The sequence below is a fragment of the Phocoena sinus genome, chromosome 19 (assembly GCF_008692025.1).
Source record: "Phocoena sinus isolate mPhoSin1 chromosome 19, mPhoSin1.pri, whole genome shotgun sequence".
NCBI lineage: Eukaryota > Metazoa > Chordata > Mammalia > Artiodactyla > Phocoenidae > Phocoena > Phocoena sinus.
Window position 1 is genome coordinate 12,859,406 of NC_045781.1, and position 462,307 is coordinate 13,321,712.

At 51.7% G+C, this 462,307-nt stretch overlaps 18 protein-coding genes, 2 non-coding genes and 1 pseudogene across 64 annotated transcripts; 15 read left to right on the forward strand and 6 right to left on the reverse strand.

Moving 5' to 3' along the window:
• The first annotated feature begins 9,123 nt into the window (after window positions 1–9,123).
• On the forward strand, window positions 9,124–12,981 carry LOC116744527 (F-box only protein 27-like). The gene is made up of 4 exons (XM_032614364.1): window positions 9,124–9,243; window positions 9,327–9,422; window positions 11,743–11,881; window positions 12,582–12,981. Exons 1-4 carry the CDS (start codon window positions 9,137–9,139, stop codon window positions 12,723–12,725), a joined length of 486 nt encoding a protein of 161 aa, XP_032470255.1. The 5' UTR covers window positions 9,124–9,136; the 3' UTR covers window positions 12,726–12,981.
• Window positions 12,982–27,637: 14,656 nt separating this feature from the next.
• On the forward strand, window positions 27,638–56,379 carry LOC116744118 (F-box only protein 27-like). Its single transcript, XM_032613437.1, has 7 exons — window positions 27,638–27,677; window positions 27,935–28,339; window positions 28,506–28,617; window positions 28,694–28,789; window positions 32,206–32,341; window positions 33,012–33,140; window positions 56,188–56,379. The coding sequence occupies exons 1-7, from the start codon at window positions 27,638–27,640 to the stop codon at window positions 56,377–56,379; spliced, it is 1,110 nt and encodes a 369-aa protein (XP_032469328.1).
• Window positions 56,213–85,714, forward strand: FBXO17 (F-box protein 17). Of its 6 annotated transcripts, none has more exons than XM_032612413.1 (8): window positions 56,213–56,359; window positions 76,679–77,044; window positions 77,754–77,865; window positions 78,855–78,884; window positions 79,401–79,433; window positions 79,830–79,925; window positions 80,402–80,537; window positions 82,881–85,714. In XM_032612413.1, the coding sequence occupies exons 2-8, from the start codon at window positions 76,696–76,698 to the stop codon at window positions 83,022–83,024; spliced, it is 900 nt and encodes a 299-aa protein (XP_032468304.1). In that variant the 5' UTR covers window positions 56,213–56,359; window positions 76,679–76,695; the 3' UTR covers window positions 83,025–85,714. The 6 variants fall into 6 exon arrangements, with proteins under 6 accessions (XP_032468304.1, XP_032468302.1, XP_032468300.1 ...); XM_032612407.1 differs by having other exon boundaries at window positions 56,271–56,375; XM_032612411.1 differs by lacking the exon at window positions 80,402–80,537 and having other exon boundaries at window positions 56,240–56,359.
• LOC116744869 lies at window positions 70,581–70,687 on the forward strand. The gene has a single exon (XR_004347197.1). It is a non-coding gene; the product is annotated as a U6 spliceosomal RNA (small nuclear RNA).
• MRPS12 (mitochondrial ribosomal protein S12) lies at window positions 84,582–87,851 on the reverse strand. Of its 2 annotated transcripts, none has more exons than XM_032612417.1 (3): window positions 87,761–87,851; window positions 87,398–87,465; window positions 84,582–85,429 (listed from the first exon to the last, which is right to left on the reverse strand). In XM_032612417.1, exons 2-3 carry the CDS (start codon window positions 87,444–87,446, stop codon window positions 85,059–85,061), a joined length of 420 nt encoding a protein of 139 aa, XP_032468308.1. In that variant the 5' UTR covers window positions 87,447–87,465; window positions 87,761–87,851; the 3' UTR covers window positions 84,582–85,058. The 2 variants fall into 2 exon arrangements, with proteins under 2 accessions (XP_032468308.1, XP_032468307.1); XM_032612416.1 differs by having other exon boundaries at window positions 87,757–87,829.
• Window positions 87,852–87,951: 100 nt separating this feature from the next.
• On the forward strand, window positions 87,952–101,483 carry SARS2 (seryl-tRNA synthetase 2, mitochondrial). Of its 3 annotated transcripts, XR_004346832.1 has the most exons (18): window positions 87,952–88,327; window positions 92,312–92,407; window positions 93,931–93,960; window positions 94,552–94,692; window positions 94,775–94,829; window positions 95,149–95,212; window positions 95,451–95,556; window positions 96,242–96,289; window positions 96,537–96,645; window positions 96,961–97,006; window positions 97,091–97,178; window positions 97,276–97,385; window positions 98,053–98,146; window positions 98,242–98,334; window positions 98,447–98,512; window positions 98,600–98,763; window positions 101,194–101,234; window positions 101,396–101,483. XR_004346832.1 is itself a non-coding variant. In XM_032612405.1 (17 exons), exons 1-16 carry the CDS (start codon window positions 88,061–88,063, stop codon window positions 98,741–98,743), a joined length of 1,557 nt encoding a protein of 518 aa, XP_032468296.1. In that variant the 5' UTR covers window positions 87,952–88,060; the 3' UTR covers window positions 98,744–98,763; window positions 100,716–100,736. The 3 variants fall into 3 exon arrangements, 2 of the variants coding, with proteins under 2 accessions (XP_032468296.1, XP_032468294.1); XM_032612405.1 differs by lacking the exons at window positions 101,194–101,234; window positions 101,396–101,483 and adding an exon at window positions 100,716–100,736; XM_032612403.1 differs by lacking the exons at window positions 101,194–101,234; window positions 101,396–101,483 and having other exon boundaries at window positions 87,955–88,327; window positions 98,600–99,085.
• Window positions 90,705–91,017, forward strand: LOC116743666 (annotated as a pseudogene).
• Window positions 100,717–103,298, forward strand: CCER2 (coiled-coil glutamate rich protein 2). Its single transcript, XM_032612415.1, has 5 exons — window positions 100,717–100,925; window positions 101,194–101,234; window positions 101,396–101,483; window positions 101,812–102,271; window positions 102,955–103,298. The coding sequence occupies exons 1-5, from the start codon at window positions 100,850–100,852 to the stop codon at window positions 102,995–102,997; spliced, it is 708 nt and encodes a 235-aa protein (XP_032468306.1). The 5' UTR covers window positions 100,717–100,849; the 3' UTR covers window positions 102,998–103,298.
• A 6-nt stretch (window positions 103,299–103,304) lies between these two features.
• On the reverse strand, window positions 103,305–111,851 carry NFKBIB (NFKB inhibitor beta). Its single transcript, XM_032612406.1, has 6 exons — window positions 111,568–111,851; window positions 105,959–106,064; window positions 105,544–105,877; window positions 104,652–104,740; window positions 104,304–104,561; window positions 103,305–103,522 (listed from the first exon to the last, which is right to left on the reverse strand). The coding sequence occupies exons 1-6, from the start codon at window positions 111,744–111,746 to the stop codon at window positions 103,427–103,429; spliced, it is 1,062 nt and encodes a 353-aa protein (XP_032468297.1). The 5' UTR covers window positions 111,747–111,851; the 3' UTR covers window positions 103,305–103,426.
• A 232-nt stretch (window positions 111,852–112,083) lies between these two features.
• On the forward strand, window positions 112,084–131,498 carry SIRT2 (sirtuin 2). 4 transcript variants are annotated; one of them, XM_032613487.1, is made up of 16 exons: window positions 112,118–112,206; window positions 113,040–113,086; window positions 116,238–116,286; window positions 116,546–116,659; window positions 120,098–120,139; window positions 120,300–120,406; window positions 120,535–120,591; window positions 121,261–121,329; window positions 126,535–126,664; window positions 128,494–128,553; window positions 128,878–128,933; window positions 129,087–129,163; window positions 129,250–129,301; window positions 130,350–130,420; window positions 130,568–130,634; window positions 130,755–131,496. In XM_032613487.1, exons 1-16 carry the CDS (start codon window positions 112,191–112,193, stop codon window positions 130,908–130,910), a joined length of 1,170 nt encoding a protein of 389 aa, XP_032469378.1. In that variant the 5' UTR covers window positions 112,118–112,190; the 3' UTR covers window positions 130,911–131,496. The 4 variants fall into 4 exon arrangements, with proteins under 4 accessions (XP_032469381.1, XP_032469380.1, XP_032469378.1 ...); XM_032613490.1 differs by lacking the exon at window positions 130,568–130,634 and having other exon boundaries at window positions 112,084–112,206; window positions 130,755–131,498; XM_032613489.1 differs by lacking the exon at window positions 113,040–113,086 and having other exon boundaries at window positions 112,117–112,206; window positions 130,755–131,473.
• Window positions 131,499–131,628: 130 nt separating this feature from the next.
• RINL (Ras and Rab interactor like) lies at window positions 131,629–139,310 on the forward strand. Of its 10 annotated transcripts, none has more exons than XM_032613481.1 (12): window positions 131,629–131,979; window positions 132,921–133,012; window positions 133,212–133,371; window positions 134,671–134,773; window positions 135,733–135,805; window positions 135,889–135,953; window positions 136,223–136,372; window positions 136,458–136,856; window positions 137,261–137,578; window positions 137,839–137,970; window positions 138,122–138,285; window positions 138,368–139,310. In XM_032613481.1, exons 2-12 carry the CDS (start codon window positions 132,960–132,962, stop codon window positions 138,428–138,430), a joined length of 1,680 nt encoding a protein of 559 aa, XP_032469372.1. In that variant the 5' UTR covers window positions 131,629–131,979; window positions 132,921–132,959; the 3' UTR covers window positions 138,431–139,310. The 10 variants fall into 10 exon arrangements, with proteins under 10 accessions (XP_032469372.1, XP_032469373.1, XP_032469371.1 ...); XM_032613482.1 differs by having other exon boundaries at window positions 131,629–131,868; XM_032613485.1 differs by having other exon boundaries at window positions 131,850–131,868; window positions 133,228–133,371.
• Window positions 139,311–153,238: 13,928 nt separating this feature from the next.
• Window positions 153,239–167,694, forward strand: HNRNPL (heterogeneous nuclear ribonucleoprotein L). 4 transcript variants are annotated; one of them, XM_032613211.1, is made up of 13 exons: window positions 153,239–153,286; window positions 157,757–157,875; window positions 158,477–158,714; window positions 158,845–158,930; window positions 159,971–160,067; window positions 160,154–160,226; window positions 163,550–163,621; window positions 163,733–164,013; window positions 165,068–165,189; window positions 165,486–165,687; window positions 166,525–166,582; window positions 166,685–166,780; window positions 167,322–167,694. In XM_032613211.1, exons 3-13 carry the CDS (start codon window positions 158,490–158,492, stop codon window positions 167,378–167,380), a joined length of 1,371 nt encoding a protein of 456 aa, XP_032469102.1. In that variant the 5' UTR covers window positions 153,239–153,286; window positions 157,757–157,875; window positions 158,477–158,489; the 3' UTR covers window positions 167,381–167,694. The 4 variants fall into 4 exon arrangements, with proteins under 4 accessions (XP_032469102.1, XP_032469103.1, XP_032469100.1 ...); XM_032613210.1 differs by lacking the exon at window positions 153,239–153,286 and adding an exon at window positions 155,569–155,838; XM_032613212.1 differs by having other exon boundaries at window positions 153,242–153,286; window positions 163,550–164,013; window positions 167,322–167,693.
• Window positions 167,695–170,269: 2,575 nt separating this feature from the next.
• LOC116744211 (galectin-4-like) lies at window positions 170,270–189,168 on the forward strand. 5 transcript variants are annotated; one of them, XM_032613639.1, is made up of 19 exons: window positions 170,270–170,377; window positions 170,782–170,989; window positions 171,115–171,203; window positions 178,059–178,183; window positions 178,267–178,315; window positions 178,452–178,516; window positions 179,262–179,332; window positions 179,423–179,494; window positions 179,756–179,906; window positions 180,085–181,902; window positions 182,226–182,314; window positions 183,898–184,102; window positions 185,468–185,602; window positions 187,688–187,714; window positions 187,838–187,876; window positions 188,048–188,077; window positions 188,379–188,467; window positions 188,656–188,821; window positions 188,903–189,168. In XM_032613639.1, exons 1-10 carry the CDS (start codon window positions 170,326–170,328, stop codon window positions 180,187–180,189), a joined length of 987 nt encoding a protein of 328 aa, XP_032469530.1. In that variant the 5' UTR covers window positions 170,270–170,325; the 3' UTR covers window positions 180,190–181,902; window positions 182,226–182,314; window positions 183,898–184,102; window positions 185,468–185,602; window positions 187,688–187,714; window positions 187,838–187,876; window positions 188,048–188,077; window positions 188,379–188,467; window positions 188,656–188,821; window positions 188,903–189,168. The 5 variants fall into 5 exon arrangements, with proteins under 5 accessions (XP_032469530.1, XP_032469529.1, XP_032469533.1 ...); XM_032613641.1 differs by lacking the exons at window positions 170,270–170,377; window positions 170,782–170,989; window positions 171,115–171,203; ... (4 more) ...; window positions 179,423–179,494; window positions 179,756–179,906 and having other exon boundaries at window positions 180,193–181,693; window positions 181,819–181,902; XM_032613638.1 differs by lacking the exons at window positions 182,226–182,314; window positions 183,898–184,102; window positions 185,468–185,602; ... (4 more) ...; window positions 188,656–188,821; window positions 188,903–189,168 and having other exon boundaries at window positions 179,702–179,906; window positions 180,085–180,390.
• A 6,408-nt stretch (window positions 189,169–195,576) lies between these two features.
• On the reverse strand, window positions 195,577–199,738 carry LOC116744119 (galectin-7-like). Its single transcript, XM_032613438.1, has 4 exons — window positions 199,631–199,738; window positions 197,225–197,313; window positions 196,305–196,506; window positions 195,577–195,690 (listed from the first exon to the last, which is right to left on the reverse strand). Exons 1-4 carry the CDS (start codon window positions 199,736–199,738, stop codon window positions 195,577–195,579), a joined length of 513 nt encoding a protein of 170 aa, XP_032469329.1.
• A 9,506-nt stretch (window positions 199,739–209,244) lies between these two features.
• Window positions 209,245–213,496, forward strand: LOC116744120 (galectin-7-like). The gene is made up of 4 exons (XM_032613439.1): window positions 209,245–209,352; window positions 211,758–211,846; window positions 212,568–212,769; window positions 213,383–213,496. The coding sequence occupies exons 1-4, from the start codon at window positions 209,245–209,247 to the stop codon at window positions 213,494–213,496; spliced, it is 513 nt and encodes a 170-aa protein (XP_032469330.1).
• A 12,497-nt stretch (window positions 213,497–225,993) lies between these two features.
• Window positions 225,994–237,005, forward strand: CAPN12 (calpain 12). Its single transcript, XM_032614380.1, is given in 22 exon segments — window positions 225,994–226,230; window positions 226,530–226,599; window positions 226,783–226,901; window positions 227,038–227,192; window positions 228,070–228,238; window positions 229,340–229,414; window positions 229,487–229,572; window positions 229,643–229,717; window positions 230,341–230,504; window positions 230,587–230,689; window positions 230,691–230,805; window positions 231,261–231,272; window positions 231,469–231,596; window positions 231,632–231,703; window positions 231,861–231,903; window positions 231,997–232,056; window positions 232,582–232,639; window positions 233,013–233,083; window positions 233,173–233,235; window positions 233,783–233,857; window positions 236,468–236,606; window positions 236,699–237,005. Coding segments are annotated over 22 exon segments (2,334 nt in total). The 3' UTR covers window positions 236,944–237,005.
• Window positions 237,006–237,291: 286 nt separating this feature from the next.
• Window positions 237,292–309,871, reverse strand: ACTN4 (actinin alpha 4). Of its 14 annotated transcripts, none has more exons than XM_032614379.1 (22): window positions 309,546–309,852; window positions 265,727–265,841; window positions 265,428–265,547; window positions 262,216–262,302; window positions 261,145–261,232; window positions 259,187–259,265; window positions 257,905–257,986; window positions 257,067–257,152; window positions 252,680–252,772; window positions 250,747–250,977; window positions 249,988–250,135; window positions 246,391–246,541; window positions 243,751–243,859; window positions 243,446–243,586; window positions 243,173–243,355; window positions 242,944–243,078; window positions 241,693–241,872; window positions 240,844–240,990; window positions 239,945–240,025; window positions 239,571–239,636; window positions 238,805–238,963; window positions 237,292–238,672 (listed from the first exon to the last, which is right to left on the reverse strand). In XM_032614379.1, exons 1-22 carry the CDS (start codon window positions 309,705–309,707, stop codon window positions 238,514–238,516), a joined length of 2,802 nt encoding a protein of 933 aa, XP_032470270.1. In that variant the 5' UTR covers window positions 309,708–309,852; the 3' UTR covers window positions 237,292–238,513. The 14 variants fall into 14 exon arrangements, 11 of the variants coding, with proteins under 11 accessions (XP_032470270.1, XP_032470257.1, XP_032470258.1 ...); XM_032614366.1 differs by lacking the exon at window positions 239,571–239,636 and adding an exon at window positions 255,492–255,569 and having other exon boundaries at window positions 309,546–309,820; XM_032614367.1 differs by lacking the exons at window positions 239,571–239,636; window positions 309,546–309,852 and adding exons at window positions 270,352–270,531; window positions 271,648–271,689.
• Window positions 309,872–314,901: 5,030 nt separating this feature from the next.
• EIF3K (eukaryotic translation initiation factor 3 subunit K) lies at window positions 314,902–327,261 on the reverse strand. 2 transcript variants are annotated; one of them, XM_032611836.1, is made up of 8 exons: window positions 327,055–327,261; window positions 326,023–326,121; window positions 323,119–323,239; window positions 321,741–321,815; window positions 318,479–318,545; window positions 318,301–318,378; window positions 316,449–316,574; window positions 314,902–314,979 (listed from the first exon to the last, which is right to left on the reverse strand). In XM_032611836.1, exons 3-8 carry the CDS (start codon window positions 323,134–323,136, stop codon window positions 314,948–314,950), a joined length of 396 nt encoding a protein of 131 aa, XP_032467727.1. In that variant the 5' UTR covers window positions 323,137–323,239; window positions 326,023–326,121; window positions 327,055–327,261; the 3' UTR covers window positions 314,902–314,947. The 2 variants fall into 2 exon arrangements, with proteins under 2 accessions (XP_032467727.1, XP_032467725.1); XM_032611834.1 differs by having other exon boundaries at window positions 314,909–314,979; window positions 327,030–327,227.
• Window positions 327,262–328,303: 1,042 nt separating this feature from the next.
• On the forward strand, window positions 328,304–343,383 carry MAP4K1 (mitogen-activated protein kinase kinase kinase kinase 1). Of its 4 annotated transcripts, none has more exons than XM_032611826.1 (31): window positions 328,304–328,500; window positions 328,670–328,727; window positions 328,840–328,930; window positions 329,664–329,728; window positions 331,222–331,277; window positions 331,368–331,415; window positions 331,572–331,614; window positions 331,704–331,776; window positions 332,238–332,369; window positions 332,797–332,859; window positions 332,970–333,051; window positions 333,681–333,797; window positions 334,016–334,094; window positions 334,571–334,629; window positions 334,710–334,753; window positions 334,831–334,875; window positions 335,604–335,646; window positions 336,084–336,246; window positions 336,339–336,421; window positions 336,813–336,897; window positions 337,925–338,001; window positions 338,092–338,152; window positions 338,925–339,033; window positions 339,122–339,180; window positions 339,319–339,422; window positions 339,951–340,125; window positions 340,407–340,472; window positions 340,674–340,763; window positions 340,848–340,918; window positions 341,499–341,554; window positions 343,206–343,383. In XM_032611826.1, the coding sequence occupies exons 1-31, from the start codon at window positions 328,402–328,404 to the stop codon at window positions 343,273–343,275; spliced, it is 2,466 nt and encodes an 821-aa protein (XP_032467717.1). In that variant the 5' UTR covers window positions 328,304–328,401; the 3' UTR covers window positions 343,276–343,383. The 4 variants fall into 4 exon arrangements, with proteins under 4 accessions (XP_032467717.1, XP_032467720.1, XP_032467719.1 ...); XM_032611829.1 differs by having other exon boundaries at window positions 339,954–340,125; XM_032611828.1 differs by having other exon boundaries at window positions 339,322–339,422.
• Window positions 343,384–343,487: 104 nt separating this feature from the next.
• On the reverse strand, window positions 343,488–461,586 carry RYR1 (ryanodine receptor 1). Its single transcript, XM_032611825.1, is given in 119 exon segments — window positions 343,488–343,719; window positions 343,867–343,918; window positions 344,096–344,196; window positions 344,287–344,351; window positions 344,769–344,925; window positions 346,914–347,048; window positions 347,512–347,658; window positions 348,043–348,103; window positions 348,205–348,335; window positions 349,485–349,527; window positions 351,546–351,676; window positions 352,540–352,791; window positions 353,934–354,020; window positions 355,040–355,193; window positions 355,795–355,847; window positions 356,589–357,401; window positions 359,924–360,265; window positions 373,894–374,081; window positions 376,213–376,294; window positions 378,550–378,654; window positions 378,743–378,871; window positions 378,966–379,054; window positions 382,494–382,574; window positions 383,635–383,652; window positions 384,291–384,364; window positions 385,323–385,399; window positions 385,493–385,572; window positions 385,880–385,979; window positions 387,325–387,393; window positions 387,526–387,577; window positions 389,385–389,491; window positions 389,936–390,032; window positions 390,225–390,337; window positions 390,874–391,011; window positions 391,279–391,338; window positions 392,860–393,030; window positions 394,199–394,213; window positions 394,805–394,897; window positions 395,008–395,095; window positions 396,969–396,996; window positions 396,999–397,158; window positions 397,160–397,210; window positions 398,228–398,590; window positions 398,834–398,960; window positions 399,490–399,571; window positions 402,055–402,293; window positions 402,423–402,454; window positions 402,456–402,484; window positions 402,902–402,951; window positions 403,419–403,540; window positions 403,636–403,703; window positions 405,473–405,588; window positions 405,907–406,030; window positions 406,373–406,447; window positions 406,546–406,594; window positions 406,596–406,623; window positions 406,984–407,110; window positions 407,113–407,134; window positions 407,585–407,674; window positions 407,935–408,013; window positions 408,123–408,286; window positions 408,685–408,825; window positions 409,766–409,856; window positions 409,940–410,160; window positions 411,583–411,752; window positions 411,845–411,965; window positions 412,345–412,453; window positions 412,540–412,726; window positions 412,973–413,108; window positions 414,373–414,467; window positions 414,849–414,981; window positions 415,067–415,181; window positions 415,927–416,200; window positions 417,712–417,858; window positions 419,116–419,227; window positions 419,562–419,762; window positions 420,106–420,246; window positions 420,248–420,358; window positions 421,890–421,928; window positions 421,931–422,086; window positions 422,088–422,120; window positions 422,122–422,151; window positions 422,153–422,263; window positions 422,265–422,354; window positions 422,357–422,419; window positions 422,421–422,513; window positions 424,103–424,339; window positions 424,514–424,600; window positions 426,591–426,756; window positions 427,402–427,562; window positions 428,377–428,509; window positions 429,466–429,860; window positions 432,739–432,947; window positions 433,086–433,260; window positions 434,572–434,774; window positions 435,589–435,896; window positions 436,710–436,793; window positions 437,519–437,622; window positions 437,845–437,949; window positions 439,763–439,979; window positions 440,936–441,128; window positions 441,648–441,889; window positions 442,359–442,492; window positions 443,317–443,435; window positions 443,522–443,617; window positions 443,700–443,835; window positions 447,617–447,812; window positions 448,262–448,383; window positions 450,449–450,613; window positions 450,755–450,911; window positions 451,419–451,493; window positions 451,646–451,739; window positions 452,902–452,995; window positions 453,537–453,649; window positions 453,988–454,066; window positions 454,161–454,235; window positions 455,272–455,376; window positions 456,496–456,615; window positions 461,539–461,586. Coding segments are annotated over 119 exon segments (15,138 nt in total). The 3' UTR covers window positions 343,488–343,623.
• TRNAE-CUC lies at window positions 346,233–346,305 on the forward strand. The gene has a single exon. It is a non-coding gene; the product is annotated as a tRNA-Glu (tRNA).
• Window positions 461,587–462,307: the final 721 nt, after the last annotated feature.

Below are 462,307 nucleotides of genomic sequence, written 5' to 3' on the forward strand. Positions count from 1 at the left end.
GCCACCGTCCTGGGAAGGCACATGCTTTGGGTTACGTTCTCCTTTTTCTCCATATGTTTGGCCTACAATTATTTTTTAAAAATCTTTTTAAAAAATTAATTATTTATTTTTGGCTGCGTTGGGTCTTCGTTGCTGCACACGGGCTTTCTCTAGTTGAGGCGAGAGGGGGTTACTCTTCGTTGCGGTGCACGGGCTTCTCATTGCAGTGGCTTCTCTTGTTGTCAAGCACGGGCTCTAGAGCGCAGGCTCAGTAGTTGTGGCACATGGGCTTAGTTGCTCCGCCGCATGTGGGATCTTCCTGGACCAGGGCTCGAACCCACGTCCCCTGCATTGGGAGGTGGATTCCTAACCACTGTGCCACCAAAGAAGTACCTGGCCCACAATTATTATATAGCATATTTTAAATGTTTTTAAGTTTTATGGAAATGATATATTGTACTCACCAGCCCACAGCTTCATGTTTGCCCTGAGGATGTGCTTTTGGATTAGTCCATATTGTTACCTGGAGATCTTGTCCTCTTGTGTGTCAATACTTAACTCTTCTTTAATGCTCTTCAATAACAGTTTTAAAATTTTTTCATGAAGTATTGCGTATCTTTTGTTGGATTTATTCTGAGCCACCTTAAGATTTTGTAAATCAAATTTTAAAAATTTTTTAATAAAAAATATTCTTGAATAGTCAAATTTCACCATCTTAACCATCTTTGAGTTTAATAATGTTAAGTACCTTCACATTGTTGTGTAACCCATCTCCAGAACTCTTTTCAACTTGTACAATTGAAACTCTGGACCCATTAATCAGTCTCCCCCCTGCAACCCTCAGCAACCACCATTCTACTTGGCCTCTATGCGTTTCCCTACTCTAAGAACCTTATATAAGTGGAATCATATGGTTTTTGTCTCTTTGTGCCTGGCTTATTTCTCTTAGAGTAATGTCCTCAAGGTCCATGTTGCAGCATGTATCGGAATTTCTTTCCTTTTTAAGGCTGAATAATATTCCACTGTGTGTAAACACTACATTCTGTTTATCCAGTCATCTGTCGAGGGACACGCGGGTTACTTCTGCCTTTTGGCCGTTGTGAATAATTCTATGAACATGAGTGTACAACTATCTCTTCAAGGCCTTGCTTTCAGTTCTCTTGGGTATATACTCAGAAGTGGAATTGCTGCATCATATATGGGATTTAATTTTTTTTAACCTCGAACTTTAACACACACACACACAAGGAGAGAAAATGGCATAATCAAACCTCATGTCCTCATCGCCCAGATTCAACAATTACCAGCTTGGGGCCAATCTCATTTTTTGTTTGTATATTTGTTTTACCTTTTTATTGAAGTATAATGTACACACAGAGAGTATAACAAGACTCCGTCTATAACAAGCCACAGACTGAGAAAAGGCATTTGCTCCTTTTCGTCTGGTGTATTTCCCTTATCCATAGCCTTCTAAAGTCCATCCATGTTGTTGCACATGGCTGTAGCTTACTCTACAGGAGCCCTCCAGAAGAGAGCCTTTTCTGAAATAACCATCACACAAGGTAGAAGTCCCTTTGCTACTGAGTCTAATTTAGTTTTTTTTTTTTTTTTTTTTTTTAAATTTTATTTATTTTTATTTATTTTTGGCTGCATTGGGTCTTCGGTTGCTGTGCACAGGCTTTCTCTAGCTGCAGCAAGCAGGGGCTGCTCTTCGTGCGGTGTGCGGGCTTCTCATCCTGGTGGCTTCTTTTGTTGCAGAGCACGGGCTCCAGGCATGGGGGCTTCATTAGTTGTGGCATGTGGGCTCAGTAGCTGTGGTGCACGGGCTTAGTTGCTCCGCGGCACGTGAGATCCTCCCGGACCAGCGATCGAACCCATGTCCCCTGCATCGGCAGGCGGACTCCCAACCACTGCGCCACCAGGGAAGCCCCTCTAATTTAGTTTTGAAGCATAAAAGCAAGTCATCTGGGAATTTCCTGGCAGTCCAGTGGTTAGGACTTGGCGCTTTCACTGTGGGGGCCCGGGTTTGATTCCTGGTCAGGGAAGATCCTGAAAGCCGCACCGCACTGCATGGCCAAATAAATAAATAAATAAATAATTTAAGCAAAAACCATAAAAAAAAAAAAAAAAGCAAATCAACTACTAGCATTTTTGTAAAAGCATCAGTGTAAGAAAATAATTGTCTATATATGCAAAAGACTGAAAAACAAATTTGCTGTGACATACAACTTTTTAAGATAACAGCTAAAATGATGACTGACATCATACCAGGACACTTCAAATTTTAATAACTTCTAGAACATTTATATTAATAATATTTACCTTTACAATGTAACTTAAGATTTATTATTACTCATTTGGCATTGTTTCCCGGGTCATTTAATATACCAAATATACCTAACTAGTTTAATACCTCTCTTTGGGATGTTCAGGGGCCCTCTGAAGCATCCTAGAGTTAGCTGGAGGTCAAAAGAACTTCATTTAGAATTTGATTTGAGAAAGTTTGTCAAAGACATCAAAATGTTTTAAATTTGGTCAAATAGAATCAGAAGTCACAGTGAGGCAATACTGATACATATACCAAAATGACGATAAAAGATCTCAAAGACAAGTGCAGGAAGTCACTGGTAAAGAAACTCTACAATCTCTTATCAAAAGCAGATCCATATTTCAAGAAAACTTTGTCCTCTCAACAGAGAAAAAACCAAATTCTAGTTTTACATCATTTTACCTTTAATATTAAAATTCATTTATTTCATTAAATTCAATCTAAACTTAGTCTTGATCATGCATGAAACTCTCTTCTCAGTATTCCCTTTTAAAAATTAATTTCTAGAAATATATGCCATTTCATAGTACAATCTTTCAATAAAGCACAAAATATATCTATTAATAGTTTCATACATATTTAGTCTCTCTGTAATAAGAGGTCAAGAGTAGGTAAACAGAGGCCTCTTTAGCAATTAATGTTTTAGTATTTTATCTTATTGAAAATGATCTAGACATTCAATGAATTTCCAACATTTAATTTGAGTTAGCAGAACTCTAAAGTTTCAAGCTGCCAAAAATCTGGAGAAACTGTTTGCAGCTAGACATACAATAAAACATATTATTCTTAAAGCATCACCCAAAAGCTTTTATCCCATTTATCTCTATTTTATTACTTGTGAAAATAACATCATACCATTAATTATCTTGTTGACAAATTTTATAACATAAATAACACGAGCTTATTGACTTTCAGTAACCCTAGGTACAATAAAAGTATTATACTTCATAAATGTTGAGGACTCTAAAGACATGTCTATATTAGTTAAACCATTAGTTTAAACTTGTTTTTGGTCATTAAAGATTAATTCTAGATCACGTGATCCTTTTAAAATTTGGGTTAGTTTTTGGTAACATTTAGAAATATTTGATTTGTAAGCACTTGCTTTTTTTTTGCTTGTTTTTGTTTTTTTTTGTTTTGCAGTACGCGGGCCTGTCACCGCTGTGGCCTCTCCCGCCGCGGAGCACAGGCTCCGGACGTGCAGGCTCAGGGGCCATGGCTCACGGGCCCAGCCGCTCCGCGGCATGTGGGATCTTCCCGGACCGGGGCACGAACCTGCGTCCCCTGCATTGGCAGGCGGACTCCCAACCACTGCGCCACCAGGGAAGCCCAGCACTTGCTTTTACGTCCATTAAACAGAGCTCTTTTACAAATTAATTTTGATAACATCGTCTGGAGGTAGGGACATAGCATATTTACAACATACACACAGACACAGATACATCCAGACAGACACAGAGACCTCATAATTTTCCTGCTTGAACTTAAAAAGCCTCTTTCCCTTCTTTTCCTTCCTTTCAGTTTTACGTTCTACTAACTGAGCTAAGGCTGTATTCTCAGATGATGTGGGCTGTGTTTACATTTCAAGGATGTAATAAACGTTATAACTTCAAGCTTTCTCCTAGGAATACTTTTTTTTTAAAACTGGCTCCACCTCACAGCATGCGGGATCTTTGAACCTATGCCCCCAAGCAGTGGGAGCGTGGAGTCTTAACCACTGGACCAACAGGGAAGTCCCTCCTAGGAATACTTTTATTCTCTTGGGGTCAGAACTTTGAAAAGGTGTTTTTTCAAGCTGACTTTCTCTAAAATGTGAAAAGAGCTCCCCCTGGCCATTTAAGAGTTAAGATAAGTGCTTTCCAGCATTGGCTTTGTTCCAATTGTACATGAAACCAGGCAGAGTTCCCGGGAGTGGCTGCCCATCCAGGAGCTGTTTGGCCTTTGAGGCATGGTTTCCCATTATTAATTTGGCAGCCTAATTCAGATATGATCTGGACAACTTTCTGAAGGCGGGCGTGCTGCTTCTGAGTCTAGTTCACCAGGGGAGTTCTATCCTTGGGTTGGTTCGATTCTCTTACGTGTCTCAGTTTCTCCCTCCAGTGGTCTAAAACTGCCAGGGGTTCTTGGGGCACTAAATGATCAGCCTTTATTATGCCCCGATGACAAGCAGAATTTACTTAATGATTGTAGTGGGATCCTCTGTGGGTCTGCTACAGGTCACGAGGATTGATCCTCAGACGCTTCCCCTAGGTTCTCAGTCACCTCAGACCACCTCGTGGCCAGAAGGAGCAGTTGTCCCTTTTCCTTCAGAGCTGTGCAGGCTCAGTCTCTCATGTCACTAGCAGTTTGTTCAGACCATATACACATAATCTTCCCAATTTAAGCCAAATTTTAAAAAAGGACAAGACAACCCAATTCGCTCCAGATTTCCCCCTAGGTCCTTGCCTAGGAAATGTACCTGAACCCCTTCAGGACTCCAAGTCCCAAGAAAAAGAGATAAATTTCAGGAGTAAAATTCAGGACAGCATTTAAGCAATGATGTCCGGATATCAGGAGAACTTGGAGAAGTACCTGAGGAATACCAAGAAGCTGGTGGGGCTCAAAGTTTCAGGGTGGGGGGCTCCCGGTGTCCTTTGGTGGGTGTCTCCGATATCCTGCAGACTATGCCGAGAAAATGTCGATGAAAATTCAATAAACTCTCAAGTTAAAAAAGAAAAAAAAAAAAGGAATTTTCTTCAAGCCAAACAGGGTTATAATGCTGGAAGCAGATTCTCAGAAAGCTCTGAGAACTATTCTGCCTGTTAGAAGTCGAAGGTACAGTCATACATTTTCTCGACAAAGGATTGTACAACAAAATGACATATTTTACATCAAGTTCACCAAGGATACCCAGTCCAGGTAAGAATATACAAAATGAGTAGCAAGTCACCATGACCCCCACAGAGCTGGGAAAGAATTCTGTTCTTCAGGAAGGTACATTGTGAAGCTTCAGAAGAAAGGGGAAAAAATGATCTTTACAACTGAGCAGGCACTGCCATCTTTGAGGAGCTCTGGGTGATTGCATAATGCAGGCACACGTTGCATTAGGGAGGGACAGAGGAGGCCCAAAAAAGCACACGGAGAGAATTTTATTTTTAATTTCTCTTGTCCTGCCTCAAAATATACATTTTATTTCATCACACCACGATCTCACTAACACGGATTTATTGTGATTGTTACTCAGTTTCTTCTTGGGGTTTTTTTGTTTGTTTAGCCATATGGCTTATCACAGGACACTAAGTACAGTTCTCTGGGCTATACAGTAGGACGTGTTGTTTACCCATTCCAGATAAAATAGTTTGCATTTGCTAATCCCAAACTCCCAATCCTTCCCTCCCCCAACCCCCTCCCCCTTGGCAACCACAAGTCTGTTCTCTATATCTGTGAGTCTGTTTCTACTTCATAGATAAGTTCATTTGTGTCATATTTTAGATTCCATATATAACTGATGTCATATGGTATTTATCTTTCTCTTTCTGACTTACTTCACTTAGTATGATAATCTCTAGGTCCATCCATGTTGCTGTAAACGGCATTATTTCATTCTTTTTTATGGTTGAGTAGTATTCCATTGTATATACGTACCACATCTTTTATCCTTTATCTGTCCATCTGTGGACGGACATTTAGGTTGGTTCCATGTCTTGGCTATTGTAAATAGTGCTGCAATGAACATTGGGGTGTATGTATCTTTTGGAACTATAGTTTTCTCTGGATATATGCCCAGGAGTGGGATTGCAGGATCATATGGCAACCCTATTTTTAGTTTTTGAGGAAACTTCATAATGTTTTCCATATTGGCTGCACCAATTTACATTCTGCAGCATGGCCAAAAAAAAAAGGACTGCTATGGGCAGCAGGGTGTGGTTTCCAAGATTTGCTTCAAATTGCCTGGAGGAGCAAGTGGGTGGGAGGAGAGATGAAACCAGATTGGTCAGCAGTTAACTGCTGGAGCTCCTTACGCTATTCCACTTTGGGATATGCTGGAAAACCTCAACAGTAATAATTTTATTGACAGTGTATGTAATGAAAAGAAATTTGGCCCATGTAATAGTCAATCCATCTCTCAGAATTCAGGATCTCCCCACCCGGATTGCTTATGGCCCTTTTCCCCTTGCCTGCTCTGTTTCCCAGAGCACTGATCAGCTACACTACACACTACGCAATTTCCATGTCACGTCCACTGCTCATCATGGCCCATGTGAATTACAGTCTGATTTAATGTTTATTCCATAATAAAACTCTGAATCTTTTCTACAGTTGTGAAGAGGATGTTGGGGGTTGGCAGATTTTATTTTGAATGATTTCCCCAACAGTATATAACGTGCTTATTCTGTCTCCTGTTTACCATGTCTCTCCCCCTTGAAGGTAAGTTCCATGGGGGCAAGAAACCATATCTGGTTTTACTTGCTGATACTGAAAAATTATATGTGTAGCACACATTTTATTTTTATTGGGTAGAGTTGGTATACAGGTTAAAAGCAAGGATTCTAGATGCAGCCTGGTTAGGTTCAAATCCCAGCTCTGTCACCTACTAGCTGTGTGATCTTGGGCAGGTCACTTGGCCTCAGTTTTCTCACCTGGGAAGTGGGGACATAGCCATACCTATCTCAGGGGGTTGCTACCCTGACTGGTAGTAAGAGGCTCCATGAAGTTTGGCTGGGGTTATTACTGGTTACAGCACTCATTTAGGGAGTCAGATAGAAATGCATTTAGCTCCTGCTGGAGCCTGCTTTCTCCTGTGCAATGATCTCTGAGTTAGTGATGCTGGATCCTTAAATGTGATAGGAATTTTGACAGGAACTAAGGAATATTGTTGCAGCAAAAATAGAAATGAAGTTTTCCCTCCCCTGAGAACAAGGAAAATAAAGGGAACAGCGAACAGGCTAGAGAAGAAACACAACCTGGCCGGGAAGAGTTAATCACTCCTTATTTTACTTCAACTGTCACTAATTTGTAGTAACTAGATTTGTACTTTACAAAGCGAACCTCACTCCCTGACACTATGTAATTTACATTCAGCACCTATCACCCCGAACGCTGTGTGAGTTACATCCCGCGCCCCTCACTCCCTAACCTTATTATGTCGCGGCACTTATATCCTATACGCCCCTTGTAACAAATCACCTCTTAAGAGTTTTTGCATTTCAGAGACAAGGTCAGCAGCTGATAAACGGGAGGCAAACGGACGCAATTACCAGGCTGCCGGACCCCAATTATCGCGCGGCCTGACGCCAGCTCTGACTAGTTTGAAATAATGCAAAGGAAAGGAAGAATGCAAGACCTTCACTACTTTGATCCTTATCATATACCCCGGACTTCGAGCCCCACATATAAAATCTTCTCCGATTCCCAAGGATTCCCACAGTTCTTGAGGCGCTAGCTTGCTGTGTCTTCCCTTCTGCCTGGCCGAAAAATAAAGCTATCCCTCTCTTCCTCTAAAATCCCTGTCTCCGTATTTCTGTTCGGCCTCGGTACCCAGGTAAGCCGATATTTCGGCAACAATATGAGGCCTCTCGTCCGGAGGCCGGACTGAATAGCGCAGTTGTTCAGCACCAAGGGCCTTACAGCCTCGTTAGGGACACTCCAAGGGGCCACGGGGGCGGGCGAAGAGCGAGAGACTCTGCATCCCGGCGTTTCTACTCCCTCCCTCTTCTGCGGATTCTGTTTGGTAGTTTCCTCGGGATTTGAATACAGCCCAAAGGAGAGGGTGTCTGGAGATTACTGGAGGCGGGGACGGGAGGTGCTGGCCTGTAAATCGCCGCGAAGCAGAGGGAGGAGGGTGCAGGTCAGTGAGAAGGGAGTGGTTCTCAGAGACTGGCAGTTAGAGGGAGGATGGGGCCGCAGGGTGGTGCCGGCTATTAAGAAGGGAGGGGCGGGTGAATTAAAAGGCGGGAGGAAGAGATAAGGGCACTTGAAGCAAGGTGATGGCCCACCCAGGAGGAGCGCTGGCTGAGATGCAGGGTAGGACTCAGGGCTCCGCGCGGCCCCAGAGCCGGTTGGCTGTCCAGGGCTGTGTTTGGGGCGCATGGTGGAAAGGGGAGGGGATGGGAGCCCGGCAAGGATAGGTTGGGAATCTGGGGACTTGAGGACAAGACTGGGGGTGGTGAAGATGGGGAGGCGGCTGACGGGGTTTGGGGGCTGACAGTCTTGGGGTGTGGCTGGCAGGGGCGGGGCTGACGGAGGCTGCAGGTCTCTGACATCTTGGCCCTGGTTGTCCCGCAGTCGCAGGGGAGCCTGGCGAGAAGACCTCCTCCAGGGGCCAGCCTGTCGGGATCCCCTTGCTAGAGCAGGAGCCCGAGGAGCCGCTGGGTCTGGGCCAGCTGCCCACGGAGCTGCTCGAGATGGTGCTGAGCCACGTGCCCCCTCACGTGCTGCTCGGGCGCTGCCGCCGGGTGTGCCGGCGCTGGCGCGACCTGGTGGACTGCCAGGCCCTGTGGCTGAGCATCCTGGCCCGAGACCACGCCGCCCTGTCACCCGTCCTCCGCACCTGCCTGCCCGCCGCCGACGACCCCAGGCCCTGCGTCCTGGGCCGCTTCTGCGAGCGCAGACCCATAGGACGCAACCTCCTCCGGAACCCCAGGGGCCTAGGTGGGGAACCCAGGAAAGGGGTCCTCCTGTGACCCGGTGCGAGGGTGCGGAGGCCTGCGACCGACCTCTAGGGTTTGGAGGGTGGGGCGGCGATGGACCACAGGGGAAACCCCTGGGACTTATACCTGAGCTGACAGGTGGAGGAAGAACTTGGGCACAAAATTTTTTTACTTAATAGATGGCTCCCAGAAACAGCCTATGCTGAGCGGTGGGGACGGCTGGACAAAGGAGGGAAAATGTAAGGGCATGCCTGCAACTCCTTGTGATGTCCACTTCCTACCTGCCTACTACCTACCTGGTTACAGGTAAATGTCCCTCCCCATTCCCCAAGGGCCAGGGCTGTGGGGGTGAGTACTTGGCCTGTTCTCTTGACCTTCCTCTTTCTTAGGTGGTTTCAAAAGAAGGAAGTGTTGGACCTGGAGGAGGAGGGTTTCTGGCCAGAACTCCTGGACAGTGGGAAGATTGAGATTTGTGTCTCTGCCTGGTGAGTGTGATGATAAAAACCGCCCTTCCGCTGAGCGCTGACTGACGGCAAGCACGAAGCCAGTGCTCTGAAGTTTGAGCTGTTTCAGCACCCTTCGTGATCCTTGATCCTGTGGGAAAGTGTATTTTAAGACCTCAAATTGAGAAGTTCAGAAAGAGAGGTGACTTCCCCTGGTGGCACAGCTAGGGCTTGGCAGGACCTGGCAGGAGGCTCATACTTGTCTGACTCTTGTGCATTGTATGATGGTCTTGAAACTGAGGTCCATGAAGACTTTCCAAGGGATACATGACCCGGATCATTTTAAGGGAGGCAAATTACAAATTCTCTACACTTTTATGTTCCCTGTTTTCAAATTCATCAGCTATAGATCACATCTATGGTGGGAGCATCGTTGGTTATGCCTTCCCAATTCCTATCTCTCATCCCTCCAGTTTTACAGAAAAAAAAAAAAAGCCCCTCACTAAGATGTATGGTCCACAGATGTAAAGACCTCTGGGGAGACAGGCAAAGTGACCATTTTGAAATTTCAGCCTTACTACATTCAGTTTCAATCAAGACATCCTAAACCCCCCCCCCCCCCGCACAACCCACCCCGAAAACCCACCTCATTAGGAGATATATTTACAGTAAACTTCTGTTTTTCACTTAATCATTTATAAATTATTGAAGCACATTTGTGTTGCTTAGAGCAATGGTGTAGCTTTTCATTGTAATAATCTGTGATTCCCAATTTTGCCATACATCACCCAGGAACACTGAAAACTCTTGATGCCTGGGTCACACATCATATTCATTAAATTGGAGTGTCTGGGGTGAGGGAGTCAGGCATCAATATCTTTGAGAAGTTTAGAGCCAACTGCAAGGTTAGAGGGCACAATTCCAAAACCACCCTCAGACTCAGTAATTGACTAGAAATACATAGAACTGAATGAAAACTCTTATTACAGGGAAAAGATACAGACTAAAATTAGCCAAGGGGAAGATCACAGGGCAGCATCCAGGGGAAGTATCCAACACCAGACTTCCATTGCCCTCTCTCTCCCTGTGGAGTCAGGACACCTGACTCTGCTGGCCTCCATGGGTGACAGTATGCATGGAGTATTGCCAACCAGGGAAGCTCACCTGAGTTTATAGGGGCTTTATCCTGTGTATCATCTCAGCCTCCAGGCCAACCGGTACTGCGTGATTCATCCTAAGTCACATTGTCTTCCTGGAGCGGCTAGCCCCCATTATAGACTATCTATATGGATGTGGCCAGCTCCCACCAAATCGCATTGGCAGGCTGTCCACTATGACCCAAGTCTGTAGGCAAACAAGGTTATTCCTGTCAGACATAACATTCCAAGGGTCCAGAGATTACATCCCAGTAGCAGAGGGCAAAGACCACAGCTTTGGACAGGCCAAAAAATTTTTCTACACGATATCTTTTCAAGAATGAAGATGATTCCAATCTGTAGCTATAACTGGAACCACTAGCAGGTAATAATCTAAAAGAAAAGATGTTGACACCTAGAGCTTTATGGTCACAAGAAAATTTTAACTGTCTAATTATATTCTTTGTGTGTGTGTGGTTGGCACAGAACAGCATGAAAGATAAGTCCAAAAAACATAATATTATTATATAAGGACAAAATCTGGGAGAAGTAGAATGGACATCTAAGTCTAAGAAGTGGAGTGATGTGAAGTCTCTGTAAAGAAAGTTACTTCTCTGTGTATTTATATAACCAATTACTCTTGTTTTTAAGTTTTTAATTTCTAATATCAAAAATGCACATATCTTGGGTGTGAAATTCAATGAATTATGACCAATTGAACACTTTCACTTACACCAAGAACAGGATGTTGCCAGCAATCCCCACCCTCAGCGTCCCTCATGCCCCATTCTCCATCACTTCCAACACAAGGGTACCACCGTCCAGAATTCTGTCACCGTAGATAGATTCCCCTGGATCCTTTTAAACGACTGATAAGAAAACTGTATCTTAAAACATCACCACTGTACACATTGGGAATGACATCTTTTGCTACCAGTGAAATATAGAATGAGAAATAATATGGGAGGAGGTACCTTGAAGAGCACAGCTCTAGGTCATTACTCCTGAATGTGCCTGCAGACCAGCTGGGGAGCACATTTAGCACAGATGGACTCATTGGGTATGCAGAGGGGCCAAGCTCCCAAGTGACACCAATGGTGCTAGTTCTGGGGACCACAGCACCATTTTGGGTTTGTATACTTGGGAAGGCCATTCAGGTGGGGGAGGCAGCCCCCCAAAGAGAATGGGCGGCAGGTCCAGCCTTTAAGGTTTCCCTTCTTCCACAGCTGGATGGAACAAAGAGGCACTAACCGTATACGTATATATCAGCTAATTGTGCAAATTCTAGACGTCAACCAGGCTGTCCTGCATCATTTCTCTTCGAATCCTTTTCCCATCCGGCGGTGGAGGAGAGTCCCCTTTGAGGTCAGTCTCTGTGGGGAAAGGGGTGAGGGGAAAGGATGGTACGGCCTATGCTGATCTACTGCTGCGTAACAAACTGCCCCTGAATTTAGTGGCTTAGTATTGACAGCAGTCATTTTCTCACCTCTCATGGGTTCTATGAGCAGGGCTCTGCTGGGAGTTTCTGGCTCTGGTCTCTCATGTGGCTGCATTTCAGACACTGGCTGGAGCTGAAGGGCAGGGTAGGGCGTGAGTGTGTATACGGCAGCTGGTAGCTGGCCAAGCAACTCTTGGTTTAGTCTCAGAGCTTGGCCTTGGGATCTCTCTGCTTGGTCTAGTTTGGGCTTCCTCATAGCATGGCGGTTTCAGGGCAGTCAGACTGCTTCTTGGTGGCTCAAGCAAGAGCCTCCACCATGAGGCTTCAGGAGAAACCAGCAGAAGCTGCATTGCCTTTCTGACCCAGCCTCAGAAATCACTTAGCAAAAGTCACTCAGCACCACTTCCACCACACTCTGGGTTACAAGGAAACCCACCCAGATAGATTCAAGGGGACGGAAATTAGACTCCACTCCTGGGTGAGGAGTGGCATTGATTCTAGAAGTACATGTGGAACTGGAGACATTGTCGCAGCCATCTATGGAAAATACACCTGTCAGAAGGCCCCCAACTCAGCTTTTGAGGGGAAGGCTATGTCACAACGAGGCTTACCTTTTTCTGTCTGTAGGGCAGCCATGTGTTCTCCAACCTCAAGAAGGGCGTTCGCTTTGTGTCTTTTGAACAATGGGTGTCGAACCTGGAGTTCGGGAGCGAGCAATATGGAGTCCTTTTTACCAACTCCAGTGTGATTGTGCGGGTCTGTCTGTCCTAGTCGTGGGCTGTCCTTGCAAAACTACCTGACCGTGCCTTCCAGGAGCTGGGCCCATTGGTTGGGCCATCTCAGTAATCAAGGGCGTGTAGCTCCCTGGCATCCTGGGATCTCCTGGGTCCATTCGAAGTTCCTGCTGGGACCTGTCTTCAGGTTTCGGAAACTACTAGAAGAAAGTTTCTGCTGCTTTCTAAGGCAGACCCTGTTCTACTGAATGGAAACCCACGGTTGAGCACAGGGAAATGCTGGATCCTGAGAGCTCCACGATCCCCCAGAGGCCCTCTGGTTCAGCCCCAGTGCCCTCTGCCCTTGTCTCCTCCTGTTTCTGCTGCAGAGGCTATATTCATCCCTTCCAGGAGGCCCTCTTTCACCTCTGAACGAGAAGCTCATCCCTATGGCTGGGAAAATTCCAGCCCCCCTTGGGTGGTGAACTTAACCTCATGGGGTTGCAAGCAAGACTGGGACCAGGACTCACAGCAGAAAGTCAAACTAGCGCAAAAAATGTTTGGAGACAGGGGGTTCTGCCCACCCTGGGAACAATGAAGCGGTCCCCTGAGCCCAACCCTACCCTGAATTGTATGGGGTATATAATAATTTTGTTATTTTGAAATTCTTTTTAAACATGGAGAGAATAAATGAGCAATATATCTGCCGATCATAGGTAATAAATTTATCATTTTGTCAAAAGTGTCTCACGTCTTTTTAATAGAAATACAATGTTACAGCCTTGGTGAATACTTGGTTCAGAGTAAGGAGCTGTCCCAGGTGAGGAGGGAAAATTGTACAGAAGAAAACACCATAGAAGGCGTTCTCCATTTGAGAGCGTGGAAGTGTTAGCACCCCATTTCCCAAGCCCTAAGAAAATCATGGAGTCAAAGATTATCAATCAGGGTTAAAAACATTAGGCAGGTGGTGGATGTGGGTACGGTGTCACAGTGACACCACATTTGTGACATTCTAGTCATGATGAGGGTGAGAGAGGACCATGCAATGGCAGGATCTGGCTGTCCTCACCCCAGTCCAGGGGTCGTGGCTAGCCTCACTGCTGCAGGATCCCTAAGGAGTTCCAGTCTCCTGATGTAAAGCAGATGAGGCCTGCTGCTGCCTTTGATGTAACTACCCTGAACTGCCCCACCCACCTGCAGTATCAGCATGGGACACACCCACTGAGGACAGTGTTTTGCCGGTATCATCAAAAGGGGATTGTGGGGCTTCCCTGATGGCTCAGTGGTTAAGAATCCACCCGCCAATGCAGGGGACACGGGTTCGAGCCCTGGTCCAGGAAGATCCCACATGCTGTGGAACAGCTAAGCCCATGCGCCACAACTACTGAGCCTGCGCTCTAGAGCCCGTGAGCCACAACTATTGAAGCCTGCGTGCCTAGAGCCTGTGCTCCGCAGCAAGAGATGCCACCGCAATGGGAAGCCCGCGCACTGCAATGAAGAGGAATCCCCTCTCACCGCAACTAGAGAAAGCCGGCGCGCAGCAGCGAGGATCCATCCAGCGCAGCCAAATATAAATAAATAAAATAAAAATTTTTTTAAAAAGGCTTTCAAATTGAGTGGCCTGTCCTTCAAGAGAAATTGGAAGGAGGGTGGGGTGATCCGTCTGCCTCGTCACCCACAGAGGAAGAGCCGGAGCAGGGAGAGGTCGGTGCCTGCAGCGAGGAAGGCACTGCCCAGGGAGGGAAGGCTGCCACCACCCCTGAGAGCCAGGAGCCCCAGGCCAAAGGGGCCGAAGCTGGTGCTGCCTCCAAGGGAGGAGGCTCGGAAGAGGCAGGGCCCCAGGCGCACAGCCATCCGCTCCCTCTGGCCAGAGAGTGGCCCTACACCAGCGAGTGAGCAGAGTGAGTATCTGGGTGGGGGCAGATGGGTGATCCCTAAGCTGCAAAAACTGTGCTGTCCTTGTGGTCACTGCCTGGACCTGGTGCCCTGGCTGCCTTCCTGTGCCCAGAAAGGAAGGGTCTGTTGTCCGCTAGCCATGTTCCCTCTCCTCCTCTCCCTCCTGTGGATTCTCCCATCATCCATCTGGTCTTCCTGTTAAGGCCAGTTGAAGATGGTCCCTTGCAGTTTCCCAAGTTAGGTTAGTGATGTGAAATGCTCCTGCCCCTGTCCCTACCTCCTTCCCTGTCCCCACCTGTGCAGAAGGCAGTTGCTGGTTTTCTCCCCCAATTCTTTTCCAAGTAGGCTTTGTTTACTCCCCAAATCCCTGAGCCAGATGTGGTGGTGCCTACTCCCACACCCTGAGTGTCCAGCCTTCCCCTGTTGAGTTTGTAGTCTCTTGTGCTGTGTCTAGTGGCACCTGAGCTGGGGAGGACACTGCCCCTGTCTAGGTTTTTGTAAATGTCTTAACTCAAGTTCAAACCTCCAGCTTGTGAATCAGCTGTGTCTCTTTTTTGACTTGGTGAGCAAGTATTAAGCTCTGGGGTGTGGGGGGGAGGTATGTAATGTGAAACAACTTCTTGTCTTTTTTATCCCCCCTCCCATTGTTGTAGACAACTTTTAATGGCCAAACCCCAGATTTGTACATTTTTTTTTCTAACTGCTAAAACCATTCTTTTCTACCTGGTTTTACTGCAACATTTGGAAAAGGAATAAATGTCATCCCTTTAAAAAAAAAAAAAAAACCAAAAAAACCCATGATGTTGGAGTGGGGTTGGGGAGGGAGTTGAAAGAACCCAGAAACCCATCTGAAGAAAATCAAAAGACCATATCAGGGACCATCTGAGTCACAAAATAAATAGCAACAGTATTGGATTTAACCCAGGGGACAAAATATATATCAGTAACTCCATACTGACATAAAGAAATAATTGAATAAATAAATAAATGGAGTGGGGAGGAACAGCCCTTCCTTACAGTAAAATCTCAATTAGACAAGAAAGAGAATTAGAAAATAACAAGATCACCGTTAGGCAAACCCCGTGCTAATAATTCTTGCAGACGAGATCCACCAATGAATGATAAAATTACTGGGTGAAAATTTCAGAAGAAACCTGATTTGCATAGCCTTAAGGGATCCACACCCCCCCACCCCAAGATATTTATTAACTACAAAGGAAAGAATAAAAGCTTTACAGTGGAGAAACCCAGCAGGTACCACTTTAACCAAGCAATGAAGGTTAACGTCAGCAGTGAGAGCAATAAGCCATGTCAGTGTCATAAACCCTCCGATACCATGCGCTGAGAAGGACACTGCATCCCACTAGGATAGTCGTGCCAGAAAAATCCAGAATCCAATTCACTTAATTCCAATCATGAGAAAACATCAGATAAACCTCAAAGGAGTGATATCCTACAAAAAAACAACAGCTCAGGACTCTAAACTGTCAAGATGTTAACATTAGGAGAAACAGGGTGAGGGGGACAGAGAAACTTTGTAATATAGCTGCAAATTTTCTGCTAAGTCTAAAATTAGTACAAAATTTAAAGTGCTAAAAAAAAATATCAAGGGTTTTTCAGCCAGCCTGCCTGGTTTCAAATCCCAGACTGTGTGACCCGAGGCCAGACTCTTCATCTCTTTGAGCCTCAATTTACTCTTTTGTAAATGGAAGGAACAATAGTACCTACAGCTTAAGGTGCAGTAAGAAGTTAAATGAGTTTTCCACCTGATCACTTGTAAGAGTATATTTGTTATTATTACTATCGTGTAGCCCAAACAAAGGACGACTGTGAGAACAACTTCGGGAGTGTTTCCTCCTCTTCAATCTTTTGGAAGAGTTTGAGAAGGATGGATATAAGTTCTTCTTTGTATGTTTGGTAGAATTCCCCGGTGAAGGCATCCTGTCCTGGACTTTTTCGTTTGTAGGAAGTTTTTAAATTACACAGTCTAGGGCTTCCCTGGTGACGCAGTGGTTGAGAGTCCACCTGCCGATGCAGGGGACACGGGTTCGTGCCCTGGTCCGGGAGGATCCCACATGCCGCGGAGCGGCTGGGCCCGTGAGCCATGGTCGCTGGGCTTGCGTGTCCGGAGCCTGTGCTCCGCAACGGGAGAGGCCGCAACAGTGAGAGGCCCGCGTACAGCAAAAAAAAAAAAGTGCACAGTCTATTCCACTTCTAGAGTGATAGGTTTGTTCAAATTATCTATTTCATTCTGATTCAGTTTTGGTGGGCTGTATGTTTCTAGAAACTTGTCCATTTCTTCTAGGTTGTCAAATTAAATTATATGTGGTTTTTTTTTTTTTTTGAACCAATGGTCTCCACCTTTCCCTTCCTGAACATGAATATCTCATATCCCTCCTATCAAAATTCCTCCAGTTGACCCAAAATTATCCTCCAGAGTTGAATTGTTCAAACCAGTATCTGCTCCAGGACCACACACTACATGTGGTCATGACTCTTAGGTCTGTTTCAACCTGTCACACTCGCCTTTTGATGACACTGGAAAAACACTAACCCCTCTAGCTGTGTCTCCCTGCCAGGTGGGTGGGGCAGTTCAGGGTGGATACATCAAAGGCAGTGGCAGGCTTCGTCTGCTTTACATCAGGAGATCTGGAACTCCTTAGGGATCCTGCAGCAGTGAGGCTAGCCACGACCCTTGGACTGGGGCGAGGACAGTCAAATTCTGCCATTGCATGGTTCTCTCTCAGCCTCATGACTAGAATGTCACAGTTGTGGTGTCACTGTGACACCGTACCCACATCCACCACCTAACGCTTTTAACCCTGATTGATAATCTTTGACCCGTGATTTCCTTAGGGCTTGGGAAATAGGGTGCTAACACTTCCATTCTCTCGACTGGAGAGCACCTTCTATTGGTGTTTTCTTCTGTACAGTTTTCCCTCCTCAACCGGGACAACTCCTTACTCTGAACCAAGTACTCACCAAGGCTGTAACATTGTATTTCCATTAAAAAGAGCGGAGACACTTTTGGCAAAATAATACATTTATTACCTGTGATCGGCAGATGTATTGCTCAATATTCTCTCCGTGTTTGAAAAGAATTTAACAATAACAAAATCATTTTATACGCCATACAATTCAAAGCAGCGTTGGGCTCAGGGGACCACTTCATCGTTCACAGGGTGGGCAGAACCCTCTGTCTCCAAACATTTTTTTGAGCTAGTTGACTTTCTGCTATGAGTCTTGGTCCCAATCTTAAAACCCCAAGAGGGCTGGAATTCTCTCAGCCATAGAGATAAGCCATAGGTGAAGAAAGGGCTTCCTGGAAGGGACCAATAAAGCCTCTGCAGCCGATCCAGAAGCAGACAAGGGCAGAGGGCACTGGGGCTGAACAAGACGGGCCTGACATTGGGGAAGGGTGAGGAGCCCTCTCCCCATCCAGGATTTCCCTGTGTTCACCCCTGCGTCTCCACTCAGTAGAACAGGGGCTGCCTTGGAGAAGCAGAAGCTGGTAAATCTGATGCAGGAACTTTCTTGTAGTAGCTTCCAGAACCTAAAGACAGGGCCCAGTAGGACTTCAACTGGACCCAGGAGATCCCAGGATGCCAGGGAGCTACAAGCCCTTGATTTCTGAGATGGTCCTGCCAATGGTCCCAGCTCCTGGAAGGCACTGTCAGGTTGTTTGCAAGGACAGTCCTTGACTAGGACAGACAAACCCGAACAATTACACTCGAGTGGGACAGAAAGAATCCATATTGCTCATTCCTGAACTCCAGGTCCCAGCTGTACTGTTCAAAAGACACAAAGCGGGGCTTCCCTTGTGGCGCAGTGGCTGAGAGTCCGCCTGCCGATGCAGGGGACGCGGGTTCGTGCCTCAGTCCAGGAAGATCCCACAGGCCGCGGAGCGGCTGGGCCCGTGAGCCATGGCCACTGAGCCTGCGCTCTACAGCCCACAAGCCACAACTACTGAAGCCCGCATGCCACAAATACTGAAGCCTGCGCGCCTATAGCCCGTGCTCCACAACAAGAGAAGCCACTGCAATGAGAAGCCCATGCACTGCAACAAAGGGTAGCCCCCGCTCACCACAACTAGAGAAAGCCCGCGTGCAGCAATGAAGACCAAACGCAGCCAAAAATAAACTAAATAAATTTATAACTCTATACAAACTCTATCCAAGAAAAATAAAAGGGAAGCTACATATATAATTTTCAGTAACAGCAAATAAAACCAGAAATGGATTCTTGCCCACGTGGGACTTAACCTTCTAAGGGAGAGAGACACGGTGAACAGGAGGCATAGTAAGCAAATTAGATACTGTTGGGGAAATCATTAAAAATAAAGTCTCGGGCTTCCCTGGTGGCGCAGTGGTTGGGAGTCTGCCTGCCAATGCAGGGGACACGGGTTCGTGCCCCGGTCCGGGAAGATCCCACATGCCGTGAAGCGGCTGGGCCCGTGAGCCATGGCCACCGAGCCTGCACGTCCGGAGCCTGTGCTCCGCAACGGGAGAGGCCACAACAGTGAGAGGCCCGCGTACCGCAAAAAAAAAAAAAAAGTCTCCTGCCAACCCCCCAAAATTCTCTTCACAAATGTAGAAAAGATGCAGTTTTATTTTTTAATTTAATTTTTATTTTATTTTAGAGTATAGTTGATTTACAATGTTGTGTTAGTTTCAGTTGTACAGCAAAGTGATTCGGTTGTACATATACATATATCCATTCTTTTTTAAAATAAATTTATTTATTTTTATTTATTTATTTTTGGCCGCATTGGGTCTTCGTTGCTGTGCTCAGGCTTTCTCTAGTTGCGGTGAGCGGAGGCTACTCTTTGTTGTGGTGCACGGGCTCAGTAGTTGTGGCTCACAGGCTCTAGAGCACAGGCTCAGTAGTTGTGGCTCACAGGCTTAGTTGCTCCGTGACAGGTGGGATCTTCCCAGACCAGGACTTGAACCTGTGTCCTCTGCATTGGCAGGCAGATTCTTAACTACTGTGCCACCAGGGAAGTCCCTTCATTCTTTTTCAGATTCTTTTCCCACATAGGTTATTACAGATTATTGATAGAGTTCCCTGTACTATACAGTAGGTCCTTGTTGATTATCTATTTTATATATAATAGAGTGTATATGTTAATCCCAAACTCCTAATTTATCCCTCCCTCCACCTTTCCCCCTTGGTAACCATAAGTTTGTTTCCAAAGTCTGTGAGTCTGTTTCTATTTTGTAAATAAGTTCAGTTGTATCATTTTCTTAGATTCCACATATAAGTGATATCATATGATGTTTGTCTTTCTCTGTCTGACTTACTTCACATAGTATGATAATCTCTAGGTCCATCCATGTTGTTGCAAATGGCATTATTTCATTCTTTTTTATGGCTGAGTAGTATTCTGTTGTATATATGTACCACATCTTCTGTATCCATTCATCTACCAATGGACATTTGGTTGCTTCCATATCTTGGCTGTTGTAAATAGTGCTGCAATGAACATTGGGGTGCATGTATCTTTTCGAATTATGGTTTTCTTTGGATATATGCCCAGGAGTGCTTTTTTAAGGAACCTCCATACTGTTTTCCATAATGATTGTACCAATTTACCTTCCTACCAACAGTGTAAGAGGGTTCCCTTTTCTCCACATGCTCTCCAGCATTTATTGTTTGCAGACTTTTTGATGCTGGCCATTCTGACCGGTGTGAGGTGATACCTCATTATAGTTTTGATTTGCATTTCTCTAGTAATTTGTGACGTTGAGTATCTTTTCCTGTGCTTTTTGGTCATCTGTATGTTTTCTTAGGAGAAATGTCTATTTAGATCTTCTGCCTATTTTTAAAAAAAATTATTTATTTATTTTTGGCTACATTGGGTCTTCGTTGCTGTGCACGGGCTTTCTCTATTTGCGGTGAGCGGGGGCTACTCTTTGTTGTGGTGCGCGTACTCTCATTGCGGTGGCTTCTCTTACTGTGGAGCATGGGCTCTAAGGGCATGAGCTTCAGTAGTTGCAACATGCAGGTTCAGTAGCTGTGGCACACGGGCTCAGTAGTTGTGGCTTGCGGCTCTAGAGCGCAGCCTCGGTAGTTGTGGTACACGGGCTTAGTTGCTCCACGGCATGTGGGATCTTCCCAGACCAGGGCTCGAACCCATGTGCCCTGCACTGGCAGGCAGATTCTTAACCACTACGCCACCAGGGAAATCCCTTCTGCCTATTTTTTTTTTTTTTTTTATTGCACTGCATGAGCTGTTTGTATATTTTGGAGATTAGTCCCTTGTCAGTCACTTCATTTGCAAATATTTTCTCCCATTCTCTGCGTTGTCTTTTTGTTTTGTTTACGGTTTCCTTTGCTGTGCAAAAACTTACACGTTTGATTAGGTCCCATTTGTTTATTTTTCTTTTATGAAGGAAAGGGCATGTTTAGAGGGTCTGTTATAAACAAAAAGTCCATTGGAGGAAATTCTAAGTATAGAAGTTTTACATTGGCTGAGTTGTGACAGCCTCTCATTGGCTGAGCTGTTGCCAGGCAAGGAGAAAATCTTTCTTCCTCCTGCTGGCTGTAGTAAAGTAGCATCACATCCTGCCAGAGATGAAAGGTATTTGCATATTTGTACACCCATCTTCATAGAAATATTCACAACAGCTAAAAGGTGGAAGTAACCCACGTGTCCCTTGACATATGACTGGATAAACAGAGGGTAGTATAAACCAACAGTGGAATATTATTCAGCCTCAAAAAGGAAAGAAATTCTGATACATGCTGCAACATGGACCTTGAGGACATTATTCTCAGGGAAATAAACCAGATACAGAAGGACAGAAACTATATGATTCCACCTATAGGAGGTTCCTAGAACAGGGAAATTGATAGAGAACAAGTAGAGTGGTGGTTGCCGGGGGTTGAGGTGGAGGGACCAGGGGGTTACTGATTAGTGGGTACAGAATATCAAGGTGAAAAGTGTTCTGGAGATTGGTTCCACGACAGTGTGAATATCCTTAACATTACTAAATGCAGAAATGGTTATGAATTAAGAAGTTTTTATGAAAAAAATTTTAATTCCACTTACAAAACCTTAAAGTGGCTCAGAATAAATCCAACAAAAGACATGCAATACTTTATGAAAAAAACCTGAGGACTTCCCTGGTGGTCCAGTGATTAAGAATTTGCCTCCCAATTCAGGGACGTGGGTTCAGTCCCTGGTGGGGGAACTAAGATCCCACATGCCACGGGGCAACCAAGCCCACACACAACAACTGACCCCACGTGCTCTGGCGTCACAACTAGAGAGAAGCCTGTGCACCGCAATGAAAGATCCTGTGTGCCACAACTAAGACCCAACATAGCCAAAAATAAAAATAAATAAATATTTGTTAAAATAGGTAAAAAATTTTAAAAATCTGTAAAACATTATTGAAGGACATTTAAAAGGAGCTAAATATCAACACACAAGATGATAAGAGCTTCAGGTAACAATATGGACTAATCCAAAAGCACATCCTCAGGGCAAACATGAAGCTGTGGGTTGGTGACTGCAATATATGATTTCCATAAAACTTAAGAACACATAAAAAAAATGCTATATAATAATTGTGGGCCAAACACATGTAGAAAAAGGAGAATGTAACCCAAAGTGTGTGCCTTTCCAGGATGGTGGCTGGGGATGGGGAGTGGCATTGGAGGGAAGGGGCAGATATGGAGTGTTTGGTTTGTCCCAGCTAAGGTTTGAGACCTGGCAGTCTCGGCTTCAGAACTGATGCTAACGGTTCCTCTAGGCTCCATGCCAAGTTCAGGGACTGCTGGTGGAGAAGGACCTGGGGCTCAGGGCACCTGCCTCCACCTGCCCCCCGAGAGCCAGCTCCTGGCTGAGACTGGTTCCCTCCCGTCACTGCCCTGATCAGATGCCCTGCACAGCAGGTTAGAGACGGACTCAGGAGTCTCCTCCCTGCGGACCGGGGTTCAGCTGTGTGACTTCGGGCAGGCTGCTGCCCTCCCCAAGCTTTTTTTCTCATTTTGTAGCGAGGCCTAAATCAAGGGGGAGTTGAGAGGAGTTGATGAAATAGTGCTCCTAAGACGTGCAGCAAATTGCCTGGGACGGGGAGAGGGCACAGTTATTACTGATGTTATTATTATCATTATGCTTCCCGGGTGAAAGTGTCAAGAATGGTTGGCCGTCATCCAAGGGGAATCCTCATAGCCCTTGACCTCCCCATCCCATGCAGAGACAACTTCTACAGGGCCATGGCAACCACCGCATCCCTGCTAACACCATCCCCTCCACAAGGTGGCCAGCACCACCCCTCCTGAGCTGGGCAAATCACTTATCCTCTGTCAGAAGCTCAGTTTCTCCCTGAATTAAATGTGGGCCATCACCTTTGTTCCTGGAGGTGGACAACGGTTTCCTGACATGGCCCATGCCTGTCCTCAGTCAGGAGCCCTATGCAGAAGAATCTAGATAAAGTGGAACTGTAACCCTGTGAGAAACTGCCGCAATTCACTCACAAATTCCACAAGCATTTATTGAGCTCCTACTGTTTGCCAGGCCCCGGGCCAGGCATGGAGACACAGCAGTAAATACAACAGGGAAATGGAACCGCAATACCAGTGTCATACATAAGGAATTATTAATGTCTTTTTAAATATATGGGATCACCTATGAATTACATTTTCTAAATGGACTGTTGCCAGCATGCAGTAATTCTACCGGCTGTGGTACACCAGAGGGGCAGGCAGCTCTGGCTGAACCCTTACTAGGAATGTTCACATGGTCTGCGATTTTGGACGTTCTGGCTAGACAGTCCCCTGAGAGGTGGGTAGGGTAGATTGCTCTGGAAGGAGGCCGGCCCCTCCACACCCTCCAGGCCCATCTCCCCTCAGGCTGCAGCCGTCCTTCTCACCCCCTGCCTTCTGCAGACCTTCCACACCAGGCCTCTCCCTTCCCGCCCTCCCTGGCCTGTCCCACTCCTTGCCCTGCCCAGGACTTTCCTTTCACAACTCCCTAGGTGTGTGTCCTCTCTAGACAAGTTGGTGCTTTGATATTTAAATACTCTTAGTTTGTTGTAGAGCCTAGAAAACTGGCCCTAGGCAGAACTTTTTTTAAAAATTATTATTATTTTTTTGGCTGCATTAGGTCTTTGTTGCTGTGTGTGGGCTTCCTCCACTTGTGGTGAGAGGGGGCTACTCTTTGTTGTGGTGCACAGGCTTCTCATTGCAGTGGCTTCCCTTGTTGCGGAGCATGGGCTCTAGGTGCACGGGCTTCAGTAGTTGTGGCATGTGGGCTCAGTAGCTGTGGCGCATGGGTTTAGTTGCTCCGCGGCATGTGGGATCTTCCAGGACCAGGGCTCGAAGCCGTGTCCCCGGCATTGGCAGGCAGATTCTTAACCACTGCGCCACCAGGGAAGCCCGGAATTTCTTCTTTAGAGCAAATAAATTTTGTGGGTTTTGTGGCTCTTTTCTGCCCTTGACCCCCTAGAGGTTGGGTTGGGTGGGGAGCTGAGAAGGTTTTACCTGAAATCCCATCTCCCCACCCACATCCTCCCTAATCCAGGAGAGAAGAGCCTTCAGGGGCTGAATCACCTTGAGGAAGGAACTTGAACCTGACATCCAGGGCAGGACGCACTCAACCCTAAGCTAGGGAGCTGGGCTCTCTTCAAATCCCTCCCACCGTTCTGAAAGAGATTTTGTTAACTACTTACCTCCTTCCTCCTAAGATCCCTCAGACCCTCCATCCACACAAAAGGCCCATCCCCAGTCCAGTTCTTTACCTGGAATCAAAATACCCCCAGGCTTGCTACTCCACTCCTGTTAACAGGATAGGAGAACCAGGGGCAGGGAAGCAAAGTTGGTGGAACTTCTGATATCCTTGGGATATTCGTGCAACCTGCCTCCAGTGCTCTGAGGTTCAGGAATTTTCTACTTCTGCAAACCAGGCTGGCAGGTTTCCCCCCAACTTCCCAACCACTCCTCCTCCAGCAGAGAGAGGCACCTGCATACCCACTCAGCACTTTCCTGCCCATCCTTGTTGCTTCACTCCGTCAGAGCCAACCACAACCTTCCTCCATTTATGGCGAAGAATTTCTCATTCAGCCTTTACCACCTTGAAATGAAATACTCGATGAAACCTATCTCCACAGAGAAATCTTTAAATGTTAATAAAAGTTCCCAAATATATATGTATAGTGTAAGGGAAATAAAAGGAGAGAAATTTATAAGTAAAAGAATACATATTTCGGGCTTCCCTGGTGGCGCAGTGGTTGAGAGTCCGCCTGCCCATGCAGGGGACACGGGTTCGTGCCCCGGTCCGGGAAGATCCCACATACTGTGGAGTGGCTGCGTCCGTGAGCCATGGCCGCTGAGCCTGTGTGTCCAGAGCCTGTGCTCCGCAACGGGAGAGGCCACAGCAGTGAGAGGCCCGCGTACCGCAAAAAAAAAAAAAAAAAAAAAAAAAAGAATACATATTTCAATATGCAAGTGATACTCGGGCTTGCTCCCAATAAGATCCAGCTAGTGTGTGGTCCGTGGAGGGCAGCCATCAACATCCCTTGGGAATTTGTTACAAATGCAGATCTAATTCAGAGTTGGATTTTAAAACTTCCCCAGTGTATCTGAAAAATCCCCAGAACTCTCTGTGGACCCCTAAAGCTCCATAAAACCCACAGCTGGCACTGCCTAGATGAAGAGATTTTGCAGTTTCCTGAACTGAATCGTAACAACTAGTAAAGTGCCAACAAAGCCGAGGAAACTCTTCCAATTGACTCAGAAGTTGCATTCTTGGACCATTCAGTGTCTATTAACACTCTTTACATTTACAGGCCAACTAATTTGGGTTCTAGGCTCAGATTAACAGGATTTCCTCCTACATAAAACACACAGGACATTGGCTAGGAGGAGGAATCCACGATAGTTCTCCCCTGGGTGGTACTGTCCTGTGCACAGCTTCCCAATAACACTCTCATTACTGTGACACCAAAATGCACCCACAACTTCCCCAAAAGGCCCCTGGGGTGCCTTGTACACCCTCGTCTCCCGGGAGCCATTATTCTCTAATCCTTTTCTTCTAGGCAGTAAGCCCTTGGAACAGAATTATATTTTTCTTTTATTTTTTAAAAATTTATTTATTTAATTTTTTTTGGCCATGTTGGGTCTTCATTGCTGTGTGTGGGCTTTCTCTAGTTGCGGCGAGCGGGGGCTACTCTTTGTTGTGGTGTGCGGGCTTCTCATTGCAGTGCCTTCTCTTGTTGTGGAGCACGGGCTCTAGGAGCGCGGGCTTCAGCAGTTGTGGCACACGGGCTCAGTAGTTATGGCTCGGGGGCTCTAGAGTGCAGGGTCAGTAGTTGTGGCACGTGGACTTAGTTGCTCTGCGGCATGTGGGATCTTCCTGGATCAGGGCTCGAACCCATGTCCCGTGCACTGGCAGGCAGATTCTTAATCATTGCGCCACCCTGGAAGTCCCTATTTTTCTTTTTAACTGGAGTACACCATGGGGTGTAATTCCGGGAATTAACGGAGATTGTGTCTGAGGAGGAAATTGAAGAATGGAAACTGACTTATCAGTCTCTGCTCTTTTATCTTACTTGAAGTTTTCAAACTTTTTAATTTTAACCGCTTTTTGAAATCCTGATTGGGTCATAATCAATTTTCATAATCTCATTAGCAAACGGATTCCCCCAGTTTACAAATTACATTAAAATAATGTATTGCTATGGGCAGAAGGGTGTGGTTTCCAAGATTTGCTTCAAATTGCCTGGGGGAGCAAGTGGGTGGGAGGAGAGATGAAACCAGACTGGTCAGCAGTTAACTGCTGGAGCTCCTTACATTATTCCACTTTGGGATATGCTGGAAAACCTCAACGGTAAAAATTGTACTGACAGTGTATGTATCGAAAAGAAATTTGGCCCATGTAATAGTCAATCCATCTCTCAGAATTCAGGATCTCCCCACCCAGACTACTTATGGCCCTTTTCCCCTTGCCTGCTCTGTTTCCCAGAGCACTGATCACCTTCTAACACACTACACAATTTCCATGTCACGTCCACTGCTCGTCATGGCCCATGTGAATTACAGTCTGATTTAATACTTACTCCATAGAAAAACTGTTTGCATCTTTTCTGCATTTTTGAAGAGGATGTTGGGGGTTGGCAAGAGATTTTATTTTTAATGATTTCCTAACAGTATCTAATTTGCTTAATCTGTCTCCTGTTCACCATGTCTCTCTCCCTTAGAAAGTAAGTTCCACGTGGGCAAAAATCAATGATGGTTTTACTTGCTGATACTGGAAATTGTATGTGTAGCTCCCCTCTTATTTTTCTTGGACAGAGTTGGTATAGAGGTTAAAAGCAAGAATTCTAGAGCTACCCAGGCTAGGTTCAAATCCGAGCTCTGTCACCTACTAGCTGTTTGATTTGGGCAGGTCACTTGGCCTCAGTTTTCTCACCTGGGAAGTGGGGACATAGCCATACCTATCTCAGGGGGTTGCTACCCTGACTGGTAGTAAGAGGCTCCATGAAGTTTGGCTGGGGTTATTACTGGCTACAGCACTCTTTTAGGGAGTCAGATAGAAATGCATTTAGCTCCTGCTGGAGCCTGTTTTCTCCTGTGCAATGGTCTCCAAGCTAGTGATGCTGGATCCTTAAAGGTGATGAGAATTTTATACGACCTAATGAATACAAAGCCTCCTGCCCAGGTGTCTGACCCAAATAGCAGCAGTTGTTCAGCACCAAGGGCCTTACAGCCTGGTTAGGGACACTCCAAGGGGCCACTGGTCCAGACGAAGAGCGACAGACTCTGGATCCTGGCAGTCCCTACTCTGGGAGATTTGGTTGGGCAGTTCCACCTCAGTCCAAATACGGCCTGAGGGAGGTGGGTGTCTGGAGAATACAGGAGGTGGGGACAGGAGGGGCTGGCTAGTAAGTCGGAGCAAGGCAGAGGGAGGAGGGGGCATGACAGACAGTAAGAAAGGAGGGGTGGACAGAGACTGTGGAGTCAGAAAGAGCATGGGGCAGGGGAGGTGGCTGGCAGTGGTGCTGGGTATTAAGAAGGGAGGGGCGGGCAAATAAAAAGGGCCGAGGTAGAGGTGGGGGCCCATGAAGCTCCATGAAGGCTTGCCTGCGAGGAGCTCTGGCTGAGATGCAGGGTAGGACTCGGGCGTCTGCAAGGTGGCAGAGGAGGTTGGCTGCCGGGGGCTGTGATGCAAATGGTAGACAGGGGCTTAAATCGCCTGCTGGCAAGGACGGGTTGGGAGTCTGGGGCCTTGAGGATGGGGCTGGGGGTGGTGAGGTTGGGGAGGAAGCTGAGGGGGTTAAGGGGGTGACAGTCTTGGGGTGTGGCTGGCAGGGGCGGGGCTGACGGAGGCTGCAGGTCTCTGACATCTTGGCCCTGGTTGTCCCGCAGTCGCAGGGGAGCCTGGCGAGAAGACCTCCTCCAGGGGCCAGCCTGTCGGGATCCCCTTGCTAGAGCAGGAGCCCGAGGAGCCGCTGGGTCTGGGCCAGCTGCCCACGGAGCTGCTCGAGATGGTGCTGAGCCACGTGCCCCCTCACGTGCTGCTCGGGCGCTGCCGCCGGGTGTGCCGGCGCTGGCGCGACCTGGTGGACTGCCAGGCCCTGTGGCTGAGCATCCTGGCCCGAGACCACGCCGCCCTGTCACCCGTCCTCCGCACCTGCCTGCCCGCCGACGACGACCCCAGGCCCCGCGTCCTGGGCCGCTTCTGCGAGCGCAGACCCATAGGACGCAACCTTCTCCGGAACCCCAGGGGCCTAGGTGGGGAGCCCAGGAAAGGGGTCCTCCTCAAGGGAGCCGGTGGGAGGGGCCGGATGCGGGGAGCGCTTGGACTCCGTGGGTGGGGTGGAACTGGATCCCAAGGGAGGAGCGGGACGTGCAGGTCCCCACGGGAAACCCCAGGGGACTTATCCCATGGCGGGTGGGATGGCAAAGAACTTGGGGAAAACCCGTTTTCATTTAGCAGGTTTCCTGAAATGGACGGTGCTGAGCAGTGAAGACGGCTGGGCGGCGGAGGAGGAAAACTTGGAGGTCATACCTAGTGCCTATATGCTGACCAGCTTCCTGTCTGCCTGCAGGTGAATGTCCCTCTTCCCCAAGGGCAGTTGTTGAGGACTTGCCTGGTCCTCACTGACCTTTCTCCGTCTTTCCTAGGGGTTACCACAAGAAGCAAGTGTTGGACCTGGAGAAGGAGGGTTTCTGGCCGGAACTTCTGGACAGTGGAAAGATTGAGATTTGTGTCTCTGACTGGTGAGTGTGATGATAAAAACAGCCCTTTATTTATTTAGTTATTTATGGCTGCTTTGGGTCTTCGTTGCTGTGCATGGGTATTTCTCTAGTTGTGGAGAGCAGGGGTTACTCTTCGGTGTGGTTCACTGGCTTCTCATTGCTGTGGCTTCTCTTGTTGTGGAGCATGGGGTCTAGGTGCACTGGCTTCAGTAGTTGTGGTGCACGGGCTTAGTTGCTCCGTGGCATGTGGGATCTTCCCCGACCAGGAACTGAACCCACGTCCCCTATATTGGCCGGTGGATTCTTAACCACTGCGCCACCAGGGAAGTCCCTGGGTGACTTTATTTAGACCTCCTAACAGCCCCTTAGGATAAAGCAGGTGGGGAAATGAGACTTAACCACCATGATAGCTTTAGTACTTAGCAGAGTACATTCCCTGAACCCATCCCCTAACCCCCAAAAGGACCTGGATGGGATGATGCCAGTTTGGATCCTATACAGAGGACTTGGGCCCAATTCGGTCTCGTCTGTGAATGAGATGCTCCTTGGTTTAGGAGGAGACAAGGTAGGAGACTTGGCTAAAGGTCAGATTCTGGAGCTAGAACCTCTTAGGTTCAAACCCTGGCTTCCCAGCTTTGTGGCCTCGGGCAAGTCACAGTGTGCCTCAGTTTCCCTATCTTTATAAGATAGGGTTATATGTCAAACACAAAGCCAGTGCTCTGAAGTGTGAGCTGTTTTAGTATCCTTCGTGGTCCTTGATCCTGTGGGAAAATTATTTTTGAAACCTCAAACTGAGAAGTTCGGAATGGGGAGGTGATTTTTCCCTGGTGGCACAGCTAAGACTTGGCAGGGCCTGGCATTACACTCATACTTGTCTGACTCTTGTGCTCTGTAGTGATGGTCTTGAAACTGTGGTCCATGAGCACCTTCCAGGGGATACAGGACCCAGATGATTTTAAGCAAGGCAAAATCCAAGTCCTCTACAGTTTTATGTTCCTTGTTCTAAAACAACTCACTACAGTTCACATCGAGAGTGGGAGCATCATATAGTTTTCCTTTCCCAATTCCTATCTCACAGTCCTCCAGTTTTACAGAAACTGAAAGCCCCTCACTGTATTGCCTGGCCCTCAGATGTAAAGACTACTTGAGAGACAGGAAAAGTGACCATTTAAAATTTTGGCCTTACCACATTCACTTTCAATCAAGGCACCGTAAAATTCCTCCCTCTGCAAATCCATATCTTTAGGAGGCGTATTTCCAATCAACTTTTGTTTTTAATTTAATCCTCTATCAAACTATTGTAGCATGGTTGTGTGGCTTTGAGCAATGGTGTACCAGTTGATTGTAATAATCAGTGACTCCCCAGTTTTGTCGTACATCACCCAAAATATCTATAACTCCCAATGTCTGGGATATACCAATTAAATAGAGTGTCTAGGCTGAGAGAGCCAGGCATCAACATCTGTGAGAAGTTTAGAGCCAACTACGAAGTTAAAGGGCACAATGTCAAGACCACCTTCCAGCTGCCAGTTTGGGGGATTCCTCAAATCACCCTCAGGCTCAGTAATTGACTAGAAAGACAGAACGGAATGGAAACTATTATACAATTAGTTTATTACATGGAAAATATACAGATTAAAGTTAGCCAAGGGGAAGATCCCAGGCAGCATCCAGGGGATACCAGATTTCCATTGCCCTCTCCCCATGGGATCAGGACACCTGACTGTCCTGGCCTCCATGGGTGACAGTATGCATGGAATATTGCCAGCCAGGGAAGCTCACCTGAGTTTATAGGGACTTTATCCTGTGTTTCACCTCAGCCTCCAGGTCAAGTGATATTGCGTGAGGCACCCTAAGTCACATTGTTCGTCTTCCCGCGGTGCTTTGCTCCCATTATAGACTATCTATGTGGATGTGGCCAGCCCCCGCCAAATCATATTGGCAGGCTATTCAATGTGGCTCAAGGGCCCCAGGTGAGCAAAGATACTCCTGTCAGACACAACAGTCCAAGGGTCCAGGGATTACCTCCCAGTAGTGGACAGCAAAGACCTTACCTTTGGACAGGTCTAAATGCTTTTCTATAAGGTATCATTTCAAGATTCCAGATGATTCCAATCTGCACCAATGTCTGGGAATCACTAGTAGGAAATAATTTAATCCAAAAGAAAAAATGTTAATGCTTAGAGTTTTATGGTCACAGGAAAAATTTTACATTTCTAATTATATTCTTTGTGTGTGTGTGTGTGTGTGTGTGTGTGTGGTTGGCACAAACAGTATGAAAGGTAAGTCAGAAGAATTTTAAAATATATTAGTACTACATTAGGACAAAATTCTGTGGGAGAAGTTGAATGGACATCTAAGTCCAAGTAGTGGAGTGATGTGAAATCTCTGTAAAAGGAGATACTTACTTGTTTGTGTATTTATACCACCTATTACTCTTGTTTTTAAATTTTTAATTTCTAACATCAAAAACCGGGCTTCCCTGGTGGCGCAGTGGTTGAGAGTCCACCTGCCGATGCAGGGAACACGGCTTCGTGCCCCGGTCCAGGGAGATCCCACATGCTGTGGAGCGGCTGGGCCCGTGAGCCGTGGCCGCTGAGCCTGCGGGAGAGGCCACAACAGTGAGGGGCCCGCGTACCGCAAAAAAAAAAAATGCACGTCTTGGTTGTGCAACTCAGTGAATTATTACGAAGTGAATACATTCACTAAATCAAGAACAGAATGTTGCCAGCAAACCCCACCCTCAGCATCGCTCATGCACCATACCCCATCACTTTCAACCCAAGGGTAGCACCATACTGAATTCTGTTACCATAGATAAGTCTTGTCCATTTTGGTACTTAATACATATTGAGTCATATAGTTTGTATCTAGCTTCTTTCAATCAATAACACATTTGTAAATTCATCCATAGTTGTATGTAGCTGCAGTTAGTTTATTTTCATGGCTTTATAATATTCCATTACATGAATACACCATAATCTATCCATTTACCATTGAAGGACATTGCATGTGGTGTCTTTGAATATTGTTGGATATCCCATCACCAATTTATCTAGATTCCTCTGGATCCTTGTAAATGGCTGATAAGAAAATTGTATCTTAAAACATCACCGTTGTACACATCGGAAATGACATCTTTTGCCACCAGTGAAATATAGAATGAGAAATAGTATGGGAGGAGGTACCCTGAAGAGCACGGCTTTAGGTCATTGCTTCTGAAATGAATGTGCCTGCGGACCAGCTGGGGAGAGAGTTTAGTGCAGATCGATTCAATGGGTATGCAGAGGGGCCAAACTCCTAAGTGACACTAATGGTGCCAGTCCCGGGGATCACAAAACTATTTTGTACGTGGGAAGGCCATTCAGGTGAAGCAGGCAGACCCCCAAAGAGATAGGACGGCAAGTCCAGCCTTCAAGGTCTCCCTTCTCCCACAGGCGGAATGACCAACAAGGAACTGACTGTATATATCAGCTAACTGTCCAACTTCTAGATGCCAACCAGGCCATCCTGGATCACTTCTCTCCTTTGCCTTTTCCCATCTGGAAGTGGAGAAACAGCGTCTCTCCTCAGGTGAGTGTCTGGGGTTTGGGAAAGGACAGTGGGGCTTATGAGAATCTATGGCTGCATAAAAAATTGCCCTCAAATACAGTGGCTTAATAGCACCAGCAGTCATTCTCTCACCTCTCGTGGTTTCTGTGAGTAGAGCTCTGCTGGGTGCTTCTGGCTCCATTCTCTCATGTAGTGGCCTTCAGGCACTGGCTGGGGCCGAAGGGCAGGGCAGGATGTGAGTGTGTATACAGCTGGTGGCTGGCCAAGCATCTCTTGGTTTAGTCTCAGAGCTTGGCCATGGGATCTCTCTGCTTGGTCTAGTTCGGGCTTCCTCGCAGCATGGCAGCTTTAGGGCAGTCAGCTGCTTCTTGGTGGCTCAAGCCTCCACCATGAGGCTTCTGGAGAAACCAGCAGAAGCTGCATTGCCTTTCTGACCCAGCCTTGGAAGTCACTTAGCAAAAGTCACTCAGCGTCATTTCCACCACACTCTTGGTTACAAGGAAACCTGCCCAGATTCAAGGGAACAGGAATTAGACTCTATCCTTGGATAAGGAGTGGTATGATTCTAGAAGTACCTGTGGAGACATTGTCACAGCCATCTATGGAAAATACCACCTGCCTGAGGACCCCAACTCAGCTTCTGAGAGGAAACCTATGTCACAATGAGGCTTACCTCTTTTCCTTCCTACAGGTCAGCCACGTGTTCTCCAACCTCAAGAAGGGCGTCCGCTATGTGTCTTTTGAATGCTGCATCTGGGACTTGGAGTTCAGAAATGAGCAGTATGGAATCTCTGTGACGAATTCCAGTGTTATCGTGCAGGTCTGTCTGTCCTAGTCAAGGGCTGTCCTTGAAAACTACCTGACCGTGCCTCCGGGGAGCTGAGCCCATTGGCTGGGCCATCCCAGTAATCAAGGGTTTGTAGCTCCCTGGCATCCTGGGATCTCCTGGATCCGGTCAAAGTTCCTACTGGGCCCTGTCTTCAGATTCTGGAAACTACTAGAAGGAAGTTCCTCCATCAGATTTACTGGCTGCTCCTGCTCTAAGGCAGCCCCTGTTTTACTGAGTGGATACGCAGTGGTCAGCACAGGGAAACACTGGATTGTGAGAGGGCTTCTCACCCTCCACCCACACCAGGCTCTCTGTTTCAGCTCCAGAGCCCTCTACCCTTGTCTCCTAGAAGCTCATCCCTATGGCAGAGAAAATTCCAGCCCCCACGGGTGGTGAACTTAACCCCATGGCGTTTCAAGACTGGGATCAGGACTCAGAGCTGGAAGTCAAACTACCTCAAAAAAATGTATGGAGACAGAGGGTTCTTCCCACCCTGTGAACCATCAAGTGGTCCCCTGAGTCCAGCCTTACCCTGAATTGTATGGTGTATAAAATTATTTTGAAATTCTTTTCAAACATGGAAAGAATAAATCAGAAATATATCTGCCAATCATAGGTAATAAAGGTATTATTTTGCCAATAGTGTCTCATGTCTTTTTTTTTTTTTTGCGGTACGCTGGCCTGTCACTGTAGTGGCCTCTCCCGTTGCGGAGCACAGGCTCCGGACGCGCAGGCTCAGCGGCCGTGGCTCACGGGCCCAGCCGCTCCGAGGCATGTGGGATCTTCCCGGACCAGGGCACGAACCCGTGTCCCCTGCATCGGCAGGCGGACTCTCAACCACTGCACCACCAGGGAAGCCCTCTCATGTCTTTTTAATAGAAATACATACAATGTTTCTGCATTGGTGACTACTTGGTTCACAGTAAGGATTTGTCCCAGTTGAGGAGGGGAAATTGTACAGAAGAAAACACCTATAGAAGGTATTCTCCATTTGAGAGCGTGGAAGTGTTAGCACCCCATTTCCCAAGCCCTAAGGAAATCATGGAGTCAAAGATTATCAATCAGGGTTAAAAGCATTAGGCAGGTGGTGGATGTGGGTACGGTGTCACAGTGACACCACGTTTGTGACATTCTAGTCGTGATGAGGGTGAGAGAGGACCATGCAATGGCAGGATCCGGCTGTCCTCACCCCAGTCCAGGGGTCGTGGCTAGCCTCACTGCTGCAGGATCCCTAAGGAGTTCCAGTCTCCTGATGTAAAGCAGATGAGGCCTGCTGCTGCCTTTGATGTAACTACCCTGAACTGCCCCACCCACCTGCAGTATCAGCATGGGACACACCCACTGAGGACAGTGTTTTGCCAGTATCATCAAAAGGGGAGGGTGACAGGTTGAAACAGACCTAGGAACCATGACCTCATGTAGTGTGTGGTCCTGGAGCAGATACTGGTTCAGACAGTTTAGCTCTGGAGGATATTTTTAGGTCAACCGGAGGAATTTGGATATGAGGAATATGAGACAGGCATTTACAGGATACATGGTAGTTATAGCACACAGAGCTTTTCCCCCCTGAAACATTTAATACATTTCCAACTTCATGTACCATCAACATCACCGCAAAGTCCTTTCATGTGTATTTTCTACAAATGTGGACGTTCTTCTACATAACTACAATACGACCATTGGAATAATGAAGGTCACATTGATTAAACAACAGAAAGGCTTAACATAGCTTGTCTCTCTTCCTTGAAACGCCTGTTTGCAAGGTGGGCTGGAATCTGGGAGCTTGAATTTTGGTAGTTGTCCCACCATTTCCTAACTGATAAGAAGGCTCGTTGTTCTTAGACGGTGCAAACACTATGGTTTCTGCTCTACACCTGCTTTCATATGGGGAGCCTGGAATTTTGGTACATGCCAGGCAGAGGGTCCTCTGTGTCCAGGGCCCAGTGAAACCCTAGGGTGCTGGGTCCCTCATGAGATTCCCTGGACATCACACACATGTGACTGCATTTTTATTGCTGGGAGAAGAGTACACTCTGCGTGTTCCCCCACCAGGGAAGGGAGAGGACAGAAGGAAGAGGCACATGGGTTCTTCCAGTCTCTGCTTGTGTGTTTTTCCCTTAGGATCCACTGTGTATCCTTACTGCACCCCTGTAGTTCATCTCTGGAGTGAGTCCAACTATATGCTGAGTCCCCCAAGTCCTCCTGGCAAATATCCAACCATGGGGGTAATCTTGGGGCCACACAAACATGTGCACAGCTGTGGCAGGGGTGGCACTGCTAAAAGGATCCTAGCTACCTAAAATATGGCTACTCTGTTTGGGGGAAAGGGAGGGGGTGGGGAATGGTGAAACCCCAGTGCCTGGTGGCCATGGAGTTGCTCATGGTCTGAAAGAGCTGAGCTGCTGTCTGTTTGAAACTGAGTCTCCCTAAAACTGTAACCCCTACCAAGTCTACGATTAACCTCTCTATCCAAAACTTTATTCCTTTTCTTGTTCCACCCCTGTTCCCCTCAAGATTGAGGAGTATCAAAGAAAAGGGGGGATTGAAACTGAGGAGGACCCTGCAGGGCCCTCCCGAGTAAAAAGTCTTTCCAAGGCCCCCGTTTCTTGTTTGTAGGGAAAAGGCTTCAGCCTCCTAGACCTTCCCTGATTTCTGATGAAAGAAATGTTCACATATTGAGGTCTGGGGAAGACATTGTGGCTTATACATGACGTAACTCAAATTTTATGCTAACTAAAATAGCCTGTTTACGGCCTATCAAACATACATTGTACATCTGCTTTAATTATTAAAGAAAAACATGCATTGACCAGAAGTAAAAATGCCCATATTAAGAATAAAGATTAAATGCCTCCCTTCCTAGGACGCCAACGCTGGTACTGCTTCCATGATAAGACTCCCTTGCCAAGGCCATACTGACTCACTGTGTACATGTTGATCTTTTTCTTTTCTTTTTTTTTCTTTTTTTTTAAACCTTGAAGGAATGTATCTCTGACTTGTTTGGTGTTCTTTGTTCTGACAAGTTATTAAACCGTGTTGAAAACCATGCTTCTCTGGAACAGTTCCTCAGAGTTCTCTGAGAGGGCATCTCAGGGCTATAGTCCTCAGTTTGGCTCAAATAAACTCTTTTCTGTTCCTATTATAGATTGTTTATTGATTATTTTTGTCAACTGTTCCAAAGGGCAGATTCAAACAGTTACTAATTAGGGAAGTGAGGGAATGCAGAATGAAAGGGAAAGGAGTCAAGGAACAATAATGCAGGGGAAAAAAACAGAGTCCTAGTTCCTCCTCAAGGGATATACATAACAATCTCATACATATTTTTGAGTTCTTCTGCAGGAACTAAAGCCCCCATGCAGGCAGAGGATGGCACCTACATGCTGAGACTCCAGACTTGTCAGAACCAGAAGACTGATGATCGAGATTCCTTGTATATCACCCGGTTACCTCACCACCGGCCAATCAGAAGAAAGTCATACACCCTGCAGCTCTCAGCCCAAATGTTACCTTTAAAAAACTCTTTCCTGAAAACCTCAAGGAATTCAAGTCTTTTGAGCATGGGCTGCCTGTTCTCCTTGCTTGGCCATTGCAGTAAAACTCTCTGTGCTCCAAACTTCGATGTTTCCGTTTCTTTGGCCTCACTCTGTGTCAAGCACATGAACTTGGGTTCAAAAACATGTTGTGAGAGGTAGAAGTTACCTATGCAATTAAAACAATAGATCCAGGGGCTTCCCTGGTGGCGCAGTGGTTGAGAGTCCGCCTGCCGATGCAGGGGACACTGGTTCGTGTCCCGGTCCGGGAAGATCCACATGCCGTGAAGCGGCTGGGCCCGTGAGCCATGGCCGCTGAGCCTGCGCGTCCGGAGCCTGTGCTCTGCAACGGGAGAGGTCCTCAACAGTGAGAGGCCTGCGTACCGGAAAAACAATAGGTCCAACCCCTGGGGAGTTGGCCCACAGGACCCCCTGGCTAACTTTGACCCGGAAGTGAAGACGATATTGCAGCCTGATGATGCCTTTGGTTTTTCCCACTTTCCTCCAGGTGGGAGTTTGGGGTGGGTCAAAGACAATAAATATTAGTTTGCAGTTGCTCCCTATTCTAGGTGGGAAGAGAAAAGGGCCAAACTTCCCAAAGATGGGTTTCAGGTGAACCTAAAAGTTTGCACTGCTTTCTCCTCCAAGTAGAAGGAAACTAGGTTAAAATCCATTCCCAAGACTGGATCGAAGCTTTAGATAAGCCAGAGGAAAAAGAAGAAAGGAAACATTCTAGCTATTAGGCCTGGAGGCTGCAGCAACCCTACCTATTCGGGTGGCCATGATGTTAACCCTGAATGCTGAATTTACTTCTAGGGATTTGAGTAGACTTCCAAGGAGGAAAAGAAAAATCTACAATACAATATTGCCTCTCAATTATATCTCAAAGGAAAAGGGAAATTTGTATTTTCTGGGTATTTCATCTGCACGTATGATTTCAAAATATCAATGATCAATGTATACATATATATACGTATATACGTGTTATATATATATAATACATATGTATTTTATACACACACACAATAGTTTGTTTTCTCTGTATTACTGTTACCAAAAGCTCCGCCTCTCTGTATACCTGTGATGAATTGAATCTCCGAGACAGAGTTTTGGGTGAAGTAGAAACGAATCGCTTTATTGCTTTGCCAGGCAAAGAGGGCCACAGCGGGCGTCTGCCTCGAAAAACTGTGTCCCAACCTGGGAGGATTTGAGGAGGGGTTTTATAACAATGATTCAAAGGTGGTGTCTCTGAAAAGATTAGGGTGTGTGTAGGACTTGCACTCCTTTAATCTTGTCTCTCAGGTGTTCTGTCTTCTACTCTTTCTTTTTTTAAAAAAGCATTTATTTATTTGGCTGCACTGGGTGTTAGTTGAGGCATGCATGCGGGATCTTTTCTTTAGTTGCCGGGGATGGAACCCAGGCCCCCGCAATGGGAGTGCAGAATCTCAACCACTGGACCACGAGGGAAGTCCTGGTCTTGTAACCCTGATGAACTTCTCTGGTCCCTTTAATCTGGCCTCAGCCTCCCTTGATTAGCAACTGTCCCTCTGGAACTCAGGGAAGGTCATGAAGGCTGGAGTGTTGCCTACAAGAAACGGGGACAAAAGGGCCTCACTCGGTTTCATTATGACCTTTTGACAGCTTTTAAAAGACGTTTCTGGGGCTTCGCTTGTGGCGCAGTGGTTGGGAGTCCGCCTGCTGATGCGGGGGGCGCGGGTTCGTGCCCCGGTCCAGGAAGATCCCACGTGCCGCGGAGCGGCTGGGCCCGTGAGCCATGGCCGCTGAGCCTGCACGCCCGGAGCCTGTGCTCCGCAACGGAAGAGGCCACAATGGTGAGAGGCCCGCATACTGCAAAAAAAAAAAAAAAAAATATATATATATATATATATACATATATATGTGTGTGTGTATATATATATATATATATATATATATATATACACACACACATATATATGTATATATATATATATATATATATATAAAGGAGAGGTACCAGAGTTGGGGGAGAGATATGATCTTTATCTTTCAGAGCTACTGGAAGATTTCCTCTCCTCCCCAGCTGAAAAAAAAAAAAATTGGGAGGAAGCCCAGTGTTGTCTTTCCAGGCTGCTAGACCACTTTGAATTCAAACTGTGAGTCTACCTCTGACGTCTATCCCTCCAACTGGTCACATCTGACAGATCTGACTAAGATACAGCAGGAGGGGACCCCAGTCACAAATACATCCAGGTGCTGTCCATGCTAACGAGGTGGATGAACCAGCTTCATGGCAAAACAAACTGGAACTGATTGCCTCAGGCATTCCCCCTGAAAGCTAGGACTGAGCTGAACCATTTGGACTGGTCTGGCAACCCTGGAGTGGGAGGACCCAGGGCAGGCGGCCACACTGGGGGCTCTGTTGACCCATTCTGCCTGACCAATGCGTGTCCTACTTGGGGTGCCCTAACAATTATAAATTCTTTGCTTCTAGGGGTACCATGTGTGCCCTCTGGGGTTGTTCTTCTCACGTGTGTGGTGCCCTGACATGCCTCAGCCCTGGAAGGCTTTGAGGTCAGCTTCACCTTCTTGGCCAGAGTGTGCTGTACCTGAGTTGATGCCTCGGGCCAGGAAAAAAAGTTCAAACAGAAGCTTGAAGACTAGAAACTTGAGGAAGCCACCTGATTTTCTGAGACAGACATTTATGGTTAGTGGGATTTGCTCTACCTGGCTAAATCCAGGACTCCAGGGACTTCCCTGGTGGTCCGGTGGTTAAGAATCCACCTTCCAATGGGGGGATGCAGGTTCAATCCCTGGTCGGGGAAATAAGATCCCACATGCCGCGGGGCAACTGAGCCCGTGCGCCGCAACTACTGAGCCTGCACGCTCTGGAGCCTTCTAGCCACAACTAGAGAGAAGCCCGCGCACCACAACGAAGACCCCACGTACCGCAACTAAGACCCGACCCGGTCAAATACATAAATAATAAATCCAGGACTCTGGAGGGCATAACTGAGGCCAATACTGCAGGTTAATCTCACCCTGTGAGGATCTACTGATAAGACTTTTGCTGTAAAGATGCCCTGGCCAAGGGTCAATGTAGTGGACTGCAGAAAAGAGTTATCACAGCAGGCCAGAGACCCCATGTTTAGAAGAGCCTGCTTACGAGGTTGGCCGGCATCTAGGAGCTTGGTCAGAGTGTTCCCATCATTCTCTAACTGATAAGGATGGCTCACTGAGCTGGAATTGCAAACATGTGGTTTATGCTGAGCACTTTCATTCTTTCTTGGAGTCTGGAATTTTGGTATATGTCAGCAGACGGTGCCTATGTGAGCAGCCCCCAATGAAAACGCTGGATGCTGACATTCTAATGGACTTCCCACGACGGAAACAACACACACATGTTGCTGCATTTTGCTGTGCTCTGTGAGCCCTCATGGAAGGAAGAGAGCGTAAGGAAGCCTGCACGAGATTACTCCAGATCCCACCCATGTCTTTTTTCCTTACCATCTGGCTGTGTGTCCTTAGCACACTGTTGTCATAAATCTTCGCTGAGTACGCTGACTCCCATGAGTCATTCTAGAAAATCTCTAAACATGGCAGCGGTCTTGGGGACTCCCAACACTGTACCTCTAATCCTTAGATTCCATCCAAGTTTTGCCAGATGTTCCAATGGCTTGTTTTGTTTTGTTTGTAGCAAAAAGATCCACGTCAAAATCATGTGCAATAGCTTGGACGTTCCTTAAAAAACTAAAAATAGAGTTGCCATATGATCTAGTAATTCCACTCCTGGGCGTATATGTGGACAAAACCATAATTTGAAAACATAGGGACTTTCCTGGTGGTCCAGTGGGTAAGACTCTGTGCTCCCAATGCAGGGGGCCCAGGTTCGATCCCTGGTCGGGGAACTAGATCCCACATGCATGCCACAACTAAGAAGTCCGAATGCCTAAGATTCCACGTGCCGCAACTATGAGACCTCATGCCGCAACGAAGATCCTGTGTGCCGTGACTAAGACCTGGTGGAGCCTAAATAAATATTTTTTTAAAAGATACATACATCCCAATGTTCATTGCAGCACTGTTTACAATAGCGAAGACATGGAAGCAACCTAAGTGCCCATTGACAGAGGAATGGATAAAAAAAGATGTGGTACATAAAGAAAGATGTGGTACATGTCAAAGGAGTATTATTCTGCCATAAAAAAGAATGAAATAATGCCATTTGTAGCAACAGGGATGAACCTAGAGATTATCACACTGAGTGAAATAAATCAGACAGAGAAAGGCAAATATCTTATGATAGCACTTATATGTGGAATCTAAAAAAATGATACAAATGAACTTATTTACAAAACAGAAACAGACTCACAGACTTAGAGAATGAATTTATGGTTACCAAAGGGGAAATGTGGGGAGGAAGGATAAATTAGGAGTTTGGGATTAACATATACACTACTATATACAAAATAGATAACCAACAAGGACCTACTGTATAGCACAGAGAACTCTACTCAATATTCTGTAATAACCTAAATGGGAAAAGAATCTGAAAATGAATAGATACATGTATATGTATAACTGAATCACCTTGCTGTACTAACACAACATTGTAAATCAACTATACTCCAATATAAAACAAAAATTTTTTTTAAAAGGCAAAAAAATCACGTGCAGTGGCTTCTGGTTGTCATGTCTCCATAGTCTCCTCCAGTCGGCAACAGTTCCTCCATCTCTTTTTTACTTTCATGATATTGACAGTTTCAGACCTTGTAAGCCAGTTTTGCTTTGTAGAATGTTCCTCAATTTGTTTTTTTCTGACATTTCCTTATAGATTCAGATCATGCCTCTTTGGCAAGAATATCACAGAAGTGACTTTTTTGTCCTCATTGCATCCCATCAGGTGATACACGATTTCAATTTGTTCTGTTACTTACGATGCTCACCTTGATCACTAGATTTGAGGTGGTGTCTGTCTGCCTTCACTGTCAAGCTCCTCTTTTCCCTTTCTAAATAGCGTTTTGTGGGTAGCACCATTAGGCCTGCTTGTAAGGTTGACCCTTGACTGACTCCTGGAAACTTGCATTTTGGGAGTGACAAGGATTGATGAGGGTGATTCTCTGTGCCTGGAATTGTGTGAACAATATGGTTTATGCTACTTTCCTTCTGGAATTTTGGTACATGCTACCAAATTAGGAATTAGGTACATGCTGTGTTCAGCATAAACCACATTGTTTGCACAAATAGTCTAGCCACAGAAAATCACCCTTATCTGTTAGGGGATGGTGGGAACACTTCCAAAAGCCAGGTTTCCAGATGCCAGCCAAGAGCCAGTCTTTTTTTTTTTCCTCTGTAAATTTATTTATTCTTGGCTGCCTTGGGTCTTCGTTGCTGCGTGTGGGCTTTCTCTAGTTGCAGTGAGCTCAGGCTACTCTTCGTTGCAGTGTGAAGGCTTCTCATTGTGGTGGCTTCTCTTGTTGCAGAGCATGGGCTCTAGGCACACGGGCTTCAGTAGTTGTGGCACACGGGCTCAGTAGTTGTGGCACACGGGTTTTGTCGCTCTATGGCACATGGGATCTTCCCGGACCAGGGCTCGAACCCGTGTCGCCTGAATTGGCAGGCGGATTCTTAACCACTGCACCACAAGGGAAGTCCAAGAGGCAATCTTGTAAGCAGGTCCTTCTAAAGATAGAAGCCTCAGGCCAGCTGTGTTGACTCTTTTCTTCACAGTTCTCCATTCAGTTCTATGTGAATGTAGCCACAGCCCCAAATCTCTTTTAGTTGCTGTTCTAAAATATGAGGAACTTCCTTTTTATCTCTCTATTTGAGCAGCCCAACCCTCTCTCCCTTGACTAAAGGGTTGCAAGCTTCAGGCCAGCTGAATCAATAGCTTGAGTGTGATGCCAACATCTTCCATATGATGTTTGCATCTGGATTGCCTTCTACTGTCTCGTGGAGACATTGTATGGAAGCTTTTGAGAAGGAGTCTGAATGACAGGAGCACAGAGTGTTAGCTTGTCCAACTTCCCTAGGTGGTGAGTGTCTGGAGTCTTGTTATCTTAGACTACAGGCTACAGGCAGAGAAGAATCCCTTAGTAGAGTCCAGTTCCTTCCATCCCTCCTTACAAACTGGCCAGGTCCTGCCTGAGCTCATCTCTCTTATAAGGATGTCGCAAAAAGCAAATATGGGTAGTATACACACCAACAATACTCTGAGTTTTCCAACCAGTTCCCTAGCGCTACAAGTTCAGGTGAACGATGGGCCGCTAACCTCACTGTCAAAGAAGAGAGTTCTACAAAATGTTTTCTCCTGGCACAATAAAGGCCACCGGTTCTCATCCTACAATAGCCAGTCTGCCACCTGTTGCATGATCACTAAGACAATGCCACATGTCTTAGAGTTTTATTTTCTACGTCAGCATTCCACTCCTGGTATCAATTTCTATATTAATTAAGATGAAGCCTAGGCTGTTGTAACAGACTTGAACACACAGTATCTACAACAACATGGAAGCTCATATCTTATTTAATAATTTATAGGTTGGTGAGCGGTCTGGGGCAGGTAGATGGCTCTGGTCCTTGACCTATCATTTCTACCATCTTCAACATGTGTCTTCCATCTCCAGATCCAAGAAAGCTGCTAAAATTGCTCTGTCCCAACCAGTGGGGCAGGGGAGAAGGGGAAGTATGGGAAATTGGGATTGTTTTCAAGGAGATGAGCCAGAAGTCACATATGATATCTCTCCTCACATCCCATATCCCACTGGCCTGAATTTAGTCACATGGCCACATCTAGCTGCAAAGGAGACTGGGAAAAGTAGTTTGTGACTGGGTGGCCAGCTAAAACTTGGGGGCTTTTAATAGTAAAAGGAAGAAAGGGAAAATGGAGGGCTTCCCTGGTGGCACAGTGGTTAAGAATTCGCCTGCCAATGCAGGGGACACGGGTCCGAGCCCTGGTCCAGGACGATCCCACATGATGCGGAGCAACTAAGCCCCTGCGCCACAACTACTGAGCCTGCACTCTAGGGCCATGAGCCACAACTACTGAGCCTACGTGCCGCAACAAGAGAAGCCACTGCAATGAGAAGCCCACGCACCACAACGAAGAGTAGCACCCACTCGCCACAACTAGAGAAAGCCCGTGCGCAGCGAAGACCCAATGCAGCCAAAAATAAATAAATAATTTTTTTTAAAAAAAAAGTAAGAAAGGGAAAATGGATATGAGGAAACTGATGAAGTTAGCAGTCTCTGTCATGGACCACGTGAGATTAACTACTTGATGTCCTCCGATGTCCATCCTGCCCTTGATATCTCTGATCACAAGGCTTCCTAAAATAAAAACCATATTTCCCAGCTTCCCTTGCAGCCAAGTGTGGCCATGTGACTAAGTCCCAGCTGGTGGAATGTAGGGAAAGTGATGTTCACCACTTCTAAGATATGACTTTAGGGTGGGGGGCAGCATGCCCTCTCTACACCTTCTTCAGCATTCCTGCTTCTTGGAAGGTGGATGTGATGGCTGTAGTTACATCGTGGGCCATGAGGACAAGAGCCACATCCTAATTAATGTTGGCAGAATGAGAAGCCAGAAGCAGCTTAGATCCTAGAGCCACCATGCCTAACCTGCACAGCCTACTCCTGAATTTTCCCCTAGAGAGAAATAAACTTATATCTTTTTTTTAAACATCTTTATTTGAGTATAATTGCTTTACAATGGTGTGTTAGTTTCTGCTTTATAACAAAGTGAAACAGTTATACATATACATATGTTCCCATATCTCTTCCCTTTTGCATCTCCCTCCCTCCTACCCTCCCTATCCCACCCTTCTAGGTGGTCACAAATCACCGAGCTGATCTCCCTGTGCTATGTGGCTGCTTCCCACTAGCTATCTATTTTACGTTTGGTAGTGTATGTATGTCCATGCCACTCTCTCACTTTGTCACAGCTTACCCTTCCCCCTCCCCATGTCCTCAAGTCCATTCTCTAGTAGGTCTGTGTCTTTATTCCCGTCTTGCCCCTAGGTTCTTCATGACCTTTTTTTTTTTTCCCTTAGATTCCATATATATGTTTTAGCATACGGTATTTGTTTTTCTCTTTCTGACTTACTTCACTCTGTATGACAGTCTCTAGGTCCATCCACCTCACTACAAATAACTCAATTTCATTTCTTTTTATGGCTGAGTAATATTCCATTGTATATATGTGCTGCATCTTCTTTATCTATTCATCTGTCGATGGACACTTAGGTTGCTTCCATGTCCTGTATTATAAATAGAGCTGCAATGAACATTGTGGTACATGACTCTTTGAATTATGGTTTTCTCAGGGTATATGCCCAGTAGTGGGATTGCTGTGTCGTATGGTAGCTCTATTTTTAGCTTTTTAAGGAACCTCCATACTGTTCTCCATAGTGGCTGTATCAATTTACATTCCCACCAACAGTGCAAGAGGGTTCCCTTTTCTCCACACCCTCTCCAGCATTTATAGTTTGTAGATTTTTTGATGATGGCCATTCTGACCTGTGTGAGATGATACCTCATTGTAGTTTTGATTTGCATTTCTCTAAGGATTAATGAGGTTGAGCATTCTTTCATGTGTCTGTTGGCCATCTGTATATCTTCTTTGGAGAAATGTCTATTTAGGCCTTCCGCCCATTTTTGGATTGGGTTGTTTGTTTTTTTGATATTGAACTGCATGAGCTGCTTGTAAATTTTGGAGATTAATCCTTTGTCAGTTGCTTCATCTGCAAATATTTTCTCCCATTCTGAGGGTTGTCTTTTTGTCTTGTTTATGGTTTCCTTTGCTGTGCAAAAGCTTTTAAGTTTCATTAGGTCCCATTTGAAAATACACTTAAATCTTGTTTAAGTTACTATGATTTCGAGTGTCTATTTTACACAGCCAAACCCAAATTCTAATGAACACAGAGAATATCATAGTTTCATATTCATCTTTTGCAACTTGCTCTTTTCACTCAACATCACATTTCTTACATGTATCCATATGGATTTGTGTATATCTAATTCATTAAAAATTGTTTTTACATGGTTCCTTCAGGAGTTGTTTCCCTGAGACTCTTTATTTTATTGTGGTAAAATAAACATAGCATGGACCATTTTTAAGCCTACAATTCTGTGGCATTAGGTACATTCACCATGTTGTACAACCACCACTATCCATTCCAGAACTTTTTTATCATCTCAAATAGATATTTTGTACCCACTAAACAGTAACTCCCCATTCTTCCTCCCCACCCCCAGCCCCTGGTAACCTCTATCCTACTTTCTGTCTGTATAAAATTGCCTATTCCAGGCACCTCATAAAAGTGGAATCTTACAGTATTTGTCCTTTTGTGCCTGGTCTAATTCATTTATCTTACTACTCTGTGACATAGCATCTGTCTCCTTGTTGAGTCATCTTTGTCATCCTTTAATGAAGTCTCATAATTTACTCCAAAATGAACTTGAACATCTTTTCTTGGCATTTGAGCTATGCACCTTACTTTTTGTTGTATAAGAGAAGGGAATCTTTTCTAAGAATTATATTTTCTAATTGGTCATTGCTATTATTAGAGGAGTCTTAATGATATTTTTGTATGTTGATCTTTAATCCAGCAGACTGGCTGAAATTTCGTTTTTGATTTTTACAGGGAAGTTTTCTAATTAACTTGGATATTTTGAAGGTTTCCAGTGGGGTCCTTATATCACGCTGATGCTTCCCTTTTATCTCTAGTTGGTCACAAAGGTTTTGTTATAAATGAGTGTTGAACTCCATCTAATGTTTCATCTCCCTTAATTTGATAATATGGTGTGTCACATTAGTAGATTAAAAAAATTTTTTTGATGTGAAATTGTCATAGGTAGGAAAGTGGACTGGTTGCTAGATATGCCACCCAAATACCCTCTTCAGGATGGAGGAATTGTTTCCACCAGCTGTCAGGAGTGTTGGCAGCTGATGGCTTAGAGCTGAGCATCTGTCTGGTCAATGCCCTCAGCTGAAGAAAACCATCTTGCTTAAGCTTATGTCCCTTTCCTAGGGGCAGCCCATATTCCATGTCTGGTCAATGAGGGGACAAAAGCCTGGCTCCAGGGACTTCCCTGATGGCCCAGTGGGTAAGATTCCGTGCTCTCAATGCAGGGGGCCCGGGTTCGATCCCTGGTCGGGGAACTAGATCCCACATGCCGCAACTAAACACGCCACAACGAAGATCCTGCGCAGCCAAGATAAATTAATTAATAAATTAAAAAAAAAAAGCCTGGCTCCATGCCTCAATTAGGGACAACCCAGAAGGCCAGCCCCCTCCAGTTTCCCTGTAGGATGGACGGAGGCCCTGCTGCAACCACGTCAGCGTCTCCCTGTGCCTTTCCTGCCTCCTCTCTTCCTTATAAATGTTGCCCCAGAGAGCTCTTCCCAGAAACCAGCAGTTTGGGCTGCAAATCTCTACCTCAAAGTCTGTTTCCTAGGAAACCCTACGTGTCAAAAATGTGAATGTTATGTGTGTTTATTATTTATTTATTTATTTATTTATTTATTTATTTATTTATTTATTTATGGCTGTGCTGGGTCTTCGTTGCTGCACACAGGCTTTCTCTAGTTGCGGCGAGCGGGGCCTACTCTTCATTGCTGTGCACGTGCTTCTCATTGCGGTGGCTTCTCTTGTTGCGGAGCACGGGCTCTAGGTGCACGGGCTTCAGTAGTTGTGGCGCACGGGCTTAGTTGCTCCGCGGCATGTGGGATCTTCCCGGACCAGGGCTCGAACCCATGTCCCCTGCATTGGCAGGCGGATTCTTAACCACTGTGCCACCAGGGAAGTCCCATGTGTGTTTATTTTTAAGCAAAAATAAAATAAATATTTATGTGTCCACCAACTAAGTTCTGGAATAGAACATTGCCAGTGCCTTAGAAGCCCCTTGTGGGTCCTTCCCCGTCTTTCCCCTTCCAGCTTACTCAGAGATCACCAACATCTTGATATTTGGTAATAATCTCTTGGTGTATGTGTGTGTGTGTCTGTGTGTGTGTTTAGTACCTATGTATTTCATATATATCTTTATCTATATCTATCTATCTATCTATATCTATATATATATCTTTGCTTTTGAATTATACAGCATGTGTTCTGTGACCTGCTTCTTTCATTCAGCATCGAAGTGAGATTCACCCATTTTGATGACATAGCTATCGCTTGTTAATTTTCTTCATTATGTGAATAAACTACAATATGCCCGTCTGTTCCACTCTTGACGGACATGCGTGTTGTCTCCAGTTTCGCGACTATTATTACTCACTGCTGCAATGAACGTTCTCGTACCTGCCTCTGAGGTCATGGGCACAAGTGTCTCTAGGGCAGGGTTTCTTAACCTCACCACTACTGCCATTTTGGCCTGGATAATCCTTGGCCGTAAGGGACTGTCCTGGGGTTTGTAGAACACTTAGCAGCATCCTTATTTTCATATTTAAACAATCATAAAAAATTTCAATCCAGGACTTCCCTGGTGGTCCAGTGGTTAAGAATCCCACCTACCAATGCAGGGGACACGGGTTCGAGCCCTGGTCTGGGAACTAAGATCCCACATGCCATGGGGCAACTAAGCCCACATGCTCTGGAGCCCTTCAAAATACATGCAAAATCGGCCACATCTCTGCCACCACCTGGCTCTGGTCCCGGGCAGGATTACCTCTCACCTCAGTTATGATTCATCTAGTTCGGAGACAGCAGGACCCAGGAAGGCGCCCCGCACGTAGTAGGTGCTGCATGCAGTAGGTGCTCATGTCCAGGCTGACTGATTTGCCTCCTCAGCCCCTCTTGGCTGGGCTGTGAATTCACTTGGCTGGCGTCCTGCCATCCTTCCACTGTCCCCCTCCAGCACCCCCGCAAGAGCCCGATCTCTGATCTTCCTCCACGTCGACCCCTTGCATCCCCTCCTCCAGGCCATGGGGCCTCTGGGGTTTTTAAGAATTTGAACCTAGAGAATACCCTGGTGGTCCAGTGGTTAGGACTCAGCGTTTTCACTGCCGTGGCCCGGGTTCAAGCCCTGGTCAGGGAAGTAAGATCCTCTAAGCCACATGGCACCGCCAAAACAAAAACAAAAACAATTTGAGCTCAGCTGCTCCCCTCACACCCAGGGTGGTTAATTCCAGGCTGGTTGTACCCTTGCTACACTCCCATTCCATTGACATAATAGTGGGAGTTGATCCATCCCAGGGACAATCTCCAAACCTCTGATCTCCAATCCCTGTGGGACCTTCTAAGACATCCCCGTTCATCTCCGGATCACAGTCCTGACGTCAGCCAGGTCAGGAGCAGAGCCAGGCAAAGGGATGCTACATGATGCCATTAACACACTGGACGTCATTTAACTACCTCCTGGGGTTATGGCCAGGCCCAACAGTGAGACTTAGGAAAGAATGCAGAATAGAGCTGGGCAGTAAACAGACCAGCTGATGCCAATCCAGATGTGAACAACCCGGCTAGTGCCGCAGACTTCCTCTGATTTCACTGGCTGTGAAATTGTACACATGTCAGGTAATGGTACAGCCCGACATTGAATGCAACCCAGGGGACAAGAACTTGGTAGCCTGCGAAGCCGCTTTGTTTTGGTAACTATTTAAAAGGGGCCCCGTGGGTTTTTTCATAACCAGCAAGTCAGAGCTCCTGTACCAGTCCCAAATTCCTGGCCGAGAATCACCCTCACCTCCCTAGTAAAATTTTCCTTATGAGTGTCGTTTAATGCCCAGTTAGTTGTAAGAAGGCTTACAATCAGAGAAAGTCAGGTGAACCCACAGAATTAATAGTTTTGTGTTATGTTTAAGAATCATCTGGGATATTTGGTATTTAATATATTTGAAATGTTTAAGAGAATTTGGCATAGGAGAAAATGTGACGGATGCGTCCTGTAAATGTAAGTCTTCCAACTTGAAGTGTGTAATTGTGTAATACATTATTTTAGACTTGTAATTTGTCACTGAAATGTGAAAGGGAATTTTTCAAACAGAGTAAATGGTACTAGAATATTTAAAAGATCTTGACACTCTTGTAATTTATTGTAAGAGTTAAATACTTGGGAAGGTTTCGCTTTTTAGAAGCTTCTGTTGAGTGTCCAAAGAAAATTAAACAGTTAAGGATTTCCCTGGTGGCACAGTGATTAAGAATCCACCTGCCAATGCAGGGGACACGGGTTCGAGCCCTGGTCCGGGAAGATCCCACATGCCGCAGAGCAACTAAGCCCGTGCGCCACAACTACTGAGCCTGCGCTCTAGAGCCCACAAGCCACAACTACGGAGCCCGTGTTCCACAACTACTGAAGCCCACGCGCCTAAAGCCCGTGCTCTGCAACAAGAGAAGTCACCGCAATGAGAAGCCCGTGCACTGCAAAGAAGAGTAGCCCCCACTCGCCGCAACTAGAGAAAGCCCGTGCAGCAAGGAAGACCCAACGCAGTCAAACATAAATAAATATATTTTAAAAATGTAAGTTGGGGTTTTATTAAGGCACACTGATGAAGGGCTTTGGATTTGACTGTATGGAAACAGGTCCTGCTCAGGGACTTCCCTGGTGGTCCAGTGGTTAACAGTCTGCCTTCCAATGCTGGGGACTTGGGTTCAATCCCTGGTTGGGGAACTAGAATCCCACGTGCTGCGGGGCAACTAAGCCCAGGCGCCACAATGAAGAGCCCGCGTGCCGCAACTAAGAGCCGATGCAGCCAAATAAATATTAAGAAAAGGAAGAAAAAGAAACAGATCCTGCTCAGAACAAAGAGTGCCAGCCTATCTGCTTGTTCAGAGCCAATACCGTGGACAGTTTTGAGGAAAGACCACATCAGTGGGCTGCTGCGGTGGGTGCCTCCCCATCTCCTCACTGGTCCTGAATCATCGGCCATCCCGAAACTGGCTCCACCTCCACCCAAAACCTCAGCAGCTCTGAGGCAATAACTCTGACTCTTTACATTGGCAAATAAAATCATACTCCCAACAGGAAAGAAGAATACACATTGGAACAGCCATCGTAAAGAAACAAATTCAAACCCACGGTGTCAGCACATTTGTGACATGTGTCAGTACAAGTAATTAGTTTTATAATCATTATAATATCACACAATTGCCTCATTTATTCGTTAAGGTATTTACAACGTTTGCGAAGATCTGATATTAGACTTGTGAAGGGTTTAAGTGATTACATTTGGAAGGAGTGTTTAATTGGTTAGGGAATTCTGATATCGAAGAATAACTGTTTAACGATTTTATCAAAGAACAAAGATTAGTTAGTATTCCTGTTTACATGCAAGCCCCATGGTTGTGAGCAAATCCAGCAGCATGGAAAAACGGCTGCTTGCATACATTACTGGTGAGTAATGGGTAATTCTGCAGTGGCTAAGAAAATTTTATGCTGCACATATTTTTTCATAAGTATAACTATTTTATTGAGATAGAATTCACATAACAAAACAATTAATCATTTTAAAGTGTTTGAGTCTGTGGTTTCTAGTATATTTAAAATCTTGTGCAATCATCGCCACTAGCTAATTCCAGAACATTCTCGTCTCCCCATTCTCTGCAATTCCCCCAGCCCTTGGCAACCACTAGTCTACTTTCTGCCTCTGTAAATTTGCCTATTCTGGTCATTTCCATGTAAATGGAATCGGTACAGCATATGGCCTTCTGTGTCTGGCTCCTTTAACTTATCAACAGGATTTCAGGGTTCATCCATGTGAAGTATCCATACTTCATTTCTTTTTCTGGCTCAGTAATCCCATTTCAATAATTCCATTGCATGGAAATATCACATTCTGCTTATCTATTCATTAATTAATGGACACTTGGGTTGTTTCCATCTTTTGGCTATTATGAATAATCCTGCTATGAACACTTGTGTACAAGTTTTTGTGTGGAGATAAGTTTTTCTTTCTCTACCGTATATACCTAGGAGTGGAATTGCGGGTTTTATGGGAACTCTAAGTTCAACTCTTTGAGCAACTGTCAGATTGCTGTCCAAAGCAGCTACACCATTTTATGTTTTCACCAGCAGCAGTGTATGAGGGTTCCGATTTACCTGCACCCTCAACAACACTTGTCATTGTTCCTTTTTAAAATTACAACCATGCACATATCTTGTGACCCAGCAGTTCCACTTTTAGAAATGTACACATACTATGATGACACACACTGTATATGGCAGCACTGTTGGTAACAACAAACCCCTGTATTTCCATCAGTAAAGGATGAGAGTAAAACATGGGGTACCCCATACATAAACGTAAATAAATAAGGAAGCTCTCTATGTAATATGGAAAGATCATCAAAGTATATTAAATGAGGGGAGGTGGGGGAGGGATGGATTGGGAGTTTGGGATTAGCAGATGCAAACGATTATATATAGAATGGATAAACAACAAGGTCCTATTGTAGAGCATAGAGAACTATATTCAATATCCTGTAATAAACCATAAAGGAAAAGAATTTTTAAAATATATGTTATACGGTAAAAGCAAAGTGTCAAACAGGGAGTACATGGTATGTTATTGTTTATTTGAAGAGAGTGTGTGTCTGCATAATTCCTTGTACATGCATAGAAAATCTCTGCAAGAACATGTCTGAATCGAGGGGAAAACTGGGGTAGCTGAGGGCAGTGGTAGAAGAGAGATTATCCCTAGAAACCTTTTTTATACTTTTAAATTTTTATACCTTGTAAATATATTATCCAATTCAAAATAAATACAATGAGAAACTTAAAAACACTGAAAGCTAAACAAAACAGATCTGTAGGCCTGATAGAAGCTGGAGGCGACTTCTGCGTCATCCAGTTTGACCTTCACGCCACAAGGAAAATGACAACACAGTGAGACAGCAAAGTGACCTGCCTCGGGTCACTCAGTAATCAGCGGTGTCACCAGGAGATAAAGTCTGACCCAGAGCCCCCCTGTCTTAGCACCTTAGAGGTTATGATACACTCCCATTTCTATAAAGTAATGGAATAAAAAAGGAAATCAGCTGACAGTACAAAGGGGTGGGGGAGGAGACTGGATTCATTTCCTGTTGCCGCTGCAACAAATGACCATAAACTCAATGGCTTAACACAACAAAAGTTATGCTTTTACAGTTCTGGAGCTTACAAGTCTGTAAAATATTTTGTGCCGCATTTTCGGCAGTATTCACAGGTCCCAAGGATTAGGGCATAGATACGTTTAGGGGGTCTTTATTCAGCCTCCTGCGGAGACGACCCACATGTAAGAGATTCCCACACTTTTCTGGTAGGCAAACCTGCTAGAGGCTTGGGGATATGAATCAGAGTGAAGAGGTCATCGCACTGAGGACAGGACTGCAGGGAAGAGGGAGCCCAGCATGACCCGGGCTGTGGGAGACAGGCAGGAGTGAGAAAAAAGGGCCAAGGCAGGCTCAGATGATAGTTTTTCCACACTTCCTGCACCCTCTCCTCCCCCCTTCCCCAGGGCACAGGCCACCCAACATTCATGGGCAGGAAAACAAGAATCGAAGGGCGCTTCGCTAAAGAGATCCAGCTCTCTCTGCCAGCCTGAGGTGGTAACTAGGCTAGGTGTCAGCTTCTGGAAAAAGCCAGTCCTATTTTGGCACTTATGGAGGAGGGGAGGGGCAGCCGGAAGTGGGGCTTCTGGTCTCAACCATCCACATGTGAGGCCGGCCCGGCAGCAAGCCCCACACCCAGACACAAAGCTCCCATTCACCCTGAGACCTGGTGAGAAAACAGTCCAACGTTTATAACAGGAAGCACAGTCCCATCACCTACCAGACACTAGCCTTGCTCCTCAGTTGAGAATGGCAAGGAACAAGCTAGATCATCAGACAGGAAAAGAAAACTAGCCCCGAGCAAGACAGAACCCAAAGGAAATCACCAATTCAAGACCCAATCAAGGGGACTTCCCTGGTGGAGCAGTGGTTAAAAATCCGCCCGCCGATTCAGGGGACATGGGTTCGATCCCTGGCCCGGGAAGATCCCACATGCCACAGATCAACTAAGCCCATCTGCCACAACTACTGAGCCCGCTCTCTAGAGCCCGGGAGCCACAACTGCTGAAGCCTGCACACCTAGAGCCCATGCTCTGCAACAAGAGGAGCCACTGCAATGAGAAGCCCGCACACTGCAATGAAGAGTAGCCCCCGCTCACCGCAACTAGAGAAAGCTGGCGTGCAGCAACGAAGACCCAACGCAGCCATAAATAAATAAAGTTATTAAAAAAAAAATAGGGAATTCCCTGGAGGTCCAGTGGTTCGGACTCTTCACTTCCCCTTCACCAGGCCTGGGTTCCATCCCTGGTCAGGGAACTAAGACCCCACAAACTGTGCAGTGAGGCTCAATAAATAAATAAATAACAACTTAAAAACATTGTTATAGTTTCTTACCCACAAACTTTCTTCGTAAATTAGGCCCCAATCTCTTCAAGCAATAAGACCTGACTGAACTGACATCAGGTATTCATAGCTATTGCACTATGTAGTTCTTTCTACACACAGTTTAACGCAGAAATATCACATGATCGTGGAATGCTGCCCTGATCCTGCTGGGAATACTGCAGAATGCTGTATATATGTTATATGCATTCTACTGCCTTCTAAATTTGAAAAGTAAAATATAAACAATCCGGAATCCAAACTATCTCGTCCTAGGCCTTTCAGATAAGGGACTGTGTGTGGATCGGTACTATACACGCTACCAATAATACAACAATTTTACAACCCGCCGCAGAAAATGCTTCGAAAGGCGGATGGTACAAATAACGAGAGCTGATGTTTACTGCGCGCTGCAGGCACGGACCTCACGCCGTCCTCACGATGGCGTTGTGGTGCCTTTCTGAGGCTTCCGGCGGAGGGGACCTGGGGAACCGAGGCTTAAACCCTTTCCTGTGTGACCACCAAGCCAGTGACTTGCACCTCGTGCAAAGCCTACGTATCTCTGGGCCTCAGTTTCTCAGGAGAGGTGTCCATGGAATAATGTATATAAAGCATTTAGCATAGTTGATAGGGACAGAGTAAAGGGACAAAGTAGGTGATTAGTTAATCCCACTAGGGGATTTTAAGTAGAGAAAAAAGTATGGGAGACCCCTGTAAGTTAATGATCACTCAAGAAAACAGGTTTGCTTAACCACAAAACCAAGCAGGCTCGCTTAGCAACAAAACCATGCAACAGAAGCATGAGACATGCCCCAAAACAATAAAACGATGGTGGCATGAGACCCATGTCTTGCCCAGTGAGCTCAGTAGGTTAATGATTCCTAGGACATGCTCCTCTGGGCACACTGAAAACAAAAATATAAGGAAAGGGTAACATTATACTGAACCCTGAGATGATTTACGTTTTTTTAGCATACGTTACCGCCTTTTTGCTCATTTCCATTGTGCCGTGACAGTCCCGGCTTGACCATGGGGGGACAAGAAAACTCCCCCACCTGGCATGGAGGAGGAGCTGATGATGGAAGCCCACCATCTACTCAAGAATGAGGAAAAAGGTGGTCTTCTCCCCCTCTCCACTTTTCCTTTGATTATAAAACTGTAGCCCACTAAGTTCTCCAGGCATGGCACTCCCTTGCCCACCAGCTTGTAGGCCTCACAAGCGTCCTATACTAATACTGTAAACTCTTTTCTTACCTGTCATTCTGCCTCTCCCTGAAGTCTCTCTGCCGGGAGACAGAGGAACCTACGCTCTACTAAGTACAGAGACGTGTTCTATCGGTTTCAGTGCCCGCGATGAGTGAGCGCTGGGGTAACTGGGACTGGTGACGATTTCCTAGGTTGTGGGAGGCCTGGAGCTCAGAAGACTGGCTCTGGGGAGGCCAAGGTCAGTCCTTGAGGTTCCTTGCGCAGTACAGGGCAATCCGAAGAAACTGTGCAGGGCCAAGGGCAGAGGTCAAGAGAGAAATGGGTCTTGGCCCCATCCTTACTGTGAACCTCGGATTAATTACCTTGTCTGCAATTTAGGGGAGGGGACAGGTTTCTAACGTAGGAGCGCCCAGGTTGTCGCCCCAGAGAGGTATGTTCGGCAGAGAGGCTCAACTTAAGAACAAGCCTGGGCTTCTGAGACACTACCACCCTGGGGACACAATGTAAATTCGAGAGAACCCCTGTGGACAGAAACTTCTATCCAAGTGTTTCACACCAAGCCCAGGGTCGAAGTCACAGCTCGGCCATTTACTAGAAGTTGACAGATGGTGGGAGAGATGTTGTGAATGGCGAGGCGGTTGTAGGCAGGTGGCGGGAAAAGGAAGGAAAGACAGGATTTAGGGGGGTGGGGGCAGCTGGGACCATTCCCACGGCGGGAGGCTCCCCGGGAGGTGGGACTCGCCCACCGGAGGTGCCTGCGCTAAGCGCCGGGGAACCCGGGTCTCAGATCGCGGGGCGCCTGGGCAGCACGTAACCACGTGGAGAAAATGTAGACTCTCAGAGGAGCGGGCCCCGAGATGCACGAGGGCGGGGGCTGGTTCCCCTCCCCGCCAGCCTTGCGGCAGCTGGGCCCTCCTCCCAGCGCCTACAGCCTCCCAGACCCCGCCCCTCCCTCGCTCCGGCTTCGCGCAGCCGCCAGCCCGCGGGATCTCACAGCCGTCCGCCCCGGAGAGGACCGACTGCCCAGAGCGCGGGTCCCGGGGCTCCCTGGGTGGGGCCGTTCCCGGGGAGCCCCCCGACTGCCTCTCAGAGCAGGGTGGGGAAGGGGATCCTAGCCCGCCGCCGCCTCCGAGCAGGCCGCCAGGTGAGCGCCGGGACAGGTAGGGACCCAGGTCGGGACCGGTGTCCCGTCCCCACTCGCGGCTGAGGCGCCCCGGGAAGGATTTCCGCCCCAGGCCCTGCCCGGAGGGGCGTGTTCCGAGAGTCCTGCGCCCTAGTGCCCCTTCCCGGCCTGCCCCAGACAGCTTCTGCCCCTTTAAGTCCAGAGTTACACAATCGCACGTTTGAAAGCCCCAGATCATTCGGAAAGGGCTTTGCTAAAAGCAGTCCTCTAAAGCCCTCGCCTCTCCGCTCGGCTGCTGGCCCGCGGAGGCCACCATTAAATAAATCCCCCTCCGAAACGTACCCGACCAACACGTGTTCGCAGCAGCTGGTGAAAGGCCAGACCACTTTTTACCAATTCTGGTTTTTGTTTCCTCTGACTGGCGGAAAAATCTGTGAATCAGAAGATCTTAGAGCGCCGTTTCTCGATTTAGCAACTTGGGCACAGTATGTTTTTAGCTGCGGCCGCTCCACCCAATTTAAATTTTGTTCTAAGTTAACCTTTGCAGTGTTCAGTAATATTTGTTAACACTCCGTATCTTGATCCTTCAACTTTAGACAGCAGCTGTTTACCCCTTATTTTGAATATTACCAATATTCAAATTTACAATATTACCAACCTACTTTTAAAATAAATAATAACAATTTTTTTAATGTCCCAGTAACACAAGAACAAAAGACAAACGGGACAAAGCTTTGCATGAAATATCAATCGTTTAAACAGCGCACCCTCCCCCGCAGCCAGTTTTAAAACTTTGTAATTAAATTACTTTTCAGAAATGGCAAAAGTAACTTGTGATCCGTAGTGCATGGTTTTAAACCTTTCTCTGCTTTTTATTACTCTGGTAGTTACTTCCAAATTTTTAAAGCAAATTCTTCCATTGTTATTTCTTAGTTTATCAATCATCTCCACGGTTTCCCTCCTTCCTATATAATCATGACATTCCTTTTAGTTTCTCTATTGGCACTTTTGTAACATGAAATAATTTTTGTTTTCTTGTTCCATTAAATATATCTATATATAACTATATATATATTTGTTATATATATATGTATATAATCTGTTGACTCCCATTTTTGTATGGCCTGGCTGAGGAATCTACTTTAAAAAATATACATATTTTTAATTTATTTGTTTGGTTGCACTGGGTCCTAGTTGTGGCTTGCGAGCTCCTTAGTTGTGTCATGCGAGCTCCTTAGTTGTGGCATGCGAGCTCTTAGTTGAGGCATGCATGTGGGATCTAGTTCCCTGACCAGGGATCGAACCCGACCCCCTGCATTGGGAGCGTGGAGTCTTAACCATTGTGCCACCAGGGAAGTCCCTAAAATATTTTTAATAAAGTATTTATATTTATTTAAATGCTAATTTTTCAATCCAGTCAAGTTGTACATATGATTCACAAATCAAATAGAAAAATCTGCCTTAGTTTTTTCCTATGATAAAAGAAATATAATCTCTTTAAGAAAAATGGAAAAGGCAGGGGCAGTGTTTTAGATTAAAAGAGATTAGAGAGACATGAGCACCCCCAGCAGTGTGTGAGCCCCATCTTTGTTAGGAAGATACAGCTCCAGAAGACCTTGGGACAATGGGAAAAAGTGTTCATGGAGTGAAGATTAGATGGTAGAATGGATTTCTCTTAGTGGATTAAATGTTAGTATAGACTTATAGAGGGTCCTTATTCTTTCTTAGAAGATGCATGTTTAATAGTTCATCAAAAGAGACATTGTAAATCAACTATACTCCAATAAAAAATAATTTAAAAAACAAACAAAAACCCCTGTGGATCCCTGAAGTTACCCAAAGTCATCTTGCCTTGGCAACAGTAGCTAGTCCTCTGGAGTCACAACATACCAAGACAGAAAATGTAAAACGCAATTCAAATAAAACGCCACGTGGTTCAAGACCATCAAAAAAAAGAAAAAGGTTAATCAAAAGAGAGGGAGGGAGAGAAAGCCAATATGGTAAAATATGGAACACATTGAGATATTCGTTTTAACTATTGTTTTCAACTTTTCTGTACGGTGACATTTTTATGGTAAAATTTGATGTAAATCAAGTAAGACAGTATAGAAACTCAGAGATGAAGACGTGCACAGTGGTACAAACCCTGGAGCCCTCCACACCGAGGTTCAAATCCCCGACCTGCTTGCCTGTCAGGCGACCTTGGGTCGGTTGCTTCCCTCCTCCAAGCCTCAGTTTCCCCAGCTGAAAAATAGCGCCTGCCTCATGGGGTTGTTGTGGGGCCTTCTGTGAGATCTTGTAAAGCACTTTCCACATGCCTAGAGCAGTTAGAGTGCAGTTAACATCAGCTGTTAGTATTTTGTGAAGGACTTTTCTTAACTGCCATGGTCTGCTCACCTGGGAATAACTACTCATAACATCATCACTGCTCTTGAGCCCTTCCTTCTACTCTTTTTTTCTGGAGATAGCTTTTGAACTTGCCATTTTCTTTTTTTTTTAATTTAATTTATTTATTTTTGGCTGCATTGGGTCTTCACTGCTACACACGGGCTTTCTCTAGCTGTGGCGAGTGGGCGCTACTCTTCATTGCGGTGTGCGGGCTTCTTATTGCAGTGGCTTCTCTTGTTTCAGAGCATGGGCTCTAGGCACGTGGGCTTCGCTAGTTGTAGCTCGCGGGCTCTAGAGCTCAAGCTCAGTAGTTGTGGCGCACGGGCTTATTTGCTCTGCGGCGTGTGGGATCTTCCCAGACCAGGGCTCGAACCCGTGTCCTCTGCATTGGCGGGCGGATTCTTAACCACTGCGCCACCAGGGAAGTCCCAAACTTGGCATTTTCTTTTGCCGTTTTTAAATTCACTGAATGGCTCTGACCTTGCCATTGCTACAGTTTCATGTCCTGCTGTGTTTCGTTACTCCCTAAGGATCCCCTTAGCCTACATTCCTCCAGTCATGGTTTTAATGGCTGCGTGATTCTGACATAAGGAGGTGCAGCCACAGACTCCAGTCCCATAGATGGACTTAAGTGCTGATCGTAGTCACAATGTTCACAATGGGAGCTAACGCTTGTCGAGGGCCAGGCCTTGATCTCACTGAATTTCCCCATCACCATGAGAAGTGAGAGTTACTACAAGTCCACAGTGTCTTAGCCAAAACTTTTGAGGCCCAATGCGTTTGGGAAGTGAATATGAGGCTAAGCCATAGGAACCATCCTGTACATTAGATAAGATTCCTAGTGGAGCTGGAGAGTAATCAAACACACTGATATTTCTTCAGTGAAATGCAAGTTCATACCATAAATAAAACCTTCCATCAGTTCCAGGCAGCTCTGCCACCAAATGGGTCAGTGAAAGACTTGGTTTGCAGAGCTTTTGGATTTAGGGATTGTGGACAGAAGATGTGGACCTGCACATTTCCCATTTTCCAGAGGGGAAATCTACGCTTAGAGAGGGAAAGCCATATGCCCAAATTCACGAAGAAGTTTGAATTAGGGCTGGGGCGAACCCGGGGCTGACTGAATGTGGAACTGGCAACGTTTCACCTCTCCCCAGCGCCACCTCCTCTGCAGGCTGTCACCAGCAGTTCCCAAAACCAATGTCCCCGACTAGCCCTGTGATGCCCCAGAAATGTCAGTGCTGCCTCCAGGGAATGAGATGATGCACGTAAAGAATTTCTCAGGATGCCTTACACAAAGAAAGCATCGACAAATGTGAACTATTATTTGCACTAAGATGCAGTGTGACTGTTTCCTTCTTTGACTTAAATAATCATGGTGTTCACTGATAGCACTAATAATTGTTAAATGGCGAAATATAACACTCATACAGAAAAGTACCTAAAATATACATGTACAGTTTAACAAATAATTATAAAGTATATAACCAGCACCCAGGTCAACAAGGAGAACATTACCAGCCCCCAGATGCTCCTCTGGTTAGTAGCCCTCTCCATCCCCGCAGAGGGAACCAGCATCCCGACTTTTATAATGCTCGTCTCCCTGCTTGGTTTTTTTAATATGGTGTTAGTACCTTTTAATATGTGTGTACATCCATAAGTAGGATTGATTAGTTTAGCTTGTTTGTAAACTTTCTAAGAGTAGAACCACTGTGTGAGTATATAATGTATCATCTAAACCAGAGAATTTTGGAAGTGATAGGGGTCGCTGTTAACAATGACCCTAATTACCCTGGGACACTAGGTGTAGACAGGACTGCCCCAGGCCACCCAGCTGTCTGGTTGTCCTGGGACTCGCACTCTGGGTGACTTGTTGTGTCTGGCAACTTCACCCAAAATTATGCTTTTGAGGTCCATTTGTGTTGTTGTGTTTACTTGTCGTTAACTCTTTTTTATTGCTACCTAGTATCCCATTCTGTGGCTGCCTTAATTTGTTTATACATCTTACAGCAGATGGGTACCTGGGTCATTTCCAGGCTGAAGCTGTTAGGGGCAATGCTGTCGTGAACATCCTAGTATGTGTTTCCTGGCTCTGGGGTCGAATTGCTGGGTCATGGAGAAGGCACATTTCTAACTTAAGTAAAAAAATGCCTTGGGACTTCCCTGATGGCGCAGTGGTTAAGAATCCACCTGCCAATGCAGGGGACACGGGTTCAAGCCCTGGTCCAGGAAGATCCCACATGCCGTGGAGCAACTAAGCCCGTGCGCCACAACGACTGAGCCTGTGCTCTAGAGCCCACGAGCCACAACTACTGAGCCCACGTGCTGCAACTACTGAAGCCCGTGCGCCTAGAGCCCGTGCTCCGCAACAAACAAAAGCCACCACCATGAGAAGCCAGTGCACCGAAACAAAGAGTAGCCCCCACTCACCGCAACTAGAGAAATCCCGCACGCAGCAACGAATACCCAATGCAGCCAAAAATAAATTAATTAAAAATGTCCAACTAGGGAATTCCCTGGCGGTCCAGTGATTAAGACTCCGCACTTCCACTGCAGGCACGGCGGGTTCAATCCCTGATGGGGAACTAAGATCCCACATGCCCTGTGGTGCGGCCACATAATAAATAAATAAATAAATAATTTAAAAAATGCCCAACTAGTTTCCAAAGTGGTTCCACCAATTTTTACTCTCGTCAGGTGTGTATGGGAGTCCTCACTAGTGGCATTTTAAGTAAATTATGGTGACATTGCACTAGTTGGCTGGTTGGTTGGTTGATTTTAATACGCCTGATGTTCATGACATTTAAACTAGAATATAGCAAAATCAGGAGTAACTTTGCCTCCCATTTCACCCATGCTGTGGCCCAGAAGGCAGCTGAATAACTGAGAGGGTGACGACAGTGAAAATGACAGAGAAATAGGGAAATTCAGTATCGTCTACTACTGTCTGCTATGAAAGATGGTGTTTAGCTCACGGTGTATTCGCTCCACTAATTTTTAATAATTGTACTTTTTAAAAGATCATTTCTTATTTACCTTTGTAACTTTAAATTTTATGCTTCACTTGTATTTCTTATCCTGGCAACTTTTGATTCCCATGATACTGAGTGAGTGAGAGAAGCGTCTTGGCTTCCCCTCCTCCCACCTTTTCCTTTCCCATCTTTTGTCAGTTGTACACTTGCTTTCACACGGTCAAGGTTGATTACTTCTACAGTCTGTTCTGTTACGCTATTTAAGTCTTACATGCTTTAACTGTAAAGTTTGCCAGGTTTGGGCTTTTTTTTTTTTTTTTTTCCCTTGGACAGCTTTATTGAAGTGCAATCTACATACCATAAAATTCAGCCCTTTTAAGTGTACAATTCAGTGATTTAGTGAATTTACAGAGTTTTGCAGCCATCACCACAGTTTTAGAGCATTTCTGTCACCTCCAAAATATCCCTTGTGCCTATTTGTGATCACTTCCTGTTCCCATGTCCAGTCCCAGGCAACTACTAATCTCTCTGTATGTCTTTTCCGGACATTTCATATGAATCCATCATACGATATGTGATCTTTTGTGTCTGATGCTTTCACTTAGCATACTGTTTGGGGGTTCATTCTCATACTGTAGCATGTACCAGTACTTCATTCCTTTTATTGTTGAACAGTATTCCACTGTATGACTATACCACATTTTGTTTATCCATTCACCAGCTGATGGACATTTGGATTGTTTCCAAAGATATAATGCTGCTATGCACTTTTGCAGTCAAGTCTTTGCGGGGACGTGTGTTTTCATTTCTCTTGGGTAGATAGCCTAATAGTAGAATTGCTGGGTTTCATGGTAAGTTTATGTTTAACTTTTTCTTTTTTTTAATGTTCAACTTTTAGAGAAACTGTTTTCCAAAGAGGCTGTACCATTTTCCATTCCCACCAGCAGTGTGTGAGGGTTCCAGTTTCTCCCTGTCCTTGCCGATCTTTTGGACAATAGCCATTCTAGTGGGCATGAAGTGGTATCACATTGTGATTTCAAATTGCATTTCCTTAATGACTAATGATGTTGAGCATCTTTTCATGTGCTTATTAGTCATTTGTATATCTTCTTCAGTGAAATGTGTATTCAAATCTTTCATCAATTTTTTTTTTTTTTTGCGGTACGCGGGCCTCTCGCTGCTGTGGCCTCTCCCGTTGCGGAGCACAGGCTCCGGACGCGCAAGCTCAGCGGTCACGGCTCACGGGCCCAGCCGCTCCGCGGCATGTGGGATCTTCCCGGACCGGGGCACGAACCCGCATCCCCTGCATCGGCAGGCAGACTCTCAACCACTGCGCCACCAGAGAAGCCCCTTTCATCAATTTTTAAATTGGATTGTCGTCTTATTGAATTTTAAGTGTTCTTTATATATTCTAGATACAAGTCCTTTATCAAATATATGGTATGCAAATATTTTCTGTTAATCTATAGCTTGTCTTTTCATTTTCTTAATGGTGTCTTTTGAAGTACAAAAGTTTAAAAATTTGATGGTGTTTAATTAATCCATTTTTTCTTTTATGAATCATACTTTTGGTATTGTATCTAAGAAATCTTTGCCTAACCCAAGATCATGAGATTTTTCTCCTGTTTTCTTCTAAAAATGTTATAGTTTTAACTCTTACATTTAGGTCTCTGATTCATTTTGAGTTGATGTTTGTGTATGGTGTGAGGTAAAGGCCTAAATTCATCTTTTTGCGTGTAGATTTCCTAGCACAATCCAAAAGATTGTCTTTTTTTGAAAAGACAATCTTTATGTTAAGAGACCAGATCTTAAATGTTCTCACCAAAAAAGGAAATAATTATGTGAAGTGATAAAGGCATTGCTAATAAATAATCATATTGCAATATATAAATGTATCAGATCAACAGGCTGGAGAATTCCCTGGCCGTCCAGTGGTTAGGACTCCTTGCTTCCACTGCCGGGGGTCCAGGTTCGATCCCTGGTCAGGGAACTAAGATCCCACAAGCCACGTGCTGCGACCAAAAACAAACAAACAAAAAAAAACAGGCTGTACATCTTAAATTTACACAATATTAATTATATCTCAATAAAACAAAAACAATATTTTTCCCTTGAAAACCAATAAACAAGAGCTAGTAGAAGGAGAATGCCCCTAGCCTCCAGGTCAAATGGATTCCTTTTTCTTGTACGTTATCAAATGGATATAACATGGATATGGTTTAGTGTGTATCATATTTGCGCCATGACTTTCTTAAACAGTTTTTTGTTTTTCCTGCAGTATTTTTAAATAGCTTTACTTTTTCTCTTTTGAGAGAAGGATTTTCCTGTTTTTAACTCATCCCATCTATTTCTTGGAATTCTTTTTTCTTCTTGACGACAGTCTTCCTTTTTTTTTTTTTTTAAAGACATTCTTCCTTTTTTAGTATCCTGTTCTTGTTTTGCTTTGAATTTCTTCTCAAATCTACGTGTACTCAGGATCAGCTACATAATTTGCAGGGCCCAGTACAAAATGAAAATTGGGCCCCTTGTTCAAAAACGATTAAGAATTTCAGGTTGGCAGTAGCAGACCATTAAACAGGCGTGGAGCCCTTCTAAGTACAACTCCAAAGGTCACACACCCGTGAGGCCTGAAGCCGGCCCTGAGTGTACGAATTAGGGTTTTTCTTTTCCTTTACATTCTTTTGGCCCTCTGAACTGTCTCTGTTACCTCTGGGGTCAGTTCACTTTTGCTCTGCATGTTTATCTTTTCTTAAAAAATTAATTTATTATTTATTTTTGGCTGCATTGGGTCTTTGTTGCTGTGCGCGGCTTTCTCTAGTTGCGGTGAGCAGGGGCTACTCTTCGTTGCGGTGTACGGGCCTCTCATTGCGGTGGCTTCTCTTGTTGTGGAGCACGGGCTCTAGGCGTGCAAGCTTCAGTAGTTGTGGCACACGGGCTCAGTAGTTGTGGCTTGCAGGCTCAGTAGTTGTGGCGCACGGGCTTAGTTGCTCCGCGGCATCTTCAGGAACCAGGGCTTCAACCCGTGTCTGCTGCATTGGCAGGCGGTTCTTAACCACTGCGCCACCAGGGAAGCCCTGCATGTTTATCTTACTGGTTCTTTTTCAGGCTGCTGGTTTCCTTTAAGCATCTGGTGATCCCTGCTTGTCCAATCACATTTTCAAACGAACAAGGGGCTGGGTGACTTATTTAAGTAACTGGTATGAAATTTGGGGCTTTTGTAAATATGGTCCTGCTTTCCCACTGGCCTCTTTGTCCAGCTGAAGGTATGACTGAGAACCCTGTGTTTGGAGGCAGCACTTGTCAGTGATAACTTGGGGGAAACCAGGCTGCTGGGAGCTCACTCCCAGATGCCAGAGAGGGGAAGGCTATCCTCAGGAGCACCGGCAGCCTGGGCACTTCCTGGATGCTTCATGCAATGTTTTCAAAGAACAGTCATCCAGTATTGTTTTGTTTTTCCTGTATGTGAATGTTGGGTAGCTTGAGATCTGTGTGGCAAAGCATGGGGGAGGAAGGTGAGGGAACGGGGAACCAACAGGCACAGTTTTTCAGAGATGGACTAACCTCTGTCCTCCCTCTGCCCTCTCGACTCCTGACCTGCACTTCTACCACAGCCTGGGCCCCTCTGGATCCTCAACTCTGGGTCCAGAGCCTCTGGGGGTCCTTGAGGCTCCATTGTCCCCACCTTGAGTTCTGTACTAGCCCCTACACTTCTTTCTGCTTTCTGTCTTGCAGAAATTTATCAACATTTCTTTCTTGGTGATGGTCTCCCTCCTGTTCACTTTGCTTTTTAATTTCTTTGCTGTACATAGGGAGGATGCCCTTTGGGAGGGAGATCAGACTGCCCAGATTCCCATCGCCACTCCACTTCTGACTGCTGTGTGACCTTTTGTGCCTCATTTCACCTCTCTGGGCCTCAGTTTCCTCATGGTGTGAAGATCAACTGGGATAATACAGAAGCCACAAAAGGCTACCTGCAATCAGTTCCTTGGGTCTGCAGATCTGTCTCACCTGGCCCACACTGTTCTTTATTTTTTTTTCTTTAAATGCACTGCTAACATTTAAAAATTGGGTGATTTCACATAAAAACAGGGATTTCCAATCACTTGACAAACTGGAAAATGTAGCCGAACTGGGCCCACCTTCCTACTGGGCAATAAATCAGCCACAGTGAACACTGGCACAGCCTCCAGGCTGGGCTCTTCTCTCCGGTTTGCTTCCACCCAGTTGGTCTCACTTTGGATACTGCCTGTCTCTTGTAGGCATTTGAACTTGGGATTCCTGGGATTCTGTTTTGACAGCATCTAGCACAGAACCAGCAATTATTATGATGAGGCCAGCCGGGGGCTTGAATGCAGCCCTTGCTCTGATCACCAGGCCCTGCTACCCCAGGCTTGCATTCACCCAGAAAGGGTACCGTTTTTTTAAAAATCTACCTAAAAACTCTTACAGGCCAGTAGAGGCTCTGATCATCAATAGCTCAGTCTGCCTTCTTGAACGAGAAGACACACCAAATCTTTGTACATGCAAATAATTCCAAAAAGCAAAGAATTTTCAATCTTGTCTTATTGATGGTTTTTCTGTAACCATTTGTCACAGGTTAGAAACAACACTGGCACCACAGTTCAGAGTAAAGAGTTAAAATTAATAAGGGAGAGAATTCCCTGGCAGTCCAGGGCTTAGGACTGCGCACCTCCACTCCTGAGGGCGCGGGTTCAGTCCTTGGTCGGGGAACTAAGATCCCACAAGCTGCAAGGGGCAGCCAAAAAAAAAAAAAAAAACTAATAAATGAGGTTGTCAGGTAGAGGAAAATCTCCCCGGGGCATCAAAAGGAAGCCATTCTGTCTAAAATTGAAAAGATTCACAATACGAGGTGCTGACAACTGCAACTCTCATACATGGTTGATGGGATCGCAAATGGCACAATCATGCTGAAAAAAACGACCGGGCGTGTTCTCGTAAAGTGAAATACACACTTACCATGTGATCCAAGAATTCCACTCCTACATAGTTACTCATGAGAAATGAAAACGTATGTCCACACAAACACTTGTATGTGCATGTTCATAGAAGCTTTATTCATAATAGCCTCAAGCTGGAAACAGCCCAAATGTCCATCATGCTGGGTGGGTAAACAGGTCGTGGTTTAACCTGTTCAACGGAATACTACTCCACGATAAAAAGGAGTGAACTACTGATGGATACATGCAACGACGTGGCTGAATCACAGAATGTGATGCTGAAGGAAAGAAGACACAGGGGCACATTCTATAGCTATCAGTCAGGGTCCAATCAGGAGACTGGAACCACACAGGAATTTGAAGGGAGAATGTTTAATATACAGAATTATTAATTATAGCAGAGAATTAGAGTTAGAGGGGTTAGCTGCTAAGAAATAATGCTAAAGAATATAGAAATAGCAACTACAAGGCTTCCCTGGTGGCGCAGTGGTTGAGAATTCGCCTGCCGATGCAGGGGACACGGGTTCGTGCCCCGGTCCGGGAAGATCCCACGTGACGCGGAGCAGCTGGGCCCGTGAGCCATGGCCGCTGGGCCTGCGCGTCCGGAACCTGTGCTCTGCCACAGGAGAGGCCTGCGTACCGCAAAAAAAAAAAAAAAAAAAAAAAAAGAAATAGCAACTACAAGGGGCAGCCACTACCCCTAAGATCTAAGACAGAGAGCTTGAGAAAGATGCCAGTCCCAGGCCGTCCGTGGCAGCCCCAGAATCCCTGCTGTTTTTGGAGAACACTTGGAGATGGCTCACTAAAAGGCAAAAGAATCCCTTTGGTGCTGCACCTGTAGAACTTGCTGGAAATCCACCCTCTGGAACTTGCCAGAAGTCAGTCCTCTAGGATGCCGGGGAAAGCAGTTCCCAAGGAAGTATCTCACCGGCGGCACTCGGCTAGGAAACCAGCTGAGGTGGGTGGCAGGGGAGCGTGCTGGCTGAGGGATGCTGCTGACTGCCAGACAACGGAGAAGCATGCATGTACGCTTGGGAGTGGGGCAGGAGAAACTGCCTATCCCGGCAGTCTGGAAGTGGGAAGCAAAACCCCTTCCTCTGTATGACAGACTCTAGGTCCATCCACCTCACTGCAAATAACACATATATATGGAATCTAAAAAAAGGAAAAAGAAAATGGTACTGATGAACCTAGTGGCAGGGCAGGAATAAATACGCAGACATAGAGAATGGACTTGAGGACACGGGATGGGGGGAGGGGGAAGCTGGGGCGAAGTGAGAGAGTGGCATGGACATATATACACTACCAAATGTAAAATAGATAGCTAGTGGCAAGCAGCCGCATAGCACAGGGAGATCAGCTCGGTGCTTTGCGACCGTCTAGAGGGGTGGGATAGGGAGGGTGGGAGGGAGGCTCAAGAGGGAGGAGATACGGAGATATATGTATGCATATTCACTTTGCTGTGCAGCAGAATCTAACACAGCAGTTCCTCCTGCAATGCCTCTCTGGCTCCCTCTACTGGAAAAATTTAACATGTCAGCCGGCAAAGGGAAAAGATTTACACGCCCAGATTCCAATTTCTCAACTTGGAGCTGTGAGGAAGTAAATTAATAACTGGCACACCATATGATTCCATTTATATGAAATTCTAGAAGAGAAAACTCGAATTTATAGTGACAGAAAGCAGATTAGTGGCGGGGATGGAGGTGGGGCTTAACTGGGAAGGGGTAAACCTTTTAGAGTGAAAGAAATGTCCCACATCTTGGCTGTGGGCATGGTTGTACAGTGGTACGCAGTTGTTAGAACACAAATTGTACACTTGAAGTGTGTGCATCTTATTGGATGTAACTTATACATCCATGAAGGTAATTTTTTTAAAAAGGTACCCATTCTGGGAAACAGGGCTCCCTGTGTGCAAATATAAATGGAACATGTACGTGTACACACACAGCAGAAATGCACCACAAATCCCACCACCAAGATTCCCCAGCTTATGCAGGTGCATATCTCTCCATGGGGTGTTATTGGAAGTAGTTTCTGGCTTTGGCTTGGTGGTTTGCTCATGCATTCTCCCTGAGGAATTCAAGTTCATCATGGGTGCCCTGGGTAGTTGGCAGAGTTTTGAAAGGGTGATGAGGTAGATGTGTGCCCACCCCCTCTCCCATTTCCCTTCTCCACAAGGGGGATCCACAGAGGGCATCTCACTAGGTTCCTAATTCTTTCAGATTATCAAATCCTCATCCAAAGAGCGAAAGCCTACAGCTCTTCTATGACCATTGGGAGTTATTCCTTGAGTCCCAGGCATGGCTTAGGGATATTTGTCCTTCACTGCTCACATCCATCCTTTGAGGTAGAACAATAGTTATTCCCATGTTACAGACAAGAAAACTGAGGCTCAGAGGCCAGCAACATGCCTAAGTGATGGCCTGCCCAAGAAGAGGCAGAACCGGGATTTGAACGTTGATCATCTGCCTCCATAGTGGGAGCTCCTGACCATCAGCTATCCTGCTGGCAGCAGCAGCCCAGGATCCTGGAAACCTTCAGTTGCTCCCTGCCCTCGGCAGAGGGTCCTAATAGGCTTTACAGACACTGAATCTTGGTTTTTTTTAACTTATTTATTTTTGGCTGCATTGGGTCTTCGTTGTTGCGTGTGGGCTTTCTCTAGTTGCGGCGAGTGGGGGCTACTCCTCGTTGCGGTGCGCGGGCTTCTCATTGCAGTGGCTTCTCTTGTTGCAGAGCATGGCCTCTAGGCGTGCGGGCTTCAGCAGTTGCGACATGCGGGCTCGGTAGTTGTGGCTCATGGGCTCTAGAGCACAGCCTCAGTAGTTGTGGCATCCGAGGCATGTGGGATCTTCCTGGACCAGGGCTCGAACCTGTGTCCCCTACGCTGACAGGCGGATTCTTAATCACTGTACCACCAGGGAAGCCTGGACACTGAATCTTTGACAGTTGGGTCTTTTCTACCCACATGATTATATTCTGAAAAAATTCAACGATACAGAAAAGCGAATTCAAGCATACAGAAAAGCTGATTTTTAAATTTTTTTTTTTTTTTTTTTTTTTGCCACGCTGCACAGCTTGTGGGATCTTAGTTCCCTGATCTGGAATGGAACCCACGCCCTCGGCAGTGAGAGCTCCGAGTCCTAACACTGGACTGCCAGGAAATTCCCAAAGCTGAAATAATTATACAGTGAAAAAACACTGACTCCTAAGAAAGGGAGACAAGGACAATACCTATGTATTTTTTTAGACCGATACTGAAATATTACTATTCACAGTAACTGTTCAGTCTTCCAAATTCATAAAACAAAAGTTAACGACTTGATATTTCAAGTACCAAAATGTACCAGGGTTTGATCCCTGGTAGGGGAACTAAGATCCCACATGCTGCGCCACACGGCCAAAAACAAAAGAGAGAGAGAAGGACAATTCCATCATCGTGATTTGTACAACAAAGAAAATAAAGTGTTTACTTTTATGTGGCAAAAAGCATTTAAAAAAAAAAAAGAGTGGCTACTCAGGGAAAAGTATGCGCTAGCAGGAGACCACGTGGAGACGGAGAAATGCTGGGGAGCCCCCAGCTGTTTGAGTCCCCACCTCTGGTGCTCGACAGAGGAGTGGTGAGCCTTCAGGTGACCCAGCACCAGCCCCTGCCTGAAGACCACTGCATGAGAGCCGCTGAGAACTGCTTGGCTGAGCCCAGTCAGTCCCTAGAGCATAAAAAAAAATCATAAAATAATGGTTATTATAAGTATATGCCACCAAACCATGGCAATGGTATCACCACTGAGTCATGGAGGTATTTTTGTGCAAAATTTTCCATCAGTATAAAAAGGCCCTACTTGATTGGAGGAACCACTGAGGAGAGAGAGAAGCTACCTCTTAATACTCTCATGGGGTCCTTAATTTAAAAATAATCCTATCGTGCTCACTTTGGCAGCACATATACTAAAATTGGAACAATAGAGAGAAGATTAGCCTGGCCCCTGCACCAGAATGACAAGCAAATCTGTGAAGCGTTCCATATTTTAAAATAATAGTAATAATCATAATCCTATCTTTTGTTTGATAACAGTGGGGAGAGCTTTTTGGACATCCCTTCGTTCCTTTCCATGGACTACCATCTCTGTTTTTATTGTTGTTATCGTTTCTAGTAAACCTTTTCTAGAAAGTACACAAACTGTACAACCTGATGAATTTTTACAAACGAACGCACATGTAACCAGCCCTCAGATCAAGAAACAAGAAGAGGGCTTCCCTGGTTGCGCAGTGGTTGAGAGTCCGCCTGCCGATGCAGGGGACACGGGTTCGTGCCCCAGTCCGGGAAGATCCCACATGCCGCGGAGCGGCTGGGCCCGTGAGCCATGGCTGCTGAGCCTGCGCGTCCGGAGCCTGTGCTCTGCAACGGGAGAGGCCACAACAGTGAGAGGCCCGCATACCGCAAAAAAAAAAAAAAAAAAAAAACAAGAAGAAAGAAAAACAACCTTTCTAAATGTTTCTAAAGGCAGTTCCTCTGCCCAGATGGAACTTTTTTTTTAACTTATTGAAGTAGAGTTGATTTACAATGTTATGTTAATTTCTGCTGTACAGCAAAGTGACTCAGTAATACACATATACATATACATTCATTTTTATATTCTTTTCCATTATGGTTTATCACAGGATATTGAATATAGTTCCCTGTGCTATACAGTAGGACCTTGTGGTTAATTCATTCTATAATATTTATAATAGTTTGCATCTGCTAATCCCAAACTTTCAGTCCATCCCTCCCCCACACCCCTCCCTCTTGGCAACCAACCACAAGTCTGTTCTCTATGTCTGTGAGTCTGTTTCTGTTTCACAGATAAGTTCATTTGTGTCCTATTTTAGTTCCACATATAAATGATATCATATGGTATTTGTCTTTTTCTGATTTGCTTCACTTCGTATGATAAGCTCCAGGTCCGTCCACGTTGCTGCAAATGACATCATTTCATTATTCTTTACGGCTGAGTAGTATTCCATGGTTTATATGGACCACATCTTCTTTATCCATTCCAGATGGAACTTTTAATGCTGACCGGAATTCTCTTGGCCCCCCTTTGCGAGTGGTACCTGTCCCCTGAGATACAGGTCACTGAGCATCGTTACATTTAGCAAGTGCTGCATAACAGACCACTCAAAATGCAATGGCTTAAAACAATAACCATTCCTTTATTATTTTGACGGCTCTGGGGATTGACCGGGCTCAGCTAAGCAGTTCTCAGGGGCTCTTGTGCAGGTGCCATCAGGCAGTGGTTGGGACTGGGTCATCTGAGGGCTCATTCACTCCTCTCTGTAGCACCTTGGATGGGGAGACCCAAACAGCTGGGGCTCCCAAGCATGTCTATCTCCCTGTGTATCTCCAGTGTGACGACTTCAGGGCAGCCAGACTTACATGGTGACTCAGGCCGTGGTGTCTGGAGCTGGCTCACACTGGATCCTGGAAGCACGTTGTGGACAGCTCTTTCCAACGCCAAAGTCCAGGGACGTCGTGTTGGTAGCTTGTTGTCAGCCATGGAAGGTGTATACACACCACAGAAATCAGCAAATGCTACACACCCAGACTCTTCTTTTTCTCCCCTACAGAGCCAGTTGTTAAACGTTTTAGGAGCACACCGCTGGACTCACGGCTCCCCATGCATGCATCCCCAGAGAGTCAGGCAGAGGCTGTATCCTCTTTCCTGACCCAGCCTCTGAAATCCCTTAGCAATGTCACTTCTGCAATGCTCTGAAAGGCGAAACAATCCCAAAGGCCTGCCCATGTCAAGGGGAGGGCTGTGGACGCCACTCCTTAATGGAGAATGGCCAGTCCCTGGAAAAGAGCACATCAGTTTGGATACGTTGTTATAACCATCTGGGGAAGATGTCTGCCATGCATCACAGGTCCCTGGAAACCGAATATCAGTACCATCCCCCAGTCACTGTGACAACCAATACAATATCCTCCCCACCAAACACACCCCCACACACACACTCCCAAATACCCTAGCAGCAGGCAGCGCCATGCCATTCTGACCCAGCCAGTCGTTGGCATTCAGCCGTGTTGGACATGTTGGCTACAAGGCACCTCGTGGTCCTCAGGAGAGCATCACACACAATCATTTTGAATACCCAGGGCTCGCATGGTACATCACTTGAAGGTCCTTGCCCCTCAGTGAAGTCTGGCTGCCCTCGTTGTGTGAGGGGACCACCCCCAGCTCCAGGAATCCCCTGTTTGCCAGTGATCGGCACACATCCATACCGGGCAAGCTGGTGGATTCGCTTGTAAACTGCAGCTAATTATTAATGCAGCTAATAACCACCTGGGGCAAAGCACACCCTAGTCTCTAAAGCGTGTCTCCACAACTTCAGTTCTCTGTTGTGGGGATGAAGGGGAATCGGGCTTTGTGCCACGTCCACGGACCGCTGGCTTGATAGAGCCTTAATCCTTAACAAGACCTTAATCAATTTATTTCAAAATAGTAACAGCTGACATGAATGGAGCACTTACTGGCATTAGATAGTATAACAAGCATTATAGATCATTGAAGCCTCTTAACCCAGGGCAACCTCCAAGGATTGTTTTGGACATTAAAACACGATGATGGGATTCAGTGCGGATGATCCAGCTTAAATGCTCAGCACGGGTGGTTTAGTAAGGGCTCAGTAAATGTCACCAGATGAAAATATTGTAGCTAAATGGTTGCTCGCCATCTTTTTATGGTGTGTAATAATAATAGCAACTAACATAATTTAGTGTCTAATATTATATCAATACCACTTTTATTTATGAAACACCAGCGATTATTTAAGCGCTTTACAAATAAATATTAATTCGTTTCATCCTCACAATAACCCTATGAAGTGGGTAAGGTTAACATCCTCATTTTCAGAAGAGGAAACTGAGGCATAAAAAGTTGAAGTGATTTGCCCTTGAGGCAAGAGGCTTAGCTGGGACTCAAACCCAGGCTGGCTGGACCCAGGCATGAGCATTTCATCACTAAGCTCTTCTGCCCTGATGGGGAAATGAAATGCGTTTCTCACTAGGTCTTGAGCTATTCACTGAGTTCTTGTTAAATAAATGTGTTTCACCTTGCTATGCCTCAGTTTGCTCATCTGTAAAGTGGGTCTCTTTAGGGAAGAATAAAGTAAGAAAATGGGAGGGAGGAGGAGGTGATGGTCATGAGGCCCTGAAATTGTAAATAATGTGGCCAGGGACAGTCTCATGGAGAAGTTGACATCTGAGCAAAGACTGAAGGGAATGTGGAGGTGAGCCAAGAAATGCTCTGGTTCCAGGTGGAGGAAACAGCCTGTGCAAAGGCCCTGAGGTGTGGAGGCCGGTGTGGCTGGGGCAGAGTGAGTGAGGGGGAGATGAGGGCAGGGAGGTGATGGGTACAGATCGTGTGGGGCTTGTGGGCTGCATTGAGGACCTTGCCCTGACCCTGAGTGAGGTGGAGCCACAGGAGGGCTCTGAGCAGGGCAGGGACAGGACCTGACTCAGGTGTTCACACCTGATAGCTGGGGAAAGGAGCAGGGAGACAGTAATGGTCCAGGTGAGAGGTGATGGAGAATAGAGGAGGTTCAAAGACTCATCCCTGGGACTTCCCTGGTGGTGCAGTGGTTAAGAATCTGCCTGCCAATTCAGAGGACACGGGTTCGAGCCCTAATCGGGAAGATCCCACATGCTGCAGAGCAACTAAACCCGCACGCCACAACTACTGAAGCCCACACACCTAGAGCCCGTGCTCCGCAACAACAGAAGCCACCTCAATGAGAAGCCCATGCACCCCAACAAAGAGTAGCCGAGTAGCCCCCGCTTGCTGCAACTAGAGAAAGCCCATGCGCAGCGATGAAGACCCAACGCAGTCAAAAATAAATAAATTTGTTTTTAAAAAAAAGACCGATCCCTGACACTGAAATCAGAGGGAGGAGGAAGGAACAGCTGAGGAGACCGACTAGGAGCCACAGGCAGACGGGAGGGGTCCAGAGGGACGTGCTGGCCCAGAGCCAAGTGAGAAGAGCGTCACCTCACTGTGTCAGGTGCTGCTGACAGGTCAAGCAAGGTGAGGATTGAACCGTGACTACTGACTCAGCACCAAGGGGGGGGTCATTGGTGACCTTGACATTTCAGGGTAGAGAAGGAGGGCAAAGTCTGATTAGAGAAGGTTTGAGAGAGAAGATCAGTAGAAAATATGGAGGCAGTGAGTGTGACAACTTTTTGGAGAAGCTTTACTATAAAGAGGAGCAAAGAAATGGGGTCAGAGCTGGAAGGGGAGGTGGAGTCAAGAGGAGTTTAATTTGTTTTCAGATGAGAGATGACTCTGTGCGAGCTGACGGGAATGATCCAGTGCAGAGGGGGAAGCTGAAAGCGCAGCAGAGAGAGGGGAGAACCGTGAGACGGTGACCTGGGGTGGGAGCAGTCACGGTGGGAAAGCACAGGTGGTACATGGGGCGGTGGGGGTCTCTGGATGTTCACTTCCCATCGATTTTAGTTTTTCTGCAAAATAAGAAGCAAGGAGGGAATTCCCTGGTGGTCCAGTGGCTAGGACTCCGTGTTTCCACTGCAGGGAGCATGGGTTCGATCCCTGGTGGGGGAACTAAGATCCCCCATGCTGCGCGGCGCGGCCAAAAAAAATGAAGAAGCAAAGAGAGAGTGAAAAGGTGGAAGGAAGTGTGATGTGTTGGGGATAGGGGAGAAGGTGTGAAATAGTTATCTACAGAGAGGAAGAGCAAGAGGATAAGAGAAATGTAATCTGATTGCCAGGCAGCACTGTGGGTACGCTTGAACATCAAGTGCACAAACTTAAAGTGAGACCAGCCAGTGGAGTTGTGTGTTGTTCTTCAGCTGCTTTAAACTGTGCGGGTACAGGCACAGGTAGGTGGAGGGCTGGATTTAACCCGGGCACGTGTTGGAAGAAGCCAGAGGAGGCAAGGGTGTACGCAAAGAATGTTTTAAATGATTAACCAAGGAATTTAAGCTGGATAAGGAAGAACTGAGGACTTGAGGGGGTGTGGTGCAGTGAAAAAGAGGTAGGGACAAAGGATGGGAGATCATAGTGGGTTGGAAGGACTGTGTGTGTGTTGGGGGGGTAGGTCTAGGGCACTGGAGGGAGAGACCTGGAAAGAGAGGAGGTGATGCGTGGGGAGTGAGAAGCCTGAGACTGAGGCTCTGAAGAGGCTGTGGTTACTGAGACAAGGTGTAGGTGCGACCACGGGATGGAGGGGCTAGAAGAACAGCTGGTCAGGGAACAAGAGAGGCCTGGTGGCAGAAGGAAGGATCGTCATCCTGGATACGGAAATCACCAAGAATGCTGATAAGAGCAGCTTGAGTGGCTGTGAGCCTGGAACTAAAATCATGGAGAAGTGAGGGGTAGTCATCTGGTTCAGCAGGTGATGATGACAAGGTGACAAACGATCTACCCTGATGATGAGATTCATAGCTGCGGCATTTGGGGGAGGATGGAGGGAGAATCTCTGGAAACAGCACCAGGGAGCAAGGAGATTTACCCACTTGGAAGGCTCACAGGACAGCTGGGTTCTGGTTAGAGCAAAAATGTGACAAGAATCTTCAGCGAAGAGATTGAAGAAATAGATTTTGCTGAAGGACAGGTCCTGGATTCCAAAGGCCCTAGAGTTGGGACAGGTTGGGGGATGGGATGGAAATGGTTTCCTCCTCGGTGGATTTTTCTCATGGGTCTTCAGTGTGCATATGGTCATATGTAAAGTGCTTAGCCAGACACAAGTGCACCGGCCAGAGACAGAAGTCGTGGTTAGCAGTCCTGGTGGGGTCGTGATCAGGCCAGGGGTTTGTTGCTTGAGGGGAAAAGGTGGGGAGAAACCGGTCCCCGTCCAGAGCCAAGTGGTAGGAAACAGATGCTGCATTTTCTTGGTTATGGCAGTCCCCCGGTCGCCCGTGTACCTGGTGAGGTCACGGTCAAGTCGCAGGGGACTTGCGTCCTGGAAGGAGAGGTGGAGGGAGGCCGGGCTGCTCTGACCCGCCGACCCCTCTCGACCTGCAGGACTCTGGCGGCCGGAGATGGGCGCCCGGCTTTCGCGGCGGCGGCTGCCCGCGGACCCGCCCATAGCCTTGGACGCGCTGCCGCCGGAGCTGCTCGTGGAGGTGCTGAGCCACGTGCCACCGCGAGCGTTAGTGACGCGCTGCCGCCCAGTGTGCCGCGCCTGGCGCGACGTGGTGGACGGGCCCACCGTGTGGCTGCTGCAGCTGGCCCGCGACCGCAGCGCGGAGGGCCGCGCTCTCTACGCGGTGGCCCAGCGCTGCCCGCCCAACAGCGAGGACGAGGAGGAGTTTCCGCTCTGTGCCCTGGCGCGCTACTGCCTGAGAGCGCCCCTCGGCCGCAACCTCATCTTCAACTCCTGCGGAGAGCGTGGGTGCCGGAGGCAGGGTCTAGCAGCAGGGGCGGGAAAAAAGAGACCAAAAGGATGTGTGGCCTGGGGACCCAGGCGAGGTGGAGTGAGTGGGCGCGGCCAGGGTGAAGCAGACAGGGGCGGGGCCGGGAGCCAGGGGACGTGGTCGAGGCTCTTGGGAAACTGGGTGGGAGGAGCCAGGGGCTGTGGGCCGTATAGCGAGCCAAGATGGCTGGGCGAGACAGAGCAGAAGGATCCAGGGGACAGGGCCGGGAAGCTATGCTTGAACTGTAGATTAGGTGGGCGCGGTTAAAGGGGGAGGAGCCCGGGGAGGCCTGGGGAGAAGCCGATTGGGTGCTGGCAGGGGCGGAGCTTGCATAGAAATATAAGGTCTTATTGCGAGGCTGTGGGGAGGGGAACTGAGTGAGTGGGCGAGACCAAGGTAGGAGGGGCCCGGAAGCGGTGGTGTAAGGAGCCCGGGGCGGGGCCAGAATTGAAGCCCAGTAGTTTGAGAGTGAAGGGAGGCAGAACAGGGGGCGGGGCCTAGAGAGGCTGGGGAGAAGCTGAGTGGATGGGCAGGGCTGAGTGACGCCGTTGTGGGGTGGGACCACGAATACAGCCTGCTGGGAGGGAGGAGCTGGTGGGCGGAGCAAGCTAGGTGGTGGCGGGTTCTCTGCGGGACGAGCTGGCGGGCGAATTCCTGGTGTTCAACCGTTTTATATCTCACAGAGGGCTTCAGAGGCTGGGAGGTGGAGCACGGCGGGAATGGCTGGGCTGTGGAAAAGAACCTAATACTGGTGCCGGGCGCTCCTTCCCAGACCTGCTTCGTGACTTCTTTCGAGTGAGTGGCCCTTGATCCCTGGTGCGAGGGAGGGGGACTCTACCCTACCGTCCTCATCCTCACCCTCACCCACTTTCAGCCTCTCCTTCGCACATTCATTTGTTCAGTCAGTCAACCAGCTAATATTTGTTAAGGGCCTACCAGGTACCAGGCACTGTTTTACATGTCAGAGACACAAGGAAAATTCAGAAAGATCAGGAACCTGCTCTTTTTTCATTTGCATTTTAGATGTAGGGTTGGGGAAGCCATTAAACGCACAAACAGTAAAAAACAAAAACAAAAACATAATAAACATTTAGAGGGCTTACTCTATGCCAGATGCTTTACATGTAAATTTTTAAATCCTGGCAATAACCCTATGACACAAATACCATTATTATAAATGGTGGATCTGGGATTCGAACCCAGCTAGTCTGACTTCAGAGCTTCTGATGGTGATAAATGCTGTGAAGACATAAAAACAGTTTGATTGGCTGATTCTCTGTATCCTCTTACCCCATACCCATTTTCCTTGTGCCCTCCCCCCACAGTCAACCATTCTCGTGGCATCTAGCTTTCTAGTAGTTACCAGTATATTAGGGGTGACGGGATATCTCATTGTTATTTTAATTTGCATGTTTCAGTTTACTAATAATTAAACATCTCTTCATGTGCTTGTTAGCTTTTTGGATTCCCTCTTTTGTAAGTTGCCTGTTCATATTTTCTATTAAGGTTGATATCTTATTCTCATTGATATACAAGAATTTCTTGTATATTCTAGCTGTCAGTCCCTTGTCCATCCTGGACATTACAGAAATCCCTCACTCTACCATCTGCATTAACTATGTCCATGGTGTTATTTGGTATTTACATATGATCAAATTCATCTTTTTGCTTTAGAATTTGTTTTTTGAAATTTTGTTTAAAAAATCCTTCCCTACCCTTAGATCCTAACAGTGTTCTCTTATACTCTCTTCTAGTAACCTCATAGTTTTATCTTTTACATTTAGATCTTTAATCCACCTTGAATGTGATGTTCGGTAAGGATCCAGTTTTCTTTTTATCCCCCTCCTTATATTGAGCCAGTTTTCCCAACACCATCTACTAAAGAATCCTTCCCTTCCCCCATGGAATGGCGGTGCCACTTCTATCATTTATGAAGTTCCCATACAAACCTAGGTCTGTCCTTGAGCACTCTGTTCAGTTCTGGTCAATTTATCAGTTCTTCTGATAAATCACTACTTCTGTTATTATGGCACATTGAAATTCGAGGAGAAGGACTGTTTACAAAGGTGCAGGCAGAACACAAGAAATACTACAGGACTCTAGGCTAGTAACAGTGGGGGGAAGGGACCTTACCACCCCTAGGCCTGGCAGGGGTAAGGGGAGGAAGCAATTACCGAAACATGAAGACAGAGAAGGCTGGGAGGAGAGGGCACTGTGGAGAGGGCCCTTTCGTTGAGAAATACAACAGTCCCACGATGATCCCTTGGGAGGGAGCCAGGAGAATAAATACCCTGATTTCACTCTCTTCTCCCTTCTATCTGCTGCTGGAGCTTCCCATTGGCTGACCCAACAGGAAGTAGAGGGTAAGGGAGACCCTTCCATACAGGCAACACAACCTTAGACCATGGGCCTCTTGGTGCTTGAGGAGACCCCAGAATTCTCTGCTCAGATGTCTAGTATGTGGGCCTCCATTTGTATTCATGTCCTGGTCCCCACAAATATTAGGGGCAGGCCTGCATACAGTCAGCCTCCTGGAGTCCACAGCAGAGTGAAGGGTGGAGGGGATCTGAGAGGCCAGTGGGGTTGCACAGCCCATCATACATCTTGTCTGGTAGAGCAACCCTGATGGGCTGCTTTAGACAGGGTAGTCAGGGGAGGCTTCTGGGAGGAGGTGATTTCCGGGAGGAGGTGATTTCTGGGCTCACTTGAATGATGGGACTCTCTACCCCCCCACCCATCCTATCATCCCCCCTTCCTAGATGGTGCTTCAAGAGGCAGCTTGTGGACTTGGTGATGGAGGGTGTGTGGCAGGAGCTGCTCGACAGCTCCCAAATCGAGATCTGTGTGGCCGACTGGTGAGTGGAGAACCCCCCGTAGTGGCAGCAGTTCTGCAGAAGGGAGTCATTTCACACCCCCATCAACTCCACGGGCTGGCACTGCTACTGTGCCCCCTTCATAGTGAGGCTGACAGAGGGGAAGCGATGGTCTCATCGTAGCAGAGCCAGGGAGGGGCGGAACTTTGGTAAGCCCAGAACCCCCAGATTCCTACACCCTCAAGCTCCTCCCCAAGGTTGTGGTTCCTTCCCAGAACACCATTAGCTCCCCACCCCCCTCCATATACACCTGACCCAAAGCCTCCTGAATCTGCCCCCAGGAGCACCCAGGCTCTTCCCCCAGGCCCTGGCTCCACCCCAGGGGCACCTAGGCTCCTCCCCCTAGTTTCCCAGGCCTAACCTCCTCAAAGTGCAGGGAGGCCAGACCTCAGTGGCCCTCCCCAACCCAGAAACCTGAGCGGGTGGTGAGGCTATCAAGGCTCACTGCCACCCGGTAGGTGGGGTGCCCGGGAGAACTGCGGCTGCATCTACCGGCTCCGGGTCCGCCTCCTGGACATGTACGAAAACGAAGTGGTCAAGTTCTCGGCATCACCCAACCCGGTCCTTCAGTGGACTGAAAGAGGCTGCCGACAGGTGGGTCCAGACTACCTTCCCTGACCCAAAGGCACACCCACCTCTCACCCTGCTCAAATTCTGCTCTCAGCACTGCTGGGTATCTATAACAACAGCTAACAATCATTGAACCCTTATTACAGGCCTGCCCAAGAGTTTCACCCATTAATTCATTTCATTAGCACAATGGCCTCATTGTTCAACAGACATTTTTGAGCACCTACTGTGTGCCTGCTATGCTCTAGTTGCTAGAAATGCAGCAGTGAACCAAAGTCCTTGCTCCATCCCCATTCTAGAGTTGGGGAAACTGAGGCACGGGAGGTTAGGTGACTGGCCCGAAGTCACCCTAAAGCGTGCAGGGCCTGATTCAACCCCAGGCTGGCTCCTGAGCCTAAACTGTCATGGTCATCATACCTCACTTATCAAAGTAACCTTTTAGGTGGTCTTTTGGTTTCCATTCCTGATCTCTTCCCACCCACCCCCAACCCAACACACAGACTCAGCATCCAGAAAGCTCCTATTAAAAAGTGAGTCAGGGGCTTCCCTGGTGGCGCAGTGGTTGAGGGTCCGCCTGCCGATGCAGGGGACACGGGTTCGTGCCCCGGTCCAGGAAGATCCCACATGCTGCGGAGCAGCTGGGCCCGTGAGCCATGGCCGCTGAGCCTGGCGTCCGGGGCCTGTTCTCCGCAACGGGAGAGGCCACAACAGTGAGAGGCCCGCGTACCGCAAAAAAAAAAAAAAAAAAAAAAAAAGTGAGTCAGGGGCTTCCCTGGTGGCGCAGTGGTTAAGAATCCGCCTGCCAATGCAGGGGACACAGGTCGAAGCCCTGGTCTGGGAAGATCCCACATGCCGCGGAGCAACTAAGCCCGTGTGCCACAACTACTGAGCCTGCAGTCTAGAGCCTGCGCACCTAAAGCCCACGCTCCGCAGCAAGAGAAGCCCGAGTACTGCAACAAAGAGTAGCCCTCGCTCGCCGCAACTAGAGAAAGCCCGCGTGCAGCAATGAAGACCCAACACAGCCAAAAATAATAAATAAAAAGTTTATTTTTATTTTATTATTATTATTTTTGCGGTATGCAGGCCTCTCACTGCTGTGGCCTCTCCCACTGCGGAGCACAGGCTCCGGACGCGCAGGCTCAGCGGCCATGGCTCACGGGCCCAGCCGCTCCGCGGCATGTGGGATCCTCCCGGACCGGGGCACGAACCCGCATCCCCTGCATCGGCAGGCGGACTCTCAACCACTGCGCCACCAGGGAGGCCCATGAATTTATTTTTTAAAAAAGGTGAGTCAGACCACGGATCTCACCTGCTTGTAACCCTTCCGTGGCTACATCTCAGAGCAAAAGCCAACAGCCTATCATGCAGCTATAAAAAGGAATGAAGTACAGATTCACACTTCAACATGCGTGAGCCTTGGAAACTGTGCCAAGTGAAAGAGGCCAGACACAAAGGGCCACATATTGTATGACTGCATTTATATGAAATTTCCAGAATAAGCAAAGCCATAGAGACAGAAAGCAGATAGATTACTGGTTGCCAGAGGATAGGGGGAGGGAGGAATTGGAAGTGACAGCTAAGGGATTCGAGGTTTTCTTCCTGGGGTGATGAAAATGTTCCAGAATTAGATAGTGGTGATGATTGCATAACATTACGAATACACACACACACACACAAACAAAAAAAGCACTGAATTGTACAGTTTTAAATGGTACATTTTATGTTAGGTGGATTTTAGCTCAATTTAAAAAATTAAAGAAGATTAAAAAGCCAGAAGCCAGGGACTTCCCTGTCAGTCTAGTGGTTAAGACTCCACGCTTCCACTGCAGGGGGCGTGGGTTCAATCCCTGGTCAGGGGAACCAAGATCCCACATGCCGAGTGGCGTGGCCAAAAAAAAAAAAAAAAAAAAGAGCCAGAAGCCAAAGTCCTTCTGTGGCCAATCTCAAAGGCCCCACACGATCTGCCCACTACCTCCCTGACCCCATCTCTTACTTCTCCCCTCACTCTGCTCCAGGCACACTGCCATCTCAGGGCCTTTGCACTGACTGTTCCTCTGTCTGGAACACTCCAGATCCCCACTTGGCTCCCCCACCCCATCAAGTCTCTGTCATCTCAGTGGGGCCCTTGCTTTACAATCCCACCCTCCTGCAGTATTTCCTCCGCCCTTTCCCCCAACTGTCTTCAGCGTCACAGTCTAGACTCTCAGCTTCGCCAGGATACGATCTTTTGGCTGCTTTCTTCACAGCTATATCTCCAGCGCCTGGAGCAGGGCCAGGTACCTACTTGGTGTTGGGGAATATCTGTTGAGGTTGCGGAGGAAGAGAAGTCCATGGAGCCTCACTCCCTCACTCTCCTTCCCTGCACAGGTCTCCCATGTCTTTACCAACTTTGGCAAGGGCATCCGCTATGTGTCTTTTGAGCAGTATGGAAGAGACACGCGTTCCTGGGTGGGGCACTATGGTGCCCTCGTGACCCACTCCAGCGTGAGGGTCAGGATCCGCCTGTCCTAGCTAACCAGCCTGATCCAGCCTTCTGGGACAGACTGCCATCTGCCAGACACCATCATCAATCAAGGTCGGCTCTGCGGCCACTAGCCGGAGGATGCCCGAGGACAGTGGGGGTCCCGTGTAGCCTGTTCCCGGAATGTTTCCAGTGAACCCAACTTGCTGCTGCTTCAGCGTGGTGGCCCCCATGCTATTCGAGAAACCAGGGATCCAACCAGGCTGGTCACTTGCTTCCCCAGCTTCCCAGGGAGAGTGTCAAAGAGTAACTCAGAGACCTGTACGTTACTGCAAATTTTTTTCTCACATGTGTGGATATCAGTTGACAGACTGAGTCAAAAAACAAAGGCCAAACCAGGATTTCAAATAGAGGAAAGCTGCTGACAATCTTGGACAAGGACTCTTATCAGCATGTTTTGGGGGCAAGGTGATTGCTGGCAGGGAGCAGAGGTCCTTGAGGGGACCAAGAGCAGCCTCAAAGTGAACTCTTCCTGTTGTTTTGGGGAGTCTCTGGGATTTGGCAGTGGGGCCCGTGCAACCTCCTCCAGCACCACGCCCATCAGCACCTCCCCTCTGGGCCAGACTGGTGCCATTTCTTTCAGAATTTCTGAGGCCAGTTCTGCACTGACCCCCAGACTGTATCCTCCACCCCCACCTCCTGCCCCTGCCTCAGGGGCAGCTCGCGTCCTGTCAGGCGACAGCCTCCTTTTCTCCACACTTGAGCCCGCTTGGAGATGGACCCCAGGAGCAAGGCATGCTGTGAAGGAAAGCTCTCCTTTCCCCAACTGAGCGCAGCCAACAAGCTCGCTCAGTAAAATCGGTGCTAAGCATGAGGTGATGGGGGATTTTTGTCTGTAACTGATGCACGTGTTTGCCCCTAGCTCCGATCCTAAAAGGCCCTGTGGGATGTTTCCAATCGTGAGAACTTCAGGTGTGCTAAGTGCCGTGCAAGAAACAGAGGTGGGCTTTGAGAACCCAGAGACGGGCTACAAGGGCTCACCCAACAGCTCCTGTGCCCGATCTCAGCTGTTCTCCCAGCAGCTCTCACGGAGGCACTGTCATCACTGCCATTCAGTCCAGACAGAGACGGGCTCAGAGTTTAAAAGGCCTGCCCAGCGTCACCTGGCCAGGAAACAGGGGAAGCCGGACTTATACCAGACGTTGGGTTCCAAAGCCTGATGATACAAGCTCAGCTCCCAAATTTTCAAACCTAACATGGCCAAGCACATGATCGCGTGAGGGCAGCATCACGCTCAGTGCCATTTTCCAAGGGAGGAAACTGAAGCCAGAGGGGGAAGCAAATATACCCAGAGTCACAGAACAAGAGGTGGAGGCAGGATTTGAACCCAGGTGTGTGTGAGTCTGAGAATAACAGAAGAGCAGCACACACCATTAATCCTTGCAACACCCCATTCGTGGCCAACATTACAATTACTGCCACTTTTCAGATGAGGAAGCTTGACAGCAGGGCTTTCGTGCCCAGGCCCTCAGCCTGCAGGAAGGGGAACTGGGCCTCAGTGCTGCCCACTAACTCCAAAGTTTAAAACAGAGTGGCCACTGCATGCGTTATACACATAAAGCACCCAGTTTAATCTTCACCAAACCCAACAAAGGCGATACTGCAAGTGGAGCTATTTTTTTCTGCAGGAGGAAACTGAGGCCAGAGGGGATGTCGGTGCCCAAGACCACACAGAGGGCAAATACCATGCAAATACCACAAGGGGTTGGGGGGGGGCGTGTCTCTGTGTTTATTGCAACCCCTTCCCAGTAGATGGCACTACAGTGTCTCGTCCCAGCAGAAGTCCCTGGCGCCAACATGGAAACCAAGGGTGTTGGGAGAGGGGCGCCTTTTTTCTGACTCACACCCAGGACCACTATGGGTTAAGGGTGGTCCTGATGGAAGAAGCGGCCAGGCTTTGAACCACGACCAGCTACTTCTAGAGTTGTACTAGCTTCCCAAGGACACTGCAGGGGCCCCGAGGGCAAGGTTTTGTTCTGCGGTGATCACCCACCCGCCGTGTCCCGGGGGAGGTGGGAAGGGAGTCACTTCTTCTTCTGCACGTGGCCACAGTCGTACTTGCCCCGCACGACGGTGAGCTTGACGCCGGGCAGGTCCTGCGTGCGGCCGCCCTGCACGAGCACGATGTGGTGCTCCTGCAGGTTGTGGCCCTCTCCGGGGATGAAGCAGACGGCCTCCCGACCGGTGCTGAGCCGCACGCGGCAGCATTTGCGGTTGGCCGAGTTGGGCTTCTTGGGCTTGCGGATGAACGTGCGCAGGACCACGCCCTTCAGCTGTGGCCGGCCCTCCGTGGGGCCCACTTTCGTAGGCGGATGCTTTGGAGGCCCCCGGCGGTGCATCTGGTTCAGGGTGGCCATGGGACGCAGGGCCCAAGGCCGCGGGGCCAGGGCTAGGCCTGGAGAGACACAACCGGGAGGGCCGCGGTTATTATCCCAGTGAACAGATGATAGCATCAGCCACTCCGCTCTGGTGTTCTCCGCACCGTTCCAAGCACTTCGCCAGGGTGCATTTGTTTACGGCTAGGGGTACTCATGGCTGAGAGTAATATAACATTTATGGAGTAACCACCACGTGTCAGGTCCTATTTTAAGCATTTTCTATGAATTAACTCATTTTATTCTGCAAAGAAGACATTAATTTTAATGCTGTTTAAACAACAATAAACGCAAACAGGCTCCCACTGGCTCCTACTGTTCTATACATTGTACCTACGTTAATTCATGCTGCTCCACAGCGACCCCAAGGGGTATCCCTGGGAGGTGTCACTCCTCCTCCTCCTGTCGCACCCTCTCCTATCCCGGTGAGCAGATCCTATCAACTGAACCTTCACAACTGATCAGAATCCCTTTTCTCCCTCCCCCATGGCATCCACCCTCGTCCTGTCCATTCCCGTCTCCCACTGGACTCTCCTGTCCTCCTTCCTCCTCCTCCCAGGTCTCCTGGCTCCTACTGTCTGCTCCCCACTCGAAGCCACAGGGACCCCATGGACACCTGTGTCAGATCACATCCCTCCCCTGCTCAGAGCCCTCTTGTGGCTCCATTTCAGTGAGGGTAAGAGCCAAATTCCCCCCCGGGGGCCCACGAGGCTCCACCACGAGGCCCCACATGGTCTGCGAGCTATTTCTCTGACCTCATCTCCTCACTTGCCCCCTCGTTATCCCTGCTCCAGCCTCAGCCTGTGTCCACAAACACATCAACAGAAAGGAGGGCAGTGTGGCTGCAGTGCAGTGAGAGGAAAGGCAGGTGGGGGAAAAGGGCAGGAATATGGTTCTAAGGTAGATGACAGGATGTGCTCATAGACAGGAAATAGGACATAAAAAGACTCAAACAACTGGATTCTCTTCAACAAACATTCATTGAGCACCTACTGTGTCTTGGCCCCAATCAATAATGGAGACGCAGTGGTGACTGAGACAACCCTGGGCCATGTCCTCTTGGAGCTCCCAGGCCAGAGCTGTGAGGTGCATCCTCTCTCTGTGTCACTAGCACGAATGCTCTCTCACACCCAAACGTCACACTCCCCTCCAGATTCAGGGCAGGTCCTGGCCCTACAGTCCGTTTCCATGTGTCCTTATGCCTCAAGTTACAGCACAATCCTGAGAGAGGACGAGACATTCCTAGAAGTCTCTTCCGACGGGTCTGCCCTTGACCAAGACTGTTCACCTCTCAGTGCGTCAGTGTCCTCATCTGTATGGTGCACCACAGTCAGGTCTCCCTCCTGAGCACCGTGTGTGAGAGGCTTCCATGAAATATGCATGTCAGGCCAGCCCAGATTCCCCAAGCAGGGCACAGATCTGTCTTGTCCAGTCCTGTGACCCTTGGTGAATAAAGGTCTGCAGAGTGACTGAGTGGAATATTTCTCATAAGGGCATGGCCCAGGAGAATCATTTGATGTTTGTGGAAGAACTAGGTTCATAAATAAAGTGTCCCTCTCAGTGCCTGGCGTGTAGTAGGCTCTTGAAAAACATCAGTTGGGGACTTCCCTGGCGGTCCAGTGGTTGAGACTCCACGCTTCCACTGCAAGGGTGCAAGGGGCGTGGATTTGATCCCTGATCGGGGAACTAAGATCCCACAAGCCGTGTGGCTCGGCCAAAAAAAAAAAGGAAAAGAAAACGTCAGTTGAATGAATGACTTCAAAGTCTTGCTTGGATGTCTCACCCATGGGAAGTATTTAATATCATTTGCTGAAAAAAATAATTGACCCGAACTCCTGATACCCACCAGACGCCTAAATGCTACTTCCTACCTCTTGCCCTTGCAACCCCAGCTCCGCCGAAACTCGGGACTATGGCAGAGGGACACAAGTCCCAGGGGAAATAACCCTCACGCAGCCTCGTCTCTGCAGCCCAAGCCCCCCATTTACCATGATTTAGGGACGTGCGGAGGCCACGGAGAAGGCCGGACCAGGACATCCCGCCGCCTGCAGCGTCCCTGTGTTAGGGGATAAGAGACTCATTAAGCAGGGGGAGGGGAAAGTGGCCGTAGTCGGGGGAGGGTCCAAATTCTCCCCATCCCACTCTCGGAGCCTTCCGGTTAAATCTAAGGAATTTCCTCTCACTGTAAAACCACAACCCCTAACGCTGCTAACAGAAAATCCCTCCGTAAATTTAGTCTTACTCCGAATAGTCTCTCCCAACCGCCCCCGCTCACAAACAGAAGGAAACTAGAAACTGAGAGGAGGCCCGGGAAGTTTGGAGGACCCGAGAACTCTGGCGACCTTACCGACCCTAGCCGGGTCCACAGACACGCCGAATCTGGCCTCTAGCACAGTCTGGGGATTATCCCGCCAGGGATTGGCTGGTCTGCCTCTCCCGTACACTGAAGGGGCGGGGAACAGACGACGATTGGGCAACGACAGTGTCAATCTCGGTCAACTGTTCTCGCTGATCTTTTTTCTTGAGGCATGGGAGAGGGCTCACCCCCTCCAGGCTCTGATTGGCTAGTCCCAAGAATAGCTGCTTTGCAATTAGTCTAAACGCGTAGTGGGCGGGACGAAGAGTGCGTGACTCTTTGTCCCCCTTCGAAGATGGCTGCGTCCACAATGCGGCGCTTGTGGCCTCTGGTGGCTGCTCGGGGCCTGCGGCTCCGGGGAGGCTGCGTTTGCAACCAGAGCCCAAGGAGAAGTTTCGCTACGGAGAGACGAGACCGGAACCTGCTGTACGAGCACGCGCGTGAGGGCTACAGCGCGCTCCCTCAGCTGGACATGGAGCCGCTGTGCGCATACCCGGAAGAGGCCGCGCGCGCCCTGGAGCTCCGCAAGGGGGAGCTGCGGTCGGAGGATCTGCCCGCGATCGTGAGTGCGCTTGCGCTGGCCGGTGGTTGCGAGGCCGGGCCGCTTTGTCTATTGGCTGTTCGTTTTACGGACGAAATGGGTTAGCAAGAAACTCTCCAGCAGGGGGCGGTCTTATCGCAGGAATTTTAGTTCCTTCCCAAGTTTAGCCAACGTGTTGTACTTGGCACCTAACTACGTGCCAGTTAGCCAGAGTGCTAAGGCCCTACTGTCTAGATACCCATGATGCGCTTGCCCCATAAAGCGTGCTGGGTACCCACTCTGCGTTAGGAACTTACTGTCAGTGTCCTCTGTGCTTAGACCTCATGCCAGGCTTATCCTAAGGCCACGAAGGAAAATGGGGCACAGGGATGTGAATCAGCGGCGGGGGGTGTGAATCAGCGGTAGGGCCGGGGTTGCCTCTTGCCTTTGGAGAATGAGAGGTAGAGCTGTGCACCTACCCCACTGGTAGTAGGCAGTTAGATAGTGTTATTTAATGAATGAATGTGCTTTTGAACAGATATGTAGGGAGCACCCCTGTTATGTTCCAGATGTTGAGAATAAGGCAGTGAATATTATTAATAATAATAATAATAAAGCTAGCACTTATATAATACTGCATGCTGGGGAACTAGAACCAGGGTCACCATACTTCTAGACCCTGCTGGGGTGCTGAGGATTATAGGGACCCCAAATCCTCCCAGCCCTCTCTTGGGCCCCCCTACCATCCTATTTTAAGTGCTTTACACAGATGAGTCTCATTTAAATTTCACAACAACTTTATGAGGTGGGTACCATTATTTCCCCTGTTTTATCAGAGGGGAAGTTAAGGCTCAGAGAAGTTAATTAAAAAAGAAAAACTAGGAACTTCCCTGGTGGCGCAGTGGTTAAGAATCCGCCTGCCAACGCAGGGGACACGGGTACAAGCCCCGGTCCGGGAAGATCCCACATGCCGCGGAACAACGAATCCTGTGCGCCACAACTACTGAGCCTGTGCTCTAGAGCCAGCGAGCCACAACTACTGAGCCCATGTGCCACAACTACTGAAGCCTGCGTGCCTAGAGCCCGAGCACCACAACAAGGGGAGCCACCGCAATGAGAAGCCCGCACACGGCAAGGAAGAGTAGCCCCCGCTCGCCACAACTTAGAGGAAGCCTGTGCACAGCAACGAAGACCCGAGGCAGCCAAAAATAAATTAAAAATTAATTAATTTTTCAAAAAAGAAAAACAAAAAATATATGGCAGTTCCTCAAAAAATTAAACATAGAATTACCATGTATTCCAGCAATTCCACTTCTAGATATATACCCAAAAAGAACTGAAAGAAGGGACTCAGATATTTGTATGCCCATGTTTATAGCTGCGTTAGTCACAGTAGCCAAAAGGTGGAAGCAACCCAAGGGTCCACTGATGGATAAATGGATAAACAAAATGTGGTAAATACATACAATGGAATAACATTCAGCCTTAAAAAGGGAAGGACATTCTGACACATGCTACAACGTGGATGCACTTTAAAGACGTTATGCTAAGTTAAATTTGCCAGTCACAAAAGGGCAAATACTGTGTGATTCCAGTTGTATGAGGCACCTGGAGCAAATTCACAGCGACAGAATGTAGAATGGTGGTTGTCAGGGGCAGGAGGGGAGAAAGTTTAATGGGTACAGAGTTTCAGTTTGGGAATGTAAAGAAGTTCCAGAGATGGATAGTTATGATGATAGCACGATGATATGAATGTACTTAATGCCACTGAACTGTACACTTTAAAAAAAATTTTTATTGGAGTAGTTGCTTTACAACGTTGTGTTAGTTTCTGCTGTACAGCAAAGTGAATCAGTTATACATATACATATATCCACTCCTTTTTGGATTTTTTTCCATATAGGTCATTACAGAATATTGAGTGGAGTTCCCTGTGCTACACATTAGGTCCTTATTAGTTATCTATTTTATATAGTGTGTATAGGTCAGTCCCAATCTCCCAATTTATCCCTCCTCCCCAAACTGTACACTTAAAAAATGGTTAAAGGACTTCCCTGGTGGCACAGTGGTTAAGAATCCACCTGCCAGTGCAGGGGACATGGGTTCCAGCCCTGGTCCAGGAAGATCCCACACGCCACGGAGCAACTAAGACTATGCGCCACAACTACTGAGCCCACATGCCACAACTACTGAAGCCCATGCACCGTGTGGAGGCCGTGCTCCACAACAAGAGGAGCCATCGCAATGAGAAGCCCTTGCACTGCAACGAAGAGTAGCCCCCGCTCGCCGCAACTAGAGCAAGCCCACATGCAACAATGAAGACCCAATGCAGCCAAAAATAAAAGAATAAATAAATTTTTAAAAATACTTTTCTAATTATTAAAATGGTAAATTTTGGCGGTTGGATTTACTCCTCGCCATGTCTTCTCACAAGACTTTCAGGATCAAGCGATTCCTGGCCAAGAAACAAAAGTAGAATCGTCCCATTCCCCAATGGATTCGAATGAAAACTGGTAATGAAATCAGGTACAACTCTAAGAGAAGAACCAAGCTGGGGCTATAAGGAGCCTCACATATGAAGTGGCGCACGTTGTCAGAACATCACTAGTGTCTGGAACAACTGCCTATGTTTGATGCTCTCTCCTCTTTTCTTGATCTTTCCTCACCACTGCTCACTGTGTAGCTCAGTAATAAACATGTGAACCTTTTGTTGGGAAAAAGAAAAACAAAAGGTAAGTTTTATGTATATTTTACCTCAGTTTACTAAAGTGCTGGTTTAGAGACCCTAAGTTAAATTTATAACCCACAAATGGATCACATTCCAAAGCCTGAAAAACACTTCCTTAGGGCATAAGTATGGAGAGGAATATGGCGTGTGGCTTGTCAGGCAGTAGCAAGGCATGCAGTTTGTTCCTGGGGGCGCTGGGGGCCAGGGGTGCTCTCAGGCAGGAGAGGATTGTATAAGAACTCTGGCTGGACTGGAGAAGGTGAGCCTGAAGGCCAGGAGGCTGGCACAGGGCTTCTGCGGAGAGATGATGGGATCTGGGGTGGGGCAGGAGTGGGGAGATGAGGAAGGACAGAAAGGTCAGGACGTGGTACCTGGCTGTGGGGCTGGGGTGGAGGGTGGGCATTAGTGGGGCTGTCCCTGAGGAGGAGCAGATGTGGGGGAGATACTTTTCCCAGAGTCACTCTTGCACACGGTGAGCTGGGAGGTGTCCAGGAGACATCCAGGGGGAGCCACCAAGTGGGTAACAAACCATCCTGTGATCTCCCTCTCTCCCCTCTGGCTTCCCCTCCCCCTTCCAGGGAGGTAGGACCGTGTTGCTTTCACCATTTTGTCGAAGGGAAAACTGCAGCCAGAGAGGACAGAGGGCTTTGCTCAGGGATCTGGGCTCACAGAGGGACTCCACAGCAGTAGGTGTGCCCAAAGAGTGAGGGCTGGAGGGGGCTGCGTCTCTCCCGCCCCTCCTGACCCTCCTGACCCCCCTGGGTTGGTGAGTGCAGGTGTAGCTGCCGTGGCCGCGCCATAGGACAGAGGCCGTTTTGCTCTCACATGAGAGTTAAGAGGTAAGTGCGGCTCAGCTCCATGTCCCCCAGCGCCCAGGTCCTTTCATCTTCTTGCTCTGCATCCCTTAGGGGGTTGTCCTATTCACCTCTCCTCAGGGTCCGTCGTCCAGTCCAAAGGGAGTGAGAAAGTCCAGTATGGGGGCTTATCTTTAAGGAAGCAACTCAAGAGTGACACCTACCACTTCAACTCATGTCCCTTGGTCAGTCTTGGGCCCACAGACACATGTAGCTGCCCGGGAGGCTGGGAGTGTGTCTTAATTCTGGGCAGCTGTGTGCCCGGCTAAACATCAGAGGGTTCAAGTACTGAAGGGAAGGAGGGGAGAATGGCTACTGGGGGACAGTGAGTGGTCTCTACCTCACCCCACTGCTGGTCCAGGGGGCTGAGGGGACGAGGCTCCAGCCAGAAGGGGCAGGGGACAGTGGCCGCTTCACATCTTTCCCTCCTGTGTCCACCCCCAGATCTCAACATGGCAGGAGCTGAGGCAGCAGCGGGAGCAGATCCGGAGCCTGGAGGAGGAGAAGGGGGCCGTGGCTGAGGCAGTGCAGGCCCTGCTGGTGAGCGCGGGGGTCCTGGGTGGGTGGGGTGGGGTGGCAGGAGGATGCCTCTGGCTGCAGGTAACAGGAACCCAATTTATGGAACGTGAAGGATGTGGACACTCATTATGTCACACAACAAGCCACCCAGGGCCAGGCATCCCTGGGACTGATGAATTAGCAGCTCTCCCCAGCACCCCTAAGCCAGGTTCCTTCCCTCTCTCTCCACCTGCAACTTCACCATGTTGATTTGACCTCAGTTGCCCCCTCAGGGTCCCAGGGTGGCTGCCGTAGTACAGCGTCTCCTGGCATGTCTCTGCCGGAGGCAGAAAACAGGACTTCTCTGGCTTGAGTGCCTTTTCCAAGAGCAGGGAGACCTTTCCTGAAGCATCCAGCAGAGTCCCCTCATGTCTCATGGGCCCAGACACCCCACAGCCACACCAGTCAATGACAAGAGGCAACCTTGGCTGGGCCCACGTTCCCTGAACTGCAGGCCACCCAGGGGAGGGTGAACTGAGTCAGGGACCTCTGGCTAGAAGGAGGAAGGAGGGCAAATGGTCTTGGGTTAGACAGCCAACAGCATCTACCACAGGGGGCTGAAGAGCAGCCATCGTAATAATAGCAGACACGCACACAGCCATCGCTGCCTGCCAGACGCTGTCCTAGGTGCTTTCCTCACTCTTAACCGTCACAGCTCTGTGAGTCAGGAACAGTACAAACCCGGTTCTACAGCTGAGGAAACCGAGACCTCAAGAGGTTAAAATGTGCCTGTCTCACAGCTAGGAAGCAGGAGAGGTGGGATTGGCACCCAGGCATTTGGGCAGCTTTTCACCACTCTCCCAACCCTAACTACATCTCCCAGTGACCTGCTTTGTCTTGCCAGGCCCTGGGCTACACGCATCGCAGGCGAGCAGCCAGTGAAAACAACAAAATTGATCACAGTTCATGTTCAGTGAGCACTAGCTCATCTTCTCAGGAAGCCAGGCAACAGCCCTACCAAGGAGCTCCTGTTATCAGCCCATTTCACAGACCAGGATACCAAGGCTCAGAGAAGGGAAGAGATTTGCCTAAGGGCACACAGCTGGTAGGCACCCAACATTCAGACCCAGATCTGCCTGATTCCCTCTGGTGCTCAGGACCACAGAAGGTTCAGAGTATCACAGACCCTCGGTCTCAGGCCTCCAAATGCATGCTCACAGACTTTACCATTCCGAGCCTCAGTTTTCTCCTCTACAAAACGGGGATCACGTTGATGTGTGAAACTCATGGAGTGGGTTATGAAGAAATAGGATCATATGAGAGTCCTCTGCACATGGCCAGGCATGAGGCAGCACTCAATAAATGGAGCTGCAGGCATGATTACTATTATGTTACCTTGCCTCCTCCCAGCTTTACTGACAGAGAAACTGAGGCACAGAGTGGAGGAGGGTCCAGCCAGGCACTGGCAGAGCAAGGAATTCAGATCCCCTGGCCCTGACCTTTCACCCCTCCTCCCCATCCCCAGCTTCATCAACCTGATCACCCCCTCCTTCTCTTTTCTACAGGTAAATCAGGACCACAATCAAGTGCAGCAGGTACTCCAGGGAGTTGATATCCTGTCCCTGGTGAGGGGTGGGCAGCAAAGATCCCATTATCAGCCATGAAGTCTCCATTGTATGTGATAGAAAACATAACTCAAATAGGAGTAAGGAAAATAACATCAAGAGGCTCTATTGATTCATGAAACTAAACAGACTGGCTTCAGGTACAGCTGGATCCAGGTCCTGGCCCATATTTGCTTCTGCTTCCTTCTTATTCCCAGACCAGCTTTCTCCCCTTGGGGCAAGGGGAGGCAGGGTCTGGTGCAGAGAGGACCATTTTCCTGACAGCTCCAGACACAGCCCTGGGGCTGATTCTCATGAGTTCGTCTTGGGTCATGTGCCTGTCTTTAAGCCAATCACTATGGTCAAAGCAATGGAATGTTCTAGTAGACCAGGCCAGAGTCATGTCCCTGTGGACATGCCCTGTGGTGGTGAGGGGAGGTTCCTAGAAGGAAATACAAGATGTTGAGTGAAAACAAGCAGCAGCAGACATCCACCACAGAGGTTGTGCTAGCTGGGATCAAGGTCAAACTGGTTGAGGGACCCCACCCGCTCCGGGGCTGACCCTGCCTGCCCCACTCCCAGGACCCCCAGTATCAGAGTCTGCGGGCACGTGGCCGGGAGATCCGGAAGCAACTCATGCTCCTGTACCCCAAGGAGGCCCAACTCGAGGAGCAGTTCTACCTGCGGGCGCTGAGGCTGCCCAACCAGACCCACCCAGACGTGGTGAGCGTCGCGCTGGGCAGCGGGGGAGGCCAGGGGTCCGCCTAGTGCCACCTTCCCAGTGACACCCACTGTTTCCCTGCAGCCCGTCGGGGACGAAAGCCAGGCCCGAGTGCTCCATGTGGTTGGAGACAAGCCAGGTGGACCACAGCCCAGGCCAGGGGACCCCAGGCTGGGGGCGGGGGCTCCTGGGGTCTGGGACCATGGCTGGAGCCTGTAGAGCCCCAGGGCTTTCTCATTTCTCACCCTGTCTCTTATGTGTGTGTGTGCGGGTACACGTGTGTGTGTACACGCACACATGTATTTGTCTTTTTTTCCTCCCCCCTCTCTTTTCCTCTCCTTTTCTCTCCCTCCCTCTGTCCTCCTCTCCTTCTGCTCTCTCTCTAATCCTCTTTCTCTCTGTCCCTGTTCCCTGTCTCTCCTCCCCCTCTTACCTCATTGCTTTTCATCCGTATATAGCTTTCTCCTTCCAACCCCGGGGCCACCTGGAAATAGCTGAGAAACTCGACATCATCCGTCAGAAGTGAGCCCCCCTCCCAGCCCCCATCGCCCAGCCCTCCCAACCCAACAGCTGGCTGCCGGCTCCGCCTCATTGGGCTCAGCATGGGATGTGGAACTGCCAGGGCCTTGCCCGGCATGAATGTTTGATGCCTGGCCCCCCGCCTGGCAGCTGGGCCTCTGCCCCGGGGTGCTTGAGTCCCCCTCTTCCCCCACCAGCCCTGGCCCACGTGCCCCCGCCTGTCTGCCCATCTGTCTCCCAGGCGTCTGTCCCACGTGTCTGGCCACCGCTCCTATTACCTGCGTGGGGCTGGGGCCCTCCTGCAGCACGGCCTGGTCAACTTCACACTCAACAAGCTCATCCACCGGGTATGGGCCTGGATGGGAGGGTTGCCTGGAGGGGGTAGCATTGAAGCTGAGCTCTGAAGGCTCAGGGTGGAGAGGAGGGGGTGACCTCTGCTCCAGTCACTGTTTTCAGAGCTTTACATGTATTATTGACATATTTAATTCTTAGGGCAACTTTACGAGGTGAGTGCTATTATTATCCCCTTTAAAGATGGAGGAGGGAGTAACTAGCCAGGGTCTCCCAGCTAGCGTGTGGAGCCGCACCTGTGACCACTGCCCCTCACTGCCTGCTTGCAGTGTACAGGGAGTGTTGGGGAAATACAGCATCCGTTGAAACTGGAGGGGTCGGCAAGGGATGAATGCAGGGGATGTTGGCCATGGTGAGGGACTCAGACATTTCCTGAGGGCACCGGGGAGCCACAGAAGGCTTTCAACAGGGGAGGGACATGGTCAGATCTAAGTGGTATATCCAAGTGAGGAAACCAGGAAGCACCAGCAGAGGGGGCCCCAGTGACAGGGGCCCAGGACCCCAGGTCCAGCTCCAAGCCCACTGCTCAGGCCTGCCTCGATTTCCTCTGAAGTGAAATGGACTTTGGAGTGACACGGGGGAGCCATTGGCCCACCCTGCAGCGTCCTTTCTTCAGGCCTGAGCTTGGGGTCTGGTGGGGGTCCTGGCTGTGCTCCTCACCCCTCCCATCCCCCCTCACAGGGCTTCACCCCCATGACGGTGCCAGACCTTCTCCGAGGAGCTGTGTTTGTGAGTGAGGACTCTGTTCCCCATGCCCAGCCGTGTGTCAGGCCCCATTCTGAGGGTTCCAGGTGGAGAGACCAGCCTGTCTCTCCCGAGGAACCTGCCCTGGGGCTGGGTTGAGGGGGTCAAGCCATAACAGGGAGCTCAGGGTGATTCCAGATGCTTTTAGGGGAGGAGCAGGGGTTGTGACTGCAGAATGGGGGCCACCCAGGTTACCTGACCCCTGACCTCTGTGGCCTGGCCTCCTCCCCAGGAAGGCTGTGGGATGACACCAAATGCCAAACCATCCCAAATTTACAACATCGACCCCTCCCGCTTTGAAGACCTCAACCTGGCCGGGACAGCAGAGGTGGGACTTGCAGGTGAGTTCCTACCTGGGGGCAAGAGTGGGGTGAGGACACCTCCAGTGTCCTCAGAGCAGGAGGGGATCGAAAGGGGACAGCCGGGAGCCTCCTGGCGGGTGATGGCTGCACGCCCAGGATATCTCGGCGACCCCAGGGCCTACGTGTACAGTTGGGTAGGTTGTTTACTGCAGTGGTACGGTGAGGCTCCAGCCACGTGTCCTGACCTGAGGCTGCGTCTGCTAGAGGGACACCTTTTCTAATTCTCACAAAGGTTTCCTATGGCTGGCTGGATGGTGGCCTTGGCTGACCCATTCTGTCCTCCTCTCCTTCCAGGCTACTTCATGGACCACTCTGTGGCCTTCAGGGATCTGCCAATCAGGTGATGCCCAGTTCCTTTAGACCTTGTCCCCACCAGTGACATTCCCTCTCCTCTCCCTGACCCCACCTACCCTGCTCCCCCCAGGATGGTTTGTTCCAGTACCTGCTACCGGGCGGAAACAGACACGGGGAAGGAGCCGTGGGGGCTGTATCGAGTGCACCACTTCACCAAGGTTGGCATAGCTAGGACTGGCAACAGCCCAGCGCCCCAGCCTGTCAAGCCCAACAGCCTAGCGCCTCCTGACTCCTGTGCCCCCCGCCCTGCCCCAGGTGGAGATGTTCGGGGTGACAGGCCCTGGGCTGGAGCAGAGCTCGCAGCTGCTGGAGGAGTTCCTGTCCCTTCAGATGGAGATCTTGACAGAGCTGGGCTTGCACTTCCGGTGCGGGGAGGGGCCGGGGGCTGAGGTGGGTGGCAGAGGATGGGGGTGAGGGAGGAGGGAGGGAAGGGCTGGCTAGGTGCTCCCCCATCTTGAAAATCCTCACCACCTCTTCTCCCTCTGCCCCCTTTTGCCTGTGTTACGATTATATATAGGATGTCCGTCTACCTATCAGTCTGTAGAATCCCGTATAGGATCGTAATGGCCGCATAAGCTGCGCAGGGCACTCCAGTGTCAAGACCAGGCCCCTTCCCTCCTGTTGCTCCCCATCCCTAGGGTGCTGCCTCATCTGCGTGGTCCAAGATGGCTCTTCACCCTCCAGGGGGCGAGGGCACACCCCTTCCCTATAAGGGGGTGACTGGACGTCACAAGCCCCACCTCCTCGCACCCTGTCAGTCACACGGAGCTTTCAAGAGAAGCTGGGAAGGGTGGACTTTTATCTGGGTGACCCATTACAAAAACCTGAGGGTGCTCCTGTTACAGAAGGAAGCACGGCGATGGTGAACAGCCCACTCGGCCACCTCTTCCCCTTTGCCACTGTCCTCTACTTTATCCCTTGCATTTCCCTCTTTTGGCTGCCTCCTCTTCCATCGCCTCCCCTTGCCCCTGCCCCGCTCCTCCACCACCTCTCACCTGCTGGCCGTTGCCATGTCTTTCTCCTGGGCTGCAGGGTCCTGGACATGCCCACCCAGGAGCTGGGCCTGCCCGCCTACCGCAAGTTTGACATCGAGGCCTGGATGCCGGGCCGAGGCCGCTTTGGCGAGGTGAGCCCCCTGCCCGGCGGGGCGACAGGGTGGGAAAGAGGACCCCACCGCCGCCGACGGCCCATCGTCTCAGCCCACCCCACCCCCATGCCCAGGTCACCAGTGCTTCCAACTGCACGGACTTCCAGAGCCGCCGCCTCCACGTCATGGTCCAGACGGAGGCCGGGGAGCTGCAGTTTGCCCACACGGTGAGCCACACACCCTCGCCCACCCTCCTCAGTGCCCCGGCACCCCGGGCCCACCACCTCAGCCCCTCCCTGGGCCGGCCGGCAGCTGGGTCTGAGCGTGCCCCTCTCGCAGGTGAACGCCACAGCCTGTGCTGTCCCCCGCCTCCTCATTGCGCTCCTGGAGAGCAATCAGCAAAAGGTGAGGGGGCAGCGGGAGGATCTCACGCAGGGAGGCGGAGGCTGCAGGGCTGGCAGGGCAGCGGCCTGAGGCCTGCTCTCTCCCCAGGATGGCTCGGTGCTCGTGCCCCCTGTCCTCCAGCCCTACCTCAGCACCGATCGGATCACGACGCCCACCCACGTGCCTCTCCAGTACATCGGCCCCAACCAGCCCCAGAAGCCCAGGCTCCCGGGCCAGCCTGCCTCGAGCTGAGGACTCATCCTCGTTGGCCAGTAGGGTTGTCGCTGTTTCCTGGAGCTTAGGGGGTCACTGGGCCCCTGGGATCTCTTGTCCTGAGCCATCCCGACATTTGCCTTCCTCATATCAGCTCCCCGCCTGGGCCCTTGGACTCCAGGGTCCACCACTCCTGTGCCCCTACTTCCTCAGGATCAGTCAGTGATCCTGTTGTCGTTGGAGCTCCCAGCCTGTGCTGGGAAGCAGTGGTTCCTCCAAGGGGACTTGGAGGTTCTAGGGATGGGGGAAGGCCTCCATCCCTCCTTTCTTCTTCCCGCCCTCAGTGCTTAAGAGAAATCCCCCAATAAATGGTGGAACAAAGGCCTTTGTGGGTCTGTGAGTTAGGGGGTAGCCTGGCCAACCTGCTAGGGATGCTGGGCTATTGCTCAGAGGTGCTGAATCCTCAGGGGGTCTGTGGCTGCAGGAACCAAGCCAGAAGTGTCCAGCATCCCCAGAGCACGTGGAGGGTAGCTTGGGGGCCACTGAGGGAATTGAGAGGATGCCGAGGCCTCTCCCCTGACTCTGGGACAAGTGGCACCTCACGTCCAACCTCCCCCCTCATTCCCCAGCTCCAGGTGGGGTCCAGGAAGCAGCCCAAACTCAGTGAAGCCAGAACTCACTCCTCCCCTAAGTGCCCCTGTCTCAGTACCTGGAACTGCTCTCCCAGCTCCTCAGGCCGCAGCCCTGAGAGTCATCCTCAACTATTCTCTCCTCTCTACATCCACATCCCGTCCTTCAGCAAACCCTGGCAGCTCCTCTTTCAAAATATTTCTAGATCCCGCCTTTGCCCTCTCGTCCCTGGCCCCTCCCTGGGCCTGTCCACTGATATCTCCCATTTGGAGAGTCGCGGCAGTCTGTCGGCCGTCTTCCTGCTCCCTGTCCTCCGCACAAGGCCAGAGGGACCCTGTGGACACCTGCGTTGGGTCACATCCCTCCCTGCTCAGGGCCCTCCTGTGGCTCCATCTCACTCGGGAAAGGACAAGCTGTCACCATGGTCCACGGGGCCCCACGTGACCTGCTCCCCACCTTCCTCTTCAACCAGCCTCTTCCCTGTCGTGCTCTGGCCACCCCCCAACCTGCCTTGCTGTTCTTATTCTCAGACTTATTCCCAACTCAGGCCTCTGCACTTGCTAGACCACTCCCTGGCTACTCTTCCCCTAGATCTTGTGTGATTGCTTGCATTTTGTCACTCAGGCCGTAGCCCAGATGTCACCTCCTCCGAGAGGACTTCCCTGACCAGCCTGGCCAAAGTAAAAACCCCAGCACTCAGCATCCATGCCGCTGTGCTGTGATGCACCGCAGCCTCCTTCCTTGAGTATTGTCTTTCCCCATTCTGAGATGTCTGCTCCAAGAGGCCAGGGAAGTTTGCCAGTAGCCCCATTCATTGTTGTAGCACCAGGGTCTAGAAGAGGACTGGGCATGTAATGGGCGCTCAAAAATGACTGGGGTGAAGGAGCTCGGGCCTGTGTAGTTCGCAGTGCCAAGCACTGCCCAAGCTAACATGTGCATTAACTTATTTAATCTTCCCCATCAAGCTGTGGAGTAGGTTGTCACCAGCCCTATTTCACAAGTGAGGAACAGGTCTTAGATTAAGCAGTTGTCCCGGGGCTGCACAGCTGGTAGTGGAGGAGCTGGGACTCAGGTGGGGCCCAGATACAGCTCTGAGGAAGTAGATTTATGAGACCCACTTTCCAGAGGAGAAAATGGGCCAAGGAAAGGAAGGAGTTGCCTGAGGTTGGTCTGTAAGTGGCTGCCTCTGGATTCAAACCCAGGTCCCGCCTCCCAGTGGGGCCTTAAGCTCATCAGACCCTGTTTACCTGGACAGAGAATCCGCCCCCCGCCCCCCCCCGCGTCCCGCGCTGGAGCTCAGGGGCCAGAAGCTGGAGGGGAGGGTGCAGGGAGTGGGCCCCCATGAATAATTGAGGGTCTCAGACGGGTCTCCGCCCCGCAGCTGTTGCCCTCCATCTGGCGGGGAGCGGGTGGTGGTGACGTCACTTCCTCCCGTGGGGGCCACTGGGGGCGCGGGTTATAAGGAGCTGCCTCCCCGGCCGCACGGTGCGAGGACCCTGGTCCGGACGCCCCGCCATGCAGCGCCGCGAGCCCACCATGCCGCTCTTGCTGCTGCTGCTGCCTCCTCTGCTGGCGCTGCTGCTCGGGGCGGGTGAGCGCCTGAGACCAGGGCGACCCCCCCCCCCCCCCCCCCGGCCAGCCTGGGGAGCGGGGGACTCGGGTGACCGGGGGCGGGGACGGCGCACCCAGCGGGGCCAGACTAGAGCTTTCATGGGCTGAGCTTCCAGGTGGAGACGGCGCACCTGGCAGGGGGGCTGGGGGAGGGGACTTGTGGGTACCGGGACGACCTCGGAGCTGGAATCAGCACCCGGGACAGCGCCCGGAGTACGAGCCCAGCACCCCCCGTCCTTCCTCCACAGCCACCGCGGCTCCCCTGGCACCGCGACCCTCCAAGGAGGAGGTGAGGACTATGGCCCTCTTGCCCTGCCTCATCTCCCTGGGGCCCTGGTCCCCCCTGCCCAGCCCCCTCCACGATCTTTTGTCTCCCCTCCAACCCTCCCACTGCTCTCATGCCCCCCATCTGCCCTACCCTCAACCTCCCCTCTGACCCTTCACCCCCAGCTGACCCGCTGTCTGGCAGAGGTGGTCACAGAAGTGCTGATGCTGGGCCAGGCCAAGCGAGGCCCCTGCACGGCTCTCCTCCACAAAGGTAAGAAGGGCCCAGGCCCCAGTTCCTCGTAGGAGCTCCCACCCCACCAGGGCTGCCTGGAGGAAGGGGTGTCCTCTTCTCATCCTAGAGCCATTGTCTGGGCTGGCCCGGCATTGTCAAGTGTGTCCAGACTGAAGGAGCCTGGCCCCCAGCACCACCCTCGGGGCTCCCTGCAAGGGTACAGGATGAGGGCAGAGAGTGTCTCCCAGCACCTGACTCTCCCCTCCCAGGTCTGGACAGTGCCCCTGTGGGACCTCGGGCAGCCCCAGAACTCCTCTAGGGCTGTTTTCTGTTTGGCTGCACAGAGAACATCCTCTCTTTCCTCTAGAAATGTATGAGACAGAGTCCTGCGGCTGTGGGTCCACTGAAGAGAAAGGCCTCCTGGTTGGGGATTTTAAAAAGCCAGAGGCTGGGAAGACAAGGTCCAGCCAGAAGGTGAGGGACGAGGAAGAGGAGGCAGCAGAAAGGACCCACAAGGCCGAAGTGCGGGAACAGGCCATCCGCGAGCAGCTCCACGGCCGGCTCCGCCAGGAGCACAGAGAGGAGGAGGAGGAAAAGGAGAGGGGGCCCGTGGAGACCACCGAGGGCCTGTGGAAGCGGGTGGCAGAGCAGACCAGCGATGAGGAGACAGCCCAGTTCGAGGCAGAGGAGAAGGGGGTGCAGGTGCTGGGCAGGGGCCACAGCCTGTGGCCGGGTGCCGAGGCGGGTGGAGAGAGACGCGAGGACCGCCACCACCTCCACCAGGCAGAAGCTGAGCCCAAGCAGGAGAGAGAGGCTTCGGACAGGAGGTGAGTGGAGGAGGCAAGGGGGGAGTGGGGTGGAGCAGATGTCAGTGGACTTCCTACCGAACAGCCACTGGTGTTGGGCCATAAACAGCAAGATCCACCACAAATGGGCCGTAGTGACCAAGACTGACATGAGGACTAGGCAGCAACATCTAAGCAGGGCCTTTACTTGACCAAGAGGGCTTCCGTACTTACTTCCATTACAGTAACCAAGAAGGCCACCATTACCACACAGAAGAGCCCGAGTTAGCCACCATTGCTAGTCTGTGACCAGCAAGTTGACCACCATGAAAAGTAGCTGCCGCGGCTGGTTCACTGGCCTATAGATGGACACCACTGCTGGGTCATGGGAAGTAAAGATGTCACCATGATCGGTGGCAGTTACCGAAATGGCCATCACCTCACAAATGGGTCACAGCATCCCAGTCACTAGCGCCTTTGCTAGTCCTCTGTCTGCCGCTGTTGGCTATGGCACACACCGTAGGCCTCACTACTGGCCACGTTAGCTGACGTGACTCTTCCAGGGTTGCAGCAACCAGCAGGGCGACCATCGTGGCCCACGATGACCAGGATGACCACTGCTGGTTGCCACTAAGTGAACTGACCTGGCCCACATTCATGGGCAACCACTGAGGTGGCCTGCCTTTGAAGGTGGGTGCTGAGCACCCCATTTCTGATCCCCCCAGGAGCATGACGTGGAACGGCTGGAGCACACAAGAGAGGAGCTGAAGAAGGCGACGGAGGTGCTGGGAGAGGAGCTCAGGAGGGCGGGCTGACCCCTGACCTCGTGTCCTCCTTCCTCACACACCCTACGGCTTAGGACTGTTGACCCTCAAACCCTTCCAGTCTGTCACCCCACTCTGCTCCCCAACCTGCAGGAGTGGAGAGAAGGGTGCACCTTGAAACCAGGCCTGAGGGGCCAAGTCTGAGCTGGGTAGAGGGGCTGGGCTCAGACTGACTCAGGAAACAGCCCTGACACCCGTCTAACGCAGTCCAACCCTCCCGAGTGAATAAAGCACAAAGAAAACCACCAAGGCTTAACGTGTAGCACTTGATTTTAGAGGGACAGGAGCTGAGGAGTGGGCGGGAGGCCTGGGAAGGCGACTGTTGTCAGAACTGGGATTTTTTATTAAATTGGAAACTCTATTCACAATTAAGTCAGATGGGGTCATCAGGGAGCGGTTTCGAGGCTGGGGTGGGAGGTAGCTGGTTTGGGCTCCGGCCACTGTGGACCACGATGTCGTCATATTCATCCTGGGGGCAGAGGGGGCCAGGCAGAGGGGCTCAGGCGGCTGCCACCTTGCCCGCTGCCCAAGTTCTCCCACCCACCCTGAGAACCGGGTGCTGCCTTGAAGCCCAAGTTCCCCGCTCCCAGTTCAACTTCCCTGCTTCTAGTTCTCTAAGCACCACTTTCCAGGTCACCTGTGTTCTCCCAGCGCTACTGCGTGGGCTCCAGCCCTGCTGCCTCTCCAGCCCTTCAGCCGCCGCAGCCTGAGGTCTCCCCCTCCGCCCCTTCCCTCTGCCTCTACCCAAATTCCTCAACCCCCACCGTTCAACGACAACCCCTGCCCCCAGCAGTGTCTTTGCTGCCTGGGTTCTCCAATGAAGCCTCCTCACCGCTGGCTTAGGTCTTTCCCCACCACTGCCAGTGTTTGAATCACGCTGCCCAAGGTCATCTTCCCACAGCCTAAATTCTCCAGCTCTTGTTCCCACAAAACAACTCCCCACGCTGCCACCCTCTGCTGTCGATGTTTACCAACCACTAGGACCAAGGTCTTTTCTCTCCCTCTGCCTGAGTTCTACCTCTGCCACTGCCTTAACTTCTCAACTGCCACTGCCTGAGTTCTCCCCGCCACCCCTGTCCAGGTCTCCCCTGATCGCTGTCTCATATCACTTTCACTGCTGCCTGAGTTCTCTAATCACAGCAGCCCAATGTCAGTCTCAACGTGCTGCCTCATTTCTCTTCTCCCCCTTCCACCTGCCCGTTTACTCTGACCCCCAAAGCTGGGCCACCCAGTCTTTCCTCCTGACTCACGCCCTCGTCCCCGCTGTCGCTGTCGCTACTGCTGCTGCAGGGGCCGGGCTTGTCCTCGTCCTCGGGCTCAGGGGCTCCGTGTGCACGGAGGAGGCGGACGAGGATGGGGTTGGGCCGGAGCATGGCGCTGCCGAGTGGGGTGCGGCCACCGTACATGCGGGTGGCAGGGTTGGCACCGGCCTTCAGGAGAAGTTCCAGCACGTCGGCTGCCTGGGCCTCCACTGCCAAGTGCAAGGGGCTCCGGCCACACGTGGGCTCCTGTGGGGTGCAGCAGAGAGGTTAGAGGAGACCCTGCCCCGCTCGGGGATGATCCCCACCCTGCCACGCCTTCTCCCTAGGGCAGCTCACCGGTTTGTTGAGGTCAGCTCCGGCCTCCCAGAGCAGTCGGACCATCTCCGCGTCTTTGTGGATGACAGCCACATGGAGTGGAGTGTGGCCTAGGGACAGAGTGACCTATGTCAGATGATGGGGGGGTGGGCCTGGGCCCCCAATGCCATGATCCTAGGGGAGGGTTTTGTGGCCTGAGGGTGATGGAGTTTGGGGTCTGGCTCCTGCATGCCTGGGTATATCAAAGAGGCTCCTGCATCCCAAATGCCTAAGTCTCAGGGGGTCTGGAACTTGCTGGCAGTGCCAATGCCTGGGTTGTGGGATGTCTGGGGCCCATGCGTGAAGAGCCCAGGGGCTTTGGACAGGAGGCCTGGATCTTGGGGCTAGGAGATCTGAGTCTCTGGTCTTACTTCACAAAGAACCAGGACCCCAAATTCCTGGGTCCTGAGTAGTTGAAGGGCCTATGACCTTGGGGGGTGGGGTGGGCCCTGAACACTGGGTCTCGCCCTTCCACCTGTGGAGGGGCCTGGTCCCAAGTAGTTGGGTGGGCTTAGAGACGGGGGAGCTGAGACTCAGATGCTAGGGCCCTGGGTAGACAAGGTCTATTTTCCCATGAGGCCTCGCTGAGGAGGGCTGTCCCTGAACTCCAATGTCAACCTCTGGGAACCTGGGCTGCCAGAGTTTCCCAGAGGGCTTGGCGCTTGAGTTCCCTTGTCCTGGGTGGCCTGGGGCTTGTGGTTCTCAATAAGCTGGGACCTGAGCAGGAGTCCTTGGGCCTGATGCCTGGGTTCGCTAAAGCCTCGGTATTATTTCCCAAGGGGCCAGGCTTTGAGTCAGGAGAGCCGAGCCCAGAGCCAGGCACCCTTACCCTGCCTGGGAGCCCGGGCCCTTCCCAGTGACAGAGGACACTCACCCTCATAGTTTTCAGCCTCCAGCTGCAGCTTCCAGTCCTCTTCACTCTCATCCTCTTCCTTCTCCAGGTCAGGTTCAGGGTACAAGGCAACAGAGGTGTGGCTGGTGTCAGGGGTGTGGTCAGAGCCCTGAGCGAGGTAGGTATTGGGGACTCCCCTGGGGCACTGGGGGCGGGGCTGGAGCAGCACACGAGCGCAGGCGTGTGCCCCGACGCGGCAGGCCAAGTGCAGCGCCGTGTGGCCCCCACGCTCCGCCACCAGCAAGCTGGCACCCGCCGCATACAGCTTCTCCACCGTGGATGCCTCTTCCAGGATGGCTGCCAGATGCAGGGCTGTCTGTAGGAGCAGAAGGCAGGGGTTAGGGGTCACACAGAGAAGCCTGGCCCCCAAGCCCTATAGTGTCTACGGGTGGCTCACCTGGCCCAGGTCATTCTGCAGGTACAGGTACTCAGTACCAGCGGCGAATCCCAGGAGGAAATCCAGGAAGGGCTCGTGCCGATGAATCACGGCCAAGTGCAGTGCCCTGAGGACAAGGACGGGGTCAGAAGGCAGAGGTCTAGCACTCTCTTTTTAGTTTGCTTGGGTGTTCGTTTTTTTTTTTTTTTTGGTTTGTTTGTTTTACTTCTTATGAGGTCAAGTACTCTACCATGCGTTCATTCAACAAACATGGAGCACCTACTGGGTGCTAGGCATTATGACCACAGTTCTGGAACCAGCTGTCAGGAACCTGGGAGGGTCAGGTCAGAGTTAATTCAGCAAATTTGTTTAATCAATGTTTTCGTTTGGTTTGGTTTGGGGTTTTTTTGGCTACACCGCACGGTATGGGGGATCTTAGCTCCCTGACCAGGGATAGAACCCAAGCCCCCTGCAGTGGAAGCGTGGAGTCTTAATCACTGGACCAGCAGGGAAGTCTCCAGTGTTTATTAAGTTGGACTTCTACTCCCTCCCAAGATAAAGTAACATGGACCAGATTTCACTCCCATCTCCAACCAACCAAAAAAAACCAGACATAATACAGTATATGAAACAACAGTTCCCAAGATACTGGACATCATGCAATGAATGACAGCAATTCTAGGGAAACAGGCAGCACACTCGATAAGCCCTTCAGTTGACTGCCACAGCTTTCTGTCTTGAGAGTTTCCAAGCCATGATGCAGAGAGGGGGACGCAGGCAGATTTGCCTGAGGTGAGGAGACAGAGCTGAGTCTCAGGAGAGCAAGACAGCTGGAGTCACAGGACAGGGAACCAGAGAGGAGACAGCTGCCCAGGGATCGCAGAGGGGCCTCTTGAATATTTAGAAGAATACTGGTCAGTGCAAGGGTGTAAGGAAACTACCCCAGGCTGGGAGAAAACCAACCAAAAGGATTAGAGAGATACGCCTGGTGCTCACACAGGGCCGGGACTAGGACAAACCCACAATTCACAGGATATTGGGTAGAATACTCCGGAAGGTCTTACTTCATCAGTAATGAGGAATAATGAGCCCCAGATTAGGTGGGTGCTCAGGACCCACCTAACAAATCATAAAAGCAAAACCCCAAAGGATCAAACTACTTACAAGTAATTTAACCGCATCCCAGAACAATATGTAAGAGTATTTATAGGAATACAAAGCTAGCTAGCCTGACAAGGTAAAAATTACAATGTCTGGCATCTAATCAAAGATTATCAAGCATACAAAGAAGCAGGAAAGCATGATCCATAGTGAGAATAATCAATCAATGGACACTGACCCAGAAATGACTCAGACGGCAGAATTAGCAAACGAGAACATTCAAACTGTGTCTTATACATTCAACAAGTTAAGTAGAGACATGGATAAAAAAAAAGACTCAAACTGAACTCCTAGAGATAAAAACTACAGCACCTGAAATGAAAAAGACACTGGATGGAATTAACAACAGATTACACACTACCAAAAAAAAAAGATTAGCAAACCTGAGGACTTCACAATAGCAACTCTCCAGAATGAAACACAGAGATCACTTAGGAACGGGAAGAACATCAGTGAGCCCTGGGCCAACTTCATGAGGCCCAGTCTATCCGTAACAAGTTCCTAAAGGAGCAGGGGGTAGAAAAAACGTTTGAAGAAATAATGTCTAGAAAGTTTTCCGAATCTGATGGAAACTATAAACCCACGGCTCCAAGAAGCTCTATGACTCCCGAGCACAAGAAATATGAAGAAAAGTATACCGAGGCCCCACATGAAAAACCTGTTCAAAATCAACAATTAAGATAAATATCTTCGGAGCAGCCAGAGGAAAAGATACCTTAAGTATAAAGGAATAAAAATAAGCACGACAGCAGGTTTCACAAAGGAAATAATACAGGAGAACACGATGGGGCCACATCTTTAAAGTACTCAAAGACGGACTGTCGACCTAGAATTCTTTAACCCAGCAAAAATATCTCTCAAAAATACAGACAAAATACAGTTGCTTTCAACTATACAAAAGGAACTCATCACCAGCAGACCCACATCACAAGAAATGTTCAAGGAAACCTGTAAGCAAAAGGAAAATGACATCAAACGAAAATATGGATCTATACAACAGAATAAAGAACACTGAAAACAGTAACTATATGGGTAAGTACATAAGATTTTCTTTCTTAATATGTAAATTTCTTTAGAAGATAATTTTTTAAAAAGAATTGACTGTTTAAGCAAAAATTATAACAGTGTCTGGTGGAGTTTATAACACATGTATAAGTGAAATGTACGACAGCAATACAACAAAGGCCAGGAAGAGACAAATGGAAATATACTATTCTAAGGTTCTTTTATGCTATGAGAAGCGGCATCGTATCACTTGAAGGCAGACCATAATAAGTTAAAGTGGCACACTATAAGCCCTAAAGCAGGAATCAGCAAATTTTTCTGTAAAGGGACAGATAAATAATTCAAGCTTAGTGGACGACATGGTCTCTCTTTCACCTACTCAGCTCTCTTGTCAGGATGCAAAAGCAGCCATTGGCGATATGTAAATGAATGGGCATGGCTGGATTCCAACAGAACTTACTTTATGGAGTCTGCAATTTGGATTTCATATAATTTTCACTTGCAATGAAATGTTTTTCTTCTTTTGATTTTCTTCCAACCTTTTAAAAATGTAAAAACCATTCTTAGCTCACAGCCATACAAAAGCAGGTAGCTGGCTGGATTTTGCCTGTCTTTGTTGGCAAAGACCATAGTTTGCCAACCTGTCTTTCAGAGCAACCACTAAAATAAAAAACAAAGAGTTAAAGGTAATAAGCCAACAAAAGAAATACAATGGGGCTTCCCTGGTGGCGCAGTGGTTGAGAGTCTTCCTGCCGATGCAGGGGACACGGGTTCGTGCCCCGGTCCGGGAAGATCCCACATGCCGCAGAGCGGCTGGGCCCGTGAGCCAGGGCCACTGAGCCTGTGCGTCTGGAGCCTGTGCTCCGCAACGGGAGAGGCCACAACAGTGAGAGGCCCGCATACTGCAAAAAAAAAAAAAAAAAAGAAAGAAAAGGAAAAGAAATACAACGGAACAAAATTTGCTTGTTCCAAAAGACAGAAAAAGAGGAAAAGGTAAACAAAGAAAAGATAAGTAGAAAACTAATAACGAGATGATAGACATAACTATATCAATAATTAAATTAAATGTAAATGGTCTAAAAGCTCCAATTAAAAGGTAGAAACTGTCAGATTGAATAAAAAAGCAAAACCCAACTATATGCTACCTACAAGTAACACCCTTTAAAATAAATTTTAAAATAGGTTAAAAATAAAAGAATAGAAAAAGATATACCATGCTAACACCAGTCAGTCAAAAGAAAGCAAGAGTGAAGGACTTCCCTGGTGGCACAGTGGTTAAGAATCCGCCTGCCAATGCAGGGGACATGGGTTCAATCCCTGGTCCAGGAAGATCCCACATGCCACGGATCAACTAAGCCCGTGTGCCACAACTACTGAGCCCGCGCTCTAGAGACCGCGAGCCACAACTACTGAACCCATGCGCTGCAACTACTGAAGCCCGTGCGCCTAGAGCCCATGCTCCACAACAAGAAGCCACCTCAATGAGAAGCCCATGCACCACAACGAAGAGTAGCCCCCACTCGCCGCAAATAGAGAAAGGCCGCCCGCAGCAATGAAGACCCAACGCAGCCAAAAAATAAATAAATAAATAAATAAGACAGCATACAGAAAAGCCCCTAACGTTGGCTAGCATAAAAAACAGATACTCAATGAAAAACAAGTTTAAAAAAAAAAAGAAAGGAGTATTTTAATATCAGAGTAGATTTCAGAGCAAGGAATTTTACCACGGATAGAGAAGATTATTTCCTAATGATAAAGAGGTCGATTAAGGAAGAAGACATAATAATCCTAAACATTTGTGCCCCTAATAACAGAGCGTCAAATTACACGAAGGAAAACCTGATAGAACAACAAGGAAATCCACAAATCCACAATTATTGTTGAAGATTTCAATACCCCTCTCTCAATAACTGATAGAACAAGTAGACAGAAATCATCAGCAAGGATACAGTAGACCTGAACAACAGAAGAACCAAAGAAACCAATACAACCTCTAACTGACACTTAGAGAACACTACACCAACAGCAGCAGAATACACATTCTTTTCAAGTGCACACACAATGGAATTAAACTAAAAACCAATAAAAGGAAGATATTTGGACTATCTGGAAACTAAATAACATACTTCTAAATAATCCACCAGCCAAAGGAGAAATTAGAAAGTGTACTGAATTAAGTGAAAATAAAAACACAGCACACCAGAATTTGTGAGATACTGCTAAAGCACTACTCTGGGAAATTTACACGAAACACCTATACTAGAAAAAAAGAAAGGTCTCAAATCAATGACCTCAGCTTCCACCTTAAGAAACTAGAAAAAGAAGAACAAATTAAACCTAAAGTAAGCAGAAGAAAGTAAATAATGAAAGTCAGAACAGAGATCAACAAAATAGAAAGCAAAAAAAAAAAACCTATAGAGAAAATAAATGAAACCACAGCTGGTTCTTTGAGAAGATCGGTGTTTCTTGAGTGCCTCCTATGGGCCAGGCACTGTTCCGTCACTGGGGATACAACTGTAAACACAACACACAAAAACCCCAGGGACATTCCCTCAGTTGGGCCTTTACGACATTGTTCCTTCTACCTGGAATGCTCTCCCCAGATTATCTACTTGTCTCACTTTCCTACTTTATTTTTCTCCAAAGAACTTACTATCTTCTGACATACCATTTTTCTTATTTTTTTTTCATTTTTCCATCTTTGTTTCTTCCTATCTTTCTTCTCTTCTCTCTCTCTTTCTTACTTTGTGTCTTTCTGTTTCTTTCTTTCCTTCTCTCTACCTTTCTTTCTTTTTTGTTCCTCCCACCTTTCCTCCCTTCCTTTCTGTAAGTCTGTCTGCCCTGCCATCTATATACCCCCACTAGAATGTAGGCTCCACAAGTCATAAGTTTTTGTGCTTTCTTCACTGCCTTATCACCAGCACCTAAAACAGGGCCTGAAACGTTGTCCGTGTTGGATAAATATTTGTTTAACAGATGAATCCCTGCTGTCATGGAGTTTACATTTTCTGTTTGAATGTAAGGTTTGAAGATTAGTGCTCAGAAGGTGGGATCTTAGAGTCAAAAGCCAAGTATTAATTTCAGAAATCAAAATCTAATGCGTCTAAGTTAGGAGCTAAGGATCAAAGATCACATTTAGAGGTCAGATGTCAGGAAGAGCCTGCCTGAACTTCAGTTCTAACATAGGTCTCAGGACCGCAGTCAGGAAGGTCAAATCGAGCCTTGGATGTGGAATCAATCAATGGATGTGGAGCTCTGAGAACCAGAGTTCCAGAAAGAAAGGGGTTAAGATCAAAATTAGATTGGAAATTGATTTATCAAAGGTTAGACTTGGGGGTTAGAGGTCAAGGCAAGTATTAGAAGACAGATTTAGGATTGAGAGGTTGGGGAGTCAGGATCAGAGACTAATAGGGAGTCAGATGTGGGATTTTAGGGCCCGGTGTGGCAGCCTAAGGTTCACTCACGTGTCGCCATCCTCAGTGACGTAGCCAAAGACGAGGGGCGCCCACGACAGCCCCGGGCCCAGCTCCGCGCCTAGCCCCGGTCCTCCGGGGGCCGCCGCGTCCGGACCCAGAGAGCCCAGGCCGCTGTCACACCATTCGTCGGCATCCGCAGCTTTCCCCAAGCACGCGACCCCGGCCATGGCCCCCAAAGCCTCAGGGGACCCCAGCGGCCGCCCGCCAGTCGCTGGGCTCTGCCTGGAATTCTAGCGCTTCCGCCCTGGGGGGAATTCCCCAACACGCCCCCCTGACTCAGCCAATCAGACTGGGTTAAATAGTAAACGCCCCGCCCCCATACCACACCGTGACCAATCAGAGTATTCAGATGGACTGCGACTCTCTACCCTTTCCCACTCTTTCCGCGCGCCCTTTACCAACATGGTTGCGGGAGCGGGGCACTCTGGGATTCGTAGTCCAGCCCTCTCGTGTCTTCCTTACCGCAGAGGGGCTAGCTCCGGGAGTTGTTGGCGGCCGCGATGGCTCCTGGGAGTTGTAGTTCTTTGCCGTGTCTCGGACCCCTCCTGTTTCCGGTGCCGTCACGGGGCAGAGCAGTCGGTGACAGTCCCGAGGGCCCCCGCCCCGCGCCCATGGCTGAGCCGGATCGTGAGTCGGGGGCCCTGGTGGGAGGGTCGGGCCGCGCCGGGGCCTGGCTGAGGGCTGCAGGCCCCGGGGCCCGAGGGCGGGCGTGGTGGGGCAGGAGATGGGGGCTGCATGGGGGGGAATGGGATTCAGGGGCCGTTGCAAAATGATCCATATTGCTAGATTGGTGGGTTTCTGGGTCGCGAGGTTTTAAGGGTCCGTTTGCCACGTCCCCCAGGTTACTAATGATCGCGTCTTTCTCTCACCTTAGTTGCTAAGGACCCTCGTTGCTAGGGACTTAGAATGCCGCGGTCCAGGTTGCTAAGGGTACCTGGTTGTTAGTGGGAACTGTAGGATGCTAGGGGACCCCTGGTGTCCCCTCCTATCTCTTCCTTCCTCTCCTAAACCTACCATCCCACCCTCCCTGCCCCCCACCACCCAACACCTCTTCCAGGCGGAGTATCTCTTCTTATCTTCTCTCTTGCTTTCTACGCTTCCCTCTGCTTGTAAACCTAACCCTCCCCGTACACACTCACACACTACTGCGTCCTTCCTAACTCCTCCTAAGTCTTCCTCCATACCCTGTATGCTTTACTTTCTTTTCTCTCTCCTAAACCTTCCCGTCCCAGCCTCTTTGTCCCTCACTAACCACCTGTCCTCCCAGCACTCCCCACTCTGATAAGATCTGCTTTTCCCCATTCCCTCCCTCCATCTACTCCATTTTTACACTTCCACCCCAGTATAACTAGATTGGTGGGTCTTCTTGACCCCCTCTGCCCCCCGCTGCTTTGAAACCCTTCATTCTCCCTTAACCACTCCCTTCACCATAACCACATCTGCTCCCCCTCCTCCCCCAGCCTCTGACCCTGTGGAGACCCAGGCAGGGAAGGTGCAGGAGGCTCAGGTGAGATGGGGGGAAGGGTGGAGGGAAGGAGAGAGATGGATTTCCAACACCCCACACGGGGGGAGGTGGCAGAGGGGAGACAGATACCCCAGGGCCCTCAGCTCACTGCCCCAGTCCCTCACCCCACCTCCTGGTTCATCCTCCCGGAGAATGGTGGATTCTGGGGACTGTCAGAGAAGGATGTGCAGCCTCAACCCCAGGCCTGCCCTTCCAAACTTTCCTTTCTCCTTGCCCTCCCCACCGCGCCCCCCATCCCTTCTGAAACTCATTTGCACTGGGCATGGAAGAGCTTTGGTCCCTGAACTCACAGATCTCACGGGACAAGTGACTAGACAATGACCCTATGGGGTGATAATGAAAGGAGCTCAGGGCACTCTGGGAGCCCAGAGTAAACTTTGTGGGGTCACACAGATTCCTGCCAGTCCCTTCCCTGGAGGAATCCACAGGCTGTTCTAGGAGTCAGATTGAGATACAGCACATGGTAGTTAGTGTAGAGTGATTTAGAATTTTCTCAGGCAAGGTGAGAAATGGTGTCCCAGACAGAGGGTACAGCTTTTGCAAACACTGAGGGGCATGAAAGAATGTGATGTGTTCAGTAATCAGGTGGCTGGGGAGGTCAGCTAATTCTATTCATGGTTAGCATTTATTGAGTACTTACTCCAGCCGGGTACTCTGCTTAGTGTTTGATGTGCCTCATCTCATTTCATCTTCCCAGCATCCCTGTTGGGGGGCAAGGTCTACTGTAGCCATTTTATAGATGAGGAATTGGAAACAGAGCTGTTCAGTAACTTGTCCACGGTCCCTTGGCTAGAAGGGCAGGGACGGGTTTGCGACCCATGGCACCCAGCACATTGCGTCCCGGACACTTCGCTGGAAGCAGGCTCACAGAGGCCCCACCAGCACCTCCAGCTCCCCCTTAGGCCCTGTTGCTCCCACGTTCTCAGCAGGGCCCTGAAATCCTTCCACAGAGCCTCACTGTCTGCAACCTGAAATCATGCCAGCCCACCCACAGACGCGAGATCGCAGTTCAGATGTAGGCCAGTGCAGAAGCTGTGACGAGAGCACCCCACAGAGGCACAGCAGAGCCACGCCGAGGGGAAAAGAGCTTCCTGTCAGGCCGGGCTTGTCCCTCGCCTGGCTCCCAAAGCACGACCACTGTCAGGGAAAAAGGTTTAATGTGAAAAAGCGATCCTCAGTCCCAAAGAGAGAGATTCGAGGATGTAAATTGCAGCATTGTCTCATACAGAAAAACTGGAAACAGCCCAAGTGGCTCTCAGTTGACGGGTTAAATGAACTATGGGGCATCTTTACACTGCAACACTATGTAGCTGGTGGGTCTACGATATATTGTTTGGCGGAAGATGCAAGTTGCAGCGTCGTACTTGGTATGACCCATTTCTGGGGAAATAATGAGTTTTACCCGCAGAGACAAAATCTGGAGTAATTACCATTGTGCTGTCAATAATAGTGGTTAGCTTGAAGTGGGGGAATGGGACGGGGGTTGTGGGTGAGGGACTCATAAAGCAAGTGCCCTCAAGTTATACATTGTCTAATGGTCAAAGTTTTTGTGCCGCTTACATAGTCCGAAAGTAATGAAAAGTTTTCACTATGTTTGCAAGGGAGGTTTCTATTCAAAAAGGCTTGGAACCAGAGTTGTGAGTGATGGAGAGGGGTTTTTGGAGGGGTTTTAAACAGGAGAGCGAATTGGTTAGATCTTTTTTTTTTTTTTTTTTTTTTTTTTGGCTGCACCACTCGGCTTGCGGGATCTTAGTTCCCCAACCAGGGATTGAATGCAGGTCCTTGGCAGTAAGATCGCGTAGTCCTAACCACTGGACTGCCAGGGAATTCCTCAGAATTGCATTCCTACCCTTGCATGAGGTCCATTACAGGGCCCAGGCCTGGTCTAGCACACAGCGCAGCCGGTGTCCGTTTGTTCTGTGGTGGATAGTTCTGGAACTCCCGCCAGGTGCCAGACCCTGTTCTTGGTGCTGGGCATCCAGCGGTGATGACGAAAACTCCCAGCCTTCTTGGAGCTGACATCATGGTAGACTCCATAGATGTTCGTGATCAGATGATTAGACTGAAGAAGCCACAGAGAAGGGCCTTTGAAGTGGAGGGGAGCGGGCCGACCCAGGCAGGCCGCCACACACAGGGCAGCAGAGTAGATCAGAGGTGAAGACTGAGGCTGGGAGCCTAGGGAGGAGGTCGGGGCAGGACCGCGGGGAGGACAGGCTGGGCCACGTGGAGCCCACGTGCTATGGCAGGAGGGCAGGGGAGGGAGGCAGGAGGCGTCTGGCAGACCGGGGGCCGGAAGCCACACTGAGATGGGGCCCAGGAGGAGGAGCAGGTTTGGGGGAGATGCTGAGGCCAGTGTGGGACACAGTGGGAGTGAGGGACCAGGGGTCACTTAGAAGGAGGCATACCAGGAGGCTGCGGGAACCCTGGATCTGGAGGACAGACCAGTGGCGTGGATGAGGCCAACCAGGGAAGGTGAACAGAGAAAGTAGGGAGGGCCCAGGACAGAGTCCCAGACCCTCAATTTGGAAGTCTGGCTGAGGGGAGGAGTCAATAAAGGAGATGGAAGGGTTGGAAAGGTGGAGTGGGGGGCTTCAGGTAGGAGGGCTGATGGCCGCAGGGTGAGGACCGAGACGTTATTCACGGGAGTGACGAAGGTGAGGAGGGCTGCAGGGCTGCTGGCCGGGGCAGGGGACTAGAGGGGTTGTAAGGCGAGGCCGTGGACACCGGGAGGTGATGAGAACATAGCCAGTGCTTCCTGAGCAATCACCACCACACACCCGCCCCAGGGCTGTTCTGAGCACCTCCCAGAGGTGAACTCACTTCATCTCACAGTAGCACTCTGAGGTGAGTGTCCTCTGAGCTCCATTTCGAAGAGGAGGAGCTCGGAGACTCAGAAAAGCCAAGTCACCCACCGGAGACTGTGCTCCTTGCAAGTAGCAGAGCTGGGTTTTCCAACACAGGCAGCCTGTCCCAGAGCCCACACACTGGCCCCCAGCGCTGTCCCCTCCACCCCTCACTTCCTCGGGCCCAGCTCCCAGCCAGAGCCTTTTCCCCAAACCCGGTGTCACCCCCACTTCCCTCCCTCCCTCACCCCACTTCTGGGGCCTGATCACCCCACCCCCACCCCTTCCAGGACTCAGATTCAGACACTGAGGGAGGAGCGGCTGGCGGAGAAGGAGAGAGTGAGTATCTTCCTTGAGAGCACGGTTCTGGGGGGCAGTTTAGGGCAGGGATCTGGGTGCTCACCTCCGCCAGGGGTGACATTCAAAGTATGTAATAACAGATGCAGTGCCAGTGCCTGGAGGCCCCTGACTGGGCCAGGCATTGAGCTCTTAGTCGCGGGAAGGCGGCGGGGCCCCAGGGCTGGGCAGGGGCACTCGGGGCCTCCGGGCACCCTGACTGGACACCCACCCGGCTGCTGTCTCTCTTCTTTTTGGCCAGTGGACTTCCTGCGGAATTTCTTCTCCCAGACACTGGGCCTGGGCACCCAGAAGGAGCGTCTGCTGGATGAATTAACCCTGGAAGGGGTGACCCGCTACATGCAGAGTGAGCGCTGTGAGTCCTCTCCCTGCACTGGGCCCCTTCCCCTCTCCTGGCCCCAAGTGACTTAATTCACAACTTTCATCTGCAAGTCACAAGAACCTCAACTCAAACTGGCTTATGCCAAAAAGGGAGTGTGTTGATCCTGTAACGAAAACCCCGCTTTAATCATGGCTGGATTCAGCGGCTTCCGTGCTGTTGTCAAAAATCTGAACCCTCTCTGGTGCAGCTCTTCTCTGTGTTGGGGTCAGGGTTGCTCCTGGCAGTGGCAAATACAAGTTCCACCAGCCTAGTGGCTCCCACTGAAGGAGCATCTTTCTCCCAGTAGTTCAGGCAAAAGAGCAGAGATCGGCTGCAATTGGCCCAGGTTGGGTCACATTCTTACCCCTGAACCAATCACCGTGTCTCTGATTGGCCAGGCCTGTTTGACAGAATGAAGATGCTAATAATAGTAATTACCTTATAGGGTTATGAGGGGGTTACATAAATTCATAGATGTAAATGCCTGGAACCGGGCCTGGAACAGAGCAAGAGCTGCGTAAGTGTTCCCTGTGACGATTATTACAGGAGGCTTGTTTCAGGTGTGGTGTAGAGGTGCCTCTTTATGGGGTCACCATGTAATTTATATTTCTTGCCACGAGTTGAGGTCACCAGAGTCTGAGAAACCGAGCCCTCGGCAGTCCTCGACTAGAACAATCCACTCTTTGAGGGTCCTGAACAGCCTTTTGTTGAGGACGTCTTCTCCAGTTTCCCTGTCCTCCAGCTGCTGCCGTCTCTCCGAGGGCAGCCAGGCCGGCCGTCCTGAACCTCCCTCTCCTAGGGCAGGCCAGACAGCTGTCTGCAGCCATCTCTTGGCTTGGGTGGGCCCCCAAGAGAACGAAGGCAGTGGCATCAAAGCTTTCATTCCTTCTGTCCTCCTGCGCATGGGTCTTAGGATAATTGATTCATGAGGGCGCCTATGAGGGGATAATAATAAATAACAACAATGGGGACTTGCATGGCGGCCCGTTGGTTAAGACTTCGCCTTCCAACGCAGGGGGTATGTATGGGTTCGATCCCTGGCTGGGGAGCTGAGATCCCACATGCCTCACGGCCAAAGAACCAAAACATAAAACAGAAGCAATATTGTAATCAAAATTCAACAAAGACTTTAAAAATGGTCGGCAAAGGGGCTGCCCTGGTGGCACAGTGGTTGAGAGTCCGCCTGCCGACGCAGGGGACGCGGGTTCGTGCCCCGGTCCGGGAGGATCCCACATGCCGCGGAACGGCTGGGCCCGTGAGCCATGGCCGCTGAGCCTGCGCGTCCGGAGCCTGTGCCCCGCAACGGGAGAGGCCACAACAGTGAGAGGCCCGCGTACCGCAAAACAAACAAACAAACAAAAAAACGGTCCACACCAAAAAAAATCTTAAAAATATAAAAATAATAATAACAATGAATTGAGCTCTCGCTGTTTGCCAGGCGCTGGGCTAAGCACTTGACAGGTGTCCCCTCCTTTGATCTTCACATGATACCTGTGAGGAGTGATCTGGACAGAGCAGGAAACTGAGGCGCAGAGAGACTGTGACTCGGTACAGGGTCACACTTCTGGCAAGAGGCAGAATCAGGGCTCGATGCCAGGCCGCCGGAATCCAGGGCACACGCTCCCTTCCACATGGCCCCTGGTGGGTCCACTGGGCCTAGTCCAATGGCATCCCGAGACGAAGCCAAGGGCTGTGGCTGTAGCAGGCCTCAGCCTTTGTCACCCTTGCTGTCCTCCTTTGCATAGAACACCCCAGAGGCACCCGGTTCACAGGCACCTCACACCCGTGTCTGTCCATCAGCTGATGGGCAGATGCCAAGGGTGCTGCGTGGCAGGGCTGCCAGCCAGCCAGCCACGGAAGAGGCAGCTGGGCTATTTCTGCACAGCCCCACGTGCTTGTGGAATGATGCCACCCCTACCACGCCTCCCCATCTTCTTTTCTGAAAGCTGGTGACAGTGGGGGAGCAAAGCGCTTATGGGTGTGCGAATCATGGGGCTAAAGAAGTTGAGCGCGAGTGACTTGAAGAATCATCAGTGCTGGGCACTGATCTAAGCTTCACAGGGATGAATTCATTCTCTCAACAGCCCTGCGAGGTCAGTACTGTGATTATGCCCATTTTACAGAGCAGGAAGCTAAAGCCCGGAGTGGTGATCTGAACTAAGACGCCCCCGCTGGTATGCAGGAGAACTAGGATCGGAAGCCCTTATCCACTCTGCTGCTCACTGGGCGTGGGCTGAGAGTGGCCAGTCTTTGGTCTTCACCTGAAAATTACCAGACTTCCGGTGGCTGATGTGCATTTGATCATGGAGGGAAGGCATAGGATGAAGGAATGTGTATCATATGCTAGAAATAGATGGCCATCCAAGATTATGTCCAAAAGATGAGGGGTGGCCAGAGATTTTTTTTCACAGTAACCTGCAGCTCTTCCGGGGGAACCCCCCCACCCCACCCCTCTCACTAAGATCTCATGCATTTTTGTCTAGATCTAGCGAGGAGAAATTTCTCTCCAAGTGGCCTTTTCTTGAATCTTACTACATTGCTATGATTTCATTTCTTTTAATATAAATTTATTTATTTATCTTGGCTACGTTGGGTCTTCGTTGCTACGCGTGGGCTTTCTCTACTTGCAGTTTGTTGCAGTGCGCGTGAGAACGTTGCGGTGGCCTCTCGTTGCGGAGCACGGGCTCTAGGTGCGCGGGCTTCAGTAGTTGTGGCTCACGGGCTCTAGAGCGCAGGCTCAGTAGTTGTAGCCCACAGGCTTAGTTGCTCCACGACACGTGGGATCTTCCCAGACCAGGGCTCGAACCCGTGTGCCCTGCATTGCAGGTGGATTCTTAACCACTGCGCCACCAGGGAAGTCCGCATTGGTGTAATTTCAAACAGTGGATTCTCTGACCCCACGCTGGCTCTTCCATCAGTCACCTGTGTGACCCCTTCCCCTATCTGAGCCTCAGTTTCCTCATCTATAAAGTGGGATGTTAACACCTCCCTCCTTGAGATGGTTGGGAGAGCCATTCAGGGATCTGAAATGCTTGCCCCAGGGCCAGGCACAGAGTAAACGGCTTCAGGGACTGTGATGGGTGGTATTATTTAAGGGTAAGAAAGGGAAGGGGAAACTTTGGTCTTTTAATGTAATCATTACATTCAGTCTGTGATGATATATTTGATTATTAGACAGCAGACCCACTAATAATTTTTTAAGCTGTCAGAAGTTCATTGTGAACACCAGCTCAGTACTTAGTTTATGGCAAAGACAACTGGTGAACACCAGCTCAGGACTTAGTTTATGGCAAAGACGACTGTCTTAAGATAAATGGTTACATTTTGGAGCAGTGTTTGATGTTCAAAACAAAATGTTACAACAGTAAACAAACGTAAACTGAAAAAAAACAAAAACAAAAAACCCACGCTGCATAAACTCTTCTCCTCCAGGTCGCAGGGTTATCTGTTTGGTGGGAGCTGGAATCTCCACTTGTAAGTGCCCCCCTCCCCCAAGAGAACTCCCTGGTTGGGGGCGCCCCTTCCAAGAGCTGGGGAGGAGCCGTATGGGGGCCCTTGCCTGGGAGGGTCAGTGTGGTAGAGAAGGGGCCAAGGTCCCTCATCGATTGAATGCCCGCTGCCACTCCTTCCCCAGCGGCGGGCATCCCTGACTTCCGCTCGCCAAACACGGGCCTCTACGCCAACCTGGAGAAATACCACCTTCCCTACCCGGAGGCCATCTTTGAGATTGGCTACTTCAAGGTACGTGTCCTGCAGGGAGGAACGTCTGTAATGGGGGTGGGGGGTGGAGGCGTGGCCGCCTCTCTCCAGCTCTCATCTCACCAGGGCCATCTGGGTGCCCACCTGCCCTCCGGCTCTCTCTCCCACAGAAACACCCAGAGCCCTTCTTTGCCCTCGCCAAGGAGCTCTATCCTGGGCAGTTCAAGGTGAGTGCTCTTTTGTGGAGGCGGTGACAGGGAAGGTTGGGGGCCAGCAGGCATGGGAAAGCCCCCTCCAGGGCCCTTCAGACAAATATTATAGCCATTAAACACGTGGACTCTGGGGAAGTTCCCTGGCCTAGTGGTTAGGATTCCGGGCCTTCACTGCTGTGGCCCGGGTTCAGTCCCTGGTTGGGGAACTGAGATCCTGCAAGCCGTGTGGCACCATCCAAAAAAAAAAAATATATATATATATATACATGGGCTCCGGGCCCAGACTGCCTGGGTCCAAGTCCTGGCCCCTCATTTCCTGCTCTTGTGTCCTTGAGCCTCAGTTTTCCCTTATGTAAAATGAAGCTGATAATAGTCCATGAGAAGGGTTGTCGTGAGGCTTAAATGAGTTAATGATACATGCAAGAGCCCAGACTCCAGAGCCAGTCCTCTCTGTGCAAACCCCAACTCCACAACCTGGGTGACTTTGACAAGACAGGCACCCTCTCTGTGCCTCAGTTCCCTCACCTGTGAAATGGGGATAACAAAGGTGCGCACCTCGCGAGGTCGGTGTGACGATTCCGTGAGGGAAAAGAGGCACGGTGCCTAGAACGGTTCCCGGCACACGGCGGTGCGCGGTCAGTGTCTTCCGTCTTCATCGGCATTGTCATGATTGCTCCCCTCCAGCCCACCGTCTGCCACTACTTCATCCGCCTGCTGAAGGAGAAAGGACTGCTGCTGCGCTGCTACACGCAGGTAGGCGGGACCGCGGGCATGCTGGGAGGAAGAGCGCGGGCTGGAGGGGCCCGAGAGCTCAGGCCGCGGCTTCTCTGTCACGTGACCTGCAGTGACGAACATCCCCCTCTCTCAGCCTCAGTTTCCCTTTCTATAAAACAGAGGCCAGAACAGCTTCGCCCTCTCAGGCCTGTGGTGATGTGTCAGTGACCTCCCTCAGGGCCATCCCAGGAGTACTTCTCTGAGCAGACACTATTGGCACCATAGATTTCGTATTTGGCAGGGCTTTCCAGCAAATGACTCCAAACTGAGTTGATCTAATATGATCACTACACCTGACAGTTTTCCGGCTGGTAGCTGTAAACTCAAGGAAAGAGCACTATTTTTTTTGGGGGGGGGCACCTTTTAAAAATATATTTATTTATTTGGCTGTGCTGGGTCTTAGTTGTGGCAGGCGGGCTCCTTAGTTGCGGCTCGCTGGCTTATTAGTTACGGCACACCAGCTCCTTAGTTGCAGCAGGCGGGATCCTTAGTTGTGGCATGCATGTGGGATCTAGTTCCCCAACCAGGGATTGAACCCCGGCCCCCTGCATTGGGAGCGTGGAGTCTTAACCACTGCACCACCAGGGAAGTCCTGGGACACCCTTTTGTAATTTGCACAAAGGCCTTGTGCGTACCGTGGGGCCGTGGCTCATACATGTCAGGCTGAGGGCCTCGCTGGGGTGTCCTCAGGGAAGGACAGCTCACATTGTTGGCTTCCGAGTTGGTGAGCCTTTTAGGGTCTCGCACCCCTAATAGTGAAAAATGTTTGCACCTCTACCTTTGTTTCATAAATACGTATTCAAATTACATGATGTACTATAGCCCTGATACCATGCCTGCTCTAATTCATACCTCAGAACCCAAAATTATAAAACAGAGAGAGAACACATGGATAGAAATAGGTGTTCTATTATTTTCTTCTTGCGCCTGGCAGTTGGGAGCCTGCAGCCTCAGAAGTTGCCACCAGGGGGAGGATGAAATCTTTGTAGGTCCGGAATTCTCAAGTGGGGTACGTGCTTCCACCCAGGGCTGGCGGGGGAGGGGATGGCCTCCTCCTTCCAGCAGGAGCCCCAGCTCAGGATAAACCTGACCTTTCTTCCCAGAGAGTCAGTTTTTTCCATGAGATGTGACTCAGACTTGATACGAACAGCTCACCTGAAGCCGAGTGCCTTCATGAAATCCTCACCATAGCCCTGCTGGCAAACCTGTTTGTAAGCTTCTGTCCCAATGTTTACTGAGTGCCAACCCAGTGCCAGGCCCTGCAGGCAGTGAACGGAGGGAGCAGACATCCCTGCCCTCCTGGAACTGACACTGTAGTGTGGGGAGAGACAACGGACGAGATGGGGGAGTTGCGTATCTGTGCTGATGCTGAGAGGTCTGTGGCGTGCAGCTGAGCAGGAAAGGGGACTCAAGCTCTGTGTGTGTGGGGTCAGGGGTGCCGTAGTGAACAGGATGTCAGGGAAGGCCTCATGAGAAGCAGGACATTTAAACAGAGACCTGTAGGAGGGGAGGGAGGGAGCCATGGGATCATATGTCGGGCATTCCAGGCAAAGCGAACAGCCAGTCCAGAGGTCCTGAGGGGAGGCTGCATTTGGCGTGTTCAAGAAGCTGGATCTGGACTTCCCTGGCAGTCCAGTGGTTAAGACTCCATGCTCCCAATGCAGGGGGCCCAGGTTCGATCCCTGGTCAGGGAACTAGATCCCACATGCCACAGCTAAGACCCGGCACAGCCAAATAAATAAAAAAGAGAAAAGAAGAAGAAGCTGGATCTGAGTGAGCAGGGAGGACAGTAGTAGGAGAAGATGGAGGAGACGAGGTCAGGGAGGTGACAGGGGTGGACCGTGTGGGGGCTTGGGGGCCACAGGGAGGGCTTTGTCCTTTTCCCTGAGTGAGATGGAATCACAGGAGGGCTCTGAGCAGGGCAGGGACGTGACCTGACCCAGGTGTTCACAGGGTCCCTCTGGCTGCATGAGGGGGGCAGACTGTGGGAGCAGTGGGGGGCGAGTACCAAGACCAGGGAGGAGGCTGCAATGATGTTCCAGGCAGGAGAGGATGGAGGCTGGGCCAGGGAGGGGGCCGCCGAAGGGGAGAAGTGGGCGGCTTATGAACCCGGTTTGAAGGTGGAGCTGGCAGGACTTGCCAATGGGTTGAATGTGAAACGATTCGTGAGAGAAGGAAAGGAGTCAGGGATGACTGGCTCCCTCTCAGCCTGAGCACCTGCTGCCTTTTATTGAGATGGTGGGATGTGCAGGGGCCGGGGGGCAGAGGAGGAGCTTGGCTGAAGGCATGTCGGGGTTGAGATGCCCATTAGACAGCCACCTGGGGACATGGGCAGACAGCTGGACACAGGAGTCTGGACTCGAGCTGGAAAGCGGCAGATAGACGATGTTTAAACCCCCCAGACAGGATGAGATCACAGGGGTCCCAGCACGAGAAGCCCAGGCCCAGGACCAGGTGGCTCATGGGGGCTGCTCAGAGGGCTCGCTTCCCAGCTCTGTCTGAGGCAGAACCCCCTGCCCCAACCACAAAAGCACACCAGCTGTAGGCTATTTTTAGACGAAAGCCAACACCAATGCGTTGTGAGGTCAGCGTGAAATGTGGTGGCATTTCCCCCCAGTTGCAATTCTTCATGTGTGGATTTAAGCACGCATACGTATTCAGAATGGCACATTACGTAACATAGACAAAGGTGGAAAAAAATTTTCCAGTCTCACGTTTCATGAAACCTTTTTTTTTTTTAAACTCATCAGCCTCTTCTTTAACCTCAGCCACTTTTTGAGTCACTGACCCAGTTTTCTGGAACACGTTGTCTTCACGTCCTTCTGAATTGTGACGATGCAGCACTTTCAAAGCCACGCGCGATGCTATTTTTATCTCAAGACACAAGTATCCATTCAAACATGAGAACAGTTGTCGCCTTCGTTCAAGTCACTGTGATCTCCTCAGCAAACCAGCTTATCGCTCTTTTAAATCTATACCTATGGCATTTACGTCATACATAGGGTTTGTACTTGGCTTTCTTTCGTTTAAGCCCTATCTGGAGGATCCTTCCATATCTGCACCCACATAGCAGCATCATGCTTTTTTAAAATTTTTTATTTATTTATTTTATTTTGGGCTGCGTTGGTCTTCGTTGCTGCAGGTGGGCTTTCTCTAGTTGCGGCGAGCGGGGACTACTCTTCGTTGCGGTGCGCGGGCTTCTCATTGCGGTGTCTTTTCTTGTTGCGGAGCACGGGCTCTAGGCGCACGGGCTTCAGTAATTGTGGCACGCGGGCTCAGTAGTTGTGGCTCGCAGGCTCTAGAGCGCAGGCCCAGTAGTTGTGGCACACGGGCTTAGTTGCTCTGTGGCATATGGGATCTTCCCAGACTAGGGCTCAAACCCATGTCCCCTGCATTGGCAGGCGGATTCTTAACCACTGTGCCACCAGGGAAGTCCCAGCTTCATGCTTTTTAAAAGCATGTCAGAGACGTGATGTCTTGAAACCAGAAGTGAGCCAAGGTTTAAAATTCAAGAGATTGCAGATGAAAACCCAGACATCAGGCTCCTCTTGAAAGTCGGGGAGAGCTGGCTGTACCCTGGGTGGCTTTCTGTGGGGGAGAGTGGTTGGCTGGAGCTGAGTGGCCGCTGCCCACCTTGCCCAGGGCCCGCCTCCTCACCATGACCTCTTTCCTGCCTGATGCTGAGGCCAGACGTCAGTTGCTGTGTGTTGCCATGCATTCATTGCTGCTTGGCCTGTATAGCGAACCTCTTGGGCCATATTCCCCAGCCCCAGCTTCCCTCCCGGGGGCCACGGCTGCTGCCTACTTCTTGGGTCTCCTTTGAAGATATTCCATACTTAGGCAAGCAAATACACAAATTCATATATTGATTTTTTCACATCCTGTACACACTGCCTTTGTGCTTTGGGCCTTCTAACATCTTGGAGAGATCCCTTCATACCAGTACATACGGGTTGACCACATTCATTTTTGTTTGTTTGTGCTTTCTCCATCAAAAGTGGCATCAAGGGAATTCCCTGGTGGTCCAGTGGTTAGGACTCTGTGCTTTCACTGCTGAGAGCATGGGTTCGATCCCTGGCCAGGGAACTAAGGTCCCGCAAGCCGCACAGCATGGCAAAAAAAAAAAAAAAAAAATGTGACATCAAAGGGTAACACAGAGGCATGTAGGTAGACCTTTGACGTGCCATTTAGTTATATGCACGCACACTGCTTACTTACGTGTCAGGGAGTTGGTAGACTAAGTCAAGAAACAAAGGCAAAACTAGCATTTCTATCAAAGTGGGGAGAGGGAAAGCCACAGAGAGTCTGGGAACAGTGACTCTTGTCTGCGTGTGTTGGGGATAAACTGATGGCTGGCTGGGAGCAGAGAGGGCAGTTGGGGCTGTCTGCCCTTGCAAGGGAACCCTCTCAGTTGTTCACGGAGCCTCCAGGAAACCTCGTCGGGTCAGCTGTGGGCTGCATATGCCCGGCCATCTCTGTAACGCCTGCCAGTGTCCTCCAGCAGCACCTGCCTCGGCAGCATTCCTCGTGGGCAGGACTGGAGAAAGCGCAAGTGTCTATGCGCAAGAGAAGAATATTCTTGCCTGTTGAATAAGGAAAGTATCTCTGTCCGAAAAGACTACAAGTTAATATACTATCAATGCAGCAGACCATAGTAAGGTTAAGTAGGAAAACAGTGTGATGAAAACCCAAAAAACCCTCCTGATTCATTGATTTATGTTAATGCCTGGCCAGGGCTGCCACAGACAGCTGTGCAGGTTGGGTACTGCACAAGGATGCCATATCCGAGGGGGCTGCGTTTACAGTGGAGACACTGGAGAGTTGTACGTTTATTTCGCCAAATTTCTGGCAGGTGCCACTAGAGTGTCTGGTTCTAACAAAACACATTTGCAGCAAAACGGAAGCAAAGTGGCCCAAATTTGCCAGGGCTGGTTGGTGGCAGTGGGTCTGGGCTCATAGAGATTTGAGTATGGGCCCCTGCCTTTAAGTGTCCATGACTTACCTTTTCAGAGGCACCATCAGGAGGAACAGAAGAGTTTTAGACACACCCTGCCCCTTGCTTCTCCCTCCCTCCCTTCTCCCCTGTCCCACTTGCTTTTCTCAGCCGCAACTCCTGGCTATGCCTTCTGCCCCTTGTGGGGTGTGGTTCGCTCCTGACCCTCTCTCCTCCATCTCTCCCTCCAGAACATAGACACCCTGGAGCGAGTGGCGGGGCTGGAGGCCGAGGACCTGGTGGAGGCCCACGGCACCTTCTACACGTCTCACTGCATCAGCCCCGTCTGCCGGCAGGAGTACACGCTAAGCTGGATGAAAGGTGAGGGGCTAGAGGTTATTATCCCCGAGGGCAGGCCTCCCGTCCCCTGTCTGCTCCCCAGCGCCAGGGACAGGGTCTCCACGCGCAAACGCCAGCTCTGTCCTGCACAGCTCTGCAGCTCTTTTTAGCAGATAATGGCAGCCCCCAAAGATTGGAGGTGGCAGCGGGGGTTCATTTCTCCCGACACCACCTCACAGCCAGGTTATGATGGATGCAGACTCCAGACACAGAGACGTGCGTTAGCAGACAGGCCCCCACGTGGTCATACAACCTGTTCTGTGAGGTCACGAAAGCCTAGCTCTTTGTCCTTTGGGCGCTCTGACCCCCGTCTTGCATGAGGGGCTCATCCAGGCAAGCGCAGCTACAGTCTAAGAAGAGCAGAAGTATCTGAGAGAACTTTCTGGGGTGAGGGGAATGTTCCATGCCTGCACTGTCCAACACGGCAGCCACTTGCCACGTGGGGCTGTTGAGCTCTTAAAATGTGGCTAATGTGACCAAGGAACTGAATTCTTAGCTTTCTTTAATTTGTATTAATTAAAATTTAAAAGCCACATGTGGCTCTAACCAGCATACCGGACAGCACTGCCCCAGAGGCACAGGATTCAACCGGCCCATTAGCTGGATTCAGGCGAGCAGAGGCCGTGGCGTGTGAAGCTGGGCACAGCCCTGGTTAGGAGTGAAGACTGGGGGCTGTCCTTAAGGATGCAAACTCCAGGGCTCGCTAAAGTCATCATCCCTGTTCTTGCATGGGCAGAGTGTCCAAAAAGAGAAGGAGGAAAAAAAAAAAATCCAGCCAATCCACATTTCTTGAATGCCAGTGAGAGCTGATTTCTGACATCCATTGTGCTAATTAAGAAGCCACTTACTTCATCCATGGAAACCCATTTCTGACGTTCTTTATGCTGATTTCACAAAGCCTCTGGTGTCCCTGTGTGATAAGGACAGCTGCAGCGCTCATAGTAGGGCCCCTGGAGTGTGGCCCTTCTGACAACATGCCAGCTGCCCGCCCCTGGGGTGAGGGTTCCTGAATAGCCCAAGTGCACGCAGCTGGGGGTGACGTACAATTAACATTACCCCATTATGTTTCTCTTACAGCAGTAGCGCGAGCATCACTCGCAAAATGTCACATGCTGTCAATGCAAAAATATTTTCAAGTAAATGACAGACCTTAGAGCAGGGCTCTGTAAATATCTGTTGAAGGAATGAGTCAATAGTTGAATGAACAAGCCAGGATTCTGTGGGTTGCAAGTGACAGAATGCTTTCAAGCTTCCTTAATCAATAGGCGATGAGGAGGAGGACTGTCATAAGCATGGGGTGTGCGTGGGGGCAGGGGTGTGTCTGTCACAGAGCCCAAGAGAGGGAAGCAGCTGCACCTAAGGTTTTGTCCCCGTCCCAGCATCACCTGCATAATTCTTCCCTCTCTGCCACTAGGCCTGGCGCCTACCGGGCCTCTGACCCACGGTGAAGTAGGGCTGCCCTCAAAGACCCACTGGACGAGCTTCACTCCCAAGTCCAGATTCCCCAGGTCGGGGATTGCTGGAACCCAGCTGCCCCTTTTAGGGGCGAGTGTCTGCTCATTTGTTTGTTTGTTCATTTAATAGCTATAGGCTGGTGCTGGGAGCCACCCCAGGAATGTTGGGGGCGGGGGAGGGACAGCTGTCTAAGAAGGGAGGTCCCTCCTGAGCAGGGCAAACACCCCAGGAGGCCCACCCGGTGACTGAGGTGTGTTTGTGCTGACAGTGAAGGAAGGATGGGGTGGGCAGGCAGGCTGCAGCCCCAGCCCAAAGCCCCTTACCTCCTCTTCTCCCTCCCCGTTCCCCACGCTCAGAGAAGATCTTCTCCGAGGTGACTCCCAAGTGTGAGAAATGTCGGAGTGTGGTGAAGCCTGGTGAGCCTTGGGGCCGGGGACCAACCGAGGTAGACTCAGGCTGGGACCCCCTCAGCCACTAACCCCTTCCCAAGAAGGCCACGCTCCCTATCCGTCCATCCACCCCAGTCACCCTCTCTCCCTGACCAGTGCCCAGAGTCTGCCCCAGGGAGAGTGGGTACCATAGCCCCTAGTCTGTCCCCAGCGCTCCACACTCCCGTCCCAGCCCTGTGGTCCACCTTCTGCTCCTGCCTGTCCTCTCTCTCCCTCCCTGTCTCTGCCCCCCTGCTTTTTCACTGTCTCTATCTCTCCCTGTGTCTGTCTGTCCATCTATCTCCACCTCAGATATCGTGTTCTTTGGCGAGAACCTCCCAGCACGTTTCTTCTCCTGCCTGCAGTCAGTAAGTATACCCGCCGCACCCCCCATCTCGGTCCACACAGGGGCAGCCTGGGTCCTGCCCTGGGGAAGGTGGCTTCCCCAGGTAGCTGCGGGTGGGCTTGCAGCGGGGGCTGGGGACCACAGCCCAGCCTCACTGGCCGCTCCCCCTTCACAGGACTTCCTGAAGGTGGACCTCCTCATCATCATGGGCACCTCCCTGCAGGTGCAGCCCTTCGCATCCCTTATCAGCAAGTAGGTTGGGGGTCGGGGCTATGGGGGGCTGCTGGGGACTGGGGGAGCCGGGACAGGCCCTCACCACTCAGCTCGCCCTCCACCAGGGCACCCCTCTCCACCCCGCGCCTGCTCATCAACAAGGAGAAGACTGGCCAGGTGAGTCCTTTTAGTCACACCCTGCCACCCCCACACAGGGGCCCCACATTGCCTCCCCCCAGCCTCCTCAGGAACCAGGGGACAGGTCTCTGGAGAATCCCGATACTTTGGACCCCTCAGCTCAGACCTAAGGATTCTGGAATCCACAGTGTTCAGGTTCCAGGCTGCCCTGACTCCAGGATTCCACAGGCCTCTGTGTCATTCACCCCCTTTTTTTTTTTTTAATTTATTTATTATTTATTTTTGCCTGCGTTGGGTCTTTGTTGCTGTGCATGGGCTTTCTTTAGTTGTGGCGAGCGGGGGCTACTCTTTGTTGCGGTGCACGGGCTTCTCATTGCAGTGGCTTCTCTTGTTGCGGAGCACGGGCTCTAGAGCACACGGGCTTCAGTAGTTGTGGCACACGGGCTCAGTAGTTGTGGCACACGGGCCCAGTAGTTGTGGCTCGCTGGCTCTAGAGCACAGGCTCAGTAGTTGTGGCACACGGGCTTAGTTGCTCCATGGCATGTGGGATCTTCCCGGACCAGGGCTCGAACCCGTGTCCCCTGCATTGGCAGGCAGATTCTTAACCTCTGCTCCACCAGGGAAGTCCCTCATTCACCCTTTTGAACGAGTGACAGAACCCCAGCTCAAAGCGACTTAAGCCAAAACGAGAATGTCGTGCTTCCCGTGACTGAAGCGTCAGGGCTAGCTGGCCCCTGGGCCTGCAGCAGTTCTGTCAGGAGTTACCCGCTCCCTCTCTCATCTCTCTTTTCCTGAGGTAGCTTCACTCCCAGGCAGGGGCTCCCTCCTGGGGACAGATGTTTCTTCAACAGGCAAAAAACGTACGGTGTGCCAGATACCGTGCTAAGCATTTCCTCTGTATTAACCCGCTGACAGTACAACCCTAGGAGTGGGTTTGATGATCACCCCCACTCTACAGAGAAAGAAACTGACGTTCAGAGAGGCCAGGCCACTTGAGCAAAGTCACAGAGCTGGGATTCCGACCCAAGCCACCTGGCTCCAGGGTCTGTGCTCTTAGCTCCCCCCGACTCCGCCCCCTTCCCCACAGATGGACCCTTTCCTTGGGATGATGATGGGCCTCGGAGGAGGCATGGACTTCGACTCCAAGAAGGCCTACAGGTGAGGCCCTCCCGCGGCAGTGCGGGGGCAGTGGAGCCTTCAAGGGACAGGGCCAAGGTGGGAGGGAGGGCACGGAGGCACAGGGCGGGGTGGAGCCGGCAGGGCCCTGGGACAAGCCTGGGCGCTGTGACTCTCACCCGCCCACAGGGACGTGGCCTGGCTGGGTGACTGCGACCAGGGCTGCCTGGCCCTTGCCGACCTCCTCGGATGGAAGGTGAGGAGCCTGGGCCACCCCCGCCCACCCTGAGCCCGGTCCCTGGACCCCCGTCCCACAGGTCCTCTGACCTTATGATGCACGATGACCTCTGACCTCTGTGAACTTTGTCCCCTGCAGAAGGAACTGGAGGACCTTGTCCGGAAGGAGCATGCCAGCATAGATGCCCAGTCGGGGTCAGGGACTCCCAACCCCACCACTTCAGCTTCCTCCAGGAAGTCTCCACCTCCTGCCAAGGAGGAGGCCAGGACCACGGAGGGAGAGAAACCCCAGTGACAGCCGCATCTCCCAGGCAGGACGCCCAGCTTTGGGACAGCTGAGCCCCAACCAGGCCTGGCCCCCTCTAACTTACAGCTCTTTTCTGGGGAGCTCAGAACATTTCCTCAATCTACTAACTACTCCCTCCCAAGACTGGGGTCCCAGCACCCCTGACCCCGGCGAATCTCTAACATTCTTAGGGGCTGAGACTTGGGCAGCCGGTCTCTAACAGCCAGCAGCCCCTAATCACCCTTAGGGCCAAGGATCAGCCTCCCCTAATCTCTTAACTGCTCAGGGGGCCAGGGGTACCTCCAAACTGCTAACTGTCCCAGGACGAGAGCCCCAGGGCCCCCATGCTCTCTACTGTTCCCAGGGGCTTGAAGCCAAGTAGACGAAGTCTAACCTACCCTGGGTGGGGAGGTGCGCCCTCCAAACATAACTCACACCCAGTGGGGGGATCCAAGCCTCAAGGCCTCCCAAGTCTCTGCCTACAACTCCCAAAGTGGGTGCTAGGCCCCCTCACTCGGGACCCGCTTCCCAGACGGGGGTGGGCAGATGGTGTCGCTTATTAGAGACAAATTAAAAACAAAAAACAACTAACCATCAGCTGTCTGGCCTCGCTGTTCTTTCCTGTGGGCCCACAGGGAAGCTGCCGGAGGAAGGGACTAGACCTTGGGCCCCTAAGGAAACAAGAACATCCACAGGCTCTTATGAGAAAGAGTGAAGGGTGCCGAAGGGTGCCGAGAGGGGACTCCTGGGGCCGTGGGAGCCTCATGGTTCTTACCCCTGGACTCCCAGACTGCCAGGGTCCCTTCCTCCAGAGCCCAGTCACCTAAGGCCTGAGCCCCCGGAAAGAGGGAGGAGGGTCGATTTCAAATACCCCCAGCCCCGCCTCTTCCCCCTGCCCACTCAGCTTCCTCTCTCTGCGAGGAACACTTTCACTTCCTGCTACTCCAGGCCTCCCCTCGGAGAACAGGTAGGGGTCCCCAGGGACTGAGCAGCTGGCATCATCACCCCCCCACTGACCCACTGCCTCCCTGAGGTCTCAGGCAGCTGCCGCCGTCCCATTCTGCCCAGCACCACCCAGGCAAGCATCTGTCTCCCTCCCCCCACCCCTCCTGACCGCTCTCCCCTGGCCAGGGCACCTGCTCTCTGTCCCCCACTTCCTAATACCCTGGGCTTCTGGTCAGTGGGCTGATTGATTTGTTCAGCTGTTTATTTTCCATCCCCTATACCCACCCCAAGAAGAATGGAAGCCCCTGGGAGCAGGGGCCTATTCTGCCCATCACCCTTTTCCTCAGGCACCCTTTTACCCTACTCTGGGCCTGTACTCAATAAATATTTGTTGGATGTATGGGTGCACGGATGGATGGATGGATGCGTGGATGGACCTAGGACTCCTTCTCCTGGGACTGCTGCAGGGAAAATATTTTAGAATGCCCACCTTAACTGATAACCCACTGTAGAACTCTAACCCTGGTTAGAAGGGTTGGGGTCCGATGGATAGAGGGACAGATGTGTGATAAAGCAAAAAGAATAATAGTAAAATCTAGGTAGCAGGTATGTGGATGTTCCCTGTAAAATTATTTCAGCTTTTCTGAATGTTTTAAATCTCTCATAATAAAATGTTGGGAGAAAATATTTGAGGGCTCCTCTGTGGTCTGGGAAGGGAGGGAGAGGAAATGTGGTATAACATTCGTCACAGTTACGGAGTGCCTGCTGTGGGCAGAGCCCTTTTCCGGGCACTGTATTTTGACAAGGTTGTTAGTTAGCTGGTCCACATTCATAAGGCTGCACTGGATGTTATAATCTGAAATATTACCCTACCGCTTTGTAAATAGCTATCAGTTTGAGTCATCTTCCTCCCCCACTACGTCAAGACTCAAGACTCCTGGGATCCCCAGATCGCCCCACCATCCAGCAAATAAAGAATTAATACCTGGCACAGCAACGGGTCTCAGGTCCATTCTGATTGGTCAAGGTCTCTGCCATGTGGGTTGTAAATAGACTTGTCTTCCTCCCTGCCAGAGGCCAGACCATGGCTCACTGGCCTTCTGCATCCTGAGGATGATGGCACAGCCAGAGGACAAGGCCTCAGCAGGCTCCACCGATGGGGAGAGGTGAGGGCTGCTGGGGCTGTCTCCAACTCCTGCCCCTGGATTCAGAAGCCCATTCCATCCAGTTCCCACCTGCCACAGGACCCAGAACCCTATCTCTGACCCTTTGCCCCTGGGCTTCCCCTTCCTGTACCTTTGACCCCCTCTCAGTGTCCAACTGCCTTCCTCTGTCCCCTGGTCTCCTGGTCCCTGCATGTCCCAGACGAATCCCATCACAGGCGAATGGAGCAGGTGAGACCCCCTTAAGAGTCCTTGGGACCCCAGAGCCACTCCTTCGCCTTCAGAGGACATGGGGGGTGTGGCAGATCCCAGAGCTGGATGCCCAGGATGCAAAAGCCCTTCTGGAGCTGTGGCCACCAGGGGTAAGTGCTCACAGCCGGGGACCCTCTCTGACCCTCCCCGACCCTCCCCATGACACTCTGAATCAGTTCGGACCCTGCTGGTTGCTAGTGACAACCACAACACAGACCAGGCAAACTGAAAGGCTGCTTATTGATTCAAATGACTGAAAAGCCCAGAAGTAAAAGTAATTTCAGGAATGTCTGGATCCTGAACATCAGACAATGTATACATTTCTCTTCATTCCACTTCTTGGCTTTGTTTTTTGTTTTTCTGTTTTTCCCTTTTTTTTGTTTGTTTTTGTTTTGCCACAAGGCTTGTAGGGTCTTAGTTCCCTGGCCAGGCGTTGAACCTGGGCCCTCAGCAGTGAAAGCGCAGAATCCTAACCACTGGACCGCCAGGGAATTCCCTTGGCTTTGCTTTAAACTGCAGGGAATTCTAAATATTTGGGGATGCAAGTAAACACTTGTTCTATAATAGCTTAGATAAATAGGGATTTATCTTTCTAACATAACCAGAAAGGTAGCTGCAGGCTCCAGTTCTGCTCCTCGGGTGACATCAGGGCCATCTTCTCTGCAATTCTCCTGGACTTCCCTCATGGTCATCCAGTGGCTGCCCCAGACTCAAGCACATGTGTGCATTCCAGGCAGGAGGAAGGAAGAAAGGAGGCACCAGTTGCATTGTTTTCTTTTACTAGGAAAAACAAAAGCCTTCACAATTGATTCAGAATATACGGATAAGGCCCAGGTAGCAACATTTTTAAAAGCTCACCTGGGAGTTATACAGAGGTGAGAACCACTGCCTACATCGATCATTATCCATCTTCTATGGCTGGGCCTATTAATGCCCTGAATAAAGCTGGAGTTCTGCAAGGAATAGGGAATAGATCTGGATAAAGCAACTAACAGGTATACCACAGTTTCCTCCTCAGGGAGGCTTTCTCTTTGTAGTTAGAGAGATGGCTGGCCCCAGCTCAGGGCCACATCTCGCCAGCTTAGTAACCTCAGTGTAAAAAGAGGCCTCTTTCCAAAGAGATCCAGCAAAAATCCTGTGGAAGATTTCCATTGGCTGAGCTTGGTGCACGTGCCCATCTCTGAACCAATCACAGTGGTCAGAGAACACTGTCAATCCTATTGGCTAGGTCAGGTCATGGACCCACCCCTAGGGCTTGATGGAGAGTTAGTCACCCACAGGACCTAGAGTAGAGAGTGGAGTAGAGAGTTTTCTGAAGGAAATTTGAGGTGTGGAACCCAAAATAAGGGCAATGGATGCTAGGCAGGCACAAATCCTCTTCAAGCTGAACTTTGCCTCCATTCCCCCAGAGTTTCCTGGTCATAGGACATGATCCCAGACAGGTCCTTGTGTTGAGGACAGGACCTTCACCAGGGGAAATCAACACCTACCAGATCCTGAAGCTTCCTGGAGGTGAGGAGCCTATACCCCCAAGTTTGCAGTCCACAGCAAATTTATCACCAAGATTGGTCAGTTTTAATTCTAAAATATCTCCTGAATCTCCCCAATGCTCTCTACCTCCATCACCCTAATCCTAGCCACCATCGCCTCTTGCCCAGACAATTTCAGTAGCCTCCTCTCTGGTCTTCCTGCTCCCACCCTTTTCTTCCATTCTGAACACGGCAGCCAGAGTGATATTTTCAAACATCGATCAGATGTTATACATTCCTGCCCTAAACCCTGCAAAGGACATGCAACACCTTTAGATAAACATTAAACTCCTTACAGCCCATCATGGCCTATAAGGTGATGAATGATTAGCTCCTGCCCACCTCTCCATCTACAGCCCTTCATTCTTTCTACTCTAGACACACTGTTTTCTCTGTTTCTTGAGCATGCTAAATGTGTCCCAACTTCAGGGCCTTTGTATTTGTTTTTCCTGCATGAATGCCCTTCCTTGAATAGTTAGTTTAGTCTCCATCATTTAGGCCTCTGTAGAAATGTAATCTTCCTTGACCACCACAGCTAATGAGAGCCCTGGTCACTTTCAATCACTCCATTTCATTCATAGCACTCAATACATTATACACTTATCTTTATTTGTTTACTCATTCATTTTTGTCTCCCTCCCCTAAAAGGTAAACTACAGGAAGACAGAGAATGTATCTGCCTTTTGAAAACTGTATCCCCAGTGCCTGAAAATGAATAGGTGCTCAATAAATATTTTTCTAATGAATGAATCCTATTTGGTGGCATAAGTGGAACGCAAGCCTAAAGTCACAGGAAAAGATAGGGACTGCAAGGGTAGAAATTTCCTTGTTCTGAAGGTTCTTGGGGGACCTGCAGGACTGGGGAAGAGAGAGTCCCAGGGAAAAGAAGGCTGCTACCCCTCAAGTTTTCTAACTTGTTCCTCCTTGCCCTCTCCCCCCCAGGTGTGTCTCTGGAGTCCTCTAACCTCTGCATGTCAGACCTGCCCCATCTCCTGGCCTTCCTATCAGCCAGCAGGTACAGGTCACCTTTCAAAAGGGCTAAGGGGGATCCTTCCCTATGATACCTCACCCATACTGTGACTCCTCATTTTTTCTCAGGGATGTTTTGCCCAGAACACTGCTCTTGCCCCCTCCCACTCTAGGGCCTGGAGACCAAAACACAGGTGAGGCATGATTCTCTAATGGAGGAAGAGGCCACCTTTCCACCTCCTTAGCCCAGGAGGATGGTACTTGAGGGACCAAACTACAGGGTTCGAGGGAAGATAAGGCTGGGGTTTGAGAAAGGTGGGGGGGGGGGTGTGCTCGACTCCTGGGTCTGAATGAGGAGGTGCCAGGGACCAAGCCTCAGTTCTTCCAGTAACGAAGCTGGACACTAAGTCTCCAAGGCTGGCCCCTTGGACACCTGGGACACCTCACTTCTGCTGGCCCCCAGATCCCCTGCAGATTGGCAGCATCCAACTCAACACCTCAGGGAGGGTGTTCTTTGTGGTGAACAAGCTCTACCTGGAGACCCACAGAGAGTGGGAGATGGAGCAGACGCCCCCAGAGACAACTCCAGAGACTGCAGAGAGACATGGTCCAGGTTAGATGAGCAGGGCCCCGGGCCCCTGAGGGATGAAGGAGCTGCCGCCACTGTTTTGTGGAACTCAACCCTCTCTCCCCATCAGCCCCCAGGAACCCAGCCCCTCACCAGGTCTCCTGGGTGGAAGGCCCACTCAGCCCAGAAGTACACCATCCTAGGCCAGCTCTGGCCAGCCTGGTGGAAGAGAAGAAGGAGGATGACTACAAAGATGAAGAAGAGGGAGCTGAGGATGCGCTCACGCGTCACATCCGGGCTCTAGCCAGGGCCCGGAGCAGCTACGTGGCCAGGCAGTTCCGGGGCTTTCGGGTGCGCCTCACCTCAGAGGCTGAAGGTCCCCACAGGCCTGGGGACCTGGCCACAGAGCTGCTTCAGGATATGCGGCACCTCCTTGCTGACCTCCAAGATCACTTAGCAAAGGACCCCGATGTCAGGGCTGTCTTTGAGAGCAGGGCTCCCGGGGCCCCCCAGAAGGACGAGGATCTAGGTAATGAGGAGGGCTGAGAGGGAACTTACGGCCACTCTCCCAACCCGCACAGGTTCACGTTTGCCATCTCTTGGCCCTACATAGGTGTTCACACCCAACTTCCTTCTCTCCATCTGTGTGCACACCTGTTTCCTTTTCTACTCACACGCCCTTTCCTACATGTAGTAATACCTATTCTGTTCACCACTGCTCCATCTCACACACGTGTGACAGCCATACTCTCTCTCCTACGCGCTCGTTCACACCCAGGCTCCTTCTTCCACACGTGCTCACACCTAAGTCTACACAAGTGGGTGGCCACAGGCTAGGAAGGTGTTACGGTTGGCGAGGGTGGGTCGCTGGAGAGAGAGGGTAGGCGTGGGTCAGCCTGGCGATCCTTCCTTCACCCATCTCAACCCCTGCAGGCCCCGCGGTGGAGGCGGCCCTGTGCCGGGCGGTGCTGGCGCCTCTGAAGCCGGCCCTGTGGACTCGACTCCGCACGCTCCGCGCCCCAGCTCTGCGGCAACTGCGGCGGCGACAGATAGCCCTGCGGGCGGAGGCGGGGCCTCCGGGAGCTCAGGGGGCGGGGCATGAGAGGCGGGGCCCCGTCCCCGCCCTGCGAAGCCGCATCCACGCGCGCCTGGCGCGCCTCCACTCAGCCTGCGCCCCACGCCGCAAGGTGTCGCTCCTGCTGGCGGTGTGCAGTGACGTCTACGAGGGCCTGGCTCGGGACGAAAACCAAGGTAAAGGAGGAGTCTTGAGTCTACCAGAATGTGGAGTGGCTTGAGGGTTACGGGAGCCAGGTAGGAGGCTCCCGTGCACCCGTCGAGGGGAAGATGGCATGCTCTAGCAGGAGGCGTCTACGCGGGCCGCGGGAATCTAGTAAGGGGCGTTTGCATGCCCGGCAAAGTGGAAGGGCAGCCAGCACTTGCGGTCCTGGGGATCGGATGGAAGGTGCCTGCACGCCCCGTCCACCCCAGAGCCTGTCCTCCGGCTCCCCTAGAGCCCCTGGGGGCCGACGCCTTCCTGCCAGCGCTAACAGAGGAACTAATTTGGAGTCCGAACATTGGGGAGACTCAGCTCGACGTGGAGTTTCTCATGGAGCTCTTGGATCCGGACGAGCTACGGGGAGAGGGTGACGCCCCAGCCCCAGAACGCCGGGACCCAAGAGGGGGCGCCCTAGGCCGCCCGCCTGCAGCGGGAGGGAAGGCGGGCAACCTGCAGGGAGCCTGCAGGCGGCCAGGGAACCTGAGAGGGCTGCGCTGACCTCCCCTTCTTGCCCCTAGCCGGGTACTACCTGACCACGTGGTTTGGGGCCCTGTACCACATTGCCCACTATCAGCCCGACACGGGCCGCGCGCCCCAGGGGCTCAGCTCTGAGGCCCGGGCCTCCCTGCGCCAGTGGCACCGCAGGCGGACGCTGCATAGACAGAGCCCCACCGAAGCCCAGGTGATCGCCCCTCTGGACTGCGGGTGGAGGGGAGGGCTGGATCTGTTGCCTTTCTGACCCAGGCTCCTGCCTCTCCCCTCAGGCCAAGCTGCCCTTTGAGGAACCATGGGCAATAGAGATTGTGCAAGAGGCCAGTGATGATTAGAGTCTCAAACCCTTCTGCTCCGCAAGCAAGATTCGGGAGGCACCTAGGGCAGCACCAACTTCTGACCCCTGTAGTTTAGACTAGAGGCAGCACGAAGGAGGGGCTCCCAGGAAAAGGAAACGGGTCTGAGGGAAGACCTCTGAGCCTTTGCATTGGCTGTCCCTGCTTCCTGGAATGCCATTCCCAGATATCCACACTGCTCCTTCCCTCCCTTCCTTCAGGTCTTTAGGCAGATGTCACCTTCTCAGTGAGGCTCTCTTCCAGACACCCCCGTCTAAAACCACAGCTTCTCTGGCTTGACCCTCTCTGTGATAAACAGAATAATGCCCCCCCAAGAGGTTCACCTCCTAATCTCCATACTCTGTGAATATGTTACCTTAAGTGGTAAAAGGGACTTTACAGATGTGATTAAATTAAGGATCTTGGACTTCTCTGGTGGTCCAGAGGTTAAGGCTCTGCGCTTCCACTGTGGGGGCTGCGGGTTCGATCCCTGGTGGGGGAAGTTCCGCATACTGTGGGGTGCGACCAAAAAAAAAAAAAAAAATTAAGGGTCTTGCGATGGGAAGATTACCCTGGATTCAGGTGGGCCCGATGTAATCCCCAGGGTCCTTATTAGAGGGAGGCAGTGGGGTCAGAGTCAGAGGAAGAGATATGATGATGCAAGCAGAGGTCAGAGTGATGTGTCCAGGAGCCAAACAATGTAGGCATCCTCTAGAAGCTGAAAAAGTCAAGGAATGGATTTTCCCCTGGAACCTCCAAAAGGAACTCAGCTTTTGATTTTGTTTTTTTTTAATTAAAGTATAGTTAATTTACAATGTTGTGTTAGTTTCAAGTGTACAGCAAAGTGATTCAGTTATGTATATATATATTATTTTTCAGATTCCTTTCCATTATAGGTTATTACAAGATATTGAGTATAGTTCCCTGTGCTATACAGTAGGTCCTTGTTGTTTACCTATTTTATGTATAGTAGTGTGTATATATTAATCCCAAACTCCTAATTTATCTCTCCCTCCCTCCCTACCTCTGCTATACCTTTTGATAACCATTTGTTTGTTTTCTATGTCTGTGAGTCTGTTTCTGTTTTGTAAATAAGTTCATTTGTATCTTTCTTTTGGGGGGCGATTCCACATATAAGTGATACCACATGACATTTGTCTTTCTCTGTCTAACTTGCTTCACTTAATATGATAATCTCTAGGTCCACTCAAGTTCAGCCTTTGATTTTAGACCCTAAGACATATTTTGGACATCTGACCTTTAGAACTGCAATAGGTAATAAATGGGTGTGTTTTTAAGCCACTAAGTTTGTGGTAATTTGTTACAGCAGCCATAGGAAACACTCCCCTACCCTGATCTTCTTTTTTCCATAGAAGCTTTCACTTCCAATCATTCCATATAATATACTTATTTACTGTGTTAATTGTCCACAATCTTCTCCCTCCCCTTAGGACAGTGCTGTCCAATAGAAACAGAATACAAGCTACACATGTAATTCTAAATACTCTCATAGCTACGTTTAAAAATAAAAAGAAACGAGTGAATTTAACTTTAATAACATATCCGATTTAACCCATTATATCACTTCAACATGTAATCAATATTTTTGAATTATTGAGATATTTAACATTCTTTTTGTGTGTATCCTAAATCTTCAAGGTCCAGTGTGTTTTACACTGCAGCACATCTCAAGTGCTCGATAGCCACTCAGGGCCTGTAGCTACCATTTTTAGACAGTGAGTATAGCCTTAGGACGTCAGCTCCAAGAGGCTATGGATCTCTGTTCTGTTCATAGCTGTATCCTCAGTGCCTAGACAAATGCCTGGCACACAGTAGGTGTTCAATAAATACTTGCTGAATGATTCAATGAACACATTTTCTGTGGTAGGCTGAAAATGGCTCCCCGCAAAGATATCCCTGTCCTAATCTCTGGAATCCATGAATGTTACCTTATTTGGAAAGGGGTCTTTGCAGATGTTATCAAATTAAGGATTTTTTTTTTCCCACGCCCTGAGGCTTGCGGGATCTTAGCTCCCAGACCAGGGATTGAACCTGGGCCCACGACAGTGAAAGCGCTGGGTCCTATCCACTGGACCGCCAGGGAAGTCCCAAATTAAGGATTAAAATGGAGGGATTATCCTGGAATATTGAGGGGGGCTCTAAATGCAACCACATGTGTCCTCATAAAAGGAAGGCAGGGCTTCCCTGGTGGCGCCGTAGTTGAAAGTCCGCCTGCCAATGCAGGGGACATGGGTTCGTGCCCCGATCTGGGAAGATCCCACATGCTGTGGAGCGGCTGGGCCTGTGAGCCATGGCTGCTGAGCCTGCGCGTCCAGAGCCTGTGCTCCGCAACGGGAGAGGCCACAACAGTGAGAGGCCCGCGTACCGCAAAAAAAAAAAAAAAAAAAAGGAAGGCAAAGGAAGACTTGACACAAACAGGAGAAGGCACTATAAAGGCAGAGCAGAGAGAGATCTGAAAATGTTGGCCTTGCAGATTGGAGTGATGTGGCCACAAGCCAAGGAACACTTTCCAGAAGCTGGAAGAGGCAAGGAACGGAGCCTCCAGAGCAAGTGTGGCCCAGCTGACACCTTGATTTCAGCCCAGTGACACTGATGTTTAATTTCTGGCCTCCGGAACTGGAGGAGAATAAATTTCTGTTGTTCTAAGCCACCGAGTTTGTAGTCATTTGTTACACCAGCCCCAGGAAACTTACAGAGTCTCAGCACTATTAATGAAAAGGAAAAATAAGAGTAGAATTAATACTCAACTCAACCTCATTCCAGCAACAGGCACATTCGTCTACTAGAAAAATAGGAAAATCCCTCTTAATCCATCTAATGAAGAGATACATTGCCATTAAAATTTTACATTTTATAATGATCAAAATGCTGTAATTTTAGATGTCAACTGAAAAATGTCCCAGGGAATAGAGTTTTTTCACAATTGTTTTTGAAAGCCAAGAACCTTGAGGATGGCTGCATTGGGCAGTGAAGTAGGAAGAAGGGATTGGAGAGACTGCAGGACACAGTATCTGATCTTATGTGCATACAGCACCGAGGGGGGTGGTCAGACCCCAGGAGATGGGAGGGGTCATGTCCTGTAAGAAGGAGCTGACCTCCAGGGCAAGCAGGGCATCAAGAATTTCGTTGGTTTATTATGTGTTTATGTATGTACATATGTATTTATTTATTTTAAATTGTAGCAAAAATATATAATTTACGCTCTTATCTTTTTTTAATTTTTATTTATTTATTTTTGGCTGCATTGGTTCCTCATTGCTGTAGACGGGCTTTCTCTAGTTGGGGCGAGCAAGGACTAGTCTTCGTTGTGGTGCACGGGCTTCTCACTGCGGTGGCTTCTCTTGTTGCGGAGCACGGGCTCTAGGCGCGCGGGCTTAGTTGCTCCGCAGCATGTGGGATCTTCCCAGACCAGGGCTACGAACCCACGTTCCCTGCATTGGCAGGCAGATTCTTAACCACTGCGCCACCAGGGAAGTCCCTACACTTCTTTCTTTTTCTGTTTGTTTGTTTTTGTTTTTTGGCCATGCCGCATGTGGCATCTTAGCTCCCCAACCAGGGATGCGACCCATACCCACTGCACTGGAAGCTCAGAGTCAACTACTGGACCACCAGGGAAGTCCCCCATCTTACACATTTATACGTGTGCAGTTCAGTAGTATTAACTATATTCACATTGTTGTGTAACAGATCTCTGGAACGTTTTCATCTTGTAAATCTAAAACTACCCATTGAACACAGCTCCTATTTCCCCTTCCCCCCTGCATCAGGCAACCACCGTTCTAATTTCTGTTCCCATGATTTTGACACCTCTAGATATCTCATGTAAGTGAAATCATACAGCATTTGTCTCTTGGTGAACTGGTTTATTTCACTAAGCATAAAGTCCTCAAGCCTCATCCATGTTGTAGCATAGGACAGGATTTCCATCTTTTAAACTTTATTTTATTTTTTTTTTTTTTTTGCGGTACACGGGCCTCTCACTGCTGTGGCCTCTCCCGCCGCGGAGCACAGGCTCCGGATGCGCAGGCCCAGCGGCCATGGCTCACGGGCCCAGCAGCTCCACGGCATGTGGGATCCTCCAGAACCGGGACACGAACCCGTGTCCCCTGCATCGGCAGGCGGACTCTCAACCACTGCGCCACCAGGGAAGCCCTAAACTTTTCCTTTTTTTCTTTCTTTCTGGCTGTAACACACGGCATGTGGGATCTTAGTTCCCTGACCAGGGATCAAACCCATGTTCCTGGTAGTTGAAGCGTGGAGTCTTAATCGCTGGACCACCAGAGAAGGCCCCCATCTTTTAAAAGACTGAATAACATTCCATTGTTTGTATATATCACATTTTGTTTATCTAGTCATCCTTCTGTGGACAACTGGGTTGCTTCCACCTCTTGACTATTGTAATACTGCAATAAACAAGAGGGTGCAAATATCTTTTGAAATCTAGCTTACATTTCTTTTGGATATATACCCAAGAGTAGCATAGCCAGATCATATGGTAATTCTATGTTTAATGTTTTACAACAGTTTTTAATTTAATTAAAATTAATTTTTTAACAGTTTATCTCTAGGCTGTTTTCCTTAACAACTGCACTACTTACATTCCCACCAAGAATGCACAAGGGTTCTGATTTCTCTACATCCTTGCCAACGCTTATTTTCTCTTTTTTGGATAGTAGCCATCCTAATGGGTGTAAGGTGATTATCATTGTAGTTTTGGCTTGCATTTTCCTAATGATCAGTGATGTTAGGCATCTTTTCATATGCTTGCTGGCCATTTGTACATCTTCTTTGGAGAAATGTTTATTCAAGTCTTTTGCCCATAATTAAATCGGGTTATTTGTTTTGCTGTTGTTGTTGAGTTGTAGAAGCTCTTTATGTCCTGCGTGAATATGTCTTGTGGACAGCCCCACTTGCTGGATTTGTCTGATGTTTCTTCACGATTAGATTCCAGTCCTGCAGTTAAATGAAGAATACTGTGTAGGTGAGGCTTGGTCCTTCTCAGTACCTCCCATCAGGCACCCCGTGATCTGTGATGCTAAGTTTGCCCATTGAGTTAAGGAGTATGTTCGTTTGATTGGGCTGCTGTAGCAGAATACCACAGACTGGGTGGTTAAAGAACAGAGATTTGTTTTCTCATGGATCTGGAGGCTGGAAGTCCATTAAGGGGTCAGTAGGGCTGATTTCATTCTGAGGCCTCTCTCCTTGGCTTGGAGATGCCCATTTTCTCCCTTTGCTTCATATGGTCTTTCCTTTGTGTGTGTCTGTGTCCTAATCTCTTCTTCGTATAAGGACACCACTCACGTTGCATCAGGGCCTGCCCATATGATTTCATTTTCACTTAATCACCTCTTAAAGGCTTTTTCTCCAAATATAGTCACATTCAGAGGTACTGGGGGTTAGGACTTCAACATATGAGTTTGGTGGGGACACACAGTTCAGCCCATAATAGGAAGTGACTGTTAGATCTCTTCCCATTTGAATTATGATGTTATCCGTAGGTGGTACATTGAGACCCTGTGAATAACCTGTACCCCAACAACATTTTTACCCAATGCTTTCAGCACCTCATTTTTTTTTTTTTAAGATATTGGGGGTAGGAGTTTATTAATTAATTTATTTATTTTTGCTGTGTTGGGTCTTCATTTCTGTGCGAGGGCTTTCTCTAGTTGCGGCAAGCGGGGGCCACTCTTCATCATGGTGCGCAGGCCTCTCACTATCACGGCCTCTCTTGTTGCAGAGCACAGGCTCGAGACGCGCAGGCTCAGTAGTTGTGGCTCATGGGCCTAGTTGCTCCGCGGCATGTGAGATCCTCCCAGACCAGGGCTCGAACCGTGTCCCATGCATTAGCAGGCAGATTCTCAACCACTGCGCCACCAGGGAAGCCCCACCTCTTTTTGGTCCTTGCTGAATCATTGGACTTATTTGTACTATTATATTCTATTCATGGCTGTTTTCTGCTTCCTGGAGTAAAATATGTTTCCTGTATAAATAAATGTGTTGAATTTAAAAAAAAACAGTGAATCGATTTAAAGAAAATGATTAAGTAGCTAAGCGTACAGGTGATGCGTGGATACGAGGCAAAGTATGGGAAAGTGAAACCAAATGGCTGATGTTTGGGGTATCACTGGTTTAGGGCTTTGGCTACACTTTGGAGCTCTGGGCTTCGTGCTGGATGCCTCCTCTTGGCCTCCCATTCCCACAGTGTCCCAAACTGGCCACAGCATCTCCCTGAAACCCATACCTCCTTCTAGTCCCCATCTCAGGGGGCCCCCCCCCGATCCCCTGGTCCCTAGGCCAGCCAGAGCCTGAGCCTCGTCCTGCACCCTCCCTCTCCCCACTCCCTCCCACCCCATCCTCCCTTTCCACAGCCCCATCCTGGTCCAGCCCCAGCCTCCCTCTGCCCCCTGGTTCCAAGTCCTGGGGATCCTCTCCAATGCCCACCCACGTGGCAGCAAGAAGGAAATTTAAAAAATAGATTTCAGAGGTCTACCTCTCAGGCCAGAAATTAGGTTTGCAAGAAATACTTTTATTTTTTATTTAGAGAGATACACATTCCATAGGCAGAATGAGGGCTGTCTCAGAAAGTGAGAGCCACCCTGGGAGACACACATTCCATAGACAGAATGTGGACCACCTCAGGTGGCGTGTGGGGTAGTTGGTTTTTATAGGCTGGGTAATTTCATATGCTAATGAGTAGAAGGAATATTCTAACTATTTGGGGGAAGGGGCAGGGGTTTCCACAAATTGGGCCACTGCCCACTTTTTGGCCTTTTATGGTCAGCCTCAGAGCTGTCATGGCACCTGTGGGTGTGTCTTTTAGCATATGCTGATGTATTACAATGAGCATAGAATGAGGCTCAATGTTTATGGGAAGTCAAATCTTCTGCCATCTTGGGCCTAGTTGATTCTAACTAGTTTTCTGTTGTATTCTCAAATGGCTGCATCATTCAACAGTTGTGCCCTGCCCCCCCATCCCTCCTGCCTCACCTGGAATGTCTTCCCCTGATGCATGCTTGTCTGACTCCCTTGTGTTTTGCAGGGCTTTGCTCAAATATCACCTTTTCTATGACTTCTCAAAAAGTACAGCCCTCCCTTCCTGTTTTATTGTTAATCTTGTTAGGGAGCCATTGACCAAAACCCGCCCAGCTTAGCCAGGCAGGATGATAACCGCTTGCCTGAGTTGTCTCACAACAGAAGATCCTAGTAAAGAACGAGGTGCTGCACTGAAAACTAACTGGGAGAATTCGGGAGGGGCTGAAAGGAGGGAGGACATGCCCGCCCATAGTATCTCTTGTAAAACCAGCCCAGAAAAGTTTGGGAGGGGCCAAAAGGTGGAGGGAAGAGATGATATATCCTGCCAACCTCCCAGAAACGCTCACACTGGAATCCATCTTGGCTGAGTGATGTGCGCGCCACCAGGAAGGACCCTGAGTCAAAACGATTGGCCAGGGACAACCTGGAAACTAACCCTATTATAAAACCAGAGACTGTGAGCCACGTGGCAGAGCAGTTCTCCTGGGTTCCCTGACCCTGCTGCTCTCCACCCAGATGACCCTCTCCAATAAAGTCTTTTGCTTTGCAGCATGTATTTCTCCTCGGACAATTCATTTCTGAGTATTAGACAAGAGCCCTCTCTTGGGCCCTGGAAGGGGTCCCCCTTCCTGCAACAATCTGATACTATATATCAATGGTTTTCAACAGCAACTTGTTCAAAATGCAAATTCTAGAAATAAACCCTGGCACGTATGGTCAAATGATTTTCGACAAGGATGTCCATATCATTCAATGGGGAAAGGACAGTCTTTTCAACGAATGGTATTGGGGAAACTGGATGGATATCCACGTGCAAAAGAATGATGTTGGACCCTTATCTAACACCCTATATAAAGATTAACCTAAAATGGATCAAAGACCTAAATGTCAAAACTATAAAACTCTTAGAAGAAAACATAGGGGAAAAGCTTCATGATATTGGATTTGGCAATAATTTCTTGGGTGTGATGCCAAAAGAACGGGCAACAACAAAAAAAAGTTAATTGGACTACATCAAAATTTAAAAGTGTGCATGAAAGGAAACAATCAACAGAGTGTTACATCAACCCACGGAATGGGAGAAAATATCTGCAAATCATAAAGGGTCAATATCCAGAATACGTATAGAATTCCTAAAACTCAGCAAAAACCCCACAAAAATCCAATTTTATTTGTTTGTTTGTTTGTTTATGTATTTATTGGCCACGCTGCATGGCTTGCGGGATCTTAGTTTCCCGACCAGGGATCGAACCCGGGCCCGGTGCCCCCAGCTCTCCCCTGGGTAGTGGAAGCACGGATGTCCTAACCACTGGACTGCCAGGGAATTCCCTACAATCCAATTTTTTTTTTTTTTTTTTTAAATATTTTGTAGAATTTATTTCCTCATTTTACCAGAATTTTAAATGCCACCTCCGCCCGCCCCCCCCCCCCGCCAGCCCCATATGCGGGCCTCTCACTGTTGTGGCCTCTCCCGTTGTGGAGCACAGGCTCCAGACACTCAGGCTCAGCGGCCATGGCTCACGGGCCCAGCCGCTCCGCGGCGGCATGTGGGATCTTCCCGGACCGGGGCACGAACCCGTGTCCCCTGCATTGGCAGGCGGACTCTCAACCACTGCGCCACCAGGGAAGCCCTACAATCCAATTTTTAAATGGGCAAAGGACTTAAATAGATATTTCTCCAAAAAAGATATGCAAGTGGCTGATAGGCACATGAAAAGATAATAAACGTCGCTAATAATTAGGGAAATGCAAATCAAAACCACTATAAGCCACTATTTCATGCTCATTAAGGGACAATGTATGTTTTGCCTGTTTATTCTCTGGCTCCCCCCACCCCCCAGCATAGATAATAGCTAATGCTTAGTGGCTTGTATGCCTGTTGGCGGAGGTCATCAAGAGGACACACGTGACTGCCAGTTGACCTGAGAGCTGGGCCCGGGCAATCAGAGTCTCCTCACCGGCTCCCCTGTCCTTGGAATGTACACTGCCCACTGTTCCCACAGTGGGAGCTGTTCCAAAGACACAGCCTTGGGAGAGGAGGGTTTTGTTGAGACCATCTCGACAGTATGTGTGACTGAGCCCAGCTAAGGCCTCTGTATATAAACTTTGAAGATTCTGGCAGGTGGGTAAGGAGATCTACTTATCTTGTGGCTGCCCAAGATATGAAAAAAGTTCGTATGAACTTTCCCTTGCTTCTTAAACCTGCCATCTACCAATCTGGACATGCCTCTTTCTTGGGTCTCTCCTTGCCTTCTGTGTACAGGGGCCAGTTTGCGAACCAACAATGCCACAACCTTAGGAGGTAAAGATTGTATTATCAGCACCCCCTTTTTACAGAATAAGACTCAGAGATAAGGGGTCTTGCCAAGGCCACATAGCTAGGAAATGGCAGAGCCAGGATTTGGACCAGGCCATCCGGCTCCTCAGCACACGTGTGGTCCCAACCTAGAAAACCAAATCATCTGGGCTGAGAGAGGATAAGTCAAACATCATCTCCGCGAGGGTGGGAATTTTGTGTGCCTTGTTCACTGCTGAATCCCCAGTGCCTAGAACAGGGTCCGGCACAAAGCAGTACCCAGTAAATATTTGTCAAATGAAGGAATAAATGAATTAAAATAAATACTAAATTTTCACCCGGTTTTTATTGTTGTTGTTGTTAATAGTAATAGTAGTTGGACACTGTGGTACAACTACTTTGGAAAATAACTTTTCTTTAAAAATTAAATATATACCTACCACATGATCCAGACATTCCACTCCTAGGTATATACACTAAAAAAATGAAAACATATCCACACAAAGACTTGTACATTGATGTTCATAGCACCTTTATTTGTATAATTGCCAAAAACTGCAAACAACACAAATGTCCATCAGTGGGTGACGTGATAAACAAATTGTGGTGACTTGATAAATAAACTATTCCACACAATGGAACAGCACTCAGAAATAAAAAGAATAGGCTTCCCTGGTGGCGCAGTGGTTGAGAGTCCGCCTGCCAATGCAGGGGACACGGGTTCGTGCCCCAGTCCGGGAGGATCCCACATGCCGTGGAGCGGCTGGGCCCGTGAGCCATGGCCGCTGAGCCTGCGCGTCCGGAGCCTGTGTTCCGCAACGGCAACGGGAGAGGCCACAACAGTGAGAGGCCCGCGTACCGCAAAAAAAAAAAAAAAAAAAGAAGAAGAAAAAAAGAAATAAAAAGGATGAATTATTGTTAAACATGTATGAATCTCAAAATAATTATATTGAATGAAAAAAGCCAGACATGAGAGTACATACTATATAATTCCATTCTAGAAAATGCAAACTAACCAACAGTGATAGAAAGTAGATTAGTGGTTGTCTGGGGATGTGTAGTGTGGAGGGGTGAGGGATGAAGCGTTTATCAAGAGGCAGGGGGAAATTTGGAGGTGATGGATATATTCATTACCTTTTTAGTCATTATCTTCTTTTTTTTTTTTGATGTTCCTGAGAACATACATTTTATTTATTTATTTTTAAATTTTTATTTTTTTCATGGTTAAGCCATTCATTCTTCTTTTTTAAATGTATTTATTTATTTTAATTAAAAAGAATTTTTTGGGGGGCCCCACTGTGTGGCTTGCAGGATCTTAGTTCCCTGACCAGGGATCAGACCTGCACACCCCTGCAATGGAAGCACGAAGTCTTAACCACTGGACTGTCAGGGAAGTCCCCTCTTTTTATTTTTTTAATTAAAAAAATTTTTTTTAATTAATTTATTTTATTTGTAATTTAATTTTTGGCTGCGTTGGGTCTTCATTGCTGTGCGCGGGCTTCTTCTAGTTGCAGCGAGCGGGGACTACTCTTTATTGCAGTGCATGGGCTTCTCATGGCAGTGGCTTCTCTTGTTGCGGAGCACGGGCTCTAGGCGCGGGCTTCAGTAGCTGTGGCACACGGGCTCACTAGTTGTGGCTTGCGGGCTCTAGAAGGCAGGCTCAGTAGTTGTGGCGCACGGGCTTGGTTGCTCCGCGGCATGTGGGATCTTCCCGGACCAGGGATTGAACCTGTGTCCCTAGGGATCTTAGTTCCCTGACCACGGATCAAACCTGCGCAAGCTTGCAATGGAAGCACAGAGTCTTAACCACTGGACTGCCAGGGAAGTCCCCTCTTTTTATTTTTTAAATTGAAGTATAGTTGATTTACAACATCATGTTAGTTTCAGGTGTACAGCACAGTGATTCTGTTCTATATTCTTTTTCAGATTCTCTTTTTAAATTTTTTTAAATTAATTAATTTTTTATTGAAGTATAGTTGATTTACAATGTTGTGTTAGTTTCAGGTGTACAGCAAAGCGATTCATATATATCTCTATCTATCTATCTATATATTTTTTCAGATTCTTTTCTTATACAGGTTATTATGAAATATTGAGTATAGTTCCTTGTGCTATACAGTAGGTGTCCTTGTTCCTTTTGGTCATTACTTGATTGTGGTGACGGTTTCACAGGTTTATACATAAGTCAAAACTCATCAACCGTATTCTTTAAATATGTATGGTTTCTTGAATGTCAGGCATATCTCAATAAAGCTTGGGGAAAAATAAGTCACAACTGTGTAATGCAACTGAGAACTTTTCCTCTACCACAATGGCTTCACCCATTGACCCCTAAAGGCATCTGAGTTTTCAATCTGAGGCCCAATAGACCATGAAGATATTTCTGCTTGGAGCCCTGAAGAGGCTTTAAAAAAAGAAAAGAAAAGAAAGCTGGCCTATTTCTGCTTTGGGGCCTGTCACATTTCTCTCCTGAGACCCTGAGCCCACAGGGGACCAATTTCTTGACTAGGGAAGAAAAAAATGAGAATAGGCATAGGAAAAAAAAGAAGCCCAGCAGATGGGAACATGGCTAGCTACCCCACTCACAAGTAGGCAGGAGGAGAGTAGATATGGGGGGAGGGTGGCTGTAGTTCTCCCAGGAAGCAGGGAGAAAGTCACTGCTGAGAGTGACAACGAGGAAGACGCTGTTAGAGAGGTTTGAGGAGAAGATCCGATACATCATCTGGGAGAGTCAAGGGACCAGGGGCAGAGGCAAAATTTGTTAGGCCGCATTCCAAGTCGGTGGGTATGAATTTAAGGCGAGAGCAGTTAGCATGATTGTGTATTTTTTTCCATCTGCACAGATGCAGGCATGCGATAGATGGAGCCTTAGATTTAACAAGGATTGTGGTTTTGCCAGATGAGTAGGGTGGAGAGGGGGAAGTGTGTAGAGAATGTGCGTAAGGGGGCGATTATGGTGGTTTGTCAAGGAATTTAATCTGTGTGAAGGTATGAGGGGGTGGAGGGGTCATGGAAACATGGTAGGGCTAATGGATTATCGGAGTTGAGCTTCTGAAGGGAGTGAACTAGAAAGACAGGTGACCGGTAAAGCGCAAGATGCGTGAAACTGAGGTTCTAAAGAGGCTGTGGTGATTGAGACAAGGTCTAGGTGTGACCATGGGAGGGACACATAATACTGTACATCAACTATAATTTTTTTTTAAATTATTGTTTTTTTAAAAAGTGTTTTTTCAAAAGGCTACAAGCCAGGGGAATCCCCACCTCCACCTGGATGGGCTTGCTGTAGGTGTTTGAGAGCAGTTACGCACACTCACGACACTGATGTGGATGGCTGGTCCTGGGATGCCATGGAACAGGCCTGTGTCAAAGGGAGAGGGAGAAGAGATGCTCCTTAAAAAAGAAGCATCTCATAGTGGATAGAGGACCAAAAGGAGCTGGGGATGTTGGCCACCACTATGAGCCCTGCAGTTGGGGTGGTTTTGAATCGTGAGGAGTTTTGACCCCTCAGCCCATCCTATGGGCTCTACTTTCAAAACAGATCCATAACCTGCTCACTTCAGTCCCTCCACGGCCCCCATCCTGACCCCATCCACCTTCTCCAGCCCATTCCCATTGAATTAGCCTCCTGTCTTCCTGCTCCCACCCCACCTCCCACAGTCTGTTTCCCACACCCACAGCACGCAGCCACAGGGCTCCTGTGAACACCTGAGCCAGATCAGGGCCCTTACCTGCTCGGAACCCCTCACCTCAGAGTAAAAGTCCTCCCCTCCCCATGGCCCAGGAGGACCCACACAGACTGCCCTCTCCCCCTTTTCTGATGTCATCATTTACCATTTACCCCTCCCTTCCTCTACTCCAGCCACAAAGGTCTCTAGCAATTCCTGGAACACACCAGGCACATTTCACCGCAGGGCCTTTGCACTGGATGTTCCTTCTGATTGGAATGCTCTTCCCCCAGTATCCACATGACTTCTCTCTCTCCTATTCAGACCTTTGCTAAAATGTCACCTTCTCAGTGAGGCTTCACCTGAATACCCTTTTGAGCAAACTGCCCTCATGTACTCCTCAGCCTCCTTCCCTGTTTTATTATCTTCATAGCAGTTATCACCTCTGATACATATTTTTTTCTTTTTTTTTTTTCTGATACATATTTTACTGATGTATTGTGCATCTTTCACTAGAATGGAACCCCTGGAAGGAGGGAATTTTTTCCTATCTGGTTCACCATTTTTATCCCAGATGCCCCAAAGAGTGTTAGCTCAATAAACATCTGATGAATGAGTGAATGACCCCAGGGTAAGGTCCTTAGAGGGGTGAAAACATACCCACTTTTGGCCCCCAAAGAGCCCAGATTCTAGTGAGGAGACAAAAGTTAAATAACTGGTTGTTTTCACATGGCAATAAGAGCAAAGAGGGAGATAAATGGGAAGCCATGATTATAACTGTGTATGGTGACTAACTAGGCTGGGGTGCTCAGGAGGTGACATTTGAGCCAAGGCCTCTCAAATGAGGAGCAAAGATCTGGGAGAAGGGTGTTTTAGACAGAGGGAACAGCCAGTGCAGAGTCAGGAATGAGCTCTGGGTATCTGATGAACAGAAGGAGAACCAGTGTTTGTGCCATGTAGAGGACAAGTGGAAAGGGTTAGGCATGGATTTGGATGGGCCCACAAGGGTTGGATTACGCAGTTCGGGCCCTAAGGAGGGGAGGACTTGTTCTTTCACATGCTGCCCAGCTGTGGGGAATTTCAGTTGGTCTTTCCCCTCTCTGAGCCTCAATTTCTGAAATGGAGGTGGACCTGAGGTTCCCTCTGCTTCCAGACATTCTCAGCACTTCTCAAGACCACCCAGCGTTGCAGGTGCTATTACCAACATCCTACTGGATGAGGAAACAGAGGCCCCAGAATGCTAAATCACTTTTCCAAAGCCACAGAGTAAGTAGGTGCACCGTCCATATTTGAACGCTGGCAGTCTGACCCCAGGACTCATGCTCTTAACCTCCAAGGGATATTGCAGACCCCATCACCGTAACAGGCACTGCAGTGCACTGGTTATGTGTCTTTGGTGGCAGACAAATCCTGCTATATGCCACTTACAAGCGGTGGGATCCCGGGTAGGTCGCTAGCGTCCCCTGAGCCCATTTCCCCGTCTGTACAATGTGCACCCCAACATTTACCTCAACCAACAGAATACTTGGCTGACCAGGAGGAATGAGGCGTGATTCCCAAACAACTGTGCGACTTTCTGGGAGGGATGGGGGGCGGGTATTGAGGGGCTGGGGATGTTTGGGGAAAAGGGACGCGGAATCTTCCCGTTCCTTTTTTGCGTTGTTTCCTCCATTCAACTGCAGAGCAACTCTCGATCTCCCCCCTCTACCCCCCATTTTTTTTTTCCCCCGGGCTGGAAAGAGGTCGTGGTCCCTTTAAGTCCCGCCCCTCCCTCCCCCAAAACTTCCCAGTGTCTGCTCTCTTTTCGATCTCGGACGGCCGGCCAGGCTCGCCGCCGAACTGGTAGGGGCTGGGGGCGAGGGGTCAGGGAGGAGTGAGGGGGGATCCCAGGGAGGCGCCGCCCGGGGCCCGCGACCACGGCCCGTGTGCAAGGGGTGGGGGAGGGGCGGAGGCCGGGAGCGCGGGTGTGCAGATAACGCGGCAGCCCGGTCGCCAGCCGTGGGCGCGCTCGGGCAGCCAAGCTGCCTGGAACTTGCCGCGCGTGGGACGGTTCCGTCGCGTCCCGTCGGCGCGCGCCGGCGCGAGGGGCGTCCGGGCCCGGCGCGGGGGCGGGGAGGGGAGGGGCCCCTCTCTCCCCTCCCCCCACCGCATTCCTCTGACGTCTGGACCTCGCGACCCCGCCCTTCAGTCGGAGCCGCACTGCCTTAATTCCGTCGCACTGATCACGTGTTGGAGGCGCTGCGCCGTCCCCCATCTCCGTTCGGCCGGCTCTTTCGGATCTTTTCGGGGTGATTGGGAGCTGATTTACATCTCCACCAGCCCACTCCAACTTTCGTATCTCCTCAAACCCGCGGACCTACCAGGACTGTCCCACTCTCTTAGTGCCACTGACCCCATTTCAAACTTAGTTTCCACTAGGACCCCTATTTCGGGAACCCCCTTTCACCCGAGTGGAAAGGTTCCAGAGCATCTTTGGTGGGCGTCCCCGCATTTACCACGTCTATCTCCTCGCTTTCTAAGAGCAGCGTCCCCTCCTCCTCTCCCCCCTCCTCCGCCAGCAGGCAGCCCCATAAGTTTAAAGCCCTTAGGGTGGGATCCTAGGTCACCCCCCCAGCCCCGCCCCCAGGTTCCGGCTGTTGGGCGTCGTTGCACCTTAGAGACTTGGGAAGGTGTTCTCTGCGGGGTGGCCCTACCCGCCTCGGAGGAAACAAGGCCCGCCAGACGCTTAGAATACCCTAACTACTCCCCTTTGCAGAGTGCTGGCACTGTGCCGGGTGCTGTACCTGGCGCTTGGTAGGGTGGCCAGCTTCACTAAGGCCGAGGCAGAGACCACCGCTCCCTTGCTCACACAAGCACTTCAACGCTACGGAAAAAGCCACCAAATTGTGACGACCCAGAGTAGTAAGGGCTGTCGCGTGAGAACCATTGGCCTGAGCGATCAGGGGTTATTATGGGGGAAGCCGAGGGTCTGGGCTGGTAGGGACAAGGAACGCTTCTCAGAGTGAGCAGAGCACGAACAAGAGAAATTTATTCTTTAGCTCTGGCAGGAGGGATAGCGGAGAAAGTGTTCTAGGTGGAAGGGCCTGCTCGGGCCAAAGATACAGAGGTGCGCGAAAGATCCTTCCCTTTCTGCAAAATGAAAGGAGTTATTTGTGGTTGAATTTAGTGGTAGAGTGGTGAAAGGACGCCGGAGAACTGGACTGGGTCATAAGATAGTAGGCAATAGCAAATGGTTTTATACTGAAGGAAAGGGTCAGATTGGGTTCAAAAAAATTTTCTCTGGCGTTGTGAAGGTTAGAGATGGAGAGGAATAGAATATAGTGATGGGGACAGAGCTGCACTGGCAGTTGCCCTTCTAACTTAGTTTGCCCTTGTGGGGCTGCTTACAGCAGTAAATAAAGACTCAAGGTACTTCAGGCCTTCCCTCCTTTAGAGGGTCGCCCCGCCTCCAGAGGCGCCTGAAAGCGATTCGCGCATGCGTCCTCTCCTCCGATCCTTTCCTAGACTGCGCCAAAGAGCGCCTACGGGTCAGGGATGGGCTCTCCTTTTTCACCCAATCAGGGGCCACCAGTGGTCCTACCGTCTGGTGAGAGGACTCTTTCCACTCTCAACTGACTAATCGGGCGTCTTGCAGAAGATGGACACCTGCAGTAGCCAGTGGAGAGAGGCAAAGGGGAGGGGCCTCCTTGGTTCCTTGCGGAGAGGCGCGGGAAGGTAGTCGCTGTGACGGAAGACTAAGGGCTTTCGGTTTGATGGATTAGCGAGGAGACCAATGAAAGTGGGAAGGAGGCGGGGCTTTTGGGGAGAGTGGGGAGCGCCGCTCCTATCAGGTGCTCCTAACGAGGCCAGGCAGTGTCAGAAATCTGACCAATCAAGTTGGAGTTTATTTTAAGGCGGTGGGGTCGGAGAAATGACTGGCAGAAAGCGCTCGCCTATAAGGAGTGTCCCAGACAAACAAGGGCGGGCACTCCTGCAGAACGGCGTGGGCTTTACCCAATCGTTGCGCAAGGCGTTTGGAGGCTTCCCCTCCCCCAGCGGCGGGACCACTGGCTCCCCCTATCGGGTGGGGGCGGCCGGTGACGGGCGTGTCCCTCCCCCAATGAGAGGCGGGGGGAGGCGGGTTCTGGGCCGCCATGTCGCGGAGGCTGCTGCCCCGGGCGGAGAAGCGGCGTCGGAGGCTGGAGCAGAGGCAGCAGCCGGAGGAGCAGCGGAGGCGGTCCGGAGCGATGGTGAAGATGGCGGCGGCGGGCGGCGGAGGCGGCGGTGGCCGCTACTACGGCGGCGGCAGTGAGGGCGGCCGGGCCCCTAAACGGCTCAAGACTGACAACGCTGGCGACCAGCATGGAGGCGGCGGCGGCGGTGGAGGAGCCGGGGCGGCGGGCGGTGGCGGCGGGGTGAGGCCAGGGCCCTAAGCGCCGGAGACGGCCGGGGAGGGAGGGGAAAATTCTCACGTTGAGGGCATTTATTTTGGGGAGAGGGGGGCTACGCGCACGCGCCCAGGCCCTCGCGCCGTGGACGGGGTGGGGGAGGGGAAGGCGTTGGGCAAACGGCGGGGTTTGCGCGAGGACAGGCGCTTGCGCGTGCGCGCTCTACAGAGCGGGGTGTGGGGGGCGGAGGAAACTGCTCGCGCTGCAGGTGGCGCAGTGCGCAGGCGCCGCGGGCTGGCTTGTGGGGCCCGGGCACGCGGTCGGGCCGATTTTTTCTTTATCATTTTCTTTTCTGGCCCCATGCGCAGGCGCACTTCTCTTGCCTGGGCCTTGTGGGTGGTTGGGGGCGGGGGCACCGCGTGAGCGGGGAACGAGTGGGCGGTAGCCTTTTCCGTGCCTGAGTGGGGTATTCTGCGTGATCGCTATTTGATTTTTGTAGCGTCATGGTTTGTCTCAGTACAGAAATTGATATCTTTGAGGATATTCTCCCAGTCCAGAATATCTGCCTCATTTTTGTGGGCATTAAAAACCGGAAGAAAGCGTTGTGAGAGGTCTTTTTAGCCGTTTGGAAGTTGAACCAAGCTTTCAAGTTATCACAAGTTTGCTTACATTTTCTGGGGGTTAACTGGGTGCCGTAGGTTTGATGAACCCAAATGTTCCTTGAGGGGTGGGCACTTTGTAAGGGATTCAGCCTCTTCAGTCTCCTGCTCGGAAAAGACAACCAATTGTTACTCCTGGCTTGGAGCCCATTCCCTCCTCCTTGGAAGTTCCTGAAGCCTTGTCTCGTTCAGCCATTTGCAGAGTTTTCCACGGTTTAGCGGCGCTCTGTAGCCGTGATTTACTAGCATTTAAACCATGCCAGGCCTTGTTGCACGCATTTGAAAGGTATCTTAATTGAGTTCTTAACACTCCTCTATGAGGTAAAGGATGGGCTTACTATTCCCCACTTACAGAGGCAAGGTAAATTCCTTTAGGTCTTGTAGCTAGTCTGAGGAGGGACAGGGATTAGAACTTAGGACTGTGGAACTCCAAATCGCTGATCTAGTAACCCTCAGGCGAGTGTGGCTCCTGTGGTTTATTCCTGAAATAGAATCCAATTCTGCCCATGTTACATGGTCTTCTGTTTGGTGGTTCTCACATGGGAGGCTGGGCCCAGAGCCCAGGAGAGGTGGAGAAAGTTACTTTGCTCTTTCTTGATTCCCAGACACTTTTGTCTGTGGGTGGGAAGATACTTCCCCTGGGAAGGGAACTGTTGATTTTTAGTGGTACAGGTTGGATCTTCTCTTCTTTTGAAAGACTTTACTGTCTTTTTCGTTAGTCTGACCTAGGTAGTATTTTCCAATACAGATTTTGGTGAGAGAGTAAAGACTAGAGGCAGTCAAGACTGGCCTGGATGCCATGGTGTCTGAGGCACCTGCTGGACCTGGGGATGAGTGGTGGGGAGCAGCAGTGCTTGGCTGTGTGGTGATCGTAGGTTCCTCCACTAGGGGAGGGGCAGAAAAACTTGGGTGAATGCAGCAGAAAATTGAGTCCCCTTTCCAAGCCACTCTTTTCCCACATTTGTTTGACCAGTGGGAAGAGACTGGTGCTGGGAAGACTGTAAGATGGGACTTGGGACTTGTCTGGTCCTCCATTTTGCCTTCATCAGAAACTACAGTAAGAGCCATTAGGCATGTGGCCATACACTCAGGCCTTCTGCTCTGCTGACCCAGAATCCTTTTGGGGTGATTGGTTGAATTGCTGCCCCTAGTTGCCTGCGCTGTATGTCTTTTCTGGGTGACACACTCGAATGTTTTATCTGTCTGAGTCCCCACTGGCACAGAAGCCAATAATCCACCGTCTTGTACAGCAGAAAGTGAAGTCTTATTTTTGCTTCCTTTCTCAGGAGAACTACGATGACCCGCACAAAACCCCCGCCTCCCCAGTTGTCCACATCAGGGGCCTGATTGACGGCGTGGTGGAAGCTGACCTTGTGGAGGCCTTGCAGGAGTTTGGACCCATCAGGTACTCAGCTCAGAGGCCAGGGGTTGGGTGTTCAGATGAGTTAACTCCTTGGTGTCCTGTGTGTCACCGGGTTTCTGGTTAGAAGTAACTTGGCCATTTCGGTCCAGGTTCCTTTAGCTAGGTCCTGGGGCTCCATTACTCCTGGGGTTAGCCATTGTATTTGGATAAGTTACAGCAAGTTCCGTGTCTTTTTCTCCTTCCTTTTTTTTTTCTCTCTCTCTGCCTTGTAATTTTGGCACATGGTGAGTAATGGGAATAGGGTGGTGAACACCACTGTCTTTATTCCTCCCAGACAGTTGCCTACCCAGAGTGGTTAACACTGTGATAGGGGAAACCCAGGTGTCTGTGGGAGGCATCTGACTCGATCAGGTGAGGGAGGGGTTGGGAAGGAAGGCTGCCCAGAGAAGCTGATGCCAAAGCCGCACACACCTCTTTTGCTTGTCGTGCCACTTACTGCAAGGGGTGTTCAGGTCAAGAAACCACGACGGGCACAGAGGAGTCCAGAGGCCAGGGAGGAGTCGGATCACAGATAACTGAGGCCGTCCTCTGACTCTTGTCTCCATCCCCCTGAGAGGATTGCAACCTGTGTTCTCTTTGCCAGTTATGTGGTGGTAATGCCTAAGAAGAGACAAGCGTTGGTGGAATTTGAAGATGTGTTGGGGGCTTGCAATGCCGTGAACTACGCAGCCGACAACCAGATCTACATCGCGGGCCACCCAGCTTTTGTCAATTACTCTACCAGCCAGAAAATCTCCCGCCCCGGGGACTCGGATGACTCCAGGAGCGTCAACAGTGTGCTTCTCTTTACCATCCTGAACCCCATCTATTCGATTACCACGGTGCGTGCCAGTGGTTATTCGTTAAGGTTCTTCTGTGGAATCTCCCTCCTGCCTTTTCTCCCTGTCTTCTCCCATGACCCAGACTGACCTGCCAGTGTCCCTTCATCTTGCCTGTGTTTGGTTTTTATAGGATGTTCTTTATACTATCTGTAACCCTTGTGGTCCTGTCCAGAGAATTGTCATTTTCCGGAAGAATGGAGTCCAGGCTATGGTGGAATATCCTTTGTTGGGAAATGGGTGTTCCTTGAGATGGGATCTCACAGGGCTCGGTAGGAATCCATCTTTTCAACCAGCACGTGTCTCCTGAACGCCTGCCGTGTGCCAGATGCCTTCATAGAGCCCATGGTCTCATGGATGGGATGGTTAATAAACGATCACACCTAAATAGGCCCTTGAACAGCACAGATTTGAACTCTGTGGGTCCACTTAAGGTGTATCTCACTCACTAAATGTATACTACGGTATTATGTCATCTGTGGTTGGTTAAATACATGGATTTTCAACTGCACAGAGAGTTGGTGCCCCTAAAACACACACACGTACATGTTCAAGTGTTGTGTAGTGTGAAAGTACAGGGTTTAAAGTGTGAAGGGAAAGAAGAATGTGCCATGAGATACAAAAGGAAAGAATTTACAGGGGTTCTGGGAAGGTCTCTGAGGAGATGCTGTCCTTGTTTCCATGTAGAGGTAAGAACTGATATTTAGGCTGAGGACACCACATCTGCAGAGGTCCTCAGGTGGGCAGGAGCTTAGCGTTGCAGGAAGTGAACAGCCTGACAACTGAAGAGTAGCTGACGAGGGGGAGAGGGTTCCTTAGGACATTGGAAGAAGTTACGGCATCCCGGGCAGTGGGGTGAACTTGGGTCAGGGTGCAGTGGTGGGAAGTCACTGATGGGTTTTCAGGGCAGGAGTATAATCTAGTTAACGTTTCAGAGATTGTTCAGGCTTAGTCAAGGCGTGTAGAAGCCAGGGCGGGGGTGGGGGGGAGATGAGGCTGAAGAAGAAGGTGACTTGGCCTGTGAGGCTGGCAGAGAAGGTTGTTGCCGTGGGGCAGGGCAGGGGAGTACAGGTCTGAGCATTTGGGGCAGCACTCCAGCTGTGTCTGCACAAGTGGCTGGTGGCTATGGGCAGTGAACTAACCCCGAAGCCCGCTTGGAGCAGTCTTTGGGGTGCTACTTGTCCTCATCCCTCTCTGGTGCAACTTGAAGCTCTTTTCAGAGAGCTCTTGGGATGGGACTTTCCCTTAACTTTACTCACATTTGACTCTGTGCAGAGTGCCCAGCGGGCCAAGGCCTCACTCAATGGGGCTGACATCTACTCAGGCTGTTGCACTCTGAAGATTGAGTATGCGAAGGTAGGTCTGGGAAATGGCTGCCCCTTGTCAGCTTCCTAGGTGAGCCTGGAGCCTGGCTGACCTCAAGCTTTTTTTTGTCCCTGCAGCCTACACGCTTAAACGTGTTCAAGAATGATCAGGATACTTGGGACTACACAAACCCCAATCTCAGTGGACAAGGTAATCCTGACGGCAGCTTTGTTTTAAACATACCCGCCTTGCCTTCACTTGACTAGCGCACTTCATAGACCTGGACTCAGGGTTATGTAATGCCATTGGGCTCCTGTGGACATGGGAGGGCCTTGGGGGTCAGCTCTTGGAAGATATACTCCAGTGGGAGGGGGTGAATGAGGGGCCTCTGTAGGTCCTATAGCTGCTGCTTGTGGCCCTTTGATGCAGCAGGGGATGCAGGGTCAAGGCAGAGGCCTGGGTGGGGTGGGGAGCAGGGCCTCACTGAGCACAGGCCATGGCAGTGGCTTACAAACCAGTAGCAGCTCCCAAACGGATTCTGCTGCTTTTCTTCTAGGAGCCTGCTTAGGGTCACTGACCCCATTCTCACTGGGCCAGGAATGGTCCTCTTGCTCTCCACTCTTGACAGGGTCTGCTTCTGGGGGGCACAGATTGGGGATGTGACGAGGGCTCCCAGGCCCTTGCAGCAGAGCCTTTGAGCAAGTTGACCTTGTGGAGGTGAGACACCCTGGATTGGAGCAGGGCGGACACGCCTCACCTCACTTGTAGAGGGAATGCAACATCTCTGCAGGGGGCCCAAATGGACAACCCCCTTCCTAGAATCTGTCAAGAATGGTTTGCCTTGGATAGGAGGGAGAGGTGGAGCATTGCCTTTGAAAAACAGCGGCGCCCCCTCAGCAAGACCATCCATCTCTGTTTCTGTCTTGGTCTGATACGTCGGACTAGGCCATGGGCTGAGGGAGGTGGCTGGTGGCTGACATCTCACAGGCCCTGGGGGGCCAGAGGCCCCCATTCCTAGGCAGGCCTGTCTTGTTCGCCCTTGCAGCTGGGAAGCCGTGGGCCGGGTGGGCTAGACTCTTCCCCAGGACCCTCACAATGGGCGCTGTGGGGCTCGCTGCCCCCTCCAGAGGTCAGAGACAAATTGGTGACCGAGTGAATGTACCAGAGCGGGCAATGGCATTACATGACTGCTAACAGAAACACGGCAACCAACCATTTCTTCTCCAAGGAACATAAATAGAAGATGTGCAGACCGGCAAGGGCTAGTGGCAGGGGCTGGCTGTGCATTGGTTTTGATGCCTCTCAGCTTTGGCTGCCCCCAGGCTGGGGGTCAAAAACGAGAGCTGTTGAGGTGACCTGGAGTGAGGGAGGTGCTTCGCCACCCCCTCGGGAACCAGACTTCAGCGGCTCTGCCTCTGCACATTGCTCACCAACACACAGGGTAGAAACCACTAGCTCTTCCTGGAGAGAACAGAACACGCAGCCTCCACCACGTCCCCAGAAACAGCCGCAGACTTGAGCTCACTACATCAAGAACACCACACCGCGCTCCAAGGAACAGCTACAAGCACAGAGGCAGACAGAGACAAAGAAAGAGGCGCAACATGGCAGCAGACACTGCTTTCTTACTAAACATTAAAAAAATGCCAAAATCCAAGCAAACTTGAACCCGAAAATGTACACAGAAGTAGGAAACACAGAGAACAGAGCTCTCCCAGCCAGCCAGCGGCGCTCTTTTCGGAGAACGTTTCATAGACTGAAGTAGATTCCATGGGCCTCCAAGACAATAGGATCCTCTCCATTCCTCGCCATGTGGGTTTGGTTTTTTTTGTTTTTCGTTTTTTAAGTCCTTTGGTTTGGGGAGGGCCTTCTTTTTTTTTTTTTTTTCTGTTTTGATATTTTTATTTTTTCTGCAGTCATCGGCTGCCAACATAATCTGCACCAACTGGAGATCAGAAACCAAAAAAAACCAAAAACTTAAACCACAACAGCAGCAAAAAATCAAAAAAACCAAAACAGACCTAAAACCAAACAGCCAAACAGCTCAGAGGTACACAGTTACCTGCTGGCGGGTAACTGGGAGTGCTCCCAAGGCCAAAAGCGCGGGCATAGTGGGGCCACTGGCACACCTCATAACCAGGAGACACGCACACGGAACGCTACACAGCCAGAAGCACCGCACTGCAGCACACAATGTGAGGAGGTGACAACATGGAGGGACACTACCCACTTCATACACCTTTATTTTCCACTTTTCTGATATCTTCTGAGGACAGAACATCTGTGAGCCATTTTTGATTTAATCAAAACATTGACTTTTAAAACAATTCTTTAAAAAAGTTGTATCGGATGTGTACCGTAACTTGTATTTATGACTGTAAAACCATGTGATGCAGGGTCGCAGTGTATGTTTGATGGGACGCCATCTTTCAGAACTGTGCTAACTCACTGTTGAAGCGTCCAATGGTAAGAGAAAATACAGATTTGTTTTTTGTGACAAATGGACATTGTACTCTGTACTTCTGCTGTAAGTAGCCCTTTTCCATCTTTGTAATGACTGTTGGAAAACAAAACCCAGGCCGGGTGGCAGGAAGGGGCAGTGTTCCCGAGCCCTGGGTTTTTGGAGTCAGCCAGGCCTGGGTTGAAGTCCCAGCTTGGCCACTAATTTGCTTTGTGACCTTGGGCCGAAGTGTATTATAACTGCTCAGTTAAAAGTTAAGTGCTCATTTTCCTTATCTGTAAAACGGGACTAAAATAGTACCTACCTCATAGGGTTGTTGTGAGGAATTGAAGAAACGGTGATGTCTGTCTGTAAAGTACTTAGCACAGTGTTTGCCACTCAAGTGCTAAGTTAACGGTAGCGATTTTGAACTGCAGTTGGGGTTGGGGCGGGGTGGAACTGCGCCATTGTCTGAGACTGTCGATGCCTTGTACATGACTGCTCATTTGAACTGATGTTGATGTCGCCCTGTTTGTCCTTTCCTACGATCCCTCTTCTTGGGGTGGATGTGACTAGAGGGGAGGGTGACTGGTACCAAGATTGAGAAAGTCTTCTCTCTAGAGAGTGGGCCCTAGCACGCTCAGACCCTTGGGGCTTTGTGGGCCCAATTTTATTTTTCTACCCTTCCCTGTGTTATTTTCTGGCTCTTAACTCCTCTCCCTTCATTGGGAGTTATTTTAGAAATCTGTTCCCGGCCTCCATATCAGCTTCCATAGTGGCTGCAGCTTCCCCAGAGGGGGAGCTCGGGAAGGTGAGAGGCCCAGAACCTGGCTTCATCCTTCACGGATGAAGGAAAGCAGCCTGCTTGGAGTGGGCGGCGGGAGGGACAGTGGGCTCCACCCTTGAGGCCTGGGCTTCATGCCCACCCTGGGTCCGGCCACAGGAAGGAAGCCCCAGTAACCCTTGTGAGGAAGGAAAGGCCACTGCCCAGGCCCTCAGGAGCTGAGGGATGCTGAGATCAGCCTCTGTAGTCAGGAGGGAGAGAGATACCTCTTTTTCCAAGTTAGGTTCTAACTGTTCTCTCTGTCTGCAGGTGACCCTGGCAGCAACCCTAACAAACGCCAGAGGCAGCCCCCTCTCCTCGGAGATCACCCCGCAGAATATGGTGAGGGCAGGGGGTTCCCCTCCGTGGACTCCCGTGGCTCATGTGCCCCTGCCCGCCGCCCGACACGCAAATTCTCACCCGTCCTCCCTCTCTTTCCTTCCCACCCCCCAGGAGGGCCCCACGGTGGGTACCACAGCCATTACCATGATGAGGGCTACGGGCCCCCCCCACCTCACTACGAAGGGAGAAGGATGGGCCCACCAGTGGGGGGTCACCGCCGGGGCCCAAGTCGCTACGGTCCCCAGTATGGGCACCCCCCACCCCCTCCCCCACCACCCGAGTATGGCCCCCACGCCGACAGCCCTGTGCTCATGGTCTATGGCTTGGATCAGTCTAAGATGAACTGTGACCGGGTCTTCAATGTCTTCTGCTTGTATGGCAACGTGGAGAAGGTGAGCTTCCGCTAGGTCCACTGCTTTCCTTAGAGACCTGGCAGCCCCAGGGGAGGCCCCGACCTTTTGGCCCCCCAGTGAGCAAAGAAGGGGGAAGGAGCGTGTTTAGGAGCAAGCAGGTCCAGAGAGGGTAACTAGTTTTAATCAGGTGACATTGCAGATGGATTTGATTTGGTTCTCATGCTATGTGGGTGATTTTTTTTTTAATTTTCAGTGTTTTTTTTTTTTTTAAAAAAGACTTTATCACATGAAAGTGTTAGTACTTAATATTACATAAATATTACGGTGTATAAAAGTTATCCATCACAGTTAAAGATCATTATGTAAGGATTTTCTCTGGAACACTTCAGATGATATGGCAACACTGAGCCTTCCTGCCTTGCCTGGGATAACAGTTGGCTGGGGCTGTCTGGTGACTGCCCACCTCAGACTAGGTCATTTCTTCTGTCAAACCCATCTGGGTCCTGGAAGCCTTTGAGTTTACAGCCCCTGGCCTGGCCCATTAATATTAGCAGCTAATAACGTGTCAAGCGGGTTTTTTTGTACCACTGTTAAAAGTGCTTTAAATGTTGTAAGTTGTTTCATTCTCACAAGAATCCTTAGTGAGACAAGCAGCAGAAGTGAAAGCATGGGGGGCAGATAACTTGCCCAGGTTCACATACCTTTTTGTGCAGGACTCAGAGCTGACACTGTTTTTAGTGTTTTTATACCATAACCCACATAGTCATGACTCAGTATCTGTATATATGTCTGTTGATGGAAATAGCTGTTTTTTCCTCCCACCATTCCTGCTTTTCTGTTGTGCTTTGTTAAATGACCCACTCATGGGTCAGGTCCTGAGGTTAGGGAAAGACTGCCTAGTCTTTGCTGCCCAACTTGGGCTGAGCACTTGCTGTGGGCCAGACATGCTTCTCTGTTCTCCTGGCTCCTCACAAGGGAGGAGGTGGAAGCCTCGATCCAGAGCAGGAGTTGACTTCCTTCTAACTGACTTGGAAGGGACAGAAGGGTCTCTGACAGCTGGGCGGTGGTGCTGATCACGGCTACTCTCCTCAAGGTGAAATTCATGAAAAGCAAGCCAGGGGCCGCCATGGTGGAGATGGCTGATGGATATGCTGTGGACCGGGCCATCACTCACCTCAACAACAACTTCATGTTTGGGCAGAAGCTGAATGTCTGGTAGGTACCCAGGCTCCTCGGGCTTGGGGAGGGTTGGAGAGGGACTGAGGAGAGAAGGGAGGGGGAATGGGGCCCACTCTGGACAGAGGTCAGAGGAGCACAGAGAAGCCAAGTGCTTGTCCAGGCTGGAGTTGGGCGTGCAGGTGTGTTCCCAGATGCTCTTCTGAAACAGCGGGCGAAAGTGTGTCGGCCTCTCCTCAGCTGTGGCATACCGTGCTGTCAGACAGGAAGGAGGCCACAGTATGAGGTGGGGGACAACTTGAGGTCTGACACAGGGCTCCCCTTCCCTCCTGCAGTGTCTCCAAGCAACCAGCCATCATGCCCGGTCAGTCATACGGGCTAGAAGATGGGTCCTGCAGTTACAAAGACTTCAGTGAGTCAAGGAACAACCGGTTCTCCACTCCAGAGCAGGCAGCCAAGAACCGCATCCAGCACCCTAGCAACGTGCTGCACTTTTTCAACGCCCCTCTGGAGGTGACTGAGGAGAATTTCTTTGAGGTGGGTGCCGTGGACTTGGTCCTTCAGCATAGCCATCTGAGGAGGCCATTCATTTTTGAATTTTAACGAATATCTATTGAGCTGCTCTGCTGGGCTCTGGGTTGGGTGCTAGGGACATAGCAGGGACCAAGAAAGGCTCAAAATGGCACCAAACTTCCAGCAACAGTGGAGTTTGCCATGCTGCTTGTATTTTTGGCAAGTCAGAGTGGCTGCTCATTTGCCTTGAAACATTCCTCCGTCTGGGTGACGGACTGGTGATTGGAGTCCAATCTCGAAACATCCACACTGTCAGGCCATCTGGGGCCTAGATGACATTAGAAGGGAGGGTCCCATTATGGTGCTGTCAGAGGGAACCGGGGCAGCTTTGGGGAAGGGTGGAAGTCTGACTGTGGAGTTGGACTTTGGGCCTTATTGTGGCCTGAGGTGTTGCTGTTCGGTTTAGCAAACATTTACCTAGTGCCAGAACACACCCAAATAACAGCTGAAGATGGGAAATTTAAAAAGCAGTTTCCCGGTTTTAGGCAACAAAATAGTTAAGAGCAGTGTTTCTCAACCTTTGGGGGGATTACAGGGACACCTTAGAATGTGTGATAAAAGCTTAGAAACTCTTTTGTCCCGAAAAGTCCAAGTGTTCAGCTGTGGTGTGCTTGAATTCCGCCATGTGGCACTCCTTGTGTTTCTAAGTCTGTCTGTTCTTTTTGTTTTGGCCACGCAGCATGCGGGATCTTAGTTCCCTGACCAGGGATCAGACCCATGCCCCCTGCGGTGGAAGCGTGGAGTCTTAACCACTGAAACACCAGGGAAGTCCTTTGAGTCTGTTTTCTGTTTCTGTTGCAGATCTGCGATGAGCTGGGAGTGAAGCGGCCATCTTCTGTGAAAGTATTCTCAGGCAAAAGTGAGTAAACTGCCCCACCTTCATCCCCCGTTCCTTGACTGTAGATGGGCAGCTCCCTGGCTTCTGCTCAGGTCAGCCTCAAACCTTTGTTTTTCCCATCAGGTGAACGCAGCTCCTCTGGGCTGCTGGAGTGGGAATCCAAGAGCGATGCCCTGGAGACTCTGGGCTTCCTGAACCATTATCAGATGAAAAACCCAAGTGAGTATCTGTGGGTCCTGCGGTCATCCATCCCCCTTGTTGCTTAATGGGTTGGCTCGCTTCGGGCCAGAGCCATCCTTCCTGCCATCAAGATAGGGCCCCAGGGATTTCCTTACTGTCACTGACACAGGCAGCAGCCTGATGTCTCATGTGGGAGGGCCAGCCTAGCTGCTCGCTGCCACCGGCTCCGCCAGCCTGTCCTCCAGGGAGCTGCCATTCTCTGTGCATCAGAGGCTGGCTCAATACCCAGGAAAGGGGGCCGTAAGAGCCAGCAGGTAAAATTTGCCCACCCAGTTCCTGGGCAGGCCTATTGTGTGCCAGCTGAAAAGCTGGGAATAGGATCCTCCATGGAATTGAAGGAAGAGGAGGAGAAATGCCTTGTGTGTTAGTCTTGTTTTTGAGTCTCAAAAGTGGCAGTGAAGAGTTTGACCCTTGCAGTTGAATTGCAGAAAATGAGAGGTGTGTGCAAAACCAGGGGAACTCTGGGTGGGGGGAGCATCCAGAGAGGGGTCCAGTTACACCTCTGTCCTCTCTTTTGCAGATGGGCCATACCCTTACACCCTGAAGTTGTGTTTCTCCACCGCTCAGCACGCCTCCTAATTAGGTGCCTATGGAGAGTCCCATCTGAGCAGGAAAACATTTCTTTCCTTTATGCTGGTTTTTTCTTTTGTTTTGTTTTGTTTTGCAGATGTTCCTGTATTCTTTTTTTTTTAATGCTAGGTTAGTAGAGGCTTAACCATAATGGAAACGCTGGAAGTCTAAAGGGGGAGGGGAAGGGGAACTGATATCTCCCAAGATTAACCTTCACTTTTTAAAAATTATTGTACATGTGATTTTTTTTTTTTTCCTGTTCATACATTTGTGCTGTCCATGTACTCTTGGCACATTTCAATAAAATTGTTTGGAAAATAAACGTAGCACTTTCTGGGATTCTGGGGGTGTCTACTTCCCTCACACTCAGTCTTCAGAAGAGGGGCAGGCCGGCCAGGACACAGCTGCAGCCCCTCCAGAGGGGCCGACGCAGCCCTGAGGAGCGGTGTGGGCCGGAGCTGCAGATTGGGAAATGGTGAAAGGGTCTTGAGAATCTGGGAGACCTGGTGGCATCCTTCATGGGCTCTACCCAAGCAAGCTGGATCTAGTTGAAGAGTTTTTTTTTTTTTTTTTTTAATAGTTGAAAAAATTAAATTGAAGAGATTTTAAAAAGAAGAAAGCCTTAATCTTAAAAAGTAAACACCCGCCTTTCTTTAAGGTTGGAAAATGAAACCTCAAAAGTGAGTCATTTCCCCACTCCCCTTGAAAACAAGTTTTTTTTTCCATAAGGAAAATTCTATTTGTATATGTGTCTTAACAGAAAATGCTTTGTACTGTAAGATGTTCTCATATCACATGCAGGGTAACCTCATTATCTTTAGTCTTACACAGTATCTTGTGTGGATATGTCATAATTCACTTTGTCCTGAAGGTAATTTCCAATTTGCTACTGCAAACAGTACTACTATGCATCTTCGTACAGATGTTACCCAACTTCCTTGATACTGATCTGGAGGTAAATTCCTGGCAGTGGAATTGCTGGATTAAAGGATACGTTCGGTTGCAACTTGATAGATATTCCCCAGTCTTGGTGTGTGGGAACTTGTGCTTATGGTTGGGGCTGGGCCATACGGGTGGAGGGCAGACGATAACCTGAAAGGGAGCCGCCTTTAAGAAACTTGACTCATACTGGAGGGAAGAGAGGAGCAGGTCAAAAAGTCCAGTTCCTTGTGTGCGCTTGAAAAAACCCACTTTGCTAATTTCCTGTAGAGTTTTTAAACATTAACATCTACTGAAGTCAGGTGGCATTTATCAGAGTTTCATCAGGAAAAGCTTCAAACAACCTCTAGACAAGGAGAAACTACAGTCACCTTGCAGCTATAAAAATCTAGGATTATTTTAAGCTAATCAAGGGGGGTAAAAAGTAAATTTCCCCATTTTGTCTGCCAGCACCCAGTCTTCATCCCATGTTAGTAGTTATGAGTCTCCTAGATATTCTATGCATATATTGTTTTTTATGAAGATACAGCCATCTATAACTTTTTATAGCAACCTAACTGAATGTTCTACATCTTTAAATTTTTTTCTCTCACATCTTGGTATCTGCATAGTGGTTCCAGAGTTCTCCATTGTGTAGCTGACCAAACAGTTCTCTGTTTTCCAAAAGAGCCTTATCATCTGACACATTGCGAAGGCAAAGTAGGACTTACTTGGTGATCCTGTGGTTAAGACTCAACCCTTCCCCTGCAGGGGGCTCAGGTTTGATCCCTGGTCTAGGAAGTTCTGCCTGCATGCAGTGTGCAGTGCGGCCAAAAAGAAAAAAAAAAAAAGTCAAAGGGTTTCATTGGTGGCACAGTGGTTAAGAATCCACCTGCCAATGCAGGGGACACGGGTTCCAGCCCTGGTCCGGGAAGATCCCACATGCCCCAGAGCCACTAAGCCCGTGGGCCACAACTACTGAGCCTGCACTCTAGAGCCTGCAAGCCACAACTGCTGAAGCCCACGCGCCTAGAGCCTGTGCTGTGCAACAGGAGAAGCCACCGTAATGAGAAGCCCGCACACCGCAACGAAGACCCAACACAGACAAAAAAATAAAAAAAAAAGCAAAGTATTCATTACAACCCCATTTGCCAGAGACAGAGACTTTGAACTAGTGACTTCTCCCCAGCTGGTTTCCTCTGCATACAACATAAAATAGTACAACCCCACGGTGGTGTGGCAATTCAGATTATACAGTCAGCGCTTAATGTTGGTGGGCCTATATTCCCATTCCCGTACATGGATAAATTCAGTAGTAACTTTTTTTCTTTTATTTTTTAATATGTATTATTTTTTAATTTATTTTGGGCTGCATTGGGTCTTCGTTGCTGCTTGCGGGCTTTCTCTAGTTGCGGCCAGTAGGCTTCTCATTGCAGTGGCTTCTCTTGTTGCAGAGCACTGGCTCTAGGCGCGCAGGCTTCAGTAGCTGTGGCTCGCTGGCTCTAGAGCGCAGGCTCAGTAGTTGTGGCCCATGGGCTTAGTTGCTCCGCGGCATGTGGGATCTTCCCGGACCAGGGCTAGAACCCACGTCCCTCGCATTGGCAGGAGGATTCTTAACCACTGTGCCACTAGGGAAAACCCCCGGTGGTTTTTTTTTGTTGTTAATATGGTACAAATGCATGATTGCAAACTTGCAGAGCTGCAGTTATTCTGCCATTATGCCCTTAGACATTCATTTGTCTTCAATTTCTCCACCATTATGAAACAGCTGTGGTGAATTCTGTACAGAATGTCCAAGAGCAGCGTGAACCATTTTCTTAGTCCGGGTATCTACTGGTCCGAAGGTTCCATGACCGAATCACTCTAATGGCCGGCGAAGCTAGAAGGCTGTTTCCTGTTGCCCTTGGTAAAGATGGCGAAAAGAGGACCGTCACCGGGGTCAGGCTGCGGCCTCGATGCCCTTACCAAACATGGCGGCCTTTTGTGCCCGCCCCCTTAGCTTCCTCCTGTCGGTTTACTCCAGCGAATCAGTAACTATGGCGGCGGTCATCCCGGCTTCTCGGAGGCTCCGCAACTTGCTGACCTGTCGTGAGTCACCTCTTGACCTTTGGGGGTCCGTTGAGCTTTCGTGCTGTCATAGCGACAGTCGGACGGGGAGGCCTGTCCCGGGTCTCGCAGGGTCCGAGCCCCTTAATAAACTCAGGGGCCCATGTGCCCCCATCCAAACGGCGTGTGTCTTACAGTCGGGTCGCTGACGGCTCAGTGTTCCCAACCTGGAGTCAGTACCACGATCACGGGTCTGAAGTGGTCCTCATACTGAGGCCACTGATAAGTGCGCCCTAATCTTAAAGTCTGTATTTCCCTAAACCAAGGCCTCTAACAGGACTGTGTTCCCCAATCTAGTGTCACCGAGATGTGTGCCCTCTGCTCTTGAAGGTGCTGTGCCCCCAATCTGGGGTCATCAATGGCTCTCCCTTCCTTCATCTCCCCAGGATTGACAGCCCGCACCAACCTGGGGCTCAGCCTTAACCTTCATCCCTTGAGCTCCTTTGCGCAAGATGAGCCCTCCAAAGCAGCGCCCGAGGAAGCCCCAGGCCACAGCTATGAGTCCCTTCGGGTGACATCTGCCCAGAAGCACATCCTGCATGTGCAGCTAAACCGGCCGGAGAAGAGAAACGCCATGAACAAGGCCTTCTGGAGGTCCGGCCTGCAGATTCTGGAGGCCTGCCTGCAGGAGGAGGCAGGGGCTAAGGGACTGGGCAGGGGTGGGCCTGAGGGCAGGGGATTCCTACGCCAGACATAGCCTTTCCCCCTTTCCCCCACAGCGAGATGGTGGTGTGCTTCAACAAGATCGCAGAAGATGCAGACTGTCGTGCTGTGGTGATCTCTGGCGCAGGAAAAATGTTCACTTCAGGTACCAGGTGCTCTCCACACCCACCCCTGCCAGTCTCCCCTGCTCCTGGGAATAGAGTAATGCTTCATAATTAGTGTTTTAAGCAGCTTCTAACTTCCACTTTGATCATTTTCAAATACAGAAATTAGTCCATGGGACTTCCCTGGCGGTCCAGTGGTTAAGACTCCTCACTTCCACTCCAAGAGGCATGGGTTCATCCCTGGTCGGGGAACTAGGACCCTATATGCCGCACGGTGCAGCAAAAACAAAAGAAATGAAATTAGTCCAACAGAACATGACAGGATCATTGGCTCTAAAATCAGGGTTTTCATCCTGAGTCTGTGGCCTTGATCAAGGCCTTTAATCACCCAGAATCTGTTTTTTTTTTTAATGTCAGTAAAGCGTGTTGTAATAATTACACGCTTTCTGGAAATTCCCTGGCAGTCCAGTGGTTAGGACTCAGCACTTTCACTGCAGGGGCCCTGGTTCAATCCCTGGTCGGGGAACTAAGATCCTGCAAGCTGCGAGTGGCGTGGCCAAAAATAAAAAATTGCATGCTTTCGTGCAATTAATTACTCAGTCCACATGAACTGATTTCCAGTTACATGTCTGTTAGATCTTTTGATTGTCCCACAGGTCTTTTCTTCAGGTTGGATAATTTCCATTGACCAGATTCATCGACTCCTTTGTCACCTCTGTTCTGCTGTTAAGCCCATCCAATGATTTTTAAAAATTTCAGATACAGGCATACCTCAGAGATATTGTGGGTTCAGTTCTAGACTACCACAATAAAGCGAATATAGCAGTAAAGCAAGTCACATGAACTTTTTGGTTTCCCAGTGCATGTAAAAGTTACATTTACACTATATTGTAGTCTATTAAGTGTGCAGTAGCATTATGTCTAAAAAAAAAAAAAGTACAGGGGCTTCCCTGGTGGCGCAGTGGTTGAGAGTCCGCGTGCTGATGCAGGGGACACGGGTTCGTGCCCCGGTCCAGGAGGATCCCACGTGCCGTGGAGCGGCTGGGCTCATGAGCCATGGCCGCTGAGCCTGCGTGTCCGGAGTCTGTGCTCCGCAACGGGAGAGGCCACAACAGTGAGAGGCCCGCGTATTGCAAAAAAAAAAAAAGTACTTACCTTAATTAAAAGATAATTTATTGCTAAAAAATGCTAACCATTTGACAATGCAGGGTTGCTGGAAACCTTCAATGTGTAAAAAACACAGTATCTGTGAGACTTCCCTAGTGGTTCAGTGGTTAAAATTCACTGTTTCCAATGCAGGGATGCATGGGGCATGGGTTCGATACCTGGTCAGGGAACTAAGATCCCACATGCTGTGTGGTGCAGCCAAAAAAATCAAAAGGAAAAACAGTATCTGTGAAGCGCAGTAAAATGAGGTATGCCTGTATTGTACTTCACAATTCTCAAATTTCCATTTGGTTCTTTTTTATATTTTCCATTTCTCTGCTAAAGTTTCATATCTTTTTGTTTGTCACAATCATATTTTTTAAAAATATTTATTTGTTTATCTTTGGCTGCATCGGTTCTTAGTTGCTCACTCGGGATCTTCATTGCCACGTGTGGACTTCTCTCTGCTTGTGGCCCATGTGCTCAGTAGTTGTGGCGTTCAGGTTTAGTTGCCCCTCGGCATGTGGGATCTTAGTTCCCCAACCAGGGGTCAAACGTGAGTCCCCTGTATTGAAAGGCAGATGCTTAACCACTGGACCACCAGGGATGTCCCACAACCATATTTTTCTTTGCATCATTGACCGTAGTTACAATGGCTGTTTTAAAATCCTTGTCTCCTAATTCCAACATCTGGGTCGCCTTGGCGTCAATCTCTGTTTCTTATCTTTTCTCTTGAAAAAAAATGGGTCTCATTTTCCTGTTTCTTTGTTTTCAGAGTAAGGTTAGATTGTATCCTGGATATTGGACTATGGGAGAAAATGATGTTGAAATTCAGGATCCTATTACATAATTCCAGAGTGTTGAGTTTCCTGTTTTAGCAGCTGAGTTGGAGTCAGTGTTTTAAATCTCTTTGCTGGGCTGCCCGCCTGCTTTATGGGTCAACAAGAGATCTGGGCAGAGCTTATACACAGAACCTGGGGCTCCCCTCTCTGGCTCTCTGCTTTCTGGAATTTCCCCCCCTCACTTTCTATCAGCTGAGGTCACCCTGGGCTCTGTCCTTTGGTTCTTCAAGCACAACTTCAGCCTGCCCGCAGGTTAACTTTTTTAAAAACAGGTAACTTGGCCAGTCACTTCTTCCAGAGTCTGCCTGGTGCCTTCAGGTAATTGGATCTTGTCCAACAAGGGCACATAGTTGGCACCTGTAGGAGGGTCCATACCGGAAGTGGAGGGTCACATACACTGATTTCTGCACAGGGCCCAGCCTAATGTTGGGGTCCCAGTGGTGACTGAGGCAGCCCCAGGCCCTGCCCTCATGGACTTCCCAATTCAGTAAAGACAGACAGTAAAACAATGTATTTCTTTCTTTTTTTTTTTTAATTTGCTTTAAAATATTTTATTGGAATTCTTTTGATAAGACCAAGTAAAGGCCACCTAAACGATTTTGGCCCCCAAATTTCTAGGCAGTCCCCTCGCCCCACCCCGGGAGGTTGACAGCTGCTCACACAGGTTAAGGCAGGAAAGATGTGAAGTTCCGAGGGTCTGTCCAACACCAGGTAGAGGACACCCTTTGTGTCAGCAAAATTCACAGTACCCAGGTAGAAGGTGCGCTGCTCTCCACTTCTTATCACAGCCTGTTAATGAAGTGGCAGGAACCATTACCGGGGCATCCCAGCTATCCCAACAGCACTTCTTCAAGAGGAGAATTCCAAACCTTAGGCCTTCAGTCACCAGGCTAGCCCTGAATCTCTGTGAAGGGACACTGCCCTGGCTGGGCTTCCAAAAGCTCTCCTGCTTTATTCAAGAATAACACAACAGTGGACGTCTTAAACACCCTCGAGGCGCTCAGGAGCCTCCTTCAAGAATCAGGGGCCTGGGGCTTCCCTGGTGGCGCAGTGGTTGAGAGTCCGCCTGCCGATGCAGGGGACACGGGTTCGTGCCCCTGGTCCGGGAGGATCCCACATGCCGCGGAGCGGCTGGGCCTGTGAGCCATGGCTGCTGAGCCTGCGCATCCGGAGCCTGGGCTCCGCAACAGGAGAAGCCACAGCAGTGAGAGGCCCGCGTACTGCAAAAAACAAAACAAAACAAAAAAAGAATCAGGGGCCTGGGAAGAAGCCAATGAGTCAGCAGAAGCCAGGGCGACTCCAGACGAGTGCCCCCTGCCCTGAGCTGGGTCAGTTCCAAGCAGTGACATCACAGAGACATCAGACGCTCTAGTCTGTAATGACAGTTCATCCTGCTCAGACAATGTATTTGTTTCGTCTGTTAACATCTCCGCACGTCGTGTCCGTTGTTTTCTTTCTACCACTCTCTCTGTTCTCCTTCATTCCTTTGTTCATCCATTCAGCATTCCAGTGCCAGCCCCCTTCCTGGGTGCCGCGGACCTAGAAACAGAAAGCAGCCCGTGTTTCTGAGCCCTTTCCCTCATGGAGTGCAGGATGAGGGTTCATGTGTAGCCGTGCCAGGCTTGGGGTCCTCATCTTTCAGCTCACAGCTGATTGTGGCCGTCTCGTCCCATTTTCAATCTGAAGGCCAGAAAGAAGAAACTCAACTTAATTAGCAGTTTCAATGATAGAATGAAACTACTAATTTAAAAAAAAAAGAAAAAAAGAACTAGCCCACACTTATTTACATTTGCGGAGTGTCTCTGAGCACCTTACACGTATTAATTCTCACCACGACCCTATGAGACAGGCTCAGTCCCCATCGCCATTTGATAGGTAAGGAAACTGAGACCCAGAGAGAGGAAGAAACTTGCCCAGTTCTCACTGCTGGGATTTTTGAACATGGGCTGCCTTGCTGCAGAATCCTCGCTCTTCACGGCTAAGTGACTATGGCCCAGGTGTCTGACAGGCTGGTTCAAAGTATGCCTAGCTGGAGGAGCCCGCCACCTCCCACCCCTGCCAGCCGCACACACCTTCACCTCTCTGTGGTCTCATCTGAAGAAAAGAGAGATGCTGTGAGCCCCCACCTCATCAGGTTGCCGTGAGGATGAAACGAGTTAATAGGCACAAAACATTAATTCATGTGGAACTTTTATTAATGTAGCTGCTATTATTTTTTTTTTAAATAAATTTATTTATTTTAGGCTGCATTGGGTCTTCGTTGCTGCGCACGGGCTTTCTCTAGTTGCAGCGAGCAGGGGCTACTCTTCGTTGCGGTGTGCAGGCTTCTCGTTGCGGTGGCTTCTCTTGTTGCAGAGAACGGGCTCTAGGCGCGCAGGCTTCAGTAGTTGTGGCACACAGGCTCGGTAGTTGCGGCTCGCGGGCTCTAGAGCGCAGGCTCAGTAGTTACGGCTCACGGGCTTAGTTGTTCCGCGGCATGTGGGATCTTCCCGGACCAGGGCTCAAACCTGTGTCCCCTGCATTGGCAGGCAGGTTCTTAACCACTGGCGCCACCAGGGAAGTCCCCGTAGCTGTTATTATTGATGATTATAAATAACTTAATTGTGATGATGAAGGAGATCTGAAACACTGAGGTTCCCAGGGAACGAGATAGGGGACCTCTCCGGAATGACTTCTGACTCTGGAGGGGGACACCTTGTACCGTGGTCTGGGGCCGTTTATTCCAAGGGGTTGCAGACACCCGCATCTGCAGATCCAGGTAGGGCAGATAAACCAGCAAAAACAGCGGGAGGAGGTATGGCCAGGTGCCAAGATGGGCTTGTTCTGGGGGTAAGCGTGGCTCCCACTGAGTCCTACAAGCTGTGCAGGCCTAGTGGGAAGCTGGCAGATGTCTGCAGGCTGATGCAGGCGGTTCTGGCCTCGGCTGAGACGGAGTATATAATAATAGTAACTGTTGTGATGCCATTACGTGCCAGGCATTGCTCAAAGCGCCTCTGGGCTCTGTCACTTGAATCCTTGCAGCCCCATCAGCTCTCGGGAGGATTTTAGGCTCATTTTACAGAGCAGAAACCCAAAACCCAAAGGATGGAGTGACCTGGCCAGGGTCACACAGAGGAGTTCTGTCTTACCCATATTTAACTTGCACAAATTCAGCTGTATCCTGAGTCAACACTCCTGTGTTCTCGTTCATTTAAATAAGCCTGTGCAGGCACCAGAGAGTCGGGGGTGGCTGAAGGTGGGAGTGATTTTTCAGGTTTGTCAAATAGCATTGTTCAGAGGACAGGCAAAAGGATGCGAATGATTCACCTCCGGAAGAAGAAAATTCTGCTCAGAACCACCCCGTAACTCCACCTCACTCAGAGTCAAAGCCAAAGTCCTCCTCTTAGCCCACAAGGCCCCACAGAGTCTGCCTCTGTCACCTCTCTGACGTTGGCTTTTCCTGCTTTCCCCCTTGCTCACTCCACTACGCTGGCCTCAGTGGTCCTCCACACAGACACCGGGGGCATTCCTACCGCAGGACCTTTGCACTGGCTGTTCCTGACGTGTAGAACTCTCTTATCCCTACAGCTCCCTCCCTTGTGGTCCTTCAGATCTTTATTCATATGTCACTTTTTCAGTTAAGAGGGTCCCTGACCACCCTACTTAATACTGCAAGAGCCCTCACTGTGCACACACACGCACGCACACACACACACACACACACACACACACACTCCATTCCACTCCCCTCCTTTAATTTTCTTTTAGTACTTACTGCCACCTGACAAAATGTATCTTCTTACCTGTTTGTTTCCCATAGAAGGGCAGCTCCATGGGGGCAGAGATTGTTGTCTGTCTTGTTCACTTATTGAGCACCTGCTGTGTGCTAGGCCCTGGTAGGCACTGGGGATACAGCGGTGGGCAAAAAGCCAAACTCCTTGGGGGTGGGGAGGTGGGGAAGACAAACTCCTCCGCTCATGGAGCTCACATCCTGGAAAGGGAGACAGGCACTAAAGGAGATAAGCATACAGTTATGTGGTAACAAGAAGGCAGTGCGGGAGATATGGCCGAGAAAGGAGGTGAAAGGTGACAGGCTGCAGTTTAGCCAGGGTGCCCAGAGGAGGCCTCTCTGAGGAGGTGGCCTTTGAACTGTGGCCTGATCGCTGGGGAAGGGCTGTTCTAGGCAGAGGGAGGAGCAGGCACAGAGGCCCTAGGAAGCGAACGTGTTGTCGGAACGGCTGATGGAGGCCCGCGTGCCCAGTGGCATATGCTGGAGGTGGTGCCTGTGCAGGGCTGGTAAGGTCTTGGCAGAAGACCTGGCATTTCATTCTAAGTAGGAGGGATGGGGGGCGTCGGGGAGAAGAGAGGGCCCTGAGGTGATCACAAGTGCCCTCTGGCCGCATGTGGGGAACAGACTGTGGCGGCAGGTCAGTGGAGGAAAGGTCAGACTTGGGATTGTCTTAAAGTTGGAGCCACAAAAATGTCTCCATTTCCGAGCTTCCTGTCTCAGGAAACATCACCACCTTTGACGCAGTTGCTCGTGCCCAAAACCTTGACCTCCAGGCCATCTGGCATCACAGCGAAAAGCACGGCCCCTGGAGCCAGCTGCATAGTTCTGGGCTTGAAATTGCAGTTCCACTGTTCACAAGCCAGTGTGACCTTGGGCGTGTGATTTAAGCTCCCCGTGCCTCAGTTTCTCCCCCAGGAAAATGGCAGTAGTAATAGGACCTACCTCAGAGGGTCATTGTGAGGCTAAAGTGAGCAAAGACTCGATATACGTTAGCTTGCCTTGTCTTCACACCCCAAAGGCAGTCCCTCCTGTGTGAGTTGCTGCCTCCACTGTGGTGGTTTGCGTGGCCTCTGAACTCTAGCCAGGGCGACGGGTTGGGCCTGGGCGGCTAGGTGAGCCTCCCCAGATCTCCCCACCAGGTATCGACTTCGTGGACATGGCTTCAGGCCTCCTTCAGCCCGCAGGAGACGACGTGGCCCGTATCAGCTGGCACCTCCATAGCCTCCTCAGCAGATACCAAGAGACCTTCAGCGTCATCGAGAAGGTGACCCTGGGAGGCTAGCAGGGCAACCCCCTTCCTGCCACTCCTGGACCAGCCTTGACCCTGCCCCTCCTGTCCCCTTCCAGTGCCCTAAGCCGGTGATTGGCGCCATCCATGGGGGCTGCATTGGTGCGGGTGAGTCTGCAGCCAGCCACCCAGATCTGTTGCCAGTTAGACTTTGGCCCAAGGTGCAACCCCACAGTCTGGGGGTGGGGGTGGGGGTAGGGAGCAGTCCTGTGGTTGTTTAGTGTCCCTGGCCTCTACTTCCCAGGAGTGGATCTTATCACTGCCTGTGACATCCGGTACTGTACCCAGGATGCTTCCTTCCAGGTGAAGGTGAGCCATTCTACCGAGCTTCTGCTTCCTTGGGCCCTGCTTAGAGCTGGGAAATGAGTGGCAGAGACAGGTCAGAGCAGGGGTAGAGCAGGGACAGAGCAAGCTAAGGGGGTGCGAGTGAGTCTAGACGGCTTCATGGAAGAGGTAGTTAGAACTGAACCTTAAAAAGTAACCCTTGGGACTTCCCTGGTGGTCCAATGGTTAAGACTCCACGCTTCCGAGGCAGGGGGCGCCTGTTTGATCCCTGGTCAGGGAACTAAGATCCCACGTGCCACAGGAGCAAAAAAAAAAAAAAGAAAAGAAAAGTAACACTTGGCCAGGGAGGAAGTCAAGGGTAGGCCATGCAGTCAGTGTGAGGTCAGGAGTGAGTCAAGTTGTCAGGGAGGGGTTGAGGCTGGGGGCGCTGCTTGGCGTCAGTGCTGGAGGGGGCGGGAGGCACGATGGAGCTCATGGTTGGAGGGGGGCAGGGCAGGGATAAGCACGGCTTCTGTCTGGAGATAGATGCAGCTGACCTCAAAGAATTGGGAGGGCAGAAGAATTGGAAGGTGGGCTGTATTCTAGACCGAAGGAACCTATATGGGCAAAAGTACGTGGATGGGAATGAAACGGGGTGTTTGGAATGGGAGTCTCTGAGGTGGGGGTGGGGTGGGACCTCTGCAGTAAATGCGGAATTTCATTGGCATTGAGGTTGCATGGGGGACAGTAGTGGGCAGAAACTAAGCACGGACAGGATTGCTCCCCCCAGGAGGTGGACCTAGGTTTGGCAGCGGATGTGGGAACCCTGCAGCGACTGCCCAGAGTCATCGGGAACCAGAGGTGGGTGAGAGGAGCCTGGGGGAGGGGACGGCAGGACATCTCCTAGACCTGGGATGACTGCCATCCCCGACACGCTCTGCCCTCTTGCAGCCTGGTCAACGAGCTGGCCTTCACTGCCCGCAAGATGATGGCTGACGAGGCCCTGGACTGTGGGCTGGTCAGGTAGGGGCTGAGGCCTGTGCTGGATAAGAGCTCAGGGGCAGCCAGACCTGGGTGGGGCTCTCTGGATCCCCGAGTACCTTAACTCATGGATTCCAAGTGGCCTCCTCTCTCTGGGTGGTCTGGAGTCTACTGCCCTGCTCTGATTGGTCCATTTCACTGTGGTATCTTCCATTTTCTACTGTGATTGGCCACTTGTTCATCCATGAGAGGGAGAGGAGAGCTCTTCTCAGACCGCCGACTGCAAATGCCTTTCATCCTCAGCCGGGTCTTCCCAGACAAGGAGGTCATGCTTGATGCGGCCTTCGCCCTGGCAGCCGAGATTTCCAGCAAGAGCCCCGTGGCGGTGCAGAGCACCAAGATCAACCTGCTCTACTCCCGCGACCATTCGGTGACAGACAGCCTCAACTTCATGGTGAGACTCTCCGTCCGACCAATCACATCCCTTCTCTGATCCCAGAGCAACCAATCAGGGCACAGCGGCCCCTTGCAGGCCTTGTCCTCTGACTGGTGCGCTGCTATCTCCTAGTTTTCATTGGTCCAATTAAAATCTTCCCGTATCCTTTCCATTCCCCGCCGCCGTCTTTATCCAGAAATCCTGGAACATGAGCATGCTGCAGACAGAGGATGTCGTTAAGTCTCTCCAGGCCTTAATGGAGAAGAAGGAACTGAAGACCATCACCTTCTCCAAGCTCTGAGAGGCTCTTCATCCCAGGTCCTGGCCCAGGGTCTAGCTTTGTCCCGTCTCATGACTGCGCTTCCTCATTCACAGAGAGGGAGGATTAGTGAAGATGGTCCCCCTCGCTGTCTTCTTTGCCAGTCTCCCTGTTTATAACTTTATGACACAGCTTTACTCCTGCCTTGTCTTCGCCCCACGAACAATAAAGCAATATAAAGAACCCGGTGTCCTTATTGGAGAGAGAGGCGAGGCAGAAAGGGGGTTAACATTATGATCCTGGGGGCTCCAAAGACCACGGTTGTGCTGAAAGTTGGGGACAGAGATATGACCAATGGGCATGGAAGCCATGCAGGTGATGACCATTCAGAGTGGCAGTGGGCAGGCCAGGGCTGGTAGCAAGTCATGTGAAAGGCCACAGACAGTCTTCCTGCCTGCCCCAGGCTTGAGGGCGGCATTTCCCCTGCCTGGCCCCCACTCACTACACAGCATAGTAGGTTCCGGTGCTGGAGTCTGGCTAGGGTTCTGCTGCTACCCAGTCTTGGGCCAACTGCCTCACTTCTCTAAGCTCTGAGTTCTCTTTTCCATATATAATCCCAACCTCCTGGAGAATTCCCTGGCGGTCCAGTGCTTAGGGCTTTCACTGCAGTGGCCCGGGTTCAATCCCCTGTGGGGGAACGAAGATCCCGCAAGCTGCGTGGCGTGGCCAAAAAAAAAATAAATAAATAAACCAACGTCCTGGATTTACGTTTGGAGTGAGGGCAAGAGACCAAGCATTAATTTACAAGGTATTATTTTCCTTTTTTTCTTTTTTTTTGGCCGCGCCGTGCGGCTTGCGGGAGATTTGTGGGATCTTAGTTCCCCTGACCAGGGATGGAACCCAGCGCCACGGCAGTGAAAGCACGGAGTCCTAACCACTGGACCACCAGGGAAGTCCCCAAGCATTAATTTAGTGTCTCCTATATGCCACGTCCTGTTATGAATATTTATTAACTTAGTAATTCCTTTCAAGGACCCTATGAGGTTAATACTATTAATATTCCCTATTTAACAGATGGGCAAATGGGCAAATTGAGGTTAAAGCACTGACACAAGATCAAACAGCGAAGAAGTGGCAAAGGAAGGAGTTTAACCCAGAACCTCAGGCTTCAGAAGTCAGTGGTCTAAACCACTACATATACAACATAACGTACATACTAGAGGCATGCAGCAATAAACTGAGGTCCTTGAACAGTTCCTGGGAGTATCAAGAGTGCCCAGTTCCTCCTTGCTTTTTCACTTGTTTCCGTTGTCCATCTGTCCTGGGCCACTCCTTTTAGCCTTACCCTGCCCAACCCTCCTGGCCTCACCCTCCCTCCGACAGCAAAGGGTCAGCCAGGTTTTTATGGGCTCTGATAAGGCCCTTGAAGGGCCAAAGTTCGCCAGCACTTCCTCTTTGCAGAAGGGCCTAGAGGAGGCGGTCCTGAGCTGAGTACCCCAGGCCTGGCCCAGAAGATCTGGGTTCTGGCTGGTTACCAGTGAGGCTGGTAAGAGAAGGGAGACTGGGGGTGCCCTGGAAGTTGGTGGACCCTGCCCTGCCAGCCACTCCCTTATCCTCAGGTATAAGAGCCACCCACCAGCCGCTATCTGCCGCCATTCCCTACTCCTGCAGCTCTTCTCACCGTAGAAGCCACCAGCCCAGCCTCTCAAGATGGCCTTTGTTCCTGCACCAGGCTACCAGCCCACCTACAACCCGGTGAGATACCCTAGTCCCTGGCTTAGCTCCACCCTGACCTCCACGCACCAATTTACCCTCACCCTGATCCTCAGAGGCAGCCACCCGGGCGTTGTGGGTCTGATTTACCCAGTACTGACCCTGGGGCTTGACTTACTCCCACCCTGATAGACTATTTACATCCATCTCCAGCTCTCAGCCTTCTTCATCTTCACGCTGATCCCTCACCCCTTGGTTTCCTCTCCCTTGCTTAAGGGAGGGGGGCTGGAGGGGCTTCTGACTGAGTAGTAAGGGCTGCAATAGGCAGATGACCTTTGAGGCCCCTCACCTGGCCCCTTCTGCAGACGCTGCCCTACCACAGGCCCATCCCAGGCAGTCTCAGAGTTGGAATGTCCATTTACATCCAAGGAGTGGCTAGCGAGCATATGAAGAGGTAAGACCCTCCCCCATGCCAGGCTAGGCTGGGAGGGGGCTACAAACAGGGGGCTTCCAGCCCAGGTGCAGGAGGCCTATTTCCCTTCCTCCCCACCGCTGAGAGGAGGGCTCTATGCCACTGCACCTGATGGCCAAAGAACAGCTCTGGTCTGGGGCGTCCAGGGCTTGGTGATCGGATCAGGAGGGGGGCTGGGAGGTGTTAGGGAGACGCACCATGACAGGTGGCCCCAGAGTTGGGACACTGGATTGGAATTGTTGGGTATGACAGCATGAATTAAGATCACAGTCTCAGAGCTGGTCCACCTGAGTTCATGTCCCAGCTCTGTCACTTACCAAACGTGTGACTGGGAAAGCTCTGTGTGCTTTATCTATAAAATGGGTTTTGAGGATTCAATATGTAAAACATATAGAGTCGTATATTCAGCACTACAACAACTCTTTTAGCTTCTTGTTTTCTTTAATTTTTTAGATTTATTTTTGGCAGCGTTGGGTCTTCATTCCATGCGGGCTTTCTTTAGTTGAGGCGAGTGGTGGCGGGAGGGCTACTCTTTGTTGCGGTGCGCGGGCTTCTCACTGCGGTGGCTTCTCTTGTTGTGGAGCACGGGCTCTAGGTTTGTGGGCTTCAGTAGTTGTGGTATGTGGGCTCAGTAGTTGTGGTGCACGGGCTTAGTTGCTCCACGGCATGTGGGATCTTCCCGGACCAGGGTTCAAACCTGTGTCCTCTGCATTGGCAGGCGGATTCTTAACCACTGCGCCACCAGGGAAGTCCACTTAGCTTTTTTTATGGTTTTAAAATTGTGATGATAAAATAAAAATGGTGATGATAATTGAATGATGTCATAGGACTGTTGTTTCTTTGTTCATTGTTTCTATGTCCACCGAGTACCCACTCTGTGCCTAGGCGCTGGGGACAGAGCATCCAACAGGACAAAGATCCCTGTCCTCGTGGAGCTGACATCCTAGTAGAGGAGACAGATAAATAAGTCAGATATATAATAAGTCAGATGGCAATAAATGCTATGGAGACAAATGAGGAGGGAAGGGAGATGGGGAGCAGATGTGGGGTAGGGGTTGTGTGGCATTGTCCCTTTAAATAAGGTGGCCAGGGAAAGGTTCCTGGGAAGGGAATTTTTCAGCAAAGACCTGAAGGAGGTGAGGGAGGGAGCCTGGGGTGTATCTGAGGGAAGAGCATTCCAAGCAGAAAGAACAGCCTGTGCAAAGGTCCTGAGGCAGGTGTGTACCTGCCCCCTTGGAATAATTTGGGGGCTGCTGGTGTGAAGGGAGCTGTGGAAGGTGCTCCGATTTGGGTTTTCACGGGGTCCCTCTGGCTGCGTGTGGAGAATGACCTTCAGAAGCCAGGGAGGGGGCAGGGAGACCTGAGCCGATACAGACTGGGCTGGGGTAAATGCAGGAGTCCCAGTAGCAGTCTTATTTGAAGCTGGGTCAGGGAAGGGAGTGAGCAAAGGGGTAGCGGTGGGAATCTGCCCCTTGGAGTGCAGGGGCACGATCTCCCCCTCCAGTCTTGGGTCAATAGTGCGCTGGAATGGGCGGCCAGGGGAACAGCCCTTCGTGTCCCACCAGGTTCTTCGTGAACTTCGAGGTGGGCCAGGGCCCAGAGGCAGACGTCGCCTTCCACTTCAATCCCCGCTTTGACGGCTGGGATAAGGTGGTCTTAAACACGAGGCATAATGGCAACTGGGGCAAGGAGGAGAAGAAAAGGAGCATGCCCTTCAGCAAGGGTGCCGCCTTCGAGCTGGTGTTCATGGTCTTGGCCGAGCACTACAAGGTCGGAGTCTCGAGGGCGAGGCATCCCCTCCCCACCCCTCCCTCCCTCCTTCCCTTCCTTCCTCCCTCCCTGCCTTTCTGCCTTCCCCTGATCCCTCCCTCTCTCCCTTTCTTTCTTCATTTTTCCTCTCTCCCTTCCGCCTCCCTCCTCCCTTCCTACCTCACTTTTCTTTTCCTCCTCTCCTGCCTCTCTTTTTCTCATTCCCATTCCTCCACCTCGGAGAGCCTTCTGATGTGTTTCATGCATAACATCTTGCTCCCGTGTTCTTGCGAGGTATGTATTTTGGCCCTTTCTTATCGGAAGTCTAAACACACACAGAAGCACAGAGTCCTGGGAAGCCCTCCTCTCCTTGGCCAGCACCGATAGCTGTCCACTCCAGGTTCATCTGCTCCTATCTCTACCTCCCACTTCCCCTCCGGTTATTTAGAAGCAAATCCCAGCTATCATATAATTTGATTCATAAATATGAATGGAGTTCTCTCCATCCCCTGCCTCCCCATAAATGACACACATCAGACACCCTGTGCACATCTGTCCCAGCCTGACCCACGGGAGAAGTCTTCTGGGAGGATGACCTACCTGGACGTTATCTGCCCTCATATAGACACCAGATATCTAACCTCATCACCAAGGTTAACATTAGGGCTTGAGCTCGGACAGACACGGGTTCAAGTCTGGGCTTTGCCTCTCCCCAGCATGTGACCTTGAACTGGTCACTCTACTACCTGGAACCTCTGCTTTCTTGAACAACAGGGACAGTGTTTTGTGCTCCCTCACGGAGCTGCTGAGCCAATCACCGTGTTGATGCCAGCAGGTAAAGTGCTTAGCGTGTAGGAAGCTCTCAGTCCTGGGGAGCTGGGTCTCGGCTGTGCCCATTGCTTAGCACTATAAATAGAACCGTGATGGCTTACAGTACTCTTGAGATGTGATGACAAGACAAGGCTCTACATGAGATTTCCACAGTGCCTCTGACATGCCTTCCCAACAGTCCCAGAGCGAGATCCCATTTTTACAGATGCAGAAACAAAGACTCAGAGAAGTGAGTGAACTTACCTAAGGTCCCACAGCCAAGACATGTCAGAGCTGGACCTGACACCCAATCATTTGGTACCAAAACCAGGACTCCAATTCAGTTATCTCCCAATCTCCATCCTCAGGCTAAATTCTCTATTCTCGTCTGCCCACCAATCTGTGAGCTGACTTTTGACCTCTGACCGGTGGACTCAAGATTCCTGACACTGAGGCTGTCCCAGCTCACCCTCAAAACTTGTGACCCCCAAGTTAAAAATCTCCCTGTTTCCTGCTTCCTGTTTTCTACCCTCCAGGGTCAGAGGTGCCACCTCTGACCTGACCCCTGCCCTCCAGGTGGTGGTAAATGGGGATCCCTTCTATGAGTTTGGGCACCGGATCCCGCTACAGATGGTCACCCACCTGCATGTGGATGGCGACCTGCAGCTTCAATCAATCAACTTCATCGGAGGCCAGCCCGCCCCAAACCAGGTGTGTGGTGTGTCCCCCTCTTGTTTGCTTGCTTTCTTCCTTAATTCACCCCTACATTCACTTATTTCCTGAGCACCTGCTCTGGGCCAGACCCTTTGCCAGGTGACGCCACAGACCCAGGGGCAACCAAGACAGTCTACTGGGAAGACAGATGTGTTACCAGATAGTAGTGGCCACAAGTCGTCAGTGCGGGGGTGGGGCACATACAGGAGGTCTGGAGAGTCTTTTTTCTTTTAAGGTATTGGCACCATTTTCTACACCATCATTTTATTTTATTTACTTATTTAATTATTTTGGCTGTGCCACGTGGCTTGCAGGATCCTAGTTCCCTGACCAGGGATTGAACCCTGGCCCTTGGCAGTGAAAGCGCAGAGTCCCAACCACTGGACGGCCAGGGAAGTCCCTGGAAAGTCTTAGAAAGGGCTTTCTGGAGGAGAAGGAGGTGTGTAAGCTGAGTCAGAAAGTGATGACAGGGAGGGACAAAAACCACAGGAGTAGCAAACATGTTTCTGAGAAGTTGCCTGACGTCATGAGTCAGCTGGGAAATTCACTGCCCATCACAGGGAGCTACCACTACACACCTGCCAGAAGGGCTGTAACGGGAAAGGCACATCATACCCGCGGCTGGTGAAGCCGTGGACTGGCCGACACTCCCATACCTCGGGAAATAACTGGGCAGCATCTACGGAAGCTGAACAGACACACACCGGTGACCGTGAAACCCCACTACCAGGTCCACGGTGAACAACTGGCTAAGACACAAGCACTAGAACCCCACAGCAACACTACTTGGAGAAGCCCAAACCTCAGAATGTCCTTCTGAGGCATGTCCTTCTGGCATGTCCTTCAGCTGAGGGCTCTACCCTTCCCAACCTGTAAGTCCCCCAGCTCCTCCAAGGGGAAAGTGCACTGGTGATCCTGAGCCCCATTCTACAGGCACGGAGTGCTTCAGTAACTTGCCCAAGATCATGGAGCTCGTAAGCGGCAGAGGCACGGATCAAACCACTCCTCTGCCTCCCTGATGAGGAAATGCTGGGAATGTCTTCATCCCTAAGGTGGCCTTGGGCCTATGGGTGTTCATTTTACTGTTGTGTTTCATCAATGTATTTTATTTTATTATTTATTTACTTACTTACTTATGGCCACACTGCATGGCTTACGGAATCTTAGTTCCCTGACCAGGGATCAAACCCTGGGCCCCCACAATGAGAGTGCCAAGTCCTAACCGCTGGACCGCCAGGGAATTCCCTCATCAATGTATTTTAAAAAGAAAAACAACATGGGAATTCCCTGGCGGTCCAGTGGTTAGGACTCCTCACTTTCACTGCTGAGGGCCCGGGTTCAATCCCTGATCAGGGAACTAAGATCCTGCAAAATGCTCAACGCGGCTAGAATAAAAAGAAAAACAACAATGAAGCAACTTTTAAAGGACCTTCAGGATAGCTGGCTTAAAGCGGAAGTCGAGGCAGAAATGAGTGCATCAGAAACAGAAAGAGTGAATAAAAATTGTTTGGCGGGGAAAGGAACCACTGGTGAGAAGGTGAGGACGAGAGAGGAACAGAGACAGCGAGTAAGAGGGGCTGAGAAACAGAAACAGAGTCACACACAGACTGAAAGAGCTGAGACAGGCAAGGGAGAGACAGGAACTTGGCTGGTTAAAGCACCCCTAGTTGCCCCAGGGGTGCGCATGTAGAGTGAGGGGCAAATCATGGTTGGAGACGAGGTGAGCAGGGTGTTGTGTGGGCCTGGGAGTGTGTAATGAGGGTGCACGCTTTATCGTGTGGCTCCTGGAGGGAGGAGAGGAGTGGATGAGTGTCCTGGGTCAGCAGAAAGCCAGGACAGAGGTGGGGACAGAAACAGAATTTACCAGCCTTGTCCTAAAGGAGTGGGCTGAGTTCGCTGTGCACTGGAGATCCCTAAACACGGCGAGTTCCTCTCCATGAATGAGCCATCTGGGTGCTACCCTTTGACCCCGAGTTCCCTTGGATGGTGGTGGTAGGCTGCCCTGGGGCGGGCATCCTTGACACTCTCCAGGCCCTAGTTTAGGGTCCCCCTCATTGCCTCCTTCTCCTTCTGTGCCCACAGATACCCATGCCTAATCCGACGTACCCAGTAAGTACCTGCTGGTGGGTGACGGACTTCCCCTTGAGGTGGGGTTCAGTGGCTGAGGAGGTCCTAAGGCAGCCAAAGGACCCCCAGCCTCTCTCCATTCATGCCTTCCGTCCATCTGTGTAGGGTCCCGGGCAGTGCTGCCAAGAGCCAAGTAACCTCCCTGTAAGTGGGGGGGTTGTGTGGCCATTTGGGGGTGGGTGGCAAGAACTGGAGGGTGGTCAGGGAGACTGGATCCCCAGTTGTACTAATCCAGCACCTAGAGCTACGCCTGCATGGAGTAGGTGGGCCTAATATTTGCCAAATATTATAGAATAACTCTTCCTCACTTCACAGAGCATGGAAGGACCCCCAACCTTCAACCCGGTAAGGTCTCTGGTGGGAATTTAGGGTTCTGTGGTGGGCAGTTTGTGGGGAAGCAGGAACTGGTGGTGGGTCGGGGGTCCTGAGCCATGGGGAACCCTGAGAAGGTAGGAAATAGTGTGGGCAGAGGGTGTTTGGGGCGGGAGGGGGTGGGGAGAGGGTGGAGTTGGTGGTCAGAGGGTGTGGAGGTTAGGGGTTTGGGACATTTCCCAGGACAAGTGAGAGCCCCTCTCTGAAAATTTATCCCTGCCTCTGGCTTCTGGGGACCTGAGAGATGATGGGACACCATGTTCTCTTCCCACAGCCTGTGCCATTTAATGGGAGACTGCAAGGGGGGCTTACAGCCCGAAGAACCATTATTGTCAAGGGCTACGTACCCCCCACAGCCAAGAGGTACAGAATCTAGATTGAGGTGTGAATCCTTGGTCCTCCTCATCCCTCAGTCCTAGGAGACTGAGCCCTCAGCCTCCTCCACTGGAGACCTGGGAATCCAGTCCCCAGTCCCCTCCTTCCTTGGGAAGCAAAGTGCTCCCCCACCTCCTCCCCACCCATCTTACTCCTACCTTTCTCTCTGCCCCCAGCTTTGTCATCAACTTCAAGGTGGGATCCTCAGGGGACCTGGCTCTGCACATTAACCCCCGGCTGAATGAGGGCAGTGTGGTTCGGAACAGCTTTCTGAATGGCTCGTGGGGAGCCGAGGAAAGGAAGGTCTCCTACAACCCGTTTGGTCCTGGACAGTTCTTTGATGTGAGTCTGGGGTCTCTTTCCCTGCTTCCCTCCAAAGCCTCTGTCCTGGCTCTGGCCTCATGCCCTCCCCTCTCTCTGCAGCTGTCCATTCGCTGTGGCATGGATCGCTTCAAGGTGTATGCCAACGGCCAGCACCTCTTCGACTTCTCCCATCGCCTTTCGGCCTTCCAGAGGGTGGACATGGTGGAGATCCAGGGTGATGTCACCTTGTCCTATGTCCAGATCTGATCTATATCTGGGGCCATAACCCCTGGGAACACAGAGGAAGATCCTGTAGGACTCCTTTCTAAGCCCCTAATAAAATGTCTGAGGGCGTCTTGTGAGTGTACACGACCCCGTTCACCTCCCTCACTGTTCCTTCCTTCTTGGTTCAATCGTGCACTGTCCATTCAGCCATCCAATCATCTGCCCATCCATCCTCTCATCATAATAAATCTAGGGCTTTATGTGTATGAACCCATTCACTCCTCACAATGCCAGGAGGTAGGAACTATTATTATTTTCCATCTGTAAATGATGAAGAGACAGGCAAAGAAAAATAAAGCTGTTGCCCAAGGTCACAGAGTCCATAAATGGCAGAACTAGTATCCAAATCGAGGTGGTCTGGCTCCCAAGGCTACGTACTCAACCACTATACAGCCTGTTGTCCCACCCACCCTGCATCCATCCAACCAAAAGTCCATATACCCATTCAACATCCAACCATCTAGCCACTCACTAATCCATCTATCCGTCTGTTTGTCCAGCCATCTTTTCATCCATCCCTTCATCCATCCACCCATCCATTCATCCCTCCATCCATCTATCTCATCATCCATCAGTCTTTCCAAACATTCATCCGAGCATATGTTCATCCATCCATCTAAACATTCAATGATCCATCCACTCTACCTCTCCATTTTAGCTGTTTGTTCATCCATCCATCATCCAGCCGTTCACCCGTCCATCTGACCATCCATCCATTCAAACATCTAACTACTTATTAGTCCATATGTCTATTCACTCAGCCGTGCTTACATCCAGATTTCATTCATCCTTTCATCTCTTCACTCCCTCCATTTGTCCATGCAGTTCTCTGCCTTCCAGCACATCCATCCATCCATCCATTTGTCCATTTTTTATCTATCCAGTCATCCATTCTTCTCTTCATGATCTATTCCTCCGTCCATTTCCAATTATTTATCCATACATTTATCTCTTCATCTGTCCACTAACCATGTGTCATTCATTCAAACATCCTTTTATCATCATCTTTGTGTTGATTTAATAATGTGTTCATTTACTTACACTTTCATGCATCCATTTATTCACTCATTCATTCACTCACTCGCTTGTTCACATATCCAGTCATTTGTCACTGTCTATTGAATTACTCATTCAGTTTATTGTCTCATTCATTCACCTAGTGTAGTTCTTAAACAGTCCTACATTGCAATCCCCTGGGGAGCTTTTAAAAAATATTGATACCTGACCCCAACCCAGACCATCATTAGGTTAAACCACAAAAATGCCATTTTTGTAGGTTAAAAGTGGTTAAATATCAATAATTTCATATGTTCTAGTCTAGTAAGTCTGTAGTGGGTCCTGGGCATCAATATTTTCGTTGAGTTCTCCAAAAGATTCTATGGATTTGTCAAACATTGATCAAAGATGTTCTGGGGGCCCTCAGACCCTGGATGGATGCTGAGGAGGTCAGGAAGGGCGGAGGGCTGACCTGGGCAGCCTCCAGTCTGAGGCAGTCTTCTCCTTCTTCTGGGCTCCCTCCTCCCTTACTGAACAGTCACTGCCCAGGGATGGCTGTCAGGAGATACATCAGTCACGAGCCTAGAGGGGCACAGGAAGAGGGTCCCCCAAAGAGCTGGTGAGGTCATGTTTAGTTTTCTATCACTGCTGCAATATGTTTGAAGAAATAATGCCTGAAAACGTACCCAATCTTATGAAAGACATTCGTTTCTAGATCTGAGAAGCTCAATGAACTGCAAGTAGGATAAATACAAAGAGATCCATACCGAGACCCATCATAGTTAAACTGCTGGAAGAAAAAAAAAAAACAGAAAAATTTGAAAGCTATAAGTGAAAAAACAACGCATCATGTACAGGGGAAAGTAGTACGATTCACAGCTAAATTTTCATAGAAACAATGAAGGCCAGAAGGCAGTTGAATGATTTATTCAAAGTGCTAAACAAAAGAAAACTGTCAGTAATTCTATACTCAACAAAACTATATTTAACAACTGAAGGCAAATGTTAAGAAGAAAAAAAAAACAACAAAAAACTGAAGGCAAGGGCTTCCCTGGTGGCGCAGTGGTTGGGGGTCTGCCTGCCGATGCGGGGGACGCGGGTTTGTGCCCCCGTCCGGGAGGACCCCACATGCCGTGGAGTGGCTGGGCCCGTGGGCCATGGCCGCTGGGCCTGCGCGTCCGGAGTCTGTGCTCCGCAACGGGAGAGGCCGCAGCGGTGAGAGGCCCGCATAACGCAAAAACAAAAAACAAAACAAAAAACTGAAGGCAAAAGATATTCTGAGATAGAAGAAAACTGAGAATTCATTGCTAGCAGACCTCCCTGTAGGGAATACTAAAGGAAGTCCTTCACATTGAAAGAAAATAACATCAAATCCACAGGAAGAAATAAAGAATCCTAGAAATTATGAATATGTGGATAAATATTTTTCAAAATTATATAAATAAAATTTACTTTTTTTTCTATTTTCTTTAAAACTGTGATGGAGTGAAAATTGTAACAGTATATTGTAGAGTGTATAACATATATGAATGTGATATATATAACAACAATAACCCAAAATAAGGTGGGAAATGGAGATATACTGGAGCAATGCTGCTATATTTTACTGGAATTAAATCTGTATTAACATAAAGTTGACTGTGATCATTTACAATGCATATTGTCATCCCTAGAGTGACCATTTAAAAACCAGCTTTCAAAATATACAGTTTAGGGCTTCCCTGGTGGCGCAGTGGTTGAGAGTCCACCAGCCGATGCAGGGGACGCGGGTTCGTGCCCCGGTCCGGGAAGCCCGTGAGCCATGGCCGCTGAGCCTGTGCGTCCGGAGCCTGTGCTCCGTGGCGGGAGAGGCCACAACGATGAGAGGCCTGCGTACCGCAAAAAAAAAAAAAAAAAAAATCAAAATATACAGTTAAATAAAACAACAACAACAGAGGAATTTAAATGGTATACTAAAAATTGTTTAACACAAAGGCAGGTAGTGAAGGACTAACAGAGTAAAAACAAATGGCAAAATGGCAGCCGTGAAGCCAACTATATCAATCACGACATCAAGTGTGAACGAAATAAACATTCCAACCAAAAGTCAGAGATCGGGGCTTCCCTGGTGGCAAAGTAGCTAAGAATCTGCCTGCCAATGCAGGGGACACGGGTTCGAGCCCCGGTCCGGGAAGATCCCACATGCCGCGGAGCAACTAAGCCCGTGCGCCACAACTACTGAACCTGTGCTCTAGAGCCCGCGAGCCACAACTACTGAAGCCCACACGCCTAGAGTCTAGTCTGTGCCCCGCAACAAGAGAAGCCACTGCAGTGAGAAGCCGGCGCACCGCAACTAAAGAAAGCCCACGGGCGACCACAAAGACTCAACGCAGCCAAAAAAAAAAAAAAAAAAGTCAGAGATCGTCCGTGGTGGTCAGCTTCCAAACTGGCCTCCAATGATATGCAAACCCTTGTGTGAACCCCTCCCAAATGGTACCAGGGTTGGTATGTGTGACTACATTTCATCAAGAGAATATGGAAGAACTGATAGTATGTCACTTCTCAAACAGGGGTATAAGAGACACTACAGCTTCTGTCGTGGCTTGCTCTCTTGCTCTTTCATTTCTCAATGACTCCCCCGGGAGGAGTCAGTAACTTCTTGAACAGTCCTATGTAAGTGCTCATGTGACAAGAAACTGAAAACTCCTGCCAACATCCATGTGTGTGAGCCCTCTTAGAAGAAGTTCCTCCAATCCCAGTCAAGCCTTTAGAGCAGGGGTTGCAAACTTTTTCTATAATGGTCACATAGCAAATATGTTAGGCATTGTGGGTGACCCAGTCTCTGTTGCAGCTCCCGAGCTCCACGGGTGGAGCACAAAAGCAGCCAGTAGGCTATACATAAATGAAAGAGCATGGCTGTGTCCCAATAAAACTTTATTTATGGACACTGAAATTTGAATTTCGCATCATTTGAAGTGTTAAGAAATGTTATTCTTCTTTTCATTTTTTTTTCAGCTATTTTAAAGTGTGAAAACCATTCTTAGATTGTGAGCCTTACTAAAACAGGTAATGGGTGGGTTTATCCCAACAGCCATAGTTTGCCAAAACTTCTTTCGGGTGCTAGCAACTTCACTTATAGTTTGACTGTAACTGCATGAAAACTCAGCACCACAACCTAGTTAAGCCACTCCTAGGTTCCTAACTTCAGCAACTGTAAGACAATAAGTATGTGTTATTTTATGATGTTACTGGGATAATTTGTCATGAAGCTACAGAGAATAATACATTTTCAGCCTGGATAAGAAAACAAGACCCAAGTATATGCTATCTACAAAAGACACACTTTAGATCTAAGACGTAAATAAGTTGAAGGTAAAAGGATGAGAAAAGAAGTACCGTGCCATCAGTAACCATAAGAGAGTAGAAGGACAAAATTAGTATCAGACACAATAGATGTTAAAAGAAATTTTACTAGAGACAAAGGACATTTCATCATGATAAAAGGGTCAATACATCAAACATACACATCAAACTATGCACATATATTGCTAAGTGACAAAAAAGAGGTGAGTGGGTGAAAGATGCTCAATTTTATGCAAGGAGGGAAAAAAGTTGCATATACATGTGTTTAGAAGGGCAGAGAGTTTTGGAAAGATACACAAGAGATAAAGAAAGACACGGGTAACAGAAGTTTGCTCTTATAAAGGAGGACTTTCATATTTTATATATTTATAGGTTTTTTATTTTGAAATGACTAACACAGAAAGTTGTAAGTACAGTACAAACATTTTTTTCCCTACACTCATTTGAGAATAAGTTGCCAACATGCTTCCTGATCACCTTCAATTACTTTACTGTGTATCTCCACAAACAAGAACATCCTCTTGCATGTCCACTGTAAGGCAACAGTGAAAATCAGGAAATTAACAGATGGAGAACAGATTAACAGATGGATAACTACCATCTATTCCGAGACCCCAACCACCTTTACCAGTTGTGCCAACAACTGTATTTTCCACTGCATACTTTGAAATTTGTACCGTAGGTATACCTTTAAATTAATATATATTTTAAAATTATATATATTAAAAATTATATATATATATAAAGTGATATTATATATATGTAATTCCTTTAACAGGCAAATAAAAATAAACATAATGAGCCCTGGGACCAGGGGAATTCAGACTTTCCCGGGTCCTCCAGTGGGAGAGGGTGTCCTTCATTCCACGACCCACCCAGAGATACACTCTTGAGGGCCGGGCATGGGGGTGAAGTGGCTTCAGCCGAAGGGTCTCAAGGGGCAGAAAAACGGGTCCAGAAAAAGCTCAAGTGCCGCAGCAGGGTTTGTTCTTCCCACCACCCTAGCTGTTTCAGGTTCAGTCGGCAAGCAGCCCCCCCTCGCCGAGCCTCCGTTTTTAAACCGCAACTTCTGCAGCGGCCCAAGGGAAGGAGGGAGATCTGTCACACTTTGGCCGGAGTCCGGACCGGAAGCCTGTGGTACATCCGCCAGGGGTGCGGATCCAGACTTTCCGAGACCCGGGTCCGAACCCACTGTGAGCCGCTGGTACGCTGCCCCACCCCACCCCCCCCCGCCTCCATCCGCAGCTGCGAACCACGTCCGCTGCGAGCGCCTCGCTGAGGGTGCGAGGCTGGGGGAGCTCGCTTGGTCCCGGCTCCCCCGCCAACCACAGCTATTCAAGGGCGACCCAGGGACCCCCAGAAACCAGAAAATCCCCACCTGCAGGTCGGGGGTGACTGGGCGTCTGTATATACCCAACTCCCCCTACTCCCTAGAATCTCGAGGAGGGCCGGGGTCTCGGGGCCGTCGGGCGAGCCCAGATAGACGAAGTGTGTGAACACGCTCGAAGGCAGCAGGGACACAGGAGCCCGGCCGTTCGCGTTTCACGTCTTCTCCGCGGGGAGGCTGCAGCTTCAGTGCGCGTCTGCCCCGGGGCGCGACCATCGGAGGCCTGTCCTGACTCCCGAACAGATGGGAGGCAGGCGAGGCCCGGATCTGCCTCCAAGCCCCTCCCCGCGCCACCCGTCTGCAGGCGCCAGTAGGTAGGCGAAATCGGCGAGAGGCAGGAAGAGGGACTTCGGCGCAGGGAGCCTGAGATTCACGCACCCGGGGTCTCCAAGGGACCTGTTGGCAGACGGACCGATTCGGGGGTCCGTTACACCCACGGAGCGGGCGCCAAGGGATGGCTTGGGCCCCTGCAAATTCCCTAAAGTCGCCCCCCACCACATTACCACCTGGCTGCTTCGCAAAGTGCTGCAGGGGGGCAAGCCAAAGCCCCACCCCCGCCAGATCGTGACCCTCCTCAGGCCTCCAGGGACAAAAAGTGCCCTCGGGGATCCAGGCCCGGACCCGCCCCGGCCACGCAATCGCTGTGTGACCCTTAATCAGTGTCTTCACCTCCCTGAGCCTGCTATCCTCGTCTATATGAAGGAGACACAGACACACAGGAGGCGCACAGACGAGAGGCTGACTTTATTTGTCACTCAGGACCCCTGTGCCCCGCCCCCAGCGCTCAGAAGATCTTCACCAACTCCGGCTGCACGTCCCCGCCCACTTCCATCCAGAGCGCGCGCTCTGGTGGGAGCCGGTAGCTGAACTGGTGGTATTCCGTGTCCCCGACCACAACCTGCAGGGGCGAGGAGACCCGGTTTATGGTTCCCGAGGCGACTGCGGGGTCATTCCCGACTCGTACCCACGCTGCGTGACCTCGTCACCCACGCAACCCCGCATTAAGGAAAAGGGCTGCTCTTGATTCTAAGCCCTTGCCGAGAGGATTCAATGGCACGGGGGTGCTTTTTAAGCTTTGGCGGTGGATGTGGTCTCCACGGTGCCCGCGTGCACCGCCTCACTGTGACGCACAGATTGAAAGTGGAGAACGGCCTGGGTGGTGGAGGGTCTACAGCGACCACTCCCTGCTGGGACTTATTCTGGGTTCTGTCTCCCAACCCATCCATTCCCCTGCCCCAGAGCCACTACGTCAGGCGCCAGTGGACAGGGAATAGGGTCCGGGATGTCCACGCCTCCCCGCTGGACACCCACCCTTTGGGCTCGTGCTCTCGCGTCCTTGTCACCGCCATATGCCTGCCCTCTAGTGCGCTTGCGCCAGGGGAGGTGAGGGACTGGGGACGCCGTGCCCAGCCTTGGCCGCGCCTTTGCTCCCCACCTCCGACAAGGGCCTTCCTGGCCTTGCCAAGGGAAGAGACCTGGGTGTTGGCGGCCACCCCTGTGGCAGAGACGCACCTTGAAGCCTTCTTTTTTGGCAATGAGGTGCAGTTCGAAGGACTCCCCACGCTGGAAGGCAGGGCTACCGCCGCGCTCCTCTGAGCCCCAGGCGCTGCACTCCATGGTGTTGAAGACCACCGAGGATTCATCCAGCCGGGGGTTGAAATGCAGGACGATCTCACTGTCTGGGTCGTCACTGCACAGCAGGTTTATGTAGAACCTGTTAGGTGGCGGATAGGAGGGGGCGTCAGAGAAAGGACTTACCGATTGCCGAAGCACATCCAAGTCCACAGGGACCTGAGAGCCACACGCCAGTGAAGGAGGGGTGGTGGACTGGAGGCCAAGGAACCCAGATTCCAGGACACCCAGAAACCAACTGGGGACCTGGACACACATCCACCCAGGCAAGGGTCACTGTACTACAGCCTGGGCCCCCCGCATTTCCAGAGTCTGGGAGTTGCCGAGGAGTCATGGTCCTGAGACCGGGGTGCCTCCGATCCCCCAATTCCCAGAGGGCCGGGAGCAATACCAGGGGCCCCAGTATTCGCAGGCATCATAGATTCCCAGAAATCCTGAAGCTCCCAACCCAGGAAGTCATAGGTTTGATGGCTGAGGCCTCCCAGGTGCCCAGGGCACCTCTGACTCACAGGCTGTGTTTCCACAGTGGCTTCAGACTCAGACTGGAAGTCTTACTATAAGGAAGAACCTTGGATTGCCCTGGAACTCCCAGATTCTTAGAAGGTTGTAGGGACCCCAGGTACACTGTCCTGGGACAAATGAGTAAAGACATCAGATTCCAGAAGGTGGGAAATAGCTTGGAGATTCCAAGATCCTGGTGGGCAAAGCTGGCCTGGGGCTTGTTCTCTGGGCTGTAAGAAGTGGGGTCAGCTGAGCCTGGAGACCTCCCACCCCCTACCGCAGAGGCTTGGAGGTCTCACCTGTCAGCATTTTTGGGGACAACACCACGAATTCTCAACACGGTGCCGACTTCGAAGCTCTTGGCCAGGGAGGTCCTGTAGGGCAACTTCTGCAGCAGCAGGGGTGCGGGGGCCAAAGTGGATCAGGGAGGCAGAGGAGAGACACACATGGGTCAGTGCCAGGGAGAACATGACCAGGACCCAGACCAGCAGAATCAGAGAGCAGAAAGGGCACAGAGGCAAAGGAAAGAGAGCCAGGCGTAGGGAAAGGGTTGGAGAGAGGAACACAAAGAATCAACAGGAAGATATCCAGAGAGATAGAAAGTAAGGGGGAAACACCAAGGGGGAGATGGGAGCGTGGGATGGATTGGGTCAACCCAGAAACAACAGCCCAGAACGTCATAGCACCCCCGAACACCGTTTTCTCCTTGAAACAGGAGACCTCAGCCAAACGCCCAGCCCCTACCCCATTCCAGTGCAGCCTTGGGTCCAAAACCTCGCCACCTCCACACCCCTGAAGCACTCACATATATCTCTGCCATGGCTGGAACAGCGGACAGGCAGTGGTGGTGGTGGATATGGCTGCTGGGACCTTAAATAGAAGCAGGGTGTAGCTGGCCCTGGTGACTCACCGTCACCCCTTTCCACACCCACCACCCACACCTGGCACAGACCCTGGCCCTGGGGCCATGCTGGCCAGCACCCTGCTTCTAGGGCCTCTGACACTCCTGCAATCCCTGAGTATTCCCAGGTCCCTCTCCTCTGAGCTAATAATGATAGGAACAGTTAACAATAATAATAATAATAACATTATAGGGACTTCCCTGAGGGCACAGTGGTTAAGAATCCACCTGCCAGGGGAGAGGACACAGGTTCGAGCCCTGGTCCGGGAAGATCCCACAGGCCTCGGAGCAACTGAGCTCGTGCACCACCACTACTGAGCCCGCGTGCCACAACTACTGAGCCCGTGTGCCACAACTACTGAGCCCGCGTGCCACAACTACTGAGCCCGTGTGCCACAACTACTGAGCCCGCGTGCCACAACTACTGAGCCCGCGAGCCACAGCTACTGAGCCCGCGTGCCACAGCTACTGAGCCCGCGTGCCACAGCTACTGAGCCCGTGTGCCACAACTACTGAAGCCCGCGGGCCTACAGCCCGTGCTCTGCAACAAGAGAAGCCACCGCAATGAGAAACCCGTGGCACGGCAACGAAGAGCAGCCCCCGCTCGACACAGCTAGAGAAAGCCTGTGTGCAGCAACGAAGACCCAACACGGCCAAAAATAAACAAATAAATTTATTTATTAAAAAAAAAAAACATCAGAGAAGGCTCATTGAGCCACCGTGCCTCCAGCCCTAGCTTCCTGGTGACTGGCGGAGAGAAAACACGCTCGTGCCCATTTCGTCATGGAACACTCGAGTCCTGAGAGGCTAAGCTGTGGGCTGCAGCTCTGGACCCTCTCTGCCAGGTTAGGACCTGCTGACTAGGGCTAAGGACGTGTCCGCCCTGACATTCCAGCTTATGCTTCTGGAATATAATAATAACCATGGCAACAACAATAATAACAGAAAAGGGAGCTCAGAGGGGCAGGGTATTTTGCCTGATGATCAAGGCTGTCTCCTTGGTGCCTAGTGCAGTGCCTGGCACACATAAGTGCTCTGTAAATATGGGTGAAAGAAGGAATGAAAGATAACACAGCTGCCATTAACGAAGCCTCCGGCCTTTCTAGCATGAGCCAGAGACCACTGATTTCAGACAGGCCACTGAGGCAGGGCCATTGATCCCCCTTATTTGACAGATAAGGAAACTGAGGCTCAGAAATGGGAAGCAGTTTGCCCAAAAAACACAGCTGTGCAGAACCACGGACACTGTGTCTCTGGCTTTCTTGATCTCTGGAAGTTTCTCTCTGGTTTATTCTGTCTCCAGGATGCCCTAGTCTCTCTGACTCTCTGTCTCTCTGGCTGTCCTGTGTCTCTGTCCCCCCACCCCCCGACGTGATCCTGTTTCTCTCCTTCGAGTCTCTCTCCCTCCTCCTCCCAGAACCCTTCCTCTCTCCCATCCGATGTTCAGGACAAGGGGCGGGGAAGGAGGGGTGTCCTACGGCCCGCCCCCCAGCCAGACCAAGGAAGAGAAAAAAGTGGGACCCTCCACCCAGGCCCATTTCCACTCCCCACAGCCCAAAACTCCAGAAGAGGAATCCAGGTATGAAGGGTGGGGTCAGAGGGAGAATGCTGAAAGAGGGTTCTGGAAGACAGGGAACGGGGAGGTGGGGAGCTGGGCAGAAGCCCCTCCTAGCAGCCCCCTCTCCGTTTCCGCCGCCCTACTCCCGCACCCCACCCCCATTGGCACCCCACCCAGCAGAGGGAGAAGAGGCCTGGGGCAGAGCCAGGAATGGAAACTTTGGGTGGAGACAAGCAGGCTCAGAACCTGATCCACAGCCTCGCAGGCGTCCCAGCCTCCCTCCAGGCCCCTGACCACACAGCTAGGGCAGCTGGAGGAGCCAGGGCCTCGGAGAGGGAGGCTGGGCAGCGGCATTTAGGCGTTTGGTTGGGGGCTGCAGGCACCCCTATTTGGCAGAGGAGAAAGCAAGCTTAGAGAGGGCCAGCCTCTCACCAAGGCCTCACAGCAAGGACGGGCCAGGGCCCGGGCTGGAGCCGCTCTGTGTGCCAAGGGCACCTCATCGGGACTTTCAATAGAGAGGACAGTGGGGTCTGTGGTGGTAACACCAACATCTGCTGGGGTGGAGAGTTCCCCAGGATGATGGACTCCATTACTCTGATCGCTAAGGGTGTCACTTTTCTGTACCTCATCCTGTATATTGCTGTGTATCCCACTAGCTCATCTGTTCCCCGATTTCTTCATTGTGCTTGGCTATTTCCCCACATGCTGCCGACCTGCAAGTCCTGACCTGACCTTCGTGTTTGGCCGTATGTTTGCATTGAGTGTGTTACCAGCTTGATCGCTAGTTCATTTCTCAGCAGTCAGATATGGGCATCGTGGATGGATTCTGATTCATTTGTGCTGGTTATGTTCCATCAGCTCTGGAATAACATGCTTAGGAGCATTTTTGTCTCACCTCTAAATAAGTGGCGGATGTCCTTCTTTCCCAATACGCTTTTTGTTTTCTCGAGCTGTAGGTCACGCTCGTAAATCATCCAGGTTTTACCGGAACACTTCCATGAGCCTTGACAATACACAGACCTGGGCAGCCACCACCCCAATCAAGTTTTAGCCCCTGAAACAGCCAGTCCCCCTCCACCTGCCCCAGGAAACACTGTCACTCCTCAGCATTTAAGAGCCACCAAGTTCATTTGCGATGAAAACAAAGAAAGGGATGCACAGCGGGCCGAGTTTGCTGGCTCTCCCCTCCTTCAGAAATAACTGGGGCGAAAAGTACTAAGTGTACCACGGTGTTTGTAGGAATTGAAAATCCCAGGCTCTGTCCATGTCAGCTTCTTGGAGACTTTGGGTTGGTTTTCATATACAGCGAAGAAAGTTCAGGGGCTGGATTGGTTTTGTAAATTAGTTTACCAATGAGGAAGATGACATGTTTTAAAAATCTGACCTTTTTGGGCTTCCCTGGTGGCGCAGTGGTTGAGAGTCCGCCTACCGATGCAGGGGACACGGGTTCGTGCCCCGGTGTGGGAGGATCCCACATGCCGCGGAGCGGCTGGGCCCGTGAGCCATGGCCACTGAGCCTGCGCGTCCGGAGCCTGTTGCTCCGCAACGGGAGAGGCCACAACAGTGAGAGGCCCGCGTACCCCAAAAAAAAAAAAAAAAAAAAAAAAAATCTGACCTTTTTTTTTGGCCCTGCTGTGCTTGACTTGTGGGAACTTTTTCCCCTGATGAGGAGTTGAACCCGGACCCTCGGCAATGAAAGCACCGAGTCCTAACCACTGGACCATCAGGGAATTCCCCCAAATGTGACTTGTTCTTAAGCTAGGAAGTCCGCTGGAAACCTTACAGTTTTATTTATAAATATAGTAAATTGTATCGATGCAATCACTTGCTAAGGAGAAGCAGTCGCTGTCATATTTGGTTCCATTGATAAACTGAGTTCATTAAACCCCTTTAAACATTTTAATCAGAATGCGGGATTTTGCCATGTTGAGTTTGAAGTATTTCCACTGTCTCTCCAAGGCCAAAGTAATCTTGTACATTTCCGTCTTGCTCTGTGAAAACACTGATTTGCTGTTTCTCCTCCTCTTCTCCTTCCTTTCCTTCCGCTGAGCAGTTGGGTGCTCCAGCTGTTATGCTGGTGAGTAAGTGCTGCCTCTGGGGGGTGGGGGGCCCACAGGGCGGGGTGAGGGGGCTGAGGGGGCGCCCCTCCCCCAGGGCTGGGTCAGCTGGGGTGTCAGAGGGAGCCGGTGAGGAGGGTGCTCAGCAGAGGCTGGCCCTCAGGAGGCGGGTAAGGAGGGTGGCGGGACAGCAGGGAGCGCAGCCCCGACGTGGGAGGAGGTGTCTGTGCAGGGGTGAGGGTCACTGAGAGGTGCTGGAGCCCAGCGGGGGAGGGGGGCTTCCGCAGGGGGAGGAAATGCCGTGTGGGTGTCAGCGATGGAAGGCAGTCCAGAGCTGCTCTCTCCCTGTCAGAGGAGGGACGTATAGATGTGGACCAAAGAAGTGGGCCGTGAACCCTGTGACATCGGGCTGGAAATGGAGGTGACCGTGTGAGCTAATAATTACAAGATTAAATTTATGTTAACATTTTTAGGTGTGATTTGTACTGTGATTATATAGGAGAATTATGCTTCAGAAATGCACACTGCAGGGACTTCCTTGTGGTCCAGTTTAAGAGCCCACGCTCCCAATGCAGGGGGCCCGGGTTTGACACCTGGTCATGGAACTAGATTCCCCCCTGCTGCAACGAAGACCTGGTGCAGCCAAATACATTTTTAAAAAAATGCACACTGAAGTATTTAGGGGTGAAGTGTCATGATGCCTGCAACCTGCCTTGCAGTGGTTCACAGAGAGAAATGGCAGATGTGGAAAATATTAACGTGCCTGGGAGCCTGGATGACACCTCTGCAGGCGTTCACCGTCCTCTTCTTTTAACTTTGCTGTAAGTGTGAAAATTTTCAAAATGGTGGGGGGATAAATCAAACTTGGGGTTCTGATTTTACAGAATCCAGACTGCCATGTTTCCCAGAAAGAGCATCCTCTCCAACATCCCTACCCCCCAGATGAGGCCTTGGAAAGCAGTGGAGACAAGAAGAACCTCCCTGGAGGCAGAACCAGAACGAGTCTTTGATCTTCATGTCCAGTGGGCTTGATCTTTGCTATGGGCTGGTGTCTGCTGCACGTTGCCCTGTTTCCCGTTTCCTGCATAAATATGCCTTCACCGGGCTTCCCTGGTGCGCAGTGGTAGGGAGTCCGCCTGCCGATGCGGGGTACGTGGGTTCGTGCCCCGGTCCGGGCGGATCCCACGTGCCGCGGGGCCGTGAACCATAGGCCACTGAGCCTGCGCGTCCGGAGCCTGTGCTCCGCAGCGGGAGGGGCCGCAGCAGTGAGAGGCCCGCGTACCGCACAAAAGAAAAAAACAAAAAAAACCCAAAAATGCCTTCACCTTAGTTTATTGGGTGTCTAGGGCCAGCCTTGGCTGGGCGTGACAAAGAGGACTGTGTGTGTCTTCCACCAAAATCCTGGCCTCTGGGCTGGGCACAGTTACCAGATGGGAGCTTAAGGTTGTCTCCACTGGAAGGGGAGGTGAGTGGTCTGGGTAGGGGAGGAAGAGTACAGATGAATATTATTGTAGACAAAGGGCTGCACCGTGGCAGGGAGCACCAGTTGACCCTCCAATATCCATTATCACTTTCTCCCTTAATCAGACTCCTGACTCAGTTCAGGATGGCCATATGGCTGTTGCATTTCCCCGGGTTCCAGTTACTTTAGTTGTGAAGCCAATTACCCCAACGCTTTGCGGCTTAAAACAGCCATTGTGTGTGTGTGGGCTCATGGCTTCTGTAGGTCGAGGGTTTGGACAGGGCACAGAGGGAATGGCTTGTCTATTAAGGTTCCATGATATCTGGGCAACCTCTGTTACTATGGGGCTCGGATCATCTGGGTGACCTGCACACAGTCTTCCTAGGAAGCCTGTGCATCTTCAGAGTAGCCAGACTTCCTTCATGGCAGCTCAGGGCTCCAAAAGCCAGCGCCCTTTCAGCTCACCAGATGAAAGCTGCCTCCTCTTCTCTAACCTGGTCTGGGAAGTCATGCCAAACCTCTCCACGCTGCACTCTACTTGTTATGAGTGAACAACTGAGGTTGGCCTGCGTTTAAGCCTCCACCTCATGGTAGCAGAAGTGCCAAAGAATAGGTGGAGGTATTTTTGGTGTTAATTTCATACTTTTGTTATTTTTTTTTTTAAGATTTAATTTAATTTTTATATTTTTGGCTGTGTTGGGTCTTCGTTGCTGTGCGAGGGCTTCTCATTGCACTGCGGTGGCTTCTCTTGTTGCGGAGCACGGGCTGTAGGTGTGCGGGCTTCAGTAGTTGCAGCACACGGGCTCAGTAGTTGTAGCTCGCGGGTTTAGTTGCCCCACGGCCTGTGGGGTCTTCGCGGATGAGGGATCGAACCTGTGTCTCCTGCACTGGCAGGCGGATTCTTAACCACTGGGCCACCAGGGAAGCCCAGGTTCTTTTCTTTTTTCTTTTGCTGTACGCGGGCCTCTCACTGTTGTGGCCTCTCCCGTTGTGAAGCACAGGCTCCGGACGCGCAGGATCAGCGGCCATGGCTCACGGGCCCAGCCGCTCCGCGGCATGTGGGATCTTCCCGGACCGGGACACGAGCCCGTGTCCCCTGCATCGGCAGGCGGACTCTCAGCCACTGCGCCACCAGGGAAGCCCCGCAGGTTCATTTTTATCAGAGGACATTCCCAAGACCGTGACTTCCCCCCGCTCCCCACTGCCCTTGCCGGCAGACTGGAGGGGCGTGGCCGTGGTGCCCAGTGGGCACACACCCCCGGCTCCACTCCCGCGCCCTCTCCTGGAGGACTGAGGGCGGTGCCCTGGGCTCATCAGCAGGCTCTGTCCGGAAGCCAGTCCGAGAGTGACAAGAGCCACACCTGCAGGTCTGTTCCACTGACCAGCCGCCCAGGACCGAAGTGGGCCCACGGACCTTGGTCTGCATTGTGTTGGCTGCTCGTTCTTGCCTAGGTTCACAGGCCAACAGCCAGTGTCCTTCCTTTCCTTCTCATCACCGCACCAGCGGCTCACTCCTACCTGCTGCCGTCACAGGCCTGGCAACCTCGTGTTCCGGGGCCAGCCAAGAACTGAGACCCCAGCAGGCTCCTAGTTCCCAGTAGGCAAACTCCGCTTTAAACTACTGCTGCCTAGCCGTGTTCTCGAGGCTTCAGAGCCGGGAAAGTGCGGAGCGCATAGCAAGCCGTGGAGCCCTCAGCCCGGGCCCCGCGATGCTCCGCGGAGGCGCCGGAACCTCGCTGCATGGCACCCCCAAAACAAGCGAGCTCTGCGCCCACCTGTCCCGCGGACCTGGGCGCACCTTCGGCCACCGCGGCCCAGGACGGAGGCGTGGGGCTCAGCCGGCCGGCGGCGGGCGCTGGGGCGGGCGCTGGGGCGGGCGGGGACCCGGGCTTCAGCCCCGAGGCAACGTGGACCCGCCAGGCCCACCTCCGTTCCCGCTGCCCGGAAAGCCTGACTCCCATTTTTTTTTTTTTTTTTTTTTTGGCGGGGAGGGATGTTACGCGGGCCTCTCACTGTTGTGGCCTCTCCCATTGCGGAGCACAGGCTCCGGACGCGCAGGCCCAGCGGCCATGGCCCACAGGCCCAGCCGCTGCGCGGCATGTGGGATCTTTCCGGACCGGGGCACGAACCGGCATCCCCTGCATCGGCAGGCAGACTCTCAACCACTGCGCCACCAAGGAAGCCCCCATATTTTTTTTTTTTTTTTTTCTGCCTCCCATTTTTTGTCCCACCTCCAGAAGCACCTGGTGCCATGGATTCCCGAGCTGTTTGGTGGCTCTGAATTCAATGAGTTTCTTCTATAGTTTTCCAACTCCAGCCTAGGGTTCAATTTCTGGGATTTACTAAGAGGTTACCACGTATCCAGTACCTAAATTTGTCTTCTCTCTCCTTTTCTTTGGCCCTGAGTGTTGACAACTTTAAAAACTCATTTAAAACATACTGGTTAAGGGCCAGACGCCGGGGATCGCTTTTTGGCCCTGCATTCCCTGACTGCGTGATCTGAAGACAGTTGCTTTTCTCGTTATGTCAGTAAAACAGGGATGACAGCAGTCCCTACCTCCTAGATTCGATTAGATGACAGTGAGAAACTAAAGGGTGAATGCTGATCAAGTGCCTAGAGCTGTGTGACACACACTAGGATATGCCATTTGCATGGGAGTAACTGCTCCTAGTGGGTTTTAGGAAGGGAGCCACATTCAAATGACACGTTCTCCAAGTTTGATGTGTCAGCCACATGCATTCAGATGACATTTTTGCCTGACCAAACTTGATCTAGTGTTTTGAGTTGAGGAGCTGAGTTCCTTTCCTGTTTTTCTTGCCTGGTAGGGCCACAATGTTTGTAGATATTCAAATGACACAAAGGGTCCACACATCTTTTGTCCTGCCTTTGTTTTTTAATTAATTAATTAATTGTTTTATTTATTTTTGGCTGCGTTGGGTCTTTATTGCTACGTGCGGGCTTTCTCTAGTAGCCTCGAGCGGGGGCTACTCTTCGTTGCGGTGCGCGGGCTTCTCATTGCAGTGGCTTCTCTTGCTGTGGAGCACGGGCTCTAGGCATGTGGGCTTCAGTAGTTGTGGCTCGGGGGCTCTAGAGCACAGGCTCAGTATTTGTGGCGCACGGGCTTAGTTGCTCTGCGGCATGTGGGATCTTCCCGGACCAGGGCTCGAACCCGTGTCCCCTGGATTGGTAGGTGGATTCTCAACCACTGCACCACCAGGGAAGCCCCTGTATACACATTTAAATGTTTTACATGATCCTAGAGCCCTCATAAGGAAATAAATGCAAAGAAACAGCTAAACCTTCAAGCTAAGAACAATAAAAGCAATTGTGGAAAAGTAACTAATGTGTGGGGAGGCTAAAGGAAGATAAGAATTATTTTAACAAGGCCTGTTTTTATTGAACTCTCTAGGTCTCAGCTTGCTGATAAAAATGTTACTTTCCTTGGGTCCAAGTAGGGTGTCTTTCACTTAGTAGTTTTTATCTCCTGTTTTCAGGAGAAAAGGGGAGATTAGAATGCCCTTCCTGTATTTGCTGCTTTTCAAGTGCTTTTAGCTCAAAATAATCCTCATGCCAAAGGGGCATATTTTGTTGTTGGTGGTGGTGTTTAATATTTATTTATTTAGGCTGTGCCAGGTCTTCATTGTGGCATGCGGGATCTTCGTTGCAGCACGCAAACTCTTAGTTGTGGCATACGGGATCTAGTTCCCTGACCAGGGATGGAACCCAGGCCCCCTGCATTGGGAGAGTGGGGTCTTACCCACTGGACCGCCAAGGAAGTCCCAAAGGGTAATATTTTGGGTGGCATATCTGTCACCCTTCAACACACACACACACATATTTACATCCATCTTCCTTTCTCTCATCAGTCACAGAGGGCAAGTATGACTCCACTCATACAAGGTAGCCAGAACAGTCAAATTCACAGAGACAGGAAGTAGCATGGTGGTGGCCGGGGGTGCGGACAGGGGAACAGGGAGCCAGTGTTTAGTGGGTACAGGTTTCCGTTGGGGAAGGTGAAACGGTTCTGGGGACGGATGGTGATAAGGGTTGCCTAGCAGTGTCAACGTACTTGAGACCACTGAACTGTATGTTTAAAGCAGGGTTATGATGGTAAATTCCATGGTTTTCTATTTTAACACAATTTTAAAAAACGTTTTAAAATAATCCTCTCCAAGTAAATCTCCAACCCATGCAATCATTACTTCAAACGGATACTTCCGTTTCCAGCCCGATGTCACAGGGTTCACGGCCCACTTCTTTGGTCCACATCTATACGTCCCTCCTCTGACAGGGAGAGAGCAGCTCTGGACTGCCTTCCATCGCTGACACCCACACGGCATTTCCTCCCCCTGCGGAAGCCCCCCTCCCCCGCTGGGCTCCAGCACCTCTCAGTGACCCTCACCCCTGCACAGACACCTCCTCCCACGTCGGGGCTGCGCTCCCTGCTGTCCCGCCACCCTCCTTACCCGCCTCCTGAGGGCCAGCCTCTGCTGAGCACCCTCCTCACCGGCTCCCTCTGACACCCCAGCTGACCCAGCCCTGGGGGAGGGGCGCCCCCTCAGCCCCCTCACCCCGCCCTGTGGGCCCCCCACCCCCCAGAGGCAGCACTTACTCACCAGCATAACAGCTGGAGCACCCAACTGCTCAGCGGAAGGAAAGGAAGGAGAAGAGGAGGAGAAACAGCAAATCAGTGTTTTCACAGAGCAAGACGGAAATGTACAAGATTACTTTGGCCTTGGAGAGACAGTGGAAATACTTCAAACTCAACATGGCAAAATCCCGCATTCTGATTAAAATGTTTAAAGGGGTTTAATGAACTCAGTTTATCAATGGAACCAAATATGACAGCGACTGCTTCTCCTTAGCAAGTGATTGCATCGATACAATTTACTATATTTATAAATAAAACTGTAAGGTTTCCAGCGGACTTCCTAGCTTAAGAACAAGTCACATTTGGGGGAATTCCCTGATGGTCCAGTGGTTAGGACTCGGTGCTTTCATTGCCGAGGGTCCGGGTTCAACTCCTCATCAGGGGAAAAAGTTCCCACAAGTCAAGCACAGCAGGGCCAAAAAAAAAGGTCAGATTTTTTTTTTTTTTTTTTTTTTTTTTTGCGGTACGCGGGCCTCTCACTGTTGTGGCCTCTCCCGTTGCGGAGCAACAGGCTCCGGACGCGCAGGCTCAGTGGCCATGGCTCACGGGCCCAGCCGCTCCGCGGCATGTGGGATCCTCCCACACCGGGGCACGAACCCGTGTCCCCTGCATCGGTAGGCGGACTCTCAACCACTGCGCCACCAGGGAAGCCCAAAAAGGTCAGATTTTTAAAACATGTCATCTTCCTCATTGGTAAACTAATTTACAAAACCAATCCAGCCCCTGAACTTTCTTCGCTGTATATGAAAACCAACCCAAAGTCTCCAAGAAGCTGACATGGACAGAGCCTGGGATTTTCAATTCCTACAAACACCGTGGTACACTTAGTACTTTTCGCCCCAGTTATTTCTGAAGGAGGGGAGAGCCAGCAAACTCGGCCCGCTGTGCATCCCTTTCTTTGTTTTCATCGCAAATGAACTTGGTGGCTCTTAAATGCTGAGGAGTGACAGTGTTTCCTGGGGCAGGTGGAGGGGGACTGGCTGTTTCAGGGGCTAAAACTTGATTGGGGTGGTGGCTGCCCAGGTCTGTGTATTGTCAAGGCTCATGGAAGTGTTCCGGTAAAACCTGGATGATTTACGAGCGTGACCTACAGCTCGAGAAAACAAAAAGCGTATTGGGAAAGAAGGACATCCGCCACTTATTTAGAGGTGAGACAAAAATGCTCCTAAGCATGTTATTCCAGAGCTGATGGAACATAACCAGCACAAATGAATCAGAATCCATCCACGATGCCCATATCTGACTGCTGAGAAATGAACTAGCGATCAAGCTGGTAACACACTCAATGCAAACATACGGCCAAACACGAAGGTCAGGTCAGGACTTGCAGGTCGGCAGCATGTGGGGAAATAGCCAAGCACAATGAAGAAATCGGGGAACAGATGAGCTAGTGGGATACACAGCAATATACAGGATGAGGTACAGAAAAGTGACACCCTTAGCGATCAGAGTAATGGAGTCCATCATCCTGGGGAACTCTCCACCCCAGCAGATGTTGGTGTTACCACCACAGACCCCACTGTCCTCTCTATTGAAAGTCCCGATGAGGTGCCCTTGGCACACAGAGCGGCTCCAGCCCGGGCCCTGGCCCGTCCTTGCTGTGAGGCCTTGGTGAGAGGCTGGCCCTCTCTAAGCTTGCTTTCTCCTCTGCCAAATAGGGGTGCCTGCAGCCCCCAACCAAACGCCTAAATGCCGCTGCCCAGCCTCCCTCTCCGAGGCCCTGGCTCCTCCAGCTGCCCTAGCTGTGTGGTCAGGGGCCTGGAGGGAGGCTGGGACGCCTGCGAGGCTGTGGATCAGGTTCTGAGCCTGCTTGTCTCCACCCAAAGTTTCCATTCCTGGCTCTGCCCCAGGCCTCTTCTCCCTCTGCTGGGTGGGGTGCCAATGGGGGTGGGGTGCGGGAGTAGGGCGGCGGAAACGGAGAGGGGGCTGCTAGGAGGGGCTTCTGCCCAGCTCCCCACCTCCCCGTTCCCTGTCTTCCAGAACCCTCTTTCAGCATTCTCCCTCTGACCCCACCCTTCATACCTGGATTCCTCTTCTGGAGTTTTGGGCTGTGGGGAGTGGAAATGGGCCTGGGTGGAGGGTCCCACTTTTTTCTCTTCCTTGGTCTGGCTGGGGGGCGGGCCGTAGGACACCCCTCCTTCCCCGCCCCTTGTCCTGAACATCGGATGGGAGAGAGGAAGGGTTCTGGGAGGAGGAGGGAGAGAGACTCGAAGGAGAGAAACAGGATCACGTCGGGGGGTGGGGGGACAGAGACACAGGACAGCCAGAGAGACAGAGAGTCAGAGAGACTAGGGCATCCTGGAGACAGAATAAACCAGAGAGAAACTTCCAGAGATCAAGAAAGCCAGAGACACAGTGTCCGTGGTTCTGCACAGCTGTGTTTTTTGGGCAAACTGCTTCCCATTTCTGAGCCTCAGTTTCCTTATCTGTCAAATAAGGGGGATCAATGGCCCTGCCTCAGTGGCCTGTCTGAAATCAGTGGTCTCTGGCTCATGCTAGAAAGGCCGGAGGCTTCGTTAATGGCAGCTGTGTTATCTTTCATTCCTTCTTTCACCCATATTTACAGAGCACTTATGTGTGCCAGGCACTGCACTAGGCACCAAGGAGACAGCCTTGATCATCAGGCAAAATACCCTGCCCCTCTGAGCTCCCTTTTCTGTTATTATTGTTGTTGCCATGGTTATTATTATATTCCAGAAGCATAAGCTGGAATGTCAGGGCGGACACGTCCTTAGCCCTAGTCAGCAGGTCCTAACCTGGCAGAGAGGGTCCAGAGCTGCAGCCCACAGCTTAGCCTCTCAGGACTCGAGTGTTCCATGACGAAATGGGCACGAGCGTGTTTTCTCTCCGCCAGTCACCAGGAAGCTAGGGCTGGAGGCACGGTGGCTCAATGAGCCTTCTCTGATGTTTTTTTTTTTTAATAAATAAATTTATTTGTTTATTTTTGGCCGTGTTGGGTCTTCGTTGCTGCACACAGGCTTTCTCTAGCTGTGTCGAGCGGGGGCTGCTCTTCGTTGCCGTGCCACGGGTTTCTCATTGCGGTGGCTTCTCTTGTTGCAGAGCACGGGCTGTAGGCCCGCGGGCTTCAGTAGTTGTGGCACACGGGCTCAGTAGCTGTGGCACGCGGGCTCAGTAGCTGTGGCACGCGGGCTCAGTAGCTGTGGCTCGCGGGCTCAGTAGTTGTGGCACGCGGGCTCAGTAGTTGTGGCACACGGGCTCAGTAGTTGTGGCACGCGGGCTCAGTAGTTGTGGCACACGGGCTCAGTAGTTGTGGCACGCGGGCTCAGTAGTTGTGGCACACGGGCTCAGTAGTTGTGGCACGCGGGCTCAGTAGTTGTGGCACACGGGCTCAGTAGTTGTGGCACGCGGGCTCAGTAGTGGTGGTGCACGAGCTCAGTTGCTCCGAGGCCTGTGGGATCTTCCCGGACCAGGGCTCGAACCTGTGTCCTCTCCCCTGGCAGGTGGATTCTTAACCACTGTGCCCTCAGGGAAGTCCCTATAATGTTATTATTATTATTATTGTTAACTGTTCCTATCATTATTAGCTCAGAGGAGAGGGACCTGGGAATACTCAGGGATTGCAGGAGTGTCAGAGGCCCTAGAAGCAGGGTGCTGGCCAGCATGGCCCCAGGGCCAGGGTCTGTGCCAGGTGTGGGTGGTGGGTGTGGAAAGGGGTGACGGTGAGTCACCAGGGCCAGCTACACCCTGCTTCTATTTAAGGTCCCAGCAGCCATATCCACCACCACCACTGCCTGTCCGCTGTTCCAGCCATGGCAGAGATATATGTGAGTGCTTCAGGGGTGTGGAGGTGGCGAGGTTTTGGACCCAAGGCTGCACTGGAATGGGGTAGGGGCTGGGCGTTTGGCTGAGGTCTCCTGTTTCAAGGAGAAAACGGTGTTCGGGGGTGCTATGACGTTCTGGGCTGTTGTTTCTGGGTTGACCCAATCCATCCCACGCTCCCATCTCCCCCTTGGTGTTTCCCCCTTACTTTCTATCTCTCTGGATATCTTCCTGTTGATTCTTTGTGTTCCTCTCTCCAACCCTTTCCCTACGCCTGGCTCTCTTTCCTTTGCCTCTGTGCCCTTTCTGCTCTCTGATTCTGCTGGTCTGGGTCCTGGTCATGTTCTCCCCGGCACTGACCCATGTGTGTCTCTCCTCTGCCTCCCTGATCCACTTTGGCCCCCGCACCCCTGCTGCTGCAGAAGTTGCCCTACAGGATCTCGCTGGTCAACGGCTTCGAAGTCGGCACCATGATGAGAATTCGTGGTGTTGTCCCCAAAAATGCTGACAGGTGAGACCTCCAAGCCTCTGCGGTAGGGGGTGGGAGGTCTCCAGGCTCAGCTGACCCCACTTCTTACAGCCCAGAGAACAAGCCCCAGGCCAGCTTTGCCCACCAGGATCTTGGAATCTCCAAGCTATTTCCCACCTTCTGGAATCTGATGTCTTTACTCATTTGTCCCAGGACAGTGTACCTGGGGTCCCTACAACCTTCTAAGAATCTGGGAGAATCTGCCAGGGCAATCCAAGGCTCTTCCTTATAGTAAGACTTCCAGTCTGAGTCTGAAGCCACTGTGGAAACACAGCCTGTGAGTCAGAGGTGCCCTGGGCACCTGGGAGGCCTCAGCCATCAAACCTATGACTTCCTGGGTCGGGAGCTTCAGGATTTCTGGAATCTACGATGCCTGCGAATACTGGGGTCCCTGGCATTGCTCCCGGCCCTCTGGGAATTGGGGGATCGGAGGCACCCCGGTCTCAGGACCATGACTCCTCGGCAACTCCCAGACTCTGGAAATGCGGGAGACCCAGGCCGTAGTACAGTGACCCTTGCCTGGGTGGATGTGTGTCCAGGTCCTCAGTTGGTTTCTGGATGTCCTGGAATCTGGGCTCTTTGGCCTCCAGTCCACCACCCCTCCTTCACTGGCGTGTGGCTCTCAGGTCCCTGTGGACTTGGATGTGCTTCGGCAATCGGTAAGTCCTTTCTCTGACGCCCCCTCCCATCCGCCACCTAACAGGTTCTACATAAACCTGCTGTGCAGTGACGACCCAGACAGTGAGATCGTCCTGCATTTCAACCCCCGGCTGGATGAATCCTCGGTGGTCTTCAACACCCGGAAGTGCGGCGAGTGGGGCTTAGAGGAGCTCGGCTTTGGCCCTGCCTTCCAGCGTGGGGAGTCCTTCGATATGCTCCTCATTGCCAAAAAAGAAGGCTTCAAGGTGCGTCTCTGCCACAGGGGTGGCCGCCAACACCCAGGTCTCTTCCCTTGGCAAGGCCAGGAAGGCCCTGTCGGAGGTGGGGAGCAAAGGCGCGGCCAAGGCTGGGCACGGCGTCCCCAGTCCCTCACCTCCCCTGGCGCAAGCGCACTAGAGGGCAGGCATATGGCGGTGACAAGGACGCGAGAGCACGAGCCCAAAGGGTGGGTGTCCAGCGGGGAGGCGTGGACATCCCGGACCCTATTCCCTGTCCACTGGCGCCTGACGTAGTGGCTCTGGGGCAGGGGAATGGATGGGTTGGGAGACAGAACCCAGAATAAGTCCCAGCAGGGAGTGGTCGCTGTAGACCCTCCACCACCCAGGCCGTTCTCCACTTTCAATCTGTGCGTCACAGTGAGGCGGTGCACGCGGGCACCGTGGAGACCACATCCACCGCCAAAGCTTAAAAAGCACCCCCGTGCCATTGAATCCTCTCGGCAAGGGCTTAGAATCAAGAGCAGCCCTTTTCCTTAATGCGGGGTTGCGTGGGTGACGAGGTCACGCAGCGTGGGTACGAGTCGGGAATGACCCCGCAGTCGCCTCGGGAACCATAAACCGGGTCTCCTCGCCCCTGCAGGTTGTGATCGGGGACACGGAATACCACCACTACCGCTACCGGATCTCACCAGAGCGCGCGTTCTGGTTCGAAGTGGGCGGGGACGTGCAGCCGGAGTTGGTGAAGATCTTCTGAGCGCTGGGGACGGGGCACAGGGGTCCTGAGTGACAAATAAAGTCAGCCTCTCGTCTGTGCGCCTCCTGTGTGTCTGTGTCTCCTTCATATAGACGAGGATAGCAGGCTCAGGGAGGTGAAGACACTGATTAAGGGTCACACAGCGATTGCGTGGCCGGGGCGGGTCCGGGCCTGGATCTCCGAGGGCACTTTTTGTCCCTGGAGGCCTGAGGAGGGTCACGATCTGGCGGGGGTGGGGCTTTGGCTTGCCCCCCTGCAGCACTTTGCGAAGCAGCCAGGTGGTAATGCGGTGCGGGCCGACTTTAGGGAATTTGCAGGGGCCCAAGCCATCCCTTGGCGCCCGCTCCATGGGTGTAACGGACCCCCCAATCGGTACGTCTGCAAACAGGTCTCTTGGAGACCGCAGCCTCGCGGAGAAGATGCGTGAATCCCCGGCTCCCCGCGCCGATGCCCGAGGCTTTATGCTTCTCCGTCGCTTCGCCGGCCTCCCGGCGCCTGCAGACAGGTGGCGCAGGAAAGGGCTTGGAAGCCAATCAGGGCGTCGCCGGCGCGCCGTTCTCACACTTCTTCCTCCTCGGCTCACTCAACGGCCCTGCGACCCCGGCCCTACCCGAGGGATTCTGGAGGGGGAACGGGGAGCGGGGTACATACAGAAGCCCAGTCAGCCCTGAGTGCCATGTGGGGATTTTCTGGTTTCAGGGGGGTGGTTTGGTTGTCCCTAAAAGGCCACTCGTGGGAGAGGAGCCCAGACCACGGGAGCGCCCCCGAATCCCGCACCCACAAGGCACTCGCATCGTATGTGGTTCTCAGCAGCGGACGGAGAGGGGGGTGGAAGGTGCGTGCCAGCAGCGCACCACGTGTTGGAAAGTCCGGAGCCGCGCCCCTGCCGGATGTTTCTCGGCCTCGAACCTTGCGAAACCAGTGACATGTTTCCCCCTCCTGGCCGCTGCCAACATTGCAATCTTGGCAATCGGTGCAGGAGCAGGGCCCTGTTTTCCTTGGTTTCACCTTAAAGAGAGGTGGAAAATCCTGTGGGACCACCAAGCCTGGGCGCCAGTTCGAGCCCTTTCAGGACCTTTTTCTGTACTTTGCAAACCGCCTATAACTACCTTTCCCCATGCTGGCCCTTCTGAATATGTTTCTGGGGGGCAGTGAAATGAGGGGTCCCCTGCGGAGACCTGAGAAAATCTGGCATCCCTTGGGACTCCAGGGCTCATTGTTAAATGAATTAATTTTTATTTTATGTGTGTTTTCATATAGTTACTGAACATTAAAAAATGTTTGTAAAGATAATATACTATACAGTTCGAATTTCAAAAAATACAGTGGAAAGTAAGGCCCTATTGGCACAATCACAGAGGGGGTTGGATTCTGCCGTTTAGATGGTAATGATTCATCGGTGTTAATTTCCTGACTTTCACCTCTGTCTTACCGTGTATATAGTGGAGAATGTTCTTATTTATACAAAATACAAACTATTTGGAGATAAAGAGGCAGCATGTTGGCAACTTATTCATAAATCGTTCAAGAAAAAACTGAAGTTTATATTGTACTTAAAACTTTTTGTCATTTCAAGAAATATATATATACATTATATCATAAATGTATGATATGCTCTTATATGTAGAATTCCCTAAAGATTCTCCCCCCCCCCATTGCTAAAACTTAAATGAATGAATTCAGGAAAGTGGCAGGACACATAGTCAACACACAAAAATCAGCTGCATTTTCCTACGCTGAGACTTTGTTTTTGTAACAGAGAGATATATATACTGCTTCATTCATTTTGCTGGCTTCCCAGGACTCCACTGCAAGGAGTAACACAACTAAAGTCACTTGAACCGCTGGATGTCTACTGGTGTCACATCATCTCCTACCTACAAACTACACTTCAGTGAGTTTCCTTGGACCTACCTACAACAGCCCAAAGCTTTTACCTTTTTAATCTCCACTGTTATTAGAAAATATATGCATAAAAAAATAAGGAAAATATATGCACACTTATTGTACGGTTTTGAATAAGAATTTTTGAATCACCCACAATTTTACCACTCTGAAATAAGCACACAATATATTAGTGTGTTTCTTTCTAGTCATTTTTCTATAATAATTTATCTACATTGTACATTTTGGGGAAAACTGGAATATATATATTTATATACCTATTTAGCTAACATTTCCTGAGTCCCTACTATGTGTTAGTCACTGTGCTAACCATTTGTTCAATCCTTAAAATGACTCTCTGAGATACTTTTTTTTTCGTTTATAGAAAGACAATATTTTTTATTTTTAAAAATTTTTAAATTTTTTAATTGAAGTATAGTTGATTTACAGTGTTGTGTTAATCACTGCTGTACAGCAAAGTGATTCAGATATATATATATATATATATATATATATATACACATTCCCTATTTATTTATTTATTTATTTATTTTGGCTGCACTGGGTCTTTGTTGCTGAGCTCGGGCTTTCTTTAATTGCGGCGAGCGGAGGCTACTCTTTGTTGTGGTGCACGGACTTCTCATTGCGGTGGCTTCTCTTGTTGCGAAGCATGGGCTCTAAGTGCGTGGGCTTCAGTAGTTGTGGCATGAGGACTCAGTAGTTGTGGCACGTGGGCTTAGTTGCTCTGCGGCATGTGGGATCTTCCTGGACCAGGGATCAAACCCATGTCCCCTGCATTGGCAGGCAGATTCTTAATGACTGCATCACCCGGGAAGCCCCCCGTTTTAATTAGATTGTTTGTTTTCTTATTATTGAGTTATGAGTTCTTTATATTTTCTGGATATAGTCCTTTGCCAAATATATGTATTGTGAATCTGTAATATGTATTCTCCTCTATGTAAACACAGACTAAAAACAAAAGACGAATTTTTTTTCATTTTTTAAACTGTGCCTTTCTCAGAGCAGAAGTGTTTAATTGATGAATTCCACCATATCAGGTTTTTTTTTTTTTCTGTTATGCTGTGTGCCTTTGTGTCCTATTTAAGAAACCTTTGGATATTCCCTAGCGGTCCAGTCGTTAGGACTCGGCACTTTCACTGCCAAGGTCCAGGTCCAATCCCTGGAGCGAGAACTAAGATGCTGCAAGCCTCTCAGCATGGCCAAAAAGAAAAAGAAAAAAGAAAAAAAAGAAATTTTTGTCTACCTAGGGTCACAATTTTAAAAATGTTTCCTTCTAGCTGTTTTATAGTTTTAGCACATATGTTTGGGTCTATGATCTATTTTTAGTTAATTTTTTGTATGGTGTGATGTAAGGGTTGCGGTTCACTTCTTACCATATGGACTTCTAGCTATTTCAGCACCACTTGTTGAAAAGATTGTCTTTTCTCCCATTGAATTACCTTGGCTATTTTGTCAAAAGTTAATTGACCATATATGTGTGTGTTTATTTCTGGCCTCACTAGTCTTCTAACTCCTTGGTCTTTTTGTTTACCTTTATGCCAATATGACACTCCTGATTTCTGTAGTTTTCTAGTAAGTCAAAAATCACATACTGGGCTTCCCTGGTGGCGCAGTGGCTAAGAATCTGCCTGCCGATGCAGGGGACATGGGTTCGAGCCCATGCCATGGAGCATGCCACATGCCATGGCATCCCACATGCCATGGAGCAACTAAGCCTGTGCGCCACAACTACTGAGCCTGCGCTAGAGCCCCCGAGCCACACTACTGAGCCCACGTGCCACAACTACTGAAGCCTGCGCGCTAGAGCCCGTGCTCCGCAACAAGAGAAGCCACCGCAATGAGAAGCCCGCGCACCACAACGAAGAGTAGCCCCTGCTAGCCACAACTAGAGAAAGCCCGCGTGCAGCAACAAAGACCCAACACAGCCAAAAATAAATAAATAAAATAAAATCTATTTTTTAAAAAGTCTATAAAAAAAAATCACATAGTATAAGTCTTACAACATTGTTCTTTTCAAAATTACTTTGTTGTGGGTCTTTTTTGTATTCATACACATTTTAAAATTTTTATCAGCATTTCTAAAATTTATTTATTTATTTTTTTTAAATTATGTATTTATTTATTTTTGTCTGTGTTGGGTCTTCGTCGCTGCACTCAGGCTTTCTCTAGTTGCGGTGAGCGGAGGCTACTCTTAGCCACGGTGCGCCGTCTTCTCATTGTGGTGGCTTCTCTAGTTGCAAAGCACGGGCTCTAGGCGCGGCCTTCAGTAGTTGTGGCATATGGGCTCAGTAGTTGTGGCTTGTGGGCTCTACAGCGCAGGCTCAGTAGTTGTGGCACACGAGTTTAGCTGCCCTGCAGCATGTGGGATCATAGCTCCCCGACCAGGGATTGAACCTGTGTCCCCCACATTGGCAGGCAGATTCTTTACCACTAGACCACCAGGGAAGTCCCTTGGAGTCTGTTTTTTTTTTTTTTTTTTTTTTTTTTTGCGGTACGCGGGCGTCTCACTGTTGTGGCCTCTCCCATTGCGGAGCACAGGCTCCGGACGCGCAGGCTCAGCCGCCATGGCTCACGGGCCCAGCCGCTCCGCGGCATGTGGGATCTTCCCGGACTGGGGCACGAACCCGTGTCCCCTGCATCGGCAGGCCGACTCTCAACCACTGCGCCACCAGGGAAGCCCTTGGAGTCTGTTTTTAAGGAACTCACTCTAAGACACAGGGCGATTTAAATATATGTTTCATTTAAGTTAAACTCCAGGGGCCATCAGTTGGCCTAAGGTGAAATACACACTTCCAGAAGAGTCAGCCAGCATCTGATCAAAAGCCAAATCGGCAATTACCTCAAGGGCTTCAACTATCTTTGAGAAACACCAGAGACTTCACTAATTAGCATGATGAAAGTTAGAAATGGCTTTTCATTTGCATATTGAGTGCCTTATTAATAATTAACATAGTGGGTGTTAAAAATGGCCTGTTATTGATGAAATTGGTAGCTTGCAGTGTTGACTAAAGTATTTTAGACAGTTTCCACCCTTGTTTGAATAGTGTATAAGAATCTAGTAAACTTTCATCATTTTCCGTAAGGTGAAAAAAGAAACCTACAGATTAAAAGTGATTTAAGAGGCATGTCAGTCAACTTCAGTGAATCTACCTTATTTGGGTCCTGATCCAAATAAACTACTAATAATTTTATTACATTTATGAGACAACTGGAAATGTGGATATTTGATGATATTAAGGACTTATTGTTAATTTTCTTGGTGTGACAATGGTATTCAGGTTATGGTTCTCTTTAAGAGTTTCTATCTTAGAGAAATACATTGAAATATTTACTAAGGAAATGAAATGATGTCTGGGATTTGCTTCAAAATTATACAAGAGGGGTGGGGTAGAAGTGAAGCTGGATTTGAGTTAAAAATTGTTGAGCCTGGCTGATCAAGATACGAGGGTTCATTATATCCTTCAGTCTGCTTCTGTGTTTTAAATTTTCTGTAACAAAAGGTACTGTTTTTAGAGAACAGTGTCATACTGTGGGTATTCTTCTGAGGCTTGCTTCTTCACGGAACATTATGTTTCTAAGGGTCACCCATGCTGTATCTGCTGTTCATCCAGTTTTCACTTCTGTGTAGTCTTCCCTTGTATGAATATGGCACCATTTTCTCATTTTGCTGACAAAAGGTATTTGAGATGTTTTCAGGTTTTTGCTATTACAAACCATACTGCTATGAACGTTTTTGAACATGTCTCCTGGGATACATGTCACACGCGTTTCTTTAGGATACATATACCTGGGAGTGGAATTGCTGGGTTATAGCATAGGTATTTGCTGAGTAATGCCAAATTGTCTTCTAAAGTGTTTGTACCAAGTTACACCTCTCCATTAGCACTTCTGTTGCTCCACATCCCTGCCAACACTTGGTATTTTCAGACTTCTTAACTTTCTTCCTCATCTAGTGGGATAATGGTATTTCATATGGTTCTAATTAGCATTTCCTTAGCATATGCATATTAGCATATGCATATATTAGCGTATACTTATTCGGCAACTGCTTATTCATGTTTTTGCCCGCTTTCTATTGAGTCAACTTGTTTATTTACAGGGGCTCTTTGTATATTCTGAATACTGACCTTTTGAGAAGCAGTATAGTATAATCAGCAAGCCAGACCACCAGATTAAAATCCTGAGTGTGCAATTGTGAGAGCATGGCCACAACACCACACTTCCCTGTATCTCAGTTTCTTCATCTGTAAAATGGGCTCACTATAAACCTTACCTTTTGCTATGGGCTGAATGTTTGTACCCCTCCCCACCAATTCGTATGTTGAAGCCCTAACTCCCAATGTGGTGGTAGTTAGAGGTGGGGGCCTTTGGGAGGTAATTAGGTTCAGATGAGATCATAAGGGTGGGGAATCCCCATGATGGAATTAGTGCCCTGATAAGAAGAGGAAGAGAGGGAATTATCTGGCGGACCAGTGGTTAGGACTCAGCACATTCACTGCCGGGGTCTGGGTTCAATCCCTGGTCGGGGAATTAAGATCCCACACACACACACAAAAATAACAGATGGGACATAGAATTAAATATAGTGAAAAACTATAGACCTTCCAAATGAAAAAAAAAAATAAAAAAGAAGAGGAAGAGACACCAGAGCTCTCTCTCTGCCATGGAAAGATACACCAAGAAGATGGCCATTTGCAAGCCTGGAAGAGAGCTCTCAGCAGAACCTGACCATGCTGACATCCTGATCTGGGACTCCCAGGCTCCAGAACTGAGAAATAAGCATCTGTTGTTTGAGCCCCCAGTCTGTGGTCTTTGCTATAGCTGCCAGATCATATTTATGATCTCTTGTGCACTGTCACAGCAAGTGCTCGGTAAATAGTAAGCATTTGTTATTATATGTGTAACAAATACCTGCTCTCTATGGTGGGTCTTTTCATTTTCATGATAGCATTTCAGGCAAAAAAAAAAAATGTGTTTTTTAATTTGGCTCAAGTGCAGCCTTAACTTGGTGAAACAGGAACACTCTGCTTTGCTGGTTAGGTAAGGAAGCAGGAGTAGAAGCCGAGTAACTGGCACCAGACCCCTTACTCCATGACAGTGAAGGATTCCTTACTCCACAGGGAATTGATGTCCTCGACATTCCGGCTAGCGCACCGCTGCAGAAATCATGCCAACTGAATTAGGAAGGTTTCTTTTGGTTGCTAGTGACATAAATAAATAAATAAATAAATAAATAAAATAATAAATGGGAAAAAGAGAGGAGAATTATTGACTCCGTTAATGTAAAAGTCTGGTTTTGAGCACACCCGATTGAGGGGTTGTCTGCTCGCGGGAATCTTGTCACTGGCTCTGCTTCCCTCAGCGTTGTCCTCACTCTCAGGCAGTAGTCTCCGGACTACACGGCCAAGGTAGAGCTGAGCCACTCGGGGCTTACATGCCGTCCGCTTAGTGGCCTCAGGGAAATAGAAGCCCTGTCCTGACTCCCAGGTACTGAACAAGGGGTGTGACCGAGGGGCGTGACCAGGGGCTGAGGTGCTCTGATTGGCTGTTCTGAGTCACATGCACTTCCCTGGAGCTGGAGGGAGGGGCCCGCCCTACCAGAGCCACAGGGCTTGAGAATAAGGGGCCCGTGGGTCCCCAAAACATAATGGGGGTGCTGGGCTCACAAAGCATCTACTACAGTAACATCAATGCGTTCTTCTTACCTTGGCTGGGGAAAGCATATTTGGGACTCCGGATTCAAGGAGAGATGTGGGGAGTGATGATCGAGAGAACACTTGCTTGTGGGTTGTGAGCAGAGCCCCGAAGCATGGCAGCCGGCAGGCAGCTAGGAAGAGCAGCAGCCTGGAGGGGCCTTTCAGGAGGGGCCGGGGAAGGGGCAGGTAGGAGCCCAGGGCATCTGACAGGATTTTTACATCATTGCGAGATGTCAGGTTTTACTAAAAGCTTCCTCCTACTGTTAGTGGTACTTTGGGGAGAGGGCTGTGACCTCGCGGGGTGAGAACATGGAGAACAGATAATGGGATGGTGGAAGTGACTGTAGAAATGGCAGAGACAGCAGCCAGAGCCGGTGGTGATAGGTGACCATAGATGGGATCACAGGACGTAGTCATGACACAGAACGTTCATTGAGCAACTACTGTGTGTCGGGCACTGTTCTGAACATGTCCCACATATCAACTCATATGTTTCTCACAACAACACCCAGAGGTAGGTCTTATTATTACCCCCATTGTAAAGATGAGGAAGCTGAGGCACAGGGAGGATAAGTGACTTGCCCACGACACACAGTTCTAAGTGGCAGATCTGAGATTTGAACCCAGGCCCTCTGACTCCTAACCCTGTCACCTGCCTCACATGGAGGGTTGGTCTTTGCAATTCTATAGGAAGAAAACCTGTTTATAACCTCCTTTTTGTGGCCACACAGCCAGGAGGCACAGACAATATCTGTTGGTCCATCTGGAGGGAAAGATCCCAGAGGGCTGAGGGACATCTAGTATCACAGAGGAGACAAGGCTCTGCTGGGGCAGGAGACCCCCCTGCTGAGTGTGGAAGGGCTGTGGGGATAAAAACTGGTGAGTTTTGGCCACCTGAAACTTATTTCTCCCATTTCTTCCGATGGCTCTGAGGTAGGAGATAGATAGGCCCCAGACTCAGCAGCTGCAGCTGGTCTCCTGCTGATGCTTTGAGATGGGATACCAGCGGGAGCATTGGGCCCTGACTGGGTACATTCTTGTGGATTTCCCAGCCCAACACATGCGCAGAGAAGGCCTCAGTCTAGGGGAAGGACAAAAGGAGGGGGAAGAGGCCAGCTGGAATCCATCTTGGCTGAGAGATGGGCACCCACCACAGGACAAAATATGGAGATGATTGGCCAGAAAAACAACCCAGAAAACTGTCCCTATATGAGCGACCTAAGCCACCCCTGTTGCTTGCAACTCACTCTGAGTTTGCCTGTGTTCTCTGCCACACGTACTTTGTTTCTTCAATGTGTACTTTCCTCCATTTTAGACAATCCTCTTTTAAACACCCACCCTCCACTCTCAGGGAGGAAACTGAGCCTCTCCTACTCTGTATCCCCCTGACCAATCCCCAATCCTACCTCCCTATGCTCTTTTATCCACACCGGTACCCCAGGATGAAAAGGCTAGTCCTGCTGAGGTAACCCATAGTGGGACTTCCTATCACCCAAGATCAGGGAGAATATGCCCTCTTAGAGAAGTGGCAAATGGCGAAGGCACAACCAGAGTACATGTGTCCTTCTTCTGACTCAAGTCCAATGCGAACAAAGGCTGGGATGATTTTCTGAAGACCCTAGTAGATTCAACCCCTAACGCTGGACTTTGATTTAACTTGGAAGGATGTCCAAATAGTACTATCTACCAGCTGTACCCATGAGGAGAAACACAGGATTTAGACAGCAGTCCAGGGGCACGCTGATCAGCTCACCAGGGACCGACCTCACATTTGTGATGTGGGTGAGGACGCAGTCCCAAATCAGGAGCCCACTTGGGATTATAATTCCCTGGGGGGGGAATGAAGGCCAGGAACCACATGGTCCAATGCCTATTAGAAGGAATGGGGGAGACCTCCCTGGTGGTCCAGTGGTTAAGACTCCGTGTTCCCAATGCAGGGGGCGCGGGTTCAATCCCTGGTCAGGGAACTAGATCCCGCATGCCACAACTAAGACCCAGCGCAGACAAATAAATAAATGAATATTAAAAAAAAAAAAAAAAGAAGAAGGAATGAGAAAGTGCATCAGAAAGCCAGTTAACTATGAAAAGGTCAGAGAAGTGACCCAAGAGAAAGAAGAAAACCCAGCTCTCTTTCAGGGACGGCTTGTGGAGGCTTTTAGAAAATTTACTAACACAGACCCCTCCACTCCCGAGGGTCAAGCTCTGCTGAGACATTTTGTCAGTCTGCCCCAGATATTAGGTGACAACTCCAAAAGTTACAATTAGGCCCACAAACCCCTATGCACCAATGCTTAGAGGTGACCTTTGGGGTATTTAATAATCGAGATCAAATTCAGGAGGAGGAGAGAACTCAGTGTGAGAAAAGGCAGGCCAAGGCTCAAGCTAAACAGGTAACAGTTGCTGTCAGCCATGCCTGGGAACCTCAGGGCAACCCAAAGGGGACAAGGAGTTTCAACCATCAGTCTCGAGGGAAAACCAACAAGAGGGAATGCTTCAAGTATAAGTCAACTGGCCACTGGGCCTGCAACTGCCAGGAACGCCCCCAGGCCATGCGCAGTCTGCGAAGAGACGGGTCTCTGGAGATGGGCGTGCCCTCAGTCCTGAAGGGGAAAGGCGGCTCTGCTCCAGATGGCCATGCTGGACAACTGAGGCGGTCCCAGGGATTCTGGCGGCTCCCCCATGCCCCCTCACGAGCTGTCCATCTCTGTCGAGGAGCCCCAGGTGGTCCTTGATGTGGCAGGTAAGAAGATGGAGTTTTTAAATTGATACAGGAGCCACTTATTCTGTCTTAATTTCTCATGCTGGGCCTCTTTCCTCTAAAAGTTGCACAGTTAACTGGTGTTGACAGAAAGCCTTGAGCGCATTACTTCCCTGGGCCCCTCACTTGCCCGTTTGAACAGAGTTTGATCTCACCTGCCTTTCTAGTTGTTCCTGAGTGTCCTGCCCTACTACTGGGGTGAGACCTTCTGGGCTCCCTTGGGGCTATATTAGGGTTAAGGGTGGGCCTAGGGCAGCCCTTTATCTTGACCCTGGCTAAGGCAGATCAATGGGAAAAGCAAGGGCCTACTCGAAGGCTGATCTTCAGCTCTTGCTTTTTAACCTGCTTGTTACGTTTGCTTTTTCCAGGTTACAGCAATTCAAGATGATGGTGATGCAGGGTTTGTATCCACTGCCTGAAACCAGTCCTGCCGGAATAACAGAAGTTGCCCTGGGGCCCCTAACAAGGCAAGGTAAGAGCTCCCTGGCCGCAATTAAGTTGGGTCTATGAACCCAATGTCAGCCTGAAGAAGCTACGGAAGATGAACCATGGCCCTTCATCCTCCCAATAAGATTTTTTTGAGTCCACGTCTCTCAGGAGGGATTTGAGGTAGGAGATAGGCCCCCGGATGAGCAGTTGCAGATGGTCTCCTGCTGCTTCGAGATGGGATACCAGCGGAGGTATTGGGCCCTGACTGGGCGCATTCTTGTGGATTTCCCAGCCCAAAACATGTGCAGAAAAGGCCCTCAGTCTAGGGAAAGGGCAAAAGGAGGGAGAAGATGCCAGCTGGAATCCATCTTGGCTGAGAGATGGGCGCCCACACCAGGACCAAATATGGAGATGATTGGTCAGAAAAACAACCCAGAAAATTGCCCCTATAAAACAACCTAAGCTGCCCCTATTGTGTGCAACCTCTGTTGCTCTGCCACGTGTACTTTGCTTCTAATAAACGCTTTTATCTTTTTCGCAATCTTTGTCTCTTTGCTGAATTCTTTCTTCAAAGAAGACAAGAACCAAGGTCCTTCTTCCAGCCGCTCCACCACCAGAATCAGCTACAGCATCCTTTTGGGGAAATACTATTCTACCGAACCCTGAGCCACAGGTGGGCAGGATGGGGTGTCATAGTCACCAGTGGGCCTTGCCCCAGCCCAGGACAGGTAGGTGCAGAGCGGCCCCTCCATGGTCAGCTCTGCCTGGGGCGACCAGGCTGAGGTCTGCCTTGTCGGGGAGGGGAGAGATGGGGGTCCCACTTTGGGTGACTGAGGAGTTACAGGGACAGGGAGAAAAATGGAGAGGGACAGACAGTGAGGCACATACAAGAAAGACACAGAGAGAAAAAGAGACACAGGAAGAGATATAAAGAGAGAGATGGAGGGACTTCCCAGGTGGTCCAGTGATTAAGACTCCATGCTTTCAATGCAGGGAGCGTGGGTTCGATCCCTGGTTGGGAACTAAGAGCCCACATGCTACGCAGCCCGGCCAAAAAAAAAAACAGAGAGAGAGAGAGAGACAGCGGGAGATACAAAGAGAGATACAGATACAGATAAACAAAAAATGGAGAAAGACAAAAGGAGACCAGAGAGATGGACAGAGACAGTGAGGTCAAGATAGAGAAGAGAGATAACAATGGCAGGCAGAGAGAGAAACTGTCAGATGGAGAGACAGAGAGAGAGACAGCAGTAAAGATAACTCCCTCCAGGATAAAGCAGGCTATAAAAAAGCAGATCAAAGGCACTAAAAAAAGATGCCTCTCTCCCCACCCCTGCCCTTCTCAACCCCACAGAGGGAGGCCTGCAGGGACAAGCTGGCAGAGATGCACCGCCCACACTGACCTCCTTCTAGGCACTCCCACAGCAGCAGCCGGTCCTCCTTCAGCTCTGCCCACCTTCCCTCCTGCTGCTGGCCAAGCCCATTAAGCTGCTACCCTAGCCACAACTGAAGGCCCCACGCCCTGAGGAGGAAAACCCTGAAGAGGCATCCTTGCTCCCCGGCACCCCAAACCATCAATTAGTATTAACGAGGGAAGGTTCCTCTCTGCCTAAAGACCCCCATCTGGGCTCAGATGGAGGGGAGGCCCCACCCCCATGACTCAGGAGGTTAAAGGGCCTAGAGCCGGCCTGTGAGCCCATAGTGTCCGGATGACGTGTGGCAGCAAGAGAATCACCATCCAGCTGGTGAACCAGGAGGCAGGGCCTGGAACAAAGGGCACAAAGCCCTCTCGGGGCCAGAACTACAAAGCAATCCGAGCAGCCTGCCTGGATGAGGGGATCCTGTTCCGAGATCCCTATTTCCCTGCTGGCCCTGATGCCCTTCGCTATGACGAGCTGGGGCCCGACTTGGAGAAGGCCAAAGGGGTGGAATGGAAGAGGCCCCATGTAATGTGTGGATGGGGGTTGGGCTCCTGGGTCTGAGGAAGGAGGCTGGGGGCTGGGCTCCTGGTCTGAGGGAGGAGGTGTCACTGTGGGACCAGCTCAGAGCAGGTTCAGCAATCCTGGGTCAGGGGAGGCCCAGGGAAGCCAAACGGCTGCCCACAGGTTTTACAAGCCTCTCACGGGGTTGGAGGCGCTCATTACTCCAGAGCCGCGAGGGCAGGAGGGAGCCCGGGCATCTGACCCCCCAGCTGCTTCTTCCCTCCCCTTCCTGGCTGAAGTCTGGATTCCCCCATCTCCCCCAGGAGTTTTGCGCTAAGCCCCAGTTCATCTGTGAGGACATGAGTGGAACAGACATGTGTCAGGGGAGTCTGGGTGAGACCACTGAACCCATGCTGAGCCCCCAGATCTGGCAGGTTGCAGTGGGGACCCCGACAGCTCCGCCCTCAGCCTCCCCCTGCCCTGTCCCTGCCCCTCCCTCTCCCTCTCAGGCTCTCCTCTCCTGGTGCCTCGGTCTCCCTCTTTCCACCCTCCCCCAATCCCAGCCTTTCCTGCCAGGTAACAGCTGGTTTCTTGCAGCCACTGCCTCCATCACCCTGTACCCACGACTCCTGTCCCAGGTGGTCTCCCCGGGACAGGGCTTCCAAGATGGCTACACAGGCGTCTTCCGCTTCCAGGTAAAGCTCGGTTCCTCTGTTCATGCCACAGTTTCCCCCAGGGTGACATGGATTTCATAGTTGACACTGTCCCCATGGGGCTGTAATTTCCTGACTGGTACAGCAGGGTCAGGCGTCAGAGGTTGGGGCCCAGCAGGGTTGGAGGTGGGAAGCTGAGCCCAGGCCCCTCCCCTGCTGGGTGGACGTCGTGGTGGACGACAGGCTGCCTGTGCGTGAGGGGAAGCTGATGTTCGTGTGCTCGGATCAGAGGAACGAGTTCTGGGACCCACTCCTGGAAAAGGCCTACGCCAAGTAAGGACCCCGACGCCACCAGGGGCAGCCCCAAGTCCCAGCCAGCAGGCCCCAAGCCACAGGGGATGCCCGGAGCACCCCCGACTTCTGGGATCCTCTAGACACCCCACCAAAGATCTCAAACCAAGGTACAGCCCACAGGACCCTCATGTCATACCATCGCCTGAGGACCTCCAAATCATAAACACCTCCCTGATTTTTTTTTTCTTGGTGGGGCATGCCTTGTGGCATGTAGGATCTTAGTTCCCTGACCAGGGATTGAACCCGTGCCCCCTGCATTGGGGGCCCAGAGGCTTAACCACTGGACCGCCAGGGAAGTCCCCCTCCATGGATATTTCACACAAAATATTCCTAGATACCAACTGAACACTCTTAATTCTGAAGGAGACAGAAATCTCGTATCAGGCCCCGGTGTCACCAGATTTAAGTAATCCCCTTGGGGGACCTGTAACCTCAGACAATCTCTCCTGATCCCTTGAGAAACCCAAGACACCTCTAAAGTATTGGGTGTAATCCTGGGACCCTTAACTTTTCACTTTTCCCCATTCTGCAGCTCTGAAATCCCTGACAAACCCCCTAGGGATCACCCCCCAAAGCAGACATCTCCCACAGACTCAAAGTGTCAGACACAGACCCCAGGATGCCCAGAATTCTGACAGAGCTCTTCTGTGACCCCCAAATCACGCAGTCCTGGTGGCCCCAAAGCCACCAGCCAAATTTCTCAGGGCTTACCAAGGGCACCCTCCTTAAGAGTCTGCAAATTTGGGGGACAGCCCTTGGGACCTCACAGCATGAGACAGAGGCCCCCCACATTCCCATGGTTGCCCAAGATACTCGCCCATACCTCAGACACCCCACCCGAGACCTGCTTCCACAGGCTCCACGGCTCCTATGAGGTGATGTGAGGCGGCCACATGAATGAGGCTTTCGTGGACTTCACAGGCAGTGTGGGCGAGGTGCTCTACCTGAGGCAGGGCACTCCAGGCCTCTTCTCTACCCTGTGCCATGCCCTGGCCAAGGGGTCCCTCGTGGGAGCCACTGCCCTGGTGAGAGAGTCAGACTCCCAGGAAGACCCCCGCCAGGACCAGAGTGCAGTCACAGCTAGAGAGGGGCGGTGTCCTGTGTCTTTCTCCCCTCTGCTTTCACTGTTGGCTTATTGTCTCTCACAAATCTAATGCCAGCAAGTCAAAAGGACATTTATTTGCTCTCACGACTAATTAAGCTTCAGGCACAGCTGGATCCAGGTGCTTAGTGGCTGTTGTGAATGCGTTTTTCTATTCTTGCTTCTGTGTTAGATTCACTCACAGGCAGGCTTTCCTCTCATGGGCGCAAGAGTGGGCCCCACAGCTGCAGGTTCCTCCTACTGCCCCCGGGGGATGTGTGTGTGTGAAAAAAAAAAGTGCCTCTTTCTGAGAATTTCAACAAAAGTCTCAGGACTGATTTTTCCACGGGCTCAGTTTGGGTCATATGTCCATCTGTGACCCAATCACATATTCATTCACTGAGTCAGTCTAACTCATTCGTTCATTCATTTATTTAATCCTCTACTCAGTTACTGAGTGTCTTTTGCATTTCTCCACCTCTTTTCCTCTCTGTCCTGTATCTTTCTTTGTCCCCGTGTCTCTATGTCTCTCCTCTTTATTTCTATTTTCAGTAAATTTAAAAAAAATAAATTTATTTATTTTTATTTTTGGCTGTGTTGGGTCTTCGTTGCTGCACGCGGGCTTTCTCTAGTTGCAGTGAGCAGAAGCTGCTCTTCATTGTGGTGCGCGGGCTTCTCATTGCGGTGGCTTCTCTTGTTGAGGAGCACAGGCTTCAGTAGTTGTGGCAACGGGCTTAGTTGCTCCGCAGCATGTGGGTTCTTCCCAGACCTAGGGCTTGAACCTGTGTCCCCTGCGTTGGCAGGTGGATTCTTAACCACTGCGCCACCAGGGAAGTCCTATGTCTCTCCTCTTTAAATCTGTTTTGGTCTCTTGTCTCCATCTGCCTCTCTCTCCTTCTCTTGCCTTCACTTGCCAACTCCCAGCCCCTCTCAGAGCCTGGTGCCGTTCAGTTAGGTGCTCTGGGTGACTCCTGCTTTGGTGAAAGGAGGTGGGGATGCAGAGGGGAGCCCTGTCCCCTGCTATGGCTCATTGTCCTCTTCCCAGAGTGATCGGGGCGAGTACCATACAGAAGACGGGCTGGTGAAGGGACATGCATATTCAATCACAGGCACACACAAGGTGAGGAACCCCCAGGGTGGGCTGGCAGGGGGTGTCCAAGCACTAAGCCCCCACTGACCACGTCTCCCTTAGGTGTCACGGGGCTTCACCAACGTGTGTCTGCTGCAGCTGCGGAGCCCACAGGGCCGAGTGGAGTGGCCTGGGGCCTGGAGTAATAGGTGGGATGGATCTGGGGTGGGTGGGTGGCTCGGTCCCACCTGCCCACCCCTTACACCTCGGTCTCCCCAGATGCCCATGCTGGGACGTGCTCCCCGCTGAGTGGCGAGATGCCTTGCTGGTGAAAAAGGAGGATGGTGAGTTCTGGTGAGTGGGGCAGGGTCCCCGGTCTGCTTCGGGGAGGGGCGCCAGGCCAGCAGGGTCAGGGAGGGGGCAAGTCCCGCTTGAAGGGACATGGGAGAAGTTCATGCGGGTGGGTCCTAACGGGGAGAAACTGTCCGTGTCTGTGGTAATCCGGCAGTTGGGTTCTATTTCGGGGAGTCGAATTAGAATTAGCAGTGACATTAGTGAACTTGGAAGCATGGTAATCTTTGGAGGGTTGAAGGGGGATGGGAAATATTTAGGGCAGTTGAGGGAGGCTTGGTGACATTGGGGCATTTCTTGAGATTTGGCAATATTGAGGAGCTGAAGGATACTTACTGGTAATAGAAAATCTGAGGGTCTTGATATTTGGGGGTTGAAGGCAATTTGACCATATCTGGGGGGAGTTTGTGGATCTTGGCTATTCGTAGGGCATTTCTGAGGACTTGGAGAAATCTGAGGGAGCTGGAGGGCTCTAATTTGAGGGTCATTTCTGGAGACATGTATTATTTGGGGGACTGAAGTGTACTTGGCGACATTTAAGGAATTTAGGGGCTTTGTGACTTGGGGGGTCATGAGCTATTTGGGGCGGGGGCCAGGCCAGGGTCTGACTGCCGGCCACCGTCCAGGATGGAGCTGCAGGACTTCCTCTGCCACTTCGCCACCAACCAGGTCTGCTCGCTGAGCCCTGAGGTGCTGGTCCGCAGCCCGGCTGGAGGCAGCAGGCACATCCACACCTTCCAAGGCCGCTGGGTACGCGGCTTCAACTCTGGCCGGGGCCAGCCTCGTGCCGGTGAGGCCTGGAGGGGCCCCTGAAGGCAAGCAAGGGGGGGCCGTGGCAGGCTGGGTAACCCTGTTTCTTTGTCCTTTACTAGAAACCTTCTGGGCTCACCCCTAGTTCCTGCTGATGCTGCTGGAGCCTGACGAGGAGGACAAGGGGCCCTGGGAGGGCTGGGGGGCAGCAGGGGCGCGGGGCCCCCACTGGGGGGCGCACTCCCAAATGCACTGTGCTTCTGTCACCCAACCAGCGCAACCGGCGGCGCCTGAGGGCCCAGGGCCTCACATACCTGACCGTGGGCTTCCACGTGCTCCAGGTGGGACCCCGGGCTGGAAGAGGCAATGGGGGTAACACAGAGGCATGGAGGTGCAGGAGGCCAAAGGGGGGATCTGAGGGGGTAGAGGATGGGGGCCGAGGGTCAGAGTCAGGAGACAGCTGAGGAAATCGGAGGTGGGGGTCAAGGAGACACTGAAGGGCTAGGGAGGGCGCAGAGGGAGAGGCTGGGGGTCAGAAGGGTAGAGGGGTGAGGGGTGAGGGGTCAGAAAGGAGACAGAGAAAGGGCTGGAGGAAAGGCTGAGGATCTGGGAGGGGACCAAGGAGCAGAGGGCACAGATGGGAGGGAGGGGTCCGGAGGGGCTGGGGCAAGGGCTTTAGAAGGGGTGGGATGGGAAGAAAAGAGAGGGAGGGGTGTGGAGGGAGCCGGAGTGGGGGGACTCTGAGGGGTGGCTGCCTCTTCCTAGCCCTGACTCCCCTTGCTCTTCCTTTTTACAGATCCCAGAGGAGGTGGGTATCAGGTAGGACCCCAGATTCCATCCATCTCTGAGCCAGCCCCAGCAGCTGGGACAACCTGGGGGCCTGGGACGCGCTTGGGGTGATGGGTGACCAGTGAGTTTGGACAGGGCGGTGTGGAGGATGCAGTGGGTCGGAGGCTGGGTGGGGTGAACTTGGACGGCGGTGGTCACGCCGCCCTGCCCCCCAGCTGCTGGGACTGTGGGACTCCCCAAGCAGTCGCGCGCTCTTGCGGGGCCTGCTGCGCGCCGAACGCTCGCCCTTCTGTGCCCGCCGCGACGTGAGCCTGCGCCCCGGCCACTATCTGGTGGTACCCAGCGCCCCCACGCCGCCCGCGCCGCCTGCGCCGCCCCTGCCGCCCGTGCCGCCGGCGACGAGGTCGACTTCACGCTGCGCGTGTTCTCCGAGCGCCGCCACACCGCAGTGTGAGCCGGGATCCCCTGCCCCGCGCCTGGGTCAGCCCAGCGCCCCCAGGATCCCACCTAGACCCCACCCGAGCCTCAGCTGAGACCCCGCGCGGCCCATATCCCCAGCCGTGGGGTGAGCAGTCCCTTCCCCCCATCTCCCGTCTGTAATTTGCAGGGAGATAGATGATGTGATCAGCGTCGACCTGCGTGCCCTCATGGTGAGGCGCTGCTCTGGGAAGGGGTGCGAGGGTGTGTGTGTGCTGGGGGGCTGGGGTCCTCTTGGCCAGAACTAAACACCATCTACCCCACAGGTCCCCTACATTCCCCTGGAGCTAGAGATGGAGCAGCTGTTTCAGGAGCTGGCAGGAGAGGTGAGGAGATGGGGCAGGGCTAAGGGGGTCCCTTCCCTCCCCTACCCTCGCCATGTACCCCTCCCTCCCTTTCTCCCTCATCCTAGACATCTCATTTTGCTTTGATTTCTCAGTCTGTCTGTGCTTAAATCTCATGAGCTTCTTTTCTCAAAATGCTCACAGCTCTTCCCTGCCTCAGAGCCTTTGCTCAGTCTGTACCCTCCCCCTGGACTGCTTTCTCTCCCTTCACAACCCCTGCCAGGCTAAGGCCTTATCTTTCCAACGTGCCCTGACCCTCCCCCAGGCTGGTCAGCTGCTTGTCCTCTGTGGGCTCCCACAGTCCAATGCTTCCCCATTGCAGCCCTGACCACTCTGGGGACAGGTCTCACTCCCTTCCAGGACCAGAAGCTCTGAGAGGGCAGGCCTGGGCTCCTCTCAGTCCCTGCTGTGTCCCAGCATCACCCAGCATACTGTCTGGGCGGCCCAGGGCTGTTTGCTGAATGACTGCCCGAGTGCAGGCTCACAAACCGGCTCTCTCCTTACCAGGAGGAAGAACTCAATGCCCCTCAGCTCCAGACCTTATTAAGCATTGCCCTGGAGCCTGGTGAGTTGGGGACCAAGAGTGGACTCCAGAGCCCCCATGTGTGTTAATCCACGATGCTTCTGGGAGTCAGGCCATGGGAACCCTGGGCTCAGCCTGCTGGCGTCTCCCCTGTAGCCGGACCTGTGGGTTCTGTGATAGGACCCGTGGCCAAGGCCATGGCCACGTATAAGCCCATCTTCCTTTATGGAAGTGTAACTGTCCTGAGCACAGACCCAGAGCCCCGTGCCTGGGTTCAAATCCCAGCTCTACTAGTTTCCAGCAGTCCCGTGGCTTTCTGCACCTCAGTTTCAGAAAGGATTGTTGAGGATAACAATAATCCCTACGCTAACGGCCAGTACGCAGAAAGTACCTTTTTTTTTTTTTTTTCCTGTAGCCAGGGCCCACGCACGGACTCCCAGAGAAATCGGGCTCAGGACCTGGGAGCAGCTGCTGCAGCGTTTTGGGGTATATGATGGGGGCATTGCCCGGGTAGGGAGGATGGCCTCCTCTTCCCTTCTGGGGACATGGACCTTAACCAGATGCCGCAACCCCAGCATGGGCGAAGCCTCGACCTGTACCACTTCCAGCAGCTCTGGGGCCACCTGCTGGAGTGGCAGGTAAGATGGGGGCTGGGCAGGGCACCTCCTTCTGGAGGGAGAGGCACCTTTACTAACATGGGCATAGGTGCTCTGTGGGTTAGCAGGGCCCCCGGGGAGAAGGGGAACTTGACTACACCACGCCAACCTGGAGGCATCTGGGTGGGATATCCCTGCCCCATATACCCCTTTGTTGTCCCTCTACTTGTCTATCACTGGGAGGCGATAATTCCCCGCCCCGCCCCTGCTCTGGATCCTTGTGAGGAGATGGTCCCAGGTCTCCCCACACTGCAAGTGGTAAGCCACTGTTCACTGAGCCCTCACTAAGCCCTTTGTGGTCAGAATATCACCTTGTCCTCACAACACCCTTGTTACTGCTGGTACTGTTATTCCCAATTTACCGAATGGGAAACAGACACCCAAAGTGGTTAAGCTGCTTGCACAGGGCAGCCAGGAAGAAAGGGAGGTGGGTGGGAACTCAGGCTCTCTGGCTCCAAGACCCACTTTCAGCCTCCTTCAGGGTACCTAGGGGCCTGGGGGTGGGACTGACCAATACCTCCCTGCCCAGGCCACATTTGACAAGTTCGATGAGGACGCCTCTGGAACCATGAACTCCTATGAACTGAGGCTGGCCCTGAACGCAGTGGGTATGGACAGAGGTCCTGCGGGATCCTGGGGACAGATCTGCTCCCCCTCCTCCCCTGTACTCCTCCCCCGCCATCCACAAAGCCCACACCTCAGTTGCCCACTCTTGGCAGGAAATGGGTGACCCTGAGAGAGGCCCAAAGGGGAGAATCCTCTGTGTGGGGGGAGGAGGGCACTGAGGGAGGGAGTGTGGCCCTCCTGGGAGGGGAAGGGGGGGTGGGCGCTGGTGTCTGAGAGGCCCCAGCTCCCAGGACCTCATGGTAGAATGTCCTGGACTCCTGGACTCCTTGGGTGGCCCTGGGTGCCTGGAGCCTCCATTTCCCTCTCTGTAAAATGGCTAATACACAGGGTGGCCAGGAGGAGCCTGTGGAATGGAGCCCACAGGGTTTAGTGCTGGGGAATGCAGCTTGCATGACAACATGCCAGAGTGCCCGAAGGAAGGCTCCCACTGAAAGGCTGAGTTCTTCCAGGAGACGTAGAACAGCCCCATTCCATTTGCGTGGGAGCACAAAAATCCTAGCCAATGAACAGAGGCAGAGAGCAACTTTTTCCCTGGGCTATACAGTTGGAAAAGTGCGTGTGATCTGTCCCCCACCCCACCTTGCATGGACGGGGTGTGGTCTGGGATCAGACACAGAGCTCCCAGACCCCCACCCCACCCCAGGGCTCGTCTGCCACAGCAAAGGGAAGGGTGAGACATGGGGAGATGGGGGGCTGGGGGGTGATGTGACCCAGAGTCTGAGAGGCAGGGGGAGACCCTGAGGGGGGAAGTCAAAGGTGCAGGGAGGTGCAGGAAAAGGGGACTCAAGACAGGGGGTAGATGGAGTCAGAGAGAAGATTGGGAGATGTGAGCCTGAGAAACAAGGGTCCCAGGTAGGCAGAAGCAGAGGCGAGAGAGGGTGGCGGAAGGTGGAAGGCTGTACTGTTCCCGCGGTATGCCCGAGCGCCTGGTGCAAGCCTGGTGTTGGTCTAGGCAGAGGAGTGCTCTAAGGGGCTGACGTGCTGATGGTACAGACACAGAACGAGCAAAACGTCTAGCGCAGATGGTGAGAAGTCCTACAGTGGCAAAAGGAAACAGGCCATGGTGCTGGGACCCGCAGAGGGTGAGGTGTGGGTTGGGACATGGCGGTCAGGGAAGACCTCACTTGGGTGATATGTGAGCAGAGACCGGAAGGAGTGAGCCTTGGGGACTCCAGGGAAGAGCGGTCCACATGGGGAAAGTCAGTGTAAAGGCCCTGAGGAGGCTGGTGTGGAGGCAGCGGAGTGAATGAGGGGCCCAGTGATGGAGATGACAGGGGGCCAGTGTGGCTGGAGCCAAGTGGGGAGGGGGAGGTGGTCAGAGAGGAGATTGGTGGAGGAAGACAGGAGAGCCCCACGAGGCCTTGGGAGAACAGCTCTTTAAAAATTCTTAAATATGTATGAGAGGGAGGAGGGAGAGGCAAGTCCAGGGTCAGGGACTTGTGTGTGAGCCTGGAGCTGACAGGCAAGGGAAAGGTGGTGTGTATGGTGGAGGGAATACCAGGGAGCGGGCCAGCTGGGAGCAAGGTCCGGAGACCTAGCCAATCCTGGGCTGGCGGGACGGACAGGAGAAAGAAACTGCTCCGATCCAATCCTATCCTCTGCTCCACAAACACCCCCTGAGCCCCACTCTGCTCCAGGCCCTGTGCCGGCTGATGCTGGGGATTCAGTGGTGACCAGAAGCCCTTCCTAGACCTCACCCACCACTCACTCCCCTGCCCAGTGCAGGCGCAGCCAGACCCACCAAAGACAGTGACAGCCCAGAGGGCTCAGGGCAGGGATGTGGAGGCCCAGAGGGCTCAGGGCAGGGACGTGAGCTGTGGGACCCCAGAGGAGGGGCTTGATGCTGCTTGCTGGGGGCTGAGTATCTGAGAGGACTTCCTGAAGGAGGCGTGTATCAGAGTAGGAACACTCTGGGCTGAGAGGACGTGGTGTTCTGGGCAGAGGGAACATCAAGTGCAAAGAAGGCAAGGCAAAGCCCAAGGTCAAGTAGAGGAGAGGGAGGCGGGGAACAGGAGATGAGGTGCAGCCTGTGCAGGCCACCAGGCGGCTGGGGACAACAGGGGCCCTGGGGAGGGGTAACCAGGAGGTCATGGTCACTAGGGCCCAGTAACCGAGGTAAGGGCTTTCACAAGGACTGGCTTTTAAAAGCCTCTGTTGGACGATTCCTCATCGGAGGTGATTTCTGAACTCCAGAAATCGCCCCTGATCTGGAGCATCAAGAAATTGACTCCATACGGGGCTGACAAAAATGCTTTGCTGCACAGAGATATTCTCTGGTGTCTATTAGCAGAAATCCGGCAGTTTAAAGGAATAATACTACAATAGTTATGATGTGCCAGACACTGTCCTAAGCTCTCTACATATAACATCTTCACACGACCTTATAGGGTCAGGGCTATCATAGTCCCCATTTGACAGATAAGGAAACTGAAGCCCAGAGAAGTGAAGGGAGCTGCCCGTGGCCTCACGGCTGGGATGAGGCAGAGCTGGGACTAGAGAGGTGGGACCAGGCCCCCCTGGTGTCTGCCTTCCCTGGAAAGTCGGAGGGGTGGTATGACCCTGAGGTGGGGCTCCCGGGGCAGCCCAGGCTCAGAGGCGGCCTCCCCCGGGCTTCCACCTGAACAACCAGCTGACCCAGGCCCTCACTAGCCGCTACCGGGACAGCCGTCTGCGCGTGGACTTCAAGCACTTGGCGTCCTGCGTGGCCCAGCTCATCTGCATCTTCCGTGAGTGTCATCCCTGGCACTGGTGGGACAGAGGGAGGACGTCTCCATGGTAGGTGGACCAGGGAGGTGGGCGCGCACCCTGCCCCTGACAGGCCACTGCAGCCAGCACCTGGATGGGGGCGAGGGGGTCGTCTGCCTGACCCACAGACAGGTGAGCCTGGGCTGCAGGGAGGGGTGGCACGGGAGTGTCAGGAGTCCCCTGCCTCATGCCTGCCGTTTCCTCTCGCTCGGTGGATGGAGGTGGCCATCTTCTAGGACCTCAGCCTGGGAGCCCTGCCTTTCCCTTCTCCCAGCCCAGACCAGGGTTTCCTCTACAGGAAGGGGGCTGATGCCCTGATGTTAAGCAGTGATTCATAGCGTGGCCTTGGGAGCCAGCCTGCCTGGAGCTGACTTCCGCCCTCCCCCACCCCCACTCACCAGCTGGGTGACACTGGGCAAGTCACTGCACCTCTCTGGTAAATGGGCATGGTAACAGCACCTTTCTCATGCAGGCTGCACAAGTTAGCCCACGTTACACGCTTACAACAGGGCGTGGCCTGGAATGGGTCCCCAACAGCATTCCTACTTTCACACACTCACTCATGGGAACAGGGATCGGGGCACTCCCACGCCCCACCTCACTCTGGCAAGAGGTGCTCTCCTAAGAGGTGGAGAACAGATAGAAAAACAGAGGACACTGTAGGAATCCTTCTTAAAAATATTACATGTTTTATTATCCTGTCCCCAGAAGGGTGGTTTATCCAGAAACCGAGAAAAAAAAATAATCAATCGGAATAAACTCAAAAAAAAAGGGGGGGGGGAGGTGGTGGAGTGAAACCATCCACTAACAGGCAGCTAGGCCAGCAGCCCACCCTCCGCCTCGGGGGGGGGGGGTCCCCAGAGACCCACACCGACGGCAGACATCAGAGAAATCAGTAAGGGGCTGGGGGAGGGGAGCAAATCAGCTATGTCTTCATTATGAGAGCAAGAGGCGGCGAAGGTATGCTGCTAGGTGAATATATATTTATATAATAAATCCGTAAGTTAATAAAGTAAATAGTAATTCTCTGAAAGGTTTTTTTCATAGTTTTTTTTTTTTGTGGATTTTTGTGTGTTTTTTTTTGTGTGTGTCTTGTGTGTGTGTGTTTTTTCTTTTTTTCTTTTTTTTTTTTTGCGGGTGGAGGGGGTCCTTAGAAAATCTGAGAGATACGCAGGTCCAGACAAAGCAAGGTGGGGGCTGGCTGGGGGTGAGGGTGGGAGGCTGGTCTGCCCAACCCCACTCCTGGTGCAGAAGAGGGGGGACTGAGCTGAACCCCCTCATCTCCTGGCGATGCCAAGTGAGGGGAGGGGAGCAGGGAGCAGGGAGCAGGCTGGTCCTCTTTCCTGCCGGGCAGCTGTGGCGCCCTCTACGGGGCCCATCGCAGGCCCGGGCGGTTCCTGGACAAGGCACGTCGGGCTTTGGCCTGGATGTGGGAGGCCTTGAAGGGACCTCAGGGGAGAAGAAATGGACCAGGGGGGTGGTGAGGGGTGGGCGTTTCTAGGGCTTGGAGGGGGCCTGTTTTGCTGTGAGGATCCACTGTCCCCTCCACAGAGTTAAAAAAACAAAACAAAACAACACATCATATATATTTACCAGACCAGAAGCGCTGACCCCGGAAGCCTCCCTCACCCCCGTCCAGGGGGAGGGGGAGATCCTCCTGGCCCACTGACAAAGAGAGAGGAGAGAGCCTGCCCCAGCCCCTCCCTGCCCACCCCACTCCCGCCCAGAAAGGACTGACAGAGAGTGCTTTGCATAGATACAGAGTCAGAGGAGCGGGGCCAGGGGGTGCCCTTGCAGCGGGGGGGTGGGGTGGGGCAGAAAAGCTCCCCCAGCCCCTCCTGGAGGCTGTGAGGAGGGGTGTTTGGTCAGGGTTTCTCTGGTGGGGGCCTCACAGGTCGCTCTCGCCGTACAGGGCTGTGGAGAAGGACTTGTAGTCGAGGGCCCCGGGCACGGCATCAGGGCCCTGGTATGGGGCCATGCGGGCGATGCAGTACTCGGCCTGGTCAGGGGGCAGCTCTCTCCGCAGCTCCTCGGCTGTGATGAAGTTCTGGGGGCGGCAGGGCGGGAATCTGGGTCACCCCCGACACGGACGCTGGCCCACCGGGCCCCTCATGCCCAGCCCTGGCCGCAAGGGCCCCTCCCCGCCGGCCGCTGGGTGCCTCCCAGGTGTCCTGCTCACCTTGTCCCCGGCCAGGACCTTGAAGGAGGCGATGACCTGGTCGGCCGTGTCTGTGTCGGTGGTCTCCCTCGACATGAAGTCGATGAAGGCTTGGAAGGTCACGAGGCCGCTGTGGTTGGGGTCAACCACGCTCATGATGCGGTTGAACTCGGCATCGCCCTGCGAGGGGGGTGGGTGGGGGACGGGCGGCCTTTAGCGGGGCAGGGTGGCCGGGCCGGCCCGGTGGCTAGAACCAGGTCAGGAGAGCAGGGCCCGACCCCAGCGCACACGACAGGCGTCGTCAGCCCGCCTCCAAGGGTCTTGGCTCCCCGGCCGACTGCCCCACCTGCCCCAGACCTGGGGCGTGCACCCTCTGCTCCTCCCGTCCCGCGTTTCTGGGAAGTGGGGAGTTGGGGAGTGGATCTAACAGGCCTACTGCTCCTCAGCCCTGGCTCGAAAGTTAGCTCCGGAGGGCGAGGAAGAAAGAAAGAAAGAAAGAGAAAGAGAAGGGGAGAGAGCTGGAGGCCTGACCTCCTCTCTCCGGAGACTTCCAGGAAAGGAGGTGGGAGGCTCAGGGAGTCATCGGAGGGACCCCAACCAGCAGATGCAGCAGAGGAGGAGGAGGGAGGCCAGGCCATGCTGCTCTGGTGGAGGAGTGTCCCCGAGGACGCGGACATTCTGGAGGCGGTGAGGAGGGACGGAGGAGGGGGAGGGACGGAGGAGGGGGAGGGACGGAGGAGGGGGAGGAGAAGAGGCACAGCAGCAAGGGCAGGCAGAGGCAGCATACCAGGCTGTATCCCGTGGAGATAAGCAGAGCCCTGAAGTCATCGGAGTCCATGCTGCCCGTCTGCTTCTGCTCGAGGACGCAGGGACAGCAGAGGAGACCGGGCCCAGAGTAGGCAAGAGGGGCCGCCCCGTGTGCACAGCGGGGAAACAGGACAGTGGCAGGGAGCGGGGGAGACAGAGGCGGCCCCGAGAGACCAGGTAAGGGGGAAGGTGTCCGGAGAGACACAGGGCAGGGAGGAGGCAAGAGAGCCCGTGAAATGGCACACATGATGGCAAGGGGTGGGATGGCCAGAGGGAGGGGAGACAGAGAGAAGGAGAGAGAGAAAGAGAAGAGCAGTTAATGCCACAGTCCGCTGGGGCCCAGGGGGCGCGTACCTGCCGGTCATTCTCCACGTCGTAGCCCAGGCTGATGAGACAGGCCTTGAACTCCTCCGGCCCCAGCGCCCCGCCGTGGTCCTGCCGGCGTCCGAAGGCAGGTGTGCACAAGGGGCGGTGTGGAGACCAGGCCGGCACCAAGGCAGGGAGAGGGGCCCAGGTCACATGCAGAGGGTGGGGGAAGGGGACACACGGGGGAGGGAAACACAGAGTTAGAGGTGACGTGGACAAGGTGATGGCCAGGGCGGGGCAGCTGGAGGGGCGTGGGTGGCCTGGAGGGCAGTCAGAGCAGGGGTGGGAGCTGAGAGGTGCAGGATTGAGGCTTGAGTCCCAGGACTCCTGGGAGGGAAGGGGGGAGCTCTCCTCACCTCCAGGATTTGGGGTGGGAGAAAGGGGATTGCACCCCCTCCTGCTGGGCTCCTGCCTAACGCCCAGAGCACATGCTACCCACAGAAAGCAGGCAGATGACACATCAGGCCCGGCAGGGCCCGGGGCAAACTGGTGCTCAGGGCCCCTCTAAAGGGGCTGCCAAACCAAATCTGACTTTTAAGGACACTGTGTGTATGTGTGGATCAGATTCCTGGGTCAGGTCTCAAATCCCTGGTGTGCTGGGACCTGTCTGTTCAGGGCTGCATCAGCAGGTTGGCGAGGATGCACAGCCCCGGGGGCAGGGCTCGGGACTCCCCTTTCTCTTCCTGAGGGAAGCTGCCCATGCTGTGGGTCGAGGTGATACACCTCTGCAGCCCCTTCAGTGGCTGGGGCCCTGCCGGCCCCTGTGAGTGGCCTCTGATACTCAGCAACTGCGATGTAAACAAACGGACAGATGCAAAGACGCAGGGGGCAGGGTGGGAGGTGACAGTGGGGAGGGATGACAGCAAGGGGCAGAGGGAGCGGCTCACCTTGTCGAAGTGATTGAAGGACGCCCGGAACTCCTGCATCTGTTCTTGGCTGATGCCTTTGGCATCGCGGGTGAGGATCTGGTTCTCGACCTCGTTGATGGTGCGGGCGATGGTGGTGAGCAGCTGCTCCCAGCCCACGCGGATGTGCTGCGGGAGGAATGAGGGCGTGAGTGTGGGCTAGGCCGGCAGGTGGGGATGCTGGGACCACCGCAGCTGTAGCTGAGGGGGGCTCGGAACTGGCTTCTCCTTGTGCGGGGGTGTGTGTGGCCTGGAGTCAGACTCACCCTAACTTTCCCCCAAATGCCAACCCAGCCCCACACTCTGCCGTGTGGCTCATGTACACAGGGACACAGGCAAGGTGCCCGCCTATTGCCTCTGCCAACCAGCGGGGTTCACGTCACACCGGTGTATGTCCCAGTGACGGATGCGGCAGACAACCGGGTCCTGATACCTGTGCCAGGATCCACAGGGAAGCTTTGCAGAGACACGCTGGGCAATGTTTAACTAGCTTTCTGGGGAAACAGTGCTTCGCCCCTTTTATTTGGTGGCATCTTCCGATCTGCATGGTCTAAGTGCTGTCACCACGGACCATTTCAAGCTACCAATATGACGGCAACCAGCCCTGATGCTGTAACCTGGCGGCAGCGAGCCGGTGCACGGGATTCCCGCACATGCTGGCTGGATCTGCGTCCTCAAGTGAGGATGAGATGGCTGAGGACACACTGGGGGGCAGGTGCTGCCTGCCCTCCCAGCTCTCCAGGGAGCTTGTCTTGAGATGTGTGTTGTCATGGTGATGGGAGAGTAGTAGCTGGCAGAAGGGCAGGCGGGGCGGGGGCGTGGCAGGCTTGCCTCCATGGTGTAGTTGGTGTGCTTGTTGTCGAAGATGAGGGCCTCCTGGATGAGCTGGTGCTGCTGCTCCAGCAGGTCCAGGTTCGGCTTGTAGTCCACAATGCTGCGCTCGTACTGCTTCAGGTGGCTCAGCTGGTCCTCCAGAGTCCCATTCATCTCGATGGAGATGCGCCCGATCTCCTGCACAGAGGGTGGTGCTACTGGGGGGCGGGACTGGCAGACCCTCCACCACGACCAGCCACCAGGAGGCGGTCTGTCGCGGGCCGCCCCAATGCCAGGGCGCCTCCAGCCCGGGGCCTCTGCCCAGGGGTCCCCTCCGGGAAGGCCTGCTGCTTACTGTCCCCTCCAGCCCACCCTCCAGCGTAACAGCAGCCACGATGCGGTTTCTGCACCAACGCTCCACAGGGCTAACCTCGCTGCTCCCCGCTTGACTCCCTGTGAGGCCCAAGACTGGGACAGGCCTATTCCACAGATGTGGAAACTGAGGCCCAAAGAGGGCAACTTATGACATTAAGAGGCAGAGCCAGGATCGGAACCCAGGCCTGGCGACTTCAGAACCCGTGCTCCCCACGCCTCGCTTCCCAGGGTGACCAAGCCGTGCAGGGGGCACTGAGCCCCGCGGCCGACCTGCCCGATCCTCTCTCGGGCCGTCGTGAGTTTCAGGGAGGCCACTTCGGTCAGTGGGGTGCCTAGTGCACAGTGAGCACTCGTAAGTGGTGGCCTGAGTCGCAGTCGGCATGGTTACAAGCCTTCCCGTGGCTGGGTCACGAGGGCAGAGTCGGGGCGCGGTGAGGGTCTGAGCTCGGACCACCTTGGTCACAGCTACACCACAGTGCTTGTGATGCGGCTGGCATAGGGCGGTGCCCAAAAGTGTCTGTTGAGGGAATGAAGTAATGGTCTTCCTCATCCTTTTAGGGGTGAGAAAACTGAGCCACAGAGGTTAAATTGTGCCTGACTCCCGATCGGAAGTCGAGGGGAGAGTCGAGACTCGAACCCATCTCTACCTGACCCCTCAGCACGGCTTCTCTCTGGATGGTGCTGCCATTTCCATGAATACGTTATTGACGTTCCTAATCCCATGAGGCCACGAGAGCTGGGTCCCAGATCCACCAGGCCCCCAAGTCCACCGGCCCCATGGAGCACTGGGGCCCCCCCACCCGGGGCAAGCAGCCTCCCGTTCAGTGGGGGCTCTTCCTCAACTCTGCCCTGAGACTCTCCTGGGCCCAGCAGGGCTGGGCGACTCGCCCTCACCTCCATCTTAGTCTGGATCCAGGGCCCCACGATGTTGGCCTGGCTGGCGAACTGGCGGCGGAGGTGCTCGTTGGACTGCTGCTTGCGCTGCTCCTCCAGGAGGGCGTGGTCCCGCTTGGGCACCAGCTGCTGCACCTGGGGAAGGGGACGCGGGCAGGAGCAGTCAGGGGGCGGCCGCCTCGCCTGGCTGGTCCTGCCCCGGCCCTGCCGGTGGGTGGGTGCCGCCCACCTTCTCCCACTTGGAGTTGATGATCTGGGGGGTGACGCTGGTGTAGGGGTTGCTGCCTGACAGCTTGATGTGGTTGCTCTCGGCGATCCTCTGGGCCTCCTTGTGGATGGCCAGGATGGCCTCCCGTTCCCTGTCGGCGTCCGGCAGTGTCGACTTGAACTGGTCGTGGGCTGAGATCAGGCCCTGGGGGCAGGAAGACAAGGGATGAGGGCATGGCCCCACCCCGTGGAGGCCCCACGAGCCACGAGAAGGGCGGGAGGGGAAGGGGCGGACCTCGATTTCCTCGATGGTGTGGACGATGAACATGTCCTGGAGGTCCTCCATGGCGCTCTCCATCCAGTTGTTGAAGGGGGCTGCCCGCTTGGCGTACTCCAGGTGCAGCTGGTCAATGGTCTCCAGCTGCTTCTCCGTTTTCTGGTGCGTGTTGGGAGGACGGAGACAGAGGAGGGAGGTCAGTAGGCTAGCAGGAGGTGTGTATGGTGGAGAGGGGTCCGGGGGCACCAAGGGGTCAGGGGAAGACCCCTGCTCTGAGGGCAACGAGGCACAGACCTCAGTGGGGGGCGTTGCTCCCTCCTCACCTCCAGGGCTTCCCTGCGACTGTGGGTCAGAGAGCCAAGGGCATCCCACTGGTCGCAGATCTTCTGGCAGCGGGTGTTGACGTTGTGGGAGTCGTAGTAATCCAGCTCGCTGTGGGCCGGGCAGAGAGTGGTGAGATCCAGCAGGGGCAGTCAGGGGGTGCTGGACCCACCCGCCCCCAGGTGTCCCAGGCCATGGTACCAGGGGATATTGACACTTAAGCACATCAGTCATCAATCACCCCTCTGACCTGGGGCAGGAGGAATTGCGGGGAGAGGATAACAGAGCTTGCTGTCACTGGAAGCTGACGCAGGGCTCCCAGAGTGTGGCCCTCGACCATCCCTGCAGGCTGGTGAAATCTCAGGGGTCGAACCCAGACCCCCAGCAGTGGAAGCACAGAGTCCTAACTACTGGACCACCAGGGAAGTGCCCTGGATAATTCTCCATTTAAAGAAAGTCTAGCAGAACACACTGGTTAGAGAATAAGGCTCTGGAGCCAAGTTCCCTAGGTGTGAATTCCAGCTCTCCGATTTTGAACTTGTGTGACCCTGGGCAAATGAACTCCCTCTGGATTCCGCGGGTTCTCTCCTCTCTGAAATGGGGGTGGGGTTATCATGGAGACCAAGTTACTCAGCTCGTGTGAACTGCCGAGAGCAGTCCTTTGCACCCAGTAGGTAAAAGGAGCAACAGTTACTCATTAAAGGTTGTGTATTTACTTTAATGGGTATTAAGGGGAAATGTACAACTAGCCTACAATCTCACCATACACAACTAACGATATATTCAAGGAAAAAAGTGAGCTGATTGGGGAATGGGTATTATTATTGCAGTGACTGAGGCTGGAAACACGAAGCTGATGCCATAGTTCCCAGCCCCCTGCCCCTTATTCCCTCTTCAGCCCCAGCATTCCTGCCTCCTGGGGTCCACACTTGGATACTTTTAGCAGCAAGGCTCCTAGGGAGTCAGTGTACAGGTCTGGGGGAACAACTATGGGGAGGAACACGACATGGGAATCAGGACACAGGGATTGTGTTGCCTGCCTGGTGAGCCAGACGGGCAGGCAGGATACAGGGGCCGGGGGAGCAGGCAAGGGCTGGAGGAGGAGCAAGGCTGTACTTCACACGGGGACCAGGCGGCCCAGGTTCCAGTCCTATCTCACTCCCTAGCTGTGTGACCTTGGGCAGGCCCCTTGGCCTCTCTGTGCCTCAGTTCCCATTCTGTGACACAGGATTGCTGGGGGATTAAATGAGCTGGTACGTGTAGAGCACTAAGTGCCCTGAGTTTTTGTCATTACCATTAATCTACGCTCAGCCGGGCTGTCTATCCAAGCTCATCCTGGCCGGCCCTGGGCCCTCAGACTCATCTTCGGGGGAACAGACAGCACCCCAAACAGCCCTCCCTTTCTCCTCCAGGGTTACTGTCCAGAAAGCTGCCTCGGGACCGCCTGTTCCCCGGCTCAGGGTAATGGGTTTCACATGGCTGTTCCCAGTGCCTGAGAAGTGGGCTGGCCTAGGATCTCCTCCAAGTCTGTTTCTCACTGGCTTCCAGGAGCTCGCCTGTCAATGGGGGTGGGGGTGGGGGTGGGGGACCTGCCTATGTCCCACCCCACAACCCCTGAGGGTGGTGGACGTCTGCGTCTGTGACCTCACTCTTCTCGGCCTGGGCATGCCAGGTACAGGGGTTCGATCTTAGGGGAGCTGCAGGACTTCAAGGGGTACCCCCAACAGTGCTCAATGGGGACACCGTGTCCCCGGTACTGTGAAGACCCAGTGGTACTTCTGCCTCTGGGTGAGCAAATGGGGAGCCCCCAGAGCAGCTGGGCAGTGTGGCGGGCGTTAGTCAGGAAGGAAGCCAGCCCTGCCCGGTGTGGCCTCCACCGGGCATCAGCGCTAGGCCCCAGCCTTGCAGGAACAAGGAGAACTTTGGGGATGACTGTGACAGGGTAGGGGGTGTCTGTGGAAACGGCAGTTCCAGCCAAGGATCCTATTTTTGAGCAGACGGCTATTTTGGGAGCCCTGCCGCCCTCCAGGGCCTGTGGATTTTCCATGAAGTAATGGCCTGGGCCTCCCACTCCCTGGGCCCTGCTTGCTGCTGGCCGCTGCGCTGGCGGAATAAGGCCCCCTTTCACTGGCTCTGGAGGTTCAGTGTACTAATTGTGTGCACAAGTTTATCTGACTGGGGTGGGGAAGGGAGGGCAGAGAACCGACTGCCTGGAAGCTCTTACAATAAGTGTATTCTGAGCAGGAGAGGGAAGGGGCCGGCCAAAACAATGGGCTCTCTGTGCAGCCAGATTCCCTCAGGGAGCAGGGGGTGGGAGCAGTGTGGGCTAGGCCGCCCCCCACATCAGGGGGCCAGGGGGTCTCCTTGGTGTGGCAGGCAGAGGAGGGGGAGCCCCAGGGACCCCAACAGCCTGAGGAATCAGGACAAGGGGTCAGAGACCCCCCTTCTGCTGGAGAACCTAGATCCCACTGTTTCTCATCTGGGGTAAAGGCAGCATCCTGTAAGGCTCTTCCCCGGCATCTGAAAGGAGGGTGTGAGGGTGACAAGGGCTGGGGGACCCCATTCCACCACTGCCCCACTGCTGCTCTGGACTGGGTGCTGGAGGGGAAGCAGGTGACAGGGAACCACGGGCCCACACGTACTTGAGCTCCTGGGCAATAGCGGCGATCTGCTCCACGCGGTCCTGGTGTGCGGCCAGGTCGCTCTCGAAGGCCTCGTGCTTGCGGATGAGGGCTTTGATGTCCGACAGGGTGGCCGTCTCGTAGTCCCGGTGCTTCAACATCACCTCCTTCCCTGAGGTGGGGCGGAGGGCAGGGGGTGCTTCGTCAACAGCGCCAGAGGGATGTCCAGCCAGAGGGAGGGAGACGGGGTGTGGACCCCACGCCCTGCCTTGCCGAGGATGGTGCCACGAAAGCTAGAAACGTCCAGAGCCTTTTTCCTTGCCCTTTGCAGGAATCTCTATGCCCAACTAGATCCTGGATGGAGCTGGGAGACACTGTGGGGCTGGTGGGCCTGGGACATATCCCAGATCAAGCTGTGGGTTCTAAACTTAGTATCCTTTATTGGGAGACGTTAAGAATTCGGATTGTGCTACCAGGGCTGGAAATGTGGACACCTACCTGCGGACCACTGTGATCTGGAGAAGCAGCTGGCGTTGCAGCCGTGCCTCAGCAGTGGGGGGAAGGGGAAGTCTGAGTCAGGACTCTTCCAGGAGCCTGACCCCTGGCACTTGGGCGCCAGGCCCCCTGGGGTGGGAGTCCTATCACACGTCTATTGCTCCACACTATCCTAGGGGCTTTCCATGTGCGGCGAGGCAGGGCCCACTGTCGGGCCCTTTGAAGGAAGGGAGGAACACTGCTATTAGTTCTGGAGCCTGGCTAATTATACACCCCAGGACAGAAGCTCAAGTGAGCCCTGCAAGCACAGTAAGATACTGCTAAGAACCAAGGGGGAAACGCTGGCCGGGAAAGGTGGCTGGGACCCCCAACCCCTAAAGCTACCACCGGCTACCCCGGAGCGGCAGCTCAGAGACCCCTCAGCTGGCACCAGGAAATCCAACCAACAGCCGCCTGCCTAGAGCAGGGGATGGCAGACAGCTTCTCCCCACCTGTTCTTCCTCTGTAAATGCGGCCAGTGCCAGCCCAAGGTTAAAACCTCAATGAGGGGATGTTGAGAAGGCCGGGCACCAGCCAGTCCCATCTGCATCTCAGCCACCCCGTGGACAGGGCCCGGCACTGGCGGACAGGAGGTGGCAGCCTGGGAGACTGAGTGTACTGGCCCTGCCACTCCAGCCCCGGGGCAGCAGGCTCAACCACAAAGGCAAGCTTGCAATTCCCTTCTCCAAATTGCTTTCTCCCAAGGGTGGGAACTAGAAATAGTAGGTTACCACTTTTCTGCCTCAGCAGAGTTTCAGCAAGGGAGCTGCCAGGGGTGTGCTGGGAAGAATCGGGAGGAGGGGGCCACGGTCACGGCTGCCTGGGATCCAGGCCAAGGGGCAGCCAGGCTGAGGGGCGGATGGGGGCTCATTTTTGCTTTTCCCCCAGACAATCTAAGACCCTGTGAGAAGCATCCACATGGGTGCTCACTCCTGCAGGCTGTAGGGATGGGGAGGGGACACAGAGCGATGGGGGCTCAACCCGCCCTCTGCCCCCAACCCCCCACAGGTGAGGAGGCTGCCACACCCGGCTTCCAGGGGTATAGAGGGGTCGGGAGGCTGGTCTGTCCTCCTGTTCTGCATAATTGGGTGGTTCAGAGGACAGAGGCTTCAGGCCTTGGGAATGAGAGTGGACAGGCCTGCCTGGGGACTCCGGGCTAATGCAAGGGGCAGGGCCAGATGCCAAAGTGCCTGTGGGGAGGTAGGGGTGGGGCAGGGGCGTGTGGAGTTGGGTCCTGGCTAAAGACTGGGCCACTTCTCCTAAATGTCTTCGGGTGAAGGCCGGCCAAAGTGGTTCCCAGGGAAGGAGCTCTGGTGGGCCGTCACACCCACACCCCTTGGCCTCGGGAGACCATCTTCTCAGGGCCTCTTGGAGCCCCAGAAGAGAGGCTGGAGGGCTGATAAGAGGCTCCCAGAAGGGAAATCCACAGGGAGGACACTCGGAGCCTAAGAAAGGATGATGGAGCTACAACACGTGGATAATGACAGGAGACAGCTCAGTCCAAGCGTGGGACACGGGTGTTGTAAAATCCACTTACACGTCCAAGGGCCCTTTGACAAGAAAGATGTCAAAATCTGCAGTTCCCTGGGCAGGGACCTCACCTACCTAGAAACTGCTGAGCATAGCGAAGAGGCTCAAGAGGTGTTTGTTGAATGAATGAATGAAGAACAAACGAATAAACTAAATGCCAACACCCCCTCCCTCAGGTTTGTGGGGGCAGAGCCCACAGGTGCCATTTCTGTGAGGCAGAGGGAGATGCCTGCCTCCCTGGCCCAGGCTACCTTGTCCTCGGCTCGCCTTCTGGCTTCCCCTCCTCTGCATTCCTTCCCTGGCAGAGGAGGGATCAGGGTATTGCTCTGCATCTGGAAGCTGCCGTTGGAGAGCAGCCGGCCTGAGCTAACGTGAGGAGGGCATTAGCCGGGCTGCGGCTGGGGACACAGGTGACACAGGCCCAGGTCTGCGGATCCTGCAGAGTTGTGTGTCCACATGCCGGCAAGGGTGGAGCGGGGCAGGCTCCGTATGGGTGCCTCTGGGTGGGTCTCAGCGACTGACCAGGGTTGGGGCTGCCTGCCAAATAGCTGGGTGGGTGGGGCCAGAGGAGCCCCCAGGGGCTCAGTGAGGATCTCATGGGGACCTGGGAGGGTGGGAGGGATGAAAAACCACACTGACCAATGCAAGGAAGTGTGAGACCAGCTGGGCAGAGTGGTGGCAGGAGGGCCAGGGCAGGTAGGGCAGGAGGCAGACAGAAGTGGGAGGGTGGGAGCCCAGTGGAAGGCGCTCGGCTTTCCCAGGCGCTGGCCGTTTCCCGAAAGCTTTTGGGCCCCTGGGATCCAGAATCTCAGCCGTGGTGTGGGTCCCGACCGAGGGCCAGGGACGTGATGGAATTCCATATCCCGAGCCAAGGGAACAGGCAGCTGCAAAGCTGCCGAGAAACCGGAATCACCGCGGCCCTCGTGGGAGAGGGCCCTCGGGGGAGGCACCGGGACAGGGCAGAGGTGAGAAAGAGCTCCCACGGCGGGCCACACCGAAGGGTGCGTGGCTGGTGGTCAGTGAGCAGCAGGTGCAAGTCGGGCAGCAGGGCCGGGAGGCGGCTCCCTGGCCCGTTCTAAGGACCGTGCTCAGGACCACGGACCATCCAGCACTGGCTCTTCAGTGTGAAGTCCACAGTCTCAAAGGGTGCTGGGCATGGAAGGCAGGGTGTGAACCCAGGCTGCCAGGGAGGGGAGAGCATACCCCCACGCCCACCCTGGCCCGGAGGGCCGCCATACTCAGGGGAGATGTGGCCGAGGGGCAGGGACAGGGGCCACCTCCCTGTGCAGCTGGCACAGGGTCCAGTGACCCAGGAAGAAGTCCACCTGTAAGTAATCTCTGAGGCCCGGGCAGATTGGGCGGACCTGGCCCCAAACTGTTCCTTGCTGCCTGGGGCTGGATGAACCCAAAGCGGCATTTGTGACATGCATGTTCCCAGGCAGCAGAAGAGGGGGCCTGACAGACGCTATGCTGTGTGTGTGTGTGTCTGTGTGTGCGTACACGTGTGTGTCTCTGAGAGACAAGAAAGGAGGGAGGGAGCTGGGAGGGTCATACCGTCCGTCCAGGCCTCGTGGATGGAGGCCTTCTGCCGGAACTTCTCTGCCAGGTGGTCGAGCCGCTCCAACCTGCGGATCTCGTTCAGCAGCCACTCCTCGTAGCCCTTCTCGGCCTGCTCCAGGTGCTGCCAGCCGTTGTTGATGTCCTGTGGGGGCAGGAGAGGGCAGGGCTACCACGGGGAGCTGGGGCACGCAGCAGAGCAATGCCTCCCTGAAGGTCGCCTCCCTGACGATGACGGGAAGGCAGCAGAAATGGTCCGGGGTCCCATCTCTCCCCGGCTTTGCTGTATCTGCGTACCTGGACAGGGCCCAGCACACGGCAGGTGCAGTCAATACTTTTGGAGTAAATGAATGAGTGAAAATGAACGAATGCCATACGGGGCACTGGGAGTCAGAAGGTGACTGTCCAGTGAATACTGTCCCTCCCCTGAGAAGGGGCCTCAAGCACTGGAGGTCCTGGAGTCACAGCCAAATGAGGGTCCAAATTCAAACAATTCCACACAAACTATGGTGTGGTTTGGGGATGGGTGCCAAAGTCTGGGGAGTGATGGGGGGAGAAGGAACACAGTGAAGTGTCAAGTGCATGCCCCACCGCACTCTGCACTCCGAAAGCTGTGCATTTGAGTTAAGAAAGACCATGCTGGGGAAATAAGCCTGTGAGTGGTGAGCAGCTGTCCCTCAGCTGCTCCCTCACAGGGAACCTGCAGCGCCACACACCTCCTGGGCCCTGGCCCGCCCTCAGCCCCCCGGCTCTCACCGAGACCATCCTGCCCTCGGAGGGCATGAAGGCGGGCCGGTTGCTGAGGCGCAGCTTGGTCTGCAGCGTGTTGAAGTTGATCTCCAGCTGGCACTTCTCCTGCACCTTGGGTGGCTTATGGACGCGCCGGTAGTCGCGGAAGTCCTCCAGCTTCTGCTGCATCTCCTGGATGGTCTTCTGGGGCACGCGGTCCTCCAGCCAGGGGATGGTGCGCCGGATCCACTCCAGGAGCTGTGGGCCCACAAGAAGCTGTGGTGGCCTTTGCAGGGGACCCTCTGAGCACAGATAGGGCCGCCCCCCGCTCATGGGCACAGGGGACCTGGATCTCCGAGGGTCCCATCTCGGGGAATCACCCCTGCTCCCCAGCTCAACTTTTCCATGATTCCCGATGGGAATCCCATGACCAGGAATTCTGGGAACACGTGCCCCCTCTGAACCACGGGGCTGTTCTCTGGCTACTTCCTGCTCCTGCCTTTGCTCTTGGCCTTCCTTCCCTCATCTAAGCGGGGCAGCCTCAATTCAGACGCCCCTCCTGGATGGCCGCCCCCATTGCACCCCCATGAGCCCGCTGTCACCATCTGCACCGAGCTTCACACTGAGAGCCTCACTGTGTCCTGGTCACTGACTGTGCCGCCTCAAGGGCAGGGCTGACTGCACGCCTAGCTCACTCTCGGGTGGTCAGTGCCATGCGCGGGGACTGGGACACAGAAAATTATAAAGTACAACTGAAAAAGAAAGTGACCTGCAGGAGCCACTCATGTCTGATGGAGTGAGACCAGGGTACAAACAAGCAAACAAACCGGACATTCTAGAACAATCCTAGGAGAGGAAAATCGAGTATTGTCCAGCATAGATAGGCCCGGGGAAGTGGTTCCCAAATGCCAACCTCTGGCAGGATGAGAAAACCAAGGACAAAGGTCTCCGTGTGTGTTGACATCTTGGTGCGTGATGCTAACTGCCCTCTCTTGGGAAGGGCTGGGATGCTAAGATATAACCTTTTAGCCTTTCCTAGGTGTTAGACACGATGGTGGTAACAAACGGTAGCTTTTTCTTTTAAAAATATCCTTAACTTGGCAAAATAAAAAGTTCACCACTCTAGGTTGGCTGGCAAATACTTTCCCAAATTTTCCTGGTCTGTGCAATCTCGAAGTCTGGGAACCACTGGTCTAGAAGAGCAGTCAAACTACTCCTCTTGGGGAGCGTAGATGTTTTTATTTTTTTTAATGTGGAAATTTTAAAAATAAAGGGGAGAATCTAGGAGAGACGTACTAAACACCCACATTCCCAACTGACGGTCCGGGTTCAGGTTCTGGAGCAGGGCTGCCTGGGTTTGAACCTCCGTCCCACCAAGCCGCATGGTGGTGGGTTTGTGCCTGACCCTCTCTGGGCCTGTTTCCTCACTTGGAAAAGGGGGTAATAGGAGTTCCCTCCTAACAGGGCTGTTGTGGAGATGGTAGATCCTGTTCGTGAAGTGCTTGCACGGGGGCCTGCCATGACAAACTGCTGTCCTGTCACCATATCAGCTCTCGGGTCTCTCTCCATCCTATGGAATCAGTCTCTCCACGGGTGGGGCATGGGAACAAGAATTTTTAAAAAGCTCCCCAGCTGATTCTAATGCAGCCAGGTGTTCAGAAAACTCTGTCCTTGAGTTATCTTCTGTAGAAACCCAAGCTCGAGACCCCAGAAGCCAGCCAGCATAGTGACACAGCAGTCTGACCCCTTAGTCTTGTAAAATCAACCCGAAAGGTCACATACTGGCTTGGTCAAATTCCACAGCCTATATAACCTTACGACCTTTTCTAGAAAGTCTCATTGCCATCCCTGCTCTCCCCTCTGCAGATGTCCCATGACCTTTGGTAGAGAGTAACAAGAGGTGACCTAATCTTTCAGCGTTGGCGGGGGCCACCAGGGCAGGGGGGAGTGACACACTCACGTCGCTGGCCAGCCTCTCATAATCTTCCATCAGGTGTTCATTCTCCTGGTTGACAGCCAGCACCTTGCAAATCCGGTTGGCGGCAGTCTCAGCCTGGGGCAGGGGAGGGGAAAGCACACAGTCAGGGCTGCCTGGGGGCTGCTGACCCTCCCTCCTGACAGGCACGTCCCCTGAAAGCTGGCTCATCCATGGCCCACACAGAAGTCCCCAAGGAGGGAAGGAAGCACAGCTTCAGCAAGATGGGGCCGAGTGGCTGTGTCCCGACAGGCCTTTCCGGGGCCCCCAAAGCTTACTGCTGAGGTCCCCGCCAGGGGAGCTGGGCCTGTGGGTTCTCTCGACTTGGACCGTGGAGGTGCTGAAGGGGACTACGGAGCCGTACGCTCACCCACTGTGGGGGAAACGGACTCACAGGCCCTCCAAGAGGAGGGTTGGGTGAGGCTGGGTAGGGTCCTCCGCTAGGCTAAGGACCCTCCCCTTGGCTGGTAAGGGAGACCGCGGGGAAGGCCGAGCGCCAGAGAGCTGTGGCGGCGGGCGGGGGGGGTGCTGGCGCCCCCCAGAGAAGTCTGGTGGTCAGTGCACAGGCAGAGCATGCCCGGCCCCTTCCTAATCCTCCCCTCGAGGAGGCTGCTGAAGGCTCAGAGGGCGGAAGTCACGATCCACAGGGCGAAGGGGAGCCAGGGCTTCGGAGAGTAGGGAGCGGTGCAGACAGTGACTAGTCTCTGCCCAGAACTACAGGACAATGTCCTGCTTTGTCCTGCTGGGGGGAAAATGCAAGGACAGGAGAAGGAGGGTGAGGGATGCCACACAGAGACCAGGTACCTTTCAGGAAGCACAGAAAGGGTCCAAGAAGAAGAGTTGAAACGGCAACAGAACAGGAACAGAAATAGTGAGGAGGGTCTACAGAGTGGTGGGGAAGGAAAACAGAGAGGCTTGGGGATGGCTCCAGACCTGGCTAGCTGCAGGCACTGACGCCCAGCCTCCCACTTCCACACGCTGCTTCTGGGACAGGTGGGGAGGTGAGTGGGGGACCAGCTGAGAGTGGTGTACACACACACACACACACACACACACACACACACACACACACACACACACACACACCCTGCTTCATGCTGCAGGACACAGGCCAACGGCCACAGGCAATGCTCCTCAGAGGTGAGGTTCACGAGGGCCTCGGCCAATGAACACCCAGCCCCTAGTGAGTGCAGGAAGCAGAGCCAAGATCGCAGCTTGTGGGGGAGTCGCGGAGGTGAGTCCCTGACCCCAAATCTGTAGAGACAACCGGCACCCCAAGCTCAGCTCCACCGCGCTCTGCAGGCCCGCGAAGGTGCGGGCTGCTGGTCACAAGTATTTTGGTTCACCACTGAATTCCTGGCACCCAGCTCAGGGCTTGGCGTGTTTGAGGTACTCAAGAGTTGATGAATGAATGAGTGAGCAAAGGAACAAGGAGCAAATGCTTTAGTGACTAGAAATAAACTATCAGGTGAGAACGGGCAAACTTGGTGCTAGGGCTAGGGTTGCCCTTGCATTCATGAAACAAAACAAAGCCCAGAGAGCACTCTTTTAAGAGACTGGATTGAACCTCTGGGGAAAAGACAGCCACAATAATAAAAGCATTACAAGGATGTCCTGGGAAGTAAACACAGGCCGGGGGAAGCTGGGCTTGTAGCTGGAGAGGCCTGGATCCTGCACGTCCCTTGGTGACGGGCAGCTCCCAATAGGCCGGCCTTTATTTCCTCCCTCACGAGAGGGGCCCAGCTGCCTCAAAGACTCCCAAATGCTCTGACCTGGGCTTTCCTGCCAGTATCCCCTCCCACAGATGCCTCAAGGCCTCCGGTCCCCCACACCAGAGCTCAGCTCTAAGCATGAGGGGGCAGTTTGGGCAGAGAGAAGACACTCCCTCGAGGGCAGTGTGGTGGGCAGCGAGGCTGGCTTGGGGCCCGTGGAGGGGTGAGGCCAACACAAACGTGCTGTTAGTTGGGGTTTGTGGCGAGGAATCTATCACCGCCCACCCCCACCCAGCCTTCCTGCTAGGCTGAGGGGTCCCCTCCACTCTCCCTGCCTGTGCCCCCCCCACAGAACACTCCTAACACGAGCTCCGACCACCTGCTGGGGAGGTGGCACGGGAAGTGGCACGGTGGGCAGAGGCGGGCCACTCTGACTGCCGGGCCGCGGGCGGGGCGCTTAAGGGGCCAGGCACCGTCCTGAGCTCTTCACCCGCATGAGCTCACTTCATCCTCAGGACAGCCCTGAGACGGGCACTAGCCTGCTCCACGTTTTCCACGTGGGAGAACGGAGGTGAAGGGACTTATCCGAGGTCACACTGCTGAGAGGCGGCCCAAGCAGATGGCCCGTAGGAAGGCCCCCACTGGCCTTGAGGCTCTGAAGGAGGCAGCAAAGTCCCCGCCCCGTGACTTCAGTGTCCTCCTCTTGTAAATGGGGATAACGGCACCCACCCCTCCCGGGGGTGGGTGTGCAGGGGACTCTTAGAGCCTGTGCACATGGAGTCCTCAGAGCAGTCCCTTGCATGCAGTAAGTGCTCAATAAATGAGAGCTCATTTCTTCTTGTTCTCCTCCCTGCCCAACTGCCAACTGTGACACAAAATCAAGCTGCTGGGAATACACTGCTGGCCAAGACCAGACACCCAGGAGGCAAGTGGAGGGGACAGAGCCGGCCAGGCCTCCACGTGGGGGCAGCTGGGCACCGTCCTGTGGAAGCAGAGGGCTCCTGACAGGCGCAGCAGGGGACACGTGAGGTCAGCCAGGCTCGGGGAGGGCCGCTCCTGGGAGCAGACACTTCTGACGGCCCTACCTGTGTCCGCGGGGCTGCTGGGGACAGCGGCCTGACGATCTGGGTCAGCAGGAGCAGGCCCAGAGCCTTTCCTGGGGCCTTTGGGAGGGGACAGAGCTGCAGAGAGGGGCAGCAAAGCCAATGCTCCGGGCAGAGGCACAGCCAGCGCAGCAGGCAGGTGGCCAGCACGGATCACGGAAAGGGCGGGGCGGCCGAGCACAGCAGCACAGGCCCAAGCTGCGCTCTGCCATCTAAGGTGACACTGGGATTCAACTGCCTTGTCTGAGAAACCAGGGTGCCACCACCCATCTCACAGAGTGGGCTGTATTCACAGAGAGACTACCTGTGGTGTCTCGACAGTGGGCCAGCACCGGCTCGGTGGTGGCAATGGAGGCCCACAGTCACAGGAACCTGCCAGACTGGGTTGGTCCTCAGGCCGCAGCCCGGGCAGGGGGACGTGGGGGTGGAGGGGTGGCAAGGGCGAGTCTCCAGCCACAGCAGTGAGGGTGCTCCCGCCCCAGCTCACCTTTTGAGCCCCCGAGAAAGCGTGGTAGAAGCAGGACACGTAAGTCATGATGGCTTTCTCATCTGGCCTCAGAGTGCCTACAATATCTGCGCAGAGAGAGAGAAAGAGAGAGAGAGGCAGGAGAGAGTGAAAGATGCAGGAAGGCCGGCCGAGGCCCGAGGTTCATGCGGGAGGAATAGCGCTTGCTCTGGACTGGAAGCCAGACCCTGGCTCCGGCCTGGGTGGGCATGTCTTGCCGAGGTTTTGTAGAGGGGAAGGGGGAGGGTCTGAATAAGATGGATTCCTTTTCGAACCAGGCCTGAGTTTGTGAAACACTAGCAAGGAAGCCTTGTTTAGTGCTGGAAGGATCAGGTGTTATTTGATCTTCCTGGAAACATAAGTAAGATCATGTCCGGTGTGACCACCTACCACCTTAGCATAAACCCCTAGTGGTCTCCTGAGTCCCCAGAATAAAACCCAAACTCCAGATCCCAGACTACAATGGTCCTACATGGCCTGGGCCTGTCACGTTTTCCGACCTCATTTTCCTCCCCTCTCCTACTCTTCTCCAGCCATTCCTTGAAAAAGCCATGCTTATTTACACCTCAGGGCCTTTGCACTTGCTCCCCCCTCTACCTGGAACACTTTTCCTACAGATCTTCACCAGGCAGCTCCTGCTCATCCTGCCTCCCCTGACAGCCCCAGCGAAGCAGCCCCCACGCTTCCCCATCCCACCATCCTGTCCCATGCTCTCGACTGCACTTATCACATGAGATTACTCTATCTGTGGACATGCCTGTTGTCTGCCTTGCCCACTAGAATGTAAACTCCATGAGAGCAGGGACCGTGCCTGACTCAGTCACTGACTGTATCCTAAGTGCCTGGAACAGAGCCTGGCACAGGTCAGGCCCTCGATAGACAGTGTGGGCAAAGACTAAATGGGCGGAGGTGCCAAGGAGTCAGGGGGTGGCTTCCAGTCGGAGAGAGACCGCTGCCGTCTGCAAGAGAAATGAGGTGAGCACGGGAGGCGAGAGGCAGCAGCGGCATTGGGCAGTGGCAGCGAGGTGGGCCTGCCTGGCCCTGCCCGGTACCTTCTGCGCTCCTGAAAAGGCATGGTAGAAGCTGGACACATAGGTCATTATGGCCTTCTCGTCGGGCCGGGCCGTGTTCACGATGTCTGCAAGTGAACAACAAGGGTTAAACCGCCCAAGCAGGGGCGGGTGGGGCGGGGGCGGTCACCCACTGGATCCATAGGCTCCCAAGGCCACAGCCATCCTGGGAGGAGGACCCTCAGAGCCGATTCCACGGCCCTTGGCGACTCCAGTGGGCTTGGCTTGGCCACACCCTTGGCCCCTCCATTCCCCATGGTCACTGGAAAGGCCAAGCCTGTGGGAAATGGATTAAAACGAGGCCACTTCCTCTCTCTGAGAGTGGCCTCAAGGGGCTGCTAGACGGTCAACCCCAAAGGCCACCAGAGGCCAGAGGCATGGGTCCTGGCTGGGGGTGGTACGTGGCTGGGAAAAGGAGCAAAGCCGGAAAAGGAAAAAACACTCCGCTTTGGTGGGCTCCAGACTCCGAGGCTGTGGCAGGCAGGGAAGGCAGAGGCCTTGGTTATTTGCAGGAGTCAACCCTCCTGGCGACCTCCCTCGCCCCTCCGGAGGGAGGGGTGGGATCAGTCAGGAAGGCAGGGCACCTGGGCCCAGCCCAAGAGGCAGCCCCTGAGAGCTGATCCTCTTCAAGGACCTCTTCCCCACCACCTGCATCCCTGGCTGCTCAGGCTGCTCCTGCTCTGGCTCCCTGGGCGACACCACTGTCCCCAGTTCACGCTGATTCATTCAGGCATTCTGGCTGGCTCCGCCAGCTCCCTGAGGCTACCGCAAGACATGCCCACAAAACAGGGTGCTGACTGAACAAAAGGGATGTACTTACCCTCTGCATCCAACATCTTGGGTATGTCTAGGTATTTCTCAGCCACTTCAAAGGCATTGTTCAGGTTGGTGACAGGGTCGTCCTGGGGGAGGGAGGTGAGGGAAGGAGGAGAAACTTGGTCAGGGGCAGGATGCACCAGCAGAAGGAACAAGGGCTGGCCCGGAAGGGAGGGATCTTGGGAAGGGCTAGGACTGGAAAGGGTCCTTCAGGCAGTTCTCAGCCACCTGTGCTGCTGCAGGGATCAGTGGGGGGAGGGGGGATACCCGGGTAAAGTCAATTCCTACCCAAAGGAATGCCTCTGGAAATCTTTGTGGGGCAAACTGTGGACCATTTCTCCAGAGACAATGCAGGCGTGCTCTTTTCTTAGAATTTCCATCCATCCCCAGACCCCAGATTAAGACCCCTGCCCTGAAACCCACACTGTGGTCCAGACCTGAGAGAGCACTGGGTGTGGGGGGTGGGGTAGGGAGGGAATGGAGTGCATCCACGTTCTAACCTCCCTACTCTAACTGCCCTGCTGCTTACAGGATGAAAGGCACTTCACCCTGACCCTCCCTCACATGCCTTCACCTAGGCTTTCCACCTAGAGCCCAATACGATTACTCACTGCGGACTGAACGGGCTAAGTGCAGGCCTGTGCCTCCCCAACCTGGGATGCCCGCTCTCTGGCCCTCAGCTGCCTCCTCCCCAGAGGCCCTGCCCCCACCGGGCCAGCTCAGGTGTGCCTTCCTTCCTCTGGAGCATTTGTCCGGCCCCAGCCCCTCTCCACTCCCACGCAGCCTGAGCACATGCACAGGGCCCTGTACGGCTGGTTTGCTCTGGACGCAACTGTCCTGTCTTCCCCGCGAGGCTGGCAGCTCCTAGAGGGCAGAGCCTGGGTCTTACATGCTCTGTACAGGCAAAATACAATAGGACCCCGCACGGGACAGGGCTGCCAGCGGTGATGGTTTAGAATTCTTTACCCCTCCCCAAATGCTTCCAGAATCTAGAGGGTTAAGGAAGGGCGGCTATTAAGCATGGCCGGCCAGGCCCTACAATAACCCCAGGTAGCTGCGATGACCAAGGAGGGAGAAGGGCAGTCCCCAAGGGGAGCAAAGGAGGCGAGATCAGCCACCGAGCCTGGGGTCTGCTGACAGCTGGCACAAGGCCCTCCCAGTCTGCCCATCTGAGCACAGAGTCCAGCTTTGGATGCCAGCAACGGATGGGCTTGGGGGCGGTGGCCCGGAGCCAGGGTCACACTCAGGGTGTCTGTGGGCCACTGAGGGGAGCAGGAGACACGTACCTTCCTCAGCTTGTCATACTCAATCAGCTCTGGTCTGTGCCGGTGGATCAGGGCATTGAAAGCAAGACCGTCCTTCCAGCTGGGGATGGAAAGGCCAAGGTTATGAGTGGAGCCGCCCCACCGTCCTGGGAGGGCTGCAGGCTGTGGGCACCCACAGGAATGATTAACTCCCACTCAGTGAGGTGGTTTAGAGTGTGTGCCTGGCACTGTAGGCAGACGGTGTGGCCGGCTGGCCGTGAACCTGGCTGCTGGAGCCAGACCATCTGGGGGAAATCCCAGCCCTTCCACTTGCTGTCAGGGTGACCTTGGGCAAGTCCCATAATCTCCTGCTACCTCAGTTGCCACATCCGTAAAATGGGGATAATACAGTACCTACACTTCACTGGGCTGTTGTGAGGATGAAATGAGTAAATATGTGAGGCTTCGGCCTGACCTGTGCTTTGAGTGCTCGTTACCAGGGTAGCTGTCCCTGCAAGGCCCCACTAAGCCGGGCAGGCCACTGCAGGCCCTCTGCACCTTAGCTGACCTGACCCGTGGGCTGGCTAAATGCCGGGATGTGGCTTGACACGAGGGGCTCTGTTCAGAGGAAAGTGACAGCCGGTCACAGTCCATACTAGTCACACTGGCTCTTTCATGGGTCAAGGTTAATGACACCTCCTCAGAAAGACCCCCACCCCTGCCCCCGACTGTGGTACTCTTCCGGTTACTTTCTATCACCTTATCCTACTTTGTCGTCTTTCTATGACTCCTCTCACTACCTGAAATTACGCTGTTGGTCTCTTCACGCTTTTGTGAACTACTGGTCCCCCTGCTGCGGTGTTACCTTCCAAGCGTGGGGACTTTATTTTGGTGCTGCTGTATTCCCACTCTTAGCATGGAGTAGGCATTCCATAGACATTTAGTGATTGAATAAATAAACGAGTAAGAAACGCACAGGGACTTCCCTGGTGGCACAGTGGTTAAGAATCCGCCTTCCAATGCAGGGGATGCGGGTTCGATCCCTGGTCGGGGAACTAAGATCCCACACGCCTCAGAGCAACTGAGCCCGCAGGCCACAGCTACTGAGCCCACGCTCCACAAGGAAGGATCCCACATGTGGCAACTAAGACCCAATGCAGCCCGAAAAAAGAAAAAGAAATGCACAGAGGACCAGCCAGCTGGTGGCAGGAAAAGGAAGGAAACACACAGAGGAGCTCAAGGGAGGGACCAAATGCTCTTAATGGCAGAGCACAATGGTCCCTAACGTCCAGTGCCAGGGCTCCAGGAAGCCTGAGGACACAGCAGGACCTCTGTGGATCCCATGAAGCCCCGTTCTTCATTCCTACGTGTGCCCTCTCCCTGGTCCATCCACCCGAGGAGAACACCAGAGGCTCAGAGAGGTGAGGTCACAGAGTCACGCCAGATCTGACCTCGGGGCCGCCCCCAAAGCCTGCACTCCTAACCCCCGGGCCATGCCACGCTCCCAGATCTCGTGTGGCACTGACCACACTCACCTCATGGAAACACTCACTTCCCGCCCTCAACCGAGGAAGAACAGGCTCGTGCAGGCCGAGTCTTGTTCCTCTAGTGGACACAGTACCTTTTCCCCAACACTACATTCACTAGCAACCGTAAGGATGGCAGGTCCCTCTCAACAGGTCAAAACAAAGGAAGAGCTTTGTTGTTGCTTCTGAGCTACCTTGCTTGGGGAAAAAGAAGATTCTAGAGGGCCTGCCAGAGTGCCGGGCCTTAATGCCTTTAGCCTGGGACGGCGAGGTGACTGCTGCCTCCCCCAGGGGATGCAGGGACCTTCCCAGGGGCTCACGGGGGCCAGTGGCAGGGGGAGGGGCCGCTGAGAGCTGGCACCTCACAGACCACGACAACACCACAGGAAAAGAGAGAGGGTGGGAGGGCCGCATCTCAGGTCCCAGGAAGCAGAGTGGGAATGATGTGGGCCGGGTGCTTTGGCCGGCGCTCACCTGATGTGGAAGTTCTGCACGTTGACGTTCTTGTACGGGGCCGTCTTTCTCTGGCACCACAGAAGGAGCCCTTCCTTGGCAGAGGTCTCTGCAAAACACATGAGGATGGTGAGCACTGGCCCAAAACTGAACGCTCAGAACGCAGTCCCGGTGGATTGCACTTCCGGCTCAGGCATGAGGGTCGCACAGCACCTGGGGGAGAGGCCCTGCACGGAGCAGCAGCAGTGCCCCTTCTAGACGTGGGTGGGCGCCTGCTGATCCTAACAGCACGCCAGGCCCCGAGGAGCAGTCCCTCGCCTGGGGTCACCCCAGAAGTGGCAGTGACAGGCCAGTGTGAGGGCCTGAACCGGCGCCATGTTTCTGACCCCAAAGCCTGTGCCTCTAGCTGGCAGGACACACTGCCAAACAAGCCCCTGATGCGGGCCTTGGCCTCTTCTGAACGAGGGGCATGAGCGCCGGGCCTGCCCACTCAGGGTCTCTAGATCTGGCCACAGCATCGAGGAAGCGGGGAGGGAGGGCCCCAGGAGGTCCGTCCGTTCCCCGTGGACAGCTCTGACTGTCCTCAACACACTGGGAGTGCTACAAGTGACCAGACAGATGCGCTCCCTGCTGTGGCCTGTCACCAGGAGCCCCCTCTGCACACTGGCCCTGTGGCTTTTCTCATCCTGTGGTGGCCTGGACCAACCCCAGGTCCATGGAGGCCAAGGTCCGAGGGTGGGAGGCTGAGTGGAAACATAGTTGCTGACACCCAGGAGAACGAGGCCAGGCCTGACTCTATCACTAGTTTGCTACTTGACTGTAAAATGGGGCCAATCGTGCCCACTTGACAAGGGTGGTGTGAGGGTCCACCGAGATGGGCGGCTGCGGGGGGGACTCTTCACCTGCAGCCTGGGCCAGCACTTCTGCTAACCACCCCCAGGCAGGGCATGTGAGTGATGTCTGGACACAGGAAAGAGCCTCAAAGCATGAAGACAAAAGCCCGAAATCCTAACTGAGTCCCCCCAACTCGGGTGGAACCAGGGTGGGGAGGAAAGGCTGTTCTTTGCCCGTGAGCAGGTCCTTGGCTCTCACCTTCCACAGAGATGTCCTGGATGGCGAACCTGAGGATGATGGTCCAGATCATTCCCAGGGTCATCTTTGCGTTGCCGTCCACAATCTCTGCACACGGGGAAAGGGGGCAGAGGGCAAGAGGGTTGTTAAAACCAGAGTGGGACTCCCCAGGCGGCCCCCGGCCCTGCCCAGAGATTAACTCCAATCATCTGAAAGAGCTGCCTAGGCCTGTCCTCCACCACCTTCACTGGGAGAAGATGTCCCCTGAGCACTCCGGGAAGTGCTGCCCCTAAAGCCTGCTGCTGCCTGGCACCTCCGGGCTTCCATCCCCGTGTATTCCCGGCCACGCAGGCCTCTTCCTCTCTGGGCAGCCCATTCTCTTGACCCAGCTCAACGACTGCTCCCCGCTGAGCCTCGTCCCAGGTGCTGGGCCTCCATTTCCAGGACCCACCACACCTTATGGGCATGTCTCTTGAGAGTCTGCCCACTTCCTTCCAATCCCACTGCCGCCACCTTCGTCCGAGCCACCGTCGTCTCCCTCAGATCCTCACGTGCTGCCTCCTCCATCCCCACTGCGATCCACCCCACGCAGCAGGCACGGTGGTCACTGGAACAGGTGCACTGGATTTGTGTCGGTCGCCTGCTTTGTGTTCTGGAGTCTGGCTTACAAGGCCTGCCCTGCGTGACTCCCACCTCCCTCCCCAGCATTCTCCAGCTCCGTCCTCTCAACAAGCCAGCTCTCTCTTGTTTTAAGGATCTCACACCTTCTGGCCCGCCACAAAGCGCACGCCTCGACCCTTTCCTCACATGGCCGGTCCTTCCCAGCCTGTAAGGCTCTGCTTATATGTCACCTCCCCAGAACGGCTTCCCTGACTGTCCTGGTGCCTCTCTCCCCAGCACCCTGCTCTTCCCCTCACACACTGATATGTGCTGGTTTGTCTACTTGTTCACTGTCTGCCTTCATGATCACCTCTGCACCCCCAGCACCTGGATCCGGCCCTTGAGAAAGACACGGTGCTGCAGGAAGGGGAGAGTGGGTAGCACAAGGTCCAGCTGGTAAGTGCGTGCTTTTTTAACTAACCGAAAACCAGCCTCTCTCCCAAACTTCTGGGAGTGAAAGGGAAGGGTTTGGACCACACATTCTTCAGCTTCAGCAACTTAAGAGAAAAACCACTTCTGCAACGCTCAGGTACCTTGTGTCTGCAGCCAGGTGAGGGAGGTGCATGCAAGCGGCCTCTTCCTGGGGCCCATGGGCCCAATGCGCCTTTGGCGGTCCTCTCAGGCCTGCCACCCCCACGCCTCTCACACACCGGATGCAGGAGAGAGGATGTGGAGAATGGAGGGGACACTTCAAGAGAGCTTGCTCACCGGCCTCGAGAACAGAAAACTCTAGGTGGGCTTGATCTGGGAAGGAGGCACGATGGTCCCCCAGAGGATGGGGCCCAGGCTTCCCCGAGGACATGCTCGCTAGGAAAGGGTGGGTGCTCTTTTAGCCACTGGAGAGGCTCCCCACAGCGAAGCCATGGGCTGACGGCCGAGGGCAGCTCTCGGCTTGAGGGTTTCAGGAGAGGAGATATGCGTAGCTGGCCGCCTGGAAGCAGGGGAAGGACACGTCTGTCCAGCTCTCTCCCAGGGCTAAGAACCCCCACGGCCGGAAACGAGGCCGAGCCTTCCCAGCGTGGGGTGAGGGCGGTGATTCATTCAGGAAGTCTACGCTGCATTCCTCCCGAGGGCCAGGAACCCCAAAGCCGGGGACGGACGCAAGCTGGAGAGGAGGCCGCAGCGCCCATACCCAGCCGCTGCCATGAGCAAGCTGGTCATGGAGGACTCAGAGAGTCCCTGTGAGGGGAGGAAGATGGCCGCTCTCATGACACATCCACCAGCTGCTTCTTGGACCTGCAGCTGCGTCTCCGACTTCCAACCCCTCTCACAACCCCCACGAGGAAGCCATGTTCCTGCAACTGCCTAGATGGTGTGGAGGGACAGGGAGCTGGGGGCGGGCGGGGACTGGGGCGCTCAGGTATCCCAAAGCCCTCAGAACGGCTCCAGTCGGCTGTCCTCCAGAGGCCCGACGGCCACGGGGATTGGGAGTGAAGCAGCTTGGGCATGAACGGAAAACATTTTTAGACTGAGTTTTTCTCCAGATGAAAACTGATGACTGCCATGGGTCTCTCCTCTAACCCCTTCTGTATTTACAGGCTAGCATCTGAGCAAAATAAATGCAGCTGTGAGAAGCAGAAGGCTGGAGGGGAGCCAGGAGGAAAGATCCATGCAAGAACAGAAAATCTCAGGGTCTGATTGAGTTCAGGGTTTTGATTTTTTTTTTTTTTAAGCAAACACCAACCACCTCAACCGTGGCATGCGAGGCTTGGCAGCCCTCCCTGGAGAGGTCCCGGGTTGGGGCAGAGCCTTGGAACGCGGGATGTGCATTCTGGCCTGGAGTCTTGGCCAAATTCTCGGAGCCCTGTCATTAGCGGCAATTAGTTTTCTTTGTTTTTCTAAAAGCTGGGACAACACGGATATGGGGGTGTAGGAAACCCTGCTCTGATTAATGACCAGAACTGGGAGCCCAGGCTGATGGGGAGCTTCTGGGCTCTGTCAGGCCTCGCCTGGTCTCCAAAGGCGTCTGTGAGACAAGAGCCTGCATTGGAGGGAGGGCACGCCGCTGCTCTAGGGAGGGCTCGGAGACAAGGGTCACAGTTCCAGGTACCCGCACGGGGCGCAGAGGATCCCGGGTATTCTGTCAAGAGGCCACACTCTCCCAAGCTGTGCAGCCAGCAAAGTCTGCTCACTGACCTTTGGGCTTACACTCCCTGCCCCAGAGCCCTGACACCGGGCCTCAAGCGCCCTCCCCTACTCTGAGCCCTCCTGCCTGCAGACACCAGACAGGGCCTAAGGGCGAAGGTGCTGCTGGCTCAGAGAGATGCCGTGTCACGTGTCGGTCTGTGTCCCTCAGGCCCGGCACCAGGAGGGCGAGTGAGGGTGTCCGGGGTCCAAGTCAAAGCCATTCCTCCCCCTGTGCCCCTCATGACCGGGTGAGCTGGATTTCCTGGTCTTGGGCTGGATTATCCTTTGGGGGAAGGGAAGGAGGTCTGTGGGCCCAGCATCACATCAAGGGCAGTCACTGTGGTCGCTGCTTGGTGTATCTGGGCTTTAGGCACCCCCAAGTGCTCTCTCTGTCACCAACACAACTTCTGTTCCCAAGGCAGAGGTCGGGCCCCATCTGAGCTCACCTTCCGCCCCAATGGAGACCAGCTTGACTCCTTTGCTGGCGATGAAGTCCAGTGCCTTGTTCACATTGTTGATTTTGTGCACTCTCATCTTGCCCCGCTCCGGCTTAGGTAACCGCTCCCCTGAGGGCCAAACACCGAGAAAGAGAGGGAGAGGAGCTTCAGGGTCCCCGCTGCTCCCCAGAACAGGCCCGTGCCAGCGCAGTGCTGCTGCAGCTGGTAAAGGCCTCGCTCTTCCCTGAGCAGCAATGGGACGGCGGGGTGGGTAGCATCCCGTGGGCACCCGCAGGAGGGGGCCTCACCTGAAATGACCTCCAGGAGGAGCATGAGCTTGAGTCCATCTCGGAAGTCCTCGTCGATGTTCTCGATCTGCGTGCCGGCCTTCCTCAGGTGGGAGTTGCACCAGGCTGTGAAGGTCTGGGGAAGCAGAGGAGAGCATGGCTTGGAGGGTCGGCGTGTCCGTCAGGGCTCTCCAGCAAAAGGGCCGGGTCACAGCCCTGACCCCGCAACAGCACGGCTGCCACGGGGCCCTTGCTCAGGGCCAGGTCCTGGGCCCCACCTTTTATCAACAATGACACTGTTTCTGGTCTTTACAGCGGATCTGGTCTTTACAGGTGGATCTGAGGACACTGAGGCTCAGGGCAGTTACCAGACTACCACTTGGTCAGCCAGGTGACGAGTGGCAGAGCGTGGACTGGAAGCCACGTCGGCCAGCCTCAGAGCAAGTGCTGGCCCCACCACACCCTGAGTGGGCCCACTGCACGCATCGGGCAAAGGGGCTGACGGAACCAGGTCCTGAGCATGGAAACAAGAAGCAGGGGTCCAGCTCCCGCGGACACGTTCTTCTGGACAGACACACCAGCCCTCCATCCCCCTGAGCGGGCAGAGCAGACCACAGGTCCCCACGGCCCTGGCTCCCTTCCACCTGCCCCTCCCCTCAGGTAGGAGCAGCAATTTCCCCATCACTGGCACAGAGATGACTTGGGACAGGAAAGCAGTTGGAAAACAAGCCTCCTGTAAATTCAAGGTTTGCTCAAGTCAGTCTCTCTTCGAACTGCCAGTAGCCCAGTGGCAACACCTCCCCCAAAGGCCGGGCGCACAGATCCTCCGACCCTTGTGGCACCCCTACATATGCTGTTTCCCTAGAGGCCAGACACCCTCTATTCCCTGGAGAACATCCCACGCCCCACCCTTCCACATCTTAAGATCCAGTATATCTCAGAGGGGGCTGGAAGGCAAGTGGGAGGCAGGCACCCACCCCCACCAGGGTTAGGCAACCACATCTAAGGAGGAACTGCCGGAGGATCACAGGGCACGCGGGTGCTGGAAGGCGAAGGGGCCTTTTCAGGTGGAGAGGCCCGTCGCTAAGAAGCCCAAACCCCAAACCAGAGCGCAGAATGCCCGAGTAGTAACCACCACTCAGCCCCCTGCTGGCTGGGGCGTGTTATCAGACTTCAGCGCCAGGGGTGCACGTCACATCAGTTAAGGTGCATGTGCCCAGATGCCTTCTGGGGAGACAGGCCCCTGCAGCAAGATCTGGGAAAAACCCCACACCTGTTTCTCACGGGAGTCCCCCCGCTCTGCCCTCGTCAATCTGCAGGGCCCAGCGTGGAGGTGGGCCGACAGCCAGGAACGCGCAAGAGCCCATGTGCACCCGGGTACCGGCAGAGGCCATGTGGGGCTGAGGGGCTTCCAAGGAGCCTCTGGCCAAGGACCATGTGTTTTGACAACTGTCACCAGCCCTGCTCATTCAGAGACTCAACACAAGGCCCCTCCCAGACAAAGAAGCCGCCTGATTAATACGCTGCACCACAGGTACAAGGTTTCCTTCCAAACCCGAAGCGGGGGGAGGGCTGCGAACGGGCAGGGCACCCCGCCCGCCTCCCGCCAACACGAAGAAGAGTTCTTCCACCTCGGAGACGGACACCCACGTGAAGCTGTCTCCTCAGCGACGGGCACCTTTACCCCGCTTCCGCCTCGCCTCAGCCCGCACCCACCCATCCCACAAAATCAGTCCCAAGTGCGGCTCCTCCGGATGCCCCCACTGACTTGCTTGCCCCACCCCGATTCTGACTCGGATGCCCCCTCCTCGTGCAGATCTATCACAGTACCATTCTCTCTGCTTCTGCCTCCCCACAAGCATGAGTTACTTTGGGCTCTGGCCAGGAGCAGGTTCTCAGCAAGGCATCCGCCTTCCCTACCTCGCTTCCCACGCTCCTTCCCCTCTGCAGCTCTCAATTCAGACAGACCAGGGCTACACCACTCATGTGAGCAGGTTACCCAACCTTCCTAACGTCAGCTTCTTCATCTGCAACCTGTTGATGAAGACACCACCTGGGTCACGGTCAGTGTGAGGGTTCGAAGCGGCAATGCCTGCAGAGCACACGGCAGGTGCTCATAAGCGGCAGCTCTCCGCACAGCCCGTGCTTCCCAGGATCTCCTCCTCTCTCGACACCTGGCCCGCCTCTTCCACTGAGTGCCTTCTCCGTCCCCTGCCTGCCCCCGCCACGGCGCTCAACCCTTGGCATCTGACAGCATTCTCCAGTCATTTTGGGTCTTATTGCATGTGTGCGTGCTCCCAGGGATTGAGTCTCACATTGCACATGCATTTAGAATGCCCAGGGCTTCCCTGGTGGCGCAGTGGTTGAGAGTCCGCCTGCTGGTGTAGGGGACACGGGTTCGTGCCCCGGTCCGGGAAGATCCCACATGCCGCGAAGCGGCTGGGCCCGTGAGCCATGGCCGCTGAGCCTGTGCTCCGCAATGGGAGAGGCCACAACAGTGAGAGGCCCGTGTACCGCCAAAAAATAAAATAAATAAATAGAATGCCCAAAGCACAGCAGCCTCGGTGGCGGGCAGCGGGCGGGCGGGGAACTCAGCCACCCTGTAAAGCAGAGGGCAGCAGCAGGCCAGGCTGGGGCAGGAAGTGGCAGGGGATGCTGGGCCTCTGCTAAGGCATGTGCCTGAAAGATGCTGCGGGGCAGCAAAGTGGCCCATTACATCCCGTGGCCGAGGATGCAAGAGGGCAGTTCCCAGAGGGCAGGCGTCCCTGGTGCTGCGCTGCTGCTGGGCTGAGATCTAGGTGCCTGGGCTGCAGGCAGAGCTGGGCACGTGTCTGAAAGGCAACCCTCTCCGCCTCGGCCTGCCTGGGTTACACCTGGGGTAACCCTTCAGGGTTTGAATGCCAGCCCCTCGGCTTACTTCTGTGTTTCCAACCAAGTGGCTTGGCCTACTTCCACCTCAGCTTCCTTCTCTGTAGGATGGACTTATCAGAATCTACCTCCTGTATTTGCTGTAGGGCTAAGTGGGGGGGAATGCTTTAAAACATCTGGCACAGAGCTTGGCATCAAGAGCCAGATGGACTGAGCATGCGCACACATGCAAACACAGCCACCCCGGCTGCTTCCCACTCCACTCCCAGGAAGGATGGACGAGAGCCCGTCTCTCTGCAAAGGCCCTTACCCCACGGCCGTGGGTGGAGTGGTAACAAGATACAGCAGACCCTCACTCCAACCTGTGGAGGCTCTGAACGAACCTCGCCTCATTGGGTTCAGGCAGTCTGTCCTCAGGTGGTCACGGCACCGTCCACCCTGCAAACATGAGTCCCATCTCTGCACCTTTGCTCAGCTTCTCTGGGCAGGAAACAAGAGCTCTGACTTGGGGCCCACACAGACCTGGATTCCAATCTTGCCTCGGCCACTGAGGCCACCTGCCGGCGGGGTAACATCGGGCAAGCAATGAGCCTCAGGTTCCTTGTTGGTGAAATGGAGGCAATAATCTCCCCTCTTAAATGAGGATTAAATAAAACAATGCAAGTAAATCACTTATGACTGTGCCTGGCACAGATTAAGTACTCAGTGTTATACAAATCTCAGGGAAAGGACTATTTTTAAATAAATGGTAACTCTGTCCTGTACTTGTCTCCCTGGCTGGAAGCAGGCAGAGGCCCAAGCAGAATACAGAGCAGGTGCTTAGGGGAGAATATCCACTGGCCTGGCCTCGGCAGTGAGGAAAAGCCTGTGGATATTCTCCTGAACCTGACACACGATGGGAACCCCGCCGACAGGCCTCTCATCCCCACTCCACGGCCTGTGTGGCCCTGTTTCTCCTCCTGGAAGACGAGGAGCATCTACTGACACCAGAGGCTCGCCGAGTCCTGGGCTCGGGGCGAGGGGAGCGGGAGTCACGAGGCCCTCCTCGGGAACGAGCCCACCATGCGCAGCCACTGCTCCACGCGGCATGACTGGTGAGTAGGAGCTGGAGTTCCAACGGGACATGAAAAATTCATAGCTTCTTCTACTTGGCTACAAAAATAACATTCTGCTTACTCACTCCCTCTCCCTACCCAGTTTAGACTGAGATGTGTGGGGTGGGTAGTGTGGAGGGTGGCTGCTATAGATGGACATCTCGTGGGCCCACTGTACCCCCTCCACCATGCAGATTTGTCAGAGCACGGGCTATAGGGCCCGACTGCCCGAGCGTGGCAGGCCCCACGGGCTCCGCGATGCCCAGGTCCCTGTGGGGCGGGACATATCCACTCCCACGACAAGGGAGGATTTGCTACATGCTGAGCCAGGGCCAGGCCTGGTGCTGAATCCACAGCAGTGAGCAAAAACAGACCCAGGCTGCACTCTGAGGAGCTCCCACTCTGATGAGGAAGAGGACGGATCTCATTAACCAAGCAACTACTCAACTACAGAAGAGACACCCTTAGGAAAAGTGGTAACAGTAACAACCACAGCAGATACTTCTATAAGCTAACTATGTGTCGGGCACTGTTCTAGGCACTTCTCTAGGCACTTCGTCAGATGTTAACATCTCTCATCCACAAAGCTACTTTGTGAGGTAGTTGCTATTTCTGGCCCATTTTACAGATGAGGGAACCGAGGGTCTGACAGGTGACATGACTTGCCCACAGGTAGTCACGCACCTGGAAAGTTGCGGAGCTAGATTTAAAGCCAGGTACTCTGGCTCCAGCAGCCACACTCTGAGGTATCAACCTGCATTTGTCCTCTTCCCTCCCACTCCCAGAGAGGGAGCTGAAGAGAGCGTTTAGGATGCCAGGGAACAGCTCCTGATCTACTGGCCGGAAGGACATGGGCAAGTTTCCCTATGGAGAATGAGTAAGATGAAAATAAGGGAGACTTTCCAGATAATGCGAACAACATGTGCAAAGGCCCTGTGGCAGCGAGAACAGAGCCCGGCTGGAGAGAGGAAGGAAGGGAGTGAGGGAGAGCAGGCTGTGTCATGAGGCTGGCAGGGCCACCCTCATGGGGCTGCTGCTGTGTGGGGATTGACCCAAAGGGGGCAAGGGTCAATGTGTGATGACCAGGGAAAAAAAGAAGGTAAAGGGCCTCTACGAGAAACTTGGCAGGAGGAGGAAGGCAGAGTAGCCGTGTTGGAAATGCTGACAGTTGTAACCAAGCAAGGCAAACTCAAGGTTTCAATTTCATTTGGGAGGGTCCGGAGCTACTGGCCCTCTGTGGGAGAAGGGAAAGGCAAAAAGCATCTCAAGCTCATCTGGGTTTTATTGTCAAGGTCATTTTCCAGGGGCAGTACTGATTCTGAGTGGTGGCCGTGTCCCCAGCACCTCACCTAAGAGGCGCTCCATGCAATCACCTGGCTGACAAATCCTGACTTGGAGGCACGATTAGGCAGTGGGCATGGGAGGAAGCAAAACAGACCCAGAATTTACATTCTGATGGCGGCGGGGGCGGGGTGGCCAGTAAACGCTAATTGCTAGTTCTTACCATTTACACATAGTAAGTGTTTAAAACCTCCAACCCCACGGTCATGTGAGATATTATCATCTCCATTTTACAGATGAGGAAACTAAGGCAGGGAAAAGTTAAGTGACTTGCCCAAGGTCACACAGCTATTAACACAAATATGGGGCGGCCACCCATTCCTCTGAGGGGAATGCTACCTACCGGCCTGGCAAAGCAGAGCCCGCAGAACCTAGTCAAGAAGGGCCCCGCCCAGCCTCAGTCCCCAAACTGGAGCTGAGCTCACAAAGCGAGGCAGGCAGGGCTGTTTCCCTAAAAGCCTGCCTGCCTCTTAAAGGGTGGCCTGAGCCCAGTGTGGGAGGCCAATGCTGGCCGTGCTGCTCCAGGCCTGGCCCTGCCATCCTGTGAAGGGAGCTTGCACCCAGCCCTTGACCTATCTAGGGAGGAAGGAAGGATGTGGACTCGTCTGCCTTTGAGAACACACGTGAAAAAAAACCCACAGAGAATAGCCTTCAAAACTTTCCTCTGCACACTGGCAGCCTGTTAAAGATTCTTTTCTGGTTGTTAAAATAGCACAGGGTGTAGGGGGGAGGCGGGGTGGAAGAAGAGAGGACGAGCTTGTTGGTTTGTTTGGGATCCAGTCACCACTCCCTGTGCCAAGGCCCGAAGCCCATGCACTGGGGAAGGCAAACCTCAGAGGACACCGCCCCCCCCAGCTGTTTCTGCTTTGTCACTGTGCGTTGGGGGAGGGGGAGAAGGCCTAGCATCACTGGTCATAAAGTCCTTCCTGTGTCACAGGGACCCCTCCCCGTTGCCAGGATGTGGGGTGGTTGTGTGAATGAATGATGCATATTGTTCCGGAGGTGAACTAAACAGCCAGGAATGTGGCAGCAGTGGGCTTTAACGAGCTATTCATCGATGACTCCCTCCCCCAACCCAAAGAGGTAAACCCTCTTGATTCTGGGGCAGTCACCAAGGAAGAAACAAACATTCGAAAGACATGGGGCAACCCAGTGGTATTCCAGCGGGCAGAGTGATGCCAAGGGCAAGAAGGAAGGATCCTGGTGGGATGCGGCTAACCCAGCTGAAAAAACTTTCCTTCCCTTTTCTTCTTACCGACTACGTGTCACAAAACATGTTCTTAGTACTGAAGGGGGTGGCGTGGAGGGAAATGTCAGTTGGAAGCTGGAATTCCACTAAACCCCGACTGAAGGGAGTCTTTTGTAAAGTCAGTTTGGACCTAGAAATGGGCTCACCTGCGACCTCAGGCTGGGGCAAGCATGCTGGCTCTGATTATTAGCACTGGCGAAGGAGAGCTCCTGGACCAGGGTTGGGGGCTGCGCTATTTCTACGCGCCAGCAGATGCTCACATGTGGATTCCATTGACTCCACACTGGACAAGACTTTAGGAAAAACTGTTCGCTGTCTCGTGCTGCACCCCTCGCCTTCCGCTGTGTATACCGCCCACCCCCTTAGCAGAACATCACAGGCCAGCAGCCTGACCCAGAAGGACCAGCTGCATATCTTTGCCAGAGGACCAGGGCTGGCTGGAAGAACTCCCCCAGGGCACTCGGAGGCAAGACAGGGTTCCCTAGGGAGCTGGGAGTTTTCAAACCTCATCTCTGCAATACCGTGTTGGGTTTGCCACTCCGCTGGGGCGTTGGCTGCTTTGAGGGGGAGGGCGCCATCCTGCCTCCTGAACTCCCACCTTGCCTGGTGTGGCCTCTGACGCTGCCCATGGTTCCTGCTTCCACAGGACCTCAGGAAGGGTGTCCGGGGCTTGGACACAGGGGAGGGACAGCTATTTATTCCTAGGGTAGGCACCCACCCTTCTTATCACCCATCTGCCAGCTACTGCCAGGCTTCAGGCAAGGCCTGGCCCCAGTGGGGCATCTTCTCAGTTCCTGAAAGCAGAGACTGCTCCCCTGGCCCCTGGGCTTCATCACCAACTATAAAGGTGCTTTCAGGATCCGACGGCTAAGCCTTCCGGAATCTGGGTTACCAGCGGCCCAGGCAAACAGGCGATTGCCCTGGCAACATCTGCATGGATCCATCCTGGAAGTCTGTGAAGCCTCTGGAACGGTTTTGAGATTATACATGTGCTATTTTGAAGATCCACTGCCTTTACCAGATTCTGAAGATAAAAACCAGGGACCAGGCTGAGAGAAGAGAAAATGATCTGGTCATGATGACATGACCACAATTTAGACGGGTGCAGCAACATGGGACTCAGATAGCCCTGCCAGCATGGGTCATCGGGGCCAGTGGTTCAGCAACACAAGGACACATTAGCTGCCCGTTCAGGACCCAACTCCATATCCAGCCAGGGACAGAGCAGGCGTGCTGTGTGTGCCTGCCCCATGACAACAGAACCTAATTTGAAAGCAATTACAGGGAAATATGGAATGCTTCTTTCTTATGTCCTGGCCTGCTGTTGCCTTATTCGGAGTTTTCTCGGCCTACATGAAAAAGCTGACTTCCCAGTCGGAGGAGAGGTATAAATACCGCAGAGTGGAGTAGAGAGCATTCCAAAGGTCCTGCGTGTCCATCCAGAAACCAGCTCTTTCCCCCACGACCCCTCCCAGTAGCCAACATTCCTGCGTCAGCCAATCTCCTGCGAGGCACCAGAAAACGTGTATGTTATTGCTGCAACAGGCTGATTCTGGAGTGTAGTCCCTTCCTCCTGAGAAACGCTGGTCTAAGACTTTCTTCTAGCTCTTTACAGCCTGCTTAGTTCTCATCACTCAGAGTTTCCCTCATGCCATAATCCCAGGGTGCCTTCCCTGACCCTGCTATCTTCACCATGCTGTCACTTCCCTCTGCTTTGTTTTATTCACTGCACTTACTGCTATCAGAAATGAGGTTCTCTGTCCATAACCAGTCTCCCTCCCATGTGTAACATAAACTCTATGAGAGCAGGGTCCTATTTGCTGCAGGACCCACTGCCTGGAACAGTGCGCCTTGCACATAGTAGGTGCTCAGTAAATCCTAGAATGAATGGAACAGGGTTGGTGCTTCTCATGGCCAGCCATTTAGGACTTCATGGTTTCCAATCCCATTTTATACTGGTGAGGGTCCCTACTTAGGGATAAGTCTATTTTGCTTTCAGGAGTTCACAGAAATAATCCTAGAGCTGTAGTCGTTCGAAAAACAAGCCAGGGAAGACAATGCCCTCGGCGTGCCATTCCAGTGGAAGAGAGGAGCCCTCAGCAGCCCTCTTCGCTCAGGCATCCGAGGCCACTGGACTTGCAGAGACCCTGGTTCATGGGGTTCAGGTCTGGGCCTAGACAGGGGCGGAGCAGTAGGTGGGCTAGAAGGAGACAGCTTGAGGAGCTGACAGACATGTCAAGCCATCAATCTGCCAGGGTCTACAAGGGTGAGGAGAGGACAACATGGCACAGTGCTCCAGAGCAAGGGCTCTCGAGTCTGAACAAACGTGGGTCCGAATCCTCACTCTGCCACGCATTGTGTGTGGCTGTAGAAAATGAACTTCCCCGCTCTAAGCTTCAAGTTCCTCCCCTGTAAAATGAGGGTAACAGACATGACGGGTGTGGGCACTCAACAGGATAACACAGAAGCAGCACGGCACACAGCCTGGCAGACAGTGAGCACTCAACAGAGGTTCTAGTCATTACTATGTTATTCCTGTTCCGGAAGGTGCCGTCGTTGGTAGCAGCGCTGCAGTTGTTGAAGCCACACCTCCACCCTAGGATTCGCCAAGTTGACGGGCTGCTTTCTGGTGGCTGACATAAAGCGGTCTTCCCCCAAACCTCCCCTCCCCTTTGCCTGGCCTCTTGACTACCAAATAAGTAAAGGAATATAATGATCAGATCCGGTCCTTCCTGCTTCCAGAGATCCTTCAAATCCTGGCTTTACAACAGAATTACCCAGGCACTTTTCTGGTTCATTTGCATTTTCTCTCTCTAATATTTACTGCTTTAAGCCATTAAGCTTTGAAAAGGCAATTTGTTATGCAGCAGTAGATAACTAATACAACATAGAAGTAGAGTAGCTGGATCACAGGCATGCATGTAATCTTTTTAATCATGTTCATAGTTTGGAAAATCAAAATTTTAATTGAATTATAATTCACATACCATAGAATTCACCCCTTTAAAATATAAACATCAGTGAGTTTTAGCATGAGATTGAAAAACTATCACCACTATCTGATTCCAGAAAATTTTCATCACCCCAGAACTGTCAGCAGTAACTCCCCATTTCTCCTCCTCCTCCCCGCCAAACCAGCCCATGACAACCACTAATCTACTTTCTGTCTCTATGAATTCGCCTAATCTGGACACTTCATATGAATGGAATCATACAATATGTGGCCTTTTCTGTCTGGCTTCTTTCATTCAGCATGTTTTCAAGGTTCATCCACAGTGTAGTACATTCCTTTTAGACTGAAGACTCCATTGTATGGACATACCACATTTTGTTTATCCATTCATAAGTTGATGGACAGTTGGGTTATTTCTACCTTTGCTATTATATATATCTGCTATTATGAGTAATGCTGCTACAAACATTTAAGCACAAATTTTTGTGTAGATATATATTTCTAGTTCTCTTAGGGATATACCCAGAAGTGTAATTGCTGGGTCATATGGTAAGTCTATGTTTAATCATTTGAGGAACTGCCAGACTGTTTTCCAAACAGGCTGCACCACTTTACATTCCCACCAGCAATGTATGATAATTCCAATTTCTCCACATCCTTGCTAACACTTGTTATTATCTGGCTTTTTGATTATAGTCACCCTAGTGGTTGTGAGGTGGTACCTCATTGTGGTTTTGATTTGCATTTCCCTAATGACAAATGATATTGGGCATCTTTTCATGTACCATTTTCTAATTGTATATCTTCTTTGGAGAAATGTCTGTTCTAGTCCTTTGCCCATTTTTAACTGGTTTATTTATCTTTTCATTATTGCATTGTAGGACTTCTTATATATTCTGGACAATTGATCCTTATCAGGTGTATAATTTGCAAATATTATCTCCCATTCTGAGGGATGTCTTTTCACTTTCTTAATAGTGTCCTTTGAAGCAAAAAGTTTTTTTTTAATTTTGGAGAGTATAGTTTATCTATTTTTCTTTGGTTGCTTATGGTTTTGGTGTCATACCTAATAAACCACTGCCTAACCTAAGGTCATGAAGATTTATGCCTATGTTTTCTTCTAGGTTTTATGGTTTTAGCTCCTACATTTAGGTCTTTGATCCAGTTGGAGGTACTTTTTTGTATATGGTGTGGTCCAATTCCATTCTTTGCATGTGGATATCCAGTTGTTTCAGCACCATTTACTGGGAAGACTATTCTTGCCCCAATGCATATGTCTTGGACCCTAGCTGAAAAACAAAGGTCAATAAATGTATGGGACCAGAAAGCTTCTTAAAAATGCCTGAACTTGGGCTTCCCTGGTGGCGCAGTGGTTGAGAGTCCGCCTGCCGATGCAGGGGACACGGGTTTGTGCCCCGGTCCGGGAAGATCCCACATGCCGCGGAGCGGCTGGGCCCGTGAGCCATGGCTGCTGAGCCTGCGCGTCCGGAGCCTGTTGCTCCGCAACGGGAGAGGCCACAACAGTGAGAGGCCTGCGTAACACACACACACACACACAAAAAGCCTGAACTTCACCCCAGGCCAAATGAATCAGATTTCCTGGGGGTGGGTCCCAGAATAACGATATTTTACAAATGCTCTAACATGAAACCAGGGTTTGAGTCTAACGTGAAGCCAGGGTTGAGAACCACCACTCAAATCTAACCCCTTGTTCTAAAAATGAGGGATCTGAAGCCCAGGCAGAACTGGTGAGCCTTGTCACTGCATTTGTTAGACTGGACTGGACTCTTGGAGCTAAAAGAAACCCCAGAGAAGCAGGGGACAGGCAGCCCAGGGTAGGAAGGTGCCCCAGTCTGAGCCTGTGTCTGTTCTCAAATGGACCTTTCCAGAGCCATCTCACACAGGGAAAACCAACCAACCAACCCAGAGCTACTCAGATTACACTCCAAAGAACTGGGTCCTCCCTGAGGGGGAAGAGCCTGCCCTCCCCACACAGAATCCATAGGGAGATAAGGGTCTGAACTACAGGCAGGTGGGGCCCACAAGGTAGACGCAGGAGGCAGTGCTCCGCTTTCAAAGGAGGGCTTTTCAGCAGGAAGAGGAGATGAGTGAGGCCTACCTTGAAATCAGCTACCTTTAAAAGAGAAAACTTCCACTCCCAAAAGGCAGTTTTAAAATTAGGGCAGCAGCAGAGGTTGGGGCCCTGCCCTCCACCTCTCCTCTGGCCCCATCTGGCATTTTGCTGTGAAACAATCAAGCACAGGGGGCCCTTCACCTGGAGAAGAGGGAGTCTGAGCTACAAAAACCCCATTTATTTTCAATGGTTTACAGCTGAGCTCGGGTTTCCGGCTTGGGAGGGGAGATTAAAGATCGTCTGGTTTAAACTTTGATCCTTCAAAAAGATAGCCAAGTGAGCCAATTCTGGCCTCGAGACCGTGCGGCTTGGAATCCTAACAGGTGCCTAAGAGGACGGGTCTTTAGAATCACATCTTAGCCTGGACAAATCCGCCCATGGACTGGCTCATCGAGATAACAGGTGTTTGACATTTGAGGAGAAGTCAGAGGGGGCGCTGTGCCCCTTCCACCCTGGGCCACGGTGGCCCACCCTAGGAACTCCCGAACAGAATCTAGAGGTGCAAAGAGTGCCACAGGCCAGGGGCACCTGAAGGCAGGGCAAACACTCCCATTCCCCCTGCCGCCTTCTAGCAGACAGCTTGTTTTCTGCAGCAATTTACATGATCCACAAACTAGGCCTTGTTGGCAGAAGGGCAAGCAACTGTGCCGGCCCTGACACCTTTGACAACTGAAACTCCTCCTCGGTGACCCTTTCCCTTTTCCCTGTTTTTGGGACGTTCTGATTCACCGGTCTGCCGGTCAGGTCAGAAGGCTTCTCCTGCTCCAGTGAAAAGCAGGGCTGAGCGACATGGCTAGAGTGGAGTGGGTTGGGCTGGAAATCTTTGCTCTTGACATACCAGGGGGAACCAGAGCCTGGGCCAGCACTCACAGACATGCACTGTTTTCTATATACTCTGTCCCACTGGCTTCCCACTCTCAGAGCCTGGGCGTAAGACGATCCCTTTGAGAAGCAGGGAGAGTGTGGAGACTGAGTGAATACAGGGCGTTTATCGGCATGATCAATTCCCCTCATCTCTGAGTGGGCCAGCACTGGCAGGGGGCCTGAGGAGGTGCCGGGAGCTCGTCAGCAGGCCTGCTTTTTGCTGAGGCTCATACTGGATAAGAGTGTGAATGAATCCATCCATCGGTCAATCTGGGAGGTGCCTCAGACCAGAAATTCCAGGCTTGGAGTTTAAAGTTTGCCAAGAGGCAACTGGAGGTGTTCAGAGTTATCCACTCTTGCCATCAGCCTTGTGTTAAGCCGGTGCTGGCTCTACTTCCTGGCGTGGCACTAGAATGGTGCTTGGAGTGGGTGGGGAGAAGGCATCATTTCTGTGGGTTAAGAAATCACTCTGGATTTGGAGTCTCTCTTTTTTCCCTTTACCATCACCACTCCATCTTAGACCCCTTGGACACATGAGATGGACAATATGAACAGTGTCTTAGGATTTAAAAAAAGAAAAAACAAAATAAGGTTCTATAGCCAAAGGGTAATTATAGGATTGGGAGGAACCAGTAAAGAGAGACTGAAACCTCTGACTCATAACTGCTCTATTAAAAATGGTGAAACCGTTTGCCCTGGCAGAGGGACAGCACTAGACTCTCACCCTGGCTCGCCCAACCTACAGGCCTTCCTGGGGCTGGTACTAAGGCCTGGCCAAACCACACAGCAGTCATAAGGGGCAGCCGTCTCCAGAAGCAGTGTGATGTCAGAGGACAAAGGGGCCTCTGCCGCGCTCTCGCAGAGCTGACTCCTGGCCCTGTAATAGCAGAGGAGTGGCTTGTTCTGCATGCGTGTGGGTGTGGGGGGCGGGTGGGGGAGGAAAGGGAATGAGGTGCCACTGGGAAGTTGTGGGTTCAGTTTTCCAGGGAGGGACTCTGAGTACCAGCTCAATCTGCCCCATTAAAGCTACTAGGGGGTTGAGCCTCAAAGGGAAACAGCAGAGGTGTCTTTATGATTGGGTGGGGTGTAACCTGACATGATTGTACAAATGACTCACATTTATTGAGCACTTACTATGTACCAGGATTTGTTCTGAGTGCTCTACATTTTACAGATAAGCCAGCTGGCAGGTGTCAGAGCCGGGGCCCACATCGTCTCCTAACCAACCTCAAGTCTGGCCAAGGCTACTTTCTGTTTCTGGTTCTCACTCTGTCAGGCCCCCTGTGAGGCACCTCACATAGTTTCTCTCATTTGAAGGAAGACACAGAAGCAAGCAGGTTCCGGAGACCCTCCCCCAATTTCACCAGCCACCAGCACCACCCAGGGTGGCAGGCTTAGTGCAGAGCTGCAGGGTGAGTCATGGGAGAGGGAGGGCAAGTCAGGTGACCCAACGAGAATCAGAGCTATGCTGAGGTGGCCTGGTTACCTTGACATTCCTGAGATTCTGCCAAGGTAAAAAGTAACCCGAGGAGTTTGCCTTATATGGGCACAATGACAGATTTCGACTCGACAACATGTTAACTGACCCTGTATCAAATCCGTTCCCGGATTGCATAGGAGACGCCCGATAAAGCTGCTCTGATAGTATAGGAAAAAACAATTTATGACGGGCTAGCACCGATGACTCATAAAACAAAGGCGCAGCCCAACTGCCATTGTGTGCCTTTTAGGGAAGGCGGGGGAAAGGTTGGTGGCTCTCAGGCCAAGTGGCTATACCACTCTCTTCCCAACACATGGTAGGGGAGACCTGGCTTCAACCCCTCCCTCTGTTCACAGGGCCTGGCTCAAGGCAGGGCCCGGAGGAAATCGATTTCAGGCTGGAGCAGAATGGCAAGTCCTGCCTGTGCTCAGAGAGCCCCAGCCGCCTGCTTTCCCCCAGAGGAACCCAAAAGAGGAGAGCCAGGGGACAAAATGGTTAGGTCCGAGTGCTCTGACACTGCATGAGAACCAAAGCCCGACTGGAACTCAGGATTCCAGCGTCATCCCAGCCTGGGCTCAGAATGCTGGCATCAGATCCTTCCTCCCCGGCATCCCCAGCTCCCAGTAGGGGGAGACTCACTGCTCTGAGTCTCTCCCAAACTTCACTCACTCATTTCAATTAAAAAAATGTATTGGGCAGCCACCACATGCTGCCATATTCTGAGCACTGGAATTAGACAAACATCCCTGCCCTCATGAAGTTTACATTCTAGTGGAGGAGATGATACGTAAAAGGATAATGGGACTTCCCTAGTGGTGAAGTGGTTAAGAATCCGCCTGCCAATGCAGGGGACATGGGTTCGAGCCCTGGTCTGGGAAGATCCCACATGCCGTGGAGCCCGTGCGCCACAACTACAGAGCCCGTGTGCCACAACTACTGAAGCCCGTGCTCTGCAACAAGAGAAGCCTGCGCACCGAAACGAAGAGTAGCCCCCGCTCACTGCAACTAGAGAAAGCCAGCACGCAGCAACAAAGACCCAACGTAGCCATAAATAAATAAATAATTTTAAAAAGAGAGAAGAAGATAATTAGACAGTGGTGGTGCAGTAAAAATAGGGTTATGCAAGCAAGAGTAACCGGAGGAGGGGGCCAGCCGGGGAGGGAATCAAGTTCAGCCAGCCAAGGAAGACCTCTCTGTGGAGGTGCTATTTGAGTCTGAACCAATAGAAAGGGCAAACCAGTTGCCAGTAGGAGGGAGATCATTCCAGGAGGAGAGACCCCAGGTGGGAAAGGCCTCATGGGTGTGGCCGGAGCAGAGGGAGCCTTACAGGCCCTGGGGAGGAACGGTGGGGAGTTTGGGTCTTATTCTAAGAATGGCAGGAAGCTCTTGTGGGGGGAGTAGTAGCATGACTAGATTTACGGGGTGGGAAGACCCCCTGGTGGCCGTGGGGATGTCAGGGTTACAGCAGTGAGGATGGAGAGAACCCTGAAGGCAGAGCCGCTAGGACGCGCTGTCCTTTGTCAAAGCCTGCTCCTCCACAGAACCAGGAGGTGACCGTTATCCCACACAGCACGAAGCTGCACCCAACGTGCAGACCCAGGACCCCCCCCCACCGCGGCCCCAGCCATCTTCTTTAGAAACACACAGGCCCCACGGTGAACCACAAAGGGACAGTGGAATGCCTCTTTCAGCAGAGAAGTGGACGTGATACCAAGGAGTGATTTTCAAACAGCATTCGGAAAAGAGTTCTGCCGTGAGGACTGCCAGCAGAGAGGGAGGCTGCCCCCTACTCACATTAACTTCAGCAGCTATTTAATCGATTTTATAATATGGCAGCTCCACGTGAGATTCAACTTGAAAGACAGCTGTGCCACTGAAAAATGTCACTGCTTTAAATCTTAAATCCCCCATGCAAAATCTATTCCAAATGGCTGTAGCCCCTTCCACAGTAGCCCCTACATCCCACCAGATCGAGGGGAGGACGGGGCTCCGCCAGGCCAAGCGATGGAAGGGGAAAGAGAAGTCTCTGGTTCCACTGACACGAAACCCCGTCAGTCTCCTCGCCTGCTAAAGCCTCTGATCCTCTCTGCTCCATGGGTGGCAGGCGGCTAGAGGAAGGCAGACACCACATGTGCTGCCGTTTCAGTCTGAGATGGCTGGGGCCTGCTCCCTTCTGGAAGGTGGGCAACAAAGGGAAGATAAGAAGGCCTGTATCCCAAAGTTCCCCCAGCATCTGGCCTGCTGCCCACAGATGGAACCTGTTGGAGAGAACCAGAGAAAGGCAACAGGAATTCACAGCAGAGCGGCCAAAGCAGGCAGCCGTTCCCCTGGTGGGAGCAGACCCTTGCCGTGAGTTTCTAACTTCCACAGCATCCTCTCCTCTTGGACGAGAAAACAAAGAAAAAAGGAAGAGCTAAAGGCGGAGAGAATGAGAAATCCTCTGTTTACTTAACTAAATGTCTATGAAGGTGAAACTGGCCTTCAGGTAGCTTCCCATCTCCTGGAGGAACTGAGATTCAGGATGAGTAAAGAGAATCACGACCAAGAGTCTAGGGCGATGTACAGAACCTGACATTCTGGCCTGGAGGAGTGCACGGTCTGGCCGGAGAGGGACACTGGTAAGCCAGTCACTGCAGAGCAGCGTGATCCGAGGGCAGCAGAGGTCAGGTGACACCTGATCCGGGCCGTGAAAGAGGAGCACTATTCTGATAGGTGGTGACCTGGGAAGAAGGTTGTTCCACGTGGTGGGAACATCAAGAACAAAAAAACATAAACGTGCAAGAAATGTTTGGGGAACCCCTAAGGGAAAGTGGCAGGAGATGGTGTCAGCTGGGCTCAGAAGGTAGAAAGGCCGAGGAACTCAGAACTTGTTCTCTGGGTATCGGAAGGTTCCTCAGTGACCTGCTTAGATATGGGTCTCAGAAAGATAATGTTCATGGAGCAACTGAGATGAACTAGGAGACTGGAGTGAAGCCAGCAGGAGGCCGCCGCAGGAGACCTGGACATGGTATAACAAGGGGTGATGGTGATGATGATGGAGCCAACGTCAGAACACTTCCAACGTGCCCGGCATGGAGCAAGGGACACACAGTATTAACTCACCGAAGTCTCACCACAGGCCGTGGAGGCAGACATTATCCTCACGGAGTGCTTAAGGCATTTCCCCGCAGTCACGCAGCTCAAGGTAGCGAATGGCGGCACTGCAGTTTACACCCAGGCAGTCTGACTTTAGAATCTGCACTTTTAAGCACTTACTATGTGGTCCTGCATGAGGACAATGGCAGTAGCAAAGGAAAGGAGGAGAGATAATTGAGAGAAAGAAATAAGTAAAATGTGGTGCCCGTGACGGGGTGAGGAGTCAAAAGATGATTTTAATGTTTCTGGCTTGGATGTCGGACCCGGGTACAGTGAACCCAGGGAGAGGGGCTCGAGAATGAGTCTGGTTTGGGACACGCCGAGAGTGAAGTACATGCTGAACAACCAGTTGGTGTGCAGAAACTTATGTCTAAGATTCGGCAGAAAGGTCATTTGTTTGCACGTGCATTCATTCACTCACTCATTCAAACATTTCCTGAGTCTCTCCTAGGGTCAGCCGTGGTGCTGGTGCTGGGGATACAAAGAGAAATGAGATAGGGTTCCTCCACGAAAGACCTCAAGTCTAACAGGGGACAGAGACATGTTAGCAGACAATTGCACCAGAGTGTGAGAAGGGGGTCAGGACTAGGGACCTGGAGTCATCCACACTGGTGTGGGACCTAAGGCCAGGGGAAGGTGGGATAAAATCCTCCTGGGAAAAGGATGTTGTGAGATGTCCCCATTTCAGAGGTGGGAAGAGGGAAAGGATTCAGAGACAGAGGATGAGATGGTGGAGAAGTAGAGAAGGTGATGAAGGAAGGCAAAGGGGAGAACTTTTCTTTTTCTTAAGGCATGCTCAAAAACATCCAGTACAGTGGTGTGCTGTTCCATCAAAAACACAGACACCCATATCCATTAGAGAAACACACGGAAGCATTTATGGGTGATGTCTGGGTTGTCTTTAAACAGTGTGAGCAGGGAGTGTGTTGGGAGAAGCTGATGAAACAAGTTTGGCAAAATTTTGGTAATTGTTGATGCTGGGTGATGGGTACATAAGGATTCCCTCCACTTTTGTATATGTTCATAAATGTGTTGGGTTTTTTTTTTTTTGAAAGGACCATGCACTGCAGAGAGGTTGAGAAGAGACAGCAGGGACCACTGCCTGCATCCCCAGCACCTAATACAACGCCTGGCACTTAGGAGGCGCCAAGCACATCCGGATTAGGCAGTGCTGCGCCCACACCCTCAGGGATGGTAATTAGCCAGTCTCTGGAGACCTCTGAGGGCAGACTCAGGGGAGCTGCTGGGGCTGAGAAGTAATCGGGAAGTGAGGAAATGGAATCAGCCAGCAGAGGCTTACACATTTTTTAAATGCACCAAGGCCAATAGCCAAGCACATTTCTTCTCCCCAGTATAGAACCCAGCTGGTGAACCATCCAGCACCACTCTACTTTCCTACAGGAGAGAGACAGACCGGGCTGCTCTGAGGTGAACTTCTCCCCCACCCCATGCCCACCCCCAGCTTCAGATTCCCACCAACTTCCCCGCGTTCCTCTCCTCTCATTATGTGGCAAAGGCTGCTGGGCAAACGGGCCCTTTTCAAAGGCATATCGGAGTACACCTCACTATCGTCAAACGAACAAGCCATCTCTTTCCAGCTTTTCTCCTCTCCTGCAGAACAAAGTTGCATTTAAAAGGAGAAACAGTCTCAGGTTTTGTCTCCCGAACAGAGAGAAGGTCCCAGGGGCCTGATTCGGAACACAGAGAGGCTGATTCCCCGGCATCGCTCACACCGACAGCGAAGGAGGTGTGGAGGGACGTGGCAGACCAAGCCCAAGGCCAAGCCTGACAGCAGAGACAGGGTGGCTGTGTTGTTCTGGGTCCCATGGCCCAGAGAGCGCCGAGGAGCTATCGAATTCTGCTCAACCACACCGTGTAGCCTCTATCTTTCTCTAGATTTTCCACAGTACTGACTTCTCTGCCAATGCCCCATAAATAACAATGGCCACCAAAGATAGCCCAGACTGCGCTTCCTTCCCTGGTACTGCGCATCTCCAAGCTCAGCTCAGGACATGGAGACGAGTGGGATGCCCCAGAGCACGGTACCATAGTAAGCTGGGTTTCAGGAAGGTGGGTAGCCAGTTAAACCACAGGGCTACGTTTTTATGTTTGTAGCTATCTCTAGAAACAAAACACTTTATTGTCTCTTATTATACTAAGTTAATTTGCAATAGGTAGCAATCTCTGTATAAAAGAGATAAGTTTAAAAAAAGAAAAATTTAAAAAGGTCTCTCCCTGTGTTTAGCCTCGTGTCTCATTTTTTTGAGGGCAGGGGCCTTCTCTTGTGTTGCATCCCTGAGGCTTGGACCAGTGCCTGGCACACAACACATGGACACCTAGCTTGGTATTTGCACAAAAAGGGATGAATTTTATCCTAACAATGTTTTCCCCACTCTTCAGGTGACAGTGATGTCTCCCCTCCTTTCTGCACTTGAAAAGCATCCTGTTTGTGGCTGGTAACTGGCAGGCACTGATGCAGAACTCTGTCAAAACAGTTGGCTGACCCACTGGGTCTGGAAGTGTCCTGGGGGAGGACGTCTTATAACCTTCCAGAGCACACAGCTTACCGCAGGGCCAGCTTTTAGTTGGGACTCGACTGGCCTGCAGAGTGTCAGTGCCTTGTTTCTCAGAGAAACTGAGGGTGATCAATCTTTGCCCCTAACACCAAGCTGTTCCATAGAAGGCACTCAAATAAGTGGGTGAACAGGTGGGTGGCAGGTCCATTCCACCTGCCTGATCGGCTTGCTATTAATCCATTCATTCCATAAATATATATTTATTGGAGCACCTATATTTGTCAGACATTGTTCTACATGCTGGAGACATAGCAGTGGACAAAACAGACTCTGTGTCTACTCTCATGGCCCTCACAGCGCAGGGTGGGGTGGGGTGGTGGAGAGATCAAAGGATGGTTAGAGTTAAAAGTGGAGGTGAAAAGTGTGCCCCTAAGACAGAGACCTAGCCTAGGCTGGAGGGGTTGAGTATGACTTCCTCACCAACAGTGGGGAAGATCTAAAGAATTAGGAGGAGCTGGGTGGGGATTTGGCGAGGGAAAGAGGATTCCACGGGTAGGAAAGAGCATGGAGCAGAGAAGCAGCTGGTGTGCCTGGAGCACAGTGATACAATGGGAGAGGGAGAGAGATGAAGCTGGAGAGGAAGGAACAGATCCTGCCTGCAGGGCCCAGTGGGCTTCCAGATTTGGGATATGGATCAAGATTTCAAGCAGGCTATTATCTGGCTCCCATGTGGAGAATGGATGGGAGGGGCCGGGGGTTGTTGCTCAAGCTTCAGCATCAGTGCCTGGGCCACACTGGTTATGCTGCTGCACAGGGACTATGAGGCTGCTTCAGGGGAGCCGGTGGGACCTCAGGGCTTCCTGAGATGAAAAGCAGAGCAGAAGGGCTGCCTGTTTACCTTTCACATCCGGCCCCAGAGGCCCTGCCGGGGTGGAAGGCTTCCCAGAGGGAAGGACACATGGGGCGCTCTGCAGGACACAGTCATCTAGCCTCCTCTGAGGGCCGGCAGGGCCCACTCTGGCCCACTTGCAGGACACTGCTGTACAAAGCATTCGGCCCCGCCTGGCTTAGTTTTCTCGCCCAGAGTCTGCCGCTCAACCACAGGGGCTCCGTCCTCCACCCTGGGTCTGAGACAATCGGGGATGAGCAAGAGATTGCTGCCTCTTTCTAGGAACCTTACTTCCAGGCCCCCTTAAATGCTTAATGCTTCCATATCTAGCAGCTGAACTTGTTGGATCTCAGGGTCAATCTTCAAAGAGCAGCTGGCTTCAACTTAGACACCATAAGACAGCTCTATTATCTTAATTCTCCGGCTGCAGTTTCCTAATTGAAGAAAGGCTCCCTGGTCCCCAAACTCCCCCAACCAATCACTCCAACTGGGACTCCAGATCCCACAGGATGAGACCTCAGAAAGACTCCATCCCAACCGCCCACCCCAGTAGACAGTAAGAATGAAAAGAGCCGCCAGGTACTGATCCTCCTTACTAAATCCTGACCCTAAGGTAAATACATTATCGGTCCCATTTTGTAGAAGAGACCCAGCTTCGGCCTCTGCTTGGCAGGGCCGTGCACCGCAGGAGCCCCTGCATCCAGGTCTTGCTCTCTCTCTGCTACGAAGCCTCTTGATTGAGTGATGAAGAGTTGGGCCCATCCAGCTGACCCTTCATCACAAAACTCTGGTAGCGGCTGCAACCTCTGCACCTCGTTAGCCAAAGTGTGCACAACAGCAAAACAGACTTGAGCCCTTGATGGCTGGAGGCCTCCACTGTCAGCTAGAAGGAAAAGGAAAGTGGCTGGAGATGTTCACAAAGATTCTCCCTCTTTTTTTTTTTTTTTTTTTTGCGGTACACGGGCCTCTCACTGTTGTGGCCTCTCCTGTTGCGGAGCACAGGCTCCAGACGCGCAGGCTCAGTGGCCATGGCTCACGGGCCCAGCCGCTCCGCGGCATGTGGGATCTTCCCGGACCGGGGCATGAACCCATGTCCCCTGCATCGGCAGGCGGACTCTCAACCACTGCGCCACCAGGGCCCAAGATCCTCCCTCTTAAGAGATATTTCTAGGCTTATTAAAAAGCAACAAAGCTGAGAAGGCGACACCCCAGCCAGGTTGGCTGTACCCTCACCATGTGCTTTTCAGACTGGGATTAATTCTTTGGCTGGCTTCAGACCTTCAGTTTCAAAAATATCTAGTTTGTGCTTGTCTACAAAGGAATGTAGCTGGACACCTCCCACCAGGAACACAGAAGACAACTCCTACTGCCATCACCTATATATGGCCAGGCCATATATAGGCAGACTGCACCCAGAAGGTTTGGCCAGAGAGCTAAGTCACTCCCCAGCTCTACACCACCACTTAGACAGGTTTTCCCAGACATGTGGGTCAGTCAAACGCTTGTCTCCAACCTAAGACGTTGTGGTAAAGATGAAATGCACAGCTCCAGGCTACTGAAGCAGGGATATCACCACCTCTGTCCTCTTGCCATACCCCATCCTGCAGGACCCCAAGCTCTAGGTGTTTTGATATGCCTGAAGTCCAAGCATCACCAGGAGTCCTTGAATCTTACTACCAGGGGTATATAAAGTCAGAAAGAAGAGAATCAATCACTCAGCCCTGACATGGGAGAAATAACCTAAAAGGACAAAGAGCATGGTTTGATTCTTGGTTCTGTTGTTTATTGGCTGAGTGACCCTGGGCAAATCACATAACCTCTCTGAATCTCAGTCTCCTCAACCATAAGGTGGGGATAAAAACAGTTTTTTGGGGGTTTTTTGGAAGCACTGTGTGGCTTGCAGGATCTTAGTTCCCCAACCAGAGATCGAACCCATGCCCTCAGCAGTGAAAGCTCCGAGTCCTAAACACTGGACCACGAGGGTCCCAAGGAATATATTTTATTTATTTATTTATTTTAATTAAGAAAAAAAATTTTTTAATTAATTTACTTATTTTTGGCTGCGTTGGGTCTTCCCTGTTGCGCATGGGGTTTCTCTAGTTGTGGCGAGCGGGGGCTACTCTTTGTTGCGGTGAGCGGGCTCCTCATTGTGGTGGCTTCTCTTGTTACGGAGCATGGGCTCTAGGCACATGGGCTTCAGTAGTTGTGGCATGCAGGCTTCAGCAGTTGTGGCTCATGGGCTCTAGAGCACAGGCTCAGGTAGTTGTGGCACATGGGGGCTTAGTTGCTCTGCAGCATGTGGAATCTTCCTGGACCAGGGCTCGAACCCATGTCCCCTGCATTGGCAGGCAGATTCTTAACCACTGCGCCACCAGGGAAGTCCCTCAAGGAATATATATTAAAGTGCTATACGCTTTACGAGCTATCGTGGGATCTGTCCCAGCAGCAGAAAAGGACATACTTCCATGGAGTTCCACTTGACGGAGAGCCCCATGAGGGCAGGGATGGTTCTGTTTTTGTTTTTTTTTTCCCCCACAATTATATACCCAGTGCCTAAAACAGTGGCTGGCCTGAAGTAAATATTTGTGGAATCAATGCTTTCTCGTTCATTTGGGAGAAAATCTAAGATCCTCACTGGAGGCATGTTCTGGCTGCTGTCACCTTTCTGATCTCACCTCACACCACCCTTCCCACTCGCGGCCCCAGGCACCCTGGTCTCATTCTCTTCTCCCACGCTTCTCAGGTCCTCCTGCCCGGGACACTCTTCTCCCAGGGTGGCTCCTGCCCAATCTATGGCAAGTTCCCCACTGTGCCCTCTTAAAGGGCTCTGCTCTTTTCCTTCAAAACAAGAACCACAATTTGGAACACTATATATTTGGGGGTTTTGTTGTTTTTGCTGCTGTTTAATGCCTATCTTCCCCACTGGGCCGTAAGCTCCATGAGGACAAAGAGGGCTATTTTGTTCACATCTCTTTACCCAGTATCTTGGTTATGGCACGTACTGGATTAATGCTCAGTAAATGCTGAGTGCATGGACAACGCCATCTTCTTCATCAATTGTGCTGGGATCAATTATTTAAAACTGGTGAGAGGGCTTCTCTTCCTTATCAGTCTGTTGCCCAACCTCTCCTCCCCTCCATAATTAATTTCCTTCCTCCTCCACTCATTCTAAATCCACCAAAAAGGACACAGATCAAAAAAACAGAACCTCGTGTAACAAACACCCCTGGGTGGTCCACATGGCTAGCAGCAAAGCCCATTTATGAGAACTCCTACCAATTTGGTCTCTACCCTAACGCACCTTGGGCTGCCAATCTGTGGTGAGCTGGAAACTTTCTCAGCCCAGTCACTATGGTACAGCGAGAGCCCTGCTGGAATAACGTGATGGCCAGAAGGGGTGACTGAAGTCTTCTCCACCCAGCTCTTTTCCTGGGTGGAAAGCCCTTTCCCTTGCGGAGAGAGTTTCCATCCACCGGAGAGGCAGTGAGCAATGTGAAGTATTACAACCATTTTTCCTCCAGCTATTTCTAGGCACACAAATAACATCTAAGGACTCAAGGCCAGCTTGAGAAAACAATTGAGCCAGGAAATACTCAAACCAGCAAGGAGGCAATGGAGCCCAAAAAAATTGAAGTTGAGGGCAATGCCTTTATGGGGAGTTTCCTGGATTTTCCCAGACAGACAGATCCAATGCAAAGTTTGATAAGGATCTTTCTCTGTGGGGCCATTAATCCAATAAACAGGGAACTTAATTAGAGCTTAGGAAAAAAGGCTGCATGAATTCTTCACGGATAAGTGTCTTTTTTTTTTTTTTTTCCCCAAAAGTTAACAAATTTATCGCACACCTAGTAGATCCCGTTTTCCTGAAATCCACCAACTCTCTCATCAGCGATTAGTGCTGCGTTCTGGCTTTTCTGTCTACACAGAACTTAGAATTGATCTCTTTCACAAGACCCGGACTGCCAATATCTTCCAGAAGTCAAGTTTAGCTGAACAATCCTAAATGAGCATTTCTGCACAACTGCCACTTGGGTGCAAAATTTGAACTGGCAGGTAATTTTGAAGGCTGGCATTGTTCACCAGGTTATTGTGTGCGCAGAATAGCTGCCTTTGTAGGAAAATTGTTTGGGGCCTTCTAAAACAAAAACAAATGAAAAAAACTTTCCACTATTTCTGTTCACAGAAACGTGGAGCCAGATCCTAAAAATATGTATATGGTGAGAGGGATTCTGAGGAGCCAACTCTTTTATCTACAGTAATGGGGAAAAAGGAAAGAGTCCGGAGATGGAAAACCAGCCAGGGCAAGCCCTTTTTACCACCATTCATTTCAACCACCGTTTATCAGAGCTGTCACCAAGGAGCAAAAGAAAATGGATTTTCTCCCTCCCAGTAAGAGGATTAAGCAGCAGCAATCCAGTCAAGAGGAAAGAAGAAACTAAAGGAGAGTCAGAGACAAAATCAAGACCATGCAAATGTTCAAGGTCAGAGGTCACAAATGGGTACCTCTGGGGACCAAATAGGCCCCATTTTGTATGGCCTGCAGATTTGGAGTTTTGTTTTTTAAGCTGAATTAATTGCCCCATAAAACTCTGGATTTCCAAACTTCTGGAAAATAAGTCCCAGAGGCCCACAAGCGGAAGCTGAGTAGTGGCTGCCCCTGTCCCCACCCAGGCTACTTTACTGGTTTTTGTCACCTGCCCTACGATAACCCGAGACAGCAGTCTCTCCGCTCCAGAAGAAAACCAGGAGCCCTCACACCCATTCCAGCAAGGCCCAAGTGACACGGCCACCCACCCGGAGTGACAAGCTACATGCCAGGACAGAGCCAGCCCTGTCCTCACTATTCATGAAAGAGGACTGAGGGCAGAGCTGCCCCCACTCAGCTTCCAGCCTCCTCTGACCCTCCCTCCTGGATCCCACCATCTCCTATGCGCCCACATACAGCCTGAAACCCCGGGTGGGGGTAGAGGGTGTTATGTGGTCCCCAACTCCCCCAAGCAGAAACACTAAATTTCCTGGGGGACCTAGAAGACATGCTTTCCAGGCACTCTATCCAAATGATGGGGCTGGGAGGCCGACATGGGACAAATGGAAAAGAAAGGCATGGTCAGGAAAACGTTAGGAACACCAGATATATCAGCTCCAACGGGCCCTGGAGGAACGACCCCCTTTAGCTGCCAACAGTTTCCAATTGGTGCTAAGAGCGAACAGCTCTTGCCACGAAAGATCAGAAAAGCACTAAAGTTTTATACATTGGAGATTTTTGGCCGGGCTGCAACTATTACCTCTCCCCCTTCCCTCAACTCTTGCTTCAAGATACCTAATGAGCAAGTAAGCCAGCATTCCAAGAGACGATTTCCACAGTGTCCCCAAAGAACAAAATCCCGGGGCTACGCCCACGGGGTGTCAGTGCTGGTACTGTCCCCAGCCCCTCAAAAAGCAGTACTAACCTCACCAACTTCCTGAGGCCACACGGGGCTCAGCTTCCTGGTAGTTTTACCACAAAACCGTGGCTCTAAGTGCACAAGGCAGCTCCGGAATGGAGCAGCAGCTCGAGCAACCCAAGGGCAACCATCTCCCCAGGCAATGGTTGTGGCATCTGCCACCACCCCCATCACCATCTCCACCAGCTCCTCCCCAGCTGCCTCCTATACACACTCCGTCTTAGCAAAAACAGCAGGTCTGCAGCTTCTAGACCAGGCCCCTGTTCACCCACTCCAGACCAGACTGGGCCACTGAAGCTTTTCCCACACAGAAATTCTAGAGATGCTACTGATGGGGGACACCTGCAAACTCTGGTTTCCTTGGCCAGGAGATGCATCCTTCTTGCCTAGGTCTGTCAGCCCTTTCCAGCAATGTGCCCTAAACCAGGATAGTTCCAGGAAAAGCTGGATCCCATGGCGACTCCTCAGCCCTGGGGAACTTATGAAACTGCACACCAAGAACCAAATACTCAGGATTCAGCTGGCGGTGGATTTATTAGAGAGGTAGGCTGAACACCTGAGCTCCTAGTCACACATGGCTCGTTGGGAAGATCCTTTCTGAACCCAGGGAGGCAATGTCAATGGGCCTATTTAAGTTAGACTGCAAACTCATTCAACCTATTGTCCACCTTCCCCTCCAGAATGGAACTACTATGAGGACAGGAGCTAGGTTGGTTTTCTTTCCCACTGTATCTCTAAATCTAACCCTGTGAATGTCTGGGTAAATGTCAGCCGAGTGAGGGGAAAAAAAAAAAAAAAGAACACTAACAGATCACAGGATGTGAACCACAGGAAACTTATGGCTCTCTTATTCAATCCTCAAACTTCCTTCTGAAGCTGTTAGGATGTTTTTTAAGGAGGGGAGGGTGCAGTGGGGCACTCTAAACTGTATCCTGATCCTGCATTAGCATTTCAGAAGTTTCAGCAAGAGACTGAACTGTGCAAAGCATGAAACAAGACACTGCATTTCAACCCCATCTGAGTAAATCACCCATGGGTTATTTGGAATTCTAAGGAACAGGCACCTCAAAAGACATAACCCTCCTTAGCCAGGCCTAGATCTCCTTATGATTGCCTTCTGCCTTATAAATAGTAAGTCAGCTTGCATATTTGGCATTAATGTCTTCACGCGGGGCTGGTTTGAGTTTATTTTTGTTGCTTTCATTTTAAGACTCTGTTTATGCCTCTCTGTTAGACTTCCAGCCAGAAGAAGAATGACAAGATGCAAAGTTTGTCCTTTTTTTCAGAGATGCTCCAGACGCTTCCTGGAGGCACATGGGAAGGTTAACAACTCATAGATGCCAACTCACTGGCACTGGGTGGTTTTCCAAAATGATTTTTGTGGAAGAGATAGTAACATTAACCTAGTCCTGTGTCTCCATTTCCACATTTCTTAGCAACGGGCTCTCGTCCTGAGAAAAGCAGTAGTGAGCTTTACCTGGTGCCTAACTCCCTGCCTTGTGGGCCACAAATCCCAGACTGTAACAGCCAGTTACCCAAGAAAGCATTAAATGAGGAATGGCTCAGAAAAGGCTGTGTCTGAAAAAGCAACAGCATTTTGAGGAGCAAAAATAGTAACAGAGAATTTTTTTAAACTTGGAAAAACAAGGAAAGTTGAACCTAGCTAAGAATATTTCAAAGACCCCCACTTGTGATTTCTCTCCCGCCCAGATTTTCAATTGACTTCCCTCTTTTAGAGACAACTAAACACACACACACACACACACACACACACACACACTTTTCTAATCCCACCAACCTTCCTCCTCCCCCAAGGCCAGGCTTGGTGGTGACAGCTTCAAACAATGACATCACCCCAGGTCTGCCTCTTTGGCAGGGTCACCAATATTGTTTGCAGTGAATTTCCTGTAAAGGCTCTTAAGACAGGAAACTAGTCCTGTGCCTTGAGCCCTCCGCCTGTTCTAAGCCATCCTGTCAAGTCAAAACAAAGGCTTTTTGTGTTTTTTCCTTAAAAAAAATAAAATAAAACTTCCCTGCCCTTTTAATGAGCACCTTAATTATAGCAAAAGAATTAGATATATTTATGGATGACCTCAGGCCTGCAGATAATTAGTGCTTTGAAAGACCCGGCACACCCCTAGACCTGGTTCCTTCTCCTTCATCCCCTCCCCGAAGCGTTCAGGTTAATTACTAAGCTTGACCTTCCAAAACAAGTAGGTCTGGCTCAGCAGAGAGGGGCTTGTCCCTCCTTCTCCATGGAGAGAATGGAGAATGGAAACTGAGTCGGGAGAGGGTTGATTTTTCCAGGATAACGATGTAAGAGGGGTGACAGGTTTCTGGGGCTCTAAGTGTCGACAAGTTTTCATTAACGCCAGGGCTAATTTAACCCTGGCACCATCGAGGGGAAGAAAACTGCTCATCTCAGAGGCAAAAAGTGTTTCGATTTGCAGAGTCCCAGTTGCGATGGAGGGGAGGTGTCTCCGAGTGGACTCATCAGGTTGTGCTTTCACGTCCCCAAGGCGCGGCAGGTGCGACTGACCCTTGGCTGTTACTTTCCACACACTCTTGTGGGCGAGAGGGGCGTCAACCGCCTGATTTGGAAAGCGCAAACCAGGTGGCCCTCCCGCAGGGTCCCTCCTGCTGCGGACAATGGGCAGCTCCAGAAAATGGGCCCCCCCAACCCCCACCAGTCAGTTGTCCTTCCCGTTGTCGTAATATTTTCCAAATTCGCTTCGGGCCTGCGCCCTGTTAGGGGAGAGGCTGGGAGGTGGACATTCTCCTCATTCTTTTGCCTTATTAGGTTGTGGATTTGATTGCTTTTGTGGGGGACAGGGGCTAAGTTGAGGAATGGCATCAGGAAGTGACCTCGGGGAGGGGGCAGGAGGCAGGCGGAAAAGAGGACGGAGCCGCAGGCGTGAGAAGCGCTGGGGAAGGAGGCAGCATGGCTCCGCAAAGCCTTCTGGAAGGTCCCATATTCTGGGCCAGCAGCTAAGCACAGGCTCCTGCACACCCCTAGGCCCCGACTGACAGCATTTGTGGGCAGTTATTTTGGGGGTTATCAGTGGGAGGCCGTTCTTCTTTCTACATCATTACCACTTGAGAGAAGGCGGCCTGGCTCGAGGCTGTGGGTTGTTTCTAACTTGAGCTGATAAGGACTTTTTTCTTTTTTTTTTTTTTTTGCTTTGGGGGAAGGGGACAGGGAAAGAAGCAGACCTGAGGAAGAGCCCCTCGGCTGACTCCAAACTTAGTAACAAGCTGAGTTACTCACAAAAAAGCCTTGCTGGCACTGCCTATGGCTCATCCAGACACAAAACTGTTTAGGGCTTGCAGCTCAGAAACAAGAAGCCACGTCCCGGGTAATGAGGCCCAGATGGACCCAGAGGCTGGGGAGAGGGCTTTGTCATGTCACCTGCATCTCACATTCGGGTTGCCACTTGACAGTGAATGCTGCTTTGAAGTCGCTGGCCGGGTTTAGGGTTCAGAGCTCTCTGGGGGAGGACTTTAGGAAATGGGGTGTACATTTTGGTTTTCCACTGAGCTGCACATTTCTGCAGACCCTTTCAACTCCTTTAAAGAGGAGACGCAAGCAGCAGACCCCACCTGGATGTAGGATGGTGAGCTGCTGAAAGAATTTTGAGAAGCTACATTTACCGAGCACTGACGATGTGCCATGCACTGTGCCAAGTGCTTCATACACACTATTTCTCATGTTTAATCTCAGAATCATCCTGTGAGGTAGGATGATGGCCCTTTTCAAAGGAGGACACCGAGGCTTAACCCCTGTCACCTGCCCACAGTCACGCAGACAGCAGGTGGAGGAGATGGGTGCAGAACCCAGTTCTGTCTCCCTCTGAAGGCTGTGATCTGACCCTCTCCCCACCCCACACCTCTCACTCCCTCCTGGTTCTGTGGCCAGAAGCACCCTCCCACAGGAGCTTCAGCGCTCTCAACACCCCCTCCCGGGCTGCAGCTGCTTGAGCCAGGAGACAGCCTGGATCCCAGTGACAACTGAGCCGTCTCCTATCGTCTGGTGGGCAGGCTGGGTGCTATCGGCTCACCCACCGGCTGAGCAGGCATCTCCTCCCAGAGCCTGGCTTCATGCAACAAACATTCTGATCCTGAATATTCTTCAATGTCTCCCTCAGAAACCTCTCCCAAAGTGTGGGTAGAGCAATGCATTCCCCAACCGCAACTAGTGAGCCACGGGTTCTCTCCTGGAATAAAGTCCACCTCCCTCCCATCTCTGCCTTTCAAAAGCGGGGAAAGAGGCACCTCTTAAGGATTAAGGCAGACCCTGACTGGAAGCCATAACAAGCTGGAAAAGGCAACAGAAACTGGCTGTACTAACATCCTGCAGCTCTTAACGGCAGAAACACTGCTTCAGTGCCCAAGCTACACAGACTGGCTCGTTCCAGGCGACACCTGCAACCCCACCAAATCCTTCCACGGCAAACCTACTGATCCCGGGCAGCCTAAGAGATGGAGGCCAGGTTCTACTGGATGATTTCAGATTTGCATGAGCTGTGCTATCACGGCTCTCAAGCATCCTCTGAAGGGAGAAAAAGCCCGAACTGAAACCATGCAAAGAAAGGGGCACGGGCCAGCTACCCCAACCTTATCTCATGGTGGGGCCAGAGTGCAACTCAAGTATGTCAATTTGGGGAAAGCAAATCAAGGGCACTGCAGTATTTGAGTCACACATTTGGCCATGAGCATCTGAATGAGGAGGTTTCTTTTTTTTTTTTTTTAAACAGACGAGTATTCCTTGGGATGGGAACTCTTAAGTTGCACAAGCCAGTCTAAGGCATTTATTTAAAGAAAAGAATAGCACCTGGAAGCTGCACTTGGCAGGCAAGAATAAACTCTCAGGACAGAACACTTGGAGGCTACCCTCATCCAGGGATAGCGTGTTTACTGTGGCACACCAAACCTGCCAGCCTGCCGGGACTCAACCCCATTCATTTCCATGATCAACACAGAATCGCCATTCCCGGCTTTGAGTGTCATCTGAACTGGAAGGCAGTGGCAAGCATCACATACCCAGAGGGGCCGTAAGGCACAAGGCTTGAAGAAACCCTTGGACCTAAGAAGGGGGTCTCTCTCTGCTCCTCTCTTTCTGAAGCCTGCACTTATTCTAAAGGGACCATCAGCAAGCTGAAAGCAAATGCCTCAAAAGGATTAGTCAGAGCAGCTGCCCACCTGGGGAAGGGTCTGGCCTGCCCCCTAGAGCCCTGAAAGCGACAGGACCTGTGAATGGATACGGATTCAGAACCTGGGGTCCTGCAATTCAGAAGTTCCAAGGCATGGCTAAGACATACTGAACATGGTGCCTCAAATGGGAAACTCCCCATAGACAACACTCACTGAGGGAAGGAACTGGTAGGACTGCTCATGAGAGGCAGCTAAGGAACCTGTTCAAACTGCACACGCGGGACGGGATCCCCCTAACACTTGCCCCCAGAAACCTGCCCGCGGCCACACTCACCTCCTTTATGAAAGTTTCCATGACTGACCCCACCTGCCCTTATTCACCCCCTTTCCTCTCCTGGGACACAGCTAGAGTGCGGTGGGCTTGTCCGTGGGCCGCTTAGTGTCCTCCTGAGGTCTCATGTGGCTCTGCTCTCTCCCCGGCTACACCACAAGCTCCTTGAGAGCACGGGCCGGGTCTCCGGTTTCTCTCATACCCTCAAAGGCTCAGCGCGGAGCTCCGCTCTGCAGAGGGGCCCAGCGAGGGCTGTCGTCTGGCCCTGGCGGTCATGTTTCTACCTGAGCCTGGGACTCCAGGGCCCATGAAGCCCCTACTCATGTTACACAAGATGCTGGTTGGTGTAAAAGCAGAACCACTTTGGTCAGTGGCCCCTAATTCTGCTACCCAAGTGACGACTGCTGAAGTCTTTCAACAGACCTTCCAAGTCTCTCCTGTGTGGTGCAAAGAGACAGCTTCCCCCCCACCCCACTCCCACAAGAAAGCCTTTTCTATCCGCAGGAACAGCTTGGAGCAGGTTCAGCTCAACATAAATGCATAATAAGCCACCCACCGTGGAAACTTACAGCTGTCTCCCAAACGTGGGGTAGGGCTCAATACAATCGGGCACATTTTCCACTCGCCATAGACTTTCTTTCCACTCTGAATCAGTTTTATAAGGGGGAAGTTTTATTTTTATATCTAAGGAGGTAAGGATAAAAACACACATACATCTCCCTTCCTATACAGCTACTTAAAAGATTTAACAAGTTCACATGGGTATGCTGCCAGGAAAATGGAAACCTCACCATCTTCTTTCCAGCTGAAGCAGCTGGGCTGGCCGGGCCATTACAGGACACCTCCATACTCATTCGCTCCTTTACATTCTGTCAGAAGGCATGATTTTTGCTGTCGAATTGCATCTAGGGCAGGGCAGAGAGAATCCCAGCCCATGTTCACAATGGACACTTTATGATCCATGAACTTAGCTTCTTGCTGGGTGCAGTGTGTGCAGTCAGAAGTGCCCATGGAATAGCTCCGAGCTCTGTCACCATTCCTCCCTTCCTGAGTAAAAGTCACACAACTAGTTTGACAAGGTGTGCCTTCCAACCTACAGCCATGGGCCAAATGAAATCTACCGCGTTCCTGGACTGGCTTCCAGCGGGGACAGAAAGCTGCATGCCTCAGAATGAATCAGCCCGCACATCTGTCTTTCTGAACTAGAACCACCCTAGCTACAGCCCCACCTGACCAAAGGAAACGAGGCGGAAATACTGAGTAAACGGAAGAGATTTACAGAGAAAGGGGGACCTAGAAGAGCCAGTTTAAAAAATCAGGCTTCCGGGCTTCCCACTTCAAAGAGGGAGACACAACATTTTACCAAAGATGCTTTGTAAATCAAGCAGCCTCCTGATGGGACTGAAGGGAGCTGGAATTTGTTCACGGGGTAGAAGCTAAGAGAGAGACTACAAAGCCATATGAGTACACAGTGCCATAAAACTCCAGATTCAGAAGTTACCAACACTTTAATCAAACACAGGTGTCTTCTGCAGCAGTGATCACAGAGATAATTGAAGCTTTTGTTCGGTTTAATGTTCTACAGTCCTGGGGTTCCCACTTTAGAAGTCAGTTCTGGTTTGGCCTGTCCAGTGGGCCTGAGGGGAAAGGGTTGCAGGGCCGGAGTTCTGGAAGCATGAGGCTCCTGGCCTACTGGAGTCTAAGAAGAACTGAATTTGCAGACCTGGGCCTCACCACCACTTCCAACAGCAAGGCTCTAAGAGATCTGGCTGTGCCCATGTTTTCTACGTGCCCTGCTCTGACCGTTCTGACCCTTCTGCTCCTCAGGGCCTCCACACTTTCGTTCCCGCTTCTTGGAACGGCCTTCCCCCAGTGCTCTCTTGGCTCCCTCTTTCTCATCCCCCAGGGAACAGCTAAAATGTCATGTCTTCAGAGATCTTCCTCTTGATCTAAAGTACCTGCACTGCCCTCCTCCCTGCAGCGACCTCTCTCCAGGCCATTCCCAATCACTAGACTCTAGTGTACTGTAGAAATGAGAGCACAGGCTTGAAAGGTTCAAATACTGGCACTGTCACTTAGGCAAGTGACTTCAACTTCAATCGATCCATTTCTGCACCTGTCCTGTAAAGGTAACAACACCTACCTACCTCTCAGGATTACATGAGTCAATACACGTAAAGCTCTTAGAATAGTGTCTAGCACAGTCATATGCTAACTGTTATTATTATTATTAAATACATAGTGCATAATCCCATCTGAAATTACCTTGCTTTATTTACATGCTTGCTCTGTCTCCCCCGCCAACCTGTGAGTAGATCAAGAACGTAAATGAGGACTTCCCTGGTGGCACAGGGGTTAAGAATCTGCCTGCGAATCTGCCTGCCAATGCAGGGGACACGGGTTCGATCCCTGGTCCAGGAGGATCCCACATGCCACGGAGCAACTAAGCCCATGCGCCACAACTAATGAGCTTGCGAGCCACAACCACTGAACCTGCGTGCCTGGAGCCCGTGCTCTGCAACAAGAGAAGCCACTGCAATGAGAAGCTGGCGTGCAGCAATGAAGACCCAATGCAGCCAAAAATAAGTTAAAAAAAAAAAACGTAAATGAGTTGGAAGATGGTTTGCATTTGGTCATCTGATTTCCTTGGTGGCCACTGGCCAATCCCAAAGTGGGGAGCTAGGCTCCCCAAAGACCCTCAACTGCCCACACTCTGACATAACTGAACCCACAAGGCCTGAACTGCTACTCACAAGTCTCATGTTTAAACTATGCTTGGAATGTTCGATAGGAACATACACTTATTTTTAGGCAAGAAAGTTGTCTCCTAAGCTAACCCTGTGGCCCTGGAGCTGGCCGTATTTGGCAAGGCCTGCCTTGTGGCTGTTTATTAAAGAGGCCCAGAACTTTCTTAAGTCTAAGGTAGCTGCGAAAAGAACTCAATGAGCTGGGAGTCTTGTATTTTTATGGTCAAAGCTTGTTCCCTTTGAATCTCTGGGGTGTTTCTGTGCAGCGGGTAGGAGCCGAGTGCCGCTCCCTGACCTTCCACAGCTTTGGGCCATGATGCATCAACCACAGTCATCCCTAAAATGGTTCACTGCTTTCAATGGATTGAATTCTCTTCCGTGGGTTGTCCCTGAGTCAGTGAGTCAGTGAGTTAATGAAAGTTACAAAAGGAAAGGGAAAATTCGAGTGCCCAAACGGTTAAGAAGGTTCCCCCACCCCAATTGGTCTAGGTATTTCCTCTCACTCCACCAGCAGACACAGTGCTGGGCGACTACAGGCCTGACATCTCTGAAAAAGACATCTTGATACAGACCTTTCTGTCTTACAGAAAGTCAAATCCTACCAGACTTGGCAGTGAAGCTCAAACGATGCCCCCACCCACACCTCGTCCTGCAAAGAAAAAACTGCCTGACGATCCTGGTGATGTTTACAGGCTGGACACCTTCCAGGATTGGTTAGCAGACAGCCTGTAAGAAGGGGTGATTCATCACACTGCCCTTGAACTAGCCTGGCAAGCCAGCTGCTTCCAGACATTTTGAATTTTGAAATGGAGCTTATTTCATAGGCCAGAACTGGAAGATCATACCAGCCTATAAAATTAAAAAAACAAAACACAAAACTGACTCTTCCAAACATAATCCATGCCAGCAGCAGCCAAAGAAGCATTTAATATTTTCATCAGACACAGAGTTTAATGTAAAGATACTCATTTCCTTAAACGGGGGGGGGGGGGAGAAGGGGGGGATGATAGGGAGAAAAAGGCTTATTTATTATTGTCAGAGTTGGAGTAGGAAGGATGTGGATTTTTTTTAAAAAAATGTTATCACGGAATGAACTGTGCTTGGGATTTGCTGGAAACTTCAGAGTTCTTTTTAATTTGTCAGTGTTTTCGAAAACAGGCAAAAGATGCAGGCACATTTTGCCCTGCTATTAAGAAGTCACATAGCTGAAATTCCAACTCTAAATGCCTAGAGAAAAAGCACACATCCCAGCCACAAAGCCAACAGCGGCTTTCATGGTGTACTCTTGTTCTTCTCTCCCTCTCTCTCTCTCTCTCTCTTGCGCAAATACACACCCCTCATCGATAAAACAATAAAACGGGCTGGCCTGACTCCTGCGCCAGGGAACAGAGGCCCCTCGTCCCCCTCCCCAGCGTGGCCACCACTCATGTGGATATCTTCTGTGACACTGGCTGGCAACAGCCTATTTCTGCCCAGTAGCCCAACATTCCACAACTGGTGCTGCCTCTGGTACAGAGCCGCATCCCCAAAACAGTTAGCAACTCAGTTTCCACGGCGATATCAACTAAATACCTTTTACCCACACCCTGATTTAGACTGATCCTAGAGCGCTGATGTGTTGATGTTTGCACACGCGCATACCGAGGCCGGTGACACTGACTGAAGCTGGCTTCCAGCACTGCCCCTTGGGGCTTGGTAAAGGGAAGCCTGTCTTTTCAATAACGCAAGCTGAAGACCCACAAACCCTCCTGGTGTGACACCCCTTCAAGCAACCTCCCAGCGTGGTGGCTGGTTGTTCAATCCCTTTCAAGCTTCCTCCTGTGATGCTTCTCCTAACCTCAAACTAGCCTGCTCTGCCACTGAAATGAAGTGTATATTAAAAAAAGAAAGAAAGGAAAAAGAAGAAATGCACTTATTTGGCTTCCTGCAATGCCCCCATCCTGGATGGCTGCTAATTAAGACATTCTAGGAGCTGGAATCCTTACTGGTCAGGAGGTAAGATATGGAAACCCTTCATCCTGGGCTCTTTGGAGATTAAAAAACCAAATGTGTTCCCTTCACATGTGGAGAACAAGGAGGAAGGCGTACTGCCTGCCTTCCGCACTGCCTCCCATCCACCTAGACTGTGGCTTCCACCCACTCTCAACAGCCATCAGGGAGGGGGAAAAAGATGAAAAGAAAAACCCACTAGAAAGCCAGTAACAAGACATCACTCAGCCCCACATCTTTGGGGGGAAAACATTAAAAAGCATAAAACAAACCACAATGTCTTCTTTATTCCTGCCCAAAGCTGAAGACACAAATGCTGTTGTATTGATGGTGTTCTAGCATCCCATTCAATCATTTCAGCACCATCAATGATATTTCCTGAGATGACTTCACTGTGTTCTGTGGAGTTGTAACTGCCACTTCCAACTACTTCTGCCCCATGTCCGTAGTTCCATAGGAGACAAAGAATCTGTTCTGCTCTGATATTTGGAAGCAAAACATTCAAATCAGCCCTTCTTAACTTGGCAGGAGGGTACTGCCTTCCTTTCTGAATCTAGGATGCAAACCCAGACAGGGTAGCAGGGTGGTTCATTCATGGGAGCAGCCAAACTTTAAGTGTATATGTGTTAGAAAGCTGGAGCCTTAAAAAGAAAAAGCGATGTGAGGAGCAAGGGATAAACCCACAATTCTTGTATTTAGAACATGGCCCTAGTTACTTAAAAAAAAAACCCAGAACCCAAGAAACCTTAACATTTGAATGCAGAGATAAACCCAGTGCTATCCAATCCTGTTCAAGGGTAGTACAGTGGGATGCCGGGCAAGCAGGATGGGGTGTGTGTTCCTGGGTAAGTCACTCTGCCCGCCACTTGCGGAATGTTTCAGGGTCAAGCAAGATAAAGTTTTTTCCAAGTGCGGCATGCACACATGGGAGATTTTAAGGGTTATTCACACTCTCCATTAAACCTTGAACAACAGCGAGAAGGTTATTCCCCTTGATTCTCTTGAAAACATTCTGATCAAAGAGAAAGTCTCTGCTTGGTACCTGGGTCTCTAACACCTCACCAACACTTGCCAATCTCCTTTCAACAAAGGGAGCAAGCCTCAAGTCCAGAGCCTGCAGCAGGAATAGTACCTAGCTAGAACTTAATAGCACTGTTTTGTTTTCAGCCTGTTTACTTTTGCAGTTTCCTTCTATTTATGGCCAGGGAAGCTAGGTTTTCCATTTGCAATGCTCATATAAATTTCCCCTTTAAAACTTAAGTTAAAAAAGGCAGGGACTTCCCTGGTAGCGCAGCGGTTAAGAATCCGCCTGCCAACGCAGGGGACACGGGTTTGAGCCCTGGTCCAGGAAGATCCCACATGCCGCGGAGCAACTAAGCCTGTGCACCAGAACTACTGAGGCTGCGCTCTAGAGCCCGCGAGCCACAACTACTGAGCCCACGAGCCACAACTACTGAGCCCGCGTGCCGCAACTACTGAGACTGCGTGCTGCAACTACTGAAGCCCGTGTGCCTAGAGCCCATGCTCCACACGGCAATGAGAAGCCAATGCTCACTGCAACTAGAGAAAGCCCGCGCACAGCAACAAAGATCCAACGCAGCCAATAAATAAATAAATAATTTATTTTTTAAAAAGGGCAAGTTGACTTGAAAGAATATTATTAAGTATATAAAAGCAAAAGTGGCTAAGGAAAAATCACAAATGACTGAAGTTTAGGAAGTACGGAGACAAGCATGGGGTGGGGGTGAGGAAGGCTGCTCTGGCTGGAGAACCACTGTCCCTTCTGGAAACACAGGATGGTCCCTCGCTCTTGGGGAGATGGGGCTCATCTCACTCCAGGAAGGCAGGAGCCAGTACAGAAACAGGTGGCAAATAGCAAATCCCAAGTAAGCTCTATTCACTCACTTTTAGATACCACTTCAGTAAATTACATCTAAGAAAAAAGTCCACTGGCCTCTTCCGGAGTAACTCCTGCTCAGAGTAAAGAGAAGGCAACCAAGTTACACCAACCAGCTTTTAAAGACTTTCCATGGACATTCCAAGTTAATGCATCTGTTGTTTACGATGGAAAGGGGAGGGGGAGGGACATGAAAGAACAACACAACCAAAAAAGGCACAACACCAAGACAAATGTCTCTGGGATTTTTATAATCCCAGGGAGACCGCTTCTTGGACAAAACTTCCCAAGCACTGATAAAGGTCACTCTTGCCAGTTAAATGTATGCAGTTTTCACTTTCTGGAGGAGGCGGGATCCTCCTCCCAGCCGCTGGTTAATTTTTCCTCCCAATAAGATCACTCTTTAAACAGAGGCTGGAATTTTAAATGATTCTGTTTCTCTTAACTCACTGAACCCTACACTCCCTGATACCTGGGTTACTGTCTAAAATGTAACTCATAAACCTTCCTGAAGAAAAGCAAGTGTTACTTGTGCCACTTTCAGACACTTTATAACAACTTCTGGCGTCTAGACAGGCAACACTGTAAAACTAAGTTTCCTTATAGCCGCACTTGATGCTTTGATGTTTCAAAGTTTAACCTCATCCTAAAGGAGACTGATTTTGAGCTCTCAAACTACCCAGGACATAAAGGCTTCTTTCAAACCTCCCTGGATGACAGGATTTGTAGCTGCTCAAGTAGAAGCTTCCACCCACCTTTTAGTAGGTCAGTGTTTCAATTACCACTGCCATTGAATTACCAACTTGCTATCACTTGCCTCCTATTTCCATGAAAAAAGAAAAGGGGGGGAAGGGAGACTTAAACAAGGTAACGTGAGTGCGTTTGCTATTCTGTAAAATAAATAGGTAAATAAAGGCAACGGAAGGGAACTGACCATGACTGATGAAAACACAGACATCACTAAGTGAAGGAAATAAGGATAAAGCTGGGGAAACCATTGATCTGGAATATACCAAATGCCAGACAAGAGATAAACATGTTGATAATTCAGCCATTCAGAAAACCTGAATGAGCAAGTGATACCAGAGCAAACAGCTGTTCCTTATTTTTGCCCTTTCCCTCTCCCCTCCCCCCAAAATAAGAGCAAAGGAATTTTTTTTTTTAAAGAACAACCCTAAGATCTGGTCAAAGGCTTGTACAATTCCCAGCACACTATAAATCAATATGGCAAAAGCCAAAAGCGTTCATCTCAACAGTCTCAGAAATTCCTTGAGCCTTCCCCAAATCAATTCCTTTCTGCCTCCATTCTCTTCGCTGTCATCTGCTAGACCAGCACTGCCAAATAACTTGTACTACTCACTCAGTTAACGCTGTAGAAGGGTGCTGTCTGGCCAAAGTCAGCCGTGACTGGAATATATGTTTAAGTGGCAGAACTCCCCACCCCAGAGGCTTCAGATGGGAATCCAGGCTTGTCCCCGCTCCCCTGACATCTGATTAAGAGGACATTTTGAGAGTGCAAGCCTACATTTTAACTGACCTCCTGTACTGCATCTCAGGAGTTTAATAGCACCAGCAGCACCTGGATATTAAAACCCCACCCTCATTTCCGGGGTTGTTTTCCTCCAACACTTTCACCAAACTTTTCCCACAAGGCGTCCCACTCTAGGCCAGGCAATCGGCTGCCATTAAATGAAACCATTTAGCACCAGTTCCAACTGGAGAGTGAGTCAGCTCCCAGCTGCCAAAGCAGCTTCCTTGTTGGTCTCAGGGAGGGTGTTTCAAAAGGCAGAGGGCAATCCTGGGCCCACACCCTGGAGAGCACAGAATGAGATGAAGCAGCAGGCGCCACTCCATGGCACCAACCAGATTTCAACTCTCAGCTGAATGAGTGTGAGTGAGTACAAGGGGCGCTGTACTCCCAGGCCATCCTCCCACATCTCGTCTCTTCCGCAGTCATCAGAAAAGCCCTGTTCTTAAAACACATGGTGGGGGGGCGGGGAGGACAGAGGCTAGTAGCTAATAGCTTCCCCTACCTCTCTCCCAAGAAGGCAAACAGGATACCTGCCGCCCTCACATATTTACAGTCTTTAATTCTAGATGACAATTGAGTTTAGGTTTTTGGGGGTTTTGTTTTTGTTTTCAGTATGTAACTTATTCAGTTTTTAAAACTGCTAAGGATCTTGCTAGTCTCAGCCAGGTCCTAAGACGCAAGCAATTAGAGTAATGGAACAAAATAACAGACGGCTACTTTGAGGTCTCTATCATCAGCCTAAGGAAAAAACAAAACAAACAAACAAACCCTACTTGGAGAAAAACAAGACACCATCAGAACTTTCAAATAATTAACTCAAATCTAATAGAGCCTGAGCCAAAGGTCAGGGTCTAAACACTGAGGCCCTGTAAGCAGTGATGTTTCAATGAACAGGCAACCTTAGCAAAGGAGGCAATTCCTCTTGCTGTGATGAGAAGTTCTAGATCAGCTATCAAGTGACCTCACCTGTCCAGCAGAATGGGGGGGGCAAGGGGGCGGGGCAAGGCTACCCAGGCCCCTTTCAGAAACTGGGAGAGAGACCTCTGGCCCAGAGCTATAATTGCTCAAGAATTTGCTCAAAGGCCAGACCAGTCCTTCCCCCACACCCCTGGAGAAAACAGGCAGAGCCTTCCCAGATCAGAACTGTTGCATAAGCTACTTATCAGGTAATGCCTTGGTTACAAGGGTCCTTAGAAGGGCTTCAGGTAGAAGTGAGAACCACCAGGAATCACACGCACCCTCTGACTTGGGCCAAACCTTGCTTAATTCCTAGAAGAATTCAATTCCACACGCTTTAAGGGCCTACAGCTATCCTGGATAATGACTTTTAGGGTATGAGAGTACGCACAGGACACTCACAGGACTGCCACTCTCCCTGTGACCAGTGGCTCAGCCTTGAAGGGGCAAGAAGGGCAAGCTGTCACTCACTAAAGTGACACTGCAGCGCAGAAAAAGCCAGCCAGCCTGTCTGGGGGGGAATGGGGTGGGGGGTTCCTCTTAGAAGGAAGACAACAGCACAAACTTGTGTGTGTTCCTTTCAATTACTCCTTCTCCCATTTCAGAAAGGATCCCCACCCCATAACAGGCAGGTGCACAGCAGCGAAGCGACATTTCCCCCCAAAGTACAGCTATGTGTAAGTATTTGTCACAGTTGTATAAAGCAGGACACACTAGAATCTGCCCATTATTGAGAATCTAAAACAGCTAGTATTAGAGGGGTTGTGAGCCACCCTTTCCCTGAACCTCGCCTGGTCCTTGTGGAAGGGAGGAGGGAGGATGATACAACAGCAGCAAGGCCTAGGGGTTCCGGTGAGTCCCCTAGGGGGTCCCACCCAGGCCTGAATGGTGCCTCAGCCTCACCCAGCGCGCAAGGCAGACTATAACCACGAAGGAGCACACACCCTAACTCCCAGAAGGGAGTGGAAGTGAGCTAGAAAAGGGAGTCACTCTGGGAGTTGTAGAAGTCAGGAAGGGAGGGAAAGGGAAGGTCCCCACTCCCACCACCTGAGTAAAAATGTTCCGAAGCTCATTCTCCCCAAGCACCTGGAGCTGGAGAAGACAGATCCCAGACATGCTCAAAAACAACCCCGTGGCCCCCTGTTCCCCTCCCAACTTTCCAAGTCTCTTGGCAACTCTTAACCTTTTCCAGCCCGGCACTGCTTCCGGCAATAAATTACTGTTGAGACTGCAGGCTAGGTCTCTCCCCTCAAAAAGAATTTTGTCAGATTATCTCAACCTGCCCACCCGGAGGAAGGTGGGGCAACAGATAAGGACACAACCATCAAGCCGCCACCCGCCCCCCCAACTACTGATGAGGAAATTCTAGCAGAGGTTGGTAATTTACCCAAGGTCATGCCAGGCTCCACCCCAGGGTGCTTGGAACAGCTGCTCCCTTCACCCTTTCCCCTCCACACTGGGCTGCCTGCACGGAGCTCCCAAAGCACCAACTCACACCCTCAAGAGGCTTCCAGCCGCACTCGCCACTCAAGCCCCTTGCCTGAGTTGGCCTCCATGATCCTGAGGAAGCTCCACCAAAGCTACCCTCCCGAAGTCCCAATACCACACGCATCCATCCTTGTAGAATCAAGAAGGGACCCCTTCGACCCCTCCTCATTTCACAGATGACAGAACTGCCCTGAGATCAAGGGTCTTGCCCAAGGCCACAGAGCTGACAACAAACCTAGGAAGAAAATTCCTATCTCCGGAACATATTAAATGCCTCTAAGTGCAAGTACTTCCCACCCTCTTCACACACAACACTTTTAAACAGCCCCCTCCCAACACACACACCCACTCAACACCCTCCTTTCTTTAGCTCTTGCTGCACATGCTCAAACCCTCTCTTCTATCAGCTTGGAGCTCTCCCCTCTCAACCACCCTGGATTACACACACACACACACACACACACCACCTTCTCAACATGCCACCTGAAAACAGACCCTGCTTTAGAAAGAGCTCTTCACCACCACCCCCAAAAGACACAATTCTTCTGGACACTCTCACCTCTTCCACCCCAAACAACTTATTCTCCCTTCACAATACACACACTCTCTCCAGTCTCAGGACTGCATGTCCAGAAGCCCCCACCCCCAAATTCCTTTCTCAGTCTATCCATCACACACTCCCTTTCTAATGAGACTTTCATTACTACTCTAACCTCCCTCCCACCATCTGCCATTCCGCTCATTCTCTCCCGCCATCCTCACCTTGTCCAGGCTACCTTAGCCTCCGGCGCCGCCAGCCCTTTGCTGAGCTTTGTCTACGTTCCATCAGTTCTTCAGAGCCCCTCCTCAAAACACTCCAGATACTCCCTGTATCCCCCCTTCGGCCTCTCCTCATCAATGAGGTCTCGGCCTCATCACATTCCTCCTCTTCTTCCTATCTCCCAATCTTCTCCTCTTACCCGTAGAACAGCGCACCCCAAATAAATCTCACCTCCTTCAAAACCTCCTATTCACAGCTCCCTAACTTCTCCCTTCAGACCCGGAGTCCCGGAACTCCTTAGCAGCCCTCCCCGTTCTCACCCCCCAAGCTCCGGGTCCTTTCACACCCACTTCTTTCCTCAGCCCCTCTCCTTCTTCCACCTCCCCAGTCTCCCCAGTCCTCCCACTACTCTTCAGACTTCATAATCCCTTCCTTGGTACCCCTACTCCATCTTCAGACTTCCAGAATCTTCATCCCCTTTAGAAGTCCCCTAACCTGGGGCTCCCACAATTCCAACCCTCTTCAGAGGATTCCGCAATCCAAATAACCCCCTCCATACTCGAGCTCTTCAGACTCCCCCGATGCCTAATTCTATCCTGACCCACAAATTCCAGACTCCCCCGTTTCTCTCTGAACACCCCCCAGTCCATCCTGACCCACGAGTCCCGCCTCAGACCCCATTCCATTTTAGAGTTTCCAATCATCTCGCCGGTTTCCCCCAATTCCCCGCCCAGACCCTCCAATTCCTTCATCGGGCTCCCCGATTCCTTGTTTTAGATTTCCATATTCCCTACTCAGCCGCCAATTATTTTTTCAGACTCCCAATTCCCTGCTCAAGTTCTGCAACTCCTCTTCAGGACTCTAAACCCCTTCCCAGACCCGCCAGTTCATTCCCAGGACGCCCAGTTCTCACCACAGACCCTCCAATTCCGTCTCAGGACCTCCCAGCCCCTTTCCGGCCCCCAGCCTCCCTCGGAAGCCCCCCCCCCCCCTCCAGCCCATTCGGCCCGCGGGCCGCGCACCTTGCGCTGCTGCTTCTCCCAGGCCGGGTCCAGCAGCAGGTCCCGGTCCCAGTCGTCCTCCTGGGCCATGTAGTCGCCCACGCTACCCCCGCCGCCGGCGCCATTGCTCCCGCTGCTGGGGCCGTATTGGTACGACTGGTTCGCCGCGTGGTAGTCCACCATTCCGCTGCCTCTCCCGAGCCCGTCCACTCCCGCCTCTGCTCCCGCCCCTCTGCCCGAGCCGCCGTCGCCGCCGCCGCCGCTACCGCCGCCGCTTCAGCTGCTTCAGCCCGCCCTCCGCTGACGCCTGCGCACCGCTCGCTGCGCCTGCGCACCGCGCCGCCGCCGCCGCCCTCTCTCGCGCGCGCGCCTCCTATGCCAAAAAGCACTGAAACCCCGCCTCGGGGAGCTCGGAGCCTGCGCAGAGTGCACCTCCCCTCGGCCCTTCAGCTCTTGGACGAGCCGCGCCTCCTCTCCCGCGTGAGCGCGCGCGGCCTCTGCGTGTGGGCGGGGCCAGAGCATGGCTGATTCGTAAGGCGGGTCTCGACATCAGGCTTGAACCTGCTGAGGCGTGGCGTGGATTCCCATTCAGTAACAGAAATTTAACAAATATTTATTAAGCGCCCTCTGTGTGCGTTGCCAGTGAACAAGAGAGACAAAACTCCCTGGCCTCATGGAACTACCTTCTAGTGAAGGGAGACAACAAACAAAATTTTAAGTACATATATATTATAGGGGTGTTATGGAGAAAAATCAAGCAGAGCTGGAACGTAAACGAAGTACTCAGGGTACCCTTTGCGGAGAAGGAGAACATCTGAACAGACATCTGAGGGATTCACGAAATGAACATGGAAGTTAGATAGACTGGAATAGATACTGGCTGACGGGAAAGGTAGAGGATTTTTTGGACTTGTCTATCTTCATTCACTCAACAAACATTTATTGGGCACCTACTGGTGTGCCAGGGCCTGTTCTTGGGTACTGGCGATATGGTGCTGAGCATGATAAATGTGATTGGTTCTCAAGTGGCTAATATGGAGGGGGGGTGGCGCAGCAATAAATAAATAAATACAGATAAATGACATTGCTACATTGAGGCATGTCAAGTGTAAATATCCAAAGCGGAGCTCCTCATCTTCCTCTCAGACCTGGTCACCCCACAGTCATCCCCATCACAGTCAATGGCGCCTCCATCCTTCCAGCTGTGCAGGCAACAAAGCTTGCAGTCCTCCTTGGCTCCTCTGTCTTCACACCCCACATCCAGTTCTTCAGGAAATTCTGTCAGTTCCATCTTCAGAGTATGTACGGAATCCACCCACTTCCCCTTTCCCCCACGGCCACACCCTGGTCCTGTCCAGACTCGCCTTGTCTTCGCTTGGACCACTGCAGTAGCGTCCTCACCATCTCTCTGCTCCTCCACTCACCTCCCAACTCTCCTTCTCACAAGAAGTCAGAAGGAGCCTGTGAACACCTGAGTCAGATCAAGTCCCTTCCTCCCTGCTCAGAACCTTCCTTTGGTGCCACGTGTCAAAGTCAAGGAAAGGAGGAAAGGCTGCTGGAGTCTTCCTTGCCCTGGTGCAGCCCAGCCCAGCTTTTGAAATAACCGAGACTCCTGGGGCCTCAGCCAAACCCACAAGGTCTTCCACGTCCTGGTCATCCTGGTCCCCATTCTTATCCCAGCTCACCTCCCACTCTGCCCCTCCTCTCTGAGCTCCCACCACACTGCTGGCCTCCTAGCTGTTCCTCCAACACACCAGGTATGCTCCAGCCTCAGGGCCTTTGTATACGGTGATACCTGTTACCACTGTTTGGAACACTTTCCCCAGATACTGGATCCCCAGGGCTCATAGCCTCCTCTCCTGCAGATCAGCGGAAGTATCACTTCGTGAGACCTCCCCTGACCACCTTTTCATAAATAGCATCCCATACCTTCCCAGCTTTATTCTTTCCAGAATACTGATCACCATTTAATATATTACATGACTGGTTTATTTATCATGTTTATTTGTCTCCTTCCCAACAATGTCAGCCCATGAATGATGAGGATCTTTTGCTTTGGTCACTGCTGTATCTCTAGCCCCTGAAGCAGTGTCTGGCACAAGACAGAAGCTTAATAAATCCCAGATGAATGAACAGACTTAAAACCATACTGAAGAATCTGAGGAGTTTTTTTGTTTTTTTGGGTTTTTTTTTACTATTTTTTGCCTGAAAAGAAGTTTTGATTTTATTCTAAGTGCAGTGCGGACATATAATGAATTTTATTCTAAGTGCAATGGTAAGTTAGAAGAGGACTGCAAGCAGGGGTGGGGTCTGATTCAACTGTCCATAGGGTCTGTCTGGCCACACAAGGGGAACAAACTGTAGAAGGTGGAGTGAGTTCAGGGAGCCCAGCGGGGAGGCTGCCGCGATGGTCCTGACGAGGCTGGACAGACAGAGGGTGAAGGAGGAGAGTGCTGAGGAGAGGCAGGGGGAGGATGCGGGAAAGTGGAGCCTCCAAGACTTAGTGTCATGAATTTGATGGGGGTGGGAGGCAGGGGCGGGAAAGAGCAAAGAATCAAGACTCAAGATGGCTCTAGGTTTTGGACCTAGAGCAACCTTGAGGGGAATGGGTGGGTGTTAGGGAAGGTAAGAAGGTAAGGGTTTGACTGAAGCAGAGCCTGACCGGCAATACAAAAGGACTGTGTTGCAGTCATCTGCTGGGGATGGGGATTAGAAGACACAGCTTCTCCAGGTTATGGGAGCTACCAGGATCTCTCCTCTCCTCTCTCAAAGGCACTAGAAGAGATCCAAGGGCAAGCAAAGGAAGGGGATGATGCCTAGGTGGCAGCCCACTTTCCCAGGTAATGCCATAACCTGGCCAAAGACACGGGTGTTGGCTGTTTCCAAAGCTGGGCTGGGCTGGGCTGGGTCTGGCTTGGGGCAAAGCACCCTCTTCCTGCCTAACCTGCAGAACAAGCCCAGGACTCTTGTGCTGGGCTCGCTGGGCAGGGAAAGGCCACTCAAACAATGGGCCATCTGCCCCTCCCTGTGTGCTCCCGGTTGACACTGAGAAACCTCCCAGACCAAGGGCTCAGAGATGAAGTGGATGTCGACGTCCCCAGCCAATGAGGTTTAAATTAAAGTCTCCCTTTAATTGCCAGCTTTGAGGCCACTTCCCAGCAGCCATCCATGGACAGTGCAGTAGTAATAGCTACTGTTTATGGAGGGTCAAGGTGCAGCAGGCAAGAAGAGGGGGCAGGGAGAGATCCCTGAGTGAAAGGGTATGGCCAGTGGGCCCTGGCATTAGGCTCACCATTTCCACATCACCATTTCTTGGAGCTCTCGAGACTGCAGTCAGAACTTACTAAATGCTGTCTCCCATTACTGGGAAATCCCCGGCAGCCTAATGGTTAGGGTGCAGCGCTTTCATGGCTGTGGTCCAGGTTCAATCCCTAGTCAGGGAACTAAGATCCCACAAGCCTCACGGTCAAAAAAGTAAATTAAATAAATAAGTGTTGAATTAAAACAAATAAATGCTGTATCCCATTATTAATGCTACTTAGATGAAACAAAGGAGAGAGGGCTGCATCCTCTCAGGGTAGGAACATGAACAGGTCCTGGGATGTCTAGAGGTGACTGTGGAAGCACCCGAAACAGCAGCCCTAAGCCCGAGCCACCATGACAGGTGACAAGTTGAGTGCATTAACTCACAGCAATGACTGAAGTGGGTACTCTCCCCAGCTGTAAAACTGAGGCACAGAGGGGTTGACTAACACACCCAAAGGTCACTAGGCTGGTGTTTGAACTCAGTCGTTCCGCAGAGCCAGGCCTCTTAGCTGCTCAAAGGATGATCCTCCTGGAGTAAAAGTAGGTTGGCAAAGCCGGACAAGTTGTGGCTTCCAAAACAGATAAAGGTCATTTCCTCCTCCCCTGCAGGGTGGCCATGGCCCATTGTACCCTACACAAGGGCAATGTTACGTGGGTGAGTGGGAGTGTGCCCACCCAGAACGGGTGCCTTTTGCTGACTCACACAACCAAATGGGTGGGTAACAGCATCCCAGTCTCCCCTCCTTCTACCCCGCTTAGAGCTAGCTCCCAACTCCTGAGCTGCAAAAGCACCCTTTGTCCCCAGAGTTTGGGTATGCCCTAGTTCCTGGATCCTGCTCAGGTCTGATCCCAGGGCAAAGGGTGTCCCGTCCGGCCCTGGCTCCCCAAGTCAGGGCCCTCAGAGAACGATGGGTGTGAGTGCTGGCAAGTGGGGAGGGCTGGGAAGGCTGGCAGCTCAGGCTCACCTGCCCTTTCCGTGGGCAGAGTCCACACATATGGTCATTTGAGAATGAGGCGCTCCCTCAGGGGCACCAGCAGTCTATGTAAAGGGATGTGCATCTATTGTGGCATTTGATTTCCTCCATTTTCCCCAGTCACTGCTGTCCCCACTCCCTCTTCCTGCAGGCAACACGCTCACAGGTGAAGACACCAGCCCAGAGTCACTCCGCCTGAAAGTCTGGAATACCTTATAAAATGCAAATAACCAACCTAAGGTCACTCTGCCAGAATGTCTGGAATACTTTGTAAAATGCGAATAACCAACCCAACTAAGGATCATGTGACGTGTGCTAGGCCTCCTGGCCACTGTAGGCTGGGACTTGGCATGGGGTAGGGGTGGAATGGCCTGGCCTCAAATCCCAATTTTCTTATAAAGTCTCACCAAACAGAAGAGTGCTGGGGACTAGTTTGCAACACTGGGGACAAACTCTTCTGACTCTGAAATTAACGACTCCAGTTTTCTAAGCGCCAAAATCAGGCTAGGTCCTGATCTGAGGAATTTACCAGCCAGAGCTCACAGAATCCTCCTGATTCTGACAAGGGTGCATTATTCTCCCCCTTTCACAGATGAGGAAACTGAGGAACAGAAAGCAAGGACACAAAACCTCTTGAGCAAGCAGCCAGAATACCGCCCCCCCACCAACTGCCTCAGGGCCATCAGTGGCTGCATGTGTGAGGGCCAAGGGCAACCGGTGCCTCTCCCTCACCAGGAACCCAGTGGCCACACCTGTTCGCCTAGGTTTTCAAGAGGACAGAAGAGCCCAAGCTGGTCCCAGGTGCAGGGCTGGGCTCCTACATCCCATTCACACCCTCCTCCTTGCTGACTCACCCACAGCCCATTCACACCCTCCTTGGTGGTTCATGGCTGCGTGCTCTCCTTGTGACCTGACAGGTCAGGAAGGTGGTGATGGAGGTCAGTTGCTGGGTCCGGGCAGAGGAGGAGATCAAAGGAAGCTTGGCTGCTGGTGGACGTGGGTGTGGGCAGCCAGAACAGAGGTGGCCCCAGCACAGGGCCATGCGAGGCCTGCTCCCCCGGCGGGAGAGGGGCAGAGTCAGGAAGCCAACAAGAAGATAACAGGGCTAAGAAGTCAACAAGTCTTTATTAAACGCCTGCAAAGTTACTGGGAGGAGGCCATGATGCTGGACACACCTGTTGAAAGGGAAGGCCAACGTCAACGTGAGCAGAATGGGAGACGAACCTCTAGCCACCAACCACAGCGCCCATGATTGTTTAGGGGCAGATGATCACAGACCCCCTCAGTCACCATCACAAAGGCAGTAGAGTTAAAAGTCTGGAGTCTGGAACAAGGAGGCCTAGGTTCAGGTCGCGGCTCCACCCTGTACCGGGGGCAGGGTGGGGGGGGTGATCTCAAGCAAGTCGCTAAACATCAGTTTCCCACCTATAAGAACCATCTACCCTATGGGATTAAATGATGGCCTTAGAACAATGCCTGTTACTAAGTAAGTGTGGCTCGCTATCATCATCACCGTCATAGTAACATTTATTACGTACTGTTTGCAAGACACTCTGAGCACTGAACTTACATCTCCTCACTGCAGAACCCTTTGCTCCAGTGAGTTCTCTCAGAGAACCCCACCCAGTGGGCACATCCCATTTAGAGTGAGAGTCCACAGCCCCCAAATGTGGAGATGACTGCCCGCTCAATCTCGTTTCTCGATTAAGTAGCAACTTGGTTTGTACTCAGAGGCTACACCACACCAGTCCGTATCTTTCAAACACCAGAATCACACTCGAGACCCAGGGCCTAAGGAAGCAGCCCTTCCCTGTCCCCCGGTTCTCTCTCACTCCAAGACATCCATGCAGCGCAAAGCTGAGAGAGCGCGTGCTAGTGGAACAGCAAGTTTGCTCCAGTTGAGCAGCCAGTGGAGCCTGTGTTAGGTAATGTGTACGTGATGGTGACAAGGGTAACCTTCAGTGAGCTGTGGGACTGGTTCCTTGCTAAGTGGTGCACGTGGATTGCTTCATTTCACACTCGTGTACACCTCCATGAGGTGCCTATCGTGGTGGTGTTCAGTTACTTACAATAATGGCACCTACCTTACGGGGGTGACCTGAGGACCAATGACTTAAAAAAGTGTAAAGAACTACACAGTGTTTGTTATAATCATTGGTGCCATCATCCTCCCTTTATACATCAGAAAACCGAGGCACAGAGAGGTAAAAACCTCTTGCCCAAAGTTACACAGCTATGAAATAAAGAGCGAAGACCCCACCCAGCTAGCCGGACTGCAGAGCCTGCACTTCCTGGGTGGTGTTTTGCTGGGTTTTAGCAGATGCGGGGCTGAGGCCCCGAGAGCCCTGGGATCAGTGAAGGTGCGGGGACACCCTGCAAGGCCCCTCCAGACCCCGGGAAGTCTTACTGAGTGCTTCAGGGCAGGATATAGTACCCAGAATTCCAGGGGAGGACACCCAGCATTCTCTGCCATCCCTCCCTGGGCAGGCGGCCTGGGACGGAAGAGGTCAGGGGAGTCTGGCAGATGCCAATTTCCTGGCCTTGAACCAGAACCTATTGACCTGGGTCCTTTGGGGCCCCAGCCCTGGTCTGTCAAAGGGCACCTCCTCAGGCCTACAGCCTGAGGCCTCAGGCCACCACTCACTGTCAAAGTCGATCTTCTCCACGATATTCTTGGGCTTAATGCTCTCTTCCTGGCTACAGATGAAGATCTGGCCCGACTCATCGGTGCTCCAGCCGTACTTGCTCATCCACACCTTTAGCTGGCTGTCTGCAGGGGACACAGCAGCACAGGGGCTTTGCGCACTCTGATCCCACAGCACCGGGGGGCCAAGGTGTCCTCCTTCCCTGCCTTCAGCCGACCTGGTCTCCTGCTGCCCTCCTGCTGCCGGCCTGGTGCTTCTATAGTTCATTCTCCGAACAGCAGCCAGAGGGAGCCTTTTAGCCTTCTCATCCTTCCCATTACAGGACTTTTGTCTTAGCCTCCTTTCATTTTCTATTTACCTCTCCCAGTTCGAAGCTCGGCTCCTAATGACAGCAGTGTACTTACCTGCCCTTCCCCACAATCTACATGAAATGGCTTCAAAATTAGGATGTCATCATTACCACTAACAATAAGCTTATGGCACCAGGTTTAAGCATTTCTTTGCAACTGTTTTTTGCCTTTAGAAAATATGCCTGTAAGGTTGTCCAGCCAGAGAAGTGTTCTGTTCCTTGAAATAACTCTTTTCTGTATGACTATTATTCATCTGTTTCTCTTTACATTCAATTCTAAGGGTTGTTTCATCCCCTTTTGATTTAATTTCACTTTTAAATATGTAAAACATCTATCCGAGGTAAAGCACTTAGTATAGTGCCTGACTCAAAGTGCCCACTAAAAGTTAGCTTCCACTGAAAACAAACATACATCCCACCAAAAACCCACCTGGCTCAAAAGGCAAAACTACCCAAGACGGTACTTAGAGAAATCTCTCCCCCAACCCACCACTCTCCTCCCTGTTCTCACTTCTGGCCCCCAGGGAGTAACCATTTTCCTTAGTTCTTTTATTTTTCCTTCTTGCGTTTCTTTTTGCAAAATGAGCAAATACACACACTTTTTTTTTTTCTTTTTGGAGGGATCTTTTTTTTTTTTGCGGTACATGGGCCTCTCACTGTTGTGGCCTCTCCCGTTGCGGAGCACAGGCTCCGGACGCGCAGGCTCAGCGGCCATGGCTCACGGGCCCAGCCGCTCCGCGGCATGTGGGATCTTCCCGGACCGGGGCATGAACCCGTGTCCCCTATATCGGCAGGCGGACTCTCAACCACTGCGCCACCAGGGAAGCCCTTGGAGGGATCTTTAAAAACATAAATCTGATCAGGTCCCTCTCTGCTCAGATCCTCCAGTGGCTCCATCTCACTCAGGGTAAAGGACAAAGTCCTCAGGCAGGAGACTCCTCAGTATCTGAAGCCCCTCCCACCACCATCTCTCTGCCCTCAGCTACGCCCCCTCACTCACCCTGCTCCAGCCTAGGGCTTCCTGGCTGCTCTGTGAGGACACAGGATCCTCACATTGGCTCTGCCCTCAGGCTGTAACCGTTCAGATGCTGCACCTCCTCACTTCCATGTGCCTCCTGTCCCCCCGCCCCTCGCCCACGCCAGCCCTCTCTAGGGGCTGTCATGCATGAATTCCCACTGGACATGTACATCTTCATTTGTCATCTGCTTTGCCAACTCCACAAGAACGAATCTGAGTCATTCTGTGTTGTTCACTGCTGTGGCCCCAGGGCCTTGAACACAGAATAGGCGTTGAATTAATTTACGCAGAATAAATGAATGAATGCCATAGGATCCCCGCCAAAGAAGGGAACATTTTATACTAATTCCTTATTCCCTCCCTGGGCCTTCAATAATGAGCTGGTGAGGCAGGGGTGGGCCCATCTGAGAAGCTGGCTGAGGCCCACCGCCCTCCTCACTCCCAACCTCCTAAACGGGCGCTAGGGACCCAGAGGGGGCCTTACCTGTCAGATCCCCGAGCATCTCGGCCAGCAGCCAGCGATCAATGTGCTGATAAGTAATGCCCACAACATGGCAGATAACTGTGGAAATTAGGGACAAAGATGATGAAGGGCCACCCCCAAGACCCTGCTGCCACTCCCTCCCCCGCAGCAGGGAGCCCAAGCTCAGAGAGGAACTTACATTTTCGGACAGAGTCTTCAAAGCCAGTTATACCTTCCAAGAGGTCCATGTTTTCATCCAGGGCTTGCTGTGAGGGGATTTACAATGTTGAAATAACATTAACATCAATAATGTCAAGAATATTAACACTGACAATAGCAGAAGCGAACACCCCAGCATTCACCTCACGTGCCAGCCCTTCTTCTGTGTGCAACCTTATGATGGAACAGTTGCTGTTTTTTGGCCCATTTTATTTTTCTCTCTGGCTGCACCGCACAGCATGTGGGATCTTAGTTCCCTGACCAGGGTTCGAACCCGCACCCCCTGTAGTGGAAGTACAGAGTCTTAACCACTCGACCGCCAGGGAAGTCCCTTGCCCATTTTAGAGATGAGGAAATCAAAGCTCAGAGCAGCTAAGTGATTTGCCCAAAGTCACAGAGCTGGGGTTTGAACCTGGCAGGCAGAAACCACAGTCCCAAGAGAGGAGACAGATACAGATTAGCTACCTACACTCACCTACCTCCTCTTGGCTCCCATCTCCGAGAAAAGGGCAACGGTCCTACCACAGCCCACGAGGCCCCCCAGGATCTGCCCGCCACCTCTTCCCACTCACCCCCTCACTCCAGCCACTGGGGCTCCTCACTGCCCCTTAGAAATTCCAGACACCCGCCCACCTCAAGGTCTCTGCGCTGGCTGCCTTGGGGGCTGGAACTCTCTTCCCCCACAGCTACCACTCCCACCTCCTTCGGGTCTCTGCTCAAATGCCACCTTCCCAGCCAGGGCGCCCCCCAACCTCAGTGTGAGAAACGAGGAACCTGCAAGGACAACGGGAAGGAGCAGCCGGTGCAGCGGGAGGAAAGCCAGGAGAGCAGCTGTCCCGGAGGCCAAGAGACGCTGGCCAGGCAGCTGAGCCGGGGCCTGAGAACTTCCTACTGGACCTAGCAATGGGGACATCACTGTGGGTCTCAACAAGAGCGGTTCCACGGCCTGCGTGTGGGTTGGGGGGGCAGAGGCTTGGTCATAAAAGCCTGAATGCACTGAACGGCGTTGAGTTCATGTGAGCAGGGGGAGAGGGGAGGCTGAGCACAGGCAACCTGGCCCAGGGGCGGGCCGACCGACAGTCCCGATTCACCTGAGACTGAGGGTTTCCTGGGATGTGAGACTTTCAGCTTGAAAACCAGAAAAGCCCTGGGCAAACTGGGCCAGCCAGTGCCCCAGGCGGGAGCATGGCTGCAAGGGGAGCAGAGGGAGTGGGCGAGAGGCAGAGCTGGTGGGGAGTGTGGAGGTCCAGGGAGCATTCTCTTTTTTAGGCTAGAACTCACTGCGGGGTGGACGTGTTCCGTGGTGACAGAAACGGTGCGGGAAGGCCAAGTTTGCTGCTATCAGAGACTGGGGAGAACGGCTTGGGTGATGCTGCTGAGTGGGCCAGGGGGAAGGGGGTCGGTGCACCGGAGCAGGGGTGCCTGTGACGGGAGGAGGGACAGGTCGCCCACAAAGACAGAAAAGTGCTCTGTCAGCTGCCGGTAGACGTCGGGCCAGGGGCAGGAAGTTCTGCTTTGGCTGCTTCTATTTTCCCATGAAATGAGAAGCCCGATTGTAAGCTGAGGTGGGGAGAAAGTGGTGGTGATGGGCAGCTGTGAAGAGCTGTCCAGGCGAGGGGGAGGGAAGCAAGGCCCCAGGCCAGGAGGAGCTGAAGAGTGGGTCTGGGGCGCTTGCTGGGTCTTCTCCAGCCTGGAGCATCCCCTCAGACACAGGTGTCGAGGGGAGAAGCGCACACCTTGAGCTGAAGGAGGAAGCAGAACAGAGGACTGGGGCTGCTGGCCAGGCCCAAGAATGTCGGCTCGGAGGCTTGACCTCATGGGGGCGAGCTGGGAAGCGAGGAGGGAGTGGTCGGAGGGTGGAAACGTTTGACATAAATGGGCAGAAGAGGAGGCAATTGAGTACAGGCCGGTGGTTCCCAGCCTTGGCCGGCGATCAGAATCACCAAGGATAAGTGTTTAAAATCCCTAAGCCTAGACCACACCTGGACCAATTACATCAGATTCTGTGAAGGCGGGATTCACGTGTTCGTATTTGTTTTTTTAATTCCTCAGGGGTCCAATGTGCTGAGAGCTGGTCTAGGATGTGAGGGGCTCGGGACACAGGTAGGACAAGAAATCCGGAAACTGAGAAGTCAGGGTGGTGGAAGGATGACGGATCTGCCCTTTCAAGTATCTGAGAAGAAAGCACTGGTAAAGAGTGGCAGTGAGCTAAATTCTTCACAAAAATGAGGAGCAGTCATGGGGGGCGGGCAGGGGGTTGCTGATACCAACAAAGTGGGGCAGGAAGTGCTATCACAGGCGCTTCGGGGCTGGGGGCTGGGGGAGGGGAGATGGGTCTGAGAGTGGCAGTGAGAAGCTAGGAGGCCACCTGGCCTCCCACTTCGGAAGCTGCAGGAGTGGGAGGCCAGGCTCAGTTAGAACAAGGAAAGGGGGGAAGAGTAGTTAGAGGATGGAGGACTTTTACTGGAAGAACGTGGGGGGAGGGGAGGAGAGAGGGAGGGGGAGAGGGAGGGGAGGGGAGAGGGAGGGGGAGGGGGAGGGGAGAGGCAGAGGGAGGGGAGGGGGAGGGGAGAGGCAGGGGAGGGGAGGGGGAGGGGAGGGGAGGGGGAGGGGAGGGGGAGGGGAGGGGAGGGGGAGGGGAGGGGGAGGGGAGGGGAGGGGGAGGGGAGGGGAGGGGAGGGGAGGGGGAGGGGAGGGGGGAGGGGAGGGGGAGGGGAGGGGGAGGGGAGGGGGAGGGGAGGGGGAGGGGGAGGGGGAGGGGGAGGGGAGGGGGAGGGGAGGGGGAGGGGAGGGGGAGGGGAGCCGGCCCACATGCGCACGCTCCGCTCCTGAGCTTTGCGGGCAGAGGAGAGGACCTGGGAGTCCTGGCTCCGGGTGAGGATGACCATTCCATGTGACCACACACGCAAAGCTCTGAGCACAGGGCCCACTGCCACGGAGGCAGCCAACAAATGTGCATAGCCGTGACTATTTTTTTTTTTTTTTTTTGGTACGCAGGCCTCTCACTGTTGTGGCCTCTCCTGTTGCCGAGCACAGGCTCCAGACGCGCAGGCTCAGCGGCCATGGCTCACGGGCCCAGCTGCTCCACGGTATGTGGGATCCTCCCGGACCAGGGCATGAATCCGTGTGGTTGAGGCTGACTCTCAACCACTGCGCCACCAGGGAAGCCCTGGCCATGACTTTTAGCAGTCTTTTCCACGCGGCCCAGTCACCACCCTGCCCACGGACCCAAGAGAAGTTACCCAGAAGGCCTGGAAGTGGCATGTCTCCAGCAAGTCTCCGAGGTACAGAATCTGCCGGATGGGCCGTTCTTCTTGCTGGGAGGAAGCATTAAGGGCAAAAGGCCTTGGAGCCCGAGGCGGCTGCTGCTGACCCTAGACCAGCCCGCCCACCTTCTGTGCACCGCAGCACGCTCGTAATGGCAAAAGTGAGAACCACCCTAGTGACCCAGTGATGGGGACGATTCAACTGTGGCCACTCCACACACTGAGATCGAGTCACCTCTTATAGAAGTGACATGGAGAAAGCGATGAGACACACTGTGATAAGAAAAAAGCAAGATGCAGAACGATGTGTGTAACAGCCCAACATCTGGTTGGGGAGGGATATGTGTCTATAAACACCTGTACTTATGTACCAGTAGGGTATCTGTGAAAAGGTAGCCAAGAACTGCAAACAACTGCTGTCTTCGGGGAGGGGAGTAGGTGGCTGTGGGATGGGGAGGGAGGAAGCCTTGGCTTTTTCACTGTACACTTTCTTGTACTTTGAAAAGTGGACAACGTGCCTTTTTTAAGCCACTGGAACGGACCTCTGGGGAAGGTGGACAGTCTCTCAGAAGGCAGGTGCTCCCATGGACACACCTGGCAGAGCAGGTTCAATGAGGAAGACACTTCTCAGCCCCGCCACCAGTGAGCAGGCCAGTTTATTGATTTTTCACTCAGTATTTCTTCACTGAAGACCAGCACTGTGCCAGACACTGTGCCAGGCCCTGAGGTTACATACGATGAAGTTCAGCTGACAATCTAGCTCTTCACGGCTCCTGCCTTTTGCCTGGTGGTCTTTACTCAGCTAGGAAGCCTCATGGGAATCTTTCTAAAGCATAAATCTACCCATATCGCTCTGCAGCTTTAAAGCCTTCTACGGCTCCCCCAGTGCCCTTTCTGAGTTTGACCGATTCTGTGGCGCAGCTATGCCAAACTTCCTCTACTGCCTCTGAAAACCAGCACTGAGCTCTTCTCCTCCTCCTTTCCCTACATACTATTCCCTTGGCCTGGACCACCCTTCCCTACCGCTTCACCTAATTCCTCACCTTTCATATGTTCCCTCCTCCAGTAAGCCTTCCTAGCATCCAGGCAGGTCCAGGTGCCTCTTGCTCTCTAACCCCAAGCCCTGACTATTTCAGGCTGTCACCGACAGGACAGGTCTCCCCCACTAGACTGTGAGCTCCGTGAGGGCAGGGGGCCAGGCCTTCCTCAGCCTCCGCAGCGCTTCAGTCCCAGCCAGCACCGGGCCAAGCTCAGAGCTCAGTGTCTGTGGCTGAACTCAGGCCACTTCCCCATGAATTCAGCTACCCTGCCCCGCCCCCTCCCACACACCCGGCCCGGGAAATGGGAAGGATACATGGGCCTGGTCGATCATGCACTTGCAGAGCGTGAAGTCGGTGTGGGGCAGGTTGGTGAGGGCCTTTAGCAGGATCTGGGCGGTGACTGTGGTCTGGAAGAAGGCTGGGTTGAACTGGTACCTGAGAAGGGGAACAAGAGACACAGTAGCAGTGCTGTCTCCACGTCCCTGGGCCTCACCAGGTGCCAGACAGGCTGCCCACCGCTTCGGCCCAGAGTCTGGGAGCTGGACACACCTGGGCTCCGATCCCAACCACACCACTCTCTGGCTGTGTGACCTTAACCTCCCTGACCCTACTTTCCTGCCCTGTAGATGGGGACAGTTAATCCTCACCATCATGCAGTAAGGCAGACAGTGTTGAGTGGTTCACAAACGAATGAGTACATAAGAGGCAGTCTGCAGTAGTGGTCAAGGCTCTGGAGGCAAGTGCCTGGGTTTAAACTTCAGTGCTGAGTGAACTTGGACTACTTATTTATATTTGTTTGGTGGGGACTAGCGGACTACTTATTTTATTTTTATTTATTTAATTTTATTTTTGCGGTATGTGGGCCTCTCACTATTGTGGCCTCTCCCGTTGCGGAGCAGAGGCTCGGCGGTCATGGCTCACGGGCCCAGCCGCTGCGTGGCATGTGGGATCCTCCCAGACCAGGGCACGAACCTGTGTTCCCTGCATCGGCAGGCGGACTCTCAACCACTGCGCCACCAGGGAAGCCCGGACTACTTATTTTAAATGCTCTGTGCATAGGTTTCCTCCCTTGCAAGACGGGACAATAACAACCATATCTAGCTCTCAAGGGCAAGTGAGCTCACAATTACCTCACATCTAAGTGAGTTAATACACACAAAGCTTCCAGCACAGCAGCTGCCACATGGGGAGCACTCACTAAGCAGTGGTTATCACCAATAACAACCCAAACAACCTCACAAATACAAGTGTTGTTATCTCCATTTTATCGATGGCAAAACCGAGGCTATGCGAGCTATAAAAATTACACAGCTGGGGCTTCCCTGGCGGCGCAGTGGTTGAGAGTCTGCCTGCCGATGCAGGGGATGCGGGTTCATGCTCCGGTCCGGGAAGATCCCACATGCCGCGGAGCGGCTGGGCCCGTGAGCCACGGCCGCTGAGCCTGCGCGTCCGGAGTCTGTGCTCCACAACGGGAGAGGCCACAACAGTGAGAGGCCCGCGTACCGCAAAAAAAAAAAAAAATTACACAGCCGGTAGTATGTCAATAAAGCACTGAGGAGGAAGAACCCAAACGCCCACTAACAGGAGAACAGATAATTAAGACACAGACACACGTGGAACACTATACAGCAATGACAGCAAACAAACTGCAGCCACACAGAAAAAGGATGGAGCTCACAAACCCAGGGCCAAGTGGAAGATGCCAGACGCAGAAGAGCTCCAGCTGTATAATTACACTTATGTCAAGGTCAAAACAGGCAAACCTGAACTAAGCTAATCAGGATGCGTGTGTATGTGTGCCTGTGTACGTGCACATGCGGTGAATTCACATAAAGCCAGGCCGTGAGAGCACACCACGAGAGTGGCTACCAGGGTCAGGGTGGTTGGCACAAAGCATATGGGGCAAAGGACCAGGGGCGCTAGCAACACTCAGTTTTTCAATTTGGATGGTGATTACATAGGTGTTCATTTATAATCGCTTGTTAAACTATACATTCGTTTTATGTACTAGCCTGTATGTGTGTTTTTATTTAAAAGCCATCCCTCCTCCAGCCCCAACTTCTCTGGCTTCCTAGTATTGCACATTAAGAGAAACCACATCCTATCCAAAATATCAATATATAAAGAGCTCATACAACTCAATACCAACAAACAAACAGCCCTATTCAAAAATGGGCAGAAGACCTGAATAGACGTTTTTCCAAAGAAGACATACAGATGGCCAACAGGCACATGAAGAGAGGCTCAACATTGCTAATCATCAGGAAAACGCAAATCAAAACCACAATGAGATATCACTTCACATCTGTCAAAATGGCTATCATCAAAAAAAACCAAATAACAGAGCATTGGGGAGGATGTGGAGAAGAGAGAACTCTCCTAGGTTGTTAGTGTGATGTAAATTGGTGCAGTCACTATGGAAAACAGTATGGAGCTTCCCCCCAAAATTAAAAATGGAACTACCATATGATCCAGCAATTCCACTCCTGGGTATATATCTGAAGAAAATAAAAACACTAATTCGAAAGATACATGCACCCCAATGTTCAGAGCAGCACCATTTACAACAGCCAAGATCTGGAAGCAACCTAACTGTCCATCAACAGATGAATGGATAAAGAAAATGTGGTACATATAAACACATACACACAATGGAATATTACTCATCCACTTAAAGAAAAAGAAAAAAAGGATGGAAATTTGCCATTTGCAACAACATGGTTGGACCTAGAGGATATCATGCTTAGTGATGTAAGTCAGACAAGGAAAGGCAAATACCATATGTTTTCATGTCTACGTGCAATCTAAAAAATAAAACAAATGAATGAATACAACAAAACAAACAGACTCATAGGTACAGAGAACAAGCTAGTGGTTAACAGAGGGGAGTGGGGTGGGGGAGTGGCAAAATAGGGGAAGATAGGGGATTAAGAGGTACAAACTACAATGTATAAAATAAATAAGATACAAGGATGTAATGTACAACACAGAGAATATAACCAATATTTTATAATAACTTTAAACGGAGCATAATCTATAAAAATATCCAAACACTATGTTGTACACCTGAAACTAATACAACATTGTAAATCAACTATACTTCAACTCTGAAAAAGAGAGAGAAGCCACATCCTGCAGGCCACCCCCAACTCCCACCCCACCCAGTGCTGGGAGTGCTGGCTACTGGCATGGGGGTGGGAATGGAGGCAGACACTCACAGCTTCAGGACAGCCAGGTTGGCTTCCAGATCATAGGCATTCTCCTTGGCTTGTGTCTCCACATAGCGCTCCAGGGTGGCCAGATTCTCAGGATTGTACCTAGAGTAGAGGAGAAACAAGATGGGTAAGCAAAGAGGAGACAAGAGCTGAGGCCCGTCACTCTATGGAACCCGGTGGGGGGTGGAGAGCACTGTAGCCTGCTCCTCCCTCTTCCTTTCTTCCCTCCCTCTACATCTGTCACTGGCCATTTGCTCTACTCAAATACTGAATCACCTCTATAACCTCTACTGAAGCTTATCCACATCCCAGGCCTAAGCGTAACCTCTAAACCCCATCAGAACCCTGGAGTCTTTTCTAGGATGCCTCCTCAATCTCTCAGCCAACCAGCCCTTGCAGCCTGTATACCTGGTCCCCTGGACATCTTCGCCACCCACCCCTTCCTTCTGTACCCAAACCCCACTGTGGTCTAGCCCCATCGTCTCCTGCCTAGCTTCCCTCATCCCAGCCCCGACCAATCTACCTGTGCTTCCCCCATCACCGCTCTGACCACTCCTGGCTATCACTGTCTGTTGTCTGGTCTGCCTGGATTCTGAACTAGGAACTGCATGAAAGCATGACCTTTGACTGTTTTTGGTCACCTCTGGTCCGCAGCATTACCCAGAACTGACCGAGTAGATTTTAGTAAACATGTGTTCAATGAATGACATGAGGAAAAAAAGGGAGAGCAATAAAGAGGCACTGAGAGACACAGTGAGACTGAGGAACAGAGAGAGGAAACTGAGGGGCTGATAGAGGGAAAGCTGAGGAGCAGAGAGGGCGGGCTTAAAGCAATTAAAGAGGGGGAGACTGAGCGGTAGGCAAGGCTACCTCCTACCTTTAGGCCTTTACAGTGCTTTCCTTAAACATGTCCTCCAGCATGACTGAAAAATCCCACCCCTTGCTGTCTCCAGAAAACCCTCTCCTCCACCCCTCTTGGGCAGAAGCGCTCCCTCCGACCAGGCTCAGACCTGTCGATCCCCTTAAGCAACTTGCCCACGTTCGCTCTCATCTGCTCGAACATCGCCATGACTGTTGTCGCCTCCCACACCAGGGCTACAGCCGACGTCCCGGCCGGCACTGCGTCCCCGAGAACTGGAAGAGGAAGAGCTGGTGGAAACGGAAACTACGTCTTTGTTTTCTCTCCAGCCCGAGTGGCGGTGAAGGTGTGGGGAAGCTCTGGAGGCTACTGCCACGCTTTCCGGCTGCCGCGTGACTTCTTCCCAGCGGCGCAGTTAGCGCGTGCGCATACGCTCTACCCGAGCAGAACCAACGGCGCGAGAAAAGACCTAGTCTAGCCCAGTGCGCAGGCGCCTCTAGAGGCGAGGAGGCGGGGCTAAGGTTTTCCGGGGCCTCGCGTATCTAGTTCCAGGCCTTGGGAAGTGCGCGGGAACTCCCAGTGAAGGAGACTGTTTACTGGCGGCTTGCACCCACGTCGCATTGCGCGCGGCCGTGAACTCAAAACTGTGTTGGGATGCACGTGTTAGACAGATTCCTTTTGGGCCGTGGCCAAGTCCCGAGGAAGGTGCTCTCTGAGGTCCCCTTTTGGCCCAGGCCTCGGCCCCTGAGGCAGGATCTTGAGCTCCTCGCACTCCATTCTAACGCCGGGGGTTGCGGCCCGCAAAGCCGTTGTTCTCTGCCCGGCAGGGGCGGGGTGAGGGGGTTCCTGGACCCCTCCGGCTCGTTTTGTGGGTGAAAGCGAGTGCCCCGTGTGTGCCGTCATGAGATGTGTGAACAGATTCTGCACACTGCAGGCATGGATACACATGCATGTGTCACTTATGTATATGCTCTGGGTACATCCACATATGTGCACACGGATATCCAGGCATTTGCATGTCGACTGGTCTTCGCACCGCACAGGTTACCACTAAGTGCATGTATGTGCCCCCGGTGAGCAGTGATATACATTGCATGGCCGTCTCTGTGCAGACCTGCCATCTCTGAGTTGTGGCCCAGCACTCAAGCACTCAGCAGAGGTTCAGCTGTAGTTTTTAGCCGCTGCCCAGAACGGGGGAGGGAGTGTTAGGGCACCCCTCCAGGTCACAATTAAGATAGTTTGCATCTGGTTTACATGCAGCCCAGAGCCCTGGAAGTGGAGGGGGTGTCCCCTGGGTCCCAAGGCAAGCTGCCCCTCACAGGCTCTTAGGGCCCAGGGGACAGGGGGTGGAGCCGGCTGCACAGCTCTGTGCTGGGGCAGGAAGCGAGAGTGGGGAGGGGGGAGGCCACAGCCGGCGGAGGCAAGGCGGGTGCAGGGCGTGTGGGGAGGGAGGGAGGTGACAGCACTCCGAGCCCTGAGGCCCTGCTGGCCACTGGGCGCAGGCCCAGCTCCGGGCCCCAGGAATGGACCTCGTGGACCCGGACATCTTTAATAGGGATCCCCGGGACCACTATGACCTGCTACAGCGGCTGGGTGGTGGCACCTATGGGGAAGTCTTCAAGGTGAGGAACCCCCTCATTCTCCGTCACCCTCAAACCGGTGACCTTTGGGGTGAGGCCCAAGAAGGGAAGGGGATGTGAGAGGGTCCCAGTCCTTGGCTTTGGTTCAGGGATGCTGAGAAGGAACTCAGGCGAATGGAGCCCTCCTGACTGCCAACTTCCCCTTTACAAGGCTCGAGACAAGGTGACGGGGGACCTGGTGGCGTTGAAGATGGTGAAGATGGAGCCTGGTGAGGAGAGGACCTCAGGAGCTTCTTCCCCACATGCCCACCTCCTGGGACACTGGGATCTCCCCCATACTCCCTCCCTGTAGCAGCCTTTTCTCTCTGTCCCTCCTTGCAGACGATGATGTTTCCACACTTCAGAAGGAAATCCTCATCTTGAAAACTTGTCGGCACCCCAACATCGTTGCCTACCATGGGAGTTATCTCTGGTGATGAGCCTCAGACCTGCCCTGACACCCAGCCCAGCCCCTACCTGCGAGCTCCCATTCCTGACCAGGGTACCCCCTAACCTGACCTCTAATCCTGGACCCCCATTTTTAACTGGGGCACTCCTAACTTGATCCCCAGCCCAAAGTCCCACTTTTTTGACCAGAGCACCCCCAAATCTAATCTCCAATAAATAACTCCCATTTCTGACTAGGGGTCCACCAAACTGACCCCTTCAGAGTAACCAAACCTGAAACCAAGTCCCCTAAAACTAATCTTTCATCATCTTGCCCTTCGGGTCCCCTAGTTTCACTTTCATTTCCTTTAATACGAACCCCTAAATTCCCTGACCCCCAGATTAAGATCCCAGATGCCCCAATAATGTCCTCTGTCCCCCAGACCTGGTATCCTAGCTCCTCTGTCCCCTCCGAACTTCCACAACCTGTGAGGTCTCTACCCTGTCTCCTAGGTTAGCATGGGACGACAGAGGATGCCATGGGTCAGGAGCCCAAAGACCTGGGTTCCACTCCAGTTAACCCTAAACATATATTTCCTCTCTGAGCCTCAACTTCCCCATCTATAAAATGGGATGCTCTCACTGTAGTGGGCAATAGAGAGATGACAGCTCTTACATTAAAGTTCTTGTTGAACTAGAATAAGATGGGCAGTGAGCCAGGAGGTATCCTATAATCATTTATTACTGCTGTTATTAGTATTGCTTTTGAACTGTTATAGGCTGCAGAAGCTCTGGATCTGCATGGAATTCTGTGGGGCTGGTTCTCTCCAGGACATCTACCAAGGTGAGAGGAAGGGCACGGGGATCCAGGTAGCCCAATTCCCCCCAATTCGCCTGTCCTGTCTCTCTGCCTTTGTGTCTCCTGGGACTGTCTTTACGGTCCATATTTCACACAGTAAGCCAGCCCCTCCTCTGGGCCTGGCCTGGCCTGTATGATGCTGGGGATACTGTGGTGACCGAGTGGGCACCGAACCCTGTCCTCCAGGACCTGAGAGTCCAGCCCCAGTCTTTCTGCATGCAATGATCCCCTCTACTTCCCGCGCCCCATCTTCCCCGTGTCTGCATTTTTTCACCAAGGTGTATTCATGCGTTTGAGTATTTCTGCATTTCTGGCTCGTCCTCAGTGCCCACATGTTCATTTAATAGTGAATGCATTTCTGATTCTCTTAGTCTGCTTTTCACTCTCTTGGAGCATTGGAGGGTGTGGGTGGGGTGGGCCTCTGATCACTTCGAGATTTCTCTTGCGCACCTCTATCTTCGACCATCTCCCGGTCTCGCTCCGGCCTCACACCTCAAATGCCAGGAAGGAAGGACTTCATTAAGAAGTCCTCAGAGGGGGAAACTGAGGCCCACAGAGAGGAAGTGACTCACCCTGCCAGCCCGTCAGACATGGTCCCTAACCCCTCTGCCTACTGTCTCTCTCTAGTGTATCCTCTTCACCCCTTTGTGTCTCTCTTTCTCACCATGTCTGTTTTCCCACTTTTTGCTCTCTGACCATGTCTTTCTTTCTCTGCCTCAATTTGGGTCTGTTCCTGATTCTCTTTCTCTCTCTGTCTCCCTCCCTGTCTCTCTCTGCCTTTCCTCATTTTACAAAGTGACATCACCCCCTGCTCAGAGCCCTTCCATACCTTCCAGTTCCCTCCAAAGCCAAGCCCAAATTTCTCATCACAGCCGGCAAGTCTGACCCCCACTGGCACACCCCAAGCGGACACACCTCATCTCCGCTCCATCCACTTTACTGCTTTCCAGACACACCAGGCGCTCTCCTGCCTCCGGGCCTTTGCACTTGCTGCTCCCATCTTCACCCCCGTCACCTTCTCAGGGATGATCACCCTGTGTAAAATGTTATACCCCTTCCCACACATATTTCCTGTTGTCTTTTCTTGCTTTATTTTTCTTCTTACTATTTATTAGCATCTCACGTACTATATATCTTACCTGTTTATCTTGTTTACTGTCCATCTCCCCCACCGGAATGTTCTCTCCATGAGGGCAGGGATCTCTGCCTCTTTTGTCCACAGCTGTATCCCCGGTGCCTGCCACGGTGGCTGGCACACAGTAGACACATGGTAAATATCTGTTGAACGGATCTCTCTCCCTCCGGCCTCTGGTTCCCTGCATCGCTGCCCCTCTCTCTGTTGCTGACCACCCCTTTGCCTCCTCCCCCTACTTGTCCCATCCTGTTTCCCCCTCCCTATGTGGCACCCTCTCAGCTGGTGTGGGTGGCGGCCAGGGGCCTGGCACGCACCCAACACCGCACCGGGGTGACCTTTGCAGTGACAGGCCCCCTGTCAGAGCTCCAGATCAGCTATGTCTGCCGGGAAGTGCTCCAGGTGAGGAGATGCTCTGTGGGCTTGGGTAGGGGCAGGACCCTGCTCCAGCCCCCGGACACTTACAGCCCCCGTGTCCACCCTCCTCCCCAGGGACTGGCCTATCTCCACTCACAGAAGAAGATACACCGGGACATCAAGGTGGTCTAGGGGCAGAAAGGTGGCCTTGGTGGGTGGGGAGCCCAGGATATTGGAGTGGTGCTTGGAGGGCTCGGGGTGGTGTGGGACCAGGGAGTGGCGGCAGCATTTGACTTGGGGGGTATCTCTGACAGCCTCTAATTGCCCCCTCTTCCCCAGGGAGCCAACATCCTCATCAATGATGCTGGGGAGGTCAGACTGGGTGAGTGTGGCTGGTGGGGCTCTGGAGGGGGACTGGCTGGGGGCCCAAGGGGACAGGAGAGGTCACTATATCTCTCCCTCTGCCTCCAGCTGACTTTGGTATCTCGGCCCAGATCGGGGCAACGCTGGCTCGACGCCTCTCTTTCATTGGGACACCCTACTGGTGAGGGGTGCCTGGCTGGCAGCTGGGGGTGGTACAGGGGGCAGCAGCTTTTCCCAGCCTGGATCTCTGGGAATTTCCATCCTGGCTTTTTGCTCTGCCTCTACCTTGTTCTGTTGAATGTTCTGTCTTCTCTTGGGCTCCCTTTTGAGTTTTCCATTTACCTAGGGCTCTCTGTGCCCCCTTGACCTGTTCCTCTCAGTGTTTGTGTTGATTTTTATCCTGATCTCTCTGTCTTTCCATATCTGTCCACGTTTGCCTCCCTCTCTCTCTCTCTGTCTCTGTCTCTCTGCCTTTACCTCGCTCCGTCTTTATGTCTGTCTCTCTCCATCTTTATGTTTCTCTCTGCATCTGTCTCTCTGTATGCCCCGTTCTCCTTGTCTCTCTCCTACCCCCGCCCCCCACAAAAGTCTCCCCTCGTCCTCCTGTGTCAGCCCTGGCTCTCTGAGGGTCTCTGCCCCCAGGATGGCTCCAGAGGTGGCGGCCGTGGCCCTGAAGGGGGGATACAATGAGCTGTGTGACATCTGGTCCCTGGGCGTCACAGCCATCGAATTAGCCGAGCTACAACCACCGCTCTTTGACGTGCACCCTCTCAGGTAGGCAGATGTGGGCATGTCCCCCTAGTCCCAGAGACCCCACTCAACTCTGACCCTGGACATCAGCCCCCAACCTGCTTCCCCACCACGAGACCCCCTACAGGAGACACCCCCTTGCTCTGAGCTCCATCCGAGACCCTCAGGCTCCCCTGAGCCCAGAAAGCCTTTTCTCCAGCCCTCCACACCAGGAGCCCCCGACACGGTGAGCGCCATCTCGAGGCTCCCTGTGAGACTGCAGGAGCTCTGTAATGCGATAAGCAGTATCCCCTAGAAGTGGCATCCCATGCCTTGTAAATCCTAACCCTCGTTCTCATTCTGTCCCCCACTTGGCTCTCTGCTGATCTTAGTGCTATCGGGATTCCCTTGAGCCACGAGGTCTGACCTCCGCTGGAAAGTCTGATTCCCATATTCTGTCCTACTCTTACAGAGTTCTCTTCCTCATGACCAAGAGTGGCTACCAGCCCCCAAGGCTAAAGGAAAAAGGGAAATGGTAGGAGAGGTTGATGGGAAGGAGGGAGAGGGAGGGTGGAGCCAGGGGCGATGGTCTGATGGGAATGTCTCTGGTGCCCTCACCGCAGAACTTGCCTTCTTCCTCCCAAGGTCGGCTGCCTTCCACAACTTTGTCAAAGTCACCCTCACTAAGAGCCCCAAGAAACGACCCGGCGCCACCAAGATGCTCACTGTAAACCTTCCCTCCCAGAGAAGCCTTCCCAGACTCACCCCCGGAATCCCCCAGGGCCTCCCACAGCTCCCTAGAACGTGGATCATTTCATTCCACAGAACCCCCATGGCCCTTTCAAAGTCCCTAGTCCCTCCGAATTCCCCAGGGATCCCCAAGACTCTGCAAATTGTATCCCAGACCTTTTTCCAAGATACGCTGAGTTCTTAAAACTCACAAATGCCCAAGGGCTTCAGGACCCATTCCTGGGTGTGCTTTGGAATTCCAGGGGAACTCGAGTCCCCTCTAAGACACCTTTGGAATTCTCCAGCTACCCTATTTTTTCTCTTTTCCTTTTTGGCCACGATGCGTGCATGTGGGATCTTATTTCCTTGAGTAGCGATCGGGCCCGTGCCCCCTGTAGTGGAAGCGGGGACTCTTAACCGCTGGACCGCCAGGGAAGTCCCCTACCCTAAGTTTATCTAATCCCGTCAGACTCCTCAGAATCCCCCAGGTCCCCAGCGTTCCCTGCGTCTTCCTCTGTTGGCGACTTCCCCACCAGATTCCCTTAGATGGGTTCTCCAGCCCCTCGTCCCAACCCTCTCTCTCCAGCCCAGCCCTCTGTCTGCTGACACCCTCCTCCCCTCCCCCAGCATCAACTGGTGTCCCAGCCTGGGCTAAACAGAGGCCTGATCGTAGATCTTCTTGACAAACTGAGGAACCCAGGGAAGGGGGCCCCTGTTGGCGAGATTGAAGATGAGGAGCCTGAGGTGAGGGACCCGCCCCCCCACTTCGCTCACGCTGTTCCCCTGCCTGGAGCACCCCCTTGCTGCCCGTCTTAGAAGGAAAAAAGCCAGTGAGGATGGGGAGCTTGGCGCAGGGCTGGAGGCACAGAGGTTATGGGAGGACCAAGGGCTCCAAGCTGGGCCCACAGGGTGGTGAGGGCTGCTAGAGGGCATGGTCCTGATGCAGCCACCGCTCTGCCCAGCTCCCCCCCGCCATCCCTCGGCGGATCAGATCCACCCATCGCTCCAGCTCTCTGGGGATCCCAGACGCAGATTGCTGTCGTGAGTAGAGAATCCCTACGTCCGGGGACACCTGACCCTATAAGCCAAGAGATGCCCCCTCATCAGATGGCCAGAGGCCCCAGAGAACCCCCATCACCATCTGACCCCACAGGAGACCCCAGAGAAAACCTCATCACCACCTGATCTACAAAGTGACTCTAGAGACCCCTACCTCTCTGTCCTGCAGACAGACCCCCTGAGACTTCCCACAACCACCAGGACTCCCAGAGACCTCAGAAATCTTTGTCTGATCCTTGGTACCCAGGTGGAACCTCAAAACAAACACTCTGTAACCATTCTGAGCCCCCCAGCTCTCTGATCTCAAACCCTGACCCCCAAATGAGACCCCTGTAAACCAAGATCCCTCCCCTGTAGCGACAGCTCCAGTCCTAAGACCCTGATCCCAGACCCCACCCCCAATTCTACTCTTTTTGTTCCCAAATCCACGTCCCCAGCTCACTGTGTGTTACCCGCAGGGCGGCACATGGAGTTCAGGAAGCTCAGAGGCATGGAGTCCAGACCCACAGCCGACACGGTGAGATGCCTCCCCTGCCGCCCAGCCGCGCCCCCCCTTCCCTCCCACTGGGCCACTGCTGACCCTTTACTATCCCGCAGGCTCGCTTACAGCCCCCTGGAGACTTCAAGAGCAGCAGTCCTAGGTCAGGGACCCTCAGGGTGGGAGGCAGGCTGGGCTACATGTGGGGACCACCCGAGGCTCACACCTGTCCCTCCTCAGGAGGCACCTGTCGGAGTCTGATGATGACTACGACGACGTGGACATGTAAGACAGCTCCACAGGCCCCCACCCAGCTCCCACCTTCCTACGACCCCGCCTTCCTTCCACCCCGACCCCAGCCTCAGCCCCTGCTTTCCTTCTACCACTCAGCGCTGACCCCTGACCCCTGACTGGACCCTCAATGCCCCCACCTTCCTTCACGCCGGACCCCTGACCCTCAACCCCACCCCAACTCAACCCTGGGCCCCCTGCTACATCTCAGTCCCCGGCTCCGGCCAGAGGTTGCTCCCACCCCCAGATCTGAACTGCAGTCCTGACCCTCAACCCCCGGCCCTCATCTTTCTTCATCTCACCCAGCCTCAGGCTGAACCTTTCCCCCATGTCAGGGCCTCAGCCCCAGCAGTCGGCCCAGGCCCCCATCTCCCTCAGCCCCAGGCCTGTGTCAGCCTCAGGGCCCACCCGTCCATCCCACACGTCTTGTCTGTCATGGGCTCACAGGCAGCGCGCCCGGCACCAAGTGAGAACCTGACCCCCAGGAGCTCACGTGATCTGTGTTCCTAGGCGGGCGTGAAGATGCAGAGACTTGACGCATTGTCAGCACTCGATATCCAAGAGTTGCTGTTCCTGTTGACATGGTTATCAGTCCTTTAGCCCTCGGCCCCAGCCCAGACCGCGTCGCCCTCTGAGCCTCCTGAGCTCAGACCTCTGGCCCCAACCCTCCCCAGTGCTTGTTCCCCACACCCACACCTGCTTACCCCATCATTGTGTTCCAGCCCCACCCCTGCAGAAGACACACCTCCTCCGCTGCCCCCCAAGGTAAGGCCCTGGGTCAGAGCTGGGGGCCACGGGGCCAGGAGACCAGAGTCCATAGATGCTGGGATACTGAGCCCTCTAGGGCTGGAGTCTGGGATGCCGGGTCCTTTGAATTCTGGGAAGACTGGGACGATAAGCACATTGGGATCTGGAAGTAGTAACCCCGACCCTAGGGGTGGGACTCAGAATATTTAGCCCGATGGACACTGGTCAGTAGCTGGTCCTTGGAAATGCCTGCTGCACCCAGCACTCACCCTTTAGTTGCTGGCATGTGTCGATGTTGGGCGTGGGTTAGAGGGGAAGGCTGGAGTGGTGGTCGGACATCACGGGGAAGGTCAGAGCCATGACCTACTGTCAGTTCTGGTGGAGGCAGATTGAAGGGCGCCCTCTCTCTCAGATCATCTAATGTATTCCCCCACCGTCCTTCTCTCTCTCCAAAGCCCAAGTTCCGTTCTCCATCCGACGAGGGTCCTGGGGAAACTGGGGATGAGGGACAGCTGAGCCCGGGGGTGCTGGTCCGATGTGCCAGTGGGCCTCCCCCACGCACCCCACATCTTGGGCCTCCCCCAGCCACGCGAAGCCCCCACCTAACTGCCCACTCAGGTGACAGGGCAGGCTGGGGTGGGAGGTGGGCGGAGGTGGGGTGTGGCAGGGTTAGGGGGGTTTGGGGGCTGATTTTCCCTACCCCATCTCAGAACCCTCACTCTGGAACCCAGCCCCCTGGGAGCCTGACCAGCCCCCACTGTTGCCCCCCAAGAAGGAAAAGATGAAGAGAAAGGTGAGGCCAGCCGTGCTGAGGACTCACACCTCTGGATGGGGCTGGGGATGCATGGTGGGAGTGGGGGGATTGGGCTGGGAAGACTAATAATATAACAGGTGACATACGTTGAGCAGTTCCTCTGTGCCAGACACTGATCTCGTGTCTTCACAAGGTGTATACCTTCACAGAAAGAGGTAGATGTCGTAGAGATAGGTGTTATCCCCCATTTGAAACTGGGGAAACTGAGGCACAGAGAGGTAAGTAGCTTTCCAAGGTATAAACCTTTGAGGAAGCAGAGGCAGGATTTGAACCTTGGCACTCTTGCTTCCAAATCTTAACCACCACGCCTTCCTGTCCCCTCCTCCCTTTTGCTGGATCTGCTGTTGCCCCGCCCCCATGGCCCACCCAGGGATGTGCCCTTCTTGTAAAGTTATTCAATGGCTGCCCCCTCCGGATCCACAGCACGGCAGCCTGGACGCACCCCTCCACCAAGGGTGAGCATTCAGGAGGGTCATGGAGAATGTGGTGGGGACGGGGAGGGCCCTTAATGGAAGGCACAAAGGCAGGGACAGGGGAGGGGAGGGACTGGCAGAGCTGAGGCAGGGGCACAGCCAGGAGTTACAGGTGGAGTTGAGGGATCAAAGATGGGTAGAGTGAAGATGGGTTTGAGAGTGAAGACTAGGAAAATTAGAGTTTGGAGGCCGGGAGTGTCAGATATGGGACTTCCCCAGGGGTCCAGTGGTTAAGACTCTGCTCTTCCACCGCAGGGGGCAGGGGTTTGATCCCTGGTCGGGGAACTAAGGTCCCACATGCTGTGCGGTGTGGCCAAAATAAAAAATAAACAAATTTTTAAAAAGGAGTGTCAGATATAGCAGAAAGGTCAGAGTTTGGGGTACAAGATCCAGGACAGTTGGACCCCATTAACCTCGGTTGTAGGTTAATGGTAGAGAGACTGGGATCAGGATTTGGGGGCCAGGAGTTTTGGGGATTAGAATGTAGCAGAAGGGGAGAGAGTTTGGGGATCAAAGATGTGGAGACAAGGTCAGTGAGGGATACATGTTAAGGAAACAGTATTAGAGTTTTCGGGGTCACACTGGACAGAAAAAGCCATATGGAGGGCTGTCTGAATTTGAGGATCAGTGTTGAGACAGGATTAGCATTCAGGGACCAGAACTGGGGAGAAAGAGGGAAAGAATTTAGAGGGCTATTCGGGGAGTCACATCTAATGTTGGGGGCAGAATTGAGGGGACAGAGGGTCAGGACTTGCGAGTCAGGGATGGAAGAACCACCAGAACCAGTGGTGGTCAGAGGCTGGTGAGAGTGAGATCAGCTCAGGGGAACTGGTCAGGGTTTGAGTTCAGATTTGGGGAAACAGAGGCCGGAAGTGTCAGTTTGGAGGGAGAGCAGAGAATTGAGGGTCAGGGCTGGCGAACAGAGTACCAGTGTTTGGGGCCATAGGGGGTTCTGGGAAGTCCCCCACTATGAGGCAGGTCCCAGCATCCTCATGTCTGTGCTCCCCAGACCAGCACCTGCTCCTGGGGGCCGAGGAAGGCATTTTCATCCTGAACCGAAATGATCAGGAGGCCACACTGGAGATGGTGAGGGGCAGCACCTAGGATGGGCCAAGGGTGGGGGCTGGAGTTGGGGTTGCTGGGGTCTTACAGGAGCCATCTCCCCTTCCTCTGCAGCTTTTTTCTAGCCGGACTACCTGGGTATACTCTATCAACAATGTCCTCATGTCTCTCTCAGGTCTGGTTATGGCTGGGTGGGAGGGTGGGGAGTCAGAACTTAAGGAGTCAAGGGGTTGGGAGACAGCTGGGCATGGCTGAAAAAAAAAAACTAGGCTCCCCCTTCACAGAGCCTACAGTTCAAATTCCAGCCACTTTTCCACTGTGGGACTTGGGGCAAGAGACTTCTCCCTGAGCCTCAGTTTCCCCATCTGTAAAATGGGGCTCACAGTAGTGCCCACCTCTCAAGTCAGTTTTGAGGTAATTTCCACAAGAAGTCAGTCTTTACATTTCTTTGATGTTCAGATGACAGTTAGTACTTGTTCCATGCTTTACTAAAATAGAGCGAGCAGGTTGTAGATTAAAATTATGTGTCATTGTTTTATAAACACTTTGTGTAAAAGAATTTCTAATTTATGAGGAGACCCCAAGCCAAAAGTTTGTGATGACAGACTTTTGCAGAATTTGTAGATATGTTTTTTCTTAAATTTTGTAATGTGTGTAACTTCATCTGACTGGTTAAGTGTCCATCATTTGTCATGTGGCTACAAGCACCATGAGGGTAGGGAACGTAATTATCTTACTCACCATTAATGGTTCACCAGAGCCAAGCACAGTGCCTGGCCTACAGTGGGCATTTAAAATATGTTGCATGAAAAATGAGTAAATAAAGGTGCTTGAGACTGGAGGGGTTGGGCATTTTAAAGGGATGGGGCCAAGTGATGGGATAGGGAAAAGGTGGGAGTGTGCAGTGTCCTATAACTGCCTGCTTCCCCTACATACACACACTGCAGGAAAGACCCCCCACCTGTATTCTCATAGCATCTTGGGCCTACTGGAACGGAAAGAGGCCAGAACAGGAAGCCCCATCGCTCACATTAGCCCCCACCGGCTACTGGCAAGGTACCAGCCCGCAGTGGCACCTCTGACCCCTCTAAGATGCCTCATTTCTGCCGTCCCTCCCCCCATTCACGCCTCCCTTCTTCTGCAGGAAGAACATGGTCTCCACTAAGATCCAGGACACCAAAGGCTGCCGGGCGTGCTGTGTGGGTGAGAAAAAACCCCATGGGTGTGCAGAGAGGGGGCGGGACCAGGGGCGGGACTTGGACTCCCTCTCGATCCGAGAGGATTGCAGAGTTAAGGCAGGGTGAACAGAGCCCGGGGAAAGATGTATCCTTACCTCCACAGCAGAGGGCGCGAGCTCCGGGGGCCCGTTCCTGTGTGGGGCATTGGAGACATCCGTGGTCCTGCTTCAGTGGTACCAGCCCATGAACAAGTTCCTGCTGGTCCGGGTAGGGAGCCTGCAGACGCTGGGGACTTTGTCAGATTGGGTGGCCAGGGCCATCCACTCTACGCTTCTGTTGAGAGCTCCACGAATCCGGCCTTCCACCCGAGGCCCCGCCCCAATCTCCCCAAGGCCCCGCCCACCTGGAGGCTCCTCACTGATCTCTCAGCTCCGCTCCTCACCCCTGGCCTAATTATTCTTCAGGCCCTATGCCCCTCCCCCCACCTCTAAGGAGACCCCATTCAGGTTCTTTGAGTCTCTAAGGAGACTTTGCTGCCTTTGGGGCCACAGCCCCCGGGGGCCCTGCCTCTCTGTCGCCAAGGCGGCACGCCCCCAAACGGAAGCCACGCCCACTCTGAGGGCACATCCGTCAATTTCTAAGCCCTCTGAGGCTTCACCCCCTAAAGTTTCTTGGCAGGGGAATACTTAGGAAATACTTCGGAAGCCCCACGCCCACTGTCCTCCAAGACACCGCCCCCTCTCAGGCCCCGCCCCAAGCCTTCTCTGAGCCCGCCCCTCCCTGCGCGTTCCGCAGCAGGTGCTGTTCCCGCTACCTACGCCTCTGCCGGTGTTTGCACTGCTGACCGGTCCAGGCTCCGAGCTGCCCGCCGTGTGCATCGGCGTGAGCACCGGGCGGCCTGCGAAGTCGGTGCTCTTCCACACCGTGCGCTTCGGCGCGCTCTCCTGCTGGCTGGGCGAGATGAGCACAGGTGCAGGCTCTGGGAGGGGTGGGGCTTATCAGTTTGGGAGGGTTGGGTCTGGGTGGCTGGGCGGTGCTTAGCCTGAGGCGTAATTGAGAAAGGGGTTGAAACGAGAGGGGACGGGAGAACATTGGGTATATATAATTGGTGAGATTGATGATAGGGGACTGGGGAACTCTATGATGGGCGAGCTTTAGCCCTTTTGCTTGGGAATGGAGAGGGTGCCTAGCCCGCTTGCTTGGGAAAGGCGAAGTGAGGTGGAATTGGTCCTTGAACCCCCGCCTCTCAAGCAGAGCACAAGGGACCAGTACAGGTGACTCAGGTCGAGGAAGACAAGGTGATGGTGTTGATGGACGGTAAGAACCTTCCTCCCTCCCTTTCCCCCACTATTCCTAGATCTCCGAACCCCAGAACCTGTACCTCTCTCAGAAACGCTGAGCCCCTCCAGTCCTTGTCCATCCTGCTTTGCTTCTCACGCTGAATTTATTGTCTGGTCCCTCCATAAGCTTCTAAGTCCCGCTTACTGCTCTTAAAGCCCCTGCTCTACCTCCTTCTAGGGTCTCTGAAGCTGGTGACCCCAGAGGGGGCCCCAGTCAGGGGGCTTCGAACTCCAGAGATCCCCATGACTGAAGCAGTGGAGGCCGTGGGTATGTGCCGGGATGATAGGGTCCGGGGTCCAGGTTGGAGGCTTAAGGGAAAGCCAAGGGTAACAGGCACTGCTTTCCTCCCAGCTATGGTCGGGGGTCGGCTCCAGGCCTTCTGGAAGCATGGAGTGCAGGTGTGGGCTCTAGGCTCGGACCAGGTAAGCTCCTCCATCCCAGCCCCCGCAACCCAGCCCCTCCCATGTCAGTCATCTCATTCATCAGATGGACTGGGAGAACTGAGTCAGGGTGTGAAGTCCTGGAGGAGAAGCTTTCTCTAGGCTCAGTTCAGACGGGTCCCCTTCTCTACCCCAGTGTCGCTTAGGTCCAGACCTCATCCAGGGTCACTGTAGAGATATGTGGGTTAAGAGCATGGCCCAGACTGCCTGAGTTGGAATCCAGCTGAATGACCTTAGGCAAATGACTTAATCTTCCTGTGCCTCACTTTTCTCATCCGGAAAATGGAGTGAAAAATGGTGCTTACCTCACAGAACACCATGTGTCAGGCTCTGCCCTTACAGTTTTGTATTTTACTTCATCTTCGTGATTGCCTATCAGGTAGGTACTATGATTTCAAAGGTTAGTACTCCGAGGTGCAGAGAGGTTAAGTAACTCGCCTGACGTCACACAGCTGATGAGCGGTGTTAGCAAGAATGATTATTTCTGGACCTGAGGAGTTCAGAGACCTCGTCCCCTGCTCTCTTTAAAGGAGAGACACTGACACAGCACCTTTTCCCCCAGCTGCTGCAGGAGCTGAGAGACCCCACCCTCACCTTCCGTCTGCTTGGCTCCCCCAGGTATGAACTCGGGAACAGGGGGCTTCTGATGTGGAGAGGGCATCTGGAGGTATCCCCAGCCACCTGTATCTGTGGCCTGGACATCCTCTCACCTGGTCTCCCTGCTTCCATCTCTGCCCCCTATAGTCCATTCCCCACACAGCAGCCAAAGTGGAATTTTCATTTTTTAATTTTTATCGTAAATTTTTATTTTGACATAATTTTAGACTCTCAGAGAAGTTGCAAAAATAAATTTAAAAATTGTGTATCCCCTTCACCCAGATTCCCCATATATTATGTTTTAGCCACATTTGCTTTATTCTTCCCTTTCATATATGTATAATTTTTTTTCTATTTGCATGTGAATTGCAGACGTGATGCCAATTTACCCCTAAATACTTCAGTGTATGTTTCCTGAATGAAGGCCAGGACATACTCTTACAAACCACAATACAGCTGTCAAAATCAAGAAAATAACAGTGAAATATCACTACCTTCTAATTCACACGCTCGTTCAAGTCTCACCAGTTGTTCCAATGATGCTCTTGTTCTTCATAACCAAAAAAAATACTATTTTTCTTGTCCAGGATGTAATCCAGGATGATGGGCTGCATTTTGGAGTAATGTTTCTTTAGTCTTGAGCCTAGGACAATTCTTCAGACTTTCCTGGCTTTTCATAACCTTGACACTTTTGAAGAGTACAGGAAATTTGTTTTACAGAATGTCCCTCAACTGGGTTTGAGGTTTCCAGGTTAAGAGTTTGGGGCAGGAATACCACAGAAATGATGATGTGTCCTTTCACTGCATCAGATCAGGAAGCACATGTTTTGTCCCATTACTGGTGATGTTATCTTTTTTTTCTTTCTTTATTTTTGGCTGTGTTGGGTTTTCGTTGCTGCGCGCGGGCTTTCTGTAGTTGCGGCGAGTGGGGGCTACTCTTGGTTGCAGTGCGTGGGCTTCTCATTGTGGTGGCTTCTCTTGTTGCGGAGCACGGGCTCTAGTAGTTGTGGTGCATGGGCTCAGTAGTGTGGCTCACGGCCTCTAGAGCGCAGGCTCAGTAGTTGTGGCGCACGGGCTTTGTTGCTCCATGGCATGTGGGATCTTCCCGGACCAGGGCTCGAACCTGTGTCCTCTGCATTGGCAGGAGGATTCTTAACCACTGTGCCACCAGGGAAGCCCAGAGGGGTCTTTTAAAATCCAGATCTGATTGTGTCACTCTCCACCTGCTTAAATCCTTCCCGTGACCTCAGGATAAATACCAAATCCTGGTCATAGCTCACAAACCATGACTTCTGCAGTCAAACCCCAGGCTCTCTCCCACCTCAAGGCCTTTGCACAGGCTGTTCTCTCTGCCCAGAACACTCTTCCCTGCCTTTTCACCAAGTTCCCTCCTGAGCCTCTTTCAGGCTCCACCATCCATTCTTTGGGGGCACCCTGGCTGACCCCTTGGGCTAGGTTTCCCTGTCATGTGCCTCATGCTTCTTGGCATTCATCTGATTCACTGATTCATGTTGGTCTCCTGCTCTAGACTGAGCTCCCCGAGGGCAGGGGCCATGTGTGCTCATTCACTGCTATAGCCCAGCACCGTGCTGGCAAAGACTCTATAAACGCCTCTGCAGATGAAGGAATGAACAAATGCATGAATGAACTGACTTCTCTCTTCCTTCCCCAGGCCTGTGGTGGTGGAGACACGCCCAGCAGATGATCCTACTGCCCCCAGCAACCTCTACATCCAGGAATGAGTCCCTGACGGGGTGTTAGGAACCAGTCCCCACACCTCCCTCCCCGGCGGACACACATTAGTGATCACGACATGCCCCTGTCTCTGAATAAACATGACTTCAGTCTCTGCTGCTGTCTTGGTTTTCTTGGGTTGGCGGGGGAGAGGAGGGCAGAATTCCTGTATGCCCACCTACCCCCCAATGTCAACAATCCAGCACAATGATGTCAGGGGCGTAGCACAGACTTTATTTTGCCAGTACATGGTCACCCTCCCCCAGCCGCCTTGCGGGGAGGGATTTGGGGGCTAAGGGGCTTGCTGTGAGAATAAGGACCTTCGAGGTGGGGGTGAAGGGCCAGCTGGGGGTGTCTCAGCTAAGCTGGTCCTCATACTGCTTGCGGAAACAATCGCCAGCCGGGAAGAAATCCCAACATCTCTCTTGGTACATCTTCCAGACGTAAGACTCCTAGGGGTGGGGGATGGGGAAGGGTTGGTTGGTCACACCTTCAAATGCTTCATATTGATGTGAGCTTTTTACTGTCACCTGCTGATGGACCTTATATTAAAATTCACCATGTCTCTGCCCATTGTCGTCCCATTAACACACCCTTACCTGACCCGTGTGTTCGGTCTCGTCCTTGTTTATCAGATACATCAGGAAAAACCTGGGGATGGGAGGCAGCGGTAGACAGGTCGCAATCACCCTTACTTGCTCCTGATTGGCTGGCTGGGAATCCACCCACATGGACACCATCCCCCCTCCCCTAACTGGCCAGTATCTCGGCCTGGCTGGCGGCAGCCACGCCCCCACCCTCCTGATTGGCCAGTGGGCCCACACTCACATGTAATTGGCCAGGTTGTGCTCCTCTAGTGTGTGAGTCTCGAACCCATGCGGTGTTGAATCAAAGTAATCGCTGCCGATACCACAGATGAAGCACTTGGTCTGTGCATGGCAGGAGACATCAGAGTCAAGGCCCATTCAACCCCCCAGGGTCCCATGATCCCTCTGGGTCGCCCCCCAGATGTGACCTACCTCCATATCTTCCTTCACTTGCTCTTGCTGGTCTCGGAGCTCACCAAAAGCGTCAATGATCAGACCTGGGGTGGCAGGGCGCAAGTCAGTGCCCAACCTCTGACCGAGTTCAGACTCCCTCCTCTTCTGGCTACCTACCTCTGAGTCCTGCCTCCCACCCTCATCCCCCTAATCACACCCTGTTTCCTAAAAATAATAATACCCAGCATTTATTGAGCACTTATCATGAGCCAGACATTTACCACCTATGAATTGATTGAATTCTCACAACAACCTGATGAGGCTAGTATAATTAAATCCCCCCATTTTACAGATGGAGAAACTGAGGCTCAGAGTGGTGACTTGCCCAAAGTCTCACAGTAGGGAGAGGCAGAGCCAGGATATGAATCCAGGCTGATGTGATCCTGGGCCTGCACTCTTAAATGAGCTAGTCTGCCTCTGGGCACAGAGCCCCCACTCCCACACCCCCGACAAGCACTGACCCTGGATGATGGCCAACAGGATGACGATGACAAAGAAGAAGAAGGTGATGTCGAAGACCACCCGGTACAGCTCGTATTCATCGCCTGCTGGGTCCTCAATCTCGTCCCCAATGCCCCCACCAGCTCGGACACCCACATACATGTGAAACAGGTAACACTGCGGGGGCAGGGTGAGAAGCACATTAGTCATGCATTCAATCATTCGACATTCACCCACTACCTACAGGGCCCTGGGCTAGTTGCAGCAGGGCACACATGGCAATGACTGAGACAGCCCTGAACCTTCCTCTCACAGGGCTCACAAACTTGGCATCAGACAATGACAGCCCAGAAATGATCAGGGCTGTGACAGGGAGGGCTCAGGGCCAGGACAGTGAAAGCACAGTGTAATCAGGGGTGAGATGGGGGAAGCACAGGAAGCGTTGAAGCTTTGAAAGCCTGACCCAGCCTGCGGTGATGGGGCAAGGCTTCCTAGAAGAGAGGACATGTGTGAGCTGGAACGTGAAGAAAATGTTAGGTGGGAGAGAGAGTTCCAGGCAGAGAAAACCACATGTGCTTCATCACCATTTGGGGAGGAAAGAATGCATCTTGCTCTTGTGAGGAACTGAAAGAGGTTCAGTGAAGCTGGAAAATAGAGTTCCTGTGGGCAAGAGCAGGGAGATAAATGAGGTCCAGCCAATGGTAATGGAGGGCTTCCTGTAGGAGGCAGCATTTAAGTTGAAGGTGAAGCATCAAGTGAAGGGGTGTGTGTACATAGGGCCAGGGAAGGGAGGAAGAGAGAATGTCAGATGCAAAGGGCTTGGGTTGGGAGGAAACACATGATCTTAGGGGAACTGAAGGCGGACCAGGCAGCCAGAGAGCAAAAAGCAAGAAGGACTCTGGTTAGACTCAGGCCAGGCTGGTTTTTCCCTGGCTTTGTAAGCCATGGTGAAGGAATCGGGAAACCACAAGAAGGTTCTGAGCAGAGGGAGGGACGTGGTCTGCCTGGCACTTGGGAAAGACTTTACACTGTTCTTTCTGTGTCCCTGGGAAGTGAGAGAACCCAGTTCTCTTGGGTAAGAGCTAAGACCAGTGACTGATGGGAACAAGGCTGAGTGGCAAGACCAGGTCTGGTGGGGCCTCAAATGTCAGCCTGAGTGGATCCTGCGAGCACAGTGCCAGATTACAGGCCATCTCTGAGATAAAGCCCTGGGATGATTCTTTCCACTGTGGCCCATGCCTATAGTAGGTTAAACTTAATTTGGGGGGAATTCCCTAGCGGTCCAGTGGTTAGGACTCTGCGGTTTCACTGCCGAGGGTCTAGGTTCGATCCCTGGTCGAAGAACTAAGATCTCACGAGCTGCACAGTGCAGCCAAACAAATTTTTTAAAATAAATAAATAAAAAGTTTAAAAAATTCACAAGTGGAGGAAATGCTAAGGTTCAGTTGGAGTCTAATAAAAATAAAGATGGAGTCTAGTGGAACTCCCTGGTGGTTCAGTGGTTAGGACTCTGCACTCTCACTGCCAAGGGCCCAGGTTCAATCCCTGGTCAGGGAACTAAGATCCTACAAGCCGTGCGGTAAGGGCAAAAAAAAAAAAAAAAAAAATGGAGTTTAGAAAAAAAAACAACAACTCAGTTTGGGTTATGACCACCACTCCTAGAATAGAAGAGAAAATAAAAACACGGATAGCATGCTTTGGGTGACACTCTTCGTTATAATGATGATAGTAGCTCACATCTATGGAATCCTTAATACCTGCCAGGCACTATTCTAAGACTTTTAAATCTTAGATGATCAGGGAGCATCACTGAGTCCTAAAAGCAACCCGAAGATGTAGGCACTGTTATTATACACCCATTTCACAGGTGAGGACACCAGAGGATGGAGAGGTTGAGCAGCCAACCCCAAATCACATGGCTTGTAAGTCAGGCACCATGCCTGAGAACTCTTCCAATAAGGATAGCTTGAAAAACTCAAGTACTATTACAACAGTGGCTACCATTTATTGAGCATTGTTCTAAGTACCTCACAAGTGTCAGCTCACTGAACCCTCACAGTAAGTCTACAGGTAGGTTCTATTACTAGCCCCCTTTACAGATGGGAAAACTAAGGGTCAGGGATGGTCAGTAGCTTGTTCCAAGAGTGTTGGGGGGAGGGGCTTACCGTCATCATGTCGTCACACTTCATATCAGGCTCGTCCTCATCCTCACTCTTGTTGTAGAACTTGCGGAAGAAGTTGAAGGCCACCACGGTGTACAGGTAGACCACCACCGCCAGGAGGCCCACGGTCATCACCAGCTGGGGACGGGCAATGGGCTGGTCAGCTCCGCTCTGGGCTTGCCCCTCCCCCATGCCCAGCCTTCTCTATCCTTTTTTTTTTTTTTAATATTTATTGATTTATTTGGCTGCGCTGGGTCTTAGTTGCAGCACGCGGGCTCTATAGTTGAGGCATGTATGATCTTTAGTTGCAGCATGTGGGATCTAGTTCCCTGACCAGGGATCAAACCCGGGCCCCCTGCACGGGGAGCGCAGAGCCTTAACTGCTGGACCACCAGGGAAGTCCCCAGCCTTCTCTATCCTTGGCCCAGTTCGGCCCAGGTGGCCTTCCCCCTGGGGTCTCACCACCCACACCCGCCCTGGCTCAGCCCGCCCAGCCTTGCCCCTCCTCACCCTACCTGCCCAGCCCTCACCCTCCACCCCTCATCAGACTGCCAGACTCGTCCCTCCAGGCTCACTGCCCTCAGATAGGTCCCCTCCACACCTGTTTCCCATTGTGGGTGACAGAGGAGAGGATGGTGCGCAATGTCTTGACCCCCATGGCAATGTCCAGGAGGTGGGCGGCAAAGAAGAAGTTGTTGTAGTGACCCAGGAGCGACATCACCATGTACCAGCCCAGATACAGGAAAGACTGTGGGCACACAGAGCCGGGGTCAGCGTGCGTTCATGAGGGTCAAGGAGTACTCTGGGCACCAGGGAACAGTTGAGAGTGTTGGGCACGCTCTGGGGGTCAGGGGGCCATCTCTGGCTAGGGATTATTTGAAGGATCAGGAACAACTCTAAAACAACGGAGCACTCTGGGTGGGAAGCCATTCTGCAGGGAGTTGGGGAACCCTCCACAGAAGGACATAGTCTGGGAATTCAAGAGTGTTCTGGGTGGTAAGGAGCCTTGGGCGGGTCAGAGGTGCACAGGGGTCAGGAGTCAGCCCCTGGTCAGGGATACCTGGGGTGGGGCACCCGACGCCCTCGGGCCCTTCTCCTGCAGGCCCCTCCCCCCCCACAGGGCCCCCCTCACATTGTCTGTGAAGATGACCCCAAACTTCCAGATCTGGTACTTGATATCGATGGACATGAGCCTGTAGGGTGGAGGGAAGAGGGATGGCCAGATGCTGGGGGGTCAGACCCTGGCCACCTCCCCTGCCTGTCCCAGGCCTGTGCAGGGTCACCCCTGGCTCACCAGGTGAGCAGCCCCGGTGGTGGTTCAGGCTTGCGCTCATTGTGGGCTGTGATCTCCAGCGTGGCCAGATCCATGCCCAGGAGCTCGGCGATCCGCTCCCTCCCAAAGATGTCCCCGTGCTTGTCCAAGACCTACGCAGGGGAGCATAGGGCCGTGTAGACACAACTAGGGTGGGGAAGGTCATAGCCTGCATGGTTGGGGGTGTCTGGGGACACTCTGAACTTTGTGTGAGAGATTGGGGGTGCATTTTTCTGGGGAGAAGGGCCAGAGCTTTCTTCAGATCCTCAGGGGGAAGGTCCCAAAGTGATAAAGGTCCAGTTTACTCAATAGCCAAATTAATTGGGATAATTTATTATTATTAGGCAGGTAGGCAAGGAATCCTATATAACTGGCGTCCCCAACCCATCATCTATGAATTCATCTCCTCCCACTCACCCCCTCACTCACTCTGCTCCAGCCACACTGGCCTCCTCACAGCTCCTCAAATATACCAGGCACATTCCTCCCCCAGGACCTTTGCACTGGCCGTTCCCCCTGCCCAGGACACCCTTCCCCCAGATTCCCACCTGCCTCACTCCCTCACCTCCTGATCACCCTGCATGAAAGAGCAACCTGTCTGGGCCAACACCCACGCACTCCCCACCCCTCCGCGGGGCTTTTTTCTTCTACAGCACTTATCACCACCTGAATGCTATAAATGTGTTCCTCCTCTAGGAGGGTGCAAATGTGTTTACTCCTTGGATTCCAGGTCCCTAAAACAGGTCCTGGCACACAGTAGGTGCTCAAGAAACATTTGTTGAGTGACTGAATGATTGTAACTGAATGTTTTCCTATGTGCCAGATACTGCTCATGTAGTAGGTCATATAACCTTTACAACAACCTGGTGGGGTTGGCCCTTATTACTTCACTTTGAATATGAGGGAAACTGAGGCACAGAAAGGTTGACCCCACTAGGAATAGAAAAGCAGACAATCGAGCACCAGAGTCTGTGTGCTGAAAATAGGATGCCTTACTTCCTCCCTCAAAACTAATATTCAGAGTATTTACTCTGCGCCAGGCACCGTGCTGTGCTTGTTACACGTGTCGTCTCGTTACAGAGCGGGAGGGGTGACTGGCATGCTCACTTCCAGACTGGTAATCGGAGGTGCTCCTCAGACAGTCAAAGCCTCTTGCCCAAGGTCACACATGAAGCAAGTGCTTGACGGGGTTTGGATGGCCTGGTGGCAGCAAGGAACCCAGCCCGGGAGGCCCTTCCACCTCCCCATCCACGTCCTCTCACCTTCCGCTTGACAAATTTGTCCCAGTAGTTGCTGGGGAAAGACCTGCCAAGAGAAAGAAGCCACAAGACATCAGGGTAGGAGGGAACAGGAGCCACCAGCCAGGCCGGGGCGGGGGGGGTGGGGGGGGGGGGTTGGAATTCCAATGCTTTTCTCACAGGAGACGGGGGGGGGGGTCACATCTCACTCAGGGTCAGGCTCTAAAGACTCCAGGCCAGGTGACTTTTGCCCAAGGTCAACTCTTACCCCGCCCTCCCCGGCTGCTGTTGTTGGGAGCCCAGGTGAGGCAGGCGGCTCGCATTCGGAGCTGGGATGTGCAAAGACCCCAGAACTGCACTCAGGTGGGGAGGAGTCGGGACCAGCAGCCTGGCCCTGCTCCGGTTCCCGGGTGCTTCCTCACACTGTTTAATTTTATTTGATGATTCTGGCCCTTTATTTACCAGTTTTCTAATTGATGAGTTGATGTCCCAACATCCTGCAAAGGTGGGCCAATGAGTTTTGCTGGGGGTGGGGTCGGGGGTGAAGTGGAGATTTATTATGAATCCATGGATTTAGGCCTATTTGATGTGTGTTTCAATTTGTGGCACTTCCTATCCTTATCAACGCTCAAACTGTCCTTGATTTGTCCACGGGGAGCCCCTTCTAAGCTGGCAGCAGGGTCCTTTCAGCATGTCACCATTTTTCAGTGAGCACACCCTTGCTTTCTGGCATAACAAGATAATCCAGGCTCATCTTACACTTCCCCGACCCAGCCCTGAAAAATCTGCCACTTCTCTAAGGAGTTTGGTTCCTTGTCACGGGAAATGGTATTTAGAATTCAAGGTCTTGGGCAGACACCATTTTAAATAGGTGTCTCTCTCTCTCTCTTAAGCATGTGTACTTGAATGTGTGTAAGTTAAATGTGTCTTTGATGGTGACAATGAGAGTATAGGATGTCCCTGGTATGGCCTCTCTCTCTCCTTGCACCACTTCACTAGGCAGGACCCCATAAGAAAATAACTTCCGGGACTTCCCTGGTGGTTCAGTGGTAAAGAATCCGCCTTCCAATGCAGGGGACGTGGGTTCTATCCCTGGTCCGGGAAGATCCCACATGCCACGGGGCAACTAAGCCTGCACGCCACAGCTAAGCCCGCACGCCACAGCTACTGAACCCGTGCGCCTCAACGAGAGAGCCTGCATGCCACAAACTACCGAGCCCTCGTGCCCTGGAGCCCGTGCGCCACAAGGAAAAGCCTGCTCTCGGAAACAAAAGATCCTGCATGTGTACCTCAACAAAGATTCTGCATGCCGCAACTAAGACCTGATGCAAAAAAAAAAAAAAAAAGTGTCTTCATTAAAAGAAAAAAGAAAATGACTTCCAACCCTTACCTAGAGCTTACACTGCCCCAGAAACTACATTAACTCATTTCACTGTCACAAGGTCCTTGTGAGGTCGATGCTATTATATATCCCCACTTTACAGATAAGGAAACTGAGGCCCAGAGAGGCCCAGTGACTGGACCAAGAATTCCCAGCTACAGTGTGGCCAACCCAGGGTTCCAACCTGACCTGGTGTTCTTACTCTAGACATGCCTCCCTCTAAGGATGCAGCCCCGCTGTATGAACAAATAAGATGGGACTTGACCTGGGGGAAAACGGAATGGGCTGGGAGTGTACTTTGGGGGTCCAGAGTCCCACCACGTTGCCCTCACAACCCTCATTTCCTCTCTGGGCTCAGTTTGAAAACCAAGTGATTTCATATATTTCCCACTCATGGCACCTGGTGAGAATCCCGCGTGGGGACAGAGTTTAAAATGCAGGTTCCTGGGTGCCACCTCAGATTCACTGAACCAGAATCCCCAGGGATGGGGCCCAGGAATCCCCATGTGTCAGCAGCAACCCCAGAGGTACTTTAATGCAGGGGAAATTTGTCTGTATTACTAAGAGGAAGACAAAGGCTTGGGGAGAATGAGTCAGGACGGGCAGTGACTGGAACTCTGGCCTTTTGAGGCCTGGGCTGGGACTGGAGTGGAAACCCAGCTCTGCGTCCCCAACCCACCACGAGGCTGGGGCTGGGCCCTTACGGAGTGTTGAGCACCAGCCGGTCCCACTGCCCCTTCACGTCATCGTCTTCAGGCTGCTCTGTGATGTAGAGGCCGTCAAACTCCAGCTTCCGGGCCAGTTCCTTCTCCCGCTTAAAGATCACCAGGGGCACCTAGATCATGCAGGGAGGCAAAGGGGTGGGTGTCAAGAGACCACAGCCTCGGCAGGAGCTAGGACATCTTGCTGGAGCCTTTGTGAGACCCCACATCAGAGGAGCTTTCCCAGTGTAATCAGGGTAGTAGTGGGAAAATGCGGTCAGAGGGTCAGGGCTGGGATGAGGAAAAAACCCGGGAGAGCCCAGAACGGGCACCTGCTGCAGCCTGGGGCCTCCCAAGGGAAGGAGGAGGAATAAAACAGGCAGGTGAAAGGAGGTGGAAGTGGGGCAGAGCATTCCAGGCAGAGGGGACAGCACTTGTAAAAGTTCTAAGCCAAAAGAGCTCTGTTCGTCCAATTGTAAAGTATCAAGATTTGCTGAACAGTCAGTTCTCATGGAACCCATACTGAAGTTTTCGTAATACACCTTACGGGCCATCACAAGCTTCAGGCATAGTTGATGTCAGAATCCACATCCCCCTGTTGGCACCCGTGTTATGTCTGAGGCCCACAGACCCTCCCAGATATGAATTCACCAACTGACCAACATGTAGAAAATAAATATTCCCGAATGACAAATTTTGCTTCTTGATGCAGAAATTAACATCGTCACAGGACCCATCTCCTCAGCTGCAACCTGTATCAGTTCCCAGTTTGAATATCACCCTTGCTAAAGACCCCAATCCTGTACTCTGTCCCCCAGCCTTACCCCAACCCTAGACGCCCCTCTGTCCTAATCACTGTGTTAGATGCCCCAGCCCCTGCCCCAGGTCCTCTCAGCCAGTGCCCCGGCACACATCCCCTCCACACACACACACACGGGCACACGCGTGCATGCGCACATACACATGCCCCAGCCCCAAGGCTGTGGTCATGGCCCACCTTGAGACAGTTGTAGCCAATGATGCAGAGAAAGGCCACCAGCGTATGCAGAAGGCTTAAGCAACGCAAGGCGGGTTCCATGTAGCCCGTGCTCTCCTCCAGGAAGTAGTACACCATGTTCTCATCCTCGTCGCCCTCTGCTTCCTCTCCGGCCCCCGAGCCCCAGCCAGAGCCTCCACCTGACCCTGCTCCTGACAGGTCCCCAGCTGCTGAGCTCTCCATCTCATCCTCCCCCGGTGGAGAGTCTGAGACCTAAAGGGGGACAGACGTCAGACAGGGTGGGGACCCGGTGTCCTGTTACCTGGTCTGCCACACCCAAAACTGGGCCCTCGTCAGATACAGTCTCTGCAGGACTGTCCATCAAGATCAAGGGGTGGGCCCAGGACCCTAGCTAGCAAATCAGATTCTGTCCTGGGAATCTGACTATTGAACCGAGTGACAGGAGGACTGAAAACAGAGTTGATTCATCTTGATAGTGCAGCCCTAAAGAGACTACTTTTAACACTAATACTAAAATTAGTAGTAGCTGTCATTTATTTATACAGCACCTTTTTTGTCAGGTACTATTCTGAGTGCTTTACATACATCAGTCCTCTTTTTTTTTTTTTTTGGCTGGGCCTCACACATCTTGCAGGATCTTAGTTCCCTGATTAGGGACTGAATCCGCGCCTTCAGCAGTGAAAGCGTGGAGTCCTAACCACTGGACCGCCAGGGAATTCCTCATGTTAATCCTCTTCTAATTCCCACAGCTCTAAGATGTAGGCTCTGTTATTATCCCATATTACAGATGAGGAAATTAAGGCACAGAAAGGTTAAGAACTTTGCCTAACATCATGCAGCCAGTGAGTGGTGGAGCCAGACTCTGATCCTACAGAAGCCATGCTCTGACCATTCTGCTAGACTGCCCCTCTGTCCTGTTATCTAGGTCTCGCGCAAGACCCCGAGGGTCCCTTTGTCCTTTGGGAGGCCTGCTTCATAGCCCTCTCCTCCTCTTCCATGAGCTGCCCATTTCCTCCTCCCCACAAATTTCTCTTTAGCTTATGTGAGAACAAAGAGATGTAACCGAATCAGCGGGTGCTGCAGAGAGGGGAAGGCCTGCACCCAGGGGCACAGGGCTGGCCAGTGGCAGAGCTGAGCGTGGAACCCAGGACTGATTCCCTGCACTAACTCCCACAGGGCACTCAGGCATCTGTTCCAGATGGACCCAGACACACATACTCACCACCACAGGGGTCTTAAGCTCCAGGTGTTCAGCCTGAACCTTCCTGGGGACCCTGAGCCCAACACCTTGTCCCTGGTGAACTGCAAGGGCCCTGGGAACCCGTTAGGGGCTGAGCCTGCCGCCCCACAGCCCAGGTAAGCGCCTGATCCTCCCGGCCCCTCTTGATCAGCACCTTATAAAACAGCAGGATGAAGTTGATGGCAAATGCCAAGAAGAGGGCAAGGAATCGCAGAGTGTAAAAGTTCCGGGAGAGGTAGTTCTAAGATGAGGAGAGAAAGAAAAAGACAGAGCTCACGGTCCACTTGCTTCCCGGGAGAATTTATCCCAACATTCACACACAACCCAAGCACCGGGGTCCTTAATATCTGGTCCCACAACCTCCCATTTATTGAGTGCTTATTGTATACCAAGGCCTGGGCTAAGAGCTTTATATACGTGAAACTGTTTAATTCTCACCACAACCCTATGAAGTAGGTACTGCTGATATGTCCACTTTCTGGATGAGGAAATGGAGGCTCAGGGTGGTGAGCTGTCTTGTCCAAGGTTACGTAGCCAAGAAGTGGCAGACCTGGGCTTTGAAGCCAGGCGGTCCAGCTACAGAGTCCACACTCCCAACCACTCTGCCATGCTGCTTCCCGGGTGAGGGTACCCTGTCTGCTTTATCCCAGGCAGAAGACATCTACTTCCACCTCTCCCTTCCTCTTTTTCTCTCCATCCCCCATGCTTTCCCCAAATCCTCACTAAACCACCCTCTGTCCAACATGTTTCCCTCAGCCCCTCATGTCAGGCTGGCCTGGAGAGGAGATAGGACAGATGGAGCCATGGACCCCGAACTCCCTTCTTCCGGGCGTGGATGAGGAGATGAATTCTCCCCCCACAGGAGGAACTGGGGCTGGTGTGGCAGCTCCTTCCTGAAGGCTGAGAGCCAAGAAATAGGCCACGGTGGGAGGAACAGAGCCATGGCCTCAGTAGGATTTAGCTCTGGATAGAGGATGGGGGTGGGAAGCTGAGGCCGGTGGCCCCAGGTGCGCAAACGCGGGGAGGCTGGAATAAGGACTGTGAGCAGGGAGAGGCCGAGGAGCCAAGTGGGGACCACCTGAAAATGCTGCCCTGTGCCCAGGTCCTGCTCTGTCTGGGGACGTCTCTGCTGTCTGCCCATATCGACTTCCCCACAGAGATGAGCCTGGCCCAGGTGGGCTCAAGGACAGGGTTGGGGGAGACGTGGTGTGAATGTTTTCTGGGAGAGGAGGCTTCAAGGTGCCCTTGCTGGGTCCTCACCAAGAACTTCACCCTCTGTACTTCCAGTTCTCCCCAGAATTCCAGGTCCCCGCCTCCAGCCCCCTCCTTCTTTGGAGGGGGGAGAGGAGGAGCTGTCTTCTTGGGGGGTTCTGGTGGGGGTTCGGGGACTTCTTTCTTCTCCCCATTCTCAGCACTGCAGGGCAGGACACAAAAAGAGTGAGCAGGTACCTGGGAAATGCATTCATTCATTCATTCATTCAAAGCCATGAGCAGGGGCCCACCCCATGCCTGGTCCAGGTCTAGATGGTGCTGGGGACACAGTGGTGAGACAACTTCCAGCCCTGTCCCCATGGGGCTCCAGTCCAATGGGGGTACAGACCCGTCACCAGACAGTGGCAGCCCGGAGTGGTCGGGGGGTGGGGACGAGGGTAGCTCAGGGGCTTATGGGAGCCCAGAGGAGACACCTCTTCAACTTAGGGGGCATGTCAAGGTCGGCTTCCCAGAGAAGGAGCCATGTGAGCCAAGATGGGAAGGAGGAGGAAGGCTGAGACGAAGCGCAGGAGAAGGTTTTACAGGCGGAGGGAACGGCTGGTAGAAAGGCTTGCAGGTTAAGAGAGGAGCGTTCATTTCTCTACTGCCTTTCACAGAGGCCCTCCTCTGGGCCTGGGCCTGGGATGGGTGATGCTGAGGTCCCAGAGTGAACAGGACATCCTCAGGCCCTGACCTCAGGAGGCTTCTAGTCCAGGAGGGAGGCAGTGATAGGGGCTGGGCCCCTTGGACCCAAGGCCACTCACTCGGCTTTCTCAGGCTCCGGCTCTGGAGGCACCTCCTCTTCCTCTCCATCCACCTGGCGGCAGGGCAAGTATCAGGGCTGAGCCTGCACCCCAAGCGCCTCTCAGACCTGCCTATTCCTCTCTGTGTCCCTTTCTGGCCCTTTCTCCTGGGCAATCTAAGTTTTACTCCCCCACCCCACCCCCCAGAAGAGGGATCATAATTCTCATTTTACAGAGGGGAAACTGAGGCTCAGAGAAGTGGAGTACCTTGGCTAAAGCACCGTGCAGAGTCAGCCTGGCTCCAAGTGGAGCTCTTCTCCCCTCATGGCCTTCCATCACCTTGACAACCTTCCATCACCTTGACAACCGCACCCCCATGGCACTTATTGCACTGAGGGCCTGAGGATGCTTTAGGGGCCTCTGTCACGTGGACTACTTAATTCCCTACAACCGCCTGTATCTCTGAGGGTCTTTCCCAGTGTCTCTGACCCTATCTTGGGTCTTTTTAGTTCTTGGTCCTGCTTCTCCTCTAATTTGGTCTCTGGGTCTCTTGCTCTTTCTGGCTCCAGACACTTTTTCCTGTCTCTCCCAGAATCACTACCCTCTTCACCGGGAGACTTCCTCCAGGTCTCCATCTCTGCGTCCATCTCTCAGTGTGTCTCTCTTTGTCTCTGCGTATCTCTCAGGCCCTCTCTCCGCCCTTTTCCTCTCTCTGTGCACCGCTCTCCAACCTCTATTTGTCTCTCTTTCCCTCTCTCACCCTGCCTCCTACCCCAATCTCTCCAAAACCCTGAAGCCCCAGCCCGCGCTCTCACCCCCAGCTTCCTCTTGATGATGGGGGAGCCCTCGGGCGTGGGCGGCTCCGCCGGCGTCGTGTCACCCATGTCCCCGAGGCCGCCGGCCCCTTCGGGCCGGAAGGGACCATCCTCGGCCACGGCCACAGTCCCGTCGGGGCCTCCTGGGCCGACCTCCTGCGCCGCCGCCTCCTCGTCGCCCGCGCCCTCCGCGGAGTCGCCCGCGCCTTCGCCCGCACCCTCGCCGTCCACGTCGCCTCCGGGCCCGGCCGGCTGCTCGCCGTGCACCTCGTCGCCCGTGGGGTCGGGCATGCCCGCCAGGAGCTCGGTCATCGTCACCTTCTTGGCGCCCTCCACCAGGCCGCCGCCGAAGAGCGAGCCCCAGAGCAGGCGCAGCGCGCCCGCCGCCGCCCCCGCCGCCGCCGACCCCGCGCGCGCCAGCGCCCCCCAGAGCAGCGCGGCCACGGCCGTCGCGGCCTCGCGCGCCGTCAGCCGCCGCAGCCGCCGCACGCGCCGCCGCAGGCTGCGGTAGCTGAGGCCCCGCAGGGCCCGACCCGCCGCCGCCGCCAGCCGCGCCGTCGCGCCCGCCGCCGCCGTCCCCGCCACGCCCTCGGGCCCCACCGCGGCCTCCTCTGCGCCCTCGGCGCCAGCCTCCGCCGCGCCCGCGCCCTCGTCGTCGTCCTCCCCCGGCCCGCCCTCGGTCTCCGAGATCTGCGCGGCGATCTGCATCTCGAAGATGGTGTCCTCGCAGAAGCTCACGAAGAGCTCCATCTTCTCCGACTCGCCGCCCTCGTTCACCACGTCGAAGATGAACTGACGCTTCGACTCCTTCACCTGAAGCGCGGGGCGGAGGGGAAGTGATGGGGGCGCCGTCAGCGGGGACTTGGGACAACAGCGGTGGCAGCCACGCGTGTTCGCCGCTGTTCTAAGCATCGTCTTTTTTATTTTTGAAAGCGAACCTATATAGCGCTCGCTGTAGGTGCACTTGTAAGAACCTCAGCAAGGCTAGGCCCTGTATCCAGCATTTTATGTATAGTATCTCATTAAATCCGCACAAACCATCCTAGAAGTAGGGGCCGATATCCCCATTTTACAGATGAGGAAATGGAAGCCCAGAAAGTCACGTGTCCGGGGTGATGCAGCTGAGAGGTGGCAGGTGTAGGATTCGAACTCCCAGCAAGCTGGTTCCAGGATCGATGTTCTTGGCTTCGACAGACTGAGCATAGTGGTTGAGGGCAAAGGTTCTGCAGCCAGCCTGCCTGGGTTCGAACGCCAATTCTGCCACTGAGTTAGACTTAACGCTCTGGCCGTCGGTTTCCCCTTATGTAAATCGGGGAGTAATAGTAGGACCCACGCATAAAAGGGCTGGCGTGAGGATTAAATGAGTTAATAGATGCTGAGCGATTAGAACAGTGCCTGGCACCTACCAAACGCCATATAGTGCCTGCTGTTGTGGTACTGCTGCGTGAGCGCTAGAGGGCCACGCAGGCAGACATGGACTCCGGACCGGTAGGAGAACGTGGGAATGGGAAGGAGTGAGCAGGAGGAAGTGGGTGTTTGGAGGAATAACACTAACAGAAAGAGTGTGCACGTGGGGTGCACGTGAGGGGCGGAGCTCCCACAGGGTGTACTAGAGTGTGAAGGGCCAGTGGTGAACCAGGGCTTCCTGCAGATGCAGGGACGTGCAGACGTCCCGGGTGCAAGGACGATGCAACGGCTTTTACGCCAGATTGCAGAGGAGGATGGGTATACGGTGGTGCCCCGAGGGACACAGGTGAGTGTGCAAAACCTTGGGCGTTCCGGTGGAGTATGTGAAAGGGCCGACGTGCAAGAGCCTTGTGAGAGGGCGCCGGGACTAAGGGAGGAATCGGTGTGAGGAGGGCGTGGCGGCATGGGAGGACATGGGGAGAATGTGACTGTGCCCGGCTCAGTGCTCGGCGGACATGGGCGTATGGGGCAGAGGCATGCAAGGGCCTGGGTGAAACCGCGGGTGGGGAGTGTAAACGTGGGAGGGGTCTGCAATTCATATGGTCAGTGCATGTGCGGCAGGATGAGTGTGCAAGAGGACCCGGGAGTCAGTGTAAGAGGGCCCAGAACGTGAGGGCAGGGCTCAGGGTAGGACACAAGCCCGGGCGTGCGTGAGCCAGGTGTCACTGAGGAGGAGACTCAAGGGGCCCAGGTGTTGAGGAGATGATGGGAGTGCAAGTCTCATGAACTGTGAGTGTTAAGGTGGGAAGGGTGTGCAAGAGCAAGTGGGGGGAGTGTGCAGGTGCCTGGGGGCATCTGAGGAGTAAAAGGGAAGTGGGAGTGCAAGGGGCAGGTAAGGAGCACGCAGGCTCGGCGTGCACCGTGAGTGCGGGCAGGAGGGCCACCTGGACAGCAGGGGCAGGACCAGGGGCCGAGCGTACGTGAGGGGCACATGGGAGGGTGAGAGAATGGGGGACGGGAACCACATGCAGGCTAAGTGTGTGAGGTGGGCTGGGGGTGTGCCAGGGCTACGTGAGCGTACTTTGGAGCAAGTGAGTGTGTAAGGGGCATTCAAACACTGGTAGGCTGGGCATATTCGGGGCACATCAGGTCAAGGAGTAGGCCTGGCCACCAAGGACACGCAGGGGCTCTTGTGGGTGAGTTGGTGAGGGTTGTCCAAGTGCTCATGAATGAGCATGGGTGTGCCAGGACATGTGTGGGTGAATGAGTGAGGGCGGGCAACCATATGGCATGCCAGGGCTGCAGGAATGCACACTGGCATCCTCAGAGTGAGTGTGCAAGAGAGGTGCACGCACACGTGGGCCCAGCATAAGTGGGAAGGGTATTGTGTGCTAGGAACTCAGAGGGCATTTGGGGGCACAAAATGCCAGTCATCAGGGCACCCTAGAGCCCCCACGGTGCGTGTGCAAAAGAGTGGGCATGGGCAGGCCAGGGCCGAGAGAGGGCATACCAGGGGCTGCTGGTAAGGTGAGCAAGGTGTGTGTAACCACGTGGGTTCAAGTACAAGAGTGTGGGTGTGGTCGCATCAGGATTATAAGAGCTCCCGGGGTGAGTGTGCAAGTGGCAGGCGTGGTGTGCGAGCAGCCACAGTGAGGGCCCACAGACGCTGCTGCATGTATAAGGGTATATGTCCATGCCGAGTCTGCACGAGGTGGGCATGGGAGAACCAGGGGTGCGCAAGGGCACAGCGGCACCCATACAACGTGTGCAGAAGGGTGGGCATGGGCTTGCACGAGCGGAGCAGGGGCACACCAGGGTCTGCAGAGCGGATGTGCGAAGTGTGCACAGCCCCATGTGTGGTCCAGGCATGCCAGGAGCATGCCCCGAGGCCCCGGGAGGCAAGCATGCGCGTGTGCGGGGCCACCGACCTGGGGCATCTCCCACTGCGCGCGGTTGGTCTCCGAGATCTCGAAGTAGATACGCTCGATGCGGCGGGAGGCGCCCATGATCTCGATGCGGCCCAGGTAGGGCCGGAAGTACTCGAGGATGCTCTCGGCCAGCTCGAGGAAGTTGCGCAGGCGCGGGTCGTGAGGCACGTGCTCCGACAGGTTGGTGAGCAGCACGGCAACGTTGAAGCCGATGTCGCGGGCTGGCTCCTGGAAGCGGTTGGCAAACTCCTCGCAGTCGATCATCTCGTTCTCATCCGCTTCGGAGCATGAAAGCAGGAATTGGATTTCTGGACCAGTGAACTGCTTCTGGCTGTCCATGGCCTGGAGGGTGGGCAAGGGTGAGCGGGGGAGGTCAGAGGGGTGGCCTAGGGAGCCCCAATGCCCTTCCCGAAAGAACTATGGACTTTTCATAAGGAGAGAAAAATCCAGAATCATATAACCAGCACCCAAGGCTGACGCCCAGCAGGTTGGTATGGGTGAGGCTGTACCAGCTATTAAAACACTAAATGTTACGGGACTTCCCTGGTGGCGCAGTGGTTAAGAATCTGCCTGCCAATACAGGGGATACGAGTTCGAGCCCTGGTCCGTGAAGATTCCACATGCCGCGGAGCAAATAAGCCCGTGCGCCACAACTACTGAGCCTGCGCTCTAGAGCCCGCGAGCCACAGCTACTGAGCCCACGTGGCACAACTATTGAAGCCCGCACGCCTAGAGCCCGTGCTCCCCAACAAGAGAAGCCACTGCAATGAGAAGCCCGCGCACTGCAACGAAGAGTAGCCCCCGCTCGCCGCAACTAGAGAGAGGCCGCGCACAGCAATGAAGACCCAATGCAGCCAAAAGTAAATAAATAAATTTATTTATTAAAAAAAATACTGCATGCTGCATTTCCACAAAGCTGAGCAACCATCCACTGTCAGATAAAGTCCATTTTCAGAGATGGTAAGATGTGAATTGATGAAACTCAGCACTTGTGTAGCAGCTGGTAAAGAGATGCTGCCCCAAGCTCCCTGCCTGCCAACCTGGTGAGTCCCCGCAGGCCTGCTCTCCACCCATCCTCCCCCCACATGATGACACCTGTGGTCTGTACCAGAGGCTTTCCTGACCCTCTGGCTGCAGCTGGGGCCTGTCCAGCTGAGGTCGGGGAGCAGCAGGAGAATGGACGTGTGGCATTTCTGTCCTCGGCTCCCTCCCTGTGCTGGCTGTATCTCTATGCCAAAGGTCAGTTCTGCCGTCCTGTCCACACAGCTCCTTCTGTCTCTGAGTTCGATAATTACACTTTCCTCCAGGCCAGCCCCCTTACAGCTAGCGCCCTGACTGATACATGCCACCACCTCTGCCCCTTCCCCAAGGCCCTTTGGTCCCCCATCCTACCATTTCCAGCAACTAAATAACTGGCACCGGACACCATGGAGGCCTCCAAATTTCAACTGGGAATAAAGTCGTATGCCCATCACCCCAGAACATATTTTCAGCTACTATATATGTAAGAACTATAACACGACAGGTATGATTGGAGCCCTCTGTGTACCTTTCTCCTGCTCCATTAACCGCACCCTCCCTCAAGGTATCCACCAAGGAGTTGGTGTATCCTTCCAAAGAACTATGTGTAACGTGGATGGACCTAGCGGGTATTATGCTTAGTGAAATAAGTCAAAGACAAATACTGTATGTTATCACTTATATGTGGAATCTAAAAAATAAAACGAATGAATGAATATAACAAAACAGAAACAGACTCACAGATATAGAGAACAAATTAGAACAAACCAGTGAGGAGAGGGCATGGGGGGAGGGGCAAGATAGGGATAGGAGATTAAGAGACACAAACTACTATGAATAAAATAAATAAGCTACAAGGACATATTGTACAGCACAGAGAATATAGCTAATATATATATTTTTTTCGTTACGCAGGCTTCTCACTGTTGTGGCCTCTCCCATTGTGGAGCACAGGCTCCGGATGCGCAGGCTCAGCGGCCATGGCTCATGGGCCCAGCCGCTCCGCGGCATGTGGGATCTTCCCGGACCGGGGCACGAACCCGTGTCACCTGCATCGGCAGGCGGACTCCCAACCACTGCGCCACCAGGGAAGCCCATAGCCAGTATTTTATGATAACTTTAAATGGAGTATAATCTATAAAAATATTGAATCACTATGTTGTACACCTGAAACTAATATAATGTTGTAAATCAACTATACTTCAATAAAAAAAGATGTGTCAGTACTTCTACTACTTATATTCTGTCATTTTCTCACACAAAAAGTTGGGTATCCTCTGCATTATTTTGATTTAAAGAATATTATAATTATAATCATGTAATTTGAAACTTGCTTTTTTTACTCAGCTGTACGTTTTCAAGATCTATCCATGTTGATATATAGATCAAATGAATGCATTTTCACTGCTGTGTAGTATTCCTGTTTTATAAACAGAACACTATGTATAATCCTGATGACAGACATTTAGTTTATTTCCAGTTTTTAACTTTACATTTTCATTAAACGTTCTTGTACTGATCTTCAATGCACTCTTTGCAAGAGGTTCTCTGGGGCAGCCTTCCAAATGTTTTGACCACACCTATAGTAAGAATGCATTTTATAATGTGACTCAAAAAAAAAAAGTTTTCACGACACAATTCTGACTTTCGCTATGTAACACACTCTGCAATGTCCTATTCTATTTTGTTTTTAAAGATGCTGGTCATGACTTAACTAAATTTCATGACCAACAGATGGGTTGCAACGTGGTTTGAGAAACACTGCTCTGGGGTATGAACAGAAGCGAAATTTTCTGGCTCTAAAAAATGCTTTGTAGCCAAGAACTTTGCAAAATGCTTTCTAAATGAGTAACATGCTTTGCAAATCATGAAGGGCTCTAGAAACCACAAAGCGCGTGGAGACATAATCACACAGGAACTCTTCACCTTCTACCGTCACGCCATCAACCTGACTCCTTCCCTTGTGATACAGTGTGACACTGTCCCTCTTAAAATCTGACACCCCCCCCCCCCAACCATACTCCACGTTGTGCATTTGCCTATCCCCTTCTTTTGAAATACCTTTTTCTCTGACTGTTGTCAGTTTCCTTGGCTGGAGTCTCCTTCTCTTCCAGACCTCTAAAGGTTGGAGGGGCTCCAGGCCTGGAATTTACATGCTTTTCTTGAGATATACACTCGTCATGGAGATGTCATTGAGGCCTGATCCTCTGAAAGCCATCCCATGCCAATGATGGTAAAGTCTACGTCCCGGCCCTGACTGCTCCCCAGAATCCATACACTTAACAGTGGAAGCCTTATCTGACATCTCTTTGTGGAAATGGCCAAAACTGACCTCTTGATTTCAAAACCTCTCCTCCCACAGTCTTACCCAAATCCGGAATCGCATCACCACCCACCCAGGTGCTTAAGTTAAAATCTTTGAGTCATCCTTGATTCCTTTCTTTTATCTCACTACCCACACCTAATCCATCAGCAAATCTGTCAGCTCTACTTTCAAAAGATCTAGGACACACACACTTCTGCCCCGTCCATGGCCCCTACCCTGGTTTTGTCCCCCATTGGACCCTCACAGCAACCTTCTCCCTGGTCTCCCTTCTCCTCTTCTATCCCCACAGTCTCTTTCCCCCACCCACAGTTGGAGGGACCCTGTGAACATCTGAGTCAGGTCACATTCCTCCCCTGCTCAGAATCCTCCCATAGCTCCATCTCATTCAGGTCAAAAGTCAGAGTCCTCCCTGCAGCCAACCAGTGTCAGCACATCTGCCCCCCTCACCGCTCAGACTTAAAGTTTTCCTCTCCCCACCCCCAACAGCCCTCTCCAGCCATACTGGCCTCCTTTGCATCCCTCTTATTCCCACTTTTCAGCCTTTACACTTGTTGTCCCTTGTCCTGGGGATGCCACAACCTCCCCTACCTTCACAGGGTAGCTTTCAGCTCTTGGCTTCAATGTCCTCTTCTAGAAAGACCTTCCCTGACCACCCAATTTACAGGGCTTACTCTACACATGCTCTCTTGCACACCACCCTGCTCACTTCCTTCAGACCACAGATTATAACCTGAAATTATTTTGTTTCTTTACTTATTTTCATCTGACAGCCACTGGGCTGTCAGTCTCTGTTTTGTTCACTGCTACACACAGTACGTGCTTAATGCATATTTGTGAAATGAATTAAGCATCTTGAAAACTGAAAAGACTTTTTAACTTTGTTATACTTTTTGAAAATTAAGAAGTCCTTAAAAAAAAACCTAACCTTGTTCTTTTAAACCATAAAAAAATTGAAAAGCATATTGTAAAATACAAAGATTTGTAAAGAGTCTGGGAATCATATGATGCTTTGGGTTTGGGAAACCATATGATGTTTGGTAAAGGTTAAACATTTAGAAATGAGAATATTGCCATTTTGCAACCTCTAATGAACTAATGTGTCTGGGCATTGAATATCAGTGGTTGCTGACATCACAAAAGGAGAGATGACGGGACAGGATGTGCCTCTTCATGGACGTATGAAGCACCACAAAGGAAGGTGTTGGTGAAAAATAAAAACAAAAACTCCAAACCTGAATCTGATTGAGCTTCTTGACCCAAGTCCCAGTTTACAGGAAATGCAGGGGACAGAGGAACACGTTAAATGACACCACAAAGTTGCATCAGCCAGATCAAAACTGTGGGAAACTCTACAACTAGGAGAGCACTAATGACAGCTACGAGCCACATGTGGCTACTGAGCCCTTGAATCATGGCTGGTGCAAAGTGAGGTGTGCTGACACTGTAAAATACATATGGATTTTAAAGACTCAGCATAGGACTTCTCTGGTGGCGCAGTGCTTAAGAATCCACCTGCCAATTCAGGGGACGTGGGTTCAATTCCTGGTCCGGGAAGATCCCACATGCCACAGAGCAACTAAGCCCGTACATCACAACTACTGAGCCTGCCCTCTAGAGCCTGCGAGCCACAACTACTGAAGCCCACGCGCCTAGAGCCCGTGCTCCGCAACAAGAGAAGCCACCGCCTGCCGCAACTAGAGGAAGCCTGTATGCAACAACGAAGACCCAATACAGCCAATAAATAAATAAATGTTCCTTAAAAAAAAAAACTTAGTATAAAAAAAATTTAATATCTGATAATTTTTACATTGACTATATGTTGAAATATTATTTTGGTAGAGTAGGTTAAATAAAACATTGTTAAAAATAATTTCACGTGTTTCTTTTTACTTCTTTTTTTTTTTTTTTGCGGTACGCAGGTCTGTCACTGTTGTGGCCTCTACCGTTGCAGAGCACAGGCTCTGGACACACAGGCTCAGCCACTCTGCGGCATGTGGGATCTTCCCGGACGGGGACACGAACCCATGTCCCCTGCATCGGCAGGCGGACTCTCAACCACTGCGCCACCAGGGAAGCCCTCTTTTTACTTCTTTTTTTAAGTGTAGGTATTAGAAATTTCTTTTTTTTTTTAGTATTTATTTACTTATTTTTGGCTGTGTTGGGTATTAGTTACGGCACGCGGGATCTTTCCTTGCAGTGCACGGGCTCTTCGTTGTGGCGCATGGGCTTCTCTCTACTGGTGCAAGAGCTCCAGAGCACATGGACTCAGTAGTTGCAGTGTGCGGGCTTAGTTGCCCCGTGGCATACGGGATCTTAGTTCCCCCGACCAGGGATCAAACCCGCGTCCCCTGCATTGGAAGGTGGATTCTTAACCACTGGACCACCAGGGAAGTCCCAGAAATTTCTTAATTATATGTGTTGCTCTCATTATATTTCTATCAGGCAGTGCTGCTCTACAGGACCAGCAACCCAGGTATCCATCAGATAAACTGCCAGGTAAGGGAAAAGTGATGGAGGGGCAGCAGTAGATAAAAGGAGGTTTAAAGAAACAGCAACCAGGGACTTCCCTGGTAGTGCAGTCGTTAAGAATCTGCCTGCCTATTCAGGGGACACAGGTTTGAACCCTGGTCTGGGAAGATCCCACATGTTGTGGAGCAACTAAGCCCATGTGCCACAACTACTGGAGCCTGCACACCGCAACAAAGAGTAGCCCCCGCTCTCCGCAACTGGAGAAAGCCCATGCATAGCAACGAAGACCCAACACAGCCAAGAATAAATAAGTAGATAATTTTTTTTTTTTAAAAAGGAGAATTTAAGAAATAGCAACCAACAGCACTGGGTGGCCTTGTTTGGATCCTGCTTCAAAGAAATTACAAAAAATTATATGTGGTCTTTAGAAGATCCGGAAATGTGAACATTGGCCAGACATTTGATGATTTAATGAACTATGGATCTTTTTAATTTTGTCTTTATTGCTTTGTTTTTAGTTAGGAGTGATAATGACATTGTGGTTCGTTAAATAGAAGGAAAGCTTTTTAAGACCGTATATTGTATAGTTCCATTTATATGAAGTGTCCAAAACAGGCAAATCTATAGAGACAGAAAGTAGATTAGCTGCCAAGGGCCTGAGTGGGGGAAATGGAAGTGACCGCTAAAGGGTATGGGGTTTCTTTCTGGGGTGATTAAAATGTTCTAATTAGATTGTAGTGATGGTTGCACAATTCTGTGAATATATCAAAAAAACATTAAGTTGTACCTTTTAAATGGGTGAATTTTATAGCATATGAATTATATCTCAATAAAGATGTTTTTTAAAAGGAAGTCTTTTAATTTAGAGATAGGTACAAAAACATTTGCTAATAAAAAACAATAAAGGAAACCACAAAATAGTACTAACTAAGAATAAATTAATAGCCTGAAATGTGTCTTCACCCACCAGGAAGGGTTTTCCAAACTGTAGTAGATGTTTTGGAATCTGCAAAGTACTTATCATTGGAGACATGTTTTGCAAACTGTCAAGAACACTGTCAACCATGAAGAACTTGGGAAGCCCTAAAATGATTCCATATATTTTTCTTTTTTAAATAAATTTATTTATTCATTCATTTATTTAATTTTTGGCTGCATTGGGTCTTCGCTGCTGCACGTGGATTTTCTCTAGTTGCTGGCAGCGGGGCCTACTCTTTGTTGTGGTGCGCGGGCTTCTCATTGCGGTGGCTTCTCCTGTTGCGGAGCACAGTCTCTAGGCGCACGGGCTTCAGTAGTTGTGGCACACGGACTTAGTTACGCCGCGGCATGTGGGATATTCCCGGACCAGAGATCAAACCAGTGTCCCCTGCATTGTCAGACAGATTCTTAACCACTGCGCCACCAGGGAAGCCCTCTATATATTTTTCAGTGCAGATTTACATATGAACGGAAATGCAGAAATAAATGTCCAGAGGTATGAACATCCAGAGGATAACTGTGGCAGCCTTTGAAGAGGCAGGATGAGAGTAGGGTTGGGTATGGGGACCAAAGGTAACCTCAACCATAGCTATAAGTTCTGAATTTCTCTACAAAAGGACTGTATCCCTGTATTATCTATTCTGTTAAAAATTAATAAAATATTTTAAATAATTTTCTACATAAAAATCAAGTCTTATGCATGGCCAGCCCTCTCCCCCCAAAGCCAACCAACCAACCAACCAACAAAACAAACCACCATAAGCAAAGTCAAAAGACAAATGCTGAACTAGAAAAAAGAAGTACACCTCATATCACTAACAAAGTTATAATCAGCCAAATACAGAAATCAAGAAGAAAAATACCAACATTCCAATAGAAAAGTAAGCCAAAGACATGGTCAGTTCACTGAACAAGTAATACAAAAGAAGTAACATGAAAAGATGCCTAATTGCACTCGTAACAGGAGAAATGTGAATTAAAACTTCACTCAATACCCTTTTTCACCTATCAGATTGGCAAAAATCCAAATATTTGACAATGTGGTCTGGTGGTGAGGCTGTGGGAAAACAGGCAGTCTCACATTTTGCTAATGAGAAGGAAAAATGCAGGGCAAGATCCGTCCAAATGACAAATGAATTTACCCTTTAACCCAGCAATCCCACTTTTGGAAGTTTACCTTTAGATACAACTGCACGTACAAAGTGATGTACATACAAAGGTAATTGTTCTAGCCAGCATTGCTAGTGGCCCATATGGAGCCTTCCTCAACACTCTTACTGGAAATCAGCAGTACAAATGTACAATATCTGTCCTATAAACGGCACCTTTGTACAGTGCACAACTTGCACAACTATCCATGGCCGCCCTAATGACAGCATGTGTTGTAATGGCAAAAGACTGGGAAAAAGTGAGTGCCCATCGACAGGGAATAATCAAATAAACCATAATATATACACAAACTGGAGTACTGGATACCTATAAAAAATAATCAGGACACTCCCTATATCTCTAGAATATATTGTTAAGTGATACAGGCCAATGTATATAGCTTATGACCTATTATGTAAGAAAAGAGGAAAATAATATCTGGAGAAAATGATAGAAGGACACAAAAGGAACTAATGCTTACTCAGAGCAGTGGGGGTGAAGGAAGCGTAGGTTGAGAAAGGGGCAGGAATGAGACTTCTCACACTTCATACTTTGTTATTCTTTACTTTAAAAATTATGTGAATGTATTATTTATTCAAAAAATAAAGCCAATGCACTTTTAAAGTTACAGATTGTAACTTTGTGAAACAGATATTGAGCTACAAAATGTTGTGTACATGACATCAAATCTTGTGATTTGTGAAACCCTGAATCGTCAGGAGGGATCTTTACCCATTTTTTAAAAATTCACCTTATAACTGAAAGTTTGTACCCTTTCACCAACCTCTCCCTTTTTCCACCACCTCCCAGCTTATGGAAACCACTCACTTTTCTACTCTCTGTTTCTGAGTTTGACTTTTATTTTTAGATTCCACATATGTGATACCATGCAGTATCTGTCTTTCTCTGGCTGGCTTATTTCACTTAATATAATGCCCTCCAGGTTCATCCATGTTGCTGCAAATGACAAGATTTCCAGCCTTAACCAAGGCTGAATGATATTTCACACACACACATACACACATACCACATCTTCTTTATCCATTCATCCATAGACAGATACTTAGGTTGTTTTCACACCTTGGCTATTGTGAGTAATGCTGCAGTGAATGTGAGAGTGCAAACATTGATTTGCAGTTATAGTTTCATTTCCTTTGCATAGATACCCAGAAATGGGATTCCTGGGTCCTACTGTAGTTCTGTTTTTAATTTCCTGAGGAACTTCCATTCTGTTTTCCATAGTGGTTGCACCAGTTTACATTCCCACCAACAATGGACAAAGATACCCTTTTCTCTACATCCTTGCCACACTTGTTATCTCTTGTTTTTTCGATAACACCCACCCTAACAGGTGTGAGGTGATATCTCACTGTGGTTTTGATTTGCCCTTTCCTGATGATTAGTGATATTGAGCACTCTTTCTTGTACCTGTTGGCCATTTGTATGTCTTCTTTGGAAAAATGTCTATTCAGGTCCTTTGCCCATTTTTAAATTGGGTTATTGGTTTTATTGCTTTTGAGCTATAATGACTTCTTTGTATATTTTGGATATTAACCCCGTATTAAATATGTGGTTGGCAAATATTTTCTTCCATTCCATAAGTTGCCTCGTTTTTTTGCAGTACACGGGCCTCTCACTGTTGTGGCCTCTCCCATTGTGGAGCACAGGCTCTGGACGCGCAGGCTCAGCGGCCACGGCTCACGGGCCCAGCCACTCTGCGGCATGTGGGATCTTCCTGGACCGGGGCATGAACCCGTGTCCCCTGCAATGGCAGGCGGACTCTCAACCACTGTGCCACCAGGGAAGCCCAGTTGTCTTTTTTTTTGTTGATGGTTTCCTTTGCTGAGTAGAGTCATTTTAAAATTATAAATGATGTGACTTTAGCTCCTGCATCGTCCTTTTTGGTTCTCTTGCAGTCCCTACTGAGACTCTCACCCTAACTTGCCTGTCTTGAGAGTCGAGCTGGGACTCCCCAGAGAGGGCCTGGCACCCAGGAGGTGCTCACTGACTGTTTATTAGGCTAGATTAGTGGATGAATCTGGAGGCAGTGTACTCTGGAACCAGACTGCCTGAGTTCTAATCCCAGCTTTGTTACTTATCAGTTGTGTGACCTTAAGCACAGCACTTTAACCTTCCTGTGCCTCAGTTTCCACTTCTGCAAAATGGGAATAAAAAATAGTCCTTACTGGGACTTCCCTGGTGGTCCAGTGGTTAAGAATTCACCAATGCAGGGGACACGGGTTTGAGCCCTGGTTCAGGAAGATCCCACATGTCGCAGAGCAACTAAGCCCGTGTGCCACAACTACTGAGCGTGCGCTCTAGAGCCCATGAGCCGCAACTACTGAAGCCCACATGCCTAGAGCCTGTGGTCCACAACAAGAGAAGCCACCACAGTGAGAAGCCCGCACCCCTCAACAAAGAGTAGCCCCCGCTCACTGCAACTAAAGAAAGCCCGCACACAGCAACGAAGACACAACGCAGCCAAAAAAAAAAAAAAAAGTCCTTACTACCTAAGGGTTACTGTAAATTAACATTCATTTACACACAGGACCTGGCAGAGTGAGAACATGATACATATTAGCTCTTCTTCCTGAAGGTGCAGGGCTCAGGGACAGTGATGTTTAAGAGGCTGCGAGGGCAACAAGAATAAAGACGCAGACCTACTAGAGAATGGACTTGAGGACACGGGGAGGGGGAAGGGTAAGCTGGGACGAAGTGAGAGAGTAGCATGGACATATATACACTACCAAATGTAAAATAGATAGCTAGTGGGAAGCAGCCACATAGCACAGGGAGATCAGCTCGGTGCTTTGTGACCACCTAGAGGGGTGGGATAGGGAGGGTGGTGGGGAGGGAGATGCAAGAGGGAGGAGATATGGGAACATATGTATAACTGATTCACTTTGTTTTAAAGCAGAAACCACCACACCACTGTAAAGCAATTATACTCCAATAAAGATATTAAAAAAAAGAGGCTGCGAGAGATTGGCAGGGAAGGTGGGGGTCCCAGGAATGCGTGGCACAGACGCCCAGGGGAGCAAGGCATTGCGAGGGGGAGGAAATGGCCGACTGTGGCAAACGCTGCCAAGATGACAAGTCAGAGGAGAGATTTAGGGTGAAGAGGTCACTGATGATCTTAGCTGGCGTAGTTTCAGGAGAGTGACAGGGACAGAAGCCCCGAATCAGGGAAGGAGTGGGAGGTGAGAAAGGAGTGAGTGAGGGTAGATAGCTCTTGGGAGGCGTGGCTGAGAAGTGGGGAGACAGAGAGGCAGGGAGGCTCTCAGAAGGCAACTGGGAGGCATGGGGCACTTTGTATGCAACTCAGGAGACCCTGGGTTTATTTAAATGCTGACGGACAACAGTGATTGCAATCCCTAGAATAAAATAAGAAGTCATGAGTCTATACCCATACAAATGAACGAATGAATGAATGAACGAACAAACAAACAAATAAATAAATGGAGGAGAAGGGAAAAACTCTTCCTTACACTAAAATCGTACCTAATGTGTGGAGAAAAGGGAACCCTCTTACACCGTTGGTGGGAATGTAAATTGGTGCAGCCACTATGGAAAACAGTATGGAGGATCCTCAAAAAACTAAAAATAGAGTTGCCATATGATCCAGCAATCCTACTCCTGGGCATACACCCAGAGAAAACTATATTTCAAAAAGATACATGCACCCCTATATTCATAGCGGCACTATTTACAATAGCCAGGACATGGAAACAACCTAAATGTTCATTGACAGATGAATGGATAAAGAAGATGTGGTCCAAATATACAGTGGAATATTACTCAGTCGTAAAAAAGAATAAAATAATGCCATTTGCAGCAACGTGGATGGACCTAGAGATGATCATACCAAGCAAACTAAGTCAGAAAGAGAAAGGCAAGTACCACATGACAGCACTTATGTGTGCATCTAAAATATGACACAACTGAACACATCTGTGAAACAGAAACAGACTCACAGACATAGAGAACAGACTCGTGGTTGCCAAGGGAGAGGGGGAGGTGGGGGAGGGAAGGATTGGGAGTTTGGGATTAGCAGATCCAAACTATTACATGTAGGATGGATAAACAACAAGGTCCTACTCTACAGCACAGGGAACTACACTCAGTATCCTGCGGTGATCAACCATAATGGAAAAGAATGTGAAAAAGAATATATATATTTATATATATATATATATATATATATATATATATATATAACCAAATCACTTTGCTACACTGTAGAAATTAACACAACATTTTATTGCAATATGGTAAGTCAACCATACTGCAATAAAATGAAAAAAGGTACCTAGTAAAGGTAAAGGGTACAGGGAAATTAGAAAACCACCATTTGTCGACTGCCATAGTAATAATCGTTGAGACAAGTATCACTGATAGATGCTAACCCTGAGAGGGCACGCAGGTTATTTACATAGCCTCAAAGCACATCTTCACAAGATACCAAGGGGAACGATAGTGTCAGTACAGTGGAGACTCTGGTAAACACCACCTTTACCATGTGACCAAGCTAACACCAACTGTAACGGGAAGAACCAACATCCCATGCCTCCCGATACAACACACTGAGAAAGACACAGCCCTCCTCTGATACTCCTGCCAAAGGCGTATAACCTGAATCGAATCACAAGGAAAACTCAGACAGACCCACACTGAGGGCCATCCTATAAAACAACTGGCCTCTATTTTTCAAAACTATCAAGATCATAAGAGGCGAAGACAGATCAAGGAAGGGTTCCAGATTGAAGGGAGCTAAAGAGACAGGATGCCTAAATGCAATCCCTGATCCTGGACTGGATCCTTGACAAGGAAAAGAATTTCTTCAAGAGCAAAAACTGAATAAAGTCTGTAGATAGCAGGATTGTCTCAATGTTGATTTCCTGATTTGCATAATTGTTTTGTGGTTATGTAAGGGAATGAACTTGTTCTCAGGAGATACACACTGAAGTATTTAGAGGTAAAGAGGAATTATGATAGAGCAAATGAGGTAAAAAGTTAATATTTGGGGGACTTCCCCAGTGGTCCAGTGGCTGAGACTCCAAGCTCCCAATGCAGGGGGTCCTGGTCAGGGAACTAGATCCCACACGCCGCAACTAAGACCACGCATGCCGCAATTAAAGATCCCATATGCTGCAACTAAAAGATCCCGCACACCGCAACGAAGACTCCCCCCTTGTGCTAGCAACTAAGACCCAGCACAGCCAAACAAACAAACAAACAAATAAATAAATAAATAAAAAGTTAACATTTGGGCAATCCGGGTGAAAAGGTATTCAGAAATTTTATGTACTGTTCCTGCAACTCCTCCATAAGACTGAAGTTATTTCAAAGGAAAAATTTAACAAAATGGTGATGGAAAAGATCTGGCAGTTATAATAGGTGACATCTCTTGTACTCTCCTGTGTTCCAGGCACTGCCCAGGCTCTGTTCACCCACTGCCTAACCTCAAAGCAGTCCTGTGAAACAGTTCATGTTATTATCTTAGCCCCATTTCACAGAGGAGCCTGAGGCTTAGAGCGGATGAGTGGCTTACCTGCGGTGAAAGAGTTGGCAGTGGCAGAGGAGTGGGCTCCTGGACAGAGCTGGTTCCTGCATTTCCCTCCTAACAGCCTCATTATTTAGACCTGCAGTGGTCGTTAGTGACTGCCTCTCCCGTGAGTCTATAAGCCCCATGAAGGCAGGGCTGTGTCTGTCTCAATCATTGCTGTGTCCACGGTATCAGCACAGAGCCCAACACAGAGGAGAAACCCAATAGATGGTTATCAACTGAATAACTGACCTCTATTTATAATAATGATAATATTGTGACTGTTAATAATGATAATAGAAATAAGGTTCTCATTTGTGTTGATGCATTTCGTCTTCAAAACAAGTCCAAGGATGATAATTTTATCCCCGTTTTACAGATAAGGAAACTGAGGCATCCAGAGAAGTCTCTTGCCTACAGCAGGCAGCCAGGAAGGGCATGACTGGTACTTGGCACCCCACCCATCCGCCTTCCAGTACTCACCTTCTGGAAGTCCTTCTTGGAGATGAGGCCACGGGGATCAGTGACGTAGTCCTGGAAGGCCTCAGAGCCCACAATGTCCTTGAGTTTCAGGAACATGTCAAAGAACTTGAGGATCATCTCCACGTTGGATGAGGATTCCACAAGCATGTCCACCATCTGCCGGGCAATCATGCCATTCACCACGTTCCCTGCAGGCAGCCCCAAGTCAGTGTGGCTCAACAGAGCCTCCTTTCTGGATCCCCATTGGGCTTGCCTCCCTCTCCAGCTCAGGAGCCACCAGGATCCACTGTGCTGGTGGAAGCTTCCCTGGCCAGCTCCTGTACCTCCCCTCAGAGGGCAAGGGTCACTTTCTGATCTGCCTCAGCATCAGGTGTGAACCTGGCTGATTCTGTCTATGTCCTCCTCCCCCGATAGCTGGGGGAGTCATCAACAAAGATAACAATGGCATAAACTAATGGCGGGTCCAGATGCCATGCCAAGTGCTGCACTGACACGACCTCATCTTTGTAAGGAACGTGTGTCACTATTCATTTCTATAGATGAGGAAACAGACTCAGAGAAAGTCTCAAACTCAGGGTTACACAGCCAGTAAAGGGGGTGGGGAGGACTTGAACCCAGAGCTGCATGACCTCAGAGCTCACACCACCTAAGCCTTCCACTAGCCCACAGAGGCCAGGCAGGTCCACAGATGAGTGAGGTAGGCCAAAGACAAGACAACAGGGAGAGGTGGAGACTGTGGTAAACTGGGACCCCACACCCCCTCTAAAGCAAACTGGCTCCACCTTTTTTTATTAACAGAATTTTATTTATATTTATATTTATTCATTTATTTTTTGGCTGTGCCACACAGCTTGCGGGATCTTAGTTCTGCCACCAGGGACTGAACCCGGGCCACAGCAGTGAAAACCCCAAATCCTAACCACTGGACTGCCAGGGAACTCCCCAAACTGGCTCCAGCTTCTTTTTGTACCTTTCAATTTTCATATAATTTCAAATTTACAGGTAGTTCACGAGAATAGTGCAAGGGAACCCTCATGTATTCCAGATTCGTCAACTGTTTACATTTTGCCATGTTTGCTTTATAATACCTCTCCCTCTCTATTTTTTTTCACCGAACCATTAAGGACTAAGCTGTAGACATGAGGCCTTTTTACCCCTAAACATTTCCACATATATATTCTTAAAGACGAGGACATTCTCTTATATAATCATAGTGCAGTCATCAAAATCAGATTGAACATTGGTATGACAGTTATTTAATCCAGTTCAGCTGATTTTTCCCATGTGAGAATGTGGACGCATGGTCACTGAATCTTTCAATTTTTCAAGAAAAATGTTTAAAGGGATTTTTGATTGTTAAATCTGATTTTTTAAAAAATTAATTGATTATTTTTGGCTGCTTTGGGTCTTTGTTGCTGTGGGCGGGCTTTCTCTAGTTGCGGTGAGCGGGGGCTACTCTTCCTTGCGGTGGCTTCTTCTGTTGCGGAGCACGGGCTCTAGGTGCACGCAGGCTCAGCAGTTGTGGCTCGCGGGCTCTAGAGCGCAGGCTCAGTAGTTGTGGCGCACAGGCTCAGTAGTTGTGGCGCACAGGCTCAGTTGCTCCGCGGCATGTGGGATCTTCCCGGACCAGGGCTCGAACCCGTGTCCCCTGCATTGGCAGGTGGATTCTTAACCACTGTGCCGCCAGGGAAGTCCCTTTACATCTGATTTTTAAAAGCTGATGACTAGTTACCAAAAATTTAAAACATTGTAGGAGGATTATTCATTGCAACATGGTTTGTAATAGCAAAATATTTTTAAATTAAGAACCTTGAATGTCCATTGATGGGGTGTGGTTAAACGAAACACTGTATCCCCATGCAATTAGTACTATGCAGCCATATAAAAGAATGAGGATGCTGTTGTGAACCTCTATAGGAAAAAGTCTTTGTCTACAAGTTAAATAATTTTATTAATTAGTAATAAATTATGGTTGTTTTAAATCACTACGTTTTGGGTACAGTTGTTAGGCAGCAAGAGCTAAATGACATATTCAGCAAATAAATATTCAGTGCATAAATTTTAAAAAGTGTCCAGGCCACCCACCTAATTAAGATTTCTCTGGTGATCCGATAAATTACTATATCTACAGTCAGGACCTGGCACATAATAAGTGCCCAGTAAGTGTTTGCTGAGCTTCTTATAGCAACTTAAATGCAATGACCCTCACGTGATATCAGATGGGGTTGAAGGTTAGGCTCTCCTGGGTCTCAGAGGGCCATTTTTAGGATCATCTGAACATTTGTACCCTCCCCTTACCTCCACCCACTAGGAGTTTACCTTCTAGTAGTGACAGCAACATCACCACCATGTCCTTCTGTAGATCCAGCAGCTCCTTCAACAGCTCGATCTGGCTCGAGTCCTAGAGACCCCACATCCCAGCTCTGTGAGGGCTCTTCTCAGCAGAGACGCCTCCCCCACCTCCAGCCGCTTCCACCCACCCAGCAGGGCCTAAGACCCCTTTTCTTTCCCCCTCTTACCTCCGAGGGGACCCGAGTCCAGACATGTTCCTCGGAAGCAGGGGAAAAGGCAGAGAGACAAGACTGTGGGGTGGGATTGGCACTTTGGGGGAAGTGGGCCCAACAGGTGACGTGTAAGGACAAGGGCTGGCAGACAAGGAGGACTGGGAGGTGTATGGGGACCTGAGAGCAGATGCTTGGAGCCAAGAGAGACAGAGACAGACAGGGGCAAATACTGGGGACAGTGACACAGATCTGGGAAGAGATGAGAGTTCAGCACTGCACCTGGCCTATGGTGGGTGCTTGACACATGTTTGTTGAATGAATGTGTGATCGAAAAAGTGGGACTCTGGGTTCAGGAAGAAAGCCGTGGGACACAGCTATGTGCTTTCTGGTAAGCCATTTGGGAAGAATGGCTCTCCTGTCACAGTGTCTCATGTAGGGTCCACAGAAGTCTCCAACATGGTCAAAGTTCTGCCCCCTGGTCCCTATTTGTATTAGGTTGAGCTACATAAAATTGCTAGTCTTCAGTCATTTCTCACCAACAAAGTGGTAATTTTATATGGTTCTACCTAATGAAATGGAGGAAGGGGAAGGGTACCAGATAAACGGGATGTAAGGCTCCTTCTACCCCATGCTAGTTCTAGAGTTGCTGATTCTAATCCTAACACATTTCCACAGCTCCAAAGGCTCTGTATTCTGACTCTAAGATTCCAACATTCCAGGATCTCAAGATCCTAAGATGGGTGAGTCCTGTGGTGTGTGCCTGTCCATGATGTAGCCCCTTGATTCTCTCAACAATCCCGCTCTCAGAGCATATGGGACTAACCCCATCTTCTGGGTTGTAGGGGTGGGTATATAACCAGGACTGGCCAATCAGAGCTTTCTTTCCCCTGGCCAGGGTGATTGGTTCAGGAATGAGCATGTGACCTAGCAGTCGAATAAGAGAATATGGTAGATCTTTTCCTGGATCTAAAGAGGTGTTCTCTTCCCTCTGGAGCTGTTAGTGGAGCTCATGAAAGCCCAGAGCATCATTTTCCCAGCCCATGGGGAGCACCTGCTTGAGAATGAAGCTAGAGAGGAGAGGGACATTTCTACTAACAGCACTATAGGCCCTGGATCTGATCTGTGATGTGAACTGATAAATTCTTTTTTTGTAAGCTACCACTTTGCATTGGATTTCTAGCCCTTGCAATTTAACCTAGACTGTGGCTGAGGAATTAATTCTGCAGGATTTGGAACTCTACACTAAGATACCAATATCCTCTAGAATTTTAAGATTACATCAACAGCCCCACTTGAACTCACTGACACTAAGAAATTGCATTCTTAAGTTCAGCTCCTTTCAAAAGGTCAGATGACACCAGACAGGGTTTCTGCCAGCCCCTGTGGTGCCTTTGAGCAAATGAGAAAAAGGCTTCCCTTCTTCAAGACTCTTTCCTGTTGGGAAATGATAATATACAGAATATTGCCATCTGCTGGAAAACTATTGTAATAAATACACCGATATATGTATGATGTCTAGGATGTGGATGGTGCCGTTTCGGATGCTGGGCCCTGCTGCAGCGCATATGGCAGCCTTGAATATGTTTACCAGACAGAAGCAGAACAAATGGATACGGTGTTTGTGAGGCATTGACAAGGCTGCAAAGGGGCGGGGGTGGTGGGGAAAAGGGGAGCACGAAGATGCTAGAGATGGGAGACGAGGCTCGACAGGGACCTTACATCATGGATGCCCTGGATAGGTGTCATCTGCCGCAAGCAGAATAAAGAAGCAAAACACCCCTTCAGCCCCAGGCCCAGATCTAGAAGCCTGCCCTCATCCTATCCCTAGTCCTGTCCGAAGCTGGGTGACCTCATCAGAGGGGAAAAAACACCAACCAATCATAGAGGAGCTCTGGACCAGAGCGGGCGGGCCCCAAACGTCAGTCCAAGGGAACTGTAGATGGATAACCAGCCGATTGGCGGTGGCAGAGGAGGAGGCGGGGTCATGGAGAGAGCCAATCCAGAAGAAAGATGGATTTGGCCACGGAGAGGGACCAGTCTGCAACCTGCCGGGAGCACTGGGGTGCGACACGGACCGATGGAGCAAAACTTGGAAACGTGCCAGTTGGGGGATGCCTGGAAGCAGTTGGATGAAAAACAGAGAGGCCCGAACCTGAGCGAGCTTCATCATCATGTGGGCAAACACGTGCAGGAATCCCACCACGGCGTCCCAGAGGCGGCTGTGCGCTAGACTCTGCTGGTTCCCGGTGCAGGGCCCCTGTGGGGCAGAGAGAGGTTCTACGTGAGCGCGAGGCAGGGCGCGGGATGCGGAACTGCCCCGCCCCGCCGCAGCGGGCGAGCCCTACCTGAATGTATTCGGTGAGGCTGTTGAACACCTGTTTAGCCACGGACATGGCCTTGGAAAAGTTCCTCTTGCCCTGCTCCTCAATGACATCCTTGCCCGAGTAGTACCAGTAGAAGTCGCTGATGGATTCCTGGGGGGCAGACACAGTGTGAGGGGCTGCTGGTGCCAACCATGGCCCAACAGACCCCGACCCGGGTCACACCTGGACGGCCTCACATCCTCACCTGAAGCCGCAGGAGGTAGTCCACAGTACAGATGATGATGTTAATAGTGGTTGTATTCCCTGTCTGGGTCCGTAGGTAGTTTTGGAAATCTAGGGAGATGAAAAGTCACTCATTTATTGAGCATCTACCATGTGCTAAGGGAGGTGGACAGTGAGTCCTTTATTCTTTTATGCAATAAATGTTTATTGAGGGCCTATTGTATGCCGGAAGGCATATAATCATCAGTTTACTTAATAACTCTTTATCAGTACCTACTATGTGTTAGGGGAAGATGGAGGATCACTTATCCATTTGTCTAATAAATATTTATTGAGGGCCTACTATGTGCCAGATGTGGTGGAGGGCCAGTCATTTACTCATTTTTTCCCCCAAAGTATTTATTGAGCACCTACAATGTAGCAGGGGGAAATGGAGATTCAGCCTTCATTTGTTCACAAAAGTTTTTTACTGAATGCCTGCTATGTGCTGGGGAGATCGGAGATTGCTTATTTATTCATTCATTTATCCAAAAAATATTTATTGAGCACCTACCAAGAACCAGAGGAGATAAGCATTTGTTATTTATTTGTTCATTTATTCAATATATATTTATGGAGCATATACTATATGCTAACGGGAGATGAAGACTGGTCACATACTTTGATACTACAAATTTCCTGAGCATTTATTATGTGCCCTGGAGATACAGCAGTAGAAGAAGACAAAGTCCCTGCCCTTGTGAAGTTTATATTATCATGTAGTAATTTTTCAGTCTTTTCTAACTGCAACCTACAGTAGGAAATCCAGTACATATTTACACTGAGACCCAGTACGCGTGTCTAATCTGAAATTACATCCACATATACCTGAAACAGGAAGTTTTCACATACCCTTACTATGTGCCATAACGTTTCTGCTATTTTCTGGTCCTGTACTAGTCTAGTTTAACTACAAATGCATTCTGAACTCAACCCACTAAATGTGTAGTTCTCAACCTCCCAACCCTGGCTGCACATTAGAACTACCTGGAGGATTTTAATTGGTCTGGGATGCTCAGACCCCATCCCAGACCAATTAAATTAGAATGTCTGAGTGAAACCTGAGCTTTAGTGTCAAGTAAAGCTCCCCAGGCATACCAATTGCGCAATTAGGGAATGAGAACCTCTGCGATAAACTTGATTCACGACCCTCTGGTGAGTTGGTTCCCACTATTTGAAAAACATTGTTCTATGGCAGAAAGCTGATAACTGTTAGAGCTGAGTGATGGCTTCTTGGGGGCTTATTATACCATTCCCTCTACTTCACGGTGTGGTTGAGAAGTTCTGGAATAATAATGATGATGATGATAAAGGTTGTGATGGGGGAAGCTCAGGCGGTTGGAGGAACCCAGAGGAGATGCCTGACCCAGACAAGGTGGTCAGGGAGGGCTTCTTGGAGGGGGGGAACCTCTGAGCTATGGCCTGAAAGATGAGTAGGAGTTGGCTGCGCAAATTCCTCGCTGTGTGACCTCAGGCAAGTTACTGAACCTCTCTGTGTGGCAGACTGTGCCTCGGTTCCCCCATATGTAACACGGTGGTCACAATAGGCCCTACTTTAAAGAGCTTTGGTGAGGTTTTAATGCTTTAGCATATATAATGAACTGAGGACAGAACCTGGTACATAAGCGCTCAATAAACAATAGCTGTTCTTAAAGGGCCTTAAAGAGAGTGCCGAGGTTAAGAGCTGCACTTTGGAGCAGTGACTCTCAAAACATGGGCCCAGACCAGCAGCGTCAGCATCTTCCGGAAGGAAACCTGTTAGAAATGCAAATTCCTGGGCTCCGCCCCAGAATTACTAAATCAGAAAATCTGGGATGGGGTCCAGAAGCCTAGTTTAACAAGGCCTCCTGGTGATTCTTAGGTACGCTTGAGTTTGAGAACAACCTCTGTAGACCCATTTGCCAAATGACCAATTCATCAAATTATCAAGGCAATGAAAACAAGCTTCAGTGAAATCCTTCTGATGTTACAGCAATGTCACGTTGCCCAGGATGGCTTCAACAGCCCTTGAAAGTTTTTTTCTCCCAAGTCTTAATTCCACCTATTTCCCTATAGCCACTTCACAATCACTATGTCAGGCTGAATGTCCATTTTGCCTGGTTTCACGTTACAGACGAAAAGTATACTCAAATATTCAAGATTTTATAAGCAAATGGACAGGCTTTCCCATCAACCCTGTTTTCTAATTCCTTTTTCTGTGTTCATTTAAATCAGACTGTATGCCTAAATGGTTAGTACGGCTCCCCGGCTTTTGTCTGCTCTGAATGGCACTGAATACTCAAGACCTGCAAGGCATCTGCGATTTGAAAGGTATTTCAAATATTTATTCGACTGGGCTGGTTAATGAATCCACAAATTTGGGCAGAGGACCAGATTGCAAATTTGGTGGGAGACAGAAATCCCACCATAAGAACATTCTCATTTCCAAAAAGTCATAGACCCAGGGAATAAAATTCATTCTAAGACCCAAAGACTGATGCCACCTTTGTTGAAGAAAGAAAACCCCAGTCACATGGCACAAAGGTATTTAATAAACCTTGAAGAAAAACTAGCTGTGGACCTAAGAGCTTATGATAATACAAAACAATGGATCATGCTTTATCCCTTGTTGAAAAGAAAAAAGTGAAGATTAAAGATGTTTACCTTAAAGAACACTAGCCCAGTGGGGTGTGGGTTCTATGGAGGTTAGATTTATAATTCCTCCCATTCTTATCGTGAAGGTTAACTTCTGGGCAGTCCGTGGTTTCTTATCACCCACTAAGTGTTACAACCACAACCTTGAGACTGTACGTGTTTGTCATAGGAAACTGCGCTGGGTACGATGTTTACTGTTCAGAATTTCAACTATTCCTTTAACGTTGTAAGCTGTGTGCCACACGAGGTTGTGTTTTCTCACCAGTGATGGATTTAATTAACTTGCTGTGTCATCCTTGATCTGGTTATATTGCGAGAACCAGAACAAAAGTTGTGAAAACTCAAACTTGTTTAAGTTAGGAAAGAGTCTGTAGGCCTTCCTCGTGGCCAAGTATGTTATAAGCAAAATTAATAGGTGGTTCTAATAGATTCGTTTAAAAATGCCAGGCAGTTTTTCCCTCTACAGACCCAGGCTATGGCAATCTACCACATTTACTGAACTTCGGCGGCTGCTGCGAAATGCCTGTAGAAAAATGGCATGTGGCAAATGGCTCATTTGTGAAAATTGATTTGGGGCCAAACTGGGTTTTGGCAGATTGCTTTTGGGGAATTGGACCGGCTAGAGGAGGTGAAAGGGAAGCAAGGCGGCTAGGCTCCAGACATGCAAGAGAGATTCAGGAAGGTGGGCAGGTAGCACTTCACACTGGCTGGAAGTAAAGAATGAACGACAATTGGGATTGGAGGACAAGGCCTGGGTGGGGGCATTGAGGCCATCCCTGATAAGGGGAAGAGGAGACTGGAGATTAACTCAGGCAACCCTTCCAGACCGACCCCAAACCTTGGCCTTCTCTCTCTGTCACCCACCCCTCCTCCTCACCATTATTGTGCCCCTCGCAGAGCAATTGCAGGAATCGGAACAGGTCTTGGGTGAATTCATCATCTGCCATGACCTTCTCTCCTGGGTGGAAGAGGGGGGAAGGGGCCAGAGGGATCAGATGCGCCAGGACACAGCACGCATGCACGTGGCCCATGCACACTGCACACGCGTGCAGAAAGCATGGGACGCGCAGGGAGGAGCAGCCACCACTTTAAAGACAGCATGAGGGCCACGGGCATCCATGACACCAGAGTCTAGGACATCAGCAGATGGAAACTGAGGTGCCCTGAGTCATGAAGCTGGGGCCTCAAGTATCTGTCTACAATATCACTATCCCTTTGATGTCACCATCTGTGTGACAGCTGGGAGTGTCTGTCGACCTAGCAGAGGCTCGGGCTGCTGTTACCTCCCTCAGCCCCCCTCCAGGACAGTGTGGGGCGGTTAATGGATTACGGGGGTCAGAGTCACTTTCACGCAAAGGCTCTGAGCAGGAGGGGATTGAGCAGGGGGATGGGAATCCAAAGCCAGCCAATTGGCTCAGATGCCTTGAAAGCAGCCAATCCAGGAAAAGCAGAGGGGGAGGCATGTAAACATGCGCCAATCAGAACGGGCATCTGAAAGAAGCCAATCACTGTGGGCTGTAGGGCAGGGAAGGCTAGATAGCAAAGGTTCGGGCCAACCAGAGCAGGCGTAGAGGAGGCACGCACACCAATCAGAGTGGCTGCTTGGGGGCAACCAATCTGGTTGGTGGATGGGAGCCCCAGACTCGATCAACATGGGGTGGCGGGCGCAGAGAGCAGGGTAGGTGGGAGAGGGGTTCACCCCACCTCGGGACTGCGAATCTGGGTCTGGAAGTCCGAGAACATCCATCTGGAAAGGGATCTTTGCCATCGTCTCTAGCTTCTGTTTTACACATGGGGAAACTGAGGCTTACGGAAGGTAAGCGTCCCATGTGTTGTCAGTGGCTAATCTGGGAACCGAATCTCGGTCTCTGGACCCCTGATCTCGAGACTTTCCTCGGGCATGGACCCTCCCTCCCCTGGATGACCCAGATCCTCAGCCCCCAGGTGGAGGGGATGGGTCGGGGTTAGAAGGAAGGGGTGGCAGTAGCGTAGCGCGGGAAACGGACTAGGGGAATTACCGTTCTGGCGGTTGATGACTGGGGCAGCCGACAGGATGAGAGGAAGAAGCAGAAGAAAAGAGGGGAAAAGGAGGCAGAAGGGGACAGAGAGACGGACAGAAACACACACACAGTGACATGGTCAGGCATGAAGGCACAGACAGAGCGAGGAACAACCCACAGAGAGGAAGAGCGACAAGGAGCAAGGAAGCAAAGAAGAGAACAAGAAGAGGGTAAAAGCAGAGAGGAAGAAAGAAGAGGGGAGAGAGAGAGAGAGACGGGTAGGTACAGGTGAAGAGGCAGGAGGCGAGGATCAGGGCAGAAAGGTTAGGCACGTCACAACACGGCAAAGAGGAGACTCGATTAACTCGGATTAGGGACATTAATGAGAGAACAGCAACCAGGGCTGGAGACTTGGGGCAAGTGGAGGGTGGGGTCCATGTGGTGATGGGTGAGAGAACACAGAAGGACACCCAGGGGTGGGACCATGGCGAGGGAGACTCTGGAGGAATGGGGGGGAGGCATGACTGGGGACCACTGCAGGGAGGAAACCTGGGCATGCTCTTGGGGAGGGAAGGTGTCTTGGTGGAAGGGAGCTCTGGGCAATTGGGGGGGGAGGGGGTGGATCCTGAAAGAAGGGGATGCCCCAGGGAGAGGGAAGCCCAAGAAGGCCTCACCGGTTCCATCCTCGTTCACCATGCCCAGCCCCTCTGCCTTGTTCTGTCTCTCGAAGGCATTGAGATCCAGGACACTGAGGGAAAGAAAGGAAAGATGGTGAAGACGTGCTGAGGCCTCTGCCCTCCTCTCTTCCAGAGCCTGGTAGCTTCCCCACGGTGGAGGGTGGTGAGCCGTCGTAAACCATGAGTGAGCTGAAATCAAGAGGAAGCAGAGGGCTTCCCTGGTGGCGCAGTGGTTGAGGATCTGCCTGCTAATGCAGGGGACACGGGTTCGAGCCCTGGTCTGGGAGGATCCCAGATGCCGCGGAACAACTAGGCCCGTGAGCCACAACTGCTGAGCCTGTGCGTCTGGAGCCCGTGCTCCACAACAAGAGAGGCCGCGATAGTGAGAGGCCCACGCACCGTGATGATGAGTGGCCCCCGCTTGCCACAACTAGAGAAAGCCCTCGCACAGAAACGAAGACCCAACACAGCCATAAATAAATTAATTAATTAATAAACTCCTACCCCCAACATCTTAAACAAAAAAAAAAAAAAAAAGAGGAAGCAGAAACCAAGAGCTGATAGAAGCTATGCAGTGGCAGCTGTGAGGTCAGGTGGGGCAAGGATGAAATGTATAAAAGTTGAAATCAGAAGGAAACAGAAACCATCAATTAGCAAAAGCTTCAGAGTGGCAGCGAAAGTCAGTCAACCGCAAGAGGAGAACAAAGGCAGACGGCAGTGCAGCCACACGAACAGGGGTCATCGGAAAGAGCCCCAAGTCCCTGCTGCCTGAGTGTCCCTTGAAGACTCAACAACCTTCCGGTTCCAGCTGTCTGGATCCTTAATACAACTCGTTCTTAAAGTCTGTGGCATTTTGCCTCCCTTATCGTTCCATGTGAATCCTTATAATAAACTCCCTATTATTTGAGCTGGTCTGAGTGTGTCTCTGTTCCTGGAACCAAGAGAACAGACCTGGAACCGGAGGTGGTACGAGGACTGGGGGCTCAGCTACACCAAGCGGCTTCACTAAAGATGTGCACTACAGCCCACCTGCAGGTTTGCATCAGCGCCTGGATACTCTGGAAGAAGCCAACTTCCTTCTTGTCCTTCAGGTAGTCCAGCATTTTCTGCAGAGGGGGTGGGAGTGGAGGGGGAACTGGGGGTCGCACAGGAACCTCCCACCCCTCCCAGCTCCCCTCCCAAGTGCCTTCGCCCATTACCTGCTGCACATCGGCATTGCCTCCATTCAGGATGGAGATGCCCAGCTTCAGGGTGGAGGACACCATGGCGCCCGTCTCTCCTGGAGGGGATGGGTTGGGGGGCGGGGCAGGCAACGGATGGTCCACTCAGTTTGGGAGCAGTGTTCTTCACTCACCAGAAAACAGCCATCCCCGGGGACGTCAGAGAATGGGGCAGAGGGGAGTGCAAGGGCGTGTATGCAGGGGTGATCAGGACTGAGGAATTGGTGAGGAATTGCAAGGCAAGTGCGTGAGTGCAATCCACGTGCATGAGGGGTGGGAGAGTGTGCCCGCTGGGCCCACAGGGGATGAGTGGGCTGGGGACAGGTGGGGTTCACTCAGGAGGAGCTGAATGCACGCGCAGGGCACCTTTGCAGGCACTGATCATCTGAAGCACCATCTCCGCGGTGCCCCGGTTGTGCAGCCGCGCCTGCTGGTACAGGAGCCTCTGCTTCTCCATCTCTTTCTCCTGCAGCAGAGCCCGGCCCACGGAGCTGGGTGAGTCCAGGCTCACCAGCCCAGCCTTTCCCCCTCACAGCCTTGCCCTCACCGCTGCCTTCCTGCTCCAGCCACATCCCCTGGCTCATCCCTTCAACTGTAAGCTCCTTCTATCCCCTGGGACTTCAGTCTGCGATTTGCCTCCTGCACCTACACAGGGCTGGGCATGGAGCATTCGTAACCTGGCCCCATGCACCTCCAAGGGGTCAATGGATAGAATCCCAGGGGTCTGTGAACATGGATGGGGAAAAAAGTTATACTTTTATATTTCCCATCCTCCATCTGAAATGTAGCATTTCCTTCCATTATGGATGAGGCCGTAAATCACAGCAACATTAGCAGAATCCGTGGTTGTGTCATCCGTACCAATCACAGATGTTTCCGTATCACATCATTTTTGAAGACATCTCAAAACATCACCTTTTTATTTTGGGCCGCACTGCGCAGCTTGCGGAATTGAACCCGGGCCCCCGGCATTGAAAGCACCGAGTCTTAACCACTGGACCACCAGGGAATTCCCTCGAAATATCACTGATGTTCATCACTACTTATCAATTACAGTAGCTCCTGGATCCACTGTTAGTTCTTGTTATTTGGTAGATTAATAGAGAAGTACAACTATTACTGTGTCACAAATTTTTAAAGCAATATTTTGACAACTATTTCAATATGCTTGTTTCCTCTGCTATGGATCCGTTTTATACATTTAAGTACAGGATTCTGAGAAAGGGTTCATACGATGCCAAAGGGGACCCTGCCACAAAAAAGGTGGAGAAACTTGGGGAAATGCTTGCTGATCACCTTAATGAGTGAAAGGATGGGTTAACTGCATTTACTAGCTCTCTCTCCCTGCCTGGCCTTTGCGTAGGCTGTGCCCCTACCTGGAACACCTTTCCCTTTTTCTTCAACTGGCACATTCCTTTTATCCTTCTGCTCAGACATCCCTTCCTCCGAGAAACCCTCCCTGAAACCCTTCCCCCCCGGGCTGGATCAGGCGTCTTGCCTGGGCCCGCATGACCCCCCTGAGCTTCCCTGGCTTCCCCCGCCCTGACCCCTCTGCCCGTGCCTCCCCATTCCCGCCCTGACTATTTTGCTGGAGCTCCCCTCATCACCACGGTGGATACTCTGTGCTGTTACTGTCTGCTTGGTGTAGCTGTCTCCCCAGTAGACTGGCTTGGCCGCTGCTATGTGCCCAACATCATCCAGCCTAGGGCCGGGCCCAGAGCATTGCTCTGTGAACACATGCTATCTGAATGGGGGATAATGAAGTCAGGATCCCCCATCCCTTTCTTCAGGGACTACTTGATCCCACCTACCTCAAAGGAAAGCTCAATCTCCTCTTCTTCAGCTTCGCCATTCTCCCCTCCCTCCTCCAGGTGGCAGCTCTGGGGATAGGGCATCAGTTAGAGATGATGGTGAACAGAAGAGATACCCCAGGCCAGTTCCAGCCCTTTCAGTGGACAGGCATTGCAGCTGAGGGGAAAGGGAACCTGCCCTAAATGGGGGCAGGGCCTCACCTTTGCCATGATATCGGCATATGCTATATACAAGTAATCTTCTTCCAGTTTGCTGAGGAAGTAAGTGGGGAGACAGTCAGGACCCAGTAGAGAGGAACCCCATCTTATAACAGCTTCCAGTTTTCCTTTGGAGAGCCACCCCTCCCCATGCTCAGGCTGTATGGTTTAGATGGGGTAGGACTCTCCATTGCCAGACTGGGCATGTGATCAAGGCTGAGCCAATCAGTACTTTCTATCTGCTTGGCTACAATAATAGGTAAGAGATGGTCATGTGATCCACTCTGGTCCACTGGAATTCATTCTGGGAGTTTTGCTGAAGCTACTGATAGAGCTGCTCCCTTTCCACTGGGGTTGCTGTGATGGTGTGATGGAAGCCTGGAGCTTCCTGGGCCATCTTGCCACCTGACAACTGGTTGGCTCACCTGACAACTATGACCAACCACCTCCTTAGGTCTCCTCTATAATAATAATACTAATAACAGCAGAAGTAATGGCCAACACCCACTGAGTTTACTCTAGGGTGGTTTCTGTTCTAAGCGCTTTGTATATAACAACAAATTAATTCTCACAGTAATTCAATTAGGTAGATATATAGTTAACCCTTGAACAATATAGTTTTGAACGGCACAGGTCCACTTATATGTGCATTTTAAGAAGAAATACTGCTATAGTACTACACAATCCATGGTTGGTTGAATCCATGGATGTAGAACCGCAGATATGGAGGGCCAACTATAGAGTTATACCTGGACTTTTGACCACATGGAGGGGCAGTATCCCTAACCCCTGCATTGTTCAAGGGTCAATTGGATTACTAGCCCCATTTTACAGACGAGGGAAACTGAGGCACAAAGATCCTTCTTCGCCAGGGTCATAGAGCTTGTACTGGTCATAGAGCTTGTACTGGGATTCAAACCATAGAGCTCGTACTGGGATTCAAACCTGGATAGTCTAACTCCAGGGTCATTGCCGTCCCAGAGGATAGAAAACAGAATACTCAGTTTCCCAGTCTCCCTTGCAACTGATGGTGGCCTGATGTCAGAATTCTGGCCAATGAAACACGTACAGAAGCCCACCAGGGAGAGCTTTCCTTGGACAAAAAGATTTTGGTCTTGCTTAAGGGAAAGCCTTTCCCCTTCTTTCTGCCTGACATGTGGTCATGATGCCTGGATGTCAGCATCCATCTTGTAACCACCAGGCAACAGCTCAGAATGACAGGGCAGAAATCCTGAACGAGTCTGGGTCCCTGTCAGTGTCATTGTGCCACTGCCCAGCCCTGGACTCTCCACCTCCTGACTTGATATTACATAAGAAAAACAAATCTCTGTGCCTCTATTTCCTCATCCACACAAAAAAAGTTGATAATAATATCTATCTCATAGTGTGACGATTAAGGGAGAGGATCTATATGTCAAGTGTTTAGCATGACGCTTGACACATAAAAAAAATTTAATAAACACTGCTATTTATTCCCATGACTGCCACTAGCCCATACGAAGCTTTTGTGTGAAACGGACAAAGGCCCTCCTTCCTCACTGCCATCTGTTGGAAACTTGTCATAATATTCTGATTTTCTCCCTATAATATACTGTAGTACATTGATTTTGTTTGAGCAAGACATTTTCTTCTAGAAAAAGCCTAAATCACTATTGCCTGTGACGTGAACACTTCAAAGAAGATGCCCTGGCGAAGTGCTCAGTCTGCACTGAGTACGTGGGAGCTCTGCCTGTCCTAGTAAAATGATATTAGCAGATCCGCTATGGGGCTCCCACACAGAAGGTCTCTCTTGAGTGATGGGGAGGTTGCGGGAGTGGGCAGAGGTCGCGGCTTTCTCTCTGGGACCTAGGAAGGGCCCTCACCTCTTCTCAGTCAGGGCGGTACGGCTGAAGTGCAGGACGAGCTGGTGCAGGGGGTCTGGCTTCTTCTCCTCCACCTCTTCCTCCTCCTCTTCCTGCTCACCAGCTTTCTGGAGGGAGGTGTGGGGCTCGGGGGAGGGGCTTCTAGGGTCCCCACCTGTCTCCCCCCTAGCCCTGCTGGGCTGTTTTTGTTTGTTTGTTTTTTTGCGGTACGCGGGCCTGTCACTGCTGTGGCCTCTCCTGTTGCGGAGCACAGGCTCCGGACGCGCAGGCTCAGCGGCCATGGCTCACGGGCACAGCCGCTCCGCGGCATGTGGGATATTCCCGGACCGGGGCATGAACCCGTGTCCCTCGGCAGGCGGACTCCCAACCACCGCGCCACCAGGGAAGCCCTGGGCTGTTTTTTTTTTCTCTCCCCCCACATCCTTCACCCGGCCTTGGTCCCCATACCCCCCAGTGCGAAGGGCGACCCACCCCTGGAGGTGTACAATGGACGGCTGGGCCCCAGTCCTATCCCACTGTGCCCCGACACTCCCAGGCAGGCCCCAGCTCACTGAAAGGTCATCTATCATGCGGCCCTCGAAACTGTGGTCTTCAGTCAGGATCCACGCCGCCTTGTAGCTCTCCACAAACATGTTACAGGCCCGTTGCCTTTGGGGGAAAGATGTGCGGTGTCGCCGAGACCTCCCAATCCACGCCTCTCTGTCCTCCCACATATCTCCTCCCCTAACCACGCCCCAAAACCCCAATGGGGTTGACACTCCATCCTCTTGCCTCTTCAGCCACTCTTTCTCCAAGGCCCCTAGAGGTTCCCTCCTCCATGGGTGGGGGGGGATGTCTTACGTGGGCAGGTTGTACAGGGGGGTCATGCGGAAACAGGCGACGACCGCCCTCCGGCGCTGCTTGGACAAGAGCTTGTGCCACACGGCCTTCTTGGACTTATAAGGGTGCTCGATCTGGAGGCGGGATTATCTGTCACGTCTCCAGACTCTGCCCCTGGTCTGATTCTCACTTCCAGCCCCGAGTGAAACTGCCCATCAGTGCCCACGTCCAAATTCAGGCCCGACTCACAGGGCCGAAGAAACACCCTGGCTCCACCCACAGAGTCAAGGTTCTGACCTGTACTACTCTGCTATCAGACTGAAATTTCCCTCCTACGCCCCGCCCGCAGACCCGGGGCCACTACCCAGACCCGCCCAAGGCATTGCCCGCAGTCAAGGCGTCTTCACTGGGCCTGACTCGCAGACCCAAAGTTCTGCCCCTGTCGCCGTTCCCAGGCCCAAGATTTAGCGCCAGGTCCTACCCCCCAGATCAAAGTTTCCATTCCAAGTCTCGCTTTAAACTCAACTGTCACCACACCCAACAGATTAAAGGCCCGCCCCTTGCCGCGCTCAGAGTCCCAAGGTTCACCCGCAGGCCCCGCCCACAGGCTCAAGGACCGCCCCAGGCCCCGCCCAGAGACGCAAGCTTCGGCAACTCAGTAGTAAGACACCTGCTCCAGATGATAGAGCACTGCAGACACTTCCTGGACTCTGCGCACGATTTTCTCCGGGTCGTCAGCGTCCTCCTCGCGGCCCGGGAGGCCCCGGTACAAGGCCATCTGCCAGCGTAGAGAAGGGGAGCCTTCGACCTGAGAGGAGGAAGGACGGTCCGTATGAGGCCCCTCCCCTGCCCGCTCCCTCCTCTCTCAGCCGGGCTTCTCGAAGCGCCCCTCTGCGCAGAGTGGGCTTCTCCGGCCGCTCCGCCCCCCATTCAATGCTGTGATGATTCACTGGGGTGCTGAATACAAGGTCCCTCTTTCGATGCCTGATACATAGTAAGTGCTCAAACGTCGGCTGTTACTCTTGGTGTTAACCTGACATGCCCGTTTCGGTTGCACGAGGAGGAGGAGGCGTACCTTTCCCTGAAGGTGAAGGTTGTTTTGTAGAAATTCCCGGACCTCCTCATCTGTGTCTTTCTGGGGAGACATGACAGGCTGGGTCACTCTGGAGGGCCAAGCGTCCTCCTTGACCTACAACCCTTTCCCTTCCAGCCCCATCACCCCAGCAACTGGTGAGAGGCTTGTGTGGGGAAGATCTGAGAGAAACTGAAAGGATCCACAGGTCAGGAGTGGTCAGAGAGGAGTCCTAGAGGGCATCAGAGGCCATAGAGGCACCTTGAAGAGACAGGATTAGAGGGGCCTCGTTGGGGGTGTGAGAGGAAGTAGGGGGTGACATGAGGCTATCCCCAAAGGTCAAAAAAGGTCAGAAGAGGGTCAGAGTGGGGCTGGGAGTAAGTGGGAGACGGGCAGGGAGTTTCTGAAGATTAGAGGTGGGCGAGGGGGATTAGAAGGAGACGATAAGGTCAGCAGAGGTCATAGGGGGTCAGGCAGATCACCCAAGTCACTGGTGGGGTTTACACGGAGGCTAAGGGAGGGATCAGTAGGGTGGGGTTTCCTTAGGGTCCCAGGAGAGGGGGCCCTCATGACGAAGTTAAGTGGGCAGAGGGGCCCAGGAGGGCCCGTAGGGATCTCAGCAGTACTCAACAGGTCCTAGGAGGAGAAAGGGGGTGCTTGTGATATCAGGGGAGAGTCAGTGGTCTTCAGGGCCTCTGGTTAGATTGTCAGGGTGCTTTGCAGGGTCCTGGGGTTCTAGGGGTCTTGGGGCAGAGTCCTGGGAGGGCTTCTTGGGTCCCTGAGGCCAAAAAGGATCAGGGAGGGGGGTTGTTATCCCATACAATGGATAAAAGGGGTCCCGGGAGGCCTCTTTGGAACCCCAGAGGGCTTAGAAGGATTCAGGGGCAGGGTCAATTGACCCCAATCACCCTTGAGACCTCTAAGGTTTCAGTGTGGTCATGGGGAAGAAGCCATTAGGATCCTGGGGGCTACTTAGGGTCATAGGGTGCTCATTGGGCCCCTGAGAGTCTTTGGGGGCTCAGTTGGGTGTCAACAGAGTCCCAGGGGAGGGGTCAGCAGGGTCCTGAGGAAAGATGTGGTGAGCTGGAGAGGTCAGTGGGAACCCAGAGGTTCGGGGGGGGCAATGGGGTCACGAGGGGCTCAGTGGGTCCCGAGGGACTTGGGGAGGTCCTGGTAGAGGGCTTGGAGTTTCAGGGGGGCTCATGGTGTCTCAGCTGGGGCCCTCAGGTTCCTAGCGGGTCTGGCATGGCAGGGGTGTGGTGCTCAGAAGGGTCCCTGAAGGCTCAGTGTGGTCCTTCGGTCCCAAGGGTCTCAGTGGCCTTTCCAGTTTCCAGTGGGGTCCCAGTTAGGGTCCTTTGGTCCCAGAGTTCTGACAGCATCCCAAGTAGGGTTCTCAGCGTCCTGTGGGAAGGCTCAGGGCATCCTAGGAGGCCCAGTGGATCCTCAGGCTCCTGGAGAAGGACTCAGTAGGGTCCTAAGGGAGGGCCCTTAGTGGGATCCTGGGGGCTCAGTAGGGTCCCAGGGGCTTAGTGGGAGTGCTGAGTGGGATCCTGGTAGGTTCTCAGAAAGGGGCTGAGCAGGCACCAGGGCATAGCGGGTCTTGGCCAGTGTAATGAGTTCCTGGTCAGTGGGTGCACACATGTTCAGGCCGATGGGCAGCATCTTCTTGAGCGTGGCCACAATCAGCGATGTCTGCACGGAGTACCGGTCCCCCCGGCGCTTCTTCTTGGTGCGTTCCTGGTCTGAGCCACCTGACTGTGGGGACACGGTGGGGCTCAGCGCCAGCCTGAGTCTCAGCCTGGCCCCTGCTCCAGCCCCAACCAGCTACCATTGTCCACACTCCAGCCCCCGCCTGAATACTAGGCAGCCCCGACCCATCCCAGTTTCCACACCAGACCTTGCTAATCTTTCACTTCAGACCCCCAGCCCTGACCCTAGACCCTCCCAGATCCAAGCCTCTATCCCAAATTCCAACTTCTATCCCAAATCCTTCCAGATTTCCCTCCATTCCAGGCTTTCTCAACTTCTAGCAGTCTTCTCTCAGAATCCCCCCAGAACTTTCAGTAGGACACCCCTCCTGCCCCTACACAACACTTACAACCCCCCCTTCAGAGCCCAAGACAGAGTTCCCAAGAGTGAAATGAAGATGTAGAACCGTAAAGAGTCCCAAGAGACGAGAGAAGTTGGAAGAAAAAGCGAGAGAGAGACACTGAGAGACTGAGACAGACAAGGAGATAGAAGATGCAAGAAAGATCCAGAAAGATCTGGAAGCAGAATCACAGAGCACAGAGTCCCACAGCCATGTTCTGGAGCCTTGGGTGCAGACCCATGGCCTGGGCCACCCCAGTCATGCCAATGAGAAGCCCCGGTGACAAGCTTTGGCCGGAGCCACAACCACGCCAGCTTGTGATATGGAGCATGACCCATGTGCCAGCACATGCAGCGTCTCACTGGGTCCTCACAGAGCCCTGGGGCTGGGGGGCCACTGACTGGATGCCCTCCAAAGCTCAAAAGGTTAATACACTTGTCCAAGGTCACATAGCTAACTGCCAAGAGTCAGGATTCTAACCCAGGTCCATCTGATTCCAGAGCCCAGGCCTTAAACCCAACCGTGCACGTGCCTTTCCCACCCCCATTCCCATTCCCTGGGACCTCAGCCCAAAATGCTTTGAAGCTTTGGGGAAAGCTGAGAGGGAGTTGGTTTTTTTTTTTTTTAAACAAAAGTTAAAAAAAATTCAACAGCCAAAAGTTGAGGGCCGGGAAGGGAATGGTTGGTGGGAGGTGGGGTGGAGGAAGAGAAAGAGGACGAGGGCTGGGGAACAGGGGCAGAGGCTTTCTGGAGGCAGAGCAGAGGCTGGGGTTGGGAGCCGGGTAGAGGGTATTAGCCAAGAGCCATGCGGAAGGTCCCAGACGTGGGGCTGACCTGTACATCTCCCACCTGCTTCATCAGGTTGCAGACAGAGACAAAAAGTGTTACCCCAGTCCCTCCGAGAACCCCAGGCCCCCTCCAAGTCAGCCCTAAGCACAGCTCCTCTGCCCCATCCTGATGCAAATCCCCCAGCTGGGCATTTCCAGACCTCACTCAGGGTGGTGGGTTTGTTCTTTAGACCCTATCCTTTAGAGGGCAGTTCTGGGAAGGATAAGGGGAGAGGAAAGGGGGAGGTGTGGGATAATGGGATAGAAGGAAAGAAGTGGGTGAAAGGAGAGGAGGAAATTGGGATGGCGGAGGAACATGGGGAGGAAGATGGGGAGGAGGGTGACGGGGAGGAGAAAGCATGTAGGGAGGAGGGAGGAGATGGTGGGAAAGAGGAGGGAAATGGGGGGGAAGGAAAAGGACGGGAGGGAGGAGGTGGGATGAGAGAAGGGGGAGGTGGGGAGGAAGGAGGAGGGAGATGGGGCTGCTATGAGGGCTGCAGGGAATGTGACTAGGACAGGGCAGGCTGGCGGGGTGAGGAGGGCCCAGGTAGGAAGCCCAGGAAGCGGTTCCCTCCCTCCCTGCGAAGTCCTCTTCCCAGAGCAAAGCACCCACCTTGGCCATTTTGCTCTTGCTGTCTGCAGTCAGAAATGACATGTTGTTGATCTCATTCTGGACCACAAAGTTCTGCTCTTCGCGCTTAAAGTTCTGGGGGTGCGGGGAGGCAGTGTTGGGGATCAGACAGGGTGGGGGAGGGCATCTTTGGGCAGCAGCTTCTCTGCTTATAGAGAGGAGAGGCAGGGTGGGTGGGGACTCACGTGGGACTTGGACCAGTAGATGAAGATCTCGCCCACCATCCTGAACAGCTCCTCCGCATTGGGATTGGGCTCGGTCAGCCAGTGTGCCCTGGGCAGGCAGGGGAAGGGGCTGGTGAGGGATGAGGGCAGGGACCCCCACAGAAGGGGGCCACATGGAGAGACCTCAGGGGAGGGGATCGGAGACTCCAATGGGAGGGATAGAGCTTTCTAGGGTAATCTGGCCATTCAGATGATTTAAAAATTATCAATGACCTTTCCTTAAAAATTGTTTTTTCTTTCTCTAACCTTCTTACTGAAGTATTACATACAAAGTTTCAACTTGATGAATTATCACCAGGTGAACACACGTGTGTAACTGCCACCCAAATCAAGAAATAGAACATTTCCAGTCCCCGGTCTGAAAGATGCCCTTATCCAGACTTCTAGACCATGAATTTCTTTTTTAAGATTTAAAAAAATTTTGTTTCTAAGATTAAAAAAATTTTTTTTAAGATTTAAAAATAATTTATTTATTTATTTTTGGCTGCATTGGGTCTTCGCTGCTGCACGCGTGCTTTCTCTAGTTGCGGTGAGCGGGAGCTACTCTAGCTGCAGTGCGCGGGCTTCTCATTGCAGTGGTTTCTCTTGTTGCAGAGCACGGGCTCTAGGCGCGCGGGCTCAGTAGTTGTGGCACGCGGGCTCAGTAGTTGTGGCTCGCGGGCTCTAGAGCGCAGGCTCAGTAGTTGTGGCACATGCGCTTAGTTGTTCCGCGGCATGTGGGATCTTCCCAGACCAGGGCTCGAACCCATGTCCACCGCATTGGCAGGCGGATTCTTAGCCACTGGCGACCAGGGAAGACCCTAAAGATTTTTTTGATGTGGACCATTTTTAAAGTCTTTATTGAATTTGTTACAATATCGCTTCTGTTTTATGTTTTGGTTTTTTTGGCCGCGAGTCATGTGGGATTAGCTCCCGACCGGGGATCGAACCTGCACCCCCTGCATCGGAAGGCAAGTCTTAAGCACTGGAACACCAGGGAAGTCCCCTAGCCCATGAATTAGTTTGGTCTGTTCTTGAATGTTACATAAATAGATGATACAATATGTACTCTATTTAAAATTTCCTCGTTTCTTTCATTCAACCTGATGTTTGAGAGATTCATCCATGTTGCTGGGTGTTGCAACATTGCCGTGTAGTATTCCACTGTGTGAGTATACCTCACTTTACTTGCCAAACTTTTTGACGCAACACTCCTAACTCCTAGGAATCACCCTATAGCGATACCCACTCATGAGCACAAAGATGGGTGTACAAGGATGTATATATACAGCATGCATACCACTGCTTTCTGCTTCAGCTCCCATGACAGACATAGCTAATCAATCCAAGCTCCCTTTCTCACAAAGCCCTGATGCGACCTTAAAATCTTTTTCAACCCAGAGGGAACTTGGAGTTGAATCTTGCTCACTATCCCTGGATTTGGCTGCACCTAAGACTCAATAATTCTTTAAACGTTGCTTCTGATTTAGGGAGATGTTAGCAATTGGTTGATACCTGCAGCTTGCCCTTTTATAAAGACCTATGTTTCTGGGGAAGTTAGTCTGGCCGGATCTGGACTACCTTCCTTTCTTCTCTCAGTGATGGAGGAGGGCCTGACCATTGGACTTCACTGCACAAATCAGGCACCCTGTCTACCCAAGCCTGAAGACGCAGTGCTGGGGGAGAGAAGTACGGCTCCTTATGGCTGATAGTGCAGCCCCCACAGGGCCTCAGATTCAGGAGGTTGAAAGGAGCAGAAGGGGAGAAAACACAGGCTGGCTTTGGTTGGTCTGTAAGCAACAGGGGCTGGGGGTCAGAAGGTTGGGTAGGACTGAGTGAGAATTGCAAGTTTATAGCAAGTCAGAGGCAAGAGGTCAGATGGGGTCCAAGGAAGCCAGGGGTCAGGCTGGGGTGTGTGGGGGGACGGCTGGGGACATGCTGACCTGTTGTTGTCCACGTAGCGGATGAGCACGGATAGAGGGCCGTACGGTCCCGGCAGAGTACAGAGAACTCATCCCGCACCAGGAGCTCGCCCTCCTCGGCTTCCGCCTTGGCCTCTAGGCGCAGCTGCTCCTCCTCGGACACCACCTTCCCTGCCCGCTTGCGCAGCCGCCCGATGGTGGGGATGAAGTTGTGAGTGCAGGAGCTCAGGCCGGGCCCGGCTCACGATGGGCTGGGCAAACCACTGCAGAACCAGAGGGGCGCAGGTGCTGCTGGCCGGCCACTGACTCCAGCACCTGACCTAAGACCTCTGATCCCACCCCTGACCTCTGTTCCCATCCCACGACTTCCGACCCTGTACCTCTGACCCAGCAGCTGTCATCGACCCCCAGCCTCTACCTCTGATCCCACTCCTGACCTCGGGCTGTGACCCTCTGACATAGCCCCTGATCCTGGATCCCAACCCTAACCCTTGACCTGAAACTGTGACCCTCAGCCCGACACAAGTGCTTGACTTCTGACTCCAACAACTGAATCCTAACCTGATATCTTACCCTAGCCTATGACACCTCACCCCAGTCTTTAAACCGCTGACCTGGTCTATACCCCGACATACCTCACCACATGATTTCTGGCTATGACCCTGGTTTCTTACCACAGCCTCTGACCTCTGACCCTGGCCTCTGACCTCAGCCCTGATTCTCTAGCTTGGCCCTGATCCAAAACTTAACTCCTGACAAGGAACTTACAAGTCATGATTTTTTTTTTTTTTTTGGCCACGCCGCGTGGCTTGTGGGATCCTAGTTCCCCGACCAGGGATTGAACCCAGGCCCCTACAGTGAGTCCCAACCACTGGACCGCCAGAGAAGTCCCCTGACATGGAACTTCTGAACCAGGAGCCCCAATCTTTTAAAGATTCATTTCTTGACCCCTGACCCAGAACCCTAACTGTCCATATCGGGGACCCTGGTATTTGACCTGGTCCTCTGACCCTTTGTTTAAGGAACTCAGCCTTCTGACCAGTTTCTAACCCATGACCTAACCCTCTTCAAGGCTCCAGAAATTCAGACTCCAGCCTGGAGGACTCCACCTCAGCCTGAGATTCTGACCCGTTAGGATGAACCTCTGGCCTTGTGACCCCGAGAAAACTGAGCTCTGACTCCTCCCCACTCCAGAAAACCATGACCCTCTGAGATCTCCCTCTGAGACCATCAGGTCCAGGGACCGGAGATCTCCCTCTGAGACCATCAGGTCCAGGGACCGGAGCCCCAGGCCCGCCAGACCCACCAGCCAGCCGCTTCATCCACGAGGCCTCGTCGATGCCCAGGTTGTTGACGATGATCCGCAGGATGTTCCCCAGCAGGGAGTTGAGATGGTCGGAAGTGATGGCTGTGCAGGGTGGAGGGGCCCCTGCAGGCAGGGCAGGCGGGGGTGCCTCGGGTCCGCGCTCCCACCAGCGGGGCAGGTAGCTGCACAGCATGGGCAGCGTGATCTCGATGACGTGCGGCATCTCTGTGTAGCGGGCCCCCCCGACTCAGCCAGCCCCCCGATGTCCTGCCATGAGCCGCTCCAGCACCGGGATGTCAGGACACATCTCCTCCACGCTACTGGGGAGGCCCCAAGACTGGGGTGTGGGGAGGGGGTCAGGGCATGCCAACCCATCGTGCCCAGACCTCAGTGTCCACACCATAACCCAGAGCACCCACAAACTCTGGGGTTCCCCAATCTGGAGCGCCCCCAACCTGAGAAATCCTCAGCCCCTCAGAGCCCCGACTGGGCCACACTACCCACAGTGGGTCTCCCTGGAAACCGGTGCAGGTGGAGTATAACCCTGAACGGCTGCCCCAGCCCCGCCCGACTTACTGGCCCGCTCCCGGGGAGATTTGGTGGTGTACACTGAGCAGGCGTTATACTCGTTCAGCTGAGGTTCCAGGAACGCCACCGGCATGGCCGCTGCCAGGCAGGCGAGGCACTCGCCCAGGGCTGGCCGAAGCCTGGAAGACGAGGCTGTGCTCAGCTCCCACGCCCCCGCCGCCCTGTCCTGGATCCCAGTCCCTTCCTCCACAGAAGTGCCTCTCCCCAGGACACTTTGGGGCAGAGATGCCATTCACTGGTGGTCACCAATGCGGCCGGGCTCCCTGGGTTTCCTGAGTGCCCTTTTGCTCTACCGGTGATTCTGGCACTGCCAGCGGCCCTCCCCAGTGCCCCCAGCATGCCTGGCTCCTGTGGGCCGCCAGGGTTTCTGCGTACCCCCTGCCAGCCCAGAACAACCTGCCATCCCGGCCGCCAAGCGCCTGTGCCCACCTGGCCCCCAACCAGTGGCCTCCACTTTCTTCACTGGCCTTCCTCCGTGCGCCCTCACGTGGCCATCCTGAGGAACTGCAGCGGCCACGATGCGGACGTCTTTTGAAGACTTTGACCATTTCCCGGCTTTTCATTCACCCCCACATTCTCCTGTGCCCTCCCCTCCCTGGGCCCCCACAGTATCCACCCCAGCCCCAAACTATGGCTGTCTCTCCTTACTTTTCCACGTAAGGGTTCTTGGTGGTTCCCAGAGAGTAGATACTGCACAGGGTTCGGTAGCAAGAGACCTGGACATCATCCACTGAGGGAAAGAGGGAGGGTGAGGGTCCGTACCGGTTCTTCTCTAACCCCCTCCCTTGTCTCCAAATGACGGGTAAGAGCAGGGGTTGTAGAGCCAGGCTGCCATTTACAAGTTTTGTTACTTGAGCAAGTACCAGCTCTCTCGCGGCCTTAGTTTCCCTCTCTGTAAAATGTGGATAATTATAGTATCTTCCTCATGGGGTTGTTGTGATTGATTAAATGAGTCAATACTCAGAAAGCAACTGGAACAGGGCACACAGGAGGCACTCAATGAAGGCTAGCTGTTCTTGGAGAGGAGTCACGGATCTCTTGATGATAGTGATGGACACTCTCTCCAGCAAATGCAAACAGACATCCAATTGTGACTTCAATATTGGTAATCCACATACCCCCCACCCCAGAAGGCCAGGTTAAGAACCTCATCAACTTCCTAAATGTCATGAGGCAAAAAGAGGGCAGGGGGACTGTTCTAGATTGAAAAGAGACGACAGAGACATAACAACCAAATGCAATGAGAGAAACTTCACTGAATTCTGAATTAAAAAAAAAAAATCAAAGACATTTTGAGGGTAATAGGGAAATTTAACTGTAGTCAGGTTAGGTGTGATACTGATATTGTGGGTACACGAGAGAACGTTCTGTAACATTCAGGTGTTGCAGGCTGAGTATTTAGGGATGAGGTGTCACTGTGTGTGTGCAACTCACATTCAAAAGTTCAACAGGCTTCCCTGGTGGCGCAGTGGTTAAGAGTCTGCCTGCCAATGCAGGGGACACGGGTTCGAACCCCGGTCTGGGAAGATCCCACATGCCACAGAGCAACTAAGCCCATGCACCACAACTACTGGCCTGCACTCTAGAGCCCACAAGCCACAATTACTGAGCCCGTGTGCCACAACTACTGAAGCCCGCGTGCCTAGGGCCCGTGCTCCGCAACAAGAAAAGTCACCGCGATGAGAAGCCCGCGCACAGCAACGAAGAGTAGCCCTCGCTCGCCGCAACTAGAGAAAGCCCGCGTGCAGCAGCAAAGACCCAATGCAGCCAAAAATAAATTAAAATAAATTTAAAAACAAAAAGTTCAACAAAAAGTTTGGAAATACTTTCACTCATAAAGTGAAAGGTAAAACAAATGGGGCAGATTGTTAACAATTCTCTTCTTTCTACTTTTCTGTATGTTTTAAAATTTTCAGAATAAAATGTTGGAGGGATTCCCTGGCAGTCCAGTGGTTCGGACCCCTTGCTCTCACTGCCAAGGGCTCGGGTTCGATCCCTGCTTGGGGAACTAAGATCCCGCGTGCCCCATGGCGCGGCCGAAAAAAAAATGTTGGAGCCGGGAAAGAACCCCATCCAAGTGCTACTTCTTTAAAAATTTTTGTCAATGTCAAATCAGCAGTGAGCTGAGACAGGCTTTCCCTACCCCTCAGTCCCCACAGCCCATCCTGGATGCCTCCGACCCCCTGGGCCCCTCACAACCACCGAACCCCAAACTGACCTTGGCATCTCCCTCAAACTTGTTATTTCTTCCAACTTGTCTCATGGAGGCCCCACTGTCCCCAGGTCCCCAGGCCAGGGCCTCAATCTGGATGCCTCCTCTCTAGAGCCTATCTCCTCGGCCTCCAAGACATCTCTCCTACCAGCCCTTCCTGTCCTTTCCTGCCTCTGCCATGCTCTACCTCTTGTAGGGCTTTTTGAGTACCTGAACATACAACGTCTTCACCCCCTACTGGGTGCTTTATCTTGCCCGTGCCTCATTAACAGCACTATGTTACACACAAGATCCCGGCTGGGTCACACACTGTAGGTGCCATTTGGTAGGATAAATACAGCAGACACTGCCGATTGACTCCCAATACCTGCTCTTACCTTCTTCCTGCTCTCCTCTTCTTCCTGGTAAGAGACCTCCATACTTAGCTCAATACATGAATAAAGTCTACCATCCTAGCCTTCCTTACAGTGACATGTGGCCATATGCTAAGTTCCGGCCAATAGGATAAATGTGAGCAGAAGTGATGTGGGCCGTTTCTACGTTGTTCCTTTAAAAGAACTGAGGTGCCCTCCTCTGTTTTCTCTTGTCTCCTACTGGCTAGAATGAGAAGGTGATGGTGCACCCTCTTGGACCATATGGATAAAGGCAACATTTCAGGGATGGCAGAGCAACAAGATGGAAGGAATCTGGGCTTCTGACATCATGATCAACCTACCAGCAGACTGTTACATGAAAAAGAAATATATCTGTCACTTGTTTAAGCTACTGTGATTTAGGTTCTTTTGTTAGAGCTGTGGAATTAATGCTCTGATTAACTCATTCTCTTACCTACCAATTTTCTGAAATGAATGCACACTTTGCTTATGGCAATGTATCCTCTCAATAAATATAACACTGAAACACCTGCAGATTCTATCAGGCACACTGGGATGGGTGGTGTTGGTTGAACTGACACCTCCCCCCCCCCAACAACAACTGCCCTTGGGATCAGGAGCCCTTACAGATAACATCGTCTCCAAACTGGTGCTGGGCGATGTGCTGGAAGAGGGTGGTGAGCACAGGCAGCAGGGCCACGGTGGTGTAGGTGAGGTTCTGGCCCACACCCTTCACCTGCGTGCGTGTCTGCGACACCTTGCCTAGCCGCAGGTTCTCCACCATCTTCTCGATGTCCTCCGAGGCACTCTCAAAGAAGGAACGGAGGCCAGCCTTCACGATCTCGGGGCCAGACTTCATCACGGTCCTAACAGGGAAGTCGGGGCAAACCAGCTCCAGAATCTGAGATTCAAGATTGAGGGGAGTCTAGGAGCACAGGGTTGGGGGTGGGAGCACACTTAGAATGGGAGTGGGGCACCACGACCCTTAGCCCCACCTGGCATCCAGGGAGCGTGCCAGGATATGAAGGACAGTTGACCACAGCTGGGGCATCCGTCCCTGGGGGAGGAAGTTGGGCTTGGGTGAAGAAAGGGTTATGGGGACAGTACCTCCCTCTACAGCCAACTCAGCTGATCTCTCTTCATCCATCCCCACCCCACCTAGACTCCATAGGCCCCTGTCCTTCCCTCATCCTGGCTGTGATCCCTCTGCCTGTCCCTCCCCCATCCTGGCCCTGACCTCTGGCCGTCACCGTCTGGTGATGAGTCTGAGAGTTCCATGACGGCAGGGCCCAGGACTATCCCATCACTGCTCTGTCCCCAGGACCACCCACTCCACGTGCAAGTCCAGAGGAAGAACACAGTGAAAGTTGTTCAGATTAAGGCATGAACCGGGGCCGTATTTCTTCAGGGCGAGGTTGGAAGAGGGGAAGAGAGGGAAGATTGGGGAGAAGGGCTCGGGAGCAGAGCTACTTACCAAAGAGAGAGACTCGGTGACGGACAAGAGCGGCAAGCTTGCAGAAGAGGCTGAAGAAAGAGAAAGAAACAGGACAGGAGAAACAGGGAGCGAGGACACCAAGGGGACACAATGAGAGGAGGAGGGACAGGGAAGACGGGGGAGAGGGACAGAAGACAGAGCCAGGAGGAAAAAGGATGATGGGGGAGAAAACGAAGGAGACAGAGGGGGTGCAGAGGGGCAGAGAGATGAACCGGCTTGAAAGTCACAAGCAGTAACTGGTATGCTGGGGGTGGGGAGTCCGGTCTGCCATTCTGACAGGGTGACCAATTAGTCCCAGGTTGCCTGAAAGTCCCATGTCCTGGGGCACACCAGGACGGTTGGTCACCCTATAGCCCTTCCATCACCTCTGCAGGTAGACTGATCAGTGCCCAGCACCTAGGACAGAGCCTCTAAGGTCCAAGGGTGGGAGGAAAAGATCCAGGATTACAATGCCGTGAGGTCAGGGGTGTGAGTCACAGGTCCCAGGGGGGCGCACCTGGTGATCATTTCCTTCTCCTTGTTGGAGGCGTGGCCACCACTGCCCAGCAATTTGGCTGGTGTGGACAGGAAATAGAGGCAGTGGTTGGTGAAGTACTGGTTGATCAAAGGCAGCAGGATCTGGGGGCGTGGGGAAGAGATGAAGGGGATTGGGTGAAGAGAGAGGAGAGCCCACCAGTCCCCAGCCTCCTCCAGCTTCTGAGCCCGCCTCTCACCTTGGCAAAGAATTTAATCTCCTGTTCGTGAGGGGACTTTTCCACTCGTCCACTGCTGACCACAGCCTCTGGTGGGGGAAGGCAAATAGGGGTCATGGTGGCTTCAAGGCTAGGGAACTCAGGGTTTTCTGAGGGGGCAGAGTTGGGATATGATAGGAGATTGCCTCCTGGTATGAAGTCACTTGTATTTGGCTTTGAGGTAAACCTCTCTCCCCTATCTTTCATCTGATCCCCCTAACTCCTTGATCAAACCCTTCCTGAGGCTGAAAATGGGGAGGAGGACAAACTGGGATGGGGTAAGGCCATGGAACATCGCCCTCCTCACCAATCACAAGTCCTTTTCTTTCTGAACTTCAATGTCTGGCACTAAGTAGATGTGGAATGAATGAATGAAACAAGAAGTCAATGTAGACAGATTAGATTCAACTTTAAAGTGGAAATCTGTTTCAGTCATCATCATCATCATCGTAGTGACGGTAACAATTCATATTATTAAACTAATAGTACTATTAAAATAATAATAATAATAAAAAATGAGGCTCCAATTACTAAACACTCGCTATGTCCCCTGGCACTGTGAGACATGTTCTTGCACAATCTCCTCCCAACCTGGAGGCCTGTATACTTGGTCCTTCATTCCCATTTTACAGATGAGGAAAGTGAGGTGAAATAGCTCACTCCAGGTCACTCAGCAAATAAGTGACAGAACTGTAGCTGGTTATGGTGAACAGAATCCCCCTTTCACAGATGAGCAAACTGAGGTTCAGGGAGGAGAGGGAATTGCCAGGAGGCTGTGCAGCATGGAGGTCTGGCTCACGTGGGAGTTGGGGTGAGATGTATGAGTGAATCCTGCTGGGCCACTCACTCACCTGAAGGGAATTTGGGGGTTCCTGGGTGGCTCTTAAGGGGAATGCTGGGGCTCTCTAGGGGAAGCAGGAAGGGATCATAGGGGCCCCAGCTGTGATTCTTAGTGATATATAAGAGGCATCTGTGGGGCATCCCAACAGCCTCAGCCTTCAAAATAGATCCAGAATCTGCCCAGTTCTCACTCTCTTCTGCTCCTGCCCCCCTCAGTCTGCTCCCACAGGCAGCCAGAGGGAGCCTGTGAACACCCAAGGCAGATCAGGGCCCTCTCCTGCTTAGAATGCTCCCGTGGCACCATCTCACTCACAGCAAAAAGCCACAGTCCTCACCATGGCCTGCAAAGCCTGTCATGATCTGCCTGTCACTGACCCCATTTCCTCTCACTCTTCCCCTCTGTCGCTCTGCTTCAGCCACATGGGCCTCCTGATATGCACGCACATCAGCGACCTCTGCACTGGTTGTTCCTCTCCCTAAAATACTCTCCCCAGATGACCACACAGCTCTCTCCCCAGCTTCCTGGAATACTCTATTTATTTATTTGACCGCACAGCAGGGCACGTGGGATCTTAGTTCCCCGACCAGGGATCAAACCCATGACCCCTGCAGTGGAAGTGCAGCATCTGAACCCACAGGACCGCCAAGAAGTCCTGGAACACTCCGTTTAAAATTACAACCGGCCCCCACTCCCAACCCTCTTTAGCTAGCTCTAGTGTATTCCTCTTCCCACAACACTAATCGCTTTCTGACACACTCAGTGATCTCCTTATTTCCGACTTTAAATGGCTGAATCCACCACAGGAATGTAAGCTGCAGGACGACAGGGATCTTTGTCTTCTTGTTCACTGTCTTATTGTCAACCCCTAGAACAATGTCTGGCACAATGATTAGATGAGGGGAGGAAGGAGAAATGAATGAACTGGGTGCCTTTGTGAAACTGCAGCTAGGGCGGGGACGGGGAGGGAATTCTCCGTACCCAGATGGGCGATAAACTCCTGAGAAATGTCCATCCAGCGGAGCAACTGCTGCAGGAAGCCGAAGGCGAACCGTTTCTCAATGGAAGACGTGTCCAGTTCCATGTCCTTAAGGCCCCTGCGTGCAGGCAGAACGAGAGGTCAGCCCAGACGCAGAGCCGCCGTGTTTCCCGCCTCTTTCCAGTTCGGCCTGGACTCCCCCAGGCCCTGCCTCCGCTTTCTAGGCCCCACCCTTCTTAGGCTCCTCCCCTCTCTGGCCCCACCTCTGCCCCAGGCCCCACCCCTCTATGGCCCTGCCTCTGCTCCCAGGCCCCTCCCCCATCATCTTCCTCTCTCTGTCTCCGCCTCCGCTACCTAGGACTCACCTATCCCAGCTTTTGCCGGGGTTCCGCCCACTTTCCCTACCCCTCCCGGGACAGTCTTCCAGCCCGCTTGCCTGGTGACCGCGTAGCCGTTCATCTGCAGGAACTTCAGCAGCTCCTGGGCCTTCTCTCTATCTCGTGCCTTCTCCTTGGCCGTGAGCGTGTCGTAGGGAACCAGCAGGGGGTGGGTCCCACCACCTGGCGCAGCAAAGACCAGAAATCAGGGGAGTGGGGGGGACCCAGGCCGCTCATTGAAGTGGTTCCTGAAGTTCAGGGTGTGCATAATTATAGTAATAAAGACAGAGATAAGGAATAACCAAACATTGCTTTCAGAGAGGCTCCTCACATCCTCACCACAGCCCATAAGGGTAAATGCTGTGATTATCCCATTGTAGAGACACAGAAACGAAGGTTCAGTGGGGTGAAAGCGACTGTTCAAACTCAACACAACTCTAACCCAGGCCCTTATGACTCCGGAGCCTGTGACTAGGGGACTACGGTGAAGGGGGAGTCTGTGCGGCGTGGGGGTGGGTGCCTCACCCTTGGCTTCCAGCTCCTGTTTCTTCTTCCGTCCCCATGTGTTGTGGTAATTTTCCGCCAGTTGTTCTGACCATGGCCTGGGAGAGGATGCAAAGGGTCAAAGCCCACATCAGAGGATGTCTTCCTCTCCCAACAGACACCTCCATTCCCCGAATAAAGGATCAGAAGACTCACCTGCAGCTCCCGGGACAGGGTAACTCCGGTGAGGTCGGGGGGCTGGGGGGTTGTAGCCTTCCCGTGGATCATAGGTCCTGGGGAGACCAGGGAAAGATGGACGGACTAGCGGGAAGCCCAGCCCCCAGCCAATTTATCCCCCCTACCTGGCCCTACACCCCTCCTCTGTGCCCTCTCCTTAAGTCCCTGTCTCTAAGCCACCCTCCTCTCTTCTGCCCTTTGCAGTTCTTCAGACCCATGCCCTCTCCCTTCCCAGATCTCTCAGCCTTCTCCTGCACCCCCTCCTGGCCTTCCCCCTTCTGCTGACCCCACCTTTTTCCCCGTGGCCCTTATCCCCCTCTCGACCCCACCTCCTGCCTGGCCCCACCCTCTCCTGGCCCTGCCCCTTATTCCAGCCGCTCACCACCCCCTCATGACCCCGCCCCCCTGTCCCAGGCCCCGCCTCCACCTGGGCACTTTGGGATATCTTCCGGGTTTTTTTCTTCTCCGTCTTCTCCTCCTCACCCTCCCTGGCTTTCTCTATCGTCCATTCCCAGGCAATCATGGCCTTCAAGGACTCCTTGATGGCCAGCGGTAAATCTCTTTGTCCTGGAGTGGACAGGAAGGAGTGGAGTTGGTGGAATGGGGTGAGAGGGAGGTGGAGGTAGGAGCCCCTGGCTCAGCCTCACTGGCCTCCAGTGTCCAAAAGGGGAAAGCCCTGACCATGTGGCTAGGAATGGTCCAGTCTGAATTCAATCCAGGTGTCTTACCTGTTCTGTAACAGAGCTTCCCAAACTCTCATTATCCCCTTTTATATGTGAGACTCAGAGAAGTTAAGTTGTATGGTCAAGGAATCAAACCCAGTCTCTCCAACTCTAAGAGAAGGGACACTAGGAGTCTGGGGTCTAGGGGAGGCAGCCAAGTTTGAGGGAAGGCAAAGTCCATGGATGGGGAGCCTTAACCCGCAGATCCAGCTAGATCCAAGCCCATGAAGCTGCCTCACCCCTCCCTGATCCCCCAAATTTTGGACCCCCACCTTGGGCGCCAAGGCTTGGTCACCTTCTCTGAAAACGTCTTGTAGGGCCTCAGCATGGGATGGGTCTTCAGTTCCTCATCTATGTTCTCCCCATAGGACCAGTTGTTCTGGATCTGGAGGTGGAGAGGGGACAGGTGGGGGCAGTGTCACTATGGAGCGGGGCATGGGAGCAGGATGAGGTGTGGACACACACTGAGAGGGAACCCTGGAGGGGCTGAGGGTTCCAGAGGAGGCTGTGAATCCCAGGAAGAGTTATGGGTCTCAGGGAAATCTGGGGCCCTCCGGGAGAATCTGGGTCTGGGAGAAAGCTGGGGTCTTGAGGAAGGCTGGCAGGGGTGGGGGTTCCTGGGGAGGGGAGGACCATGACGCCAACCTTGTCGAAGGCCCACTTCTCGTGTGTGTACTCCGCAAACTTGTTAATGAAGGAGTCCAGCTTCTCTGGGATGATCACACTATTAGTAGGGTGGGGTCAGCAGATGTCAGGGCTGTGGCCCCTCCTTCCACCTCTGAAACCTCTCCTTCTCCCAGCCCCCAGGCCCCCCTCCTGCCCCCAGGCCTTACTTGAGGGTCTCCACAGGCCTAGGATCAAAGTTGCCTTCGGCGTCCACCGTGGCCCTTTTCTCAGCCTTGGATGAATATGAGGCGTCCACGTAGTCGGGGGGCAGGGCCCCTGCGATGGCACACAGGCAGGGCATAGCCATGCGGTACAGCTCTGGGTCATATTTCTGGGGAGGTCAGGGCGGGGGGGGGGGTCACTGCAGGCCTGACGGAGCCTTCAAATCCTGGAGCACCAGGACTTCAAACTCACCCCTCCAATCATCACCCCTCTTTCTTGAGCCCTCAGACATGAAGTATGGTCTCTCTCCCTGAAACCCAAACCTCAGACCCACCTGGACTCTCAAACCACCCCTGTGCTACCCCCTCCAAGCCCCCAAACTAGACGCCCATTCCCTCTTCCATAATGTTCAAACCAGAGACCCAACTCATAGATTCTCCTAGATCCAAACCTGCGGAACTGCCTCCCTCCCTGAACCCCCAACTTTGAGGATTTCATTCTGGATCCCTGACTTCGGGCCCCAGACCCTCCAAACAGGCTTCTTTTAGGGCCCTTGGGTGCCCAGACCTTATGGGCCAGAGAGTCAAAGATGCCCCAGAAGAGTTTACGGGTGAGGTGCAGCTCTTCCTCCGAGGTGACCCCATAGTTGGCCCAGCCTGTGGGGAGGCAGTAGTACTTCCAACAACGCTCATAGTGGTTGGTGAGGAGCTGGGTGGGAACAAGGGGGGGACACACAAATGAGGGGCACATAAACAGGTGGCAGGCGAACGAAGGCCCTGGGAGGCCCTGGGGTGGGGGTGGGGGGTGGCAGTGCTTTTAAATTATGAAGGAGGTGTGGATTATGCAAATGATATGCTAATAAAGGGGGAAAGGCATGCATATTGGGAAGTGGTCCTGGACAGTTTATTATGTAAATTTGGCACTCTAATTCAGAGTCAGGATGGGCATTAAATCAGAGCTGGATTTGTCTGGTGTTCTTTATACAAATAAGCATGCAGATATTAATCCATGGGTAGGGTTATGTGCAAATGGGCATACGGATGAAGTGATCTGTGCTTATGTGAATTAACACGGCAAATAGAAACATAGGCAGCACCCCATGCAAACACGTGGTAGCTGGGAAGAGAGCCTCCACCAGCCAATATGCAAATTTGAAATGGGGGCTGATTTAGATGTATTATGCAAAATAGTTAAAATATCTGAGTTGGGGGTATCTCCTTATGCAAACTAGCATGCAAATGAAAATATAATAGGAGAGACAGTGTGCAAATATTCAGGATAGCTGTGGTACTATTTACTCATATAAATGCAGTCATTTGAATAGTGGAAGGCCGGTGGCCTAAGCATGCAAATAAGCATGCTAATTAGAAAAAGTGTGCCCCACGCAAATATATGCTAATTAAGGTGGGGGTTGGTTCACTGTTATGCGAATTAAACGCTAATTAGGGAGTGTTAGAGGCACCAATGACGCAAAGTGAATGTTAAAGAGGTTTCCATGGGGCCCGCTGCCCGCGCGTTTTCAGGTTAACTGGCCTAGGCGGTGTGATACAAATGAGCCCCATAGTCCGAGGGCGGAGCAAGCCGGTGGGTGGAGCAAGATGGTGGGTGGAGCATGGAAATACGCAAGCTGAAGAGGGCTTGCCCTCACCTTGAGCGGCATCTTGGCGAACTCGTTAAGGATGGGCACGTCGAACACCAGGCGCCGCAGCAGGTGCTGCAGCATGGACGGGCGGATGTACCTGCGGGGACATGCACAGGGCGGGGTTATCTCACCCTGAGGCCCGCCCCACCCGTAGCCCCGCCCACCAGGGTCCCGCCCCACCTGCAGAGCGCCATCAGGCATTCCTCGATGACGTCGCGCTGCGCCTTGGTGAGCGAGCGGCCGCGGGACAGGCGGTACACTGTGTGAAGCATGGAGTCCACCATGATGGCGCGATGCTCGGTTCCCGCAAAGAGTGGCGCACACTTGGTGATGAGCGGCAGCACCGCCAGGCACAGGTAACGGTTCAGCGCCAGCGCCATCTCCGTGGTGCTGAAAGTGGCCTGGGGCGCAGGGTGGGGACATCAAGCCCTGACACCCGCCCAGGATAACTCTGGGCAAACGACCCGGGCTTCTGATCTTCCCCTGAAACCTGCTTCTCCCAGACTCCACTACCCTTAGTACTTTGGACTATGCAAAATTTCAAATACACGCAAAAGTCCAGGAGCCAATGAATGAACCCTCATTACCCAGATTAGGCTGTTCTGCAGACACCCACCTTCTGCATGCTTTTCCTCTCTACCCTCGCCTTTTTTCCCGTAATATTTCATGCAACCCCCAGCCATATATCATTTTATCCAAAGATACTTCAATATGTATCTCCATTCAGACAAGTATCAATACTTCTATTTAACATTGCATGCTGCCATTATCACACCTCACAGAATTAACGAAATCTCTTAATAATCATGATCAGCTTTCTCTAATTGTCTCAAAAATGGCTTCGCATTTAGCTGCGATTGTTTGGATCAGGGCCCCAGGAAGAACCCCATACTGTACTTGGCTGACAGGTCTCTCCATCAGCAACTGTTCCTTTTCCTCCGCGCCCCCCCCCCCTTTTAAGGCTATTTATTTGCTGAAGAAACTGAGTCATGGGTCCAATGGAATTTCCTACATTTTGGCCTTGGTTGGTCGCTTCCCAGTGGTGTCAGTTAACTTGTTCCTCTGCCCCCTGTATTTCTGATAGACTGGTAGTTATAGATTCAAGTTCCGGGGTTCCCTTTCCCAATAGGGAACAGTCATTTCTCCCATCTTAAGAAGAGCCTTCTCTTGACCAAGTTCACCCAGGCAGCACATCGCCATTTCCCTGCCTCTTCTGTCACCAACTTGTGTAGACTGTCAACACTCGCTGTCTCCAATACCTCACCTCTCAGCCTCTCTCTGAGAGGGGCTCACTCTCTCTCTCTCTTTTTTTGGCTGCACCGCATGGCATATGGGCTCTTAGTTCCCTGACCAGGGGGCAAACTTCCACTGCGCCCCCTGCAGTGGAAGCGTGGAGTCTTAACCACTGGACCGCCAGGGAAGTCCTCCCAGGCTCTCCTAAACCCTTTCCCATAAGGCTTTAGCCCCACCACCTCACTGAAACTGCTTCCTCCATTTGGCCAAACCAATGGTGAGTTATCAGTCTTCATCTTAACTTGGCATTGTCACCTTCTATTATTATTGTCCTTGTTGTTGTGCATGGGTCTTTGTACCTCCACGGTGCTGAGCCATCACTGAGAATTCTTTTTTATAACCTGAGGTGTTGGAGATTTCCACCCACCCTTTCCCAGAACTCAGAGTTTTTCTTGGTTTTTGTTTTCTATCTTGATGGTGGGGGAGGGAGGATTATGATATGTACACAAGTTCAGAACAGACAAAAGTGCTGCCACTATTCCCCTGACACATCCCACTCTGGGGGCCGGGAGAGTGGCCAGACTGCTCACCGTGTCCAGCGAGGCGGCCGCCCGCATGTCGGGCAGGAAACCCACATCTAGCACATGCAGCAAGAACTCCTGGTTCTCGATGCCGTACACGCGGTCCAGGAAGAGCACCATCGACGCCTTGTGGTCCGGCACAAAGGATGCCGACATCTTTGGCTGTACCAGTGCCCCATCTGTGGGCAGGAGAGCGGGGTCAGGGCTGCCCTTGGGGCCCCTCTCCTTCCTCCCCAGCATCACTCCCTTGCTGAGTTCCGCCCCTCCGCACCTTTGCCCAGGGTGGGGATCTGCAGTGGGAGGCTGATGATGCCCACGAGGTCGTCCAGGGGCACGAGGGAGCGCAGGATGGCGCGGATCCGCAGGGCCTCGCCTTTGCCGGCTTGGATTAGCTGGAGAGGGGAGGTGGGCATGTCATCAGGCATCCCCTGCCCCATATGGTCATTCCCCCATTCCATCCCTTCCCAGCCCACTGGCAGGTAAAGACTCCGTCTCGTGGGGCTAACTCTGGAATTCCCAGCCCTGACCCCTCTGCCTGTGCTTCTCCCTGCAGCCCTGACTACCACTGGCTTTCATTGCCTGATCTCGCGCACTGGACTGAGAGCTCTGTGAGAGCGGGGCCAGGGACTCTCTCAGCCACTGGTGTGTCCCCAGCATTGCCTAGCCCAGGACCACACGCATAGCAAGAGCTACATCAATGCTGTTGAATGTCTGAATGAAGAGGTTCAAGGTTGGCTGTGCCCGCCCCCCAGCCCAGCCTTCAGGTCTCACATGCATCTCTGGTGCACAGCGTCCCAGCAGGTCGATCAAGGCAGCGTAGAAGGACATGATGGCATGTCCAAGGTGCACCCGGTTTTCCTCGGGGGGCTCCTCCCCGAAGCTGCAGGGGAAGGCGGGTGGTGTGAGGAGGCAGCGAGGGGCTCGGGGAGGGTGGTGGTTCTGTCGAGGAAGGGGCAGGAGACTCACAGCTCACGCCGCCGGTCCCTGCGGACTCCTGGGCCATCCCTCGCGGGGTCCTCGGAGATGCGGATGGCCTCTTCGATGGTGGCCAGCAGCCCCGAGCTGCCCTCGCCCCGCAGGGCAGGCCCGAAGCACTCAGGCTTGCGGATCAGCAGACGCACCACCACGTTGGCATTCTCCTCCACGCTCTCACCTGGCGGCTCGCGGGGTCAGGAGGCCTCATGAGCCACTGCCCAGGGTCCCTGCCTGGACAGCCCCTGACCTGGCACTTCAGGGGTGAACGTCAGGCCCCCGTTGACCTCCAGACCCTGCCCCGCGCCCACTTGGAGGCATCCCTGCCCAGGCCAGGCCTGTGGCCCAGGATGTGGGCCACACCCGAGGGAGGCTTTGGCCAGTGACCCCCAGCCTCCCGCCCTATTACCGTCACCCCTTGCCTCACCGTTGACGAAGACGGCGAAGCGCAGGAAGTCCAGGTAGCGCTCGCCGCCGCAGGGGTTCCAGCCGATGTCTGGGTACCCTTTGGCCAGGAGTATGGGGCAGCTTTGGAGGCCACAGCCTGCCAGGTAGGACACCACCTGGGGGCACAGGAGGCTCAGCCAGAGACTATACCCACACCACCTTCCTCCCCAAGGCTCAAGTCCTTGCCCATCCCTGGAGCTCCACAATCCAATTTGGATCCCTCAGCAAACAATAACCCTCATCCTCCACCATCCTTTCCCACCTGGACCATCGCAGCCACCTCCTCCCTGGGCTCACTGTTCCCTTCAACCCCTAGTCTGTCCCCCACACAGTCAGAGAGACCCCTACTGTCTCACTTAGGGCTAAAGCCAGAGCCCTCGCTGTGGCCTACAGACCCTCCACACAATCTGCCCTTGTCAACTCCCTGCCCTCACATCCTAGCACTCACCCTGTCTCCCTCTGCTCCAAGCACACTGCTCTCTCTGCTGTTCCTCGGACTCATCAGGTTCACTCCTGCCTCAGGGCCTTTGCACTGGCTGCTTCCCAGCTTGGAATGCTCTTCCCCCTCATGTCCATATGGCCCCCATCTCCTTCAGAGCTTTACCTGAAGGTCACTTTCTCAGTGAGGCTTTCTCTGACCACTTGTGTCTAAACTCAGACACCCTCCCGACACTTGATATTTCTCTCTCCCCTGCTCACGTTTTCTCTTCCTTAACACTCGTCACTAGCTAATACACCACATATTTTACTTGTTTATTATCCATCCTCCCAACTAGAATGTCAGCTTCACAAGGACAAGGATTTTTGACTCTCAATCACTGTCATACCCCTACTGCCTTGGATGGGTCCTGACACATAGTAGATGCTCAAAAACATTTGTTAAATAAATAATACTATAATGGTAGATAACTGTTAGAGAGTGCTTACTGCTTTGTAAATGCTTTCGTGAGTTAACTTGTTTAATCCTCAGAACAATTGTGTGAAATTGTTTCTATTATATTCATTCTACAAATGAGGAGATGGAGGCCTGGAGAATTTAAGCCACTTGTCCAAGGCCACAGAGCAAGAGAGTGGGGCCGGGAGTAGGGGCGGGGAGTTGAATCTAAGTTGCTGAGCTCCAGAGCCCATGCCTTTCACTGCTACACACAGAAGCAGGGAGCACAGAGGGCCAAGAAACGTGCCAAGCCCACGTGGCTGGGGAGGGTGGGTGTGGATTTTCACTCAGCCCTGTGAGCGAGTGACTGGGTCCTGTCCCTTTGCTGCAAATTATTCCCCTTCTGATTCAGTTCTGGACCATGCACAATGGCACCCATAGAGTGGGACCCAAATCAGCAGGTGCCCCAAGGGGCCAGGTATGGGCCAGGCCTTCTCCCTCCACACCTTCTCCAGATCCTGCTCCTGCAACGCCAAGGCCAGCTCGTTGTTGTCGATGACGGAGGCAGCTGCCACATCCAGGGGCGTGGAGCCCTGCATACCTGTGGGGGTGAGAGGCGGTGAAAATGCTCTTCGGAGGTGCCTAGCTGACTGTCTCACTTTTGCTTGCCTCACCTCCTCCAGGAAGCCCTCCTTGACCACCCCTTTTCCAGCCTAGGTCAGGTGCCTCCTCTGACTGTGCTTCTCCATCCCAGGCCTGACCAGTCCAGGCTGACACTGTCTGGGATGGGTTTGTCTACCCCACTCCACTGCGAACCCCATTTGGGCCAGGGCCAGGGCTGTCTGGGTATCCCCAGCCCTGCTCCTTACAGGTCCAGATCCAGGGTGAGTTAAGAGTGAGTATTTGTTAAATGACTAAGTGAGCCAGCGGAGAGTGGGGCCAGCCTGGGTGGACCGCCACGAGTGGGCTCGGGGTTCCTCACCCAGGCCGATGCCGCTGTTCTCCAGCAGGTAGCTCAGGTGGTCAAACATGGAGCGCTGGTTCTGCCGGCTGATGCGGCAGAAGTAGCAGAGGAAGCGGCAGCAGCTGGTCACCATCTTGGGGAAGCGGATCTCCTGGGCAAGCAGGGTGGGCTGGTGGTCAGTGCCTGCCCTCCGGGGCCCCCTCCCCTGAGCTCCCTGGCCCACGCAGCCCCCTTACCTTGGATTCGCCACCCCCAAGGACATTCACCATGACCTCCATGACTGTCTCATGCATGCCCAGCGCCCGCATCAGGTTCGGGTGTTGGTAGAAGACTTTGTTGTTCATGATGTTCCTGTGGACAGGTAGAGTGCACGGAGGCAAGTCCAGGGAGAGCCTCCAGACCCTTGCAGGAGCCATCACCACCACTGTGGTAAAAGTTAACATCTACTGAACTCCTAGTCTGTGCCCGGCACCGCTCCCTTTACAGATCTGAACTCATTCAATCCTTATGTCCACTCTGGGAGGCGGGAACCAGAATTGTCCCTCTCTCACAGACAAGGAAACCAGAGGATCCAAGGCAGGCTCCCCTGGGGCGGAGATCTCTATCACGTTGCATGTTGTAACCCCAAGTGCCTAGAAAGGGCCTGGCACGCAGCAGGTGCTCAGCAGATGTTTGCTGAGTGAATGAATGAATGAGGCTCACTTGGCACTGAGTGCTCACGACTATTGTTATCATTATTATTACCGTTATTACCGCTACATGAGCTCACTGAAGCCGCACCACAACTCTTCAAGATAAGCGTGGCTCTTCCCCAGTTTAGAGATGAAGAAACCGAAGTTCAAAGAGGGTAAATCTTGAGCCAAGAGTCACAGGTGAGTAGGAGCTGTTACCCAGGGGTGGGTGGAGAGGTAACGGGGCGGGGGGTGGACATTACCTAGGGAGATGGGCTAGCTGCTCATCAGGGAGGAGCACACCCCCCTGAGGATGGGGCAGAAGTGGGGAAGGACACATTATTGCATCCAGACAAGCTTGAGCCGGAAGGTCTCCCCTCCCTTCCCCGGGGACTGCAGCGTCAGGGGGAGGGGCGGGGCCTCACCCAATGCTCTGGATCATGAGGTTTTCCTCCTGGAGGCCCATCTGCACGATGAGCAGGGACCGGATCTGGCCAAGGCACTCAAGCAGGCTCATGGTGTCCTCCACGGAGGAGGGTGAGATAGTATAGGCCCGGGGCAGGGCACGCAGCAGCTCCCCAAGCCCATCGTACTGCCGGTGCAGGAGGCTGAACATGGCCCGTACCAGCTCGGGGCTCTGCACGAAGTCCTCTTGGGCCCAACGCACCACTGTGTGGGACACCAGCTCCTGCAGCGACTCTGGGAAGGGGACACAAGGGTAGGAGCACTCTTCCTGGCCAGGGCCTTGAGCGAAAACGGTACAGAGGGCGCCCCTCTTTCCAGAGGGCTTCTCAGTTACTAACCACCCACCCCCCGCCCTCCCCCTGCCAGGAGGGGGCAGATTCTGGCAGATTTTGTTCTGTGGCTCTAGGAGTCTCCCTATCCTCTTCATCCTATACCCAGACCGTAAGTGTCCCCCTAAAAGCTTTAAGAGGAAAAAGCATTTGTTTCACTGCAAAGTACCAGGGCATTATTCTGAGCACCTTTGAAAGTGCAAGTGGTAATTCCATTTGTTCTGTAAAAACACTGCTGATTTTTCATCATGGGAGACAACAGACACAAAGAAAAACTGTGAAGACTTTGGTGTCATCTGAAAATTATGTCAAAAATGAACTCTTTTATTTTCCCTGGCGATGTCCCCAGGACTCTCCTCTCCTATATCCAGCATCCATTTCTCTCCCTGTCTCTCTTTCTCTCCCAATACTTTTTCTTCCCAGGATTTCTGGGAGAGAAGACAGATGTCTCCTGTGTCTCAGGGTCAGGAGGAACCTTCCTGCACTGGCACTGAATGATGGTGTCAGTTCATGACCTGTGACATGTCCTACCTTCCTTCCGTCTGCTCTACACGATCTGGACCCATCACTTCTGACTTCATATTCTGTACCTCTCCTCCGGCTCACTCTGCTCCAGCCACACTGGTCTCTAAACGCACCAAGCATCTTCCTGCCTCAGGGCCTTTGCACTGGCTGTTCCCTCTGTACCAATCATCTTTCCCCAGATCTTTGCATACCTCACTCCCCCACTCCAACCTCTCCATCTTTGTCCCTCTCTCTCCTCTCACTCAGCTTTAGTTTTCTTCTTAATATGTGTGGCCATCTGACATTATGGTACATGTATATTGGTATCTTTTGTAATATTCTAAACTCCTTGAAGGCAGGGGCTTTGACTCTTCCCCCTATTACATTCCCTGGCCCTACCAACAGTGCCTGGCCCGGAGTTGGCCCAATGAAATTTCTTGAATGTTATAGAATAAACCCTCCACCAATGTTAGGGACTCTGTCCTTGTTATATGGTGTTAATATATAGTTTGCCTAATGACCCACGGGCCCAACATTTATCATGACTGCTTTCCTAACCCCTCAGCATAGGAATCATTTCACCAAGAAATAAGGGAAAAACAAAGAAAAGCCACAAGTACGTGGAAGCCATGGTGGTGCAGGAGTTGCCCCATCCCAAGGTTGGATGTATGCCTCTGCTCTGGCAGCCACGCACCACACTGTTCCAACACACACACCGTGCAGCCCCAACTTTGGGGCCACGCCTCCAGCATGCCTCCCCTCTCACCCCTCTCTCCACTCCTCCTCTCTCATTAATACCCATCCACCCGTCCCTTGGGCTACTCCTGGTGGCCTTTCTTGGACCCAGAAACTCCCCAAGCGCAGGGCTGCTTGGCCCACCCCTGTGCCATCCCTGGTGGCCCCAGTCCTCACGGGGTTTGTGCTCCTCAGCAGGTGGCTCCTCCTCCGGTTTCTCCTCCTTCTTCTTCAGCAGCCGTACCTTCTCCAACAGGCTCATCAGGCGGCTGCCCAGGGTGGCTTCTTCCTCTGGTTCTTCCTCCTCCCCCGCCAGCTGAATTCCTGGAGGTGGTCAAGAAGAGAGAACGTGTCATTCATCTGTTTGCTTATGAATCTGCTCTATCATTTACTTCGTTACTCATTCATGTGTCCACTCACTCATTTCTCATTCATGTGTGCATTCATGGGGGTTTCCATTTGTTTCTTTATATGTTCATGTTTGTTCATTTATTCATTCCTTGGATCATTTGTCTTTTAAATCAGCTATTGCAAGTATCTTCAAAGAACTAAAGGAAATCAAGTCTAAAGTATTAAAGAGAATTATGATGACAATGGCTCATCAAACAGAGAATATTAACAGAGGTAGATAATATACAAAATAACCATATAGAGTTGAAAAGTACAAAGACTGAAATTTAAAAAACACTAGAGGGGTACAACAGCATACTTGAGCTGGTAGGAGAAAGAATCAATGAACTTGAAGGTAGAACAACAGAGGCTATCCAGTCTGAAGAAAAACTAACAGAGCCTCAGAGACCTGTGGGACACCATCTAGTGTACCAACAGATGCATAATGGGAGTCCTAGAAGGAGAGATGAGAAAGGAGCAGAAAAATATTTGGAAAAATAATGGCCTCAAAGTCCCAAATTTGATGAAAAATATTAATCTACACATCCAAGAAACTAGGTGGCCTAGTGGTTAGGGTTCCTGGCTTTCACTGCCGTGGCCTGGGTTCAATCCCTTGTTGGGGAACTGAGATCCCACAAACCTCATGGTGTGGCAAAAAACAAAAACAGCTCAAGTAGGATAAATTCATTGAGCTCCACACCTAGGTAGATCATACTCAAACCGCCTAAAGGCAAAGGTAAAGAGAAATCTTGAAAGCCAGCCAGGGAAAAACGACTCACCACATATAAGAAAATCTCAGTAAGATTATCAGCTGACTTACGAGAAAAAATAGAGGTCAGCCATCCATCCCTCCAGCCATCCTTCTTTTCATTCATCCAACCAGTCAGCCGTCTCTTCACGCATTTCTTTATTCGGCCATCCTTCTCTCCATCACTTCACACACTCTTCCATCCAGCTATAGCCTACGGCCACGTGTCCACATATACATCCACCCAAATACCCATATAAACATATCCTTCCACTCGTCATCTACCTGTTCACTGACATGCTCATTCATTCAGTCACTCATTCATTTTACCAACAGTCACTGCACAAATACTGTAGATATTTAAGATCAGGAAATCTTAGGAAACTTCGAGACAGGTCTCAAGAGCAAGCTCGGGAGGAGGATTCTCTGATCTCCTCTCTTACCACAGTGTGTCAGCAGGTCTTGATGAAATTCGAGCAAATCCTGTCGGATCTCTTCAGGGACAGGACACTCTTCCTCGTCGTCAGCATCTTTGAAGTGCAACAGCATGTTGATCTAGGGGAAGGTCAAAGACTAGAATGAGGGTCAGAGACCCCAGAGCAGGAACTCTGAAGTCAAGGATCAAAGACCCTATCGTGAGTTCTTGTCTAAGGTCATTAGCGAAGAATATCTGGGCGACTAAAGGTTCGAAAGGAGCGAGGGTCAGTCTGCGGTGACTCAGAAGTCTGGTTCAGAGAGAGGCAGAAGAGTAACAGCTAAGTATATGGATAGGGTCAGAGGTCAAGCTCAGATTTAGAGGTTAAGTGAGCATCGTCAGTGATCGGAGTAAGGGGAGAGGTTGAGGTTGGGTTTAGACAGCAAGGCCAGCTGGGGTCAGGGGTCAGAGGACCTGCTCCTGGGGTGGGGAGCGGAACTCGCGAGTGCGTCGGGCAGTCTCTGCTGCGGTCATGGTGAAGGCTTTCACGAGGATGCTGTAGCGGTCCCTCTGGTTGGCCTGGAGCTTGTCCACGTAGCGCTCTGCAAAGGCTGCAAGAGACTCTACACGGTGCTGCAGCTCTTGGTCACAGAAATACTCCAGCAGGTGACACATCTGGGGGATGACAGCCATGCAGTAGGAGGGATGGTGGTGAGACCGTCAGGACTTCCTTGAAACTTTTCTTGCTTTCTCTCCCCACTCCGTAGCCCTGCTCTGGTCGAGCCACCACTGTCTCCCGCCTGGATCCTCAAGCCGGCCATCTCCACGGTCTCATCCCTCTAATTCACCTCCCACGTGGAAACCAGATAGCTCATTCAAAGCCAGCAGCACTCCACCGCTTTATGCCCTTCCACAGCTCCCCAGTGCCTTGGGACAAAGTCCAGACTCAAGCCCCACCAGACCCTGTGTGTACTAGCCCGGAGGGATGGAGGCTGGGAAACAGGAAGAATCAGCCCACCTGTAACTTAACAGACTCCGGCAGCTTCATCTGTAGCAGCCCCTCCTCCAAGTCTTCTTCTTTGTCCCCTTCTGCCGCCTCCTCTTCCTCTTGTTCTGCATCTTCCTTCTCCTGTGCCTCTTCCTCCTCGTCCTCCTCCTTCCTCCTCCTCGTCCTCCTCGTCCTCCTCGTCCTCTTCTTCCTCAGTGAATACTTCAGGCTCAATCATCTTCAAGATCTGTTTCACATCCTCATCGCCAAAGATACCCATCACCTATGGGACAAAGCCCGGGTCTGTCACTGTGGCCTGCAAGGCTTCCATAATCAAGACCCAGCCTCACTCCCCAGATCTGTTTCTCCCGCACAGGCCAGATTCATTCCTGCACTGGCTGTATATGGCTCCTCTTACAAGCAGGAAAGGCACACACACCCCACGCCCTGCCATCCATCCTCCTTAAGATCCCCCCAGATCCACACCCTGTGTCCCACGTACATGGGCCAGACTACATAGCCAAACACGAGCACCTCTCCCTTCACAAGTGTCCGTTTTCCCAAGCTTGAGCTTTGTTACTCTGTAACAGGAACACACCCTACACCTGAGGCCCTCATAGCTCCCAGCATATGCTAGCTCTCAGTCACATAATGAAGATGCTATCAGATGGAAGGAGAGTAGGTGGATAAAAGGGAAAAATAGTGGGGAAAGAGCGAGAGATGAATGAACAGGCGGAGGACTGGGTGACTGGGTGGATGAATTAATAAATGGAATAGTAGAGGTTTGATGCGGAGATGGATGGATGGGTGGATGATGAACTGAGAGATGAAGGTAAAGGTGGGAAGAAAGAGATGGTGGGTAGATGGATGACAGGATAAATGATGTATAGTAGGTGGGGTGGATAGATGGTTTGACAGATGCATAAGTAAGTAAATGAGTAGATGGGCAAATAGATAAATGGGTAAATAACCAGGCACTGGGGTAGGATGGATATGTGGATGGGTGGATAGGTTTGTGTATGAAAAATTGGATGGATGGATGGATATATGGATGAGTCATTAGATGGTTATGTGAATGAAAGGGTACATGAAATGAAGAAGGGGTAGAAGGATGGAGAATGGGTGAATTAAAGGGTGTAGATGGTTGGATGGATTTGTGGGTACGTGGATGGGTCTTAATATATATGGATAGAGAGATGCATGGATTGATGGGACAGATAGGTGGAAACGGAGAAATGGATGAATCTGTGGATGGGTGGATGAGTGGATGCACAGGTGAAGGAGGTTGATGGTTGAATGCGTGAAGGGAAAGATAGATTAATAAATAAATGGGTAGGGGGATGGATGAATAGATGAAATGGTGGATGTAATGATGTGTGGATGAATGGACAACTAGATTGAAAGTTAGATGGATACATGTAGGTATGGGTGGATAATTGGGTGGAGACTGGAAGGATAAATAGATGAGGAACATTTGGATGGAAAGATGGGGGTATGTTTGAATGAATAGGTGGAATGGATGGAAAGGTTGTGGAGGATGGATGAATGACGGTTGGTTGGATGGATGAATGGAAAGAAGGGAAGTGATTACTGAACAGATGAATAGATGGCAGACGAATGGATGGAAGGAAAAGTGAATGAGTAGATGACAGAAGGATAAGTTGGAAGGTGAAGGGTATATGGGACAGAGAGATGAATGGGTAGTTGGATGTATAAATGGGAGGGGGAACATATGGAGGTATGTATGTACAGATGGATGGATGATTTGGAATGTGAAAGAACAGGCCAGAGGGAAGCAGGAGGGAAGCCATTACCAGCAGGGTGGACACAAGCTTGAGCACGGGGCACAAACTGGAAACTCCACGGAGCCCCCGACAGGGTCGCGTGCGTGCTGCCCACCGTCTCGCACTGCCTCCCACAGCATTCTTAGTGCTTTGTCCCGAAGAGCCTCCAGAGGGATGCTGGGGCTGAGACGGGATGGAGCTTCTGCCGCCCCAGCAGCTGGCAGGGCAAGCCACAAAACAGGGAGCTAAGAAATGGTGCGGAAGGCCGCAGCGAGGTGGTGACGCCGACACCAAGGAAGGCTGTAGCGGCGGGGACCATTATCTGCCCTTTTTCCAGGCGGGAAGAGGGTGATGGCACGGGTCTCAGGAGTGAGGGGCACAATGTACTCAGAGAGCATGGAGCGGGCGGCTGCGGCAGGCACTTTCGAGATGGATGCTGATGAGGAGGTCGTAGTAGCCTGCACGCAGGGGGCCGGGCAGGTGTTGCGTCTTCCAGGGGCGTGCAGCAGCTGTGCCTGGTCCACGTGGCTGCACAGAGCGTGTGCCACACGGTTGTTGCCACAGGGCGCACACAGCGCAGTAGAGGCGGAGGGTGTGCGAGTGGAAGCGCTGCAGGTCCAAGCGCTCCGACAGCTCCAGGATGTCCATAGGCATCTGCAGTGGAGATGGGCCACATTCAGGGACTCAGCAGGCTGAGGAGGTGGGGAGACAGAGACACAGACCACAGAGAGGCAAAGAGGTGCTCAGGGGAGTGTTGGTGGCCCCAGCAGCGAATCCCAGTGTTCTGCTGGGTCAAGGTGCTGTGAGGTCTGTGGAGCTGAGTCTAGGAGTCTTTTAATGGTTCTGGAAGTCCCTCAGTGGTCTGAGGGCTTCCTGACATATATCTGGGATCCATGGGATGGTCTGGTACTCTGGGGATCTAAGAGTCCATGGGAAATATCTGGTGACCCTGAGATGTATCTAGGATCCTAGGTTGGTCTGAATCCCCTCTGGCAGGTCTGAGTACCCCTGGTTATATTTGAGCACCACCAGAATGTAAACTCCGCCAGTACAGGACATTTCTGCCTCTTTTGTTTGTTTGTTTGCTATATTCCCAGCACCTAAAAAAGGACTTAGCGGGCTTCCCTGGTGGCGCAGTGGTTAAGAATCCACCTGCCAGTACAGGGGACATGGGTTGGAGCCCTGGTCCGGGAAGATCCCACATGCCGCAGAACAACTAAGTGAGTTGTTCTGAGTCTCACAACTACCCAGTCCTCACCACTACCCAGACTGTGCTCTAGAGCCCGCGAGCCACAACTACTGAAGCCCGCGCGCCTATAAGCCGTGCTCCGCAACAAGAGAAGCCACCGCAATGAGAAGCCTGGGCACTGCAAACGAAGAGTCGCCCCCGCTCGCATGCAACTACAGAAAGCCCAACGTGCAGCAACGAAGGACTCAACACAGCCAAAAATAAATAAATAAAGGACTTAGCAAATAGTATGTGCTCAATAAATATTTGTTGTAGGAACAAATGAATAAATGGGTACGTCTGAGGCCCCTGGGGATGTGTCTGAGTCCTCCTGGGCAGGTCTGAGTCTCCTGAGTTATACAAGAGCATTACTAGAATGTCCGTTCACAAGAGTTTGGTGTCTCCAGGCTAGAATTCTGCTGTCACACAGGAAGAGCTCAGAGCTATTTGTCGAATCAGTGAATAAAGGAAGATGAAGCGTCTTCCTCGGGTGAGGTCTTGGATCCTGGCCACATTTAGAGTCCTTAAAAGCTTTCCTGTCATCCATGTGAATACTCTTTAGCCCGGTGTGCCTGGGTCCCCTGGAGCGGGTTAGATATCTCCAAGGGATACCTCTAAAGTCTCCTGGGTATGTCCAAGAGAACCTGGGGTGCCTCCAGGCCTCTCTGAATAATGTGCGAGACTCTCTGAGGTGCACTTGAAGCCCCTGGGATGCTGTGTGGTCTCCTTGATGTGGATCTGGACTCCCTGCAATGGGTTTGGAGCCCCGTAGGTGAGTCTGGAGTCCACTGGGGTGTTAGCTGGGAATGACTGGGCTGAGTCTGGGTCCCCTGAGGTGGGTCTGAGACTGCTGAAAGGGATTTAGAGCCCCCTGGAGTGTTATCTGGGGATGGTAAGGGAGGTCCGGGGCTCCCTGGGGTGTTGTCTGGAGTCCCGGGGTAGTGGGGAGGGGCACCGGGTGGGATCCAGACCCCAGAGCGCTTGCAGTATCCGCCCCACCCCTGGGCGCCGGGGCTGTCCCTGACCGGTTCTCCTCGGGGATGTGCAGCGCCATCATGGTCAGCGGCTCCTGGCACTGCACGGACCAGCCCAGCCGCTCGCCCGCACGCCGCGTGTCCACCTGCAGGAAGCGGTTGGGCATGCGGCTCCACGACACGGGCATGAGCATCTGAACCTCGAGCCGCGGCGGGCACTGTGGGCTGGGGTTCTTGCGCTCGCTCAGAAACATGGCGGCCGACAGCGGCATGATGTTCTGGGGACACAGGGGTATGCACGTATCAGGACCCCCCACCCTTTCCCTCTCGCCACTCTGTTTCCAGGAAGACCTCCCGGATTTCTCCCCCCACTTCAGCCGCTCTGCCAGCCTGACCTCCCACACCTCTGTCCTCAGCCTGCCCCCATTAGCGCCCCACCACTGCAACCTGACCTTCTGCTTCCCCAGCTCAAACTGGATGACGTTCTGGTGTGTCGGCAGGACAAAGACGGCAGGAAACAGCTTTGTATTGGGTTCCACCTGGAAAGGGAGAAGAGGGCAGGGTGAGGAAGGAGATGAACTGGAGGTGGTACTGACTCTGGACCCCCAACTCGGGAGCCAGCTGCCCCAGCCTGATGCTGCTGGTGTCTACAGATCCAAACTCAGGCACTGGAGGCTCCGCAAGAGCCCTGAAGTGGCTCACGGGCTGCACCTCCTCTGATCCAATGAGGCCAACCTCCTCCACCTCCCCCAGGGCAACCTGTGGTCTGGGTCTTTGCGCACGTCGTGCCCACCCCCACCCACGAATGCCATTCCTGTTTCTCTCCCAAGCACTTATTTATTCTTCAAAGTTCAAAAAGCATCCTCTGACTGCCTTTCCCTGCAGCCCCTCTGATCTTTGAAGAGAAACCCACCCAGGCTCTAACACAACAAACACCACTATCTGGGAAGCAGTCTTGTCAAACCTGAACCTAATCCAATCTAATCTGGACCCATCTCCCAGTTTACAAGAAAATACAGGGGACAGAGGAAAATGTTTAAATGACACCTCAGGTGTGCATCAGCCAGATTCAGCCTGTGGGAAACGAGGCCAGCACTCTTCAGATGGTAGTATGCACACGAATGCCCTGAGATTTATTTTAAAAATCAGATTCTGGGGCTTCCCTGGTGGCGCAGTGGTTGAGAATCTGCCTGCTAATGCAGGGGACACGGGTTCGAGCCCCGGTCTGGGAGGATCCCAGATGCCGCGGAGCAACTAGGCCCGTGAGCCACAACTGCTGAGCCTGCGCATCTGGAGCCTGTGTTCCGCAGCAGGAGAGGCCGCGATAGTGAGAGGCCTGCGCACCGCGATGAAGAGTGGCCCCCGCCCGCCGCAACTGGAGAAAGCCCTCGCACAGAAACGGGGACCCGACACAGCCATAAATAAATAAATAAATAATAAAAAAACTGAGCTAAAATTCAAGCCCTCTTAAAAAAAAAAAATCAGATTCTGATTGGGCAGGTCTGGGTAAGAGCCTGAGATTCTGCATTTCTAACAGGCTCCCAGGTGATGCAGAGCCTGCTGGTCCAGGGACCACACTTTGAGGAGCAAAGTTCTACCAGACAGACAGCTGATTTCTTCAGTGAATACATTTCAAAGGGGAAGAAAAGAAAAAAATGGAAGGGAAATCTACATATGAAAAGAGACTGAAGGGACTTAGCAACCAACCAAAACATATCTCCTTATTTAGATTCTGATTCAAACAAACAGTAAAAAGACATTTTGGAGACAACCAGAGAAGTTTGACCATGGGCTGGATATTTGGTGATATCTAAGAATTCTTGGGGTTTTTTTAAGACAACAGTGGTATTGTGGCTATGTTTTTTAAAAGAATCCTCATCTTTTAGAGATACATACTGAAAAGAGACAAACTATCGTATATCTGAGACAAACCATACTCCAGTGGGTGTGGATAAAGATGAACCAAGGTTAGCCGTGAGTGGGTACTAGTTGGAGCTGTGTAATGGAGACATGGAGGTTCATTATGCTGTTCTATTTTTGTGTATTTTAAAATTTTTCCATTTAAAATAAAGTTTTATAAAATAAATAAAGTTAGATGGATTAATGGATGGATAGCAGATTCGTGGTAGTAGGTATATGGGCATTCATGATACAATTCCTTCAATTTTGCTGTATGCTTGAAATCTTTCATAATAAAGTGATGAAAAGGAAAATCCCACCTTAGAATTTTGGCCCATCCCAGGATGTGCCCTGATTGGTGAAAAGGTGGCGACTGGTATCACCCAGCCCAAGAGGGATATGGACTTCTCTCCAAGGTCAAGGCTCTGTTCTGTCTCCCTCTTTCTGGATGTCAGTTCGAGGAATGGTGCACCTAGGTGGTCTCCCAGGAACCTCCCAGCTCTGGCCTGTCCTGAGGCTGTTTCATCCTGTCTCTCTGGGGTCTGCCCTCAGAGGGTGTCTGGGAGGGGTCCCGGGATGCTGAGACACGAGGACGCTATTGCTAGGTTGCTGAATGAGGGCTGGGCTTACCTGGAAAAAGGTGTTGCTCTCTTTGCCGTTGGCGGTAAAGGTCATTAGGCCAGTGGCCAAGTCCACCAGGCAGCCAATGACGAGGTCCGTGTGGCTGATCCGGCCCTGCTGCCCGGGGCTCACGAAGTCTCCACCCCACACCATGTAGCAGTTGCTGCACTTGAGGCTAGAGGACACAGGAGTGATCAGTGCCCGGATCGTCAGCCGAGGCGCTCTGGACCCTGGACACCCCCTTCCCTGAGCTCCCGGAATACCATGACTCAGAGCCCCACCCCCAAACGCCCGCCACCTGCAGACCTGAGTGCTGAAACCCCTCACCCCAGACCCTGAGCCCCTCGGGGCTAGAATTCTTAGAAGCTGGTGGGGGGAAGGAGGGGTTCCAGAACGAGGAGAAGGAGAAGGGGAGCAGGACGAGAGGATAGAAAAAGGAGGTAAACTAGAAAGAGGACGGCAAGATGGAAGAGGAGGAGAAAATGGAAAAGAAATGGACGAAGAAGAGGAGGGAAAACACGGAGCAGGATCCATGGGAGGAAGACAAGCAGGAAGAGAGGAGGGGCTTCCCTGGTGGCGCAGTGGTTGAGAGTCCACCTGCCAATGCAGGGGACACGGGTTCATGCCCCGGTCCGGGAAGATCCCACATGCCGCGGACCGGCTGCGCCTGCGCGTCCGGAGCCTGTGCTCCACAACGGGAGAGGCCCCAGCAGTGAGAGGTCCGCGTACCGCAAAAAAAAAAAAAAAAGAGAGGAGGAAAGGAGGAGGAGGTGCCCAGCGCTGACCTCCGGTCTCCCACGGCCCCCGCCCCTGCCCGCACCTGCTGTGGATGTTGCCTTGCTCATCCCCCATGGTCACCGTCACCACCCGGACCTTGCTGAGGTCGAAGTTCATGTCGTGCTGATGGTAGTCGGGGGTGACCCAGCCCACCCACACGCAGCTGGGCTCCTGGCCGGCGAAGACCCTCACGGAGTAATAGTACTGAAGAGGCAAAGGGGGGACCGGTGGTCAGTGGGCTTCCCTGAGACTCTGAGTTGACTTCTCTGGATTCTCAGTGTTCTCTGGGATTTTAACAAGAAGTTGCTGGATTTGAGACCCCCTGGGTCTGTGTCCTTCTGTTTCTGTATTTACTGATGTATTCCTAGATTCGGGAATCCTTTGGGACTGTTTTGTGATACACCCAAATTTGGGTCCCTCCCCAGGTTATACAGCAATGTTATAAATAAATAATAGCTCACAAATGAACTCACTTCAATCCTTACACCAAGCGGATACACTTTTTATCTCCATTTTACTGATGGGGAAACCATAGCGCTTCCACAGCAGAGAAGACATAGAGCCGTGAAGTGACGCCCAGGTAGCCCGTGATCCTAACCACTAGGCTGCTTGTCTCAGAAAATATTCCAGATTTGGTGAATCCCCAAACTGTATTGGAATACTTGTGAATTCTGGTTCCCAGGAATATACTAGAATAGCTACTAAGTTTGGGGTGTTGAGTTTATATGGGTGAACCCAAACATTGGGGTGCCAAGTCTCTGTTGGTTTATCCCTGGGATTTGGGGGGCCCTGGGAGTTCTATCAGTGTGCCCCATGGCTTCATTGTGTTCCCTGCAATTTTTAGGCCCCTTAGCTATATGGATTTAGGGGTTCAAAGGGTTAAATTGATGTGCACTGTATTTTGTGGTCTCCTGTATATATCGCGGTGTCCCCAGATAAGGGCAATTACTGGGGATTACAGCATGAAATTTGGAAATCTGGAGGGGAAGGCCTGAAGTTGAGGGTCCCCGGTTCCCACCGTGGTGGTATTGAGGATGATCTCAGGGTCATCACGGTCGTCAGCAGGCACCACCTCGCGAGGGAGTCGGGGCAGAGTGGGGGTGGCTGGTGGCTGGGTCATCATGGCGGCCTTCTTGGCCTTGAACAAGAACCTGGTGGTGGAGAGGAGAGGCTGTCATGAGATTCACTCTCAAGCCCAGCTCCCCAGCCCTCTCCATCACAACGTTCGTGCCTCCACATCCATCCTAAATAAACCTCGTTTCTAATACCCAAGGCCTCGCCTCTAGAGGGATGAAATTCCCAACTGCACCAGCATAGCCCACCGTGGAGGAGCTCTGTGCTTTCAAATTCCGGGTTACCCAGATTTAAAGGTGCCTCTGGGAACATGGAGGTTCCCTTGGGGAGCACACAATGGTCCCCTAAGTCACCATGTCTCATATGGGTGCTAAAGGCATTTGGGAAAGGACAATTCTTCATTGGGCACTGCCTTGTGCATTGAAGACATGTAGAATCCCTGGAGTCCCCAGCATGCAGTACCTCCCCGCAAAACTGTGATAACTAAAAATCTCCCATCATTTCCAAACATCCCCTCAAGAGACACAGAACTAAATCCCACTGAAAACTACTGCCACAGTAGGGGAAAAGCAGATTTAGTTTCATTTCACATTGAATGCCCTTTGAGGGTCTCTCTTGAAGTTAGTTTTTTGGGGGTACATTTGAGACACAGGAGTGACCCCAATTTAGAAGACCAATGATATTCACTGGGATACCTTGGGGTACAGTCAACTTTCCCAAGATTCTGAGGTCCCCTTTAGTGTTCACAGATAATGAAGTCCACTGGATGAAAAGCTTTGGTACCCCAAGGACCGTGGAGCTCTCCATAGATATAGTGGGGCATCCCGATTTTACATTCTCAGGGAAATTAGAGCAGCCCAGGGAAATAATAGCGTTCACTCGAGACATAACAGGATCCCTCAGTAATCTGACCCCACTTAGCATATATGGGCCCACTTTGGGATACAGTGGGATTTCTCAAGTTACTGAGGTTGCCTAATTGGGGGTCCCAGGACAGCCCCCCAAACCCCACCCTGCCCCACCCTTGACTCACCCTCTCTTCTTGTTCTTCTCCGTGGTAGCATCCTTCTCATTCTCTGCCCTGGGAGGCTGGGCCTCTACCCCAGCCTGGGCGGTGCCCCCGGATGACCCTTCCTTGGCAGTTCCTTCTTTGCCCCCCTCAGCCTCGCCCCAGTGCCCAGCTGAGCGGCGCAGGTTTTCATAGTCGGGATCAGGCTCCGCTGCCCGGGCCTCATCCTCAGCGGGAGGCTGCAGGCCAGGGGGTGCCAGAGGGGTGGCCCCTGCGGTGCAGCGGAAGTGCTGGTGGAACTGGACCGGAAGGCTCAGCCGGAGAAAGAGCATCTCCACCAGACTGTTCTGGGAGCCCCACGTGCGGTGGGTCAGGCGCAGGCAGGGGGGTGTGTCCACGGTGCCGTCCACACGAGTCACCTGTGGGGGTGAGGCAGGAAGCACTGAGCCAGGAGGGTGAGCTAGGCCATTGGTCCTAAACCTTATTACACACAGAGTCACCACTAGGCCTTAGAGCACCGTGTGAGAATTAGCCAAAGACTCACTCCTCCGAGCGTACGAACTCCCATGGGACACACAGCTTGGCCGTGGGGTGCATTCAGGCTTCTGTCTACCTTTGTCTGGACACCTTTGTAGAGTGGGCAGCCCTGATCAGACACTGGAATCACCTGGGGAGCTTTCAAAACCTTCCTGCGCACACGGCTCACTCCAGACCAGGTCATCCACCCATCCACCCATTCATTCTTCCATCCTTCCACCCACCGATCCATCCATCCATCCATTTACCCATCCATCCATCTAACACTACACAAATATTTACTGAGCACCTACTGTGTGCCAGGCACTGTTCCAAGTGCTGGGAACACATCAGTGAACAGAACAAGGGCTCTGCCCTCCTGCTCTCTTGGGGAGAGCAGCCCAGAAGGGTCAGATTTTTTTAAAGGCTCCCCAGAGGAATTTCTGTTAGACTTGTTGGTTGTGGAAATATAACACTCAGAAGAATGCACACATCATAAGTGCACAGCACAATGAGGTTTTGGAGGGACCACGCCTATGTACCCAGCACTCAGATGGAGAAATGGAACACCACCAGTCCCCCTGGGGGTCCCCTCAGTGCCCGTTTAGTCACTACACTCAAAGATAGTGAGGGATTCTGATGAGGGAAATGCACCGACCTGGCCTAAATAAAGGGCAGGAGCTGAGAGAGGGACAGGTGCCTGGCCTGTGCGCTCCAAAGACAGACTCTCAAGTTTTCTGGAGACTCCATTAACAACTGGAGCAGTTCCCTTTCTTTGATGCCCCACCTCAAGGTGACCTCCTCAAGGACCAATTGCCAAGAGAGACCTCTGTGCTCTTCACCAGCCAATGAATTCACCCCAAAACCGTGCAACCAAGACTGTCTGCAGGGTCTTTTTCTCCCCTCTCTCCCATCTCTCTTATAAATCCTGTTCTACCTCTGCTCCTTGGCAAGCCTACTGACCATCTCCTTCCTGTGATATGTATGCAAAGTAACTTAATGTCTGATTATTCGTTCACAGTTAATGCCCTTCTGACTTAGCACATCACAGGTTAGCTTTGCCCATTCTTGAACTTTCTGTGAATGGGATCCTACAGTATGTGCTCTTTTGTGTCCGGCTTCTTTCATTCAACATTATGTCTGAGAGACTCGTCCATGTGGTTGTGGGTAGGTTAGTTTATTCATTCTCACTGCTGTCTAGCATGCTGTTCTTTGGGTTGAGAACACCATCTGGCAGTGGCAGGGATAGGGAGGTTCACGTCTTCCCCACCATCCTCTCCCGCCCCAGGCACCTCTCTGGTCTTTGCGCTCCCATTCTCGCCTCCTCCAATCCACTGTCAATAGAGACCGTTCCAAAACTCAGATCTAGACTGGACATTCCCCAGTTTAAAACCCTTCCATTTTTACCTAGCCTTAAAATGCCTTCCCACAAATTATTTATTAATTATAAAGAGAAAAATAGTAACTTGATGGTGGAGAAACTTGGCAGACTCCACTATAACCAAACAGTCAAAGTTAATGTAATCAGTAATAAGACATAATGACATGATGTGCCGCCCTGATATTCTGCATCAAGAAGAACACAACCTCTTTGCTATGGTATTCGTGCCAAATACATGAGGAATATTCTGCAAAATAACTGGTCTGTACTCTTCAAAAATGTCAGCATCATGACAGACAAACACTCAGAAATATTCTACATTGAAGACTAAAGAGACATAACAACTAACTGCAATGTGTAACTGCGGATTGGATTTTGGACCAGAAAAATAAAAAGAGACATCATTGCCACGATTAACGAAATTTGAATATGGGTTGTAAATTAGGTAACAGTATGTATCAATGTAAAATTCCCTGATTTTCATAACTGTAGCTCTGTAAGAGCACAGCCTGTTCTGAAGAAATGCACATTGAAATATTTAGGGATAAAGAGGCACGATGTCTCCAACTTACCTAAATAATTCAGAAAAGAGAAAGAGAGAGAGAATGTGAGAGAGAAGGAGATCTGAACGATGCCTAGGATGGGAAAACTGAGGCTCAGGAGGAGACAGTCACAGGCCCAGGTCATACAGCAGGTAAAAGGCCAACTCCAGGTCTGATTCTAAAGTACCAGCTGAAGCTTAGCCACGTGGAATTCAAGTTCTTCCCAGGTTGAGAAAAAGACTGTATCACTTTGATTTATTGTCAGAATCTGACCCTGAGTTTAACCTTGGGAAAGAAAGGCACTGGGGTCTAAAAATTAGGATACCAGATTAATGACGAGTTACTAAAAATAAACAAACCCATGGGAATTCCCTGGCAGTCCAGTGGTTAGCACTCCTTGCTCTCACTGCCAAGGACCCGGGGAACTAAGATCCCACAAGCTTGCTGCCGTGCTTTGTGGCCGGCAATAAATAAATAAACAAACAAACCCCCAAAATACCACCACAGGTAACAGTTAGTAAGGAAGGTGCCGAAATGTACCCAGTGATTTATATTTCTTTAAACCTTGTTGTAGGATTAGATAGTTATAAGGGCTGGAAATGTCCACTGGGGTCACTTAATCCAGCTTCTCTTTTCTCCCTTCCCCCATTTTGTAGGCACGGTACCTGGAGCCCAGAAAGGTGTAGTTTGCCAAGGTTATACCCTACAAGGCAGCCCTGGGAGCCCATGATCCTGACACCCACTTCTACACGGTTTGTGGGCTAACAAAGAAGCCAAAGAGAAGCTTGGGGAAGAGAACTGTGGGGAGAATGAGGTTTGGAAGCAGATCAGAGCGTGCTGAGTGGGGTCGGTCCTCACCTCATAGTGGGGATGCTCAGGGGGCGTGGCCTGAAACTGGGGAAGGCTCTTGCTGAACCAGGTAGTGACCGGGCGCTGCATGTTGATGGCAAATGGCTCAAAACCTTCCTGGAGGCCACAGATGGTAAAGAACCGCAGGGAGCTCACATCCTGGCCCAGGTTCAGGTGACCCACCTGGCCAGGTCCCAAGCTGCAGACGGGCAGGAAGCCTAGTGGGAGGGGATAGATGGGCAGGGGTGAGGATAGATGGGCAGGGCAGGGGCAGCCATGGGGAAGGAGGTACTGTGGAAAGTAGGGTCAGGTGAGATGGAAGAAAACCAGAAAGGGGCCACAAGGCCAGCCCTCACCATCCCCAATCTCAATATCCCGGAAGGCTGTTTCAGAGCCTGAATCGGACATGAGGACCTCGCCGTTGAGGGTGAAGATAATGGTGTTCTCTGTGAGGTCGATCATGCAGCCCACGACATCACCTGACTGCCAGGGACGCCCAAACGGTTCACTGCCCAAGTGCCAGCGCTGACCCTGTGAGGGCGCAACGGGAGACGTGGTGCAGGAGAGACACACAGAGGGACGGGGAGGTACAGAAACAAGGGGAGACGTGGTGCAAGGGAGACGTGGTGCAGGAGAGACACACAGAGGAACGGGGAGGTACAGAAGCAACGGGAGACGTGGTGCAGGACAGACACACAGAGGAACGGGGAGATACAGAAGCAAGGGGAGACGTGGTGCAGGACAGACACACAGAGGAACAGGGAGGTACAGAAGCAACGGGAGACGTGGTGCAGGAGAGACACACAGAGGAACGGGGAGATACAGAAGCAAGGGGAGACGTGGTGCAGGTGAGACACACAGAGGAACGGGGAGATACAGAAGCAACGGGGGACGTGGTGCAGGAGAGACACACAGAGGAACGGGGAGATACAGAAGCAACGGGAGACGTGGTGCAGGAGAGACACACAGAGGAACGGGGAGATACAGAAGCAAGGGGAGACGTAAAGATACAAGTGTCAGCTCCAGGGCATGTGGGACAGAAGAGGGCTCACCCCCACGGTGGCCCCCATCTCACCCCACGTTTGCATCCATGATCCTTAAAGGATAAGCTTTCAGGCTTTCCCCTCCCACTAATCTCTGTATCTCATCCCTTCTGCCTGGGTTCTCTATTGTTTCCATGACTGGGGCTGGGGTTATACAGACCACCAAAGTGCTAGTGGAGGGTTGGGGACAGCAGCAAGTAGAGGGATGGAAAGGAAAAACTAACCTGTCAATGTCCCCCATATGGACCCAAATATACCCATATGCCCCCAGAATAGATAAATGGATAATGAGATGGATGGATAGGAAGCAGGGTATATGGCTGGATGGAAGAACGAAATGAAAGCTGAGAGTCTACCTGGGTTGATGCAGGGAGGGAAGAAAGTGTAGACAGACACATAGGTAGATGGATGGGTGGATGGATAAATAGATGATGTACTTATGCATTAAATTATTGGATAGATGAATGGATAAATGAAATCACAAATTGACTGAACAGGTGAATTGAGGAACTAACAACTACATGAATAGATGGCAACGTGGATGACTAAATGATTCTTTGGACAGATGAGAAGGATGGATGAATGGACAGACAGATGGTTGGATAGAGAGATGGATGATGGATGGACATATGCGTGGACAGAGAGAGGGAAGGATACATGGAAGAATGGGTAGATGAGTGGGAAGGTAGAGTCAGAGATGGGCGGACAGAGTGAGGCACAGGTAGAGGCAGGGCTGGAGTGTATGAGCTGTGGGAAGGACCACAGAGTCTGGTAGAGTGGAGCCCAGGGAGCTACCCACGCGGTGCCCATTGAAGACATAGGCCAGCTCATCAGCTCCCAGCTCCACGTCAGGCCGCAGCTCAGGCCTCGCCCAGCCCACTCGCATCTCGCCGGTGGTGACTGCCTCAAACTCGAAGTACCAGCGGCCGCTCTGCACCACATAGGATTTCTCTGCCCTGAAGATGCGCACCCGGTCCCAGCGAGACTGGCTCTCCACCTGACCTACAAATGGGGCCGGGCAGAGTCAGAGAGGCTGGGTTGGTGGGAGAGACCAGGAAAGGTAAGGGCTTTGCGGGGCTGGGAGGAAAGGGACAATTCTTGGTGTTAGGGAAGACCTGGGGAATCTCAGAGAGGCAGGAGGGACCTACTGAGACTTCTCCTCCATCCCTTTGCAGTCAGAGCTTCACAGAGGAACTAGTGACAGAGGCATTGAGGAAGAAAGTCGGGTCAGTCACAGTCATGGTCTGGGGTGAAGGGTCAAGATTAAGGTCAATGGTAAGAATCAAGGGTTGAGAGTAAGATCAGGAAGAGAGAGTCAGGGTCAGGGAGGGGATAGAAATTGCGGCTGGGGTCAGGGGTTAAGAAATTGAAAGTTGAGGACCACAGTCAGGGTTGAGGGTTGAGGCTGGGATTGGGGGCTCAGTGATAGGTCAGGAGTCAAGTTAGGAGTAGGGATTAGAGGCTCTTTAAGTCCTTGGTTGGGTGGCTCCACGTTATAGCTATAGTCCAGAGGTTAGGAGTTAGGGGTCGTAGCTGGGGGTCAGGAATTGGAGTCAGGGTCAGGGTTAGCGCTCACTGGTTCCTGGTCTGGCTGTTCAGTGTTGTAGCCGTAGCCCAGGCAGGGCTTGAGTCAGGTCAAGGTCAGTGGTCAAGATCAGGTTCAGGGTCAGGGACAGAGTGTCAGGGCTGGGGGGGAGAGGGTCAGTGCTGTAGATGTAGCCCATTGAGAGGCGAGTTGGGTCAGAGATCAGGAGTCAAGGGCCGGGGTTAGGGTCAGGGTAGGACTCAGGGTCAGGGGCCTGTGGTCAGCACTCACTGGGCTCCTGGTCCGGCGGCTCAATGTTGTAGCCGTAGCCCAGCAGGGTGCGCACGGCCTGGCAGAGGCTGTCCCGGTTGCTGCGCTTGGTGGCCTCGTCCAGCAGGCGGTAGGGCACAAGGCGAGGGTTCCGGCGTGCAGGGATGTCCTGCACAGAGCTGTAGGTCCAGCCCTGGGCCACTCGGTCTCGTGCCCACACATTGTGTCCGTTCTCCGCCAGCCGGTCCACCAGCATCGTCTGCGCGGGCGTCAGTCTCACGTGGCTCAGGTCCAGAGGCGCTGGCTTGTACCCATTGCTCATCATGTACCTGCGGGTGTGGCGGGGTTCGGTGGGACAAGACCCTCACCTCCACTTCTAGGCTCTGTGCTATGGGCTCCCTGACTTCTGACCCTTGTCCTTCGGATTCCATGATCTTTAGCCTTGAGCTTTGAAATTTCTGACCTTTGGTCTCTGACATCAGGGTTCTACGACTCCCTTAAATAAGCTTTGATATACTTGACTTCTGACCCCAGGATCCTGTGACCGTAGCAAGGGCTTTGACTTCACTGACCTCTGGCCTCTGTGACCCCTTCTTCATCTTGATTTTGGGAGCCTCATTTCTCACGCTGGAACTCTCTGACCCCTCACTTCCAACTTTGAGGCTTCTTACCTCTGATCCCAGGACCCTATCATTCTAAACTCCTGGCTTTGGAGTCCTTGACCTTTGAACCTTGGCATCTATCCCCAGGACCTCTGATCTCTCATCTATAATTTTAGGATCCCTTACTTACAACTCTAACAATTTCTCACCTCTTTCCATTGACCCCTCACCTCTAACTCAGAGATATTACCTCTGTTCTCTCATTTTCCCGGACTCCATGGCAGACTCTGACCCTGGGTCCGACTCACTCCCACTCTCACTCTAGAATGCCTAACTCCGCATTCCTGACACCTCCCCAGGACACTCACCACTGACTCCAGAGCCCCGACCCCTGGTCCTATGACCTCCACCCTAACCCACAGCCCCTTGGTTTCTGACCTCAGCCTCCTCCCACCGGCCCTCAGTTGCTCCAGCCCTCACCACGGCATCCCCGGCCCCCTACTCTCTTCCCCAGGTGGGGCCCGGGCCGCCCACACTCACGTCTTGGGGAGTTTTGTCTTCTTCAGGTTGTCTTCCGCCTTCTCGTCCGCCATGCCCACGTGGCAGCCCAGCGCCAGCAGGGTCCTGGGGCGGGGGGTGGAGGCAGGGGGACAGGGTCACCCCACGTGGCCTCCCTGCCGCTGGCATCCTCTCCCCACAGCCCAGCTCCCCTCATCCCCCAGCCCGTCAGCTCTGTCTCTGGGTCACTAGCTCTCTCCACCTCTCTTGTTCTGGTTTTCTGGGCGTCTGTCCCGTCTCTCTTGGTCTTGGTGTCTGTGTCTCTCTGGCTCCTGACTCTCCCTGTTTCTCTGTCACTGTATTTCTTTGACTGTGCTTGTCTTTTCCTGTCTGCTTCTTTCCTTGTCTCTTTCTCTCTCTTTCACTTGCTGAGCATCTCTCTTTTTTTTTTTTTTGCGGTACGCGGGCCTCCTCTCACTGTTGTGGCCTCTCCCGTTGTGGAGCACGGGCTCCGGACGCGCAGGCTCAGCGGCCATGGCTCACGGGCTCAGCCGCTCCGCAGCATGTGGGATCTTCCCGGACCGGGGCACGAACCCGTGTCCCCTGCATCGGCAGGCGGACTCTCAACCACTGCGCCACCAGGGAAGCCCTGAGCATCTCTCTTTATGCCTCTGTCTCTTACTTGCCCCCTGTCAGTTTCAGCCTCACAATCCCAGTCTCCCTCTCTCTCTCTGCCTCCCTTTTGTCTCTCCCTCTCTGTCTCTCTCAGTCTCGGTCTCGCTCCCCCTGTCTCTCCTTGCCCCCCGCCCAGCGGTCAGGCCCGGGCCCCTGCTCCCTGGTCCGCCCCTCACTTGAGCGTCTCCCCCGACATCTGCAGGTTGTAATTCCTCTCAGGCTCCGGTAGGCTGTGGAAGTCCACGAGACACGGGTGCAGCCTCTTATTGTCATCCCGAACCTGGAGAAACTCCAGAGTCAACTCCTCGGTTCCCCTTCCCTCCCCAGCACTCCCAGACTGTGACCCCTGGCCTCCCCAACCCGTTCTGCCACCCAAGGAGCCCCTTCCCAAAGTCGCTTCCCCCAGCCCCCAGCCCCTCCCAGTTAGTGAGCAGTTGTCACTCCACCACAGCCAGCCTAGCCTCTCCCCCCGCCCGCCCCGCGCTGCAGGCAGCCCCCTCACCGGGCCGTAGGTCCAGCCCTGCTCAATGCGAGTCAGCGCCCAGAGTTCATGGATGTTCTCCGCCAGCTTCTCCCGAATACCCTCCAGATGGGGAGGCAGGACAATCTGGGGGCAGGTGACATTTGTGAGGTCCCTGCATCCCCTCCAGTCTGCGTCATGACCCCTCTTCCCGAGAACACGTGCGAGCCCTGAGCAGTTCCCCAGAGAGCTTTGACCTTTCCTACTGCCGAGCCTTGCTCCCCATCACCTCACCCTGCCTCCAGGGTTGACGTCCAGCTGCGTAAGGACTTAGCATCCTCAGAATTAAGGAACTATCTGGGAATGGGTCTGTCTCCCCCTGTGGACTGCGAGCTCCGTGAAGGCAGGGCTGGGGCTGTCTCTGTCTCCAGCATTTTCCCAGCCCTGTCCAGCCCAGAAGGGGATGCTTGTGAAATGTTTGCTCAATGAATGGATGAGTCTCTTTCCTTCTCTGTACAATGAGAATCAGAACGATATTAACTCATGACACTTACTTTATAAGGGTTCAGTGAAATCATTTACATAAACTACTAAATGCTATATACAGTGGACCCTCAAACAATGTGAGCTTGAACTGCGCGGATTTTTTTTCAATAAACATAAATAGTACCTGTATTTTCATTTTACAGATCTTTAAATTAACTAAGTGTGGGGAAAAGCTTGTGTTTGATTAGAGATCACAAGATGCGGAATCAAAAGAACTAGGGCTTGAGTCCTGATTCTATCCAAACTATTTTAGCTTCCTGCCCTAGGGTGTGTCGTTTACCAATTCCTTTGTTTTTAAGACAGAGAGAGCAGTGCTGGGACTTGCGACTGTGCCCCTAACCCTCCCGCATAGTTTCTTTAAATGCGTGGCACATGGTAGGTGCCTAGTCATATTTAGATTGTTGCTGTTCTGCAGGCAGAGATAATGATGGTTGGACCAGGGTGGGATGTGGGGGGGAGAAGGGATTGGGAGAGGTGGAGTGGACAACCCCTGAGGCTGCCAGGTGGGTGGGGGAGGGGAAGGGAGCCATCCAGGAGGAGGCCCAGGGCTCTGGCCTGGCTACAGGGGGATGGCAAGTTCACCCCTGCAATAACATTACTACTACCAATAATGACAGTAACTCTACTGAGTACTTACTATTTCCTCAGGCCCATGCTAAGCATTTCACACATATTAATTCATCTAACCTTCACAACAATGCTAGAGGGAGGTTCTCTCGTTCCCCCGGTTTCCTCACAGGTCAGGGAACTGAGGCACAGAGAAGTGAAGCCGCATGCCCGCGGTGACATGCTGAAAGTCAAACCCTTGTGACCAGCCTCTTAAACAGGACTTATATTCCCTCCTATAGGGACACGCCTGGAGGAAAGGTGGGGAGCTCAGATTGGGATAGGAGGAGTGAGAGAGGCGTGGAATAGAAAAGATGCCCAACAAATTGTGGTGGATAAGATCACAGGCACAGGCTTTGGGATCAGACTGCCTGGGCTCAAATGCTGTGTGACGTGCACAGGCTGCTTAACCTCTCTGGGCCTCACTTTCCTCAGCTGTATATTGGGGGCAATAATAGTCCTTTTTAGGGAATTCCCTGGCGGTCCAGTGACTAGGACTCCGTGCTTTCACTGCTGAGGGCCCAGGTTCAATCCCTGGTCGGGGAGCTAAGATCCCACAAGCCACTCGGAGCAGCAAATAAATACTTTTTAAAAATTAAATAAATAAATAATAGTCTTTTTTTTAGGGGACCATACCGAGGACCCCCTGAAACCGAGATTCTGCCTTGAGAGAATCCTTTGCCTCCTCTCTGCCTCAGCTTCCCCACCTGTTAAACAACAGGGTCCCCAGCTTCCAGCTCAGCTCCCCATCTCCCTGGCTCCTAAGGGAGTCTGCCTCTCCAAGAAACCCTTGCAGAGCAGGCAGTACCTGGACAGTGTCCACAGGGCAGGGCACAAAGTCGGTGTGTGAGAGGCAGCGGCTGGGGCCCACCAGGTGAGGCCCCCGGGGCCCTTCCCGCCGATACTCCTTGATGGGCTCCAGATGGAGTCGCTCTCGCGGGAGCACAGCCTCATGACAAGGGGCATAGCCAGGCGGAGGGAGGAACTTGAATTCGCCATGGCGGCCACCAAGGAGGAACCGCACCCTAGGTGGGAGAGTGGGGGTCACTAGTGAGGGCAGTATACAGAGGAGAGTCTGTACTCAGTGGGGGGAAGGGAGCAATCTTGGGATCAGTGGAAGGTTCTGGGGAGACCTGAGGTCACTGGACAGTCATAGGGTCATGGAGGTCATTTAGGAGTCAGGAAACTCTAAGGTCAAAGAAAATGCTGGAGGTCAATAGGAATCTTTGGAAAACCAAAAAGGAAAGTGGGGGTCAGGTCACTGGGGAGTTAATCCAAGGTCATGGGAAAGTCCTTTGGAGGAGGTCCTGGATCAACAGAACATCTAGAGATACCAGAAGGTTTGTGGGAGACCAAGAAGAAGGTCACTTGGAAGTCACTGAGAGTCTGGTGTAACCTTGAGAAAATCATAATCGCCACTGAAATGGTGAGTAAGTCATTCACAGAGGTTGGGGTCACTGGGAAAAGATTGGGCTACTGAGAGGTCTTTGAAATAACTGTGGTCGTTGAGAGGTCACTGGGAAATTATGGAACTATTAGAATATCGTTGGGAGACGCTGGGGTCATTGGGAAGTTAAGAGCATGGAGTCACTGGGAGGCTTTGTGGTCATTGGAAGATCACTGTCAGATTCTGGAATCATCTGGAGGTCACTGGAATGGCATAGAATCATTGGGAGAGTCAGAGGTCATCTGGGAGGTCACTGGAAGAAACTTATTAATCATTAGAAGGTCATTGTGAAATTTGGGGGACACTTGGGGTGAAGCTGACAGCATTGGGAGGGTCTGGGTCATTGGGAGGACACTGAGAGTGTCTGGGATCATGTAGAGGTCACTGGGACCTTCGTGTAGAGGTCTGGCCTGTCAGTCCTGAGAGAAGGCTGCTGGGTCCTGGCCCCATAGAAGGCCATGGCGTGCTTGCAGAAGCTGTCTCAGGACAGTCCCAGGTCTGGGGACTGGCCAGGGGGCTGGGGCAAGTCCTTACTTGACACCAGCTGAGAAGCTGACAACGGGGAAGAAGAGCCCATCAAGGTTGAAGGCCTCGAAGACACCCTGCACAGGACAGCCATTGATGCGGAAGGAGATGGACGGCACGCTGAGGTCCAGGCAGCAGCTGACCACGTCCTCAGGGGCCAGGAGGTGCTGCCCTGGGGAAGTCACCAGGCGTGGCACGTGTCCTGCACCAGGATCACCAGGGAGAAGTCAGAGGTCCAATGGAACCAATGGTCTCAAGAGACAAGGGCAGGTATTAGAGGATCCTATAGGGTCTGGACCCTAGCAACTCTAAGGTCAAGTGTTCCTGAGAGATTAGAGGCAGAAGTCAAGTTTCCCCTGATGTTAGGTTCCTGAGAGGTGTGGGGGTCAAAGATTAAAGTCATCTTGGAGTTAGGATTCTATAAAACCTTTGGGGGCATAAGTCAAAGATCAGAGATCATAATAATCGGGGCAGTTCTCTGGGCTCTCTAGGGTCAGAGATCTGACATCCTCTGGGGTCAGAGTTCTGGAGGCTATGAAGAAACAGGTTCGAGCCAAGATTCTGAAAGCTCTAGGGTTAGGGTCTTAGGAAATGAGGAGTAAGGGGTCAAAGTTAGCCTGTTTGGGGGTCAGGATCCCAAGAACCCCAAGGCATGTGGTGAGAGCCTAGAAACCCTGGGTCAATGGTCAGGGTTGAGGGTCCCCTAGAAGGGTCCAGGTACCTGTCCAGAGATGTAGCCCATCAAAGCCGTAGGAATAGAGGTCATCGCCGACCCCGTTGCCGCCCCAGCCCTCGCCGCCCCCAGGGTACGGGCTGTAGCCCTCAGTGAGGGCCCAGCCCACCCGCAGGTGGGTGGCCTGAGCTGTCAGGAATGGAGCCACCTCGTCCACCATCACCTCAAAGTACCATTTGAGGTACTGCGTGGAGCCCTCTGCTCGGCCCACAAAAATGTTGGGGCGGATGCTGTAGGAGAGACAGGACAGGAGAGGAGGATGAAGGAGAGATGGCGAGGAGACCCAGGCTAGTGGGGGGTGGGAGAGGAAGGGAGAAAGACAAAGATATACATACACAAGAAAAACAGAAAAGCAGAGAAACAGAGAGAGAAAGCAGAGACAGAGACGGACAGAGAGGCATCAAAGGACAGAGAAGAGAGAGATGGGAGAGAGACCAGGAAAAAGAGATGGAGGAGAAATAGAGACAGACAGATGAAGACAAAAAGAGCAAACACAGAAAGAAAGAGGGAGGAAGAGACAGAGGCAGAAATGGAGCAGGGAGAGAGGACAAGAGGAATGAGAAGCCAGGGATGAGCTGGGGACAGCTGTGGGGACTGGGGTGGGAGATGGAGGAAGGCCCATCCACCTGGGTGTGGAGTCTGAGTCAGGGAGGGGATTGCGAGGTTCTGAGTTCTGGGGTCAGGGGTTAGGGGCCAGACCTGGTGACAAAGTTGATGAGGTTTGTCTGCAGCAGAAGCTCGCGGCCAGGGAGCAAGTTCTCAGTAATAAGATCTTGGTTGGAGCGCACGGCCACGCCATTGCACACACACAGGGAACACAGCACATCCAGCACCTGGAGGTCAAGGTCAGAGGTCAGGGTGTGAGGGTACCTGGGCGGGGGGCGGGGTGGGGTGCGGGTTGTCCATGGAAGACCCAGAGTGGGAAACCAGAAGGATGATATGCCAGGATGGGAGATAGAGCTTTTGACTGAGAAGAGGTGGTGAAAGTGGGAGGTCAGGGGTCACAGAGAGAGATCGGAGTCAAAGAGAAATATCAGGAAAGAGGAGGGGGCCGTATGAGCTGGGATAAGACATCAGCAATGTAAGAAAAGAGAGACTAAGGAATTCCCTGGCGGTCCAGTGGTTAGGACTCTGAGCTTCCCTGGGTTCGATCGTTGGTTGGGGAACTAAGATCCTGCAAGCCACATGGCTTGGCCAAAAAAAAAAAAAAGACTGGGGTAAAAGGTCAGAAGTCAGTGGGAAGAGTGAAAGGGTCGGTCAGGGAGAGAGCACAGGGATAAAGATGAGGTTTAGATCAGTGGAGGTTGCAAACTTGCGTCTTCAGGGGCCAGGTAGATAATGTAAATATGTGAAGTGGTTAGAAATAATGCAGTGGAAACCAGTAGCACTTGGGGCAAACTGGAGAGTGTCTATGCAGCCCCCCTAAAGGCTACAAAATTAGAAATTGAAAAAATACTTCAAAGAGCTAATGAAGCACATCTGTGGCCCAGAACCCATTTAAGAACCATGAGTTTGAGACCTTTGTGTTGAGATGGAAGCTTGTGGTAGAGGAGTCCAGGTAAGAGATAAGATGGGGAAATGGGGGTAATTCGAGGGCCATGGGGAAAGGTCAGGGTTCAGCATTCAGGGGATAAGAGGTCAGGGATGAGAGGCCAACCTTGTGGTTCCTCCCATGCTTGTCCAGGAGGGAGATGATGGACTTGATGTGGTTCTCCTGGATGATGTTCAGGACCTCGGGACTCTCAATCAGGACACAGTACAGCACCTCCAGGATCCCTGCATAGGGATCAGAGTGAGAGGTGAAGTGGCTGCAGCCCTCCCGTCCCCGCAAGTCCCCATCCCCTCCGCCTGGGTTCTCCTACCTGAGGAGGCCTCCAGCCGATCCAGCTTGCTGACCAGCCAATCCAGGTTGTTGGAGAAGAGGGCACAGTTGGCACGATTGCCACGGATCAGAGAGGCTGAGGGTGGAGAGAGGGGTCAGACCCAGTAGGACTGGGAACCTCGGGTGCTCTAGGGGGAGTCAAGTCTGAGGCCCCTCACCCAGGATTTCATAGAGCAGGTTCACAATCTCTTTCCAGGACTCGGCTGCCTCCTCCCCGGCAAATTCGGCAAAGTGGGCAGCAGTGGTGTAAACATTTAGGCGGTCGATGCAGTTCAGGACCAGGGAGAGCATCCCCTGGGGTAGAGAAAAGAGGGGGTTTCATCACAGGAATCCCAGGCCCTCCCTTCCTTGCCTTTCTTGGACTTGCTAATTCATATTCCTTCAACACCTAGTGACTGGGTGTCCGCAGATCGAAACCAGAGCCATCTGTGTGCACCTTCACTCCCAACTCCCTCCTTTCCTCCTCGGCTCTCCAGACCTGGCCTTGTCGCACTCTGCCTCTGTCCCCAACATAATACATCCCTATTAACATCTGGACTGAATCTGTGTTTCTCCTTCCAGTATTTTCTTTCCTTCCTTTCCACCTCCAAGGACCCTACTCCTGGTCCCATTGGCCCAGCTCACTTTCCACACCAACCATCAGAGAGATTTTTGCCTTCTGTCTCTTTTTTTAAAAAACATTTTAACCTTTTGTCTTCTTTTATTTTGAATTATAACAGACATACAGAAAAGCACATAAAACATATACGGTCTAGGGCTTCCCTGGTGGCGCAGTGGTTGAGAGTCTGCCTGCCGATAGAGGGGACACGGGTTAGTGCCCCGGTCCGGGAAGATCCCACATGTCGCGGAGCGGCTAGGCCCATGAGCCACAGCCGCTGAGCCTGCGCGTCCGGAGCCTGTGCTCCGCAACGGGAGAGGCCACAGCAGTGAGAGGCATGTGTACCGCAAAAAAAACCCCAAAAAAACAAAGAAACATATACAGTCTATTCTTGCTTTTCGTAGTAGTTAGGTTCTGTAAAGTCGCCGTGAGCACTGAGTGAATCCTGAGAACCAAGGCTCCCAGGGGAAACACAGGGGCTTTCTCTGAGTCTCTGAGCACAACATTTTCATCAATCAATACACACTCTCGTTTTATGTGCGTTTCTGTTTAAAGACACTAATTTAATAGATGTTGTTGATTCATTAACATTAAACTCACAACCAACAGCACTGTAACTCATGCTTCAGTGAAGCTTTTCTTTAACACATATTTTCTCAGTAAGGCACATCACAGCCTTCTTGCACTTAGGAACAGTAGACAGCGCTTCGCCGCTGTGCTTAGGGGCCATTTTAATCAGTGAAATTAACAAAAAGCACAAAAACGTGAAAAGCGTGGCACTAAATACACCACGAAAAGGACACTTGCTTACAGGTGAGAGTTGAAATAACAAGGCAGATCGTTGCCTTGTCCAACCTCAACTGGAAACACAACATCAAATGACTTAAATTTTTTGCCTCTCTGCATATGTCCACAAATGACTACAGATATTCTGCAAGCATCGATTTGGAGGTTACAAATAAATTTTAGCAAGTAGGCATATTTGCAGATACAGAATCTGGAAATAATAAAGATCAAATGTATATGGCTTAACAAATAAATATGAAAGAACACTTGTGTAACCATGACCCAGGTCAAGAAAGAGAGCATTGCTAGCCACCCAGAAGTCACCTCGATGCCCCTCCTGTTACACAACCCTCTCTGCTAGGGATAACCGTTATCCTGACTTTTATGGAAATCCTTTCCTTGTTTTTCTATTTTTACTACCTATGCATGCATTCATAAACAGTCTAGTAAAATTCTGCCTGTTTTTGAACTTGAGATGTACAGTAAATATTCTTTTGTACATGGATTCTTTTGCTCAACATTATTTTAAAACAAATTTTTTTTTCTATTTATTTATTTGGCCGCACTGAGCGGCTTGCAGGATCTCAGTTCCCCGACTAGGGATGGAACCGAGACCTTGGCAGTGAAAGCGCCGAGTCCCAACCACTTGACCACCAGGGAATTCTCTCAATATTACGCTTTAAGATTAAGAGCATTGTTTCATGGGGTTGTCATTTGCTCATTTTCATTGCTGAGTAGTATCCATAGCCATCATACGGATATGCCACATTTGTGGATTCATTCCAGTGGTGGTGGACAACTGGGCTGCTATGATAATTGTTGTATCTATATCCTGGGCCCGTAGTAAGAGATGCAGTGCATTGTGGTAGAGAGCACAACCAGTTGGAGTCACACACAGTGGCTCTGCCCCTAACTTGTTGTGACTTTCAAAGACCTAACTCTTCTGTGGCTCCCAAACCGCAAGTCCTCACCCTGGCCTGGCCTTTGTCACCTCTCTGTGCTCATCTCCTCCCACTCCTCCCCCAGCTCACCCAGTTCCAGTCATCCCGGCCTCCTCGCTATTCTGGAAGCTGCCAGGCACACTCCCACTTCATGGTCCGTGTACTTGCTCTGTCTACTCTCTGTCCCTCCCTCAGGTGTACACATGGCTGCCTCTCTTCATTCACGTGACCCTCCCTGACTGCTGTATTTTAAACTGCAACAACCCCAGCACTCCCTACCGCTGCCCTGCTTTTTCTAAAAAAAAAAAAAATTTATTTATTTGGCTGCGTAGGGTCTTAGTTGCGGGACCCAGTTGCAGGATCTTTGTTGCAGCATGCAGGATCTTTCGTTGTGGCATGTGGGCTTCTCTCTAGTTGTGGCACGCGGGCTCCAGAGCGCACAGGCTCAGTAGTTACGGCACGTGGGCGCTAGAGCGCACAGGCTTAGTTGCCCCGCGGCATATGGGATCTCAGTTCCCCCACCAGGGATCGAACCTGCGTCCCCTGCTTTGGAAGGTGGATTCTTAACCACTGGACCACCAGGGAAGTTCCTGCCCTGCTTTATTTTTCTCCTTATCATCATCTAATATACCACATAATCGTCCTATTTTATTGCTCATTTATCCTCCCGCCCCACGTCAACTCCACAAGGACAGGGATTTTTGTCTGTTTTCTTGACAGCTATATCCCCCCTGGTATATTTGTTCAGCAATGGCTGTTACTTAATCTCTCTGCGCACCAGTGACCCATCTGTAATATAGGAATTACAAGCCCCCATGGGGTTATGGGGAGGATGTCAGGTATATAACACCCATAACACACAGTAAGGGCTAAATTCAAAGTAACAATAACCACTGACACTTACATAGCATCTACTCTGTGCTGCTACTGTTCTAAACACTTTGCATATACTAATCCCACTCCATTAGTAAGTTTTGTTGTTGTTACTATCATCATTTCTAGGTCTGCCACCCCCATCACAATGGGAGCCCCTGGAGAGGGGCAGGGCCAACTTGTAAGACTTTAAATGAACATGCTCCCCAATCACCCTGAGGAGACAGCAGACCCCGGACCTTTGTACAGCCCCAGTTTTCCACCCCTCTCGGCCCCTCGCACTCAGACTCCGTGCTGAGCGGAGCCCACCACGTCTCCTCTCATAACACACAGACCCCCGGCCTCTGACCCAAGCTGAGGTCGCGCCCCTACACTATCCTCCCACCCAAAAGCCCACCTCTCTGGCCCTGCCCCCCACCATGCCCCACTCTGGTTCTATCCTCCCACTCCGCAGGCCCTACCCCTACAGTCACCGCCTCCTGAGTCTAGTAACTCAGCCTCGGACTTCTTCCCAGGCCTTTCCTCCAGGGACTTGCTTTGGCCCAGAGCTTACTTTCACCCCGCCCCGTCCTCCCAGGAGAGGGAACAAGTCCTGCCCCCAACTTCAGGCTCCGGTTCCCCTTTGCTCTCACAGGCCCCGCCCCTCACCAAAGCCTCGCCCACCAACCCACTCCGGACCCGCTTCAAGGCTCCGCCCCTTCGCGTGTCCCCTACGACCCGCCTCCCCGCCCTGTTCACCCAGGCCAGGAACTTCCTCCTGCCCCGCCACCTGCCCCGCCCCCTCTCAGACCACCGCTTCCCAGGGTCCGGCAGGCTCCGCCCCTCTGAAGGCTCCGACCCCGCCCACAGACCCCGCCATCCCGGGTCGCGGCCTCACCTCCTCCTGGAAGAGGCTCTGGCGGTTGCGCAGGCTGCGCAGCTTGCCCTGCTTCTCCTCGTGCTGCAGCTCCTCGGAGGGTGGCTCGAAGTAGCCGATGAGGTCCTGCAGGCTCAGGATGACGCCCTCGAGAGGCAGTGCTGTGCCAGCCGGAGACCCCGAGCCCCTCGGCTTTCCGCTGAAGCTGTCCAGGCCCCTGCGGAGACCGCGCACTCATCAGTGAGGGTCCGTGACACTGTGAGGGTCCCGCCCCCACCCACCCCCGGTCCCTGCCAGACTCCCACAGACACACCTATTTAACAGAGAGAGAGAGTGAGACGCAGAGAGAGAAGGGCGTTGATTGGCCCGAGGTGACCCAGTGGCCAAGGGCAGAGCTGGGCCTGGGACCCACGCCTGTGTAGGGACAGGTCATGAAAGCAGAGGTCAGGGCTAGGGAGGTCCAGGGTCGAGGGTGTCAGGGGTGTGAAGTCAAAGTCATAGCTGTCGAGGTCAGATTAGGGGTCAAGTATGTAGAGGTCAGGAGTCTGTGTATGTGAGAGGTGTGAATGTCAGAGGTAGAGATTAAATGGACTGGTTGCATGAACACCAGGAGCGTGGGGTCAAGGTGTGGCCTGGCCCCCAGGGCGAGCGGGCCGGGTGGCTCACTTGATGAAGTGGTTGTAGAGGCCGCCAGTGCTGTAGATCATGCGGGCGGCCTGGGACTCCTCCTGCTGACAGCGGGTCAGTGACAGCGCGTCGTCCATGTGGCCTTCCTGGTGCAGAATGGCCTGACAGTGGTGGGAGAGAGACGTCAGGAGGGGCTCAGCCAGCCAGGGCCATGCTCCCCAGACCTCCACCCAGACTCTAGCCCCCAAATTGCCCCCATCCTCTACGGAATCTCTCTGCCAGCTCCGCCCCTCGTCCCTCTTCATCTGTCCCTGTGTCTTTCATTCTCAACCCCTCTCTCTTTTTCCCCCCCTCTAGGTCTCTCCTCTCACTCTGTCTCTGTCCTCTTTGTTTCTGTCTGTCTGTCTTTGTCTCTGTCTCTGTCTCTCTCATGCCTATCCCATGCTCTGTCTCTCCCTCTCTGTCGCTATGTCCATCTCTCTCTCTACCTCTGTCTTTCCTTTTTTTTTTTTTAACATGTTTATTGGAGTATAATTGCTGTACAATGGTGTGTTAGTTTCTGCTTTATAACAAAGTGAATTAGTTATACATAAACATATGTTCCCATATCTCTTCCCTCTTGCGTCTCCCTCCCTCCCACCCTCCCTATCCCACCCCTCTCGGTGGTCACAAACCACCGAGCTGATCTCCCTGTGCTATGTGGCTGCTTCCCACTAGCGATCTATTCTCTTTCTTTCTCTCTTTCCCTGTCCCTCTTCGATTCTCCCTGTCTCTCCCTCTTTGTCTCTCTCTATCTTGTCTTTCTCCAGGCCAGACCCTCTCCATTTGTATCTACTACTGACTTAACATCCCCCCACCAGAAAGCTCTAATGGCATCCCAAACTTAACATGTCCCAGACAGAACGCCTGAACACCTTTCTGGGAGGTGAGACCATCGTGGCTGCCGGCTTGCCCCTGAGCTGACCTCCCCAGGACCCCATCCCGTCCAGCAGCTGTAAATACCATCCACCTGCTGACGACTCCCACATTGCCCTCTCTGGCCCAGGCCCATCTCTACATCCTCTGCTGTTGTATCCAACTTCAGCTTCAATTTTCACAAACAGGTGCCGCCCTAGTCTTCTCACTGATTCACTCAGCAAGTCTATTGAGTGGCTCTGTTCTAGGCATTGGGGCCCGTCCTCCTGAGCTGATACTTGGCTGTCCCTGACTCAGTTAATGGCACTTCCCTCCTTCCATCTGCTCAGGGCAGAAAAGGACAAAAATCATGGTCTCATCCTCAGTCCCTCTCCCTCTCACCCTGATATCCAATCTGTCAGAAAATCCTGTTGGCTCTGCCCTCAGAATACAACCAGACTCTGCCCCCTTTCCTCACTCCACAGTCCCCACCCTGGTGCTGTCCACTGTCATCCTCCACCTGTACCAGTGCAGACCTGCCCTGGTCTTCCTTCTCCAGCTCTGCCCACCCCCATAATCTGTTCCCATAAGCAGCTCAAGAACCCTGTGAACCTGAATCAGGGCACCACCCCCCGTGCCCTGGCCTGCTCAAGACTATCTTGTGGTTCCATCTCATCCAGAGTAAAAGCCAGGACCCTCCCCAGTGGCCCACAAGGCTCTACCTGATCTCTTCCCGTCCCCTCTCTGTCCTCATCTCCCACGACTCACCCCTCGCTCACTCTCCTCCAACCAAACTAGATCTCCTTTCAGTGATTGCAACAGACCAACCTCATCCCAACTTCAGGGCCTTTGCACCTGGTGTTCCCTCTGTCAAAAGTAGCTTTCCCACTGTTTGGTTGTAAAACTGTGTACTTCATTAGAGAGGGTTTGGTCACAGTGTCTGAGCACAGGGAAGGCAGGGAACAGGTCTGTATAGCTCAGCTATTTGTCCACACATACATCCACAACACCTGGGGTACTCGATAATTGGTTGAATGGTATTCTCACTCTGTTAGTATTCATCTTTTTCTCTCTACCTCTGTCTTTCTTATTTCTGTCTCTCTGTCTCTGTCTTTCTCTATTTGTCTGTCCCCATGTCTGTCTAGACTTCTCTCTTTCTCTTCATATATGTATTCTTTCTTTTTTCCTGTCTCTCTCAATCTCAGTTTCTCTCTCAGTCTTTGTCTTTCTCTCAATCCCAACCTCAAACTCCTAAAGGCTCAAGCATCATCACCCCCAGCCCCCTTCCTGCCCCAGCCTGTACCCCACCCCTTCCCTCTGCCAGGTGCCCACCTTCTTCTTGAGCACGCCGAGCCGCAGGGCCTTGGGGTCCGGGGCAGCATAGGTGAGCCACAGGCCTGAGGCCACGTGCTGCACAAAGCACAGGGACTCCCCATATTTGATTTCAGGGGGGCCCATGCCCTCCACATCCCGCTTGGGGGCCGTATCCAGCTTCTCCTACAGGGGCAGGGGACAGAGGTCAGCCTCCTCTGCTTGTGCATTTAATGGGGGATCCCCCCCCAAGAGACTTCAGAGTGGTGGGGGGCTGGGGCGGGATTTGGGGCTCCAGCTGAGGGAGGGTATCCTGACCCCACCGACCTTGGAGATTCGGAAGCAGAAGGAAGTGGCCTTGGTGTGGGCCTTGCTGGCGTCAACCACCACTAGGCCCTGGTCCTCAACGAGTGCCAAGTACCGCCCGGTGGTGACATGCCGGATGCGGAGTGGCTGGCCCCAGCGCAGGTGGCTCCCACTCCAGCTGCAGAGGGTGAGGACGAGGGAGAGGTCAGAGGCCCCCCAGTTCTCCCATGGACACCATAGTCTTGGTTGAAACCTCCTCAAGCCCTCAGCCCTGTTCCAGGGTGCCCAAATCTTCCTTGGAGCCCTCAAATCCTTCTTAGGACCCCCAGCCTTCCTTTAAGAGCCCCAATCTTCTCTCAGGCCCTCACCACTTCCTCAGAGCTGCCCAGATGATTTCAGTGTCTCCAGTTTTCCCAGATCTGTCATTTTCTCCCCTCCTTTCCCCACAATTTCACTCGAGACCCTGATCTCTCCCTCAGGAACCTCCACTACCCCCAAGACCTCTTTTTCCTCCAGGATTCTAGGACCCTGGGGACCTTTATTGCTCTCTTAGGCTCCCCAGATTTTCCCTCAAAACCCTCCAGTCTCTTCCTCAGTTCTTCCTTCAAGACACTCTTCTCCTCCCAGGGCCCCCAGGAACCCCTAGCCCCTCCCCCAGCCTGCCTCCTCTGCCCCTGACCCCTACCTGATTCTCAGTGGCTCCAGTCTCCAGAGGGAGCGGGCGTGGGTGCACACAGATCCCCCCTCATAGTAGACAAGTCTGGGTACATGGAAGAGAGTGAGGTCAACAGTTCAGGCTCCAGCCCCCCAGAATCTGATCCCTAATCCTAGGGTTCCAGGCCCCCCTAGCCAACCTTTGCCATCCCCCTTCTGGCCCGAAGACGCCAGACCCTCTTGTCCCCAAGCCCAGACCTGCGCTGGTCATCACTGTCAGCAGGGGAAATGGTCAGACATTCATCCATGTGTCCATGAAAGAGGCGGAGAACATGGCCCCCGGTCACATACCCTGGACAGGAGCAAAGGAAAGTGGTCATTGGAAAGCTGGAGCCCGAGAAAGGCCTGGGAGCCATAGTGGAGTTTGCAGGCCCTGCTTCTGCCCTGTGGGAAGCTGGGGGCTGGGTTTGGGGGTCTGCAGCTGGAGATCTGAGTTTCAAGGTACAAAGTTGTAGTCTGAGATTTGGGCTCAGATTGAGGCCTGAAGTAGGGGCATGAGATTTGGGGTCTGAGGTTGGGGATCTAATGTTGGGGGTCTGGGTGTGCAGGGCTGAGGCTGGGAGGTTTGTGGGTCTGGGGTTTAAAGGTCTCAGTTTGGATTTTCGAGGTTGGCTTCAGAGAATGTCATTAGAGATTTGGGTCTAATGTTCCCTGATTCTGAGGTTTGAGCTCCAGGGCTTGATATGGGGGTCTGGGTTTAGAGGTATGATGGTTGAGTCTGAAGTCAGGGTCTGAATTTTGAGTGTTATTTTGGAGGTCTGAGGCTGGTATCTGAGGTCTGAGGTCTGAGGTTTGGAAGGCTTAGCTCTGGGGTCTGAGTCTGGGGAGATGTGAGCTTTGTAGTAGTTAGAAGTTGGTGGGTCTGAGTTTCGGGGTCTGAGATTAAGGCCTGAGTTTTGAGATTTGTGGCTTGCATCTCAGCTTGGGTCTGGCTTAGGGCTCTGAGGTTTGGGGTGTGAGAATTGGGTTCAAAGTTTTGGGTTCATGCTTTAGGGTCTCAGCATGAGGGTCTACAAACTGGGAGATGATTTTGGAGATTTGAGGTTAAAGTTGGAGGTGTGAAGTTGATTGGCTGAGGTTTGGGGTCTGAATTAGGGTTCTTAGTTTGGGGATCTGAGTTTGAATTTGGGGGGCTGAGGTCACATGTGCTTGTCATCTGAGGCTTGGGGTCTGAGGGATAAGCTACAGATTCGATGTTCTAAGCTTTGGGTCTGAGTTTAGGGGTCTGACCTCCAGGACCTGAGTTTGGCATGCGAGCTTTGGGGTCTGAATTAGGAGTCTGATACTGAGTTTTAGGTTTCGAGGTCTGAGCTCTAGGGTTCCAGATTGGTGGTCAGTTGGAGATCTAAGTATGAGGGTCATAATTTGGAGATCTTGGTTTGGGGTCTGAGGGGCAATGTTGAAGGTCTGTTTTGGGGGTCTTAGGTTAGGGGTCAGAGGTCTGGGGTCCTCACCCTCTTCGCAGCCAGAGCAGATGGGGTTCATGTTCCACAGTGTCTGCATGAAGGAGGCGTCAACCTGGAGCTCCCCACTGGCCGTTGACAGGTGCTGTGGGCAACCAGGATGTGGTGGTCAGAGATAATGGGGGGTGAGCAATAGTTCCAGAGTGAGTCAGAAACCAAGGGTGGAAGCCAGGAAACCAGAAGACAGGAGACCAGAAATTACAGGTCACAGATCAAGAAACAGAGATCGGGCTTCCCTGGTGGCGCAGTGGTTGAGAGTCTGCCTGCCGATGCAGGGGACACGGGTTTGTGCCCCGGTCCGGGAAGATCCCACATGCCGCGGAGCGGCTGGGACCGTGAGCCATGGCCGCTGAGCCTGCGCGTCCGGAGCCTGTGCTCCACAACGGGAGAGGCCACAACAGTGAGAGGCCCGCGTACCGCAAAAAAAAAAAAAAAAAAAGAAAAGAAACCGAGATCAAGTCAGGAAATGGGGCGTCAGAAACCAGAAATTGGATGGAAACTGGAAATTGGGAGGCAGGACGTTGGGACCAGAGACCAGGCAAACCAATGAGGAGGAGATGGGGTGGATCCCGTGTGCCCCCAGCCCCGGGGGCAGTAGGAGCTGTGGTGAGGGAGGTGCTACTCACCAGGTAGCGCTCAGAGGAGACGCTGACGAGGATGAGGTCATCCCCAACTCGGACCTTCTCTCCTTCTGACCTCTGCTTGGAGGCGGGGTGTGTCGTCCACCAACAGGCCTCTCCTATGGGTGGGGGCGGGGTGAGGGCTGCCCAGAATGCTCTTCCCCAAGGCATTCCCAGCCACGGAGGCTCCCAAGCCCTCCGTCCCAAGCTCTCCTCTTACTGCCCCCAGCTCTCTGCCTCACAGTCCCCGGTTCCTGTCCTCAGACTCTCTGCCTGCTTGCCCGAGTCTCTCTGTCCAGAATGTATTCATCCACACCCCCAGACTCTCAGCCCCAAAGCCCCCCATCTTTGCCCCTGGAACATCCCCATGCCCGCTCCCGGGGTTCTGCAGACCTTCTGCATCCCAACTCCCTGCCTGCAGCGTCCCCATCGTAGCCCCTCCCTCCAGCCCCTGCACCTGTTGCGTCCTCCTGCAGTCCCACGTCGAAGGCCAGCTTGTCAGTCATGGAGCGGGAGGTGGTGAGGCAGCTCAGGTACTAGGGTTGTAGAGGGGAGTCAGCCACCCGGTGGGCGTTGCACTCCCTGGCCCCTGCCCCCGCCCCGGCCCCGGCCCCTCCCGGACGCACTTACCATGCCGCTGTGCGAGTGCCGGAGCAGGATGGCATGGCCATACAGGAGTGTCCTGTGTCCCCCACCCTGGGATGACTGCAGGGGGCAGGGGAGGACAGAGAGTGAGAATAGACCCCCCTGAAACATCTGGCCTATCTCAGGTGGGAATACACTTCCCAGAAGACACCATGCTCGGGCCTGGATGCGAAGAAGCCTCAGCTCAGACCCACAACAGAGTCTCTGCCTCAGTTTCCCTGCTTCCAGGGGAAGCAAGGTCTGTGTCTCTGAGAAGCCTGTGGGTGGGGTGTTTTCTATTCCCCAAAGCCCACTCTGTCCTTCAAGAGGCCCCAGAGTCTCTCAGGGGGCTGAACCCCTCTTCCAGAGGTTCAGATACCTGGGGTCACTCAGGGAAGCCCCCGTATCTCGTGTTCCACAGACTTTAGCTCCCTCTGCTCTCACCTGTCATAACACAGCTGTGCACCGGTACTGTCCTACCAGCTGTTAAACATTGGAGCATCACCCGCAGGGACCTGCCCTGTACTGCCGCACACCCCCGGGCCCAAGAAGACTCTGCGCCTCTTGGGAGTGGGTGGGTACACCCAGCACTCGATGGCATCATGCCCCCCATCCCAGCTCTCACATGCCCATGCTCTGAGGGGGCCATGTGATGGGGCCGTGTGATCACATGGTGGACCCACCATGTGGGTCCAGAGGGGACTCACACTTGGGATGGAGGGAGGGGATGAGGGGAGAGGTCCCATGCGGAGAAGAGCTAGGAGGGTCGGAGGAAAGGATGGAAAAGAGGAGAAAGGAGCAGGTGGGAGAACAGGGGCTCAAAAGCCCCCACTCCCTTCCTTCCTTCCTGCCTGGCCTGTTCTGGGTTCCACAGACCCTGACAACCGGGGTGGGGAAGAACCCCCAGCCCCTGTGTGCAGGGTGTGGACCCAAGAGGGCCACCTGGGGTCAGGAGAGGTGGCAAGGACAGATGACACCCAAGGCCAGACCTACCCACTTATCCAAATTGAGGGCCTGTGGGGGGCAGGGCAGAGAGAGGAAGAAGAACAGATGGTAAATGACCCCCAGGTCCTCCCACCCGTCCCTGCCACCCATCCCACCTGGGTGGGAGCCTCACCTCCACGCCGGCCTCCACGGTGTTGGCCAGCATCTCCTGCAGGGCTCGGACGGACAGGGACTGCTCCAGGACGAAGCAACAGATGGCCAGATCGGGGGGCACATTCTGGGGGGTGGGGAGATGTGAATGGTGGACCTGAAGGCTCCAGAGTGCTGGTGCACGCCTTGCCCCTAGTCTAAATACCTACACCCCTTAGAGACCCAGACCCGACCCCAACCCTCCAAGAAGCCCTGCCCTCTGCCTCCCGCTTCAAACACCCTGAATTCGCACCAACATCCCAGAAGACACCTCTGCTCTGCCTCCTCCCTCATACCCCTGTACCCCACCCGAACCTCACAGAAGTTTCCACAGCACACCTAATCCCATAGGAAGCCTCAGCCCCTGTCAGACGCATTCCACCCATCCGACTCCCGGAGCCCCCTTCTTGCCCTCCCGGCAGAAAACGCAAATCTCTCCAACCCCAAGGAAGCCCCAGCTCCTGCTGTAACAAGCAGACAGTCCCAGCTCCTGCCCTCTCCCTCAGACACCTGTGAACACTGCTTCAAAGTCCCAGGAGCAAGGCCCCACCTCACACCTCCTGCCTCAGGCTCCCAGCCAGGCACCTCAAGCACTTAGACACCCTCCCCCTTGGACCCAAGACTCTCTGTCCACCTCAGGCCCCTGGCCTCCTCCCCCCTCAAACTCCAGGTCTCCTCCCTCTTCCAGCCTCCGCCCCATCCCCCCAGGTCACCTCCTCCCTCAGAGCCTGAGTTCACCTCAGCCTCAGACCCCAGGCTCCCCCCACCTCTCAGCCTCCAACCCCCTCCCCACTCAGCCCCCTGCGGGCACCCCCTGACCCTCCAGGCTGTTCTGCTTTGGATTGAAGACCCTCTGCCCCCTCAGACACCTGCCTCCTAAGACCCCCTGCCCCTCCCTCCTCAGACCTCCACCCACCTCAGACCCCTGCCCCTTTCCCCCGTAAGCCCCCTCCCATTTTCTCTCCTCTCAGCACCCCCTTCAGATCCCCTCTTCTTTGAACTCAAGACCTTCTATCTCCTTAGACCCCCTCCCTCTTCCCCCAGGACCCCAGCTCCCCTCCTCAGACCTCCAGCCCCCTTTCCCTCTTAGCCCCCCTCCCTATTCCCCCTCCTGTCAGCATCCCCTCTCCAGACTCCCAGACCCCTCTTCTTTGGGCCCCAGGCTCTCTGCCCCTCAGGCCCCCTCTTCCTTCCATCCTGCACAGACCTGGGCGTTGCTGGTGGGCTCCAGGAAGCAGAGGCGGTTGCCGAAGCCCTCGGCGGCCAGGCAGAGCTTGAGCTGCTCCTTGAGCACCATGGCGCTGCACTGCAGGACCATCTCGTCGTCCTGGGGACGGGCAGAGGGTCAGGGTGGGCGCCCGCATCCCACCCGCATCCCGCAGACACTGTACCGTGGGCCGCCCACCTGGCCCTTTCTCCTCATGAAAAAGATGTGACTAATAATAGCCACCCTCGCCATTTATCAAGTAGGGGCCCGTGTTGAGCAATGTACATGCTTCTAACATCCCCATGAGATCCAAGCCAGTGGCATCCCCACGTTAAAATGGGGAAACTGAGGCTCAATGAGGGGACATGGCTTGTCCAAGGCCACACGGCTCATAAGAGAAGCAGCTGGGATCTGAACCCCCGTCCAACTGACTCCAGAGGACTCCCAGGTGGGGGTCCACAAGGTGAGTCACTGGAGGGTGGAAGATATGAGCGCCTCAAGTTAAATGGCTTTTAAGTTCAGCCTTATCTAATTCTTCTTTTGTGTTTTATTTTAATAGTAGCTCTCATTTAAGGAGTGCTGTCTAATGACTCCTGAATGCAGTGCCAGAGTCTGGACTGGATCCTGGATGGAGGGGAAATGCCATAAAAATGGTATAGAGACAAGTGGTGAAAGGTGAAACAGACTGAATTAGATGATGGTATCATAGCCATACGAAATCTCCCGATTTTGATAACTGTGCTGTGGTTTTCTGAGAGACATCCCTTGTTTTTTTAGGAAACAGACACTGAAGGATTTAGGGGTTAAGGGTATCATGTCCACAGCTAACTCTCAAACAGCTTAGGAAAAAAATAGGGAGAGAGAGGGAGGGAGAGATGGAGGGAATGATAAAGCAGACATGCTACATCCTAACATTTGGGGGAAATGACTGAAGGCCACATGGGAGTTCTCTGAGCTAACCTTGCAACTTTTCTCTAAGTTTGAAATAATCTCGAGGGTATAAATTAAAATTTTAAGTAAAATAAACAACCTTCTGAGGTAAGTCCTAGTATGTGAACCTGTGGAAACAGAGGCCTAGAGAGGTGAAGTGATTTGCCTGAGGTCACACAGCCGGCGGAGCTTGTGGGATCTTAGTTTCCCTTGCAGGGTCTTAGTTTCCCGACCAGGGATCGAGCCCACACCCCCTGCAGTGGAAGTGTGGAGTCTTAAACACTGGACCACCAGGGAAGTCCCAATATGCCACTTTTAGAACGCTAGACCACCTCTTGATATGTTAGTAGAATAGCCCATATTACATTCATAACTAATATAAATGTATGTGGGGGCTTGCTCCACATTTTTACTGATAGAGGTTTCAATCAAAATTGATGGGAAAAAAAAATAGATGGAAACTGCAGTGATTAACCACAATTAAGACAGTGATTATTCCATTTTACAGCAAAGGAAACAGGTTCAAGGAGGCTAGGCGTTCTGCCTGAAGTCACACAGACTCCAGCCCTTCCAGCAAATCCTGGGCTTCACCCCACACAGGCAGCCCTCATTCTTTCTGTCAGCCTGGGAGGAGGGGAGAGATTCATCCTGTCGGCCGGAGGCCCCAGGACTGCTCTGTCCTATTACCCCCAACCCCGACATCTTGGCATATGCCGTGTATTCACAGGGATCATACAGCTTGCATTTATTAAGTACATACTCTCAGCTACACCTCATGCTCAGGGCTTTACATTCATCTCATAGACACTGATTAAGCATCTGCTATGTGCCAGGCACTGATCTAGGCACTGGATGTAGAGCAGCGAATAAAGCAGACAAATTCCCTGTCCTTGTGGAGCTGACATCCTTGTGGGGGGAAATGCAATGAACAGGTGAATCAATTTATAATGTTAATTTCAGTGATAAGTGTTATGGAAAAAATAACCCAGGGTGATGTAAGAGTTTGGGGTAGAGATGACATCAGTGAGGGGGGTGAAGTGACAGCCTCTCCAAGGAGGTGACATTTGAGCTGAGCCTTGTCTGAATAACAAGAAGGAATCAGGCCCGATCATCTCTGGAGGAAGAAAGTTCCCGGAAGAGGAGTCTGCCTGTGCAAAGGCCTGGGGCCATGGGTATTCAGAAAAAGCAGGGGAGACAGCCTGGCGCTGCTGCCATCAGGAGCAAGGGAGAAAGTGGGAGGAGACGAGCCCAGAGAGATATTTGCATGGACCCATTGAATCCTTATGGTACATATTTTTGTCCCCATTTTCCAGATTGGGAAACTGAGGCTCAGAGAGAAAAATAAAAATCACTTGCCCAAAGTTAGGAGTGCAAATGGCAAAACCAAGATATAAACCAGGGACAGGGAGCCTAATCCCTACACCAATGATTCTCTAACTTTCTCCTGCATCCGAATGAAGGGGGGTAGCCTGGTTAAAAATGCAACTTCCTTGCTGCCCCAGTCTCCCCCTCAACACCAAGAGCCTGATTCAGTAGATCTGGGGTCAGCAGGGAATCTGGACCATTAACCAGCCCCCAGGAGGTTTTGACATGGGCCATGCTTTGAGGAAGCCCAGCCTGGGCAGGGCTGGATGTTGCCACCCATCAAAAGGAAATGAAATGAACTTGGGGGCTATGCCCATCATGCTTAAAAAGTGAAATAAAAGTAGAGCAAGAACAGAAAATAGCAGCATGCCCCTTGTGTTCTAAGGGCTACCTACATTTCATGAAACTTGTTTCAGTTAAAAATAGTTGTGTGTGTGGCTTCCCTGGTGGCGCAGTGGCTGAGAGTCCGCCTGCCGATGCAGGGGACACGAGTTCGTGCCCCGGTCCGGGAAGATCCCACATGCCGCGGAGCGGCTGGGCCCGTGAGCCATGGCCGCTGAGCCTGCGCGTCCGGAGCCTGTGCTCCGCAACGGGAGAGGCCACAACAGTGAGAGGTCCGCGTACCACCAAAAAAAAAAAAAAAAAAAAAAAGTTGTGTGTGGATGCACCTAATTTGAGCATAATAGCATGAATTGGAGGCAACCCAAATGTCCATCAGCAGGTGAACTGATAAACAAATTGTAGCGTACTCACACAATGGAATACTACTTAGCAACAAAAAGAAATGAATTCTTGATACACACTACATGGATTCATGTCAAAAATGTTACAGTGTGCAAAAGAAGCAGGACAAATGAGCATATATTTTATATGAAACACTAGTTAGTGACTTATGGAATCTCTGGTGACATAAAGCAGAAGGGCAGGGTGATTCCTGCAAAGAGCCAAAGGGAACTTTCTGGGCTAAAGGAAATGTTCTATTGATTATGATGGTGGTTACATGGGTGTGTACAGCTTGTCAACTGTAACACCTAAAAGGGGTACAATTTATTGCATGTCAATTATAGCTCAATAAAGTTGACTTTTTATAACATATGTGAATATATGCATGTACTGGGTTGCAATATAAAATATATTTCTTACCAGTGGGATGAGATCCAAAAAGTTTGAGAAAACCACCACATAACCTCAGTAAAGTTCAGGAAAACGGACCCAGTCTGGGGCCAAGAGATGTCAAGGCCAGGCCTCTAGAATCCAACACTGGCTAGCCAGGCAAGTCTGAGCCCAGTTTTCCTCTTATGAAAGCAGGAGGGCTGGCCCCCAGGGGCATCCAGAGATGACACTTCCTGGCCTTAACCTTGGTCAGTGACTCCCACTCAGGCCTCGGTTTCCCTCAAAACTCCCAGGGAGATAAAGATAGGGCCCTACCTCAGAAGATAGGGCAGCAAGGATATAATTATCCTGAGGCCCTGGGCATGGGGTCTGACGTAGAGTGGCTGCTCAGGGGCTCAAGGCCATGGCCACGGTCTTATTAGGGCTTGGGAGGAGGGGAGAGCCCAACCCATGGTGTCTGCTAAGGGACCGGAGCCAGTGCAAGAGTCTAGGGTGAAGCTAGGCCTCCTCCCATGGCCGAATGTCCAGCTGTCCCTATCCTTCACTACCAGCCCCAGCTGTCCATTCCTCCCTCCCAGGAAACCAGAGCCGGCTCACCAAGGTCCTATTCTGGGGCCGGAATGCTGTGTCAGCTTTTCCCAGGGCCTGGAGGGGGTGGGGAGGGGCTAGTGCAGGATCAGCAGACCTGGCCCAGAAGAGAGAATATCCCCTCCCATATTCACAGCCCCACACCCGGTAGAACCACTGGGAGGGAAAAGTAGGAAGGACTTCGAGATGGGCAGCCCCTCCCCCCCAACCTCTCCCTGTCCCCTGCCCAGGCCCCAGAAAAGTGGACTATTCTGGGAGGGACACCTGTTGTTCCAATTCCCATCCCTGCCCCCCGCCTGCCGAGGGTCAGAGATGCAGAGAGAGACAGACTTGAAGACACAGTGAGAAACACAGAGGGCCTGAAGCCGAAGAACAAAGCCAGAGACAGAGACAGGGAGACAGAGATGGAAAGAGACAGAGACACAGACAACCCAAAGAGACAGCTAGGGAGAGACACCACCCAGAGACCATTAGCAGCCATATCTGACCATCCTCTCCAAAATCAAGTGGGGAAAGAAAGAAGACCCAGAAACAGGGGGACCCTCAGGAGACCCTCAAGGGCTGGGAGTTCAAAGGAGTTGTGTCCTTCAGCCCACCACAGCCCTCTTCCCAAGAATTTAAATAGGTCAGAGTCTGGAGCAAAAAGAGAATTAGGGCTAAGTGGGGGGTGGGGGAGGGGACAGCTAAATTAAGCTCAGGAATTAGAACCACCTTCCCCAAGTGCCTGCTTCCAGAGTGGTGGGAGGGGGTGCTCTCTCAGCGGCCCCCTTCTCTGGGACAAATCGCTAGTGTCAGAAGAGAGGGTGGAGGAGGGAGGATCCTCCTGCCCATTCTGTAGTCCCAGATTCTGCTAATTCTCTGACGAGAAAGATGGGGGAGACTAAGAGAGACAGAAACGGAGAAAGACGGAGTGACAGTCACCCAAAGGGACAGAGGAGAGACCCCAGAGTCTCAGAGACCACCAGCAATCAGGACAAAGACATCGGAGACAGAGAGACACTCAGACCAGAGAGATAGTCCCAGAGACTCCAACACAGAGATACGCACCGTCCGCAGAAACTGGACCTCATCCTCGCCCTCTCCTCCGTCACCCATGATGTCGAGGCCAGAGGTGCTGGGGCTGAGGTCGGTGGCTAAGAGGAGGGGGCCGAAGGCTGGACGGGTGGGCTGGGGGCGAGTTGGGGTCGGAGACCTCTGGGGACGACAGAGGCACCCGCGGCGTAGATGGAACTGCGTGGAGGACTCGTGTGCTGGACAGAGCTGGGAGGAGGTCCCCGCCCCCGGGTCCCCATTGGAGCAGGACGGCCAAGGCCACGCCCCTTTGACGGAGCCCCGCCTACAAACCCCAAACCTTGGCCAAAGGTGCGCTTGGGGTGGGCGGGCTTAGGGGGGTGTCTTTAAGGCAGCTACCCTCTCTCCCCCTTCGCGATAAGGAAGATGCCATCATTCTGTTTCACAGAGAGCAAACTGAGGCTCTGAATGAGGAAGCCCCTGCTTGATGTCATACAACAGAGAAGGGATGCGCACTAGGTCTCCTGGCTTTAAAAAGCACCATACACAGTGATTAAAAATATGGACTCTGTTTTATAAAAAAAAAAATATGGACTCTGAGACAGACTGGATCCAAATCCCTGTTTTGCCACTCCTTTGTGTGACCTTGAACAAGTCACTTCGCCTCTCTGTGCCTCAGTTTCCTCAACTGGTAAGGAGGATATTAATAGTACCTACCTCACAGGGCTGCTGCAAGGATTAAATTGGATTATTTGCAGCACTTAAAACTGTACCAATACAGGTGCAACCACTGTGGAAAACAGTA

Bases quoted from the DNA above. Each gene is read 5' to 3' on its own strand.
- LOC116744527 (XM_032614364.1), top strand. From the start codon at position 9,137: ATGCTGAGCGGTGGGGACGGCTGGACAAAGGAGGGAAAATGTAAGGGC. The intron at 9,423-11,742 runs GTGAGTGTGATG...CTTCTTCCACAG, and splicing joins GAGATTTGTGTCTCTGCCTG to CTGGATGGAACAAAGAGGCA. The intron at 11,882-12,581 runs GTCAGTCTCTGT...TTCTGTCTGTAG, and splicing joins GGAGGAGAGTCCCCTTTGAG to GGCAGCCATGTGTTCTCCAA.
- LOC116744118 (XM_032613437.1), top strand. From the start codon at position 27,638: ATGAAGGCTTGCCTGCGAGGAGCTCTGGCTGAGATGCAGG. The intron at 27,678-27,934 runs GTAGGACTCGGG...GTTGTCCCGCAG, and splicing joins AGCTCTGGCTGAGATGCAGG to TCGCAGGGGAGCCTGGCGAG. The intron at 33,141-56,187 runs GTCTGTCTGTCC...GGCTTCGCGCAG, and splicing joins ATTCCAGTGTTATCGTGCAG to CCGCCAGCCCGCGGGATCTC.
- FBXO17 (XM_032612413.1), top strand. From the start codon at position 76,696: ATGGGCGCCCGGCTTTCGCGGCGGCGGCTGCCCGCGGACCCGCCCATA. The intron at 77,045-77,753 runs GTGGGTGCCGGA...TATATCTCACAG, and splicing joins CTTCAACTCCTGCGGAGAGC to AGGGCTTCAGAGGCTGGGAG. The intron at 79,434-79,829 runs GTAAGGGAGACC...CCCCCTTCCTAG, and splicing joins GACCCAACAGGAAGTAGAGG to ATGGTGCTTCAAGAGGCAGC.
- MRPS12 (XM_032612417.1), bottom strand. From the start codon at position 87,446: ATGTCCTGGTCCGGCCTTCTCCGTGGCCTCCGCACGTCCCTAAATCAT. The intron at 85,430-87,397 runs GTAAATGGGGGG...GTGTCTCTCCAG, and splicing joins CCGCACGTCCCTAAATCATG to GCCTAGCCCTGGCCCCGCGG.
- SARS2 (XM_032612405.1), top strand. From the start codon at position 88,061: ATGGCTGCGTCCACAATGCGGCGCTTGTGGCCTCTGGTGGCTGCTCGG. The intron at 97,179-97,275 runs GTTGGCATAGCT...GCCCTGCCCCAG, and splicing joins GAGTGCACCACTTCACCAAG to GTGGAGATGTTCGGGGTGAC. The intron at 97,386-98,052 runs GTGCGGGGAGGG...CCTGGGCTGCAG, and splicing joins GAGCTGGGCTTGCACTTCCG to GGTCCTGGACATGCCCACCC.
- CCER2 (XM_032612415.1), top strand. From the start codon at position 100,850: ATGCAGCGCCGCGAGCCCACCATGCCGCTCTTGCTGCTGCTGCTGCCT. The intron at 101,235-101,395 runs GTGAGGACTATG...CTTCACCCCCAG, and splicing joins CGCGACCCTCCAAGGAGGAG to CTGACCCGCTGTCTGGCAGA. The intron at 101,484-101,811 runs GTAAGAAGGGCC...TCTTTCCTCTAG, and splicing joins CACGGCTCTCCTCCACAAAG to AAATGTATGAGACAGAGTCC.
- NFKBIB (XM_032612406.1), bottom strand. From the start codon at position 111,746: ATGGCCGGGGTCGCGTGCTTGGGGAAAGCTGCGGATGCCGACGAATGG. The intron at 104,741-105,543 runs GTGAGTGTCCTC...CTCTGTCCCTAG, and splicing joins GGAGGCTGAAAACTATGAGG to GCCACACTCCACTCCATGTG. The intron at 103,523-104,303 runs GTGAGTCAGGAG...CTCTGCCCCCAG, and splicing joins GCGACAGCGGGGACGAGGGC to GATGAATATGACGACATCGT.
- SIRT2 (XM_032613487.1), top strand. The intron at 120,407-120,534 runs GTACGTGTCCTG...TCTCTCCCACAG, and splicing joins TTGAGATTGGCTACTTCAAG to AAACACCCAGAGCCCTTCTT. The intron at 130,421-130,567 runs GTGAGGCCCTCC...ACCCGCCCACAG, and splicing joins GACTCCAAGAAGGCCTACAG to GGACGTGGCCTGGCTGGGTG.
- RINL (XM_032613480.1), top strand. From the start codon at position 133,003: ATGGGGAGAGGTGAGGGCTGCTGGGGCTGTCTCCAACTCCTGCCCCTG. The intron at 135,954-136,222 runs GTGAGGCATGAT...GCTGGCCCCCAG, and splicing joins GCCTGGAGACCAAAACACAG to ATCCCCTGCAGATTGGCAGC. The intron at 136,857-137,260 runs GTAATGAGGAGG...CAACCCCTGCAG, and splicing joins CCAGAAGGACGAGGATCTAG to GCCCCGCGGTGGAGGCGGCC.
- HNRNPL (XM_032613209.1), top strand. From the start codon at position 155,578: ATGTCGCGGAGGCTGCTGCCCCGGGCGGAGAAGCGGCGTCGGAGGCTG. The intron at 157,876-158,476 runs GTACTCAGCTCA...TCTCTTTGCCAG, and splicing joins CAGGAGTTTGGACCCATCAG to TTATGTGGTGGTAATGCCTA. The intron at 165,190-165,485 runs GTAGGTACCCAG...TCCCTCCTGCAG, and splicing joins GGGCAGAAGCTGAATGTCTG to TGTCTCCAAGCAACCAGCCA.
- LOC116744211 (XM_032613638.1), top strand. From the start codon at position 170,326: ATGGCGGCGGTCATCCCGGCTTCTCGGAGGCTCCGCAACTTGCTGACC. The intron at 171,204-178,058 runs GTACCAGGTGCT...TCTCCCCACCAG, and splicing joins AGGAAAAATGTTCACTTCAG to GTATCGACTTCGTGGACATG. The intron at 178,517-179,261 runs GTGAGCCATTCT...TGCTCCCCCCAG, and splicing joins ATGCTTCCTTCCAGGTGAAG to GAGGTGGACCTAGGTTTGGC.
- LOC116744119 (XM_032613438.1), bottom strand. From the start codon at position 199,738: ATGCCGCTGCCCAGCCTCCCTCTCCGAGGCCCTGGCTCCTCCAGCTGC. The intron at 197,314-199,630 runs GTTCTGAGCCTG...CTGCTGCTGCAG, and splicing joins CCTGCGAGGCTGTGGATCAG to AAGTTGCCCTACAGGACCTC. The intron at 196,507-197,224 runs GTGAGACCTCCA...GCCACCTAACAG, and splicing joins GTCCCCAAAAATGCTGACAG to GTTCTACATAAACCTGCTGT.
- LOC116744120 (XM_032613439.1), top strand. From the start codon at position 209,245: ATGCCGCTGCCCAGCCTCCCTCTCCGAGGCCCTGGCTCCTCCAGCTGC. The intron at 209,353-211,757 runs GTTCTGAGCCTG...CTGCTGCTGCAG, and splicing joins CCTGCGAGGCTGTGGATCAG to AAGTTGCCCTACAGGATCTC. The intron at 212,770-213,382 runs GTGCGTCTCTGC...TCGCCCCTGCAG, and splicing joins CCAAAAAAGAAGGCTTCAAG to GTTGTGATCGGGGACACGGA.
- ACTN4 (XM_032614366.1), bottom strand. From the start codon at position 309,707: ATGGTGGACTACCACGCGGCGAACCAGTCGTACCAATACGGCCCCAGC. The intron at 265,548-265,726 runs GTGAGGCCCCCT...TTTGGCCCTCAG, and splicing joins CCTCCTGGAGGTCATTTCAG to GGGAGCGGTTACCTAAGCCG. The intron at 240,026-240,843 runs GTGAGCCGCTCC...GGACGCCGGCAG, and splicing joins CCTTCAATCACTTCGACAAG to GACCACGGCGGGGCGCTGGG.
- EIF3K (XM_032611834.1), bottom strand. From the start codon at position 327,088: ATGGCGATGTTCGAGCAGATGAGAGCGAACGTGGGCAAGTTGCTTAAG. The intron at 326,122-327,029 runs GTCTGAGCCTGG...CCTCTACTCTAG, and splicing joins TTGCTTAAGGGGATCGACAG to GTACAATCCTGAGAATCTGG. The intron at 318,379-318,478 runs GTAAGTTCCTCT...TAATTTCCACAG, and splicing joins TGAAGACTCTGTCCGAAAAT to TTATCTGCCATGTTGTGGGC.
- MAP4K1 (XM_032611826.1), top strand. From the start codon at position 328,402: ATGGACCTCGTGGACCCGGACATCTTTAATAGGGATCCCCGGGACCAC. The intron at 328,501-328,669 runs GTGAGGAACCCC...CCCCTTTACAAG, and splicing joins CCTATGGGGAAGTCTTCAAG to GCTCGAGACAAGGTGACGGG. The intron at 340,764-340,847 runs GTATGTGCCGGG...CTTTCCTCCCAG, and splicing joins TGAAGCAGTGGAGGCCGTGG to CTATGGTCGGGGGTCGGCTC.